This window comes from Stegodyphus dumicola, chromosome 4 (assembly GCF_044657685.1).
Source record: "Stegodyphus dumicola isolate Sdum_Otavi_A_Nest chromosome 4, ASM4465768v1".
NCBI classification, from domain to species: Eukaryota; Metazoa; Arthropoda; class Arachnida; order Araneae; family Eresidae; genus Stegodyphus; species Stegodyphus dumicola.
This window is the reverse complement of record NC_140771.1, coordinates 166,218,638-166,795,353: the sequence shown is the minus strand read 5'-3', so window position 1 is coordinate 166,795,353 and position 576,716 is coordinate 166,218,638. Positions and strand designations below refer to the sequence as shown.

The 576,716-nt window shown below is 33.3% G+C and overlaps 1 protein-coding gene across 2 annotated transcripts; it reads left to right on the top strand.

The window, feature by feature from the left end:
• Positions 1 to 210,529: 210,529 nt before the first annotated feature.
• Positions 210,530 to 553,217, top strand: LOC118187956 (glycerophosphocholine cholinephosphodiesterase ENPP6-like). 2 transcript variants are annotated; one of them, XM_085815739.1, is made up of 8 exons: positions 210,530 to 210,915; positions 499,801 to 499,988; positions 501,468 to 501,639; positions 513,945 to 514,054; positions 515,754 to 515,915; positions 548,168 to 548,305; positions 551,901 to 552,015; positions 552,817 to 553,217. In XM_085815739.1, the coding sequence occupies exons 1-8, from the start codon at positions 210,645 to 210,647 to the stop codon at positions 553,053 to 553,055; spliced, it is 1,395 nt and encodes a 464-aa protein (XP_085671865.1). In that variant the 5' UTR covers positions 210,530 to 210,644; the 3' UTR covers positions 553,056 to 553,217. The 2 variants fall into 2 exon arrangements, with proteins under 2 accessions (XP_085671865.1, XP_035214154.1); XM_035358263.2 differs by lacking the exon at positions 210,530 to 210,915 and adding an exon at positions 459,797 to 460,024 and having other exon boundaries at positions 552,817 to 553,215.
• Positions 553,218 to 576,716: the final 23,499 nt, after the last annotated feature.

The window sequence follows — 576,716 nt, the reverse complement described above, 5'->3', positions numbered from 1 at the left end:
TTGACGTTCATATAACTTTGAATTTACCTGAAGTTCCAAATGTCTTTATATAAGTTAATGGGGGACAAAAACCTGCATATGTACATTTCCCAAACTTTGTATTGTTTGAATCGCTATCAAGAAAATCTCTCCTGTCACGCACGAATTATTTTATTCTTTCTGAAACACTGTTTCATATTAACGGCATATTCACCTTTAAAAATATCTCTTACAAAACAGAGACATACATAGCAGTCTCTCTACTGATTTCACTACAATGGGATCATTTTTGTTTCCGCAGCAGATATGTTTTGGTAAAAACTGAAACGTGTATAGTGATTAACCTCATTTTAAGGACATCCATTTTTACTTCTAACAAACAAACAAACAAACAAAAAAAAAAACATTACGCTGCTGATTAAGATGCATTAGATACAGTGATAGATTTTAAGCCTGAAAACGTATATTTTCTTATATATAAAGAACTTTATTTAAAAAATACTCCTAGTATAGTCAGTTCCACCCATTTTATATCGAAATTCAAGGCGAGATAAAATGATTTCATATATTAAATAATTTGATATGAATGAAATAATAATAATATTATATACTACTCGACATTGAAAACGCAATATCAAGAAGGAGTAGCCAGAAAGTGATAAAACTCTGCAAACAGAGAGAGACAGCAACGAACAATAAGTGTTTTTTACTTCGAAATGATATGAAGTGTCAGCGAGAAAGGCCTCGACTCATTAGGTTATTTACATGTTATATACTAATTAGGTTAATCAGAATCGCAATAACCATCTTGTATTTGGCGTACATATATTAAAACATTTGATCGATTCTGAGGGCAGTTTAAGGTCCGTTCTCAGCAGGAGAATTCGGTCACCTCGAATGCATTCGAGGTTCAGACTTGGTGCGTGAAGGTGCAATTGCCCTTCGCTCCCTATTTTATGACTTCGCTGATTTTTTTTGCGTTTTAGTCTATGTGTTATATGTTTGATCAGATAGCCTGGCTCAGTAAAAGTAGGCGGACAGTGTAACTCTGATTCAAAATCCGGTTACGACCACGTGCAGTGCTGATAACGACTACGTGTTTCTGAGATTGCTTTGCCAATGCTTTATTTTCTTCTTTTTTCCCCCTTTCTAGTAATTTCGTTCTCCTGATGAGGAGGGACCTTTAGCTGCCTTCGAAATTGATTGAGTGTTTTAATATATGTACGCCAAATACAAGGTTGTTATTGTGATTTTGATTGTCACGTTGGCGTGGCGAATATATAAATAACCTAATGAGCCGACTCTGTTATCGCTCTGTATTATGCACGTAGGACCACACGAATCACCACGTCTAGGTAGGGAGTCGATGAGACTATGGGTAGTGTCCTGTGTAAGGGCTCTCCATTTCCTATCAACCATTTGCCACAATTCGGCTTCTGAAAGGAGCAATGACAGGTCTGAAAATGGCGTCCAATCACATCCGAGATGTATTCGATTGGTGAGAGATGAGGAAAGAACGGTGATCAGGGAAGCATATGTACACCTTGCAGAGTACGTTGGCTGAAGTGAGCAGTGTGTGATCAGGCATCATCCTGTTGATAAAGGGTATTGGGCGTTTCCTATAGGTAGAGGAGTGTTACCGATCACAGCGCATTGACCACGTATCTTTGGGCTGTCATAGTGCCCTGAATACGGGCTAGAGATAACCTGAAATCGTAAGCAATTGTGCATCAAAGTATGATGCTGCGTTGTCGTGTGGTGGGGCGTTCCACAGGTGCTGCCGGATAGGACCTGTTTACACATCGACGCTACGCTCGTACGCGGTAACTATCATTGGAGGAGCAGAAGTGCGACTCACCTGAGAACACGACCCTGTGCTATTCCGTCGTCCACATCACTTGAGGCCGGCACCATTGCAGACGTTGGCGTCTATGATATGGGGTCAATGGAAATCTCTTTAACGGAAACCAGTGCAGACCAGTAGATATCATTCAATGGCAAATGGTTCTGGTCGGTATGAGAATATCCAGGGTGTCTTGAACATGCTGCAGAATCGAGGTAGAAGTGGCTTGCGTATGCGTCACCGCTTGTTGGCGGATGCGTCGATCCGCGCGTGCTTACGTCACTCTGGCTGCACCAGCACCCGTCAAACTTGCCGCATTTTAAAGACCTTATTTTATTCTAACCAATTATTACTTTAAGAAACTTTCTTTCCCATCTGATTTCATTTTCCTGCCAGAATGTAAATTTAATGACGTATATGCAAATTTAAGTGAGCTTGGAAACAGTATTTAAACAGCAGATTTAAGTGTTCGCAGTAGCAGAGTTAGTTTTGACTCTATGCCGCACGCTTGATTTTGCAGTTGAATAGTTGGTGCTAGCCACATTCCTTAGATTATAATGAAATTCTAGGCTCGGCTTAGCTGTGTGAAGTTGATTTAGTAGTTTAGATAAAGTAGGAGCCCAGTCGGCTAACTAAACTTTTATTTGTTGTGATTGTACATACTATTTTCTGTTCAAAGTACTTAGCCACAAGTAGTGGTTAAATTGTGAGCACCGAATGAAGGCATGTCTGTTCATTTAAGTTAGAATAAAAAGGTTATTATATCTTTTTTCTGCAATCATCCGTTCTTTCAAAACCTAGGGAGAATTCGCTACTTCTTCCTTCAGTTGGCTCTACAGTCTATATTCCCAAAATACGCTAGAAGACTCTAAAATCGCTACAGCCGGTTCACCGTGGAAGCGTACAGGTGTGTGTGAGCTGACATTTGACGTATTTGACTGCCCTTCTCATTGCGATCACTATGACCCTCGTAAAATCGTCTGCCTGTTTTTTGGAACTACCTTTAGTGACGACGCCCTGGCATTCTCTGCTATTACACATGACCTCTGAGACAAGAAAAAATTTTCTACGATGGATAAAACGCAAATAATGGAACGAAAATTGAACATTCCGGTGAAACGGCGTTAGACACTAGAGTGCCTGAGTTCGACACCCTACCCCTAATAGAATAAATTTATGCTTTCGAATACATTCCAAATTAACTTTAATGAATGATCTAATTAAAACCAATCGCGTAGCCAGCTCGTTCGCCGGAATTCGATCCCAGGTAGAACTACCAGTGTTCAGCTAGTGTTAAATTACTACCAGCCAGTGTTCAGCCAGTGAACTACCAGCGTTAAATTCAACATTCTATAGGTTCCTTCTCTTATATATTCTTCAACGTGCGTTGGAGAGCTTCGCATTTCACATCATTCGCAGAACTCGATGACGTGCGTTTACCCTGAAATTCTATCATTTTCAGGCTACTTCTTCTTGGCGCTGCATTTTTAATGCCGGATAGTGTATCTGTCTAATATCAAGATTGTAGGAAAGTATAAAAGACGTACGGGTATGACGAAAAATTTAAAATATTAAGCAAGGTTTATTTATAAAAATTTAGTAGTACAAAAATTACATTTATAAAAATTCCAGATTTTATTCTACTCTCCGCGTAAATTAAATCCAAAACACTAGTTCTATTCAACATTTCCTTACATATAAAATATCTGAATTTATTTCTTTAATATTGGTGGGTATGTTTCAGAAATACTACTATTTTCAGTTTGCTGCATATTGTCAAGGAAATTAACATCATTTTATATCATATTTGAGAAATGTGGCTGAAGAATACTCATAGCATTAACTCTGCGTTTTAATGTTGCTAGGGGGTTTGAAACCGCAGCGTCATTCCGAATTTTTGTCTCACATTCCATCGTTCTTTCGCTAATATGAGGGCTAATACCAAAATTTGTTCTTTCAATGACAACTTTAAATAATATCATCAGCTTTTAAAACGTCTTACGTAGTCACATATTTTCACAGTTGATTACATTTGAGAATAATGTTATCAAATCACACTTGAATCTTGTTTGTATGGTGTGTATTTGCATTGTCGATATAAAGTGCGTCGCTTCCTTAAAATTAGAGTGCTGGACGTTTAATTATGTTTTCAACCTCGCAAATTCTTCTAAACTTTATTTATTATACGCAGAAATAAATCATAAATTTCGTTAAATTATTTTACGTTTATCATAAGTAATGGTATCGGTAAGATCCACAATTTATTTTCAGTACATATAATTATGAATCACTTACGAAATACTTTTTGATTTAATGGCTAGAATATAGAATGGATTATTAGTTAGATTTTTCAATTAAAGAAACAGAAAAAATTTTCAATTAAGTAAGAGAAAGAGTCTCACATTCACGATACACATCGCAGAAACTATGAGAGCCAGCCATGCAACTAGTCCGATCGCTTAGGATCTTTCGGAGTTCGAGCTTCCAGTATTTAGCAGCCAATCACTCTGCTACTGGCGGGGCTCCAATATAGGGATAAACTTAGGTTCGATATTCATTTAACAGTGCAATAAGGTAAGTAGCTATTCTAAAGCAAATCTTGCAGCATCATTTTTAAAAATTTTTATCATAACAAAAGGATACTTTCTAAATACTTCACTACTAGTCCGTTTTTTGTAATATATTAGTAATTGGCAAATTTGGGGTTCATTTGGTACGTTAGGGGGTATTTATTTAGTTCTACTAACAATTCATTTATAGTTAAAACAACTTTCCTTTGAGTCTCGACTTCACCCATGCTTTCCTACCAGAATGCTAATAAGCTAGCGAGCGTGTATCAAACGTTTTGTAAGGTGATTTTAGAGCATGTTATGTCTGAAGGCCATGTTGCTATTTTGAATTATTAGCGATTTGATTCTGTGGTGTTGAGTACTTCTAGCCGTAAAGCTTGTTTCCGCCGACTTCTACGAGTCAGAGCCGTCCTGAGCATTAAATTATCCTGTGAGCAGGCTAAATTTACTACATTTTATTTTAAGTTCAACGTTATTGTTTAAGTTAAGCCTCGTTAGCTTTATGGCTTTATTTGCTTGTTGGCTATATTGAAGCCCAAGTGGGACCACCTGTGCAACTATATCTGATTGAATAAAGGGTTCATTCCACTCTTCTTCTGACTTTTCGGCTCTAATAAAAGCCTGGGGATAATTCCTCATAGTCTTTTAGAGTTCGTTAGTTTTTAATACCCAAAAGAACGAGACTCTCGAGCTGGTTACTGATGCCAGAATCTAAAGTTTTCATTGTCATAATACCACCAATACTTCTGCTTAAATTCTTCCAACTCCAATCATAAAATTCGGATAAATTATTTTTTGAATGAGTATTCAAGAAAAAATACATAATTCTTCGAATATATGGAAATTTTATTGAGGTTGTTAGATAAGTAAGAGAAGGAAGAATGATGAACTATGTTTATATTTTAACTATGTATGTTTATATATGATATAACTATGTATGTATAATTTGTATAGTTATGAAATACAACTAGACATTTCACAGGTTCGAAACAAAATAGATTCTAAAGTTACACACCGTTTTTCTTACTGAGACGAACTGTTTTTTATATTTAAAGATTTAAGAAGTTGCCTTTGTGGTTGAAGGTAAAACTGCTTTCACAGTACAAAACTAATAAAACAGGGAATATTTGTGAAAAATTAAGTGAAACTTTAGCGGATAAAACAATAGAATCAAAATCATCTTGATAAATCGGAACAAGAAACCGCCAGTCGTATTCTTGACGCGTAATAAAATGGAAAAACAAATAAGTAAATAGATACATTATAGCTTTGAAATCTCAGTTTAATAAACCTGACCGCAAATTTTTGAAAGGCAGATTTTATTTCCGCTTGGAGAAGATGTAATTCATCATTACAGGCGCAATCTTTCCCTTGAGTTTAGCACAACAATAACACTCGAGAATTAAAGAAAAATTGAACTTAACTAGCTGTCGTTTTCTGGTTAAGTTTCTGACAGCATAGATTCCTGTACTTATATTTTATTCCAAACTGCTAAAAAAGGAAAATCAATTGATGAGTAATTCTAAATGATAGGTTGAAAGTACTATCAAGTATCTGTAATAGATCTGTTTTTCCACCTTATCTGTAAAGCATCTTTAAAAAAACACATTTTCTGTCTTTAAATTCTTATTCCGCTGTTCTGCAGAAAATGTTCTTTTCCCTTCATTCTTCATCATCCATTTCCTCTCGCTACCAAATGGCATTCTTTTCTACTTCACGAAGAGACTAAAATAGAGGACCTAAGTGCATAACTTCCTGAAGGATATTTTTTACGTTTTTCCGAAATCTAACTCTTTGAAGAGTAGCGAAAAATTCTGTACTGTAGCTGCATTTTATGTAAAAATGCAGTATAAGAGAACACTTTTTATTGGGAAGAAATAGCATTTTTGAGTCAGTCGTTCCTTTCGGATATATAGATTTTGAGGTTCTGTTCTGTTTTATTGATCTTCTATTCTTATTCTGTACCTTCGGGTTTAGGAAAAAAAGAGGTGGTTTTTGGAAAAATGTAAAAATACAAAGAAAAGATTGAAGTTTGGCTTTATACTTCTCTTTTAGGGGAAGTTTATGACTTGGATGCACGTGCCACAGTTCTGACAATTTTTGATTAAGTTTTTAATCAATATTAAATTTTCTATTTGAAATACAGCTTTCCATTTGTTTATTTTACTTTTGACAAAATTATTAATTTTTATACTGTTCTCTCAGTAATAGAAAATAGATACAAAATTTTGAATTTTATTGAAGGTAGAAAAGAGGCATATAAGTTGAGATAACAAAAGGTATAAAAAGTAAATTATTGTTATTGATTCGCATTGCTGATAACTTCAAAGTTCGTACGGCCCTTAAGAATCCTTAAACGTCCTTAGCATTTTTGGAATCGATTTTTGTTCCTTAAGGGGACGGTGGGTAAAATTAGTTTTTTAAGTTTTTCTGTTTTCAGCAAGAAATTTGATACATATATGTATTATAACATCAGTTTATAAAATATATGTTCAAAATTTTAATTTATTTTAAATAAAAAAAATTTTAAACAAATAATTAATTATTTTAATTAAAGATTTAAAATGCTCCTTGCGCGCTAATTTACAATATTTTTTCCTAATTTTTCCTTTAAGTTAGTTATAAAGACTTGACAAAAGATTTTTCGTATCCTAATTTTTCCTTTAAGTTAGTTATAAAGACTTGACAAAAGATTTTTTGTATCCGTTATTGAATATGATGGATCAGAAATTTTTAAAAAGGATTTTTGTGAACTTAAACCCAATTTTCGAAAAAAATGTCACCTTTTGTTAAACATTATCACAAGTTTAAACTTCTTAATAACCTCATATCCAAAAATGCATGCACAGATCTACTGTAACATATACCGAGATAGTTTCTTCAAAATGTCATTCATTTTAAACTAAAAATGAGACGCATGGAGCACTTTCGAGACATACGAACCGCGAAAAATTTTGTTTTGAGAAAACCGAATTTAACGTTTTTCTTCAAACTTACCTTTAATACATGGTCATGAGAAAACAGCAATATGTAGACACTAGATAACATTTTTGCATCATTTAACTATTTTTAATCTCATAATATTAAATATGAGAAAAATAAACATATCGTAAATTTGCATGTGATTCGAAGTTAGAGGTAGAAATAATTTATGCATTATAATGCATAAATTGTTTTAAATTTATGCATTATATGAAAAAAAATTGCATTATATTACAATGGAACTTTTAAAATTCACTCGCATCATATGTTTTAACTTCATTTGTTACATTTACATTAACTTTTAATCCTGTACAATATTTTTTACTTTTTCTGTTTTTCCCATGCGGGTAAACTTCTCTTTTTGCTTTGGTTCAAGCGACGTTGATCACGCTTTTTTGAAAAGAGTAGGGAAAAAGAGTTTGCTTCTTCCTGTTCTACGCGTATAGCATTCACATAGCCAAAGTTAAATTCATTAATAGTTATCAAAAATTGACATTTCTAGCCTTTTTTTAGAAATAAACACTTCTTTTGGCCAAATATATAAATTATTACTTCAGAAATAACTGTTGAATAATACATTTTTTTTTTTTCATTTTCTCCAAAATTTAAAGGGCAAAGGTTACGTTGTTACACATTTTAAATGCTTGTAACTTCTCTACAAATTAAAATATTTTAACTCGGCGTTTTGCATACGATGTAGTTACGTTTATGGAATATTACGTAAGTAAAAAAAAACAACAATATTTTGGTTGATTTTTAGCTATTTTAAAGTCCACCGTCCTCTTAAAAGTACTTAATTTCGGAAAAAATGGGTAGGAGGTCCTTAATTTTAATCATCTGAAATTTCTGCCTGTTTTTACGACTACCATTTTGAGTGTGAATTAACATTTTGGAAGAATATTTTTGGAGATTCATTGACAAATATGGTTATCGTTTGAATAGGTCATGGGTTATAATTTCTTCCTATTTCTAATATAAATGGTGGGATACATGAGTTTCTGAGCAAGAAGTGAATCATAAGCATTTCGAAATTATTTCATTTTTCTTAATGAAGAGCTCTTAAACAACTGTTTCGGCAATGTGAATTCTTTTATTAAATGGTTCTAAATTTGACGACTTATCAACATTTCGGCGATTTTAAAATCGATTTCTGGAGAAAATTTTTGATTCTGAGATTTGGGAATTTTCGACGATTTTTTTGAAAACATTATAACATTGATAAATTTCATTAAAATAATGCTAATGTATAGAAATTACATTTAAAATATAAAATAAAACATTTTTATATTTTGCTGGCATATTATAAAGTTCGATTTGGCCCCTTACTATGCAATATTTTAAATCTGAAAAATAAACAAGGTATAATGCTATAAACACAATTTATGAAACAGTTCTTAGCAAAAGCATAATAGCTATGCAATTAATTAAAACTATCTTCTTTTTAATTTTTTTCATGTGATTATTCCCCATGTGATTGTCTCAGAATATGCATCAGTTTTCTTTATAAAATTAATTTTATACTTTTCCCCTCTGATATTTTTTTCAAAATATTTCTGGCTTTTTGCTGTTATAGAATTCGTAGGGATAATTTTTCTTTAAGATCTTAGAGATTGCAGCTTGAAAAGTTTAGAAGGATTTGAAGGCAAGATTTATAGACCCGCGATTCTAGAACTGTTAGTAAAACATAAATAAAATGTCACTTATCTTCTTTCAAATCTGTCCAACTATTATAAATGTAAAATATTTAACTCTACTTGATTAGTTCATAAAGTTTATTTTATTCTCTAAGAATTATTTTAAGTTTGTTTAATAATAATTCATTATACCAGTGTTAAGTCTGTGGAAGCATAACGCGCTTTTAGCGAGCAAAATCTGGTTATAGTGAGCAATATTTTTGCGATTCATAAAATTTCTCTGACTTCCACCTCTCCAGCTCAGTTAAGCTTGTCTGGGAAAAATTCATTTAACATTCCGAAGTCAATCGAAAGTTAGTGATAGTTATAAATCCAACGAACACGTGACAGCGGCCTTTTTCATCATCTTGTGGAATGTACGTGGAAGAACATCCCACGACGACCTTGAGGGGACAGACGATAGAGGTTTCTGATTGGACAGAAGTTTAATCTTAATGGGAGTGGCAGGGTAGAGGACTTGTGTGGAGGTCATTCTTTGATTTGAGTTCATGTATTACGCTCGTCAATTTTTATCTAGGGAAGTCGAAAGTAAAATTTTATCAGTTGATCAAAAAATAAAGGATTATAATAAGGGGTAATTTTACAGGAATTAAGGGCATAAAAATTCCGAAATATGCAAAACGTATGACTTATTTTCTTCTACTTTTTCAACACTTTTAAAGAACAAGCAAATATAAATGGCCGCATTCGATTAAAATAAGAATGACTGTAAACATTTGAAGAAATGTTCTAAAGAGATATGGGCGAAGTTCTTTTAAAGTGGATGAAGATGCAACGTAATGCAAATTTTACTGTAAGTAATCCACATTTAATAGTTGAAGCAGATTTTCCTGAATAATTTGGCTGTCCTGGATTTGTATGTTGGAATAGATGTCTTGATCGATTCAAGAATAGAAATTTTGGAAATCTTTACGAAAAATCTGCGGTGAAACAAAGGCTGCAAACATAGTGGATATCACGACATCGATGAGTGGAAACAGAGAAGGATACATAAAAGATGACACTTATAATGAAGATGGAACGGGCATTTTGTACGACGTAACCCCACAGTAGATTTTTAAATTCAAGAGTGAAAAGTGCATCGGATGCAAGCTCTCCAAAAATTGATTTACAGCGATTCTTCAAAACTCTACCGTGCGTTGTAATATGTCTGGCATTGACAAGAAAAAACTGTTTACTATTACCAAGTCCAGGTATTTTAAGCTTGCAAAAGAGCTTCCTGTTGATTATGACCAGAGTAAGAAAGCCTGGAGGCTCTTTTAAGAGATATCACTGTCATGATCAATGACGACAAGAAGAATGAGATCGTGTTCTATTTGTTGCTGGGTCCAGATATTGCTTGATCTATGATTCTAAATGTATTGTCATATGGAATGAACGATGAACAAGGAAATTAAGTTTTCTTGTTCCTGAAAAATTCCTTTTATAACGAAGCCGTTCTTTGTTTAGAATAGAATCATCAAAAATGGCCACAGAAGAAGCGTCTCTTCGAAGGAGGTTGTAACCGGTCATAGATATGTGAATTAGGTCTTGAAGGCTCTTTAGCGCTCTTTTAGTCTCGATTATTTTCTCTACCAGATAACATTCTCCTCCGTATTGGGCATCTCTGATATCAGTATACTTGGAAACAGAAGATGTCACTCGAATAGACTGGTCAGCTTACTTGCAAATCTGAAATTGATTTATCATGTGCGGAATGCCTTAGATCGCTTAACATGAGCTCGCAGGACACTTTGGGATCTGAAAAATATACTTTCAGAAGATGTAGCTTACACTTGATCAAACACATGTATGATTATTTTACATTAAATGAAAATATGTTACACATATAAAATCTTTGTGGCAAAATAAAAGAGATATATTTTCATTTTTAAATTTCCATGAATCTGACTTGAGAATAATTAAATAGCAGATATGGTAATCAATGTTAAATAATGCCTTTGCACAATTTTTTGTATCGTTTTCCACAAAGTAATAATTAAATTTTGTTAATAGCCTTTAATTTTGACGAGCAGTGTATTTGTGACGGCCACCTAATCGGTGGTGGGAAAAAAGTATTTGTTACCTGAGTGTGCTATTTGCTTCACAGGATTAACACTGTGGACTACACTTCGAATCAATCCATTCCATTTACAGAAACTGAATCCTTGGGGAAACTATAATAGCTATATCGACTCGACATTTGATTGTTTCCCCCATACTGAATAACATATTAAATCTTTAGTAAAATCAGTTGCATTATCTATTCCATTTTCCGGATTCGATATTATTTTTGTAGAATTATTTGAAATCAGCTTTATGATTTTATTTACAAATTTTCAGTTACTCCTTTATTATTACAAGTGCTAATGTGTTAACATTCGCTTCTATATTAAAATTGGATTCCGCATTTAATCTCATGATTTTAATATCTTGTTTTCACTGAATCGAATGCTTAGAAAATCTTGATCTTTGAACAGTATCGCAAGTATTTTGTCTAAAGATAAGTCAGAACTTGGGCAGAACATAATGAAACAACGAAGTACGGTTTGATTGGGGGAACTATGTGAATAACAGAAATTATAGTATTCTTAGTCTACTTTTTATTGTTTAAGTAAACAATATTGAACAAAATTACATCATACGCTCTCCACGGTTTGCTATCATTGGCCACATTTCGAAATTTGTTCCATCTAGCCTGTAGAACACGGGTACATAGTGCCAGTTGGTACTGACAGCTTTATTTGCGTTAAAAAATCGTCAACATTATATAATTTATTTTTAAATGAACTAGAACACGGGTACATAGTGCCAGTTGGTACTGACAGCTTTATTTGCGTTAAAAAATCGTCAACATTATATAATTTATTTTTAAATGAACGTTTTTTGAATATTAAAATCATACAGCATGAGACCAGGAAAAACCGTAGCCATTCCAGAGACCTTTTCATTCATTCCATCTTCATTAAAAAGTTTGAGAAAGTCAGGCATGATTATTTCCAGAATTGTGTAAAGGAGCAAAATCCAGTTGAAAGTATCCGTTCTGGAGCATATGTATTATCCAGGAAGTATATTTTCATCATATACCCCCGCCAAAAAAATTATAACACTTGTGTTTTCATAGAATTTCATATACTAAATATACTGTACAACACATTCAAATAGAATAAATTCGTGCCATTTCAACAAAGTTTCTTTCTGCAAGAAAATTTTCTATCACTGGCCCGATGTTAACGTACTTGATTGTATGCATGTACATTGATTTGTATTTCCAAGTAAGCATTGAATCATTTTTGGAAACTAAAACCCCTTTTTAGCACTTCTACGGGAAGTTTTATTGTAACATAATATAAATAATCCACTATATTCACAAATGTTATCTTAAAATAGTAAAGAAGACTTAGAGAATTCTTGAGAAGTGTCTGACATATTTGGCATTTTAAAAGCAAACTTCGAATTTCATTTTGAAAAGATGACATCTCAAGCGTGTTATCATTGCTTCCACTTTTAAAAATCAGCACTTCGAAAGCGGAAAGCTCTTCATTTGGAAAATTAATTATTGTTCAGTGTTTCGAAAGCTGATTAAAATCGAATAATTTTCATTCGAATGTCTTTCCTTCCCATCTTTTTTTATTGAGGAAAATTTAATAAATGAAAAGAAATGAGTTTGATGCGAGAAATAATTGAAAGTAACTATGCACTGAGCAGGAGTCGAGCCCGGAATTTCTCAATATCCAGCTCAATGAATTAACCGTTGCGTTAAAATAGAAGGAAAGAATTACTTTTATTTCTGACCATGCAAATGGTTTCAGTATAAATTATTGCACATTGTTCCTAAAATTTTTAAATGCGAAAAACATTTTTTTAACCTAAATTTAAAAACATTCTTATCCCTGGAGATGATTGCTATTCCAATCTTTATATATTTTTGCGTAAAGGAAATAAAAATACAACACGTATGTTCATAGGCACTCGGATGTATACTTTGCCAAACCTCATGAAAATGCATTATAAGGTATAGCGTGTTCGAAACATCTTTTATGTAATTGTATTGTATGTGTGTTAGTGTCTACCGTATATTCTAAAAATGGCTTGGTGTCAGTATTTCTGAAACAATAATAAAAAAAAAGACTTAGATTAATTATAATAGTAATGTTATGTAGGAAACCACAGATTCTTTCCTAGTAAACAAAATTACGTGTATGCTGTCATTACAAAATAGAACTAGCAATCCGACTGGTGTTGCTAATATCTGAAAGAAATTAAAATCAGTGATTTTTTAAGAAAGTGCAGAAGTTAAAAATATTTCTGCTGTTAGTGGTAAGAAATAATTTCTCTAAAAACTATGATTGAAAATATAGTTTAATGGTGTTTTATTTTTTAAAGCTTGAAAGGGGAAAAATGAAGCAAGGCACATATCCATTATGCACGTTTCCGAAATATTTTTCTCCAAGAATACTTTTGTCCAAGAATGATATCTTTGATAAAGGAACAAATTATAATTTATTGCCAGTTCAAATAGCTTTTAAAATAATTTTTCGAGTGCATGAAACACAATAGCATTTTCTGAAGTCGATAGCATGTTATAGATGCAGCAATAATGCGAAATCAATAAAATTTTAGCCTTGCATTCGAGAATACTTAAGAATTTTTCAAAAGAGCAAATGCATTTGCAAACTTATCGGGCTAAACGCCAACGTCTTCGAGTGAAAACCGATGAAAGGCTAATCTTGATTGTTAGGAAAAACGCTGCACAAAAGCGACTTAGATCTCGTAAACACATATATTCGATAAAATAATATAGTGCCTCTTATCGATTCTAAATTTTTCTGCTATTTATATAAGCAAAATTTATGAAATTTAAATTATTATTACTCAGCGATATCCATTTTCTTTTGAGCATGTGTAAATATGTTATGAAACTTTTTAACTTACATTTCTTACACTTTAAATCACAATTTGTGAAGTATAGTCGTATGGCTAATGAATACGCGAAAGTAAATTTTCACGTCACTGACATTTCTTTCATTGTTTCCGTTTTATTGGATAAATAAAATGCGTTATGTAATTAACAATAACTTTGCATGTTACGATTTCATAGAAATTTTCTGCATTATTCAGGTCAGATAGATAGTGGAAATTTGAAACTTTATTACGACTTTAGATGAATTATAGTTCTCTTTTACAGATAACGTAGTTGGCCATAAATATTCCCAGGAATGAGATGACATTCTCATTAACTCACGAGGAATATCGCAGATTTCTGAAAGTATTCATGAAGCAGTATCTACACTTTTGGCTATTAAACTTGCTGCAGCAAGAAGCAAAGCAAATAGCAGAATAATATTTATTGTACATACAACGGTATATAAAGCATTTTCTCCCTCCTTTCAGCAAGCCTTCATGGTGTAACGGTACCACACTAAGCGCGTATTCGAGAGGTCTAGACTCGAGTTGCGTCAAGGGCACTACACACTTTTTACGTCTCCTGCTTCAAAAAAGAAAAACATAATGACTCTACAGTGGCGCCCGAACTAAAAAGTGGTGGACTATAATTCGTAACCACCAGTATTTGGCGATTGAGTCCCCTAATCCCTAGTCTCCCTTTATAAGGGGGAGTACAGTATGAGGTTTTTTCTCCCTCCTTCCAGTATGCCTTTGAGATGTAACAGTAGCACACTCAGCGTGTATTCGAGAGATCCAGGTTCGAGTCCTGGCGAGGGCATTGCACAGTTTTCACGTAAAAAAAAAAAAAAAGAAAGAAAACGTAATGACTCTAGGTACAAAGAGCATCTGGCATGCTGAATCATATATATATCCATCAGGAAGGAAACGATTGTACTCGCAGAAAGTGCAATCGGAGAAAGATTTTGAAACTCTCTTAAGACTTTAGACGAATAATAACTCTCGCTCACGGATTACATATTTGGCTAGGAAACTTCAAGAAATAAGATGACATTCTCATTAACTAACGAGTAATATCGTAGATGTCTAAAAGTATACATAAAGTAGTATCTACACTGTTGGCCATTAAAATTGTTGCAGCAGGAAACAAAACAAATAGCTCAATCTTATTTATTGTGCATATACAGTAAAATGGAAGAAACCCATGGTTTGATATTTCGGTAGTTTGGTGTACGCAGCGTACAGAACTCAGTACTTCATTACACTGAGCTTCTATCTCTTGCAGCAGCAATGTAATCCAGCTTGGCATCCATTCGAATTGAGGGTGGATCACATATACGAATTTCTTATTCCATGCAGCTTCAGATCTATACCAGAATTGATTAGTAGTAGCTGGCGACTGGTGAAGTTCCGGACTTTTCCAGCCTATCATCAGATGTTCTTAGTCAGTAAGATGTATGGACAACGTACTGGCCAGGATGACTGACGGAACACCTTTGTGATGAGAATGGTCAGGATGGCACGGGCAATATACAGTCGTGTATAGTCTTGTTGAGAGATGGCATCACGCAGGCTTCGAAGACATTGCGCAAGCCTTAACACTCCAAAAATGTAACGGCGGCTAACCACTTTACCGACTATGACGGGATACCAGTGTGTTTATTGTCGTCGATCGTCGTACTACTAGAGTTGAACAATTCTCTCCGGAACCGATTCAAAGACCTGATTCTCTTTACTGAGCGAATTTACTCAGATTCCAGAAGACGGATTGAAAGCTCTTTTACAGTTCACGAAGAGCTCTTACCGGAAGAGTGCCAGGGATAGAGATCTCTAACTCGTACAAGCACTGATTCACTTGATACGAGACAACGAATGCCTGATTCGAAGAAAAGAGTGAAGCTCTTTTAGAGTTCATTGCTTTTATTGGAAGTTGGCAACAAAGTTCGATTGACATTTTAGGTGAGGAAAGAATATTTATTCTAGCATATTAAAAACTGAGTCTAATTTGTATCTCTTTCGTAAACCTTTTATTCTAATTTTATTGTTCGTTCTATGTAGAAATCTTGAAAGAAATAAATTAAGTGAGTTAGTTTCGATGAAGTCGATTCTACTGATTTCATAGCTCATTCTTTTCTTTCCGCTCCAACTTCGTTAACCGCTCTTGATTCACTTTTGGTTTCAGACCTTTCTCATCAAGATTATTATTAGTAGCGAATAATAACTGCGAATCACAAAAATGAGTCCGATTCATTTCAGAAAAAGAATGGTTTTTTTTCCAATCCCATAAAAATGCAGTTTAGCCTACCTCTACGCACCACTTTAGGCGGGCCTAACTCTTCTGCGAAGCAAAATGAAGCCCCGATATTTGTCGCCATATGCACATCTCATGGTTTTCCAGATGTTGCTGCAGGAAGACACTTTTAGTCTTATAGATGAGCTAAGTTCCTTACTCAGGGTACGTGATGTGACTGTGCGATCTCGCAACGCGGAGGGGACAACACATCTATCCTCTCTGGCTCGGGACCGCTGAAATCCAGCATGTAGTTCTGTGTGGCCCTTCAAAAACACATCGAAGCCATATTCGTCGACAATCATGGGATCCTGACCAACTCAGCCCTGTCGCAACCCTGTCGCGGAAAGATAAGCTGCTGTTCGGATAGGCCCCGATCCTGTCTCTCGGTCTTCCGACACTTGTTGATAGGGATAACGCGACCTTTAGAGAAACAAAAATTTCCAAATGTGATTTCCAGATGAGAAACCCGCTGTGCAGTCTTTCCATTTACACTGAAGTGACAAAAGTCATGGGATAGCAATATGCAAATATACAGATGGCAGTAGTATCGCGTAGAAAATGTATAAATGCGAAGTGCTTTGGCAAGGCTTCCATTTGTGTTCAAGTTATTCATGTGAAGAGGCTTTGACGTGATTATGGCCGCACGACGAGAATTAACAGACTTTGAACGCGGAATGGTAGTTGGAGCTAGACGCATGGGTCATTCCATTTCGGATATCGTTAGGGAATTCAACATTCCGAGATCCACAGTATCAAGAGTGTGCCGAGAGTATCCAATTTCAGGCATAGCATCCCACCATGGACAGCGCAGTGGCCGACCACCTGCACTTAACGACCAAGACCAGCGACGTCTGCGTAGAGTTGTCAATGTTCACAGACAAGCAACACTGCGTCAAATAACCGCAGAAATCAATGTGGGACGTACGAGGGACGTGTCCGATAGGACAGTGCGGTGAAATTTGTCTTCCTTGGGCTCTGCCAGCAGAAGACCGACTCGAATGCCTTTACTGACAGCACGAAATCGCCTGCAGCGACTCTCGTGGGCTCGTGAGCATACCGGTTGGTCCCTAAACGAATGGAAAACCGTGGCTTGGTCAGATGAGTCACGATTTCAGTTGGTAAGAGCTGATGGTAGGGTTCGAGTGTGGCGCAGACCCCACGAAGCCATGGACTCAAGTTGTCAACAAGGCACTGCTCAAGCTGGTGGTGGTTCCATAATGGTCTGGGCTGTTTTTACATGGCATGGACTCGGTCCTCTGGTGCAACTGAACCGATCATTTACTGGAAATGGATACCTTCAGCTACTTGGAGATCACTTACAGCCATTCATGGACTTCACGTATTCAAACAACGATGAGATTTTTATGGATGACAATGCGCCATGTCACCGGGCCACAATTGTTCGCGATTGGTTAGAAGAACATTCTGGATAATTCCAGCGAATGATCTGGCCACCTAGATCGCCCGACATGAATCCCATCGAACATTTATGGGACATCATCGAGAGGTCAGTTCGTGCCCAAAACCCTGCACGACGCACCGTCAACACTTTCACAATTATGGACGTCTATAGAGGCAGCATGGCTCAATATTCCTGCAGGGGACTTCAAACGACTTGTTGATTCCATGCCACGTCGAGTTGCTGCACTTCGCCGGACAAAAGGAGGACCGACAAAATATTAGGAGGTATCCCATGACTTTTGTCACTTCAGTGTATATGCAATGTAAATGACATTACTCTTGTCTGCCTTTCATGCATGCGCTAGAGTGCTAATCATTCACATATTGCAGCATATAATAGCTTTCAGAAAAATTTGACACTTGTTGCAAGACGCATTTATAGTGTACCAATTTGCTGCCCATCCGATATAGTGGTTAGTGATGCTGGCCACCGTACCAATAGGTCCAGGCTCGAATGCCGATGACGGCATGGGTGTCTGCAATCATTGCGAGGAGGCAAGAGGCCTTCAAAAAACACGGCAGCCGTAAGTTTGAGAGTTCGGTGATCAGGGGTAGAGGAATGCAAGACCATCGTACTTCCTTCGGTATATTCATCCTGAAAATTTGGACAGAGTTGCGAAGATAGTGCGACCGGATTATGCTCGTACGACCAGTGGTGAAATTCTGATACCTCTCCTGCTTCTACCCTGTCAGCAGGATATCTAACATGGGCTGGAATTATTCGGTCCCAAGGCTAAAACATACGCTGGAATTATTCGGCCTCAGGAAAATAAAACTTTATTTTTTTAAATACAGAAAGGTTTTTACATATTGCGATGAAATGATGCGAGTTTCAAAACTTCCCAATATATTTGCGTTTTTCCTAATTATTGCAGAATCATACTCTCGCATACGCGGAGTGTAATATCTTTTCACCACGAAGGCATGGTAGAAGGACGGAGAAATACCTCATAATTGATTGGACAATAATGCTGCTATAAATTTTGATAATGTATTCTTCCCATTTTTCAAGTTACGTTAAGTTCCTTTGTCACACATTAATATAAAGCGCATTCTGGCTGTTTTTCAGCCTAAGATATTTCTAATTTTATAATAAGTAATTTTAGCTTCGAAAATGGGCAAATTTTTAATTTTAAGGGCTGGTTAAGATATCTCGAGAAAAACTTCGGCTTTTGAAATAATACAACAATAAAAACTCGTACATATCAATGTAGAAAACATATACAGTTCTTTCAAAGTCTTCTGTTTCTTCTGATTGCATAACATTTCATTTAACTCGTATGAATTTCCGTTTGATTTCAAAGTTCGATTGCAGCAATGTTTAAAATGATAGTCTACCAAAAAGGAAGGAATAAATATTTTTATATTAAAATATGCAACGTCACCTAACATGCGATAAATAAGAAATGCGATATTTTTTGAAAAATTAAATTTGGTAAATAAAATCGGAAATCTTCTTAAAGAAGCCCGGTACTTCTTTAGTAACGTAGCCACCTCATAAGCTGGCGACTAACCGCGGTGGCTGATTGAACAAAAAAATGCCAAAACATATTTAGGAAATAATTTTACAAAATAAGCAATGGTTCAAATTTTAAAATTTTGCATTGATTAATATGACGGTTAATAAAGGACTGGCGAGAAAGATTCAAGGTTAATAAAATATACTCAGTTTTTAAAATTTGAAAAGTAAAAAAAAAACCTCCTTTTAGTTTCGAACTCTCATCCCAAATACATATGTGTGCAAAAGATGAAAAACGGTGTTCTGTAAAAAGAGATAAATAGTAGTTTGAGTCAAAATAATAAACATATATGAAACCAAGTAAACCATATTGGAAATCACTCTGCATAATAATGAAATATGTGCTTTTACATTGTATACTAAGCAGACCATTTCGGTAAATGCACTTGAACATATTTGTTAGAAAAATTAAATTTAGAAACACTAATGAAAGCTTTTATTTCAATTTTAAACACTTTGCATTAAATGCAATTAAATTATTACAATGCATTAAAGGGTAAGTTGCATTAAAGTGTAAATTGCATTAAAGTGTAAATTAAAAGAAAACTTTTAATATCATTTTATAACTTAGTTACTGTTCCTGCGGTCAAATTCCCAAATGTAATATTAAATGTGCTACGTCACAAAATAACTGTTTATTATCAGCTAAGCAACAAGTTTTCTGAATCCTTACACTTCTGAGTTTTCTCTATGATAATTTTCAAACGCTTAATTGGCTTTTCTCGAAAGCTTAAATTTTTTAGTGAAAACTGGAAATTTTGAAATTAACTTTTGCTATTCTAATGTTATACAGAAAGAATTTCGTTTTAATATACCGTTAGAAATTAGGCTGTAATTAAACTTATCAGTTAGCCATTATTTCTTCTTGATAAAAGGATTTTCGGTCCCTTTCCTGTATGTTTGCCGGACTATGTGCAGTACCACTCTCAGGCCAGATCAAATGGTGTTTACAGTCTGAAATACAGACTGAACCTACTCTCATCTGCAAACTGTGCCTAAGCCCAGTCGTCTTCCATACAATTGCATTGCTGATGACACCATTGCAAACAGGCAGGATGGTAACGTCTGAACAATGGAATGCATACAACAGGACAGCCGATGTATAGTCCTCCTTGACGAAAAGTCTGGCTACAGTATTTCAGGAGATTCGCTTTCTGTAGTAGCAAGTATCTGACTTGCTACCTCAGTAGTTCTGTTGCGCCGGTTCTTTTTTGTCGATAGCGTTATGCACCTGTCTTATGCAGGCATCGTACTTCGAACATGAACTCCCTCATGACGTTTGCTACACATTTCCTTTGTTTGAAAGGATTACCAAAGCCTTGAAACAACACTAAGGGCAATGTCGAACTCCCTAGCAACATCTGTTATTTTTCGCTCTTCTTCAATCTTGCGAATAATAAGATCATGCGTAAAATCATCTAAGTGATGACGGTAAGGCCTAAGCGAAAATTTCAAGTTCATCAATTGATTCCTTCCCATTAAATTTTATTTTTGAACAGCAATTTCCAATACGCGTCAAACTCATTATATCTCTTATAAGAGCTATCACGTGGAGAACAAATTTCGTAGTCCAAAATTTGCATACGCACAATACATCTTCTGTATTCCACACTTATGCTAATTTCCACATTTTCCTGCCTTCCATTTTGTGATTGCTATCTCTGCTACTCTCATGCGTTCTTAGCAATTGTCCAATAGTGTAATTCCTTAGAGACATTTTTGTTGATAAAAGCTATGTTAAAGCAAAGATAGATACACGATTTTTGTTATTGCGATGGGCTTTCAAAATCGGAAAATTAATTTAGAACTCCCTTAACTCGAGATTTGTTTAAACTTTTGTGGACTTGAGTTCAGTTAGTCAATTAATAACACTGTGAGTGAGATCGCTTAACAAGTGAAAATGTTCCTCATGAGTACGATTTCAGTGGTATTCGTTGAATAAATTTTTCGTCAACAAAAGTTCATTATTGTCCCTGTAAGATCTTATTATACAAGCGTATCACAACGATGCAGTTACGTATTTATAATATGATAACAAGCTGAATAATCTTCCAGTGCGTTAACTCTCTACTTAGAACATAAGTTATTTTTAATTCCTTCAGAAATCTCCTTAATTCAAAGCGCGTCGGACTTCTTAATAAATACTTCAGATTTATAACTGGAAGTTAAGTAACGCAAGTGAAATAAGTCAGTAATATAAAATTTAGATTCTTAGAATATTTACATTTCACGATAGGAACTACTACAGAATTAATTCGGATAAGCTGAACATTGGTATTACCATCGCAAACTACTTTGAAATTGATTTGGCAGTTTAATATTGCAGAATGTCTGGTCATGCGCTTTGGTTAGCACAGTAGAATCCCATAGAAATCAGTTCTCCTGAAAGAGATGAGAGATTAAACATTTCTAGCAAACTGAAACTTTGATGTACTACATTGGAGCCTCTTTGATGCGCTGCAGGGTACTATGTAAACATTCATTGCAATTAGACAATTACAATAGATTCTCTCATAAAGGTTCATTGTGAAAATATGAACTGATAGAATTGCAGGGTATGAAAAGTTTATATAAGGTATCTTGGAATTTACAGGAACTCAGCGTACGTGAAAATAAGATAAATAAGGTATTATTATGCCTACTAAACATTTTAAAAGATTCGCACACATTTTCATCTACATTTACACAAATATGAGAAAATCAATAAGTATAGAAATCGAATTAAATTATATAATATAAATTATAAAGATTGAAATTAATACGTTTTACAATTATCTTAATTTTGTATTAGCTGTATGATATCAATTGAAATTATTCTGTAAATGTTTGACAAAAAATGTCTTCTCATATATAAGTTATCAAATATTTTAGCAACACATTCGTTAAAATTTATAGCCTATCTTGACATGCATTCAGTTTAGAATAACTCATAGACAGTCTATACGGTTAAGTTGAATAGCGTGGTGGCCAAAAAATATTTCTCAGTATTTTTGTTCAGATTATTCTTTTTATATTGCGATGCATAAATGGATTTATTATCAACATTGATATGCAGTTTCCTCCATTAAAATTTCTTTCTCCCTTTTCAGAAACGAAAGAAATTCTCTATTTTTCGCTCTTCAGTCAATGCTTTTAAACTGATGTAGTGTTTTCTAATTCTTGAACAACTAAAAGGGGCATTCAGAACCTTATATACCAGTTCTTTAAAACTACTAAACATCTTAACAGCTAATAACATTACGAAACTCATATTGGGTAAAAAAAAAAAAAAAAAATTCATTTGAATTAGCTACCGTGCACTATTCATGACCACGTAAAACGGTGGTCAGCGTTAAACCCTGCAAATTTCGCTGAAAATTTCTGCCGTCCAGTGTCTTCGCTATTTGACAACCCTTAAATTCTACTTACCTCTATTTGATGCTGTCTATACGTAATACATTAGATATATATATAATAAATAAAAATATATAAAAGATATATTATAATGTTGACTAGCAATAGCTCCTTAATGCTAAATCAGGTATTTCCTCTCTATGTTCTAAAAATAGTAATCTGTTTCTGCACTGCGTCATTTCGGGATTAATTTATGTCATATGACCTTTGCGTAACACTTACGATGTAAATGGAACTAAATCTCAAACAGCCAATAATAACAACTTTAAATCAGTATTACTTATAAGGTCAAAATCCATTGAGAACCAAAACTAACTCAGTCTGAATTAAGACTTCATCCTGAATACTAGGCATTAGCTTTCTGACCTTCGGCGTAACTGGACTGCTGTCTGCTCTGCTCTTCTTACTGCAAATCTATCAAAAATGTAAATATTTTGAAATAGGCACAAGTAGTGTTCCAAGTTGTTTGTGGTCGCAACATGTTTACGGAAATAAAAATGAAGATTTAATCTGCTTCCTTTGCCAATTTCCTATTCATTACGGATCAACTTTCTATGCAATGAAAATTCTTGCTGTTCATTACGGATTGAACATTCTGCGTTCTATGTGTTCTACTTTTCTACGTCATCAACTGTTTCTACAATATTATTACATCTAAATCTGTATTCATTGTCTTTCTACTTTCAAGTCGATTATTTCGTTTCACATATATGTATATTTAAACTCAGCAGCTTATGTTTATTTATAATTTTATACTTATGAAGCATAATTCCTTGAGATATATCCTGCCATCCGGTGAAAACGACAAGCAATCATACTCTCCTAACCACTACCTCTTGCATGGTATAGGTGAATGTTAAAATCTTCCTAAATGACTCTATAGTGAATGATAAACCTCCCGGGCAATTGCCTGTTTATGCGCGGTGCTGACATTCCTCATGTTAATGTCTGGAGCATGTTAATGTCTTACAGTAAGTGTTCACCTATTATATGCGTTTATGTACAGCCATGTCTGGGCTGGAATCTCTTTGTCTTTTCCCGGGGAAAATATAGTGCTTTTCTTTAACACTTAATTATGTGTATTTCACAGTTTTCTCTACCACAGAGGTGTCAAAAAATGTTTTTCTTTGTGTTTTAGTTGATGCCCAATTAACGTTTGGTTAAGAAAGTTTAATTCTAGTGCTAGGTTTTTTGATACATCAGCCAATATGAGAAGGCCCTAATTAATCGAAAAAAGATGCCGTAGTATACAGCGATTGTAATGTGCAGTCTTGGGAGAAAAACGCAAAGGCAATTTAATTTTAAATTTGTGCTTTGAAGTATGTTATGTGTCATCTCGATTACCGATTAAATGCATTTGAAGTTTTTTACCTTTATCTCGTAATGTACTTTTGACTTTTTCATTGAACTCTTAATTTTTCTTCACGGATCACCATTTGGGGAATTTTATTCTTAGGAAAGCGTTTTTTCATTTTTTAATAAAATTTTGTCATTAACCAATAATTTAGCTCATGAAACAAAAACTGCCTCAAACTATACCTCAAAGAAAGTAATGTGTTTGCTCTGAAGATATAATTTCTTTCATACAACCCATAGATAAACGTCTCATATGCAGCCGCTTAATAAGAAAAGACGGGAAACTCTGTACTACCACTGAACTTCATTACCCTCAGTAAAGGCTTCAAAGACTGTTTCTTCAGACTTCGCTCTCATTGCATCACCTGTCAACCTTTATGAAACAGGGAGAAATATAAATTTTATAAGTCTGTTGCACGGAATACATTTCAAAATAGCAAACTTCACGTAAATGCATCAGTTGTGAACGACGAATATTATACAGCTAACATGCAGTTGAACAAATAATTTTTGAATATTAGAACTTTTAAGTATAATTGAAGAATAAGTTCTGATATTAAGTTAAAGCTTAACAAATAATAAACTGTTGATAGATAATAAACTAATAATGAATGTTTTAAAATAACCCTACTATTATGAAAATCCACTACTAACTAGTCGGAGTAGTGGCTAGCGAAACCGTCTTTCCCTATTAGTAAGAAAATCTACTACTTAATCGGAGTAGTGGCTAGCGAAACCGTCTTTCCCTATTAGTAAGAAAATCTACTACTTAATCGGACTAGTGGCTAGCAAAACCGTCTTTCATATCACTTGCCTCTCGTTCAAAAACAGAAAATGGTATGGATGTTTATCTTTGCAGCATGGGGGGTATTTAACACTTATCTCAAGCTAAAAGTCGTAGCTAGAAATTGATGGTAAAAGAAAAGCATAAGATCTCTTAGATTTTGCCTTCTGAAATGTTTTTCAATAAATTCACAGAAGAGCTAGGTAAACACGAATTGTTACCAATTGGATGTCCCAGGCCCTGGAGAATGAAAGGCGGTTTTTTTAAAACTGTGAGGCTCTAAGTATAGCTATACGCCTGGACATGGAGATCGACAATTACAAGAAAACATTGATTATTCTTTATAACATATCTGAAAAAAGCATTAAGTAACATGCAATTTCACTTTGCCCTGTTTGGCAGAAAATACTTCATTTTTATTTCTTCATAAAAATAATAATAATATAAAAAGAATTACTAGTATTGAGATTGTGTTATTCCGAAAGAACGTGATCATTTCATCTTTCATAATAATAAACCCATACTATACTTTGTAAGATCTGTCTCTTTTTTTCCAAATAAACTAAACTAAATCCTACAATGAACCAGGCGAATTCTCGCACAGGCGTGAATGAAATACCAGCACAGAAAAAGGGTAAAATGTAACCCTTTATTAATTCAACTCAGAACGGAAAGGCACGGATTTCGTGTCTTACAATAACACCGACAACTTGCGGTGAAACTTAAACGTATAATATAAATTATTTCAAATCTAAAATAGAATAGCGGTGGATTAGACGTTAAGTTACGCCTAACTTAACAAAACCTAACAGGCGCGACTATTATCCGAAATGGCCAAGGGGCGTAATAGCGTTAAGAGCGAGTTAGCAATGAAACGTGCGCTGGCTAGCGAAAACACGCTGTGAATAAACTCAGAGATTCACCCGTTTAAATACTCACTTAACTTTAATTCAACATCCTGGGGAGGAAATGTGAGGGGAATTTGAGGAGTTCAGGAGAGGTATCAAACTTAAAATAATTTGACGGTGTTGACTTCCATTCTTTTTTCTCTTGTAGATGATGAGGGTGATTTCCACTCAGAAATTTAACATTCGGATACAAAATCGTAGTTGAAATACTATGAGTCATTATGAGCAACAATCAGTTTTAAAAATTTTTACTGTGAGAAGTTTTAAGTATTTGCTTACTAAACAAAATCGGACGAACGAAAAAATGCTTAAACTCGGAAAAGAATACGAGCATTCTCTTGCCCAAGTACGCCTATAAAAATGTGACGAACGGTCTTTATACTATCTCCAGACACATTTACTTACCCTTTTCGCTTTCAGCAACGATCTTTCTTCCGCCATTCCGAGACTTAAGCACTGAATTACTCATTATGAAAAGAACTCGAGGTTCAGATTTATGCAAAATAAGGGAAGCCCTACAACTTTACAAGGCAGCATGTTTTAAATCGTCGGTTAAAAACTGACCTATGCTTGTCTCTTCATAGTTTCTGAAGATTCTAGGTTATAGCCACACAGACGTCTTCAAAGAAGAACGTTTTCAACTATAAACTCAATTTTAGAAAATGAAAATAACTATGCGAAATCAAATCTGAGGACTAGGGTGGATATTCACTTTTTTTTTTTTTTTTCCAAAATCTTCTTGTACAATTTTCGTTCGTTTATCCGGTACATTATTGGGAAAACCTGCCACGCCATGGGTTGGATTCGCGGGATCTTTTTCAATATCCAAAGCCATTTAAAAACGCTTAAAAACTGCAGTAGCAATTTATTCCTCGAAAAGAAATTCTTGATGAATAATTCTGTAGCTTTCGTAACAAACACGACAGGTAGGTTTCGCTGTTGACTTCCATTCTTTTTTCTCTTATAGATGATGAGGGTGATTTCCACTCAGAAATTTAACATTCGGATACGAAATCGTAGTTGAAATACCATGAGTCATTATGAGCAACAATCAGTTTTAAAAATTTTTACTGTGAGAAGTTTTAAGTATTCGGACAAAATCGGACGAACGAAAAAGTGCTTAAACTCGGAAGAGAATACGAACATTCTCTTGCCCAAGTACGCCTATAAAATGTGACGAACGGTCTTTTTACTATCTCCAGACACATTTACTTACCCTTTTCGCTTTCAGCAACGATCTTTCTTCCGCCATTCCGAGACTTACGCACTGAATTACTCATTATGAAAAGAACTCGAGGTTCAGATTTAGTTTTACCTTCAATTGTTCCCACAGCCAGACAAATGTTCATATATAGGATGAAAACTTATTCCGATTTATATCATAAACTCTAGGCTTCATTAGCACATTTTCCAAATTTAAACAAAATGTTGTTATACAGGGTGGTTATAATTAAAATGGTCCTGTTCAAACCCTTTAGAACCTGTTTTATTTATTGAATTTTGATGAAATTTGGTATATATGTTATATGGACCATGGGGAAACGATTTCAGCAATAAAAGTAGTTCACATTTTGACCAGCAGGGGGAATTGTAGCGCCTAAAAAGGACAAAAAATCTGTAAGAATCATTACAATTTATTCAATTACAGAATGTGCCCAATGCGTGCTTCATTGACATTAATTACGTGTTGAAAGCGCGTTATAGCGTTTTCAATGGTAGAGGGAAGTAACTCTGAAGGACTTTAAGTAAGATGGCGTGTAACTCCGGCTTTCAATTCATACAAAGTCCTAATTCCTCCTCCATTAACATGGTCTTTTAAGAATCCACAACCAGAAATCACAGGGATTTAAGTCGGGTGAATGAGGAGTTCAGGCATCAGGAAAATCTGTGAATATTACACGATTTTCGCCAAAGTTAGCAGGAAGCAGTCTTTGACTTGGCGACCAATGTGAGGCGTTGCTTCATCTTGCATGAAGACAGTGGTCTGCAAACATTGCCGTTCCTGTAAAGCAGGAATGACTTGTTGTCGAAGGAGTTCACTGTACCGTGCACGTGTGACAGAGAATGTTTTAGGACCTTGAGTGAGAGTTTCAAAGAAAAACGGCCCAAGGATTAAATCAGCTGTAAATCCACACCATGTACTTGCATAGTCAGAATGCAGTAGTTGTTGGTGCAGGACATTAAGAGGTGAAGCACCCCATATGCGGCAAATTTGATTATTCACAGCCTCATCTAAAGTAAAGTGCGCCTCATCTGAGCATAGAATTTTCTAAGTCGGTATCCATTTTGTCATCAGTATCCAATTTCACAGCAGGAACTGGAGGCTCTTTCAACCACAGCAGTAGCGACTTTTCCAACAGTTTCATTTGCCCTCTTCCTGGCAGCACACCCAAGTCTCCAGTCTCTTCAAATTTCATAATCATCTTCTTCAAACCATTCTTCGGCATGGACCCTTTTCGAAATCTCTGTAAACGACGATATTCACGCAATGTAGCTAAGCTATTGCTGCAGTTCTGATAAAACAATTTTACCTGTAAAGCTCGACGTTTCTTCCGTAAGGGCATGAGTAACGGTGACAAAGGCACGCAAAATAATTTCCTGGCTCTGACTGCAAGTCTCTTTATACGTTTGACTAATTTGCATTTTTGAAAATTGCCATCTGGTGGTCAAAATTTGTACTATTTTTTTATTGCAGAAATCTTTTCCGCAATAGCACATATAACGTATATACCAAGTGTGATCAAAATCTAATAGGCAGAACCGGTTCTAGAGGGTTCTAAATAGGGTCACTTTAATTATAACCACCCTGTACAAGCAACTCCATGCTGCTCCTGCTACAAAAGAAATGACAGCATATTTTCCATCATACTTGTTGCTGTTGTGGGTAATCTCTCTTATCTGACATAATCTGAACATGCCAACGAATTTTATCGCACAAGGAGTGCAAGACTGCATCTATGGTTGACATGAAAGTTGAGCACAATATATCTGACGGAACGCCTTTGTTTAGATACGTCCAAATTCTGAAAAACACTCCGGGGAGGGAATGGGTCCGATGGTCTTCCATCTTTCTTCTTCTACCACCAAATCACTCAAGAGAAGTTTGGGGTCGCCGTGTATTTTGAATGCTGTCATACTGCACAGTATATATTGGTGTGTTGGTGTTGGTGTATTTAATTATGGCAAAGCACACGAGGGCTATCTGCCTAAAGGGAGGGATGCCTTTCGTGGAGGACTTTCTAAGGGAAACTGGCTCGTATACACGTTACACATGGGGAAAACCACGAAAACGCCCATGCAGCCAGCCCGTTCGCGGGATTCAAACCTCAGACCGAACTACCAGTGTTCAGCGCCTTTACCGCTCGGCCGCTGGTGGGCCCAGTATATATTGACATACAAGTATATATTGAATATCCATGCCTTCTCCAGTATTCGAACCCATAACAATCAGTGCAACAGTCAGCATCATGCGCGGTAATATAACTTGTAAAAACAGTTTCAGGTATTTCACGTATTTTGTTAAGTATTGCTTAGCTGTTTTTTATTATCTGTTCCATTTAGCCTAAACTTGTGTCAGGTTTTACTATATCGTTGAACCGCCTAGAAATATTCGCTTATATCTGATTAGTTTAGAACTGATGAGTGTTACTTTGTATAAATTTTTCATTAACTCAAACTGTATATATCTGGTAAAAGTACCTGAAAATATATAATGGTATTTGTATTAACGCATGGTGTGGCACACCTTACTTTGGTAACAGCTGTATTAATTAACACTACTGAAAAATCTATTCCGGTTCAGCTGTGTTGTGGCACCATATAATAAGCCTCAAAATAGTTTTCTTTTGTATGAATGTAATTGATTGTATATCATATATTCTATAACTTTTTTTTGTATTTCTTGTAAGAACTATACTAAAGTACATGTATTCAAGAAGCATTTGTATTGTTCAATGCTCAAATAAATCTTTTATGTGTAATACAACTCTGTACACTCGAAAGAGGTATAAAACTCTAGCTAAATAAATTTTCAAAGGAACATATATATTTATATTCAATGTTTGCAATTTTATTCAAATGCTTTGTTTGAACATGTAAATATATTTTTTTTAATTCAATAAATGTCATCGTTTCGCCGGCGCGGCTCAGGACTGTGACCTGGCAGCTATTGGTTAACTCCCGCTGTTTTGGTAAATTATTCTACATAGATATATCAATTATACCTAGGTCGGGAGCAAACTCAGAGGATTGATATCACTAAAGAACTATACCGCCTGGGCGGCCCTTGATGTTTAGTGAGTGGCTACGAAATTATAAATGAAGGTTTACCATTTGGATGATATAGCTTGCCTGACTCTCGACTCTTTTATCTTATTCATAAGAAAATCTTTCTTCTTATTGAATTTTTCTGTTGTGTATTTCTTTGGATTATTATATTTGTAAGTGATGTAATGTAACGGAATCAAGATATCATTTGAATATGAAAGAGATTTATAGAGAAATATATAGCGTATGTACAATAAAATTATGAAAATGAACGTAAAAAATCACTATTATAATTCGATTATCCAATCCCTCCTCATTTTTGTTAGGATAATAGGGTTCTAGAAAACTCGTTTGAGAATGCTGTTCTGAAGCTGTTCTTGTTCTAAAAAGGTGGCTTCGCAAATGTGGTCAAGAGTAAGAGACTGACGTTAATTACGGAAGGGGAAAGTAAACGGCTGTGTCGGGGATCCTAAGGGAACATATATTTTAAAAGAAAAGTGTTTTTAGGTCTCATTCAGTATCAGTAGATCAAGAATAAAATCTTGAATGGAGCTCTATTCTGTTTTTCATTGTAAGTCAGTAACGCGTACAAGGATGCACACGTTACCGGAATGGAGACAAATTACGTAGGATACGAAAAGTTTTGAAGTGCTCTTTTACGTATTTATGAAACAGCTTAATAATAATTAGTATGCACGTTTTTGGTTTATTAATAAATAAATAATTAATATTAATAAATTATAATAAATTTATTAATAAATTAATAAATACGCTTTTTAATAAAATAGTACATAAACATATCAGTAATAAAGTATTTACAACTATTTTAGTAATAGTAATAATTAGTAAATATCCATATCATTAATGTAATTAATGAAAGGCATTTGAAACCAAAATAGGATTTGCATTAATAAATTATAGTTAAGAATAGTGGCCCCCACTGTTCTGATTATTATTGGAATAATTTAAAGATTAAATCAGATAGTAGCTTAAGATGGTTTTGCAGTTGGAAAAACAAGAATATAACTCATTTTGATTCACCTTTCTTTTCTTTATGATTGACGAATATCCGTTTTGCCATACACGTGATCAAATAGGGAGTAAGTGTTTAATCCATAAGATAATAAGTATTGATTAACATTTCCTATAATACTTTTAATTAAGGGTTCTTAAGAGCAACCCCCTTAATTTTGACTTGCAGCTTTTAATTATAGACTAGGATATGAAAATAGGATCTATCTTTAAACAATAGGATTTTTTTTAAACACTGTGCAATGACAATTCCTAGTAATAATAGTTTTAGAGTCACTAAGAATCATTTTCTGGATTCCCATACTAATTTTTTTCCCAAGAGATATTAAAAGTTGCAATCGACGAGTATGAGCAATGCATAATACATACATATATAACGTAAGCATAGCCATAAAGAAAAATGAAACCCAACAAAAGCTGATCGACTGTTATTGAACTCTAAAGAGGGATTTATCAGAGGGAAAATGACAATTAAAATTCCATTTAATTGATTTTAATTATTTATTTACTGTATCGATTTATTACTAATTGTAATGGATTGGAGTATTTGAATATGAATTAGCTGAATATTTAAGAAAAATATTATGAATGCGAGAATAGAATAAACATTTTTTGAATATCTGCTTTCTTATAGAATGCAGATAAACTCATTTTTACTCAATGAAAATCAAAATTTAGTAGCTGATTAATCTCTCTTGTATCGAGTACCTTAGTTCAGTGATCCGTATTAATGTGCCTTTTTTAAAAAAATTAAATGCTTCAAGAATAATTAGAAAAGGACATAATTCTCTTCTTACCCTTAAATTCTTCAATAAAAAACTGCATTTTCAGCTATAACCAGGTGAAATAATTCTCTAAATATAATTCAAAGCATAAAAAATAAGGCACATAAACGGCTTGGAAATTGAATTAGCACTGAGATTCTCTTTAAGAAATATGGTGAAGCTTACAAAAAGCCTACGAAGTGAAGTAATTCCGCAGAATATTTTCTAACTCTTTATGATTAAATTGCATTCAATTATACTTAATAAACGACATGTAAATATAATTTATTGTATATGTGTGGATGTGTGTGTGTGGCTTACTAGCGGCTGAGCGGTAAAGTCGTTGAACTCTGGCAGGTCGATCCGGGATTCGAATCCCGGTGAACGGGATGGCTGTATCGGCGTTTTCGTGGTTTTTCCCACGTGTAACGTGCGTAAGAGTCAGTTTTGCTTAGAAAGTTCTCCTCGAGGCACCCTTACCCTTAGGCAAATAGCCGTCAAATGCTTTGCTATAATCAAACAAACCAGACCAAACAATAGATATATAAATAAGTAGCTTAAAAAAACTGCTATATTTTATATATACTTATAAAGTAGTATTTAAATATATATAATGATTAAAAGAAAGGAAAAGTCGGATCTTAACTGATTGCATATAATGTAATCCCTATAAAGGCCCTAACAATTCTTTCTCACTTAAAGTCGTAACCCAAAAGGAGAACAAGTAGAATTAAATTTCAGATATGTATAATACAAAAAATACAAAATATAAAAATAAATTATATGTTTACGAAACCTAACTAACCATTTATATTGATATTACGTAAACATACGTATGGTAAAGAACATTGTATAATAAAGATATTTTTCTTTGATATTTTATACCTTGTTCTATATTTTTTTTCCGTTTATATATACCTATACATAGATATATATAATTTAAGGATTCCATATTAACTACTACACATAAAATCCAAAAGTGCACCAATAATGCATTTTTAGGTATTATTTAACTTCATATTTTGTTTCGTTTATATATACCTATACATAGATATATATATATATATAATTTAAGGATTCCATATTAACTACTACATATAAAACCTAAAAGTGCACCAATAATGTATTTTTAGATATTATTTAACTTTATTCTGAAGAATTTTTTGAAGTCTAGTTTGCGTTATTTTATTCATAAGTCTCAAATAAAAAAAATATTGTTTGTATGTCATTAGAAAATTAACTAAAAAGCAGCGACCACAATGTAATTGAAAAACGGTCCTTAGACGTGAAAAGGTTGAAGGCCATTTGAATGAAGACTATTTTTTCAGATACTCAGCTACTTCGCATACATGTAACAAAGCATTCGAAATGAAAAACTCAATATTTACTACAGACTCATTCATGTAACAAATACCTGTCTTTCTACTCCTGTGGCTTTAAAAAAAGATGTTATTTGCCTTACAGTTTATCGTTCAATAATAAATTTTCATTGTACAAAATTCCATTCATTAGAAAAATTCAATTTGTATTTTCCTCTCTATAAAACTGAATGTAGAGAAGTTACATGTTTAAACGGCCCCCCACATTTTCTCAAGACCGCGAACAAGATTATCCCCTCCTCGTCAGCTCTTCCCCTGAAAAAGGGGATGGTAAATTTACGACCTGACCGCATATGGGGTGGGGTGATTTCTCTAAAAAGGATCACAGGGAAATACTGGTTTGCTGCAAAAATACTCAGAATCTTTCTAAGGAACGAATTACTTAAATTAGTATTCATTCTGCTATATGTAACGCATTGTGTTTATTATAGCTATTCTTGTATTAAGTACTATCTGTTATTATAGGAACATTATAATGCTTTTCAGTTATTATGTTAGCTATTAACTATAAAGAATATAACATATTGTTTAAAGCGTACTATCATATAAATGAACATAAGTCTTACTAGTGTTTTTCTTCTTAATTCTGAGGCCCACCAGCGGCCGAGCGGTAAAGTCGCTGAACACTGGTAGTTCAGTCCGAGGTTCGAATCCCGCGAACGGGCTGGCTGCATGGGCGTTTTCGTGGTTTTTCCCATGTGTAACGTGTATACGAGCCAGTTTCCCTTAGAAAGTCCTCCACGAAAGGCATCCCTCCCCTTAGGCAGATAGCCCTAGTGTGCTTTGCCATAATTAAATACACACACCTTCTTAACTCTATTTTGATTCAAGGTCCACTGTAAAAACTATTTCTATTCTATAATCCTAAAATGTGACTAAAAACATTAGATAAACGTTCTGTAAACATTCGACAATTCGCAGGAGTTATATAGACCTCTCTACTGCTTGAAAGTAAAATTGCAAATAACAGTGACATAGAAATACCTATTCCTAATTTGTATAAGAAGTTTCTTCATAGTTAATTTATTCTTTATTATGCAAAGGAAGTTTCGACCTCAAATTTCTTTCATGTAACACATGGATTACAAGGATGGCGAAAGAGTAAAAGCCAGGCAGTTCGGATAACCACCGTAATGGATTGGTTTTCGAAGCTGGGGACTTTAGTATCGCATTTTATCATCACTTAGTCTTTACTTAACAATGGACGCCCAAAAGAGTAAGACAGCAAAAACTTACAACAATAAAAGAATAATAGCAATTTTTATAGAATATATAGATATAATTGAAAATTACCTGAACTTCAAGAGTTAAATAATGTTGGTGAATTACGATTTTTTCCCAAAGTTTAGTAAGACTATGACAGTAAATGTAGTCGTAGGGTAGGAGAAAGAAAATGATGCGCTTTAAAGGAAGAAGAGAATGTTTAAACCCTAATATGATTAAAGTTTACAACAGGTGTTTCGAATAATGGCTCTTGGTCATGGATGCCCGATGAGTCTAGGTACCATGTTTGAGGGATCTGCGTAAACAGTTGAAGTAATTATGTTATTATAGTTCGCTATAAATCTGTTTGAGAATAGTTTTAAGAATATGTATTTAAAAGTTCTACAGATAAAATATACATTATTTTGATTAGTTTATTTAAATACATGCCAATGTATGTCACAGGTGTTTGTGACTTACTGAAAAAGCAAATTTGCCATGTGTTTTGTTTTACTTGTAGAATAAATCCATCCGTCACGGAATTTTTGCATACATACTGTCTCAAGGAAGTTTACTTCAGTGAGAAAGTATCCTGTCTAATTGCTAGATGATATTTTGATGACAATGAGAAATTTGAAGAAAAGCCAAAAATATTACCCTGTCGAAGTGAACTTATTTTTTGATAATGATATTCATTTAAAAAGTAAAAATTAAATTAAAAAAAAGAATTTTTTAATTGTTTTAGCATTTTTTTATAAAACTTTGCTTTTCTACCATTTGTAATTTTCTTAACTCTTTTTTAATGTGTCAAGGACTTAAGAGCCATCCTGTCTTATGCATATCTTTATGTTTTTGCACGCGTGAAGTCATCAGATTCTCATTAGGAACTTTGCTGAGAAAATAGTGGTCTATTTTTTGTTAAGTCATTCATTCGTCCTTCCTGCGTTATTTATTAGCGAATAATTCTTTTTCTTGCTAGAAATCGATGCTTTGACGGAATAGTATCAAAAACAGATGTTTAGAATTTCATTTGAGTTATTACACTTTGCAAAGTAATTTGGCTTTTAAAGCTGGTTTATTACGCGCGAAGTAAAATTCTTTGTAATCTAGTATATCAGATTCAGCTTTTTTATGATCTTATGTGTATCTGAACCTTTGACAGTATCGCTTGAAAATGACTGCTTAAAATGCCTTTGCGGTGTAGTGGTCAGCACGCTCGACGCGTACTCGAGAGGTCTGTGGTTTGAGTCCCGGTTTTCATCTCTCCTGGTTCGAAATAACCTAATAACTCTACAACGTCACTACCATAAACGTTTTGCATACAATAAGAAAATTAATATAAAGTAGTTTGAAACTAGAGTAAAATCTTGGACCTTTATATTTGCATTCTGGGTTTACTTTTCAGTTATTAATTTCAGGAATCAAACTTTGATACTGATAATTTGTGTGTAATGATTGTTTCCAATTATTTGCTTTCGCAAACATTAATCATTCCTGCGAATTATCAAAACTATTTATTTAGCTCAAAATTTCAGTTTTCTATTTACATTCATAAATTATTTAGCTTTTATTATCCTTTGAAATGTGAATGTACTATTCAACATGGAAAAACTCTATAAAACCTATTTGCATGAGCAGATACGATTTAAAATTTACGTTTTTTTATATTGTTTACAGTTTTTAGGTTTGTTTACGATTTTTAAAGGAACTTTCTTCTATTAATATTCTCTGCATATTAGAAGGTCATGTTGCTTTCAGCATTCAGTTGTTATGTAGAGAAATTATCTGATAGCGTTATAAAAAAATTAGGTGAATGATTTTATGATTTATGGAAATTTAAATTTTATTTTGATTCTGAATTATTTAATTTAAGGCTTTAATTTTGGGGAGAAACAGATGCTTCGGGAAATATTATTTAGTATAAATGAATATTATTTATTTTCTTTTATTTGCAAATCTTGTACAAACTTTTATTCATTGTGAAAGAAGCAGGGAAAGGGAGGCAATTTTCGCCAAGTCATGATTTCGCGCGCTTTAGAATGTTCGAGAAAGAATTTTCATTGTTAGTTGACCTTAAGAGAGGAAAGTACGTGACGGAAAGGTCAAAGGTTGCTACTTGTCTTTCAATGTAAGTCATTCAGGTTTTTGGCGATTGAGGGTCCGGTTGTTGGCTAAGTGAAGAAGGGCGCGCATGCGCGATCACCCTTTTTTCCGCATTCTGGAGTTGAAAACGAAGATTTTGCCATAATTAAGGGGGCGATAAGTGAAGCCATAGTGGGAGCCCGTTTTGTGAAGGAGACGAAGGAAATTCGAGTTGGATTCACTTTTTGACTCACTCTCGGACTGACTCGCTGATTTTCGGGTTTGCTGGACTTGTGGACGTTGCTCTTGAAAACTGGCTTGAAGAAAATTGGAGTTGGATTCACTCCCTTACTGACTGGTGGGTGGAACTTACTTGGGACGTTACCCGTGAAGCTTGCTCTTGGGATGAGTAAGAACAGGCGAGCCGTAATTTCCTAGCAACAACGTTTCTGACCTGAGGCTGAAAAACCCTCTTCCTTGCGGCGTGCTGGTAAAGAGGCGAAATTTGAACGAGTTACCTGCGTGTTGACATAGGACTTTCAGGACCAAGCGGATAGCCGTCCTGGGCAGCAGTGCTCCTGTTTCTGTTCTACAGTAGTGAAGTGGAGTCTACATTTTTAGAACCAGTGTCAAGATGAACCCGGCCGACATCAACGCTGGATAAGAAAAGAGTCCTCCGCTTCAAGATGTCCCTTCAAGATAAGTTTTATTTTTTTTGGTGTGTTTGAACTTTAGGCAAGCTTTTCAAAAACGTCCTTAGCAGAAAAAAAAACAACGTCAAATCTAAAATTTAACTCTCAGGCCTTAAATTGTTTCCCTTTCCTTTGTTTTAAATCACCAGGCAAACCTTAAGATTTTTTTATGAATTTAAATGAACAGACTCTCAGATGAGGTTAAGATTTTTCTTATTGTGTTGTAATTGAATAAAACTGATATTTAATCTGGAACCTCTTACAGTATGTTTTCTTTATATATTTAATATGAATTTTTCCTTTATATCTTGTATATGTTTTATGTTTTCGATCCTCTCACGGCGCGGTCCCGGAATGCATTTTTTTCACAACGCAAAAATGCTGTACACGTTTCACTATACGATCACTCCCTTTAACGGCAAGTAGTTTCATATTTAACATTTAACAATATAGGAATTTCAGATATAACATGGTACCTAGAAGTAAAACTATTTAACCTTGGTGTCGAAACTTTCTTCATAACATTGGTGCCGTGACCTCTGCTTAGTGAAGGATCGAATCAGTAATTGATTTTGAATTTACCTATTTTTAGTAATTTACTGTTTTAATGAAGTTGTTAATACAAGAGGATAAATTTTGAGAATCTTTGTGAATTTCAGGAATTTAGGACTTTAACGTTAGGCAATCAGAATTGAACTTTAAAGTTAGGAAAAATATATATTTTTAATGTAGGAGAATAGGTACTGTACATTCTTACTGTTGAAAATCCTTGAGTGTTTTCTAGATGTGTATTTTTGATTTTCGACGTACTGATTTATGATACAAGATGGAAAATGAATTATTTCACGATAATCCTATGCTATTTGTATATCCTTGTATAAAGTTTCGAGTGCTTGTCGGTAAAAACTGGACTCATTTTTTTGAGCACTTCTAAGAGAAAGAGATTAAAGACTCTAATTATTTTACTGAATGAGAAGCCATAGCTATGCGTAGCTAGAAATTTTTTTTTGTGTGTGTTTTTGCTAATTATTTAACCTAGAATCTTGTGAAATGTATAATTATGAGGGGTAACGTTAGAGAAATTTTGATTTTTTGACTTAATTGAATAATATTTTGTGAAATGTATGTAATGTTTTCATGATTCTCTAGCGTAGTATATTATTGCTTTTTGATTTACAATGTTTTGATATGACTCCAGTATATTGTGTAATGTGTTAGAAAATTTAATTTAGTATTGAGCGATGAATTTTATAAGTTCTGAAGGCATAATGATACAAATGAATGAGTAAAAATTGTAGATTGTTTTTCAATTGCCAAATTCTGTTTTAAGGTTAACATGGGTTAGATTTGAATTTTTGCCTGAGATCAGCAATAGTGTTGTTTGCATATTTAATTTGTTTGGATTGAATTCATCAGCTTGAGTGAAGTTCTAATTAGTTTAATGAGTCAGAGTAATTGGGATTAGTTATCTTCTGAGTTTTAAGTTTGTGAAGAGTTGTCATTTGAGAATTGTTGAAACAGTAGAAATTGAGTTAGTCTTGTGAATTGTAGAAAGTGAATTTTAATGAGAATTTTGTGACAACGGGAATTTGTTTTGTGAAAATGTTTGAAATAAGTTTGAGAAGATTAGTTACTTTTGCTCTGTACTCATGTGTGGGAATTTTCTGTTGATTACAAGTAGTTTGTCTTGAATTTGCTAGTGAATCGTAATAGATTTCATCTGAGTTATTGAATTTTCTTTCTTGGTTGGACTTGTTGCTGAATTTGGGGTTAATTCTTGTTTTGGCTTAAGTTTTGTATTTGAATTGGTAGTATCAAGATAGTTGTATCAGGTTTTTGTTTTGTTTTGGTGGTTTCTGCCAAGGTCCGTAAAATGTAAGTTCTCTGATGTTTGGTTTCTGTGGAAGAATTGAGATTTCTGTGGTTATAGGAAAATAGTAGAATTTGAGTTATGGATTTGATTTGTGAGATTTAAGGGATTTCTGAATTATGAGTATTTTTTTTTTTTTTAGTTTGGCACTTTTGAGAACTTTGCATTTGTTGCTTGCAGTTAGGTCTTGCGTGAAGTTGTAATGTCCTGAAAGCTCGTCTTCTTGTAAATACTTGCACTTCATGGTGGCACTTGACCTCTTACACCGGGGCAGACAGGAACTTGTTATCTGAGAAAACTATTGTTGTATCTTTTTCATTGTGTTGGTTCAGGATTGTAACGTTTCAGTCAGCGCACTTTTCTTTCCGAGATAAAGGATCTTATGTTTTCTTTCAACGTGTCTGGGGTTTGCTTGATACGTAAAGTTTGAGTCTGTCATTTATAATACAGCGCTTTTCTCAGCTTACATGGACGCGGTAAAGAGTTACTTTGTTTCTTTTGTTTGGGTGGAGGTGTTTCTGAAAACTGCTACTTAGGTTACTATACAACGTTTTGAAAAAGTCTGATGCAGAATAGATCTCAGTTTTTGCCTAAAATTGGGGGGTTTCTTTTGAACACTTTTTTTTGATTTGTGATATTTTATTTAGTGTTCTAGTAACGTGCTTCAGTCCAGCTTTGATTGATTTCTTTGACTAGTTGAAATTTTTTTTTTGTGGACCTAATGAATTTTTAGAATTACTGAAGTTTTTTTTGTTGTCTTACTAAGGGGACTAAAATATGGTGTTGTTACTCACTAGTGTTTACCGTGAGGTTTGAAATTTGTAGCGACACTTCACTCTTGCTGGTTGATTTTTTGTTGGCTTGATTTGAATTACAGTGAAATATTTTTGACTTGATATGGTTTAACGTAATGATTATGTGTGTATTTGTTTAGGTATTGCAGTTTAAATTTTTTTTTTGTTTAAGTGTCACGGATCTCATTGCTCATTTGAATTATGTGCGAAATTTTTACAGTTTAATTGTATTTTCATTTTATGTGCATATGTGTATCTTGGTAGTATATAGTTTGACTTTTTCAGTTTGACCAAACGTTATTTTGTATATGCATTAGGTTGTATTATTATTATTATTTTTTGTGTGTGTTTTGGATAAAATTCTAATTGGTATTTGTACAGCGTATTCGTTATGTTCATTCTCAGAATTGATTTTGGTTGGATTGAATTTTTGGACAATCACGTTTTATTTCTTTCTGATTTTTTTTGTGTATGAAGTATTTTCGGCTGGTTCCGAGGTTCCTTGTGTTGTAACGTTCTTTTCTTTTCTAATGCTTGGCCCTGATCAGGCCGCTTCTGTTCTTAGACGTGATTGTTTGGGATTCATTCTTGGAAGTTATTTAATTTCGTAGTACTTAGGGGGATCTTTACTCTTTTTTTTTTTGAATACGTTCATGTGACATATTTTATCTGGAAGTGTTTGAATTATTAGTGTGTTTATTTTCTCAGGAATGTATTTTATGTATTTGCGGCGCGTTAATTATCTTATTTTTATTTATTTCATTTTTTTTTTTTTTGGTGTGAACAATTGGATTAGATTATTTCTTTCTTCGGGTGTGAGTATCCGAACACATTCAGTGGCTTATCTATTGTAAGGGAAAAAATTGACAGATAAAGTCTTCTTCAACTTTGAAGGAGTGATTGTTCTTCCTTGGTCGAAGGTGAGACGTAGGAGGGTGAAATCTGGTTTCATTTTAGGTCAAGTTTCTTGGCTTGTATTCTACTAAACGGTCAGTCAGCTGTTTGTTTTTAGAGCATTGTGATCCTCTACTAAGGGGTATTGTGCTGAGTTCACATTACGGGGTTGGTTGCTTTCATTTTCTCGCGTTGAAGGCTGCAGGGGGGAGTTGCTAACACAATGATTTCTAACTACAGGGTTTTCACTCGATTGCATTGACAACTCCGTACTCATTTAATGTACTCCATGATTGTGCTCAGCAGAAATTGTCACAATAGTAGAATGTGCTCGAACTCAGGTGAAATTGTTTACATTAATGGACTGAAAGAGAATGAATGGATAAATAAACGTTCAGGAATGTGGCCACACAGAGACTGCAACACTAGTGTGATGTAATGAACTGAAAAAAAAAAAAGAGAAATTCTTTTTGTCATTATTGATTGATCTTAGACATATTTTGTTTGTGATTAACGCCTTATTTTTATTTTTATTTTTGTATGTGTTCTGAGTATTTCTAGGTTTGATTAAGTGATTTAATTGATGTTTTTGATTAATTGTTTTTGATGATCTTCCTTGAGTATTTTAATTAGTAATTGCTTTGATTAATCTTGTTGTTTTACTTGCACATTTTGGACTTGAAATTTAATGTGTCAGTAACGTCAGTGTTACCAAGGAGTCGTGTGAAATATTGTTACATTATGTTATCCTTTAGCCTTATTGCACAGTATGAGTCATGGTATTTCAAGAAGTGTCTGTCTGCTAAATTTTGGTAAACGAAAATTTAAATCCTTAGGGGAAAGGAATGTTATGTAGAGAAATTATCTGATAGCGTTATAAAAAAATTAGGTGAATGATTTTATGATTTATGGAAATTTAAATTTTATTTTGATTCTGAATTATTTAATTTAAGGCTTTAATTTTGGGGAGAAACTGATGCTTCGGGAAATATTATTTAGTATAAATGAATATTATTTATTTTCTTTTATTTGCAAATCTTGTACAAACTTTTATTCATTGTGAAAGAAGCAGGGAAAGGGAGGCAATTTTCGCCAAGTCATGATTTCGCGCGCTTTAGAATGTTCGAGAAAGAATTTTCATTGTTAGTTGACCTTAAGAGAGGAAAGTACGTGACGGAAAGGTCAATGGTTGCTACTTGTCTTTCAATGTAAGTCATTCAGGTTTTTGGCGATTGAGGGTCCGGTTGTTGGCTAAGTGAAGAAGGGCGCGCATGCGCGATCACCCTTTTTTCCGCATTCTGGAGTTGAAAACGAAGATTTTGCCATAATTAAGGGGGCGATAAGTGAAGCCATAGTGGGAGCCCGTTTTGTGAAGGAGACGAAGGAAATTCGAGTTGGATTCACTTTTTGACTCACTCTCGGACTGACTCGCTGATTTTCGGGTTTGCTGGACTTGTGGACGTTGCTCTTGAAAACTGGCTTGAAGAAAATTGGAGTTGGATTCACTCCCTTACTGACTGGTGGGTGGAACTCACTTGGGACGTTACCCGTGAAGCTTGCTCTTGGGATGAGTAAGAACAGGCGAGCCGTAATTTCCTAGCAACAACGTTTCTGACCTGAGGCTGAAAAACCCTCTTCCTTGCGGCGTGCTGGTAAAGAGGCAAAATTTGAACGAGTTACCTGCGTGTTGACATAGGACTTTCAGGACCAAGCGGATAGCCGTCCTGGGCAGCAGTGCTCCTGTTTCTGTTCTACAGTAGTGAAGTGGAGTCTACATTTTTAGAACCAGTGTTAAGATGAGCCCGGCCGACATCAACGCTGGATAAGAAAAGAATCCTCCGCTTCAAGATGTCCCTTCAAGATAAGTTTTATTTTTTTTGGTGTGTTTGAACTTTAGGCAAGCTTTTCAAAAACGTCCTTAGCAGAAAAAAAAAACAACGTCAAATCTAAAATTTAACTCTTAGGCCTTAAATTGTTTCCCTTTCCTTTCTTTTAAATCACCAGACAAACCTTAAGATTTTTTTATGAATTTAAATGAACAGACTCTCAGATGAGGTTAAGATTTTTCTTATTGTGTTGTAATTGAATAAAACTGATATTTAATCTGGAACCTCTTACAGTATGTTTTCTTTATATATTTAATATGAATTTTTCCTTTATATCTTGTATATGTTTTATGTTTTCGATCCTCTCACGGCGCGGTCCCGGAATGCATTTTTTTCACAACGCAAAAATGCTGTACACGTTTCACTATACGATCACTCCCTTTAACGGCAAGTAGTTTCATATTTAACATTTAACAATATAGGAATTTCAGATATAACATGGTACCTAGAAGTAAAACTATTTAACCTTGGTGTCGAAACTTTCTTCATAACACAGTCATAAATTTTTCTAAAGAAAGGGGGCGCCTCTTCGAATAATCTGAAGGGAATTTCCTATAACACTGTTACGAATTTTGTACATAGATGATTGATTTTAGCATAATTGCATGTAAAATTGCTGTATTTCTTTTTTATAATGTAACATGAATCTCTAAGAGGCACGACCTATGCCGGAAACTTAAAAATATAAGGGCAAGCCCCTTTAACATTGAGTAAATCGGTATCTTGGTGATTTGGCGAGAGATCACCAAGCTGACAACGGTTTTATAGTCTAATTTTTGTTGCAACATTTGGCGAGAAATCGCAGAAAGTCGGAAAACTTCGACATCATATGATGGCATTTTGGCCTCGTCCCTGTTATCACCATAATAGGTAGTGTAACTGAATAAATGTAATTGATCACTATAATATCTGTAACCGTAATTCGACCCTTATATTGCTTTCCAGTAATTACGAGAACCAGAAAGTACTAGAAATATTCCGGAGGCCAGGCGAAGGCAGGAGAGAGAGCATCTGCTTTCAGTAGTTGTTGTTAGCTGTTAGCTCAGTGTGAGTTCGGAGTACTGAGGTATCTCCGGGTGGCTTTCTCTTTAGCTGCGTTTTGCACTGCGTTGCGTTTAACGATCATAGTAGCTTAAATTGCAACTATTGATTGTATTCTGTGATATTATGAAGAGTTGTACCAGTATGTTTTGCGGCAAGTTCCGGAAGTCTGAAGTCTTTCATAAAATAAATAGAACAAAAATAGGAATCTTGCAGAATTTTAAAATCATTACAAATTGCAAAAGACAAAAAAATAAAAGCTGAAAAAAGTCTGATGTGTACACCACATGACGTCCTCGTACGGAATATTAAATTATACGCATTTTTTCTTGCATTTCATTTAAACTTATTGGATTGAATTAAATCTACTTCGACGATAGTGTATAAACCACAAAAGAATAAATGCGCTCTTTAAAATTCACTATATTTGGTTGTCGTAGCGACACTCTGGCACTAGACAAACTTAACAGCGTTATATTTCGTTCATATTATAGCTCAGAATGCACAAAATTTATATCACTTGAAGAATTATCTAATCGTTGCCACATGTTCTATTCAAATACTATAATAAAGCTAGAACGATGTATAAAAGAAATTAAGCAAACAAAACGAAAAAGAACAGTTTTTCACAGAAGATTCAGTTATTCTCATTCAATTAATTCAGTTCTCACTTCGCGTCAAGACAAAAATACATAAAAACTCAAAATATCTATATTAAAAATTACGAAGTAAATCTTAAACACATACTTCCTCGAAAAAATTCCATAAAGAATTAAACATGATTTAATTCGCAATAATAAATGAAGGCGATAACTTTGTTGTTGCGAAGCTTAGTCTCTCTAGATTGGCAACAAATTTACTATTCTGCTGCTTCAAATGTAAACAAACGTATCCACCATGTTATTTAAAAATTAGACTTAACCGCACTTAAACAGCTTTTAAATTGGTATTAATTCTACAAATATTGCTTGCAAAATTCCTAAAGGCATAAAAACCAAACCAGAAAATAAGAACGACAGAATTCAATCATTTTTAAAGCAAAAAATGCCCAATTTACAAACATAAGAGTAAAGAAACTGAGATCACTGAGCCGGGTAACAGAGGGATATAAATATATTTATATACGTTTGGTGCCAGGTGATAAGAATAAATAGGATGTTATAGTAGTCCTATTTGAACATTCTGAGGATACTCGTTTATGAGTTATGCGAGATACGTAAAGACACCAAGAAAAATTCTCTTTAGAATTCATTTTAAAGAAGTTTTATAAGTTTTTTGGAGGAAAAGAGTCTTTTATTCTGTCCTGTTAAATTGCATTCGATAGTGGTCAAAATGAATATTTTCGTTGAAATATGCTGCCTTAAACTTTGCGCGATTACAATACTTCCTTTTTACTTCGTACAAGGAAGTAAAAACAGAAAAAAATATTTACTTAAATGCAGTAAACGTCTTTAAACAAAGCCACTTATCCATGGGAAAATTTCGCAATGACTTGCTGCAATGATATCTTTGTTTTTGCTCTGCTGCCTTTTAGATTAAGGAGAGCTGACTTGACTTGACTAGTTATCTTTCTCAGAACAGTAATAATAATATTAGAAAGGTTTCAGATTTTAAATTACGTCCAAAGAGACCTTTTTTTAAGGTTTTGTGTGTTACCTTTATTTATTAAATATCATGTTCTTTGCACTTAAACCATAAAATTCAGTTCAACAGCAATGTCGCGAAATAATTTTAAAATGAGCATACCTTTAGAATTTCCGATACACAGTCTCAGGCGCTGGAGATAAAAATATTTTTTCTGTACAACATTGCCATTGATCACTTTGAAATCCTTGGGTTGGTTAGTTAAAAATTTGTTAAAGTTTTACAAAATATGAAATCGATAATAAAACAAATTCCAAATTTCAAATTTGGACTTCCAGAAGGCCATATTTGCAGTAAGATTACGTCATTCAAAATTTGATGAGTCTAGGTGCCGCTGTTTTATTACAATGCGAGAAATATACATACATTTTTGCAGATTCTTCATTATTGAACTTCTTCAAATATAATACAACGATATATACATTGATGGCAACAGTTTGAAAAGTGAAACGGACATTCAGAGATATTCAACGCAAAATCACAAAGCGGAAACAACAGTCTTTCAAGGAGAAAGCCCTTTTGGACTCATAAATCTTCGCAAAAGCACTGCAATGACCGAAGCAAAAAAATTCATATATTATCAAATCACTCATCATTATCAAAAAGTGCGGATATTATTTTTTTTTTCAATTTAAGCAGTATCGTTAAGGGCACGTAAAAGCAAATATAAGTATTAATAACAAAAATGGTTATAAAATAATATAACCAGAAAACGAAAATGATTTAACTTAATATTTATTTCAAACGCTTATTGAAACGCTTTTCAGTGTTTTGAATTGAGTTCTATTCGACGTTTTAGTATTTTAAAATATAACTACTGTGAGGTATTGCGATATCTTACGAATATCTCTGAGGAAATTTCAGGATTTTGTTTTATTTGTTGTGATAAGAATAAATTTTATTCACTTTTCATTGGACTTGTGCATTTAATTTATTACGAACACATACTCACGCAACACTTTTTGGTGTCAGAAATGGGGTTTGAATCACAATCTTAAGAGCGATGAAAGGGACGACAGGGATTAAAAAAGTGCTCGGGTGTATGGCATGAAATTCGAGGTAACCCGGCAAGAAACTCGTAGTTTACCACATCCAATCAGAGCTGCGCAAGTCCACGAGCCAGCGGATCAATTGATGGCTCATTTGGAGGCTTTATCCAGACAAGGTCAATGCTTTGATATGGAGTAGTAGTGAGAAGAAACTGACTCTAAAGTGTTGGAAATGGGGTGTTGAAGACCACGTACGAAAGAACTGCAGAATACGCCTGGGGGCGGAAAATAAGACAGAATATTTAACCAGACAACTCATGGTTAAATATAACGGAACATTAGTGACAAGAAACCTACCGTAAAGCGCTGGAAATGCAGTGTTGAAGGCCATATACGGAATTGCAGAACATGCCACGACACGGAAAATAAGACCATTTCTCAGCAACGAAGCAGGAAACGAATTAATGACAAGGAGCGGATGTTACCAGATAAAGAATAACCTTGTTTTAAAGCGCTCAAGATTTCTACAGTGATTGGCAACAGTAACCGACTATCCATTATTGGGAATATCTATGGAATTCTTTGCAAAATGATCATTGGCACAGGAGCTAATATTACCACCATTCATAAGGATTTAGCACAACAGTTTAAGGATAAACTCATTTGGACGCCATCCTGTGTTAATCTCCAGACAGCGTCTGGTGATAAAGTCGCCATAGATGGAAAGTTAAACGTGAACATCATGTTTATAAGTGCCGCCTACCATCATACAACATACGTTGCAGAGAATACAGATCCTTGCATACTCGGATTGGACTTTTTAAGGAAATACAATTTTCCCTTGGTCTTCATTCAGACAAGGAGTCGGCGTTTTCAGGTGAGGATCGTTTCAGGTGAGGATGACTGCAGGCAGATAGCCCTCGAGGCTTTTCCGTAATTAAATAACCATAATCTAACCTCAAAAACAACAGACTACTTTCAGAAACAGAGGAAATAACTACCCATCATCAGAAACGATCCTCACCTGTAAACGCCGACTCCTTGTCTGAAAGACCCTGCTCAGAAAGCTGCCGAAATACGGTATAGGAAATAGGGAATACTAAGGCTGAAGAGAAATATGAGACTAGCCGCTATTCTGTATCCCACATGCTCATCGGTCGCGACCTTCGTCTCGCTTGTGATCTTTTGTTTGGTCGTCCTTCGGATGCGCCTTCATCGCCTGAGGAATAGATTCAAGATCTCCAGGCACGGTGTGAAGTGATGCATAACTTTGCACGAGAGCGAGTCAGCTTGGCGACGGAGAAGATGAAGACCCGATATGACACCAGAGCTACTGGACATCGATTCAACGAAGGAGACATGGTGTGGTTGTGGAATCTGACTCGACGGAAAGGACTCTGTCAGAAACTACAGTCACCTTGGGATGGCCATTACACAGTCCTAAACAGGCTGAACGACGTCGTGGTTCGGATCTGTAAGTCATCGAACTGTAAACCTAAAGTCGTTCATTACGACAGGTTAGCTCCTTACTATGACAATAATGCGTGGTGTATGTAAAGTAAATAGTATAAGACCATGGTCCTTTTTGTTTCTAAATTTGTATTTGACTTGTATTTAGTATTTGTTAGTATTTGATTTGTTTTAAATTATTTATTCCATTTACTGTTTATGTTATTTGTTATCGTAATGTAATGTGTATTATTGAATTGATGCCTTAGTTGTAAGTTTGGTTTCCTGTCTAGGGATTGTACTGCCCGCGACATGTACTGCTTGGGAAACGGGCAGTGTTACGGATTTTGTATTTATTTAGCTATTTTTAGTAGAATTTGTAATTAAAATTGTTTTATATTCCCTCGCAATGCAGCACAAGACTTATTTGAACAGAAAGCTACGCCAAAAAAAGTAAAAATATGGAAGCACGCGTATTTAACAGTTAATAAATAAATATTGTACTCTTTTGCTATCCAGAAAAATCGAGAAAATACCAGAATGTTCTCGTGAAGATTAAAAAGATTATAAAAGCTGGAGGAAAGTATCTCAATTTATTTGTTTACTTAGTGCTGTGATTGGTAGCGCATTCGCGGTGAGATGGGATTAGGCTTCTCAATGTTTTGAATTGAGTTCTGTTCAACGTTTTTATAGTTTAAAATATAACAACTGTGAAATATTGCGATATTGTAAGAATATCTCTGAGAAAATTTCAGCATTTTGTTTTATTTGTTCTGATCAGAATAAATTTTATTAACTTTTCATCGGACTTGGGCATTCAATTTATTATGAACCCGTACGCACGCAACAATAGGTATACGTTTGAATTTGGCTTATTTTTACTTTGCATTTACACTGTTATTTCGATGGCTTACAATGAAATACTATAATTATATCTTCGCGCTTTTAGTTAAGGCGTAACTTTTAATTTAATCCAAACTCCATAAATATTGCTTTATTCACAACGTCCTTTTGAATAACGTGTAATAACAATAACAATAACAATAACGAATACTTTCTGAGGCAAATTGTCCCATAGTTGAATGTCGCGTATAAAAATCCACTAAAACGCCATGCTCGTTTATTCGGACTGAACCTGAGATAAAATACAAAACTTTTACATCAGTCCCTAGTGTAGTGAAGACTCACATTTAATAGGATATTCTCAGTTTTACGAACATATCACTACAAAATATATGTATTGTTCCATGCATAATGGTAATAGATTGAAAGCACAAGTCTGACGAAACGTTAATAAAATTTATTCTTATCACAAGAAATAAACAAACAGCTAAAATTTTTCCTCACAGATATTCTTACAATATCACACAGTATTTATATTTTGAACTATTAAAATGCTAACTAGAACACAGTTCAAAGCGCATAGAAATCTAATCCTATCTCACTAGAGTAAACAACAGCATTTCACTCAAATAACTGAACTATTATGTTTTTCTCCGGCTTTTATAAGCTTTTTAATCAGTCACGAGAAGCTTCTTGTGATCTCTCAAAGTTTCTGGAAAGATAAAGACTAGAATTACAGTTACAGCTAACGCACAATTGGAATTATTTCAATTTAAATATAAATTACGAAATACTGAATTATTAAATGCGCGTGCTCCTGTATTTTTTTTTTTTTTACCTTTTTTGGCGTATAGCTTTCTCTTAAAACTCATCACGCACTGCATTACACGGGGAAACAAAAAAAAATTAATTATAATTCTACTAAAATAGCAAATTAAATACAAAATCCGTAACAACATATAATACTGTATAATGTGATACGCAAAATTGTCATTTAAATTTGTTTTTGTGAAATTTTATTTCATATGAGATGAGGAGACTGTTTAGAAGAGGTATTCAGAATTTTCTGATTAAATATTATAATTAAATAATTTAAAATGATTCATCGGCTGATTTTGCATGAACAGAAACACAACGGTGTTTCTCTAGGAGGAGCAACTCTATTGAATCTTCTTGAGCACGTTGAATCAGATTTTGTTTCTATTCCGTTTTCTTTTAATGTACTTTTATGTATTTTTATTGTTTTCGGGTTTTTGTTTGGTTTTAAAACACTAAGTTGATGGCTTATTTTACATTTTTTATTGGGAGATTTTGAGATTTTACTTGTTTTAAATTTCATTTCTTTCTTGTCTTTGTGGTTTATAGTTCTAAATTTCTTGTTATCCTATCACTCCCTGTGTATGTATAATATGTATATCTTCGCTTTTACTTACGTTCATTATACATTCTTACAAATGGGTCTAATTACTAGTTATGTCGTGCAGATTTAAATAAATTATATTGCATGCATTTTTGATAAAATATTAATAATTTTAAAGCCCGCAAAAACGAAAGTGAAGTTTTAAAATATTTGAATACATGAAATTGAGCATATGAATAAGTGATCGAACTGTGAAATAAAGTGCGAACAAAGAAATGCTGAGGCATTTGAAATTAATATGTTAGCTTTTCCTCACAATTAACTTTAATATAATTAATTCAGCAGTTAAGTAGCATTACGTTACAAGTAACAAATTTAAGGATTTTTAACCTGTAATTAGTCCAAGTCTTCAAACATAAAGCCAGTCTCTCTTAATAGTATTCATCTCTGGCTCAAAAGGAGCTGGGCTTAATATTTTGCATACCTGAGGCAAAGATGAAATGAAAATTCCATTATTACTGTCCCAGAACTATTCACCAACTTTTCATTTTAATTAATTTTCTCTTTGCGTAATCTCCCAACTACTTCAGGAGTTTATTATTCTCGTCTTCTCTGCAGATTTAAGACTTCGTACATATTTACTTTTGCAATTAATTTGGCGTATTTTTGTTTCACTGCCCCGTTGCTCTTTCGATACCTTTCGGGGAAGTATTTTAACACATTGTTTTTATTAGTCGAGGCACATTGTTTAACCTAGTCCGTTGTTTCTCACTTTAATTATAGAAGTTTTGTGTAACATAGTATAATCCATAGACTACATTTAGAATGTAACTTTATAAAATAAATAAGCCGAAGGGGAAATCTTCTCATAACTGAATGACAAATATGTTTAACTAAATGTCTATCTCAAATATAGTGATACTTTTACAGCAACGAATGATTTAAACAATATTGCTATTTACTCGTTCTAAAGCATTGGGCTGTGGCTTATATAACATCATTTTGGGATGTTTAATATTCAAGTCCGTATACGTTGCGACACATATCACTTACATAATGTTGGCCGTTTACCGATAATACTTATTTTAAAAAAATATTCAGTTATCTAAATGTTTTAATGCCAATTTTAAAACATAGTTCTTAAATAAAACACAAGACACAATTTTTTCATACACACGAGATAATAGAAATAATTCAATCCCCCCTAGGAAAATGATTTTGCGCAATCGAAGTGTAAGTAATCGAAAGTAATAATATATTTTCATTTGATTTTAAAGGTAAGAACTGTATTTCGATATATTAAAAAACTATATTAACTCTATATCGATAAATCTTTGGGTAATGTAGATCTTGTGTTATATATGGAGCTGGCCTATACAAAATTTGCATACTTATTCTTCTGACGTGTTAAACAGCATTAGCAATATTCATGTATTATATACTGTAAAGTGGCGAAAACAATATTTCGAAGCACTTTGAAATATCTTGTTCACATATATTTACACCGAAAGTGCATCATCGTATAACTTCCTTAGCTTTAAAAGTCTGAAACACGTGTCAAAATTTAGATCGTAATTTAGATCACAATACAATTTTTGTTTTGTTAAAGAATTTGTCTTACTTAAATGCTTGGCCGATTGTTTTTTAATATCCATTTGCTGAATATAAAACATTTCGTCTAATATCTTGTAGAATCATCAGGTTACTTAAAAGTTGGAACATAAAAAATGTACAATGCCCACGACTGGGGATGACTTTTCAATGTCAGGAAGCTGAAGAAATCCACAGTGCTGAATATAATCAGTGGATCGCTTTTTGAGAAGGTCGAGAGTAAGTGATCAGGTGTGCACGAACCGAAACAACTTCCTTTTTACATCTGGATATCTCCCATTGTGGACTCAACACCCTTACTATAAGCTACATACTTCAGCTTACTATAAGCTTTTTTGTGCCGGAGATTTTTATCAATAAGTAAGCGAGGGAAATCTTTTTAGTAAAAATGTAAGAAAATATACTCTCGCCCTGGTGGATATAGCGGTTATTTCTGCCGACTGTCATCTCGATAGACCTAGATTCGAATTTTAGAGTGGTACTGATATTAAATGTATAATGTCTTTGCAGCATAGAGGCACACTGAAAACTGTTGAGCAGAACGTTGTCTCAGAGTAGACCCTCGTATGTGTTCCTCGACGTGCTTTCTACCAAAATTATGACAGGGCGGGACGAGGTCTTAATGACATCTATAAGGAATCCGAAGCCATGTGGGGAAAACACTTGCCAACAACAGAGACAAGTAGGAGGACACTCTTGCCCTCGATGAGTTCTTGTATGTAACATATACCATGTTCAAACCTAGACACTTAGTTATAACAATAAAAAGTTAAGTTTATTTTGCTTTTCTCGACAGAGATGTGTTCAACATACAGCAGATAAGATTTCTTCTTTACATGTAAACAGTGTTATTAAACTATACAATAAATTGTATGTTATTATTTGTGTAACGATATAGCTGTACATATAAGTTTAATAGATGAGGTTCCATTTCCTTATAATGAAAGAAATATCACAATTTTTTTATTAGTAAAGAGAATTTATTGAAAACATTACATTCAATTTTCAACAGTTAGTAATTTTTTTGGAATAAATAAATGTTTTAATCTATGAAGTTTTATATAAATACTATAAAACATTATCTTTTGAAGCACTAAAAAGGAATAAATTTATGTACTTCTAGTACTTCCAAAGCGAAGAGGATCGAATAAAAAATTATTCAGAGTTATATGCTACTCTGCAATGAGAATCAAATAAATCAAAACTATTAGATGAAAAACTGCATTTGGAAACAATTGCTTAATATTTCTACGCTAGCGTGAAATATTACCATTTCACAGCACAGAAATATTAATTTAATAATCCAAAATCCTTCGAAACATTTTTTATTTTACATTTCCATTTTTTTTTCTATTTTAATTTGGAGAATTTAAAGAATCATAAAAACATTAACATTTCTTTTGTAAAATTTTAACTTTTATCTTGCAAAAAACATGCCCTTTTTTTCAGACAAATATACAAAAATTATGTTAGCAGAGACAGATGATTATTGTTTTTCTACTATTATTTTTTGTTCTTTCCTCCAATGTATAAGATTCAGCTTTCCTTTCCAAAGTTTTACGGCTAGAAAAGGGAGAGGGTGGATGAAAAAAGCTTCGCCTAAATTACTCTAAATTCGCTGTCAATTTTTCCATTAAAGCATTCGAAGTTTTAGGAAAGCGGAGTATAATCTGGGACCAGATGGTTTTTAAATAGCATATCTAGGGCACATGCGCGATGTTAACGGTGCTTAAAAATGACTGCTTATTTCGATGGTAAAATGAATTTCGCATCTGGAGTGAAAACGAATGGCTCGGAATTTCTAAGCAGTTGGATCTTTGGCAATTTATCAGCTACGAATTATGACTTTTTATTTTGTTCCTTCCTTCATACTTTTACTTTAAATAGTTTTTTTTTTTGGTTGGGGGTATGAAAGGTGTAAGAAAACTTTTATATGTCGTAAAATATTTTGAAGAATTATTTCATAATTTTGATGATTTTTCATTTTTAATATTTTTTTAATATTTTCGAAACTTCTGTAAATAAACATGTATTTGAAGTATCTTATGTTAGAAGCGGCGAAGAGAAAGAAATTCGTGTGCCGTGGATGAACTCATCTGATCGATGTTTACGTTTTCAGACTTTTAACTTTTTACCATACATTGTTTTAATATTTGCTATACTATTCACATTTGTGATATAAACTGATGCAGATATCTGGATTTGCTCCGTATATCTTCACGTCTAAAAGCTGTTACTGTTTGGAATTCTAAAAAATGTTTCAGAGTGTAAGGTTAATTTTTGTACTCTTATGGCATGATTACTCACAGAATTTATGCTAATTTATATAAACTGCTAACAAAAAATTTATATAAACTGATAACACACAAAAGTAAAGTATTTCAAACACTGGAAAAAATCAGAATGTTTAATTTAATTATTTTTTGTTTTGAAGCTGAGGATGGCAATGATTTGTAAAGCAATTTAAAATGCAATGTTAAGTTTTAAGATTTTTATTTTAGAAAACAGGTAAGATTTTATTTTTATGTATTTATTAAGATTTCAACAATACAATTAATATAATGTTATAATCCTTATTATTGTGATCTACTTTATACTATTGTGCCTACTATAGTTTTTATTTACTTTATTTATTATTCCAGCGTTACCAGTGACATCAGCATCTTCACTAATATAATTCAGAAAGACGAAGTGGAAGAACGGCGATGAAAAAAGAAAAGCGAAGAGAAAAAAAATGTGTAGGCCGAGGATACATTCAACTCATGGTACAATTCCGTTATACAGGGTGATTCAGAATTCATCATCAATATTTGGTGGGGAGGTAGGGCGAACTGCTGACCATGTGCTAGAATGCATGACTCACAACGGCGTTGCATGGACAACCGGACCTTTTGGAATATGCGTGGCATTTACATGCATATCTGGAAGTTCATTCCACGTATATCGTTTCATGTTACTTCTGCAAAGTCACCTAGTCGAATGACGACTGGCTGCACACGTCAAACAGATGTGGTTATGTATGGAAGTTGTGTACACACAACGCCCTCTACACCATCATGCGTTCGTCTGCACTCATACTTTCCCGTGTGAAATCTCCTTCTTTTCCTATTCCATATTTCACGAGGATGAATTCTGAATCACCTTGTAGAGACCTTAAAAATCCGCCAAACTATTTTTGATGCCAATGATGTCAAAAATAATTATAGTAACCCTTACGCAAGAAAGGAAGCATACTAGTAAATAACTACCTCAGATTATTATTTTAATTTAGATGATTTATTGATGATGATTTTAATTTAGAAGATTAATTTTATATAGTATATTTTTATTATTATAATTCATGAACAAACGGCTGAAGATAACTGAAAGAAAGCATAATAATTAATTACTATTTAAGATTATTAATTTAATTTGATGAAAGTTTAATTTCACATAATGCATTTTTTGTTATTATTTTAATTTATAAAAAAAACGGCTAAACATAAGTGAAATTAAGCTGGAGGTATGAAATGTTTTGATGTCTTCCAACATTGCACAGAAAATTTCATTTTTTTTTTTTTTTTTTTGTGTGCAAACATCTGTACATAAAGCTAAATAAATAAGAATCAAAATGCTGTGGAGCAGTGCTCCGATGGTGTTTATTACGCCATTTAGCAGTGCCGCATAGCCGCTCTATTGTTTTTGTATGACTTTCCCTTTGGGAGTCTACAAAATTGTAGTTGTGGTTGGCTGTAAAATTTTCAAAGCCTCATTTCGTAGTTCATCTGACTTATATGATTTCCAGCAGTCAGTATAAATGATGCTTCCTTCTGCAATATTTTCCTTTATGAAGTTCAATAAAGTTTTTGCCGATCGATCTAGAGCAGCGACTACGAAACATTCATTTGATTCTCTTCACAATCCGCCGAAAACCCACTGCGGCAAAGAAGACAGCCAACGTTATTCTTTCTTCTACTGGCTTTCGTCTACTTCAATAATTTTACCACTTACGTTTATTTTCAACTTAGGCCAAACAAAGCTTCATGCATGCAACCGTTCCCAGTCTGCAGTTGTATTGTGGTTCATCTTCAGCTAAGGTTCACAAAATTAAATAGGTAACATCTCCTGACAGCAAAAATAGAACTTAACGCCTGTACGGAAGGGGATTTTCGATACCTCGAACAATTGTGACTTGCAAATCCTTTCTTATTTCAGATTTCATTCTTGCACTGACATTTTGCTATTGATTTACCGCTAAAGCATAATTTCCCCTCGTGGTGGTTCGAACGTAATTTTCTGAACATAATTTTCTATAATGACTGATGCCTTTCCTTTGATAAAATTGTACTGCAGACTTTTCGTCATTAGGCAATTCCCCAGTTGTTAGATGTATAGTGTTATCAAAAAAGAACTCTAAAATCAAACCAGTATTTCAATGCTAACTTACAGATGCAGAACTATCTAAATTTACGCGCTGTGCAATCGGCGCATTCGTTAGATTTTGTGCTTTTGCGCATATATTTTCGCTGCAATTTCGTGCGGTCCGTATAACGGTATTGTACCTAACTGATCAATTTTTAGTTTCAAGTAGTGTGATCAAGTAATGTTTTTGAAAATGGGAGTAATTAAAAAACAGTTTGAGAAAGATGAATGAACAGTCAAAAAGTTTTATCTCTCTCCTTGCGCTCGATAGGTTAACATCAACATTGAGTAGTCAAAAACATTTAGTTCTCTTTGTGAACTAAAAGAGTTAATGTCAGTATTAACAGATAGAAAATTGAAATTTATTTGATATAGATCATTAGTGAGTAAAATAAGGGCTGAATATTGGTCAGGACACAGATACGTTGGTTAATTATTTTAATTTAAAGCATATGTAGAGTGATTCTTTTAGAATTGACCTATTTCTTTGGGCTGTTTTGTTAAAAGCATCCAATTTTAATGGTGTTTGTGGCAAAAGAATCAGGAAGGAAGAAAATTTATGGTTTTTGATGTGGAGCGCCGAACAAAAGAAGAAATAATAAATAACCAAAACGACGCCATTCAACGAAATTTCATACAATAGAGACTGCATACTGTTGAAGTCAGAACACTTTGACATTTCGTGTCTATCGTGATAAACCTTAGACGCTGGACGAAGTAAAGGTCAAAATTTCTAGAGAAATTTCAAATCTCACTGCGATACATTGCAGAGTGTTGGAGCCAACATGGAGCGGCGAGTTCGATTATGCCTACGCTATGATGGTGGTCATTTTCAATACAATAAATTGTGAAGGTTTCACTACTGTAGGGTAAGTGATTGTAAACCTTTATGACCTTTACAAACCTTTACTAGTCACATTTGGTATGCCACATGACAATCAGAATTTTTAACAACGTTTTATAGACGCAAGCCATCCCTCCTTGTATAGCATTTCGCTGTTTTCGTTATTTCTGATTTCGCCTTTTTTTCGGCGTTGCACATCAAAAAATGGCGACGGATCATTAAATTACCTTCTTTCTTGAATCTTTAAAATCTCGTTAAATTTGGATACTTTTTAATCAAAGTGCAGGCCAATGAATTATGTCAGTTCTAAAAGAATCACCCTGTATAATCAAGCTTGAGCAACACTCTGCTTTTACTTAACCCAAAGGTATGGGATTTGAGTTGGGACAAATTCTTACGTACCTTGATTTTACTTATTCTAAAGGTCAGCAACTAGGGTATGAAAAATGATTTGAACTATAATTTTATTATGCTTATCCCAAAGGTTTGCAATTAGGATCGGTGAAGTGGTTTGACACAAGTCTCAAAATGTATATACAACATTAAAGTTGGATTTATTCTCTATTTCTTATTTCTCCCATTTTTATTCCCATGCAATTCATACCGTAGCGAGTTGCAGGCTGTCGCTCATTCGATTTTTTAGAGAATCAGGAACTTGCAAGTTAAAATATAATTGAATTGGAGCAGTTCATAATCGAATTTAAAATTAGGCAGCAAAGTATTTCTTAAATTTCGAGCAAAACTCTATAAATTTTCCCGATCTCGTAATGTTTTAAGGAGTTTTACGTTAATTAACCTTCTATTTATAGTTTCAGTTTTTACTATCTCTTTTCCGTATTCTTCACCAGAATGCAAATGAGTAACTAGTATTCAAACTGAGATTTTCGGATTTTAAGAGAGAGCGTATTTCTGGCACCCTACGTATTAGTTTCCTACCAGCTGCGATAATTTCAATTATTCAATTTTGTGTTTCTTGCTGCCGACATTTTAATTCTGACGCTTCGATAGAGTTAGTGAGTAAGCTTATAGTAGTATTAATTGTGTAATCCTTGACTATTTTTAATGTTTGAATAATTTCGGAATGTTTTAATTTATTTTGCATCATCAAGAGTTGTAGAAATTATAGTACTAGAGAGCGCTTCTACGTCTTTATCTCTGTTTCAATAAAGAGGTTACTTTTAACCATCTCAAGTGTTATCGTTTTTTCAGACATAGCAATAGTTCGTTTCCCCTCTCTTAGGGTTATGGACTAATTTAGGAATACCAGGTCAAGTGAAACTCTACAAGGTTTCAAGACAAATAAAAAATTGAAGGTTTTATCACCAACATCAAATTTATAAGGAAATTAAGGTGACGAGAAGAGAAAAATGAAGAAACCAATCTGTTGAGAAAAATAGCAATAAAATGTGGAAACGTAAATATTAAAATTTTGAAATTGTGAAAATCTGAATTGGAATTACTATCATTAAATAAAGAAGTTAAATTTTTATGTATATGAAAGGTTTTTAGGAAATTAATTTCACTAATTAAAGAAGATTTGTAGATAATTTTGTTTAAAATATGTGACTCTCTTTGTTTTTGTAAAATAATGAAGAAGGGGACTTATGTCAAATCGCTCAAAATATCGATTTTATATAGTATTCAAATTCTACGCCAATCTAAGTCTGTTGTTGTACATACGTTTTGAGTGTTAACTTATAATCTGAAATTTTCATCTTGAACTTACTTTTCTATCTGAGGTTTTAAGCTTTGCATTATAGAGTAGGTGTGTTCTTTTTGGAAGCAGACAACGTAGACTCAACTTGGAAAACGAAGTAGCGAATCCTCGCTATTCCTTTGAATAAATGGAATACAGCAGAAGAAGGTTTTAAATAACCTTTTTATTCGAACTAAAATAAACAGATGCACGCAGTTGGTACTCTTAATTCACCACCCCTTGCGGCTAACTTAAATTTAACAGAAAATAAGAATGTAACAAATCATTAATAAATATGAATATCTAACGACTGGCTCCTTTTCTTAACTAAAAACTATATAAATCGGCTTCACACAGCAGAACCGAGCCTGGAAATATCAGTAGAAACTAAAAGGTGTCTAACATCGACTAGAGAGCTAAATTCAAACGCGCAGCATAAACTCGGAACTAACGCCGCTACTACTCTTCTTTGAACTCTTGAAATGCAGCTTAAATACATTACTAATTACAAATTAGCATACTACGTCTATAAAAATTTACATTCCGGCAGGAAACTGAATTCAGAAGGGCTAGAAAAATAAAACTTAAGTTAATTGGTTAGAATAAAATAAAGTCCTTACAGTATATGCAAAAGACTGATTATGATTTTCAAATTTGTATAAGAGTAAACGTAAAATTCAGTTTAAAAATATAAGTAACGAACATAGATTTTAAGTAAGACTGTGACGATTTCAAGGGCGAACTAAGTTCTTTCTTTTCAGGGGAAAAGGTCTTTGCCCGTCAAAGAAAAAATTGCCAAATGTTGTTGAATTTAACATAATAAAAATTTATGCATTAAATTATCCTAATCGATCTGGAACTACCCTTTTTTTTCAAGGACCTTAGAAATTTGAGAGCCCTGATATTTTGCACTGCCCCACTTTCGAAAGATCACTTTGTATATTGCAGTACAGTGGTTTCGCGGATTTTATAAATTAGCAGTTAACAAACTGCTTATTTTTATCAACTGTTGCTTTGATCATGAAAATTATGACATTGAACTAATACTAACTTCTCCTGTTTTACAATCTAAAGTTATTCTTTTTTCTTTTTGAGAATTCAAGTTCTCTGTTTTCCTTCACCGTTTCTCTTTTGATCGAAGAAAATTCGCAAGGTAAAAAAAAAAAAGAAAATTTCTTCAAATAGGTTGACATTTGAGACTTTCTAGGCCATCGAACTTGCCATCTTGGTAAATTAAATGGGACAGGAATTAGGATCTTTTAAAGAACTTTGAAGCGCAGCTCGTAGTAATCGAGGATGTTATTTCAAATGAATTTCTCGTGTTCTCAAAAAGGAATTAACAAGTAATCTGTAGGCTAATGACGCATTCTAACGTAAATAAATAAAGATTATGACAAATTAAGAAAATGAATTTTCTACTTGTCCCCCAAACTTCTAAAGTACGTGTTAATCGTCTATCTCCCTGGCAGATTTTGGTTTCTGAGACAAATTTAAATAACATAAGATAAAACGAAAGATTTTATAAAATTACCTTTTATTTAAAACTCACAAAATTATTAATGAACTAAAAGAAGAAAAATAATTTATTACATAGTTTCATGGGATCACATAATTTTCCTTAAAAAATTCATTTACAGTTTTTTTTTATCCCGAATAATAAAAGCGCGAGATGCCTTTGATAAATTGATACAAATAATGGATTTTATAACTGTAGATGAGTTTTGTAAAGAGAATTGTGTAATAACTTGGTGAAAGATAAATTATTTTTCTTGTTTTAATTCATCAATTATTTTATAAATTTTAAATAAAAACTTATGCTATAAAAACTTCGTGTTTAGCTTGTTTTATTTTAATTTTTAGACTTAATTAAACTTTGTCAATTAAATTATCTTGTTGAAAAATCATTGTTTTATTTCGTACAATTCTCTTATGTCAAACCACGGGAAAAAAGGAGCGATTTCCAAAAATTAAAAAAAAAGAATCGGATATTATTTTAAAAGTTTCATATAAACTTCTTATAAAAGATATGACTCCGCTATGCCCCATTGTGCATTTTTAGTTTGCTCATTCTACGAAAATAAAGGTAAAAAATTGTTTAGACCTTTAAAAAATAAAAAAAAAATCGTTTAGATCGTTAGAAATTTAAAGAATCTAAATCGAAATTTGAACATATGGCTTCCCTAGGACGTAATAATCACAAATGTGTATGTGTATGAAATGTGTATTTTAAAGAAATTAGTAGCGTTAATGACTCTGTCGTGAATCGGACAGTGATAGTATCAAAGAGCAATCTTTGATTTAGCACTTCTTGATATTAATACTTTGAAAGCCAGGTCAACATAGAGGTTATATCTATGTTGAAGAACACCTAACGAGAACTGGAATACTGACCTCATATACTCCGAATCACAAAGGGGGGTACACTGTAATATTTAACAACGTAGTACTAAAATACTGCTGTTACCAATTCTGAAAATTGTATTTCTCTAATTATAATAGATTTCATCCAACAATTGTTTTATAATTTTGTAAGTTTACTTATCCTGTATACAGAATATGAAATTTATTTTCTGGTTTGTTTTAGATTTTTTTAGCGCAAGTATTAATTTCATTTTATGCATTTTCCAAGAATCGCAATCATGATATAGCCTATTATCGTCTCTTAAAAATTTTAGACATTATTTAGAACTTTTCATAATATTGTACCTATAAAATAGCTTCGTTTATTTCCACTTTTTTATGCTAAAACATTTTTATCATTGTTGAAGGGTCGGGAGCATTCTTGCTATTTTATACTCTAGTGCATTTGATTTGCATAGCAATAGGCATATTCAGGAAAATTAGATACATTTCAGTTTGTACAGGTCATTCCAAAACTCTAACTGAATTAAGAGATTGTAAAAATTTCATTCTTACTAAATTTCAGATAAAAATAATATATTTTAGAATTTTATTCCATGTACTTTTACCATGCATATATATAGGCTGAGTTGGAAGTAAATTTCCAGAAATGAATCAGGACGACTTCTATGGCAACATCCTGGTCGAGATGGGTGGAGCAATGCAAGAGAAAGGATTGAGCGAATTTGCGGGCAATAGAGAAGGGGGTCAATGGCCTGGATAAAAAAAAAAACTGACAAGTTGGCTTGTAGAACCTGGCTATCTTGAATAAAGAATTAATTTCGCGCATTGTGGCTAAATCAAATATATGAAGCGCTTAAGTTAGCTAACAAATTACCAGGCTATTCCTATTTGAGAAGATCTGTAAATATTTGCATTATTGCTGTTCCAATATCAGCATGAAGAGCCTGGATTTTATTTCCTGCAAGATGAATAAACTGTATGGGAAACTGTAAAAAGCGTACTATTCATTTCTCTTTCTGAACATCGATTTTGCATACTCAATGGAATTCCTTTAAGTATAGCCATTTTTGGAATCATATGTAATTTTTTCATCTGCATTAACTGCAATTAAATATTTCATCGTTGTTGAATTGTTATTTTTTATGGTTCAGGTAAAATGAAAGGCCAAGGTTCAGAATTTCAAGCGAAAGGAAGATACGAACGAAGATAAGAAATTGAATCTCCACAAATATCAAGACTTACAGACGTTCTGTTCATCCTATCGTCTGTGTTACAAAAGGAAAGACATAGCCAAACGCACTTGACGTAGCTGTCTTTAAAAGCTACAAACATCATGTTCATGATATTTGGCATTTCGGTTCAAAAAGAGTTTTGATTGACATTTTTTTATATCTAAACTGAATGAATAGCATTCTACAGCCGAGTGCATGATATAGTATCTAAAATATCTTTTGTTAATTACACTAATTGTGAAAATGCTTACAAAAACTATCAGTTATTTATTATAAAATTGTGAAAAAAATGCACTATTAAAATTAATACACGTAATCAAATAAATGCAAAATAATGAAGTAATACAATTAAGATTATATGTAATTTCTTTCTTCCCAGTCGTTTAATATACTGGCTGAAATCTGTAATCTGAAAGGCTCAATTCTGGAGGCAAACCGAATACGAATGTAGTTGTCATCCATCTGGTAAGTAACGGGTCAGCTTACACCGTGCTAGAATATCCGAATAGCCAAGGAAGCTTGTTTAGATGGCATACTCCTCACAACAGGTTGGGGGTGGTCTGGATTTGGGCCTGAATATAATCTCTCATTTTAGCGTTAACTCCTTCTCTGGGATTCACTACGTCTCCTGCTCTGCACGGAGAAGCTTGCAGTGGAATTAATCGTCTAATTAGTTAGTTTAAACCTTGAACTATTCCTCTGTAGCTGTTAATTGAATTATCCTTAATATCTGTAGTTTAAGGATAGTTTAACAATTGAGCGTTTCTCTGTATATCTGTTGAAATATAAACTAAGTTCAAACGTTTTTGGAAAGCACGTTTAGAAAATAGCATCAAAACACGAGTGGCTTAAATGTGCATTTGATTTATTAAATTTCATTTGCATCTTGTTGTTTTTAAATATTCCCTTAAATAAAGCTTTCAATAATCGAGAAACTTTAATGATTGGGCTTCAAGAAAAATTAGGATTCGTTGTACGTCTATTGCTTTTTTTCTTCAGATTTATTTAAACGAAAGGGTTTTTATTTTTTTGACTCGAAATACACGTATTATATTATAAACGCAGATAGAATATGTTGTTATGCTACTTCTTTCATTTATATTTTAAGAACATTTGATGATAAACTCTCATTTTTTATACAGCTAGCTTTTAATTTATCTGCATTGCAAGAGGAATTATTTGAAAAAGGCTATGATTTTTTGATGGTCTCTAATATTCGATCAGTAGAAATCCAATTTATATATAATGTAATGTATAACGCATTTCAGGTGTTAATAGGATACTTGAAAGGTAAGACTAAAATTTTCTAAAATATTTTCTGTTTAATAGTTACTTTCATTTCTAAGAAAATTATTTTTAAAATCTCTCAATCTATTTCCAAAACTAAATTCATTTTAAAATTAAGTGTATGTCAAACGATGATAGTTAAAATGGTTACAGAATAAGCGATCATAGCGGCTACAATTAAGTTATACTATGTAGAGAATTCTTAGCGTTGGCTATCATCCAGAAGTTTGGTCAGATAATTGAAGCACTGCTAAACAATTAATGTGTGTTAAAACTTATCTCGTGCGTCATGATTTCCTCTGAGATTAATTTATAATATCTGAAATACCCTTAATGGACTTCGAAACCTATTTATTTGAAATGAATTACAATTTGCTTCAAAAACTAAAATTAGTAAGACTCATAACTCTGTATAAAAATCTTTGCCTTTCAGACGAAGTTTAAGGAATTATTTCTTTCATTACACCTTTTGCATAATATGTAAATTTAATTATAATATGTAAATTTAATTATAGAGTTATTATTACTAGAGTTAATTCTTAGGTACAAAACTAAACATTAGATAGAAAACTATGTTGCGGCCTCGTTGTAATAAGAGTCAGTTTCACTTTCCAATTTCAATATCGTCTTTCTGCGATTCTAAGAAGAGGGGCGCACTTTTCTTTCATAATATAATTATCGAATAGCTGAGCGCATATTAGAATCGAAAACGTCTTAAAATAGCATATTTTCCGACTTTTTAATTTACAAAGTCAATTATTAAAAAACTATTTGCTAGATATATTTTAGCGTTTTAATCCACGTATGTTTTGTGATAAAAAAAGAATTTTTTTGGTGTTACTGAAAATAAGAGGGTACATTATGATCGAAGAATATGGCTATTTGGAAAAAAATTAATAATTTTAAAGTAAATGTGCACAACCGCATTTGACATTGACCGGTAATGTAAGAAAAGCATTTCTTGAATTAAAAGGGAACAATTTCTCAGTATGTGTTAAGAATTTAATTGTTGATCATAATCTTAAATAAAAATTAGAAGCTCTGAAAAATATTTTGAGTATGTTATAGTTGCATTTAGGACTTTAGAGTATGTTACAGAATTATTTTTAAGATAAATAAATAAATAAATATATAAATATTGGTAAAACATATAAATTGTACAATAAAATCTGTAATTAAATAAAAAAATCTTCAATAAAATATATAAAATTCGGTAATTAGTTTGCTTCTAATTTTCAATCTGCTTTAGATTTAAAATAAACGTCGATGACTTTTTGGTTCTTTTTCTAAATCCTGATCTAAACTAAGATAAATTCTTTAGCATGTCTGTGGCATCTAAATATTTAATTTTCATTGGTTCAACATAAAATACCGTGTTTTTGCTTAACCTTTGACTAGTTTTCAATTGATCTCTAAAACACTAAAATAAATTGATTTGTTGAAATTTTCTGTCCCCTAAATTATTATTTATAAGTAAGTCATGTGCATTAACAGTATGATATTACTAAGAAGTTGGCAAAAATTAAAAATTAACGAATTAATTAAGCAAAAGCATTATAAGCTATTAAAATAAAAAAATCTTATTAACAGATTGTATTTTCTTTTACAAGAATGTTTGCAAAATGCGTATAAATACGCACAGTACGCGTATTAAGATCTTAATTATAAAAGAAAACAGTGTTTTAAGAAAACAAATTTAGCTATCTTCTGTGCATCCTTATACGTGCATGCATTTTCATAAACTTCTAGATTCTTCCTTAGAAACCAGTTGTTGCAAAGGGCAAAATATTTTTCAGACATTTATCAATAATATTTTATTACTAATATTTTATCAACAATACAGAGATATAATAAAAAAACAGATTTGAGGAAGGAGAAAGATAGCGAATTCTTCATAGTTACGCAGAGACATTAGGTATTTTTAGAAGCAGACCAGATGAAAAATTAGCAATTGCCTTCGCCGAGAATCGAACCACAGACCTCTGGAATAGCGGCCCAGCGTGTAGAACCACTACACCACGAAGTCTCGCTAGGAAAGGGAGAGATATACTTTATCGTTCATGCACGAAATTGTAAAGATACTGAGGGTATTTATACAAACTGTATTTCAGTCATTTTGAACAATAACACAAGTATTCGTTAACCACCACTTGAGGCTCAGTAACTTGAATACAAAATAGTATGTACAATCATAATTAATTTTGTATTGCAGTTTCGCTACACGATTGACTCATACTTAATCTAAACCGCTTAATCGGCTGCACACAGCAAAGCCGAGCCTATAATATCAATATAATCTAAAATAAGTGACTAGCACCAACTATTCAACTAACAAAGCTACTCTTCAACCACGTGGCATAAATTCACAACTATCTCTGTATTACATACCTCGAACTCTTAAAATCTGCTACTTAAATACTATTCCCGAGCTCACTTAAATTTGCATCTACGTCATTAAATTGTACTCTGGCACGAAAATGAAATCAGAAGGGAAAATTAATTAAACTAAAAATAATTGGTTGGAACAAAATAAGGTCTTACTAGTGGTGCTCACCGATATCAGCTATGAAGTAACCAAACGAATGTTTTCAATTCATTCATTGCTTGCCTTATCCTAAAGGCCATAAAAATTCCGTTGGTGTCGTTTCACCTGAGAGTTTGCATCAGTCACAGATATGTGACCTGGAAACATAGCGTTCATAGCAGCCATTCAGTGCCATAGCGATGTCAACTTTCTATAAGCAAAGGAAAGAAAGAGTTTGAACTGAGAGCTCGTTCCTGTAACATAAAATAGTGTTTACATATTTCAAGCATGAGCCGGCATTTCCTTCACGATTCTACTTGATGCTGCATAAAACAAAAGTAGACTTTAGGATGCGTCTTTTTCAGGACTTTTCACTGAATGATAACGAGTACTGATAAAATGTGAACATAATTTTAACTTTCGAGTAACAGGGGGTAGATTAAATGTGTAACCCGTTTGCGGATTAAATGAACCCTTTCCAAAAAGAAAAGTTAAAATTTGTTTTTATGGTGGAATAATATGAAAATTACTATCAGCAAACTATCAGCTTAAAAACAGTCTACGGGAAATTACAAAAGGGAAAAGAACGATATGTTATAACATTAATAACTGCATAGTGATTTTATGCTATTTCAGCGAGGTAAATTTTGCGTAAAATTTTTGTTTTGAGTTATGTTTTAATTTACCTAACCGAATGAATATATTATCCAGATTAAACAGGATAAAGCAGAAAAATTGTTAATAATAATTTTCTGTTAGTTGCAATGTAAGTTATTCATTTTTTACTGTGTTTTTCTTAATTAATGTAGAATTGAGTGTGATTTTGACTTAACTAAAGGTATCGCACTGTGAATTATTCGCTTTAATTGGAATCTGAGGGATTATTCGAGGAAACTGAACTTCATTATATCAAATTTGGCATTTCATTGAATTTTATATGGTCTGCTATTCGTTATAAATCAGGAGACACTTTTAATATTCTTTATGGTTGGAGTTTGCGTTTTTTGTTATTGTTATTCACTTTATAGCAAACAATTATAATCTATCACCTGAGAAGGGTAGGTTAGGTTAGGTTATTTAGTTATGGCAAAGCCTCAAGGGCTATCTGCCTATGGGAAGGGATGCCTTCGTGGAGGACTTTCTAAGAGAAACTGGCTCGTATACACGTTACACATAGGGGTTAGGTTTTATAATTACGGCAAAAGCCTCGAGAGCTATCTGCCTAAAAGGAGGGATACCTTCGTGGAGGACTTTCTAAGGAAAACTTCCTCGTATACACGTTACACATGGGGAAAACCACGAAAACACCCATGCAGCCAGCCCGTTCGCGGGACCAGTGTTCAGCGACTTTACCGCTCGGCCGTTGGTGGTCCCGTATCACCTGAGAAGAATAGCTACAACATCACAAAGAATTCTTTCAGGTTTCCATCTCTTTGTTTCTGCATACATCACAGAAAATAGATGCTGACCATAAGTGGAATATTTCTAAGAGGAACAGACAAACGCCTAAAAGAATGCCAGGGAATATAAAAAAGAGGAATGAAATAGCGTAAAACAGGTGACGATATAATTATTTTCGCACGCGGAAAAAAAAAAACTAAAAACGTTTAGTGGATTATTTGTACTTCCTTATTCGAAATCAATTCATATCCGATCACACTTGATTATTTTCCATGTGTCACAAATTTATATCTACGAAAATGTTGTATTCAGTTTTCTCATGAGAGTTTAATTTAATTCATATTTACAAAGAGCAATCAATATCATTTATAAGAAATATTTTTGGTATTGATGCCCAGATGGTATTGTGGTTAGGGGAGCTTACTGAAGGACCGAAGGGCTCGGGTTCGAATCCCAGGAAAAGGCATGGTTGTAACTGTCCTTCCATAGGAGGCAAGAGTGGCCGACTATCAGGTGCCTCCTCAATAAAATTGCCACCCACTTTCTACACTTAGAAATGGCCAGGGCTGAATAGGCGATTAAAAATATTATTTCCAAGTTTTTCTCTTAAGCCCCCCCCCCACCCAAAGAAGAAAAATAGTTAAGACTTTTGTACTCCTTTATTCGCAATCGAATAACAAATCTTACTTTCTTCGTCATAAATGTGTACTATCTGTGCGGCACAGACTGCTTCAAACTAATGGTGAACTTAAAATCTCATCGACAGCTATTATGGCTTGGAAAGAGACGTCGGAAAGGCTCGGATCTGTTAAAAAAAATAATTTTTTTTTTTTTTTTTTTTTTTTTTTTTAAATCAGGAAACTTAGCTCCTTTAAAGCGATTTAGTGACATTTGAAATTTAGATTTTAGCAGTTTAAATCGAGATAGTTTTATAATCCTTTGTTTTCAGCTGTTCTTGAACCATTATTATACAAGGGCAATGAGATACATGCCGATGACGTGACAGTCACGTTTGTTTACTTGTTTTATGTCATTGTTTGTTTACAGAAGCTATATGTATATATAAAGCTTTTGTAAACAAACAATGTAGATAATCTCATAGATCACGTGACTTATGTACAGTTAATCAAACAAGCAAAGTCAATCTTCCTCTTCTTCTGCGGAATGTATTTCATTCAGAAACTTTTGTTTGCATTCGAAAGGCACAGGCTGATCTCTAGTTTTCAGCATAGTCACCATGTACGTTCAAGCATTTGTACGTTTTGTCAACTTACCACCTCTTTCCGCATAAAACTCAGTTGCCTGCGACTTCAACCAATTTGTCACAGAGGTTAGAAGTTCCTCTTCGTCAGCGAAGTGCTGTGCTCTAAGCCACTTTTTCATTGCAGGGAACAGATGATAATCAGAAACAGCCAAGTCCAAGCTTATGGGGGAATGTTGAAACACGTTACATTTGAATTAGAGCAAAAGATCTTGAGTTCATTGAGCACTGTGAGGGCAAGCGCTATCATGCAAGAACTCAACCACAAACGTCAACAGGGCGCGACGTTTGTTAAGGATGGTTATGTTTAATTTTCTCAACATGTTACAGTACATTTCAGAAGTGACTGTCGTACCACTTTACATGAATTTGACAAGAAAGATTACATCAGCATCTAAAGACACGGTGATCATTACCTTTACCTTTCACACTGACAAAGTTCAACAGGCTTTCCTCAGCCGGGCTGGAGAACCGGTATGACCCAATGCCAGTGACTGTTGTTTTGTTTCAGTGTTCCCATGCGCCACCAAAGTCTGTTGAAAAATCCTCCCTTTCCATGTGATACCGGGAAAGAAAGTCCGTTCTACTGAGCCGATTGACGAAATTCAAATTGCCTTTTTCATGTCTCGAAAGCACCACTTATTATATATATATTAGATTTATATATAGCATTGTTCTAATATAGGTATTTCTAATATAGGTTCTAATATAAGTATTTTTAGTAACAGCATAAGAAAAGTCTGAAAACAGTTATCTTTTTACATTATATACAATTTTTTAATTAAACTATGTACAAATCCTCTAACTGATAGTCATCCAACTTATACCGCCTTTTCAGCCCCTCCCACGTCCTGTAATAATTCAAAGTATTCCCGCTGCCGATAACGGAATTTCGGACACACACCCCTTCTGAGTAAGACACAGAAGAATACACTTTACCGACATCCCACTAGAAAGAATGTAAGTTAATTAATGCATTTTTTGGCCTTTTATATCTTCATGTACATTTCCCCTTTTACTTTCTTATTATATATATTTCAATTTTCAAATTTTATTTTATAAGTTTTTGCAAAGATAGCATTGTTATGTTACTCAATTTTCTCATGTTTACTTAAATTACTTTAAATTCTATTTTCATAATTTCAATTAAGATTACTACTGTTTATTTTTATAAAAATAATCTTGAATTAACACGTATAAAAGCGAAGGTGTTGGGGGACATTTATTTAAGTATCTTGTAAATTTTACTACATAAATTGCTTTTCACTCAAAATTTATAAAGAATCTTGTATTAGCGAAAATGCTTCATTAAGAATGAGTTCTTTGGTACTTTACTTTGGTTACAAATCCCATCACTTCACGAAACTACATTTTGACCTAACTTAATTTGCCAGTTTAGCATCATCATTATTACTTGAGTAAAAGACGAAACACCTTCGCATTTATTAATTATTGTTCATTGAATGGGAGTTGGTTTTTTCCCCTTAAAAAGTCAACTAATTTCGGATAAATAGCGATAATTATTTGTTTTTAATTATTAATTTCTCTTTCAAAGACTGAAATTTTGTCATTCATGATTTAAATTCAAGTCCCCGTAAAACGTCTTTTTCATAATTTACATCCAAGTTACTTTAAAACACATTTTTCGGATTTAAACTTCCTGCATATGCGTTCCCTCTTTTTAATACTTCTACTAAATTTATATTAGGAGATAATATAATCAATATTTCTTTAGTAAATACATTATTATTATCTTACTTTGCAGCTATTGCGCAAGTATTAGAAAAACTATTCAACATTTGACATATTAGAACAATGCTATATATAAATCTAATATATATGCTAAGTCACGCTTTCGAGACATGAAAACCTTAAGTTGAATTTCATCGTTCGGGTCAGTAGAATGGAAGATATAGAACTGTCTTTTTTTTTCGGGGGGGGGAGCCGTGTAGATGCAGAATAGAAAATACAATTATTATAATTTTTTACTTTTAGATTGCTACTGTTTATTACTATACTTATTCTTATATTACTAAGAATAAGTATAGAATGAATATATTTAATATTCATTCTTTTCTGAATTAATACTTTAGAAATAAACTCAGCACTCATATTAGCTAAATTAACAATATTATAATAATAATATTTGTCAAATAACGTATTCCAAGTTATCCATTCTCCAATATACCACATCCTTATTTCTCAGTGAAAGTAAAAGGATGTTAATTTCGCTAACTAGCTTTCACTAAAAGTTTTCTTTATTTTTAACAAAATAATAAAACTTTATTTAATTTCAAAATTTCCCTTAAAAATTTTCATCTTCACCAGATTTTTCTTACTGTCAAAGCTTTTTAACGGATTAATCCTTAGAAGGGATTTAAACTCACAAAGTAAATCTTAAATTAAAGCTAATTCTAGAGCAAATAAAAAAAAAAAAAAACACTTTCTAAAAGCTTTCTGAAATTCTAACACGCAGGAGATTTTTATTATTTTCTATGAATGTTCCTTCAAGTGTAGTTATTTCCTCAGATAACTGAAAATTTTTCTTTTTTTTATTCTGAGTTAAATATTCTGAAGACGTTAAAGTTACAGAAAAAGATTCTAAGGTATGTCAGTAATAAAAGCAATCTTAATATCTGGTTATAACGAAAGTTTTCCGCAAAAAACGTTCTTCATAAAGTTAGATAAAAAAATAAATAAAGTTAGAAAAACATGAAAGCAGTACTTTTAGTGAGAGTAGTAATCAGTACCCAAATCTATGATTTTCTGCAAAAGTTTTGGTAGCTTTTCAAAGACTTCCGACCAGAAACTTGGTGGAAGCGAGTCCAAAAACAAATCAACGTCATTTCGGACGTCCTGTGCAGAATGGAAGATAGCACCAAAAAGATGTAGCAGCAGGTGTGGAGAAAGGTAGAAGTTCGAACGAGTGATGTTGGGGCTATATAGTGGGTGTGGCAAAACATACCATTCGAAATCCGTACAGAGTTCAGCCGGTGAACACAGACACATGTGGTCTTGCTTTATCTTGATGGAACATTACGTTTTCGTGCTTGAACTCAGTTCGACGTTTTTTCTTGATAACAGCGTCAAACAAGGACTAGCACCTTGCTGCACACCTTATTTTGTTGCGGGTTTTACCTTTTTACAGACACTCTTTGTGCATAATACCACGTAAGTTCTACCGGATACAAAACATGATGTCTTTGTTATATTTGTTTATTGTTATAGTTATTTGTTTGTTTTGTTTTGATATTTTTGTATTATATATATATATAAAACACAATCTCTCTCTCTCTCTCTCTATATATATATATATATGATGCAACATTAGTACCTAAGATTGTACACATGATATGGTGACATTCTGTAGCTGAACATTTGCAACAGCACTGGAAGTAAGTGATGGTTCTAATCTGGTAGCGTGATAGTTCCATTTTAGACACTTAATGTTAGCGATAAATTTTTAACAAATTTCACAGCACAGCGTTCTAAACCAAGTCTCTTTCTTTCAAATGTCAAAAATCATTTAACAAAATATGATTAAACATGCCAGCGAGAACGGTTTGCGCATGCGATATTTGAGCTGGTGGGAAACTTTCGTTAAAACCCGATATATAGTATGTTTCCGAAAATAACGTTTTTAAATCCTTCTCAAACATTTATCTGATATTTGTAACAGAAAGGCAGAAAAAGCATAGTTATATTTTAAATCATTGTGAATTTTCCTATCCAAAATATTACAATAAAAATTCCTGTACAGCGAATTTTATGTTAATTAACCAGTTATTATGATTTCGGGCATAACTATAATTTTTTATTTCTGTATTCCTTACGAGAACGCAAATTAATATCGAATCTTTTAAAGCTGAGGTTTTTTTAATTTGAAATAGAGTCTTTCTGATATCGCGTGCATGTTACAAGATTAGTTTTCTGTCAGCTCTAACAGTTATAATTATTCTGCTCTGCTCTGCGGTAGAGGTTTTGAGCCAGCCTCCAGTATAATATTTAACTGTGTAGTTTTCGACATCTGCTCAACGTTTAGTTTAAATTTGACTCTTCTGTTTATTTGCATCACCTCGAGTTGCGCGTATTGTAGCCCAAGAGTTCCTAGTTCTTGTTTAAATAAAGTTCTAGTTCCGTTTAAATAAAAAAACTATTTTAATCTTCTTAAGACTTATCGCGCTTCTCGTATGTTAGGGTTATAGGACTTAAGTAGCATTAATCAAAACAAGTGTAACCTTATGTATGTCAATATTTGTTTTGTATGCAATAGGCAGATTTTCCTATAGGCAAGTCTTTATATGGCTTTTATTTTCTCAACCGTTGGCAGTAAACATATATTTCTAACAACAGAAACTGTTTTTGTTCATAGTTTGGTATCTCTAAATTTAAAATTCACTTTTGTAATTCACTTAGTAAAAATTTATAATTATTAATAATTATAAAGAAAAATGTACAATTTTGATGGTATAAGATAGTAACTTTCCGATATATTTAATTTCAAAATTTCCGAATTTAGCGTTTTTTTTTTTTTTTCAGCTTGAGGGCTGGTTGAAAGCAAGTTCGACTTTGATCATTTAGTGTCATGATATTCTTCTGCAATTTACTAGAATGTAACAATCTATAATTTATAAATTTAAATGCGCTACCTATAGTATGTAAAGAAAACAATATCAAGCATTTCATTTATAAGGCTTCCAGTAATAAAAATGAGTTAATAATGTTTTCGCGTAGTTTTATTACTGTAGAATCATAATATAATAATAATATAAAAATTTAATTTAGCTAGAAATATTTTTTACCTTTAATTTATGAAAATAGAGTAATGAGTGAGCTGAGTATTAAGACTGAGACTAACCACCGCTTTCTACGATTTAGAGTTCTAAGATATAGAATTAAAGTTCTGTGAATAAAATGTCCTTTAAAAATTATACTGATAAATACGTTTCATGACAGCCTGCATAACAATGCTCATTGCTAATGTCAAAAAATATTTTCAACTGATGTTTCATTTTCAGTTATGCATGAATGCACGCAATTCGCTCTTCAATTTAGGTACGACCTCCAAACATGATCTCAAAAGTTCTGTGAATATGGACTATATGTGTTACGCTATTATTGATATGCAGGTATAATTTAGGGTTACTACATTCGAATATTAGAATTCCATGAGTCTTGAAAATAAATAAAAAGAATAAATAAATAAATTACAAAATAAAATATGTAAATACAATCTTCAAGTTTCGAAAACAGGAATCCTCGCGCTTTTCCCAACACTCCAGCCTTTCGGATTCGAACATAAAACCTTAACTAAAAACTTTGCAAAGGATGGCTCTGAGAAATTTAAAAACTTAAAACTGCCATCCATACATAATGTTACAATGTATTTGAAAGTTATTTTATGTTAATTAACCAATTGTTATTATTTTGATCTTTACTATAACTTCTTTATTTATTTCTCACCAGAATGCTAATTAGCTTTGAGCTTAGATTACGTATCAACTTTTGAATTTAATTAGGTGCTGACCTAGCTTCATATTATGTTTTATTATTGTTCAATTAAATAGCCGCAAGTGGTGGTTCTGTAGTAAGAGTTATGCTTTTTATTCATTTTAAGACCAATATACAAAGGTTATTTTAAACGTTCTACAGCGCTTATGAGTTTTTTAACCATAAAATGCTAACCTTTGAAAAACTTAGGGAGTGGTAACCATTTGTCTCCGAGACGAATTGTACTTAAGCGTGTTTAAAACCTATTTTAAAAGTTAATTAAAATAAAAGCATACTACCCACAGATAACTTCAGGACTCTGGAACTTCAAGTTAGCAAGAAATTATTATTTATTTATTCTCAAAGCTGTCTTTACATATACTAGCATGTTGTTCTCTGCGCGTTACTCTAGAACATGTTTGGCAAAATTTGAGAGTTATTGTGCACAAACTGTACGGGCAGAATGCACAAATTTTCATTTTTCCAGTGAGATTGTTCAGGAGGTTGAATGTTCAACAGTTTCCTTATAATTCTTCTTGTTGATCGAGGCAAAACTGGTATATTGTAACGCTTCTTCATCCATGGAGCACTTAGCTTTATCGCGAACGTTTTGCTCGATAATGCTTTTTCGGATTTTATATTATGCACATACATAACATGTGCATTCATTAACCTGATATTTATCATGTTGAAAAACGTAAAAAAGTGGCCTTCGGTGAGTTTTCTATTATATGACATATTGTTGCATTATCTGATCCAATGTTTTTGCAGTCTCTTTTATGGCTCAGTCCTTTGAGTTTTTAATGAACTGAATAATATTGCGAGATGCTGTACTTGTATTTCTTGATTTAGAAACAGATGACCACTTACTTATCTTTACCATTGAGCTGTATTTTACCGGGATAAAAACAATAGATTTTTCATGGCTAAAAAATTTCGGAAGTTTCCAACTTTTTAAGCATTTTCTTTCTTAGCTCCATTCCTTCAAATTAACACTCTTATCTTCCTGGGTTTGTTTTTTCAAGCATTGTTTCTTCTTCATCTTTATTATCAAATGATAATTCCTCATTTTCATCTTTGTCGCTATCTGTGGATTCGTGACTTTCTACCTCAGCAAAATCATCTTTATCCGATTTATCCCAAGAAATGGAATTTTCTTCATCACTCTCGGATAGCCTCAGGTCTACCCCCAAACATTTTCTCCGCGGAAATTCTTTGAAATCTTCAAGGCAACACAGAAATGAAGTCAGATTCTGAAATGAAACGTTATAGCAGAACATTCGTCTGTGAGACGAATACTGTTTTCTAAATAATGCTGCATGCTAAAATATTTCGGTAAAAACAATGTCTTTATCTGTAGCAGCCGAGATCATAAAAGGTACTGAGTCGCCCGTCCCGATTCCCTTTATTTTAGGAAGGCAGGATTTTATGTTATTTGTTATAGGCTTCGCCCAGGAGAAGAATGGATAGCATTCCAGTGCTAAGGCGTAGTTGATAACTCGCTAGCTGTCTTGTAGTGTGTGCAGGACTTTAAACTTAGCTCTAATTATAATAGAAGTTCTATGTACTAAAAAAAAAACCAGCCTCGAGATTCAAATGTTTAATGGTGCCCTTCATTTATAAAATTTCATTTGTATCTTTTCAGTAAACGTAGATAAGTAAAATTTAATTAAATTAACATTTTATTTCTTATTACATTTTCAGATCACACACAATTTTCAGACCCTATCTGCCGTGACACTGTGCTGATTGTTGGTGAGTTAAGTTTTCACAAGTTATACAAGAAGGTGCTTTAGTGTCGAAGCCCGGTTTCTTATTTTAATGTTAGCTTTATAAATAACTAAACTGCTATTTTATTCTCAGACCTAAAGAAGAGGATATTAAGTTTTTGTTAGCTGTTTCACTGTTTGTAACTTCAAGCCTAAGTACAAATAAATCTTTAATGTAACTTTGTGTTTATATAATTTTAATGTAACTTTAATGTTACTTTGTTATATTGAACTTAAAAACAAGAAGAAGGGAATTCATCGGGTAGTCTGTACAGAGCGTTTGTACTTTTAAAAATTATTTTTAAATTTGGTTTTCATTAAATCCAAATTTTGCTTTAAGATGACTAAGAACAAATTAACCTTCCACAAATTAATTTTTCAATTTTGATTTGAAAAAAATAAAGTCAACACTGCTGAAATATATGACATGCTTACGTTTATGGTACAAAACTTTTGCCTTTTTAATAGCTTTAATTGACACTTATCGGTGATTTTTTAATAATTGCTAAGCTATGTGTGTGCCAACGATATTATTGCATAAACATTTATATTCAGAATTACCCCTGTCGGCAATAACAGTATTTTCCAGAGATTCTGAATTTGAACATTTAAATGAGCATATCCATAAAGGGACCAAAGCTTCTAAAAATAGATTTGTTGGTGCAACATCGTTGAAAATTGGATGGGAAATATAGTTATATGCTTTAAAGAAGTTATTTTTGTCAAAACGTAATTCTGAACATTTCCAAGTCTAATATAGATGAACACGCAAGTCTTCCAAGTTTAATATAGATATACACGAAAGAAGTTTAAAAACATTGCCACATTCCAGTCTCCAAACAACTTGAAATAATGGTTTGTAACTTCGTTCAGAAAACAGGAATCTTTTAAGCACAAATAAGATGAAATGAGAAGCTGAAAATCAGATGTCATATTATGGTGGAAGAAAGATTAAAATTTTTAAAATGTAATTAGTAAAACGATTTTTTTTTCCAATTTTCCATTCTTGAAAAAGGATGATTTCAATTTTTAGGTTTATTTTTTATAAAATTTTATCCATCGAACGAAACTTAAATTTTGTTTGAATAGCAGATTTTGTTTAAAAATATCTGCATTTTTTATGATTTGTAATTCTCTTGAATTAAAAAATATTTCAAATTTTTAAGCTCTAATTATTACAATAAAAACAAGTTCACTTGAATTGTTTAATGTATTTATAACTGTCAATGCAAATTCGAAATGATTCTATGTATTAGAAAATTGTTTATGTATGTATACCTAAGTGCATCTGAAATTTATCTTTTCAAGGAACTTTTAAGATTTCTTCCCAAAAATATAATATTAAGGAGAAAAAATTGAATTTTTAATTTATTATAATGATAATAATGTATCTATAAATGAAATATTGTAACTGTGGAGTTTTACACGGAAAATAGTCGGGTTGATATCAATGGACATCTTCAAGTTTTTTACAGTAGAAAGGGATTTACTCTCCTCGATTAAAAGTATTTAATATTAAGTAATACTTTTTTCCTTCGAGACATTCTACAAAAATTCGAGACATTCTACACCATGTTCGTATCCAAATTCCTTGTGTCTCTAGTAAGCTTATATTTAATTATATGAACAGTCGTAACGCAACTATAAGGAGTTTGCAAATTTGGATAAATTTTATAAATTAAGTATTCGAGAATTGTAGTCATGTTGATGGAAAACTCTTTACATTAAGCCATTCAGGCTTTAAGGGTGGAACGTATCAAAATCTCATTCCGTTACGTAAGACTTCTATCTGATTTCATTCTTTTACTCTAAAAATTCAGATGTTCACCAACAAACACAGGAATTATACTATGTATGAATAAGCTGTATTGTATAGTTTTAACAATAGAATTCAAAACTTACTGAAATAAAAAGGTAGTAAGTGAAGAAATAATATTTCTCTCATGTAAATGGTATCTAGGATCTCGGGAAGTATACTGATAATGATTACCGAACTTCTTGGTTTGTTTATCTAATTGAAAGTAACAATGACTATCAATCTGAAAGGAAAGATACTTTCATGGCGAGCGCTTTTATGGGAAACTAGCTAGTATTTATGCTGCATGTGCGAAGAACCACGAAAGGGTTAGCTAGTTTGACTGGATTTGAACTTGGATTACACTACTAAACAGAGAAGTTTAGCGTATCTTTGTTCAACAAGGGATGAATATGTGGAGAACTAAGGAAAACTGGCTCATAGTTACGTTGCACGCTAGGAAAAACACGAAATACCCATGCACCCAGTCCTTTTGTTACAGTCCAAACTCGTATGTAATTACCAGGGTTCAGCTATGTTATCCACTCGGCCACTGGAGAGTTAATAGTAAGGGACCTGAATCCATAGGATTTAGAACTTACTATACAGTTTGTATGTGCTTGCCACGTGTCTTTAGACAATATATATTTATGGTTATGATTATAATTCTCAAGCACGCCGCCACATGATTATCTTAAAGATAAAGAGAACTGGATTTTCAATGGCTTAATAATCCATAATATACAATGTGAAAACTGAAGTTGTTGTAAGCAAAATATAAAAGCTCTTATTTGAAATTTCCAAGATTTCTTTATGGTTGCTTTCAAACTGCGAAAATATTCTAAATGAAATTTTCAGGTACTTAATACTATATTATGTGTCCTTTTAAATTTTGAAAGAAAGCCTTAGATATTTTCTGATAGAGTTGCTTAATCCTGTAAAATTCTCAAAGAAATTTAAATACTGTTTTACACACCAGAAAAAATATTCTTCTGAATTTAAGCAATTTACATTCTTTATGGAAAGAACTGTCAATTTCTTTGAATAAAATTCCTTTTTATGGTTCCAAGAAAACTGTTTGATCTTATTCTTTTCATTATTTAAATAATATGTTGAGGAAAAGTATAACAAAAGATGAAAATTAAGTTACGCGTTACCAAATTTAAGACATATTCAGAAAATTGATGAAGTCTTAAACACATTCTACGCGACATCATTCATATGGAAATTTCATTTTAGAAATATGTATGCGATGTGCCAAAGGAAAAGTGTTAAGTTACTGCAGGTTTATGCAAATTAAATTTAAGTTCCATTATACATTTGGCAGAAAATTGGAGGTTTTTTTTAATGCTAAAAATGAATTTTCACTAGCTAATCAACGGATAATTTACGTTCATTTAAAATTAAAGAAAAATGCATCACTTAAAGGTATAACTTATAATACAGTGTAACCTTTTAAGGCATATGTAATATAACATTAAGGATATACAAAGCTGCCAAATTATTTTAATAATATCAAAGTTTCCTTGCTTTTAAACGATATGAAATTGCATGGCTTACCTAAGTAGGCCAATTGAGAAGTTTTAAAACTGATTCTATTTAGAATTAGATGACTCAACTGGCCTTGCGTTATTTTTTTTAAGTTTAATTCCTCTACACTGAAGTACACATGTAACACTATTTTACTAAGCATTTAATAGATTCAAAAGTATGAAAGAGATACTTTTATGAAAACTGTCTTTAGTAATGCAGATGTAGCATTTCGCAGCTCCATATCTGGTAGAAACTTCTTCTCTCACAAATGCGGAGGACTTCGAAATCAAGTGTCTCTAACTCAGGCTAAATAATAACCTAGTTAGCCTAATCTAGAACTGATAAGATTTAGCTACTTTTCTTTAATTTTTCTGTTCATTTGCATTTTTAGTATATGTTTTCTGGTATTTTTTTAAATTTATATCAATTAAAGCTAGAGTTAGATCTTTGAGTTTTTTATCGCATTTTTAAAAAACTTTTCATGTGAAAATTTTAAAATTTGTTGGTGCTTTGATTGCTTTAAAGGGTTTGAAAATTTTGCTTTACTTTAATTTTCTTTTCTTTTTGTTATTATCATTTGCTGCTGCCGTCCTGTGGACTCGCAATTTACTATTCAACATCACTTACTTGAATTTACTGACCATACAAGTACCATTTTTGGCCACATAATAATCATAAAAAAATACCTTTTCTCAGTTATCACTATTTTTAGACATTACCTAACAAAGTAGACATTATCCAGTATTCATGCAATACTGCCATTGTATGTAATTTCATCATACATTTCCTCTTTCACGTTTAGTGCTGTTAAAATGTGGGCATTGGGGTTTTGCAGTATTGCATTACACTCGTGCTCCCTGCGTGGATCTCGAAGCAAAAATATCAAAGTAATGAGACGCCTGCAAAAGCTGGGTGTGATAACTGATGATCGGTTAACCTGGCATGATTATATACTGCACTTCAAATAATGCTTGCAGAAACTTTCTTTTGGTGATCTATAATTTGGCTGCACTGGAAATACCGCTTTTGCGATAGTTCAAATACTAGTATAGATAGAAATAAATGTTTCCCTGGAAAGTATACATTTCGTGTATTTTTACTTCCAAAGACGCATGGCATCTATAAAAATGTTGACATCCATAAAATCAGTGGATTAGCTGTTAAAACCTAATTTACTGAAACCTACCACTTCTAAACTGAAAGAAGTAATCGAAATTAATAAATATATAACAGTAAATGAAACATGTCAGAAGAAATGTTTTGTTGGAACACGCGGTTAATTGACTACCACTTCTAAAGTGAAAGAATAGTCGAAATTAATAAATATGTAAGAGTAAAAGAAAAATGTCAGAAGAAATGTTCTGTTGCAACACGGTTATTGATTGACTACAGTTATGGGTATATATGGTTTCAACAGAGAAAAAGATAGCTTTGGGTAAATTACTCCCAAAAGAGTCATAAATATCTGTTGATACGTCAATGCTTGAAACCTTTTGTGATATTTACTGTGTCATTTTCAGGGATATTTTAATTTTTTTTTACCCTACACGATATTGGTGCTTAAACATTTTAATACGTTAAGATTAATCTTATTTTAAGTCAATAACTATCGAGAGAAATAGTTTTTATTATATCAGGAAATGTTCATGTCGTAATATAAAAATACATTGATACCACAAATTACTTATTACACGGATGATAAAATAAACATTAGGTTGAAAATGAAAATTTGATTATGATCACGAAAGTGCATTATGATTTCATCATCCGCAAATTAAACTGTCACCACGGATGGATTACAATTTCGTTTTTGGTAATCATCTCCAAAAACAAACCATTTAAATTTAAGTGATTTATTAAACAACTGAAAGTCATTTTCCAGATTTTGAATAAATTGTCCTCACATCGAGAAATTCAGAGTTCTCAAATTAAGGCCCAACATTCAACTTCACTGCCATAATTCAAATCCTTTAGAGAAGATGGAGCATCCCGGCGAAACTCATTTGTCAAAATTCCGACATTTTGGGCTGTCTCTTACAAATGGCAGATAATTTATAACTCACATAAGCGGCGGCAATTTTTATGAAAAGAGCCAAAGACCATATTTTTCAGTAAAAGGCTTCTGAGATCTCACATGTGACCGAAAAGTGTTTCTACGATGTTTATGAAAATGGGAATTTTATTAGATATGTATGATATGAAAGAAAAACTGCTTCTTTAATATGAATTTTATAGCTAAACAGAGCTAGGTACGTTTGAATGAATTTATTTCTATGCGTCTCATAACAATTTGATAATTGAGTTGGTCATAAAGATACAAAGAAACTGATATCTTTAGAAGTACTTACGAAACATTCTTCCAAGCAAATGTTTTATGATGTTCTTAGCTATGATTTTCTGAAGTTTCTTAAGGACTTGAGAATTTTAAATTTTCATAGTAATTCCACTTTATCAAAACTATTGGAAGTGTAAGGCTAATTAACCTTGGAAATTGAACTAAATGTAACCTTGGATATATGAATTTTATAGAAACTTTCTATGCATTTTCAAAGAATCTGTCTCAGTCTCCCTCAAAAGCAAAAGTACATTGCGTAACTAAATATAGCTACCTTTAAATTGGACTGTTTACAACTTTTTTCTTTAATTCAGGGAATCAGATGTTGGAAATCTATTTTTTTTTTGCATTGCCAAGAATTTAGTAGCATCGCTGGATTTCGGTACTGTTACTATATTCTATTTTTCGGGTAAAGCTCTGGTATCATGCATACTTATTCCTGCTTAATCTGAAACAGGATTTTTTTCCTTCTGTTATTTACAAATTTTAGAAAATAATTTCTTTTTAACATTATGAGTAATATTTTCTTGTTAAATGCAATCATAAAAATATTGCTTTCTTATCATTTTACCTTTCTGTTGGTGAGCAAACTGCCAGAGCTCTTTATTAGCTCAAATTCAAATTTACAATTAAAATTATTATTAAAATTCTCTTCTTATTGTTGTTTCTAATCATTCGGATCTGAACCTACAGCCGTATCAGATCCACAAATTTCCTTTTCCCGAAGAGACAAGTAAGGGTTGCTCTTGTCATGGGCTTACGCCTAAAGTATCTTGCAGGTAAAAGTGCCAATTAGTCCAGTTTCGACATCTTAAGAGGCCCACGAGGAAGAATCTTAAAAAGAAAAAAAAAGTGAGCCAGATCCGAAGATCTACACATCTTCCGCTACCACCAGACTTCTCCGAGTACTAGAAGGAGACTTTCGACTACACAGTGTTTTACAGCTGTCGTTTTGACTCAAACACACAAAGTTGTAATTTGGCTGCTCATTTCCGATGTTCCATATGTAGGCTAATATTTAGCGTTAGGATTAAGTTTTCTTCTTAAATTTTTTCTATTTGTGAATTTAATCAATTAGTTGTTTCAACTGTTTCAAAAAATGTAGCAATGTTGGTATGCGGAGTAAGGCAATCAAGATTGCGATCGGATGACAATAAGGATAATGTTTAAATTTGAAACGGATTGTTGTCGTTTATTACTATCAGAGAACTATTAAACTGTGTAAAATTGCTAAAAGAGGTATTGATTGCTCTGCCCAGATATATTTACTACAAAATTTGAATTTTTAAAACGAGTCATCTAAAAATTCGTGTTAAGTCAAAATTTGAAACTAGATGTCTCAATGTAAATATAAAATTATGCATGTTAAAACTTTTGTAATTAGGCACATAGATTAGGTTAAGTCCCTTAAAATAGGGTAAAGCATGCAAGGGCTATCTGCTTAAGGAGAGATATGCCTTCGTGGAGAAACTTCGAACGAAAACTGACCGTTGAGTGCGTATTAAATTTAATGCATGTAATTTTCATTTAATTTATATTTACACATATTCCTTATGAAAAGAATTCTGATATGTGTTAAATTATTTCAAATTACTTTACTAAAAATATAGTGAATACACATAAATTAAGTATTTGTACATGCCAAAAATGAAAAATATTAAATATATGTGGGTATTTGTGCATATCGTTGTTAAAAGCATGTATTTGCCTTTAACAAAATATTTATTGTATTACTTATTATACCGGTTGCCCAAAAGAGCTCTTTAAAGTTTAACATGCTTCAGTACAGATTATGAACAGAGATGGTCTGGGCATAATAACGATACATTTTATGGGATATTGTATGAATACGTATTTAGACTAACATGAGAATGTTATATACCTTCTGTATATTTGAAAAGTGAAAAAATATGTGACATTATTCTGTAAAAATATTTAATGTTTTTAATGAGATGTATTATGAATTAAATACGAGATGTATTATGAATTAAATACATTTTTATCTAAATCAATAAGATTAACAAGTAAAAAAACAGTCTTAAGAAATGCAACTATTCCTTTTAAATAGCATAGTTTGTTAATCAGTATCGAATGGATTAAATTTGAAAGATAAATATCTTAAGTTAATGGTAGCAGACTCGAACGAAAAATGAAACAACTCATTTATAGTGGACGACATTTAAAGTGAATCAATGTGTTTCGAGCCTAATAGCTCTTTGGCCTAAGAAATAAAAATGGTAATAAAAAAATAAAAAAGTGCTAATTTACATGTGTGTGAATGAGATACAGAAGAAGTCGTAACGAATACATAAAATGTTTTATGTATGGCATACTATCGCTTGTAGAATCAATCGTTCTGGTTTAACAAAATCGAACGTTTAATCGAATCGAATTAAAATCACAAAAGCAAGCAGATCTAATATAAGCTAATTTTTCATCTATAAAGAACTGTAGGTTTAGGTTTTAGGAATCAGGTTGGAGAAAAATTCTCAGGAATTTTGTAATTCTTTGATGAAGGGTTATAAAGACTTTTAATATAAATTTAAAATATCGGTCTAAATCTAACGCGCTACCTCACAGTTGCGATCTGTGGCTTAAAACTCTAATGCTTCATTATCTCTAGGTCTGAGGGCAGCAACTGTCATGAAACACAGTTTGTGCTCTGACGTTTCCTAGTTTAAAAATATATCTAAATTTACTTCACTATCTCACGGCGAAGATTCATTGCTTGATTTTAAGTAATCCTCAGCCTGTGAGTGATATATTTGAGGGTCATCGGTATTCTTTGATTTCATTTTAATTTAAATATATGTCAAAATTTATTGTATTGTCTCACAGTGGTGACCTAATCTTGATCGCAAGTGATCTTCAACCTATTGGTCACTGAACACTAACCAGCATCCTTAAAAGGGACTAATATATTCCGAATTAATTTAAAATTGAAACATCTAAAGTTACTTTTGCGTCTCTTATCGGCAAGCTATAGTTGAATTAAAGTAGACTTCAAACTGTAGGTTATCAGACTTACATGATACGATTATGCTACCATTTTAAATATCATCACACGCATTGGCAAGTTCTGCCTCTGTGCGAAACGTAAGGCATTTACGTTCCAATCGCTTAGTGAGCAGAAGTATAAGTGTTGTGACTGCAGATAGCATATTTAATTTATTTTCTTTGTGCTTTGCGCCCGATGTGTTTGCTCTAAGAAAGTTTTCATTCGGCAAAATGTGACATGTTTTATGTAGTATAATTTAAATTGAATTAATCTGTAAATGCATAACAAATTGAACGATTTGAAAGTACAAAATGTATTTTTTAATGACATAAATTTTTATTTCACTTCTACTTGTATGTCGAACTCCTATCAATTACAAAATATTATCTTACTTAAGAAGAGATGCTTCTGATACCATATGTTACGTAGCTAGTAAAAAATGAGCTCTGTTATTCTTATTTTGCTCCTATATAGCAGGAGGACTATGGATGATTTCCATGATGATAAAAGCTTTAGAAGTAGGACAGACTAAAGATTGGATGCATGGATGATTAGAAATTAGTAGCTTGGTCTAAGCATTCCCGTATCGATCTTTTTCTTTTTTCTGGACATACCTGTCTAACTTCATGGACATTATAAATGTTATAGACGTTATAGATGTTGTAAACAGTTACAGATTTAAACGTTATGGACTTGGCTACAGTAACCCGAGATTTATTTGTACTTCTAAGAAAAGCGAAATCAATTCTTTCTGGTTTGTATTTCAGAACATTTAGACTCCGAAAACTCTGGGATTTTATATTTTCCACTTAATATACGTATGCCATTTTATATAAAGTATATTCATAATTTCGAGACTAATAGCCCGAAACGGCATTTTGCTTGGAATCACTACAAACCGCTGTATCTCTTTTCAGATTGTTGCCATCAAATATTATCGCCCTGTTTTATAATTAAATAATGAAGAACCTGCATGAATGTATGTATGGTTCTCGCATTTTTAAAAAAACAACTATACCTAGAGCCATCAAATTTTGAATAACGTACTCCTCCGCCCAAGTATGTGCTCCTGGAAGTCCGAATCTTGAACTTGTTTTATTATCTATTTCACATTTCTTAACGAATTTTTTTTATTAAGAAAGTCAACGATTTCAAAGCGAACACTGGCAACACACTGTACGGAAAAAAATATTTTTATCGCCTTCCCGTAAGACTGTCTATCGGATATTCTAAAATATTACTGTTTTTAAATGTTTTTAGCCCAAAGGGGAGTTAGCCCAAATGCTCTAGAAACGTGTATGCAGGTGTAAATGAAAAAAAAAATCCTTTCGACGTAATATGAAGTCTGAAAGCTGTCAGATATTTTTACTTATTTATTTATTTTTTATATGTATGTGTGTGTGTGTTACATGTAGAGTTATAAGCGAACATTCGGAAAACAAACATGCGGCAACATATGTTAGAGCGTTTTTTAAGTGTGCATATGTTATAAACATTCATGTATTATTCCAAGAGTGCTACGCCGCAAAAGTGATTTGACTTAAAAGGTTATAAAAATATGTTTATGATTCTAATAATCTTCCATGCGGTATTTAAAGAGTTACTCCGAAAAACTGATTCGACGTAAAATTTAAATTAAATGCGATATGCGTTATTGTCCGGAAAATCAACATTTGACAACATATTGACAACATACTCGTATTTTTGAGTATTTAAGCGCCGAGATGCCTAATAGCACCGATGCTAAGCGCCGATGCCCAATAGCAATATTCGTTTTATAAACATAAGTTATTAATGTTGTATACATTAGAAGAGTTATTGGAAGAATTTAATTATTTTCAGAAATTTTCAGTATTATAAATTCTATAGCACAAGGATTGCCGAAGCCTTTACGTGCGGGTGATCGAATATTAGACTGAAAAGTGATGCACCGCAAAGATCATTCCAAGTACTAAATGTGACGATTGAGAGTAATAGGCCTTCTGTTTTTAATAACTAAAAATATTTTAATTTTGTTCGCTCAAGAATTTGTTTCTGTAAATTTTTAACATAAATTTTTAGATATAAAATATTAATCAGAAGTACGTATAAGAATATTAAAAAGTAACAAAATATTTTAAATAAGTAAATGTACTTTTTAAATGAAAAGAATTGCTTTGTCACGTTGTTCAATAACAGCTGTTATAATTTACAAAATGCATGTAATAATTTAATAAATTTGCAATTTTTATATTCTGGTCAGAGTGAAACTTGAGCAAAATGCTGGAAGTAACACACGGAACAGTATTAAGTGAATTAAAAATTCATATTACGACTTTATAAAATAATCTATCCTTTAAAAAGAACTTTGCAGAACGTTGTTGCGAAAAGGTGGTGTTCATGTTTGCCTTTCATTTGATAAGATTTCTCCAAAGTTTGAATATTTCTGAAGTTATGCATACTTATCATTTCAACTTTTAACCATTACTAGTAAAACATTTGCGCATCAAACTGATGTCCCAAATTTAAAACTTAACATCTAACAAATTTTAAATTGTTTAAGTGTTCAAAACTCATCATTCATATACAAGTCTTTTCAAATTTTAGAACTAATTACTTCCAACAAAATTTCTTTCTTGATTGTCAACTGCCTACTCAAGTGTGCTCATTTAATTGCTCTTGAGCATGATAAATTTCGAAATATTTCCCCCACGCGGATTATGTAACAAAACCGAGCGTTTATGCTATGTAAATGAGAACAACCACTTTTGAAATACCGAGATGGAAAAATTATCTTCTCAGAAAATTAAAATGCTGATGCTAAAACTTTGTTTCTCTCTATCTAAGAATGTGATAGTTATCGCAATACATCAAGAAACGTAAACAAGAGTTTTCGGAGATCTTCTAGAAATGACGAATAAAACTGCGACATTTTATCCTCTTTAAACGAACAAAAGTTTATTTTTAATGTAGCAAGTATATTGGAGGAGCGAAATATGCTTCCAGCTTATACTCTCTAAATTCCTCAAGTATTTCACCCAAAAGCTCGATGTATTATGTTACGTATTTTTTTTTAGCTTCCTGTGTTTTTTTTTCTTACAGGGAATCTAATAATAATTCAATCTATTATGAAGTTGAATTATAGAAAACAACGCCGATTGCAAATAACTAAAATTGAAATTTTGTTTATTTCGAATTGCGTTTAAAATGTTAATAATAATGAACAGTAAGGTTTTAAAAACTCAATATATGTATTGCCAACATATCTTTATATCGCTGCTATATAATTCTTTCAGAAATGTTATTAAAATATTAAATGTATTTATTGTAAAATGTTAATAATAATGAACAGTAAGGTTTTAAAAACTCAATATATGTATTGCCAACATATCTTTATATCGCTGCTATATAATTCTTTCAGAAATGTTATTAAAATATTAAATGTATTTATTGTAAAATGTTAATAATAATGAACAGTAAGGTTTTAAAAACTCAATATATGTATTGCCAACATATCTTTATATCGCTGCTATATAATTCTTTCAGAAATGTTATTAAAATATTAAATGTATTTATTGTAAAATGTTAATAATAATGAACAGTAAGGTTTTAAAAACTCAATATATGTATTGCCAACATATCTTTATATCGCTGCTATATAATTCTTTCAGAAATGTTATTAAAATATTAAATGTATTTATTGTAAAATGTTAATAATAATGAACAGTAAGGTTTTAAAAACTCAATATATGTATTGCCAACATATCTTTATATCGCTGCTATATAATTCTTTCAGAAATGTTATTAAAATATTAAATGTATTTATTGTAAAATGTTAATAATAATGAACAGTAAGGTTTTAAAAACTCAATATATGTATTGCCAACATATCTTTATATCGCTGCTATATAATTCTTTCAGAAATGTTATTAAAATATTAAATGTATTTATTGTAAAATGTTAATAATAATGAACAGTAAGGTTTTAAAAACTCAATATATGTATTGCCAACATATCTTTATATCGCTGCTATATAATTCTTTCAGAAATGTTATTAAAATATTAAATGTATTTATTGTAAAATGTTAATAATAATGAACAGTAAGGTTTTAAAAACTCAATATATGTATTGCCAACATATCTTTATATCGCTGCTATATAATTCTTTCAGAAATGTTATTAAAATATTAAATGTATTTATTGTAAAATGTTAATAATAATGAACAGTAAGGTTTTAAAAACTCAATATATGTATTGCCAACATATCTTTATATCGCTGCTATATAATTCTTTCAGAAATGTTATTAAAATATTAAATGTATTTATTGTAAAATGTTAATAATAATGAACAGTAAGGTTTTAAAAACTCAATATATGTATTGCCAACATATCTTTATATCGCTGCTATATAATTCTTTCAGAAATGTTATTAAAATATTAAATGTATTTATTGTAAAATGTTAATAATAATGAACAGTAAGGTTTTAAAAACTCAATATATGTATTGCCAACATATCTTTATATCGCTGCTATATAATTCTTTCAGAAATGTTATTAAAATATTAAATGTATTTATTGTAAAATGTGCTCCTTTCCGTTCTCTACTAATAAGCGTATTTCCTGGTGGACAAAAAGTTGAGAAAAATGCATTTCAGTTGTAGAGTTCACTTGCCTAACTTCTGTGTGGAAACTGGAAGAGTAGTAATTGCACAGAAAATTTATTACTTTCTTTAAAAGTTACAATGCGTCAACTCGACGCTAACACACTACGCCTCTTTTTGAGCGGTAACTGAAAATCACGAACGAAACTAAAAATTTGAAGATATCTATAAGCAGTAGAACTAAGTTACAGGGCACAGATAATTCATGTTCCTTAAACCCGCGTTAGAATTAGTTACAGCAAGTAAATGCAGTTATGCCACGAAAACCCGCAATAAATCCGGGAGCAGAAGCTTACGCAACAGAGGTGACGGCAAGAGCCTAACTCTCTCTCACTTTCCTACTGAACCTCGGTTTTTAAACTCTTTCTTCAAGGTAGAATTTGCATTTCTTCACGCGCGGTACGAAATTTAAATATTCTGGAATTGACAATTAGGGGAATGAAGGCTTATAGGAAAGAATAACAAATTAAAGAAAATTGGTTGTATAAAATAAATATAAATCTCTACACAGTTATTAAAGAAGTACACTTCTTAGTAAAAATTTTGTTTTACTAGCAGAACACACAGGGCTTATTAAATGGCATCAATCAGAGCGCTCTTTTAGTCCAGTCACTTAAGTTTTTGCCTGCAAACCTAAAACTACATGGTTCGAGGATGCACGCTTTTTGTAGTTTTTCTTATGTCTGTAACGTAGTGCAGACCCATAGCCCTTGTGTACTTTGCCATACTTAAGCAATTAAAGTTTCGAACCAAATCCTCCATGCGATAACTACAGTAGTTCTATTTTTTATCAACTGAAGAAGCAACAACAGTCGCAAAACGTTGCAAAAGTAAAACGAAATGATATAAAGGTTTAAAATTCATTGAATAACATTATATCTCGATTAATCTAAAGCCGCAGAGTGCTATTATGAATTCACTTTTAAGTGTAAAGTGAACATTCTTCCTGTTATCCTATTACAGGAATGCGAAGGAAGAATTTTTTTCAAATAACAATGAATTTTACAAAGGTTTAGAAAAACTACAGATTCTCCCCATTTCCTCTCGTAATTTAATTAATTGTATACCTTTTTATGTTACTCTAGAATCTTCATAAGCGTTCCACTACAATAAGCTATATATCTTCTATTTCTAATGAAAGCTCATTTTCTTTCTTTTCTCTTTTAGGGCAAAAGGGCTGTTAGTCTCTAATGGATAGCCCAGATGGGCTATTAATCTCTAATGAATGAAGGAATTAGAAATGAATCACTATAAAAGGCTTGTGAGGCATATTTTAATTTTATAACAATTATTTTAAGTTTATGCTTCTTTCCTATCCTTCCTAGCTTCAGCTTACAGCTCCTTATCTGATTGAGTTTTCAGAACCACATTGAATGCAGGTGAGAAGAAGAATAGTATTTAAGTCAAGTTCCACTGACTTCTAGAGAGAGAGAGAGTTAGGATTCCTAAATAGCGCACGTTTTGCTCTGGGGTACACCTCTCTAGTTTGCTGGCTAATTTAATATTACGGACCAACTAGTTTAAAATTTGTGTCAGTTTCGGTTAAATCTCTTTAGTTAGTCATTAGCTAGTTCTTATTTCTTACATTTTGAGTTTAAGCCAAAGTGGAGGCTTTGCTTACGCTCTGAGAAAGGGGCTATCTGTTAATCTTATTTTGAGTGAAATAAAGGGTAAATAACCCGTTTTGATTTTGGACCTAAGTGATTACTCGCTTAACAGTTCACTAGGTTCCTTGACACTTAGTTTAACTGAATAAAAATGAGGAACTCTATAAGCTCTATTACTTTTTCAAATTTTTGCTACCAAATATTATTGTCTTGTATTGTTTTTAAAGAAATTAAATAATGAAAAGTTTGCATGAATGTATATATATACAAGCTATCATGAATGTAGGAGAAATCTTACCTTATCAGACGATCTTTCTAATGCGAAAAAGACCGGAACAGATATACAACACAGAGAAGAAAAGTTATCGGTTACGACTACAGGGTGTTGAGCATACAAACAAAAAACTTTCACCTTTACAAACTTTCAGAAGAGATAGATTACACCTACACGATGGAAAATCACGTAGCAATGTATGGTCGGAAACGTTTTCATGGCGCAGGTAGTAACGACACAAAACACAAGAAAGGAAGGACACGAACAGGGTGAGAAAACATGTTTATTATGCTTAGCACAGTTAAAATTTTGGGACGGTTTTGACTGGTGTATGAGGTACTTGATGGAACAGGCGAATCTGTTGCCCCAAAATTTACAGGTGCAACCTACCTCATATTTCTTCAACAAGTATTGCCGCAGCTATTGGACGACGCACACTTACACACTGCGATTAGTTCTGCCATACAGTTTCAGCATGATAGGGTCCCCTTGCATTACAGCCATGATGTGCGTCTCCACCTGAATGCAATTTATTCTCAACATTGAATCGTTAGGGCTGATGGGTGGGTTGCCCAGCAAGATTGCCAGACCTCACTTACATTGTCTACTTCCTATGGGGTACGTCGAGACGTTGGTCTACGAAACACACGTTAATAGTCCTGAGAAACTTGTTGCACGCATCATGGCAGCTATTGGGGAAGTCAGGACCTGGTATTTTCCAAAACATCTGGTCTTTCACACGTGAGACCTGTATCGCGGTTCGGGGTCGTAATTTCGAACATCTTCTTTGATGACGATCTTGTCTGTTTTAGTTCTTATTTCTTGGTTTCGAATGTAATAAACATATTTTCACAGCATGTTCGTCTTCTTTACTTTTATTGTGTTTTATGTTGTCATTACGCCAAGGAAAGCGTTTTCGACCATGCATTCTTAGGTATTTTCCAACGTCTAAATGTACTCCATCTCTCCTGTAAGTTTGTAACCGCTGTGCTGAAACACGCTGTGCAGTTCAATCGTCCATTGCTTGTTCTAAAAAAAGTTCTGGTTTCGAGAGGATGCGCATGCGCGAATCACGTGTTTTGAATCTTTCGACAAGAGTTTCAACAATATGTGTGTTTCTAGCATTGTAAAAAGACGAAGGTACCTATAGCTATCAGATTTTTAGTAACGCTTTCATGCGAACATTAGCACCTGAAAGCCCTAATTTTGAATCTGTTTTATTATATATTTCAAGTTCTGTAAAATTTTAATGAATTTTCAATCATAAACTCAGAAATGTGAAAGCGAGCAGTTGCAGCACTGTGTAGAATCGTCAGGTTATTTTGAAACAGGTGACATGGAAAAGGAGCTGTGAACTCGCCGAGACTCGAACCTCGACCTCTCGAATACGCGTGCGGTGTGCCGGGTATGTACGCCATGAAAGCATGTTGGAAGGAGGGAGAAAATTCCTTATATACTTCCATTTTTAAAGATTGAATGGGGATTACAGGACCCAGTCGGCACCTACCCACCACCTTTTAGTTCGGGCGCCACTGTAGAGCCATTAGGCTTTTTTGAAGCAGGAGACATGAAAAATGAACAACACCCTTCGCCGAGACTTCAACCTGGACCTCTCTAATAAGCGCAGTGTAGGCTGCAGTTACACCATGAAGGCATGCCGGAAGTAAGGAACAAAACATTTTTATCTCCAGCACGCGAGACTGTCTATCGGTATTTGTAGATATGCTGTTTTCAAATATTTATTGATTTATTGTTGAATTGAATTTTATGTGGTGTAAGTGAGAAGAACATGATATGTAATAAAGATATAGTTAATAAAGATTGAAAAAAGAATAGAAAACTTTAATTATAAAAATCCAAAAAGTGTTTTGCAAATCATCTTTCTAAGAAACTTGAACATCCATATCATGAACTTAGAAAAGACTAAAAAAAGTAGAAAGGTGTATGCCAACACTCAACATGCATTCGGAATTCTAAGCATATGCTGCTTTCAAAATTTTTGTAATTTTGCTGTTGAACTGCATATGACGTAAAAAAAAAAAAAAAAAAAAAGATTAATAATAAAGCCAGAAAGCCAAAAAAAAAAAAATGGTTAGCAGGAGTGAGTGCAACAACAGACTGGTAGACTGCAAGCTCAGTGAAAGCGTAAGAAACCTTTACGAACCCTTTTGAAAGACTGCTAAAATCTCAAACTTGCCAGAATTTTTTATCAACCTAATTTTTTTTTCTTGTTATTTTTGTTGTACAAAACTGAGTTTTGTATTCGTCAGAAGGTGAAATGGTAAAAGAATCTCTAATTGGTATTCAATAGTCTGTATTTGGAACAGTTTTAAAAGAAATTAATGACTAGTGTTTGTGTAATCAGCTTTCTTGTCAAAGCTTTTAGGAACAGTTCTAAGAGCATGGGTAGTTTATTTCGCGCAGCGTTCAAAGAAATAATAGTTACACATTCCAGATAACGAAAGCCTTATCATATTGCTTGTCGAAATATGTTTTAGATAATACAGTCAGTTTGGAGTTAAATTTTGCGCTATTTATATTGTGTTATTTTTTTTACATCTGTTAGTTAATAAAGTGAACTTTACCAGATTAGTAGAGAACAGTAAAATGTAATCTGGAGATCCTCTTATAAATAGTAATAAATGGTTGAAGAAAAACACCTAGTGCGTATATGTTAATTACAGGAAAAAATTAAAGAATAATTATGTTATTTTCAACTGAAAAATGTTACATGATAGTTACTGATATCATAAAATACTGAAAAAGTCCTCATGGGCGCAGTCAGACCACAATTTTTGCTCTTAACTCATCGGCTTGAGTGCTTATCAATGGAAACATAGCAATTCCTGTTCGGCTATTTGTAAATAATGTTTTTGTTCTCACGCGGATTAATATTTCATTGCTTCTGACACCTTAGTTGATGTTTTGTTGTTCTACATATGCCTTTTGATGTCTGATCGTTTCTCAGAATTCGCTGTTTTCCTATAGCAGATGTTGATCTTTAAATGCAAAACAAGACTCAAAACAATTTTTTTTTTTTTTACATTTCTTGTAGTAGCTAAAGTTAAGCACAAGAAGGATTTTATCAGGAACTGAAAATTTCTATAATTATAGCATTATAATTTTAGTTAATGTTCAGTAAACTAGCATTAATAAAACTAACTAATCAGTGTTAATAAAACTATCATTTTTTTTTAATCTCAAGCTTTCAAAATGCCTAGCCTCTAAAGACGTTCAATATCATGGACAAAATCCCTTCGCTATTTTACCGTGACCAATTACTCATGAAAAAGAATGCGACACCCTAACTCATAAGAATGTTGCAAAAAAAAAAAAAAAAAAAAAAAAAAAAAAAGCTATTTCAAAAGTTCGTATAATGTATAGTGAATAAAAAGGGAATGGGTGATTGCTTATATCTCACCAAAATGATTCAATAATTTATTTATAATTAGTTTTAATTTTATTTTTATATGAAATTAAGAAATTTATTGACCATTTAACAAAATTATAATATCCACATTATCGTTGTGAGGCAGTGCAAAATTTTTATTCCCTAAATTTGTAAATTGTTTCCATAATTTGAATACACAAGTTATTAATCTTAATTTGAATAAAAATTTTTAAATTTCTGTTTTTGAATCAAATATATAAGAGTATTTATGGCATAAATCATAATTAATAACTTTGGTATATTTATACAATTTTTAAAGTTAGTTACCTTCTATATATAAGAGAAGGTAACTGGCGGTGAAAGCATCTTATGTATCTATACAGCTGTTTCCTAATCGTCAAGGGCCCACCAGCGGCCGGGGGGTAAAATCGCTGTATTCAGCGATTAATAATGGTAATTCCTACCTGGGTTCGATTTCAAGTGAACGAGTTGGGTGCAAGCCCCTTTTTGTGGTTTTCCCCATGTGTAATGTTTATACGAGTCAGTTTCATTAAGAATATCCTTCCTGAAGGCATCCCTTCACTTAGTCAGAGAGCCCTAGTGTGCTTTGCCGTAATCGACTTAACCAAACCAATCTAATCATTAAGATTTTTACAGAATTTATTACACACACACACACATATATATATATGTAACAAAATTACAGAAAAGTCAAAATTGTTCTTAGTTAATTAGCTCCATACCATTCTACCTGACATTTCAAGTTATTTATTAATTAAATGTTATTTAATTCCTGTTCTGTACATATACACCTGTGTACAAAATTAAAAGACTTTGCTTCTTCGTTAGGCATTTATTACGCCACCACCAAGTTCCAAATCATTCATCACTATATATATATATATATATATATATATATATAACAGAATGCTCCAAAAGAAAGGAATAAAAAGTCCAATAGAATTTTTCAGTTATTCCGGTGGTAGTTTGACATTTCTGTATACATGTACTAAGCAGTAAAGTCTGTTATGCTATAAACATAACATATATATATATATATATATATCATATGCATATATACATATATATATATATCATATGCATATATACATATATATATAACATATATATATACATAACATATATATATATATATACATAACAGACTTTACTGTTTAGTACATGTATACAGAAATGTCAAAATACCACCGGAATAACTAAAAAATTCTATTGAACTGTTTATTACTTTCTTTCGGAACATTCTGTTGTATATATATATATATATATATATATACAACAGAAAACTTTTTCTTTCAAGCGTGCTTTTCAATAATTTTATTCAATTTAACAATAGCATCTTTAAACAAATTCAAGGAATTCCAGTGGGAGGTAATTTTTCAAGTGCTGTGTATGAATTATTCCTTTTCACAAAAGAATTGACTTTTGTCCGTTCACTAAGTAAAGAACATAAATTTTACCAACACATCTATCGTTACATTGATGATATCATTGCCTTTAACAATCACAACAAAATAGAAGCTGCTAATATCTACCCAACTTGCTTATAACTAAATAATACAAATACGGTGCAAAATAATGTAGTCTACCTTGATTTAAACATTATTGATTACAATTTTATTAAAGTTTACGACAAGAGGAGAGAATTCACTTTTTCTACACTAAAGTTAACCAACTGGAATTCATAGCTACTTAGAATAAAAAGAATATGTAATACTACAGAACACTTACATGAAGAAATACTTTGCTTTGTCACAATTTTGAAAAATAATCAAATTCCTCATAAAATAATTAAAAATACTTTAAAAAAAGCTGGCATGAGCCTTACCAATTTTTAGATAATTTGTTTTGCATAATGAAATTTCATACTTAAAGCCCAATGGGACGGTATAAAGTGGATGGCTGATTCAGATAATGTAATGTAAAAATTGTAACAATGCACAGATTATTCTCTATTCTCGTCACTACTTTTCCTTTCCTCCAAAGATTTTGACACTATACTTTAATACTATTGTTTTAATAGTTTTGAATTACTTAGATGGCCAAATTCTACTATTATTAACAAATCGGGCCTTTTCATTTTTAATAGCAGCTTGACCGCCCTCTAACTTGAAGAATGACGACTTTTATTAACAAATGACTTTTTTCCATTTTACTCTTTCTTTTGTGACCAAGATAAGTAATCTTAGCTGAATTAGCCATTTTCACTTTTTTGAAGCAGTTTTGTTCTTCTAACAACTTAACTGACGCCCTTTTGACTTCTTTCCATGTCTTTTCGCGTCTCTCAAACCCTCTTTAGCAGAGGGGGGATAAGAGTTCCCGCCAAAATTACAATCTAAGCGCATTGGCCGATACGGAATGGCATTGTTTTACCCGCTTACGTCACACGACGAGAGGGATGGTTGGTAGGACACGGAGGGGATTGGCACCCTTTTCAAATCTGTCTCGCTATTCATAGGTCGGCACAACCCAAGTCTGTTTTTTTAGTTTCCTTTGTTTTATGTGTTTATTAAAATCTTTTTCTTGGTCCTAGTAAGACCCACGGCGTTTGTTTTCATGCGTGTTTTGATTTCAGTACCATAATCTTTATAAAAGTTTTATTCTTCTTTAAGCTAGCAGGACCAGCCCGTACATTATTGTAATTTATGACTAATAGCAGAACGCTATTTATTTGATTTTGATTTTAATTTTGTTTTGCTCGGACTTGCATTTACTTTTTCTTACACCTTAATGTGTTTTTCTGCGGACGCGTCGGGAAAAAAGAACAGAGAATTGAAGCTCCAAAAAGATATTTTCGGGACAATTCATATTTAATTTAAATTTTTTTTCATCAAACAAGAGCTTCAATGGTCTGTTTCGGAGAAACGCGTAATGGTATTTGGCTTAGTTCGACATTCAATTATTTTTCCCTTGAAAAGCCTGGTTGAGGGGCCGATTGGGCTAATTTACCATTTTCCGCTTTGTAATTATTATAATTTTTGTAATTTTGCGATTTATGTTTTAATTATAATGTTTGCAATTTATGTTTTAATTATTTTTTAATTTTATTTTGTTTTAACTTGTTCCGTCGATCCATTTTTATATGGATTAACTTTTCACATGTCACAACGATCACATTAGTTTTCTCGTGCATTCACATGTTTTTCCAACATTAATTTCAAAAAGTTTTATTTCGCGTGTAAGCAATTTTTTCTTTTTTCCATGTTAATAATTTTTTTTTAAAAAAAATTTCTTTTATGTTAATATTTTAGTAATACTGCGTTGAACTATTTCATGGAGCTACAGCTCCTAATAACTTTTTAGCAAGCTCGCTACACAAAGAAAGTAGCCGAAAAGCGTCCTGCCAAGAGGAAAGCGTAAGCGAAAGTATCGCATCAGTTCAGCGAAGGAAGGGAGGGAGTCAAAACGTTTCGAGTTAAAAACGTTTTAGATTACAATTTAGTGATTGGACAAGAAGTATCTGCATTAAGCGTTACGTAAGATCACATGATTAATTTGAATGACGCTGTTTAGCCTCATAGACCTATTTTTAATACAGAGAGAGGAAGTCCCCAAATTAAATAAAAAATAAATGTAGTCAATTAAAATTAGAAGTTTGATTTCATGTTTTTGATCTTACGTATATATATATATACAAGGTCCGGCTATTAATTTCCAGGACTGACGTAACTGAGAAGAACGAAAAGTCGGAAGATGGCGCTGATGATTGCATATGGAACAGCGTTTTCTTGCGCAGTGCAGTGTAATTGGCGGCATTCTGAAGTAAGTGGTTCTCGTGGAAAGGCACATTAAAACGTAAACACATTAAATGCTGTGGTAACGTAACGAAAATAATGTTGAAAAAAGTAAGATGAAAAATAAAACTTGAGAATGTGTGAAAAGAAGGAATCTGCTTGTAACCTGAGGTAAAATCTGGTTTGACAGATTGCTATTACCCACCGCGTTCTGAAGCGCGATAAATTTTCGAATATTTTTTTTGTCAGGATGAACAAAACATTATTCGACCTTGGCGCTCTGACCTGGCAGACATCAATCCTTTTCATATCTGATGTGATCATATGCGCCCTTAAAATAAATTCATAAGTGTTTATGCTATAAATTAGCAGATTTTATAATATGTTGGGATTACTTAGAGCAGTAACGAATCGTAATCTATGTACATGTCATCAAATATTGCAATACCTAGAAGAATGGCTACCGAAGATTACTGAAAACGAGTAGTAAAACGAGGAAGTTTCTAATCCTGACCAAGAAATTGGTGAAGTATTAGAAAACTAATTCGCTTCACTATTCAGGCTTTTACTCAAGCAGAGCTTCCAAAAAAGAGGACAAGCTAAAAACTGTCAGCAGTTATTCAGTCAAATAAAGCCTCCTTCATTTACATAAGCTTAATTTTTAATTTCTGAATTGACATTGTGCTTTGAAACGATAGTGCGATATCATGTGCCTTAAAACGTCAACAGACATTTTATCGAAACCTTATCAGTTAATAAATCATAAAATAAAGCATTTGCGACACCAACAGTGAATATTCAAATATAAGAACATTGAGAAAGCTGTGTACGTCCTATAGATCTTCATTGAAGAGCATTTTATAAAGTTTCAAATCGAGAATAAATATGGATCTCACCCCTCATTTAAAAATGATAGCAAAAAAAAATTAAGTTTGAGTAATTACACTTTCACTGTCATTAGCTTATAATCAATAGCAAGTGATAGATGACAAATATGTTGCACCTTTATCCCAACCCACAATTAATTGATTTTAGAATAATGTACTAAGGTAGTAATAAAAGTTATCAATGTTCAAAGCAGAGCAAGTAACAAATTAATTCGATTAGTGCAATGCTTTTAGATAAATTTTTAACGCCTTTTAATCATTTCTGCTCAATGCTTTGTCGGAGGTATCAACCAGAAAAAAATTCTAATTTTAAGGCTTAGGAAATGGTTTCCGAAATAGCACATACATTCGATGGGATTTCTTGGGAAAGTAAAACTTGCGTGACTTCGTGATGATTTCATTTAATTATAGTATACTTGGAAAATAATTAATGATATAAATCCTTTGTAATACACAGGGAAAGTTAAAAATAATCATTAAGCTACTTAAATTATAGAAAACAAATGAATACATATTGGTGCATATTCTTTTGTAATGTATGAATCTAAAATGGACGTTTTCGTTGTTTCATCCCACCTGTAAGTAAAGCGTCCTCCATGAAAGTATCCATATCCTTAAGTAGACAGTCTTCGCATACTTTGCGATAATCAATAATACCAAACTAAACTAAACCAAAACATTCTTTCACATATTACGAATATTGTATGCGAATGTTTTTGCCATGTGTCACTCATTCAATCTGCAATCTAAAGTAGAAACAAAATAATGCGTTCCTCACTTGATCTTCAAATCGGCTAGACCTCACTGAATGCTCGTTTTGGGGAAGAGGCGATATTAAAGATACTATGCCGTCGTTGTAATCTGATCTTGATGAACTCAAAATACAAGAGTATTCATATCTTCGTCTCAATTACACTGGGTAATGCTTCAACGTGTGCGAAATGAAATAGACACAGATCGAATGGATGCTACATGACAAAATAATTTCACATAGAACATCAGTTTTGTGACAAAAAATATGGATAGTTTTTTTTTTTTTTTTTCTGAAATTTAATTTTTAACTCATCGTGTTCCGCAAAGTACACGAGGCTTACACAAGTAAGCAAAATGGGTCGTTAAAGTATAATTTGATGCATCGCAGGTAACTCTGTGCCAATTACATTGTTTGCTATAATCGTTTGCAACAAGGTGGGATTTTTCATATTTATTCCATTGTAATTGAAAACCTCAAATGGCTTGGAGAGGTTTGCTCAGTTATAGTAGCAAAGAATTCGAGGTGTTACACTGCTAGACAGAAAGATGTGAAATTTCTGAGGGAAGCCACCTTACATATAGGATCCAGTAAAAGTAATTCCTTAAGTTATGAAATGATTATCAGTATCACACACTTTGTACAGAATCAGAAGTGCAGACTTGTTGTCTTGCCCATGAATTTCGTGGAAATAGGGTTGCCAGAACCTCAAGGAGGTTGGACTTCTGTTTCCACCTCAATTTCGAGGGACAGCTCTCCGGAGAGTGGTTTGTTGGTCTTCCACCCCTCTTCCCTATCACCAATCCACACGAAAGGACTTTCGACTCTCCATATATTTAGAGTGACCCCATGCTGCAAAGACACCATACATTTACAAACATCCACGCCTTCTCCGAAATTCGAACGCGGGTCTTTCGGTACCTCTGTAGACTCCACTAACCACTATACCTCGTGGGCGGCAAACGCAGACTTCTTACAGAAAATAAAATTCTTGTAATTATGAAACACACCACACGATAATCTCCGTATAATGTTCAATGCCCATGTAATGGTCATGACTATACTACATGAAAGAGGGAGTTACTTCTCTCGAACTCCGTATGCTAAACAAAGAAGAAATTGCGGAAACATGTACAGCCAGATCGTTCACCTACTATGAACGCAAGACGAAATTTTGGTTTGGTTTGGTTTAGTTTATTTTAATTATGGCAAAGCTATAATTAAATTTATTATTGCCTAAGGGAAGGGATGCCTTCCTGGAGGACTTTCTAAGAAAAACTGGCTCGTATACACGTTACACATGGGGAAAACTACGAAAACGCCCATGCAGCCATCCCGTTCGCGGGATTCAAACCTCGGACCGAACTACCAGTGTTCAGCGACTTTACCGCTCGGCCGCTGGTGGGCCCGCAAGACGAAAGAAACGTGATTATTTGCTTTAAATACTCGACACTTAACGGGCTCTAAGGCTGAAATATTATCTTGGGAGTCTATTTGGTTTTGAATACTTTAGTGGGGGAACTATCAGGATTCTTTAAATTACCTGTATCACTTTGAGCCATTACAAACACCTAATCCTTGGCATCTAGAAATAAATACCAATTTATACGTATAGTCAAATATAAGTCCTAAGGATGAATATCAGTAATGTTTAGTAAAGTATAACGAAAGAACCTGATTACTTTGTGGAAGAAACCTTCAAAGTGTTGATTGTTTCGAGAACTGAAAATTATGGAGATTCAGCATCAGTGAGAAAGGCGGGATTATTTGGCAGATAACTTGATGCTTTATTGGAAAGTTTCTTTGCTCTTAGATTGATGTAATCGGGAAAGAAAGGCAAAGGAAATCCTAACATTCCAGGCATTTGGGAAGAAATTTGTCATACAGTTTGGAAATGCTAATACATATAGTTCACATATTTTAAATATGATGAAAATTAATATTGGAACAAATCTCTGGAAAGCCTGTTGATGAATACTTCAACATAATTCGCCAATATCAGTGAAAGTCTGAATTAACTGTTCGTCAGTTGTGAGATTAAGCAATTCTTTTTTTCCCAAATACGAGGAATGTTTGTCACACATTTGTAATGCAAGGTGTGTTCGTTTGCGCCTACTGAGCTGCGTAACTGGAATGTGAGCTGAACTCTATTATGTTACGAACGAAAAAGAACGAAAAAGGAATAACATAACTTTAGGATACTATATGATATTAACAATAATCAATAGCATTAAAATTCCTGCAATATGAAATGAAATTAACTTTAACAGCTGCAGGAAATTAAAAGTGTAGTTGTCTAAAATTTCGGTATGAGATGCCTTTAGTGAAACGTATTGAGTTGAACGAATCCATATTGCTGGAACCACTATTTAAAGAACAGCTTCCATTGAGGTATTTGAAACTAATAAATATTACCAATTACAGTATCCATGATCAGGATATCTTGGCTGTGAAAGAATTTTAACTTTTAATATATTGTAAGTAAAAATGTGCATTTTTAGTTTGATGCGGCATTTAATAGAAAATAATGGAATTAGGTTTTCTGCTCAATGTCTTATTTCATAGGAAGCTGCAGTCAGTAGTGCATACATTTGTATAGCTGCAATCGGTTTCTTTATTCACCTTCTTTTATCTTCAATGATACTGTTTTTTTTTTTTTTTTTTTTTTTTTTTTTTTTTTTTCCCATCGTGACATATGACTAGCACAACAAAAATAACGATACTTTTTTATTGACGTACAATATTTTAATTATATTTGTACAGTATTTTCATTATTACTTTACTTATATTTTATTATTATTATAATGCGGACATCTCGATAAACAGTGTTTCGTAAATATAAATACATAAATTATTCACAGAATTAAAATAAATGGTATTATTTTAATTTCACGGTTTTACTCTTTTGCACGTTGAACATATGCAAAAGAAGTGTTCTAGCTAATGAGCTTATAAAACCAGCCTTAAATTGTAAGAAAAATGTTAATTATATAGAAAAATAATTAATAAAATAAAATAAAAAAAAAACTGAAATGTTTCAGATTTTAAATTACGTCCAAAGGGGCGTTTTTTAACATTTTGTGTGTTACCTTTCTTTATTAAATATCATGTTCCTCGCACTTAAACCATAAGATCCAGTGCAACAGCAATATCGCAAAATAGTTTTAAAACGAGCATATCTTTAGAATTTCCGATACAGAGACTCACGCGCTGGAGATAAAAATGTTTTTTCTGCACAACGTTGCCATTGCTCGCTTTGAAATCCTTGAGTTTGTTAATCAAAAATTCGTGAAAGTTTTAAAAAATAGGAAATCGATCATAAAACAAATTTCAAATTTCAAATTGGGTCTTCCACATGCTCATATTCGTTGGAGGATTACGTTATTCAAAATTCGATGACTCTATGTACCGTTGTTTTATCACAATACGAGAAATATACATACATTTATGCAGATTTTTCATTATTTAATTTCTTCAAATATAATGCAGGACTCTAACATTTTGTGGCAACAGTTTGAAAAGTGGACCGACATTTATGAGTCCGACGCAAAATGCCAAAAAGAAACTAATATTCCTTCGGGATTCAAATCCCTTTGGACTAAAAATTTTAATGTATTTTATATTTTTAGCATAAAAGAAGAGTTAGCCCAAATGGGCTGTTAGTCTCAAATCGGCATTTTGCGTTGAATCGCTATAAACGGCGTATCACTTTCAAAATTGTTGCCACTAAATATTATCGCCCGTATTATTTGTAAAGAAATTAAATAATGAAGAATCTGAATGAATATATTCATGTTTCTCACACTGTGAAAAAACAACGCTACCTAGAGCAATTAAAGTTTGAATAACGAAGTCCTCCACCCGGAAGCCCAAATTTTGAATTTCGAATAGCTTTATCATCTATTTCATATTTTGTAAAACTTTAAGGAATTCCTATTAACAAACTCGACGATTTGAAATCAAGCAGTGGCAACGCTTCACGGAATAAAACATTTTTCCCTGCAGTGTTCGAGACTGTCTATCAAAAATTCTTATTCTTGTTTTAAAGTATTTTGTGATTTTGTCGTTAAATTGAATTTTATGCGACGCAAGTGCGAAGAACGTAATATTTAATAAATAAAAATAACACACAAATCCTTAATAATAAAAGGAAAAAAATCGTAAGCCATTTTACTAAGAAAGTTGAACATTGATATGATAACTGAGAAAAGAATGAAAACTATAGAAAAATGTTTATACCATTACTTAACTCCGCATCGAGTATTCTTAAAAATTTTGTGATTTTGTTATTGAATATTATGTGGCGTAAATGCAAATAAAATGATGTGCTTAATAATAAAGGCAAAAAGGAAAAAAATGAGTTAGCAGGCAAACCAGTATGTTTTGGAAAATATACATACCTATTCATATTTTTAAAACTGTATGGCATTTGCATCAGCTTAATTTCGGTAATGTAATTTTAAAGTATTGGTGATTCTGAAAAAAGAAGGAAGAAAGTTATAAAATAAATATTTTTACTTTATTTTTTTCCCAATAAATTAAAAAAAATCACTTAACTAATTGTAGAAAACTTTAGAAAAAATATTTTAAACAGCTTAAGTGGAGGTTTTACGAGTTAGGTCTCCCCAATACTTAAAAAAAAATAACTTTCTTTGCTTGCGCAAAAGCTTTTAATCTTTGCTTTTTTGCCCGTTTAAAGAAACTTTGCACTTTAAGAACAGTCTTCTATCCATTTTTTAAATATTGTTAATGAAAAGTGTTTCTCTGAAAAAGGTATTTGGAGAACGTTTTTTTAATCTTCAAGTAGACATTTATGCAAGGTATAAATTTTACTAGAATGAAAAAGAGATATGTTCAGTCATCAAAGCAAATTTTCAGTTATTTTCGACATTTTTTCTGAAATAAAACTTCAGTTTTTTTTCTGCATGTTGATACTTAAGTAAAGTGTTATATTTTTTAGGGCAAGAAAGGAGTACAGTTGAAGAGAGTTAGTTTCAAGCAAATTGTAATTGATTTTTTATTTATTAAGTGACATAATTTAGAGCAAGTTAGATGTACGCACGCTTATTCAAGTGCTGATAACAAAACTAAGACTTTAACCTATAAAGAATTGTACGTATAAAAGTAGATACAACACTTTGAATAATAAGTTTCAGCAACTGACTTAATTAACTAAATTTAAAATAAAATGTTTGGCTTTTATTGGTTGTTTGCACATTTTAAAGAGCACAAATATGTTTACAAAAATGAAGGCATAACTTTAAATTCGTTTTGCTGATGAATTTATCTTATGTCTATTTAAGTGATAAACATAAGGTTTAAATCAAAGAAAACCAAATAAAGATGCCTGCTCCCTTTTACTTCCTTGAACGAAGAAAAGGTAGTAGTCGCGAAACATTTCGGGTACATATTTAAACGGAAATAGCCATTTTGACTGCTCAATCCATTTGAATGATTTTTTTGAGTGATATTTTTACGTAGGGGTAAAATAAAAGGCTTCTGTTTCTAAAACGGATTATAAAATGGATTTAAAATGGATTAAGAAGAGATTTTTTTCGTTACGTCTGTACGTACGCATGTATCTCGCATAACTCCAAAAAGATTAAGCGTAGAACATTAAATTTTGTATATGGAACTGCTATACATGTAGTTGTGCTCCTCCCTTTTCTATATGTTTATATATATTCCCACCCTGTTACATAGCTTCGTCAGCTCAGTATTTTGATTCTTCAATATCGTTTTGCCCAGTGGGACCAAAAGTTGACTTAAAATTTTTGTACACCGAAAATTTTATCTTCTTGCCATTTGGCCGAATTTATTGTTTTGGTATAGAAACTCTAAATTTTATCGTAAAATGTGTTTTTAACTATTTTAACTGTGTTTGGTATTTTAGAGTTTTCTGAATTTTAGAATTTTGAGTTGTTTAAGTATTTTTTCTTTGCCGCGAAATGAGAACTGAATTCATGGATGAAAAACTACAATTCTAATGCCTCAAGGGAGAATAACATTTGTAAGCCAAAATGACTATTAAATAAAAATCATGTGCCTCATAGAATAACAATATTTTCAAGATAACTCATGTGAATTATGTCTTGATAGATAACAACAAGAACGTAACCGGATGACAAAAATAGCATATTTCGACTACTTGTGTAATGTCGCGAAAGCAATAAATGGTTGAAAACAAGGAACTGGATAGACTAGACTAGAAGAGAAACACGCTAATGTGACAATCAAAATCGTAAAAACAACCTTGTATTTAGCGTAGGTATAATGAAACACTCAATCGATTTCGAGGGCAGCTAAAGGTCCCTCCTCATCAGGAGAAAAAAATACTTAGAAAGAAGAAAATAAAGGAGTCACAGAAACACGTGGTCCTTATCGGCACTGCACATGGTTATAACTAGATTTTTAATCAGAGTTGCACTGGCCGCCTACTTTTGCTGAGCCAGGCTATCTGATCAAGCATAAAGAAATATTAGCGAAGTTAAAATAGGGAGCGAGGGGTAAATGCACCTTACGCTCAAAATCTGAACTTCAAATAATGGAAAGCAACCACTGAACGGATTTTTATACCCTCTGGTAGTACCAAACGCGAGGAGGTAACGCCATCTATCGGCAAAAATAACTGAATTAAGATAGTAGAATTTTAAAGGCATTAGGAAGGACTGGATTGGACTTCAAATCATTAACTAAACCTGCTAAATCTTTGTGAATGTGAAAAGCCTCAAGAAAATCCAATTCACCTATGGAAGAAGCCTTTTGGATAATTTTTGCAGACCCAAAATCAAAATTATGGTTAAAAGTCCAACTATGATACGCTATTGAAGACTTGTTAATTTCGCCTTTTCTGACATAAGATTCATGTTCCTTGATACGAAACTTCAACGCTCTTTTTGTTTGGCCAATATATCTTAAACCACACTGACACGATATACTATAAATTCCCCAAGAATTCAAGACAGAAACGCAATCTTTTAGAATCGAAAGGTGAATTTTATTAATAGGGGAGAAACCGACTTGAAAATTGAATTTCTGGAAAATCCGTGCAATTTTATAGTTAACAGAAGGATAAAATGGAAGTACGACAAGGTCATTAATATTATTTCTAACAGTGGAATGTCTTCTTTGATGGGAATCTGAAAATTTTTTAACGGCTTTATCAATAATCACGGGAGAAAATCCACGGTCAATCGCAACTGCTCTCAAATAATTAAGTTCATTGATAAGCACAGATTCAGAGGAACAAACTTTAAGCGCGCGGAATACTTAATAGTAAAAAGAAGCCATTTTTTGCTTAACAGGGTGGAATGACTTGGCATGGGGTGGTAAACAAACTGCAAAGGGTTTACGGTACACAGTGGTGCTAAAATCAGTTTCATTGCGGATTATAAGAATATCGAGGAAGGGGAGGGCATTGTTGGATTCAATTTCAAGAGTGAATTGGATGGCTCGATCAATTGAATTCATAATAGATAGAATCTCGGATAAATCCTCTTTATAACCGTCAAAAAGTGCGAAAGTGTCGTCAACATACCGAATCCAAAGACGAAAAGATAGTTTATTAAATAATTTCATCTCAAAATAGTGCATATAAATGTCAGCAAGTACCGGACTGAGAGGATTACCCATAGCCAAACCTTCAACTTGACGAAAATATGCATTTTGGAAAACAAAGTGGGTTTGACTCAGAGAAACATTAGTAAGCGAAACCAACTCATTAATTTCAGTATGTGTGAAGTGAAATTCCCGAAGCATAGTTTCAAGACAATTTAGTGCTCCTTCGACCGGAACATTAGTAAACAGAGATTTGACATCAAATGAAACCATAATGGAACGAAGTGGAGAAATATTTTTAAGTTTATCAATGACTTCAACAGAATTTTTTACAGTGTGAATATTGTTAGCAAGTAGAGGAGAAAATCTGGAAACTAAATATTTGGCCAAAGGATATGAAGCAGTACCTATGTTGGAAACAATTCGTCGAAAAGGAATACCGGTTTTGTGGACTTTTGGAAGAGCATAAAGTCTAGCGCAATTAGTAATAGGTGGAATAAGTGATTTCTTCAATTGAGTTGGCAGAATGTGGGAAGATTTAATAGCGCTTTTTACTTTCGTGAGGTCCGAAGTTGAAGGATCTTTAGGGATCGAGCAGTATGGGCCTTCATTTATCAGTTTAGAGACTCCAGTAATATATGTGTGTTTGTCTATAACAACGATCTGTCCGCCCTTATCAGCTTTAGAGATAATGATATAAGTATCAGAATGAATTTCACGTAAGATCTCATTTTCCTTTTTACTAAGATTCGAACCCAAAGATTTGTTATTAAAATTAACGTTCTGAGTAATTAGGTGGCGGATTGTATCCTTCTGCGTTTCCGAAATTTTGGAGAATTTAAAGGCTTTCTCTATAGGGGCGATGATTTGAGGAATTGAAGGTTTAGATGTCTTTGAAAAGTTGAAATTATATTTTAATACTTTTAACTGATCCTCCGAAAGATTCCTATTGGAGATATTAACGATGGGGTTAACGTTTACAGTCAGAACTGGATGTTTTGTGATTCAGATACATGACTAATTTACCACACAGCAGCTTCTTCTCAACAACACTCACCATCTTCATGTTGAGTATTGTACTATAAAAAATTTTATTTCATGCAAAGTTCATGTAACAGAACCTAAACTTTATTTACACAGCAGACTGTATAGAGTTCACATAACAGCTGTCGAATTCTTCAGAGAAAACTCAAAATGGTCATCTGAAGCAAAATGAGGAAACAATAATCTACATCTTATTTCACATAAAATAGCCAGATGTAGAACTAACGCAGCTTTTAAAATAACTTCTACTATGCGTAAGCAATTCCATACATAAAAAATTACGTGATTATTAAATTTTATAATTGCAAGTTCTGTTAAACAATAATATAGATTATAGTTACTTTATATCATGCATTACAAAAGCATCATTTAAAATTAAAAAAGCTGTATGATAAAAGATTTACATTTTATCAGCGAAAGAGAATTTAAGTTAGTTAGTTAAAATAGTTAAAATTAATTTTACTTATGTATTGAAGGTTATACTATTCAATCCGTTAAAAAATACGATGAGTTTATTTCAAACTTACTATCGGTGAAATGATATCCGTTTTCCATATTTTAAAATCTAAAACGCATTCAGATAAGGAAGGCCTGTGGAACAATAATAGCAAATTAAAAGATTGTACTAAAATTATATGAGATAAATGGAGGTACATCTGCATGTAAAGATGATATTGGAGAAAAAGAAATGGGTAAAATGCTGAATATTCCATCTACTGATTTAGAAATGACTATTAGCTTAAAATATTAGGATATATTTGCTCAATGCGTAAATGTATATTTTATAGAAATCGTATTAAAAAATTCTAATAAAAATTAAAAATAAGGAATACTTTTTAAAATTATTTATTATTTCTCTTTAGGATTTCTTAAAACTACACCATGCGAAAGAACACACGAACTTGTAACAGACAAAGAATACCCATAAGCTGAGAAAAATCAACGAATCACAGAATATGAAATTAAATTAGTTGTACATTTGCATGAAAGATTTAATGAATTCACTGTTTTTTTAATATGAAAGGTATAATAAAAATAAAGAGGAAGAAAAATATTTAAAAGTCATTAAATAAATAAATGCGGAATTTTACACAATAAAAAATATGAAAGTCTATGATAAAAGAAAATCTGCGCATGTAGTTTAAATTGGAGTTTTATTTATTTCTTGTTTAATTTGAATTCTTTGATGTATCCTCCAAACTGTTCTCCTCTTTTTTTTTTTAAATTGTTATCTTCTATCATTATCCCCTGAATTTTTTTATGTTTTATTAAATTTTTTGCATTAACAACTCATTACTTTTATGCAATAAAACCCTTCGTTTCTTCTAGTCTCAAAATGAGTAAACACTTAGAAGTTTTGTATTAGAAATGAACTTTATTTTGACTTTGATAAATTTTCGTATTTTTTATATGAAGGCAGAACTTTTTTTCTATACTATTCTTGTTAAATTGCATACAATTATTGTCTCTTCATAAAGTTTTAGTTTCGGTAAAAAGCATGAATTTTAGTTTATAATTATTTGGAATTCATGTAATTAATGAAGCATTGTTTTTAGTGAATGCTTTAGTTATTATTCACTTATGCATTTACCTGGCGAACATGAACAATTTATGTGACGCAGATTTCTCGATGCGAACAGTTAAATAATATCAGGAATTAATTAAAAAATTTAGGAAGGTTAGATTAAACTTTAGCCTGAATTTTGTAACTTATTTTTGATGGGATGCAGTGGAAATTATTAATATATGTTCTTAAGATTTATTTTAATTAAAACATTATTTCTTATTTACTTCTTATCTTGATTTTGAAGTAAAAGATATCAATAAATGTAATTAATTGGATAGATATTGCATATTAGTTGCTGTATATTTTTATTTAAGCATATTAATTCATTTAAATCCGTATAATATTTAATCATTTCTTTTTAATGAAATTCGGAAGATAATCTGCTAAACACAGACAAGAGAAGGGCACTCCTTAAATTCTCAGATTTAAATAATAATATCCTTAATTAAGTGTTAACCTTAAGATTATATTCCAATTTTACTTCAAATTGAATCTTTTAGGTTGTCGAACACTGTTCTGCCCTTCTTAACCGCGACGCAAATATCTTGCTTCATGTTGAAGTTTACAGCTAACGAGAGTAATAAAACTTAGCTTTTGTTACTTGTGGCCTCATAACGCATTCTTAGCTTGGTATTGGTAAAATATGAAAAATTCAACATAAGAAGTAATTTTTTAATTATGTTCAGTTTGGATGCTTTCGTCTGTTTTCATGTGTCAACTATCTTTCGTAGTTAGAAAACTTTTAGTAATAGTTTGCTCATTTTTCATATCATTCTGACATTCTTCATGTAGCTAGAGCAATGTTAGAAGGAAGCTAATTTTCATCCTCCCCATTAGATCTAAAACTGACAGTTCTTCACAACTATTCCCGTGATTCATTGGTTTTGATCTAATGAAGCGTAGTTGTGGAATCTGTCCAAAAGTAGGTTTCAGTGTTTCGAAAATTTAAACTCTTGTTCACAAATTTAGAAAATCGAGCCTATATGCAACAAACAGACCAGCAGTTCAAGCCTTGGAATCGAAATCGTTTTCAATACAACAATTTTAGATTTGATCCATCAAAAGTTGTAGAGTACTTTTGACATCACCCTGTCCCCGGAAATAAAAGCAGCCCCATAAGATTTACCACTCCCATCAACTGTAAAAGGCAGTTATCTTTATAGCGTTTGATTTGCTTTGTTAGCATAACTAACACTAATTCCAAACTTCTAATAGACCTAGAGAAAATTATCGCTGCGTCTGAAATGAACTACAGAGCCTTGTAAAAGATTAAAAACAGCCGTTTTATTTAACAGAGCTTAGAATATAAATGCATTTCTCATGCTCACACGAGCAACAACCACTTGTTGCGATATAACTTACAGTAGCGGTCAAGTTCAAATTTGATACTTAACCTAGTAACCAAGGACTATACAATTTTATTTAAATTTAAGTTGGGTCTGAACTTCTCATGGCATGACAAGTTAAATGACGACAACTATAGTGCAAAGTTAAAGAATTACTTACTAGTCAAATGTATGAGGAGATGTCTTCTTCAGATTCGAGTTCAGTGATAACGCTTCGGCGTTGACACTGACACTACATTCTACTATTTCTCACCTCACTCTATTACTCACAGCTAGCATTTACGGCTTAATATGGTATAAATACAGCCTTCGCGAAGGCCGATATGAGCCCCCACATTCCTCAGCCAAGCTACGAAAATTTCTTGAACTATTTATATCCCTTTATATTGTATATCCGGCAGTAGCTGGCTGTACGTTGTGAAGCCGGTATTTTAAGTAAAATGTGTAGATCTAAGTCTTGTGATGTTTGTTTTAATACCTAATCTCAATTCACGAAGGTTACTGCATTTTTTTATCTCCATATTCGACCAAAGCTGCATCAAGTTGAGTTTTTGCCACTATAGAAAAGCCAACCCGGTACTTTTGGATGCATGATTAAATCTACAGTGAACTTATCATTTCGGAACGTAATGTTATAGATAGTATCTCAAAGCTATTTCACTCACAGATTTTTGCTGTAATTAAAAAAAAGAATCCTAGTTATGAGAATATCTAACACAGCTTAACGGCTTAACAGATTAACCCTTTTATCACACTGTCATATAATCGATCCTTTGATCAATTCATCTTTGTCGGTTCGTTTCTATCCACTTATGAATGTTATTAGTCAACTCTATTTGCAGGAAATAAACTGGGACACTTATGCAGGTTTAACAATAACATGAGCTATATTTTAATTTTGTAAATACAGTTTAATTTTTCACAAAGTATTGCTTTTATTCACATTTACATCAAAACGCACAAGTAATACATGCATCTCTCAGTTCTCCAAAAAAAAAAAAAAAAAAAAAAAAAAAGCTAACTTTACTCTCGGACTACAGCGAAACTAATTTCAAATTTTTTCTCACGAGCATGCCGTTCTTCTCGCATCAAGCACGTTTCTTCTTCTCGTTGCCAGATTTTCCCCTCTCCTTTCAGATAAACTGTTTTTTCACACGAGCATGCCGTCCTTCTCGCATCAAACACGCTTCTTCTTTTCGTTGCCAGGTTTTCTCCTCTCTCCTTTCAGCTATAAGTCGTTGGCTTTCAGCTATAAGTCTGTTCTTCCGGCAGGTTTGGTCGGTAGCATAGAGTATGTGCATGACACACACTTTGAAATAATACCAGTGATCACAAACTGCAAAATATTTCGGAATTTATTTCCCGAAACATATACTTAAATTTATATAGCTTTGGGGCAAAATGTTCTACGGTTAATAGCAGGGCCGGATTTAGGCTTGATAAGGCCCTAAGCTAGAGACATAGGACCCTATACAAGTCCAGATATTATATGTCAGTGCCAAATATGATTTTCGGATACCTAGAGGGATTTTTGGGAGCCCCCTAGAAATCGGGGGCCCTAAGCTATAGCTTGTTTAGCTTATACGTAAATACAGCACTGGTTAATAGCGGTATAACTTCTTTCCAGAACATTCATTATATTACTGATATTAAGAAAAATATGTTTCTTAAAGCCTTGATATTCTAGAATAAAAGTTCCAAAAAATTAATTTTCATTTCTTTGTTGCAATAAAATATCCTTACGCTTTTTCTATATGTACTGATACATTAGTAAAGGAATGAGGAACCCTGCTTTTATATTTATCATGCGAATCCTTATCATATAAATTAGCAGTCGCGGTAAAGGTATTCGACTGCTATTTTCAATATTAAATGTGTTTGAAAGTGATTGTAGCATAAGTAAACATGTATCGATAAATACTTTTAAAAGCACAGCCTTTTGAGATCACGAACAGAAAGGTTATGTAGAGAATAGTTTTTAGAAGCTTAAAATGTTAGTATAAACAATCATGTAACATGCGTTTTTCAATTTGGTGTTCACGTTAGTCACTGATGAAGAGGACATTTTTACTCCAACTAGCTCACGATCAATGTCTTGAAGTAATAACAATCGAAAGGTATAGAATTGCATCAAAATAAATTTTATATTAGAGAAAGAAAAATGAATGCTGATTTATCTCAGGCTATGAAAAGAATTTTTTTGAATAATAAAATGAAAAGTAGAGTATGGAATCGCGATAAGATCGCAGATTGGCTAAACATCTGCATGTTGTAGCAAAGCAAAGGAAACGGGGAGGGGAGATTCTGAACAACAAGAAAGTTTTATTTAAAAAAAAATTTTTTTTTAATTCAACCGCAAAGGAAAGCAGAGTAATGATTCCTTTCCCCCTTTATTTCTATCTATGCGAATGTAAATTGTATCAGTTGGAATATAAAAGAAAGGACTGATGGCATGGTGGAAACTTTGGAGTTGTAAAGAAAAGCGGAAAAAGAATTTCTTCGTTCGAATATAAATTAAAGTACTAGATTTCTAAATCAACATTTTCTTTTTTATTTAATATTTAATTATAATAGTAATCAGGTCAAGCAATCGCAAATGTATACGATCTTCTACCGCCGACCATAATCCTGATAACTTTCGATCGATATTAACCATACTTCGATAGACTTAATCGCAAATTCGTTACTTAAATTGATTCCCAGATTTATTCGCTATATTTATTCGATTTACCTTCCAGTCGCAATATTCTGTTTTGAATTATATTTTATTAAATTTCAGAACTTACATTTTATTAAGTTTCAGAACTTATATTTTATTAAATTTCAGACAATGTCTCATTGTTACTGTGTTTTATTGTTCTAAAAATACGTTTCATTTTCGTGCCTGAGATCTTTGCAAATATATACTGGATCAATCTGAAAAGATGATCGCAGGTTATAGTTTTTTAAATATTTATCTTATGCACATAATTCCGTTATAAAATGTTTCAAAATAAAGTGTATGTAAAATACGATTATTCTAAAATATGGTGCATGTAAATACAATACATATAAAATAATTTTTTGATATCACTCTCAAATAAATCAATTACACAAGAACAAGATAACTGCAATTTCTCATATCATATCTGCTAATCATTGACTGGCTGAGTAAGTGGTATCAGATCAAATGGCAGAGAGTGCGACAAAGGTCTCCAGCAAAGAGGCTTCAGAAAAGTTGGTTTGGTTTATTTAATTATGCTATAGCACTCGAGGTTTACCTGTCTGTGATTCAGAAAGTGATGGCCACTGCGTAATGAAATAACTGAGGAAATCATCTATCATCATCCTTCATATATGGAAAGCCTTAATGCGGAAAAGAACAACCAGCAAATGCTCCAAAACTATAACTAAAAGAGTAAAAAATATTCATTATTCCATGAAGTCTTAATGTTTCATAGAGAAACGAATATTCAACGGGACGAAGGAAATTATATACTTGAGAAACGCGAATATCTACCACGCAAGACTTTATATCCGTGCATTTTACCAACGGATTACCACCTTAGACGTCTTTAAATTAAGTCTTCGGGACTCAAAGAGTAATACTGCTGAGACACCATCGTAGTAAGTAGTCGGCAACAACATACAACCGTTATCAGCAACCATTTCTCAGTTGGCAGAGTTGAAGACGTAATTCCTGCACGATTCACGGAGGAATAGTCGTCTCAGGCAAACTCGATGAGGTTCGCAGATACGGGTGCCATCGAAGAAAATGAAAGTTCAGAACATTTCACAATCTGGGTGAGCACATAAAAGAGTCCAACAGAAACACACCTGCGATGCAGGCCATGACGAAGGTAAGTGCGCGGATAAGCATATGGTCTGGTAAAAGAAATGTCTTAGCTAACAGAATTGAGAGTCTCTCATGTGCATTGTATACATATTAGGAGTAAATAACATAAAATAACAGTAAACATAAATGCATAATGAAAATTGGGGAAATATGTACATTATATACAGGTAAATATATACAACAATTAGCAGCTGACCAGAAAAACAATACAGTATGAGATTGCGCACAGGTATAGTTAAGGTACGATAAATAGGTATATGAATAATTAGAAAGACAATTAATGATCAAGGTATCTGAGGACCGCAAGCGGCTGTTTTCTATTGCTGCCAATATTATAATCATAGTTTAGCACTGGTATAGTGCTATTATTAACATTTGATATATTTTTGAAAAATTTATCTGCAAGACTAGCAAAATGAACGTATAAAGTTGGTAGCTCAAGCTCTTGGTGAATTGCCGAGTTTCTGACGAACCATCGACAATTCGCCGCTTGTCTGAGTAAGATGTTCTGCAGTATTTAGAGGAGTTTCTTCACATTAGTAAGACTAGCATATCCCCAAACAGGATAGGCATATGAGAGAATGGGACACAAAAGGGTCTTGTAAATGAGTAATTTGTTATCAATAGAAAGAACTGAGTTCCGATCAATTAAGGGAATAACTGTTCGTTTATGGACACGGAACTTGGCTATAATCTGTGTAATAAGAGGGGTCCAAGTGAGTCCTCTTATACACAAATTATTACTATCCAAAATAACTCCAAAGTATCGGGCTTGCTTAGTCCACTGAACAGGGATATCAAACATGTGGATGCAGTCTTCATTATCAATGTTAGTCCTTTTGGTGAACCAGACGGCCTCAGATTTATCGCCATTGATCTTTACTTTCCAGGCGTTTAGCCAAGTGTATGGATGTGTGTTTGGAGTGCTTGTATAACTGGGCCAGAAGATGCTTTTTTTTTTTTTTTTTTTTTTTTTTTTTTTTTTTTTAGAGATTTGCCGTGTCATCGGCGTACATAGCGAGTGAATTGTTTACACGAACGATAAAGTGTCTATCCTTAAGATAGGAATAAGTGATGGCTGTGATGTACTCTGGGAAGCCCAGAGTGATGATTTTGCGCATGATGCCCTCGAGCCAAACACAGTCAGAGGCTTTAGCTACATCGAGGAAGTTAGAATCTGTATTCTAATGGTCTTGGAGACCCTGCGAAATCAGCTCAGTGACCCTATAAAGCTGGTGTACAGTAGAGTGCTCCTTACGAACAGGAACAAAACAGTTTCCGACAGGAATTTCCTAGATGGACCAATATAAAATTCGTATGGTTGTAAGAAAACATAAAGACATTAGTCTCTGGTCACGAAGCAGCGTGAAAAAAAGGAGCGCGAAGAAATAACAACTCACCCGAGTACGTTTCAGCCAAAAAGGGAAGTACGCAGTTCCAAGCTCCTCTCAAATCACTCAAAATTCCCGACACCATAAATTTCAAGCATCACGCTCCCTTTAAGGATCAAATTTCCACCTTTTCGCCAAATCATACAAAACAGTCTATCTGCACAAGCGCAATCAGTCAGGACCAGGAGATAAAGTGGACCCCCCCCTCTATCGCCAAACTTGTTGACCTTTTCTCGTAAACAACTACTAACCGTTGACTCTCGTTACATACTGCAATCCCCCTCCTAGGAATCGAGACAAAGAATTTCCTTCTAGAACATTCGATTTGAAAAAAAAAAAGAAGAAAAAAAGAATGACGCAGCAGAATTTCCGTCTTTTCCTGAATCTTTCACAAAGAATGCGATGCTTTACCTGTTAAATTTAATAAAATTTTTAAAAAAAATATCATTGAAGCATTGGTTTTCCAAAACATAAACTTCAGATAAAAGAATATTAATAAATTAAACTATTAATCCAAAGAATTAAACTAATTCTGACTTTTCTTAAATAAAAATAATTCTTATGTTATTAATATTGTAGATGGTAATTATTCTAAATAATCAAAAAAGCTTAGCACTTTTTATTTTCCGCCAACGTATATACAACGCAAAGTTTTCGGTTCAAACTTCTTTAGTGAGTTTTCAATAAGTAAGCAAAAACTAGGGTCCCCACAACGCAATTTTACTATTTTTGGAATGATGTCTGTCTTTGTGACAAATTTTCGCCCCTAAAAACTCTTATATGAAAGTTCCAAAATTCCCTTTTCCTGTATTTAACCTTTCTGCATTCACATAAATAGAGTTGACTAGATTTTGGATAAAATTGGACAAATGTAAGTAGTACTTTGCATTAGGCCTACAATATCTTTTAATAAACAACCTGAAGCTGTGTTTTACTTGGAGCGAGTAATAGTATTTAGAGATAAACTATATCATCCCAAATTTCCAATTTTAGCACTTAAAACTTTTACTTTGATGGACACAACATATTAGATTTTGACTTAAGTTGATAAACCGGAATAATACTTTACTTGAAGCTCTGAACAGATTTTCGAGAAAAACCATATTATGAGATAATTCAAAACATCTTAGATTTGATACTTAAAACATGTATGTGATTAAGAACAACGTATTACATTCATAAACATTAAGACTTTTAGAATTATCCCATATACAACTAGAATAGTTAATTATGAAGACTACCTCTCATTATGAAGCAATTAAAAGTATTAGCTTTGCTTTAATCCTAATTTGGCCGTTTCCCTCTTGTGTTGGATCAGTTTTCGAGTAACAGGATGCTTGCATCAAATTTTATCGATATGTATTACTTTAAACAAATAGCATAGAAATATGAATAGTGTAGCGAATATTAAAAAAATTATGATAACAATTAACACTTTACCGCGAATTCTAGAGATATGCTAATTTTGAAAATTTTGAGGTATTCTTGTTGAATGTTTTGTGGCGTAAGGACTAAGAAAGTTATGTTAAAACAAAGGCACAATGACAATTAAAAAGTTGATCATCTCATTAACGAAACTGAATACTGAGAAACTGAGAAAAAGATTGAAATAGAAATATCTGACAACGCTTAACATTCTATCGGGAATTCTAAAGATGCACTGCTTTTAGAATTTTTCTGATTGTTATGCCATCGATTTGTCAATTCGCAACACTCTATGACCAGAACATATGGTACGATTATATTTGCAAATTAAAGCATGAGAATGTATGTATACAAGAGTATGTATTAGTTATCATTTTGCATTGTTTGGGAGAAGGGAATAATAAAAACGAGTGCTGCATATAAATTAACACTGAACTGAATGTTTGTGAATATATTAGATTTTATTTGCAGACGATAAATCATTCTACATTTTAAATAGCAGAGAGCTTTAAGTAAAGTAACACTTGATATTTTACTTAAAGCACGTTGTTGTTTTTAATATACGGAATTGGCGGGAAATCACGAACTAGCCCCAACAGAAGTTTTTTGCTTGCTTCACCAACGGAAACGAAGTCGACAATTTCAGCCTCAAAAACAGGAATAGCTCATCGACATTCTGCCATAGCGTAATGAAAGTTTGCTTACAGTTACTTACTGTTAGCGTAATGAAAGTTACTTTTCACTTAGAAGGTATAGATTTCTGCTGAACAAAGAGACTTGTTATTTAGTGACGTTTCATGAAATATGGTCAAAAGTATTATCGTTATTAAATGGTAGATAATTGAATTTCATAATTACATCTATTGATGGCGTTCAAAGAAAAATAATTTATTTGTTTATTTGATAAAAGTAATTAAAATTTTCATATTTATATGTTATGACAAGAAATTATGATTTATATTTTAGTATAGTTATTCAGCTTTAAATATACATGGATATGCCATATTCACTGAATTTCACAACATTAATGAACACTAACTCTGAAACAGAACATTAATGAACACGAACTAAAAACTCATACTCGTAATCAGAATCTTAACAGAAATCATGGTGTGCAATATATCAGAATTATTCAGCCTTAGATATGCATAGATATACAGTATTAATTGAATTTCACAATTATGAATGAACATTGAAAACAGAAAATCGTTATCAATATCTTACCAGAAATCATAATATGAAATCTGACAGAGTTATTCAGCTTAGATATGTATGGATATACCTTATTCATTTAATTTCACAATTACAAATGAACATCGGAAACCGAAACTCTTTCTAGAATATCAGAAATAAAATTGCAAAAGAACTTGAAAAATATTACAACTATAAAACATAATCATGCATTTAAAAAAATTTGCCTCAGACTTATATATTGTTCTATATGCCATTTTTAAACTCAAGTATTAAAAAATTATTCGAAACTAAATTATAGCTATAAAATACACAATTTGATTTGACAGAGACTAAACTAGATAGTTTTGCTAGCATCTGGAAAATGATATTTTTTATATATCTTTTTCTTACTATATTATGGTATTTATTATTAGAAAAGCATTTTAATATTTATTTTATTTAAAGAAATAATAAAATGTAGTTTTTCTAACAACAGCAGTATTTGAGAGCAAGATATTTTCACATCGATGAACTTTGTTCAGACATGCGTATTGATGATCCTTCTACTTCATTTAAGTCATTTCATTCCTGTCATTCTATGTTCATCCGTTAAGAAAAGTTTTGTAAAAATCAATCTTAGTTTTTCTTTCCTCTTGAAATCTTTATGGGTCACAGAATTTTCTTTTTTATTGGTTTTATTATTTTGAGTGGAAAAAGAAATACTTTCTTATTCGCGAAGGAAATTTAAAATCAAATAAGATTATTATTTCGTTAGGTACTGTAATTATTTAACATTTATAAATTTAAAAATTATTAACGTCATTATCATTTACTTTCTTTTATTTGTCCAAAGGGGTAATTTGCCCTGAAGAACTTTTAATTTCGTTTTGGCATTTTGCGCCGAAAACTTTAAAAGGCTGTATCACTTTTCAAATCGTTGCCACCACATATTATTGCCCTATCTTATATTTAAAGAAATTAAATAATGAAGAATCTGCATAAACTGCATAAGTATGCATGTTTCTCGAACTGTGATAAAACAGCGGTACCTCGAGTCATCAAATTTTGAATAACGTAATCCTCCTGCGAATATGGGCATCTGGAAGCCCAAATTTGAAATTTGGAATTGGATTTATTATTGATTTCCTATTTTGTAAAACTTTAACAAATTTTTGATTAACAAACTCGACGATTTCAAAGCGAGCAATGATTACGTTGTACAGAAAAAAAGATATTTTTCTCTAGCGCGCGAGACTGTGTATCTGAAAACGCCCCTTTGGACGTAATTTAAAATCTGAAACCTTTCAAGTTTTTCCGCTTTTTTTTTTTTTTTTTTTTGTGGTATTCTTGTATCGATCAAACGTTATGGGTTTATTCTGCAGCGGAACTGCGTAGACATTCCTATATTTTGCCTTCATTAGACATTTCAATCGTATCTTTCCAGGGTTATTCCAAAACATTGCATGAAACGAGAGATAGAAATACTATCACCAGTAAAACTTTCACTGATATCATCAACATTCTGGAAATGGGACGAATTATGTCTTTAAAATATGATTTCTGTAATAATCTTTGTATGATATTAATTCAATTATTATTTGAGGGACATGAAGATTGCCAGTTTTCAATTTCAGATTTAGTTAAGGAAATTTTATCATTAAATAATTAAGAAATTTAAAATTAAATAATGAAGTTTTATCTGAAAATCATTATTAAATTGCATGCAGTGGTTTCTTCTGCTGTAAATTAAATAACTAATACTCTCTTAATTGTAAGGAAGATTCATACCGGGATAAATTTCTTATTCGCAGGAGGTAACAGACTTAATGACTCAAGAATTATATCTTTGATAAGCAGTTTCGCATCCGCTGGAGTAATAAAATCGTTTATTTATTAATCCTCTTTTTATATAAATTTATTTAATTCATACTGTAGTGGGAGTTAAATTGTTTTACGTTGAAAGTTTTCCTTTCTTTCATGCACTATATATTTTACCAGCTTATTGTCAATGTAAGTTTTCATGGATGTTCTCGCTTACACGGCGCAATAAATCACTGTTTCCATTTTCCTTTGGTGGGGTGCTCTTTATTATAGTTACTGTCAAATGGTAATTATTTTCTTCACATACTTCTGAGGATTAATGAAGTATTTTAGCAATCATGTTCGTCTTTTTTTATTACTGAACTCTTAAAATTTCATCCTCTGTAGAAAAATTAGTAAACTTCACCTTCATAATGATAACTGCAATGAAATGCGTCGATTAATTCAGATGGACGTCGCTAGTTTCAAAAAGGAGACTCGGGTTTTTTACTTTACTAACAAATGACAAGTTTAAAAGAGGTTGCATTTTTCTAATGCGATGACATTCCCGTAACAAAAGTATTGTTCAACTTAGTTATGTTACGTCTGAGTAAAAAAAAAAAAAAAAAAAAAAAAAAAAAAAAAAAAAAAAAAACTTTGTTCTATTCCGCCGTGAGAAAAATTACTTTTTTTGGTCACATGTGATGAATTTCAGCTCAATTATTTTCCTTCTTTCCGAAGACCAGAATTTACAGAAAAGTTCGTGCTAAAGTTTCTTTGAATAGAGTTGAATTTTTTCCACGTTACCCTTTGTTTGAGGAGCAAACCTAATATTGAATACCAAGCGTACATGCTATTCTACAGAACTGAAACAATATTTCTCTGTTTTCGTTAAAGCTATACGGGGTTTCTAGGATTTAACTCTATTCTTTTTAATCACGGGTTGAAATAAATAAGAAAAACGAAAACCTGTTTAAGTACATGAAATGACATACAGATGAAATTCAGCTCATATATGGCTAAATTATATGGCTTAAATAAAACAAATGTAAAAGTAGCTTAAAAATAAAGAAGAAAGAAGTACGATTAATTATCATCTGCTTTAAGTAATGTGTTGTATATTACAGGAATAAAGTTTAATATAATTTTCTCTGTTAAGAAGCTGATTCCTTGTTATTCCTGTTACGATGAGCTTGTAGGGAATTTAAGAAGAATGCTGTGGCAAAATAAACGGGGTAGCAAAATAAACAATTGAGTGCATTTATTGTTAAAAGATGAAAGCTAAAAATACTATTTAACTGTATCATAAGTTAATGGCGACTGTGAAAAAGTGGATACTAGGGAGCATCAACCAATTAGTCAATTTGTTTAAATGCATAGCCTGTAATTTTATTGCAGCACAGTTACATGCTGCAATAAAATACTTACATAATTTTGATGATTACCTCTGGTAGAATTCATGTAAGTCCATTAGATAAATTAACTGTGCAGTATAAATATCTAAGTAAGTTTGTGATTTTTATTTTTTTTTATTTTTTTTATTTTTTATTATTTATTTATTTATATTATTATTATTATTTTTTTTTTTTAGTTTAAACGAATTCAGTCAGGAGACCAATCAGGAGATTTGGAATGCAGCTCACTAATGCAAATATTTAACAAACAACAGTTTTTTTTATTACTTCATAAAAGCTTTATAGTTTGGATTTATTCTATATTATATGACAGAACAACAATTTCATTAGGGGGATTGGAGATATATGATTACTAAGAACACTCAGACCCTGAACAAAAGATACCGAAATTCAAGTTGTGGAGTAGAGTTTTGAAAATCTAGCGATACGTTTACAGCTGTTTCTTTTCTTAGACGTTGCCAATATATAATTACTTTTAGAAATATTGATTAAAAACGGGAAGATTCAATAAATGCAACAAATTCAAATCTAAAATGTAAATATTGATGGTATTCTTCTTATGTTTTGTAAAGTAAAATATTTAGTTATATTTTATGTTAAATAGAATTTAGATGTCCGAACATAATTTCTATAGTCGATTAGATTTGTTTATTTCTTATTCAAAACAAAAGTTTGCTTTAAAACACATAACTGAGATACTTGATCCCATACTTTAGGGGATACATGATCAAAGTATCCACATGACCAAATTATGTGCGAAATTTCACAAAACATTGTGAAATTAAATGTATGTGATAATGGAGATTCAGATTTATATAATGGATATAAAATATAATGTATTTAAGAAATAATGTATCTATTAAAGTGTTACGCTATTTTAATTTAATTTTTGCGTAAAATATGGAAATGAATGTGGCATTTTTACAGAAGATGTATATAAAATTATCCTAGAGATGAGGTGCTACATAAACTCTTGGCGAATAATTGGAACATGTAAAGTAAATACCTGATCAAATTTACAAAACCAAGAACAAGAGTATTACTAGATGGTTCATACGATGACGGTAATGATGCATAGAATTTACGTGATTTAAGGATACATAAGTTTTTGTCAAAATAGCCTGAAAAAATAGAATTAGATGACGAAAGGAAATAACTATTTATTATGTAGGTCAAATAAAAACTATTGATTTTCTGACTATGAATGAAACATTTTAAGAAGAAATTTTAAGAAAAGTTCCTTTCATTTTCTTTCAAAAATTGGAGAAAAAAATAGTTAAGGGAATTATTAAACATAATTTGCCCAATTTTAATTATATAAAGTAGAAAATTAAAAAACTAATACAGCTACTTCTTTTTGATTGGAGTTATCAATGTTTCAAAATATCTGCTGATTTTTAATATCTTTATGCCGCCCAACCGGTGCAGTGGTTAGTGTCGCTAACTGCCGTGCCGAAAGGTCCGACTTCGAATCTTAGAGAAGGCATGGATGTTTGTAAATATATTGTGTCGGTGCGGCATGGCGGCACTCTAAATATGCGATGAGCCGGAAGTCGTCTCGTGTGGCTTGTTGGAGGGAGAGAGAGGTGAGAGACCCTCGGTTCCCTCCCCCTCGGAAATAATTGAGCTGAAATTCATCACATGTAACCAAAAAGAGTAATTTTTCTCACGGCGGAATAGTACAAAGGTTTTTTTTTTTTTTTTTTTCTTTTACTCAGACGTAACATTCCCTCCCCCCCGGGGAGCTCTCCATCAAAATTGGGGGCCAGACCTGAGCCAAATCGCACTGGCACCTGTTAGGTGCTTAAGACTGTTGCCAACGTCAGGCGTAATCTTGCCCTCCTTGCCACGAGGAAATTCGTTGGCTTGGGCTTACTGCTCAGTTAAGTGAGTATAAGCAACAAGAACAACAGCATTAGTGTTATTATATTCTCCTTGTTTTTCTAAAATAAAATAATTTATTTTTTATAATTTAATTTTTTTCATTAATAAATCTATATTCATATATATACATACGTTACGGTGAAACACCGAAATCTGGAGAATGTCGAGTTTCACCGGTGCATGTCGACATTCACATAGTCTCTTGGTGTATGTCCGAAATATTTTCCAAATACTCTTATTTCTGACTTACACCGATCAATGTCGACATTCACTATGTACTAATAGTGAATGTTGAACATATAACAATATTATATATTCTTCTCCGTAATTTAGTAATTTAGTCGCGAATAAACGCACTTGAAACTTGAAATAAGAACTTAAGAACATGAGAACCTAAAACACACAATACATTCAAAATGAGAAAGGAAAATAATAGAAGTATAAAACTTGCTTAATTATACAGTACTCTCTAAATGAGAAAATAATATAACTGTAATAAAAAACTTACTAAATTATGTGATTCAAATCTTATTTATTGCAACAACTTAAACTATAATGGCACTTTCTTTTCGACCTCTCTTTTCGACTTTCACCAGAGCATATCAGTGATTGTCGACATACACCGGTGAGGGTCCGAATATACAAGAATGTAGTGAAATATTCGGTCTATTTGGTGTATTTGGTGAATGTTGATATTCTCTGTTAAAAGTCGACATTCTCCAATTTCGGCCTTTCATGGTAACATATATATATATATATATATATATTTTGAGATTTGGAAGACTAAATGTGTTTATGTGAGTATCGTTTGCTTCATTTTATTGTTGCAAACAGCGTAAATTTCTTTTGTTTTTCTTCCTTTAGTTTTGAACTTTATGTGTGGCAACAAGATAATTGATTGATAGAATTGTGTTTGTGACAGCCATGTAGAATGGCTCGCTTATTTTGTATCAATTTTTTCGCATCACTGACATATTATTTATAATTAGTGTAATAACATAAAAGTGTAATAATACAGTCCATTTGTTAATTGATTATAGTTTGTGAAACATATTAAGTTTAAGAACATTTATTGTTGTTCAAAAGTCTAGCCGGAGAGCTAGTGAAGATAGTGACTGTTCTAAGTGTATTCTAACAACGCAAATTTGCATATGGTTGGAGAAAATATTCCTCCACTTTGTGAGGTAAGTGGATTTTGAACAAAAATTCGTTTAATTTGTTGTTAAATTTTAAGAACAATGTTGTAATACAGCATAGAATTCGATTTCATTTTAATAATAGTGTTAAGTGATCTAAGAACAATTTCTGTTTTTGAATTGATCAATTATGAGTGAACTTATAATTTTTAAAACAAAAAGAGCGGTCTTACGCAGAAGTGTTACTAATTATGTGAAGAAAATTGAAACTATTTTAACTGTAGATGAAATTAATTTAATAGAACTAGAAGAATGTGTCGAATTATTGAAAAAAAAAAAAAAGAAACTGAGTTAAGGAAGCTTGGTTCTGAAATCGAAAGTTTAATTACAGATACTAAAGAATTAGAAAACGAAATAGATAATGTTCGGGAGTACACAGATAAAATTTATTTGTGGAAATTTAAAGGTGAAAAAATATTAAAAAATCAAAATAGTAAAAGTAATTCTAATAGTGTAATTTCAGAACAGGTTCTTGACAATATTAAATTACCCAAGTTAACATTACCGACTTTTGGTGGTCATATTACAGAATGGATAGCTTTTAAAGATCTTTTAAGTGCTTGTGTAAGAAATAATACAAATTTATCTAATGCTCAAAAATTGCAGTATTTGAAGGCTTCGTTGAAAGGTGAAGCATATCGCATTATTCAAACCATTCAAATTTCGTATTGTAATTTTGAAATAGCATGGAATCTGTTAGACGAAAGATATTCAAATAAGAAAGAACAAATTTTTGCATATATTAAACGTTTTCTAAGCTTACCAACTATTCAAAATGAATCAGCATTTGCTATTTTAAATTTAGTTGACAATATTAATGAAGTAATTGGTTCTTTAGAAGTATTGAATCAAACCATTAATAATTTTGGTGACACTTTAATGACTTATTTAATTTTGCAAAAACTAGACCCTTCTACAAAATTATGGTGGGAACGTCAGTTAAAATCTAATGAGATTCCAAAACTTACGACTTTAATTGAATTCCTAAAAAACTATGCAAGAACACTTCAAAATAGCAAATCAGCAAGTAATAAGGTACCTAAATCTGTGTTTCAAAATAAGAATAATGTTCTGGTTGCTACTTTGGGTTGTGGTTATTGTAAAGAAGATCATAGTTTAGCCAAATGTTCGAAATTTCTAAATTTATCGGTTTTGCAAAGAATAGAATTTGTAAAAATCTAATCCTTCCTGTTTTAATTGTTTATCTAATATGCACTTGCTTAAAAAATGCAAAAGTTTAAATTCATGTTAACATTGCTTTAAGAAGCATCACAGTATTTTGCACATTGTAAATAATTCAAAGAATAAAACTCAGTTAAACAGTATATCTCAGCCAACGCAATCTATCCCTAAAAGAGATGAATTTACGAGTCCTAAGGATGTTTCAGCCACAGTTTGTGCCTCTCATTATGATTCGAATGCAAAAGGTAATCAAACCAGTCACATTTTATTGTGTACTGCTTTAATAAAAGTTCAAAATTCTGAACAACAGTTTGTGAAGTGTAGATGTTTATGTGCCACTGGATTTCAGAAATCATTTATTTCAAGGGATTGTGTGAAGAAATTAGGATTACGAGTGAAAGATAATTCCATTTCTGTATTATGCCTAGGAGAATTTAATACTATAAGTAATGGGGAAGTCGATTTAGTATTCACTTCTCATTTTAAAAGTGATATTCGTGTATCAACATCAGCGTTTGTACTGGACAAGGTGACAGATAACATCCCTATGTATCTTTGCCATCAATCATCTTCGATAACTTCAGTGATTTACAATTAGCTGATCCATTATTTTACAAGTCACAACTAGTTGAAATTTTATTTGGAGTAAATGTATTTCTGCATTTAATGACGGGAGAAATTGTCAAACGTGGTCCTGATCTACCATTTGCTCTAAATTCGAGGTTGGGATGGATAATTGTGGGTACTACAAATTTTGAATCTACAAAGCCAGTAAATGTAAATCATTTGAATACAAACACAGATGAGTTAGTAAATTCTTTCTGGGAGTTAGAAAAGTTTCCAAATGTACAACCTTTAACAAATGAAGAAAAACTTTGTGAAGAACATTTTAAAAACTCACATTTTAGAGACACATCAGGTCGTTATTCAGTTGCATTACCATTCAACATAATAGAGATATTCTAGGTGACTACCGTGAAGTGGCGTACAGAAGATTTCAATAGTTGGAGAACAGGCTGTTATCTATGAAAGAAATTTACAACCAGTATATCCAGTTTATGAAAGAGTACTTTTCACTAGAACACGTAGAATTAGTGCCAGACACAGATTATGAATTAGAGAATAAACACTATTATATCCCAGATCACTTTGTAGGGTTTATATTTATTTTAACTAACATTTATTTTAAGTTTAAACTATCTTTCCTGTCAAGCCTTACTTTCCCCTGGAACTGCCAATGCCAGAATATGTAAATTTTAGTAGAACGCGCAAGGATTCAAATTATCAGCGGAAATATTCTGAGTTAAATAGAAAGGAAACGAGTTTGAAAGTGTGCTTTCTTGCTTCACGAGTGTGGAGGTGGCTAGTTAGAAATTGAAGAACAACGCGTTTCGGCTTCTGTGCTTGCCTCGGCAAATTGTTAACCTTTCAACGTAATATTCAGAGTTTGCTGAATTATCAGCGGTATTTTAGAACGCGGTGAGGTTACTTACGTTTAGAGAGCCTCGTAGTTATCTCTTTTCAGTTTCTTATTTTTATTTTACCGCCGGGTCGGCGTAGTTTGTGAGCGTCAAGAGCACGCATTTGTAATTACTAAAGTTGAATAAAAAGGGATTTAAACCCTTCTCAAGACTTTGGTCTATTTCCAGTTCTCAGCAGTCACCACTTTGTTGCGTGCAGGTTGGAAGCGCGCAACTTTACAACTTCGTGTTGAAGAACTCTAGCTTAACAACAAAACTGAGAGTTGTTTTCGATGCGAGCGCTAGAACAACCACAGGTGTTTCTTTAAATGATACGCTAATGATAGGCCCAAAAATACAAGATGACTTAATTTGTATTTTATTAAGATTTAGACTTCATAACATTGCAATAACCGCTGATATTAAAATGATTTACAGACAGATAAAGGTTTATGAAAAAGATAGAGATTTTCAGAGAATATTATGGAGAGATAGTCTGTATAAACAAATACAAGTTTGTCGTTTGGGAAAAAAGTTACATATGGAACTGCAGCTGCTCCATATCTTGCAACCAAAGTTTTGAGTCAGTTAGCGATTGATGAAGGATTGAGCTTTCCAAAGGCAAAGAATATAGTTTTAAGAGATTTTTATGTTGATGATATGTTAACTGGTGTAAAAGATAGTTTGGAAGGTATTACATTGATAGACGAATTGCAACAACTGCTAAAAAGTGGTGGCTTTGAGCTTCACAAATGGTCGACAAGTGAACCGTCATTGTTAAAAACCTCTGGCTTAACAAACACAGATAGTGACAATATTCATCGTGTAATAGAAGACAAAACATTGAAATTTTTGGGATTGGAATGGCATCCGGACAATGATGAATTCAAATGTAATGGTGTAATAGAGTATCAAAGTGTTCCGACTAAAAGGATTATTTTGTCATTTGTAGCAAAACTATTCGATCCATTGGGGTGGATAGCTCCGTTTGTAATTCTCGCTAAAATGATCCTTCAGCAATTGTGGAAATTACAATTATCATGGGATGATCTTGTAACAGAAGAGATTGATCGAAATTGGAGAAATCTATGTAGAGAAATTGAACTTTTGAATTCTATAAATATACCTAGGAAAATTCTTCTACCTGATTATTTTCGATGTGAACTTCACGGATTTTGTGATGCGTCTGAAAGAGGTTATGCAGCAGTTATTTATATCAAAACTTGCAATAACTCTGACATTAATGTTAAACTTGTGACAGCTAAAACTCGTGTAGCACCATTAAAATCTATTACGATTCCAAGACTGGAATTATGTGCCAAACAGTGTTATTGGTACGCTTGATTCAGTCTGTAAAAGCTGCATTAGTTATAAATTTTGATTTAGTGCAAGCTTGGAGTGATTCACAAATCGTGTTGTCATGGCTAAGGTCAGATCCTAAAAAATGGCAAGTATTCATATCCAATAGAGTTTCTGAAATACAATCCATCTTACCACCTGATAACTGGAGTCATGTTGATGGAAAAGAAAATCTAGCTGATTGGTGCTTCACGTGGGTTATTTCCTGCAGAACTATTATATCATCAATTGTGGTGGAATGGTTCTTCTTGGTTAAAGTACAGTGAGATTGCCTTGTCTAAAAATGTTCTTGTAGATGAAGAGGCATTACCAGATGCACGTAAAACAGTCTCATTTGTAGTTTCTGAACCTGTACAGGAACTTGCTATTATATCAAATATATCTTCATTTCCAAAGTTACAACGCATATTTGCTTGGATATTAAGATTCATATCGAATTCGAAAGTAGCATATCTAGAAAGAAATACGTCTTTTTTATCCAGTAATGAAATTCGAGCTGCAACTTTCTGTATTGTCCGAATAATACAGCGATTTCACTTTTTTAAAGAAATTCAATGTTTGGAGTTGGGAAAGGACTTACCTACAAACAGCAACCTCCTTAGCTTGTGTCCAATTTTAGATGACAACAAAGTGTTACGTGTAGGAGGAAGACTGAAAAATGCGCAACTATCAGAAAATGAAAAACATCCAATCTTATTACCTTCAAAACACAATCTGACAGAAATCATAATTAGACACTTTCATGTCAAATATCTGCATGCAGCACCGGAACTTCTTCTATCTTTAATTAGACAACAATTTTGGATCATAGCTGCTAGATATGCTATCCGAAAAGTAGTAAGATCTTGTATCACGTGTTGCAAACTTAGAGCTAAAACTGCAAGTCAAATAATGGCTGATCTACCGAAATATCGAGTAACACAATCGCGACCATTTCATCGAACTGGAATAGATTTTTCTGGACCGTTCATGATTAAACATCGTGCAGGACGTGGACAAAAATCATTTAAATATTACGTATGCTTATTTGTGTGTTTTGTAATCAAAAGCAGTACATCTTGAAGTGGTAGAAGATTTGTCAACAAAGGCATTTTTTAAGTGCATTGAAACGATTTATTGCAAGAAGAGGGAAACCATTTGAGATTTATAGTGACTGCGGTACTAACTTTAAAGGTGCAGACAAAGAAATCAGAAAATGTTTTTTGCAATGTAAGCAAAATCAAGAAATTCACAAATTTTTGTCTTTAGAGGAAATAAAATGGATATTCAACCCGCCATCATCTCCCCATTTTGGTGGACTATGGGAATCGGCAGTAAAGTCAATGAAATTACATCTAAAAAAGGACTGTTGGTGCTGACCTATCCGGAATTTCAGACCTTGATAGCGCAGGTTGAGGCTTGTCTCAACTCTAGGCCATTGTGTTCAACATCGGCTGATCCAAATGATTTAACTGCATTAACACCTGGTCATTTCCTAATAGGAACGTCTTTAACTGCCATACCTGAACCAGACCTAAATTATAGTTCCTTCAATCACATTGACAGGTGGCATGTGAGACAGTTTATTTTTCAGCACTTCTGGAAAAGATGGAGTCGAGAATACCTGTCTCAGCTTCAACAAAGACCTAAATGGCAAAAACGTCAAAACAATTTAGAAGTCAACGACTTAGTCCTCATCAAAGAAGACAACCTTCCGCCTCTTAAATGGAATTTAGGGAGAATAATTGCTGTTCATCCGGGCTCAGATCAAAGATTCAGAGTTGCTAGTATTAAAACTGGTCATGGTGTCATAAAACGACCAGTCATGAAATTGTGTCCTCTTCCTATTCAGACTAAAAACTATGAACTGCTTCGCATATAATATTTTGTATTATTTTTCTTATGTTTATCTTTTATTACAGACTAAGAAGTTTCAAAATGCTCCAACTGTTGAAATCCCCTGGGATTTCAACGAGGGCCAGGATGTTTATGTGAGTATCGTTTGCTTCATTTTATTGTTGCAAACAGCGTAAATTCTTTTGTTTTTCTTCCTTTAGTTTTGAACTTTATGTGTGGCAACAAGATAATTGATTGATAGAATTGTGTTTGTGACAGCCATGTAGAATGGCTCGCTTATTTTGTATCAATTATTTCGCATCGCTGACATATTATTTATAATTAGTGTAATGAAATAAAAGTGTAGGAATACAGTCCATTTGTTGATTGATTATAGTTTGTGAAACATATTAAGTTTAAGAAAAAAATGATTTTAAAAAATTCGATGCTTTCAAGCTCCTTTATTTCTAATCATAATTAGGAAATAATTTATTTCTAAATTATTTATATATTACATTCTGTAGAATATTTTATAAATTTTAACGAATGGTTAACGAAATCCCTACTCTTAATTTCTTTAAATATTTGTCTTAGACGAGGTATTCCCACAGGAAGAATCTTGATATGGAGATAATGATTAACTTTTTAAATAGAAAAATTAAATTTTCATTTATTTGAAATACTGTTTATTTACTGCTGCTTATTACTTTGTCAAGAGAAGATTTACTATAATTATGTTAAAATGGTCTTAAAAATATCAATTTATTGCAAAGAAAAAATTAAAAGCTTTGAAAAAAAGGAATATTTGCCTCTAGTTTCTCGTATGGGTGAAAGTTTTACCGCTATAACTACCGTTATATGAGAGTCTAACCTTTCGTTTTCAACTTTCAGGAATATTTTCTTTCATTGTTTATACATAACGATGTCATCACATTCTCACTTTATTTTTGACTAATAGTATATATTTTACTCTAAGATATCAATATTCTTCATAAGGTTGACAGTTTATAACGCTTAGTTGAACAAATCTCCAAACAAAAGCCATTAAACGCATTTTAGAAAATAAGTATGTAAAATTTCTTAAAAATACACTTGATAAATTCGAAAACGTTACGTGTAAAACATTTTCCAAATTTTCAAGTTAATTGTTTCAAAGAATTTATCAGTCTAATATTATGAATAGTATTAAATAATGAAACACAATATTTTTTAACAGTTTAATATATAAATAACCTAGCAGCTGTGACAACTTATTATGCTTACTTGAGTAACTTTTTAGACCAGATCCATTAAACACGTATTAGAAAGCAATTCCTGAGAGTTTCGTCAAAAATAGGCTTAATGAATTAGAGAGATTTTTCGTGTCGAACATTTTTCAAGTAAAATTCACCCAAGCGATATTCCCCTATTTCTACCGAAAGGCGGTAGAAGTATTTAAGTAATTATTTCTGTAGCAAGAAACGTGAAATGAATGAGTATTTCAGCTCATAATTCAAAGGTCTGGATATTTCCGGAAAAGTATACTCTTGCTGTTAACTTCTGATAAAAAATATTTTTATTTTACCAATAAATTAAATTAATTTCCTTTCAAATAAATGCCAAGATTATTTTTGAACAGTCACTGTCTTATAATCTTTGGTCTCGTTTAATAATATTAATTTTCTTTTACTTGAAGCATACAGTATTCAATAATCATTTTTATTTAAAATAAATTGATAGCTTTTAATTTATGGAATAAAAACATGGTCTCAAGCATGCTTGATAAAGATAGATGAAGAGAAGAGATAATTTTCTCCACCCGAACTATCTGCGGCATTGCTAAATAAAGTTAAAAATTAAAAATTTTAAATACTTTATTTAATCCTAACATTACGGCTAATTAAATTGATTAGAACGTGGATTATTTGATTGAAAGAATATTAACTAAATAACATTTTTATTATCGTCGCCTGAGACTAGTCGTTTCATTAATCTCACGATGCATCAATTTGACTCATGTTTCTAATTCAGCGTTAGTTTCTATATGCCGCTCAGCCAGTATAGTAGTTATCTTCGCTGACTGCCTGCAGAGACCTGTTTCGAATCCCAGAGAAGGCATGGATGTTTGTAAATGTATAGTGTCCGTGTGGCAAGAGGGCACTGTAAATATGCGGCGAGCCGAAAGTCCTCTCTAGAGGTTGCTGGTAGGAGAAGGGGGGGAAGACCTTCTGACCCGTGGACCAGACCCCCTTCCCCGGGATGCTCTCCATCAAAGTTGGAGGAGGCAGAACTGAACTAATTCGCACTGTCATCTGTAAAGTGCTGAAGGCTATTGCCAACGACAGAAGTAATCTTACGCTCCTTTCCACGAGGAATTTCGTGGGCTGTGGCTGACTATACGTCAGAAAAGTGAGCGTTAGTCAAACAAACAAAACAAAAGAAACAAGTTTCTATCCTTCTCCTACAGCTCACTGTCAGATTCTTTTTTCAAATTGCTGTTAGCACTCAACAGCTACCTATTTGTTACTATTGCATAATTATTCCTTGATTAATAATAATTCATAAATATTTTGTTTATATCATAAAGAAAATACGTTTATATGCTTTATATGCTTAATATATTTTAAAAATAATATATTTACTCTCGAAATCCCCCTTTTTTCACTAATTTTATCATACGAAAATCGAGAGGAGAAAATTATTTAAATATAACAAAATGAAAAGTATTCATGTATAAACTACCTATAACTACAACAATATTACTTATTTAACAAATCTATATGCTAATAAGATTACCTAGTAATGCTATAAGGTCAATATCTAATAACATATGTTCATTTCTACTTCCCTGTCTCTTGAAATCTCCCTTGAATCTACGACTATTCCTTAGTTCTCAAAATGTTCAATGCTGTTTGATCTCCGTAGGTCTCAAAAGTTCATGCTGTCTGTGACGGCTTGTAAGTCGTCGCCGTTGTCATCGTCTTCGTAGCGTTTATTCTGCCTTTTTATATGTAGTCATGTTCAGAATCTTCAAAAGCATCAGATTTCCCTATTTTCTCGAATCTCTTCATTGCATTTGCTTCATAAATCGCAGCCCGTTCACCAAAAATTTGTGAGAAATCAATTAATAAGTAGAAAACAATCCCTACGGGGACGATCCATTTTTAAATTTTAGGGAAAGTTGCTTTCTTAAAGCTTTTTAAAAGGTAAAACTGATACGACTACTTAAGTTTCAGAATCTTTCATAGCCTGTGATCATTTCATAGCCTCTGCATCAAAAATTTGTGAACAAATCAATTAATAAGCAGAAAACGATCACTACGTGAACAATCCATTTTAAAATTTAGGGAAGCTCGCTTTTAAAAGACTAAGCTTACATGAATACTTAAAAAGTTTTAGTGGTAAAATGCTAAGGGAGAAACTATGTGAGGTGGCAAATAAGCGATTAAATAGAATATTACGCTGAAAATGTATCGCTATAACACTGTAAAACTTTTAAAACTTTCTTTCTTATGCTGAATCTTTCTTGCACTTTTACGCTTTTGTTAACAGCGCCAGGAAAGGAAATAAGTTGATACAGCAAGCGAGGAAAGGAGAAGTTATAATAAAGATTTATCATAATAAATGTTTAATTAATAATCTATAACAGATATCGTCAAACTTCAAGACGATGGCAGCCGCATGATAGATTTTATGAACGTTAAAGAACCGCATATCCAAATTTACATCGTTTCAAAAATTGTGAGACAGGTTTTGAATATAAAGAAACTTTTGAAGTAAATTAACGAATATCTGATTAACATGATTGCGTATAAATATGAATTAATGCATCTTATATTTAAAGTTTTGTGTTTAGAAAAGTTAAGCCCCCCCCCCAAAATAAAAAAAAGTCACTCTTGTACTGGGCAACTTAAATTCTACCTGAACAACTTCTTTCTTCAGGTAGAGAAACTATATATTTTCTTCTGATTTCCTTTATAACTCTCGGTTTATAATTTTTATTATTTTATTTTTATAGAAGTAAAATGAGTCGGAATCATGCTCAATGGTCTATAATTACATAAAAAATGTTATATGAGTAAATTACAAATCATTATTGAAAAGAAAATTGAGTGCTTTTTGTAACTCATAAGCAGTCTTTAAAAAGAATAAATTAAAGTATACACGTGACCGCACACTGCAGAGAAACTGTTATTCGAGAAAGAATACTTATTTAAAAATAAGCTATTAACTTGTTTAGGCTTTTGTTTAAAAGTAATTTTGTTTCTCCACGCAGTTAACATAAGAACAAATATACTGAGATCACTCGAATCTTTGAATCTTAACCTAAGAAATGGTTAAGCATTTTTCTCAAAACTTTGGAATAACTACTTTTACTGATACCCAGTATAGAAGTATTTGCCAAAAAAGAATATGATTGCAATTTCAGTGGTATTTGAATAATCAGTATTTATCATGACGGCCCTGGCTGATGCAATATTTCAGCGAGACATGTAATGGAATCTGCCAGAATTTTTTAGTAATCCGTACACTGCGCGTCATTGAAAATTCTCGAAACTATCTCTCGAATCATCCCGATAATTTTGGACATAGCTAACGAAGTTCATACGCATCATTGAAAATTCTTGAAATTATCCCTTCAATTATCCTGATAATTTTGAACATATGTAACCAAGTTCATGCTCATCATTAAAAGCTCTTGAAACCACCTCTTGAATAGTTTCGATAAATCTGGATATACATAACCTATAGCTAATAAATCCAGTAGGTCATTGCTGGGCTATATAAACGCTTAGTCGAGCACATATTTCATCTGCCTATCCGCCGATCTCTTCAACCTAGCTGTTTAATTTTGAGCTGTTTTTCAAATACAGGGCAAATCAAAACTAATGTTTCAGAAAGAAAACATACTTCATAGTAATTCAGAAGTCAAACAACAAAAATTAGCGTTATATTTACAAAATTTTTCGGTTTTGCAGATGCGGATGGTGGTTCGGTAAAACCATCGAAACTAGTACTGTGAAAATTTTGTAAATATAACGCTAATTTTTGTTGTTTGGCTTCTGAATTAGTATTTATTTGGCGTGTTATTGTGTCTTAATACTTCATAGGATCATTTCTATGGTATGATTAGCGAATTCACTCACCTGTCACTAATATGATGAATTTATTTCGAAAATGCGTATATAACATGAAAGCGTAAGTCTTCATATTTCTGTGTACATGCACAGATGTTCAATTTGGAGGCCTTTTGTAACACGACAGACGTCTGCACAATAATTTAGTTCTGAGGTTTGCAGATTCATTAGAATATTTCGAAGCATGAGACATGAAAAATGAGCAGTGCCCTCGCCAGGACTTGAACCATGGACCTCTCGAATACGCGCCGAGTGTGCTGCCATCACATCACGAAGACATGATAATAAGGCAGGAGAAAAACCTTACCTTCTAAAGAGCGACTGGGGTTTAGAGTACCCAGTCGCCCTTTAAAAGGGAGGCTCGAACTAAAAAAGAGGAGAATCATCATTTACACCCTTTTTAGTTCGGGCGCCGCTGTAGAGTTATTAGGATTTTTGATTCTGAAACACATGAAAAATGAGCAGATCTCATTCTGACTCAAATACGCGCGAGTGTGCTGGCCATTGCATCGCAAAGGCATGCTATGAAGGTGGGAGAAATAGCTTATAAGCTCTTGCCAAATAGGTGAACGGATTCGTCATATTCTAGCTGCTGACCCCATAAAGGCTCTCAAATCACCGTCTCATTTTGAATTTTGACGTTTAAAATAAACTATTATCAGTCTAACGGTTACATAGTACATTTGCTTACCTAACCTGTGTAGAGAAAATAAATCTCAAATCGAAACGAAGCCTGTAGACAGAGCATACTTTAGAAAATAAAAGATCAGACTTTAAATAAAAATAAACGTTTATGGTAGTAAAATTTCACATTATTGTCTGAACTCTGTGGTGATCAAGCAGTGGATCATTGTACAACTTTTCGTTTGGCTACTAATCTTTCAGATGTACATGATGATGGAAAATTAGTTTGACAAAAAATATCAACAGATGAAAGGAAGTGTCACGCTGGCATCAGAGCCGGGGCAACCGACGCAGCTGCAGAGTGGCAGTAATAAGGGGTGAAAATTTTTAGATATGGCGGGCAGCAAAATGCCTCTAACCAAGTGCGATATTTACCAGCAACTCTAAACTAGCACAGAAAAATGCCTCTAAGGTAGAAATAAAGAAGATCATCAAACAAAAAATCGAAAAATACGAGAAAATCAGAAGCGGAAGAGATTTCACCAGTAACAATATGCCTATTTTGACAGAAACTTCGGAGAAGCGAGAGGTTTGTGTTCTGTGGATTCCTCATTGGTTCGTGCAACGTTATTGATATGATGATTTGATGATTAAGGTGAAAGACCTCTATCTGGTATAACAATATTTTATAAAATGAAAATGAACCATTTTGATTAAAATTTAAATCGTTGCCAAACCAGTGATTCTTCCACCGACTCCAAATTTTTCAGCATACACAACCACTAGTGAAATAAATTATGATCTCTGCCTAGGATTACCAAGGAATTATTACGAAAGATAGAGTTTCATGTGGGGAAAGTTTTCATTAAGCATATTATAGTGAATGGTTGCGAAATATGTGAAGCAATTACATAAAAATGCCTGACTTGCTTAGGGATAGGAAATTAATTTTGGTGGAGTTCTGCAAAAATTTAAGATAAATCTCCTAAGCAAGTCAGAGACCAAAGGTTCACCCCACCAAAAATAAAATTCTCATAAAATTATTCAACAGACTAAAAGATCTCTATATATATTGCAAGGCGAAACAGGTTTCTTCAGGAGTTACTCACGCCATTCAAGAACTGAATAAAAGTAGTAAGTATCCTTTAACACTCTAATGCCGCCCACAAGAAATTCCAAACAAAATATTATTTGTTTGTTAAAAGAGTGTTATTTTAGGTCAAATAAAACAAACATGGCGAAAAATCGTGAAAAAAATATTTTTTAATGGTAGCAAATATGCTACCACGGGCAGATTAGGGTACAAATCAACTGATTTTCAAAATTTTCAAACACACGTTTTTTAGATTTCGTTTAGTTTATGTACAGTTATTTACAAATGATAAGCACTAAAATAGTTTCTGCCCTTTTAAAACAGAGATTATTTTTCATATTTGTCACATTTAACTTGAGTAAGTATTCCTCTAGGGCATATGTGGCATCTTTGCCGTATTGAATTATTACACTGGACAGTGATGCACACCATCAGTTCTTTGATCCTAAAAGTAATAAATAATTGAAAAAGAAATTTTTAAGGTTACAATATTTATATTTACAGCTATGATATCTGCGTTCTTTACAGATGCTACAGAATAATCAATGAATCCTCTGCCTTCTTTTTTCAATTCCTTATCATTCTTTAATTTACATTTCATTAGCCTGTTTTCTCTCGAAGTCCCAACAAATCCTATATATGTTTCTTGGATAATTCACATGCTAATGGGATTCCAGAGAAAAAGTTATCCGCGAAGATAGTAGTTTTTGTTGGGTTATTTAGAGTGCTGCAATACGGCATAACAACACCTGCTCCTAGACCTAATGCGTAGGCAATTTGATCTCATATAACCTTCAGATTTTCCAGTGTAAATATCAAAATCGTAACAAATGCCTGATTGTTGACACCGGGTCCATATTTTTAAACACTGTTTGCTATGAGGTTTTTAGGCATATATTGTTTGATATGGATTGTCCCACGAAATGGAATTATTATTTCATCAATAGACTGCTTGGTCCCACCTGGAACGGATAGCATTTTTCTCTAAGTCTAGACAACCACGGTCGCACTTTCCAGCATTTGTCACTTCTAAAATCATCATAAATTTGTGAATTATCAGCAATATGCAAAAATCTTAAGATTTCTTCAAATCTGTTTATAGGCATTGCTTCTGGAACTGGTTCATACCTTATTCCCTCTTCCCAATATCCTCTAATATGATAATATGAGGTGTACAGACTATTTCCATTTTAATAATCATTCCTATTTACTTGCCATATTTTATTTGCCGTCACCATAAGAAAAATTCCTGTTTGTTGAACACTATACAGATTTGTTTGCTCAACTACTAATTTTATCATATCTTTTGATATGACAATCTGAAAATATGCAAGAGCAGATGGAACATGTTCTGTAGGATCACGAAATTGATCATCATTTGATGAAGGCATAAGATTAGGTTCTTTTATCCTCCAGAGAATTTTACATTTTTATAGCTCTTACATAGATCAAAGAATCTCCCTTAGAGATTCTTTGACGTAGATAGACAAAATTCTTAATTTAAATTTTTCTTCAATATTTGATAAATTTTGATCATTTTCTCATCACCAAGATCATCATTATGATCTTGGTCTTCATCATCTGAGCTTCCTTCATGGAAGATATCAGACGTTCGTGTAAGCATATATTCATCATCAGAGTCGTCATCAGATATATCGGATAAATCACTTTCCAAATCATTCCTATATGATATGGCATCTTCTAGTTTTTTAAATACATTTCTTCCCCTTACTCTGTGGAAAAGTGATGGCTGGGAAAAAATTCAAAATTCCGAAAATTTTATTAAATTGTTATTAAATTTTATTAAATTATTTTTTTAAATTTCATTCAATTAATAAAGTACAAATATAATTAAAAGAACCTGAAATTTAATAGAGGATTAAATTTATTTTTCAAGTTAAACCTCAAAATGAATTTTCCTAGAGACTTTTTAAAGGAAAAATATATCTTAAAATATTTTTTAAATTGAAAAATATCAAAATTTAAACTAATAAAATTTAAATCCATAAATTGTATTTACGGATATATTATCTATAAAGTTACAAAGATTAAAGATCATGAACTAATTTCAATGTAAAAACATATTTTCTTCAAAGAGTTGCTAGGCTCAGATACACGAATGTCCATAGTAGCAGATTTGCTACCATGATTTTAAAAATGTATTTTAACATTAAAAACGATAATTTTGTAAAAGTTATTTTATACTGTGTGATACACTAACTCTTTTATTTTATATAAATAGTAATTATTAACTGTTTTATTAATAAAATGTTTGTAAAATAAACAAACAACTTTCTGAAAAGGTGCTTTCATTGCTTTCTGCATCCATGCTTCTAATTTTTTCCTTTTAAGCTGGTACTGCTATCTATGTCTAAAATTTGCTAATAATACATGAGAAAGAATTAATCTATTAATTTAGGACATAAAAATTACATTTCATGGCGTTCCTGGTATAAAAACCTGGCGTTTAGTAGCAAATATTATACAATGGGCTTTAACGAATAGCAAATCACGCAGGTGGATCGCGATTATTGTGGATAATAGGATCACACAGGTATGCAAGCAGATACTACCTGAAGTAAAATTAACTTGAGAGAAAAGGGCTCTTATTGCTTCGATTTCGGAAATGTGGTAATATTTCCAGGCGCGCATAAGTAACTTGTGTAAAATAAATTCTAATATGGATATGAGTAATTTGCATCTTACTTCATAAGATTTTATCAAGCATTTTAATGTGTACATTGTGTAAAACACTAAATTAATTAATAGAAATGAAATTATTTGTATTTTACGTTTTTGTTGCTCTGATGGTAATTCAGCAGTGAAAAGTTTCAAATTTACCAACTTTTTACATAAATAATATCAGAAATTAAATCAGCGATTAATAAAGAAACGTTGCACTGCATGATTTCTATTTCAAATTCCATTTATATTAAGAAATTAAACTATATTTAATCAAAACAAGTCGCATATTAGATGGCAAAGAATCTCAAGTAGTTCGTTAGCCGCTATTTCCAAGTGTCGCAGAACCGCAGTGTGGCCATGTCTGCTCTATAACATACATTATCGTTCAAGACATACGATGACTTACGATTTCTGTTTTTTCTGTGACATTCAAAATCATGTTACATTTTAAACGATATTGTCAGTCAGAAAATTAATATTGATCAGCTTAACGGTATTGTGATTATTAAATTCAAGGTTTTTAAACCAACTGAGAAAAATGGGTGCACTGCGGCATTAGAATGAGGCTCATTTTAAAATAACAATTTAAGAAATTAGAAGTGTTTATAAAAAGAACTTTAATCAATTAACATTATTTCAGATTGTATAATATAAATTTTTTACTCGAAATTAAGACATCCCTGACATACTATAATACTCTCTTTACATTTCAGGATAAATTTTAAGAAATAGAAATGTAGAGGGTAATTTAATGAGAACCTGATTCTGATTGAAACTCATTTGTTTCTGATTACGTTGAAAGACCAGTTATCTAATTTAATACGCTATTTTGATACTCTAAAGAAAAGCAAATTAGGGAAATCTGATGATGCATTATTACCTGTTTGTTTCAAAGTATAATAGTGAACACTATAATGAATAAATGCCCAAATTGAAATCAATTAGACGCGGTTACTATAATTAGCCGTAGATATGCAGTTTATAATTACAACAATTACTTTTGCAACTTATTTAGTATTTCATCAGTATATCTAATTTAGCGTGATAATTAAAGTTCTTTCTCTTAGGCTGCACAAATTTTGAGCAACGATATGGCAAAAAAAGAGGTCCTATTTTCAATTGAATGCTGCACTTTTGGCAAAGAAACCATTCGCTTCTTTTGAGCTACAAGTGATAAGTTAGAGTATTCCTTCAGAATATATTTTCGAGAAATGTTTTATCAAGATAAAGGGTAGTCATTTCTGAAAGAAATTTCAAAGTTCTAAACTCTAATGTTCATTCAAGCGTTATTTTCTCTTTCCTTATTCCGACATCCTCTTGTAAAAACCCACCCACTGGATACAAAGTCTTAAAATTTTATATCAGTCTCTCCCTTCTTAATTCTCTTTCAGTGCGACATTTGAAGCAAAAATATACGGTACTTAATATTTTATTCATTTACTTTACTTGTTCAACTAATATTTTATTCACTTACTTATTTAGTTAATATTTTATTTATATACTTTACTTGTTTAGTATTTATTCACTTACTTATTTCGTTAATATTTGATTCATTTGCTTATTTAGTTGTTTATTTTGTTAATAGTAAACTTGTAAAATGCATTTCAAATTTTAAACAAAATTAGGAATTCAAACGTATAGCAGATTTTTTATTTATTGTAATTCCAGATGTTGAAATACCTCTTTATGTTAATACTTTTTAAGTCCCTTCCATCTTCTCATTTGTTATGAAAGCTTACGCTTTATTCACTTCACTATAAAATGGATGATAAAAAAGTAGTGAATGCCATTTATTAGCTAGTTTCCTTGCAATATGTGCACTCAAAGTAGCAACTCTTTGAAATAAAAACCTTCTTTAATTATATTATGGAAATAAATTAATTACATTTTATGCTTTTAAAGAATTTTTATTTACGAGCCGGAAGTAAGGAAACTGGAAAGCAAATCTTGAAATAAATTTACAAAAAAGTAAAAGTAAAATAATTAATGAGCTGCACATGTTAGAGTTTAATAAGAATAGCGGAGTATTAAAAGCTCTTCAGAGCATGCATTTGCTAGCTGTTGAATGCGAAAACGCTAGCTTACAGACTAAAGTAAAGCCTAATGTTTTATTATTTTGAAAAGCAGTCACATTTAAGTCTCATATTTTATTTCTTTGTTCAGAATCCTCATGCAGTCCTCAATGTATCACTCAACACTCAGCATGACTATGTTTAGGTTAATATACTAACGTAAAATAAAACTGGTAGAAGGAACTTTTATCTGTTACTGTCTCTAGAATATTAGGATTGTTGTTTTCGTGTCATATTTATAAAAATTTGTTTGCCAGTTAAATGTTATTCTTTATTGTTTTTTGAGGAAAACATACTGTTAATTCCTCATTTTAATGTTAAGTGTAATGTCCAGGTAAAAATTGTATTTCAGCTTCAATATAAATTACATTGTTACTAAAGTATAGTAGAGAATGAATTATCGTAATAAGTTATTTAGCTACTTATAAAAAGTCATTTCAAGCCTACTTATCGCTTCGTGTGTGAATTATGTTGACCGATAAGGTATAAATGCTGAAACTCGAGTTATGTCGTCGCAGTAACATATACTGTTAAATAAAAAAATTCAGATTTTGAATTTCCAAAAAGAAACGAGCTTCGGTTCATGTTAACACGCTGTTATTATAACTTTGGAAAAATATTTGATTTAATTTATTGAGATAACAGCAAAGCGCGCTCTGGCTATCTGCCTAAAGGGAGAGATGCCTTCGTGGAGGACTTTCTAATAGAAACTGGCTCGTACACACGTTACACATGCGGAAAACCACGAAAAACGCCTATGCAGCCTGCCCATTCTGCTGGAATCGAATCCAGGTCGGAATTACTTGTTGTTCAAATGATTCCTTTTCATTTCATTTGAATGCAAATGAAAAATGCAAAGGAGTACAACTGTCTTAGCGGAATGAATTTTTTTTTTTATATCATGAGAAGGAGCTGATTTCGTATCATGTGACTTCTTCTTGGTTGAAGATGAGCCGGCATTTGTGTTTCATAAATTCTTAGAATGCTTTTAATATATTTATTTTTATTTTTATTCTAAGTATACATAGAATTTAGGATTAGTCAGAGTATGTTTTGATTTTTATCATTGCAATTAAAAGCTTTTTATAATAGTTAAGAAAATTAAACTGAATAAATAATATAATAATGTAAGTCATTAGTGACCTGCGGAATATTAAGTTATAAAAATAAATCAAATTTCATTATATATAATTATTGTGAATTATTGTGAACAACTTAATACGAAGGAACATTTTATTATAAATTATGTTGTTGTTTTCGTTGTAGATCAGGATTCATATTAATTCAATAAGTTATCCTTTCTTGAAGTGTAGTTGAATTTATGTTCCTGGAGTTGTAACAAAGTATACACTTACACACCATAAGTCTGCTTAACTTTCTAAAGAAGTTTTTAAAAGCAATTTTAAATTAAAGATTGAGATATTTCCACAATTTTTGCTGAATCCGTTGTATAACGGGTATTAAGGTTTATGTGTTTAAATTTACTGGTTAATAACTATTCAAAACTTATACGAAGACTGCATTTTGAATAAAATCAGCGTTAATTCAAAACTGATTTTTGCCTAAATAAATATTAAAAATTCTATGTATACTTATAAAAATTAAGTTAAATTTTCAATTTTTTTATTTATAAGGTACTTCTCCTGACTTCCTAGCGTGCCTTCGTGGTGTAATGGCCAGCACACTGGGCCGGTATTCCAGAGGTCTGAGGTTCGATTCCTGGCGAAGGCGGTTGCTCATTTTTCATCTTGTCTAATTACAGTCTAACAGTGATTCATTTTCATCAGGATTATGGCAGTTACAGTAAAATGATAGAAGCGTTTATAAAACTGTATCTCTTATAATGGAAGTTATTAAATGTAAAATTTTACGTCTTCATGATATTGATACTAAGAGGAGCAAACTGTCCGTATTTAGGTTGTAGGGTTTACATTTATTTTAACTAACATTTATTTTAAGTTTAAACTATCTTTCCTGTCAAGCCATACTTTCCCCTGGAATTGCCAATGCCAGAGTATGTAAATTTTAGTAGAACGCGCAAGGATTCAAATTGTCAGCGGAAGTAATCTGAGTTAAATAGAAGGGAAACGAGTTCGAAAATGTGCTTTCTTGCTTCACAAGCGTGGAGATGGCTAGGTAGAAATTGAAGAACCACGCGTTTCGGCCTGTGTGCTTGCCTCGGCAGATTGTTAAATCGTTCAACGTAATATTCAGAAGTTTGCTGAATTATCAGCGGTATCTTAGAACGCGGTTAGGTTAGTTAGGTTTAGAGAGCCTCGTAGTTAGTCACTTGTTATTATTCCTTTTTTAGTTTCTTATTTTTATTTTACCGCCGGGTCGGCGTAGTTTGTGAGCGTCAAGAGCACGCATTTGTAATTTCTAAAGTTGAATAAAAAGGGATTTAAACCCTTCTCAAGACTTTGTCTACTTTCCAGTTCTTAGCAGTCACCACTATTGTTGCGTGCAGGTTGGAAGCGCGCAACATTACATTGGCGCCCGGACACTTGTCGAACTGAAATGGCCGAAAATTGGATGGAAGCTGCTGGACAACAACAAGAAATGGCAAGCCAATTGGAAGGATTTGGATACCTGGTCCAGACGATGAGAGCGTCAATCAAGCCAAACGTCAATTTCGACGGAAAACATTCGGTGGCGATATTTCTAGAAGGCTTTGAAAATCACTTCCAGCTCTACCCTGTGCCTGAAAGACAAAACGTTGCCATCGCCACATCTGCACTAAGAGGACAGGCCTCGCTATGGTGGAAGAATATAGGCAAATTTTTATTAAGGGAATTCGGAGGCCAGACATATACATTTGAAAATTTCAAAAAATCGTTATTAAAGGCCTTCCCCATAGTGAAAGATCGAGCAAGGCTAGAAGCCGAACTATATACTTTTTATCAACGGAATATAGAAGAGTTGCCGGACTTTATTCTTCGAAAAATTAAGCTGACGGATATGCTGTATGGGAAGAAACCAGACGCGGAGATTATTGAAATAATCTTACCAAGATTGTTACCTGCTGTTCAAGACTACTTCGAAATTAGAAACCCAAGCACATTGCAGGAGCTCTTCGAATTGGCGGTCAAGTTCTAAAATCGCAGAATAGCGGAAAAAGCTAGAGGGGCATCGTATTCTCAAAGTATCCGAAGGCAATTTTCAAATGAGCAGATCAGAAATGCAAAACGCTCTTACGGGGGAAAGAGCTATCAAGCTAACTCATCGAAGCTCGAAGGTCAAGGCCCAAAAAGGAAATTTGAAAACAACCGTCCGCGTACCCAGAAGGCACAGATTGAAAGGAAAGCTTTAAACGAGTAGAGGGGCCTGTGAAAGCGAGGGTCCAGACCCCGGAAGTTTTGAAAAAACCCTCAAGAAGACACTTAAATGCGGTCATCGTAAAGAACTCACATCTACCAATTATACAAGTCCTGGTTGGCGATGTACCAGTAGAAGCCCTCATCGATACAGGAGCAGAAGGTAATTTTATGAATGATATTTTTTTAAGAAAAATTTTAATAGGTTTCGATTATTTAAAAATAAAAACACAGAAATCATAGCAGCGCAAGGACAAACTTATCATTGTATTGGAAATCTATCTTTAAAAATACAAGTTCAAAACGAAAGCCTTAAAGTATTAATTTTTGTAGTAAAAAACTTGCAAAATCCACTTATTTTTAGGTATGGAGTTTTTAAGGGCCGCGAGGGCCAAACTCAATTTTCAGGAAAGTTCTATCGTGCTGGATATGGATCGGAGGGTGTTGGAACCAATGGAACAACCGCAAGTTGACCTTAGCCATTTGAATGACCATGAAATTCAAGCCATCCAGCAAGTGGTGAGTACTTTTTCAAACTTGTTTTCAGAACGGCCTGGTAGTTGTCAAATAGTTACGCATGAGATACAGTTAACTGCCGACAAACCCTGTAGGACTAAACCTTACCGCTATGATAAACAGAAAGAGCAAATGATAGAAGAACATATTCAGGAAATGTTAAAGAACAAAATAATAACGCCCATAAATAGTGAATACGCGAGTCCAGTCGTGCTATGTAGGAAAAAGAACGAGTTTCCTCCTTCGGATAAAAGGGCTTGGAGGTTTGCTATCGATTACAGAAAACTTAATAGTATTACTAAATTCCCAGTTTACCCTTTGCCGGTTATACAGGAAATTATTAGAAAGATTAAATCTACAAGATACATGACTACTTTGGACTTAACGTCTGGCTACTATCAAATAGCTCTGAGACCCGATGACATACATAAAACCGCGTTTATAACAAAATCGTGCACTTATGCATTTTTACGCATGCCCTTTGGTTTGTGTGGGGCCCCATCAACATTCCAGAGAGCTAAGGACATTGTTCTAAAGCCTGTCCTAGGAAAATCGACTTTAATCTATCTAGATGATATAATTATGACGAGTAGTACGTTGGAACAACATATTAAAGATCCAGAAGAAGTTTTTAAATTATTAAAAGAGGCAGGTCTTACAATTAACGCCTCAAAATGCAAGTTCGCAACTAAAGAACTTAAATATATGGGTTATAAAATTTCGCAAAAGGGTATAGAAACTCAAGATTCAAATATAAAAGCAATCAAGAATTTCCCACCTCCCAACACCGCCAAGAAACTTTCTTCTCTCCTTGGGTTATGTTCTTATTATCGGTCATTCATAAAAGATTTTGCTAATATTGTTGAACTCTTGTTAGTAATTAAAAGAAGGAAAAGTAAATTCACGTGGACAGCGGAAGCAAATACCGCATTTGCAAGGTTAAAAGAAGCGCTCATCAATGCCCCTGTTTTAAAATTCCCGGAGGGGGACGAAAACCTGGAAATTGCAGCAGATGCGTCGGACTATGCTGTGGGTGCGGTTTTCCTTTGGCATTTTTTAGTAAAACGTTGAATCATACACAAAGGAATTATACAGCTACAGAGAGAGAAACATTAGCCGTATTAATGGCTGTACACAAATTTCGAGTTTATTTCGGCAAATCGCCAGTAACAGTCTTTTCGGATCATGCGGCTGTTGGTAGACTTTACTAGGGGAAAAACCTAACGCCCAGGTTAATAAGATGGGCTTTAAAACTCCAAGAATATAATCTAATAATAAAATATAAACCGGGTAAGGAAATCAATGTAGCTGACGCACTTTCTCGTATAAAACTGGACGATGAAGGTAATGAACTGAAATGCGCTGTGTTGACTTCAAAAATTTTAGATTCTAGAGATACAATTATCGCTGAACTGAAAGCTGATCCTGAATTTGGAAGTATCTATACATATTTGAAAGACCCCCGAAAGCTTTGAGCACACAGATATCGATGCTATAAGAAATAGAGCACAAAACTATGAAATAATAGATAATTTATTATTTTATACGAAAACAACAAACGAAAATCTCGAGTACAAACCAGTCATCCCAGCCTCGCTTCGATTAAGCATTTTGAAGGAATTATACGACGCGAAAACAGCGGGTCATTTAGGGGTCAGAAAGACTTTAAAAAGGGTACGCGAGGCGGTATATTTCCTGCAATTATACAAAATAGTAACTGCGTATGTCAGGTCCTGCAATCAATGTTAGTTAATAAATGATATTAATTACAGCTTTGCCGGGTACTTAAATAGCATTCGCGCTACATTTCCGAATGAAATTTTAGGCATAGATCTTCTTGGTCCTTTCCACCAGAGTGAGTTAAATAAAAATCGTTTTCTTTTAGTAATTGTAGGTCATTTTTCAAAATAGACAGAAATTGTTCCACTTAAACGCGCGTCAGCCAAAACAGTCGCAGATGCATTCTTACACAGATACATTTTAAAATATGGTGCACCGATAAAAGTCATTAGCGATAACGGTAAACAATTCGTTAGCCAAATATTTGAAAATATTTGCAGTGGACTTGGCATACGCCATATCAAAATGGTTCCGTATAGACCACAGGCAACCATAGCAGAAAGAGTTAATAAAAATATTGTAAAAATAATTCGAAGTTATGTTAGCACACATCACAAGCGCTGGGATGGCTACATAAATGAGTTAGCTTATGCTTTAAGAACAACAAATCATGATACTACGGGAAAAACTCCAGCAGAATTATTTTTAGGACGGAAGTTAATTACGCCACTAGATAAATTATTCTTTGTGCAGCAAAGAGAAGAATAATTCAAACAAAAAGATATACAGAAACTTATTGATGAGGCGGTTAAAAGTTCGGATACGGCAAGAAATAGACAGAAACTGTATTATGATCGAAAACGCCGTGAAGCAGATTTTAAGGTTAGGGATAAAGTGTTGAAGCGGAAATTTTCTTTATCAAGTGCCCCAGACAGTTTTACTGCAAAGTTAGCTCCAAAATTTGAAGGCCCCTATGTAATTCAGGAAATCAAGGGAGTCGTATTGTACCTTAAGAACGAGAGAGGGGAGGTCTGTAAAGCAAGTCCCGACCATGTGAAAACATATTATAATCAAAATGATTTTGAAATCCTTAAATTTTCTTGCAGGACTCAAGCGTAAAAGAAGTAGAAGGTCCAGAAGTAACGTCACCCGTTCCACCACCCAAGAAGGAGAGAACTGAAGAGAAACCTAGCCCTTCTACAAGTCATGCGACGGTACCGAAAACAAGAAATGAAAACGGTCAGACTCCAGCATTTAAGAAATACAAGAAAGCAACGCCGCCGCGTAAAGAAGCTTTGGTAAAGAGGAAACCACCACTTACAACGTATCGCAGTAGAAATTCTGCATCGAGGGGAACGATTCTAGGGCCAAGGTGTCAGGTGCAAACAAGGCCGCCGTTCCCGAGAACGAAAAGACAGCAGGAGGAACGAAAAGACCACCACCAACAGAAGAAATTCAAGCATGATTCCAAACCGTAGAACGCCAAGACCAGCCGTCCAGGGGCAAAACGGAAAAGACAGCAACCCGACGACTACCACTCCAAGAGGCCACCATGCAGAAAGCGAAAAAGAAAAAGCAACGTGGACGACACTTGAAGGACACTAAGGAGACGATTGACACCGATGAAACGTGGGACGTCTATAACGTGGGAGCAGTTCTGCCAGAAGAGGATGTCGGAGTTCCAATCATAGAAAACTCAAAGATAAGTTAAAATCTTCTATAATTTTTTTTTTTTTTTTTTTTTTTTTTTTTTTTTTTTGGGTTCCGAAATGTTATGCGTAAATACGAAGTTCTATGTTTTGACGGAAGTCAAAGTGTCTCGGTTGAGACTTAGTTTTGTTTTACTTTGTTTAACTAAGGCAAAAGTATTATTTTCTTTAAGTATAAAATCTAAGAACAAACAGTTTCTGTTGGTCGAAAGACTAATTCTGTTATGTTAAAGCCAAAATTTGGCCGAAAGTAAAACAACTTCGTATTCTTGTATTAATGAAATATTTAGTCTCAGTGCCGCCAGCTTGGCGAAGAATGAGTAAAGTAAAAATTTATTTTTCTCTTATTCATTTTATAGTAAATTGTAAAAATACTAATATGTATTAGAATTTTGTAAATATACGTAAATACTTGAAAGTTATGTAAAAGTAGAATATAGTGTAGAAGCATAAAATTTTAGATGCTAAAAGTAAATGCTCAAAAGCAATGAATTCAAATTTAAGTATTAAACTGTAAATAAAATCATGCTTTAGAGCGAAAGCCTGCATGTCTAAAGATGAATGAGGGGGAATTTAGAATGAATGTGTTTTGTAGGGTTCTCCACCTACATTTGAATTTTAAGAATTTTAAAATAGCATATCGAGTTGTAGAATGTCCAGTAAGGTGTGTCTATTTGGTCGTTGGATTCTAACAAATCATTGTGGTTAGGGGATGTATTCCCGTTTGACACCACACATGGTGGAGAGCCAAGGTAAAGTTAAATTCATGTTTGAATACTTGAATGAATGTGAATTAAGCAGTAACTAAGGAAAATAAATCTATCAAAAACAAAAACTTTTTCAGTGTCAAGAAAGTGTAAATTATAATGTATTTAGAAAGATACTGATACTTATTCCTCCCAGATGCTGGAAGGAAGAGAACAGATTGATTGCTGAAGTCCAGGAAAGGTTGCTGTAAGAAGAGAGAGTTAAATAAGTATCTACAGAAATTTATTCTACCTTTTGTGAAAAAAACAGTTTTTTTATGTAAACGAGGCTCTTAAAATTTAGTTCAGAATTGTGGAAACTTTTCAACAGGTCGTTTCTAGGACCTGCTTCCAAGTTTACCAAATTCTGGAAGCGGCAAATGTAGGGTTTATATTTATTTTAACTAACATTTATTTTAAGTTTAAACTATCTTTTCTGTCAAGCCTTACTTTCCCCTGGAATTGCCAATGCCAAAGTATGTAAATTTTAGTAGAACGCGTAAGGATTCAAAATAGTCAGCGGAAGTATTCTGAGTTAAATAGAAGGGAAACGAGTTCGAAAGTGTGTTTTCTTGCTTCACGAGTGTGGAGGTGGCTAGTTAGAAATTGTTGAAGAACCACGCGTTTCGGCCTGTGTGCTTGCCTCGGCAGATTATTAAATCGTTCAACGTAATATTCAGAAGTTTGCTGAATTATCAGCGGTATCTTAGAACGCGGTTAGGTTAGTTACGTTTAGAGAGCCTCCTAGTTAGTCACTTGTTATTATTCTTTTTTTAGTTTCTTATTTTTATTTTACCGCCGGGTCGGCGTAGTTTGTGAGCGTCAAGAGCACGCATTTGTAATTTCTAAAGTTCAGTGAAAAGGGATATAAACCCTTCTCAAGACTTTGTCTACTTTCCAGTTCTTAGCAGTCACCACTATTGTTGCGTGCAGGTTGGAAGCGCTCAACATTACAAGGTGTTGCACAAATAATCATATATCAAAAGCACTATTTTATTGAGTTTTAAAAGAGTCCGGACATGCTGATTTTCATCAATGATTTAGAATATGGCTCTAGAAAAGAAGGCAACTGGTCATGGAAATGGCAACGTAGAATTTCTTAGAGAAATCGGAAATTTATATTTGTCACATTGCTTGATAACCTTTCATTGAATTCTGAAAGATCGCTTGGATTTAAAAATCGTACAACAGTAGAACTAATTCTAGTTTCTGTGCCATGCCAGAGATCTAACACGAGCTGCTTTCTGTTCACTTCCCAAATTCTTTAATCTCAGAATGGTAAAGAAAATGTTTTCGGGCGCAATTGTTACACTGGGCAGTCTGTAACAGGCAGTTCACTATCTGCAGCTCTGCTTAGAAAGCAGTTCGGTTCCAAGTTTTGACACTTTGACGGATATTCGTTGCTTTGCGACTTTCATTTGTTTTTGAAATTTCTTGAATCTATCAGTTTAAAGTCACCTTTGTCCTTCACTCAAATGATGCCTTGGAATCATAACTAATAAATATTGATCACTCTCAGAATACCTATTAAATTTAAATAACTCACACACTCAAATTTCAACGTGCTTCTGTTGCATATTAGGTTATTAATTGCTTCATTTTCACATTTCAAACGTCAAGCTATGCTCAGAAGTCTGCGTGTGAGTTCCACACTTCAAAATCAGTTGTTTTTTAGGAAACTGTAAATGTTTCCTTTCATTCAAAAAATGTATATTAAAAAGACTTTCATTCAAAAAATGTATATTAAAAAGTTGCGATGTAATGTGAAGGAACTAGATACCCGTCCTTGTTTTAAACACAAACTTATATTAAGTAATTGCACAATACAAGTATAAACAAGAAAATGACATATAAAACTTATAATAAGAGAACAGAACAAAAATAGTGAAGAATAGACAGCTCCCAGCTGCCTTACGTATGCGTTCGTCTGAGTCTGACTGTTCAACTGAATTCTATGTTCTTTTGGCATAATTCCAAAAGCGAAAGAGTCAGGTTGAGTTGTTCTGTTCCGGCGTACCGGAACATACTCCCACCCTATCAGGCATTAGTCCTGATATATGGGCAAATGTGCTAATTTATGAATGTTTCTTTTGAAAACAGAGTTTTTAGTTTTAACCGTGGCCACATGAACTAGTCCGTCAGTACCATGATGAAGTTCGACCACTTGTCCTAGTGGCCAAGAACCTGGAAGATGACCATCATCTAGTAACAGAACGATGTCTCCAATTTTCATATTCGGCTGAGTGTCCTTCCATTTCTTTCTGGTTTGAAGCGAAGATAGATATGCTTTGGTCCATGATTTGCAGAAGTCCTTGCGCATCTTTTGAAAGAGATCCCACCTATTCCGTATATTGGCAGGACTAGTAAGCGGTAGTTCAGGAGGGGATAGGATCACGTCTCCTGTAAGAAAATGTGAAGGAGTGAGATTATTAATGCAATCAATGTCAGTATTGTTTACACTACATAACGGACGAGAATTTAAAATGGCTTCTATCTGAGCCAATTGTCAATTCTTCGAAAGTAAGTAGAGTTTCACCGATTACCCTTTTACAGTGATATTTGGTTGATTTAATTGCGGCCTCCGAAATTCCTCCGAAATGAGGAGATGCTGGAGGTATAAAGTGCCATTTCTATTGATGCTTGAGTTAAATGATGAGCAACGGCTTCGTTCTTAGGAAGTGAGGCCCACAATCGTTGTATTTCGCTGAGCTTTCGATTAGCCCCAACGAAGTTTGTTGCATTGTCGCTGTAAATGTGACTTGGAGCTCCTCGTCTAGCACTGAAGCGACGCAAAGCAGCTAAAAATGCATCAGCGGTTAAATCGCTTACTGCCTCGATGTGTAGTGCCTTAGTAGCGAGACAAATAAATAGAGCAATGTAACCCTTGGTTGATATTGCTCCACGACCCTTGTTGAATTTGATTGAAATAGGACGGGCATAGTCCACTCCGCAGTTGAAGAAAGGCCTCTCGAGTGTTACACGATGCTTAGGTAGATTACTCATAAGCTGAGATGCGGTGGACGCTTTAAATTTGAAGCATTTGATGCATTTGTGAACACATTTATTAATTAGGTTTTTTCCTTCTATGATCCAATATGATTGTTTGATAATGTGGGACAGTAATGAAGCACCAGCATGTAAATAAGTCACATGCTTTTCTGTTACGATGAGCTCACTTATCTTGTGTTTAGCAGGTAGAATCACTGGGTGCTTTTGATTAAAAGAAAATTCTGAATTTTGTAAACGCCCTCCCACCCGTAAAAGACTGTTTTCATCTATAAACGGATGGAGGGAGTGTAGCTGACTTTTCTTAGGCAACGATCTTTGATTTTTAATGCATTTTAGGTCTTCATTAAAATAATCTTTCTGAACCCATCGAATTATGTTTATTTCTGCATTTTTAGTTTCCGTGTAAGTGAGTGGAGAAAAGGAATCAGTTATAAGTGTTTGACATTTGTTATTGGTTTTGCACTTATTGATGAATCTTAAACAATATGCTAAAATGCGTATAATCTTAGAACATGATGAACATTTTTCAAATAAATCACTATATAATTCATTTGATGTAGCACTATGAAATGAAAATATAGGATCAGATCTTTGTTCAGCTTTAATTAGATCCTTGATTTCTTTGGAAGCGGATTCCTCTTTCGGCCAGTGAGACGAATCCAAAAAAAGCCAACTTGGGCCATTCCACCATAAGGTGCAATTAGGAAGACATTTGGGATCAATACCACGCGAAGCGATATCTGCTGGGTTCTCTTTGGAATGGACATGCCTCCAGTATTTTGTTGGAAGTACTTCGATTATCTGAGACGTCCGGTTTGCAACACAAGTCTTCCATTTACGGGGATGTGCCGAGAGCCAGTAAAGTACGACTTTGGAGTCAATCCAAGCGTAAACATCAAACTTATATTTTTTGAGAGTGTTCATGACTGCACGATATAACTTTGAAAGCAAATGAGCACTGCATAGTTCCAATTTAGGAACAGATATTTGTTTGATAGGTGCGACTTTATTTTTAGAAACTAAGAGAGAAATCTTTATTTCATTTCCGTGTATTTGTTTGCAATATATTGCAGCAGCGTAAGCAAGTGTTGAAGCCTCGCAAAAGCCGCGCAATTCAAATGTGTCAGAGGAAATAAGCGTGACACCTCTAGGAACGGTAAAATGTTCAACTGCATTGAAAGATTTCTGAAATTTAAACAAATCTTCAGCAAGACTTTGTGGAATAGGAGAATCCCAGTCCCCTTCTGTAAGCCAGAGCTTCTGATAAAAAATTTTCATTACAACAGTACATGGTGAAATTAATCCTAATGGATCGAAAATGCGTGCCGATTGGGACAAAATGTATCTTTTTGTCAGCGGTAAGGTGAGTGCAAGTGCAGGTTTGAAAATGAATAGTCTGTTGAAGAGTTCCAAAATAATCCTAAGACTTTCGTGCTTTCCTTATCATTAGGAATTATTTCTAAATTAGTGTCCGTTGAACAATGTTCTTGAAATTCTGCAAGAAATGCATTTGAATTAGAATTCCACTTTCGTAGGTGGAAACCGTGTGTTTGTAAAATATTGGTAATTTCCTTACAAAGTGATATTGCATCACTATCGGTACTTGAACCCGATAGCAAATCATCCATGTATACATCGTGTAGTAAAGTATGAGAAACAGCCCTATTTTGTGAATAATCTAGTGCAATTTGCTTAATGCACCTAGTGGCTAGGAAAGAAGCTGGAGCTAAACCATATGTTACTGTGTTTAACTTCTATGTGCGTATTTCTTCGTTAGGATTAAACCTCCAAAGAATTTGTTGGTAGTTCCGATCCTCATCGGACACTAAAACTTGACGGTACATTTTCTCTATGTCTGCTGAAAAGACTATTTCCGGAAATCGAAAATTAAGTAAAATGTCGAAAATGTCTCGTTGCAATTTAGGACCAACACCCAAGATTGAATTTAATGATTTACCGTTGGAAGTTTTACATGAAGCGTCGAAACCGACTCTTAATTTGGTAGTTGTACTAGACGGCTTGGTCACTGCATGATGAGACGGGAAATATTGCTCATTCTGAAATCTATTTAAACAGTTTTGTGTGACCAATTATGACCTAAATTTTCATATTCATGCATAAAATCCTTGTATTGGTTTTCAAATTCCGAGTTTTCCTTAAATTTACGTTCCATAGCATATAATAGAGAAAGTGCAGCTGGTTTTGAATTACCTAATTCAGATTTAGATTTTAAAAATGGCAACTTCACCACAAAACGACCATCTGAATTAATTGAGTAACTTTCCTGAAAATGCGTTTCAACAAATTGTTCTTCAGGTGATAATACAATGTCAGTTGAATTTGGCATTTCTTCTAACTCCCAAAACCTTTTCAATTTTGAAAGTGAATTTGATTTCGTTTGAGATTCCGGTAGTTTTCCGGATATGAGGAAACCAAAAATTGAGTTTTGAGCAATTAAATCACTTTGAGAACAAGTTATTTATCCAGGAAGTAAAATAGAAAACAAGTAGTCAGATCCTAGAATAATATCTATCTTATCCGGAATGTGAAAATATGGATCAGCTAACTTTACAATTTTCAAATGCGAAAAGTCTTTCTCATTTATTTTTTGGATTGGAAGCGCAGCAGTTAGTTTATCTAATACAAATGCCTTAATTGGCATTCTCACTGATGTATCATGGATAGACATCAACTCAATTTCAACGCAACCTTTTGTAACTGCGACTTCTGAGTCAGCTAAACCTTTCACAGGAAAACGCGCATTTTTTCTTTTAAATCCCAATAAATTAATACAAGATTCAGATAATAATGTTGATTCGGAACCACTATCACAAAGCATTCTAATATTACGTTTTTGACCCATCGAATCAATTACATTTACATATGTAGTTGGCAATAAGCCAAAAGTTGTTTGAACGTTATTATTTTGAATTACAGTTCCATTTTTGTTTTCATTCGTAGACGCAAAATTTAGTATTTCATTCGCGATTAGATTCTTTCTTTGCTGTTCTGACTGAAAACTGGTCTCAGAAAGAGACTCAGATGTGGAATAAATTTTTAACTGATTTTCACACAGAGTACTATGATGTAATAACTGGCAATAATGACAACGATGTTGAGACATACATTCAGATTTTTTGTGTTGACTAGAAAAACAATTTAAACAAAGATTATTTTTCCTAACAAATTGATTTCTTTCTCTGACAGTTAGTGCTTTAAATTTGGGGCATTTGAACAGAAAATGATCTGATTTACACATAATACATTTGATACTTTTGTTAACAGAAAATCTTTTAACACTAAATTGAGATTTTTCCCTTTCTTTTTCGTGGAAAATTTCTAAAGAGGAACATCTATCATTTATAAATTGAATAAACATTTCAAAAGTAGGAAATTCCACTTTCGCTGAAATCTCAGACCATTGTTTACATGTTTCGTTTTCAACCTTCTGTAATAAAATATAAATTAGCCAAACATCCCTTTCATTAGCTTATGGATCAATAAATTTTAAACCTCTGATAATCTCATCAGAAGTATCAGCAATTTTTCGCAATTTAATTGCATTTGTATTAATTACACAAGACTGATCCATGAAAGTTTTTATTAGTGATGTGACAATTTGTTTTTTCTTATCATACCTAGATAATAATTTTCCCCAGGCTTCCATATAACTATTTCCTGAAATGGGAATACGTTTAATAATAGAAGCTGGTTCATCAGTTAATAAACCCTTTAGATATTGAAATTTTTGAATGTTGCTTAAATTTTCATTGTTATGCACTAATGATACATATAAGTCCTTGAAAGACATCCAGTTTCTGTAATTACCATTAAAAGATTGCATATTTATTCTTGGTAATTTAAAATTATTAGCAGTATTTGTAGTACTATAACCTGGCATTTGACGTTCATTAATTAACATTAGTAACTTGCATATTAACAGTAAGATTTAATTTCTCAAGTTCCTGTTGTAGTTTGGCTTTGGTTTCATAATATTTTTTCTCAATTTCCACTTCACGTAATGACAGGAACATTGTGCGCATGCCAATGACGGATCGCTCAGTCACATCACGAACCATAGCACAGCACATTCAGTCTGTAACGCATCATCCAGTGTCTGTGCGTACCATTCGACGCCGTTTACAGCAGAGTGGTCTGTCCGCAAGACGTCCATTGCTTCGTCTAACCTTGACGCAGAACCACAGACGTCTCCGCAACCAATGATGCGATGAAAGAAGGATGTGGACGGCAGAATAGAATGAAATTGTCTTTACTGACGAGTCACGCTTTTGTCTGCAACATCACGATGGTCGGATTCGAGTCTTGATACGCCGTGGAGAAAGGATGCTGAACAGCTGCGCCGTGCACCACCACACTGGTCCTGTACCGGGTATTATGGTTTGGGGAGGTATTGGATAGCACTCTCGCACTCTTCTAGTACGCATTGCCGGTACTTTAACAGCCAGCGCTACACTCCGAGGTATTGGAGCCAGTTGTCCTTCCTTACCTTCAGGGCTTGCCCACAGCCATATTTCAACAGGATAATGCGCGACCACACGTGGCACGCACTGTCCAAGGGTTCTTCGTCAATCTCCAGATTGAATTGTTTCCCTGGCCTTCTCGCTGTCCGGATCTTTCGCTGATAGAAAACATGGGGTCCATGGTTGCTGAACGAGTGAGCCAGATTACATCCCAAGCTGCCACACCAAATCAACTTTGGCAACGTGTGGAAGCTGCTTGGTGTGCTGTACCCCAAGAACACATCCAAAGTCTCTTTGAATCAATGCCGAGGCGTGTGGCCACGGTGATCTCCAACAATAGCGGCTACTCTGGCTACTGATTCTGGAAGGAACCACACTTCATAGAAGTCTATAAATTTAATCATTTGATACTTGGTCAACATGTTATCTACTAAATAAATTTTGTTTTGGTATCCCTTGTCTTTCTTGGTGTTGCAATTTGAGTGGCCAGCAGTGTAATATAACAAAGAGGTAAAAGAAAAAAATCACTCTAAATCTTTTTAAACTTCTCACCATTTGATAAATTTACTCATAAAAATTTTCAGTATGAAATAAATATATTAACAATTACACATATTAGTACTTACATTACTCTGTTTTGCAGTGCATACATACTACTAATTTTTTAATTTTACCTGTAACGTTTTGTTATCTCTGCGTGCATTTATTTGGCACTGTTTAAGTTTACGGGCAGTGTTGACGCAAGTTGCAATTCTCTTTTCGTTAGATACAGGAAGCTTGTGAATTTTGGATGAAATGTATTCGAAGCTTTTCAGCCGTATTTAAAATAAAATCACGACGGCTGATATTCTTATATTCAGTTGTTTCCATATAAATTAGCCATGCATTTATCGTGGCCAAATAAAGAATATATATATATATATATATAAAAGAACTTGAACTGGCCAACGTCTGGATGAGAACTTCATTTAGTATTTTCTGGTCATTTGGTACCAAACGTGAACTCCATGTGAACCTTTTTTTCATCAGATGCGATTTCTAATATTGGGTTCATGGTACTCTTGAGCAGGACATTCTTGTTTTTTTCCCTTGATAAGACGTTAGCGTTATATTGTCTTGTTTAGCAATCTTACTTGAAAAGAGCTTATTTCTCCGTATTTTTGAAAGAATAAGGTGTTTCTCTTTTTGATCGATTTATTTTGCCAAAGCAACTGATTACTGAACTTCTCATTTCTTCTACTAATTCCAGCGGAGTAAAAATATTGTTCATTGTCAGCACTACTCACATGCACTACTTGAGTTACCATCAATTATTTTTCTCCTCGCGTACGAAGTTGGCCCATCTACTTCCCTTTTTTAAAGGGCGACTAGGGTTTTAGGAGACCTAGTCGCCAAATCCTGGGTGTAGAGAATCATCATCCACAGCCCTTTTAGTTCGGGCGCCACTGTAGAGACATTAGGTTTTTTTTGGAAGCAAGGAAGATGAAAAATTAGCAATAGCCTTCACCGAGAATCGAACCACGGACCTCTGGAATACCGACCCAGCGTGCAGAACCACTACACCACGAAGGTACGCTAGGAAGGCGGGAGAAATACCTTATAAACTACTACAATTATACACGTTTACCACACACAAACTAAAGACAGATAATGGCAACTGCTCTTAAGGCAGTGTAGTAAAATATATACTTAATGGCTCGAGAAATCTGCTTTGGAGACCAGTGGTTTTGGCCCAAACAATGTAAATTGGTTGCCCTTTCAGGATGCACCTGGCTTGCATATGAGTAGCCAAAATCTATGAAACTATAAATTTTGGATGACCAAGATTCCTGATTTCCTTACCCTAGTGGTTCCCCCTGGGGGTCGACGTAGAGTACTCTGCGCAGTACTGGCTAGGATCTGTAACTAGGCAGTCTCGGCCACGGATGTATAATATTTTTGAACTTGGCGGTTACCGATGGTCCATGTTAGTCCATGGACCATCGGTGTTAGTCCCTTCCACCAGGGTATTGGTAGCCAAATAGTAAACTGGACTATTGAGAGTCTGGTCACTGCTGTCCTTGGTATTCCATGTAACGCCTAAGGAGAGAGGCATCCCGTGTAGTGCTGGCAGGTAGCCTCAATCAACGCTCCAAGTTGTCATCGACCACCCCACCGTGGTCTCGGTCCGGCCGGGACGGTGGTCTTGACTGTACCGTGTTTAGCGGTCGGCTTGCTGTTCGTTGAGCGATCAGCGGAGGGAGTTTTAAAATTGTTGGTGTCTCGGGGATGTGGGACCCAGCAGGAGTGTAAAAAGTCATCTTTGTGTGACTGTCTCTGGTTTTGATACCAGACCCCGAATATGATTGAGTTCACGGGCGGTATAAATTCAGTTACCCTAGTGGTGAACATCGTCTCTCAGCCCAAACTAAAAGAATAACTGGTACCATGTATGTAATAATCATTGCATTAATTATAAATCTTTGTACATAGTATTGGAGCTTTCTCCCAGAAAAGTAAATAATGACACACCAAAAATAGGTAATTGTTGCGGCATCATAAGTCAAAACTTAGCTAGAAGTAGCGCAAGTCTTTTAAATGTCTACTAAAAATAGTAATTTTTTTTAAAAGATACTTTTTGAAGCCCCAAACAATATTTAATATGTATTAAACTTCAGATTAACTTAAAATTAAGGTTATGAAGTGCAGAAGTTACTCAAAAATATTTTTCATAATTTTATTTTAGTTAATTGCTGACTAGTTTCGAAGATGGTACTAGGTGTCATATAAGAAAACATGATAAATGCAAATAGGTTGTGCTATAGGTCTTTGAATCTCACTCTACGCAATGTCCTTTTTCGCTATATATAACTGTCAGTATAATTTGAATTTTAGGAAATTAAATTTAAGCCATCCCTATACAGATAAAAACCTTGAAACAGCAATGAATAAAAACATTATTTATTTATAATTGATTTATACTCTTAAGACCTAAGGTTTCTACCAGGAAAGATGTTAATGAATCATGACCTGACCAGAATAAGTTTCTCTTGGCTCAAATTAAGAGAGAGATTAGAAACATTTTCGCGCGCAGGTACGCATAATTACACACGCACGCGTTAGAAAAAGAATTGCGTGAGAAGAAATGTGGAATTTATATCTACATGTATGCATTTAATATTAAGCTTGATTAAACTAAAAGCAAATGCATACTGGTTTTTATTTAAAAATTTTGAATAGCAAGAAAATTTAGAAAAAGAAAGATAAGTAATAGAAGAAAGAAAAACTGACTGTTGAAAATCACAAGTAGTATCAATATAACTGAAAGCTTAGTTTAATTTATAATTGATACTGGAAAATTACATAGTGCTAAGTAATTATACTAGAATATAAGCTTGACGAATACAAGACTTTTTACGAACGAATTCTATTGGCTTGAAATATTGTATTAGTTTGTGCGGGGGAAAAGTGTATAATTTTATTAATCAAAGTAAATTAATAATAAAAATATTTATTTGTATTTAATGTCTTTTAATTTAAGAAAGAAGGTGCTAATAACAGCGCAATAATTTTTTTTCCGAAGAATTCATTTTCTTTCTAAATATGACGGGACTTGGTTCTTAAAGTTTCAGGAATTATTCGGGAATGGATTTAATTTTAATACAAGCTGAAGCCAAATTTAAAATTCACAATACCTCTTTGCATAGCTATTGAGAGAAGGGAATTTCTCATCTTACATACACTTACAGAGAGTGAGATAATATATTGTTAGGTTAAATGCTGTAATATTTAGTTGATAACAATGAAGTTGAGACAGTGTTTATATGTTTAAAAACTTTTAGCTGCTGTTATAAGAAAAAAATAATTTAACCAGCTTCTAATAGTCACAGTTGCTTGTAAATTTTAAAGATCATTTTCCCATCGGTATAACTGAGAAGAAACGCATATTATTAGGTAAAGAAATTGATTAGTTTCATACACAGAGAATTAAATTTTAAACTCCTCTAATATTCTGGGTATTCAATGATGCAGGATTTTAAGCATAAATTAATCATTTTAACTTTAACTTAAGTGTGTGTTATGCAAATAGCTATTGCGCGTCTTCAAGCGATAATTGCACTGATAAATAATAATAATAATAATAATAATAATAAATAATAATGAAAAATTATTAAATTGTGGTATGAAGTAAGTATGGTACTAAAAGCAACATCCATCAGAACCACAAAGTCAGCATTCAAAATTTATTAATAAATTCTGAATTCTGAATTTGAGGCCAAAATACTGCCTAAATTTTGAATACTTGCCACGTTTGTTAAATTAGTGATGTTAGGAAGAGAGCATAAATGCTTTGCCTTCAGTTTAATTTTTTCTTCTTTCTTTCTTTTTTTTTTAGACCAAAAAGTGTATTAGTCTCGAAATACGATTTAGCGTTGTTTCACTTTTCATTCGAGTCTGTTGCCATTCAGAAAAATGTAAAATATTATTCTTTCATATTTAACCCTGTGTTATTAATTAACAAACTAAACTATCTAAACGCAATAAACGCAGTTTTTGAAAATATTACTTTTTAAATTTTTAATCTGTTTGATCCAAATAAAAATGCATTTAGTTCATAATACATCTACTTAAAGAGATTAAATATTTTTCATGGCATTACATTTCATATTTTTACACTTTTTAAACATACTGAAGATATATTACATTCTCATGTTAACCTATGCATGTTCGTCTAATATCCTATAAAATGTTTTGCTATTCCACCTAGGACATTCCTATGGATAATCTCTACTGATAAAACATATTAAACTTTAAAAAAATCCTCGTGAAAGTTAATTAAACTCTAAACCTTTTCGTATTTTTTCTTCTTTTAAATACACAGCTTTCTTAAAGGGAAAACGATCTGCTTTCAGGTGTGAGTAGTAAACCAGCTGTGAACCGACATATGCATTGTGGAATTAAACATTTGGCAGTATGGAATCCTTTTGATATGTCTCTCTTACATTTTACCCGTTAATAGCATAGAATACCAAATTAATAAATTAAAGCTTTCTGTTTTGCACTAATATTGTGTTCTTCTCATTTTTTTTAATAGTTATATTTTTTTATTCAACTGTCTTAGCATTTATCTTAAAAATACTTACTTTAAGCAGGGAAAGATAAGCAGGAAATAGTTTAACGTAAAACGGAAAGCAGCATGAATAATTTTTATGTAACTTTTGTTCTGAAAAATGCCTTCACTGCCCTGCCAAAATTCAAATATTTTCTTTATTGGCGATTTTAGTAACTTTCCTTAATGTAATTTAATCTTCATTATTTGTGCGGTTAGTTTTATAAATTTGCCTTGTAATATATCTTTAAATTTAACTCAAGGGCTTATGCTGTTAAAATGAGTGTATTTGATAAAATACAGGTAACTCTGTTTCATATTTGGTTCCATTTGTTTTTCCTGAATTTCCAAACAATTGTAATTACTAAAATATTTAAATGAGTTTTCCTGAAGTCCTTCATTAAGGCATTTCGTTTTTAGTAGGAAGTATTAAATGATATGTCATAATTAAACATTTAAATTAAAATAAGGAAATAAATTTAAGTAAGAATTGAAATAAATAAATTTATTACTATTTATTGTAGCTTCAGGTTTATCTCTATATAATTTTCAAGAGTTTGTTTTGAACGAATGAAATTCGTTTGCTGTAGATGATTATCTGTTGAGATACATTTTAGAGAAACTGTCCTATATGTATTTACATGGGCTGATGATATACATAAATACTGCATATTTTATCAGCAATTGAACCGGAGAACAAATTATCTTCATTCAAAAATGTTCTCAGCTCAACCATGTGTAGAATTATAATACCGTTATCTGTAATTACTTCTGCGTTACGAAGGCGTTTACAGAATGATCTCTAAAATTAAAAAAACATATGATGTTGCATAAATCAAAAGAAAATGCTTTAAATCATTTAAATCGAGAATCAACACAAAAGTCGACGTTTTAAAATATTGCCAAAGTTCGACTTAATTTAGTGTTTCAGTTTCGGTGTTCGTTAATTATTAGGTCAAGGTTTGCTGAATAACAATTTCGAAATGCGTTGTTGGGGTATTCTTGCCATTCTCCTCATAGAACTCGCTCGGGAATTGCTTTATCGACAGACTGGAGGCGTTAAGCCCGTGTAATTAGAGGAAAGCAAGCACAAGACATACAACAATAGCTAAAAAAAGTTATTTCCAAGAAAAGTGTTGGTTATCTTCAAGGCTCAGAGAAGTGTGGGGCTGAATTTGAACATGAACAGTATTTGTACAGATTTAATGCGTTATCCCTAGTGCACTTGAGTTCTGATCCCTAAAAAAAGAAGTGTCAGCCTTAAGAATCAAGGATATTTCGCAAGGCGATGCTTCATTTTTGTTACGCAAATGGGCTTGGACAGACATTCTTCTTCATAAAATTTGCACAGTTAGTGAGATTAGAATTAAATTCTCTAACATCATATCCAGAAATTAAGACAAACGTGTCGCATATACAGCAAACGCATATTAAACAGCCGAGGAAGAAGTAGAAAATTAAATTCGTCACCGCACGTTACTGGAAGATGTTAGCTTAAGGACGGTAGTTATAATGCTTGTTTATCTGTTTTAAAGCAAACAGCAAAGTTTATTTTAAATGTTAATTCAAACTACATTAACTTTGCAGTTGCATCTAGGCCATACGAATGTATATAAATTAGGGACAGGGTGATGCTTCTCCACTGTTTTAAGGTAAATTAAGTTATTAAATAAAGCGATGAGTAAGAGTGATGAGATGCTTACAATACTCTCAATTCAATTAAATAAGTTTCTGCAAGAAAATGTCACTCTGAATGATTATTGTATATGTATACACAATAATCATTTAGACTGAAAAATACCTAGTGCAAATATACACTAAATGTGTATAGAATATATATGTATAATTATGTGTGTGTGTGCATAGAGAGAGAGACATTTGCTTTCTGCTTCCGTTCATTTGTAAACTAACCGGCGATATTCATTAAAGTTCAATGTAATAGAATTACATTATTTAACCAATTACAAGCTACAAAAAGAAAATATTTCGATCAGCAAGTTGGAAGACTTTATTTCAAATACAGTGGGAAACTCGTTGAGTAAGCTGTTAATATTTTTCATGAGTAAAAACTCCATATTGTATTCAATACCTTTATATTAAATTATATTATTTAGCTCATATATATAAGATTATATATAAGATATAAGATATTTAGCTCATATATATCCTATATATAAGATATTTAGCTCATATATATACACACCGAAACGAATAATGTAAATAAAGAAGACATTTGTTATGACATCCACTTAAGTAAAAGAGAAAATAAAGAAGCAGAATTCTGAGGTAATGCTTTTAACAATTTGTGTTATTCAGAATTCGTATTTATAGCAATATGTAGATTTAAAGTAATTAAGTTTTCAGGTTTCGATGGATATTGAAAGTCCAGGAAATATAGTTTACAAACTGTACTCCTATCCAAAATTAAGATAATCTGACCATTAAGTCGAACGTTTGAGAAATTGGCTCACAGATTTTAATGAAATTTGGTATGAACATACATTTATAAAAGAGAAAGAAATGTTCCATACCAAAGTCATTTTAAGTACACATGATTATGAGTAAAACTGATAGTGCAGGACTCTCCAAAATCCAATTGGGTTATCTAAATGAAAATGAGTCTAATATGGGGTATGGCCACCTTGAACAGCTAGACAGGTTGAGAAGCGTGATGAATACTGAGAAAAAGGCAGTTGAGGAGTCCCTGAGGCAGTCCATCACACTATTGTAGCTAGGTAGTTTATATATCCGGGATGTTTCTCGAAGTCAGCGAGATAAAATTGCTTTCCGAAGAGCTTCTCAGACATACTGTGTAGGGTTAAGATCACAATATCTGGCTGGCCAATACATGGGGTCAATAACCTAACATTTCAAGTAATCGTCGACCAGATAAGCCCTATGTGGACGAATGTTAACATCCAGTAATAGCATCGAACATAGGGCATCGATCACCTCTCTGTACCTCAAAGCAGTCAGGCAGCCTCATTCAAACATATGTAGGGATGTGCTGCCGTCCAACATAATGCCTGATCAAACCGTTATACCTCCACTGTCGCAATGATCTTTTTACCTGATGAGGGAGACGTAGTGCCGTGTTTCAAGCTCTCTCCAGATACAGGTACGCCAATAATCAGTGCCTAAACTGAATCTTGATCATCTGTAAAAAGCACGATTTTGCACTAACGTTTGATCCAAGGCAAATGTTGCCTGCATCATGCTAAGTTTGCTTTATTGTGTTCTGCAGTGAGCAGGATGAAAACCGCGAGTCAGCTCTATTTCATGATGCCTTCAGATTTTAAGTAAACCGTGAAACGTGGATTCCAGTAGCAGCATACAGATCACATGATAGCTGTGAAACCGTAACAGTACTGTGCCGCAGTGTTAAAAGTATCAACGATCCTTCACAACGAACTATGGATCATGGTTTAACTTGTCCAGGTCTCCTCGATATAGCTGCAGTGTCCTGAAACTTTTTACATATATTTTAGACGACTATGGGCGTTACACTGAGCTCTGTAGCTGTGTGCGCTTGTGATCGGCCACAGACACGTACATGTACGCTTATGTATTTGAATCTGAATATTTGCATAATTATTCGGCGGCATAATTAATGCTTTTGGTTCAATACTTTTCCCAGAAATAGATATAATTTGCAAATTATCTTAAATGTGCACACGAGTGCAAAAAAATAGATTTTAGCAAAATTGTAACCAATTTAAAATGAAAAAATGAAAAAAAAAAAAAAAAAAACTGAAGAATGCTAAGAGATGCTGGTTTTATTATTGATGTCTATGTGGACTAAATTACTTCTCGAAAGATGGTGCAACAGTCTCTCACTCCTCTTCCCTTATCACTCGAGATATCTGTCATCGGAAGAATATTTTGAGTGCAACTATACCGCACAGACACTTAAAGTTTAACAACATTCATATCTTTTGCCGGATTCAAACCTGTGCCCATCGGTACGGTAGCTGGCTTTGTTGACTACCATTTTCTATCAAAGAGGGAATGTGTGTGAAAGCATTTACACTTGAACTGCGATTAACTAATTTTTATTGAATTCGGTCAGCTCGAGTGCATAAATTTTCACGGAACCAGATCATTTCCCGGCTTTTTTCGACCGTGTGCTGCCAAACGGAAGGAGCTCTCACTCTTCCCGCCGCTTCTTTGCGCTATGTTTGCAGTGATGACATGTTGAAAACCTTCAACTTGCTAAATTTTATTGATCAAGAGGCTCTTGAGATCACAACAACAGGTAATATTTCGATTGACTTCATTTTGAGGCAAGTAGTTTCATTCACCAAAGAATGATGTTTTTCGGTTAAGAATTCGTCCTGCCATGTCATCTGAAAGAAATTAGGCAGACGTTTGAGTGGCTTCTTCAGACTTACGAAATAATCTACATAGATTCGAGGAAAGATCAGCGGCAGTGACTCTTCTGTATTTAGTATTTCGTCGACAGTTAAGTCAGCATGATCATTACGGATAGACACATGTCACATGATCGTTTATAATTTGGCTATGAATATAACTATCAAGAACTGTTAAAATGATGATGGGATCTACTTCATCTCTTTGGAAATATTTTACATAATCGTGACAATTAATTTGTAGAGTCATTAAGATTTTTTTCTTTTTGCTGGAGGCATGAAAAATTTGCATTGCCCTAGGCGGGACTCGAATCCTGGACTTCTTGAACACGCGTCAAGTATGCTTCCAATTACGCCACGAAGGCATGCTGAAAAGAGGGAGAAAATACCTCTTTTCAGATTTCGATGAGGAATTAGGGGATCCTGTCACCAAATCCTGGTGCTGACGAATTATCGCCCAACACCTTTCAGATGGGTGTCTCTTGTAGATTCTTAGGATTTCTTTATCCTGCAGACGTGAAAAATGTGCAGTGCCCTCGTCGGGACTCAAACCCTGACTGTCGAATACATGTTGAATATGCTTCCAGCTACACAACCAAGGCTTACGGAAAGGATGAAAAATACTTCATCAAATTTGTAGCTGCTAAAAAAAGGAAATAAAGGCAATCACACGTAAAAGTTGTGATATTTGTTATTGGTACTATACAGGTAAGGGGTAAGTACAATTACTATTCTAGTGAGCTAGTAAAAGATTAAAAGAAGATAACACTTATCGTAATTTTAACATTGCCTTATTGTATTCTATACAGCGCAATATATTTGTTTTATTTTAAGATCACGCGTTTTTGAGGCACTCATGGTAATTTGCATGTTAAATTAATTTTGAGTAATACCATAAGATTCCTAACATTTTTATAATAATATTATTTTATCATATCATATTTTCATTATAACAAAGTGGTTATTTCTTTCCGAACCTTTCGGATATAATTATCCTTTAATGAGAGATTTTTGTTACAGTCTTCGCATGTATTAGTTGTTTAAAATATCAATACTTAATGTTCACTACCAAGATGCATAACTTAATGAGTTCTTCCAAAACTAATTTATTAACGGTATAAAAAATCTAATAAAGCAATCACCTAAAAAACAGCTCTAAAACAACCAGCAGAAAACTTGTTGAGTTGCAAACAATTTCATGATGTGTTAAAAAGGAAGACTTAGTAGTATTTCCAGAGCATTACTAAAGTAAGTTTGATAGAACATAGAACATTACAAATGGCAGTTCTGTGATTTGAGTTGAGGTTTTCAAATGGCAAGCCTTTGTTCATGCTGTCAAAGCTATGAATTATATTCTATGTGTTTGAAAACTAACATTCAGTATAAAAACTCGGGAGTGTAATTCATAGTCCTTCTATGTTTCTAACCGTAGGCATGCTTGAAAACTGGAATCAGATTTTTCGATATTTTGCTATCTTCAAATAGGCATCAACTGCTGTAATTTGCATTTGCCATGACAGGTTGAAAATCCATTACGTATAAAAGGAAACGAGCAGTGAAATCTTGTTGATATGATATATTACAAAATGACTGTTTGATTGTCTGTAATTATGCAACAAAACTTGCTTTCAGTTGAAGAAGCAGTGGCTTATTATTTCCAAACCTTTCTTTTCGACCAAACGTTTTACGATAATATCACGACTGATAATTAAGATCCTGTGTAATAAAAGCAGGAATTGAAGATATGAAAATTAAAAAAAGGACTGATAAAATATAAGATATGAAAATATTGATGACGTTATTCAGAAAGATAAGAAATTAAACCTATTAATAACATATACAACATTTGAGCCGCGTATTGATACATGTAACGTTAATTTTGAACTGATAAAAGAAGACGCTCAGAAAAATTTATTATTTCAAAATTTGAAAATATGTATCAAAATGTATAATATTTGTTGTTTTCGTTACGCAAGGAAACGATATAAATTAACAGTTTTCTTTTAAATTATAAATAAGATATAACTTTAATGAAATAATAATGAAAATTGTATTAAAACTGGAGGAGTTATGATTTTTCTATGTGTTAATAAAAGCATTGTTTCGCAATATGTTGACACAAGGCAATCCTTATGTTATGTACTGAAAATATATCATTAATTTCGTGAATTATATAATTAATATTTTGTTTTATACTTCACTCAATACTTTTATATCTTATAGTTTAAATTTTTTTCTAATTGAGAAATTATATGCTCTTCTTTTTTGGCCACTGATAATTTAATAAGGAAAGGTGACATTTAATCTAAGCGTGATGAAAGATGATATTTGGCAAAAGAATAAATTAAAACAATATTGAGAAAATGCATAAATGCAATAAATATGAGAGACATAAAGTAAATTTTACAAGAAGTATAACAATAGAGGATAATTGTAGAAAACGTTTTAAAAAACCACTCCAACTGATCAGTTTGCTCCGGATATACAACGTGGAGTAAATTTCCACAGTTTTTCAGATTTAGTTGCTTGATCAAATCGATTGCAGATTTAGTAACTTAGAACAACCTAAGCGCAATATTCATTTTATTGAAAAACTGATAATGTATTTAAATTTATTAAATTTAAAATGATTCTCTCAACTGAAAGATATAATTTTTAGCATAATTTAAAATTTAACTAATGTTATTTTGGAGACATAATTTGTAGTTCACGAAGAAGCTATTCTTATACACAGGGTGTGTACACATTTTTATAGCAATTAAAGAAAGCAAATGTTTCGGATTAAACATTTACGGCAACAGCTTATTATTTGAAATGATAAATATCGTCTACTTTTCTTAAATTTATTTCTCTTTCAGAATATCGCATGTAAACAAGCTGTGGACTGAAGGATATATTTCTCCGCTTTTCGAAGAGAAATATTCAAGGTATAAGATTCAAAAACGTTGGAAATGCACGATATTAAAATTTCTAAGTGCAAAATAAGCAACATGTTAAATCGCTCTCTTACAATGGGAAATTAAAATGAAGGGGATTTGGAAAAAGAAGTGTTGAAATCAACTCACCGTATTATCAAGAGAAAGCTTTATGCCCGATATATGAAGAATAAATTTCATTTCTTTACTCAAATGACTTTCAAAGAGTGAGCTTCATCAGGACAAAGCAACAAGTCAAACTTCAAAAAATACCATTGAAGTTTTGGAAAAAATAAAGACTGATATACGTATTGCTTGTATACTTTTTCAAAGTTTTCTTGCAAAGTCCCCTGATGTTTCACCTATGGATTATTGTGCCTTTGGTTTTTTGAGAAAAGCTCATTATAAACACAAACTCGCCACGATTGATGGACTCTGGAAGAGGACTGGAAATCAGTACCCCTGGAAATTTTACCAAAAGCCGATATATTATGGAAATCTCGATACGGACTTATAGTCCAGAATAAACGCTATCAGATCAAATATACTTGAAAACATATTCTTTATATATTAAAGATTAATTAAACGGCCCCCAAATCGATCTGAATGCGTGTAAACATCTCCTGCATATATAAGAATATCAGAATGATGCTCAAATGTTGAAACTGAAATTTGTTTTAAGTATGCGGAAGAGAAATACACCAATGTAAAACGTAAAACGAAGCAAGGTAAAAAAATACTTTTTTTGTCTTTTTTTACATCGCATTACTTATTAATGCCTAGGCTCCAATTATTACTGCCTAGATATCTGAAAATAAATTTGCGACTTCAGTCGTATATATGTATTTTGCATGCTCTGACTACGGCTAAGGTAAAAGTTTAACATTCAAGGGAAGTCCCAGGTCTTAAATAATAAATTTCTTCGATGAATATCACGAGGACTGGAGCCATTATAAATATCGGCTGATAAGTCCCCTCTGCAACCGATTCGGCTGATATTATTGTGAAGGAATAATGATTTACGTGATATCATAGGGGGTTATCAGAAGAAGAGAAGTTTCATCAGAATAAAGTTTGAATGGCATCAATTTAGGTTCTATTATCCTGGTATCCAATCAGGAGAGTGAAGATTTATAAAGGATGTGTGATTACGGAATAGGAATGCTACCACAAAATTCGATTTGACTAAAAGATTCATGCAATTACGATGCAACACGGAATTTTTATATTTTATACCAGATTACTACAAACGAGAAAATAACGTAACCGAAATACGTTTGTTCATTAAATGCAGAAATAATCATTACCTAACACACTTGATTCACACTGTGATAAATAAAATTCCAGAGCGATATGGACATCCCAAAAATTTAAGTAGTAAAAAAAACCGTTCTTTTAGAGTTTAGGAGATCTTCAGAATTTTAAGCGTATTTTTTTTTTGGCGCGTTTTAGATGGTTATGATTTTTAGCATATTTTAAATATGTTTTAAGTCATATTTCTAAGCGTACTTTAGGAATGTTTATAGTTGTCTTTACATGGCTTCTGTAACAGAGCACTTGTTTTCAAAATTAGAGAATAAACACTATTTTTGCAAATTTTCAAAAACCACTTGACTGAATTTAATAAATATTTGCATATATATTTAATAATATAAAGGAGCAATATAATGAGATGGTAGTGAATGTGTATATCATAATGGTGAGTAACGCTCGCGAGAGAAGGAATGCTTCAATGTGTACAAGATGTACATAAAATATGGCTAATAGGGGGTTTAATGTCCTCTGACAGACACGCAGATTGCGTATATTGTCGTCATAATTTTATCAAGACAACATATGCCTGAAAAAGGTTAACTAACAAGCAGGATAGCGCTTGGCTGTTCAAAACATGCATTTTTAAATCCGGAAGCTGGCTGAATATTAGACCTGACAAGCTCTGGGGCTATTGTAATTGGGAGAAAGTCTCTCTGGGTATAAAGTCTCTTCTTTGATAGGGTTTGTAAAGAATGCTATTATTCTTATGATAATAATACAACGAGTGTTTCTACCGTCCTGAGTTTAAGTAGAATTCAGTGCGTTACATTCATATTTGATAAAGGTTTTTCTTTTAGTCTGATTTGTAACAATCTGGAAAGCAAGTGCGAGAAAATAGGAAGAATGGAAATGTTAAAGATGAAAATAAATTGTTAGTTAAGAAAGCTTAACGTCAGCATGAAAAACACTAGAACATGGTTTCTGAATAAAAGCAATAGATTGTTTTGCTGCCGTTAACAGCAGTATATGCCCCAATATTGAGCTTTTCTTTACCTCCAGACAGAGTACATGGAAAATTACATTACTATTCTCTAGGATGAGAAATCACTTCATCTTCAAATAATTGTAGAAAATGCGTTAGAACTGAGGTGCCGTGGACATAATGGATCCGCTCTTTGGTTTTGATAAAGTGTAGCTATATTCTCTTATTTGCATGAAAACTTTTATTTGGTCCAATAATCAGCCTGCATGATGTCGATTTGAATACTGTCCGCATACGTACAGTCCGATCTTTCTGAATACTGTCAGCAAGACGAAATTTTTATTGCAACAACTGTAAACAATAACTACCGAGATTTCTGAAAGAATATAGCCCAAACGCGGATGTTATTTCTATGTATATAATATTCATAATGCCTCACAAATGGAAATATTCTAATGTTTTTCAAAACCTTTATTGATTTTTGCTATAATAAAAGCATTTTTAAAATATTTGCCCTGGCATTAATTACAACATAAACCAAATTTCGCCATTATTTTCTGTCCTCATGAACTAATTTTAAAAGTACCAAATGACATTTTTCGCATATTATCTATATCGTATTTCTTTTTATTGTTCAATAGGGTACTTTATGCCTCATATTAATTAAATTTCATGTTTTGAATTTTAATTCCTTTTCCCTTTCAATTTTTTACTGAAAGAGTGAAATCATTTACAAATCTGTAAATGTAACAGCTGTTTTTCTCCAAAAATTATAGTTAGTTATTTTTGACATGATTTATTGAAATAATATTAGCATCCGCTCTCAATGAATTTCAAAGAAGGTATTCTTTACCATTAAAATAGACATTTATTGAAATCATATATGTCTCTTCGATCTTATGCAGGATAACGCTCATAATATCATGAGCCTAATTTAGTTAATAGTTAATTTTTTGGCTTTTTTGACTTCCATCTAAAAGCAGCAAAGGCTAAGCTAAAATATATTTCTTTTCTTTTTGTTTTCATTATCAGGTAGCAAAAAATAGTCTGTAAATTTTTAGAAAATTTTTATCTAAGAACCATGTGAGGACGATTAAGTATAATCTTCTCATTAGAGAAAAAAATCTTTCAATAAACACTGGAAATAAGCTTAACCGCTTGGCCAATAATAGGAGGAAGAAAAAAAAATATTTTAATCAAAAAAGTATTTTGAAACTTTTAAAACTTATTGTTAATTAATTAGTGATATTTATTTAGCAAAGACTTTAATTTTGGAAAGTGGGGGAAAAACGTGATTCCCGCATCTGCTTAATCCTTTATTTTATTTCTAACGAGAGAGGATCCAGATTAGAGAAGCTTATAAAGTAGATTTCCTCTAAAACTTATCAAAAATAATTATGCTAAAGAAACAAATTATCTTGATTTTCTCTTCGGGCAAAATATTTCTTGAGAAATTTTCACAGAAGCTGAAATATAATTATAAAATAAGCTATAAAATTTATATAGATAAAGCATGTGTTATGCGTCTGTTATTGCATTTTTTATCTTTCTTCATCAAGCAAAAATCGCATATGTATTTCTATAGCAAAATCACATTTCTCTTTTTCTGTGCGAAGAAAACTGATAATAAGTAATAAAAAGTGATTTCTTCAGAAAGTATTATTGTCGTAGTAATGTCGATGATTGCACGAAACATATTTAATCTTTTAAAGATATATTATGAATTGTGAAGTTGTGAATAATAATGATTAAAATGTTTTTAAAACAATAAAAAAATACAAATATATGTTTAATATGAATAGATGTTTAATAATAAATGTCTATAAACAATATATATATATTTAATGAAATAGATAATATATTCAGCATGATAGATAACAATAAATAGATTATATTTAGCACGATAGGTGACAACAAATAGATATTTAAAATAACCTAAGCAAGTTATACTTCTTTTGGGTGACTATTTAGCTATAATATTTTATAATATACAGATAATTTAATAAAATTTGATGCATTATATTCTCGATTAAATTATCTTTACAACAAATTATAATTTCGTAATATTACTTTAAAACAGAAAAGTATTACGCTCCATCTAAACTCAAAGCTACATTTTTTTCAAAAGGTTTCCATAATTTTGGCCACTAGTCTCAGATATATTTACTGGGTCTTGGTTAGCTAATGCAAAATTTAGCTGATGAGATTTGATCCCGCGTTTCCAAAGAGCTTGGTGTTTAATACCAACATCTTAGACAACATGGCCACGCACCGAATTTGATGTTCTTTTTCTTTGTTTTTTGTTGTGTGTGAACTTTAATATAGCACGTAACTGCTTGGTATTTGCTAATGTGGGTGTCGATGGAAGAGTGTTGCGTTACTAAGCGCACATCAGCAAACTGCCTGATCCACAGCAAATCATCTAACTTTCAGGACATGCCGGCAGAGACAAAATCACTGGTTAAGTAAAAACGAGTAAAAACGAAAGTCGGGTATGAGATAAAGATTATTTATTGCATGTATCAATAAGTTTGTTATAACAAGAAGTAACTAGAAAAACAAAACAAAAATTACATCATCAGGTCTAAATATTCAGCCTGATAGAACTTGTGAATTTCATGCACATATATCTGAGGAAATTCTAGAAACACACCTTGCTCAGTCAGGTCCTAAAATAACGGATTTTTTCCCAAAAATTCAATAACCAATAAAAAGTATATATTCAGTTCCAAAAGGAAATATAAGCATATAAATAAATGGTATCGCAGCTAGAATGCAGGGAAAATTCCACGTTCGTGATTGTTCATAACGCAAATGACTTTTGGGAAAGATCATTACAGTAGTTTCGTTTTCAGTAAAGAGATGATAAGGAACATGAATGAATGTTCCCATTAATTTCTTTGAACACAAGTGACATTTGCATCCTACATTTCGGTCAATTTGATTGTTGGTTTAATACTACCGCATATAAAGCATATATGAAATTTTTGGCAGATGACAATAATGATGGTTGACAATAATGATGGTTGACAATAATGATGGAATTATAGAAAAAGTTGGGAAATTCTAGAAAATGTTAAACAAGCTCTGCCTTTGGAATATTTCCGTTGACTAGTTAAGTCATGCCTTATCATGTGTCATTTGTTATCAAGGTTAAAAGAGATGCACATTTTATTAATCAGGTATCTCTAATTTAGTGGTGTTTCAATCTATAACATATTGCTCAAAAGCATCTAATTGCATCTATTTGCGTCTAATTTTTCTTGCGATTATATCTCTGTCTACTGAAGCTAAGTGATTTCCGATTGATTAGACAATTTTTCCAGAAAAGGAAATGTGAAACAGAATGTTATTGCCCTCGATTGAGCCGTATAGTCAAACAAAAAGGTCTACTAAATTTTCGCCAGGGAAAAAAGACTCGTGAATTTGATAATAGGTTTATATCGATGAGACAAAACGTGATTTTTACAGAAAGCAACTTCTCTGGAAGTTTACCGTTCGAGGAAGGCAAGCAAATTGAATCTAGAAAGTTACTGTCGATGTGTTCTTTGGAAAAATACTAAATTTTCGTCTTTCCAAAGATTCGGTAAACAGCCTTTATCCAGAAAGGTATTAAAAAGTTTCAACATTTGATCAGAGTCTGGTGTTTGAAGTTCTTCCTTGAAGTCGAACGAAAGTTTGTCTGATACGGGAGCTTTTCTCTTTTCCGTATAATGAAGAACTTTTTTTTTTAACTCAATTGGCGAAAAAGGAGGATCATTCTCAGTAAGCGGAACAGTATTAGCCATTTTGGAATTTGGCGATGGTGAATCTGTGGTTTTTAGTAGTTCTTGGGTCTTTACAGATGCCTCTGAGATTTCATATTTTATTAAGTTATGTCATTAAAATCTAAAACTTCCCAATTTATAACATTCAGATTTTTCACTTTCATGAATACTGTTACAGCCTTATGTATGCATTGTTCTTCTAAAGTTGTCTTTTACGGTTAATCCTGTATTGGCCAAAAATCAACCACGTTGGTGACCTTTTTTAGTCGACTTAAACTAGATCTCATAATCGATACAAAACATTAAAATCTCCTCAGTCGAAATAAATTAATAATTCAAATAATTCAGATAATCATTCTATTATTATTTTTCAAAATTAATCAATCACTCTGACCTAATTATGAATAGTGTTGGGCTTTCGACAAACAAGGACACAATAAAATTTGACGTCAATATTATTTCCAAGACAGAAAGGAAAGAGATGTAATAACTATCACGAATTTGGCGTTATAGTAAAATTTATACCTTCTGAATGGAGACCTGCACAATTGATTGGTTTTGAAAATACTGTTTTGTTCAGGAAATTAGTAGAATTATCTGATTCTAAGATTTCCTTAAGATATGCTGTTGCCTTCCTTGAGCCCTCTAAATTTGGAATGGATTTTTCTGCTCTTTTATCGCGTGTTATTGGAAGCATGCCCAGCTAGTAATCAAGAGGTCTGGAGTTCGAATCCCAGCGAAGGCATTGCTAATGTTCCATGTCTCTTGCTCAGATAAATAACTAACTGTTTCGCAAATTTACTTGGGTAATAAATTTATATCCATGATTAATGAATTTCTGTAGTAATTCTAATCTTTGACAGCATGAACATTCGTTTTTTTAGAATACTGCCTAGGATCTAGTCTTAAATTGAATTTAGTATTGGCTAAATCACAGTCAGTGCCTCGTTTCATTCTTTCCCATCTGGACCTTGGTACAGTCCGTATCACAATTAGTGTAGCATGATGCTTGTTTACAAATTTTACTAGTATTAGATAAACGTACCATCGTGGTACTTTACGATGTAATCCAATGTTGCGGCGGTCATTGGAGATTTATGTTTTGGATTTTTATGATTCTGGGAAAACCTTTTCTATCTCATGATAGAACTCAATGAGTTCCTTACTGTGCTTTCATTGCAAAAGCTACATCTTTTACAGTGCCTACAGCATTTTCTTCATAAAATTCCTTTAATTAAATATGGTATTTTATAGATTCAATATTTTATGCCACAGGTAGATAAAAATCACAAGTAATTACAAAGAGTGAAACAGCTCATCATTGAGAAGAACGCACCGCTGGGCAAGTGATTAAGACCACTAAATACTGGTCGTTTGACATGAGGCTCGAACCTTAGAAAAAAGAACTGATTGCATGGTTGGTTTTCTTGGATTTTACCATGTGTAAAGACAATACGAGCGAATTTCCATTAGAAAAGTCTGTAGGAAGCATCCCTTTCCTTTCAGACAGCTTTTGTATACTTTGCGATGTTCGAATAATGTAACCTTACCGAAAACTACTGAGACCATTTGGTGCACCAAAGACCAGTGGAAAATGCTGCTAAACGCAGGTGTAATGGCAAGGTTATAGGGACAGGATTAGACAAAAGTTCGAATTCCGTCGAAAACGCTCGCTGTACAGGCTTTTTTGTGGTTTCTGGGGAGATAAAGTGAATACGAGAGATCTCGTTCGAAAGTGCTGCAAAAACGCATCGCTTCATTCAGGCAGATAGACCTCGAGTGCTTTGACATAATCGTTATAATACTTCACACTTCAGCTTTAATATGCGAAGTTCGATTTGCAGTTTAACGAATACTGACATTTCCTAAATAAGAGTTTTATTTTATTTTATTGCAAAGACTATTCTTGACACCATCCCATTAATGATGATACAAAAGAAGTTCCTATAAAATTTCTGAAGAACTATGCGCATTAAGTCTTTATTGCACTACTAATGCCCGATTATTTTTAGCACAGTGTACAGAATTACTAAAGAAGATTCAATAACATTTAGATGTTGGATTAGATTTGTTGTGTAGAGAATTTGTCTGATCGCGTTATAAAAACTAGGTGAATGATTTTCTGATTTATGGAAATCTTAATTTTATTTGATTCTGAATTATTTATTTTAATGCTTTAATTTTGGGGAAAAACAGATGCTTCTGGGAATATTATCTAGTTTAAAGGATATTATTTATTTTTCTTTTATTTGCAAGCTCTGATTCATTGTGAAAAGAAGCAGGGAAAGGGAGGCAATTTTGCTAAGTCATCGCGCGCTTTGTCCTTTAGAATGTTCTAGAAGAAATTTCATTGTGCAGTTGACCTTAGGACAGGAAGTGCGTGACAGAAGGGTCAGATGTTGTCACTTAACCTTCGATGTAAGTCATTCAGGTTTTGGCGATTGAGGGTCCGGTTGTTGGCTAAGTGGAGAAGGGAGCGCATGCGCGGTCACCCTTATTTCCGCATTCAGGTGTTGAAAACGCAAATTTTGCCAAAATTAAGGGGGCGATAATTGAAGCCATAGTGGGAGCCCGCGTTTGTGAAGGAGAGGAAGAAAATTCGAGTTTGAATCACTTTTTTTTCGTGCGAGACTTACCGTATGGATGTTACTCTTGAAACTTGCTCTGGAGTTGAGCGTTAGAAACGATGTAATTTACGAAGAGCGATGCTCCCCGGCCGCGTTTTGACTAAGAGGCGAGACACTTTACTCACTTACTCTTGGAATCACTTACTGGGTGGACTTAGTTACTTTTGGGCTAAGATTGTAACTTCGAGCTTGCTCTTGGGATGAGCGAGAGAAGGCGAGCTGTAATTGCCTAGAGAGACGTTTCTGGCAGCAGTGCTCCTGTTTCTGATTTCCAGAGTGAAAATTGCTTCTTCGTTATGAAAACCAGTTACCTGCCGTGTGTGTTTCACCAATAGTGCCAGGACAGGACGATGTCCTCTGAAACTTTCATTTTGCAATCATGGATAAGCTCCGCCGACGTCAACTCTTATTAGGATACGAGTCCTCCACTTCAAGATGTACACCACAAGATAAGTTTATTTTTTTTTGTGTTTGAACTTTAGGTAAGGTTTCAACGACTTCCTTGGAATGTAAAATAACAACGTCGAATCTTAAATTAATTCTCAGGCTTTCAATTGTTTCCCTTTCCCCTTCTAAATTACCGAGACAAACCTTAAGGTTTTTATATGAATTAGGATGTAATAATTTAAGTTGTTTGTGTAATCTTCCTTAGAACAAATGCGAATTGCAAATGATATGTTTTCCTTAACCTCTTAGAAATTATAGAACGGGTACCCGTTAAACTAAAAGAGTCACGTAATAGATTTGCAAATCATGAATTTAAATGTAACAAAAAGTAAATGACAAATTGAAGAATTCCCCTGTGTCTAAAATAAGTAAATTAAAAACGTAACACAAATAAGAAATTTGAGTCTCTGATTAGTATAAGATTTAATTTTTATTGTGAGGAATTTGAATAAACTGATATTTATTCTGGAAACCTATTACTTATGTTTTCTTTATATCTGTTATGTGTTTTTCTTATATATATACTGATTTTACATGTTGTTTATTCGATCCTCTCACGGCGCGGTCCCAAATGCATTTTCACAACGCAATGCATTAAAAATTCACTTATACAATCACTAAAAGTTTGGTAATTAGCAAACTCTTAAGAGCTTAGTTTCTCAGTTGATATTTAGTTAGCTGCGGTTTCACCTGTCTGTTTCTGCATTAGTTTCCTCCCCAAGAGGAAGTTGTAACACAGCATTGGTGCCCATGATTTTTCGGCAAAGTATAGAATCAAAACATAAGTTTCTCTCTCAGAAACAGAACATTGGTGCCGTAGCTATTTAACAGATTATTGAAAAACTAGAACACCCGGCGGTCATACGAAATGAACGTTGTCCTAGTTCTTATAAATTGCAATTAAAATGATTTGTGCAAAGGTGTCTGCTAATTCAAACTGAATTGCCCAGGGCAGGCGGCGACGAGGCCCCTTTGCTTACTGCCCCACGGGATTTCCCCCTTCTACTTGTTTAATTGCTTAAAGTAGAGTGCAGTGAAGGAAACCATTGGCGGTACATTTCTTAAGAGTCCACCGCTAGCTCAATCAATAAAGGTGATTTAAATAATGAAGTGTTAACTCACATGTCAAAGATCTCTTTGTACACAACATTTCTTGTGTAGATCTTTCCATCATTTTTAAGCTCGCCTTGCAGAAGACCATCCATTATTTTTAATTTTACGTCTGTTCTTTCACAAACTCTTGAACAGGCAACATAAAGTTGACCGTGTCCAAATGCAGGCTCAGGTAAAGAATGCTAACACGGTTAAGCGTTTGGCCCTGAGACTTATGGATCGTCATAGCAAAGGTAAGTTTTACAGGAAATTGTCTACGTCTCAATTGAAACGGCAACCCTGTGCCGTGGCAACTTCACCCCATTGGGCAGTACAGTTACGCAAGCAACCAATAATCTATCGGCGACAAACAGACACTTAAGCCGCGTATATATATGGTGTAAAGAAACATCATATCCTCCGAAACGGCTGGCTCCCGGGCTTAGTGAAGCACACCGTTGGATTCCGCAGGGCCGTGGCACGCCATTTTGACTATTCGCGTCTCCGTGGGAATTTAATTAGCCGATATATTAATTAAAAACTACTTATCCCCTACGTTTTGCCTACACTTTCTGTTTCTTTCTTGGGTTTTTCCCTATTGGGGGGATTTGGCTACGTGCCAAATTATTTTTTCTCGAATATCTACGGAGCGGCGCCGAGTTAAAATTCGAGACGCGTATCCTCGGATTCCAAAAATTTCTCCGAATCCATCGATACCGTTCTAATCTTCGTACGACTTTAATCGACTGAGATATTAATTAAAAACTCCGGAGACGTTCATTTCCGCCCTCATTTTTCCGAGTGGCAACAATAAACAATCGGCCGCTTAGACACTTTAGCCTCATATATATAAAGATAAGATATGCGAGGGCTGTTTCCCCCCCCAAAAAAATAATACCTTTGACAAGAAGTTTTAAGGGAAACTGGCTTTTATTTACATTTAGTCAGAAAACTTCTATGCAGCTAGCATTTTCGCCGAGATTTGAACTCAGGATGAAGTTACACAATTTCGTAATTTTACCGCTGGTCCATTTGTACCTTTTAGAAAATGCACGTGCTAAGATGTACCGATAAATGTCTTTTATCTTCTTAAAATTATTATTAGCTGCAAACGTTTGCCGATTGCTAACACTTCTAATTAATGTGGTATGAGGTAAATCATGCACTTATTTTGACTGCGAAATATTTCTGACTACCTTTCAAAATGTATAAATATTTGTGTTATGTAAATACGTGTAACTAGTCTGCCAGGTTTAAAGGAAAATGCCTTACTCATATTTTACGCATGTTTATTTTTAGAGAATGTTACCTTTCTGATAGAAAAGAACATCAGAATACACTTTGTTTTTGCTATAATATAACAAGAAGTTTTCGGATTAATCGTTAGTGCCCGATATTTTAAAATTGAAATTTTATAATATTTTATGCTATATGCCTGAAATGTTTACTTTGTTGCTTTGTTGTTTTCAAAACATCCGGTAGCTTAATTTCAGCTTTTAAGCCTTTTCATCTCAGATCAAAAGTTTAGCAGCATAAATTTTATTTGACTGCTCATTTAATTAAACTCCAAAATGAACGATGCGTCTGTCAAGCGTGATTTATCTCAACCTTCAAAAATAACATTGCTTTTGTTTAATTTTAGAAATAGCTGAACCGCTGCTGATTTGCACACAAGACATACTACACTGAATTCTGAGCAATAATTATCTTTTAGTTTTAGTTATAGCATGTTCTGGAGAAGCAGGAAAACAAAAACACCCCTCATTACACCATTCATGTTTAAAAGACGTTGGCTTGATGGTAACCGGTTTCTCAGCTATTATTTAACTTCGTTAAAGGAAGGATGATTAATCAAAGGATTTTAAATGCTCGAGAAAGACAGAACTTATTCTGGGAAAAAGGAAAATAAGTTATTAAAGCTAAAGTAATTCCACGGCATCTTAAGTTATTTAACCAGTTATTTATAATTTCAGTTTTACTATAATTTCTCCTTTTCCTCACTCGAAAGCAAATGAGTAGACAGTATTAGAAATTCGATAAATCACGCCTGCTTGCACTCTGTAACAGATCTTCTGCTACAGAACGTATTACAGAATCGTGTTCGGCATTTTACCTGTTATGGAACACTAACTGTCAAAATTAGCAACTATTCTTATATGTTTGGCTCACTAACTTTGTTAAAAAATACGATACCTTTGTTCTTCGCATGGCACTGAAAATGCTATTTAATTTTGTATATTCGTTTCCAATTATCTCTGTAAAATTTGTACTTTCATATAAAGGTGCCAAAACTAATGTAACCAAATTTACGAAGCTATAAAGATATTATTTTTAACATTTACAATACATTTGCTTGCAGTAAATTATAAAATATAAATAGTATTTTACATTTATTTCACTTTTTCACACTTCTGATGAACATTCACTGAAGATGTTAATTGTTGTATTTTTGATGAAGATGGTAACATTGATGACGGTTATGATAAAAACAAATTCTATATTTTGCCTGGAAATATCATTAGTGGACGGTCGCTTACCCCCCCCCCCAAAAAAAAAGTAAAAGTTCGATGAAAGGTTTCTCGGAAAATGTATAAGTTAGAGGGATAAGTGCTAAGTGACGGGAACAGTGGGAACTGTCCCTTTACCATAGTGGTTAATCAGTACAGCACCACGCCCACCATTATTTAGAAAACAGCATTAACATATGTAACTAGCATTACATAAATTAGAGTGATGTTAGGAATAAGTTAGAGTGATGTTATTCCTTCAGAATTACAGGAAGGGAAGAAAGGTGGAATAGGACTGAATAGAAGAGTGCTTTGAACCCTATTTAACATCCTGGCACATATCACAAGCATAAACAACATCACCACACGCTGTGATGAAAAATGTTTTAATAACATTATAAGATACAGGGGTTGGACAAAAATATGGAAACACCTTTAAAAAACCATGTTTCTTTGCATAATGTGGTGTAGGAAACCCGTTGGCATTCAAAACAGCTTGCAGACTTCTCGGAATGGATAAATACAGTTCCTGTATGTTTGCCAAGGGAATATCATACCATTCTTCCTGCAAAACGGTGGCAAGTTCAGATAACGATGTTGGCGGTGGATAACGAGAACGCACTTTCTGTTCCAATGTAGACCACAAAGGTTCGATAATATTCAGGTCTGGTGACTGTGGTGGCCAGGGGAGACGGGACAACTCATCCTCGGGCTCAGAGAACCAGTCCTGGACAATGTGAGCTGTGTGAACAGAGGCTTTGTCGTCTTGGAAGACACCATCACCATCGGGGAACAAAGTTTGTACCATGGGATGAACTTAATCGGCCAAAATGTTCACATAAGTCTTGGCAGTCATGTTCCCTGACACAGTTATCATGGGGCTAGCAGAGAACCACGATATGGCTGCCCAAACCATAACTGAACCCCCGCCGTGTTTCACTCTTGGCAACAAGCAGTCTGTATTATAGGCTTGAGATGGCGTTCTCCAGACGTAAACTCGGCCAGAAGTGGGAAACAATGTGAAAGAAGACTCGTCAGACCATATTACTCGCTTCCACTGCTCTATAGTCCAGGCTTTATGACTTAAACACCACCTTTTCCTGTTACGGGCATTAGCATCACTGATGAGTGGCTTCTCAATTGCAGCACGGCCAGCAATTCCCTGTTTATGAAGCTCCCTTCTAATTGTTTTGGTACTCACAGGGTTCGGTAACACAACATTCATTTCAGCAGTAACTTTTGCAGCTGTGGTCTTCTTATTTTTCGTTACAATTACCTTTAATGATCGTCTGTCACGATCACTCAGGACACACTTTTGTCCGTGCTGTGATTTAGCAGATGATGTTTTTCCGCTTTTCAAATATGCGGAATAAATCTTCGATACAGTACCTCTTGAAACACTAAACATCTCGGCTACCTTGCTTACGGAAGCACCTACCATACGTGCTCCAACAATTTGCCCACGTTCGAAGTCTGTTAACTCTGACATAATGCAATGACAACCTCACATAACAGTACTCGGACAACAACTGAACTGTTTAGCACATTTACAAAGTTGTATAGGTGGCGTCAGTAGTCAAAAACGCCAGCGCCACCTACATATTTCATTAAAATCAATCTTTCTTTTCAAACATGCATTTCACAAGGTGTTTCCATATTTTTGTCCATCCACTGTATTTTCTTCTAATGACTCTGACTGAATTCGTATCTTTCATATTCGAGATATATTAATAACGTCTTTCTTCCAAATATTTTCTAGTATAATGCGTAATCATTCCAACTAGACATCAGCTTCAGATAACATTTTTTATGCATCCATAAGCCCGAAGTACACAAAACAAATAGACTAAAAGTACGTAATCCGTACATTCTCAGTGACTGATAATTGTAATAGTTTTCATACTGCATCAAAAGACGAAACTCTCAGGAAATGAGTGAAAATGTAATTTAATGTTTAGAAAATAGATTTTAGAAACATTATAAACGTGAAAAGGTAAAAATAAAATTTATTTTACACATAAGAATTACTGGCGATCTATAAATAGGCTAATAATAATAATTTAATAGAACATAAACATTTTGAATAATTATGTAAGTATCTGCAATTTTCTCTTTGTCACAGTTAATACATATTGTTACGTTTGTTACGTTTTTCTTTTCTGACACCAGTTGTTACGTTATTTTCTTCCTTCACGTTCGTACGGGGTTCGCAGATTTGGAGTGAATAACGACGACACTTGATGAAGTATCGAAACACACTTTATTTAGCCAATATTAATTAATACACAGGACAGCTCCAAAGCCAATTTTTACAGTCGTCGAACTGTTATAAACACGCTGACACGTTCAGCGACACAGCCTTCACACTGTCAGGCAATAACGATAGAGACAGCTTCACTGCAAAGCACCAGAGTACAGCTCCCGACTTTGCTCGGCCGTTCTCGGAACTTCACGTACTCTCAGGACTCTCCATGCTACAACACGCGATGCACTCGACGACACACAGAGCCCAGCTCCCGACTCTTGGGTTCAGTCGTTTCCGGAGCTCAACACGCTCTCTCGACGATCGACGATGCACTTACCCCGATACACTAAGAGATTCTTCGATTCACTCGACGACCCACTCGACTTCGAGACACTCGCTCAATGACTGACTATCAGCTCGCTAGACGAGGCCCGCTCACTGACTCGCCTTCTCGACGAGGCACTAACTGACTGCGGACCAGCAGGGTTTATATAGCTTTCGACTTGTGTTCGAGAACATTCTGGGCTAAACCGGTAAGAATTCGTTCCAGAAGGTTCTCCATCCGTCCATGGCATATCGCCAATTTTGTCGCTAAATGTCGCCAAATGTGGCAACTCTGCCTTCCTTGCTATTTTATGGCAACCCTAAAATTGCGTAAAATTGCCTTGCTAAGCCATGTTACCGAGCCTGTACATTTCGTAACAATATATTACTCCTTATTTCAGGGAAATGTATGAGCCTGTTTCTGTGATAGTTTTCAAAATAGTTCAATGATTCTGTGAGATACTTTTCAATGATGATAAGGTCTTTAAATTTCTGACAGTAACCGTATAAAAGAAACTTCATTGACTCAAGTATATAGTATGTAGTAGAAAATGATAAAATATTTTCTGGCTTTTTAATTGAGGGTTGGAGACTCCATTTTCGTAGTTACTCAGAATTTCAATAATGGACCATCCTTAACTCAGGGTTTACGAGTACTTTTTGACCCCTTTTAGTTTAATAACACGTCTTTTTCTTTCTATTAATCAAAAATCATATGCTCTGGTGAAAATGGAAATGGATTTTGAATCCAATCGAATTTTGTTTTCGTTGATTATAGCGATGAAGTTTTCTATCAAATATGCAAATTGTTGATGTACAAGTTCTAATAATTTCTTTAGGACTAAAACTATAAAATTGGTTACCATTTGAAGAGAACCCAATTTCATCGAATGTTTTAAAACTGGAATTTTCGTTTTAAGTCATTAATTTTGTCAGTGGAAGATAACATGTTCTGAAATGACCCTTGCATTTTTCGATTAATTTAGTGATTCAAATTTGTCAGCTAAGCAGGCTAGATTGGGAAACCAATAATTCTCATCAACATAATTAACTAATAAGCAAAAATACTTTTGTTTTGTTTTGTTTTGTTAATTGATGAACTCTGGATAGAAAGCTTTCTTTCGACATCCGATAAACTTCTGTATGATACAACTAAGACTGACGTTGTGATCCCATTTCATCACAAATATTTACAAAGATGCAACTGAAATGCTATACTTTTTACAATATTACGTTAAATATGGATTGTAATTCTAAAGGTAAACTAACTGAAATGAGAGTTTCATTAGGAATAAAGCAATATATTACTTGAACATCAGAATTTTCAGACCGACCTTCAGAAGCCAAGCCCTACCTGTCACTCGTCATCAGTACATAAAAATTGCTTAATTTTTTATGAAGGTTTGCTTGTATGAAAACATTCACATTCAGTTGAGTTCTGTGATATTATCCCAAACAAAAACTTTTGACATTTCAGGTTAATACGTATACCTATGATATCATATTTAAATTTAATGTAACATAACAAATTTTCCTCAATATCAATAAAAGAATTAACGTGACAGTAACATACTCAGTTATACTAACCTGAAACGAAAAACTTGCCAACAGCAGTTATTTATTTAAAATGCTGAAATTAACGAAAAATTTTCTCTATACAATGACGTCACATGCAATCTCGTATTTTCTTCAAAGTCAGAATGTGACATCATATAATAATAATATTGTTACGTGTGTGTGTGATTATGGCAAAGCCTCGAGGGCTATCTGCGTAAGGTGCGGAATGCCTTCGTGGAGGACTTTCTAAGGGAAACTGGCTCGTATACACGTTACACACGGAGAAAACCACGAAAACGCCCATGCAGCCAGCCCGTTCACAGGATTCGAACCTCGGACCGAAGTACCATTGTACAGCGACTTTACCGCTCGGCCGCTAATATTGTTACGAATTTTGTACTTAGATAAATAATTTTTCTAGAATTATAAGCAAAATTGTTGTATTTTTCTGGGTAAGGTAAAGCGAGACAAATTTAAGAGAAAGCTATGCCGGAAAAGTAAGAATACAGGGGCAAGTGCATTTAACGTTGAGTAGTTGGGTATGTCGTTAATTTGGCGGGAAACCGCCAAATGTCGCCAAATTTGGTAACCATTTGGTGACATTTTTGTCCGGTCCCTGTATCACCGTAATATGTACTGAAACTGAATAAATGTAATTGACCAGTATGTTAGCTAGTAATTCCACCCTTTAATAATAATTGCTTTCCAGTAATTTCGAGAAGCGGAAAGTACTATAAATATCCCAGCTGCCAGTTGAAAACTATTTAAAACCAAAGAGAGAGCATCTGCCCTCAGTTGCTTAGTTATTGTTGTTGCGATTTGTTAATTCCGCGGGAACTGAGATACATCCGATTATCTTTCTCTTTAGATGCGCTTCGCTTCGCGTTGCGGTTAACGTTGTTAGTAGTTTGAAGCGTAACTGCTCATTGTACTGTGTAATACTGTGAACATTTGTATGAATAATTTCTGAGGAAAATTCCAGAGTTCTGAAGTATTTCTTTTGATAAAAATAAATTTTATTTATCTGTAATCGGACCTGAGTGCATTCACTCAATTACAAATTCGTACGCACGCAGCAATATGTTTAATATTTAGCAATGCTATTTTTAGTTCATATATTTTAAAACTTACAAATTTTTTAACAACTTCTACGATTCGAAAGTGAGCAGTGGCAACACTTTTCGAAATAAAGCAGATTTTTATCTGCAGAGCAAGATTGTTGCTACTCAGAAAAATGAGTGCGAAAATAAGTGATTTCAGAGTTTTTAAATAATATATCGGGTGATTAAGATCGTACGAAGATAAGAATAATCGAAATGGTTTCCCACGAAGTCCGACAATATCTCCCTGAAAACTGAACTCCCCGCCGTTCCGGAGGAGATAATGTCACAAAAAAAAAAAAAAAAATACACAAATACGGACAAAGTTTAATGGTGTAGATAGTTGTAAAGAAACTCAGTTGTAAACGGTATTCAAGAACAATGTTTAAAAGAAGTACTGTTATATTTGATTACGGTCAAGCTCACGAGGGATATCTGCCTAAAGGGAGGGATGCCTTCGTGGAGATCTTTCTAAGGAAACTGGCTCGTACACACATTACGCATGTGGAAAACCACGAAAACGCCCATGCAGTCATCCCGTTTGCCGGGATTCAAACCTCAGACTAAACTACTAGTGTTCAGCAATTTTACTGCTTCACCGCTGGTGGGCATGTTTAAAAGAGAACACTGCATGCACAATGTTATCAAGTCACTGAAGTTGAGAAGCACTTCCGAATGTTTTGTTAAAGTACTATTTTCATCACTGGGCAATAAACAAAAGTAATTATAAGTTTACTAGTACTAAGTAACTATTAAGTTTGAGAGCTTTACTAATCTGCAATGCGGTTAATCAGACTTTTGTTAACCAGGCATTGTCTGTGTTATCTTTAATTTTATATATATGTAAACTAAGTGTATTTGAGATCATCATTCATTTCGTTCCTATAACATAATAAAATAAATTATGGAATCTTCAATTATGAATTATCTTATGATTGTGGAAGATTTATGAAATAATATTTAATTTGTATTTGCCTCCCAATACCATAAAAGTCTTTCCTTATTCAATTGTTTGAGCTCGTAGACTGTAAAACATACAACTCCTGAATTAAAAAACAGACAAACAAAACATGTGTCAATTTCAGAGAGAAATCTAATAAAGGAAAACTGGCAGAGAAATAGGTTTGCAAAAAATAAGGTCTTTTTATAAATTATAAAATAGTCACAATATCAGAGTTTCGCAAATAAAATTGCGCAGCACCTAATGAAAAACTAGTGCGAGCTTTCAACTGCTCGTGAAGGTTTTTTAACTGCTTTCACTAAAAGTGAAGTAATTTCATCTGTTTTATTTGGACATTTCGTTCCTATTGTGGACTGAACACAGGTAATTGAAACGTCTGACAATCACAGTATAACTAGTTTCTTTCGGGAAATGCTTGCTGGGAAAGAGAATTAATGAAACAATAGTTTGTTAGAAAATGATTTTTTATTTTGCTTCTGTTTTAATTCTATCTATCGTTTTTGAAATAAATAATTACTTTTTGAAAGAAAGAATTGCATTAGGAACATTGTAATGAAGTGAGCTTCCGCCGAATGAAACTACATTGCGTTTAAGACCCCAGTTGTTAGTAAAAATTTTAATTGGTTTCCTTTTTAAATGCAGGTACTGTTTATGTTAATTTTTCTTAATGAGATGGTCTCTACAACGTTTTGTCTTTCTTATTTTATCTTTCTTCTTTACTAAGAGACAACAGTATGAAAAATATAACTTGTTACTGACTCTTCTGCAACACTTCATTGTTGCTCAAGATTATAAAATTTTAACCCTCTCTATTTATGCAAAGTGTCACTCCGCGGGACACGTCAGGCCACCAAAACAATTTTATGCGGCCGACCAATATATATCAATTTTGTATTTATTGTAAATATGACGGTTATAGTTTTAGCGGTATAGAGATATAGAATGAACTTCTGTGCACGAGTTCTACGGAAGGAAAAAGAGATAGAATGAATAGGAAAACTGGGGCTGCATATTTGTGACAAGGATGTTATAAGGCATTTCTCCTGCCTTCTCAGCATGCCTTCGTGATGTAGTGCTCACCACGCTCGACGCGAATTCGAGAGGTCCATGGTTCGAATCCCAGCGAAGGCATTGCTCATTTTTCGTCTTTCCTGCTTTCAAAAAATCCTAATGACTGTACAGTGGCGCCCGAACTAGAAGTTGATGAATGATGATGCTTTTCTACCAGGATTTGGCGATTGGGTCCCCTAATCCCCACTTTCCCTTTAAAACGGGAGTATATAAGGTATTTCTCCCACATTATTAGCATGCCTTCGTGGTGTAGTAGTTAGCACGCTCGACGCGAATTCGAGAGGTCCGTGGTTCGAGTCCCGGCGAAGGAATTGCTCATTTTTCATCTCTCTTGCTTTAAAAAATACCTAATGTCTCTACAAGATTATCTTAGAGAGATTTTAAAGTTTTCGTAATTTGTTTATTTTTAGCTTATTTTAAATGCATGTCATTTAGTGGTTATTTAATATAACAGAATAATTCGAAATAAATTTCATTTCAGTCTAAAAATCTAATAATTAGCTCTCACTATGTTTAAATCATTTCTTTCAGATGCCAGATTTTAGATTTCAGATAGAAAATAAATACAAGTAGCAAAAGAAGTGTCTCAAAACTTTTTTAAGAGGAAAAGAAGAAGGAAAATATAAATTTGAAAATAAATTTTAGAAAAGAAAATAATTTAAAAAATGGAAAAAAAAATTAGAAAATACAAGTGAACATTAGTGAAATAAATTTTCAGTTAAATCATACTTATACCAAATTAAATTTTAAAAGCATCTTAAGTTTTACTAACGTTTATTTTATTTTAAATCTTTACTATCACTTCTTATTTTCTACTTCCGGCCAGAATTAAAAGCGTTAGCTTATTTATGCAAAATTTGTCTGGAGAACGCCAAGTATTTAAGTTGTGGCTTTTTGCCAAGCGAGAGAGAGAAAGGAGTTAGTCGAAGCAGGCCGCTTGCCTTAGAAGTTTTACTCGGTTGCTGTTTGCCTTCCAGGCCAGAGGTTTAATCCTCGTGATAATTTTACACGTATTGTAGTGTTAACAGTTCTCTGTACTACATACGGCTTCCTGTTAATATCCGGCCAATCTTACACGTAGGCCCTTGTTGATTATTCCAAATTTAAGTTAGAGTTTAGAGATATTTTTATATTCTTACGTTCAGACCACAAGTAGTTGGTCTCTGTATTCCGAAGTACGGAAATTATTGTAAAGAGTGAAAAATAAAGGGTTTTGTATACCCTTCCTGTGTATCTTGTCTACTTCCCACAGTTATTGAACATAGCTTTAGTAAGCTCCCTGTTCCGAGTCAGGTCTGTGCATGTTCCCAAAGAAAGTAAGACGGAACATTGAACCTGATAATATAATAAACTTATGCTCAATATACTGCACACAAGCGCCACGTTCAACATCTGGTTATAAAGGAGAGGTGTTCTTATATTAGGTGTCAGCACGGTGTAATAACTCTCATTTTGTTAAAAAAAAAAAAATTCCGCCTCGTCTTAGCTTTCAGACCTTTGAACAACTTGAGTTTGAGAAAACTGGAGCATACTCTCTTCTATAAATCTGCAATGGTATTTATTTAAAGTGATGCATTGTGGTTACACAGTATTGAATGATTCTGAATAACAAAAGGAAAAATAAACGATATGTTACCAAAATACACGATATATGACACAAGGAATTATTTACTAATTATAACGCTCATATAAATATTAGTACAGTTTTTATTATTTAAAATATATAATTATTAAAATAATATGATATTACACATCAGCATTAGATGGCTGATACTGCGGTATTAAAAAAATCTGATGTGGTCACTACATCACTTCCTTGGAGGGCCTATTAAATTATACACAATTTTTTCTGCATTTAATTGACTGAGTTCTCACTTCGCGACAGAGCAAAAATACATAAAACTCAAAATATCTTCATTAAAAATTGCAAAATACAGAAAAACGCAAAGCATCAAGTACAGTTAAAACAATTAAAAAACAATTTTAGAAGTAAAATTAGAGTTTCTACGCAAAAAAAAGCAGTTCGGCCAGCGGGCAAGAAGGCAGATGTTTTGGTGCACAAAACTGAAAGTTTACTTTTGTCTCACTCGGTAAAAACACATTGAAGGAGCAGAAACTGACTTAATTCACTATTCTACTGAGTTTCAAATGTAAACAAACGACGGTTCTTTAGGTTTAACTCCCCACTTAAAATTTGAAATTGTTGATAATTCTGCAATTGCAGGCAGATTAACTAAAGGCAAAAACCTTAACCAGAATATAAAAACTACATAATTCAATCACTTTTAAAGCCAAAAATTTACAATTTACTAACATATTAGATTTATATATCTACATGTTATAGCAGTGCTATGTACAGAATTTTAGCACTCTACGGCTACTTGTTCTTGAGTTATGCGCGATACATACATACGCTCACGAGTATAGAAGCCAAGAAAAATTCTCATCTGAAGCCATTTTCCAATCATTTTTGACCAAAACAGTCCTTTATTCTGTTCATAATTACATATGTAACGCAAAGCATCGTTCAAATGATTTCGAAACAGTTTTCGTTGAAATATGATACCCAAAATGCTTCACTATTACAATACTGCCTTTACTTCATAAAAAGAAGTAAACACGATCTTATTCCACGTTAAGTTTACCAAATCGAGAATGTGTTTGATATAAAGATAGAATGAAAGAACAATAACGCACTGAAGTAACATAAAGTAACATGAAAAATAGAAATACAAGGGAACTGAAACCTCTGAACATAAAATTTTCAGCAATGTGAAATTCGGATTTGTTATTATGACCTGTACACTTCTAATAGGAACCTAAAATAAGTATATTTAAATGTGATGATGTGTAAATTTGGCTTTAAATGAATATATGTACTTTGTGAAAATAACCAAAGTAACTTAAAGTGAATGTTTTCCTTTTCCTTGAAAATTTTCAAAAATCCGTAATCTCTTCAATGAAGAAAAAATTCATTTTTAGTATGTTATCAGAGTACTAAAACATCATAACTTATTCATTTAATTTTTTTGACGAAGTAGTTTCGTAAATGAGAACAATGAGAAATTTCTCTTACTTGTAGTTAATGCGTATCTACCCTTTGTTATACTTGGTAATAAATTTTAAAATATATATATATGCGTTTTTAACAGATGATTTACCAGTTCAGCCCTTAGGTGAAAATGAAAAATCTTGCCTGCATATATTTTCTGACTTAAACTCGACTTTGATAGGCTTAGCGCCCCGCATATTTATGTTTGAAACCTATATAAATCTCTTCTCCTAGTATGTGAAATATTTTATTTATTTAGTTTTACTTTATTTATTTATTTTTTGGTGATAACGCGGAGCACAGAGCTGCGCTAAATCAAACTGACTGTACACGCACATTTCTTTGAATGTAAATCGCATAAGGTAAGGCTAACAAAAGAAAATTTTTCAGATCACGAGTATTTTATAAAGCTAACACTGAGAATTGTTGGACCTTCGTTTAAACACATACTACACTGGTGTGCAAAACTTAAACAACGGTGTAAATTTTAATCAGATAGCCATTAAATTATAGAAATGGGGTTCTTGCGTTCAGTACAATGAACACGCAATTCAGTAGAAAGGTCATGTGTATGCAAATGTCAAGAAAAAACGTCACAGGCTACGTGAGTTTATATAAAACGCGTACGGTCTGCGCGCTCAACTCAAGACTACCATAAAAGGAAGAATGGAGATGTAATTAAACACATTCGCTGCAAGTGCAAGGAGTTCTTTCGTGAAATATTTGGCTAGAAGAAATGATCTGGATGACTTCACACGTGGAAGAATGATCGAAAATCTGGAGTAGGGGCGAAGTGTTACCAGTATAGCTGAAGAGTTCGGAATCAACAAAAGTTTCGTTTCGCGCGCTTGGAAAGCCTTACAAACCATAGGTACGGCTGTTAGAAAGGTTGGTGGTGGCCACCCAAGAAAAACAACTGCAGTGGATGACCGATATATTGTCTTGCAGGCGAAGAGAGCCCGAAACCAGTCACCACACTCCATAGTTCAACAACTGTGTACAGCAACAGAGCGACAAGTGTCTCGGTTTACTGTGTCCAGGCACCTCATACAGGATGACAACACGATTACGTGTATTCATTAATTGTCATCTTCTGCATTAATGAGCCAGTTGCATTATCAGTGTTTCATTTCTTTTAATGTATAAGTGCTTATTGTTTACCTATATCATTAACCACTTAGACCAATATACATATGTATCCAATGTACCTATACCACCAATGTACCTGTGTATGAAACTTTTTATTAATTGTATACTGAAGCATATATATGCAGACGCCCTTGTTTGGCCACGTCAATACCTCATATTCTCCATTAATATATTTCCGATGCAGCCCTCTCAGGAAGTCGCCAGGGTTGTGTAGTTCTAAATAGGTGCGGGTACCGGACGATACTCGATTTGTCATATTAAGCCGTCCGGGTGTCCGGGCCCTGCATTCACCAGTCACCATCACCTGTGTCCAGGCTCCTTCACCTGCTGTTCTGAACGCTGCATCCCTTTGAAAGTTGGCCATCGGCGTCACCGTTTACAGTGGTGCAAGAAGCGCAAAATCTGGGCATCTGATCAATGTAGTCGTATCCTCCTTACGGATGGGAGTCGTTTTAGTGCCACAAGCGATTCTCAACACAAATTGATTTCGAGAGAAGTCGGGATACGGTTTAATCTCAGTAACATCACGGAAAGAGACCGTTACGGTGTCCTGAATATCTCGTCTGGAGATGCATAATGCTGAACGGGCGTACAGAGCACCACGTTTTCGACAGAAGTTCTGTAACCAGAGATCGCTATTGTCAGGCGGTGATCCTTCGCTATGTGCGTCTGTTCCGAGGTGCCAGTGGAGGAGATTTCGTTTTTATGGATAACAATGCACTGCCACACCAGACTCCTGCTATTCAGAAGCTACTGAAAAGTGAAGATATTACTCGAATGGATTGGCCAACGTGCTGCCCTGATTTAAATACGGTAGAACATGTGTTGGATGCTCAGGGGAGATGCCTTGTGGCACGATTACATCCTCCGGGGAACACCCAGCATCTGAAACAAACACTGATTGAGGAATGGGCACTCTTGCCTCAAAATCTCTTGGACAATCTGGTGCTGAGTATGGAGAGACCGTTCGAAGCAACCATTGCAGTAAGGGGAGGGCATATCCCATAGTAAGGAACATCTGCTTGTTGTTCTTCCTCTTGTACAGACAATCATGTATAACGATACTATGAGTTCAATAAAGCCTACTTTTGTTTGATTTCATACTGTACGCATTGTATTCATTTTTAGCGCACTTATGCTTTCGTCATCGTTTAAATACAAAATGCTGTCTCTTAATTCTGAATTTCATGTCTCTCAGATGATTTCTCGTGGATTTATGCAAAAAAGAACACTTGTTCCTTAAGTTTTGCACACCAGTGTATATCGGTAAGTTAACGCTGTTATTATATTCGCTTAAGTGATTCTTTAAATGCACAATTTGTGATTATAGCAATTGTAAATGCCAAAGTTTGATATTTTAATTCTAGGAAAACCTACCGGGGAAATTCCAGACTGAATATCTTATGTAGAAAGAGCCCATGAAATTTTTTCAAGAAATTCCAACTTTTTATGCGTTTCTTTTGCTTTAATTGAAGATTTTTTCATAAATTCCATTATTGTTGGATAATTTATTTTGTAGAGACATTAGGTTAATTGGAAGCAGGAAAGATGAAAAATATGCAACCGACTTCGCCGAGAATCGAACCACGGACCTCTGGAATACCGGCCCAGCGTGCTAACATTACACCACGAAGGCACGCTCGGGAAGTGGGAGAAATACCTTATAATTTCACAAATTGAGGTCATTTGTGCTGCTGAAGCAACTGCTTATCTTGTTAATGAATTCCATCTACTGTATTTTAGCAGTCTTACAACGTCATTTGAAAGCTGCTCATGTGATAAATAGCTATTGTTCCTATTTAATTCCAGGCGTTACTTCCCTGATTTTATGGGTTAATTTTTCAATGATGTTTTCTCATCATTTAAACTATATTTTAATTTTAATATTCAATTTACTATTATGTGTAATGAATTAGGCTAATAAGAAGTGCAATTTGTGTTTAAAATTGAGTTGCAAGTTATTTTTACAGAATTCTTATGTCTGTTTAGCAAACCATTTTGAAATATCACTTTTAATTTAACACAAATAGCGTTTAATATTAAGCTTATGGTTTTAAAAAACTGCCTTTCAACAATAGAATACTTGGCGCCATTTCGTAACATAAACAACAAAGTCATGTTTACTCTTCCACATAACATCATTTTTCAAAACTTCATTATCTTAACTTGGAATTTTAAAGTACCTTAAAAATTTAAATTTTCTTGTAAATTTTAGATTAATTGAATTTCCAGTTGAAGCAGGTGTATTTATAATAACATGACGTTATTCCTTTTCCGAAATTTTGCCTATTTTTATCACAAGCTGCATGCTTTGCTAAATTGTAGTTATTTGTATCATGAAAAATGATATTTTTTTACCTGCCACTACGGAGCAGATTACAGTTTGATGAAGTTTTTAATTTAAATTAATATAATCTTATTCAAAGAGAAAGATCTATTGAAGTTCAATTTAAAATTATCTTATATTGCTGAAAGCTTTACTTATAGTTTTAAATTCCAGTCATTTTAAATTAAAATTAAATCGTTTAGTTACAGTATAAAGTATTTTCTCCCTCCTTTGCGTTCGCCTTCGAGGTATAATTGAAAGCATACGACGCGTATTTGAGAGATTCAGAGTTCGATTCCCCGCGACAGCCTTGCACATTTTTCACTTCTCCTGCTTCAAATAAACCTAATGACTCTACAACGAAGTAAAAGATGGTGGGTAATAATCCGCCCTAACCAGGATTTGGCGATTGGGTCCTCTAATCCACAGTCATCCTAAAAAGGGGGAGTATATAGGGTATTTTTTCCCTTCTTTCCACATGTCTTCGCAGTGTAATTCTAAGTATAATCGACGCGTATCTGAGAGGTACAGGTTTCGAGTCCAAGCAAGGGCACTGCACATTTTTCACCTTTCCTGCTTTAAAAAAAAAAAAAAAAAAAAAAAAAAAAAAAATCCTAATAACTCTACAACAGCTTCAACTTTGAGTTCATGACGCTTTGGCATTTCATCTAGATATAACTCAGAAACGGAGTAATGATTATTCCATTGACTGCTGTTTGTCAAATTAATTTATTTTGCTTACGTTTTAATTTTTTTCTTTACTTCCAAAACTTATGTCGTACGTAGGTATAAAGTTGTTAGATTTCTTCAATTACTATCAATGTTTAAATTCCATTTTAAATAAATTAAATTTTTTTTAAAACAGAAAATAATAATACTGAAACAAATTCGAAATTCAAATTCGGGGTTCTAGATGCACATGTTCGGGTGGAAGACTACGTTATTGAAAATTTGATGGCTTTAAGTATCGTCGTTTTTCCACAGTGCAAGGAACATGCATACATACCTACATACCTACATGCAGATTCTTCGTTATTTAATTTCTTTAAAAATAATACAGGGCGGGTGATAATATTTGATGGCAACAATATAAAAACTGATACTCCGTTTATCTTGAACCAACCCAAAATTCCGTTTTGAGATTATTAGCTCTTTTTATATTTCTTATTGGAAGAGTAGGCTTTGTCGAAGAGAACTGCCAAGTTAATATTTTCATTGGTTTGTAATAATAACGAGAAGCAATTATTTAATACTATTTCAATGATATATCAATGCATGAATAATATCGGATTATTATAAATTAAATCAATATTAACTTGTGTAAGTAAACTGGTATATTAATCAATATTAGGCATCAAAGCCTTAATATACTTGGAACCAGGATTACGAACTAGCTTATAATTTGGATCATGTAAATAATTTGGGATTTAGCAGTGCGTAATAATTTTACTAATAATAACACTAACTGACTAATAACACGGAAACTTATGCCGAAGCATCAGCAAACCAATTAGTAATGAACTTACAACGGTAGTCATTGAAAAACTCAAGTAATGCAATTAATATTAAGTATTGCTCTAACGAGTGTTAAATGTGAGTATTGTAATATCTTGTCATTTAATAAATAAGTATAATTATTGTTGAAGTGGCAACGCATTATTTGTATCAAACCGTTACTCAGCAACGAGAGATATTGTTAAAAAAAAAAAAAAAAAAAGATTAGTATTCTGAAGATTTTGCCAGCTAGGAGTAGTGTTAAAATTTTGCCACTTAAGAATTGTATGAAATTTGTCTATCACTGTGAACTAGAAATAAAATATATGTTCTACTAAGAAGATTGTCTGTTTTGTAAATTACTGCAAAATACATTACAGTCTTAATAAATTGGAGGTTCCACCGAGATACTGGAAATTAGAAGTGCAATTATCAATTTTGATGGTGCTGGTCTCCTAATCCCAGAAATTTGCTGAATTTTTTTGAACAAGTTTGCTAATACCAATTGCCGAGTTTGTTTATTTCAAGGATAAATGGATGTAAGAAGTCTGCCGTTTTAAAGCCAGATTTGAAGCGGATCATTCAAAGATTATCTTCTGTGCTTCTGTAACTTGCGTCCGAGCAAAACCTGTCAAAAATAGGATACTGCTGATCTCTGAAGATAAGATTAACTTTTGGTTTTCTTAAAAAGGCTTTTATTGAATTTTAATACTTTGTTTCAGAATTATAGTTTATCGTGTAAGATTTTGTTTAAAATAACTAACGCTAAAAATATTCAGCTTAAATTTATAATTGGTATTTGTGGTAAAGAAGTATTTTGAAGCTATTATTTATGCTTTACTTTTATTTGTATTGAATTTTTATGTTGATAATTGATATGTGGAAGCCATCCCGGCGTTTATATATATAAAAAAAAAAAAAAAAAAAAAAAAAAAAAACTGCTAGCTGAATTTTGAATTTGTTGCCAAGCAGGCGCGTGGAAAATAAGTAGCAACGTCAAACTGACGTAGTGTGATTTGATTATACTGCAGAATTGGCAAAAGTTTTTTTCTTAGTTCTCGCCATCCAGGCGTGTGATAGATAGTAACGTCATCCCGACGTATTACAGATTGTATATTCTAAAAGTTGTATTGCTAAACTGGCAAAAATTGTTTTTGTTATCGCCAACCAGGCGTGGAGATAGATAGTAAAATCGTCAAACTGACGTTGGTAAAATTCCATTGTATTCCCTTACTGGTAAAGGTGTTTATATAGTTATAGCTAACGAGGCTTGTGAATAGTGAGTTAAAACGTCAACCCGTATTAAATTATTTATTACCGTATTAAATTATTATTAAATTATTTACATCAGTATTAAATTATTTTGTGCCAACCTGGCAAAGTTGTTTAAATAATTCTCTCCAATTGGTTAGTGTGAATTTCGTATTCGAGAAATTAAATCTCGTCAGAAATTATATATTTTTAATACAAGTACGAGCTTTTAGATTGAATTTCAAAAGGAAGCCTATTAAAAGTAACTTGTGTCAACATGTCATTCTTAGCTAGGAGTAAAAAACAGGATTTAAAAGTACGGAACAGCTTTAGTATAGCCCACCTTCAAAGTTTGGCGAATTTGGTTTGGCGCCAAAGCACATGAAATACGTTGTTTTGAAAAATGGTTGCCATCCAGATTTTCGACGAAACTCCGTGTTTCAAAAAATGGTGGCCATCTTGATTTCACCAGAAATCGTGGATAATAGAAATAAGTTTACGACTATTATAAACGATGTTAAGAGAAAGAAATATTAAGAAATGATGGTACTTTTCCGTTTTGCCGGCGCAAGCGATAAAGTCGCCAATAATGGTACAACCGATGCCAAACGGAATATTCTCGCTGGTAACCTTTTACGCCTCATTTTCAAAACAAGTCGCAGCTTTTTCTTATCAGATTGATTGTTTCTTTCAATACTGGCATATAATTACATAGAATTTTTATCAGATAGTTCAGTTTTATGTCTAAGGCCATTTTCGGTAATTAGGTCAATTAGGATGCTATCACAGCTCTTACCCGAAGCCGAAAATATAGAAAAGGAAAGTCAAGGGTTAAATTCGTCAATTCTAATGAGAATGCATTAGTGAAGTAAAGCACTGCAGTTTTACATAATTTCTGAGTAAGCTATTCGTACGCATTGAAATATTTCTTGCATTTAAACTTGTGTTTCAAATTAAGATTTAACTTGAAATTAATGTAGATAATTACTGAGAGCATTAGATTTTTGTAGAGTTGTTTACGTGAGATGAGATCGCTTGGAGTCACGTGATATGAACCGGCGAATTAGGATGTTGAACCATGAAAGCATAGTAAATTCTTAAATTAATGTCTTTTTACAAATTTATTGTCTTTATTTATTGGCTTTTAATAAAGTTTTAAGCGATATTAAAATGTTTATGCCTTTAAAAAAAACAAAAGAATTCTTAGAACTAAAATTTTTTATGTGTATACTGTATGTTGTCGCCAATAAAGTCTGCTTGGCGAGATTTGCGCCGGCGAAACGGAAAAGTACCGAAATGATTAATAAAAATGATTAAGGTTAAAAGGATGTAATTTTAAAAACAATACCGGAAACCTTTAGCTATTTCACCTTTAATAAATAATTTGGTGTGACGTCACAATGTATATTTCATGCTACGCGTAATTTGTACTTTCTCTTTAAAAAAATAATGAATTGTTTATTATTGTATATTAACATCAAATTCTTTAAATTTACATTTCTGAGCTTAGGCGTAACTGAAAATAAGTAAAATAAATTGTTTATATTTAAAATTATCATGATACAGTAAGCGAATTCTACCAGTTATTACAACGATAAAGAACGTCGCAGTCTCTCATACTTGTATTTCATACAGCTTCCATATTTTCAAAGATTTTTAAGCTTTTAAGCTTTAGCATTTATACAAATAAAAAAAGTTTTTTTTAATTAATACTCTGGAACATATCAATTTTATCATATTTACAAATTAACGTTTTGCTACGTAACAACATAATCCCTTATATACCAGTAAGTAGACAATTTTCATTATTTTCTAAAAATTTAAACTTCACATTAATGAAAAACAGGTTCTTAAATTTCTAAATCACATTATATTCTCTGTAGGCAGGCACACTAGAATTCTACACATAAATAAATAAAAAATTTAATTTCTCGCAATGAAAGAAAATATTATAAGAAAATAAATACTACAAATTAGGAACACTAAGCAATGCTTCACATACACATACACATACAGTGTCTCACAAAAGTGATGGGACACTTGTGCTTTACAAAAGGAAACTGTAGCAAAATAAATTTAAAAAAAAAACATGTAAAAATTTTTTGTGGGTGTGTTTCATACTTAAATTTAGTAACAATTATTACATAACATAAATTTTCTCAAAATATTAAAATATCAATTTAATAAAAATACAGTTGTTTAGAACGGAGCAAAAAATGCCTCACATAAGTGATGGGACACTTACTTTTCCGTCAAATATTTATCCAAAAATTTTACTTTATAAAAGGTTTTAATATTCCGTTGGATTTCCTTTTACTTTTAAAACATGATTTAATCTTCTTGGGATGGATTCGACTAATTTTTTTGCGATTCTGGAGTGATTTTACCCCATTCTTCTTGAAACACCGATTTTAATTGTTGTTTTGAAGAAATGGTGTGTTTGCGAAATTCTTCCCTGGGTTTTCTCCACACCAAGATTCTACCGTCAGAATCAAATATATTAAATTTACTCTCATCAGCAAATATAACTTCATTCCAGTAATCAGAATTCTTATTTATGTTGGATTTTGCGAAAGCCAGTCTGAGGTTTCTATTCTTTTCACTCACGAAGAATTTTTTCCTGGCTGCTCTACCGTGATATCCAGCAGATCGAATTACTCTTCCAATAGTCTCAGGATTAACAATTACTCCATATAATGCTTATAAATCAGCAGCAACTTTGGGAGCACTCATTCTTGGATTTTTTTTTTAATATTTCGAACGATAATTCGCTTTAGTCCATTGGATAGCTTTGATGGTTGGCCAAGTCTTCTTTTATCCTGAATCATATGATTCTTTTTATATCGTTTAATGATATTAAAAACTGTTGAATGACTCAGGTTAACGGTTTCAGCACTTTCTCTAATAGAATTTCCACGTTCAATATGCAAATTAACAACTAATTTTCGAATTTCAGGCAAAATTTCTTTTCGTTTATCATTCATGGCTGCACAGAGATAAAAAACACAAAAATTCCAAAACAAACTGGAGAGAAATACTGCAGACGATTGCGATAAATTATTGCCAATTGCTTTTGAGTAAAAATAAAAACCCCCAAAAATATTTTATTGCTTACTTCAGACGATTTTTGTTGCATAGTACGTAGTAGTATCTAATGGTGTCCCATCACTTATGTGAGCCATTTTTTGCTCCGTTCTAAACAATTGTATTTTTATTAAACAGATATTTTAATATTTTGAGAAAATGTATGTTATGTAGTAATTGTTACTAAATTTAAGTATGAAACACACCCACAAAAATTTTTTACATGTTTTTTTAATTTATTTTACTACAGTTTCCTTTCGTAAAGCACAAGTGTCCCATCACTTTTGTGAGACACTGTATTATCAAAGAACTCACATTATCAAGTGCGATTACGATTGCAAACACTACGTATTATAATAATGAGGTAAAAGTTACTTATAGGGTCAAAGTTTACAGTTTTGCTACTGTTGAGTAGATCGTCGGGCTATCGATATATATCGTAAGTCGGAAAGCATTATAAACATATCAAAACCAAAAATTAAAAATACAATTTAAATGAAAAATGATGTCTTAAATACAATTCACAATTAAAACAACAATACAAATTAAAAATACACAAACGATATGTTAAACATTGCATATAAAATACGTTACATTACAACTCGTCACACATTATCTCGTTTTCCTTTGTACACAACGATCCGTATTCGCCCGAAAAACATCAAAGCTCGGTGTCCATGTACACATCCATCTATTTCCACCTTAAAAATATCAGAGAATTGCACCACCTCGGCATTGCGCACTACATTGGCTCTGCCGATGTACACATCGATCTATTTTCACTTAAAAAACATCCTATAATTGCACAAACTAGGCGCCGCGCACAACCTCGGCATTGCGCACTACATTGTCTTTGCCCATGTACACATCGATCTATTTTCACTTAATAAAACATCCTAGAATTGCACAAACTAGGCACCGCGCACTACATTGGCTTTGCCCATGTACACATCGATCTATTTTCACTTAAAAAAATCCTAGAATTGCACAAACTAGGCACCGCGCACAACCTCGGCATAGCGCACTACATTGGCTTTGCCCATGTACACATCGATCGATTTTCACTTAAAAAAACATCCTAGAATTGCACAAAATAGGCACCGCGCACAACCTCGGCATTACGCACTACATTGTCTGTGCCCATGTACATATCGATCTATTTTCACTTAACATCCTAGAATTGCACAAACTAGGCACCGCGCATAACCTCGGCATTGCGCTCTACATTGGCTTTGCCCATGTACACATCGATCTATTTTCACTTAAAAAACATCCAGAATTGCGCAAACTAGGCACCGCGCACAACCTCGGCATTGCGCACTACATTGGCTGTGCCCATGTACACATCGATCTATTTTCACTTAAAAAACATCCTAGGACTGCACAAACTAGGCACCGCGCATAACCTCGGCATTGCGCACTACATTGGCTGTGCCCATGTACACATCGATCTATTTTCACTTAAAAAACATCCTAGGACTGCACAAACTAGGCACCGCGCACAACCTCGGCATTGCGCACTACATTGGCTCTGCCCATGTACACATCGATCTATTTCCACTTAAAAAAACATCCTAGAATTGCACAAACTAGGCATCGCGCGCAACCTCGGCATTGCGCACTACATTGGCTCTGCCCATGTACACATCGATCTATTGTCACTTAAAAAACATCCTAGAATTGCACAAACTAGGCACCATGCACAACCTCGGCATTGCGCACTGAGTTGGCTTTGCCCGTGTATATAGCGATCTCTTTTTACTTAAAAATCAGAAATTGAATAAACTCTGCGTTGCTCATATACTAAGAAATCTGCTTTCACTTAAAAGAAATCGGAGAATTGCACAAATTCGCGCATAAGCAACTCCATTGATTCGCGTTGAAAAAAAAAAAAAAAGTTTCTAGAAAAATTGAGTTTACTACAGGCGAATCAAGATCATAGCCTAATTGATTTCTCAGCCGTACATTTCTTGCAAATACTACCATTTGATGACTTTTTCTGACTAACTAACCAGCATGGTATCTTACATTTTTCACAGAAAACGTTATCCTTCAATAATCGACAGTCCATCAAAAATCCTCTAAAAAGTTCATACTCTATTGTTAATTCATACATAAAATATCTGTTTCCAAAATTTTACGCTTGTTTGACTCCCCCTTAAATTTTCCTTTATAATCGCCTGATACTTAATTACAACATAACTAACAGCAGTTTTAGAGCAAGCAATAACTAAACGCAAAAATATCACCTCAAGTAGCCAAAAATATATATACAAAATAGTATTCACGGTATCTGAGCGTTAAACAATCGCCAATAACAGTGTTACGAATTGTGTATTTAGATATTAATTTTAGTAGAATTCTAATTTAAAATGTTGTATTTCCTCCTGCAACGCAGTGTGAGACAAATTTTAAGAGAAATCTATACCGGAAAAGTAAGAATACAGGGCACGTGCATTAAACTTTGAGTAAACGGATATGTCGGTAATTTGTATTGAAATTGAATAAATGTAACTGACTACTAAATTAGCTGTAACCGTAATTCCATCCTCTTGTTTACATTGCGTTTGGCGAATAGTATGGGTTACCAGATCATATCATTTATCGCCGCTCTTGGCGATATTTTTTTGTTTAAAATTCCGGGTGGGCTATACTAAAGCTGTGCCAAAAGTACTAGCAGAAGAGTTAGGTTTAACCGTGAAACCTGAATTTAAGATTGCTCAATTGCATAAACTGATTACTGAAAGTCCCGATTATGATGAGGAGTTTACTCGAGAACTACTGGCTGCAATTAGAGAAGAAAGGGAACGAAAAGAAGAATGTGAAAGAAAAGAAAGAGAAAGAGAAAAGGAACGTGAAAGAGAAGAAAGAGAAAAAGAACGTGAAAGAGAAGAAAGAGAAAGAAGAGAAGAACGCAAAAGGGAAGAAAGAGAAAAAGAACGCGAAAGAGAAGAAAGAGAAAAGGAACGCGAAAGAGAAGAAAGGGAAAGAAAAGAAGAGCGTGAAAGAGAAGAGCGAATTAGAGCCTTTGAGCTACAGAAACTTCAGTTGGAAGCAATGGCTGCAACAGCACAGCCGGTAGAAACTACGCAGTTACCTGAGCAGCCTTTAAAAATCAGAATTCACGATGTCATGCCACGTTTCAACCCTAAAGAAGATGAAATAAGTTTATTTCTGGTGTTATTTGAGCGTCAAGCTAAAATAATGAATATACCTGCTGAAAATCAAGTGACTCAACTTATTTCATTACTGCCTCCCGACATTGTTCAGCTTATTGCTAGAGAACCAGAAGAGGACGCGAAAAAGTATGAATATGTAAAAACTTTACTGTTACAACGATTTAAATTAAGTGCGGAAAAATTTCGACAACTATTTAATAAACACCAAAAATCTACTGAAAGTACTTGGTATGATTTCTACTATGAATTAAAGAATTATTTAGAAGGATGGCTTAACGGATTAAACATTAAAACTTTTGAACAGCTAAAAGATCTCATGCTGGTTGATCAAATAAAAAAGCGTACCTCTCCTGATTTCAAAGAACATTTTATGGATCAATGGACAACCATCATTTCACCTACTGAAATAGTTAAGAAAATTGAAGATTATGAAGATGTGAGGAAAACAATAAAACCGAAATTTTCTGTCAATCAGACTGAGAAAATTAACAAAGGATCATTTAAACCGCGTTATGATAATTTTGTGAAAAAAAATAGAGCATCCGCCTCATTTTAAGCATTCTGATAAATGGGACGATTCAAATTACCAGAAAGATCACCGACAAAGAAGTCAATTTCAAAACAAGAACCAAGAAAATTTATATGACAAAAAATATCGACCACGTTGTTTCGAGTGTGGGTCATACGAACATTTTAAGCCTCAGTGCCCTCGCTTAAAACCAAATGAAAAGATAAATTGCGTATTTTCGAATGATGATTTATTAAAGACGTATACAATTAACGGTTTAGTTAATGGGTATGAAATGCCTATTCTTCGAGACACAGGAGCCACAGTAGATGTTATTTCTCGAAAATACATAGATAAAGCAAAAATGATTGGAGAACATGTCTGGGTACAATATCTCTTAAATGACCATTTAGTGTGTCTACCGTTAGCTGAAGTTGAAATTAATTGTGAACTTGGTCACATAAAAACAAAGGCAGCTGTTGTTACAAATGATCCAGGCAGATATGTATTGGGTAACAAAACTGCTCAGTTGTTCAAAGATAAACAGATCTTAAATTTAGAAAGGATAAATGCGGTTTTGACACGACCTCAAGTAAAACGATCTCGTGAAGAAGATCGAAGTAGAGACACTAAAATGGGGAAAAAAGAACTGTCTGTTATTGAGTCTGACGAAGATATTTTACCCCAAGCTTATGAGAAAGACAAGGAAATTAAGAAAATAATTAATGCTAATTCAAAGGAATTAATTGAATCTCAGCATCAAAGCAGAGATCTAATCTCAATGCTTAGCGAAGCTAAAAGTGAAAATTTCGGAAATTATTTCAAAAAGAAATTAGATAAAAATGGAAATGAAAGGGAAGTAATTGTTATTCTTGAAAAATGTATAGATCAAATGCAGAACTACACAACTTTGATTCAGAACCAAACAAATAATAGTACTAAGACTCAGGGTAATTTGGTCAATACTCACCCTCCTAAAAGTCAGGCTTCTGTCAATGTTTCACGGAAATCTGACAAACAATCTAAGCTTTCATCTCTTGATGAGAAAGCTGAAGTTATTTATATGGAAGTTGACTCACTTATTTACCTGGTGATTCATCTTCTATGAATAATGTGTGTGATTATTCCTCTACAAGTTCCCCAGTTCCTTCTTCTCCAAAAAGCAAAGATGTGTTTGACAGTTTGTTAACAGAAGATCAAAGAACTTCTGATTAAAGAACTCATGAAGGTGCTTCTAAAGCTAAGAAATTAAAAATATGTTCAGAATCTACGCACAGGTCAGAAAACTTAGCAAAGAGGCACGTACATGATAAAGGATACTCAAAGTTGCCACATTCAATGAGAGTGCAAGCAGCAGATAAGAACAAAAGTTCATCTCGCAAAGAGAAAAAACTATCTGACAAGAAAGAACTGACAAAATTAAACGATTCTCAGTTAAAACCTCTAGATGAATTGCCAAGTTCTGGAGTTGAGATGCAAGTCAAAGAGAAGTTTTTAAAGAAACTAAACAGACAAGAGCGAGTTATTGAAGAAGCAAAACTGCCACAAAAGCCTTTGTCACACTCACCTGATTTCAATAAGGAGTTTATTTTGCAAATTGATGTTTCAGACCCTGGTATGGGTGTCATTTTAGCTCAAAAAGATGAACGAGACAATGAACATCTAGTACTATACCTCAGTAAGAAGTTACAGAAACTGAAAAAAGTACTCTACCACAGAAAAAGAATGCGCCGCCATAATATTTGCTGTAAAGAAACTTCAATGTTATTTAGACGGGCATACTAAATTCCTCATCATGACCGATCATAATCCCTTAGTTTGGCTCAAAAATAATGTGAGTTTAAATCCACGATTTATGAGATGTTCACTGGTACTACAACCCTACAATTACACGATCGTTCATCGAAGTGGTAAAAATCATAAAATTGTAGAACGCATTAAGTCGTACTCCCTGGCCTGATTAAATAATTTGTTTCTCTATGTAGATAAAAAAAAAAAAATATTTTGTTCCTTCCTCTCATCCTCAGTGTATCTTATTATGTTATATCTCGTATTTCAATTCTGTATTGTGCTGATATTGTTGTTTTGAAAAAAAAAAAAAAAGTTAACTTTAATTTATAAAAATATAAATTAAAGTTTATCTGGTGGGGGGAGAGGTTGTAATATCTTGTTATTTAATAAATAAGTATAATTATTGTTGAAGTGGCAACGCCATATTTGTATCAAACCGTTACTCAGCAACGAGAGATATTGTTAAAAAAAAGATTAGTATTCTGAAGATTTTGCCAGCTAGGAGTAGTGTTAAAATTTTGCCACTTAATTGTATGAAATTTGTCTATCACTGTGAACTAGAAATAAAATATATGTTCTACTAAGAAGATTGTCTGTTTTGTAAATTATGCAAAATACATTACAGTATGTCTACCGCAAATGTAAAATTTGAGTTACATCTGGTGAAGCCCCGTTTTTCGCGCATTTATTGATATCCAAGATAGAACATTACTTTGCGTTACACATAAGTATGGCATGACACATAAATATGAGATACACCATAAATGTGAAAAGATGCAGTTGTTTTAAAAAGTGCAAGTTCTCTATACTGTTTTGTGCATTGTAAGTCATACTGAAGCCTTTTGCTTTTGGAATCCTAAAGCAAAAATTAATAATTTGTACTATGCGATTGCATTTAGTTTCTTCTTGCATAAATGCAAAATCTCATTTATAACCAGAGAAGAGGATTATATGTTCAAATGCTTACCATACGTCTAAGTAAAGTGAATTATATTTTTGTTTTTTTCTAATCTTCTTGATTTTGCAATTACGTCAACGAATTGTATCGTGGCCAAAATGAAAGAGTTCCTTGAATACGGACTCAAAGCTATGGCAGCTGGCTCCACTGCCACTATGGCAACAGAACAGTAAATCTATTATCAGACAGCTTAATGATTTGGAATCCAAAAATATTCTTATCCCACATTTTTTCTGTTCGTATAATATATAATTATTATGGAAATTTAAAAAAATTTCCAAATTCTGCCAAAAGAGTTCCTTTAAAATTCGAATAACCCAGACATTATATATATACACACGCATACATAAAGTGCACGAAAGTGCACACACAGGAAACTTTATTTTTTCTTTAGTAATATTTGTAACTACTATTTTCATTATGGAAGTCTCATATTTCAAGGTAGTTTGTTTTTAGTTAATTTTATTTCATTTATTTAAAAACGCTATCTGCTCGAGGTACAGATGTGTTCGTGGAATGCTTTTTAATTAGTAACTTTGGGAAAGATCTTTAAGCTTATTCCCGTTAACATGAGGAAATCGTGAAAGGGATCACCTAAGCAACACTTTTGTCAAGATTCGAACTCGGGGCGCACTGCTAACTTCCAGCGATCTTAGTGGGCAAGTACATTTTAAGACTGTGGTTTGAATGCAGACAGATTTAATGGAAAATGAAACAGCTTAAGTTCTCTTGAGCAGCAAAAATCTTTCTAGACTTATAGAACTGCAAACCCTACAGACACTTTCTGTACCGAAAAACAGGATTCTACAGAGCAAAAAAAGGGATTTTATTCACGTATTAAAACATTAATATATGCTTTCAAGTACTAAAATCTTCTGAGCAAAATTTAATTAGTAGAAACACCAGACGCAAAAGTATAATAATAAAAAGAAGCTCAAAATTTATGATTGATTCTTAAATTATGTAAAAAAAAAAAAGACTCCGAGCAAAATATTACAGATAAAATCTATATCTGCGGGAATAAGAAACTAACATTAAATGTTGCTTACAAGTCAGAAAAAAAAAGAAATAACTGAAATATTCTATCAGTTATCTTCTATGGAAAGGATTAAAACGGTGTAAAGTGTGCGCAGGTCTCAAAGTTTTTTTCATCTAAATACGCGAAAAGAAAAATTAAAGCTTCATATCCTTTATCGATCAAACTTCAACCAATTCAACGACAAAATAAATTTATGGAAGCGGTCATACAAGAGGATGGGCACGGTATTTAATTTATACCCGAACCTCCACCAGGGCTGCAAGAGCGGGAGCTAAGCTACCACCCTCTCTAGGCGACTCGAATTTAACGAGCAGACGACGCTGAGGCAGACACAACGACTGACACAAATTCCCCTTCCTCTTCGAAAGGACTTTTCCCTGTATCTGAAGAAAAAAGCAAGAACGCTGTATTGCATCACTGTAACTACATTTCAATGACTGTTCCGCTCTTTTTTCGCATGTTAGTTTTGTTTGTTTTTAAGTTTCATGAGAATTCTGGATACGGTTACTACAGCGATAGTAATCCTGGAAAAGTTGGTAAACTTTTGCTTATCCTCGTGGACGGTTGTCGATGGGATTACCCGGATCAGGATACGGCCGCCCTTCCGGGATTCAGAAAACTAGCAGAGAACGGCGTACGTGCTCCGTACGTAACACCCATTTTCCCGTCCAATTCTTATCCAAACTGGTACGCCCTGGTCACTGGTAAGTGGAATTACTTTTCATAGAATATTCTTCTTTCTTAGAGAATGCAGAGTGCATAGATTATTAATTTAACTTAATTGCGTTTCATTTTAACGAACTGAATGAAATAAATATGTGGAATTCCTCCTGAGAAAATTAATTGCATTCCTGAGAAGCTCGACCAAAATCTGTTGTTTCTCATATTTAATATAAAAATAATTTTCACATATTTAAAATTAATGTGCTTAGTAAGTTTTAAGTTCGTTGTGAATATTTTAGTAAGCGATAGGCAGAATAATTTCTACTTTAGTATAAGATAATTTCAATGTATAGCATTTGCAGGAAAACTACTTATTTGCAATTTAACAAGAATTTCTGAGCGACAAATATCACAAAAACATTATATTTAGGACTTTTAAAAGAAGAAATATAAGTTTTTACGCACTAAGTTATTTTGGTTTTTTTTTACCTTTTTATTTCAAAACTTAGCAGAAAAGAAACTTCTAAAAATTAGATTAAAAGAATAAATGTTTTGGCTCCTAGATGCTTAAGTAACAGAACATTTAAAGAATTCAGTATGGAAAGCTAATGCCAATATTTGAAATACTATACGAAGACATCAAATTGTCACGGTTCTCCCAAAATTTTAAAGGCATTTTCTGTGATGGAAGTTATAATCTCTTAGCTAATACTTCGTTCAAAAAAAATTAAGAAATGTTAAATATACCGGAATGATCATATATAAGATACAAACTTTGAAAAATCGAGTATTGGATAAATCAAGTATAGGTGCTTTCGTACTGAAAAAGTTTATGTTCTTAAATATTTACTCAAAAACACTTTTAAGGCCGTGCTGAGGTTTTAAAAAAGTTTGAAAGGTAAGATTAAAAATTAAAACGGTAGTGGGACATAAGCAGACTAAGCTTAAATTAAGACTAAGCATTATGAAATTTTTAGTATGTCAGAAATTTTTGTCATGAAAGTATTTTTATTATTATACTAATTTAATATTTAAGGAAAGTGTACGAAATACCATCTATACTTAGAAACGCCACTTGACAGACTAAAGGCGTCTTCTCGATACTAGCGGAGCTATATACCACACCAAGAAATTTAGGTTCGAATCCCGAGTGTGTTTGAGATGTTTGTTTATATAATTAAGATAATCATAATTACATGGAGTATGGGTGTGTGAAATCTGGTAGTAAAATATTCTCTCATAACAATGTATCAGTATAAAGAAGTTGAGTTGAAATTGGAGAGTGGGTTTAATGGCTTCGGGCCTTGGGTTATAAATATCATATGCTGGGTTATAAATATTATATATATTCACTTGCCGAGTTTTACATTTGCTCATGCAGATTTCTTCATATACTTCATTTACTGGTTTTCTACACGTGAAGTAAGAGGAATAACAAGATAATAATAAAAAAGGGTGCATAAATTAATTGATTTATATTTAAGCACAGAATGAAACAACAAGCAAAGGATGAAACAATATTTATATAGAATTGGGATAACTCAATTGCTTAACTGGAACAATAGAGTTGCTTAATAAAATATTATTGACAGAGATACATTTAATTATAAGTAAAAACTTCAATGAAATCATGCTACTGAAAATTACGAATGTCATATAAAAGCATTAAACATTTACGCAACGGCTAATATTTTATATCCTTCAAGCTGAAAATAAATTAAAATGGTAAATGACCAACTTTGACTTTAAAAAATCATTATGTAGTAAATACAGTATTGCTTGATTTCTGTCTGAATCCATTCAACATTAAAAGAGAAGAACGCATTTCATTACTTACACCATAAATATTTTTATTGTCTAATGATGTATTATGCTGATTTCGGCAAAGCTTTAAACGTCTTAGCTAATAAAAAGGGAATGATTTTCAGAAAGATTTCGACTACTCAAATTCGTAATGTAAATTTCTTTTTTTTTTAAATTCCTTTTATGAAAAGTAATTTGAAGTAAATTTTGTTTAATTAATTTTTTTCCTTAGAAATAAATTACTCATTGTAAAGATTTCAGGAAAAAAATTAATTCGGTTGTTTTCTATAATTTTGCGTTAATTCTTAAATTATGCCTAAGCCTTTCAAGTGAAATGCAAAGACAAAGAACAGAATAAAATTCCTTTTTCTGTCCGTATTTATTGTTCAATTTATTTTTCCTTGTGTAGTCAAAATACGTAGAAGATTTAATGGAATTTTTTCCTAAGATTTTAGATATTTATCAACACTAATTCGTGATGTGAATTTTAATTTTATTTTGTAATTCGTTTATAAAAATAATTTTAAGTAAATTTTGATAGATAGAAAACAATTTTTTTTATCTGAGAAACAAAAAATCCTGTGTAATATTCGCAGTAAAAAATTCAAGTTCAATTAATTTAAAAAATCTTGCATTACTAGTAAAATTATTCTTGCAGCAGAAATGCAAAGACAGAGGGAAAAAATAATTTTTTATCAATAATTGCCGTTAAGTTTATTTTTTATTCAAAATAAGTTACAGCTGAATAAATTAACCTCACATAGTGTTCTAATAATTACAAATATTCTTTTACTAATACATTACAAATATACTTTTACTTTTATCTCAGGATTACTTATGCAAAAGGAATCTTTAGCTAATGCATATTTTTCGAAAGAAATCTTAGAAGTGCGAAAATAGATTATAAACATTTAGTAGAAAGCTTTCATTTTCACGTTAACAGATGAAAGATTCTAATTCAGAAGACAAACAACAAAAATCAATGAAATAGATGAAAGATTTTTTGATATATGCGAAACATATGCTATATCATCTACTTTGTATCTTTGAAATTTCTGATGCTAATAGATCAACGAAAGCTCTACGTGTTAAACATTTAAGAATAGTTTTACCCAATACAAATTGCGTGAAATGCTTCTATTTGACTAATAGAAACGAATCGAATTTCATGTCTTCTGCACTATTATTTAACTCAAGTTTAAAAGCTCTGGCTAGCATAGTCATTGTTTAACTGCTTAATATTTCTCTGAATGGAGTTTGTTAAATTTTTTATACTTTTAATAGACACAGAATTCAGATAATTCTCAAAATATCGGTGGAAAGAAGAATTCTGACAAATGAGTTGTCAAAGCAGATTATGTCTTTCCTATTTAAGCCTAATTATTGTAGTATCTATTAAATCTAATCAGGTATAAAAATTAACCATAAAATCAATTGTAAATCTGGTTGTAACAAAATATTATAAGGGGAATTCAGAACTCATGGCACAAATTCAAGGAGTAACTGAGCACACTAGAACAAATATTTTTGCACAGCAATATTATACAGTAAGAATTTTATCGGTATAAGAAAACACAAAGAATGAACTATACCGTCGTCGGGATACAGACCTTACAATTTTAGCCACATATGCTTCAAATTATACCACAAAAGCGCGCAACAAGGAGGAAGATATTACCTCACGTTCTTTCCCCGTTAAAAGACGATTTGTTTAGAGGAAACTCATTTGATAGATTCTGGTAATGTCGATTTATTTTCTCCAATATTATAATTCGGGTACCACTTTTACGTTATTAGAACTTTCGATTAGAGAATGTAGAACGGAATAAGAAACAGGAAAAATCATCTATGCCTTTTCAATGATTCGAACTCAAGACCATCCGATACTATCTGTACGTGCTTCCAATTACATTACGAATATACGCGGTAAGGAGGAAGAAAATACCTTAATGTATATGTGCGCAGTGACGCTTTGAGGCACAAACACAAGGAATAAGATATTGAAAAAAACAAAAATTGCTTACTTACAGTGCTTCTTCGCAGCAATATTAAAAATAATTACATATAAATTATGTTCACCAATAATAATAGTACGCTCTTTGCAGCGTCGGTGGAGTGATTGTTTTGTACTTTTGTAGATCAAGGGGCTGAAGGTGGCCTGTAGCACGACAATATTGTGAATACGAGAGAACACGACATTTGCGACAGTGTTTGGAGATTTTACCAATGTCAAGAATACAGACACGGAATGGCTGTAATGTTAACAGCACAGCAATAATATGACAAGCTGTGAAAGTACTTTCCGAAGAGAAGAACGCCGCACCACAAAATGTTTAAAGGATTATTTCGCAAATTTTTAAAACTGCTAACTTCGTCGTCAGCAGGTAATAAATGTGTTGCCCCATAGCCTGTAACATCCAGACGTGGATGATTTTGTCTTGAACCTTATGTACGACAGACAGGACACAAAGATAAGAGCTACTGACATGTAAGTATGAACGAATCCACCGTTCAGAAATGTTAAACGAAGAACGATTATACCTATTCTGTTTTCAGGGCAATTAATCTTTGAAACGGAAGATCATTCACCGAACCTAAGATTCTGGCAGTTTTTAATACAGCAGATTGTGCAGCACCCATGCTGCATCCCGGATCACGTGCATTGATGAGGCGATGTTTATATACTAAGGTGTAACAATCGTAATTGCCATGTGTGATAAACCTTAAACTTAGATGCTACATATCAATAGGAGATCCAAAAACGATTTTCTGCGAATATATGGGATGGTATTATGAACGACTCCCCGATTAACTTATATGTGCTACCAGAATTGCTTCAAAATACTCCAACTGCAGCTCGTAATTGACTGTGGTGTTAGCATAATGCAAGGAATTGGTTGTGGTGGACTAGATCGTGGGGTATAACAAGCACAGGATCTATAGAAACTCGAATTACTCCTTATGAAAGATATCTTAAACCTACGAGACTCGTTTGATTCTGCTGGTTGGTTCCGAGTCTGTCGAAAATTCCTTGCATGTGTTGTGCAGCTTTTTGCTAATAGTTTTAATCGATTTAATTTGGTATTTAATTTTATTTTGTTTAGCTGATTTAACTTTTGATTAAAAGTGGTTTTTTAATATGTTATTATACTGGATTTGATTTTTGGATTGTTGCAAGAATTTTGTTTAAGAATTAAGGAACTTTGATTTGAGGTGCAATAGATTTATATAATTCGTAATGGTTAATGTTTCATGTTTCTTAGTAATTTTATCTGAAAGCTTATTCTAGCTTAATTTCTTTTGGAAAACATAATTATTATTTTAAGTTGAATCATGCTTTTGAATTAAAAGAATTCACCGAGTTTTTGCTTCACATTTTATTTTTCCCCTCTAATTCTTGTAAAATTTACGTATCATTAGTTTCTAACTCAACTTATATATTTAGACCTATGAGATATTCTATCATTCTGAAAAAGAAAAAAAAAAAAAACTGTCAGACAATTTGAAATTTATTAAAGAATTATTTGATAAAATAATTATTGTAAGTTTTAAGCGCAAAGCTTTTGAATTAAGAGATCTGTGAATTTTTCAGCGCTTCCTTTTATTTGTCCTGAAGTACTTTACCTGTTGTCGAACGATTGGATTGGAGCTTCGAGAAGGGGGCTTTGTTTCTCTTGGGGTGACCTAACATCGAAAGGAATGTGCAGTGATTCGTGATTCGGGCTTTCCGATGCGAGGCTAAAAGTTTCTATACGCTTACCCTGCAAACCCTTCTGAAGGGCGGGCAATATTTGGATTGTCCAGCTAAGTCCCATGTAAAGGTAGAGGGTAGCAGATGGTCAGAAAATCGGGACAAGATCGTGACAACCCAAGTGTCTGACTTAATCTTGCTTTTTTAATGCGAAGACAGACATTTTCTACCAATCTTGGTAGACATCTGGTAGATGACTGGAGCCAACTAACGCTTATTTCTTCTGGAGTGGAGGGCGACATTTGGGGGTTTGGCTTGAGGGCTTGATATACCATGGCTCGTCAGAAGAGAGTGGACTTCGCCGAGCAGCAGTGCGAGAAGGAAGAATTTTGCGGGAAGAGGCTTTTCGAGCAGTTTCGGTGTTGTTTGCCCGATAAGAAGAGAGATGGCAGCGATAATATGGTCTTTGCGTGAGGGCAAGGGTTCTTCGACTTCACTTTCCTAAATCCTTTGAAAGAAAACCTTTTTATTCAGCTTCTTTAGTTTTATTTTTACTTTTTCAGATGCTTTTTCTATTACAATTACTTTGAGATAGCTTCATGAATGGTGACATTTTATAATTACCTTTTTTAAAAACCCGTTTAATTCCGTTCCCGTGTTCCACCCGGTGTAAGTTGGTAAGATGCATGTAATGAATCCTTGAGAAACGTTTCCTCCTTTAAAACGAAAGTAGTTGATAAGATACATGTAATGAATCCTTGAGAAATGTTTCCTCCTTTAAAACGAAAAATCAATTCCTTGGTTTGTGTTAATTTTCGTTCCTTCCTGTGCCAGCGGGGTGGTTTTTCTCTTTTCATTGTATTGATGTATATCAAGTTATTATTTCAGAATTCACTAAGCAAACTATGTAAAAGTCAGAAGTTACTTGAAATTTCCAAAATTCTGGTGGGTATGGTCATTCCGCCTTTACGTTATGAAGGTAATTTTTTTATTATTTGGATTCCCAGCTATTACTTTCAAAAGTTTCAAAAGTACTGAATTATTTGAGATGGCTGTTACCATTATATTTGTTATCATAAAAAAGAAGGTTGTAACTTTTAAATTATCACACAATAAGTAGTATTTTTTTGTTTTCTTTAAATTTGTCTGTTTAGCTTGGAACTTATTAACACATTTGTATGTTTAGTGTGTTTCTCCATACAAGGGTTACTAATTGTTATCACAACTATAAATTTGAAAACAATTTTAGGTTTTGTTCACACACTTGAATTTCAATTGATATAATGATTGCACTATAGCATAATATTTGTATTGTGAAAGGAATTGTACTTATCCATGATTCATGCCATGCATGGTTTTATTTCATTTTTTGTGTGGCCACAACGCATGTCAGCGAGAGAGCCCTGTTTTCCTTAAACACTAAACTTGTTATTTTATGGATGCTTAGAAGCATGCATTACTGTAGCAGGTGTACTGTTAAAGCCAAGCATATATTATTGTTGGTGCTTTGATTAATCATTGTAAACATTTGTAAAAGGAAGCAGTTTTCAACAAGGTTGTAAATAAAAAATTAATGTTTCTTTTCATGACTTATTAATTTTGTTTGTGTCTTAAAGCGTCTGCCCCTCCTTGAACTTGCAGCGCTGTTGATTAGATGTATCTTTGCCTACTCGGCATTCGTAAAATCTTCTTGAGGCGACAGCACACAGCTTGCTTTCGAAGATGCATAATGTTGACCTTCAGCAAACCACCTACTGCCTCCTAAGCCAATCAGTTAAATTTATTTATTATGTTAAAATTATTTTAGAATAGGATGTAGGATAAACCATCGTCTCTTTTGATAGCAGTCATCTAAAAGTAAGTCTTTATAAATATACTTTAATGATTTCCTAACGAAAATTTTAACTTTGTCTTAAAGCGTTCGAAAAATATTAACAGATCCAAATGCGTCTGTATTACGTTATGTTATGTTACCATATATTTTTTCATTTACGTAAGGTATTACCTTTGCACGAGACAAAAGATCTTTAACTTAACTTCCCTGCGTTTTAGCAGACAGCCAGCTTGAACAGTCTTGCACACGACATAACATCTTTAATAACACATCTCGGCCATTTTGCTGCAGATATCACTGTGTACATGTGCAGAATGATCAGGAAACAGTAACCGAGCCCTTTGGAGATGAAAGGCGTGTAGGAACGCGGCGTTCAAAACATGCTGTTTACTGCAATTAGACACTAAGACAAAGTATTTCCTCTGGCGATTAGTCTCCACGGTATCCAACACAGTTTCTTTCATAACGACTGAATGAGTCGATCGTGGCCTGCCCTCAATACTCCTATTGCTTCTTAAATAGCCGCACTCGCACAAATTTTGATGCGGACTTTCAAATAAAGTATGATGTAATTAATGTCTGTCGGGGAAGAGTTCTCGATAAATTCGTTCATCGGCTCATCCATTGCATTCAACTACTCCATACATTAACAGCATGTCTGGTAAGCTCGCCGTTCGCATGTCGTTGCATTCTCATCGTAAACTGGCTACCCCTCGAAAGAGCGCTCTAGTGCAGAGCACCACCTAACGGCGTACGATGACGTTTCCGATCGTGGACTGCTGTGCTCAATAGTTATGATGTGCCCTACTTCTCCTAGAAGTCTGTCGCTAGAATTTTAGACACCCTGTGTATATGTATATATTAATACTATAAATTGAAGCATTATTTCGAATAGTTCATTTCAGATAGTTTGATTTTCGAAATTTTGATTTCAGACTTATTTTAATGCTACATATTTCATTATGAATATCTCTAGGAACCATTAATTTTCTTTACTGCTTGATACGGGTTCTCAGAATCAAACTGTGCATGCGGACCGAATACAGGATCTCAAAATAGCTGATGGACTTTTTTTTTTTTTTTTTTTTTTTTTAGAGCAGAATGAGAGTGAGTTTATATGTATGCATACATGTGTGTGTGCACGTATATGTGCACGCCCATGTTATATATATATATGAATGCACAATATACATTTCTAATTTATGGATATTACGCCTTTATAAACTAATGTTACGCGTGACATGTGTATGTGGTGTGCTCAATGAAGTCTATAATACATTTGGAATTTATATTTTTGAAATTTAATTTGCCTCCTACATGGTTTAATTGAAAATTTATTTCAAGAACATACAGTTGTATTTTAGACAATGCTTCCTCTGTAATTTCTATGTCTCAAGCTTATAATTTTTTCTTTGTCTTTCTAGCTAAAATTATGAGTTTCTTTCTCTTTCTAGCTAAAATTATGAGTTTCTTTCTTTCGGTTAAATTCTTTTTTCTCTTTTCTTTAGGTACCTGATCACTTACAGATACTTATCAGACCATAATAAACAAAAGTGAAGGTAACGCAAAGGAAAGAAAAATAATATATATATTATTTTTATTCCTGAAATCTAAATTTTATTACCTTCAATAAATTTCTGTTGGTTACAATTCACAATTCAAACGTATTGATAAATAAATGTTATATTTTCATGCTAACATTTATTTTAAATAATTAGAATGTTGAATTAACCACCAAGTAACTTTTTTAAACTACTAAAAAAGAAATTACTAAAATTTTGAAGTGGTGGAAAACGAGAGAGTAAATGATCACAACCCACTTTCTTTTATTTGTCAAATTTTCTTCTATGCATATAAGCGATAAGCGACGGAGGACGTGGGCACTGTCCCTTTACCATTTGGGTTAATCAGTACAGCACCACGTCCACCTTTATCTTACATTTCATATTACATTATATATTACGATACATGATTTACACATTGCATTATATACTACATATCAAATTAATACATTATCCTAACATTACATTAACTTCACATCAACTTATTACATTAAAATTCTTTTCTAATAAACCCTATATTGGTACATTATAAAAGGGTTATTTTGCACAGGATTCGCATTAGACACAGGATACGCATTATATTATCATTATACACTGGGTACACATTACATTCGATTAACAAAATTCAAATTGCGTTCTTCATGTCTCGAAAGCGCGACTTAGGATATATATTAGATTTATATATAGCACTATTCTAACATAGGTATTTTGACACAAAATCGGACTTTTTCTGAAATAACATACCAATTTTTTTACATATTTCGATTCTACGACTCAAATTACGCCTAAATATGAAATTTTGTAAAATTTGGAGCGAAATTTACGGAGAAATTCACAAATTTATGTTGGCACTTTTTGTTCAGTTTGCGCCAAGAATAGTTCACTTGGCGAACGTCTTAATATATGGCAACCTTGTTTCCTTTCCGGTGCGAGGAAAAAATGTCACCATCATTCTTTTTTCCAAATAATATTCTTTATATATTTTTTATTATAACTGTTATTATTTTAAGTAATTTTTTCTTTTTCGAATTTCATTTTAATTGTTTAAGTTGCATTTTTTTTCTTCGAATAACTGTTTTAAAAATTTCTATTTACCTATTCAAACTGCGTCAATAACGGTGCAGCGTTTATTTTTTTTTTTTCAAATAGTTTTCTTTATATATATTTATTTGTCATAGTTATTATTTTAGGAAATTTTTAAATTTTTATACTTTTATTTTAATTGTTTGTGTTGCATTGTCTCTTCAGATAATTGTTTTAAATTTTCTATTTATTCCTTCGAACTGAGCATTTTAAATATATTTATTAATATAAATTTCCCAGAATTTGATTTTATTTATTTGAATTGCGTTTCTTTCCGAAGAATATTTTGTAACCCAGACTATGATGCATTTGAAAACTGCATATATTAAAAGAGAAATTACAGTAAAGCACAATTAACACGCCTTTCAATGTTCCGTTCAGAAAAGAAATATATAAATAAGAGAGATGTATAACGGACATTTTAACATAGGATGACTTGCATACACTGCTTTAAACAGTTTAATCATTGTGCCCATTGCTTTACACAGTTTTATCCTACATTTGGTTTCTTAAAATGTTATTCATATTTTAGTCAAATATTTTATTTTTGAAATCGCAAGAATCAAATATCATAAGATTAAAAAGTTTTAAATTTAAAAAAAAAAGTAGAAATATTAAATTTTACGCAAAAATTTATTTTTTCTTTTCTTTTTCTTCAGGCATTCTACTTTATTCTTGCTCTTTTTCTTTAGGCATTCTGCAAGTATATTAAAAAGTATCCAACTTTTCGAAATAATCTTGGTATTTCTGACAATCATTTTAAGTAAAGTTACCGCCTTCCATTTCATAAAGACCCACAAACGGCCGAGCGGTAGAGAATCGTTGAACACTGGTAGTTCACTCCGGGGTTCGAATCCTGGTAAACGGGCTGGTTACATGGGCGTTTTCGTGAATTTTCTCATGTGTACCGTGTATGCTAGCTGGATTCTCTTAGAAAGTTCATCACGAAGTATTTGGTCAGAGCCTTTATCAGTCTTTAGAGGCTAAACATTTTGAAGGTATGAGATGAAAGGAAAGTCTGGTTTCATCAAGAGGTTTTGGTTTATTTAATTATGCCTAAGGGAAGAGATGCCTTCGTGGAGGACTTTCTAAGGGAATCTGGCTCGCATACACGTTACATATGGGGAAAACCATGAAAACGCCCATGCAGACAGCCCGTTCGCGGGATTCGAACCTCGGACCGAACTACCACTGTTCAGCGATTTACCGCTCAGCCGCTGTTTCATCAGGAGGAAAAAAAAAAAACGTCTTTAGGTGACATCCACATACATCACTGGATAAAATCCTGAATTTTCAAGTAATTCGACTGAGAAAATCATGGGATTCTCCATTTATGATACGTTATGATGTTCTATAACGTAATTTAAATTTATACAACCATATAGTCTACAACCAGTCGCTCTTCACTTTAATCTGTAATGATATCGTTTTTGTCTTTTCTGTTAACACAAGCTCAATTGATGCTATTTGGTAGTGGTGGTGTACACGTCCAAGTGTTTTCTCTTTGAACACCTAAATTCTTTGAAGTATCCTGAAGTTATATTCAAAAGCGTCCAACTTTTTGAAACATCTTGGTATGTCTGACAGCCAAATTTCCCTGCAAATTTTTACTTACTTTTCTCCCTAATTTTCTTCTTTCCTTCTACAGTTATTTTCAGTGCTCACACAAAAAATTAAGATTTTTCGATTCCTAGACTTCCATAAATTTGGCATTCTTGTCAATTTTTTTAAAATATCAATTACATCAACTGCGTTTCAGCTGATGACAGCTTTTAATTTTCTAGACATTTTAACTATAAACAAAGTATAGAGCAAAGTCCAAAGCCTAAATATTTTAATTAAAAGATTTTTGCTAAATGACAAAGAAATAAAACAGTCCAGCAGGGTTTATTCTGTACCACCGAGTGACCCGATTCTTATATCGGCTGAAACAATCTAAATCATATTAAAGATCATGTTTTTTATACAATCTATAACGCGAGAGAAAAATTAGCTTCTTAAAACATTCTTTCTAAGAGGATTAATATAAAATATTATATTTAAATATATATATTTTTAAAGCTGGGACTTGAAACAAACTGTCAGACTTTTAAAGTTTAATTTACATGGTGGTTATAATTAAAGTTCCAATTTGAAATGGTCATAAAAGGAAAACTACTGGACCAAATGTTATCAAACTTGGGAATCGTGTAAAGGAGGTTATGGGAATTTATTTTCCGCGGGAAAAAAAAAAGAGTTCAAAAACTCACCACCAGTGGAAAAATGGCGCTGTATACAATATTGTAAATGAAATAAGACATGAAAACATCTGTTTAAAATGTGTTTAATAGTTTCCGAAACGTGTTACAAAGCATGTTCAATGTAGCGTCCAGCATTTTCCGAGAGCAAGTTAAATCCTGTTACTGCATTCTTAACAGCAGTTCTTAGCATATCAGGAGGAATGTTACGGACATTTCTCATTTCTGCCAAATTGTTTAAAATATCACCATAAACAGTGCTTTTGAGATAACCCCATAGCCAAAAGTCACAGAGATTGAGTTCTAGTGGGAAGAGGGGAATTATCGGCCTATAAGACGTTCATTCGTGAAATGTTGCCTAAGTAACTGTGCGACACACGTGATGTGGGGCCCAGCCCTGCGTAAAAATCGTAGCATCTAAAATGCCATGTTACTGCAGTTCCATGCAGTTCATGTATCACGAAACATTTTAACATTGACTCTAAGTGAGCTGCAATCACAGTGGTCCAGCTGTCGCCTGCTCTTCAGAGAAAAACGGTTCAGTTATAAAACTAGCTGTCATTCGACACTAAACGGTGTGGAATGACTGCTATGCAATCGAATGCAGTAGGAGAATGCAATGGAACTAGATAGATAATATGAGAGATTTCTTTGGCCCAAATCGATTAAAAGCGTTTTGAATCAGTATCTTCATGTTTTAGTGCCGAATTCAGGCTTCAAAAATTACAAATTGGCGATCTGTAAGAAAACGAATTCCAGATCGTACGCACTTGGGCGAGTGATTTGCGATCTCATGTTTTCTAATCGCTAATTCGTGGTTTTCACGGACGAATTTCTCACTTACACGGATGGCGCACTCGACTTTTATCGAATTGAACGCTTTTAAATGGTAATTTGCCTACTTCAAAGTTTCTTAAGGGTATGCAACATGTTAAACCCGTGTAACAAAAGGTTAAGTTAGATTCCGACCCATATTTCATTTAACAATATTGCATACAACGCCATTTTCTCCCTGGTGGTGAGGTTTCCAACTTCCTTTTTTTCGCGGAAAATAAATTCCCATGACCTCCTTTACACGATTACCAAGTTTGATAACATTTGATCCAGTGGTTTTCCTTTTATGACCGTTTCAGTGTGGAACTTTAATTATAACCACTCTGTATATTATTAAATTTTAATTTGAAGCTATGCGTTATATGTATACCAAGCGTAAATTTTTCGCTTTTATGGAAAAATAAAGAATCAAAGCAAATAAACTTAGGGTAATGGACCAAAACTGAAAAAATTTCCCCTCCCTCCGAAAATAAAATGAAACTTCGACCTTGAATTTATTGGATTATCGAAATATTTAATTTGACTTATCTTCTAAGTCCTAGTTCCGACAACAATTCCGTCAAAACTTCCGAATTACTTAAGCTAAAGTAAAAGATTTAGTATATATTCACTGTATGTTAATAAAGTAATCAGAGTGGAATAAAAATAGATTATAAAATTTACGCTGATGCAACTTTTTGTCTGACTGCACAACATGTAATGGAAGAGAAGGCTTGTAGAGATCTGTTTTTGACATGCCTCTAAGTAGATGTCATACTCCTTTTGTCTCTTCAATGTCAAAAAACTTTCCTTTGAGAGGCAACTTTAGTTTTTGGGAAAGAAAAAAATCGCAAGAAGACAAATTTGAAGAACATGCAGCACGATTGAGTACACATACTTATTTTCGGAACACAAGCGGTTCTCCGACTGGATATTGAATAATGAAAAGATGCATTGTCATGCAATACAAAACATTCGGAATAGGTTTTCTGACTGAAAACGTAAGATTAAAAGTCATCTGCTTAATTCACAGTCATTTACAAGTCAACTACTCGGGCAATTGCAGAATCGTTTTGATCCTGAGCTTGTAAGACAAACCTAATTTACCTAACTAACCTAATTAATTCTAACTGGATTTAAACACTTCTTTAATCTTCCGAGAACGTTCCTTCTTTAGCTCATATTCCAAGAATATTAAGTGAATACAATTATTGCAAAAGCAATTGAATATTCATTTGCACTACGGCTTGGTAGTTTACTAACGAGTTAACAAAACTTAAATTCTGCTTTTTGTGTGTAACAATACAACAATATTTGAAATATTTAGAAATAAAGTATTAAATTGGAGGTTGTTAAGTCATTAAGACTATTTAACTGTAAGATTACGTCATTTTTTCTCTTCTTGGCGCCTTGCATGGCGCAGATGTTCATTACAGCAACCCTGTAAACGCTTACTCAGTTTTTTTTATTGCTGTTGTTATTAGTAGTAAGTCATCGCTTGAAAGATGGCACGCATTTGATTAAAGTTGTCGAATAAAATATTTAGTACAGTCCACTTCTAGTTAATTTGAAATTGTTGTATAACAACGCACGCATCGCATGAACACTTTATGGTCCGTCGAGCCGGAGGTAAAAGTCATTGTTGCTAAAATTAACTTTTTAGAACATTTAGAATACTTTCGTTTGGTTGTATTACGCATAACTTCATATAGAGTGTTTGGAATGCTTTCGTTTTCGTGTGGATTACGCAATTAAGATTGAATACTGTGTCATCGTTCATTTCCGGTGTTGCTGTCGAGAAATCTGCAATCACGGTAAGTGATAAATTATTTTTGTTCATGATGAGTGAATTGAAAGCAATTAAAGCTAACAAAAAGAGTTTAAAATGCAGTATCAGAAAGTTTGAAAATAAGATAAATTCTACAGTGGATGAAGCAGATATTTCCTTATTGGAGTTATACGAATCAAAAATATTAGAATTTAAAAAGGAATTAAGTAACATTTTCGATTCTTTATTTGCACATTGTGAAGAAAAGGACACTGACGAATTCATTAAGGAAAAGGAAAATGTAGTAGATAATCTCGATGAAATTCATTTGAAAATTAAAAGAAAAATTTCTGAGATCCGTTCTCAAAGGAATAGCTGCTCAAATGAAAACGGTTCGAGTAAAGACATAATTGTTTCGGATATAAAATTGCCTAAATTGTCTCTTCCAATATTTAGTGGGAAAATCGAAGAATGGATTGAATTTGAGGATTTATTTTCCGCAGCTGTGCATAAAAATAGCAAATTAACTAATGCGCAAAAATTGCAATATTTAAAGAGTTCGTGTAAGGCAGACGCTTTAAATATTATTCAGTTCATTCCAATTTCAGATTCGAATTATGACATAGCATGGAATCTGTTGGTTGAGCGCTATAGCAACAAAAAAGATTTGATCAATTCTATCATAAAGAAATTAATTTCTATACCTCAAACGAGTGATTCTACTTCGTCGCTTTTAAAATTTATCGATAAGGTGCATGAATGTTTACGATCCTTGGAAGCATTGGAGCAAAAGGTGGAAGAATTTTCGGACACGTTAATTGTTTATTTATTAGTTGAAAAGTTGGATAGAAATACTCGGTGTTGGTGGGAAAGGTCACTTAAAAAAGACGAGATAGGAACGGTTAAACAACTGACATGTTTTTTGAAGGAACACGCTCGCACCCTATCACATTACAAACCTCCGCATGGGGAATCGAAACGTTCATTTAATACCAAGGCTCTTACATCACTTTCTGAAAATTCAAAAAATTGTCCTTATTGTAAAGCTGATCATTTATTGTTGAAATGTGCGCAATTCTTAAATCTAACAGTCAAGAAACGATTGGAATTTGTAAAGACAAAAAAATTATGTTTCAATTGCTTATCTTCAGTCCACACAATCAAGGACTGTAAAAGTTCTAATACATGTAGAAAATGTCAGAAATTTCACAATTCGCTCTTACATTTTGATCGAAATGAAGAAAATTTCGATAGAGCAAACGGCACATCGAATCAAATCACAAACAAGACTAATAAATTTAGCAGTAATCTTTCTCCAAATGCTGATACATTTACTCCAATGGCAAGCAGCCAAAAGGTTAGTGACACTAATGAAACCAACCAAACAAAGTCCATTAACGGTACTGCGCTGAATATTTCCAGTTCTTTTAATAAACAAGTTCTACTTTCAACTGCAATTATTTTCGTTAAGGGTAATGATGGAAAATTTATCTCGTTGAGAGCCTTGCTGGATTCCGGTTCTCAAAATAATTTCATTACTAAAGAAGGTGCTGAGTTATTGAATTTGAAGAAAAGAAAAATACACGCTTCTATTTCAGGTATCAATGGTACAGTTATGGGTGTTAAGGAAAAAGCTGTAGCAACCATCGCTAACGCTACTAGAGATTTTATTCGTACCTTACAATTTTTTGTTGTTCCAAAAATAACTCGGGTAACGCCTGCTAGATATATAAACATTTCTGATGTTAAGCAGTTGCAACTCATTGGTTTAGCTGATCCAGAGTTTTATAAACCTGGTCAAATACATGTTTTATTATCTAACGAAATATTTTTTGATTTACTGGGAACAAATAGAATAAATATGCAAGACCTGATTCTCCATCAGTCAGTTTTTGGATACATCGTTAGCGGGTCAGTGCGCATGCCGCAGCAAGGCAGTGTTGATAATTTTTGTGGGTTTGTGGAAAATGGGGATAATTTATCTGACAACATGAGAAGGTTTTGGGAGATTGAAGGTATTAATGAAGCAAAAAAAGTGAAAAGTCAGGAAGAGGAATTTTGTGAACAGCACTTTCTTCGTACACACGCGAGGCAAGATGATGGCAGATATGTAGTGGAAATGCCAATTAAGGAGGAAGGACTTAGCCTTTTAGGGGAATCGAGAGAAAACGCTAGCAAAAGACTGAATTATCTACTTAAACGCTTCACTCGCAATCCCGCAATGAAACACTTATACGAAGATTTCATTAAGGAATATAATAAATTAGGCCATTCCGAAGAAATTGATGAAGGGGATAGCTCTAGTTTCTCATATTATCTTCCTCACCATGGGGTTTTCAGACCCGAGAAACCTAGCACTAAACTTAGGGTAGTGTTCGATGCCACTGCTCCTACGACTACTGGAATTTCGTTAAACGATATTCTGCTGAATGGAGGGTTAGTTCAAGACGAACTATTTGATATTATTTGCAGATTTCGAACGCATAAAATTGCCTTCACAGCAGACATTGTAAAAATATATCGTCAGATTTTGATTAAAGAACATCAAAGAGATTTATTACGCATCTTATGGAAGAGTAGTGAAGAAGAACCAGTTAAGGTCTATAGACTGAAGACTATAACTTACGGTACTTCCAACGCACCATATCTAGCAACACGCACACTTAATCAATTAGCAGAAGACGAGAAAAATAATTTTTCGTTAGCAGCGCCAATAGTACAAAGGGATTTTTATGTCGATGACGTACTCACAGGAGCCCATACTCTAATAGAGGCTAAAGAATTACAGTCGCAATTGATTAACCTATTATCACGTGGAGGAATGCGTCTGCACAGATGGTGTGCTAATCATCCTGATCTTTTGCAGTTTCCGGATGGACAAGAGGAATATTCTTTCAGTAATTTCGATGACGATCAGAGCATCAAAACTTTAGGATTATTATGGAATCCAAAGATAGATTGTTTTTCGTACAAATCAACCATCAAGAAACCAACTACTTACACAAAGAGAACAGTGTTGTATGATATTGCTCGCATTTATGATCCATTAGGACTGCTTGGTCCAGAGATAACAAAAGCAAAAATCTTCATCCAAAGACTTTGGTTATTGAAGCTTGATTGGAACGATCCGCTACCCGAAAGGATAATTAAGGATTGGCAACTTTTTATTGATTCAATGCAATCTATCAACAATTTGAAAGTCAGTAGATATGTTTTACAGGATAGTTTTTCTGATATACAAATTCATGGATTTTCAGATGCATCAGAACACGCATACGGAGTAGCCATTTATTTACGCTGTAGAAGTGACAATAATTTATCTTCACATTTGCTTTGCAGCAAGTCCAGAGTAGCTCCACTAAAACCGCTGACAGTACCTCGACTGGAACTCTGCGCAGCTGTACTGCTAGCACAGCTTGTTGCAAAGGTGGTGCCTTTATTGAAATTGGACATCAGCAAAATATGTCTGTGGTGTGACTCAACCATAGTGTTAGCGTGGCTTCAGAATCCCCCGCATGTACTAAAAACTTTTGTTGCTAATCGAGTGTTGCAGATCCAAGAGCTAACACAGATATGCCAGTGGAATTATGTGCGTTCAGAGGAGAACCCAGCAGACTTTATTTCCCGAGGACTGAATTTTGACAAGCTGCATGATGCTGATCTGTGGTGGAAAGGTCCTTCATTCTTGAGTGAGGGTGTCATACCTAACAAGAACATTAACTTTGAACAATTAGAAAAAACAGAGACATTTTCTAATGAACTGAGAAAAAGAACTGACATTGCTTGTTTATGCACTTTGCCTTCAAAATTTATTGATAATGTCCTAGATATCACTAACAATTATTTAAAATTATTACGTATTGTTAGTTATATTTTCAGGTTCATTTGGAACTCTAGGTGTGCAAAACAGAAAGGAGCACAGAGAAGAACAGGAGGAGTAAGTTCAAAGGAGTTAAATGAGGCAGAATCCTTTTTAGTAAGAGAGGTTCAAAAATGTAGTTTTTATTCAGATTATAACTCCCTCGCACAAGGTAAACCCATTAATAATAAAAGTAATTTACTTTCTTTGAACCCTTTTTTAGATGCAAATAATGTAATGAGAGTAGGAGGCCGATTACAAGGGGCCAATGTAATGTTTTCACAAAAACATCAAATAATTTTGCCTGTTAAAGGCAAACTAACTAAGCTGATTGCTGAGCATTATCATCGGAAATATTTACACGTAGGTTCGCAAGCATTATTGTGTTTTATGAGACAGAAATTTTGGCCATTACAAGGTAGGAATTTAACTAGAAAGATTACCCATGAATGTATAATTTGTAGTAAAAATAAACCAGTCACTATCGAACAAATTATGGGGTCATTACCTGCAGAACGCGTAAATCCAAGCTCACCCTTTAATCATGTCGGCACCGATTTTTGCGGTCCATTTTTTATTAGGTACAAGGGACAGAGGAAAGGAACTCTTCATAAGGTATATTTAGCTCTTTTCATTTGCCTTATAACAAAGGCAGTGCATCTCGAACTAGTGAGTGATCTCACCACTGACGCATTTATTGCCACCTTAAAGAGATTTATTGCTAGGCGCGGAAAATGCTCAATCATTTTCTCAGACAACGCAAAAAACTTCGTTGGCGCAAATGCCGAATTGCAAAGAATTAACAATTTAATTAGAAATCCTAACAAAAAATTAGCAGATTATTTAGGTGAAGAAGGAATAGTATGGAAGTTTATTCCCCCACGGACACCTAATTTTGGTGGACTATGGGAATCTGGAATAAAATCCGTGAAATATAACTTAAAGCGGATTGTAGGTAATGCAAGGTTGACTTTCGAGGAGTTATTAACTGTAGTAACTCAGATAGAGTCTGTTTTAAATTCTCGCCCTATTACTCCCTTATCTTCCGATGTAAATGATTTAGAGGCATTAACACCAGGCCATTTTCTCATTGGAAGACCCTTGAATGCTATAGTAGAACCCGAATTAATTGATATACCTGAAAACAGACTCTCAAGATGGAAACGAACTACCAGATTTGTCCAGTTGATATGGAATCGTTGGCATAGGGACTATTTAAACACACTACAACAGCGTTCAAAATGGAAGGTAGAACAAACGAATATTAAAATAGGTATGCTAGTACTAGTTAAGGAGGATGAGCTTCCTGTCTGTAGATGGGTGTTAGGGCGCATTACAAGAATTTTTCCTGGAGTTGACGGTAAGGTTAGAGTAGTAGAAATACAGACAGCAAAGGGAATCATTAAGCGTGGAATTACAAAAATTGCAATTTTACCCCAAGAAGAAGCTTCCTAAGTTAGTTAAGTGTTAGCTTATTATTATAAAACTTGTATTGTACATTGTATTGTGTATAAAATTTTTATTGAAAATTGAATATTATTATATTGAATTAAGAGATATTATTCGTATTGCTTTATTGTATAAGGTAGTAATTGTACAATTTTGTAGGTTATTATGAGTATTATCGCACGAAATTATTGAAGTAACCCTTCAATGCCGGGGGGGTATGTTAAGTCATTAAGACTATTTAACTGTAAGATTACGTCATTTTTTCTCTTCTTGGCGCCTTGCATGGCGCAGATGTTCATTACAGCAATCCTGTAAACGCTTACTCAGTTTTTTTTATTGCTGTTGTTATTAGTAGTAAGTCATCGCCTGAAAGATGGCACGCATTTGATTAAAGTTGTCGAATAAAATATTTAGTACAGTCCACTTCTAGTTAATTTGAAATTGTTGTATAACAACGCACGCATCGCATGAACAGAGGTTTAATTGGAGCCTCACCAGTTGCCTAGCATTTGAAGATTGTTAAATACTAATTGTTTGTTGCGAAGTCTAACCCAGGCTGCATGGTTGGTTTTCGTAGTTTTCTAGGTTCTCTTTACAAAGGTTCTCTATGAAAGCATCTTAATCAAATAGCTCCCATGTTCTTTCTATGTTAAAATAACCAACTAACCTAGTTCAAGCGCGATTTCTAAGTGAAGTTACTAGCAAAACCCGAATACTCATTAAAAATCCTGTAGCTTGCCAATCGGGAGTAACATGAAAGATGCGGCGCCAATAATTGAATTGCTGCTACGGTACGCTGTTTTTAAACTTAGATGGTCGTTCCTTAGTTAAATAGCCCACCAGCGGCCGAGCGGTAAAGACGCTGAACACTGGTAGTTCGGTCCGAGGTTCGAATCCTGCGAACGGGCTGGCTGCATGGGCGTGTTCGTGGTTTTCCCCATGTGTAACGTGTATACGAGCCAGTTTCCCTTAGGAAGTCCTCCACGAAGGAATCCCTCCCTTTAGGCAGATAAGCCTCGTGTGCTTTGCGATAATTAAATAATCCAATCCAATCCTTAATTAAATGTAATTGATTTGTAACTTCTACTAGAGCTGAAGGTTAGAATTGAAGTGTAAATAAATAATATCGTGTGCAATATTTGCAGTTTATAAGAAGGATTTATTAATAACCGTAATAATTACTTATTATATTACTGATGATTAGGATTCAGTTCTTGACAATTACATTCTAAATTAGAATTTTAAGAATATAATGAAAATACGCTACGCACAAAAAACAAAAATACATTTTAAGATAAAGAAGTGAGTTGATTTTTTATGTTTTAAAACTCCTTGAATTCATTTAATAAACATCATATCCTCGTTGTTAATTGAATCCAGAATGTTGGGTGTCGTTTATATAATTATTCTCAATTGTCCACAGAATCTGCTGACTTATCCAGCCATTAATTAGCTACAGATCATTTCTACACAACCACCGAACTTTGATTAATTCAGTCTCTAGAGGGTTGTATGTTATATCATAATTTGACTTTTATAAAAATGATTATTCTAAATCTTATGTTTCTATAAAAATATACTGTGCTTTAAAAATATGTATCAGCCGCTCTTTCAGCCACTTCAAAAGTAACAGTTTGTTTTTAGAAATAAATTATGCAGTTACTGTCATAAAATTCAAATAAACATCAAACAAAAATTCTCAGTTTTAGACAATTCGATTTAAACGAAGTAAAGCAGCAGACGATAAAACGCCGAAGGTAAAAATTTACTCATACAAAAATTTACTCTTATTTTTTTTTAAAGATATAGAGAAATTAAAAAAAAATAGTTAAAAATTTGAATAATATCATCTATAATTTAAAAAAATAGCTTTAAATATAGTATTAATAAATATTTATTACGCATCATTGAGGGAAAAAATGTCATATAATTAATTCTTCGTAAAATTTTACTTGAAATTTAAGGTTAAAAATAGCTGTGGCAATTCAGTGTAACAAAAACCCATAGACCACATTTGGCGTTATTATCGCTCAAAAAAAGATGCCAAATTTCAAAACGCGAAAATATGTAAATTCGTGTATATCTTAGAAAATTTTGAATAAAAAAGCCTAATTTTTTGCAGATATGCTTAAAAATGCACCTACTTTAAGATGATGGTAAAAGTTTTATAGGTTATAATTCAAAATGTTTTTCTAAAAATTTATAAAAAATTTTTTAAAATAGAAATTTAAAAAATAAAACACAAAAATGGGTAAATTTTATTTGGAATGAACCTAAATTTCGAAATGTGAGAGAAAAAAATCAAAAAAGTTTAATAAAAAAAGAGATATTAATAAATATTTGCCAAATTCAATTAACATTGAGGAGCTAAAATTTTGAGAGCTAATATTTTAAAAACTACTCGTACGATTTTTACAAAACTTGGTATTCTGGCATAATTTGAGTCGTAGAATCGAAATATGGAAAAACAATGGTATGTTATTTCAGAAAAAGTCCAATTTTGTGTCAAAATACCTATGTTAGAATAGTGCTATATATAAATCTAATATATAACCTAAGTCGCGCTTTCGAGACATGAAAAACGCAGGTTGAATTTTGTCAATCGGCCCAGTAGAACGGGAGATATAGCACTGTCCCATTTTTTTTTTTGAGCAGTGTACATATCTGTCATGGCTTAAAATAATGTTTTCATTTAAAACAATAGTGTATGATTTAAGACGTGAGCACCGTACGAAATATTTGGATTCAAGTTGTGTGTTACACAACTGTTATTTAACATCAAAAGGTTTAATACAAACATGATGGCAATGATAAATATTCTCTGCGATATCTTTTCGTTAAGAATATTTAAACGCCCGGTTAATTCAACAAGAAATGTTAAGTCAGTTATCCATGTATCACTATACAGCTCGTCGATGGTTTATTTATCTATTTCTTAATTTTGTTTTATGCAAATTTTGATTTAATATATTACCTCTTTTTACTAAACATTTATATATATTCGATTTTAAGTTCTTCAATCGGGCTAGATAACGCAGAACTTGTCCGTGGATAATTTTGCTGTTTTAGTTATTTCTTCAATAATTTTAACCATCTACAAACGTTTGGCATCGTATTTACAACAAATATATAAATAAAATGTATTTGCTAGCCACATAAAATTGTTTCGGAGGCCTAAAGTTTGAGACTACTGATTTAATATACAATGATTTTTTCTTTAGCTGACTCCAAGATGCTTGTTTCGTTGTTGGGCTTAGCATATGTAATTAATATAGAATAAATATGGATCTCTTGCGTGCACGCACGTAGTAAATTTTGAACTAAGACAAGACGATACAAGTGATGAATACAACAACGGACAAATCGACCCTTTAATTAATATGAAGTAGATTACGGGAAATTTATACCTGCTTGAGTTGATATAGGCTCTTCTTGAAAAAAAATTAACAGCTGAAAGGAAAAATTTTATTTTCACTTAATCGTATGAATGTGATCTTTTTTTTATAGATTTTGCTATTACTCGGACAGGTCTTGATTAGAATAAATCGAGTTCGCAAATTTATGATCGCCATCACAGCTCCATTTTCTCCAAGATGACTACAGTCACACAAAGAAGATTAAAAACTTCTGATTATAATCATCCGAAACAGTGGATCGTTGTTTTAGAAAGTATTCACAGCATTCCCAAATTCATCTATAACATGTGGAGTATAAGAATGTTTTTTCGGGGCGGGGCACGTTCTGATATATATTTATTCTCAGGAAGTAATAAAATACACTGCAGTTAAAAAACAAGCTTCTAAGGCAAAACAAGATCTATTTTATAGATATGCGTGAAACTGATCCAAGAGGTTAATGGCGGCACTACTCGACCACATAGCAAACAGTAACACAAAGACATACAAACACACACGTATTACGATCAGCAACAACATCGCGAAAGACAAATGGGTCGGAAGAATGTACAATGGAAAAGTCCTGCTAATAATGGGTATGATACCTTCTGTCTGATATGTATGCTTGACAACGGCAAGGCAAATTGGCAATAGTGTCGTTGATCGCTTGTTGTGTCATTACCGCCTATTACAGTAATAATGCATGTGTAGGATACCTGGCGGCAAACTGCGACCTTCTATCTTTCGTCCCAGTATGTACAATGGAAAAGTATCGCTAATAACAGGTATGATACCTTCTGTCTGAAATATATGCTTGACAACGGTAAGGCAAATTGGCAATAGTGTCGTTGATCGCTTGTTGTGGCATTAGCGCCTATTAGAGTAATAATGCATGTGGAGGATACCTGGCGGCAAACTGCGACCTTCTATCTTTCGTCCCAGTATGTACCACACATGTTCTATAGGTTTCAAATCCTGTGATCTAACTGGCCGTGGTAGATACGAAGTGGTTTTACTCTCCACCTTTTCTTTCTTCTCTTCTCTTTCACAACTCCGCACCACTCGAGCTCTATGCGGGTGGGCGTCATCGTTCAAATATATTGCGTCCGTAACCATTGCAGTGATAAAAGGATGCACAAGAAGATGTAGAATTTCTTCGCGATATCAGACGCTGCGACGGAACAATCAGGAATAACGCAGAGATCGGTGCGATCGTTCATTGCTATCCCACTCCATACAGGTAAGTCTCTTCTTCTGTAATGGTCTATTTTGACGATGTTTGGCGCCCGATAGTGTGTTTCGGGCTCTTATCATATCACTGGCCTTCGGGAATCGTTCTGGATGATAAATGGAGACTCACGCGTAAAGAGTAAGTGGCTGCACTTCTCTGGTGTCCAACTGTATTAATGGGCCCAATTCAACAGCGCTATGACATGCAATGAGGGCAAAAGAACACTAACCACAGGTCGTGGGCGTACAGTTCACCTTCATGCAGTCTATGCGACACAGTTTGGCGGGATACGGACCATCCTGCACCAGAAGAGAGATACGATGCCAGCTGTTATGCTGTTAGCGATCTACGGCATATTGCATATTTCAACAAGAAGCGATCGTCCGCCACTGTGAGAACTATACCTAAATCTTGTTGATTGGTTTTAATCCCTTTGATAGCGATTCGGCAGTATACTGATGACACTGTGATACACATTCAGCTCTCTCGTAACAGCGGGTTGTCTTGGCCCAGATTGCAACATCTCAAGAGCCCTCCAACGGATTTCACCTTGCGAAAGGTATCTTCGGCTCATGCTTACCACTTTGGCTATCTCGGATTACACGGAACTATCGCTGCTTGCAAACTGAGGCATAGGTCCCACAATCACCTTTTTAATGCGCTGTGGTGTGACTGCGGGATTGCGTTTTATACCAATTTTGGTTGCCTATTTGCATTCGGTAACGCAACCTCTACCTCACATGTAAATTGAATGTTTTAATTCCCTCTTTACATTCGTACGTTTCCTTTTAGTGTCTATTGCTATTTTTTCAGCCAGAGTGCAGGCCAAACTAAAAAGTTGAAATAAAATGAAGGTAAATTGAGGGATAGAGACAAAAAAAAGATAATAAAAAATATTAGATGTCATTAAATTAGAAAATTTAAATATTACCTTCAAATTATTCTTCAGCAGGATACAGAGAACAAATTGAACCAGAGAGTTGTTCGTCGGATCGTCACTTTAGTGCGAAAGCAAAACTTAAGTGATTAAAAAATTGCAAACTTGTGTTCTTTCTCGCCACCCCCTTTAAAAGTGTGAAACTCTTATTAACTTTAAATCAGTTTTTAATATCAGATCTTAGCCGCTCTGTTTGGCATAAAAGTCAACAGTCCAGTTGCCATATCGTGGAATTTATTTTGAATATCAGTGAAAGAATGAATGGGATAGTTGTCTATTTTACTTTCTTACGGGAGTAACATTGCTGAACTTCCTGGGCTACGCTCTTCGTCATGAGACGGACAACACCCGAAAGATGCTTAAGAGATTGGTTTGGTTTATATGTTTATGACAAAGCATTCAAGGGCTGTCTGCCTAAGGGGAGTTATGACATCATGGAAGACTTTCTAAAGGAAACTGGCCATATACACGTTACACATTCGGAAAACCACGAAAACGCACATAGGCGAGCCCGTTCATGGGATTCGAACATCGGACGTACGATGCTTAAGGGATGTGCGGGCTATTAAAAGAAAAGTATCTAAAATCTATTGTTAATAATTTAAAAGAAACGAAAAAATTAATATCTGTAAACTCTGTTGCTTTTGAAATTGTTAATAATTGTTTTGGTATTTCTTAACATTTAAATTTACATAAATTTAATTTTTTAATTTCTTTCAAGTTAAAACAGAATATATTTAACTTTAATTTTTTTAATGCCACTTCTATGTTCTATGTTCTGAGCAAATTGCTTGCAAATAAAGTTTCCATAACCAGAAACAAAAGTCATCTCCATAACCAGAAAGTTCTATGTTCTGAGCAAATTGCTTGCAAATAAAGTTTCCATAACCAGAAACAAAAGTCAGATTAGTTTAGTTAAATTAGTTTAGTCAGATTAATTTAGTTTGTGTTTCCATAACCAGAAACAAAAGTCAGATTAGTTTAGTTAAATTAGTTTAGTCAGATTAATTTAGTTAAATTAGTTTATTCAGATTAGTTAGTCAGAGAAGTTTTTAATCTAGCAAAAAGAATGATTTCGTTAAAAACATTTAAAGTAAAGTGGTTCGTATTTACCTTAATCACGGTGTAACGTTCCCCTTCTCTCAAAGAACACTTGGTCATCCACCCTAAAAGAAGGGACAGAGAAACCTCTTCTTGCCTCAGCCGGAAGAGGGGAGTGGACATTCCCACCCCTGGTCACAGGTGAGAGGAAAGGAGACTGAGATGTGAAAGAGAAAAGAGCGGGCGCTAGTTTGCGCGCTCTACTGAAGTGAAAATGTATTTTAAAGTATTTCTAAATTGTAATCTGTACATAGTTGTATATAAAGATAAATATTTAGCCTAGAACAGGTCTGGTTTATTGGACGGAGATACGGCTATGGTACAACTGGTGGCAGCAGCGGTAGGATTTTAAAAAGGCCCACTAATTAAACGAAGAAGTAATGCTTCAATTCGACACAGTTGAGTAGAATCATCCTGATTCTATGAGGTTTGCAGTTTCGAATCATCCTGATTCAATGAAGTTTTGACAGCACCCTTGTCATTCTGTGCAGTTTAAAAATTAGCTCAAGTTCTGATCAAGTTTGATCTATATAAGTTGACAGAACGAAAATCATCCTGATTTTAACGTCGTATGAATCATCCTGATTCTAGTTTCTTTCATCAAAAATCATCCTGATTTTTGTGTTGTAATCATACCAATTCCATTTCTTCGTTTGATCTAAGTGATATTTTAGAGAACCACTACGGTTCTGCACAACGAGTTTTCTTCATCAAAAATCATCCAGGATTTTGTGTTATAATTTTTCCAAATTTAGTTTCTTCGGTTGATCTAAGAGATAATTTAGAGAACCGCCACGGTTCTGCACGAGTTTTCTTCATCAAAAATCATCCTGATTTTTATGTTATAACGTTAAATTTCCATGTTGTGAAGGAAGAGTCAGCACGTTCTACAGAAGTTGATCACATAAATTCTGTGTTTGTGGGAATCTTGTGATTCCGAAGATCGTGTAAAATAGATAGTGTCAGTGAATCTTCATCTAACAAGTCATCAAACGGGGTTAGTACCTTGATTTTTACCTTAAGGCAGTGACTTATCCTAAGTAGTTAATTTTGTTAAAAGTTGATACATTGTCTTCCTTGCTATGCATTTTAACTCGTATGTATGCGTATGTTATGGTGTTAGTTCATAATGATTACTCATAACAATTTGCATAATTGTTGAAATAATAAGGTAGAAATTCAGTAGCATAGAAAATACTGAGTCTTTTTACTGTTGTTATTCATTAGTTCTGTTTTAACATTTTTGAATGTAAGATCCAACAAAAATTAACTATGTTTGGAATTAATGTATATTGGTTTTATTGTTATTTAACAGTATAAGAATTATTGACAATTTTATATTAGTTTTTTTAATGTATAAGAAAACACATCAGCACTACTGTAGTTGTGAAAAACTGAGATTTACTTAATTAAGTACAGTTGAAATTTATTTAATTGGATTGTTACTGATGTTGGGTTTATTGTGTACTAATTGCTATTGAAGTTGTGTTTGAATTACTGTTTTTATTAGTATGTATTCAGGTAAAAACTTACTAAAACTCAATTCATTAATTCTGTAAATGTTGCCATAGTGTGTATTGGGTTTTAATAATATTAAGGAATTTCCAGCGTTTTGAAAATTGTAGTACTGAGTATACTGAATTCCTTTATATTAAGATTCAAATCATTTACGATGTTTGTAAAATCACTGTGCATTAATAGTTACTATTAGTAATGATAATCTCAGTAGAATTGTAATTTTGATTAGTGTGGGCTAATTCTAAGTACAGAAATTGAGTGTGGCGCAAAGCTCAAAGAATTTGGTTAAAATGGCTTTCTTGGGAAAGGGAAAAAAGATTGACTTATATAACCTAGCGATAGAATTAGGAGAGGAAGCTACAATGAGTCTAAATATTGTAGAACTAAAATCTCTGATTCAAAATAGTGCAGCGTATGACGAAGAGTTCGTTAAGGGTGTCTTCGAGGGAATAGTAAATGATAGGTTGGAGGAGGAGAGACTTCGAGAAAAAGAGAGAGAGGAGAGACTTAGAGAACAAGAGAGATAGAGCGAGGATTGCCTGGTTAGGCAGATAAGACAATTTGAATTAGAAAGGCTAAGGATCGAGGCAATGAGTAGATCGACGCCTGCGGTATCGGAAGATTCAAGATCGAGTAATAAGCAGTTTCATCGTGAGATACAAAACATTATTCAAAAATTTGATTCGTATAGTGGGGATATTAGTTTGTATCTGACAATGTTTGAGAGACAAGCGAAGAGGTTTGGTATCGAGGAGAGCGACTGGGTAGCTTATTTGTTAGCACTATTGCCCATGGAAATCGTTCAACTTATATCTAAAGAACCCGAAGAAAAGGCTTGCGATTACATATATGTAAAGGCTTTGCTCTTAAAAGTTTCAAATTGAGCCCCGAAAAATTCCGTTTTAAATCCATTCAGCATCAACTAAAATCAGATGAAACATGGAGGGATTTGAGTTTTGCTCTGAGAAATTATTTAGATGGATGGTTAAGCGGTCTGGAGATAAACGATTTCGTGAAACTAAAGGATTTGATGGTTACCGATCAAATGAAACGTCGAGTCGCCAGCGAAGTCAAGAAGCATCTCTTGGACGACTGGGTAAAAGTTACTTCGGCAGCTAAGTTGGCAGATATGTTAAATGACTACGAAGATGTCAGAGGAATTCGGAAGAAATCAGCTCATCCGGGGTATCAAGACCGAAGGAAGAATGATAGGAATCTAACGGATTCCAAAGATAATAAGGGGGATGACGAGAAAAAAAAATGTTTCGTCTCGAGCAGAACAAACGAAGACCAGTCGAAACAAAGCATTTGAAAAAAAAAAGGCTTCTAAGTGTTTCGAATGCGGCTCAGAATATCACTTTAGGCCCCAGTGCCGAAAACTCATAAAGGATAAATCACCAGCCTTGGTAAACAACGTATACCAATATAAAAGCGCAGAGGAATTGTTGTCTCCATTTATCACGGACGCACGAGTAAATGGTTATTCTATTAAAGTGCTGCGGGACACCGGAGCAAGCCTCGATTTGGTGAGTCGTAACTATATCACTCCGGAAATGTTTACGGGAGAAATAGTATGGGTGAGAAGTCCTTTGGATATGGAAGCGAAATTTCTACCATTAGCATGCGTAGAGCTTGAGATGAATGAAGTTGGGCTCATCCAAACTCAAGCCGCAATCGTTGGAGAGGATTATTTAGACGTAGGTATGTATATTCTGGGAAATCAAACCGCAGGAAGATTGCAATCACTAGTTCTAAATTCCATAAACGCCGTAGAAACGCGGGCTATGGCCCGAAAGAGAAGTCAACACCCACAGGAAGTGGCTGATCGGGTTTCGAAAAAAGCGATTTTTCGGGAAGACGGGGTCAGTGAGTCCCCCACTCCAATCGACCCTACCATGGGAACGAAAATTTTGCTACCGCAAGCTGAGAGCAGCGGGGGAGAAATTGCTCTAATAAAGACTGACCGAAGGACATTTAGTGACTCCCAGAAAAGGTGTGAAACGTTAAAAGCGATTTACGACTCTATTAGTTCAAGAAATGGAAATCAATCATCGAAACATACTTACCGTATTGAGAACGATCTTTTGTTTCGAGTTCAAAGAGATCGTTATGGAAATGAGAAAAAAATGCTGGTAGTGCCAATAGAGTTTCGGAAGAAAATCCAAGCATTATGCCACGAAGGAACTTCGGCTCATTTGGGGGTTACAAAATCGAAGGATAGGCTTTTACGATATTTTTTGGGCCTGGTTGTTATAAGGAAATTGAAGATTACGTTCGTTCCTGTGACAAATGTCAACGAGCCGGGAGACCAAATGAAGTTAAAAAAGCCCCTCTAAAACTAGTACCCGTCATTCAAGAAGATCTTTCTAAATTAAACATTGATGCAGTAGGCCCCCTGCCGGTCAGTTCAACGAGAAAACGTTACCTAATAACAGCCATATGCTTGTCGGTTAAATACCCTAGCGCTATTCCAGTGAGTGATGTGAGTTCAGTTTCTGTGACGGATGCCTTGGTTAATATTTTTAGTTGTATGGGTTTTCCGAAAGAAATTCAATGTGATCTCGGAACGTCTTTCGTAAGTGCACTTACTACGGAATTTTTCGATAAGTTTGGGATTAAGATTAGTCATAGTTCGGTTAAACACCCCCAATCGAATCCGATCGAACGTTTTCATAGAACAATCAAATGACTCTTACGAGCTCGATGTCTGGAAGCTGGAACGGATTGGGAAAAATACCTTCCCTCTGCATTGTTTGCCTTAAGACCGGTAACCCATGAAAGCAACGGGTTTTCACCTGCCTAATTAGTGCATGGTAGGAATTTAAGGACACCCGAAACCTTATTATTTGAGCATTGGATGGAAAAGCAGAATGAAGAAAATCCAGTAACTGAATATGTTTTCGAATTGATTAATACATTAAAACGGTGTCAGGAGATTGCAGCGCAAAGAATGGAAGAACTGCAAATTAAACGTAAATTATGGTATGATAAAAAAGCCGTGAAGCGTGAATTCAAAAAAGGGGATTTAGTGTTGGTTTTCGCTACATCGAAACCGAATAAGCTGGCAGGCCATTGGTTGGGGCTGGGAGTTATCGAAAATAAAATATCGGATACAAATTACATTGTAAAAATGTCTGGAAAGAAGTCTCATATTTATCATGTAAATATGTTAAAACCCTATTATAAAAGACCTGAGGAAATCAACGCTTTATCATCTGAAAGTAAGAATGAAGAAAGTGTGGATCAAGAGGCAGATTTTCCGTATCTAGATCCAAATCCTAACATTTATGATTTCGAAGACATCATCCAATCTAGCAGCTTAGAAGATCGGTTAGAACTTCGCCATGTAGATCAATTACGAGATTTACTAAAGAGATTTTCTAAGAATTTCTCCAAAGAGCCAGGAATAACGGAATCAGTAGTGTATGACATTGAATTAATAAGCGACAAACCAGTCAGATCTAGACCATATAAAGCATCCCTAAGGCAAACGGAAATTTTGAAAACGGAGATTCAGAGGATGTTAGATTTGCACATAATCGAGGTAGGGGAATCAGACTACACTTCGCCTATGATTCTAGTGGAGGCGCCCGGGAAAGACCGGAGACCGTGTATAGATTACCGGCGCCTAAATGAAGTAATACGCACTGAGTTCTTCCCCCTGCCAAATATAGAGGAAAAAGTGGAGCTTGTTTCGTCTGCCAGGTATATAACAATTCTAGATTTGGCAAAAGGATACTGGCAAATTCCTCTAAGTCCAAGCGCCCAAAGATTGGCCGCTTTTGTCACGACATTTGGGACAGATAGACCACTGCGTATGCCTTTGGGTTGAAAACGCTCCCTACCTTTTCAGTAAGTTGATGGCTGAGTTATTAAAAGGGTGTGAAGGCTTTGCTGTCCCGTATTTGGACGATGTTGCCATGTTTTCCAATACTTGGGAAGATAATATGAAGCATTTAAATTTCGTTTTGGGAAAAATAACTGCGGCGAATTTTATCATTAAGCCGTCAAAATGTCGTTTTGCTCAAAACCATGTAACGTATCTGGGACACATAGTAGGACAGAGAATCAGACGTCCAGCTGAGGAAAAGGTTAAAACAGTAGTTGATTATCCCACTCCGAAAACAAAAACTCAAATAAGGGCATTTTTAGGTTTGGCAAGTTATTACAGCAGGTATATTCCCATGTTTTCGGTTATAGCTTCTCCACTGGCGAATGCTTTAAAGGGGAAAGCAAAGAATTGGGAAATTCTTTGGACAAAGGAATGCGAAGACGAATTTATTCAGTTGAAGGAAAAATTAACGAAGGAACCTGTGCTACACGCACCAGATTTTAATAGAGAATTTATAGTGCAAACTGATGCTTCCGATTTAGTGATGGGAGTGGTATTAACACAAATGGATGAGAACAACACCGAACATCCCATCTTGTACTTAGGAAGAAGCTTTCAGTAACGGAAGCTAAGTACAGCACAACTGAAAAAGAATGCGCATGTATAGTTTTTGCTGTAAAAAAAAATGCATTATTATTTGGACGGTCCAAAATTTACTATAATTACTGACCACAACCCTATGGTTTGGTTTAAAACTAATGCAGGCTCTAATCCCAGGCTAATGCGGTGGGCTTTAGCCCTGCAGCCGTATAATTTCCAAGTTATTCATTGAGCTGGGAAGAGCCATAAAAATGCTGACAGTCTAAGCAGGTCTGCAACTTAAAAAAAATATGCTTGTATTTATCTCTGTATTCTTTTGTGAAATTTATGTATTTTAATTGTGTCACTGGCCTTGATGTAATATCACGGTACTTCTATGTGATTTTGTTTTCCTTATGTATGAGGGTAACTAACTCTTTATCTCAAATATACTTAAACATTTTGATGAGCAAAATGTTTCTTCGAAGGGGGAAGGAGCTGTAACGTTCCACTTCTCTAAAAGAACACTTGGTCACCCACCCTAAAAGAAGGGACAGAGAACCCTCTTCTCGACTCTGCCGAAAGAGGGGAGTGGAAGGAAAGGAGACTGAGATGTGAAAGAGAAAAGAGCGGACGCTAGTTTGCGTGCTCTAATGAAATGAAAATGTATTTTAAAGTATTTCTTAAATTGTAATCTGTACGTAGTTGTATATAAAGATAAATATTTAGCCTATAACAGGTCTGGTTTATTGGACGGAGAACGACTATGGTACAACGGAGAAGCTTCATCCCATTTATTCGCTGTTAAACAAATTTGGGAAACTTGTCTGTCTTCCGGGTTTTTTATTAACACGCGTATTCCTGAGCCTATACAAAAAATTACAGAATAAATGAAATTTTGAATGTACGCAGGTTAATTAACTTCGACACTAGAAAAAGAAGAATTTAAATTACTCTGGAAACATTAAGAAATATTCGTAAAATACATATTTACTTTACTCTTCGTTCTTATTTCGATTTTAACTCGCAGAAAAGTTGCAAATTCATAATATATTTGACATTTCTCACATACAAAATTTTTCAAACTATCCTTTCAGAAGGATACACCACTAATGATGCAGAGATGTTTCAAAGTGAACATATTTGGAAAAGTTTTTTGACGCCGATCAACTATTTCTTGCTTCGTCTTTTTTCTTTTCTCTCTCTCTCCTTTTTTTTTTTTTTTTTTTTTTTTTTTTTTTTTTTTTTGTGTGTGTGTGTGTGTGTGTAAAAATGCTTGGAGCTAAGCCTTCCATTGTTCGGACAACGCCCTTTTGCTGTATTGATTATAAAAGTAGTTCGCTGAAGAGGAGAACTGAAACAAAAAAAAATGACAGACGTTGGAAGGTTATTAAAAGAACATCATTGTAAAAAAAAAGTCAGCATCTTATTTTTTATTGTCATTAAATTCCAGATAAGTTTTACATTCTGGACTTTTGTGTTTGTGCATAAGAAAGAACGTTTCCATGCTTATAAGAAGCTCTTTTGAAATACGAAATTTTCACTCTGTCACATTTCTTTCAGAAATAATGAAGCTGTTCCTAAAATAATCATTTACCATTCATTACAGGCAGTTTTGATTTTCTGCAGAGGTGGTTATGTAGAGAGGATGAATGATTATCAGTCATGCATATTGTTTCTAATCTACACAGGAATTTAGGATTGAATTGGATTGTATTATTTAAATTATGACTAAAAGCGTGAGGGCTAGCTATCAATGGCGTGGGATCCATCCGTGGATAATATTTTAAAGGAAAATGTCTTTTATTCATGTTGCACTATCTGCAAATTATACATGCAGCCACCTCTCCCGCCGAAATTTCAATCGAGTCAAACTACCAGAGTTCTGCGTTCATACCGCATGACCTGCTGATAGGCTGCACAAGTCTTTTGGAGTTTGTTAAACAAAATCATGAATTTGGTATGAGATAGAGGTTTATTATAACCTTTATATTACCAAAATTGGATATATAGTATAGAAATAATAAGTACAAATAAAGGCACAATAAAAAAATTTAGGAATTAAACAAAATTATACTCCTTATATACTGTTAATATACTATATATTTAATGCATTATACATGCACTAAATTCGTAGCAAGAAGAAAAAGCTTCTAAAAATGTTTTATAACTACTTTTTTTTTTTTTTTTTTTTTAATTACTGTTGTTACAAATACGTATGAATAATTCTGTATAGGCGCTACTAAAGTAAATCAGATTCATGATCAATAAGAACACTTCATAATTTGTAATAAAGTGTGTAAACAAGCATGTGTAAATGGTATGACAGTATAGTGGTATCCTAGATTGGAAAGAAACCTAATACAAATCATATATATAATATGCGTTGTGGAAAAAAAAACAATGCAAACCCAGTCTAATTTAGTCCAGTATATTCTAGTAAATAAAACAAATTAAGTAAAATTAAATACCTAAAGTTTATTAAGAAGTTCAATCATTTCAATAAAGTTACAGGTTAGAATATACATAGTACGGTGGCATGATTCCATCAATTTTTGATTGTAGAATGAATAAATAATATACCTTTGATTATCTTGACACAATATAGACAAAATGGGATAAAAGGGGCCCTCTTTTTTGAAATTATATAATTTTAAATCATACTTTTCTGAAAAAAATAAATAAAATCAATCAGTTTTTTAGTAACATAAATAAAAGGTCCGGTTGACATCGGGCAAGCTAGAAGAATTAGAACCATTTATATTTTCAGCCAGAATTTAATTTAGGAACATAAGAGGTAACAGAATTAACATTACTATAAAGCACTTTTTCGTCCGGCATTCACCGGTAACTGCATGGATACCAATTCATTCAACAAAACTTTAGTCAATCATCACATTGAAATACTTCAAGATAGAGAGAGATACGAGGAAGCGGCAGGAATGAAGCCTCCGTGTCAGTCTTTCTCCTCGGTCCGTGTAGAGGGGCTAACGCTTTCAAGCTGCTGTATGCCATCCTCAGGTGTTCAAAAAACCGCTTGTCGTTCTGGCTGTCGTCGCTGTTGCTCGGGAAGTGGGTCAGTCCTGCTCAGTCTGTCTTAATTTCAGCTTCTAGAAAACTCCGCGCAGACGCTTTTCTTGACTTGGCGGGAACCTTGAACTTGGCGACGAGACGAGGAAGAAAGGTCGCCCACTTCCAGCAACCTTTCGAGCGACGAACTCTCATTTCTCCGAGGAAGTTGGTGTTCGGGGCTTCCATAACTTGGCACAAATCTCTCATTTTCAGAGCAGCACTTCAAGGCTACTCCAAGAGGTCAAACACACCTCCGCCAAATAGTGACATAAGCAACATTCTTCCAGCTAACCTTGTCTTCAGGGTCCAAATCTAATACAGCAAAAAAGCCTACACGACCGAAACGTCCACTGCTCGCTAACGCACCCAGTGATACATTTACATATAGAAAAACTCTGCCAGAGAAGGGTGCAGAATATTTAAATAAGAATACATGGTATACTGTTTGGCTAGAAAGTCAATTTAAAAGGAAGAGACACTGTTTGCCAGAGATAGAAAATATATTCTACAAATTGGAATGTTTTTCGTTTTATCACACTCCTGAAAAATAGTGTTAACAGTTGTAGTGAAATTTAATGCTATTAAATAAACGTCTTGCATTACAATTAATCAATTTCTATGTACTGAATTTTAATTCTAATACATGAAGTTTCAATTCATTCTAATACATACGGTTTCATTACAAGTGTCGACTACATAGTTTCGCTGTTATTCAGAGAAGTACCCGTTTCTATTAATTAATTTTATTCATAACACAGTCAAAATTATATCACCTTAGTCAGAAAATATGGAGTCATAACTTTACCAGAAAGAGGAGTAAAAATTAGGCAGAGAGAGAAACTAGTTAAATTTACGCACCAAACTAGTATAACAAAACAGAAAACTTTAAAATTTTAAAAGTTAAATAATCTTAAAGAAAACTTTTTGGGGGTAAAATCATCCACTTTATCGGGTTTTTCAAACAAAGCAGTCAGTGGTCCTGTTACTAACTGCTGACCTAGAGAAATTTCTCAGAAACTTTTGTTCGAAAAAAACGAGTTTTATATTTTTAAGAATTTCCAGTCTGACAGCAAGATTTTGTTATTTTTCATATATAGATGAAAAAGAAACTATTTTGTTTTTAATAAAGAAGGAAAAATTAATAAGCTTATTTAAATTGTTTTACACAGCACCGAGTAAGGAGACGAAATTTAATTTTCTTTATAAATATTTTTCTCAGACAATACTTTAGTGTTTTTCAAATTACGAGAATAGTGCGTTAGTGCACGCATTTTCAAATCAGATTTATTTAATTAATATATATGGATATGCCGAACAAGCACACTTTCGCACATATAAACTGTATATTACTACATACATAAAAATGAAATAAAATTTGAAAACACGCAATTTAAAAACTACTGTATTGAAAAATTATTAAAAATTTGTTTTTACACCATTTTTTCCCGTTATATACATTTACTTCAGTTATGTTATATGCATTTACTTAATTTTATTTTCTTATATGCATTTACTTAATTTTATTTTGATATATGCTTCTGTTAGTCCTTTTGAAAAATTTTTAGATTATTTGAGTACGGCAAAGGAAACGAGATCTATCAGCCGAAGGCAATGGATGTCCCCATGGACGACTTTCTAAGTAAAACGTACTCATGTTCATGTTACACATAGTGAAAGTCAAAAAACTCAACCATGCAACTAGTTCGTTTGTTTGGGTTCGAATATGAGTCGAACTAGCAGTAATCAGAAATCTTAGCCAGGAGGCCATTGATTGGGTTTGACAGATTTGGAAACCTAATAAATAGTATTTAATAGATATAATATTATTAAACGAATCGGATTTATATAAACCAAATAAAATTCTAATACCGAACACAACTAAATCTCGATATAACTTACACTGATAAACTGATGTGTAATAACACTGATAAATTCAAATACTAAACGGAATATACGTTAATTCTACATAGATAATTTTTTGTAATATATTTGGCTGGGAATGTCTGGCAGCAAAATTCTGATTATATATACCCTTATTTTAAGGTTATCACAAATCTGATGGTTTGACTTACCTCAAAACGCAAAGAATCCACAAAATTCAATAAAATTAATAACTTTATTTCCCTGTTGAAAATTCTCTGGATCTTTTCAAATTCTCGTTGCTGCATATATTTATTTAAAGCAAACTGTTTCGCGCGTGTGCTTAAATTTCATATAAGCACACGCGCCAAACAGTTTGCTTTAAATAAATATATGCAGCAACGAGAAGATGCGTTTTTGACAACAACTCGTTTCGAAAATCGAAAATTTTTCTAAATGTAAGAAATTTGTCACTTAAATTAATTTTTCATTAAACAAAAAACGAAATAGAATCGCATATTATTAAAAGAATTTTATTGATAATTCAGATTCTGAAAACAAGAACATTGTTGTTATAAAAAAACAAAGAAAAAATAAACAACATATTTCATTCAACGGAGGGCCAACTTTGGAGCATGCACTTTTCAACAGAAAAATAATTGAAGCATGTTATGGATAATGGTTTATTTGATTATGGCAAAGTACTCGATGGTTATTTGCCTAAGGTGAAAGATGCCTTCGTTCGAGGACTGCCTAACGGAAATTGGCTTAAATGCATTTTACACATATGGAAAACTAAGAATACCATCCTGGTAGCCAGCCTGTTTGCCGGGATTCGAACCCCGGACAGAACCACCAGTTGTTCCGTTAGACTCCGCTCAGTCGCTGGTGGGCTGTCCGATAACGGAAAAGCTCAAAATTTCATATTAGAGTAAAAGTGGTAGCATTGTATAATTCGAAGTTATTGCCATTTCAGTAATGTGAAGCGATTTCAAGAACGTTTAATTATTTTATTAGCCTATGACAAACTAAATAAAATATTTAAACATTCTTGGAATCGCTTCTCTTAACATACTGGTAGTTTGACCTGCATTCAAACCCCCGTGAACAGGCTGATTGCATGGGCGTTTTTATGGTTTTAGCTTTTTGTAGTGCGAGATTGTTTCCCTTAGAAAATCTGTCACGAAAGCAGTCCCCCCCTTAGGCTGATCGCCTTCACGTGCTTAATAATCTAACAAGCCAAATCAAACACAACTCGAGCGAGGACTCGTAGTCAAGGCACGTCATCATGAAAAGCTAACTGAAATTGGCTCATATTCACATTAAACATGGACAGCAAAAATTCGCGAAAACTGCTATGCAGGCAATCATTCGTCAGGATTTGAACCCGCTTCAAACTATTAGTATTCAACAATTTTACCGCTACTTCGTTGGCGGTCTTTTATAGTATCTAATAAGAAAAGTAATCGCAAAGACACAATCATTGCGTACCGACGGATGAATTAAGTTCGGAATTTAAAGAATAACTTTCATTCGTGCTATTGCTGCTAGCATTGACATTTGGACAGATGTTAATTTATTTTAAATTCTTTTAATGTAATTAATTTAATTCTTTAGGTAATTGTTCTTCTGACTGTAATTTTTTGTGCGGAGTATATCTAACCCTTCCGTACACTAACTGTTTTAATTAATTTACACTCCATTTATTTTAAGAGATTTTATATCGATAGATTTCTTTCCAAAAATGTTTCAAGGAATACATATTTTTTTAGATTTTAAAACATTTTGGATTTAAAATCTTAATAATAAAATTTTTAAAACAAATATTTCTAGAAATTCCTTCGGCGTATTCATTTATTCCATTTAACTGAAGTTTCGAGTAGAACATCTTCCTTTCAACATTCATATTCTTTTCATATGTCACTTCGCCAATATCTACGCAGCACAGTACCACACATACGAATACAAAACTCAGGCATGCTGAAAGCATGCCTGAGTTTTGTATTTCGGAATTTAAAGAATTTCGGAATGCATTTCGGAATTTAAAGAATAATTTTCATTCGTGCTATTGCTGCTAGCATTGACATTTGGACAGATGTTAATTTATTTTAAATTCTTTTAATGTAATTAATTTAATTCTTTAGGTAATTGTTCTTCTGACTGTAATTTTTTGTGCGGAGTATATCTAACCCTTCCGTACACTAACTGTTTTAATTAATTTACACTCCATTTATTTTAAGAGATTTTATATCGATAGATTTCTTTCCAAAAATGTTTCAAGGAATACATATTTTTTTAGATTTTAAAACATTTTGGATTTAAAATCTTAATAATAAAATTTTTAAAACAAATATTTCTAGAAATTCCTTCGGCGTATTCATTTATTCCATTTAACTGAAGTTTCGAGTAGAACATCTTCCTTTCAACATTCATATTCTTTTCATATGTCACTTCGCCAATATCTACGCAGCACAGTACCACACATACGAATACAAAACTCAGGCATGCTGAAAGCATGCCTGAGTTTTGTATTTCGGAATTTAAAGAATTTCGGAATGCATTTCGGAATTTAAAGAATAATTTTCATTCGTGCTATTGCTGCTAGCATTGACATTTGGACAGATGTTAATTTATTTTAAATTCTTTTAATGTAATTAATTTAATTCTTTAGGTAATTGTTCTTCTGACTGTAATTTTTTGTGCGGAGTATATCTAACCCTTCCGTACACTAACTGTTTTAATTAATTTACACTCCATTTATTTTAAGAGATTTTATATCGATAGATTTCTTTCCAAAAATGTTTCAAGGAATACATATTTTTTTAGATTTTAAAACATTTTGGATTTAAAATCTTAATAATAAAATTTTTAAAACAAATATTTCTAGAAATTCCTTCGGCGTATTCATTTATTCCATTTAACTGAAGTTTCGAGTAGAACATCTTCCTTTCAACATTCATATTCTTTTTATATGTCACTTCGCCAATATCTACGCAGCACAGTACCACACATACGAATACAAAACTCAGGCATGCTGAAAGCACAGGTTTAACATTTAAGAATGTAAAAAGAAGAATATACCATTATAATAACGCGCATTTGAAATACGAGGGCAAACAAGAAAGCTGGTTGCAACATTTTATATTTTTTCCTGACGAATCAGAAATTGTAATCAATTTTCAATAAAAAAATAAAATATTTGATTGTATAACATATAGGCATAGAGACGTCTTCCGTTACAATTCTTATTTTTTCTTGTTTCTACTAAACTTCGACAATGTACTATAACAAAGTCGGATCCTGTTTCACTTTCATTTGTATAAAGTACCACAAGGCAAACAGTTGTAAAACGATTTATCTTCTTTCGCAAATTTTTAGTGGGCACACAGATAACACATACCTGCTGTCTGACAATGATACTTCACTCTCAGGCCTTTTTCTTAAAATGCTCTTTTCAAAGAGCCTTCACACCCCATTAAGCGCTTTGTGTCAACTGACAACCGCCTGCAGAAAGGTAGGGGAAAGAACACCAGAGCGCATTGTCTAAACACGTCTTAAGCATTTTTGACAAAATTTGGGCTTCGAAGTATACACGTTTTAAACATTTTTCGAGCAATTTAAATTCGTGCAAAGACGTCTAAAGCATTTTTAAAGGAAACTTTGAAAAAGTTTAAACACGTCTTGAGCAGTTAAAGGGTTAAGAGTCAAACCAAAACAACCTCAAACAAAACACGATAATAAAAACAATTAAAACTAATTTAAGTTTTTCAAGCAAAAGTTAAAATTAAACTTCGCCTTTAAAGGATGATAAGATTATAAACAATTACAGCTTAAAAAAATCAACTTACAGCAACTACTTAAATTAATAAAAATTAATATTAAAATTAAACTACTGATAATCAAAATTAAGAAACAGTATTACATAACAGTGTCATTCAATACTGTTTTACAATGTGGGAAAAACATTTTAAAAAAAGAAATGCTTTCATTATAAATGTTCCTTAGTAATACGAGAAAAATTCATTTTCTCTCTGATTAAGTAATGCAGTTTATGAAGTCTTCGAATGAAGACTGCCAACTTCTTTACAAAGTGCCAAGTGACTCTTCCTTAATTTTAAATCATGGTTTCATGAGAACTTTTTTTTTCATATACGCAAACATAAGTGTTTCGAAAGCCGATTCGAGAGCATTTAGGCTAACACCCCTTTGGACTAAAAATATTTTTAAAAAAAAACTATCTTTAGAATTTTTGATAAACAGTCTCGGGCACTGGAAATAAAATTTTTTATGCTAATAAAAGTGTTGACGCTGCTCCTTCTGAATTCTTGAGCTTTTCAATCAAAACTTCGTGAAAAGATTTTTAAAATTGGAGAGAGATAATAACAAAAATTCGAAATTCAAAATTTGTGCTTCCAGATGCCTCTATTCGGATAAAGTACTACTTATTCAAAATTTGATTGCTCTAGGTACCGTTGTTTCTTCGCAATGCGAGAAATGCATTCATGCAGAATCCTCATTATTTAATTTCTTTAAATAAAATACAAGGAGAGAATATTTGGTTGCAACAATTTGAAAAGTGCGTCAACGCTTTTAATGATTGGACGCAAAATGCCGTTTCGTGACTAATAACCGTTTGGGTTAATTATAAAACTATAATAATAATACTAAAAATAAAATAAATCATGATTATAATAACAATAAATTAATAACCAAAAAATAATATTATTACAAAGGAGGTATGATACAACAATAATACTATACATTAACACATATCGCAGTCATATATAGATAAAATAAAATAATCATACAGTGGCACATTCAAAATGCAGTAATGAATAGAAAAATTATGCTAAAAGTTTAACAACAAATAAAGTTGCACAAAACTTAAACTCCTGACAAGGTCAGAGAAAACAAGAAGCCAGCAATTAGAGAAACGCCTTACACGCATCTTAAAAGTAATTCTGGCAATTGCATTATACCTGCGATACAATAAGATATGTTTTATTTGTTCTACAGTATGGCCGCAAGCACAACGTCCACTGGTCATAATACTAAAATTAAATAATTTCTAAATTCTGGCGACATTTAGAATCTGAGTCAGTTTATGAATACGGTTGAATGTGCTTACACTTAAAATGTTGTTAATTTAATCTGATTTAATCTAAATTAATCTAAAATTAAAATGATTAAAATAAGCTGAAATTAAAAAATCAGAATAAATTAATCTGATTTAATCTAAATTTAATCACTTAAAATTTGTGAAGTTTAAAATAACCAAATTCTCATATATACATAAAATGTAAATCTAGATATGAAATTAGCTCTATCAATTTTGATAAAATATTTAATTATATTTAATTAATAATTTCCTATAAAATTATTCTGTTATTAAAATTTCTTTTCGCAACACTTTCGTATTTCCTGGAAAACACGGAATAAAGAAACTCATCGATCATTGCATTCTCTTACCGCCAAGAATATTTCTCACGGTTCATCATAAGCTGCAACTCTACATAACACTCTCTATGAGTGAGGGTCGACACACACATACACACATACAACTAAGTATTTCATGAGAGTAACTGATTTATAAACTCGCCGTTAGTTCACGCTAGCAATCAGCCTTTGCTAACTCTCTACCACCCACTCGACCAGTTTGTTGTTACATTATGAGCTGAAAATAGAGTGCCTTGATTTGAGTTGCATGTAAATATAAAATGATTGACTTAATATATGTTCGTTTTTGATAATCTTATCGGGTTAGGCAGGGGTCGTTAGTAATCAGTATTAATATTTATTGTAATAAAAATTATCAGTACTAATGTTTGTTCTAAAAACATTGTTGAATATCAAAAGTGGTCGTCTTAGAGAGGTGGTTTTTCAGAAGATGTTTATTATTTTTTGTCTCTTGGCACATCACTACTATGAACTGATTTCCATGAAATTACAAATAACTTTCTGTTCTTCAATTAATTTTATATAATTATCTTTCTTGATTTCATCATCTGTTTAAGATTTTATTTCGTGTTTTATCAAATAATTAAAATTTCGAAGTTTCAGGCTTTTATCATTCATACCAGAAGTACGAAAATGAATTTAACTGTGAAAAAACTCTTTCTTTTAACATATAGCAATTACAATACACCTCTGCAGTACATCTTATTAAACAATTATGAAGCAGCAGCCATGTTTCGTGAGTTTGCATATACTTTCCTTGTCTGTACTCTGTTGGCCAACTATGCAGTTGCATATATTTAAAGTAAGCAAGCCTTGCATTACTCTCTTATAATTCATATTCGGAACTGTAAGAGACTCTCAACGTAGACGTAACGTAGAAAGAAGGGTTACGTTGTCCAGGCCGCCTTAGCTACGCTTTGTTAACACGTTGTCATGAATATTGCCATATGAAAGCCCCAGAAACTTTATTTTGTAATTACAGTTTCACTTTGTGATACTGATTTGTTATAGACGTCACGACTTAAATATTTCAATAAATGCTATCTTGCTTCTCGAAACTGTTTGAAAGGTTCTTTACATAGATCGGGAAGTAAATAAGTAATATTATACATGCTATTAAAGTTTTCGGAGGTGGAGAACTGAAATAATTGGCTACGCTTTCTCGTCGGAATTTGCTAAACATTTACGCAGCCAGTAATGCTCGCAAAAGAATGAAATGATTCCTTACCTTTCCTACCATTTAAAGAGCATTGAAGAAAAATCAGACAAGCACGAGACTCATTTGAAAAAATGCAAATGACAATGAAGTATCGGCTTACATATTTCCAGTTCGAGAGACATTTTAGAGACTTTGGGGCTTTCGGAGAATGGAACGAAGGTAATCGACTGTGCTTTAGACGGAATTCGAAAAATAGATCTTAAAGTATCTAGTTGGAGGTACTAATTATTGCACTTCCAGCTAACTACTATAAAATCTGTACGTGCACTTCAACCCGTGTATTTGTTGCTGGAAAATAAAAGTAGGAAATATTAAGACTAAAATGCGCTTTCACTAGAACAAGTACTTTAACTCCTTCAAAATTTTCTTTCTGAAAGTCATTGCGCATTGGGAAAGTGGAAATCAAAGGCCTTTTTTTTGTGTTGAAACTACAAAACGCTTAATGACTTGTGATAATGCATAACATCACATCAATTAAATTATTATAATTCGCATGTTTTACTGCGTAATAGTATCCCTGCCTCATACTGGTTATATGTTTTTGTTTGTTTGTGTAATTATGGCAAAGCCTCGAGAGCTATCTGCCTAAGGGGAGGGATGCCTTCGTGGAGGACTTTCTAAGGGAAACTGGCTCGTATACACGTTACACATGGTGAAAAACCACGAAAACACCGATGCAGCCAGCCCGTTCGCGGGATTCGAACCTCGGACCGAACTACCAGTGTTCAGCGACTTTACCGTTCGGCCGCTGGTCGGCATACTGGTTATATGTCTTACAACGTTAAGCAATTCTTAATTACCTAGTTTGTTCGAAACTATATCCATTAGAGAATAAATATTAGGCATTTAATGCATTACTTTAATTTTTCTTCTTACATTACAAGAAAAAATGAACTTCGTACTCGAAATTAATTAACTAAATATGCACTTTCGCTTTTCTCGAATCAAGTGCTATGAACTAACCTATCTGGTATCCACTTTAATGCTTTCATTTTCATGTAAATATATGTCTGGCATAAAATGTAAATAAATGTACTAAGATTTCACTAAACTAATATGTGCCGAATATGGACAAAATGGAATTAAAGATACATTTTCTTTCTCCACCATAAAGTTTGAATGTAATATTTGAGGAGTTTGGTGGATTACAGTAACGCATTCAAGAACTCTTTGATGTTTCCTGGATATTTAATTGATTACAAAACAGCATGAAAATGCTACTTGCCACGTAAATTTTAGATATCTTCCTGGTAATCATAAAACTAAGTATAAATAGACTGGCATAAAATTATAGCCTAAAACAATAACTGAAACGTGAGAAAAGTGTTACAAACCCTTTTATTTAAAACCAAATATGGACAGAAGGCATACTTTGGGATTATAACCCAACCAAGCACTTGTAGCGAGATAACTTAAAGTAACAAGAAGTGAATTGTAAAATTTAAATTCACCTAAATTAGTAGCCAAAGGCTCGCTACGTAATCAGTTTAACGCGACGTTGACTCAAAGTTTAACCGGCGTGGAGTTCAGTTATTGGTAATTATAATAAAAAGCCGAAGAAAAGAACTCTTATTTAATATAGAAACCTAGTGACGGGGCCATAAGAGGCAGTACACCCTCTGTCTTATAATCTAGAAATCCTCACTATAAACACAAGTTAACTAAGTTTGTATTTTTGCCCGAAAATGTAAAGGGGGAAGTGACAATACAGATTCAAAACATAAAATAAGGAGTTATTTTATATAAATACAGCGTAATGAATGGATGCATCCATGAATAATTTTCTAACATAAAGTGGTTCATATTTATGTTGCATATGGGGAAAACCGGGAAACTAATGCAACTATTTCGTTCACCTGAGCGGCCAAGCGGTAAAGTCGCTGAACACTGGTAGTTCGGTCCGAGGTTCGAATCCCCCGAACGGGATGTCTGCATGGGTGTTTTCGTGGTTTTTCCCATGTGTAACGTGTATGCGAGTCAGTTTCCCTTAGAAAGTCCTCAACGAAGGCATCCCTCCCCTTAGGCAGATAGCCCTCGAGGCTTTGCCGTAATTAAATAACCTAACCAAACGTTCACCTGAAACAGAGCACGGGTCGAACATATAATGTTCAGCAGTCTTACACACTGATACATTTTAGGAAAGGATTTTTGTTTCACGATCTATGATTTTGTTTGTTGCTCGGGAGTGGATAAATCCCCTGAAGATTGGTTGATATTGTTAAATGAAGAAAACGCTCTCGAAGCAGATAAGCCATCAACAAAGCAAAGCTGGAAAAGTATAAAATTTTGTCAAAAGGTTTGTGTTAATAAATAAAAATACATATTATGTATTTTGTATAAGCTTTCAGCTACCAATGTTAATTGATAGCATCCTTTTTTATGAAGAAAAATGCATTTCTTTTTTAGATTGATTTTACATTCCTTGTTTAGAAACCATTATTTTTGCAGTTATGAATTAGAAGATTTCTGCTAAAATGATCATATTTAAGGCATTATAAAATGCAGCTGGTCATTTATCGAACGAAAAAAAGACACCACGTACATCCATCGTTACCTAAACGCCACTTGGTGACCTAGAAATGTCAAAGGAAGGCTTTATCAAACACGTAAGAAATCAGTGCTTTTCCCCATACTTATACTGTTGCCCAGGTTCAGTTTGACTGCCCCTTCGAAGCGTAACATCGCTGATAGATAGGGCGACACGAATGACACGGAAAGGCTAATAAATGAGCGTTCCAATTGTGATCATGCCGGATTACTCCGTCCAAACGTATACACTGGAGATGATTGAATAGAAACGGTAGAACTTGACATTTCAGTAGTCTGGAACGACATACTAATGCTAGAAAGTCAACTTCAAGGTCATGATAGGAATGCAACATATTTAAATATACGTAATGCATATTGCTCACTCTCAGTATTGTAAAAATTAATGCTGAATTCCATCTTATACAATCGTAACCTTAAAATATCACAGAAAATATATTACTTTGTAAGTATTAGGTATGTTTATTGTGAAAGGACACATTTTATTTTGAAATGATCTCATTATAAAATTAAACAACTCTCGCAGATATTTTGATAACGGTATAGCAACATCATATAGAATTTTTTAAGGGAAAAAGTCATCTTTGCGTTGCCCATTCTGTATTACACGTATACATTTTAAAAAACACTTAGATGTTGTTAGTGTTTTCTATTACCGAGATACTACTAAACTCAAACTATCAACATTCACTAGCATTTGATATTCAAGCACTAGATATCTTGTTCTATGAAAGAAGTGTGGGTTATGTATTTACTTCGGATATAAAATATACCGCTGGCTTGCTTTGATGTGTTAAATCCAGCAGAGAAAAGACACACTATATAGAGTGATTCATAAAGAAGTATACAGTTTCAATGCGTTATAAATCAAGAACAATGTAAGATATTATACGTTACCTGCAACAGAATTGAATGGGATTTTTTTAAACTTTGTTAGAGACAGTCACAGATGTTCTATGTGTGAACCCTTGTCATACGATACACATCGAGCCGGTAATTCATTTCAGCCCAAATGCGTGTGAAGGTATCTGAATCAAGTCCATCAATAGCAGCTGTGACATACTGTTTCAGATACACTATATACTGTTCCGTTGTACAACAGGAAGGGGAGGTACGAATACCCTGCTCTTCAGGTATCCCTAAAGGAAGAAATCACAAGTTGTTAAGTTAGGACTTCTGGGTGGCCATTGGATAAGTAGCATGTTTTAGTTCGCGGCTCATCTAATCTATCGGTGAGGGAGATGTTCATCAAGGTAATCTCACATGTAGAATGACAGAGTGGTTCTGCACCATCCAACTGGAATATGCAGTTGTTGATGTCATCCTGCAACTTCGTCATCAACCAAAGAGTTAACATATCCAAAAATGGCCCTCCCATGGCAGTTTGCTTGTGAAAAAAGAAGGGGCGAATGTTTTCTTTCTGGATACTGCACAGAACACATTTACCTTAAGTGAATCTTGCACTGTGAATTTGGGGATTCCCCACTATGCTTGTTTACCTTCCCACTGATGTGAAATAATGCTTCATCGGTGAAAACTGATCGGCAAAAACATCATTTTCAAAATGGAGCTGAATATCGGCACAAAATTCAAAGGGCTTTTTGTCAAAGTCACTCAGATTTTGCAACACCCACACTTTGTATGGAATCCTTTTCAGCTTCTTTCTCAAATTTTTGCAGACATAGGGATGAGAAATCTGCACTTCCCGACTCACCGTCCTCGTTGATTTTCCCCGGGCTTCATCGAATGGCGATGCAAAATCTATTGGCGACTTCTTGCGATACAGTCGGTCGTCCAGAGCTTTCACTTTTGCACAAATAGCACGTAGTTTAAAATTTTTCACGCCATTGATAGATTTTCTAGATGGAGGTTCTTTTCCGAATCGTGATTGAAAATGCCGTTGCACAGCAGTTGCGGATTCCATTTTGCTAAATTCATTTTTTTTTTTAAATTCAAGTCTTCTCCACTGCAAATGCCGCTATTTCGGCTGACTCCAGTATTATATGTAGTTAGTAATTCACATGACACGCACGGTATTGCCTACGTCACTTCCGTCAGGTGCAAGACATAACCTAGAATCTACGTTACGGTTTGCCGAGGTGGGGCCTGTCTTTGACTGTTACTGTGTATATGTGAAAAGTGTATACTTCTTTATGAATTGCCCTGAGCTCAGTATTGAAAATCTTTTTACTTAATTAAAACTGTTAACTTCAAATATCGAAATTATGCAACTCCCTTTTGCCATTTCAAAAGTGTCCTCTCTTCTGTTTCTTTAAGTTTTATTCACAACGGTTCATAAAACATGAAATAAAACTAAAATTTTGGAAACTAATCCATGTGACAAAGCTTGAGAGAATCCTTAATTCAAATGTTGAAATCTGTAATAGTTCAAACATCAACTGCGCATGATTTTAGAAAACACCGCTTCAGATTATAGCACTAAAATAAAAGCGCTCTTGAGGTCATGGTCAGAACTTCAAATTTCATTCAAAGTTTCTACAGCACTTGAGGCCATTTTTTTTTTCAAAAGCCATTCTTTAAATCATAACATTGTGCGCAGTAATTTTAAAGTTAACAAAGTTTGTAATAAAATGAAAATTTTACATTTCTTAAAAGTTTTGAATTCCGTACAAAATTGTCTTCAGAATGTTACCCTGTTTTTTTTCTGTTTAAAATGGGAATCAATTTTAAAAATGGAATATATGTAAAGAAAATAAAATCTTGAGAAATATATATGGCATCATATGTTACGGAGCTTTTCCATTAACCTATAGTTATTTCTCAACAAATAAACAAAAATTTTATTTCTTATCCTTGTTTGACGAAATATAACTGTGTTTTGACACTCTAGTTTCCAGATGACAGGTTTCACAAAAGATTTTTCATAACGTTATTCTCTTCACAGGAATTTTTCACAACATTTCATTTTCCTTCCTGGGTTTCTTTCACCGCAGATATTGTTGTTTAAAGAATGTCTGCTTAATGCGTAAACTTCCATTTCTCCCTTACAGGAATTTTTCAAACTAGCCTATGCTTTTTGATGCAGGAAAGAAATTGGCAAATGCTGGTGGATTTGCAGATTTTTAAGCTAAAAATATTTAAATTAAAAGTTATGCATTTGTGTTTGTTGCAGTATGCGGGAGAAGATTTCTAGAATTAGGGTTCCGATTTTTTAACAATTGAAATATTTCCATAGCCTTATAGTATATCCGTTACGTCTAGAGCAAAGCCTTTCATTCTTATTCTAAAAGTATTTTAAAGATACTTCAAGATAAAACAGGACTAATAGTATTTAAAAAAAATAAAGTTCGAAAGCACAGCTAGTAAATAGTATTGAAAAATTCTTCAAACTCAGACTGTGATTTCAAATAAAAATCGACGGATAGTCCAGAGTGGATCTTTTTCACCTGGAAGAAATATTAAATGTAGATGCTTCCAATACTTCGTCTAACAGGCAAAAGTGCATATATAATGCTACCAGTTAAATTATAAAGTTTTTCCTTCCTCCTTTCTGCATGCCTTCATCGTGCAATGGTAGCTCATTCGGCGCGTATTCGAGAGGTCTATGTTCGAGTCCCTGCGAGGGCATTGCTCATTTTTTGTGTTTCCTACTTCAAAAATCCTAATGACTTTACAGTGGCGTCCGAACTAAAGAAAGATGGTGTATGATGATGATTCTTCTCCATCAGGATTTGGCGACACGGATCCCCAGTCGCTCTCTAAGAGAGGATGTATATAAGATATTTTCTTTCTCCTTTTTGCAAGCCTTCGTGATGCAAAGCAGCAAACTCGGCGAGTATTCATGAGATAAGGTTCGAGTCTCGCCGAGGGCATTGCTTATTTTCGGGATTTTCTACTTCAAAAATCCTAATGACTCTGCAAAACAAAGTAAAATATAAAAATGGAAAAAAATAAGAAAAATATTAAGAGAGAATTGTAAACACTATTCGAATGCACAATTTAGAATTAAAAGCCAAATTAATAAATAAAATTTACTGACTTAGGTAAGTATGGTTTCCTGGAAATAAATAAAGAAATGGAGAAATCTGTGTATTTTGAGTAGAAAAATAATGCTAAGAAATGTTTTGTGTACGAAACATTTCTTAGCATTATTCTTATAATTAGGCACAAAAGATTAAGTGATATAAAAATTAATAAAAAGAAACACATAAATACGTGAAATTTTGGTTTTGCATTAAATTTATTTGACATATATTATTGTATAAAAAGCATAAACAGCTCTAATTTAAAAAATGACAGTTATTAGCAAAGCAGCAAAGATTTAGAGATATTCGTAATTGTAATCTTCAGACACCTTGTGCATTACTAATATAATGCATAAACATGACTTCAGATAAAATGTGAGCTATAAAGGTTCTCATTAAACTACGTTACGATGAGCACGATCATTAAAGTTCCACAGTTAGCTTAGCTCCATTCCATACTGCAGCCGAAGGAAATGACGCTAAGGAATATTGTCATTATATACGAGGATGAATCGAAGAAAAACTGGAATAAAAACTTAGTATAAGGGGTATAAGACAGATGTATGGCACTTAGCATCATATTATGGATATGGACGGCTTTTTAAATGTTTGGTACGACTTTTCACAGGGTGGTTAACTGTCACTCAATAACAACGACTTCTGTAAATCAAGATATAAATATCGATTCCAGCTAATGGAAGCATTTGAAAATCATTTGCATTAAGAATAGTGCGGGGTTAGATATTTCAGTTAACTGTGACTAAACGATTCTATAAAGAAGAACTATTTGCTAGGCAGTATTTTCCTATTTTCTTTCAAATTCTATTTAGGAGCGTCATCTGTAGCAGTGGTGCAAAGAGTCTTGAAAACTTATCTAAGCGCGATAGCGTAATTTAACCTTTCTAATGAAAGTTAAGCCTCTCAAGAGACTTTGGAACATCAAACTGAACTTAGAAAGACTAGCACAAAGTGTCACTCAAAAACATAAATTGAAACAAACCGGTGCAGCGGTTGAGGTATTCTTGTCTGAAAAGGCATCACGCTGAATGACGTACAAAGACTCACATAAAGAAACGAATTGCGTGATTGATGAAAGAACTGTAATGAGAATGATCTTCTCCGTACGCTTTTGTTTTGAGAATCGTTTTCCTGAAGTTGGATGTTACATTAAGCACTAGGCGAGATGTGCTGAAGAGGTTAGTGGAATGTTCAGGGATTATCCCAATGATATAGAAAGTAGGGGCCTAAAATTCTAATAATACTCCTTACCTGTTGATGTGACAGAGGAATTTTTAATATGCTCTGAAATTTGGTATTACGCACAGTGCAAGATGTATTTAGGAAGGTTAAGATGATACTGCGGAATGTCCTGAGGTGCGCTTACCTCGTGAATAACTTTTATCCCGTTAGCTCAGTTATCCCGAGGATATTTATATGCTATGCATTTATATGCTTGGCCTTTCTCGTCAATTCACTATCACCTGATTAATTTATAAGGTATATCTCCCGCTTTCCTAGCGTGCCTTCGTGGTGTAGTGGCACGCTAGGAAACTGCACAATGGGCCGGTATTCCAGAGGTCCATGGTTCGATTCCCGGCGAAGGCGGTTGCTGTTTTTTATCTTGCCTGCTTCCAAAAAATCCTACTGTCTCTACAAATTAATGAATGAATTTCTTATATTTTCTTATATTGAATTGTTACTCAAATTTTGCATTTAAGTGCACTATAATAAATAGCTATTTACGAAATTTAGGCAAATTTATGCAAGCCGAATCCTGAGCTCAAGATTTAAAATTTCAGCTTTGGGAATTTTAAGCAAGATATAATATTTATTGTAACAACGAAAATTTTATAGCTATTGTAAAAATTTTTATGAAGAGAAAGGGTAGACCATTATCTATCATCCGTTAACGAAAAATTGGCAAGTGAAATACCTGCTCCGTTAGCGAGCTTACTAAAAATTTTTTTCGTTCCTAAATGTATCTCAAAAGCAATAACCTATCTAATGGCGGAAAACTATACAAGTGATCATTATGGTCTCCCAAAAAAGTACTGGAGTTCATGCTCAATGATTATGGTTGCCCTTTGCGATTGAACAACAAAAAGGGAAAAAGTTACTTTTTCTTTCTGTTGCCAGTTATTCCTTTACAACTTGTCGAGTGTGATGATGATAATCATAAGAATTAGGTGTAAGTGTAATAGTCGTTAAGTGGGAAGACTTAGATTAGTGAACAAGGAGAATGGACATGTACGTTAAAAAATCTTAATGCATCTGAGTAATTGTTTTAATTCAAATCCATAACGTTTGTTGTTGAGTTTCAAAGTTTTGCTAAAGATGACTATCGCAGTTTTGAAAATGATGTATTTAAAGTACTACGAGTAGATAAGTATTATAGGTGTGGTGTGGTGTATTTAATTATGGCAAAGCACACTAGGGCTATCTGCCTAAGGGGGAGGGATGCCTTCGTGGAGGACTTTCTAAGGGGAACTGGCTCGTATACACGTTACACATGGGGAAAACCATGAAAACGTCCATGCAGCCAGCCCGTTCACGGGATTCTAACCTCGGACCGAACTACCAGTGTTCAGCGACTTTACCGCTCTGCCGCTGGTGAGCCAGATAAGTATTATAGTGTTAGTGTATTAAGTAATAGCTATTTGAGATGAATTATGCAGAATTTACCGATAAAATATGGAGACAAGTTGTGACATCACATTTTGAGAATGACTGTGTATAGATATTTTAACTATTATTTATTACATCAGTAATGAAAATTTCGAATCTAGGAGTTGATTATATTTTTTATTTTTAATAGAACTCGATGTCTAATATGGAGTATGTGACGCTTAAAGTATTTCATTAACTACTTTGATTTAATTTTTCAGGCGTTATGAACTCTGAGTAGGAACCCGATTCTTAATCTTAATATATATTAATTATTGTAATTAAAACCGCCTATAAATTTACGTCAAGAGTTTCTGTAAATATACTCCATTTCGAATGCAATTTAAAAATCTCTATTAGGTTCACATCTCACTTATATATCGTTTTTGACTAGTGACAACCGACACAGATGCAAAATTTAATATACTGTTATATTTATAACTTTATATTTTAAATATAGTTTATTAAATGAGTTAAATGAGAATATATTTCAGGGGTTAGAAAAGAATGACATGATCTGCTCAATCTGGTGAACTAAGACCAAAGTCTTATGTGTGCTAATATAATTCAAACCGCAAATATTTTAATAAAATGTATATTCGAGCAAGAAAATAATATTGATATTGTTAAGAGATCACTTCGTTTACTTGTTCCTTGTATACCAAAGCCATGATTGTCGGACTTCATGATAAAGGCAGGGTTATTAATGATGGGGATGTTATGTGACTAATGACTGTTAATGATATGTTATGTAACTATTACCAAATGATAATGATAGATTAATCTCAGATTGATTTCGGTCTGCATATAACTGATATCAATAACAGATTCAAATGAGGTGCTTCTTTAGGACCAAGACCCTTCCCCATTCGTTCGTCTTTAATGTTTCAGTGAGGTCGGAATTTTTTTTATCCTCACCCAACAATATATTCTTTCCAGACTTATTTCTTAAGACTCTGTTCAAAGAAATTTTGAAACTCTTCAGTGGCAATGTAACATTGAAAGATATGTTTATTTACCAGCTTCTCGGCATCTTTATGCTCAAACGCATTCACACTCCTTCTAACAGATATTGAAATATATTTGGCTTCACATTTAAAGTGCATGGTCAAATATCGCTTAATGAGTACCTTCAATAACGAGAAAATCAAAATGTAAACAGAGACTACTTCAACGAACAATGTTCCGCAGAACGAGTGATGTGGAAACATCGGGGTGTCATATGCAATATCCTGACAATATCCCGATAACCAGTCTGTGTTTAACACTGATTCAGATAGGATCTTACTGTCGCTTGTGAAGTTGTATTCAGACATATTTATTGTGTGCTTTTTTCCTAATGCAAAGATTAAGGATGTTTAGACGTTTGTCTCCGAAGAAAATGTTGAAAACCCAAATCATTTAGCCAAACGAGAGTAGAGAGGCGAGAACGAGGTATGAGCGTGGCTGACATAGCATGCACGTATAATCATTCTACATCAATAATTTTCACAGTCCTCAAAAACAAAGATAATCATAAGGAGACTGAGGATTCAAAGGGTGTCACAATTTCTACGTGCAGAAAGGTGAAACCAATTTTGGACGTTCATATTAAGAAGATGCGAAGATTAACAACGGACGAGGAAGTAACATTCAAAGCAAGCTGTGTGTGATTTGAAAAATTGAAGGAAAACCAGTATCCACAACGTTTTAAGACACAGTAAGCAGCAAGTTCAAGCATAAAGGTAGCCGAGAATTTCAATGACGTATTTAAGAAGTTTGTGAATTCAGAAGGTTATTTGACGCAATAGGTTTTTAATTATGATGAGACGGGTCTGTTCTGGAAAAGATGCCGAAGCGAATTTGTACTACAGCAGAAAAGAAGGCATTGCCATTCCACAGTCGAATGAAAGACGGTCTCACGCTGTTGTGTTGTCCGGTGTCCGCCGATAACATCGCGGAGAAAACAACGCAAGGCGAAAACGTCGTGCTACAAAACATCGTGGGAGAAAACATCGCAAAGAGAAAACATGGCAGTTCTAAAACATCGTGGTACAAAACATCGTCGTCGAAAATAAAGCGGTTCAAAAACTTCGCAGTTTGAAAACATCGTCGTCGAAAATATCGTAAAAAAATAAAGTATCTACAAATCATCGCATGACGATAACATCGCAGACATGCTTTTTTTTTCAGGTTTTAACAATTGTAAATAGATTTCCCATAATGATTTGTGAGCGCAAGGTATAAAGAAGGATAATTTTTACTTTCACACTTTTTATTAACTAATAAATTTTTTGCTGAAAAAGTAAGAAGGAAACTTAAGCATAGAAAATTAAATGCGTTTTATAGATTATACTTTTCATGAAAAATTACCAGTAAAAACTTCATAAAAATGATTTATTAATGGCCTTTGTTAGTTAACTATGCCGGTTTAAAATTCTATTAAGTGCTATAAGTTGCATTAATTTTCTATGCTTAAGTTTCCTTTTTTATTTTCTCCGCAAAAATTTATTAATTAATAAAACATATGAAAGTAAAAGTTATCCTTCTTTCCATCTTGCGCTCACAAGTCATTATGGGAATATCCATTTACAGTTATTAAAGCATGTCTGAAAAAAGCATGTCTGCGATGTTATCGTCATGCGATGATTTGTAGATACTTTATTTTTTACCACGATATTTTCAACGACGATGTTTTGAAACTGCGAAGTTTTTGAACCGCTTTAATTTCGACGACGATGTTTTGTACCACGATGTTTTAGAACTGCGATGTTTTCTCTTTGCGATGTTTTCTCCCACGACGTTTTCACCTTGCGTTGTTTTCTCCGCGACGTCTGCGATGTTTTTGCCGCGATGTTTTCGGCTGTAACCTGTTGTCCAAATACAAGTAGCGATTTGAAAATTAAACCGCTGCTCATTTACCATTCGACAATCTACGAACCTTCAATAAATATAAAATTAAGAAAAGCAGGCTAAAAATCATGTTAAGGTCCATCAACAAGGCTTGGGTGACACGTGACCACGTGGATTGGTCAGTGTGTAAAGAAATACTTGCTTGAGATGATTTTGCCACTGCATAGTTTCGTGCTATGAACAACATGTTCCGTCACAGCCTCCAAGGGCTGCAATATGAAGTGGTTGAATAATTTAAACTAGTTAAGATCCAGTTTCTGCCTCTCAATACCACTGATTTATTGCAGCGCATGAACCAGCAGGTCATTTCAAATTTTATAATGCTGTATTCAAAGCACACTTAGAACATCATTTTGTGGTAACCTAAAGAACTAATCTCACTCTTAGAGAGTTTGGAAAAGACCACTTTCCCATTATTGCGTTCCTCAAGTTGATCGACAAGGCATGGGAGGTAGTCGCTCAGAGAAGTTTTTTTCTGCATGAAAGAAGCTTTAGAAGGACAGTATTGTCGAAAGCGACGTTTAGGGATTGATCAAATTCCTGTGAAGCCTGTACTTAATGATATTTTTATCTCTGGTCAAGATTATGGTAGAGTTGGATGACAATGACGTCTGTGAGGTATTGGATGAGCATAGCCAGGACCTGACCACCGAAGATCTTACGCAGCTGTATTCTGTGTAACACCATGAAGTTGTGGAGGTGATTTCGTCAGGCGAGGAGGAAATAACAGCTACAACAAGGCAACCTTCCAGTGAAATAAGGGAGATGCTGAATGGATGGGAAACCGTTACATTATACTTTGAGAAGAATCACCCTAATAAGGTAACACTTATGCACGCTACAACTTTATTTAATGGTAACGCTGCATCTCATTTTCACCAAATGTTGAAGCGTAGCAAAACAAAATGTTTTTAGACAACTTTCATTTAAAAAAACATTACGAGTAAGACTCGACAATAAATTATACTCGTTAAGTAAGTATTCTCTGTATATGCGTGCTTTTCGTGATTTAGAAAACTGAATACCCTTGGGGGCGCTTCGTTGAGCGAGGTTTTGTTATATAAGCACCATCTACCTTTATGAAAGATTAAAACATATGAAAAACGCAAAATATTCATACAAATATCCTGCTTGTTTTCCAATAATCGAACCTAAGAGGTTATTTACATGTATTATTTATATACTTCGTGATATTGTGTACAATATTGTCATGAGTAGAAAATATGAAATATGATATGATATATGCCTACAAATCACAGATATGAGAATAACTAATTTTGAATTGTTAAATTAAATTTAATATGATCATTATATGTTAACACTAATGGGAATTATACACGCATAACTGAAACAAAAGAGAAATACAGAAAAATATTTTCATTTCCAAGAAAGAATGCAAACTGCATATAAGTGGAAAAAATTGGTTTTATTCCTTTTAAATTTAGTTTAATTTAAATCCTTTAAAATAATGCCGAGATAACAGTGTAATAAAGATTATACATGCAAATATTTACCAACTTACTCAACTGAAATAATTTATTCTTCGACTCCTTGATTGAAGACATTTGTATTTAAATTATATAATTGAAATAATTTATATCGTTCCAAAAGATTAACGAATTTAGAGGACTATGTAAACAGTAAGAGATGATACTTTATTTTTACACTGTAAAAATAAATTGAATATGTTTCACAACTTTTTATTTGAATACTCATACTTCATTTCCTAATTTCCATTAAACAGTGACTAGTACTTATTTCAAAAATGCTTCTGGGTGCAATTTTCTGCTAGGCTTACCTTAGAAAATAATAATACTCAAATAGTTCTCCATTAATACAAAACGTATTTATTTTCTTTCCATTATCTTTGGATTAATCTTGCAGTTTTTTTAAAAGTAAAAATTTCGCATGGCAAGAATGAATGGGTTTGAAAAGCGCAAATATTTCGAGCCAATACTTAAATCATTGTTTTGAAATAAAGCATTCATAATAGGATGAAAAAACGTTTTGCCATGTGTTTATCATTTCTCTTGAAAGAAATTTATCTATGACTGAAGAACCAAATGTAGGAGAAAAAATTAAAATAACTTTTGTTTGCAAATGCTTCTCTTCCTTCACTAACTGTTTCTTCTGAATTAATAATCAAGAATTTTAACTTACTCGTAAAAGAGAAAAATAATCTTCAGATAGATGCAAGAGAAATTTCAGAATAAAGCCCTTACATATTGAAATTAAATGTGGTTTGAAGTGTTTTTTCAGGGACAGAAAAACGGAAAACACTTAATAAAACAACTTAAATGTGATGTTAAATCAGCTTGAAATTAAAATATATTTTGAACTTTAAATGTTTAAAAATTAATAAGAAATTCAAACGAACTTATTGAAAATGAGATGCATTATCATGCCACTAGAAAATTTCTTGAAATCTAAATTTAACTCACTTCTCTCTATATAATTGTGAACATACAAATTTAATATTTAAAATATGTTGTAATGAAACATGTATTGTTTATTAAATCACTTATGGCAAAGCTTACGTGAGCTCTCTTCCTAAAGAATAGATGCTATCGTGGGGGATTGTTTAAGAGAAAATACCTTATATTCAAGCTACACAGGGAGTTCAAGCAACCGATAAGTTAGCTTGGATTCGAAGACGGATTAAACTATTAGTACTTCACGGTCACTATTCACCTGTTGATGGTCTCACTTATAATTTATTTTAAAACGACTTATTTATATTCCTTCAAGTATACTCGTGCAGTATTCTAGAGTATCTACTCTTATAGATAAATTCAGACATTTGGCTAACTGTGCTGTGGTATGCCGTGAAAAGAATAAAGTAAGGGAAAATTTTCTACACTGTATGCATTTTTTATTAACATTGAATTTAAAACTTAAATTAAAGAGAACTAAAAAAATTCTTAGGTAAAGTCAAGAAATAGCACGTTAAGAAAAATCACTTTCATTTTATCATAATACTGATAAACGCAGAACAAAATTGTACGAGATTTAATTATTCTTTAGATACTCCTATCGCTAGAATATTTATGATTGTTTCATTCTCCATGAAAATAAAAAACTTATAATTAATTATTTGATAACTGCTTTAGCAATGCATTTGTTTTGGATTCCATTGTTCACTAGCCAGATAACTGTTTTTTATCATATTTACCAGATTTTTAGTTTTTTTTTTAATTGTAGCTCATTTATTCATCTGTGTTTATTAATTTGTCAAGAAACATTCGCTCTTTTTTTTTCAAAAACGATACATCCTCTTCAAATGTACATATCTGCAAGTTCTGACTGATTATTATCAGAGTTTAATTATTTTAAAAAATATGTACGAGTAGTCATTTTCATTTCTATTTAAATTATGTCTTTATCACTCCTGCTTTGATGACTTCCGTTTCACTTAGGTTTACATTTTTTCTGTCACCTTGTCAGAAAAATTAGATGAGTCAACGGCCAGTGTCATAATGGTGTAAGACACTGTTTTCATAACGATGTTTTTAGACATAGACATTTTAGACTATATGCTGATAGACAAGACCGCATTGGATTAGATAAAATTAGAATGCTTTAACGGAGCTCTGGATGTCGAGATTCATACCTTCGTGTTTTTAGAAAGGTAGATATATTTTAACTAGTGGACATCAATTTGCAATTAAGAAACAATTAGGTTATGGTTTTGATTCTTATTGTTGACAATGCATTCATTCTGTGTTTAAGGGAAATAATACTGTAGTGCAAAACATTCTTATGGATCGTTTAATACAGAGCTCATTGTGCAAGCATGCACATAGCACAGTTTATCAATTCCAAGGAATAAACCTGTGACGAAATATAATTTCGTATGAACTGGTGGATCCATTTCAGGTAAGTTCGCTGAATGCTTCCTAATAACAAAACTCAAAGGCTGTTGGTTTAAGGAGGAGGGCTTCATGAATGGCTTCATAAGCGAAATTATTTTGTGTTATACGTAGACAAGATTGCGAAAACGTGCCTTGTCTTTAAGCAGTTTCATAGGAATTAAGTGTCATACAAATAAGTTTCAGACGTATTCCGTCCTCAGCCAGCCCGATTAAGTAAGAGTCCAAGCAGTATTGGAAGCGCAATATAGTAAATTAAATTCCTTAAATACAGGCCCGCGCCATGCCTGATTGGCGCCGGCTGACTATAGGTAGGACAAGTGAACATTAGTGAGCAACAACATGTTATAAAAAAGTAACACTGCAAGCGAAGCGAAATTAATATACTAAACAAATTGGATACCAACTATGTTGCTGAACACTATTTATTATCTTAAAATTAAAAACAAATTAATATACATATCTAATAAGTTTGCACTGAATAAATTGTTGTACGCAGCGTAGTTTACGACAAGGTCCAAACTGTGATTACAACAGGGCACAAAAAGTGCTCTAGGGCTGATATCTAGGGATATATCCAAAATTCTTTTCTGCACATCGCTATGCTGCTGACAAAGATACAGCGTACAGTTTCAACCGACGATGCTACATGTCCTCCAAAAGTTTGCAAAAACTGCAGTTCATGCATAAGATCTGTACTATTTATATCGCTTTGGTTTTTAACAGTTAATGCTTTTTGCAGTTTTTGACATAAGTTATGCTGACTATGTAAATATATGTGAGCGAAAATATGTGATCCGATGCGTATGTAAGGGTACAGGGGGCACCGTAGACACATTCGACAAATTGCTTAGTTCTTATTTTGTGTCTACTGTTGCAATCGTAGTAATTTGTTGAAACATTTATTTTTTGTTTTTTATTCGAATATTGCTTTTTGTTATTGTTATTCAACATCAGAAAGGTAAATGCAGCTGTATATTATGTTAAATTTAGATTAGCTTTTTAATTCAGAAAAACACTTTATAATGAGCATAATTACTCGAAAAATGTTTTTTAGATGAACCATTTATTTATTAAATTACAAATTATTATCTTTTGAGAAGAAAGGAATGACATATTTACGGAGTACCACTGAATTTAAAATATACCTGTTTGAGATTTGAAGTGAAGTAAAAATAAACAAGGTATTCTGAAAACAAAAACTTTTAGCTATACGGAAAACCGAAGGAAAATAATTCATTATTTGATTACGTCTTAAATACATACTTTAAATTTGATTTATTTACTTTAATAAACAAAGGAGTATCCCAACCTCCTTGAATTATTCGTTATTGATCTAATAGTTCATATATTTTCCAAGCAATAGTTTAAGATATACTTACTTTTTCAGAAGTAAGGTAAAATATTTCAAACAGAGACTTTCCGAGTGTTATTAAGAAGTGTTTTACGCAATAGTTCTTATAATAATTATTTTCTACTTTTATTTTTACGTTTTCGGTTTTTATTTTTACGTATATGTCGGATAAAAAACAGAAAAAAGTGTCTAAGTATCAGAATGTAATGAAAAAAAAAAAAAAAAAAGGAAACCGAGAGGAAGCCTTAATAAACCAGAAATTTAAAATTACTCAGTTTTTCGAAAACTCAAAGAATACACAAGCTGACACTACTAGTACCAGATGTCCATCTACGTCCCAGCTACCACTGAAATTACCAAATGAACCTAATAATTAGAAGGAATTATAAAGTGTTTTCACGCGGAAATTAACTTTAACTTCAATGCAGCCGGTCGAAAAAGCAGAAAAAATATTATTGAAATCTACAATTTCTGTATTAAATACGCATTTGCCTGTGCCTGATGATTCCGGATTACCGCCATCCATTACCGCCATCCCAAGTTCAAACCTTAAAAGAAAATGGTCCTGGATAAAAATTTCTTTAAATGTACTTTTGTCGAATCTTGCCAAACAACGAAAGTGTTAACCCGATTTCTTAGAACGATTAGGAAAGAATAAACCTTTTAATTCGGAATTTCGCATTTTATTAAAAAAAAAAGACTAAGCATTGACGCGATATTATTGAAAGAATTATCTATGCCATTCAGTTTTTATTCAAACAAAATTAAGCCTTCCGTCGTTACAGTAACAAATTATTCAAAAGAAATAAATTTTTAAAGTGTTTAGAAATGATCGCAAAATTTGACCCTATCACGTCTGCATAAATTGAAACTTAACAAATATGCTTCTTACCTTGAAGATGAAATTCAAAATAAAACAATTAGCTTATTAGGGGATAATATAAAGCAAATTATTTTAAATAAGATCAAACAGGTAAAGTATTTTTCTATTTTACTTGATTGCCCCCCTGATGCTAGTCATCAAGGGCAGATATCAATTTGTATGAGGTATCTTAATTTAGAAAATACGGACATGAGTATTGAAGATATGTTTTTAGTAGTATTTTCTATTCCAATAGATACGAAAAACATTCTTATTAAAGACAATAGAGGAAGATAGTTCAGATATTAGTAATTTACGCGACCAAGAATGCGACGATGGTTCAAACATGAGAGGTAAACAGTTTTCGAGTAATTATGCTCAAATCGTTGCTTTTTCGAATTAAAAATTTAACCTAACTTTAACATAATATGTAACTACACTTGCCTTCTTTTATGCAGAAAACAATAACAACAAGCAATCACAAAAAAGATAAATGTTGCACGTATTACTACGATTGCAATTGTAGACACGAAATAAGGATTAAGCGATTTATCGAACGCGTCTACCCGTACATACGCTCCGGTATCAAGTATATTTTCACGTTCAAACAAGACAGAAGAGAACATCAGAGACGAACTCATGCTCTGGTTACAACTTTCGGTCAAATAAGACAGTGTGCTAGGAGGAAGGGGCACTCAGGTCTGGCAAACTCTAAACTGTCTTAACAAGTTAAGACAGAACAGACCCTAGAGACCAAATCCTAGAGACGATGTAAGAAGCCGCTAACCTATCGGTCGAGCTGACGAACTAAGACTAAGCTGAGTCGACCAATACTCAACAACTCACATTCCACATCCCCGTTCTGGAGGGATGGTAAAAACATCTGCTATCAACAGGGGCCACAACCCCGGACAGGTGACAGGTGACGGAGGACGGGGACGCCTGACGTATAACATAGGTAAACAGGCATATGTCCCACGTCCTCCACTATCTCGAAGAAGCAACTCGCTGGAGCCCCGTGAGGCTGCACCAGGAGTTTACATGGCCATACAGGGGCTAGATGTCGGGTAGTTTTTACATAGGACGTTGTTAATAACACAAAGTAACTTAGAAAGAATATAAAGGATAGCATTAAAACACAACCCCGGACAGCAGAAACACTAAGTTAACACTAACAGACAGTCACTTAAACACTAACAGACAGACCGGGTCACAAATCCGGCCTGTTAACACTCCGCCATGGTATACAGATGTCAGCTTTAGTCGCCGCCAGGGGAAGCCAAGGAAGGATATGAGTATGCAGTTTCGAGGCACCAAGCGCCCACTGGAAACCTCGAGTAGTTTAAAGGCTCGCTGAATTCGCCAACTCCATCGATGGGGGGGGGGTGCTTCACCATGAAAAACCATGAATTCATGGAAAACCATGAATATCTGACTGTATAGCTCCACCACAACCAACAAACAGAACAGTACCATACGGTCCCTGCGAAGCCTGAAACAGCCATCGCCAGCGATGACTTAGTGTTTCCTGTGGCTCGCAAGTTCCTGTGGAGACCGAATTTAAACACCCGTGGCTGAGACTGCCTAAGAACAGATCCTAATCAGTAGTTTTCCAGGTTTTACCTGAGTCGACTCCCGGAAGGGCGTTTAAATAAGACAATAATTTTCTTGCTCAGATAGGTAGCGAGACGAACTGCTTGTTTTGATGACTCCATGGCGCCTTTTTGACTCAGCGCCGTCGTGCGCCGCACGACGTTGCACCTATTGTCGGCGCGGACCTGTTTAAATCCATCCACTGATTCTATTACTGCATGATTTGATCAACATGCAATATAAGGCAGAAGATTCTTGTGTTCTTTAAATATACAGTGGTGGCCAAAATTGTGGACACTTTTGGAAATTTTTACGTTTTTGAACTTTGTATGCTTATAGAAAACGTTACGTTTCACAAAACGCAAACTTGTATATATCATTTTAAAGAGAATTTATTACGGAATTCAATACAAAACACAAAATTCAATTATTTGCAATACAAAAAAGTTAAACGATAATAGTTATCGATATACATTAGATAGTGATGATTGCAGTGAGTTATCAGTACTTAGTAGGGTACCCTTTATTTTTGATTACAGCTTCACATCGACGTTTTATTGAGCTGACAAGAGTTTTAAGCTGTTCTTTCGTTATTACATGATGCCAGGAAACAATTATAGCCTCAATTAGTTCCCTTTTATTTGATGGGCGCCTCATTCAGACAAGAGTTTTCAAACGGTGCCATAAATTTTCGATAGGATTGAGGTCAGGACTGTTTCCTGGCCATGACAACAATTTAATGCTCTTTGTACGAAACAACTCTTTCGATATTTTGGCCGTGTGGCAAGGAGCAGAATCCTGCTGAAATTAAACGAAGCATGGTTGGAAAAGATATCTCTGATGGAAGGTAGAAGTTTTGGTTCTAGAATAGTGTCAATGTATTTCTGGCATTCAGTGTCCCATCGATGGCATGAAGGCGACCAATACTATCTGCTGACATGCATGACCAAATAATAACACTAACTGGGTTATTCACAGTTGCTTGAATGCAGTCAGGATGTAGCTCTTCTACTCTACGTCTTACATATTTTCGCCCATCACTACCGAATAACGATATCTTAGATTCATCACTCCATATAACTTGTGACCACTGATCATCTGTCAAATTAATGTGTTCCTTTGCCCACTGTAGTCTTTTTTTTTTTCGTTGCTGAAAATCAGGATAAGGCTTTTTTCGTGGAATTCTACCTCTCAATCCAACATCTGTTAATCTTTTCCTGATTGTTCTTGAACTGACAGAAACACCAGCATCATTCAGATCACTGATGTTGTGCACCTTTTTCGGCCTTTTCCTTCTTTGTTTTTTATTGAATTTGTCTCCTGATATCGTAAACAAAACTTTCGGACTCCAGATGTAGTCACTGAACCACCCACCTGTCTTGCAATTTCAGCATAGGAAAGATCACTTTCTCGTAACACAATAATATTACATCTCTTTCTAGGTGTCCAATCTAATTTTTTATTTGATGTCATTGCTTCTTGACTAAATATTAAACATTGTTACAAAAATTCCTACTTGTAATTGCAGTGTATAAGAAACAAGTCCTCCTTCTACAGAAAAAAGCAAAATAATGAATTGTTTCAAGTGTAAACATGATGTCAGCTTCTACTGGCAGTTACTAACATTTGATTGGTTCTCAGAACAAGAACAGTGATTAACCAGGAAAGCTAGACATTACAAACCACTTCACAACTGTGTTTTTTATTTATATTAAAGTACATATAACTTTTTTGTATTGCAAACAATTGAATTTTGTGTTTTGTATTGAATTCAGCAATAAATTCTCTTTAAAATGATATATAAAAGTTTTCATTTTGCGAAACGTAACATTTTCTATAAGCATGCAAAATTCAAAAACATAAAAATTTCAAAAAGTGTCCACAATTTTAGCCACCACTGTAATATATTAACTTCTGTTCAGTAAAATATAAATATTTTGATTGCCTTGATACTGAAGTATTTCTATGAAAATTATCAATTAAAAATCAAGACTATATAATGTCATTTGATAAAGATTTTATGAACTAATGAATTATCATAAAATATATGAGAACTGATGTGACCAAGAACACAATGAATTAATGAATAGCTGGGAAAATGTTTCGTAAAATCAAAATTTTCATCACTTAAAAGAAGAAAATTAATTAATCTTATGAATGTATGAAAAGCGATAACGCTTCCTTGAGTTTCACATAAAAATGGTACATCGTCGTCTGATTCAGAACTCAAAGGACAAAGGGATGGTAAAGCACACTACAACAAGCAGATTTTATACAAGGAAGAATGGATGCAAGTGACGCGTTGAAATGCAAGTACAAGAAATGAGGCATAAAGAGAAATAGAAATTGTTTATTTACAATACTGTTGCCAAATGCTTCTTTGAAGCAACGTTTACAAAGATTTCTCAAAATTGCGTCGACCAACCGCAGTGCATGCTTTAGCAAAGTTGGTAGAATAACTGGCAAGTTGATAGAATAACTGGTTTCAAACAGTTCGTTTGAAAAGTGGTAAAGGAAGTACGATACATGCCATTCTAATTTCAGAGAACTCGTATTGAATTCGGAGAATGGATTTTGCAACAACTACCGCCAGATCTCCCAACTCAATTGCTATTCGCGAATAATTGGTCGGTTCTGTCTTCCAGATGTTTCAAGATAAATTCTTCCACGACTGAATGTCATACAGCTTTAAGTTGGCCCATTATTTTCACTGTAATATTTTGCCATTTAATAAATAATTCTATTTTTTATCCTTGATATTGTAATGGCAATGCCATATTTGTTATCATATCCGTTTCTGAGCAACGTCAGAAAATGTTTCAAATTGTTATTCTGAACGTTTTACCAGTAGTAGATGTATGAAAAATTTATAAAGAAACTGTAATAATAAGCTGGAGTGTGAAGCTTTAAAGGATAAAATTGTATTTAAATTATCTATCTTCGTGAATTAAGAATAAAATTTTATGTTTTGCTAAAGAAATCATCGATTATTTCGATAAAAACTGCAAAATACGTTTCCGTACGCTGACTTCGAAAGAACCAGTTTTATAAAACTGATGATGTAACTATCAAGTATTTTGTGGTTCGGCATTCATCTATTGCGAAAGATTCCGGATACATTCTAAGATGCTATGCTGTTACCATTTGCAATCCTCACGTTAAATGCGTGCATTCCTCTTCGGAATTCGTAAAATCTTTTACAGTCGCAAATGGCTTGTATATGCATAATGTTAAAAGCAACTGTACGAGCCATTCACTCGATTGACGCTCTCAAGCACATATTACTATTGATGGCGAAGTTTAGAGCAATGTTTATAAACACAGTTGTATCTTGGAACCTATTTTATTCTTTGGTTTGTGACTTAAGGCTTCAAGTTCTTTCATACATTCCTGTAGAGAAGATCTATGTTATAGTGCGCGCTACTTTTTTTTTAAAGTTTGTCTTATGAGTTCTGAACTATTCTGTAGAATACTACAGAAAAAATAAGCAAAAAATCTCTACAGAAAAAATAAGCAAAATGAATAAGGGTTAATACAAACATAATGTATAGAAAATCTATGAAGGAATTCCGGACCTCGGAGTTTTTCATCAATTGCAGAACGAACGTTTCGATAAAAAGTCTGCAAGTCTGCTTTAGAAGTTCAGGTCTGCAAAGTTTTATAAACAATATTTATTTTCTGAAAATGTTGGAATTCATTTTCTACAGTACATAATAATCTGACTGTAACACTGTATCACTATCATTATCACTGTAACTATATTATTAACTTTATTATTTATTTATAATATATTAATGCGTTTAATAATTCGATAACCAATACATAATGTTAAACAAATTCAGAAAATGAATGAATTATCAATTTATAATGCTTAATTTCGTTATTAAATTAATTAGATTTAAAAAAATAATCTAAATATTTGTCTTTAAAAATATTTAGGTGCAACTATAAGATTAATGTAACAGATGAATGCTTATTCATAACCTTGCAATGTTTCAACCTATAATTTACAGCTAAATGTGTGGAATCTTGAGAACTGGTAAGCGAATAATCGCTTTAATTCAGTAGACAGAGAACAGAACTCAGGAAAAGTTAAATACCCTTTATTTCTCAAAATAAGAATTTAACTGTTGGCTCCTTCTCTGAGTTTACAGCAAAGCCTCCACTTGGGCTTGAAATCAGGAATGCTAAGAAATGAAACTTAACTAAACTAAAAAGATATAGGCGAAGCTATCAAGATTCTACAGGAGTTGGCCCCTTAACGCTAACTAAACGGCGAAGCTCTCAAGGGCCTAAAGCACGGCCGAGCGTAAAAATAGCTTTAGAGAGAGATTAGCCTAAAAGGCGAACGCGCGCTGGTCAGAATCTCTGGCTCTCTAACGAAGTTAGTAGAATTTGAACATTAAATACTTTCTCTTCCTTCATTTGCAATTAACCGCGATTCTGAAAATACGTGCAGGAAATTGTAAGCAGAAATTAAGAGAGATAGAACAGTGGCTTTAACTAAAAATAACTGTTAGCAACTTAGGATAAATCTTACAGCCTTCACTCATGATTTTTATTCAAGAGCAACGAAATAACAAAACAACGTTTTTAAGTTCTGAATTTATGTATATTTCAATTAACGCCCAGCCACGCTTAGCGAATAGAATTCCATATCGGGTTTCCTTCTTAAGGTAAGAACAACTTACTAGTGGATCAATTTATCTTCTGAAATCGTGAGATTCGACTGAAATGTCAGTATCTATTCTCACTTTATATCCAATGAAATACATAACGTCAAGTACAACATAAGAGGAAATGACAAGTAGAGATGATAGATTATCTTTTCAGAAGAAACTCCATTTATAAATCTCTTTGAATTTTGTTGAAGTTTACCTCTTTATGCGACTGTGAATACTTCAAATGAATCCCTAGCACTCTTACGGACTAAAGTTTATATGATAAATTACTCGGAAGTCCTTCAAAAGATCATTTGAAGCCGGATCTGTGTCACATTTTTCCAATTTTAAGAATTTGAGAATGAATTTTATATAGTTTTCATCAAGAAACATGAAATGAATGACGTTTCAAGACGATTTTTATAAAATTCTGGGAAAAAAAGTAGTAAAATATTTTGGAAAGGAAGTATATTTTGGAATATAAATGGCAGTTAAAATTTGTTTTACAAATCTGTACTTGAAGTTGGTACAGGCACATGGAAGTACTTTTAAACTGTCACTTAACATCTCTTTAAAAATCTGCAATAGTTCATGTAATAAAAAATGTTTTCACATATGACTGAAAATTTGAATAAAAAGCAAAATTTATCCGATTCGAATTTTAAATTATAATTACAAAATGTATCCCAACTTGAATATTACAGAGCCACATTACCAGGGCTTAGGGGCTCCGCAACACTTGCAGTTGCAGAGGCCGCGTGCTTGATAGGGGCCGCTACTATGCGCAAATACTAATAACAGTAGACTGAATTTCTCACAGAAACAATTCTTGTGTACTTAAATTTTTCAAATCTTGCATGCTTTAAAATCGAAGGATAAGTGATAATAAATTATGTAGTAATCTCACTATTCTACAGAAAGTATAATTTTAAAGAACTCGTTAAAGGCCCTTGTCTCTCAACTTGTGAGAAGGGGCTTCGAAATTCCTTAAACCAGGCCTGCACTTCACGCTACTTTTCTAAATGCTAATTTTCCGTAACTCAATGAACTAAATATTGAATAAACGCAAAGAAAATACACTCATATCCATAAATTAAGGATAATTCGGAGTCACGATGAAATCGAATTCTAAAATAAATATATCACCTGTAAAATAGCTACACACATCTTCAAGAATCATATGCAAATTTCAGGAAGTAACCAGATGACACCGATAGTACGTCACAATGACGAGAGTGTAAGAGAGTGATATATAAGGAATACAGGCAAAGAAGTAAAATTATTCGCAGGCGCTTTATAAGCATTTCAGTGCAATAGCCGAATAGTTATGACACAAAGGACGCATTTGGATGATATTTTACGTGGTAGAATTATCGGCTGTCTGGAATGTGTACGTACCCAACTGGAAGTATCAGACGAACTTGGAATTGCCCAGAGTGTCATCTCCAGGCTTTGGCAAGGATTCCAAGATGATGGTAATGTGAGTAGACGTTACAGCACAGGTCGCCCCAGAGTTACAACGCCGAATGAAGACCGGTATTTGGCAGTTACTGCCAAAAGAAACAGGCGGAACACAGCCTCAGACCTGTCTCGTCAGCTCTCTTCAGCCACTGGTACGACAATTTCAAGGCAGACCGTGTACAGACGCTTAGGGTAGATTGGTCTACATGCTCGTAGACCTGTCAGATGCGTTCTACATACTGCAACTCACTGTCGCCTGCGGTTATCCTGGAGTAGAGAGCATGCATTGCGGACACCGCAACAGTGGGCTTGTGTGATGTTTTCCGACGAATCCAAGTTTAGCTTGCAATCTGCTTCTCGCCGGACTTTCATATGGAGAGCTCCAGGTACCCGTTACCACCAAGAAAACGTCATTGAACGACATCTTTAATGTGGTGCAGGAGTTGTCGTTTGGGGTGGAATTATTCTGGGTTCGAGAACTGACCTGCATGTTCAAATTGGAACCATGACAAGCCAAATCTATCGGGACGTCATTCTGGAACAACATGTACGTTTGTTTCGGGGCGCCATGGCCGTTCAATTTGTGTTTATGGATGACAACGCCCGTCCTCACCGTGCAAACATCGTAAGCGAATGCCTCCAATCGGAGGATATTACCCGTATGGACTGGCCAGCATTCTCACCGGACTTGAATCTAGTGAGCACGTGTGGGACATGCTTGTCCGACGAGTTGCAGCCCGTCAACCTCCTCCTACATGTCTACCGGAACTTCGGAGAGCATTGCGTTTTGAGTAGTGTAATATCCCCCAATAATTTGATACTCAGCATGCCTAGTTTTATACGGACTGTATTGCATCGTCTGGGAGACATACAATGTATTAACAATCATACCAACTATGTAATATTGGTTTTTTGTAAATAGGTTTTTTTTGTAATTTGCTCCAGGGAGGAAAAAATCGCTAATTTTTTTAATAATATTAAACATATAGCATCTTTTTTGCTCTTTACTTTTTGTTTAATAAATAAGTTTTACAAATAAGGCAAATTTGTTTTGCTTCTAACTCTTCCTTTGCCTTATTATGAATTATCCTTAATTTATGGACATGAGTGTATTTTTCATTACATTTGTGGTATAATAATTAATTTCTACTTGTTCAATGCAGTCATTTTGAGAATAAAAATGAATATCCTTGTACTTGCACATTGTATTTTTAAAATTCTTAACAGGGAGCCACGAATTTCAATTATTCATAAAGAACAATGATGCTTCGATGAAATGTAAAAGAAATGTAACATAGCAAATATTCGAAGCAGTTTAGAAATGATCTTGTAAAGATGTTTATTTACTACGCATGGCACTCACGGGATAATGTTCATGAATCACTGTGAAAAAAGTAAGTTTCCAGACTCTCGATTCAACTTGGCTATAAGAAAAACCCTCTTTTTTCTGTGCCTGTGTGTGTTACACTGCGTGTAGATAATGTTTTAAGGCGCTTTTCTCGCAATCTTCTCGACATTTTAACAACACATAAATATAAGGTTGTAAAGCTTATTTATGTTAATTAACCAGCTATTTTATTTTCCGAATCTGTATTATCACTTCTCTCTTTCCGTTTTCCTCCAGAATACAAACTAGCTCACGGGTATATATGTGAGTTATACGTGTATATATGTAAATTTTTCTGCGTAGCCTTTAGCTAATAAATACTTAGATTTAGTTCTAATTTAAAATTCTGCAGTTTGTTTACGCCATAAGTGTTGGACGATTTTTAAGCACCAGGTGTGCCCTGATTTTAATTTACTTAATGTTAAATATAAGGGGCTTTTAAACCCTTCGTAGAATACTGTTTCATTTTAGACATAGCGATATGTAGCTTAAACGTCTATTGGAAAATTTTCCACAAGTTGCAATGAATTACAATCACATTCTGTAGAAAGCGTATTCTCAACGAGGTTATCATTTAAATTAATTAGTTATTACAATTTCGACCATAACTTTTCCTTTAAGTATTCCGCACCGGAATGCTAATGGGGTAGCCAGTATTAAAGTTTTTTTGGGGGTATTTGTTTTCGAATTTTAAAAGATAGCGTATTTCCGGCTTTGCGTACCCCCTGCATGTTAGTGTCCTGCCAGCCCTGATAGTTTCAATTATTGGACTTTGTGTTCTTTCGTTGCGGACACTTCGATTTTGATGCTCAGGTAGAAGTACTGAGCTTTCTTCTATCAATATTTAATTGTGTAGCCCTTGACTTCTGTTTTACTTATAACTTAAATTTTTCTATTCTGGTCAGTTGAATACACATGAGCTGTGGCTGATTTGTTACACACGAGCGTGCGTTTATGTTCTATATTCTGTTTAATTAAAAAAAAAAAACTATGTAAAACGTCTCACGACATTCCAATTACTTCAGACAAAGCCATAATTCGCTTCATGCCTGTTAGGGTTTTTGGACTAATTACCATTACCAAATCAAGTAAATCCTTACATGTTACTAAGGAAAATTAACATCCGTAAGAACACTGATGTAAGGCAATTCACCTTCGAAATAACTCAGAATTCTTTGATTTTTTACTATACTTGTAAACACCCTAAAACTTAATATGATATTTATTAATAATAAAAGAAACTTTTCCAGTTACGTGCTTGAAAGCGTCCGTCTAACTTTATTAACAAAGCAACGATTGATGATACTCCAATTAATTTTTTCTCTTGACTTAATCTAATGTTCGATAGAGGAGACTGAAGTTCGAAAGTTTTCAAAACAAACCTCCGCTAACTTCATAATATCAAATGGTCTGCATCGACGTGAGGAAGTTATTAGTTGAGGAGACTTTGCATTATCTCTACTGTAGTTATTTTGGTGCTTTGTTCTTCAGAGCACTTTCAGATCAAGATCGAGGAATAAATGTAATCTCTTGTGAACGAAAACTCATAACTCACTGTAAGCATTTACTATAGTACTTTCCAGATACATATATATATATATCTTTATAAGCTATATTCTGAAACGCAAAAAAATAAATATAAAAGCATTTTATGCTGTGCACTATTTCAAGAACATATGTGAATATCTGAGTTGCAAACCTGCGCTATATATTTTTAAACAGTTATTTCATTTGATTTTTTTTCTTCCTAATGGACAACATAGCATTCACCAGATGTTCGCTTATTTAAACTGGAATTTTGATTAATGAACAAATAATTAATGATTTCACATTCTACCACTACAAAGTTTCTTGTAACTCATCTACGATCTCTACCTTAAATTAGCGAAAACTACTCCATTTTTGAAAAAAAAAAAAAAAAAAAAGAAAAAAAAAGAAAAAAAATCATTTGTTTCTTACATACAGTATTTTTTAAAATTATAATGTAAATTTTTAAGCGAATCACTAAGTACATTGCTGGCCATGAAAATTGCAAACCAGGAAGGAAGGATCTGACGAACGTCAAATTCACATGAAAGGAGAAAGGGATTGGGATATGCAAATGATTCGAAATTCAGCGCATTTAGACGACGCAAGTGGGAGAAACGACATCTGAAGCACTGCATAAAAAAGTTGTACTGTGGATTTCTCATTCGGAAAGCGCTTTGTAAGGTCGGAGTTTGCTCAGAATGTCGCATTGTATCTCAAATAATAATACGTAATGCTTACCAGCAAGTTTCGGAATGTGATAGAGGCAGGATCTTTGCTTATCGAGAGTGTGAATTATCGTTTTTTGATATCGCCCGTCGCACTGGTCAACATTCAAACACTGTCATGCGACTATGGAATTCCTGAGTTGCTGAGGGCCATATTGAACGGCATGCATGCTCTTAACGCCCTCCCATGACTTACGTCCGAGAGGACAGACATATTGTGAGGTCAGCCCTGCAAAACCGTACAACCACATAACGGACCATTAGTCACGAAATGGGCATGTTTGCAGCATGCCTAGTATCCGCTCGTAAAGTTGCGTCAACGTTTGCAGCTGCGGAGAATATCAACACGACGAACATTACTTCGTCTTTCCTTGACAATTCAGCATAGAGAGAGAGACAGCAATTCTGGTGCGCCGATCAACAAAGGTGTATAAAGAAGTGGCACAACGTCTTCTTTTCAGACGAGTCTCAGTTCGTTTTGCAGCATCTGATGGCCATATATATGTCTGGAGGCTCCGATGAGATCGCACGTCGCCTGCTTGCATTCGATATCGTAATAGGGCCCCTACGGCTGGCTACCGTTTTTAAAAGAATGCGTAACATTCTGTTATTTTCCGCACTGCACTCTGCTTCTTCATCGCGAAGACGATGAAGGAATAGAAAGTCTGTCATCGGCTTACTTTGTTGTTCAAAATACTGAAGAACGCTTTCGACAGCGTTTATTCCTTCACTATGTGATATTTTAGCGGCTTGCACGGTGGAGTCTATAAAGCAACGTCTTTATCATTTTCGGGCAATCCTTCATGAATTGTGATAGCAGCAATGATTCTTGCATCAAGCATAATATTCTCGGTATCATTCTGGAACCACTGTTCGACGTCATTTTCATCAGCATCTGCACATCCAGGAATTCTTTTCAGAAGGTCGAGTAAGTTTACATTTTAACTCTTTCTAGTGTTAGCGATTTTAACTCTTTCGAGGAGTCTGCCACCAATCCAACAACATCCAATAGGTTAATTTTCTTTACGTTCTGGATAAGACCTTGACTATCATCGTTTGTAGAACGGAAAGAGAGTAACGGCTTGCACCTATATCTACTTTTGAAACTAACCAAAACTTCTTCGTCCATTGGCAGGCATAACGCTGTGACATTGGGTGGTAAATATATTGCTCGTATGTCCCTATTTTTAAACTCTTAATTGTCTGGGCGCAAATATGCGTTGTCCAAAATCAGAATAGCCTTCTTTGACAGATTTTCAGATTTTAAAAACCGCTCAAACGATGAAACAAACACTTCATGGAACCATTATTTGAAAACTGCACAGCTCATACAGGCATTTTACTGGTTTAGGTACCAAACGGAAAGTTTATCCATTCCAATGTGCGCCTGGTTTCTTTGATTTTCATATGACATCAAGATTTAATTTGTGATCATCTGTTGCATTACTTCAAGGTAGGATTGTTACCTTCTACTTGCTCCTTTTACAACCGGGGGCTGACTGCTCTTCCTTGAAAGCAAGAATTTTTGCTGATAACAGTTTAAAATTTAACCCTGTTTCATCACAACTGTACAACTGCTGTCCGGTCAAACCTTCAACTTTTCCTCACAAATACAAAGCTGTTACACTCCATATCGTTTCTTCCAGTGATCAAGCTAGCCAGGGAAATTTAGGATCGCTGTCTTTTTTTTTAATTCTTCATAAAATTTCAAAGCCTAATCGTACTTCTGCCGACCCCTAAGTCCTTAGACACTGCACTGACATTTTGTCCTTTATCCAATCTCTTTAATGCCCCCACCTTTTGCTCCATAGATTAGATCATTTGTTTTCTTTTAACAGAAGATGCTATCGCAGAGTACTGGCTACCACCCACAAACTTTGAAACAGCTCTAAGGAATACAGTACAGTCACTCACATCGAGTTAAGAAATCGACTAACCCTGGCAAAGGCTGCAGGTAGACAGAGTGGTTGAGTGTTCCCTAGCGCCAGGCAGGTGGTGGAGGAATGGGAATGTGATGGGGAACAAAGGAATTCGGAAAGAGGGGGACAAATGCACGCTGTCAATGAACTTGAACGTGTCTACGCGCGGGGTTTTATCGTCCTGCCAGGTTGTGGCCTAGTTATCGGACACAGAGCTTTTGAAACTCTACTGTTTCATTAAAGAGACAAGGTTAGGAATCAAGGTAGCGATCAGAAATAGAAATGCTGTACAAGCGATTTTTTATCAGCTGTAGATGTAAGAGACATTCCATATTTAAGTAATATTAAAATTTAATCTCAATTTGGTTTCGTAATAAGAAGTGTTCTTTCTCTTTAGAAATAATATGGCATTCTCTCTTAATGTATAATTTATTTCTCCCGCCTTCTTGGCATGCCTTCGTGGTGTGATGGTCTGCACGCTGGGCGCGTAATCCAGAGGTCCGTGTTTCGATTCCCAGGGAAGGCATTTGCTCATTTTAGTTATGTTACAGTTTTCCGAAATATGATAAGAAAAATGGACGATGTGAAAATTTTTTGACGTCATGTTCTTCTTGCCCCTACCCTTGTATAAGTATCTTTTTGGAACGCTTATTTAGCCTGTTAAAGTAAACGGTTGAGCTTTACGAACAATATTGTCCTATCCTCCTGATTTCCATAGCCTGCTCAATGTAAGTACTTTTCTTTCCTCCTTGCATGTATTGATGATTATGTGAAACTAAGTGATTTATTTTGTCTGTGTAAATTTAATATTTAATGGGGATTTAGGATCTTATATTTAAAATGTGAATATTTATCTAGGAATGTAGCCTAAGATTAGCTTAAGTTCCATTTGTATGCCTATTTTGATCTTAATATGTACTATTGTGGTACTTCGAAAAATATATGTAAAGAATATGAATATCTTTGTAGCTAAGAATATGCTCTTATTTAGGATAATAGCTTCTGTCCGCGACAGATACAATTAAAGAATTTTAAATAGAATTGTGCAAATAGAACCTTGGGTTAATTATTTGCGGTTATATTTGCACTAAATTGTGAAATTTTTCTTTTGTGTACTTATTGTCATAATATTTGAGATTGAGGATTAAAGGTACTCTCTCAAATTTATCAATGATTGTTATAATTGTTTTTTTTTATTTTTCAATTTAATGTTTTTCGCCAAGAAAAATCAATTACACATCATTTGTACAATTACACAACAATCACCAGTAAATATTTTTTACGTAACAAATTCTTGGAAAGGTACAGAATTTTTTTTTTTTTTAAGTAGTAACTGATAGTATAAGTTCCAACCTTTTTAATTGTGACATTCTCAGTTTCCAGCATTGCTTGATCAAAGCTTAATATCTATATTTTCGAAGAAAGGAATGCCAACATAGGAATGGTCTTGATACCAAAATATGTTTCAAAACATGAACATTGTAAAACAAGAGAAAACATCAGTACCTTTTATTAAAGATTTTTTTCTTTTTTTCGTAATTAAACTTGCTATAAAAGCGTAGAATTTCATTTCTCTAGACTACATATTTTGAAGAAAGAGAAATAAGTTAAATGCTCAAATAAGAAAATTCTCAAGGCGTGTATTCTTTCTTCAACATAGATTTTTATGTTTTCTAGTTCCATTTTGAGTTAACTGTTCTCGTCCTTTTACAAAATAGGTGCAACTAATATGGAGTGTTTCTTAAACATTCATTTCAAAAAAACATTTTCCACCCCCCATTTAAAGATATTATTTTCTTCGCTATTTCATTAAAAACATCTCCACTTTTGTCCACAGTGAACTTAGGCGTTTATATTTGGCCTCAATCCAAAATGGGAAAAGTATGTTAGTAAAGATTATATGAGCACAAGTGAGTTTCTTTGTGAAAGTTCTTGGAACGAGAAGCAGGAATAAATAACCACTTGGTTGAACACACTCAAACTGTTAACTTTCCCTTCATTTAACAGAAAAGAATAGCAAATATGATGATAAATTGCTGTCTTTCTTTAGAAACCAAATATTGTGATAAGAAACGGATTTTGTATTGGTATAAGGCTGAAAATTAAAAGCGCAAACATTAATGTGTTTTTACACTGAAAAAAACCAAACAGACATTAGAGCTCTGCAACTGTCTCAGATGTAACTGAATTTTTGTAATTTTTAATCTTAAATCCTAAAATGGCAAAGCATTAGATTTCCATGGAAAATTCAATAAAATCTCTTTATTTCTTACTAATAAAAATTTGAGGTAAATTATAACCGTTCAAATTACAGGTACTTATATTTTCTTTATGCTCAAATAGAAAACAGTTTCATGAAAACAATTTAAGAAAATGAAGTTAAAAGTATTAAAAAATAATTGGCCAGGTAACATTTCAGATTATTGCTTTATAACCAAGATTTAAAAAATAATTTGTTATACGATGTTGCAAACAATGTGTTAGGAAATATTTACCTCATGTTCAAAATATTTCATATTTATATATACATCTATTTTTTTTAAATGACAATAATTACTCAGCAATGCTTCTTAGTTCAGTAAAAATAAAATTTATGTTTTGATTTTACTCTTGGAAGTAAATTTTTTCTTGTTCTGAAATTTGCATAATTTTTTTTTTCTTGAAGATACTCGACAACAAATTTGCCGGCTGACCTTCTTAATGCCTGTTTTCACTTTAATTAGTGGGAACTGGGAAAAACAGCTGCAGATCAAGAACTGTTTCTTTTAGTTACCAATGACTTTATTAAGAAACCAGTGTTCATCACTATTTCTCTAGAATGTAAAAGAACCTTTTATTAAAAATATTCCAAGTATTTCAACACGTAGAGAAACATTTTTCTGAGCTTATCAAAGCATAATGAAGAAATCTTATTCAATAGACATTTATTTTAATATAGATATATAAAACGTTAGAGTTTGCACTATCACGGAGTTAAAAACACACTCCTAATTATATATATTGTATTTTACGAAATTTCATAGCTCCCAGGCATTATCAACATTTCAGAAACAAAAAGGGGGTATCATAAATCAGTATACGTCAGTTACCACAAATGTTTTCTGTGATATATTATTCTAAAATTTATTTTTCTACATTTTTGGATATTTCATTCAATTTTTTAATACTTTTGAATAATCGATTTCATAAAGAATAACATACGTTTATTGCTTTCAAAACGAAATTTGAATTTGGGAACACCACATAAAGATTTAGGAATTAGGATTTTCTGCAGTGTTTCAAGTCGTGCAAAGAACTAAAATGTTGGAGGAGTTTTTGAATTTTTGCTGGAAAACTGTGGTATAAAGTTCTATCCATGAAATAGAAACTTAGGTAATATTTACGCTGGTGTGCAAAAATTAAGGACGAGACGGTTTTTTCAATATAACTTTGTACAAAAGCTTTCCAAATCAACACATTTAATACCGTAAGATCCCCAATACGTAAGGACATGAGTAATGTAAGCAACACTTACTAAAAGAGAAATCAGAGGGATAAAAAGAAGCTTTATTGAAAAAGTAGCATGTAGCGAAATGCGACTGAAGGCCGAAACATCCCTGTGATGGGTGTCCAGCAAGAAACATCCGGTCTTTAATAGGGGATATGATCTCCCCTGACTGCTAGGCAGGTTTCACAGCGTCTGCCCATGCTGAGAATGAGGGTGTCAATGAGTTGTTGAGGCATTGCTGCCCATTCGTCTTGCAGCGCCAATCGAAGCTCCGGAATCGTTACTGGTGGTAAGGTACGAGGTGCCAAGCGTCTTCCTAGAAAATCCCATACATTCTCGATGGGATTGAGATCCGGAGATCGTGCCGGCCAATCCATACGTTCAATATCCTCACTCTCTAAGAGCTGTTCGGCAGCTACTGTGCGATGACATGGTGCATTGTCGTCCATGAAAAGGAACTGCGGACCCATAGCGCCTCTAAAAAGACGCACATATGGAAGAAGAATCTCGTTACAATAACGGGTCCCGTTGACTGAACATGCGTCGTAGATGTGAAGGTCTGTACGACTACCAAACATGATGCCTCCCCAAACGAGAACACCGCCACCTCCATACCTGTCCCTTTCAATGATATTCGAGGGATGATTTCGGCTTCCCCGCTCTCTCCAGATGAGTATGCGATGAGAATCGCTACTCAGACTGAATCTGCTCTCATCTGTAAAGAGTACTCGTCCCCATTCATTGTCTCTCCAATTCCAGTGTTCCCGGCACCACAGAGAACGCCTTCTCTGATGGGCAGGCGTTAGAGGTACACACCGTACAGGGCGTCGTGCAAACAGACCACCACCGTGCAGTCTTCTGGCCACGGTAAAACGCGATATCGGTCGTCCAGTCGCCTGTGTCGTGTGTCTAGCGATTTCTCCCGCTGTCGGCCGCCTGTTTCTTCTGGCCTGTAAGGCATACCGGTCATCTGCGGGTGTGGTTCCTCGTGGACGACCAGTACTAAACCCCCGGATAGCTGTTCCTGTAGTTTGAAATTGTCTCCAAAGTCGTGAAACGATGCTGTGAGCAATTCCGAACTCTGCAGCCACACGTGGCACACTGCGGCCTTCCTCCAACTTCCCAATGATTCGACCTCGGGTAAAAGCATCCAGATGTCGTCTAACAGATTGATTATTCGCCATTTCTCGCTGAGGCAGCAACTCTGTGTGATTTTAACTGCTATACGGCGTGCAATCTCTTTGCCAGAAATACTGATCTTACACCAACAACATGTTTTATAATATATAAATAAACAATATTATAAAACATTATATTTATACATACTCAGACACTCCCCCATTACGTCTACCTGCATATCTGCGCATGTGCTACCGTACATCACCTTACTTAATCTCCTGATTGGTGTTTCTGTCCGCTCAGCCTCTTCGTTCAGCTGATATGCTAAGTTTTCGACTTCGTCCTTAATTTTTGCACACCAGTGTATAAACATTTAATGTAAATTTATTATACTTGAAATAGTATTTAAATTTAAATGGATGTAAAATATTTAACTATGTAGTATTTAAATTTAAATGGATGTAAAATATTTAATTATGTAGTATTTAAATTTAAATTTAAATGGATGTAAAATATTTAATTATGTAGTATTTAAATTTAAATGCATGTAAAAATTTAAATACATCAAAAGTGTAATTAAATCTTAATTTAAATATTTTCCTTTTTGCCCAAGCAATTTATATTTCTACAAAAGTTTTACTGAAATTTCTGTTTTTATGTTTGGATGTATGGTCTATACTTACTTCAATGGTCTTGTAGATTCCGCATTTATGTGCAATAATATTCATAAGTAAATAAAAAGATGTGTTAAATTTAATGAACTTTTATCCTTAGCATCGGTAGGACATTGATATTTCGTGGCTGTTAAATTTAAGTCTGGATAAACTTCAGAAAATTATTGCTTTCTTAGCCAAGGAAACTACATACAGGCACGTTTAGTTAATTTGAGCTTTCTTGGCGGATAACCTCAGATTAATACTTATCTAGTATATGAAACTCCTGGTGTATCCAATGTTTATTATATGCCAAGGTATTCGCAGATGATCGTTCGTGTATCGTAAACATTAGATAGACTAAGGACTAAGTTTAAGGAAATGCAATTTGTTTATGTTTCAGAGTTTACAGAGTAGATATTTGAAAGCATAAAACCTCGTAATTGTACAATAATTAAATTTTCTGAAAATTTCAGTTTCGTCTAAGTTTTAAATTTCAGTTTCGGAGTATGTTCTACGATTAAAAATTTCAAACATTCAAAGCGATATTACAAAACGTTTAAAAATTAAAACGTCATAAAAAGTTTTACAATTTTATCTGCTACCAGTTACATATAATACGACGATAGGAACATTTCATTATTTATAGCAAGCTGAAAATGTTCATAAAATTATCTGTTGTTGTATTATACATTTAATTTATATTAACAACATACATTAAAATATTATTTATATTTTAAACGCAAAAATTTAAAACATGTATTGCATTTCAACATCTTTGCTTGAATTCAATAATATTCTGATTAAATTTTAAAGGTAAATGAATGATATGTTTTTCGAATGGTAACACTTTGAGAATCAGCTATCCTCGGCAGATCCTCGGAAAAAATAGCAGATCTTATATTTCCCGTAGTGGGAGTACTATCCAAGATCTCAGTTTTATTCCAACTTTATTTCTAACTTCTCTCTACATTCCTTACTCTTTCATTTTTTTCAATACGGAATCGTATGTATTGAGTAAAAATAATACATAACTTTCCAGATAGTGCGTCAGCAGAAGAGAATCTTAATCATTTATCTTTTAGTCAATTCATATTCATTTCTCTTGCAGAAAAGGAGAAAGTATTTGACTTTATGAGTAATGAAATAGTAACTAATACTTCTCCCAAAGATAGACATTTTGACCTTAGAAGATAATACTAAATTCCAGAATATCCATATTGTGGATTACCAGAGCTAAAAAGACCGTTCTATATCTTAATATCAAAAAGGATGAAAAACTTCTGTGATACTGCAAGAAATTCACAATTTTTGTTGCACTCAGCTTATTGTTGATGCTTGGAATAAAACTGAGATCTTGAATATAATCCATGCCATCTTCCTGAGGGTGAGGGCGTTTTGATACCGTAAAGGTCTAAACCAGCGGTTCTCAATCTTTTGACTAACGCGTACCATTTAAAGAAAAATTGAAAAACTTTAATACCACCACTACATTTTACAATGATTATTTTTCAAATTCTCAAGGGAAATATTATAAAACATTATATTTTGCCATTTGCACCACTTATTGGATATTTGTATTAAATGTGCACACATGAAAAATGTTAGATTAAAAATTGGTTACCATTTTAATTATCAAAATGTAAGTTATAATGCTTAAATTTTAACATTTAGTGTGAAATTTAGGTCTGTTTAAGAGAGACCGATTTCTTTATGTCTAGCCCTATTTCACTTAGCTTTAACCGTAAATTAGGATCCACTTTTAATTTTGTTCTGTACTTTTTCTTCAAATAAAACATGGAAGAAAATCCTTGTTCTTACAAATAGACTGTGCAAAAAGACAATAAAAATTTAATAGCTTTATTTGAGATACCTTTAAATTATTTTTTTTTCCGTTCAGCCAAAATTTAACAAGTGTGTTATTTTTGAAATCTTCATTTCGAATTCGATCACAGAAAATTTCTATCAATTGTTCTTTTTCTTCACGAGAATTTTGAACTTAATAGTTAAAAATACTTTGTTTCTTTGCGTACCTTCAAGTATGTGGATCCTGCCAGATTCCTCCGAAAATGAGAAAAGTGATCTTACAAAACTATTTCCAACCGGAAGTGGAATTTCAGCCAAATAAAAAACGTGATAAGTTCTTTTCTTGAGATGACACAAAAGATGTGTATATTAAAATATATTTCTCCCGCCTTCATGGCATGCCTTTGTGGTGTACTGGTCTGCACGCTGGGCGCCTATTCCAGAGGTCCGTGGTTCGATTCCCGGCGAAAGCGTTGCTCATTTTTCATCTTGACTGCTTACAAAAATAACCTAATGTCTCTACAGTGGTACCCGAACTAAAAAGGTGGTGGATTATGAGTCTCCATACCCGGAATTTGGCGATTGAGTTCAATAAAAACCCCAGTCGCTCTTTAATAGGGGGAGTATGTAAGGTATTTTTCCCGCCTTCATAGCATGCCTTCGTGGTGTAGTGGTATGCACGCTGGACGCATATTTCAGAGATTCGCGGTTCGATTTCCCGCGAAAGCTTTGCTCATTTTTCACAGTTCCTGTTTAAAAAATATACCTAATGTCTCTACAATATATTTATTGAAAATTAAAAATTAATGCTATCTAAATCAGTATTACATATGTATATAATGTTAAATTGCCTTTCTTGGTTATTAAAGGAACAATGTTTCATTAAATATAACTTACTTCAAGAATTGAAACTTTATTTGCATTAAGAATTCTTCTGTGAGTAACAATTTGAATCAAACTGGAGACAAATTCTTAGTATTCATCTTTCAGGCCGACTAAACATTTCAAATGTAAAACCAAACTGCTATTTCTTATCGTTAATTCTTTACTACGAGAAAAGAATATCCAAATTAACAATTCAAAGCAGTTTTCCTTCTTTTTTCAAAATGCTCAGTAAAATTTCAGCAAACTTAATCTCCTGCACAGTAGTTTAACTCGCTGCTTCACAAACTAAATGTTAATTACAGACAAGCCGTTAAATGTTTACAAAACGGTTTCGGAAGTATAAAGGTTTCGGAAGTATATACTTCCTAGTCATGAAAATTCGAGATAACACCGAAAAAAGCAATGTATTGTGCAACATTAGAAAGTAATTTCACTGATATGCGTCTGTTTTAATTGAATACAAAGAAGTCCCCCTTTAAATCACTAAGCTTATAAATACCTATTATCTTCTGTTAACATTTACTCAGCAGCGGAATTTTTAAGACCGCTGCTGCGTGATAGCTAACATTTTGTGTAACGAAACATCTTTCTGTCGTTGAGGGAAGTAAATAATAATCTTTCATTATTAATTACAGACAGCAACGCCTTGTTATTGTGTCCTAATCTCTATGTTAAAATATCTCTTTCATAGCGAATATAATCACGCAATCGTTTATCAAATTTCGAACAAATGTTTACAATGCTAAATAAAAATACAGTTACCTTCAACAATACTGCACTACAGGAACTAAATTTTAGGCTTAAACCAATGGAAAAGTTTCGTTTGTGATTTGTCTACCTTTTAAAAGGTACAGTTTGTAAGATTGCCTGTCTGATTCAGAATGATCGTACAGAATTAAAATGCTTCCAAATTTTGCAACAGATTTCTAAATGCAAAATTTAAAGATAACTATTAAAGTTAAGCAAAAAAGCTAATTTCGAACAAAATAAATGTTATATAAATATATATCGATTTCAAAATTGATCAGACTCAGATCTCTCTACTTAATGAACTAAAATATGAACTAAAATATGCTCACGTATAAAAGAAACTTTTATTCAGAAACCTTTGTTCCTATCCGAAAATATTTTTAATTTTCGCAAAATTTAGAAGCGAAGAGAGAGATAAACTTCAACGTAATTCTAAGATTAATTTCAATAATAAATTGTTCGTTTCGAATATAATCAAAAGTAATAGATGGCCATATGTAAACTTCATTCTGTTCTCCAAGTTGATAAGGGTGCCAGATCGTTGCTATTGGCAAATATGTCTATACTGATGGAGTCACGAAAATAATAAATGAAGTTTGCTCATGCTGCTTAAGCATTAAATATGGTTCAGCTTCTAATCTCTCATATGTTGAAAATACTGTTGAGTTCTTTTATATACTCTCATCTAGATTTAAAAATCGCTAATCCATTAGATACAGTAAAAGCTGTTACCTCTCCTCCTATTTTGCGAAAGTACACTGCTCAAAACAATTAAAGGATATTGTAAGTTTTATATAAAATAAAGATATAAGCGAAATTTTATTTGCCGAAAATGGAAGAAGGGAATCACAAATGCAAATGTTTCTGATTTTCAAACTGTGGAGTATGCTAATTTTGAGTTCCACGTCCAAAACGTCGCTTCAGCGGCAGCGAATGAAATTCGACTTTCAAGTGAACAAAGGACAAAGAAGACAAGGATGATCAGCATTCAGTGACTGCTTTGTTTCCATGAGTACGATGTCTCAGCGAAGTTATTTAACCGATTTACAAGCTTGAAGAGTTGTTGGTAGGTTAGAAGGGGGCCAAATTCAATCCGAAGTAGCGCAAGCCATTGGAGTGTCACAAAGTGTGATTTCCAGGATCTGGAACCGTTTTTTAGAAACTGGAAGTGCAGGCCGAAGACCAGGGCAAGGTCGTAGACGGGCAACAACGCCCAATGAAGATCGTTATTTAGTGTCAACGACTCGGAGACACCGAAATATTAATGCAACTCTTCTCCAGCAACACCTTCGCTCGGCTACTGGCACCACGGTTTCACCTCAGACTGTCCGAAACCGACTCCATGGTGTAGGTCTATATGCTCGCCGACCGATGGTATATGTTAAACTAACATCAAGGAATCGTCGCGACCGCAGGGAGTGGGCAACAGAGCATGTGAACTGGAGGAGAAATGAATGGAGCAATATTCTTTTTTCTGACGAGTCCCTTTTTTCTGTTCATCCTGATAATAAGCGTATTTTAATCTGGAGGGACCGTGTCAGTAGGAATAATCCTGCGTTCGTGCACTAAAGTGTCAGATTTGGCGGTGGGGGAGTGTTGGTGTATGGTGGCATCTCCATTGACGGGCGCACAGACCTCTACATCATTCGAGATGGACCTCTGACTGTTCGCCGATATAGGGATGAGATCCTCAGACCTATTGTAGTCCCTTACGCTGCAGCAATCGAAGATGACTTCATTTTAATGGACGATAACTGCAGGCCACATCGTGCTAACCCGGTGGAGGATTTCCTTTTTGAGGAAGGAATCGTACGAATAGAATGGCCAGCGTGTTCTCCAGACATGTATCCAATAGAGCACGTCTGGGACGCTCTAGGAAGACGAGTTGCTGGCCGCCAACCACCCCCACAAACTCTCCAAGAACTGGAAAGAGCTTTTCTGGAAGAGTGGGACAGAAAACCCCAACTCGTGATTAATAGACTCATTGACTCCATGCCTCAAAGGTATTCAACGTTGCTGGCCGTCCGTGGAAACCATACCTCCTACAGAAAATGATTTCCTTTGAAGAAAACACCTTTTCTTATTCTTTTTTTCTCATATTCACAAATTGTGCTTTTTTCCTTTTGTACACAAATGCGCAATAAAATGCATTTTTTTCTGCCAAACATGTGTAATTTATTCTCATATAACCTACTACGTCTGTCGACCATGTATCAATCAGCTAAAACTTTTCCCAGCCACAAGATCCACCTAAAACCGTAATATCCATTAATTTTTTGAGCAGTGTATTTTAGCTACCGTTAAAGAGAAAGATGTGTTTGACTTATCTCGAAATGGAAAGAATGTTATTAAAAATCTGCTCCAGATTTAAGTTGCTTTTATGATTAGTTTGTAATTCCATGTACCTTATTTCATTTTAATAACTTTGTTTAGTAGAATATTTAGTCACGTTTACATTCTTATTATATTTCAGTTTTAAAATAACAAAAAAGTATTGCGAAATATGTCCTTTTATATTTAACTAATAAGCACTAAACAACTCAAATAAATAATCAAATACATATATGTACGAAATGACTTGTATCCAAACAGTTAGTTATTTTTGCATTTAAAATATCAATAGTGTATCAACAGCATAAATAGCCATAGCGAACTAAAGAGCCAACACGCGTTAGCGATAATTTTTCAATGAATTTCGTTAATTTATCATAGAAAATTTGCATGTTTCAATTAGTTGTGATACAACTGCAAAAATATGCATTATTATTTACCTCCATGTAAAGGAAAGATAGCTTTGGACTTACCTGCTATAAAACTAAATCCTTTTGATGTTCTACTATGCATATTAGCCGCATCTAAAGTATCTAAAACCTTTCAGGTTTTGATCAGAGCATTCCTCTGATATCATAACATTACTCACTAATTTTCATGAAAGAATGATCACTATCGCAATTTACAACTATTAATATAGGAAAATACGTCATCTGAGGTAAGACTAAATATAATTGTGGAAACGATGGCTCTAAATGCTGTCATTTTGTCAGAAAATTATATACAGTTAAGTTACTGGTAAAGCAAGTCTAGAAGACTTTTGAAATCTGGATATTTATACTCCTTGTATCTTCGATAGACAAAGCAGGACATTGGAATGCTCAACTTCGTGCGAGAGGTCATTTCGTCTGAAAAGAAAAACAAAAGAAGCTGAGTTTACTCACTCAAGAGAAGTCATCAGAAAATTAAATTCTTTGTTGAACAATCTGATTGGGATTTTGGATTATATCAACACAATGGACCACCTGCTTAACGGGAGGGGTGCTTTCATGGAGATATTTCGGAAGTAACACGGCATGATTTCATAAAATAACACGCCAAACAAATATAAATTTAGAAGTTCAACAAAAAAATTTGCAAATATAGCGCTGATTTTGGTTGTTTGATTTCTAAACTAAAACATGGCATATTTTCACATATACCCGTGGAGAAAACCAAAAACATTCTCATTCAGGGAGGTTATTTATAGGGACTTGGATCAAACTACCAGCATTCAGTAGTTTTAACCACCTGGCAAATAATCTGGATTTAATTCAATTCTTATTTCAGGAAGCATTTTAGTAGTATGTAACGGGTATTTTAATTTTATAACAGTTATTTTTAATTTGAAACCCTTTCCTTTCAATTCTTGTTTCCCACTTACAAATCCCGACCAGAATCAGTTTTTAGAATCCCGTTGAATGCAAATGAGTTACGAGAAGTATTTAAAGGAAGTTCAACTTACTTCGAAAGGAAGTGCTTAGGGATCCTTATTGGAGCGTGTTTTCCTTCTGGCTACTTTGTTCTTGAATCTACTACGCTTGGCCGTATTGTGCATGCCTGTTGGGAATCGCCGGAAGGTTAATTTTAGGACCAACCACGATAGGTGTCTGGGTCTCGCTTCGGATAAGTCTGTTTAATTTAGTATTAGATTAGTTTATTATTTTCGTATCCTTAATTAAAAGCCCGAGTGGAGGCTTTTCTGTAAGTCTGAGAAGGGTGCATTTGTTATTATTTCTTTGATTGAATAAAGGGGTATTTTAACACATCTCGCGTCTCCATAGTAACTGCTGGAACTCCGCGATAATTCCCTGCTTAGTTCACTAAATTCCTCGAAGTTATATCTAAAAAAAGTATCGAGGAGCATTATAAGTAAATAAAATAAATAATAATAGTTAAGTCCTGTTTTGCTTATATGCAATTGCCATATTCAGAATCTCATATTTCAGATCCCTCGAGAAGTAATATATGCCAGATTTAAATTGGAATTAATGATCATTTTAGCATAAAAATCAGAACATTTGAGCGTTAAAGAGTCAAATTTTGCTTAACTCTTCCATTTAATATGGCTAAACAGCTCTTATAATGTCCTGATATCAAACGCGAATTTAATCATTAAAGTACAAACTTACTCTCAGGAATGTTAATTTAGAAGCTTTCTCAAGAGGTTTAATATAAAAGCCTTTCGAATCTCTTAGATAAAATTTTAGAGTGAAATTAAAGCACATAGGAATATAAAGTACTTTATCTGAAAGGTTTAAATTGAATACCTATCATTCATATTTTTGAAAGTTACTCACATGCTCAATAGATAACTTTTGTAAAAAGAACCGAGGTGTTTCTGACGTAGCAATCGAAAAGCATAACTATTAGATCAGAAACGAAAGAAGACGACTAAATTACGTTCCTATTTTCACGAAGAAGTATGAATGTTCTTCACAAAGTTATCTCCGTTTTTTAAAAAAAATTATGTTTCTAACAGAAATGTAGAATTTGAGTTTCTAAAAGGAATGCAATAAAGAGACCTAACTGATCTCTAAGAAGCACTTCTCCTAACTAAGTTTGCATTTTTATTATACAAAATTACTTCTGTATCTTAGAAAACAACGAAAAACTTGATTCTTTATGATTTCGTATGAATAAGCGAAAGAAAATATGCTTATTTCGAAAACATGTGGAATATTCACTAAATAATACATCATCTACACTACTGAAACCTGTGCACGTCTGTCTGTTTGTTTGTTTATGGCATTATCTTCTCCGAAACGGAGGGGAGTTGAGTTTCGATAGAGGTACCCCCTGGATTTAAAAAATTCGTGGAAAGTCATTTTGACAATTCTCATCTTCCCTCGATGATAATTACTCAGCTGAGATATTAATTAAAAATTCCGAAAAAGCTCATTTTCTCCTCATTTTTCCGAGTGGCAACAGTCTCGCAGGCTAGAGATAAAAACCTGCTTTATTTTGAAAAGGGTTGCCACTGCTCGATTTCAGATCGTAGAGTTTGTTAATAAAAATTCGTAAGTTTTACAAAATATGAAATAAAAATAGCATTTTCAAACATTAACTATTATTATTACATAAAGTCATATTCTTACGTTGAAGAAATATGTCATTTCATGTCACATCATTTCATGTGACGTATGTCGAAAATGCGTTGTTAAAGTCAGCATTTTAAATAGCTGCTGTTGGAAACTTTTTTATTTAAGATTAACCCGCGGGAAGGCGCGTGGGGTGTATCATACCCCAACCCTACATCAAAGTGGAATATTCCTAACTTGTGAAACTGAAATTCTGTGCTGCTTTCAGTAGCTGAGTTTCTAGTTGTGGTTGACGTTCCCAACCGCTTTTTCTTTGCCTGTGTGTTTCAGAAAAAGATTTATCGGTATTTTGTTGGAACTGGGATATGACACACCCCACGCGCCTGTCCGCGTGTTTTTCTGACTGAATATTTAGTTCAGAAATTTATTTCTAGAGTGTAACAGTAAATATTTTTACTCGTAAGTGATTTTAAAGTACTTGACATTAAAGTCTTAAAACTTTTTAACTGCATTATGGTAAAAAGAATGACTCCCTATGAACTGGAGATGCAACGCCTGTGAGATTTATTAGAAATATTTGAAAGCAATGAAGACTGCATTTCGGAAACTGAAGATGAAACTAGGAAGGTTTTCTACACTGTTTTGGTTTCGAAAAAGATAAAACATTAATTCCTGAGTTCCTAAAAAAGGAAAAACTGTTCTTATGCTTTCAACATTATTATAACAATCATACTATATAGATGATACTATTGGAGAAAATAAAACGTCAGGAATTATATGTTTTTATAATATGATTAAAGGAGCAGTGGATATGGGGGATGAAATATAAGCCAATTATTCAGTTGCCAGAATAACGAGGAGGTGGCCAATGATAATTTTCTTTCCTGCACTGAATGTTGCTGTAATAAATGCTTGAATTATATTACATTCAACTGCTAATCCACCAACCAGAAACATAAGTCTGTTTTTGAAGGACTTAGCATTACAATTAATTAAAAAAAGTATTGAACAAAGATCAGAGACTAAAACTTTACCAAGAAACCGACGTACTGCATGCAAAACAAAAGCAGAAGTTTCGACGAAGAATTAAAACGAATACATGAAATTCGAAACAACTAAATATGAAAGATGCTATAATTTTTTTGCCCTCGCGCCAAGGACAGAAAGTAGAACGTGAATGCAATGTTTAAAATGTGAAAACATTCTGTGTCACACTTTGAACGAAATATGAAGAAATAAAATGAGCATTGTGTATTACATACAATGAAACTTAGAGGCATGATGTTTATTTTTTCATTATTTTCATTTATCTTAATTTTAACTCTAAGATTATTTTAGAAATTAATTTTTTGAAACCCAATTATTATTCACGTTTTTATAATACACGAGAACAAGAAAAACAGCTTTAAAACTAAAGAAAACTATTTTTATCGTATTTTAAATATTGGGGTATGTGATACCCCACGCGCCCACTCTAGTAACTTTTCTTGGTGCGACTTCCGCCGGGTTAAGATAATTGACTAGGTATGTTATTGCCATGTAAATTCTTTTATTGATACTGAGAAAAAGGTGTTTACATAACATTCAATTAAAATCATAACGCCATACTTATACGTATTAATCTGAAGCGTCCACAGTTTTTGTTTTCTGCTTTGGCAACAAAAATTACTTACGAATTGGCTGTTGCTTGAAACGAATGAATTGAACACATGTATAGTGAAATATTTTTATGCACTTTCTTTTCAGGTGTATTAGAACTTATAGATTTTGCTTTGGTTGCAGCTAGCAGTTTTATATAATGCAGTACATAATTCATCTTATAGTCAGTTTTTCCTACATACTATAACTTAAAAATACTGCTTTGGCTCATTTGACGCTCATTTGTCCATTAGTCCGCTCATTTGACGAGCTTGCCCGCTAGTATTTCTATAACCGTACTATAAATTTTACGAATGATTTAAATTGTATCCATGTAGCATAATGTGGCATCAGGTAATCAAAAGTCATGTCAATTAATACAATTTACACGGAAAGAAGTAATTAAAAAAATAAAGCAAAATATGCATTAAAAGGACAGAGTAAAAAATTAAAATATAAATTAATTTTGCTTTTAAGATAAGACGCAACCTGGGTTTGTGTCTAATTTCAAATTTCAAAGCTGTACTTTCAGCAAATCAAATCTTTTTAAAGTTTTTATGCCCAATGGAAGAAATTTTTAACAGACATTCCCATCAAATTATTTCCATTTAGAATTATGATTTTATAGAATAAAAAGTTACTTTGCTTCCTTCTGAAAACGATTGCGAAGAAAATAAAATGATTGAAATGAAGTGAAATTTTGCCAGGTTTGTTGTTAAATGGGTAATTTTTACTATTGAAAACTTAAACTGATTTTCTTGATGCTGTTGGAAAACAATAATTTTATAATGTTAAACTTTCCTTCATTTGCTTTATTTGGAATCACAATATTTGTATCAAATATTTTGGGTATATTTTTTAAAGATATACATGAAATTCATATTAATACTGTAGCTATTTTTATAGAAGTATTAATCTAATATTTAACTTGATGTTTTGCTTTCTGTCTAGACATGAGAGCAAGAATTTTTTTTTAAATTTAATATAAGAAGCATCTAAATTTCTGTACAGAATTTTAGCAATTTATGTCAAGGAATGCAGATACAAATAAAAAAAATTTGCTAGTTAAAATTTTATTTACACAAGAAGTTAAGTAATATTTTCTCACGTTCTGCGTTGTTAAATTATAATGTGTTTGAATGGTTACTACCCATGTTAATGAAATCGAATATTTAAAAATAATTTAAATTTATCCATATTTATCACGTTTTAAATGTGTTAAAAGTGCACTAAATTGTTCTTTTTTATGTTCAAGGTGTTCCAAAATTTTATTTTCTATTCTAGAGTTAATGTCTTGATTAATTAAGAAAAAAGCGTTTATTTTTACAACTAACTTACGAGTACTGTCATTTTCCATATGTAAGTCGATCAGAAGATATATCTGTTTTATAAGCAACATTCTGTACATTATGCTCGATCGCCTAGTAATCATTGTGACTATCTGTCTACATCAAAGTAATATCTATAGCTCCAACATTAAAAATGTTGTAGAAGGAGCTAAAGATGATATTATTCAAGAGACATATGGTGAGGTTGTTAATGGTGAAGCGGACGATGAATCACAGTCATCCTCAGTTGTCCGAAGCAAAGAGAGATATCCTAGAATTCCTAGGAAGGCCTGAGCTAGATATCTTTGTTGTAAAATTTAATTAATAAATCAATTAATTTCAATTATTTGATTTTTTAATATTTTTCAGTATTTTATAATATCAATCAAATTATTGATAAATTAATTTAAACTTGCATATATGCTAACTCACAAAATTTTAAAAAAATCTGCACAGTATTCTCATATTATAAAGGGAAACATACAATATTCTTGTGAAATACATGCACTGCTGGACGTTTGAATAAAGCTGTATATTATAAATTAAAGTTTAATATTGCTTGAAAAGAAAGAATACAACTTAATGAAGTACATTTCTAAATACCATATTTATATCCTTCCTTCATAATTCTGCGCTTAAATATGTATCCACTAAATGAAATATTCATTTGGTGGATTATTTCATTTGGTGGATCAATTTCTCGATTTTAAAATGCTATTCAGCAATCAAAATTAAAGCCGTCGAAAATGTGAAAAAATATATCAAGTTTCCCATGATAATAGCTGAGAGGAAATGAGTTTTGGGATTTTAAGTATTTTGTAAACAGAGAGTAGTCAATTAATTTTAAACTGATAAGATTCGAATTTCAGACTCAGATGCAAGTTAATTATAACGGTTCTACTTCTGAAAGTTAATAGCTTTTCTTTTTAAGCTCATTTTCATCCTTAACTTTCATTAATAATGTACATTTCCGAAAAGAAAAAAAAAACGATTCTCAATCAATATTTAAGAAGAGCTATTACGCATATCACGCGTTAATGGCACAGACTTTTTACACAAAGAAAACTTCTGTATAGACTGAAAAGCTCACAGCCTACAATTAGAAGTTCTTTTTAAAAAAATTTGGAAAATACAAAGGCCCTGAAAGAGACAATTATTGGATTTTTTATCCTTTTGTCTCCAGTAAAACTTACTAGTCAATTCGCATTAAAATTAATCTCACTTTCTTTCAACATACAACTTGAATGTTATTTACGAAAGCTTTCTTCCGATCAAATTTTATTTTAAGAAAATGTTCATTTATTGATTTCCAAAAGGTTAAAATAACATTGGTATGAAATAAGCTAAAAAAATAGAAATACGAAACCAACTGGTGTAAGAGTAGTCAACCAAATTGCTAAAATGTTCAGCAAAATATTAAGCTTGGCACAGTAACAAAAGATCTGTTACTAAATTGTAGATGAATTTTTATAGTGATATCAAAGATGGAACAAAAGTGACAAATTGAATATTAGTAATATGAAAGTGCATAGTTAATATTTCTTTACTGAAAGGAAAAAATTTATAAAGAAATTAATTCAAAAGTCATTAGTACCTAAATATCTATAACCCAGCAACATCTATCTTTCTGCAGTTTTCTTTCACGGCTCGTATTGACTCAGCAACGGCTATTTTAGTCTATATCTTTAATTAAAAATATGTGTATTTTTGGTTCTAAGTTTCAGGTGGGATAAAATATTCAGCGTTTCTATTCTAGTCTATTCAGCGTTTACTGTTAAAGCATCTCAGTCTCGGGGTTTATTTTCTTGACACCAGGAATTGGTTTGTAAAGATTCTCTTGGGCCCTACATTAGTTTAAATGTCACGCCTTGAACCATAAAGAACTTACTGTCTTTTTTAACTGTAAAGCTCAAACAAGAATTTGAAATAAATTTGCTTATTTCAAATCCTTGTTTATTTCAACACGGCTTAAGGCTGCACAAACTAGTCCAAAATTCCTTTTGTTTGGGTCATTCAAATCAAATTAAAGAATGAAAGATAAATTAACATGTATTTAAGTAAGTTTTAGCCTGGGAACTAAGCTTAAGCCGGGGAATTAATCAAGTAGCTGGAAGGTCCAAATCCGTTACCGATTAGCTTCTTAAGGCTCTCTCTAACGCTTAAGAATTCTGCATTTATATATATTAACGAATTTGCATCCTGGTGGGAATGAACGAAAGCAGAACATGTTGTTCCGGTTTGACTAGAAACTTTCACTCTGCCGATGTTCCGATTTGATTAGAAACAAACTTTCTCTGCCTCAGAATGACAACAGTCAGAACTTGACTTTCGATTTGTTATGATGCAGCTAGAACAATGCTCATGAGATGTAACATTAGATTTGATTCTACATTCTATATTAGATTAATTTTAGTATTTTAATAAATCCTTTAAAAGTAGATTGAGTATTTGATCATAGAATTATAGCTGAACCACCGCTTGCAGAAATTTAGATGTGGCATTTAGATACGTCATTAGATTCATAGTTAGATGCGTAGGTAGCGACATTCGTGATTCGAATAGTGTACATTAGTGCGTACATAAACAATTTTTATTGCTACATGCCGGGAAGCCGGCTAATATTCGAAAATATGGATTCGTAAGTATGGATTGGCAAGGTGTGAAGTGTGCGAAGCCTGCAAACAAGTAGGATAAGTTTTCAATTTTAAAGTAATTATGGAAGATCCTGTCGCTAAGCTTAAATCGAAACGGAAAGTATTAAAGACCGCAGTGTCCAAGGTACTAAAGAAAATTGAGACATAATTAAGCAAAGATGAAGTTAGTATAAATGTAATAGAAGAAACTTTAGACATATTAAACGAAAAACCAAAAACTCTGAGTGATTTAAACACTTAAATAGAACGTGATTTGAAGGTCGCAGAGGATGAATTTGAACTTGATGGAGGATGAAGTTTCATCCGCTCTAGAATATGAAGAAAAAATCCAACTGCGGCAATTTAGAGCAAGAAAAAAATTGAGGGAATTACACAAACTCGAAAATTCGGATAAGGAAAGTATGAACATTCCTAATGAAACCGCTATAGATTCCAAACTTGAAAATAATAAAATTATTCGCCTTCCAAAATTGCCTATCGCTAAATTTTTTGATGATTCTAGCAATTGGCAGGAATTTTGGAGTCAATTTGAGGCAGCTATCCATAACAATGACTCATTATCGAAAGTAAATAAGTTCAGTTACTTAAAATGATTACTAGGCGGGGTAGCTTATAATGCCGTTTCCGGACTTTCGCTTACAAATGAGAACTACGATTCAGCTATAGAATTGTTAACTAACAGGTTCGAGAGAAAATATTTGGTAATAAATGCTCACATGAATAAACTCTTAAATCTTTCCCCTGTTAGATATATAAGGGATATAGAGAACCTTAGGAATTATATGATCAGTGTGAAACTCAAATTAGATGCTTAAAGTCAATGAACGTGGTATCAGAAACTGTTAAAGCATCTCGGTCTCGGGGTAGTCTCGGTAGTTTACTTTGCCCAATATTGCTAAAATTAATTCCATCAGAGATTACATTAGAATACAGTCGCAGTAGAAACAGTGACCAAACATGGAACGTTAACGAATTAATGGAATTTATTCGTAAAGAAATAGAAAGCCGCGAAAGAGCTACGAAGTTAAATGAGAGTAGAGAAACAAAAACAAAACACCGAGCGGAAATGATTCATAACTGGAGGCATAAATCAACGATCGTCTCCACTCCGCTCACGATAATGTACACAACAAGCGTAGTAAACAGTTTGAAAAAAGTTCGCCTAAAACGCATGAATATATTGCTCCAGTCGCTAGCAGTAAATGCATATATTGTGACGAACTACACGATTCGGAGCGCTGTGAAATTAAAACCGTGGAGGAGAAAAGAAATAGTTTGAAAAATGAAGCTCGATGTTTTTTGTGCCTTAAATCTCAGCACAAAATAAAGCAGTGTAAGGAAAGAAAAATGTGAGAAATATGTAATAAAAAACACATTAGGTCTATTTGTTTCTAACTCGAAACCAAATCGGAGAAAAACGAGGTCGTGTCGACAATTCCATCCAGTAAAGAAGATGTTCAGATTAGTCATTTAACCCTCCCTAAATATAGAAATTGAAGCTTTAGAAACTAACCAAATATGTGCAACTAATTTAGCTTTTCCTCCCAGTTTCCAAAATTAACAAAAAGTTAATAGGATTACAATTAGCTGATTCTTGTGAATTCAGTGACAAAACTATTGCTGTTTTGATCGGAGCAGATTACTATCATGAAGTGAAAACTGGTAGACTTAAACGTTTTAAAAATAAACTTATAGCTTCCGAAACAATATTTGGATGGTGCCTTCAAGGCCGTACAGATTCTAACGGGGAATTGATTGTTAAAGATGGACATTATTGTGGACGATAAAATGGTCTCAACACAGTTTAAGCAGTTTTGGGAATTAGAAACATTGGGGATTGAACAAAGGAAGGAAATTAGTAAAATAGATAATGACATTTTAGAGAATTTTAACAGAACTATCAAATTTAAAGAAAATCGGTATGAGGTTAAACTCCCTTGGAATGAAAATTCGTCTGAATTAAGAACGAATTACGTAAATGCAGAAGCTTGCTTTAATAAACTGGTTAAAAGGTTAAGGAAATAATCCACTGCTTCATCAGCAGTATCACTCAGTTATAGTAGAACAGCATTTAAAAATGAGTATAGCTGAGGAAATTGATCCAAGTTCTGAAGAAACAGGAATAATTTATTACATGCCTCACCAGCCAGTTATTCGACCTGACAAACCCGTGAGAGTTGTATTTGATGCATCCAGCCATTCGAAAAATGGATACTCTTTAAACGATTGTCTCTATTCCGGTCCTCATTTAAATCCACCATTGTTAGAAATATTAATACAATTTCGTACACATAGCATAGCATTTACTGCCGATATTGAACAAGCCTTTCTCCAGATTTCTCTGTCACCTGAAGATAGAGATGCTGTAAGATTTTTGTGGGCAAATAACCTTACAGATAAGGATGGGAAACCTCACATGAAAATACTTAGGATGACTCGCGTTTTGTTTGGAGCTACATCCAGCCTATTTTTGCTTGCCGCTACTATCAAACATCACATAAATTCCTTTAAAGAAACAAATCAGAAAGCAGTTAAACTATTGAACGAATGTTTATACGTAGACGATTTAATAGGTGGAGATAAAGACGAAAACGAAGCCAAACTCATATATGAAGATATTAGATATATATTGAAGGCTGCTGGTTTCGACATGCGAAAGTGGAAAACAAATTGTAGAAATATGCAGGAAGTTTTTGGCGAATACGAAAATGGTGAAATCCAGAAAGTTCTGGAACAGAAGGTATTGGGATATAAATGGATTTACAAGGAAGACCTTCTGAAGATAGAATCACAAAATCTAACTAATTAAGGGAAAACAAAGTTAATGACAAAAAAGAGACGTTCTTAAAACCATTGGAAAGCTTTAAGATCCCATTGGATTTATAAGTCCATTCACTATTAGGGCAAAAATATTAATGCAGGAAATTTGGCATCTTGGAGTAAATTGGGATGATCCATTACCATTGGACTTTGAAAACAAAATGAAAGAATAGATTAATGAACTGTCAGCGATTCAGGATGTAAACATTCTGCGACATTACTTCCGAAAGACTAACAAGTCTGAATTGAGAGATATTCAAATACATTGCTTTACCGACGCAAGTCAGAAGGCACATGGAACTGTGATATACCTGCGATACGTCACGATGGACAGTGAAATAGGAAGTAGTTTTGTCATTTCCAGTAGCACTGAAGAAACTATCCCTTCCAAGATAGCACTGAAGAAACTGTCCCTTCCAAGATAGCACTGAAGAAACTGTCCCTTCCAAGATTAGAGCTGATGAGGGTGCTCATCGGAGCAAGATTAGCCTCGAATGTGAAAGAACAGTTAGAGAAAAGACTCCAGATGAATGTATATTTTTGGTCAGACTCTTCTGTTACGTTACATTGGATAAAGAGCGATTTAAATAAATGAAAGCCATTCATCCAACATCGAGTAATGGAAATACGAGAGAAAACATCCCCTGAGTCCTGGAATTATTGCCCTGGAGATGAAAATCCGGCTGGTATGCTGACCAAAGGAAGAAAGACGAATTCCACGAAAGGAATAACGTTATCTGAACTACGAAATAGTGACATGTGGTGGCATGGATCTAAGTGGCTATTACAGAGTACCGATTCGTGGCCAAAACATCCAGAAGTAAGAGATTTTAAAGATAATGAAGAGCTTGAACTTCGAAGGGGAGCTGTAGTGAACTCAACAGTCACAGGTGAAAATTCTATTGAGAATGAATTCATTAAAAGGTATTCGTCATTTAGAAAATTGATTAGAACTACTGCGTGGTGTTTAAGGTTTGCGAACAACTGTAAAACCAATCCACCACTAAGAAAAGACAGTTTTTTTAGTGCTTCTGAACTACAGAATGCAACAAAAGTGCTAGGTAAATGTGTACAACATTCTGAATTTCAACCTGAAATTAAGTGCCTGCAGTCGAAACGATCAGTTCCAAATAATAGTAAGGTTTTATCCTTAAATGTATTTCTTGATGAAGATGATCTTTTACGAGTTGGTGGGAGACTACGTAACTCCAATCTTTCAGAAGACCAGAAACATCAACTTCGTTTACCCAAAAGACATCCTTTGACTGAATTACTCATAGATTATTATCATAAAAAATCTCTTCATTAGGGCGTTCAAACAACACTTTCTCTTATTAGACAATTATACTGGATACCTTCCGGACAAGATAGAGTTAGACGCGTTATAAGTAAATGCATGACCTGCTTTCGAACAAGGAACCAAACCATAAACCAAATGATGGGAGACTTACCTAGAGATAGAGTTGTAATAACTAGACCATTCGAAAAAATAGAACTGGACTTTGCAGGTCCAGTTATCACCAAGCCTAATTTGAAAAGATCTATGGTTACGTTAAAATCATACATCGCGATATTTATTTGCTTTCATTTAGAAGGCTATTCATTTAGAAGTAGTATCGGATTTGTCTACTGAAGCCTTTCTAGTATGTCTTAGAAGGTTTATTGCCAGACGATCTAAACCATCCATTGTTTGGAGTGATAACGCTATGAACTTCAAGGGAACGAAGAATGTTCTTGATAAACTTTAGAATTTGTAGATCGGATCCCATTCAACGCTTTAGTTCCGAAGAACGTATAATATGGAGATTTATTCCTTCTTCCTCCCCGCATTTTGGAGGGTTATGGGAGGCTAATATAAAATCAATGAAGAGAATTTTGACAAAGGTCGCGAAAACGACAATTTTAAACTTTGAAGAGCTGTATACATTAATTACACAAATAGAAGCCTGCTTGAACTCTCGACCTCTGTCACCTATTTCGGCTGATCCAACAGATCTTCAGCCTTTGACTCCAGGTCATTTCCTAATAGGAGCTCCACTTTTGTCGATACCAGAACCGAATGATTCTGTAGATTATTTGACCTTGTCTTCTAGATGGACATTAATTCAAAAACTTAGAGCTAATTTCTGGAACCGTTGGAGCGTGGAATATCTTAATCATTTGCAGAACCGCTCAAAATGGAATCAAGTGAGATCCAATCTCAAGGCAGGACAACTAGTCTTGTTAAAGGATAAAAACAAGACACCAATGACGTGGACACTAGCTCGCATCAAGGAGACCTTTCCTGGTCCACATGGACTAGTACGAGTCGTAGACCTCAGAACTTCAGATGGAATCTTTCGTCGAGCTGTCTCTCATATCAGCCCACTCCCATTTCCAAATGATGGACAATTGTCCAACGGGGGCCGGGATGTTCCGGTTTGACTAGAAACTTTCATTCTGCCGATGTTCCGGTTTGATTAGAAACAAACTTTCTCCGCCTCAGAATGGCAACAGTGAGAACTTGACTTTCGATTTGTTATGACGCAGCTAGAACAATGTTTATGAGATGTAACATTAGATTTGATTCTAGATTCTAGATTACATTAATTTTAGTATTTTAATAAATACTTTAAAAGTAGATTGAGTACTTGATCATAGAATTATAGCTGAACCACCGCTTGCAGAAATTTAGATGTGGCATTTAGATATGTCATTAGATTCATAGTTAGAGCGACATTCATGATTCGAATAGTGCACATTAGTGCGTACACAAACACATGTAATAAAAGCAAAATAATAAGATAACTCAGTTAATTGAAAAAATAAGCCTAAAAATTAAATAAGAGAATAAGTTATAGTTTCAGAAGGCTAAAATTAATAAATTAACTTGGATAATAATTTTATATGATAGTTTTGTGTTTATTAACTTATAAGGTATTTTATGTTCAATAAGTATGGTTTAAACCTTTATTATAACTTCTCTTCTCCGTAGTCGTCACCAGAATCCAAAATAGTTCGTTGTGCCTTTAAGCTTAAGACTTTGAATATTTAGATAACGATTCTGTCAACCAATTCTTGCTGTTACTCACTATCTCCAGTTTCGCCTACATTTTACTCCAGATTTGGTATCTTGCATTTAAAATAAACGCCGTTAACTATCTGAGTCAGCTCATAAAGTTTATTTTATGTGTATTCGCCAACGCCACCTAAATTTAAAATTTAATTTCCTGTTATGTTAATTTAAATTTCCGTAAGTAGCAGACGTTCGTCTTTTACACAAGCAGTTCCTTTCTGTTTATAAGACTTTAAGTAAAAAAGTTATGATAACCTTCCTTAGACCTTTTGATTCGTCTGAGACTGATCAATAAGTCGCTATCAGTCTAGCAGACACTGCAGGACTTTGCACGAGTTTCTAGATCAGCAGAAAACATACAAACTGAAAAAAAAAACATGCACAACAATAAATTTTCATTTATATCATTAATTTTATGTAACCGAAATTAAAATTAAAAAAAAAGGTTTAACTGAGTATTAGTAATCACAATAATATTAATAGTGCACTCTGAATTCAATCATAAGACGAAAATATTAAAACAAGGATTCTGTTTAAGAATTATAAAAATTAAATTTGTTTTATTTGACAAATGCAAGAAAATGTTTCTTTGAAATCAGTACATTTAATTGAAATTTACAAGCAAAGCATCACCAATGAAAAAAGTAATAAAAAATAAAAATATCCAAAGAATGTTAACTGAGTAATTTCTTTTCTTCAGCGTAGACGGGCTAATTAATTCACAACGAAAAGCTGATAAATTAGAATAAAAGCTTTTAGAACTCGAACTCTTGCTTCGTCTTCTTAAGAACTTCCTTATTTACTGTTGGGGAATATTAATGTGGTTTTCAGTTTTCTCCATTGCCCTCGTATGCATAACCGTATTCTATTAAACACTTTAATGTAGTGCTGATTAAATATTGCATTTTTTTTAAAGTTTTTCTTCTTGAAACTATTATAAAGAGCTTTCCAAAATCTATTATTAAAGAATGCTTAATTATTGACAATATCTTGCAACAACTGTTTTACGATGCATAAAATGAAATTATTGAAATGTGAATATCATAAATATCTTACAACAACTGTTTTACGTTGCATAAAGTAAAATTATTGAAATCTGAATATCATAATTATATTTGAATTGGCATTATCATTTATAAGTTCTGAAGTTTATTTTAATTAATATTTTATTGTTAATTAACTACATTTATTGTTAATCCTATTCCGCTGCTTTTCCATTAAGCTGAACAAAATACAAATTTAATGTGTTTTAAACAGCAAGTGAATACGTAATTTATAAAATTTTTCATTTTCACGAAGGCAGCTTATGCCACGAGCCATCCACCCATGAAAACAGCTGTCCATGAGCTACCAACCTGTTGACTAGACTAGATTTGGTGACTCTTTTTGTACATTTGTCAGCGATTTATGATTAAAAGACGAACGTAATTGGAGCCGGGATATATAGACGTTAAATTTATTTTCGTTGAAGGCCCATCAGCGGCCGAGCGCTAAATTAACTGAACATTGGTAGTTCCGACACAGGTTCGGCTGCATAGATGTTTTCGTGGTATTCTTTAATGCCTAACGTATATAGGAGCCAGTTTCACTTACAAAGTTCTCCACAAAGACATTCTTTCCCTTAGATAGGTAACCTTAATATGTTTTATCATAAAAAATAAACCAACCTTTTTATTTGAAATGTATGTATTTAAATATTTTTGGTCACTAGACCCCCAGAATTAGTGGTAAATAAGTTTGGTGAGCCGCCTAGACACTAACGTGGTTATTGACAGTGACTGCCTTACCGAAGGGCCTAGGTTCAAATCTCGGAGAAGGAATGGATAGTTGTAAATGTACAGTATCCGTGCAGGATTTGAGCACCCAAAATAACTGCGGGCCTAAAGCCTTTTTTAGAGATTGGTGGTAGAGGAAGAGAGATAGGAGACTCTCGGACCTGTCTCCCAGAGCGGTTTCCTTCAACACTGGGACGGAACTGAGCAAAGTCGGAATATCACCCGTCTGGTGCTTAAGGCTCTTGCTAACGACAGCGAAATTTTGTACTCCTTGCCACGATAAATTTCGTGGGTTTGCTGTGATTACGTAAGACAAATGAGATTAGTCACAACAGCAACCATTTTGGTAAACGTAAAAGGCGCACTAGAAATAATTTTTTATTCTATTTATATTATTTTTAATCTACTATTTTGCTACTATATTATTCTATTTATATTATTTTATTTTTGCGTCTATTTATATAGTACAGTACTATAACTCAAATTACGTGAGAGTAAGATAAAGCGGAACGATTGAACAAGTATAGTTTTAAGAGTAACTAATTTTAAACTTGAACACCAAAGTCGCGAAATTGAAAAAAAAAATTATATCAAATTTCATTGTTTTCTAAAGAAACATTTCGAATACATCCTCTGTATTATTATTATTAGAATAACTATGACTGTCCACTTTATAAGACTTTAATATATCGAAAATATATTATTGGATGGGGTCATCTTTTCAGTTAGTGTTATTTGTAACGCATTATGATTTAATAAAATATTTCATGATTATTTTCATTTTATTCCCTGTTCGTGAACGAAGAAAACGGAGACGGGGATAATTAAAGAATATTGTAGTAAATTGAAAGGAAAAATAATATCTTCTTAAATCATATCTTCTGCTCCCATGTATAAGTAAAAGCTTGTATGTATGACTCTTATTGTTATTTTAATAACTTCAATCAGAAGGAAAAGAATACTGGATCTTAGGGTAGACGTAGAAAGGTTACCACAGATTTTTTAAATGTAGCAGATCTAGAATCAAAGTATCAGAAATGGTCAAACTGTTGATAATTTCTCAACTTATAAGGTATTTCTCCCGCCTTCTTAGCATGCGTTCATGATGTAGTGGTTAGCACGCTCGACGCGCGTTCGAGAAATCCGTGGTTCGAGTCATGGATAGGGCACTGCTCATTTTTCAGGTTTCCTGCTTCGAAATAACCTTACAAAATGACAGAAATAAAATAGGGCATAACAAGAAAAAGAAGATAACTTCTTTTGGATGGAATAAATGTTTCAATCTCCACTGATGTATGGAAAGAAGAAACTTTTGTCAAAAATTGGTGAGAAATTCAATAGTAATTTTGACTTAGAAAATTCATCATTTGCTCATTTTCAAATTTTATGGACCGCTAACATTAAGGCATTAGTATTTAACATTCACAGATCTAGTAAGTATTGTCTATGCACGGAAAATAATTATAATGATGTACTTTAATTTGTCTTTCATATGGCCAAATTATTTGCCATAGCTGTGGAAACAATTATATTGATTTATATTTCCCACTATTGATTAATATTTCATACTATAAATTTATGATGTAATGCACTTAACTATTGAAAAGTAAAAAGATCTGCTCAAAAACTTTTATTTTATTTTAAATATTGTATCTAATGTTATAATCTAAATTTCGTTTAATTTTGATATATCTAATTAGCAATTATGAATATTTACACTGGTGTTATAATTCACACAAGATATTTCTAATGTCATACAGATATCTTTCCTTTTACAAATATTTTCTTCATAATATCTCACTTTTTAAGAGATTGAAATTACAGCCTTTTTCGGTTAACGAGAGAAACGCAAAAAGGATTGTTACTTTTATACGACAAACGATGAAAAATGAAGGTTTTTGAAGTCGTTTTTTGAAGGACAGTCGAATTTCATTTAGTTTTTAAAAACTATTTTAAGTACTTTCGGAGAGCTTTATAACACAGAAAAGAATCTGGCAGTTTTAGTGGTCAAAATTATTAAACCTTAAGCTTTTTACTCAGTGCACAACAAATTAAGACTTTCAACACTGGACCGGGAAAGCAAAAAAGGTGTGTAATTAATGACGCATGAATTCAAATGATAATAAAGTAATTAATTATCTTCGTTTTCTCTCCTATACCGTAGTTTCATTAGCATCCAGTAGACGACTTGACTGCATCATCTTGACTGCTGGCTTCTTTACAGCTTTCGGGCCCACCAGCAGCCGAGCGGTAAAGTCGCTGAACACTGGTAATTCGGTACGAGGTTCGAATCCCTCGAACGGCCTGGCTGCATGGGCGTTTTCGTGGTTTTCTCCATGTGTAACGTGTATACGAGTCAGTTTCCCTTAGAAAGTCCTCCACGAAGCCTTCTCCCCTAGGCAGATAGCCCTACTTTGCCATAGTTATATAAACCAAACCAAACCTTTACGGCTTTCAGTGCTCTCACTCTCCATTCAGTTAAGGAAGACGAAACTGTTTTGTCCATATGCCATCTCTGTTTATATGACCAATTTATATATGATACTGCTATTCGTCTTACGTCTTCTAGACGGGAATGTGGCTAGTGTGACGTTAACTGACGTACCGAAGAGCGAAAGTTCGCATGTATAGTGTTGGTGCAATCATGGGAGCACTCAAAATTTGCACTCAAAAATTGGCTGGACCTGAGAAAAAAAAACGAGTATCACCTGTATGGTGCTCAATGCTTTTGCCAGTGACAGAAGCAATCTTGCATTTTTTGCTGTGATAAAATTTGTGCAATTAGGTCAGAGAAGCAAGATTAGTCACAACAACAACATATATGATTTATAACCATTTTATGTTCCGAGAGATGTTTGGCGTAATCTGATATTTTTGCGAAATACTGGTTCGTACAGATCTCTCAGATGAGCAGGAAAATATGAGCATTTTATTAAAATAAAGAAAAGTTCACAACTAAGTATGCAAACCAATAAGAACAGCGCAAAGATAAGGTAATTTTTCCTTAAGGTAATTTCTTATAGTGTTAGCACTTCCCGATTAACTTTTAATCAATAACCACTGAGCTCAATAAAAGCACAGAATTCCGAAGCGACTTCTATGGTTTGAAGCAACCTTATGCATAGTGTCTTCCCGCAGTTTTGAAAGCATTGAGAAAACTCGCTTCTAAAGCTGTGTTTCAGCTTTAGAAGCTGAAGAATTCTCAAATGTTACTAAATTTGCTTGATAAAAATTTATCTGTAAAGGTCCATCAGGAGAGTTTATGCTTATATATCAGTTTCTAAGTGAGCTATTTTCACAATTTAAATGTTCTTCAATTCAAAATTACAAGGTCAAAGCACACGAAATTAACACTTACAGATCCAAAATGGGGCCACAGATTCGTTTAAGCAAAAATGCATAATGACATTATGACATAAATTTCATCAAATAAGCAAATAAATAAGTAAAAACAATATATGATGTCTGAAAAATATATAAAAACCAAAATACAATAAAATAAACTCACATATTGGCATAAATTGCACAAACAACGTTTATTAAGAATGTTTTAAGTTTTACCCATATAAATTAATGATCATTGTTTTTTTACTTTATGCCATTTCGGTTTGTGAAGGATTTAACTATTTTCGAAAGCGAGGAAAGCCTATATAATTAAGTACTTTCTATAAAATTATTTGTTTCTTGCGTTACTCATAGACGCATAATCAATTCTTTTATTAATGATGCCAATCAAGCAGATACATTTAATGCTGTCGTTATTTCCGTTGGGTTTGTGAGTTGACATATTTGCATATCAAAATTTCAATTTTGATCTAGGAGTGAATTAAAATAAAGTTTTCGAACTTATTAAATATCCACGTGTCCATCCGGATGAGGAGCGTATGACGTTAAGAAAATATTTTTGAGGGAAAAGTAAATAATGCTTTCATTGGACTTAAGCGATCGATAAAGCCATTTCAAAATCTCTCTTCTTTCCCATGATACCAAGTTCATTTTTGGCATTTAAAAAATTTATTACGAATCCCTGTTTATGTGTCTGTGATTTGAATGCGATATTTCTCAAGCATGATAAATGTAGTAATTATGAAGTGTCATTGCAAATATGCTAAAACAAAATAAGCACATTCTCTAAACTAAGTAATTACAATGTTATTTGAAGAAATGTTTCCGATGATTTGTATTGCGCTTATAGTACTGTCAACTATTGATTTATCGAGGTAATATCGAAGACGATGTCTGCAGATAACGCAATATCAAGGTTAATTCGATGGTTAGCATAGGAAAGATGAATAACCGCTAAAAGCACAGCAAAAATTAATAACGAATATTATAATTAATGGAAATTACTATTAATGATTATGTGTATTTTCTAGCACTTATTTATTGTATTTATATTTGTTAATATTTATTTATAGTATTTACATTTCCTTCTGCTTTAAAGCCAATACAATTAAAATTATTTTTAAACATATGAATAGATAAGAGACCATGCTAACTTATAACGGAAAAAGTTTGGGGACAAAAATTTTCCTTTGCACGGAAAACTGAAAAATCTCCATATAGAAATTCGATTTGCCCGCGAATATTAAATCCAGAATGAAGTAGCAGTGTTTAGTAACATTATCTACTCATGGCTGGGAGATAATTTAATCCAGTTTGTTAAAATATTCTTGAAATTAAATATTTTTATCATTTTATCATTATGTAGCAAACATTCGGAGAGAAAAGGTGCTTTCTGGTTTAGTTTTCTGAAAAGTGATAAAATGCTTCTGGTTTAGTTTTCTGAAAAGTGATAAAAGTCATTCACTAAATATATTTCGCAAGTTATCATTTAGAACACGGAGGAGAAAAATGAATTTGTTTGTATTAAAAATATTATTAAAGTTTAATAATGAAAAAATTATATTCTGGTGATTTCTTTCAGCTTACGAAATAGTAAATAAACTATTCTGTTTGATTAAAAAACAGTTAAAAATAATTTGAATAATAAGGAGTCTCTCAAAATGCATAGTTGTTTGAATATGAATATATTCTTTCTTACTCAGACCATCTTCGATCTATGTTCAATGAATAAGGCCACTGAAATACTGATAATACAAGTTAGATTTATATCTCGACAATGCAATAGCTGCGCATCCTTTTCCCTATGTGTAACTTAAATGAAAATTTTTTTCTTTAGAAAGTGTCAACAAAGATTTGTCTCCTTTTAGGCAAACACTATCTTCATGCTTTACATGAATGCTTAATCTAGCAAGTGGGATTCAGATTTATTTAAACATTGCTGTTCGAATTTCCAGGCATATTTTCTTTGAGAGAAGATTTCAACTGCCGTAGATAATATCGAAATGATATTCAGAACGCATTGTGTTATGATAAAAATATATGTATATTTGTTTCACATTTAAAGATTAAATGTTCAATTTATTCAGTATAATTAGAAATCTCCGGCATATCAGTCTTTGTATATTGAAAATTTACACCTGCTGCTGCGTGCTATGCAGTCATTAATTTACCTAGATTAACTGAACATCAAGACCTGAATCTTTATTTATATAAATAACAGTACATAAAAGATAGATAAGCAGATATAAATAGCCCCATGAAGAAAATATAGATTCTGCGAATTCTTCACTCCAGGAATATCACAACATCCAAAGCAATGCATCACACAACAGATGCTCAGTAGTCAAAAATAGAAAATAGTCTAACACATCTCGGATATTCGGGATATTTCCTGATTTCCTGTGTCTAAGCATGATAATTTTAAGAAAAGGTTATTTTAAAATATGCAGTATTAGCTTTCTTGTTAGTTTGTGCGTTAGCACTGAAGGCGTAATGAGTACGTTTCCTCAGACGCAGTTTTCATTAAAGAATCATAAGTCAAAAAATTAACTACGAAATCTTTATTTAATAAAATAGGATAATTTTGCTTAACTTAAGCATAACAAAAAGTAATAATCTTCACAGACATTAAAACACTGAAGTATTGAAAGAACAACTTACATAGAATCATCATCAGTCCTAAATATCTAACTGAATTAGACCTTTGGCCAGGCCCAGCAAGCGAAATTTCGTGTTCTATCCCAGATGAGTCACAGAGTTGTTCAAATGAAGAATTTCAGAAAAGTCGTTCTCTAGCTTCGAAAATGCGTTTTGTGCAAATTTCCAGAAGTTAACGAGTTAACATGCAATCGCGAAATCTCACCAAACTGACGAAATAAATTGCCACCAACACCGATGGAATAGTGTCTAGCCATACGTATACTGCTACTTGAGTATGTATACAATTCCAACTTAAAAATTAATTCAGAATGAAAATACCTGCGAATGCAAGAACAAACGCGAAAATATGAGATCTAGACAAAAATCCTAAATTAAACAAAATAAGCAAAATATAAGTGTATTAGTACTAAACAAAGCGCACTAATTAAAAATAAGATAAAATTAAAACAATACAAATATGCACAGAAAATAAGTTACAGAAATACTTACAAAAATATATAGCACTATCAGCACTATTCTCCTGTGATAAGAAAGTCTAGTTATCTCCCCAGAGATCAAGAACGAAACTTTGCAATGAAAAAAACATTTTCGGCTAAAAATGGTGACATGGATATCATTCTGAACAAACGGATAAGAGACTATTACTTTCTTTATTTCTTGTTGTTCGCTTTGTACTTCTTTTTTCTCTTCGCGGTTGACAGAACAAATAAACCAAAAAATACAAAACTAATGTGATGTCCTGGGATTAAACGTAATTAAACAATGACAAACAGCTGGGAGTGAAAAACGAGCGAACTAATAAAAATTCAGTTGCAATGGTTTAATGAAATTAGGATACATCTGGCGCTGAAGCGGATGAATTTCAGGAAATGTTGTTTTAAAATGTTGTTTTATTCTTTCCCCTTTGTTTTAGAGTGAGGAACACAATAAAAGTAAATAAATTAGCATCGAGTTTATGGTACAATCAGGGAAATTCATGACAAAAAGTTTGTTAATTTATTTACCCTCAATTTGCCTTTTGAAGTGCCTTTTCTAGCTGTTCAAAAACAAGAAATGCTCGACATAAGTGATTAAAATATCATCTTAAAAATAGAATTTATGAATGCGTGCTTAATTTGATCGTCAAGGATGGTTCAACAAAGAAGAGGAAGTTTTCATTAATATTAAATAATAATTTTGATAAATAAATCTCACTGGAAAATTGGGCATTAAGCAGGTTATGCTGCTATTTTTTGTATACTTGACTTTATTTAAGAATGATGCCTAGATGATTCTAACAAACAAGTTGAAGGAGAGTATTTAAAACGGGAAGATTTTTAAAATACTTCGAAAAACTTATTTTCTTAAAATTAAAGTTATTAAAAAACTTATTTAACATACAATAGACTTCTACGTTTAAACGTATAAAATCTTCTCATGGCAAAATAAAGTCCGTAGACGAGATCCCGCCACAGAAACCGACGAAGAAGAAAAAAGGAAAGGCTAGCACAAGACCATATGAAATGTTGCCATTCTACGAAATGTAAAACCTTTATATGTTCTAGGCGTGGCCTGTCATGACCATAAGACCAACTCGTTTGGTTAGGCGGGTCGGCCTGCGCCCACTACTGATACTGATGTGTTCTATCTCCAATAAGCCATTGCACATAGTTGGTCTTCAAATCACTGCTATTCAGGGAAGTCTAAGTTTAATTTATCTATAAAACTTGCCGAATTTTTTATTGATTAAACTTGCATAAAAGCGATAAAGGCATTATACAAGGTGGACTCATTTAAATCTTTATCTTACGCTTTTCAAAATGAATCTTATTGCTGGAATAGAAATAATACTTCTCATTGACTAGTTTCTTGCAAAGGAAACTGCCTGTAATATTTATTATAAAAATAAAAATGCATAATAAATTTAGTAATTTAGTAATCCATTTAGTATAACTTCATTGAGTCCACCTTGTATAATTCCACAAATGTGTTATATGTTTGTTATAATAAACCAAAAGCATTGCTTTTTTGAATACACTAATTTACTAAATCATTCCAGTCTAACGATTACAATAACTGCAAAGCAAGTTATTCAGTGAGCTGTAAATACGAAAATTTCATTAATATGACAACTGTTTTTAAAGCACGCTCCGAAGGATTTGGAATAAAGAAAAATACATCAAAACTTTTTTTTTTTTTTTATGTTCACAAAAAGCATTCTACTGTTTAATACTTAAATAAGAAATTAGAAATATGGATGAGAATATTTGAATGTCGATGGCAGTATACTTATCTTCTCAAAAATATTATTTTGCATGTTCTAATCGATTTTTCAGCATATATTATCAATACTGACATAAGCTCGACTATCAATTGTTTCATTTAATTTTTTTATTGAAGAATTTAATGATAGGGAATAAAATGATAGTTCCTTACTAATCGTCCTATATGTATAAGAAATTTAGAACTAATATTTCACAAAAACCAGAAATTGAAATTCATAATTAATAAATTTCAAATAATCATATAAATGCAACAAATAATTTAAAAATGTTAAAACCAAACCATTTCAAAAAAAGCAAAACCCCACTTAATTTTGTGAAGTGGGGTTTTGCTTGTTTGAAATATCTCAGCTGTGGTTAAAAAGTGAATTGGCGTCGTCACCACTAAATTTTAGCGTCTTACCAGTCTTAATATATATATATATGATATTTGAAGTGCATAGACAACAGCACTGGTACTTTTGGCAGCTTGCAGTCGTCATGATTGAAGGTGGATATTTTGATGCGCGTCCGCTTGAGGTCTGCATAGTTAGATAGATGGATGCATAAACCAAAAACTTCCAGACGTGGCCGTTTTAAAACCTCATTTTATTCCATGATAATTCACAGCAGCTCATTTTTGTAGACAGGGTAATTTTTGAATCATAGTTAAATATCATAATTTTATATACACAGGTAAAAAGAATACAAGACAAGCGTCATTTTAGACAAGTGGACATAGCAGCGTAGAGATGTTGGCATGTTGGAAGCTAGAAAAAGGAATGACGTAGTTGCTTGCGAAGAGTATTTATATTAAGTAGGTGCATAAGTACAGCTAAACTGCTATTAGTTAATTTTAGGTTGTTATGTAACATGGAAAGATCTCGATTTTGGGAGAACAGATGAACTTACGGGGGAGAACACCAAATTTAGAATAGGTAATTTTGAGGTCGCCATTCGTTTCTTAGCACAACCATCGTATTTTATTATATCTTACATATATATATATATATATAATACATTATAATATTAAAAAACAAGTTTAAAATTCATCACAAATTCAACTCCGAATATATCACATGCCAAAACCGAAAAAAAAAAAAAAAAAAAAAAAAAAAAACATAAGCACTGCGGAAAACTGCAAGAAATGAAGGCTGGGCAAAATTTGCCAAAACCTAAAATGAAATATGAAATTTATAGTTTTCGTTGCATCGTCATCAGGGGATAGTGTAACGAAAGAAGTAAATAAGTAAAACAGTTAACTACTACAGGTTTCGATGTACTAATTTTTTTTAACTTGATATTATTACGCGAATTTTTTTTTTTTTAACTTGCCTATTTTTTTCGATTGGCAGATTATGAACAGTTACAGCAAAAAACAAGAACAAAGAACATAAAATACAGCAACACTACGTAATCCAGCTGTAACAGAGTCCATTAATTTAACATATGTCTTGCCTCCCAGTAACACTTGGCGAGAGCTGTCTTTCGCAGTTAAGTCTTGCGCAGAGCTGGACAGTTGGGTAGATTTGTGGCATCCATTACCTCTCCAGAGCTGAGGAGAGTGCATATCGTAGAAGGAACAATTTTGAATCTCTGAAAATGATATTGTAGGCAATCATGTCCGGTGGCAAGGTGGAATACAGGGACCATTCTACGCCTTTGGGCCATTACACAAATTCGAGATAGCATTCTTCCAGGACTTTTGAGAAACACGATGCTAGAGATCTTCCTGAGCACGTACCTTGAAAGGTAATTTAATAAGATCTTTAACAGTATGGAAAGGCAAAGGACGAGAAATATTTTGCATGATTAAAGCACCCTTTTTTGCCAAGAAGTCAGCTTCCTTGTTACCTGGAATCCCACAGTGGGCAGGAACCCACTGGAGGACTATAGTTTTTTCAAGTGAACCCAGGTTGTGTACATAATGTCGACAATCCAAAATGTCCTGTGATATGGGATTTTTGTCTGAAACGATAGCCAACAGAGCAGCTCAAGAATCACTGAGTATAGCAGCTCTTGTGAAGTTTTCCAAGTGGCATGGCAGCTGGTACAGAGCTGTGCGAATCGCAATAATTTCACCATCAAACGCAGAACCTCGGCCCACAGGGATGTAGAAAGAGAAAATTTCGGAGAAAATTCTGGCTCCTGCATTAGGGCCATCAGACAAAAAGGATTCATCGGCAAAGATCCGTAGACACTTTGGATCAGGGTAAAAATAGTTCAATACTTCGAAAGCGAGGGCTCTCAATATAGGCTCTCAATATATCCGTATTAGCTTTGGTTACTTTTTGACCCAGGTCAAGATTAATCCAGAAAGATTTGAAATTTATTGAATTTCGTAGTTGAACAAGTAATTCTGGTTCATTCATTAAACCAAGTGAATTTTTTAACTGAAAACTCTCTGTAGAAAGCCCATTTGTGTCTTTAGATTTCTAGTCAGATTTTGATTGACTTCATTAGAGAGTGAAAGACATCGAGGAACTCGAATGATCTTTTCCCAGAGAATTAAGGCATTCTCTTGAATTACGATTCATAAGGGTTTATCACCAGTTAACATAAACATGGCGTCAATCGGGGTGGTCTTCACGGCTCCAGAAACAATAGTTAAGCACTGATTTGGATTTTTTCTAGAGTACATTTTTCACGGCCACAACAATTGGTTCACAGCAATAAATCAGAAGGGGGAGGATAAACGAAGGATAAGTTTGGAGCAGGGTTTGTCTAGTGCATGTCCACCTTGCCCGAGCAAACCTGTCTATATTTTTTATGCTATTAATTTAGAAATTTTTTGCACCACTTACTTCGTCTTACAGCATATGACAACATAAAAACTATATTACAAATATGAAAATTAGTGTGTTGTAAATTTGATATATGTTTTAATAGACTTATACTGTTTCTTCATTTGTACTACTCCGTGAGAAACGTTTAAATGGTTCCCTGAAGAACCATCGAAACTTTGACTCAAACAATATTTTTTCTCAAATTGAATTGAAATATGAAAATGGTAATACAATTTTAAGCATAACTTTTTTGCAATTACAACGTTTCGCTGACTGGCGTCAAATTTTCATTGGATTTAAAAAATAATGCTCAACCTTTCTTTTCAAATTAGTTGAAGATTATCATTTAGTTAATTTTATGATGTTTGTTTTCCATATTATACTAGTTATCATCATTTTCTAAAGCCAAAAGGTATACCCCCCTCAAAAAAAAACTTTTCACTTGCCAAGTCTTGCCTTTAGTGACGGAGAAAACATGTAATATGAAAACATATAAAACAAAATACAAATAAATAAAAAAAATATTATAATTATAAACATATAAAAAAATTTTGATTTCCAGTAGTCCATTAATTCTTTGTTTAAAATTAGATATTTCCAGTTTCACTTTTAATTACTGCAAACTGAAAGTTAGCTAAACTATATTGAAACTTTTAATTAGCCAATGAAATTAGAAACCAAATCCCTTCTTCTTTTAAGAATTGGTACTCCACACTGGACAATGTACTTTGCTTCTGCATTTCCTGCTAACGCTTCAACTTTCAAAATCATATTTTTTAAAAAAAACATAAAGGTAATGATAAGAACAAGGTGCTATTTCAACCATTTTGTTTCGTGCTGGTTTTTGAAATGCTTGCTCAATTAAAATAAAAAGGAATATTTAAATTTGCCCCGATTACAAATTTATTTTATTCAGTTATGCATGAATTTCCATCTGCAACGTGTCTAAATTATTCCTTTTTTAATCAAACTCAATTCCTCGCAGTGCTTTCAAGGTAAACATTTCCATCAAAATGGACATATCCGCTTTGGCAGATTGGAGTGTAACTTCACCTGCAGCCAAGAAACAATCGGCAGTTTCATGAAACGGCCTGTATTCCCACTTGAAAAACAGTTGTAGAGACATTAGGTTATTTGGAAGCAGGCAAGATGAAAAATGAGCAAACGCCTTTGCTGGGAATCGAACCGCGGACCTCTGGAATATGCGCCCAGAATGCAGCCCACCACACCATGAAGGCATGCGAAGAAGGTGGTAGAAATACCTTATAAGGTATTTCTAACAGCGTATTAATATATTCCATAAAAATAATAAAATAAAAAAGTAAATTAATTCTATGCAAAACAAACTGCACTCAGTCTTAAATTAAGAGCCATCAACTTGTTTAGTATAAATGGGTAAAAGGAACAATTATACAGAGGTAAAAGTAGTCCTCGTTTTCTGAACCAGAACTCCCATAACATATTCTAACTTTAATACAATTATCTATTAATTACATGGTATTCATTCACCATGACTTCAAATTACCTTTCCGTATTAATTTTAATTTTTAACTGCGTCACCCACATTCAACTTTATTATAATTATTCAGTTTTATCTGTGTCACCCACATTCAACGTTATTATAATTATCTAATTTTTAAGTCATTAATATTACTTATTACAAGAATATTCAATATTTGTCTTAATAATTGCCAAAGTGTAACTAAAAATACTGTTTTTTTATCATTCTGTAATAATACTCAGAATTATTAATTTGGAAATTCTTATTTAACATCTTAGAATTATTAAAAATATAATTGTTAATCATATTCAAATTTAATAACCTTCCCTAAATAAAATAATTTTAAAAATCCTAAATTCGTGACTTAATTTATTCAGCAAAATTATTTTTTAAACCATAAACTTTTGATTTGATATTTTCGTAAAACGCTGCCAAGTTTTTAAATCCAGTCTAGTAAAATAAATATATCATCTCGCCGAAAGAAGGCACTTCATGCAAATATTGAAATTAATCTTGGAATCGCTGATGCACTGAAATGGTATTTTTTTAAGACAATCATTAAGTTATATCGATATTTTACTTTATCGGTTATTTATAAGGTTTATATATCGGTTATTATATATCGGTTATTTATTTTATAAGACATAAAACATAAACTAAGCTCAAGAAAATGCCGCAGCAAAACCATAGTATTTCCCCTACCGTTCATTGAATTCGTTACATATGCGAGAATATGAAAAACGATGGACTTTCTAAAAAACAAGGAAACATTCCAAGAAAGGCGATATTATCATAAAATATAGGGTAGACTGAATGGGATAAACGTAATGAATGCACAAGAATTTCCATAAGAAATTTTAGCAATGGTCTAGCTGGGCAAGACAATTTCATCTAAAGTCTTCAAACTATAATAATATAACACCGCGAAGAAAAATTGGCTTTTATAAAAATGTAAAGGGCTATAAAAATAAAAATAATAAATCTGTATTAATTACGTACCATATGATCATCAACCAGATGGGTTCTATATGGTCTTGCATTGTCGTCTATAAAAATGAACTCAGGGCTACAGCACCCGTAAAAAGGTCGCATGAGGGAAAAAATCTTTTAAAAACTAACACAAATTAAAACACATATACAAAAGGATATTTAGTCAGATATAATATGAATGAAGTTACTTTTATTTAATTAATTAAATTAAAAAGAAAAATATATTATTAATAATTATATTTATTGCTTTTAACCCGTTCATAACCACTGGGAGATATATGTCCCAATGATTGGGTATATTGGTAGTGAAGGGGTTAAATCTCTTAGACTGTTAATCAATAACAAGATGATTATAACTAATATGATTATAACTAATAGAATAATAAAAAATTGTATTGGGAGATATATGTCCCAATGATTGGGTATATTGGTAGTGAAGGGGTTAAATCTCTTAGACTGTTAATCAATAACAAGATGATTAAACCTGAAAGTTAATCTTTTAATATCTTATACATTGCCGAATAGAATCACATTAAAGCGGAAGATAAAATATTTTGTTTTCAGCTGTGACTGCACATTGTTGAGTTTATTACTCAAAATCTCTCCGTTTTTCCCCCAAAAAATATTAAAAACTAATAGAATAATAAAAAATTGTAAATTAAATAAAAAATAATAAACTAATAAATAAATAAATAATTCGAAATTCTAACTTCGAGATTTATAAGTTAGGATGGAGGACTCTGTCCAAATATTAATGGCTCTAGTTGATGCTCTTTTTTTAAGAACCATTTACACATACATACAGATTCTTCATTATTTACTAGTAGATGTAATAAAATAAAAGCTTTTTAGTTTTATTATCGTTTGTATGTTTTTCATGTGTATTGTATTTGTTTATCATTTGTATCTTTTTAGTTTTATTATCTAGTATTATGATTAATATAATATATTTATAGGGTCATATTATATACACATCCATATCTGTACAGAATTTTTAGTTTTTTATTTTACGACGCGTTTCTTTTAATATATTTTCAACATTTTGAAAATTTTAATGATAATCTCTTTTTGGAAGCTAAGCTGCAATCTGAAAGTTTTAAGCCACATTATAGTTTTTTTTTTTTTTTTTTTTTTTTTTTGTTTATAAGACATAAAACATAATCACATTTAATCTTTTCATTATTTACTAGAGTTTTCATTGCAGACATTAGTTTGATAACAATCGCATACCTAAAAAGTTAGTTTAATTTAAATAATGATATTACATTTCACTCTTTTAAATGTAACTTTTATAGTAATCAAAAGGACAAAATCAAGGACGAAAGGGGCATTAAAACCCATTTAATAATTTATTTTTCATTTCAAAGCTAATTTATATATTGATAACTCTGCTACATGTAAAATAGTTTCGCTAAATATTTAATCTAAGACTTATGAATGATTTTCGTATGTAAATTAAATTGAATTAGCACGAAAGCGTAAAAACAAATTATACCCATATATTATAAAATTTCATTTTGAATATATAGATAGATTATAAAATTGTATTATTATATATTATAAGATTTTATTAGATTACAACACTTGATTTTGAACAGATTATAAGATTTTATTTTGAATATTTTGATTAACTAGCTGAATTTCTCTTGAATGTTTCAAAATCTTTGTTCGAAAATTATACAAATCGGATCAGTAGTTGCTCTAAAAACGATAACTCCATGTCAAAACCGCGGTAACTACTAATTGTTTAATACCGCTGCTACTAATAATTGAGTAACTGAGTAAAAATAAAATTTATGCTACATAACAGAGTGCATAAGTGTATGAAACAAAGCATGGGTATTTGAAATAGATTATATCCGATTTTCTTGATTTTGCTGTTGAGTTTAGGACCACACAATCATATTCGTATTTCGTATTTCATAAAATGCCGTGTCAATGATAGTTACGCAAGCCAAAAATAAATTTTGCAATTATTGCACCATAATTTAAAAAATACATATACTGAATATACTTTTTTAACCCTTAAGTTTTTGTGATTCTCTTGAAGACATTTCTCTTTCCACAAATTTTAATCGCAAAGTCGTTAGTCGTTTTGCGACAAATTCATAGCCCTTTTAAGATGGAAACTCTATCCCTTCAAATGCCCTTAATTACTCTAAAATCGATATAGCGCAGATTGCAATTTTTTTTTTTTTTTTTAATGTTTGGCATTCTATCGTTTAATAATATATTTTCAGAATAAATAAATAAACAAATAAACATCTTAAGGGCACTCACTATTAAGCCTAGAAGAAATGCTTCTGAAAGAAAATGAAATTTTTCAAGTGCTGCTACTAATTACCTTTAATTGCAAAACATTTAATTTAAGCCTGGATGTTCGAAAGCGTTCACCTAATTATATCTCATAAGTAAATAAATCTCTCTTATCTAAGGTGTTATTTAGCACAAAAACATTTTATTAAATTATTTTTCTATTTAACACTTAAAATGACTTCACAAATTATTTTAATAAAAATAATAAAAACAGTGCTATAAGTGCCTGCTTTAACGAATCTATAAATGTAGCTCAATGTCAGATAATTTTAAATATTCACGTTGTAGAGACATTAGGTAATTTTTGAAAGCAGAAGAGATTAAAAATGAGCAATGCCTTTGCCGGGACTCGAACCACGGACCTCTCGAATACGCGTCGAGCGTGTTGACCGCTACACCACGAAAACATGCTAAGAAGGCGGCGGAAATGCCTTATATACTCCCCATTTTAAAGGGCAACTGGGGCTTTAGGAGACCCAATCGCCAAATCCTGGTGGTGAAGAATCACGATTCATCACCTTTTAGTTCGGGCAAATACCTTATATACTTCCCCTTTTAAAGGGCGACTGAGGATAAGGGGATCTAATCGCCAAACCCCGGTGGTGGAGAATCATCATCCACCATCTTTTTTTAGTTCGAGCACTATTGTAGAGACATTAGGTATTTTTTCGAAGCAGGAAAGATGAAAAATGAGCATTGCCTTCGCCAGGACTCGAACCACGGACCTCTCGAATACGCGTCGAGCGTATTCGAGCGTGCTGACGAGCTCTGAATTATTCACCACGAAGGCATACTAAGAAGGGAGGAGAGAGAAATACGTTTTAACGTAATAAACTGTCATTCAGAAAACTTTCGAAGAAATATTTAGTTAAATTATTCAATTTCGTTTTGCAAAATTTAACTGTTAATTGCACTGACAAATGTCTTCGTATCATTCACTTTATAAATACATGTACATACATGTATATAATACACACACACAAATAGATATACCTGTATATATATATATATACTGTATACAGATGTGCAGGTATAGACAAAAAAGTCAGAAATTTTGAACCAAATCCACAAAGACCCAAAAGAAAGGAAATTCAAAACCAATATAATTTCAAAATTCCACCCAAAAGTCGAAAGAAAATAATCAACCAAAATCCAAAAGAATTAAAAAAAATGTGAATACAAAAACTACAAATATTACATAGAAAATAGTTTGCCATTAAATCTAATTCAACGTTATCAAAAGCAGTGGAACAAACTCAATTGAGTCCCCTTTCCCTGGAAAACCAAAATTAGCTGATGAACCGTTCTAAATTATTTAAATATAACAGTTCAACCGAAATTTTTTAACTCCTTCTCGAAGCAGAGCAGTAAATAAGATTGGGATAAATTTGTTTTAAAATAAAAAACTGTGTTACTATAATATAGTACATACACTGTAATATTATACAATGCTGGCCACCGTAAATGCAACACCCTGAAGGAAGCATGCAAATAACATGAAATTTACAACATGCATTAGCGGAGATGAGATATGCAATTGATTAGAATTTAAGCGCAGACGTACATCACTCTTGCCTGTGGCGCCACTTCAAAGCACTATTTAAGGCTTAGAGTTTTCGACTATTTTAAGTTAAACAATTGTGTTTTTCTTGTGGTTTTTAAAAAAAAAAAAAAAAAAAAGATCAATTATGACTCGTACTAAACAGCGATCATCGTTTGATCAAGTATCCGAGTTCGACAGAGGAAGGATAGTGGCCTACCGACAGTGTGGATTATCTTTCAGGGAAATCGGTAGTCGTGTTGGACGAAACCAAACAACTGTATTGCGGGTATGTGACCGTTGGATGCAGGAGGATACGATGGACCAACGTGTTCGATCGCATCCACCTCAGTGCACCACTTCTCGTGATGACAGGAACATTGTGCGCATGCCAATGACGGATCGCTCAGTCACATCACCAGCCATAGTACAGCACATTCAGTCTGTAACGCATCATCTGTCTGCGCGTACCATTCGACGCCGTTACAGCAGAGTGGTCTGTCCGCAAGTCATCCATTGCTTCGTCTACCCTTGACTCAGAACCACAGACGTCTCCGCCGCTAATGGTGCGATGAAAGAAGGATGTGGAAGGCAGAATGGAATGAAATTGTCTTTACTGACGACTCACGCTTCTGTCTGCAACACCACGATGGTCAGATTCGTGTCTGGAGACACCGTGGAGAGAGGGTGCTGAACAGCTGCGTTATGCACCTCCACACTGGTCCTGCACCGGGTATTATGGTATGCGGCGGTATTGGATATCACTCTCGCACTCGTCTAATACGCATTTCCGGTACTTTAAACAGCCAGCGCTACATCTCCAAGGTGTTGGAGCTAGTTGTCCTTCCTTACCTTCAGGGCTTGCCCACAATTATATATCAACAGGATAATGCGCGACTACACGTGGCACGCTTTGTTCAAGGGTTCTTCATCAATCGCTAGATTGAATTGCTTCCCTGGCCGGCTCGCTCCCTGGATCTTTCGCCGATAGAAAACATGTGGTGCATGGTTGCTGAACAACTGGCCCAGATTACATCCCAAGCTGCCACATCAGATCAACTTTGGCAAGCTGTGGAAGCTGCTTGGTCTTCTGTACCCCAAGAACACATCCAAGGTATCTTTGAATCAATGCCGAGGCGTGTGACAGCGGTGATCTCCAACAATGGCGACTACTCTGGCTACTGATTCTGGAAGGAACCACACTTCACATAAGTCTATAAATTTAATCATTTGATACTTGGTCAACATGTTATTTACTAAATAAATTTTGCTGTGATAACTTTCTTTCTTGGTGTTGCAATTTGGATGGCCAGTAGAGTAATATGTATATACTGTGATGCTATCTACATATATAAAGAAGAAAGTCTGTGTGCTTGTCCTCTAATAACTCAGTCACTATTATAGCTATCGTCGCCAAGCTTTCTATGATTCTTTTCAAGGATCGATATTCACGTTTTGCCAAAAACAAGTATTTAAAATCAGAGATATTAATTAAAACTCGTTATAAACGATAATTTTCGCCCTCATTTTTGCCAAGGGCAAGTATCGCAAGCTGGAGCTGAAAGTCTGCTTTATTTCGAGAGATGTTGCTACTGCTCGCTTTCAACGCCTAGAGTTTGTTAATAAAAATAGCACTGCCAAACATTAAATACATCATTCCATATTCCAAAAATTCGTTGGAAGCCATTTCGACTGCGTACGACTTTAATCAGCCGACATATTAATTAAAAACTCCAAAAAAAAAAACATTAATTTTCGCATTCATTTTTCCGAGTGGAAACATTCTCTCGATTTAGAGATAAAAATGATTTATTTCGAAAAATGTTGCTACTGCTCGCTTTCAAGTCGCAGAATTTGCTAATAAAAAATAGGTAAGTTTTAGTTACAAAATGTATATATATAGAAGGAAGAATGTCTGTTCGTATGTTTGTTTGTTCGCGTTCTTGACTTCTGAATAATTATGATAAATCTTTTGCCACATTTAATCGACTAAAATTGAATATAGGAGAAATATTGGATGGAACTTGAGCTTTTACGATCATTCGATTAGAAAGACGAAAATCATTAAAAACTGCGTGCTGTTGTTCTGATATAGTGAGAGAGAACTAGTTTATTTTCTTATCGAAATTTTTTATGTGGGTTCCATATCGCATCAGACTGAAAAATGTATGACTGAAATCATATTGCTTGCGGTATCGTTCTTTCTGTTGTTAGATGCCTAACTCTCAATCTCACTTACTGGCATCGGGTACTTCCGCTAGTATATATATATATATATATATATATATATACACCATATATATATATATATATATATATACTGTATCCTTGAAAGTCCTTATATGGCTTTTACTTTTGCAATCGTTGGTCGTTGACGCCTAGTCAAAATAATAAATGACTCAAATATTAATATTATTGTATTCTCATATTTAAAGAATAAATATTTGTAAAATTACCAAATTTTTCTTTTTTATTATCCTCGTTTTTATAATAAACTTTGTTACGTTTTTATACTCATTTTAGAAAACAAAATGCAAAATTAGTCGTCCATAATACAAAAATTGGTCAGGATATTTGAATTCAAACTTTGGGATTTTTAAAGATTCTTTTCCCAGTGGTAAAAGGAATCGTTTTCACTTTCTTTTGTTATCCCTTTCTATCGATACGTAAAGAATATCTGTGTTTTTCAGACTACAATTTCTGGGAACTTTTGTGAATAAGATTTATTTTATGAAATAAAAAATGCATTTGATCTAAACTCTTCCAGAGAGTCTTCACAGGCATTGCTCCCTGGCTCGCCCAATGCAAATTTTCCAACTAGAACCTGTCTTCTTAGATCGGCAGTTGCTATTATAACTTCGAGTGATTCTGACACTGAATATAGTACATCATATACGAATTTAATTACTCAAGGAAATTAGCTAATTAACTTTTTCCATCGAAAGTCACTGTCCGCATGGTATCTACAATAAATCCAAATCTCTCCATGGAATTAACAGGCGCCGCTGATGCTTAGAAAGCTGAGGGACCAGACTAAATGCAGAATTTTCTCGATAGATGATATGATAAATATGAAATATGATATATCATATTTCTAGACTGGGAGTTTGAAATTAAAACCATGAAGCCTGAAGAACAGGAAGTGTAAAACATTCAAATATTTTTATTATTAACAAGGGGAGGACGTGCTTTTTTACAAATTAAATAATTTTTATGAAATTTTAACCGCCGTGAATTTTAATGTAAATTAACTCATTTCATGTGTTTCACATTATACTTTGTAATGCATTTTTAAATTTTAATATCATTGTTTCTATTCTCAATTTTGGAAGTTAAAAATAGTATCTGCTAAATATAAGACACAATAACAAACCACTGTTTTTTAAGTTCCTGATTTTCCAACGACTAGTAGGCTATTAAATTAATACACCATTAACTTCGTGACTCTTTTCTTCTAATTACTAAATCTTATTTCCTTAGACTTTTCTAATTAATGTATGCTTTCTATTAATCAATAATAACATATAATAAATTAAAAAGTGACTCCTGGCAAACGTTGGGAAGTACTTTTGAACAACATTTCTTTTAATAGTATAAGTTGCATTAGACTAATTCATTACAATAAGTCTCTCAAAAATTAAATTTTTTTCTGATAGCGATCGATATTCTCGTGAAATTATTTTTAAAGATCAGTTACATTCATTTTCATTTTGGACCCCCCCCCCCAAAAAAAAAAAAAAAAAAAAAACCGCAGAAGTCTCATTCAACAAAAATGTTCAACTTCTGATATATATCGATCCCCTGGCGATTTGCCAGAGTTCCGTGAGATTTAACAACTCGACCATATCTGGAACTTCTACGATGTAAACTTTTATTAATATAAATTAGGAATATTATTTTATTAATTTATTAAAATCATTAAATTAAGCATAAATTGATTAACTAAAACTGATATTTTAGAAAGAAATTGTAAAGAAAAGTATTGCGTGGGTTGCCTAAAGTTGATTTATTCTTATCTCTTTCATTCTACGTAGCAAATTTGCTTCAACAGATTTACAGCAAAGTCTTATTGTATTTCTTTCTGAAGCATTACATTTTATGGCAATATAATCATGAATATTACATGATAAATAATTATTTGTGGATATACATATGAAATAAAAAATAAATAAATAAATATAAAATATATATAAAATAAACATAGCTTAAAAGGTTCTTTTTATATATGCACATTTTCCTATGAATTTGAATAGTAGATTAGGTAAAAAATCAAAATACCACATATAACCTGAAATTTGCATATACATATGTGATTTTAGTCGGGAAAAAATTATATCTTCTGTTATCTATACTCTACATCAGAGTTTTTTAAACTGTGGCTCGCGGCCGCAGTTGGGGTCACCAAAAAGTTTAGTAACTTTGATATTTCTTTAACTTATTGTAATGATTTTACAATTAGCAAATATTTTACACAATGTTTCTGATAATAGATACACATAAAATAATACAGACAAAGAAAACACAAAAATGTTTCGAAGCATTTTTTTTATAATTAGAACGTTCAATTTTACTTTCTTTGCACGTGGCACTGTCAGTTCGTCAAAGGACCCTGCGTTTGCAAGATCAGAGTGTTTTGGTAATACATGCGTACAGGGCCGTCTTTGACTTCAACCGTCGCGTTCAGCCGTCTTGCCAGTGTCATGTCGATCGTTTTCACACGTTGGAGCTCCCCTTCATTCCGAATATAAATATAGTGCTGTTGTCCTTATAAAACAATCATTCTGTCGCTCTTATCATCTTTGTTTCGTTAGTTTCATCGGCTTTTACATAACCTATTTTTATAGTTATTATCCATTTTAAATAGCCCCTTGTTTTCTCAACAATAATTATTATCAAATATTTTTAGGAAGCATGGATAAGTGGTTGGATTTAAGAAAACGACATCAAAAAACGGAAAACAATGAAAATTCATCTCCAGTACTCAGCACGAGCGCAATTAAAATACCAAGAAAACGAAAATATGACGAATTATATTTGGATTTTAGTTTTACTTTTTGTAATTATGATGGAATTGAAAAGCTATCATGCTTAATTTGAAAGAAGGTTTGGCTACAGAAAGCATGAAACCCGGCAAATTAAAGTGACATTTCAATACAAAGCATATTGTACACAACAAAGAACCGAAAGAATACTTTGAACGACTTTTGAAATCATCCAAATCAGCAAAAATTTGGCTTTGAGAACTTTACTGTGTGAACGTTACGGTAAACTGTGAATGAAAAGCATTTACTTACATCGTATTTAATTGTAAAAAACAAAACAGGCCTAATCAGTTAGAGAAAATCTAATATCTCCGGCTGCTATTCAAATGTCCGAAATAGTTTCTGTGAAAAAAGTACGCGGACGTAATCAGTAAATTTCTATTACTTAACTATACTATTGGATAATATAAATTGTAAAAATATTTAAGAAATGCAACATATTTAAAAAAAGTAAATATTTAAGAAACCCTGCTCTTCATCAGTGGACTCCTCAAAATGACAAAAGCGGTCAAGAAACATAGGGCTTCATGTGACAAGTCCCATCAACTCACGAATAAATTTCTAAGCTCAGTTATAATCTTTCGCAATAAGATTAATCGCTTTATTTGAAAGCCCATTTATATGTAAATAGCTTTGTTTAACTGCATCTGAAAATCACTAAGGTTAAAGAAAATAACTAGACTGATTGATGAGCAGCTATAATTCGAATTCAAGATAGTTAATAGCACATCTTTTCTAAAATTACAAATTTGATAGAAATCGAAGCGTCATGAGATATTAGGGTTGAACGCAGTGAAGTTGACTACCGTAACGATGCGCCTGAGTTTGAGTCCCAGTGAAGGAATGGATGTCTGTAAGCGTATATTGTCTGTGTGGCAACGGGACACTCAAAATACACTCTCACAAAAAGCAAAGTATACTCAAAAGTGGGACGCGAGTATATTTGTATGACTACTGAGAGCCATCCAATTTTGAATGACGTAATTCTACTGCGAATATGGACGTGTGGAAGCCCAAATTTGAAATTTGGAATTTGTGTTATTTTCGATTTCATATTTCGTAAACCTTTAATGAATTTTTGAGTAACAAACTCAACGATTTCAAAGCGAGCAATGATAACGTTGTACAGAAAAAACATTTTAATCTCCAGCACGCGGGACTGTGTACAGTATGTTTGAATTACAAAAAATAACCGGCAGAAATTTATTGTGGATCTCATTCTTTATATTTCAGAGAGAAAAATAATATAAATTGAAACTTATCCTTGCGTCATATTATTACCGCTTATATACATTATGATAAATATTTAGTAAATGAAATTGAAATCGTTGTGAAAAATATGTTGTCTATAGAAAAAAAAAAAAAAAAAAAAACTTTCATTTTTGAAAGAATCAAAGAAAAATGGGAAAGAAAAGTTTTTGACGTAAGTGTTCTGAGACCGTGCATTCAGCCCGCATGCCATGAGCTGTCTAATATAAACTGGAATGCTTTCCTTGCATTGTTTATCTAATTTCAGATTAATATTTAGTAAATAAATTTATAATTTAGTTAAAGAATTGTTTTGTTTAAAAAAACATTTCATTTCTGTTAAAAGAAAATCGATTATTCAATTCTATCATATCGTAGACTCGGCGCGCTAGCAACCATATTCAAGTACACTGTTTTCAGCCGAACTCTCGAAACAAATGAAGCGTTTCAAAATTCTGAAATTTACGTTGCGAAATTCTGGAATTTAAATACATATTTTATGTGATTCAGAACGCTCGAAATAAAATACGTTTGTGCATTTTCATGAAGTTACCTTCATGATCTCGTTCAGAAGGACGGTTTTGGCAAAAAAATCTCAATTTGTTTCTTATTTAATATTTTTACAAACCGAATTCTTAGGTATCAAAAACACTTTTCCCTTTTTTGATAGGATATACCAGTCTTTCTGAGAGACGACAAACTGGAAGTTAATGTCTGCAACACCGGAAGTCAAAGTTTAAACAGAAAATTAAAGATGCAGTTTTCATCCTTATATTATTTTTTAATGAAACAATTTTAATCATTTCAATATATCTGGAAAAGTATTTTTGTAATGTATATTTTTTCATTTTCGTTTAGTAACGTAAGTAGTTGTGTGTATATGTCATGTAAAGTTAATCTGTAAACTTTAAATGTGATTTTAATTAATTGTTATTTTTTTCACGATTAATGTTCACAGCAACCGTAATAACTCTAAAATTTCGTTATGGAATGACTTGAAATTTTGCACATAGAGTTTGCATATTAGTATACATGATGCAAAGTAGGAGTTAAAACATTAGCCTTACAGAATTAAAATTATGTAATTTTCCCTTCAATAGTGTATGTACTTTTTATTTTGAGTGTTTATTAACATGTTTGACAATACATTACTAATGAATCAATAATTTCTAGTTATTCCACTTTACTGCATGCTTATGGTTAGTATATACATGTATGATCAAAGTATGATAAAGTCAAGAATACGTTTTTGTCATCGGTACTTACGTATTAGCGGAGCCACCTTCTCTCAGTTTGGCGATTTTTACAGAAGAAAAGTAAAAGTTACTTATCGGGTGCAAAGTATTGGTTCTGGCGCCTTTTATGCAGAAGGATTGCAAATTTATCGATATTTATTCTAAGTTAGTACACAATGTTAACATATGAAAAGAAAACATACTTTAGCATTTTAAAATACAAATTTAAATTATTGAAAAGATTACTTGATACATTAAAAATAAGATAATTACATCCATCAACATTTTTTTTCTTTTTTTTCCATCTCTCGAAGTGAACAGCGATCTGTTTTTGCTTAAAAAAGCGTCAGATAATTGTGGAGACTCGTTGATCCCTTTAGTAAATTTTCAGAAAAATGTTTATTCCTGCATAAATTTTACTGTAGTTTCATTGTTTTAAAACTGTGCTTAAGACGAAAAATATCGCATTTTGTTTATAAAAATTGTTGGAACTTGGAATACAACAAAGAATAACGCATATGAAAATGGAGGCGTTCCTTGACTGAAGGATTGTTATGGTCATGGCTGCCGGAAGAGCCGGAAGAATGATTATGCGCAAGTTGCTAGAGTTTGACCCCTTCTGAAAAATCTGGCGATTTTCTACAACGGTGGTTGCGTTAATCCGTAAGTACTTTATCATCGTTATTGTTCTGTCAGTGATGGCTGATGGTTTCATTAATTTAGATCTAAAGTTTTCAGCTTTTTTACATAAATTTCCCAAAATAATCAATTTTTTAATCCCTTTCGAAGTGATTATATTTACGTGTGAGTGCAATCCAATAAAAAATTTCATAAATTCAGAAATATAATAAAACCCTTTTGAAAAAAACCCCTTGAAACGTGGTGCAAAATGCATTTTATTTTTACATAAGCTGTACCATTTTATCAGTACTTGCAAGGATATTTAGTTTATCACAAGAGCCAAAACGTCCTTTCGCTTGAATACCACTTGTATCATTCCGTAATGACCTACAGCAGTGTTTAAATTTTTCTTTCTACTTCGTCATGGATTGTGAAAAAATAAAGTTATCCGTTGTCGTAAAAATAATAGCTATTAAAATTAGCTTCACTGCTTATAAAAACTAACCTGCTTTATTGTGCTCAGAGATTGGATAGCCTTTAGTGTAGGATTTCATTATCTGTATAGATAATAAGAGAGGAAGTTCGTTACAATAAAACTTCAGTTAGTTAGTTACCGTTGGGTGCCATCATGAAACAATTTCAGTAGATATCAGTTTGGAATTACAGTCATAAATACGTCATTAACTAGATGAATGTTAATGAGAATTATTTCAAAATACGTGTGACTATATAAACATATCACATATGCTCATTTAAGTATGTGGTCATCCAAAAACGATTAGGAAATTACTGCAATAAACATTGAAGTTTGATGGCAATGTTTTGTCCGTTGTTTCAGCTGCATACATAAATTCTATTTTTAGCATATCGTGTTATTTTTCAGTCTGTGACCTGGTACTTACTGATATCTATTTGCGTATGTTTGTTAGCTTCTTGTCAAACAGCAAAGTTTTCTGCAGAATATGTTTTCAGTAGGTAAACGCCCTTTCACCCTTTCATTATAAAGATTGTGTGCCAACTGCCCTAAACTGTGCTTAAGACAAAAAACTGCATATAGTACCCGCATATCCAAAGAAGTGTTAGTTTTGATTTTGCATAATTGTAATTCATATTAGTTTTTTTTTAATATTCCTGTAACCCTATGTTTTTTCATAACTTAATATTACAAATGACTATGACAATTTGTTTTCTCTAAATGAAAACAAAAAATAAATTATTCAAAATAGGTTAATTTTTATTTAATTAATTTTCGAGATATTACACAAAAGTATTCTCTGCTTAACGTTATATGTTAGGTACGCTGATGATTACTTTTATAATTATATCATTCATATATATTACAAAAAATTAAAAATAATTTGTGTTAATAACTAGATTATATTATTTATATTTTGACAATATAGTCGAAGAATAATTGCTAACCGTGAGAGATGCTTTCGTGATGATTTTGTTGGAAAACTTAGCTCATATACTTAATGCTCACGGGAGAAAAACTATGAATATTTTCGTGCAGTCAGCCCGTTCACCAGGATCTTAACACGTGCGAACTACCAGCGTTGTATTTCTCTGTCTTTGGTAGACCGACATAGTGTTGAAAGACATTTTTTTATTTTATTTATTTATTTATTTTTTATATTATTATTTAAGACTAAAACATTTTTTATTTTTTGAAATTGATCAAATTATTAAGCAATCTAAAACTTAAATTAAAAAAATATTATTTAAAAGGTACTATTAATAAAGATATTAGGGTATGTGGAATAGAAACATAACTAGATATTTAAGGGCAACAGCAGTAGTCTGGCAAACGTTCAAGTCACGTGAATGATAAATGGTGTGTTACAGTAAACTGACACAACATAACCTAACGTGAAACCGGGAAAAACTAATCTATAGACATTTGTAATCTCAAAATGTCTGTTATTCATCTTAAACATAAATAAGTAAATATCTGCGCCTCTTCTGAAAGAAAACTTTAATTGCGTTTGTCGCTAAATAATATTTTGTAATTATTAAACTTTTAATCTAATTAGATAGCTTTAATCGTACTTTACTAACATCGAAAATTTGACATCTAAAGGTAAATGGAATTTTCCATAAATAAATTATCAAAAATTGTATCTGTTTAAAGCACATCAAAAATATTCAGAACTATATGAAATGATATTCACGAAGTATTGCAAATTTAAGTTATGGGTTCTTTTGAAAGAAACTCATTTTATAGTTTCTTTAGTTAGAAAAATGAAGTGCAACAAGAATAAAATGAATATCAAGTCCTTCCACTGCTCAATGGAATGGCATTGCGAAAATGCGTTTAAATGTTTGCCAAGATATCATGAAATCTTTCTGCCGACGAAGCTTCGAGAAGCGTTTATCTCTTTCTTTTCACCACTATCTCTAGGAATTGGAAAAGGTTTCTTTTCAGCTGTCTTTATCTGCTAGTTGAAAGAAATGTAATATATTCATAAAAGATGTGCATAAAGAAAATTATCATATACTTCTTTCAAAACCAATTCAGTCATCCTTATTCTTGTTTTTCAAATATTCCGTAAAAATTAGAGAACTATCGGTAGCTTAGAAAATTAAAATATTCAAATGCGAATTTATTACACAAAACAATAAAACCAATTCACCTAGCAAATGTGAAGTCTGAGACAGCAAACAAAAATTAAGCTCGTATAATCTTGTCTACATTCAAAATAAGCCAGTTTTTCTGAATCTTAGAAAAACAGAATTGTTTTCATTTGATGATTAAAATATAATTTATAAGCAATTACCAAGCAAACGCTTTGTCAAAAACGTTAAATTTACACTTTTCGTACATTTATTTAAAATACAAACATTAATAAGTTATCAATTGCTTCTACGAGAGAGAGTGTTCCTGCGTAACCAGTGATTATTACTAAGCTATTCCTAGAGAAAGTCTTATGAGAAATTAGCTGGCATAAACGAAATTAGCTATCATTTAAGTTGCACTTGAGTAAGGTTCCACGCAATTTCTCTCTTCAATTGCTTGAAACGAAGTCTTAAATGAATCATGAATAGGATATCTTTTATATTGATGGATTCTGTAGCAGATTACAGGTAATGTTTTGAAGACGATGGCAATTCAGATGACCCTATTCATTCCATTTTAAGAATGTTTCCTGTTAAGGCTTTCAAATTAAAAAAATTTTCATAACTTTAGAAATTAAAAAAATCATGCACTTTTTCTTATCCAGGTAAAATATTATTCTCTCTCTCTCTATCTCTATCTATATATAGATAGCTACATTTAAATATATTCTTTTTTCAAAATGTCGCATGCAAGCAAGCTGAGGGTTGAAGGACATGTTTTTGCTCTTTCCAAAGGTTTCCTATTCCATAATTCAAAAACCTTATGAAATGCATTCTATTAAAATTCTAAGTTCAAAATAAGCAACATTTATTAATCGGAAATGGAAACAGCATCAATCATTAGTTCTTAAAGTAAGAAGCCTCTAGACGAATACCCGAAAAACTTATGTATTGTACCTAATGTTTCTAAAGTTAAATCGTTGGGAACAAGAGAAAATCTCCTGAAACAGAAATCAATAGCAAAGTCCTTAAATACATCTGTAGCAATAATAAATAAAATAATAAACGAATAATTAAAAATCTAAAAATGTGGTAGCGACATTAGGTTATTTGGAAAAGCCGGAGAGATGAAAAACTAGCAACCGCCTTTGCCGGGAATCAAACTACGGACCTCTGGAATATCGGCTCAGCGTGCAGAACCACTACACCACGAAGGCAATTAGGAAGTCGGGAGAAATACCTTATAACGTAACGTTCACTAGCTTTTGACTAGGCATGTGGCTCATCATGGAACAATTTGCAGAACCCCGTATGAAATGTATTTAACACGATATAAATGGAAATATATTGTGATCCTTGATAAAGCATGGATTTATCTAGATGACTGCAATAAAAAAGGTATATTCTTTATTCGAAGACTAAGGAAAAATTGTACAGCTCTGGTTTTGTCAAAGGAAATTAATTTCAGTATGGGGCTTATGATTGTCTCAGGATTTTCTTGGAATGGGAAACTCAAAATGAGAAGAGTGATTAAAACTATTGAAATCAACTCAATGTAGTATCAAGAAAACATTTTATGTCCGATAATTGCTGTCCGACTTTTAAAGCGTAAAACGTCATAAAGACAAAGCAACAAGCCATACTTCGAAAACTACAACTATATTCCTTGAAAAAATGAAGGCATTGTATACGTACATTTTCAACATATTCCTATAAAGTCCACTGACATTTCAACTGTGGACTCTTTTGCCTGTAACCATTTGAAAAGAGTTCTAAGCGCAAAGGCGTCATAATTAATTGACTCCGGAAAGCAGTTAAAAGGAATGAAAATTAGTACCCTTTCTGAGAAGCCTTTCTTTCACGGAAATCACGACACAGATATATAGTCCATAAAAAAACTATCAAGTTGAATTTTCAAATAAAGACCCTTTACATTTTAAACATGCCCCCCGGATGTTATAGTGGTTAAGGGAACTAACCTACTGCGATAATGAAGGACCCAGGTTCAAATCCCGAAGAAGGCACGACTGTAATTCTACGGCCAGTCATAAGAAAATGGTAGCCGACCTATTGGGCCACTTTCGAAAAATAAAGTGGTCACCACTTCAGGACTTAGTAGTGGCCAAGTCTAAGTCGGCAAGTGTCCGCCAATGGAAAACAATTAAGTATTCATTAAACGACCCAGAATTTGTTCTAAAAATAAGTAAACATTCTCTGTCTGTACATGCTTTTATTCTTTCCAATAATATTTTTATTACACGAAACGTACGCAACTCTCATAAATACTATAAAGTGATAACTTAAAAATAAATTAACACATATGTTAATTGAATTAAATCTTCTTGGATGTAACAGGCAAATTATCTCGAACGCTTCCAGTGCGCAACCCTCTCAGTGGTTAATGAACTGGGACAGAAAATAAAATTTAATTAATTAACTCCACGGAATGTATGATAAAACACTATCCACAGACAATTGTTAAACTAATCTTTTTGTAATGAAAATGTTTCTTTCATGACAATTATTTTATTGGCATTTCAAAAATTAATTTAGATTTTGCGGTATCGTTGCCTTAAATCCAGCTTGAATTTCGTCTTTAATTTCAACATGACAAATCGTTTTCCTATCAGATTTTTAGACCATAAATAACACTAAATTAAAATAGAATTTCAGCTATGCATTGTAACCACAGAATGAAAAGTATTTGTAAGCGACTTTCTTTTTGTCTGAAATAACATATTAAGTACTTATAATTACAATAAAAGAAGGCAAGTAGCAGAGCATTAAAGAAAAAGTAGTAGTAAAAGAAGGAAAATCATTTAAAGAAACATTTAAAAAAGAACGAAAATTGCACTTGAATCCTTCACTTTATAATTTTCATAATTATTAAAGTAGCCAAACTATCAGTTTTGGATCTCGTTCTTTTAGCTTGTAATCATACTAAATAGGTTCCACAAAGCCGCAAAGTATAAATTTGGCTCGGTATCTCGAACTCATTATATAGAGCATTTTATGTTATGTTGAATAAATGTAATATTTTATATTATCTGACGGAAATAAAATTTTGGATATCAATGTTTGCTAAAATATCACACATAAGTATATATTCTTTTATCTGTAACGTTTCTCTTTAGTTAGCACTTAATACGAGTTACATAATATAATAAGTAAACACGTAAGAAAAATATTGCATGCAATTCGATATTCTTTTCCTAAAGGGTTTTAAAATTTTGTAAAATTGGATTATGTTTTATGTAGATGGTCCCGAATGCTTACGCTAGCTTTGATTTAGCCGAAATTGCGTATAGTAGTTCTTGCATCGATGTTACTTGTATGAGACCAATCCACTGTCTTTCCGACATGGAGATATTTTAAGAACAATATGCGAATGATAAAAATAAGTTGAAGAATAAAGCTAGCCAGATTTCAAAATCTGTCATCTTTCTGAGTATTAATAAATCCAAAGGGCATTCATTCATAGCAGTTGCATTAATGCTTCTAATTTCTTTTTATAAAGACAAGACCATTAGCAGTTCCTTCAAGTTTAGGTTCCTGCCCACTGAAAGAGCGGTTGCTTGTGGTTTTTCTTACGCCTAAAATGAATGCGAGCATGTTGTCCTCAGAAAACCCTCCACGAATACATTCCTTGAAAAGAGGATAAATTTGGCTAGATTTCCATAATAAGTAAAATAAAGCGTTTAAATAGCTAAATGTACCATGACACATTCACGCAAGTGTTCGAAAACAGTTAGAGTTACAAGAGAAAATTCAGGATATTGCCTTGATGTCCTAGAGTATTTTATACAATAGTTCCCGAACATTAAGCACGTAATGTAAATTAACATTTTAAGAAGAGTTGTAGAGACATTAGGTATTTTTTGAAGCAGGAGACTTGAAAAATGAGCAACGCCCTCGCCGGGAATCGAAACACGGGCTTCTGGAATACGCGACCAAGTGTTTATATCTTTCGTAGGGGGATTTTTTATGATATTTACGTTTCTATGGATAGATGAAAAATAGAAGATAGTCAGCACTGGTTCGCTTATGGGTACACTGAAATAGGACAGTCAATCAAATGTGTCTCTGTTTTCTTTAATGTTGATCATTCATCGATTTCTTGAGCTTGGAAACAATTATAGAGTGGCTATAGAGTGGATTTTCATGTGGGCTATATATAAGTTTGGATGCATTGAAGCCATTTATTCAACTATTCAATCAGCAAAGAACAGAAAAACAAATCGAAAGGGTCTGCCATTTCCTGTTTTGATATAATAACAAAGTTTAAAATTCCATTGTGAACTAAATTTCTTTGAACCTAATTTAACATAGTAAATGTGTGGGACATATATGTCCCAGCTCTGGGGGAAAGGTTAATTGACCATTTTGAAAGATTCGGTATGCCTTTCCGACATCAATTAGATCATTTTACGTGTGACCGTATCATTGAAATGATCTAAAATAACAGATGTTGGCCAGTAAATTCAATACCTTCCGCAGCTTTATTTCACGGCTGTTGAACAACTGGAAAGTTTAGGCAGCGTCACGGTGAAAGTCGTGTTAGATGTACGATGCCTGAAAGAGATAAGTACATTACCCTAATGGCAAGGAAAAATCTGTGCACCGCAGGTCAGCAAATGGAGAATAAGTTTCTTCCTCCACTCTCGGATGAGAGTAGATTTAATCTATCATCTGACTGAAGACTCCAGTGTTTATATGGCTTGAGAGTGGTACTGCGTGTCGCCGAGAAAATACTCAAAGAAATGGGTCTATATTAGAGTCTCGGTATTATGGTATGTGGCGACATAATGATATATGGCGGCATGCTTCTAGAACAATTGTTGTTCAGGATTGTATAGATAGCGAGAATATTCAACTTTGTCTGGATAGCGAGAATACTCAACAACGTCAAGCCAGCACGTTCCTCAGAAATAATCCCCACTGGAAATGTTTGGGATGCTTTGGAGAGACGATTTGCTGGTCAAACATATTGTCCAGGGAACAAGAACACCCTTATCCGTGCATTAACAAAGGAGTGAAATCAATTTCATCAATAGCTCCTGAATAAAATAGATTAAAGTGTAAGGTATTTTTTCCCTTCTTTGAGCATGCCTTCGGGGTGTAATTGGAAGCATACTGACTCGTATTCAAGCGATCCAAGCTTGGAGTCGTGGTGAACGCTACGGACATTTTTTCACGTCTCTTTCTTGAAAAAAAAAAAAAAAACCAATGACTTTACAAAAGTTTGAAACGACAGTTTGAAGTGTTATGTTTACCTGTCTTATCATAGTATCTGGTTTTTAAATTTTCTTAGCAGAAATGAAAATCCAATATTTATGGTTCTGTAGCGTAATTTCTTATATATTAATGTTTTTCCATAAGATAGTAAAATAAAAGCTTTGTTTTCTATGTTTTACTAAATTTTTGCATTTTAACCACTTGCGCTACGATTTAACTTCACGGTTGCGGTGCCGTGCGCTACAATATAACAAGCGGTAAAATGTCTCATTTACGGCGCTCCGCGGCTGCGAGTGCAATCCAGAGCTGTAACTCGAGAAATAAACATTCTCGTTGTTAGGTGACGTGTGCATAACGTTATTTTTATTTTTGCGATAAATGCCTATCGACGTGGTGTTCACGTCGCTCGCGGTTTGAGACAAAAGCATCTCGACGTGCGTCGCACGTCTTTTTAGCGCAAGTGGTTAAATAAACAGAATTGCGCGAAACATATGACTGACTGAATGAATGCAAAGTGCGATTTTAAAAATAAATATTTGCAGAAACTCCGTCTTTATTTGGTGACACTAAAAATTAGAAGTTTCACTGTTCAGAGTATTTCAATGCAGTTAAAGTTTTAAAATGATATCCAGGCTTTGATATTACAGGGAAAATTCATGGCATTCTTTATCTTCATGGTTTAATGTGTACATAACATATTAAATATCTTAAAGTCGGAAATTAAGGCACACGATTCGCGCAAAGACAGAATTCAAACATTATTCATTTATCTCTTTACCTCACTGTTTCCATATTTTGCAACTAAATCTTATTCTTCAAAGGTACTATCCGTTGATATATGCAAATAGCTTTGATAGATCCCAAAACAAAATTATTTGCTATAATCCGATGAGAAATTTTATTCATTCAAATTTATGATGTAATTTACAGGAATTACGAATACGTCATGTTACGAAAGCTAAATTCGGAGAAATAGAAAAAGCATGAAAACTCACGACTGCTCTTATGAAATAAATCTAAAACAACTAATTAAAAAAAAAGATGTAAATATATTTTTAAAAAGAAAATAAGTAGACGCTTGCGATCCATACACTGTTGTCTGAAGTATCTTTTTTGAATTTCACTAACACTCTGAAATTTTTTCCCACTCGTTAAAATATACCAAAATGTTGTGAAGAAGTGCAGTATATACTTTGTTTAAGTGTCGCAAGCTTTAATTTAATTAATATGTTTTTAATTGTAATGTTTTTCTACATTTCTACTCTTTTGTCTATCCCACCAGAAAATGCAGATTAAATGAGCTTAAATAACGAGTGAGAATTGAGGTTAAAAGAGAGACTTCGGCAACTTAACTCTTAAGCGCGGTTATTCTTACTGTACTTGCCAAACTATTTTCCGTGTTAGGGGGAAATTAGAAGATCACTTACAATTATGCAAATAAGGTCGTTAGCTGAGGTTTTAATAGCTGACTGTTAAATAATTGTTCTATTATTGTATTATCAGTTCGCAAACAACGAAACTTAAGTTTTATAGTATTGTTACGAATTAGGCATTTAAATAATTAATGTTAGTTGAATTGTAAATTAAATGGTTTTATTTCCCGCGCAGTGCAGCGGAATATTAAAAGAATGCTAAGCCGGAAAATTGAAAATACAAGAGCGCGTGCATTTAACATTTAATAAATATCCCTTTTTGATTTCGAGAAAGTACTAGAAAATTCTCGCGCGCGATTTTAAAATCTTATAAAAGGAGGAAAACCTCTCAGTTCGTAGTAGTTACTTAGTTTGTTGTTGTTTAGAAAACTGCTCTTGTTGACTGTAGCGAATTCGCGGATTAGCTTTCTTTAGCTGTTTTGAATTAAGTTCTATTGAACGTTTGAGTAGTTAGAAGATAATTACTGTGATATATTGTGATACTGCACGATTATTTGTGAACATTTAATCATGTTTTTCGTGATAATAATAAATTTTCTTCATTTTTCATCGGACTTGTGCATTCATTTCGTAACGAACCCGTACGCACGCAATAGTATTCTTAGTCGTGTTTTCTAGCTGACGTTCCAAGATATATTTTAGTTAATTCTTTAAATATTTGTTATCAGTTTCCGATATAGCTTTTTAAATACGACGAGAGGAATATTCGTAAGTCTAGTAAGGTTATTCAATGTTTAATTTAAATGTAATTAAAGGTGAGCCTTATAATGTTAAGTAAACTCTTTTTGGAATACTCAGAAATTCCATTCGCTCAAAAAGTAAAAATAATTTCAAAATAATGTAACTGAATACTCTGAAAACTTCATTAAAGTGTTTCGTAGTATAAAGTTTTGTACTAAGTAACTTGCAATTAACTTCTTTAAATATTTGTTATCAGTTTCCGATATAGCTTTTTAAATACGACGAGAGGAATATTCGTAAGTCTAGTAAGGTTATTCAATGTTTAATTTAAATGTAATTAAAGGTGAGCCTTATAATGTTAAGTAAACTCTTTTTGGAATACTCAGAAATTCCATTCGCTCAAAAAGTAAAAATAATTTCAAAATAATGTAACTGAATACTCTGAAAACTTCATTAAAGTGTTTCGTAGTATAAAGTTTTGTACTAAGTAACTTGCAAGAGAAATTTCCCTAAGGGATTTGCATCATCACTTTTTTTTTGCCTCGGAGTATTAAAAGTGGTAATTTATAAAAATGGTATCTTTTGGAATTATTTTCAGATCTGCTTAGTATTAGCTGAAGATAAGAAATTTTCACAAAATACGACACATTGATTAATATAATCATGATTCAGCATTTGTTTCCCAAATGGCATAACTCAAAGGCCTATAAAATCACTTATTTTCAAATAAAATACTCTTTTCTGTAATTTAAAATCGAACTGTAAAAGGATGAAAACAGTTTATGCATCTGAAACGATTGTGCGACATTAAAGTGATTTTTTATTGAGAAAACAATGTCTTGAATCGCAAAACCTGGCCAGGCAAATCATAAAGAAAGAAAACAATAAAGTATGAAACGTCATCAAAATATTCAGCTAAAATCCTTTTTTCCGAAGATTACATTTAATAGCATTTGCTTTAAATGAAATTTCCATAAGCTATTTAATATACATGCTAAAAGAATTTATTCTTTCCGGGATTCACGAAGGAATAAAGCCATTTGCTTCAGCAGAGCTTTTAGGATTTGAAAGGACCTTTATGGGAATAACGTAAGTATTGTTACTATTATTATGTTTACAGCAAATATTTTCATGCAAGCTTTACATTTACATGATAAAAAGAGTTCCTAAAGAAGAAATACAAAGCACTGAATTATGCTCATCAAAACGTTAGTTGGTAATGGGATCGATGTCTTTGCAACTTCTTTTAAAGAAGGGAAGTTCTGAAACCATAAAATCCTAGCACTGCAGAATAACGCTTTTTGCCGTACTTACAAATCCTTTTGATTTAAAGTTGTCCTAAATGTACCCATAAATTCATATTTTAAGTAGAAGAAAAAGAAAATATGTAATACAGCTAGAGCCGTTGTTTATTTTTACTTCTTGTTTAGGAAGTTCTTTTACGTCATTGTCTATTTTCTTAAGGATAAGTTATTCCAGGAAAGACACTTGCAAAAAAAGGCGCGCTTGGTATTAAAATAAGGAGCCATTTTTTATAGATTTTGCCTGGTCTACACATACGGCCATTTGGAAATTCTTATATTTTCGGATTATATATTATTGGTATTAAAATGTCTTTTTTAGACTTCTTTATTAAAGATGCTTACATTAACTGCAAGAATGTAGCTTAAAATTTCAGAGTGGAAATACTTGTGTAAATTAGTGATAAAATAAGAATGTCTCAACAGATTATTAACGTACATAATTCTATTAAAATTAGAATGGTGTAAGTATATTATATTATTTATTTTACTATGTGATTATAGTATCACTAATTAAATACCTGAGTGAAAATGGCACTTTCTACAAAGTCATAATTTTACAGAAGTAAAGAATGTATAAATATATTTTTGTGGAAATGTGACACCACACGGTATTAATTCAAAATTTTAGTATTAAATTCTATTTTAATTGTTTACTTTAGTAGGAAACTGCGCACATATTATTGCGTACTGGAGGAAAAACAATGATAATTATTACACAATTTCTAGTGATTTTAACGTAAAAATAATGAATGAATCTGTGGGACAATTCCTTTGCGTTTGCAATGCACAGATGTTGAAAACATTTCTGGAGAAAGTGTTACAGAGTCATTAGGTTAATTTGGAGCAAGAGACGTAAATCTATGCAGTGCCGTCACCTGGCCTCGAGCCCTGGACCTCTCGAATGCGCGCCGAGTGTGCTACCGTTGCATAACAGCCGCATGCTTGAAGAAGGGAGAAAATAACTTATAGACTCCCCCTTTCAAAGACCTACTGAGGAATAATGGACCCAACCGCCAAATCCTGGTGGTGATGAATTATTATCCACCTTATCTTAGTTCGGGGGCCATTCGTAATGTCAATATTTTTTTTTTTTTTTTTAAGTAGAAGTAAGTTCTGGCCGTGACACGAACCTGGACCTCTAGAATATTCGCTAAGTGTGCCACCGTTATGCCACGAGGACACGCTGGAAAAAGGAGAAAATACTTTATATATTCCCCTTTTTATATTGCGACTGAGAATTAGGGAACCCAATCGACAAATTCTCGTGATGACAAATTATCATCCTTTTAGTTCGGGAACCAAATAGAGTCATTACGTAATTTGAAGCAGTAGACGTGAAAAGTATACAGTGCTTTTACCGGGGTCCCGGGACTCGAACCTTGGACCTCTCAAATACGCTCCGAGTGTGCTACCATTACGCCACTAAGGCTTGTTGGAAGCAGGAAGAAAATGCATTCTAATACTAAACTAAACTACTTCCAATACTGAATAGATTTAAGTCCCTCTTTACACATAAATATCGCCGGACTGAAATTGCATTACTATTTCTAAATTCATGAGCGACATTTATCAGCTATAAACAGAAAAGGTGGGTACGTAAAAGGTGACGAAAGTTGTACTCTTCTGTAATGTCACGTGCCTCTTGGGAAGCTTTATATACGGATAACGGAATTTTACACCATATGCAATAGGGCAGTGTCTGCCATGTTGGCCTATTTTTATTCTTTAAATAATTCCTGTTCTTTCTTGTTAGCCTGGTTTAAATCACCGAAACATACGAAATTGAAACTGAAAAACAGTTTCATTCTAATTTATTTTGGGAGTCGTTAAAGGTCGACATAGAAGGTGCAAAGTACTGACATCTTGATAACTTTAGGTAGCATAAATATTAAATATTTATTTCACGGTAGAGAAGTTGACGGCTTAAAAGTAGGGTTTTTTTTTTTTTTTTTTTTTTTTAATTTTCCTTTCTTATACAATTATTGTTTTTCTGAAGCCAGTAGTTAGTGAAGAAGAGCTGATAAGTTTTTGGATCTGAATTCGAATGCCTAATAAGTCATCAATATTTGCAACTTCAAAAATCGAATTTCCCTTTGTGACCATTCTACATGCGACATGCGACATGCGACGGGGAACGTGGGCACCACCCCTTTACCGTCGGTTAATTGGTGTAGCGCCACGTCCACCAATATCTAGAGTTGAACCTTGAGTCTTTCAAAAGAGCAATTACATGGCCATACAAGGGCTGTTAATATTTAGTATTACATTCTTGCTTGCTGGTTAACATATTCTATGGATAACGTGATTTACAGAGTTACATACTGACTTTGTCTCTCATTTCCGGCATACAATGCATATGCATTACCTGAATTACATTAATCTTACATTGCGTTGAATTACTTTTGTGTACAGTTACAGTTTTTAGCTGTACATTTCAATAAATATACCTACATTACTTGTAGATTGCATATAAGTACAGTTTGCATGTACAGTTACATATGCCAATATTACATGTGCCTTACGTTACGTTATTTTTATATACATACATAGCCAGGCACGCCTGCTTCACACATTACTTAATTTTACCTACACTGCTTAACCTTAGGTTACATATACTTGCAGTTGCATACAGATACATGCAGATACATTCTGATTAATTTTTAGATACAAATATTTACAAACATAATAGTCTTACAGGTTACTTACATTATATGTTATTTGGGTACTTATTGCATAATTTTCCAGTACATGAAATAGACATTCCAATATATGCATTGTTTTGCGTTAGACATCCTATATCCCTTATTCATAATACAAAACATATATGCTACCCATGCATTTTTATTAGACATTTCTGCATTTATATTGCATTACTTTAAATTGCATAACTTACTTATACATAGCTTACTGATGCACAAAAATATTTACTTATTTACGTATATTACACTCCCTTACATTACTTTTGCTTACAGATATATGCACTTTCATACATTCGTTATGCCTACATTATATATCGGTTCATTTTATATGGTCTTACGGTATAATTTGCCGAAATTTATTTACACAGTACATGCACATTGTTAAATGCAACTGACTTTCCAGGTATGAATACAGGCAGTCTTTATACTGTGAGTTTCTAGTCTACATTATACTTTCTTACAATTCACTTGAATGACAGTTTTCCTACATTGAATACATGTCCTTTTTAAAATGCTTAAGTTGTTTTTACATGCTGGGTTTTTCTATGGCTGACACAAGTCTGTATCTAAGTCGGACAGTCTGTTCATCAACTGTACCAGCTTTTTAATAAAGTGCCGCTGTTTTATCATATATTTACAGAACGGCTGGCGATTTCTTTCAGAGAGATTGATATGCAGTCTTTCTGTTAATGGGCATGACGTTAGATAGTGCTCTGGTGAGCCTGAGTCGCCGCATGCACATTGACTTATGTGACTTATGCCACGCTTGAAGAAATATTCCGGGTAGGGTCCATGCCCGGAAATGAACCTTACCAACTGTGCGTTCGCTACATTTCGGCTAGTGTCCACATAGCCGATGAAGTAGTGGGTCCTTCTCCCTGTGGTGCTTTGGTCCCATTCGTTCTGCCACATGCCAGTGGCTCTTAGGAGTAGTGTCTTCTTTAAATACGAATGCGGCCATGGGATGATAATTGGTGCATCAGGCGGGTCAGTTGTTGCCTCTTTGGCGAGTTGGTCGGCAAGCTCATTGCCATAGTGGCCAACATGAGCCTTTATCCACTCAAATTTTGTGCGGTACTGGGGGTTGCTTCTAAGATCTCTCTGGATTCCCTGTATAATCTCCAAGGGATGATTTGCATTCCAAATGGCATATAACGATGATAAGCTGTCCGTTTTAATGGTGACATGGCTATGCTGGTGCGAGTGCAGGTAGCGAAACGCTTGTGAAATTGCCACTGCTTCACTTTGAAAGACACTTTTATGTTGTCTTAACTGTCCCTTCCATTTCTCCATTGCGTTGTCTTGTTTCGTGGCGACAAAGGCGCATCCCACTCTTTCGTTCAATCTAGACCAGTCTGTATAGATGGTCCTTTCCCTTGAGTGATGAGTTGCAGTGGGATTAATTGAGATAAGTATCCCTTTGCCTTTCTCTGCCGGGTGGACGTCAAGAGGGCAGAAGTTTGTTTCGTACTCATCCGGGTAGTATGTTTCATCGTCAAAAGTAACTGCCTTCTTAAGTTGCAAAATGTGTTGGCGTGCTGCCTCCTCCTCAACCTGGATGTGCAGGGGAAGGAGACCAGCAAGTACGTTAATGGCATCGGTGGAGGTGGTGCGGTAGGCCCGTGTGATTCCCAATGCGAATGGTCGTTGTATGCTGTTAAGATGTCTGACCTTCCTTCCTTGCATTGGGTAGGCCCATACTGCGGCAGCATACGTCGCTATCTTCTCGATGACTGTCGTGTACAATACCTTTTGAATATGGGGGTTAAGCCCCCATTTGTGAGCATAAAAGAGTTTCATTTGTTTGGCTATGGCTGCCGTCTGGAGTTTGAGATCCTGCACGTGAGGGATCCAAGTCATCTTATGATCAACAGTGACCCCTAAATATCTTATCTGGTCCACTATCTGCAGGCGTTGGTTGTTAATCTTTATGATGGGGCGTCTTACTAAGGATCCTCCTTTTTTCGGAATTAAAAGAACTTTTGACTTATGTTCTGCAATTGTGAGCTTAAGTTTGGTACACTGGTCATGAAAGATCGCGCAAACTTCATTGCAATTTTTCTGTAATTTTTCTCGCGTGGTACCCTTTACGATAAGCGCCGCGTCATCCGCGTATGCAATGATTTTAGTGTGTGCCGGCCACGTCGCTGTCAGTACTTCATTGAACGTTAAGTTCCATAAATGCGGCTCGGGGCACGATCCTTGCGTACATCCTCTAGTTTGCACCTTTTCGATAATGCCTGCATTATGCACCGCTAATAGCTTCCGATCCTGCAGGTAGTTGCTTATTATACTATATATGTTACTTGGGCAATTGGCCTTTCGTAATGCCCGCTTGATAGCCGGCCACCACAGCGTTATCGAAAGCATTCTTTAGGTATATGCTGACCATAGCCGTGTAGTGGCCGCTGTGTCTATTTTCCAGAATTGCCTCCTTTATATTATGGAGGGCATGCACCGTCGATGAACCAGTCCTGAAGCCATATTGGCTGCTGCTGAGGTAACCGTTGAGATGCAAGTGGTGGCGCAGTCTGTTGATGATTAGCTTCTCCAACACCTTCCCCATCGCCGACAAAAGGCAGATGGGTCTGAATGATGAGGCTTCTGAAGGATCTCTGTTTTTCTTGAGGAATAATATCACTTGCCCTATTTTATATGGTGTTGGAAAAAGTCCTACTGACAGAAACTTATTGAAATAGCTTACGAAGAATGTAGAATATGCCTTTATGGTTGCTTTTACGATTGTGTAGTCCATGCCGTCTGTCCCGGGGGCATTTTTCGCAGCAGACTTGCCAGCACTCTCTGCAGTTCTTGAAGCATGAATTCCGGATCTGCTTCTGTGTCTATACTATTTGTATCTGCTCGAAGGGCAACTTGTTCGGCGGTGTCTTGCTCTGCATCGTCCTGACTGAACACAGTATTTAAAACAACATTCAAAGTGTCAGTCGTGTAGCTTTGGCTGCTATCCAGCGATGACGGGATTTGAAGCTGCGAAGGCATGAACACCTTCCCCGTTGCTATCTTGTGATGCAGCCGGTATACTTCTTTTGTATTGGAACAGAACTCTCTCCAAGATGTTACTTTGGCCTGGATGATCATCCTTTTGTATTTTGCTCGCTCTCTTTGAAAAATGGTGAGTGTGTCCGAGGTGATCTCTAGCCGCCTCTCGTACTTCAATCTCCTTCGCAAGGCCCTGCATTTACGCTGTTGCTTCTGTAATGCGCCCGTCCACCAGTGCATTTCCTTTATCTTCTGAGGTTTTTTCTTGGGGAGATTTTGGTTACATACTAATTGTAGGGTGTTCTGTAGCTTGATGGAGAAATTCTCCAAGTCTGCCATTGTGTCTGCATGCTGTAGCGCCGGTTCAAGAGTTTCCAGGTGCCTTTTAACCTTCCTAGTGAAGGTAAGGAGCTTTCTACCTGGGAGATTGTACCTTTTAATTTTGGTGATAGATGTCGACTGCCGCAGAGAGTAAGTTATAAATTTGTGATCACTTAGACTTTCTTGATCATCTACTTTCCAATCTGTCAGTAAGAACGCTGCTCGCAAAGACGTAATAGTGAGATCGGGCCAGCCCCGAGCGAAGACTCTGTAGAAGGAGGGTGGCGCTTCTGCGGTATTGTGGATAACAAGATTTTTCGAGCTGAGGAAGTCCTCCAGCTCTCTGCCCTTTGTGTCCGTGGCACGATAGCCCAGGTAGTATTATGGGCGTTATAATCTCCCCCGAAAAGTACGTATGGAATCTTTATCTTGTGTAAAACTTGCTCCATGAACCTTGCAGTGGGCCCAATTTCCACTGTCGGTGGCGAGTAGCTCGAAGCGATGGCCAAAGTGAGTGAATGAACTTCCAGGAGTACTGCAATGTTGTCTTGTTCCGCTGCGATGATAACTGGCGACCAGTCAGGCCTGCAGCATACTAAAATTGCTTTTGGTGCATTATCTTTATCTATTTTCTGAAATACCGTCCATTTTACCGGGAAACCTACTGCCATCCCCTCTCTGACATAAGGCTCTTGACCAAGGATTATATCTATGTTCTTTTCGATTGCATATTGTATTGTTTGAGCGACTGCCGCTCTGGCGCGCTGCATATTGATTTGTAGTATTTTCACCGGTGTTTCTTCTGCTATAGTCTCTCGGTTGACTAGTACATCAGTTTTTGACTGGCTTCCGCTTTTTTGTGATATGATGCTATTATCAGTACTGGGTAATACTTCTGATATAGGCCGCTGCACGTTGGTACTCTGGACACTCAGCTGCGTATGCCGGGTGCCTGCAGTCATACCTAGCTCCGTGTCTCTCATTTGCATCCCGACAGTTAATGCATTCTGGAAGTTCGGCTTTACATTTGCTGGTGTGATGGGGTCCGACGCAGTAAGCACAGAATTCCTTTTTGCAGGTACATTGGTCTTGTGTGTGGCCGAGCTGCTGGCACTTGTAGCATCGGCGTATTCCCAAGTACTCTGTAATTTTACGTGCGTGCCATCCGATGTAGATTCTTCTAGCTCGAAGGACTGCCTGGATACAGGAGGGGTCGCATTCCAGGACCCATTTAACACGCATTGGATTTCTCTCTCTGAGCTTGAAATAATGTATCTTTTGGGCGCTCTGTAATACTGTTTACTATATATTTACGTTTACTGAGGGCCAAGCGTCTTTATCTCATATCGCTTATAATTATTCACACATCATTCACATGAAGATAATTTCCAGTATCTCCAAAATAAGAACTATAGAAATTTTTGAGAAATATTTTTTTTATTATTTACTCACTTATTTACAATTTCCTCACTCACGTTTCTTTCAACAATTTTCTGGAGTGACGCGTGAAATAAAAAATGAGACCACTGTTGCGGATAATAGGACAAATGCCAATCATTACTTTACGGAGGAAGAAAATATTTGTTGTTACTATTTAATTAAACATAACCTGCACAATTTATAATAGAAACTTCTTCTAAACTTAATAGCATAATAAGTTATTAAAATTAAATTTCAGATAGTTTAGTTAAATTTGATATGACGTTAAGATTAAAAATATGATTTTATAGAGAAGTCTGCAGTAAAATTTTAATTTGCTTTATTTTCAGGAATGTTTAGTGTGTATATTTTGTAATCTTAACTTGATTACAAATAATATTTCCTGTGCAAATGTTCAATAAGTTTAATATAAGTCCAGTCGATGGACAGAATTTGTAAAATACAATATTGAGTCTAGCGAAAAGAAAATCGTGAAAGGAGTTAAAACGTTGAAAATAAATTAAATAAAATGGATATTGGCGGAGTCAAAGCAACAAGAATCTGCACAATATTCAGAAATTTACAGAAAATCTTTATTATTTACTCAGGTACCTTTATCATTAAATTATTTTCATTCTAATCACGATCAGTTATCTAAATAACATGTAGGGAATGTTTCAAATTTCAGGTTTCCAGCATTTTTAATGGCTTAAAGTAACATTTGTTTAATTCCTTTTTAAAAAATTCAGCTTAATGCATGAATATAAAAGCAAAGTTTTCTGGAATTATAAACAAAATTAATTCCTTTTAACTTCAGAGAAATGTTAAACATACTGATTTCTTTGTGGTACTTTCCATCAAGGGCTACACTCATATAAGAAAGAGATGTTCAATCACTAGCCAAGCGATCTGCTTTCTAAACCACATCATTATCCGTTGACGCGCTGCTTGCAATTCCTTTATGTTGTCATCACCCGATGAAGTCATGAGCCATCATCTGCTTGCATTCAACAGCAGATTTCTGAAAGAAACGCCATGACACTTAGCTAGCACAGATATAATAATGCCTTCATTTTCGTGTTAACTGCATGCGACGATGTGTAGCATTCACTCATTGCTTCCAGGCCCCAGAATGTTAAGAAACTCTGCCTTTACTCAGAAGAGTAACTTAAAATTCTAAATAAGAAACTGCGCCATTTATGGTCACAAATAGCTCACAAACATGGTGCAAGTAGCAAAAACAGATATATGTCAATTCATTTGATTAATAAAATTGAAGAACTAACATGGCACGGTTATACTATCTTTCTTTATCTACATATTATTAAACATCATGTTATAAGGACTTGCAATATAAACATAAGAAAAAGCTCTTTCTTAAATAACGTACCTATAATTTCGGCATTTACAAATAAAATTGTGTTTAGAGTTTATCTTTGTTTAATTGTCATTCGTCGATGATAATATTTTTGAATGCATTTCTTTTATTTTTTGAAGCGCACTGCAAAATATTTCAATCGAGAAAAATGTTGCACTTTCGAGAAAAATGATCAAGGAGAAAATGATCAATCGAGAAAAATGTTGGTAGTCATAACAACCTATGTTCTAATCCAATTCATTGCATATCTAAGAAAAACATTTTGAGAATATTTGTAAACTAATGTTGTGTGGCTGAGTAACAAACATTCAAAGAGCCTTTTACTTGATTAACATATTATTAGAAAGATTTTATGCCTGTACGCTTTTACTGCTTAGTCATTATTCAAACTAGAATTCGTTTATTTTGTTCTTATCTGAAGGTATTTAGGGAATAAATATATAATGAGTGATTTTATTTTCCTGAACTATTTTTGCTTTTCCTAGATTTCTGAATTTCTGAATTACTTATTAGTACATTTCTTAATATTCTAAATTTGATTTTGAAACTTATGGATAAGGAATAAATCTCAACCATAAGAAGATGTCTATTTTATGAAAAATAAATGTTTAATTAAAATGTCCTCTTTTAAAAAGAAAATAAAATCAAAATTTCGAGTACAGGCCTTTTGATCCAAAATCATGCGCACTGGGTTTTTGATCCATATTTTTGCTAAACATTTTAATTATATTAAAAAAAGACTGCATATATGATTTATTTAATTTTACGATTGTCAAGATGTAAAGATGTTTAACTAGTGTGCAAAACTTAAGCAACAATATAAAAATTTAGCAGATAGCTATGAAATTACAGAAAAGGAGGTCTGGAGATCAGTACAATGAACACGACAGTCAGTAGAAACGTCATGCGTATGCAAATATCAGGAACGAAACGTCAGAGGCGACGTGAGCGTACACAAAACGCGTGATGTCGGCGCGGGCAGCTCAACAGTAGAATAATAGGAGGGACGGAGACGCAATTCAACATATTCGCTGTAAGTGCCAGTGAGTAAGTTCGTGAAATATGGCTAGAAGAAACCAACTGGACGACTTCACACGTAGAAGAATGATCGGAAAGCTGGAGAAGGGGCGTTCTGTCACTAGTGCATCTGCAGAGTTCGAAATCAACAAAAGTGTCGTTTCGCGCGCTTGGAAAGCGTTCCAAAACACAGGTACAGCTGTTAGAAAGGTTGGTGGTGGCCGCTCGAGGACGACAACTACAGGGAACGACCAATATATCGTCCTGCAGGCTAAAATAGGCCGACAGCAGTCAGCAAGCGCCATTGCTCAACGAACTGAGCTCCACGTTTTCGACAGAGGGTCTGTAACCGGGGATCGCTATTGTGAGGAGGTACTCCTTCCCCATGTGCGTCTGTTCCGAGTTGCCATTGGCCCAGACTTAATTTTTATGAATGACAATGCACGGCCACATCGGACTCTTGCTGTTGAGGAGCTACTGGAAAGTGAAGATATCACTCGAACAGATTGGCCAGCGTACTCCCCAGATTTAAATCCCATCGAACATGTGTGGGATGCTTCGGGGAGACGCATTGCAGCACGCTTACATCCTCCGGAGAACACCCAACAACTTAAACAGATGCTGATTGAGGAATGAGCACTCCTACCGCAAGAAATGTTGCACTAGCTGGTTCTGAGTATGCGGAGACGGTGCGAAGCAACCATTGCAGTGAGGGTAGGGCATATCCCATATTAAGGAACATCTGCTTGTTGTTCTTCCTCTTGGATAGACAATCAGGAGTCACGATACTATGCGTTCAATAAAGCTTGTTTTTGTTTGATTCCATACCATATGCATTGTATTCCTTTTTCAGCTCCGTTGCTTTCGTTATCCTTTACGTACATAATACTCTCCTTCATTTCTGCATTTCATGTCTCTCAGTGGATTTCTCGTGGAGTTATGGCAAAAACCCTGCTGTTACTTAAGTTTTGCATACCAGTGTATTTTTGACTTCAGGAAATGTAAGAAATCGATTGCCTTGTCATTGGAATTAAAAGTATAGATCTTTAGCTTCCTTGTCCGATGCGCTAATTACTTGTATCATGAGTGAAATCATGATGAAATACGATAATTCTCTACATCCTCCTACACTTAAATGAACAGCCTATTTAATTCTGTTGATACAGATCAAATAATTATCAACCGATACATTTTAGTTCAAGAGCCACTGTAGAATGTTTTGCATATTTTATCGGAATCAGGATCAAGAGAAATCGACTGCGCTCTCACTCTCCAGATCATACACTGACTTGCTAGATATACTTCCTTCTTATATCAGGGAAACCTGTGACACAATGAGTAATTCATTACAAATAAATTCTAGAAAATTATCGTTAAACACGAGTATTGCAGTTTTATGCATTTTATCATTTTATTTAATAAAACATTACAATTCTATCTCTAAAAATCAACTTTTCATCTCTTTTATACTCGAATAGAGCACATTTTGAGAAGTTCAGTATTAATATTTTCATAGATTTTTATATATTGTTGACTGAAACTAATAAAAGTAATCATCATACCAAAGCCATAATTAAAGTAGTATTGAATAAGTAGTATTAGGATTTATTTTAAGGTAGGATTTAATTTAAAAGTACCTACAGACTAGCTGAAATATTTAACTTCATACAAAGAGACTATTAATTTATTTGGCCAACGGCTTTTTATTTACCTACAAAAATTCCAGAAATGAATTTCTCTAGTTCATTGTTGACACGTGCAAAACAGTACATTTACAGTATTTTCCATGTCCTTAGATAAACGTTATGTATTCGTGATGAAAAAAAGAGTTTTTAACTGTTCTATGTCCATAATATCATCTCCATAAAAAATTAAAAGTCATAATCAAAATCCTTATTAAGGACAATATAACACCATCGTTGGATTTCTTCACTTTTCCGACTCTTTATAAATGCTCAAAAGTTTCTATACTCTGGGCCCGAACGAAAATGTACTGTGCGATAATTATATGATTTGTCGTCACTGTAATTCAAAAATTAGTAGGTCTTTTAAATTTCATGTGTTTGATGTCATTTCATATCATGAACATTGGTCAAAACTTATCTTTCAAAAACCTGAACACAAATGCCATAATCACAGATTTCATTCGCTCTTGTGTACAAACATGGTTCATGCTATGCTTGGTATTTCAGTTTATAAACTAATTATGCACTTCGTCTGTTTTATCGCTTTGTTTAGCCACCAGCTGAATTATTTACACAGTTGCTGCTTATGAATTCCACTTAATCCAGCAATTACATTAAGAGAGGGAAGGATCAAAACATTGTGCTGCAAATAAGAACATTTAAGCGAAATTAAGTGAATTATTTTATATTGCTAAGAATATCTGTCGGACTGCATTACTGTGACAACTAAAAATAAAACAGCTATCTCGTTTGCTATGCGTCTTTATACAATGTTACGTTTACTAAATTTAAGTTTTAATTAATACAGCGAAATGATCGAAGTATAAAGTATTATTTATTTTAAAATAGAAGTTATTTATGGGCATAGGGATCGGTATTCAGTTCAAACATATTTATTTTGAAAAAATTAATAGACTCAAAATGTGAAAATTTTTCACAACTCACTTTGAAATATGATGTATTTAAATCTTCTACGTTAGCTTTCTCGTGTATGCATCTTTATATCTTTATTGTAATGTATTAGATAAAATAAAATCTTGTATCCTAAACTGAAACAATTTCTGTTCTTTCTAGACTTGAAGAAAAACGTATGTAGCATCCATTGAATATAAATGGAAGAAAGACACATTTTCTGAAACTTATGAGTGTTATAACACATACTGTAACATTACTGCAAAGCGACTACTAGAAGTGATATATTATTGATATATTCGGGAGCATTTTATTCCTTCGCGTTTTCCTATTTCTTTCACGTACGTATAAAGTGTGATAAATCGTTTCGCTTTCATTTTGGCCGTCACGATTGCAATCTGAAAATGACAACTGCAAGACTCCGAATATAGCAATCCGTAAAGATTTTCCCATATTTCGTTCAGTCATAGGCAAGAATTATTACATTTTCAAATTTCGGAACATGAAATTAACTTCAAAAGTATACTTATCTGTTTTCACTTTATGAGTGCTTCTCTGACTCTTTCTAACGCCTTTTTCTTCGTCTTTTTGCGCACGTTTTTTTTTTTTCTTCATATCTATTTATATCTTTCTAACTCTTTCTGACCTTTTACCATTTTCTACCCAGTTATGGTAGTTACTAATATCTACTGATATAATAATAATAATAATGTTCGTGGTTTATCTGTGTAATAAATATTATTTCGAATACGTTTTGCTTGAACGAAAAAATGCTGACAAATAATAAATTTACATATCTATATTGAAGGGGTTTTGTTTAGCAAGATAATAACAAAATTTGTGAACATGTAAGTAGATTTTATAAACATAAGCCTAGCTCCTAATGATGCGCTACTAGTAAAAACAAAAACGATCAAATGATAGAAATTATTCACTAAATACAGGAGAACTGACGGAAAGGGGATTCACGGAGAAACAATTGTTTAAGTGCGAAGTGAAGTAATTCTCTCTTTTTCTGAGTTTGTTGGCTACTTAGCTCACTGTTTAAATCCTACCTAACTTCGATCTAAGAAGCAAAAGTACAGAACAGAATTAACTGTAAAATAACGTGTTAGCTAAAGTAAATTTTCCACAGTAATGCGTATATATTATGTTCATGAGTGGTCAATGTACCTGTACCTTAAAAAATAACGACCTTTGTTCTGACCATCACATAGTTCAGCCGGATTGTAATTCTAAATTCAGTTTCTTTCAAGGCTTTGAAACATTTCCTTTTTTATTTTTATAGAAAGAAGAAAATATGAAGAGTTAGAGGATGATTTGGTAGCTCTCTAAATTTTAGTATACTGGGTTCAAAATAGCGGTAGCCAAGCCTTGGGTCCAACAGAAACATTTTCTCCACTGGCATTTACTGTTATCGACACAACTATTTGGAATCTGTTAGAGTATTAGGAAGATTTATATTTAACAATGACATATCTATGATTTAATGTTTTCTCACTAATGAAATCGTGATAAGACTAATCACACCCTTCACAATTATTTTACTTTTAGAAAAATAACGTTCCAATCAAATGCAATGACGGTACAATTATTTCCTATCTCATTCATATCATTTATCATTCTAACCCATGATAAAATTATTAGCTTAATATTATTCTATCTCATGATTTCAGTAAAATTTACCCGTTAACTTCTTATTCCCAAGTTAATTGTTAGATAATGCTATTCTATATTTAAATTTTATTATTTCGATTAATAACTATTTAAATTAGACATTTAATTATAATCTTACTAATTTTTACGCAATAATAATTTTTCTTCCTTGTATTCTAAATGAGGTATGGATAATTTTGCCCTTAACCTCGACTAAGGAACTAGAATTTGCCTCTGAAGGAAATTGAAGGACCATCATCTGAAGGAAACTGCTTTTATCATTCCAATATGCTTCTGTAATGCCTCAATTTCTTTAAAATATATTTGAGAACTGCTAATAACAATGGGGAGTACCTTATTTTCAAGTCGAAAATAAATTCATGAAATGGAAAATTTAAGTCAAAAGTTTGGATTTCTAATATTGTTGTTTAGTTGCATATCTCCTATTTTTCTCTTCTCAATTATTTCATAGCTCTGTCGTTAGTTGTTTTCAGTTGCTTTCTTTCTCTATCTTCTTTCAGTTCGCTGTTTGTTTAGACTAATAAATGGCAAAAATAGTGCAAAAACAAGATTTTTGCTTTAGCGATTATTTGAAAGTTTATTAAATCTCACAAAATTAAAAACCATATATGATAGAGACCATATAGACGAGCAAAATACGAATACTAAACAATATTTTGCTTATCTCTGGAGACAGTTAAAACTCAAGAGTGAAAAAAGGCCAGCTCTCAAAAGAATTTATACTGCAATAAATCGGAGTCTATATAGTAATTTTGTGTAGGAGAAAATTCTGAGAACAACTTCCGCACAGAACTTCGAATCAGAAGATTTAAACCACAGGGATTTTTATTGTTGGGTTGCGTCAAAAATGATCTCTGCCACATCAAGAAAAGCGGGACTCAACACATTAAAGAAAAGTTACGTAGAGTTAAGTTAGGTTGCGTTATCTCAATATGACAAAACACAAGAGATCTGCCTAAAGGAAGGAATGCCTTCACCAAGCATTATCTAAGGAAAAGTGTTTCGAATTCACATTACACATTGGACAATCACGGAAAACAAGTATGCAGCCATCCCGTTTATCTGGGTTTGTTCCCAGACAAACTATCAGTATTCAGTTGTTTTACCTACTACATAGTAGTTGGGGGCATCACATATGGTATGGATATATTTGAATCAAATATACTTCAAGCAACGTGGAATAAGATCCTCTGCCATTAGAAACTTTCCTTTGTTAATTAAAGTGGTTAAACTTTAATTAGCAAATGAAAGTAATTAACATTAGAAATTAATTAAGTAAAATTAATTAAGTAATTAACATTAGAAACTTTCCTTTGTTAATTAAATTAATTAAAGTTTCCTTTGTTAATTTTAATGTGGATACATTAAAATTCTTTGTAAGAAATATAATGAGTGCAATACGTTCAGTGGAATCAAACGAAGAATTATGTCAAGTTATAATCTCGTAATAGTGGATTTGATTTTTGAAATAAGCGTTGTTCTGGACTTTGACAGTGTAGCATTGTATTTTCCTATACAGGTTTTCTGTCTTTCTAGAAACCTAAGTTGCTGCTAACTTCCGGTATAATAGAGATGGGCGAAACCGCTATCTTATGAGAGCTGAGTAAAGCTATTCTCTTAGTGAACTAAATCAGTTTTTTACGACTCACTGCTAATTTGTTTAGAAAGGCCTCCACGAAGCCATCCCTTCTTTTAGGTAGATAGCCCTCGAAAGCTTTGCCATAGTCAAATAAATCAAACTAAACCACGGTTCTCTAATAATGAAACGCCAGGAAAACATTTAGAAAGAGGAGTGAATCAGAAGTAGATAGCGAGAATGGAGATGGAGTGTCAAGTCGAAAGAATCAAATGAGCAGTGGGATCGGAAATAATTACCCAAGTTGGAGCAAAGTCGAACTTGCAGTGGATTGAGAAGAATCGACTCCTTCAAATGTTAACTCCCAAACTGATTTCTTTCAACTGTATTTTTGAGATTCCCCAAAACTTTCTTTCTATGGAAAATTAAAAATAAAACTCTAAAATTAGAAAAAAGTTAAAAAGTTGGAAAATGATAAAAATTAAACTCAATTTTAACATGGCAGAATAAATATACTTTCTGCCCTAAAATGGGAGTTAAATTTCCCTGACATTATTTCAACACGAGCTCTCGGTGGATCTCTAAAAATGCTCCGCTGTTTTTTGGCGAATGAGTAAAATGAACCAATGAAAAGCAGATATCTATACTTGTTAGGGTTACAACAAGTGTTCTCAGTAAACTGTACTACATCTCCAATTTCTGCAAGAAACTGTTTATTCGTTCAGTAAAGTAAATCTGTTCCTTGAATCAGTTAAGAAACATATCGCCCAACTCTAATTCATTATGAATTTTCCTTTTGCTTTTAGCAATTGACATACATCATATTCTCAAAAACCGAGCAATAAGCAGAAATGAGAAGCAGAATATTCTACCCGTTAATTTCTTTAACTTATGTTTAAAAGAAATTTCCAGTATGTATTCCATATTCTAACTTCCATGCAAAAATAACTAAAGAAAATTGATTTTGAAATAGCTGTGTCTTCTTTTAATACTGTTTTACTGTTAATTTACTAAGATTTCAGTTTTACACTTAGTTTATTCAGCGTCAACAAAAAGATGATTCTGCTGAATTATGACTTAGTTATTGATTATTGAATTATGATTTATGGCTAGTTTTCAATAATATAATTATATGAAGAAAGCCAAATATTTTTGTTTCATATGATAGTACTTAGCTCATGCATTTTAAGAGAAAGCTGGGATTAATTAGGAATCAGATAAACCTGAAACTAAAGACTTTTAATTAGCTTTTTTCAGTAAAATTTGCATTAAAACCCGATCCTTTACTGCTAACGTAAGTTTATTTTAAGCTCTACATTTATTTGGGAACAATTATTTTGAAAACCTCTGCGAATATTATTTATTATATATTTAATATTTTTATTTATCTCTTCTATATTATTTATATCGTTATTTAGTCTATACTTTAATTTAAAATTAAAATCTCAATAAAATAAATACGACTAAAATAAATGTGTTTCAGTCGTATTTAATGTTAGAAATGAGGCAAATGGTGGTTTATCTTGGAGAAAAAAACTGCAATTATCTCTTTGGTAGCTGGAGAATAAAAACGGAAAGCAGCATGTGAGAAACACGTATCAAACTGTAAGGAATTTCAAGAAAATTCTTATTTAGTTGTTGCTAAAAGAAGAATAACTGTTCAAAGGAGAAGACAACTAGGAATCAAACTAATAAAAGAAGAAGACAACTAGTCATCTGTATTAACAAACAGCCTCTCATGCGTATACTAGTTAGCGATTCTGGATACCGTTGGTTTCAGGTTCGAATTCCAGAGAAGGCTTAGATATTTGTCAATTTGAACCAAAAGTCATCTTTAGAGTATGGTGGTAGAAGGAGAGGTCTGGAAAAACTTAAAATTCGTTCTCTGGTGTATTATTCATCAAAAGGGGGATGCAGATATAGAGTTTGCCCAGTATACATGAGTAAAAAAATCGGATACAAATCAAAGTTGCTTGAACAGGGTAATGGAATAAAGGGGTCCAAAAATACTCTCTGAAAATCATTTGCAAAACACGAATTTCATTACCTATGATAACTCGATAACCCAATCTTTTTAAATTATTGAAATTTAATTATAAATTTATCACTTACCGAAAACGAATTCATTTCATTTGGAAATTCTTTCCTCTTTACTTAAAAAGAGTTCATTTCGCATTCAGGAAATTATTGATTTCTATAAATGACTTATACGACGTTTAAGTCCTATCTCAGTTTATTTAATAAATAACAACACAAATTTTTTCTGCTCAGTTTGCTTAGTTCTTGTGAAACATATCTTAAGTAAAATTTAATGCATAAAATCTGTATTATTTTATTCTATAGCGCGAGGACAATGTATTTTTTTCTACTGGCGACTATTCGCATAAAAATGTGACACTTAAAAGAACTGAACTAAAAATGAATTCTTAGAATTCCATTCATAGGGTAACACTTTGAAGTCTTTAACATTAAAGTTTTTAAGTTCCTGAAATTTATCGTCAAGTGACAGAAGTTTACGGCGAATACGCGATAAGTGATGGAATGGTGAGAAAGTGGGTAAGAATGTTTAATGCAGGTCGAACGAATGTACACGCCGAGGCTCGGAGTGGTCGGCCCTCTGTTGTCACCGATTATTTGGTAAGGAAAGTTGATGAAGCATATCATGAGAACAGACAACTCACAATGACAACTCTTTCAGAGGCATTTCCACAAATTTCACGTACTGTTTTGTTCGAAATTGTATCTGACCGCTTGAATTATCGCAAACTGTGTTCCCGATGGGTTCCAAAAATGCTCACTGATGTTCACAAAACAAAGCGACTTGGTAGTGCCCTGACATTTCTCACTCGGTACAGTGATGAGGGAGAAAACTTTTAAAACCAAATTGTGACAGGTGATGAAACTTGGGTGTGTCATTTCACACCAGAATCGAAACAACAATCGATGGAGTGGAGACACACTCATTCTCCGAAGAAACAAAAGTTCAAAGTGACAATGTCATCACAAAAAATCATGTGCACTGTCTTCTGAGATAGAAAAGGCGTTTTGCGTACTGAATTTCTTCCCAGAGGTGAAACCAATAATGCGGCACGATATTGTGAGACTTTAAGAAAACTAAGACGTGCCATTCAAAACAAACGAAGGGGAATGCTCTATAAAGGAATTGTGTTGCTCCATGACAATGCTCGGCTCCATATTGCTGGTGTCACTCAATCGTTAATTCGACAGTTTCATTGGGAATATTTCGATCACCCGCCGTACAGCCCGGACTTGGAGCCGTCCGACTATCACTTGTTCCTGCACATGAAGCGCGAGCTTGGTGGCAAGCGCTTTGGATCTGACGATGACATGAAAAATGCTTGGGTTTCCGGCGATATTAGAAAAGAAACTAAAGAAGCACTGGCCAGTTTTCATTAAATCCAGAGGCGTTATGAAATATGTTTAACGAAAATTATTGAACTAAATCCTTATTATCAATGTTCTTTATGTAAAATATTATTCTATGTAAAAGAAAAACATGGTTGTTTTTATGATTTTGACAATGAATAACACTTTTGTATAAAAAATTATTATTCTGTTCTAAGGAATAATATGTTTCTAATTAAAATTATAAAATGAGTTAAAAATTAAAAGTTTTCCTGTTTGTTAACTTGTTCATTACTAGAGCCACTTTACATGAATAAAATTAGCTCCCAACGAGACTTTTAAGTCCCAAATTTAAATTAAAAAAAATGAAATATTATAATACTTTAGTAAATTCAATGTGAGATTTTTCTCATGAAAAAAGAAATATAATAAAAAAGTTTCAAACTGTTTTTTTAAAAATAAAGTAATTTGGGACACACAGGATTTTAAGCAAGGAAATGTTTACAAAAACGTCTTTTCTATCATTGATATTGAGATAAAAACTGTTTTCATGTTATTCTTTCCTTCACCTTGATACAGCACGCGGTACTGGATACTTGCGAAATGCTTTGCTGACTATCCACTTGTTCAAAAAATAGTATATTTCAGATGTGTGTTTACCAATCTGGAACAAAATCCCTCTGGGGAGAAATGGACGAAAACGAAAGAAAGAAAATACCTTTCTCACAAAGATCATTCAAGATACCGCTGTGTAACCTAAAATTTATTTTTTGCTGTAGGCTAGAAAAACTGGAGAAGACTTATGGAACTATTTTTTGAAAATGAGAGAAGATTTTCTGAAATCTTTTGCCACATAAATAGCGCGAACTAAAAACCAGAGTTTTTAGACAGTTAGAACAATAAAAGTCTTTTCGCAAAATTCACTTTTCAAACTACTCGTGTACCTTATGTGTTAAAAATATATTTTCTATTCAATGATATACAGCTTTCGTTTGTCTGACAGTCTGCCCTAAAAATGAAAAAGAACTTCCTCTTCTGAAAAAAATTGTGAATAGAAATCTTATAATCTAAAAGCCGTTTGTAGACATCATCCTTTGATAAGCAAAGAAAATGCTTTGGTTAATAATGAAGTTGACAAAAAGGTAGACTTCGAATCATTAAGATTTCGTATTTTTGATTTACCGATTAAGAAGAAAGAAGAATAAAATATACATTTACTTCTATAATTCTTTGGGATTTGTTAGATGCTTTTAATCCATTATTAAATGAGTTTTCTTGACATTCAGAGATCTTGGAAATTTTTCATTTTTCCTACAACATATTTAATTTTACAATGGAGGTTTCTTCTAATTATTTTCAATAATGCTAATCTGTTAAATTCCTAATTTGAAATTCTTAGTTTACTTAAATTCATTACCTAACATATTTTAGGTTTAGCTACTAAAGACAGATCAAAAATAAGTTTACATTTCTAAATTTTTGTTTGCTGTAATATTTTTTCATTTCAAAATTTTGTTATTCTAATGTTACAGATTTTGGGAATTAATTATCGTCTCTTTTTATTTTTAATTTTTAATTTTAATTTTATGATTTAGATCCAATTTTTATTCATTCAAAATTTCATTATTTTTTATACTTTGGATTGCTTCTTTTTTCATGTTTTTTTTGCACTCGGTCCGCTTAAATCTATTATTATTATTATTATTATTATATAATTTTGTTGCTGTAACCTTTTCAAATGGGTGTTTAACGCAGCCTGTAGGATTTCGAAATTCACATATATTTTTGTTTCAGCATATGTTGGATTGCTTCCGTTTCCAGGTTGCTTGTGGGGTTTCAAAATTCACACATGTTTTTCTTTTTGCATATGTTGGATTGCTTATTTGCAGGTTTTGGCTTTTGGACTTCATCTGCTCAAAATAATATTTCCATGTTTTTCTTTAAATATGTTTAATTTTTTAAATGCTGATAATTTTTTAACAATATTTATCTAACTGTTGTAATTTATGGAAATACGCGCCCAGCGCTAAGAAGGCGGGAGAAATACCTTATAACCTATTCAAATAATGTTTGTGTATTAATTATGTAGGAAATAAATTACACCACCAATCAGATAAATTAATGAAAATAAAAGAAATATTATACTCAGAAATTTATTTATTGCTTACTAATTGATCTGGTTGATAGGTAACTACAATTGCAATAAAAAGAATCATTATTTACTTTCTTGCTTAGTCTCGTATTATAATAGCACACCGTAGTATCATTCAGAAGGTCCATGATTAAAATCTTGTCGAGGGTATAGCTATATTTTACATCTTCTGTTGCGAAGAATGTGCTTGCTTTATATAATCCTTTATTTAAATCCTCTATTTATTATTTTTGGTAACGTTTTAGGCATTTGCTTTATTACAGATCCCGTGAAAGATCAATTAAATATTTTAGACCTCAAATAATTGCTTCAGGTCAGTTGGATAAGCTGGAATATCACAAGTCCCATTCGCAATACAGGTCAAATCAAGGCCTACAGTATACAGTATTATTATTAACGTAAAATTTCTTATCCAGAAGTAGCGAAAATAAGTCTGAAATGTGCTTCCACGCTGCATTTGATATTATAGTTAATAGTTTCAGAAATCTTCCAGAACATGAAAGGTAAAGAAATATATTTTGTTAAACTTTCGCAAAATGAATCATTTTGACAACACACGACTTACTTGCTTGATTTATTTTTACAAAAATAATAAAACAATTTGCATTCATTAGTATTCACTTTCGCTATCTTACGAATTTATTGCACGCATCAGTGAATTCTAAGTAAAAATTATTCATGCATAAATGTTTATAATTTAATGTTTTAAAGTGAAAGATAGATAAGATCATATCACTGTAAAATGTAATTAATAAAACAGTAATGATGCAATGCATTTCCAGTAATGGAAGAAATTCTGACTTATAATGAATAATAAATTAAAATTTCCCATTTACGGATTTAAATTCCCCTTCCCACGCGAAATTAATACTCTGTTTCATATATTTGTTCCACGTTTTTCTGAGAGATATGATTAATTCTGAACTAATTTAGAATCGACTCTTTTTGGAGCATAAATATAATCTTAAGAAGGAATGTTTTGGAAAATTATGTTACACAAAAGAGACGAAATAAAATACGAATACATTAAACAATAAATTTTGTCATTAAGCGTAAAATTACAGTTCTCTCCTTTGGGAAAGTTTCGCTTTTCCAAAGGTGGAGGATAATTGAAGTATAATAAAAATCTCTCAGCTTATTTTACAGATTAATTATGCTTAGTCTTTTAATTTATTAATATCAACAACAACAGAAGAAAAAAAGAAGAGAAAATTAGAGAAAGTACAGTGATACGTTTTCATAAATGCCCCATATATGCTCAAGTCATGAGCAATACAGGTTAACTTTCTTTAGGTAACAAGATATAATATATATATATATATATATATATATATTGTTGGTCTCTGTAATAAAACAGGATTCTCATGCTCTGTGCTTTAATTGTAATAAGGTCTACTTGTTTTTATTTATTGAATTTTAATGTCATCAATTGTAATCATCCCATCTTGTGTTTGGCGCTTCATAATCATCTCTGGTTTTTGCGCCATAATTACTCACTCACTCACTCACTCACTAATTGTAATAAGATCTAACACGGATCGAATATTTACATTCGTTAAACATTGATAGCTCGACCTAAATTTGAATATTAGTAAATGAAATGGCAGAGGTGTTTTCGTGGTTTGCATCAGTAACGTGATTAGCAGCCATTTGCTTCAGAGAGTGCTCCAGGAAGGGGTCCCTTCGCTAAGCAAATACCCCTCGCCTGCTTTGCTATGAACAGTTATATAGACTTACTTAATCGAAATTAATAATAATTACTTAATGGAAACTAAATAAATAAGTAATCAGTTAAACATACAAATAAATAACTAGACAATCAATAAATAAATGACCACTTATTGATTCATATGTATAAAGCGAAAGACCAGAAGTTGCAACAACAGAATATCTTACACAGTAAATAGCTTATTTAGCGCTAAAATAAGTCTATTGCACTTTTGCAGTGAAATCTATGCATTAAAGTTGAGCTAAATAGTGAACGCGAAGGGAATGGGTCATTATAGCTTTAATGTATATTTAATTTTTTCTGTCATGGAGTTTTTATAAGCGTAGGCGGTACAATCACGAGGCAATATATTGAATCATGGTAAAATATAAATTTCAGTAAGATATCGATTTTTTTGTTAGGTTTAAATTCCGTGTTCCTTTTTTTTTCATTTCGCGAAGAATGTCACATTTTTTTGTTTGATTTTAGGGTAAATATAGCAGGAAAAATCAAGAAATCGCAGAATAGCAGCTGAAAGAGTGTTTCCAAGGGATTGGAATGCTATTTTCTATGGTTGTGTTCCAAAAATAGTGACTAAGTTTAATGTTTGAAAACTGAGTTCTAATGCAGAAATAAAAGTTTAATATCTCTTTCGAAATGTATTTATATCACGTATGCTTCGATATACATTGCAGATTTAGTTCGCAAATTATTTTATAAACAAGCGAGTATATACAGTTTCTTGAGAGTTAATGAATAATCTATTTTAGTTTTTTCCCCTTGTAGAGGCATTAGGTATTTTTGGAAGCAGGCAAGATGAAAAATTAGCAACGCCTTCGCCGGGAATCGAACCGCGGCACTCTTAATTACGCGCTGAGTGTGCAGACCACTGCACCACGAACGCTTGATAAGAAGGCGGGAGAAATAAATACAATAAATACCTTATATCCTTTTCGGAACAATAGAACTAAAACTGCAATTTATTGGCGAATGAATCTATTAATAAGAGAAAGTTATAAATGTTTTAAAATATGGATATGTAATAAAAGATTTAACCTCATTGTAATAAATTTTATTCTCACATCTCTTCAGTGCGAACGTGTAGCTAATATTTAAAACAAATAAAATGCTCATAATGTTGTCATAAACCTTATTTTATATTCTTAAATAAGAGGGTAAAATCAGGCAGACCAGTTTATCCTAGGTTGCTATTATTTTTTAGTTCAAAATTATTACTTAATAGTAGCGAGTTGGGGTTTTTCTATTTTTAAATAAAAATTTGAACATCTGAAGATAATATATTTTATTTCTCTACATTTTTACATATTTTCATTTTTTTTTCTTTTGTTTAGTTTCCCCTTTATTGTGGATGAATTGAAATTCTTTTATATTTTATTTATAAAAATGATATATGTATTTCGTTTTTATTAATTAAACAGGTTTTTATGTCTTTATTAGCCAATGATTTTTAAAATACTTCTTAAGCATGTACATTTATTTAAATTATCCGTAAATTTATGAGTGTTATATTATGTTTGAATTTAGAAACGTTTCCGAACATTATACTAGGCTCTCGAAGCTGTAATGTCGATATCTCGGTTAAAATTGGAAATAATGCACTGAAATTTCTAAGCAAGCATGTGATCTAAATTATATCTGCAACAGAATAAGAACACGTATACATAAATTTCATATTTCATCCGAACTCTTCCATTATTCTATTTTAACGAAACTCGCCTACAGTTTGCGCTTAACTATTGACTTAGCCGATTTCACTTGGAAGTGTTGTTCTGGGAACTTTTAATTTTAGCATTAATAATTTTAGTAAGTGGTGAAAAAAATTGTTTTCACTTCTGATAGACTTAAGATTTATCTTTATTTACAAGGAAAACATCTGCCTATTGGATGATGTGGGATTATTGAAAGATTGTGTGAATTGAATGATGTGGGAGAATAAAGAGTTTAGGTTATCACTGAAATTTAGCGTTGGAGACAGTACAACAGATCTAAACAAGCAACAATATTAATAATGAATTTATGCATTTATGATACCAATAAAATGATACTTAAGATTTAAATCATTTATTTCCATTAGAATTAAAATTTAGAACATCTAAAATCTTCCAATGTAATAGTTATTACAAACTGTTTTAAGAAATGTTATTAAAACTGCTCATTAAATTTTAGTGTAAACGCCAAATAAGAAATGCTAATTACACTTTTAGACAAATTGATAGATACTCAGTGGTTAGTGAGGTCAGATTGAAATTAGTTTTGCAGATAAAATGGTATAAGTTAGAAAGATTACCTGATACAAGCGAACATTCTCAGAATGAAATTTAAACCTTGAGAATATTTTTTTTTTCTGTTTTTTCAGAGAATGCGTCAGTATCTCGCACGTCTGCCCGCACAACGTTTCCAATAAAGATTGTTATCATCTCAAAGGCAAAATAGAAAATGGTTACCTCGAACTTACAATTATTTAATATTTTCTACAGTATTTTTCGGTTTTTGGTTCTCAAAATTTATCGCATTTTAACATTCTCCGAAAATATACGCATGGTTTCGAGTATAGAAACGTATTATGTCTTTTCCCTCAAATATAAACAGGTATTTTTGAACCATGTTCCCAAGAATAATTTTGTAATCCTATCAGCTAAATGTAATTAATGTCAATGTCAAAAAGTCACAATAATGTAAAATAATATTTAAGGAATTCAATAATGTAATAGTTGTATTAAATATACATTAATATAATAAAATAATTATTTAACAGTTTCAGAAACATAGTTTATTCTGAATTAAATGTAAAATTCCGCGGCATAGCTTCAGTTGCATTTACGGCAGAAAATATTATTTCCAATGTACAGGGTGATTATAATTAAAGTTTAAGTTTCAAACCGCTATAAAAAAAGAACCACTCATGAAAATGACGTCAAATTTGAAAGGAATGTTATTGAAGAAGGCGGAAAGCGTACGGCAGAAGAAAAAATTTAGTTTCAAAAGTTAGCAACAGATGGCGCTGCAAGCGAAAGAAGACTTAAATTAAAATGTTAGTTAAATTTCAGTGTTATAAAGCCACCAGGTACCAGGCTGTTCCTCATTTCGCGTCTCAGACGTTCGCCATGGGTGTTTCACTGCAGGACCGCGCTCTGCTGGTAAAGCTGTATTACAAGAATGATGATTGTCAAGAGTAGCTCTGCAAAAATTCAGGACACTGAAGGGTATAAAAGAAGGCGTTGGTCCAATGAGTGTCGTAGGTCTAAAGAAAATGATGCAAAAATTCGAAACGACAAGTTCGTTTGATGTGCAATCTGGTAGAGGGAGAAAACGAGTGCATTCGACGGTAGTTGAAGAAGTGGCCACAGCATTACAGGAGGGGTCGGCCGGTGGTGTGCAACCGTGCAGTGCACGAGGAATTGTCCGAACATTGGACAGGCCTATGAGCACAGTGCTGAAAATTGTGCGAAACATTCTGCAATGCTATCCGTACAAAATTGGCCATGTGCAGGAGTTGCTTCCGTCTGACCTGACAGCTAGGGAGACGTTTGCGTTAGAATTCCTGGCTCGCATGGAAGTGGATAATGAATGGCCGTGGAAAATTTTGTGGACAGATGAAGCCCATTTCCATCTGACAGCATACGTGAATACCCAGAATTGTCGAATATGGGCAACAGAAAATCCACTGGCAACGCACCCCGTACCACTTCATCCTGAAAGGGTCACGGTATGGTGTGGCTTTACGGCATCATTCATCCTACAACCATATTTTTTCGAGCAAACGGGTGCTTCCGGTCCTGTTCCCGCAACCGTCACTGGTCAGAGGTATGCGTCTCTTTTGTGCAACCACGTGATTCCAGGTCTGCAACAGCATGGATGTGTGGATGAAATCATTTTTATGCAAGATGGCGCTCCTGCGCACATTGCACATCCCGTGAAACAGCTGCTGAGGCGCCATTTCGGAAATGCTCGAATTATCAGCCGTCATTTCCCTACATCCTGGCCATCCCGATCGCCTGATCTTACTCCGTGTGATTTCTGGCTGTGGGAGTCTCTGAAGGATGTTGTGTTCCGTGCTCCAATTGCAAATTTAGCGGAATTAAAGGCACGCATTTCGCAACACATTCTGAACATCACCCCGGAGACACTGCGATCCGTTGTGGAACATGCTGTTTGTCACTTTCAACTTGTTGCACACAACGGTGGACACCATATTGAACATGTTTTGCGCCAGTCTCGCGACAGTTCCGAACTTCTTTGATGAATGGTTCTTATGCGGTATGTCGCCGCAAAACTCTTGAAACCGATTTGTCCCTTTCGATGTGATATGTACAGTCATGCAAATAAAATTATTCAACAATTCTAATTTGTCAATGCGTTTTAATGTGTAACTTCCACCTTAGCCATTGTTTTACGAATCATTTCTCGTTTCTCGTCGTGATTCTGCAGCTTACAGCGCCATCTGTTGCTAACTTTTGAAACTAAAATTTTTCTTCTGCCATATGCTTTCCGCCCTTTTCAATAACATTCCTTTCAAATTTCACATCATTTTCATCAGTGGTTCTTTTTTTATAGCGTTTTGAAACTTAAACTTTAATTATAATCACCCTGTAAAATAATTTATAGGCTTTATTCAATAATCTTTTTCGCATAGAGTTTATGAAATACATACTTTATGTAAAAAGACATGGCAAGAGTTACATCTGTTGTTTGTTATACATCGCATAGCTTGCACTTGTCATACTTTATAACACTTTTCTAGATTTTTCAGTTGTCGATGTTGATGACTTTTATAAGGAACACTGTCGAGTCATTAGTTAATATTGAAGGAGACATAAAAAATTAACAATGCACTCTCCTGGACTCGAACCTGGACCTCTGGATTACACGCCGATTGTGCTACCGCTGCACCACGAAGGCATGCAGAAAGAAGGGAAGAAATACCTTACATACACCCCCTTTTATACGGCGGGATCAGAAGAATCATCAATCACCACCTTCTAGTTCGAGCGCAACTATACAGTCCGTAGTTTATTTTAAAGCCGGAGACATGAAAAATGAGCAATGTCCTCGCCGAGATTCGAAACTAGATCTCTCAAATAAGCCCTGAGTGTGCTACCGTTGCACCACGAGGGCCTGCATAAAGGAGGTAGAAAATACCTAATAAGCCTCCTCAAAATTTACAATTTTATACTTTGCATCCAATAGCCTCTACCTCCTTAAAATTTACAATTATACCTTATAACAACTTCTTAAAATTTACAATTTTATATTTTGCATCCAATAGTTCATTTTCAGCAACTGTAGCAATTAACTTGCTTGCCTTAGTGGATGTTTGAAAATTTGCATAGAAAACCTAAAAACTATTACAATAATTTTAAGTACTTTTAAACCACAAAGAAAAAAGAAATTTCATTTTCTGGTTCTGCATCATATACCTTTAATATAAAATTCATCATATATACGGTTTTTATAGAATAATCATTTTGACTATAATATAAAATATTTCGCTGAACACAGATTATTGTCTTTCATACATGAATTCTCTTCTGCCATTTTAAGTTCATTTAATAACCTAGAATATTCTTTCGGATTATTTAAAGTTCCAGAAAGAGAGAAATTTATAATATTTTGTAGAGAACTCCCAGACTAGAATTGAATAAATTATTTCAAGAGTAATATAAGTAACAAGGTCAAAATACCTTCAAAAATTTAAAACATATATGCGTGCATCATGGAACCGCGCATGGAATATATAGTGTTGATATTTCTTGAAATCAAATAAAATTTATATAATTTGTATATAAAAAAGAAAGAAAGAGTGCATAATAACATTTAAATAACATTAATATATTATACAACTCAAGACTACAAAAATACTCTAAGTTCAAAATAAAAGTATTACTTTAATTCCTTTGAGGGAAACCACGTACTCAGTTTCGTTATTACGATACTGAGATTAATTAAAGAAACCACTTTGGATTCTTATCCACATTTGAAATTATTTTTTTCTAAATGCATATTCCTTGATGCATTTTTCGAGATACTTGCAGCAAAAAGTTATATATGTATTTCAAATTTAATACTGTCTTCATTTTTAATATTTTGTATTAGTACCTTTTTCTTAAAATTTGATCTGAAAATTAAAATCAGTCTATAGATTAACTCTTATGAATAACATTACCAAGCTAATCAAAGAAAGTTTTTCCGAAATACAATATACTTTATTCGAATAAGTTATTTCTCTGTAATAAAGAGATTTAAAATGCGGATATATTGATGGAAATATTTATGGAAAACGTTTTCTTAATATTATGAAATCTAGGCAAAAATTAATCGTTCTAGTTTTTCCTGTTAATAAGCAATTATTATTCTCAATTCATTTATATTTAGCTCTAAATCTAATTTTTATAGTCAGAAGAAAGATCTACTTTGTCCAAGACAGAGACTATTATCTTTCTTCCTGCTGAATGTGATGAAAACTAATAACTCCATGGAAAGTTGGCGACACTGTCCAAGGGATATTAACTTGGATGACATTATCACTTAAAGGAAACGCCGTTAGGGTCATTGAACAAAGACTGAGGATACTGGTAATGGAGTATAAAAAGTAGATAGAGTATATCTAGCGATTTTTTCCCGTGCTTTATTTGTTCATTTAACAATTTTATGTAACGGTTAAAAATATTCAACTTTTAATTTTTCTAACAGTAATATTAATTTTATTAACAACAATTCGCAGAATTTTCTTCCGTCTAGATTGTCTACATATTTAATAATGACAGGCAGTTAATGTTTCTAATTGGCTCTGTTTTGACACGAAAAGAATGACATACTGTTTAAAATATTTTTCTGAATGAACGGAAGGACTAATTTCTTTTTAATGTATGTTAAATATACTCGTGCCTTATTTCGAGAACGCGTTTTGTGGTGTACTTAAATACTGTCCCAGAAGTAAGTGAATTCTAAAACCATGCGTCTACAATCGGGCTCTATATGTATAGCCCTAAAGCATTTATTAGCTCTCCGTTATATGTTTGCAAAGGCAATCATTTTTCTGATTCTCACGCAGCCCTTCAATCTGTTAGCTCTGTTGAACATCCATTAATAGCTGAAATTTCGCAGTGTCAAGAATTCCTGAAAACCCTCACTGTAAAAGGTAAACAAATCGTTCTTCAGTTTCTGCCTGGCCATTGTGGCCTCTGGGGCATTGAAAAAGCGGACTTCCTTGCAGAATGAGGTGCCGGCATACTACAGCATCCTAGTAAAGCCATTTCTTAGTGAAGGATTAAACTGATTTTGAAAAATTTATTTACATTTAATATCTTACGATATCTTCAGATTCGTAAAGCCTTAAAATGTTGGAGACTGTTAAGACCTCTTATTCCCGGTAGTCCAAGACGCAATACAATTGCGGTTTTTCGTGTGTCCACAGGACATGATTGTCTGCACCGCATAGGCATTTCAAGCAATCCTATTTGCTCACTTTGTGATTCTGGAGAAGAAATGGACAGGTACAACCTGCTCCGATGTGTTCTTCGTTGTCTTTCAGAAGAGTCAAGATACTGGGAGTAAGAATCCTCTTCAGGAAATGACTTCCTGGTTCTTAGCTGTAATCTCTGTTTATAAGATTTTAATTCTTTGTAACATTTTGCCTAGCCATTGGAAATGAAAGAATTATGCTATGATATTAGAATTACAGCACTTGAATATACTTGCAGAAATCAGTCTTACTACTTACTTAATATAAATAATACTATATTAAGTAATTAGTTTTAAGTATTTTACTATAAATACTTAAAATTACTTGCAGAAATCAGTCATGTTAAGATACCTTAGTAAAATCTTGTTATTATTTTACTTTTCTTATCAGCGACTGCCTATCTTTTAGCATAAGTTATAACAGGCATTAACTAATATAGATACGCAGATATGGATTTTTCATATCGGATGTCCGAATAGAAACGCAGGATTTAATATACCGAAGATAATGTTTTATTTTGAGAAAATGGAAGGCATCTTAACCTATGTTCCGAATTAAGAATGAAAACTAAAGTCTGGTTTATGTCTTCTATGACTATCTCTGTAAGACCGCACTCTCTGGATAAAATTTATAATTACTTTTTCATATACTTCCCTAACTAGTCGGCTGATCACACACCAAATTTCCTCTTTAAATTCTTTTATTACTTCGGTTCACGTTCGTATTCTTGTAACTTCCAGTAGCTCTGTAACATACAACAGCGATGTTTCCAATCGACTGACTCGTTCGAGAGTGTGAGGATTTAATGCCTCTCGTCGAAGATATATCCTCAGATTTCATTATCATTCTTATGCACTTTCAACTCCAAAGACTGCAGGAAGTTTTATAACAGCATATGCATAAGACTCGCTATACTTGTTACAAATTATCATAGCCAAAACTTGTCGTCCTTTTGTGTAGAACTCCATGTCGACTAGGTAAGAAACTGCGAAATTAACTGCCGATGATAGATTGGCAGTGTTGCCAGGTCAAATCAAAATCAATATTATTTAATCAGAACGTTTACCTATTGTATATATGTAAAAATATTTCTCATTTTTCAAACATAAAGCACATTTTTGAGTGTATTAATTTCAGCCATTTCATTGGGACATCCTGTATAAGTAAACAGGTCCAAGAATTGGAATAAATAGATCGATATAAGTCATGTTGATGTAAGCCAGAAGATTTGGTAACTTTTGTAAGATCGCAAGGTTTGAATATACATCACCAAATTTCAGGAAATAATAAAAACTCATAATGTATCCAGGTGTAATGGCGTTAATTAGCTATTGTATGTTGTGCTTAGTACGTATGAAAAAATACAGCACAGCTGCCGCATCATTTTTTAAATAAAGAAAAACAAAGAAATAGGTACTTTGTATTTTATGCTTAAATTGAGAAATTAGTTAGCTGAATATTAATTCCCCTGTAAGTTATTTACGAAACTAATATTACACAGTATTTATTCTTGCTGCATAGGATATTCAGAAAAGATGGATACAAGCGTTAATTTCTCAAATACTGATTATAAATATATAATCTCAATTACAAAGCAAAGCTTTTTCCAAGTTAAGCCTCCAAGAACAGAGACAAAAGTTAAAACTAAACTAAAAGTTTAATTTGACTGCTACTGCACAAAATAACAAATACATTCTAATAGCTACACAACATGTTCCAGTTACTTGCAATATCTAAATATAAACTCCATAAAATACTAGAGAACATCTGCTCTGGCAACAGAAGCAACTGCTTGAAACTTGGTATAATAAGAGGTCAGAGTTTCACGAAAGACCCAGATCTTATGCTGTTGCCAAGGACATAAATCGTCATTCCTTACTTATATCCCCCCAAATTTACATTCTGGAGAGACTGATGAAAGAAAAACGATTTACGGGAAAGAATTAACAACAAAATATAAAACTTCAAAAGTTAAAGAGAAAGAAATCCATGAATTTAAGTACAGATTCGATAGACAATGGCAGTTAATAATTTCATTAGATCTTCTATGAACGTAATAGTAAATTCTGTTTTGCATATTAAAATCCATTATTTAGCAAAGCGATCAATTGTGTTTCAGTTTTTTCTATATTTCTTCCAAACGTTTTGAATTTGGACTTATAATAGGTTCGGAAATTTCGACGGTTAAAATAGGTATTGGAAAATAAGGTATACCAAAAAATGAACCTTACAGTATTGTTCCGAAATCTGACCATGAAGATATGAAATCTTTTATTATCATTTTACAAAAGAGTAATGAATATTGGTACGACTTTTACTACTTAGAATGTTTGTTTTGTTATGTATTAATTGTTTATTATTTTCAAACTTAAAGTTATTTGCTTCTTAATTCAGTTTTCGTCAGTAATTGAAGTTATTAATTTCTTTTCTTTTTTTTTTTTTTTTTGGTTTAGTTGTAAGTTTTAAGCTGTAAAATTTTGGTAAACTTTAAATTTCAGTTTGGTTGCTTTAAAAGATTTTTAGTGAAGTTGGTTAACTTTAATTGAGTTTAGGAACTTAAAATTTTACTTTGGTTTTGTAAAGTTTGTTTTGACCCTTAAGGTTATTTAACTTTCAACTTTAATTAATTTTAAAGTTTTGTTTGCTGCACATTTTTGGTGAGTTAATTTTTTTAATTTAGAATTTGATTAATGTGTACCCTCTTTCTGCTAAAGTTTTTTTTTTTTTTTGAATCAATAATTTCTGGTGGTAGGGTGTTGAAGAAATATAATTTTTTTAGAATTGATTTACTCAAAAGTGTATCCTAAATCTCAGCTACAGACCATATTAGTAATATCAATTAAAGTTTTAATCAGCTTTTGTGTTTGCTGAAATTAATTAAGATCTCAAAACACAACTTAGAGCTGCATCCTACACATTTTTACACAAAATTGCTATTGGGAATCTGTGAACTCAATAAATATGAACTCACCATAAATACTGATGTTCGAAATCTGAAGCAGGCGTCGGTAGTGCATCTTGCGTATTCCGAAAAAAAATTAAAACATTAAAAGCTAGAATATTCGTTCAAACAATAACAACTCAGTTTTTCAAGCAGAACGTTTTGCAATTAAGGAAGCCATATGCTTCGCAAAAGTTGGTATAGGTACCAACCTTATTTTTCTCTGATAGTACATAAAACTTGGAAGAGATTAAGGACGGTAACATAAATCGATGTGATTGCTGGATTCTGTAGAAAGTTTTATTTTTTATCCTTCTACAGAGTGCAGTATAGATTTTTATTATAGCTTATCCAGCGATATTGAGAAGTAAGAAGAAATAAAAACCTGCAGTTGGGAGTCCAATGGCTTTTTTCTAAGAACCCTTAAGTCACGAAAGCGTCTAAAAGCAATTCAGATTCGCCTTTATTGTTACCAATGGTAGTCTGGGCATTTAGAACACACATTTTTGCCTTTTAAGCTAATTAGCAAACTCTCTTTTTGCTGTTACATTTTTCTTGCCTCCAAAATTCTCTTTCTTTTACTTCTATTTATAAGATTATTTTTGAGTCTCGAATTCAATCAGAGAATCTGTAAACCAGTCATACTCATGACAGCTAACTTTACATACCGTATAAAAGCTAAGAACACAAGAACAGTCATTGTTTTTCGAAATAAAATTAATTTACTTGTTTAAAATTCCTGTAATGGAATATGAAAATACTGGTTTAATTCGTTCCTAAGTTGCAGTGATTCGTCTTGGTACAAAATGGAATTGTTTCTTTTCACCCCAAGCAAAGTTCGACACATATGTTATTTTTTAAAACCTTTTATGCAGAAAACAATTTCAGAATCTTGATTTTCATTGAATCCCTTCATTTAATCCCCTGATGGTCTCGCTCATTTGATATATATGCTGTCATTACGAACTGTTTCTGTCGCGTCCATACGTCTTCCGGACTTTGCTCTTATTATCAAAATTATTACACTATTGATATTTATCATTTCCGTAATTCTTTGAAGGCAAAGATCATGTTGTTGCTTAAATATTGCTTAAGTCAATACATAAAGCAGAAATACTGTTAATTTCACTCTATACTTGCAATTATTTATTTTTAATCATTCTACAAGAAAAATTATTTCGCTTCCATTTTGTCACATATTTATTCTAAAATATGGAGTAGTGTCAGTGAAAAATATGTGTTTATAGCATTGAAACATTTCAATGTAGTTCAGATGGAGGTATTTTTTCTGATGCATGTTTCTTTTACATGACCATGAAGTATAACTATGCATATCATATTTCGAGTTTTACCACACACTAAATACATGTTTTGTTAACGTATTTACTGCCTATAGAAATTAATATAAATTATTTAGACCACACTTCTTACACTTGTTAATTACACCACACCACATAATGTATAATATGCACTGGAGATTTTCTACCAAGACTCAGGTAAAGTAACTCAAAGAACAAATGCATGAGCTTTAGGAAACTTTATGTCATATTAAAACACACACACGAATAAATAAATAAATAAAAATTAAAAAAATAAGAAATAAAAAAATCTGAAAGCTTTCAGTTTTATATTACGCCCAAAGGGACGTTTCTCTAACGTTTCGTGTGTTACCTTTATGTATTAAATATTATTTTCCTCGCACTTAAACCGCACCTTATTCAGTTCAACAACAATATCACAAAATAATTAACAACAACAAAACAGCATATCTTTAGAATTTCCGATACACAGTCTCGCGCGTTGGAGATAAAAGTGTTTTTTCCATACAGTGTTGCCATTGCTCGCTTTGAAATTGTTGAGGTTGTAATAAAAAATTCGTTAAAGTGTTACAATATATGAAATCGATAATAAAACCAATTTCAAATTCCAAATTTAGGCTTCCAGATGACCATATTCGGTAGACGATTACGTTATTCAAAATTTGACGGCTCTAGTACCGTTGTTTTATCCCAATGCTTATTTCAAGGCGAGAAGCATACATATATTTATGGAGATTCTTCATTATTTAATTTCTTTAAATATAACACAGGGCGATAAAATTTGGTGGCAACAATTTGAAAATGGAACCGCTTTTTATAGTGAACCAACGCAAAATGCCAAAACAAAATGAATAGTCCTTCAGGACAAATTGCCTCTTTAATGATATACATTAATTCATAGCGTTTTCATTAACATAACTGCTCAACAAAAATCGATTATTTTTAAAAACAATTTCGTGAATAATGTGTGATATTTAGAGGATAATACATGCAAAGAAAACCATAGGCACACCTCAATGTTTCCAAATGTTAATTATGGCTAATACATTCCTCTCCGTATGGTAAATCTTTAGAAGAATTACTACATCTGAATCACTAAATTAAAGTCCCGCACATAAAATGTTGAACTCATGTAAAAAGGATTATCAAATCTGTGTTTAAAATGTTAATGTACAGCTTCCTTATAGATAAATTGTTTCTCCGTGGGATTTGTGCAATTTTTTAATAAAGAGAAGAGTAAATTATGATTTCCTGATATGCAATTTTTCGCTGAAATGTTTGCGCAAAATATTTGACAAATATTTCTAGTGCGTGAAGTGGGAACAATTTCCTTTTTACAACTCAGGAAATTTGAGTAATGAAAACAGTAAGACGCGTTATTATGTGTCAAAAGCTCATATCACATACATATTTAATCGCGAGCTTTCATTTTTAAAAATAGTGTATATTACGATAAAGAGTTCTATTTCAATAATAGGATTTCTTATAGAATATCAAAAATGCAATTGGCTGAATAATGAAATCCATTAAGTTAAAATATTAATGTGAATATTTGATAAATATGATTCTGCTATTTGAGCCATTTTAAGGTAATGGCTTTGAAGACACAATATCCTTTACCACAATCCAGCAGTGAACATTGGAACTTGAAAATCATGTCCTACGCAGTATATATTGTCTATGTAAATAAATGCATGCAGTCAAATTCCGATAACGCACAACTGCACGGAAATTTAATTAACAGAAAATTAACTTACAGAGAAATGGAAGTACCAATTTTGAATTCTACGTTTCAAAATGCAATCTGATTTATCACAAATTTTCACATATTTGAGATCGAGTAGTCAAAGATCTATTGTATTATGAGGAGTTTTATATGTAATCTGTTTTGGTATTAAAATGAAAGTTACGTTTTAAAAATCAAATGAAAGGGAATATCGACTAAGCATTTAAATATAATTCACTTATGTACAGGCTAGGTTATTTATTTGGAAAATTATTACTAGCAATAGTATTATGCTTATAAGTTCCCGATTGTTGTTTCGTTATTATCAGCTACATTTATGTTCCTTTCCCGCTTGCAAATCCCCGCCAGCGGCAGAGCGGTAAAGTCGCTGAACAATAGTAATTCAGCCTGAGGTTCGAATCCCGCGGACGGGATAGTTGCCCGAGATTACATTTTTTTTTTTTTCTTTTATAAAGTAAGCTACTCCTTGACAGTGCTTTACGAAATTTCATCCTTAGAACATTTCGTATTCTTTGTTTTAATTACCGGCTGAATTGCAGTGTTCCGCGATTTGATGGCTTAGGAAATGATTCTTAACCACTTGATCTAAAATCTAATGACGACTATCAAAAATGTATTAAAAATTCTGGTTTTTTTATAGGTCTTATAGATTTAGATAGAAAATTTCTTGAAATGAAATTTTTCCTTTAACGGACCCATTCTGAAACATTTCAGAAAATTGGGTAAGTTTAAAATTTAATTTCTAGAGCAGCGATTCTCAACCGGTGGTACGCAGAGAAGTAAAGTATTTTTAACTATTAAATTTAAAAAAAAAAATTGTGAATAAAAAGAACATTTCATAGAAATTTTTTAACTGAAGATTTCAAAAATAGAAAACTTGTTAACATTTGCCATTTGCCTAAACTGAAAAGAAAAATAGAATTTAAAGTCATTTTAAAATATCTATTAAATTTTTACTGTCTTTCTGCACGAACTATTTGTGTGAACAAGGATTTTGTTCCAGGTTATATCTGAAAAATAAATAGAGAATAAAATGAAAAGTGGATCCTAGTTTACGGTCAAAACTAAGTGAAACAATTTCTTTATATATAAGATATAAAGACATTGATCTCTCCTAAACCGGCCCAAATTTTAGACTAAATTTTAGAACTAAAGGATTATAACTTAAATTTTCGTAATTAAAATGGTAACCAATTTTTAATCTAATAATTTTTTTGTGTCGATATTTTATACAAATAGTCAATAGGTTGTGCAAATGACAAAGTACACTTTTTTATAACATTTCTATTAAGAAATTGAAAACTAATGATTGAAAAATGTAGTGGTGGTATTAAAATTTGAGTTTTTTGTTTTAGATGGTGGGCATTAGTCAAAAGGTTGAGAACCGCTGTTGTAGAGTATTTCTGGTAAGGTCAATGTTGCGAAAAGATGAATAAAATAATAATAAATAATTCTTTTCTTAAATCTCGATACTTTAAGAATTGTTTTCGGAGATCATAACATCCTCTAACTGAATACAGAAACGTGTTGCACCTTTCATTTTGCATTTGATTTTATGTTTATCACATTTAAATCTGGCATTTGATATTAGAAAATAATAATATCTATTTAAGCGACAAGAAAAATTATATGTGATAGTTTTTCCACTTTTCGTGTTATGTTATATTACTTTACCTCACATTATGTTTCGTTAAGAGAGTATTTATAAGCTAAGTGACTGGCAAACTGCTAAATCTTAGCAGTAGTTTCCGTTCTACGCTAGAGATCAGTAATCTGTTTCTTCAAAGTGTAATGACAAATTTTACGCACTAAAATCGATCTTTTTTAAACCCGAATTTTTGCATTCTTAAAAATGTATTTAATTAATGGAATTTTCAATAGAATATACTTAATTGAAAATTTTTGTAACCTTTTGCATCATTGTTGCTGTCATTATTGTCAGTAACCCTCCTGAAACGAGCCTCAGCCAGATCAGCTCCATGAATTTTAGAGCGAAAATGAGGCAAAGAATTGCGCTTCTCTTAAACCTATAACTCCGACAAAGAATAAGTGACTCTACAAGTTTGCTAAACTCTTTTTCGTTTAACCGAGGACTTCCTGGGAAACGAAATATAAGATTCTCTCACTCCTTTTCTCTTCCCATCACCCTCTCGATAGCACACTCAGTTTAACCTTATTTTAAGTGTCCCATGCCGCGAAGACATTTATGCATTTACAAAGACCCGAGTTTTATGCAATATCCGAAGCCAGACTCAAGGTTATGGTGATGCGTTTCTCTACCGTCATTCCAAAAGCGTAAATCTGCACCAATATTATAATTAATAAAAGCTGTTTCGAATACCATCTAATTAATATTTCGATGCAGCAAAGCAAGGCAAAAATAATAACTGTTACATGATATTTTTGCATTGGTGAAGAAATTAACTTTCTAGCTTCATAGATAATTTATAAACTCAAAAACCTCCAGTGGAGGCAAAGTTTACAAAGCTCAATGACCACATTTTACTCTCCTATTGATACAATATATACAGTCCCTGCTGTTCTGAATGTCTGAAGATGAGTTAAAATAGGTTTAGGAACCAAGAAACACTGTGTGGCATTTCCCATTTTTCGGGCGACCAAGCTGTTAGTTTTTTCCCATCACGGTGACTTTATTCTGTATGGAAAACCGCTTTGAACTATTTTAAGCCTTAAATTCTACTTTCTACTTTAAGAGACATAACACAAGTCAAACGTAAAAAAGACCAATGAAATATTTTCAAAAGCATTTTGTTCTGTTCGTAAAAAAGCTTCAAAGTTCCAATTTCAAGGTCCATGTTGCATTTTACCAATATTATGTAATTTATTTCTGAATAACTTTCTTAGAGAACTAATTTGTTATTTACTTATTTTATGTGACTAAATGTATACTGCATTCTAGGTAAACATTGTATTCCTGTATTACTTACCACATTATCGGTGAAATGCGCAGCAAAATGCTTTTTCTTCGATGTATTAAGAAAGGTGTGTGTGTGTGTTTGCTTAGGATCTTCTTAGACCTGTTTAGGCTATTAATGTAACTGTGAAAAATTACTTAACCTTTATTTAACAGTAGATGATTATTCAAAGGGAGAAAAAGTTAGTTTTGAATTCACAAATTAACTGTTCAAAGACAGTTTACTATTCTTACTTGCTTTCGTTCCACGAACCCCCTGATGACAGAGTAACAAAAGACATAAATTTCGTTTTCCCAAGCTAAATTTTACAGGAGCAAATAAAAAGCTCTTCTATATCTCACAATGCTATAAAGTCAACAACAAAAAAATGTGAGATCGATGTAACTAGGATGCTTGTAATTAAGCGCTTTTTAAACGTTTTCTCTGGCGTTCTTGTGAGGAATGGTATAGTTTTTTGTTGCTCCTGTAAAAGTTGACTTTTGTCACATTGCGCCTTTTTACCTAATAATTTATAATTTATTACTACCTTTTATCCATTGTACTAACTGTGATAATATATTTTACCCCTTATAATAACTATAATTTATTACTATAATTATAATAACTATAATTATTATATTGATGTTAGATGTATATATATATATATATATATATTACGGTGAAACACCAAAATCTGGAGAATGTCGACTTTCACCGATGAATGTCAACATTCACATAGTCGCTTGGTGTATGTCCTAAATATTTTCCAAATACTCTTATTTCTGACTTACACCGGTAAAAGTCGATATTCACCATGTACTAAAGGTGAATGTTGAACACATAAGAATATTATATTTTCTTCTCCGTAATTCGGTCGCGAAAAAACGCACTTCAGACTTAAAATAAGAACTTAAGAATATAAGAACTTAAAACACACTGTACATTCAAAATGAGAAAGGAAAATAATAGAAGTTAAAAACTTAATAAATTACGTGATTCAAATCTTATTTATTGCAACAACTTAAACTATTATGACACTTTGAATTGCACAAGAGGCCCTTGCTTTTACAACTGCATTTATTTGTGGAACACTTCTTTTTGCAATGACAGCGTGTTCATATACTCCTCTCTTTTCAATCTACACCAGAGCATATCTGTGATTGTCGACATACACCGGTGAGGGTCCGAATGTACAAGAATGTAATGCAATATTCGATCTTTCATCGACGTATTTGGTGAATGTTGACATTCTCCGGTGAAAGTCGACATTCTCCAATTTCGGTCTTTCACGGTAACATTTACACTGCTCGATATTGAAAATGCAACACCAAGAAGTAGTGGTCAGAAATTTATGCAAATTTTAGAGTAGATGGACGTCACTGAGTTATGCGAATGATGTGAAATGCGTAGCTCTCCGACGCACGTGAAGTAAGATATAAGGGACAAAACGTGCAGAATGGGCAATATTCGTGTCGGTATTTCTGCCAGACGAATTATCGAAGGAAGTTGATTTTTGTCACGGAGGATACGTGTAATAGGAGAGAATGCCAGGCCGCCGTCAACGAAGGCACTTCCAGCACATAGGTGATTTTACGAGGGGTATGGTGATCGAACTGAGAAGGGCGGATTGATCCTTACATCAAATCGCAGCTGATACCCACATGGGGGCGAGCACGGTGCATCGGCTATGGCGAACATGGTTGGAGCAAGGAAATGTGGGAAGAAGGAGGGGATTCGGATCAGTGCTGCTGCGGCGATCTGGGCACAGCAGAACACTACGTTCATGAATGTCCTCTTACGGAGGGATTGCACATTCCGTTCCCGCAGACGAACAGGGAGGCATTCAACAGATTTATGGTCAAGCAGCGACAAGAGACCAACAAAATTACTCATATAGTTGATAAGCTAATGGACATGGGTCCAGACTTATGCCAAATATAAGTGGTCAGTACGTCAGCTAATTTCAATGTAAATCAGTATCATTCAAGCATAAGTAACCTAGGTATGTCTGCGATGTGTGTACATAGTGTGGGCAAGCGTGTTCTAATGTATGTTATTATTATTATTATTATTATTATTATTATTATTTTATTTTTATTTTTATTGTGCTAGATGTATATACTAGCTCTGTCTTATTATTCCAAAGCAAATTAAGGTAATGTCATGTAGGTATTTAGAAAGTATATATATGTAACAGTGCTGGATTGCATGTCAACAAATATGTATTAACATAAGCATGTAAATAACTACTAATGTATATCTGCCCTTGTTTAGCCATGTACAATGCTATTCTTGAAGATTCAAAAATCACTGGACCCGGGCACTTTGGATGGTTGTCAACCCGGTGGCATTTGGTTCGCGGAACTGCCAACCGGATGGTCCAGGCGTTGGGTTTGGGCGCCCTGTGCAAGCCTCCCATGTGGCCTCTCTGGCATTACTCTGTATAAGGGCGGACGTGGCCCTATATGCTAATTAACTTAATAGTAAAGGGGTGGTGGCCACGTCTCCGTCACTATCACTATCCTACTGAGCCGACGCCGTTCTCGCTCTGTATTCGGACTATCATTTTGAAATAAAGATCACTTATTGCTGCTTGCTGTCTCTGTCTTTTTTCCAAATTTCATCACTTTCTGACCACTCCTTCTTGGTGTTGCATTTTCAATGTCGAGCAGTGTATAAATACATATATATAATAAATTTTAAGAGGTAAATAATTACATTTCAGTCCTTATAATTTATTGCATATATTCATACATCTTCCGATTCATATACATATGTAATACATTATGTATATATTTTGGTGATTAGAAGATTAGCTCTGTAGGTGCGTAAGATGGCATTCACAGGCAGATGTGGCTGAAAGAAACAGGATATAATTTATTTCTGAACACTTATTTCTCAATACATAATCTCATTCACACATCATTATGTGTGCAATATGCACATCGCAATTTTAAATAACTTACCGTATCTTTAGGTCCCAATCGCATTATGTTTCGGCTACGCGGGACTTGACGTCGAAAGAGACAATTCTCAGTACGCGCATAATTCCAGGAAAGACACGTAGCCAGGTTACCATTCTCACTTACTACAAAGACCTGAACACCAAACAGCAATGGATTATCGCTCAAATCGGCATCACGTGATCCTTCAGAAGCAGAACTTTCGTCTGATTGGTTGTCTCTACACGGGAGAGACATTTTCAATGAGGTTTAAAAAAATCCCACGTAGCCGCAACATTGCTTTTGTAGCTAGGCGGGATTTCGCTTCAGGCGGGGCTCTTTTTTCTAAGAATCCTCCCGTTTAAACCAGTGCTACCAGAAAATCTCGTTTCTCAGAAAAGTCCCGTCTAGCAGAGCCATGTGTGGTAACCTCTTTAGGCAATGGGCGAGACAGCGATGAGTCACACGTGCTGCCAGAGCAAGAGGAAAGTGGCAAAATAAGATGTGCATTTAGAAATGTGAGATATATAGTCAAAAGTTTCCTTACTCTGACTGGAGGAAAAATATCCACATTGCTACGCGTATATAAGAGTACATAATGCGGATTAATTTTGTGATGACGTACTTTACATTCGTATATTATGAACAGTTTGTAGTTTTAAAACAGGAAGGGGAAGGATCCAAATTAAAATGAAGAATTAAGAGGATTATTGCCAAATTAAAATTATAATTTTATTTTCATATTTTATATTTTACATATATACGTGCATATATAAATACATACACACACTCATATATATATATATATATACATCATATATATACATACATACATGCACATTCATACATATATATACATACATATATGAAATCATCATTATTATAATTTTACCATGGAGCACATAGATTTAGGTGGTAGATAAAAAGTGAAGTCATGGAAATTAATGACCAAATTTTTATTTGTTTGATACAGCAAAACAATGCATCTCAATAACACAGTAATTTAGTAATTTTGAAAGGCTTATTTAAAAAATCGAGTCATGGATAAAAATGGAATGCTTGAGTAAAAAAAATTAAAACATATACCAAGAAGAAAAATATATGTTTGATATATCATTTAAAGAACATTGATGTTCCATCTCCGATTAATGAATTACTTAATAGCGTAATATATCTGATAATTCTAGAATACCGGACTAGAGTTGAGTTTCTGATTATAATACCAATGATAGTTGTTTACTACAATTGTGAAAATTAATTTGACATAGTGAAGGCACATTAGCAGCGTAACTGTATCTAAGGCTGTGTACTCTCTTTTCATTTGGAACTAACGTCCATTGTAGTGAATTTTGTAACAGTATTAAATACGCTATTGAGCTTACGCCGTTTACTTTTAATTTGAACTTGCATATTCCTGAAGGTTATAAAAATATTTCCAATATGATATTACGTAGTAGTTTGCTTACTATAAACTTTAAGAATTAGAATATTATAATTTTAATTACTCTTCATAACGTATTACACAAGAAATTTGGCACAATTCTCGCTGACAGATTCCAAAGAAACAGCTCTCTACCGCCAAAATATCTTTAACACATTTGTATATATTAGACTAGAGTTTCTTAATTTGTGATTCGCGAGTCCAAATAAAGTCACAAAGCGAAATGTTGGGGTCCTAAAATTTAATTCAGGCAAAAAATTTAAAGGAACGCAATTTCTTCATTATCTCTAATTTTCATATATTTTCTGTACAGCACAAGTATGAAATCATAATGCTGCCCAAGGGTAGATGTAAATTGATTTACGTGTTGAAAAATATTACTATGCGGATCATAATAAAAATGTGCATTATATATTTCAGCATGTAAGTTATTTCATATTTAAAATATGCAGTAAACGCCAATATGTATTGCCTTGCACCACGCAGGCGTACGCACAATAAGCCGGCGTCGCTGTGACTAATGTTTAGATAATACTTTTATAACGTAATTCAGTTGTTTCTCTTTCATCAAAACTGCAGTGTATATCGCCTATGTATTTAATGCGTAACTTAGCATATACAGGTATGCTTCAATTTCCCTTAGGTCATCAACAAGCCTCTTAACAAAAGAAGTATTATTAATTCAGGAAATCTGTGTCTACTACTATGTAAATAAAATATGGTTAGCGTGACAGCGTATATCATAGCTAATGACTAAAGTACTTTTATCTACAATATAACATAATTTACAACTTTTCTTCAGTATTTCTATTAGAGTTTGTACTTCTCAGTGTTTTAATAATGATTTGCAATTTGTGTTTTTTTAACATTAGTGTTGTATAATATGTTAATATTAGTGCTGTATTATATGTTCACCTCCCAGTAATAATGCAGAAATTACCTTTCGTGTAAAGTTTATATGTCACAATACCAACTTGCCGTCACCTCGTCCAAAATGACGAGATCGTTTCCAGCTGGCAACGGTTTTCGCGACTAATTTTTAACCCGAAATTTGCCGAGAAATTGCCAAAATTCGCTACATATGGCGACATTTGGCTCCGGTCTGCGTAATTGTAGCTACTATATCCAGACCTATGTAACTGTATATGCTTTCCAGTAGCTTCGAGAAAACGTACTGGAAGTTTCTCGGAGGATGGGGAAAAACAATATAAACAGGATAGAGCATCAGTTCTCAGTTTTAAATCAGAGTTCAGATTATTGCACGTTTACGTGTTGAGGATTTTTACACTGACTTGTGTTTAACGTTCATAATTGCGTTTTGTCATACCGAGAAGAACTGAAAGAGAACATGTGTGAAGCGTTCCAGAACAGTGAAGTGTTTCACTTGGGGAAATAAATTTTATTAAGCTATCATCAGTTCTGTGTGCTTTCAGACAATTACCAACACTTGCACAAGTAATAGGTTTTGGTGTCACACCAAAAAGAAAAATGAATACTGAATGCCATTGACAAGAATGATGGATAAGAAACTGAGAAAACTGGGGATAGCCTTTGCAGCATTTAAGGAAGAGACTGAAGCACCTAAACGATCTCAGTTTGTCTGTTAGAGGAAAATAAGCAGTATATTTACTTCGAATGATAAAACTGAAGATTTTATTAAAAAGATGAACATTGGTAAAAACAGAGTGAAAAATGATTCATTCAAACAGTTTTCGACTATTGATAATTTTATAATAGAAAAAATAAATGAAAAACATCGAGAGGGAAAACTACTATAGATGACATAAAATCGTAGAAACACAATTTTGCAAGTAATTTATATCGAACTTTGTTTCAAAAGTTATTTTTGATTTAAAAATCATTTTTCATTGACATTAGTCAGAATAATCACCTAATAAGATAATATCAATCCCAAGAGAAATCGTTTGAACTATCGAGTGGCTCAAATCTTGTGTATCCAAAAAAAAACCTTGATTCATTTCTGGATCGTAATCAGAAGTTAATTTCCCACAGTTTCTCGAATGTTCTTCTACCATTCAGCAACACATACTTTTGTGAAACGACATTTTCAGATTAAATGCGTATTAAATCCAATCAACGTTCAACAACGAAAAATGCTGAAAATACTTTACGTCTGTAGCAATATCTAATACTGCACTGAAATTGAAATTGTTAAGCTGCAAAACGCAACTCGATCTATTTCAGAAAAACATTTTCTTTCATAATTTTTTATACACTTTGAAGCAAATTCTTTTCATATCAATACTGTTTATCAAAACATTATTTACGGAAAAATATTTATATTTATGTCTTTATTTTAGATTTAATGTCTGGAGTAGGAGAAAAATCTCTATAAAGGGATCATGAATGGAAACATTTAAAGGAGAGCTGGATTAGATGAAACTGATTTTGGAGATTAGACTTGCGTATAAAATAACTAAAATGACTAGAACATTTAATCACTAGGACACTGAAGTTCTGTTGCTGCACTTACAATTGTATTTGCTTAGGAAATGGCATTGTTTCTTATTTTAATTCAGTTTGATAAAATTTTTTATTTTAATTTTGTTAAAATTTTTTGTTTTAATTTAGTTCGCTGAATTTTTTTAAGAATATGTTTTGATTTATTTCTTATTAATTTTCATTAAATTTTTTTCTGTATAATCCTAGCATCATTCACCAGAATGCATTTCAGTTTGACACTAAGTCAAAGGTTATTTCGTGCTAAGGATTTTGCATAAAAGATCAAAGTTGTATATTATATAAATTGAGAAAAGTCAGTATTGAAAATTTGACTTCTTAAATAAATTTATAAGTTGCAGTAAAGTTAAAATAGTCTTTTCGTAGCCTAAGTATCTATGGCAATATGTACCAGTGGCATAGATAGACAGCGGCGATACAAGCTGTCTTCTTTGGGAAATACATTTGAGGGGTGGCAATTTTATGTTAAATATGATATTATAAGGGAATAACCGAGGAAAAAGGAAAGCTAATAAATCGCAAGATGCATTTTCTTATGCCATTGAAATGTTTTAATGGAACGTTTAATGGAAAGTTTTAATGGAACGTTTAATGGAAAGTTTTAATGGAAACGTTTAATGGACTGTACTATTTATAAAACCACAACTGAAATAATGAAATAAACTTTATCGATTCCGTCAACTATTTTACAGCAGGAAATAAACAAAGCAGTGCTTTAGAATGCTGGATTTGAAGAATTATACAAAAACAAACTCAGATATTTGCCCAATATAGCGGTGAAATCTTTTATACCTCTTTGGTTAGAGTTGAGAGAAGAGAGAAACTAAGGAACCGACATGCCGGAGGCTGCAAATTTCTCGCTAAATCCTTGATACGTACTCAGCAAAGCATCCGCAGTAAAGCTGAATAGCAATTTCAATACATACATACCTACTTTACTTTTATATCTTGATTGCCTAAGAACAGCAGAAAACACAGACGTTTTATGATTTTAAAGTGACTCCAATACTTAATGGTATTTTGAAGGAAAATAAAAATCTGCATTTCTGCATACAGTTCAAATGTTTTATGAACTTTACGCAAACATTTTATTCTTTTTTTAGTTTCCCGAAAGAAAATTTAAACAGGTAGCTCAGCAGTCTGTTGATATTCGTAAGGTGATGTCCAAACACCTTCTGTTCGACGTGCCTCTCATGCTGAATTTAGCGCAAAGAATTTTTGATAGTTTCTAAGCTTTAATTCTTACTTCTAAAGAAGTCTTCTCTATGTACTTGAAGACATCAAAATTAGTTTAAGCCAGCTGAGGGAATTTTTCATTTATAATTTCTGACATGTAAATGCAGTATTTTTCTGCTGAAATATAAGTTTCCTTTTTGAAAAGCACTTAAAAAACAAAAGGCAGGCTCTGATTAAATGTTAAAATTCTAAAGTGGTATTTTCAAAAATAAATTCCTAAGCGAACTTTCAGGTAAATTTTTGTTTTCTGTAGAATGGATTTTGTAATTAAAGGATGGCATTACTTTTTGAACATTCTTGTTTTCTTCTTAGGGGGCAGAGGAATACCACTGTTGTTCTGTAAAATCAGAAACAATTTCAGTTATTACTTTATATCATTTATGAGCATAAATCTGATTAATGTATGTTCTATATAAAGGAAACTTGAAAGAAATATTCAAAAACGCTGAATCTAGTAATAGAGAATTTTATACTCCAGTCTTATATTATAAAGTAATTTCGTGTTGATTCCTCTCTTTTTAGGCTCATTATTAGTATATTAACCACAGAGCTCTCCATGTCCAATCTAAAATATTATGTGTTATTATTTTATGACAAACTAATAGCAATTTTATTTTTATGCAGTATTATTCACACTTTTCTTAGTGTCTTTTGTGGGCGGGGGATAGCCTATCTTCATTTTACAGCCGGCAGATTATGGATCTTGCAAACTGAAGCAAACTTCCAACTACAGCAATGAACTTGCAACTGCAGCACTGAACTATTATAAACTACTTACTTCTCTTCTTTTGTTTTTTCTAATCTACCAATCAGAATATGAATTTATCCTTCATATAACATCACATATGACGGATATATAAGATATTATACGTAACATATAATTATATTATGCCCATAATATTATAGATAAATTAAAACTTATTTTTTTTATTTTAAAGTGGCTAGGATAAACCGCATGCACCAGATATATATTTTGGCCGAACAAGGCAATGTATGACACGGTTTCTAAATTCTGAAATTAATTCTGAAACTGAGCTTCGAAGATAACGTGGAACTACTGCTTAGAAATTTCTGAAAATCCTACAGCACTTTGCAAAATTTAGAACTTCAAGAGCAAACGTAAGTGTAAAAGAGGTCACCCAATGCAGCAATGCATCCGTCTTTATTATATTTGCTTAACATTTTGCTACGTTTATTGTTGTACTTCAATTTACCCACTTCACCGTCTCGGCCGAGACATTACTTGTCGATTTGAAAAGTGTTTGTACGCGTCATTAATGACATACATTCGTCGGAGTTAAATAAGTCATGGGTAATCTCTGAGAGACACTCGCCGTCTCGTGTTTACCAACTCTCCTCCCCTCTGCAGAATGCAGTGAAAATGAAAAGAGAGAACAAATGAGTTAATTGGTCACCACCAACTGAAAAGAGAAACAATTCTGCGACCTTTTCTTATTCTTATAATATTTGCTATTGCTGATTTTTAAATGTAGTTTAATTTTATGTGGCTAAGCACATAATTTTTAAACATGCGTTGTTTAGACTGAATTATTTATTCCAAATGCATTGCATTGACAGATATTACATCCTCATATCGGTCAATAACCACTTCGCAAAACCTATATTTTCCTGAAATAAATATGCATGCGCAGTCGTCCAGCATATTCTCCAGATTTGTATCTTTGTCTGAGGTTATTTTCGATTCAGGTAAACTGAAATGCTTTTAAAAGTATAGGTTTTGCCATATGGAAGAGATAAAATGAATATGGTGTTCATTTTATCTCTTCCATATGGCAAAACATTTAAAAATCTGTCTTTGATACTCTTTCAGCAATATCAGAAACATACTTCTAAAAGACTCATTTCTGTCGCATTTCCATTAAGACAAGAACTTGTGTAAACCAGTGTAAACTCTGCAATGTTTCTATTTGTTTCAAATACATTTATTATTGAATTTGGTGAGTATACATTAAGACTTCGATGATGCGAACTCCACGTAGACAAAATTGTTGCTGAAATGGTTGTTCCAAATAAGAATTCGAAAGCAATTCAAAATAAATATCGAATCAGACAGTTCTAAGCCGATACCAGATCAAAGTCGAATTTTCTATATTTGTTTCTTGGGCAGTATGTTCCGCCTCAGTTTCTGCCATTTGGTTCTTCAGTTTTTAATTATTGTTATTTAACTGTGCAATAAACCTTTACAAAGACCATCTAATTCTTCATTTGTCATTTCACGGTCATCATTCTTGACAAATTATTTGAGTTCTCTTTCTTCCATGTCTGAAAATCGTTCGACGTCAATTACTTTGAAATTTGTACGATTTCCTTGATTTCACTTTCAAAGGATGACTTTCAAATGGCAATTTCAACCTTCCAATCGTTTAAAATTGCCAACAACTTCTGGCCAGCTATGATGACAGCAAGCTATCATTGCTGATGAATTCACAACGCATTCCACCCATGCGAGTTTAATAATTTCTATGCAGTGTGTCTTATGATAATAAGACACACTGCATAGAAATTATTAAAATAAAAAATAATATATCTATACGAAGGTTAAATTTACATGCCAATATTTCTTTATTTGAGATATTTATTGGAGTTCTTTATTTGAGATATATTATTTTTTATAAATAAAAAATAATATATCTCAAATAAAGAACTATACGAAGGAAAGCAGATACACTAATGATGTTTTGAATTGCTTCTAAAACATCATTAGTGTATCTGCTTTCCTTCGTATAGTTCTTTATTTGCAGAGATGTAACTATGCCTGACATAATAGACTTTGAATGTTTTTGTGATTCCTTGATGCATTGGTTGGATTAGAGAAGTGATGTGCGATAGAATGAATAAAACCTCTACATTTAGATGCAATGGTGTGCGAGCTTCAGCATCGTATCCCGAAGTATTACCGAGAATTAGGAAGCACAGGTTTTGTTATTTTAATTAAAGTTTGAATTCTTTAATGAAGGAACTTTCAAATCAGTCCTTAAAGAAAACTATTGCAAAGGAGCCAACGTTCTGCAGCGTACCGTGTATAACTGAAGATTTTTGCGTTGAAGAAATTAAATGTAGATAATCGAGATAACGCGTATAAGCAAAATTACATTCCGAAAATCAGCTTTCGGCAAAGGTTTATATCATTTCAGTCAATTCTTTCGTTTTTTCCATAAAGGCGAAAATACTATCCACGATATACCTATACCGTAGCGCATATTTTCAAATTAAATGTTTAACGAAATAAGCTTTAATAATTAAGCTTTAAGTTTTCCACAGTTTATATCCCATCTTTTAGTTAAAAAATAAGAAAAGTATATTTTTATATTAACCCTCTTATGCTATGACACGTATAGCCTTCATACTATTAGATAACTCTCATGGTATTACAGATAATTCAAAGATATATTTTTCAATATATCAATTATTGGTTTTAAAATCGTCAAAATTTAAGATTTAGAATATTTGCATCCGACATAATGATCTGATCACTAGGTGGGACAGAATAAACGTTGAATTCTGTTAACCAGAAAGGTTTGGGAGATGCATTATTCCTCTGCCATTTGGTGAGAACATTTTAATTTTTTAATTCAAATATTTGTACCCTGGGTTTCACTTTATACTTAATATGCAACTAAATGTCTATAAAGGGAAAAATCAGTCTTCCTGAAAATACAAGCGCAGTTTCAAAAAGGGAAAAATATTTGGATGTTCAAACCATAACTGGGTTACGTCAAATACTCCAACGAATTGGCCTACTTTGAAGAAAAGGATAAAAAAAAATAACATCGCACATGAATGTGAAAGGTGACTATTTTTATAAATTTAAACCATGTCGTTACCATATTATATGTAAAACTAGCTAAGTTATACCATATCATAACCATGCCATATCATCATATAATTCCTAAACATAGCTAAATCATACTATATTATAGCCATACCATATCATCGTACCATACCTAAACATAGCTAAATCATACCATATCATAAAACATAGCATATTGTAGCTAAAACATACCATATCATAAGCGGAGAATTCAAAGATGTCTCAGCCAGATTTCTTAAAGATTCAAGAATTTATCTAAAGAGATATATGAATATTAGCTAATATCGGCATGAAAGGTATTTTCAAAAGCATCGTGACCAATACTGGACCACAAAGTATGCTTTCGAAAGATATACAATTCAAATAAATAAAATCAATTTAAAAAGTCATTTATCGTAATAAATACCCTTAAAGTACTAAAAAAACACGATTTTCGCCCCATGACACTCAAATAACTAAATTAAAATTCTAATAAGAAAAACAATGCCTAGAATTAGCAATTGTAATTCAAAAATACAACAAAATGGAAATATTTACAAGAAAGAAGAAACGGACCCTTTTTTCTTCCAGGTGAAGAACGAAAGGGAAAGGGAGAAGGTTATCATAAACTGAGAATTTCGCAAAATGAAACATTATCTTGGTGGAAAATGAAAAGATGAGTCAAACTGTTTTCTGGAATTATTCCGTAAGATTTTAACTGAATTTTTAAGGCAAAAATTTGAGGCGTAGAATAAAAATATAGATAAAAATATTGGCATGTAAATTTAGAAAAGAACGTTTCTGTATCAAAATATGTAAAATTCTAAGTCGCACTTTCGAAGCAAGAAAAACGCATGCTGAATTTCGTCAGTCGACCAAGTAGAAGAAGAGATACAGTGTACAGACATTAGGTATTTTTGCAAGTTGAAAAATGACGCTAGGAAGGCGGGAGAAATACCTTATATACTCCCCCTTTTAAAGGGCGACTGGGATTTTTAGGGGAGACAATCGCCAAATCATGGGTGTGGAGAGTCATCATCCACAACCCTTTTAGTTCGAACGCCACTGGGCCCACCAGCGGCCGAGCGGTAAAGTCGCTGAACACTGGTAGTTCGGTCCGAGGTTCGAATCTCGCGAACGGGCTGGCTGCATGGGCGTTTTCGTGGTTTTTTCCCATGTGTGACGTGTATACGAGCCAGTTTCCCTTAGAAAGTCCTCCACAAAGGCATCCCTCCCCTTAGGCAGATAGCCCTCGAGGCTTTGCCATAACACACACACACACGTCCCTCGGACGCCACTGTAGAGACATTAGGACAGTTGGAAAAGCCGGAGGGATGAAAATGAGCAACCGCCTTCGCTGGGAATCAAAACACGGACCTCTGGAATAACAGCCCATCGTGCAGAACCACTACACCACGAAGGCACGCTAGAAAGACGGGAGAAATACCTTATAAAGCTGCTTCTTTCTTTTGTCCACTGTAACTTTATTAGAATAAAACACCACTATCAGAATAATATTGTACCCCATTTGTTAAATTGAATTTAAGAATGACAAGATGTTTGGGAGTACAGTAAGTTTCGCTCGTTTTCAAAGAAAAGACTTTGATCTTTGTCTAAGAATTTCTTTCTTTATACAACCCTGCACGTGCTTTGTTTCCTGATAAAAACCTAACTTTTTGGTAAACACAAGTTTTTATTATTTTAAATCAATATGCTCATGATTACAAACAATATGATTTAAAAATTACAAACAATACGAAATTATATCAGTTTTGAAAATTATATTTTAAAAATGCATTCTTATTTTTATTTTTTTCCCAGAAAAAAGTCACTTTCAATTTCTCATACATTACTTTCTTATGTTTAGAAGCATTTGTAAACAAAAAAACAAGGGTATCACATTGCGTAATGAAACGTAAATTAAAACTAAGATTAAAGCAATTATTGATACGTTTATAGTTTTAAACGGATTGGGAGAATATTTGAATGTATAACATCTTAACAAAGTCCCCTTAATGAGATAGCAGTTTATTAATTCCTCACTTTTATTTTAATTTTTCTAATTCCTTTTAATAATTTAATGAAGAACGTATTTAATACTTTTCTTGCATTATAAGCTATCACTTTTGTGGCTTGGTTTTAAGTAATTATCTAAGAATTAGTTTTTTAAAAATTGCTTAATTTATTAATATATTTCCATTACTGAATCTTCAAGAGGGCTTTTTTTTCGCAAGATTCGGGATTTAATTACGAGTGCGATTATCGTAAATTCAAAGTTAAAATCATTGCATTGAATGATGCATTATTAAAAGTTTTAAGAATAAAGTTATCTTACAGTAAAACTAAAACAAGCCAGGAGAAAATGAAATGATAACTGAAACCTTTCCTTCGATTATCATAATCAAGCATATCATTATTTGAATAAAATTTTATTGCAATTATGGATTCTGATGACTTCTAATTTTACTTTTAAAATGCAATTATCTATTTTGATATTGGACATTCCTATCAATTTGCATACTGTAATATTTCGAAAATAAAGCATAAATGATGATTTAAGAAATTTAGTTTCTTGAACTATGTTCCATGTACAAAATTCTCAGGAGCCTTAGTTCAGTTAATAAAAAGGTAGCAATTTTAACTATACTCACCATTTTGGTAAAAAAAAAGAGAAGTAGAATCTGGTCGTATTTAATTTTGTAACTTATTAATTTTAATCCGTAAGCGGAAAACGTAAAGGAAGTCCTCATTGTGCAGAGTTTATTCACCACAAGCTAAAATATTGTTCTTCCTTCTGTTGTTAACTTAGTTAAAATAATGATATGAAAGGATAAAAAAGTAAACCATGAGCATATTAATTAAGATTAGAATGCAAAATACAATGGGAAACTATTGTGAACGTAAGAGTTGCCTGGGGAAATCACATGTATATATTATTTTTGTCATCTTCCTAAAATTTCCCTTATAAGCAATTTTTGCAAATAATATAATAGAATAATTAAATTAAAAATATAAAGTATTTAAAACAAGCATATTTAAAACTAATTTTGAGCTATTTAAACTGAAATACTGATGACTGCGTAGCAACAAAAGCTAGAAATATTAAAAACCACTGGATCTTAAAGACAATCTAAAAATAAGATGCAAGGAAAATTGAAAGAGATTTAAACACAGACAGTGGATTAAAACTATACAAATATTAAATGATCATAAAATTTTTATCAAAATATTTTAAAATAAAAGCAGAGAGAATCCGAGGAAAGAAACTTTTAGATGCTTTAATATCATTATCACAGCTAAAAATGTGGCTCTGTATGCCGGTTCAAATTTCAATAAATAATGTGTAAGAATCTGCGTTTACTGCATATTTTTTGGTTTTTTTTAATTTCTCTCTAAATTTGCTTGGGATTGTACTTGTTTTAGACATTATATTTGGACTAAGTTTAAAGACACAACTGTCTTTATATCAAAAGAGATACGCTATCTTTGCTCGGTCAGAAGGAAAGTTATTGCATGATTTTTCCTGCGTCGAAAGTGTTTTCCATAACTCCAACACCAATTTAAGAATGATTATTGCCTAACTTTATCTTTACATTAATGTATTTTTTTTTACATGAACTAAATTTAGAGTTTAATGGTTTAACATTAGTAGCAATGTATTTATATGCGTGGGTGGTATATTTATGCAGGGTTTCATGATGGCTGAAATACATTTTAATTATTCTACAAAACTTAAAATCATCACAAAAAGTACATAAATTGCTTGCTTCCCGAAAATCAGTTGTCTAAAGCAGAAGATAAGAACTTTGACTGTTACCTCAACAAAGTGAATGTAATTTATCTACATGTTGGATTTTTATTCTTTCGCTAATAGTGGTAAGTATTTAGACGTTATACAACAATTTTATTACTCTTAATCTAGGATATAAACTTGAAACAATTAGACCAATTAGATGTTAAAAGTATCAGATCTAAGGTATGTCAGATTCGGATTTCAACGCTACTTCCGAAAATAGAACACAACTTCACTTTATTTTCGGAAAGTAGGGGAAATTAAATTGGCCCACTCCTCCAGTGTCATGAAACCTGGATATTATCCCATTCAATTAATTTAGCTTGCGGATAATCTGAAAAACATATTTACAGTGGAAGAATCTTTATCGTCTGGTGAAAGTAATTTTGCAGAAATTGCAAGGATAATTTCCGACCGTTTGATTCGAGCATCCAAAGAGGGCAGTACTAAATATCTTGTAGAATATTTAGAACATTTTAATGGTTTTGAAATTAAAATTTGTATTAACTTAGTAAATATTTCAGCATAATACCTGAGGAAGTATTCCGCAATTTCAAGGCTCTGTTATTAAAAAGCAAGAAAAATGACGATGGTCATTTTTCTTGCTTTTTAATAAGACAGAACTCGAAATTGATCATTATTATTTAATCGATTATATTATATATTTTACTTCAGCCTCTCTTATTCAAATCCTACTGTAATGCTTTGTAACACAATATCATTTAGTTGATTCAAAAGTCCGATCTCACTGTTTTTTCTTTTAGGTAGCTTTAATTATATACTTAGAATAGACACTTAGTTTACAGAGAAGGATATCAAATCGAATGCATAACCCAAATCTCTTGGGAGATCTTATGTCTTCTTTTCCTATAATTTATCAAATTAGCTTTTATGGACAAAGTAAAATAACATTTTAAAAATTTCTTTGGAATTCTATGATGCTTCATTTAGGAGTCTATGTAACTAAATCTTTTGAACTTTATGACTTTGAACTATAATGAAATTTAAACTAGCTAAAATTAGAATGCCAAAGACTAGACCGTAATAATGTTTATCCCTTCTGGTTCCATTCGCATTCCAGACTTTTAATTTTCTTTTCATTTTAGTGAAGAATTGCAGTTTTAGCTATTCATTGTTGATTGAACATGGTTATTTATTTCATTTCCTTCAGGAAAATGATATTTTTTATTTTTTAATGATTTCAAGTATTTCCGTTGCGCATTTATCTTATGGGTAATTGATGAGACATAAATTTGATTGGTATTTAAAAATCAGTTAAATTGTTAGTAACTTGTTTTTCCTCAAGATACCTTTTATCTGGTTAACAAAGGTAAACTAATACGGAACCAATAAATGACGATTCATTTTTTTGCAAACCTTCGCATTTGCTCAGAATCATTAAAATGAAGTATTAATACTACCATCAGTTACTTAGTAACCGGTATGTATTTGATTTGATAAAGCGAAGTCTGAGAACACTTCGAGCCTGGACACGATGGCACCCCTTTGTGTAATTAATGGAGCGCTTCTGTTGAGTTCCTTGGAATAACTTTTCTATCATATTTGAATGATTAGTTGGAAAGATCCATTTTGTTATGTCATTTCCCTCTGGCACAGCCTTCTGAAATTATTTCAGTTCTAATGAAATGACATACATGTTACAAATTCAATGCTTGCTAGTAAAAATCGTCCTTTTAAGTCATTTGTTATTTATAAGGCTGCAAGTTAGTAATTTTTTAAGCATAAATAAATGCATTAATAATATGCATACTGCCATAAGAAATGATTATTAAAAAGCTTACATCATAAACATTTTTCAAGAAAAGAAGCACTTTTCTGCATTCTTCAAGACATTTATGGAAAAGTTTTGCATTTAAATACATCTTTATTTTAGTTATAAGTAGGTTTAAATTCTCATACATAAATCATATGTTTTACCCAAGTTTGAAGACCTGCATTTTTCTTGCAAATGAAACATAATGGTTGTACATTAATTTAAACTAGCTAGCACCGCGCTAATAATTCGTGCGGAAATCGTTTGGTATTCATTATGTTCAGCACATTCTGTCAATCCCATGTAAGAGGCATTTATCCTTCCTTAAGCTGTGGCTTCGTGCTGTAATTGGAAGCATGTCCGGCTAGGAATCGGGAGGCCGGAAATTCTAATTTTGGTGAGGGCATTGCTGATTTTTCCTTGTTTGTTGCTTCGAAATAAACCTAATGATTGCCCACTATGTCTTATGGTGTTATCATTAAGTTCCTTTCTGGATGTCTTTTGAGAAAGTTTTATTAGGTTTCGCTGCATAGGTAGAGGTAAAAAAAAAGGAGTTTGCTACATAAATAGCATATGTGATGATTAATACAGAACGACTATTTTATCCTTTATCATCGAATTCTTCAGTCAAAAAAGTTTAAACTGTAACTTTTGTAAACTTTAAATTTTGCTTTGCTTGCTTTAAAAGTTTTCTTGAGTTGAAAATGTTTAATTTTAATTTGATGTTAGGGACTTAAGTTTGCTTGGTTTTTGTACTTGTTTGTTTTTGACACTTAAGGTTGTTTAACTTTAATTATTTTAAAGTTTTGTTGTTGCACTTTTGGTGTCTTAATTTTATTTTTTTTTTATTTAAGGTAACTTAATTTTTACCTCTCTTTCTATTAAAGATTATCGAATTCATAGTTTCTGACTGGTGGTATGGTCAATCAATTGTCTCAAGGTAATCAAGGGAAACTCAATCTGAATACGTATACTTAATTTCTTCTGAAGAAATAATTATTAATGTATTGACATTTTAATGAACTTAATTGTTAAATAATAGTTAAATTTTCAATGTACTAAATTCGTTTATTGTGTTGAAAACTATTCACTGGTTCTGTAATTTTTCACATCCAATGTTGTCGGCTGGGAATTCGTTTCTCAGAATTCCTTATCTGGGGATTGCTGCGCCTCGAATTCTTTTGGTCAAGCTTTTTGCCAGCTTGATCAAGCTGAGTACCGTACCATGTGTGCGGATTTCTTTTTACCATCTGGATGTTTCGCATAATTGGAACCCTATTTCTTCTGGCATCTCTAGCATAGAAATGTTCTACTATGAAATTGTTTACGTGGAGTGAAGATTCGTCGGTTAGGCTGCTCGCCATAGTGGAGGGGAACCCTGAGGCGAGGCTAGTGCCTTCCCTCCCTTCCTTCAGCATAGAGGAGGTTGACCCAGCGGAGTGGCCTTGGAGGCTTACTGTTTAACTTCGCCGTCCAGGCATAAAAGTTGCTGCGCAGTTGGAGGACAGCAGCAGTAAGCATTCCTGGTTTTGGAATATTCGAGAGGTGAATGCGTTAGGTGTTAGTCGTACCTAGTGGTAGCGGATTCATCATACTATCACGTTTCGTGGTTAGGAAATTGTCTCAGTCACGTAGGTGGACAATTAAGTTTTCTAGCTACTTTTTGCGGTAAAAATTGTACTTGCTGATTTAAGTACCCGCGGGTACAGGAAAGTGTCCTTATTTAGGACACCCATTGATTTAACGGAAGACGAACTCTCGGATGCGGACAGGTCCTCGAAAGCCAAGAAAAAGCAACCTTTACGAATGGAAGATTTTGTAAAGTCCCTCCCAGAATAAGGCGAAAACAGCGAAGAAGTCTAGCAGTTGTGAGGATAATAACCGGATCTCAGGAACTAAAGAAATCTATCAGCCGTTAAATGAAGAGCTTAAAGAACATGCCGTTTCATTGATGGCAAGTTATTTTAGCCCGGGAACGTTTCAAGAGCCGGTAGAAGAGATAGGGAAAAGGATTGACGAGGAAAAGGCAGAAGAAAATGGAAAAGAGGAATTAGACGCAAAAACTAGTACCTGAATCTCCCCGAAAAAGACGGCAAAGGTAAAACATACCCCAGAACTTATGGATATTAATCGCCAAATCGTTTTGAAAAGCTGAAATACGTAGTGGATGTTAACGAAGGCGGAGCAAATTCAGAGGAAACCCCTCCCCCTATTGTGTTCCAACAGGAACAAGTTTATTGGCTTAAAACACAGGAAGAACTCAGAAAAATTTATAAGGATGATTTTGAAACTCAGATTAAATCTAAATCCATTTTCGTGAAATTGAAGTCTGTAGCGGATTACAGAGAAGCAACTGAAGTTCTACAAAGTTCCATCATAGCTTCCTGATGAGCCACGAAAAACCTTTAAGGGTTATTTTGAGGAATTTACCAGCTAAATTATCTGAAGATGCCATACGTGAGGGCCTCGAAAGAAGAACGTTTCCCATCGTGAAGGTTAAGCAATTCTGCAGAAGCCGTAAATATAACTCCCAGAAGTTGCCGATATGGCTTTTGGAGCTGATAAAAACAAGAATGGCCAAGCGATTCACAATCTAAACAATATGTTCAGTGTGAATGTTGTGATTGAGAAGTTCAACCCTCGGAAGAAACCAATACAGTGTTACAGGTGCCAGGAGTGAGGACACTCCCAGCACCTGTGAACGAATTTGGAAAGGTGTTGTAAGTGTCGCCAAGCACATAGAAGTAATGAATGCTCTCTAAAAAAGGAAGAAGAAACCTACCTGTCTGTTCTGTATAGAAAGCCATGTGAGTAGCTACCGTGGTTGGATGCAGTACCGAAATAAATATGAGAAGAAGCCGGACTTCAAAAAGCCAGATGCCTTCACCAGGAGTAAAAACGACTTCCCGGAACTCCGAAACCCAGAAAAGAAGGAAGCCCCAAATACTCGAACGCAGTACAGCGAGAAAGTGAAACAGAAAAAATTAGCTGTTCCTAAAGAAGCTGGTAAAGTCTTTATGTGGCCTGAAGACGATAAAATTCGAAATTTCTTGAGTAACATAATCGAGCATATTGACAAAATCAGAAATTCTAAAACCATTGCAGAGAAGCTATCGGTCGGTTTTAAAGCAGCCATGTGAATCCAATTGAGTTCCCTCTTTAAATAGTGGTAATCAAGGACTAAATTCATTTTTTAAAATTTCTCTACTTTCTCACAGTTCCACTGTTTCAAGTTGCCTCTTGCGGGTGTCAGTTGGTGGGAGGGTGACTTCCGACGTGACTGGCCTGGGCAATTCAACGCTGACTGGTTTTTAGTGAAGATTTATGCATATGCTGAGACGACGTTTCACGTTCGACCGCATGGATTAGCCACCTACGACCTTTTAACTCGCCTGCGGGCGCTGGTGCTCATGCACCCGTTTATTTCAAAAATTAACCGTGATATGCCAAAGGCGCACCTGATCTAATGGATAAAACTCTTTATAGTTAGTACCATTACTTAAGGGATGATTCTGATTCTGAGGACAGCAGCAGCTGGCGGAGAGAGAGAAAGAACGTGCACTGAAAAGCTTGGAGAGCTTAGCGGGGGCGGTTTAAAAATTTGAAGTTTTACTACCATCTTTACTTCTGACCGGGCCGGAGAGTGCGAAAGCAAATATGGATCCTTCAGCAGCATTTTAGTGGGCTAGCCATCCAGAGGTAACTGCAGTGTTTCACAACCTCTAAAGTCAAATAATTTCCGATCGTTATGCAAATAAAAATATTGTGTGATTATTCGATAATGATTCACAGTATTTAATTTTTGAAGTTTCTAACTATATGTAGATTGTGCTGAACGTTAACAAGTATTCTTTATTGTATATTAGATGGAACTTCTGACAATTTCAATGTCATAAATATAAGAGTTTCACACTTTCCTAAGGTGATAGTAGCATCTTTTTACGCGATATTACAGATTTGAATTTTTTAAAAGCAGCTTAAAAATGTAGAAAGTTTGAAGAAATATATTAAAATTACATGAAATGCTTTATTCTTTTATATTTATTTTGTTTTCAATTTCGATAAGAAGTAATGTATAAATTTATTTCTCTGATTGATTCTGCATATTTAGGTTTACCAATGGACGAGTGATGAAATTAGCTGAATACTGGAAATTCGTCATAAGTTCGATCGCAGGTGAACGACCTCGCTGCAGGCCGTCTTCGTAATTTTTACCACTTGTAATGTGCATAAGAACAAGTTTCGATTACAGAGTACTTCCATTTCCTTAAACATATAACCCTGTTGTGCTTTTATCATATTGAAATAACCTAACCTATTTGGTCTCAAATTCGCAAACAAAAATAACAGTGCTCCTTCCGCAGTCAACTATTATCAACTTAAATAGTAATTAAGTTTACTTAATTCGTCGAACAAGTCCTAATTCATTATTTTTTCAAAATCAGTATCCTATGTGTTAAAATAAGAAAGGTTATAAGATGAAGATATATCATGTGCAATTTCAATTTAACCATGTATTGCATATACTAGTTTTTGGAATTTTGCAGTATATTTTTTAGGAAATAGGAAATAAAATTAAAAATAAAATGTCGCAAACGTATTTTAGAAAAGCACTACTAATTACTTGCGTTATGTTGTTCATAGACATACGTCTTCAAACACTGAGTTTTTCAGCAATATGTATCCTATTGAATCTGGGACCTTTACGTTAAATGAATGAGATATGCTTCAGTTTTAATTCCAAATTTTTCGCCTTTGGGTCTTCACTATAAGAAAACAAATATTGGATTGCTTGCAAAATCATTAGTTGGTGATCTCAGAAATCAAGCTCAATCGGCTAAAGGAAATAGGTTGTCATAGATTATTCGTAAATAGTTAAAGGTCCTGTAATATCAAGTGGATGCTTTACTTGGTAAGCTACATCTCTGCATCGGCAAAGCATGTCATTTAGTTTCTCTAACAGTGTCGAGAATTAAACACCTTCCTTTATCCTAACTTTGTGGTAAACTCGAGAAAGTCCAGGTTTTCGCTGCAGTAAGACGAAAAGATAAAACTTTCGACTAACTGATCTCGCTTCATAGATTATTTAGAAGTTAGAATTCTTATACCATGTGTTAAGCATACAGATTAGAGCAGACTGAAAACGAATGAAAAAATGTTTACTAGCTTAATCAATTAGAAATACTAAAGTCTTTGACATTTGCATTGTGTTTCAAAACAGTTAATTGCATTTAAAATCGTAAAATGTGTGTAATGTACAAATGAGAGCCCACCAGTGGCCGATCGGTAAAAGCCGCTGAAAACTGGTAGTTCGTTCCGGGTTTCGAGTCTCGGCGAACGGGCTGGCTGCATGGGCGTTTTCGTGGTTTTCCCCATGTGTAACGAGGATGCGATCCAGTTTCCCTTAAAAAGACCTCCCGGGGCATCCCTCCCTTTCCGTGTAGTGCCTAAGGGCGGAGCACGCAATAAATAAAAAAAAATACTAATTAATCAGTATAAATTTGAGAACGTTATTGACATTTCTAATTTCGAAAGAAAATAACAGAGGATTTTCTATGCTTCGGGCTGGAACCCTAGTGATGCAAATTTCGTGCTTAAATTGTGCTTCATATGTTGAAAATTTCATCTTCATTCTTCGTACAGACCGGAATGTATTGGATTGTGTGAAAAGATAAAATATGGAGAGCTAGCTGTACACCAATATCGATCAAGAGAATCCCAATAAATGAAATTCGAGAGTCTCGCATTCTTAAAACTTTCGAAAGCCCTTACAGCCCAGCCATACATGCATGCGGCGTTCACATACATTTAATTCCAAACTGTCACTGAAAGTTGGCATGTTCATGTTAACCTATTCAAGAATATTTTTTAATTTTCTTGGGGGAGAAAATCTATTAAACCTTCTGCATTTTTCTAACTATATTAAGGAGAGTATGTTATGTGTATTTACCTGTGCATAGAATCTTTTCCTAACATAGAATGCGCTTCGTCCAAAACAGCATACTTGCTTTTATTTTAAAGAACATATGTATTGTATTTCGTCAATATGAAATACTATTTACCGTGTAAAGATTATGTTAATTTATCTAGCAGTTAAATTTTGAGTTAAAGTTCCTTTCCTGTCTTCCTGAATTTCAACTTACAACTTTCGGCCAGAACGTACACTCATGTCCATAAATTAAGGATAATGCAAAATCAGGCAAAGGAAGAGTTAGAAGCAAAACAAATTTGACTTATTTGTAAAGCTTATTTATTAAACAAAAGATAAAGAGAAAAAAAGATGCTATATGTTTGATATTATTAAAAAAATTAGCGATTTTTTCTCCGTGGAGCAAATTACAAAAAAACTTATTTACAAAAGACCAATATTACATGTTTGGTATGATTTTTAATACATTGTATGTCTCCCAAACGATGCAATACAGTCCGTACAACGCCCAAGCATGCTAAGTATCAAATTATCTATCTGATCTTGGGGGATATTACACCACTCAAAAAGCAATGCTCTCCGAAGTTCTTGTAGACATGTAGGAGGAGGTTGACGAGCTTCAACTCGTCGGCCAAGTGTTTCACACGTGCTCTACTGGATTCAAGTCCGGTGAGAGTGCTGGCCAGTCCATACGGGTGATATCCTCCGATTGAAGGCATTCGCTTACGATTTTTGCACGGTGAGGACGGGCGTTGTCATCCATAAACACAAATTGTGCGCCCATGGCGCCCCGAAACAGACGTACATGTTGTTACAGAATGACGTCCCGATAGATTTGGCTTGTCATGGTTCCAATTTGAACATGCAGGTCAGTTCTGGAACCCAGAATAATTCCACCCCAAACGAGCACTCCTGTACCACCGTAACGGTGTCGTTTAATGATGTTTTCTTGGTAGCAACCGGTACCTGGCGCTCTCCGTATGAAAGTCCGGCGAGAATCAGACTGCAAGCTAAACCTGGACTCGTCGGAAAACATCACACAAGCCCACTGTTGCGGTATCCACAATGCATGCTCTCTACACCAGGCTAACCGCAGGCGACAGTGAGTTGCAGAAATTCGAGAGTAATGCAGTAAGTGGAACGCATCTGACAGGTCTACGAGCATATAGACCAATCTGCCCTAAGCGTCTGTACAGGGTCTGCCTTGAAATTGTCGTACCAGTGGCTGAAGAGAGCTGACGAGACAGGTCTGAGGCTGTGGTCCGCCTGTTTCTTTTGGCAGTAACTGCCAAATACCGGTTCTCATTCGGCGTTGTAACTCTGGGGCGACCTGTGCTGTAACGTCTACTCACATTACCATCATCTTGGAATCGTTGCCAAAGCCTGGAGATGACACTCTGGGCAATTCCAAGTTCGTCTGATACTTCCAGTTGGGTACGCCCACATTCCAGACGGCCGATAATTCTACCACGTAAAAAATCATCCAAATGCGTCCTTTGTGCCATAACTATTCGGTTATTGACTGAAATGCTTATAAAGCGCCTGCGAATAATTTTACTTCTTTGCCTGTATTCCTTATATATCACTCTCTTACACTCTCGTCATTGTGACGTACTATCGGTGTCATCTGGTTACTTCCTGAAATTTGCATATGATTGTTGAAGATGTGTGTAGTGATTTTACAGGTGATATATTTATTTTAGAGTTCGATTTCCGCGTGACTTCGAATTATCCTTAATTTATGGACATGAATGTATTTTTAGAATCGCGTTTGAATGCAAATGAGGAGAAGTATTTAACCGTGAAGTTCTACTGACTTCCTTAGAGAGAACTGGTGATTCTGGCTAACACGCGTCCGCCGTTTTAGCTACTCTCTTTTAAGCTATTATTATGCTCGGCCGTACTTAGGCCCTTGATAGCTTCGCCGTTATTCATCATTAAAGGGCTAACTCTGTTAGAATCGTGATAGCTTCGGCTATATTTTTTAAGTTATGTTTTAGTTTTTAGTTTCCTAAGTTCAAAGCCGAGTGGCGGCTTTATTGCAAAACTCCAAGACGGAGTTCTTTTAAACTTTGTTGAAATAATAAAGAGTAATTTCGCCCTTCTTACGTGTTGTTCTCTATCTCACGAACTCAAGCGATTATTCACTGATCATATCTTAAGATTCTTCAACTTCAACTGTAACTTGAAAGTACACATCACAAAATCATACAACCGTTTGTATGAGAGATATAATGAAAATGAGAATAAAAGTAATTTAGCTTTTTTATCTCTGATGATGTTCGGTATTACATACGCCAATTAAAATATTTTACACTTGAAAGTGTCCATGAAAACGATGCTTGGAAATTTTACTATTTAAGGCCCTATAATGAAACAAGAATAACAGAGCTACTTACTTCTATGCACTTCTGTTGCATAGTAGAGTATTTTTATTTATATGAGAGATACGAATGATGTGCTAAGCTAAAAATGATGCATTTCTACACTGACTACTTGTCATTGTCTTTGAAATTCCATTGTTTTCCAGCGTAGCATTGATAGTAGCTGACAAATGACTTCACCTTATAAATATCCCATAAAGATGCGCATGTAGTTTAGGTATAGCCATCTATATCCGCTCAGAAAATTGAAGGAATTACGTTTAGTATATTTCTTTTATTATATTGAACATTTTTGTTATATTGAACATTTCATTATATTGAACATTGATTTTATTATTGTATTTATTCTACTATTAAATTGAAACATGAGACATGGATATTATTATTCCATGTCTCATGTTTCAATTTAGAAATGATGTTTTATAATATATTAAGAGAGAAACTAAGCATGATAAATAAATCAATAACATAAAAGAACATGCAAAATCACTTAGAGCGATAAGAAGACAGAAATAAAATTAATTCCTCTCGTTAGATCGGCATGAAACCTTACTGGCCGAGATAATGCACTTAATTTCATACGATTAAGATGATTAAGATACCATTCCATTATCCAAGAGAATTTATGCTTCAAAGTAAAATGAGTGTTTGCTTTATTTAACTGATTTTCCTTTATCAATAAAGCTCTTTTCTTTCATTTCATTACCAAAAAGGACGTGAATCAGTATCCCAAAAGACTCATCATATCCTAAAAACAGGCAAATGGTTATTCGTTGTTTGGTTTCTGTTCCAAAAACGTGTGGGAATTTGAATCTCCATTACTCGGTTTCGCTTGCAATATAAAAATAAATAACCGTTTTAAATAACACCTCATTTATTTAACGTATAAAATACTTTATTTTCGCAATTAGTGACACATCAAAACTTTCCATAAAAATACAAGGAAAATTTTACAAAAAGAAGGAGGGAAAAGCTTATCCTTAGATTCACGTAACAGATAAAACTTATTTTGCTTAAATATGAGTTATCCTTAAAGGACTCGACCTATCATTCAGCTTTATAAGCATGTCTCGCATTTTTTAATGCAAGAGTTGTTTCCCTTCATTAACAGGCGAACTACTTTTAGAATACTTGTCATTACTGCACTTTAATCCAGGAACAAGGCCTTTGTGAAATAAACCAAAAGCGAATTACAGGTGTTAATATTTTATACTTTATTTACAAATACATTAACGCTACATTTCAATCAATTTGGCACATAGCTTCCCTGATACATTTCACTTTTATGCTTATTTACAAAGTGAGTTATTAATAACTAAATTTCAGTGCAGCTATAAGTGATTCAGTCACAATGTAACTGCAGTTACAATTCGTACAATTACACTGTAATTAATATTATGATAAATTCAATTATTATGTAATTATAAATTTATTTAAGGCAATTTGAGTATAGTTGTTATTCTAAATCGTGCAATTACAGTGTAATTATTATTAGAAAAAGGCTGTTGCATAGTTATAGTTTCCATAGTTATAGTTATAGTTTGCTGTTGTGTAGTTATACTATTATTTCAAGATTTAATTTGCACTGTAATGTGATTGTAATAGCAATGCAGCAATAATAACATTGTGACTATATTTGCACGAATAACACAATAGTTATTCTTTGCGATTACAATCATAGAAGTAATCATAGAATCTAATTACATTTATGAATAGTGATTGGAATTATTATAAGTAATTATAGTTCAATTCAATTGCAACTGCGATTATATTTTGTCCACTAATGGGGTTTCACCCTGAAAGATTTAATGAATATTTCTTTGCGCCAAATGGCAACAGCGCCAATTCGCAATGTGCAGTATCGAGTTCTAACAAACACAGACTATTCGTTTCTTTAAACAATTCTGTATACATAGTATATATATTTACAGATAGTTTTTTCATCAAAAATTAGTTCCATTAACATACATGGCAAGATGAAATTCAGATCATTATGCCATATTTCATATTTACTGATTTCATTATTGATTGTTCTAGATCGATATGAGCAGTAATTATGTTATATGGATCATAAATTATCCAATAATGCCTTCCTTAAACTATTATTCGGGAGAAGAAAATGCTATGAATAAATTAGTTCTGCCTTTTGTAAACACACGTAAAACTAGAATGCTACTTATTCAAAATCGAGTATTTTTAATCATATTTGTGGATTTTTTAGAGAAACGGTATATTTATTACATGGAAGACCAATGATTATTTTAATAAATGCGAGATTAAATGTTTACTTATTTCTGCCTCTGTTAACAACAAAGTACGTGATTGCTTAAGATGAGGCAAAATGCATTCTAAGAGAACAAAAGAACTACTTGCAAGACTATTATAGCATTAAATTCACAAAGTAATAATATTTATATTTGTAACCGAGTTCCTTTCAAGCGCGGGGTCATGGAAAGACATAGTTCAGAAAACAGTGAATGACAACATTAAGAAAAAGGTAAAAAATAATAAGATTTTTAGAAAACAGTAGGTGACAAAACATATAAGGATAAACAACGTTTTAAAGCATTTTTAAGTGGAAAGAAAATGAAGGATGGGACAAGAGTTCTGTGGATGTTATAGCTTTTGGCTTTAGGCTTTTACATTAAGTCGTAATTTTTCCATTATAATGTGAATAAGTGTTATGTTAGTTTTAAATGAGAAGAATAAAAGATATAAGAAACTAACAACGTTGATATTGTATGGCGTTTTATATGTATATTCTTATTTTGATCTGTAATTAATATTAATTAGATTCTAATACACTGAATAATGCGGCTTAAAATGAATTAATTTTAATATGTTTCTTCATATTTATCTTTATTTCAAATATTATTAAAAAGTAAAGTCTTTCTTCCTTAAATTTAGGAAATTCATATCTTATTTTACACATTTTACCTCTCACAACCTATATTATATGTATTTAAAAGAGGTAATGTTTTCTGTCAAAAAATGGAAAGGGTTCTTTAGAGAAAAAGGCTCGATTTTCACAACATGTTTTGACTATTTTCAGAATGATATCTGCGGATCTGTATGAACGTGTGTGAAAATTTTTTCTTTCACGATAACGCATAAAAAACGTGCGAAATTTTGCAGTTTCAAGCTTTCTGCATTCAGAAAAAGAATTGATTAGACCTTGTGTAAAATTGGAGAACCCAAAATGGTATTTTAAGTAAAACTAATTACAGATTTCATTAGGCAAGAGGAAGCTTTTAAACAACAGTTTATAAAGAAACATTATATTAAAATATAATCCAAAATTCCCGTCTTTTCCAAGACCTTTATGACGATGGGAACATGTTAAATTTTGCCGTAAACTAAACCAGAAGTGATACTTTACTTGAAGTTCTGAACAGATTTTCGTGAAAAACGTTATTATGAGATGATCCAAAATTTCACATATTTGGTATTTAAAACATGAACACTGAGGGAAAAAAAGGACAGTTCTATATTTCCCGTTCTACTGAACCAATTGACGAAATTCCAATTGCGTTTTTCATGCCTGGAAAGCGCGTCTTAGGATATATATTAGATTCATATATAGCATTATTCTAACATAGGTATTTTGGCACAAAATAGGACTTTTTCTGAAATAACTTACCAATTGTTTTTCCATATTTCGATTCTACGACTCATGCCAGACTTCCAAGTTTTATAAAAATCGCACGAGTAGTTTTTAAAAAAATAGCTCTCAAAATTTTAGGTCCTCAATGTTAATTGAATTTGGTATATATTTAAAAATATTCATTTGCTTATTAAACTTTTTTTATTCTTCCTTTCACATTTCGAAATTTAGGTTCATTCCAAATAAAATTCACCCATTTTTTTATGATTAATTTTTAAATTTTGTATTTTTAAATAAATTTTATGCATTTTTCTAAAACAAATTGAATTATAACCTATAAATGTTTACCATCACATTAAATTAGGTGTATTTCTAAGCATACCTGCAAAAAATTAGAGAATTTCATTCAGAATTTTCTAAGATATACACGAATTTACATATTTTCGCGTTTCGAAATTTGGCATCATTTTTTGAGCGATAATGATGCCAAATGTGGCTTATTGCTTTTGTTACAGTGAATTGCCACAGTTATTGTTAATCTTAAATACATTTTACGGATAATTAATTATTTGAAAATTTTTCCCCTCAATGATGAGTAATAAATATTTATTAATAAAGAAAAGGCATTTTTTTAAATTATAGGTGATATTATTCAAATTTTTAACTTTTTTTTTTAAATTTCTCTCTTTCTTCCCTTTTTTTTTTTTTTTTTTTTTTTTTCAATATTTCTAAGAGTAAATTTTAACCTTTGCCGTATTATCGTCTGATACTTTACTTTAACTGCATTTAAATTTAATTGTCTAAAACTGTGAAAGTTCGTTTGATGTTTATTTTCATAATGTTTTTAAGCAATCAGGACGTTGACAGTTTGGGTCATGTCCCAGCTTTAATATATATATATATAAATTGTAGTAAGCTCGCCTAAAAGTCACCAAGAGCTGCTGCTCCAAAAAGTACAACACGTTTTAAAAAATTAACACATATGAAAATCAAACCATTTAACATGTAAAACATTAAAAAAAAAAAAACAGAATCAGATAAAAAAGTAAGCGGAAAATTGTAAATTAGCCCAACTCGACTTCCAAACTGGCTTTTCAAGGGAAATTTAATTTATTTGAAAGTCGAATCAAGCTAACCCCATTACGCGTTTCGCCGAAACAGACAATTGAAACTTTTTCGCTACAAAAATTTTTTTAAATTTAGACAAAGTGTCTTGGAAATTTTAATAGTCTCAATTCTCTGTTCCAATTTCCCGACGCGTCCGCACAAAATGACACATTAAGGTGTTAAAATATGTTAAACTATAACGAAACATCTTAAATCTAGACTAAAATCAAAATTAAAGAGCTGCTGGAGTGATTTATTTCTTTCTCATTTAACAAAAATCTTTTAATTCAAAAATTTATCCTCTGAACTTTGCTTTAAACTTTACTTATAGTTAAAATGTCCAGAAAATGAAAAGCTGTCTTCAGCTAAAACACATTTGATGCAACTGATATTTTAAAAACATTGACAAGAATGCAAAGTTTATGGAAGTGTAGCAATCGAAAATTCTTATTTTTCTTGTATCAGCATAGAAAACAAATGTACAAGGAAAGAATCAATTTAAGGGTAAAAATGTAAAAATTTAAAGGGGAATCTACTTCCTACTATTTAAAAGGGAATCCTATGGCTGTATAAATTTAAATTTCTTCATAGAACATCATATCGTATTATAAACGGAACATTCCATGATTTCTCAGTCGAATTATTTGCAGATTCAGGAATTTATCCAGTGGCTTATATGGATATCATATAAAGACGTTTTTTCTCTTGATGAAACCAGCCTTTTCTTCATCTCATTCCTTCAAAATGAATAGCTTTGAATAAATGAATTAAATTTTGGAAATATAACAAAGACAGTCAAATCTTTTAGAATGGCTTTAGACGAATAAAATATTACGTTTAAAAGTCTGAATGGGACTATGATTTCGGCTTTTGTCAAATAAAATGTTTTTCTAATTTTTAAATATTTAGCATTTTGTGCAAATATTTAATTAATATCTTATATTAGAAAAGACAAAGGGAAAAATATGTGTGTTGTCTACGCAGTCACCTGATGAATTTTCATGTTTACAGAGTGCTTTATTTAAAATATTTCCATACTTTCTTTTCGTTCCTATGTTTTTACTTCTTTGCACAAAGTAAAGAAAGTATTGTAATCGTGAAAAGTTTCTCTTACTAGATTTCAGCAGTAATATCCAATTTCATCACTTTAGAATCCATTGGACTTTGGTCCATTTTTTTAAAGTGACGTCTGTACGTAAAAAGGAATTCTATCTCAAAAATGAATTGCAAAATGGATTCAAAAGGAATTTCCCTTCAAATATGTACGTGTGCACGTTCGTACTTCCCATCATTCAAAAATGATTCGCGGGAAGAACGCAGAAATTTTGTATATGGGAGGGGTATGACGCCTAGTTGTGCACCTTATGTTTTTATTGCATTCAGCAGTATCAAAGGTATATATGTACAAAAACCCTCTTATCCGGCTTAGAAGTTTTTAGCCGACCTTTGTTTTCCCAATCATCACTAAGGGGCTCTTAAATGATCGATATGGACCCGTGGGGAAGGGGGTCTAAGTTATTTCAAAGAGAGTGAGTGATGATGGAGGCGTCGATTGAGAGTCGATAGGCGAATGTGCACTGGTAATTGATCGGGTAAATGAATATCTAACTTTCGATTGCAAACATATTTATTAATACTTTTATAAGTAATTGTTTATTGATTGAAAGCTACACCATATAGTGTTAAATCCTATTCCAAACACATGGATACTGTAAGTGTTAGAATTTAAAAACCATCCGAGAGAAATATCCCAAAATAAAAGTTGTTACAAAAAAACATAATTGTCTCTTAATTCTTCTTGCTTAGATTAAAGAAATTTTAATCAAGTCACTAATTTAATAAGGGAAACAAAAGAACTAGTGAAATTGTTTTGAAAAAAGTGCTTAAACATTAAGTTAAGCAATTGCATGGCAACCATAAAAAATGCATAAATGCATCAAATGCAGCAATATTAGGGAACATTAATTAAAATACAAGTTTGTACAATTAATATTTTGTTTCAGAAAAACATGTATATGTTTTTTAACTGAAAATAATAATGCAAAAAATAACAAAACATCAATCCATTAAACCATTTGTTTCAAAACATTTGTTCATATTCTTAATTGGTACCCTTGTAGAAAAAATGTACGGGAGTTGATGAAGAAAACTCTTACTTTAAAAGAAGCCAACGCAAAAAAGAAGTTGGAATAATATGGTCTATACGATATGTAATAGTTAGTATACTGAACACATGTATATCAAATGAATTTAATGTAAATCTTTTCAGGTATTCTTATATACAAATAAAACTTCTTAAGAAAACGATTCATTAAAAATTAAGAGATAACTGATAATTTGGCAAATATTAAAATCGGAAATAATGATATGACAAGTAAACCTGATGGTAAGAATACAAAAATCTGATTTATATAGATTTTATTCTAACGTAATCCCTTTCTACGATTCAGTACTATCGTAGTGCATTTTTAGTTACATATGAGAAAGCAATAATGTTGAATCCCTATAAGTACTTTCGCTGAATTATCCACGTCAATCAACGTTGCGTATTCTAACTGTCAGAAAATAATAAACATTGTCGAAATAAGTATTTTTCAAATAAAGGAAGTAAATAAGAATAATTTTACCAGTGCGTTTGAATTAAGTGAATAATTCCAATTACGTAATTGTCGTTTATCAATGGTAAGACTTTTCTGAGTCTATGAATGCAAATACAGTTTATGAATTGCGACGATGCCATTACATAATGCATAATATGAATTATGCAACTGCATAATTTATGATTTCAATTGGAATCGCTAAACCTCTTGTATAATTTGTTATTCAGCCAGTTATTCCACTTAGTGAAAAAATCCCAAACATAAAAACATAACATTCATAAAAAATCCCAAAACCATATCACAGATATTCATAAATAACAACCCTAATGGAGTTATTTTTTAAAGCATAAAGGCAAACCTACATTGGCGTTTCAACCATTAGTCAAAGTATCGGAGAACAGTAACCAGAAACCTTAAACGTGTATTCAAAGTATTATCACCGTCATTAATTTAGTTTAAAGACTTCCAAGACATATAGTAATACGTTATTGGTAACACATCATACCAAGTGAATTTGTGTACCGAAATTTGTTTCTGATTGCAGCTATATCTCACAGATAAAGATTACAGGGGCAGCTTTCCCCACACCAAGAAAATATCTCTTCACCGGAAATTATGGGTAATTTCAACATTATTTTATTTTTATCGGGCAAGAAGACAAATTGTCTTTTTCTGCTGTGTAGAACCTTGACTTCACTAGCTTGAGGAAGAATGTACTGTCCAGGCATGTATGGATTGCTTTCGTGGCAGAAGATTATTTTTAATGCCATTAATCAAAAATGTTTCCTTCAGACTGTATTGAAAAGTAGGAGAATGAGAAGACATTTTACCGGAAGAGAAACATTTCTTAACAAATTTTTTTTTTTCGTGAATCAGGAAAATAAAAATTCTAGATTTTATTTGATAGAGAAAGCAGAAGCATTGTGGCATCATGCTTCCTTATACAGCTAATTTAAGAACATGTTTTTAATGTAATCGCTTAGAAATCTTTAAAAACTATATTACCTGAATTAAGATTCTGTATAAATATTTAAAATAGTTTTTATCTGCGACCAAACTATATTCTTAGTTAATGGAGGTAATGTTTTGGGTCCAAAACTCTGTCCAAAAATTCGGTAGTGAGTTTCCAGTGAATAAGCACGGATATGAGTCCCCATAATACATTTCTACTATTTTTACGATGAATGTCTTCGTGTCTCTATGAGTTTGAGAATTTTTCTTCCATAATAACTCTTATACAAAACTTCAGAAAAGATCCATTTTCTGCACTTAAGCTTTTTGCATTCATATAAAATATTGATTAGATTTTGAGTAAAATGGGAAAACTAGAAATGGCCCTTAAAGCCCATAAAAGCCTGTTTACACTAGGAGGACTTTGTGCCCTAGAAAACCACATCAATTTGTCAGCGCCGCTGAAGAGGATAGAGGGCACTCACTATTTTTGCCTCCCGTCAGCCTATATACATACGTAAGGGAGGTAATGTTTTCGGCACAAAATTTCGATAGTGTGTTCTCAGTGAATAAGTACGAATTAGAGTCCCCACACCACGTTTTTACTATTTCTACAATGATGCCTGGCTGTCTGTGTGCCTGTATATGTGTGACGATTTCTTCGTTCATGATAACCCTTATATGAAACTTCCAAAAATTTCTGTATTAAAGCTTTCTACATTTCTATGAAAGTGTTTTGGGTATAATTGTACGGCCATAAGTGACACTTTACTTAAAGTCTATAAAAGTCTTTTATGAACAACCGGTAATTTGCTAGAAGACCTTAACAGTTTTTAATAAAAAAAAGGTAATCCAGTATTTGTAAAATTTGTGTAATTAAAATGCAGTCCAAAATTTTTCAATTTTTTAGATTTATGGCTTATATCAAGGGGAGCAACATATTATATTTTGGTTAAAATTGATAAAGAGAAATATACTTTACTTGGTACTCTGATCAGTCTTTGGTAAAAAAATTGAAATAATCTACAACTTCTCAAATTTGATCTATAACATAGGTGATTGAGAACAACATATTATATTTATAAGTATTAAATGTATCCTTGCAATTGTGTTAAATGTAATGACACCATGAAGATGAGCTGTCATTGTGAAGGAAAAAAAATGGGTTATCCTCGCTCTTCTTTCAAAGATGTGTGTTCGTTTCACTTTTGTGATGAATCACTTTACAAATAAAACGTTGTTGCTACCAAATATTTTCACTATGTATTTTTTAAAAATATAAATGGTGTGAATGATATAGCGAATATTAAAAAATGTATAGCAACAATTAATACAGTGTTGAGAATTCCAAAAATATGCTGATTGTAAAGAATTTGTAATTTTGATGTTGAATTTTATATGACATATGTGCTAAGAAAGTGGTGATGTTTGATAAATGAATCTAAAAGAACAAATAAAAGAGTTATTCTTTTTAGAAAGAAAACTGAAAAAATATACAATAGTGCATAATACTCTCCATCGGGAATTCTAAAAGTATGTTGCTTTTGAAACTTTTCTCATTGTTAAATCATTTATTTGGGAATCCAAAACACTATGTGACCAGAAGATATACTACAATTGATGCGATATTTTCAAATCAAAGCATGAGAATGTATGTCAACATAGCCATGTTCAGGCATCATTCTTCATTGTATTAGAGACTAGAATAACTAAAAATGGGTAGTGTTCATAATTAATGTTGAGCCGTTATTTGTAAACATTAAAGTTTTTAAAGTTATTACATTCTATTTACAAACACTTAACTGGAAGTGATAGTTTACTTAAATCTTATTCCTAATGCTCTAGTTCTATGTCTCAACATGGAATTGGTGAGAGGTCATCAGAAATTTTTTTTAAATAAAGAAGGAATAAATATGAAGTTCGAATACTCTCTCCAGTTCATGAACGTTTAAGACTAGTAAGCGTAAAACTAGTAAAATATGTTTAGATCTTTTTTTTCGAAAAATCTCCAATTTTCAATTATTTACGTTTGCCATTTTGCAGGCCAGTTCAGTCACATGAGATAGTTATGTTATAAATTCTTCATCCGATATAGTACCAATATAGTAGACTGAAAAGTGCGCATCAAGTGTAGAAAAAATAAGATGCACACTTACATCGTCGACAGGCAGAAATGATACAGTATCAAGCTTAGTGGGATTTTCAGCACACAGAACATATATAAAATTTTCAATTTACGAAAATGCTACAAATAATTTAACTAAACATAGCTGTGATTTTTTTTATTAAATGAAATTTATTCCAAGCTTGAAAATAACTCTTTTTAACGTTTTTCTGTTACACAGTGGTTTTCTAAAAGGACGGTAATGCACTTGACGTTACATTTGAACAGATTGGCAAAATATGTTTGCTTTATGAAAACAATTACGCTTAATACAAGGGTAAATAACACCATAATAAATAAATTTAATACTGACAACATATAATGCTTCGTTTGCGAAGTCTCGCTACTTTAAATATTTTAACATAAACTAATTAAGAATTATTTAGCCGTTACTTAATCTAGAAACACAGAACATAATCTTGTGAAATATCACGTACATATGCAGTTGTTTCCTAAAGTCCTTCTACCATGTAATACGAGTTTGTCGCACTGTATTAACATTGATGATTTAATTCGGGGAATGAGATAAAAATTTAGCTAACGGGAAACCAATCAAACTTTATTTGCCATCATGTAAAATTATTTAGAATAAGTTATAATTAAACGTAACACTCATATAACTATCAAAACGACTATCACTTTTTCCATCATAACTTAAACATGTTAAAAAGTGTGAAAAACCAATATTCAGAGTTGCAGTTCGTTTAGTGCTGTTACGATTTTAAAGGATTAAGTTAGTTCAGTTAATCAGAGCCGAAATATTTTAAATGTTTATGGAAGGAAAATATTGCACATATATTATAATCATAAATAAGTTAGAGTTGTAAGTAATTTTAAGAGAAATCGGTAACCCACCAGCGGCCGAGCGGTGAAAGCCGCTGAACACTGGTAGTTCGGTCCGAGGTTCGAATCACGCGAACGGGCTGGCTGCATGGGCGTTCTCGTGCTTTTACCCATGTGTAACGTGTATACGAGCCAGTTTTCCTTAGAAAGTCCTTCACGAAGGCATCCCTCCCATTAGGCAGATAGCCCTAGTGTGTTTTGCCCTAATTAAACAAACCAAAACAAGGGAATTCGTTTAAAGTTAACTTTTGTTTTGTCACAATTTTTTGCTAATGTTATTGTTTTCTTCTAATTATACCACTTTGTCTTATTCGATTCTTCTTTGATTCATTGCATAATATTTAAATATTTGCAGTTCTTGTGAAATGTTGGAAGTTTTTCAAGCTTTAATAGATTTAATTTACTCGAAATTTTACTAATTCGTTATTAAAAGATTTAGTATTTTTAAATAAAAAATTAGAACATTTCTATTAAAGTGCATATCTATGGATAATATTAAAAGATAATAATCTTTATTGAAATTCATTTCACGAACAAGATGGAATAGGTTTTCCATACGTAACCTCACAGCACCCTTTGCAAACGCTTATTATAAAGATTATAGTTTTCATTACATTAACCTGAGTTTTTAAAGATGATCCCCATTCAGCTGTAATAGCGTTCTTCAGTACTTCTAAGATACGTGGAGTATTATTGTAATATATCTCAAACATTCGCAGGCATAACAACAACAGAGATTCAGATCCATGCTCACAGCATGGAAGGCTTTATTAGGTACAACATCGACTCAATACGTAGTTCTTACCACCTTTTTGGAGCCTTTCGCAGGGAATAAACTGTATATTTCTTAAAACCTAATTTCTGCATGCATGCCTAGGGAATGCACACTACAAAAATAAAATTACCATATGGGAGAAAAGTAAACCTCAAATTAAGTTTATGATATGAATAAAAATTGCCAAGTCCATAACGTTCCTTGATACTAACACCATTCATATAGATGCAGCTTACAAAAGACTTGAAAATACCTTATCTTTTAGCAAGGAACCTACATCATTGTCAAAAAGCTCTCATTAACTGTTTTCAGAAATAACAAAGATTTGGCTCAGAACAAAAATAACAAAACATATTTTCTCCAAAAAGAAATATGTACCATTATTGTCAGTTATTCCTTAAATTCTTCATCTCACACAGAGGTTTTAAGTTACAATCAGTGTTTTTCACTTCCTTGTCCAAAGTAAAGGAAGTATTGTAATCGAGAAAAATATTGGTTATCATATTTCAACGAAAATATTCATTTTGACCACTCTCGAACCCATTTAGACGATATTTTTGAGTGACATCTGTATGTACAGACAGAATAAAGGACAATTTTTTCCAAAACGGATTATACAATGGATTCAAAATAGGTTCAGAAAGGATTTTTTCGTGACATCTGTAGATACGTGTATACGTACCTCGTACAACTTAAAAACGATTAACCGTAAAACTTTAAAATTTTGTATACTGGACTGCTATAATATCTAATTGTGCGCCTTCCTTATTTTTGTATGTTGGTAAATTATGCTATTTTTGCTTTAAATGGTTGCATTATGTTATTTTTAGGTTTTTATGCCTTTAGTTAATATACATGTAATAGTTATGGAATTATCAACAATTTATAAGCGGCATTAGGCCTAATGAAGCCGCTATTTGCTTACATTTGAAATTCTTCGTAGAATAGCGAATTAAGTCAATTGGTGCACCATCTTCAGCGTCTCCTTGCACAGTTTGGCCAAAAGATTTTAAATTTCAATTTTGTGTACCGAAAATTTTGTTTTTCTAATCACTGCCAAATTGCTTGTTTTGGCGTAAAAACCAGCTTGCTTGTTTTGTCGTAAATCTTAACTGAAAAAACATTTTTTTTATTTCAACTTTGCATTCGGTATTTTAGGTTTTTCTGTATTTTACAAGTTTTAATGAGCATGTTTTGAGTTTGTATGTATTTCTGCCTTGCAGCGAAATGAGATCTGAATTGATTCAATAAGAAGTATATCTCTATTGAAATTCGAGAAAATAAGTTTAAATGAAAGTTCAACAAAAAATGTGCATAATTTAGTAGGTCGTACAAGGAAGTCATGTGGTGTACGCAGGAGATTTTTTAATAATATTAAAGTGTAAAACGATTACAGTAAGTGCCTTAGTAATTCTACTTTATTGGAACATTCGCAATAAATGGAATTCATTACCGCCACATAAGGAATTTCATGACTCCGTTTTTGTGTCAAATTAGAAGAAAGAGGAACTTAGTTTCTCTCTGTGTCTGCAGAAACATACCACGTTGTATCAAACAAATATAAATTTTCATTATTTGCATTCTTTAAATAACATTACTTTGAAAAATAAGAATGAATGAATCACTTCATATGATATTGAATTCCTATAGTATCTCTCATTAATAACTCTTTCACTAGGTAAAAAAAAAGTTGTTGCTTATTTTCATAACATACTAACCTAATTTATATTTGTCTTTAGATGCGTAGTTAAACATTTGATAAACATATATTCTGTAGTGGAATGAGATGTTAATAAAAGTGCATTCCTTTATCATTTTCACGTTAAAGCTATACGACGAATTGATAAAGATGTTCATCATTGAGCCTGTGTAAGATACACCTTCCTATAGTTATTGTTTTGCAGATTAAAAAAAATAATAAATAATTTAAAAACCTGTAAAAAGCAATTTTTCAAGGCATTCTCGGAGTATTTTATACTTCATGTAATAAGCGATTCGCAATAAATATGTTTGACAGTATATCTCAATACACATTGGGTAGAGAAAAGAATTTACTCACACTTTAGGGAGATGTACATTATTAGTGCAACGTCTTGCTAGTGTCCGTAAATGCAGGTATGTCACTTAATTTTTAAAAATTCGCATTTATTTTTCTAGGATGTAATTTTAAACACTGTCTAAATATATAAAACATATTGCGGGGTTGGCAATGCAAGATCTAATCTTGTCTTACGTGCCTCTATTTTATTTGTATTTTGGCTACTTCTTCTTAAAAGTATTCATTTAGAGACTTTTGGTTCATATACATCGTATATTTATCCTAAAAAATGAATTAATTTTCAAAATTATTCTAATTTCCTGCAGTCCTGAAAATTTGAAATTTTAACTTTATTTAGCTGCATTGTGCAAAAAAAATCACTTGTGTGATCATAATTAATGAGTAAGAATAAAAATTTTTCACAAAATACAACCATCGCATAGGCTTAGGAATTATTAATTATTATAATTGATGCATTTTGCAATAAAAACATTTAAAAGAAACTACGAACTTTAAGATTCTTCTAAACATTTGTTCTTTTTTATTTATTTGCTGTACAAGCGTTTCTATGAGGTGATGAAGTGTATGGAATGTAGTCATTGTTGGCAAGCAAATGATTATTTCTAACATCTTAAACCAACAATGTTCACATATGACAAATTTGTTAAGCTCATGTAGGCCCAGAAGTATTGAAAAAAATAACAATGACAACGCTCTAGTTTTTGTCAGAGAATAAAAGCGATTTACAAATAGTATTTGTCTTTCGAATTTGTGCCAGTCTCTGTAGAGGTGTATGCTTTAGGAAAATTTTTTTCCTCATATTATATGATTTCTCAATGGCGATCGTCAGACAAAAAGAGATTGTCAAAGAATTTATGATCTAAAGTTCTTCTGCAGTTTTATGAGGAAACATCACGTTTATTTTGTATTCTTTTACTTTTATTGGAGATGGGAATACTTATTTTTGAAAGGACTCTGCACTAAAAATAAAATCCATAGATTTATGAATTATTTACTTAAACAGGAAATATTCGATAATAATATTATAGGAATATCAACGATAGTCCTCAGCGAGATGTTGTAATTACAAAATAAACAAATTCTAGTAAATTTGGAAGTATGTAATTGTATGGATTAATGTTTCAACCTTGTAGAGAACAGTTATTAGGTAAAATCACTAAAGGGTTATTGACTTTGCAAGAAATCATTTTCAGAAAACAGAAGACTTGATTTGTTTGCGCATTAAATATAAAATGACCCCGCACGAAAATTCTGCTTTAACTACCAGACAGTCAACCACAAGTCCAAAATCGTAATTACAAGAGTTACAAACATTTAGATACTATGTACCAAAATATTTTTCTAACGTATTACATCGTATCAGAAAAATAATGATGGGGTTTGGTGTTTGTCTATGAAGTATAATACTGTGAATTACACTGTACGTAACCATAAATATTCGTAACCATAAATGTTTTGCAGTACAATTATGACATATTTTTAACACAGTTAATAATTATACCCATTCAAAGGAGGATTGCAGTTTCTTCTGTCTTATATTGTTCTTATATTATAATATGTCTTATATTGTTCTTATATAATTATCTCATCTCTCAGTTCGTGATCTTGGTCTATAAAAGGTTATTTCAGTAAACCGGTAATCAAAAGATTGATGATTTGAATCTCAAGGCGGGAAATTAAAAATTTTCACTTTGTCTATCCTGAAAATCTAATAGCTTCTACAGCGGTGTACTGGGTCTTGCCAACCACCCTTTAAATGAGGAAGAATATTAAGCAATTGTCTGATTCTGCCATATGCTCAAGTAATATTCTGCTCAAGTGATATGGATGTTGCTAATATATTCAGATGACAACTAAAACATCTGTTGCTGAAATCCCGATGAATGCAAAATTGAGTTCTTACGTTAGTCTTTTAAGAAACCTTACAATTGCTCGACATCATTAACATCTTGGCACGAGCTAAAATGATACCCAGTTTCAAAGTAAACAACGGCGAAAGATCGATCGGAGTTTATTTTTTCCCTTCTGCCGTCGAGTGAACAATTGTCCTTCCTATGAACTTAAGCTTTTATATATCTACTAGAGATAGAACCTTTGATTTGAGATTTGATTCATTTCGTCAGTTAAACACATTATGAGCAATTTGAGACTTAATGTATTTTCACACGCTTCTCAACCAAGGAATATATCCTAAAACGTGTTTTAAGTTAAAAGCTTGAAACTTGATGGCTAGTTTTTATTAATAGGATAAAGCATGCAAAGGCTGTCTGCCTAAAGGGAGAAATGTCATCGTGGAGGAATTTCGAAAGAAAACTGATTCTGAGTGGGTATTAAAAATAATGCATGTAATTTTCATTCAAATTAAATGTATACATATTTCTTATGTAAAAAAGGTCTGGTATATGCTAAATTATTGTAAATTACTTTACTCAAAAAAGATAGCGAATGCACAGAAATTAAAAATTTGCACACTCCGAAAATAAAAAATGTTAAATATATATGGATTTGGCGACGGAACCTGTTGGCGAGGATTTCGGATGTACTAAACCTGGTCGAGATTTCCCTCCTCCGTCGCGTGTACAGGAAACTGAAGAACACGGATTAAGATGAATAAGAAAATTAGGTGAAGCATTTGCATTATGCATATCGCAGTTTGATGTCTGATTTTATATCCGTCAATATGGAGGGAAAAAATGGAGTCACACAGTAAACTCTTGATAAACGTGACCGCCGAACCTGTTCGTACTTCGACATCAGCTTCGAGCTTTGGCGCTTTTTGGCGACAGATATTTTACGCATGCGCAGCTGTTTCCCTTTTCGTTCGAAGGGAGCCACTCCTGCTCTTGCGAAGCTTTCCTTCTTAACAATACATATCCTTTGACTTGGTAGTTTTGACAGTTCCAGATAAGAAAATTCTAGCATTTGAACCGCCATGTACGATAGTGAATCCATATTGAAACAAAATCACTGACCCTGAAACACAGACTTGAGGGTTTGGACGATTCCAGTTAAGAAAATTCTAGCATTTGAACTTCCACGTGCGAAAGTGAATCACTTTGAACAAAATCACTAAACGTAAAACAAAAACTTGGTCAATAGTTTACGGCGCGATTTGATTTTTATAAGTGGTAGCGTTGATTTTAGTGAGCAGTTATTTTATAACAAGATTGTATTTATTTGAACTCCTTCCTTGGGTTTTGATTTTAATAAGCCGTTGATTTTACTAAGTGGTACCCACTATGCAGATTTTCCTCTCTCGATTGCCTTGAATCTTTTCTAAACTGGAAAATTTTTACGCATTTATCAAAAAATCGCTTGGATTCTCTTTTTGATTACCAATATATGAAATCTCTTGTACATCACATTAGTTATACCATAAGGAAAAATGGTTTAGCTTACAGCATTTGCAATTATGTTTTTCGCAAACTAAACATTATTTACTCCTGTATTTCTTATAACATTTCTTAAAGGGATAGACACCTTTCGATTCATATGATTTATGAGAACTAGCATTAACATTTAAATATTACATTGTATGCTTTTGATGGAGAATGTTTCCACATTGTATCAACAAGATTGCACATTTTGGGTCTGAGCATTACTTAATTTAGACATTCTATATAACTCTACAATGCTTGCTAGAAAAATATCGTTTGCTTCCCAGTACGATAGTATCTTTTGCAATACTGTCAGCTTGATCAACGAATTCAAAGGCTATCATCATTTATCTTAAATCGGTATAGAATGTGTCGGAACTTGGGTATGGTTATTGAATGCAAATCTTTCCATTAGATGAACAGGACAGCACTAAGTTTTTTGTGTTTTGTAGGAATTCATATGTAACTAAAATTGTATCATAGTTCATTCTATCGGTACCCGTGTGGTGAAAGTTATTAATATTTTTTACATCGTATTCACCGAATTATGAATAATTTTTATATCGGAATCGCTTTTTGTGTCTTTAATACACGCATTCACTTATACAGTAAATACATTTCTGTCTAGCTTAAGCCTGCTCATGAGTTCAAGAATTCCAAATATAATTTATATTCAAAGTTCTAGGCTAATTCACTGCATGAGCTATTCAAATTTCGGCAACTACTGTGATATGTTACATTTTGGTTTTAAATACAATAGTAAAATGCAGTCGTTAAGAAGGAAATATATTGACTAATGTTAAATAATATCTTTATTCCAAGACAACTATAACATTCTACCTGCCATACGTGAGTTACAAACATCTTTTACTAGGGTAAAGCGCCACTTAATTAACTGGCTTCTTGTAATAAAATTAAAACACCCTCTACCCAAGAATGTGGGGTTAAGGTTAAATAAATTACTATAAGGCCTATAATAGATAGAGATTCCCTCACATGGAGCGCAACATCCTTCCTTAAAATGAGCTGCAATGTAAACAGAGTAAACATAAAATCTCTCATTTATTGTAGTCGATTTATTACATTGCGTAATTTATGTATTTTCCTGTTATTTTAAATCATTCATATTTCTAACGAATGTATAAGCATTTCTTTCTGTTTTTCCGGTTCTAGCAATGGACTGTAACTATGGCTTTAGCTAATGAAAAATATCTATGCTTGAAAAGCAGCTGATATATACATGTGAATAATTTACTGGATATTTCCGTTTACGCAACGGCCTTTATATCATCAGTTTACGGCAGTTAATACATGATCTGGCATTTACAGCGTCCTATATTTCCTCATTTAGTCATCAGTATCAATAAAATATCTTACTCAGACATACAAAAGATAAAACTTTAAATAAGATTGATGACCGATATTATTAGAGTCGAATTAGCGTAGTTGTTATAACATTTTAAGTCTTTAGTCAATAAAACAAAGTTAAGTTATAGCTAGTATAAATTTAAGGAGATTAATTCTTAATTCTTTTAATTGACAATATAGAGAATTGACATAATAAGGAGAAATAGAGCATTACAGTAAATTCTCCTGTGTATGGAATAGAATCCTTTCTTGGAAGTTTAGTGTATGATGTTTGAAACACATAAATATGCGAATCTATAAAATCATTTAGCTTCAATTTTTAGAATGTAAACTCAAATTACGATCACATATTTATTTATCTCATTGTACTGGATTAATTAATTCTTTAAATATTATATGTTATTCAGTTCTAATTATGACAGGATTTGGTGATCCAAGAACATGATGTAACTTTTTATGCAAAATACTTCAAAGGTAGGAAATAATAATCTAGTAATCTTCAAATAAATTCATTCATAACTTTCAATTCAGATAGCTTTTATGAAAATTTCTAAAATGCTATTATGTCTCGAAAACAGTTAAAAGTATGCAAGTCAACACCCTTTTATATGAGCAGTTAAAAATTATAATCGTATTTGTATAGAGGAATAGTTTTATAAGCACAAAAAATTTCTTCTAAAAAGTATTGAAATTATTTGACAATATTGATACATGATACGCAGTTAGCAATATCAGAAGCGGTCTTTATAGAATATTTCGTGAAGTGTTCTAAAGCACTGAAAGAGAAATGATTTTAGACACATTTAATGCATGTAAAAACTTTTATAGTCTGGATATTAAATAGAATTTTTTTGGGGGGAAGCTAAGGCGGTATCATTTTTTAGTTTTATGGAAAAACATGAATATTTTCTTGCAAGCAGTACTTACCGCCTAATTTCTCACTTCTTCTTCTGTGGCTTAATTTTGTTTCCAAAAGACGATGCATTGACATTTTTTTATCTTAATAGTAGTATTTTTTTATATTTGTTTATTTAAGCATAGTCTCTATGATCAAGTCTGCGTACCTAACATACATAGTCTTTTAGCAGTTATCTTTGCTTGAGATCAGGTATTTTAACTAATGAGAGAACATTGCTCAAAACTGACTTCAGTAGAAAGAAAGTCATTAAACAATTAAGACATTTTTAAAGTTATAATAAATAAAATTTAACAATGCTTCCAGTTAAAAGCCATTGAATCAGACAGTAATGGACCAGAAAACTGATTTTCTTAGAAGTCTTCATTTTAGGTGAGCGAAATCAGCTTTCACAAATTTTGTGAATATTTAAACGCAAAAGGATAATATACATATAACATGGTAAGGAATAAATTTGCTTGGAATTTTCAACTCAACCTTATTATTGAAAACTGAAGAATCTGTGAGTTCGACGCATTGTAAAAAGAAGATTGTGCTTGGAGCAAAAAATTCGAATAACGTACATCTGCATCCGAAAAGTTTCATGTAGGAGGCCGAATTTTGAATTTGGATTTCTTATATGTTTTACATTTTGGTGAATTTAATAAATTTTGTTTCAGATAGACTCATGAAATCAATGGCTATGTTATTTCCGCACGCCTGTTGTTATCATAATGCACAAGACATTTATAACCTCAAGCGCGAGAGATTAAACTTTAAAAATTGCACAGAAAAATGTCTGAAATGCCAAAAAAGTGATGTTTTAAGAGAAATTAGTTGTATAGATTTCGATGAGTAAACAAGGAATTTAACATATGAGTATCTTCTGTTTATATCGCAATCATTTTCTGACATTGTTTAAATAAATCTTTCATTTTTCCATGTATAAAAACTTTTATTGTTTTACAATAAAATATGGAGCTTGTATCTTTCCTTCAGATCTTTTGAACTGCAGTTGCATTATTTCCGGCGTGTTCTTCTCGTTTTCGGTATATGTTGATAGCACTAATACTTTCTCAATAATTGATTATATCAACTTTTAAAGAATTCGATCATGGAAGATTCAGTAGTCGTTCTGTAATACTTATCACATGTCTGGTTGTAGTGAATGTTTTCCGCCAAAAAACGTTCTTAATAAAGTTAGAAAACATGAAAGCTGCACCTTTAGTGCGAGTAGTAATTATCATCCAAATCTATGAATTTTCTGCCAATGTTTTGGTAGTTTTTCAAAGCCATCCGCTCAGAAACTTCGTGGTCGCGTGTCCAAAACTAGGTCAATCTCATTTCGGATATGAATGGAAGATAGCACTAGTAAGTTGTAGCTGCAGGTATGAAAAAAGGAAGAAGTCCGAAGAAGAAACGTCGGGGCTATATAGTGGGTGTGGTAAAAAATTCTACTCGAGTCCGTACACAGTCCAGCCAGTGAATGCAGACACGTGTGGTCTTGCATTATCTTGATGGAACATTACCGGGAACATTGCGCCGAAACTCAGTTCGACTTTTTTTTTTCTTTTGATAGCAGTGTCAACACTGACTAGCATCTCCCTATACACGTTACTGTCAAGGGTTTACCTTTTCCCGGATATCTTTGTGGAGAATACCACGGCCATTCCACCAAATGCAAAGCATGATCTTTTTGTTAGTCAAATTGCGCTTTGAGACTCTGTCGACGAGCTCATCGGGGAGGGGGAGGGTAGACCAACCGCCTTTTTCATCTGTGTTGTTGAAGTAAATCCACTTTTCATCATAAGTGATGATCCGGTGCAAACTTTTGTTCTTGTGTTGATATTCGATCAGATTAGTGCAAGCCCGAACACGCATGTCTTTATCTGCTTGAGTTAGCTCATGCAGATCCCAGCGATTGAACTTGTATGTCAAATTTATGCGATGTATTGAGCGACTAATGAACATGACACTAACGTCTAACTCTTTAGCAAATTCTCGAGTGGTTGGATACTGATCTTCTTCCCCAAGGTTTCGCAGGCTGCCCTCAACACCTTAGTAGGCCGACCAAAGCGCTCTGGTATTGAATGCAATAGTCCTTGTTTTTGAACTTTTGGTAGCAAACTTTCGCAGTGTCATTTGGCAGCGTGATAGTTCCATTTCAGACACCTTATACTTAATTTAACGATAGTTTTTTACACATTTCACAGCACAGTGTTCTAAAGCAAGTCTCTTTCTTTCAAATGCCAAAAACCGTTTGCCGAAATTAAATTAAACACGTCAATGGTATCTGTTTGCGCAGACGATATTTGCGATGGTGGGGAAACTTTCGTTATACCCCGATATTAAATTATATCCGGGGAAAAAAATTCCTCTTTCTTACTATATAAAAAAATCTGATGTTTACACCACATGACTTCTTTGTACGGAATATTAAATTATACGCATTTTTTCTTGCATTTTATTTAAACTTATAAGATTGAATTAAACCTACTTCGCCGACAGCGCATAAACCACAATAGAATAAATGCATTCTTTAAAATTCACTTTGTTTACCATAGCGACACCCTGGCGCTAGGTTTACTTAACAGTATTATATTTCATTCATACTATAACTCAGAATGCACAAAATGTATATCATTTAAAGAATTATCTAATCGTTGCCACATGTTCTAGTCAAATACTATAATAAAGCTAGAACTATGTATAAAAGAAATTAAGCAAACAAAAAAAAAATAAACAGTTTTTCACAGACGATTGAGTATTTCTCATTTCATTAATTCAGTTCTCACTTCGCGAGAAGGCAAAAATTCATAAAAACTCAAAATATCTATATTAAAAATTACGAAGTAAATCTCAAACGCTTATTTCCTCGAAAAAATTCCATAAAGAATTAAGCATGATTTAATTGGCAATAATAAATGAATGCGTTATCTTTGTTGTTGCGAAGCTAAGTTTCTCTAGATTGGCAACAAATCCACTAGTCTCCTGTTTCAAATGTAAACATCAATGGCCGCCAATTAAAACAGGCTTAGCGGCAATTAAACAACTTTAAAATTGCTGATAATTCTAAAAATATTGCACACAGATTTACTAAAGGCATAAAATCTTTAACCGGAAGATAAAACAACATAATTCAATCATTTTTAAAGCAAAAGATGTACAATTTACAAACATATAAGAGTAAAGAAACTGAGATCACTGAGCCGTGTAATACAGTGGATATATATATAAATATATTTATATACGTTTGGTGCTGCCGATTGCAACCAAAATACGAGGTGCACATTTACATGTTATAGCAGTCCTATATACAAAATTTCAACGTTCTGAGGCTACTCGTTTTTGAGTTATGCGAGATAAGTACGTACGCACATACGTACATACTTTCGTACAGACGTCACGAAAAATTCTCTTCAGAATTAATTTTAAAGCAGTTTTATAATTTTTTTGAAGAAAAAGAGTATTTTATTCTGTACAGATATGACGCAAAAACATCGTTAAATTGTCCTTACGTACAGATATGACGCAAAAACATCGTTAAATTGCATTCGATAGTGGTGAAAATGGATATTTTCGTTGAAATATGCTGCCTGAAAATTTTCGCGATTACAAAACTTCCTTTTTATTCGTACAAGGAAGTAAAAATCTGATGTGTACACCTCATGACTTCCTTGTATTGGAATATTAAATTATACGCATTTTTTCTTGCATTTCATTTAAACTTATTGGATTGAATTAAATCTACTTCGCCGACGGCGCATAAACCACAATAGAATAAATACATTCTTTAAAATTCACTCTCTGATGTAGCCGTTCCTGAATAGACACTAATGCCGGCTAGCTTTAAAAGGATTTATTAACAGAGCACACAGGAACGGTTACAAACAAAAGAAATATACATTAAAATGAAACATATACCAAATGGAACATCAAACATTAGAATAACAGAGAAATAGTAAACTATCATCATGGCGGCTGGAGGTCGACTGACATTTTTTCATATCGCCACTAGATGGCGTTTAAATAAAATAGTTCGGTAACAGTTTATGAGTTCAGGGCGTTGAATAAAATAGTTCAATTACACATAAGTTCTGTTACAACTCTTTAGAAAGTCCTCCACGAAGGCATCCCTCCCCTTAGGCAGATAGCCCTAGTGTGCTTTGCCATAATCTCAATAAACCAAACCAAACCAAACCAGTTACAACTCTAGTGTTTGTTTACCATAGCGACACTCTGGCGCTAGATTCACTTAACAGTATTAATAATTATATAACAGTAAACTTACATAATAATTATATAACGGAAACTAAGTTAACTGTTATGTAATCCAATAATTATATAACAGTTAAGTTATATATTTCTTTCATATTATAACTCATATTGCACACAATTTATATCATTTAAAGAATAGAATTATCTAATCGTTGCCACATGTTCTATTCAAATACTATAATAAAGCTAGAATGTTGTATAAAAGAAATTAAGCAAACAAAACAAAAAAGAAACAGTTATTCACAGTCGGTTGAGTATTTCTCATTTAATTAATTCATTTCTCACTTCGCGAGAAGGCAAAAATTCATAAAAACTCAAAATATCTATATTAAAAATTACGTAGTAAATCTTAAACACTTATTTCCTCGAAAAAAATTCCAGAAAGGATTAAGCATGATTTAATTGGCAATAATAAATGAATGCGTTATCTTTGTTGTTGCGAACCTAAGTTTCTCTAGATTGGCAACAAATCCACTAGTCTCCTGTTTCAAATGTAAACATCAATGGCAGCCATTAAAACAGGCTTAGCGGCAATTAAACAACTTTAAAATTGCTGATAATTCTAAAAATATTGCACACAGATTTACTAAAGACATAAAATCCTTAATCAAAAGATAAAAACAATATAATTCAATCATTTTTAAAGAAAAAAATGTACAATTTACAAACATATAAGAGTAAAGAAACTGAGATCACTGAGCCGGGTAACAGAGTGGATATATATATATAAATATATTTATATACGTTTGGTGCGGCCGATTGCAACCAAAATACGAGGTGCACATCTACATGTTATATCAGTCCTATATACAAAATTTCAACGTTCTGAGCCTATTCGTTTTTGAGTTACGCGAGATACGTACGTACGTACGTTCTTACAGACGCCACGAAAAATTCTCTTCAGAATTAATTTTAAAGCAGTTTTATAATTTTTTTGAAGGAAAAGAGTATTTTATTCTGTCCTTACGTACAGATATCACGCAAAAACATCGTTAAATTGCATTCGATAGCTGCCAAAATGGATATTTTCGTTGAAATATGCTGCCTGAAACTTTTCGCGATTACAATACTTCCTTTTTACTTCGTACAAGGAAGTAAAAACTTGCCTAATTTTGATTAATGATTTACATTAATAAGAATAACATTTTTGCTTTAAATCTCTGAATTAATTAATAACATGCCATTTAAATTTACTAAATTAATTAAAGAGATTATTATTTGCCAAACGGTAGCATTCTGAGATTCTGACTCTGAGGGCGCGTTAAAGAGAAATTAAAGCTGTTTTTACTTCGGACGATGGCTGTATTCATTTTTTCTAAATTGTCATAGAATTCATCTTTCACAAATAATTATATACCTTTCATAAATCATGATCATTTAACTGCGAATGTTCATAAATTTTAGCAATTGGATGTATTACAAATTAGAAGGATTTTAAATTTTATCAGTGAATATTTTAAATGCACAAGAAGTACGAGTAAAATAAATGTTTAAAATATTAAGATTAAATTTGAAATTAAGATTAAATATCTTATGCTTTGCCAAATGGCAACATTCTAATTCTCTTACATAAGTGCAAAGTAAAAAAAAAAGTTATTATTTATGATTCATGCAACGATAACATTTGCTATGACCTGCTTTTAGATTCTTTCCTGTCTTCCCGCCTATCAAATTCTGAAGCATGTCTACAAAATTTATTTTACTAGACATGATTCTCTACCCTAAGTAAAAATAATATATATCTTTCGAGTTATAATAAAAAATGAATGGCTATAGTTATAGTCAGCTATAGTTATTCCAGAGAAGATAAAATGAGTTCCAAAAACCAAAGAAATCATACGTCAATATAACATTTAGACATAACAAAAAGCATATTATTTTAAAGTAAATTCCATAAGGAATTCAAAATCTCTATAGATTTAAAATATCGGTGTTATTTTAAATAATATCGCAAAAAATAGCTTTCGAAAACAAATGTTGCTGAAGTAAGATGCATATTTTAAAGAAGAAAGTTTTTTTTTCATAACATAAGAAACATATTTTTATGAAATGTTAGAGAGCTTATTTCTACTTTCGCGGAATGCGTATTATTTTCTAAATTCTTCATAGTAAACAAGCGACCGTTTTATGTCAGTTGCAAGGAAAATGATTCTGTCACCTGTTATAGAATAAATACATTTTGACTTTTGAATAAATCTAGACATTTGCGAAGAATCAAGTTATTTGTTTTATATGCAACGATTTATTCAAAATAAAGTTTTCATGCATTTTCTTTCATCTTGATGAGGAGCTGAATCTTATAAACTCTGGCAGTGAATGAAGCTCGATCAAAGTATTTTGCAAAATTTGGTCCAAGAATCGTACCTAATATTCGCACTTTAAAATGCAAAATCGCTCTGATTGGGTAGATAAAAATTCCTATCGGAATTATCTGCGTTCGTTACTATTCTGTGAAAAATGGAAATTTTTCTTCTATGAAATGGGTATAAAAAATTACATTTTACTTTCGAATCATGTTATATACATATGCAGAAAATGGAGTACACATTTCGTAAACTGTATTTCAGTACTTAAAATACACCAGTAAAACTTAATTTCAATGACAGTTAATTTCAGTATTATAAGATTTTGACTAATTAATCTCAAGTAACTACTTATTCACAAATAATGGTGTAAGACAAGAATAAATATAACTGCAGAACGATCTTGTCACTTTCGGCTACTATGGAACTTAACTAACAATAGAAAACTTTTAAAAGTAATTCTTTTAAAGGTTTTAAGTTTTTATTGATCCTAAGATGGAAATACATGCAATTGTTCATATATGTATTTATCCATCATTTGAATGTTCATAGCGCTATTTGAAAGGTTCAGAAACTGAATTAGTTAGTGTTCGTGAAAACTTGTATTTAAACCATATAAATAAAGCTAATTAAAATAATTTCAGCGCACCTTTGAAGTTTTTCTTTGTTACGAGATCTTTCTATCATTCTTCTTTGAGTCAATCTACCCTATCCAGAAAATTTTAAATTAATCTAAACATTTGCCTCTGTCTTCTTGACTTACATATACTTAAGTAGACAAATATTTTTAATTTCCGTTATAAATTATGCAAACAAAAAGTTACAGTATCCGAAGGAAAATTCTTACGTAGCATCTGTATTTTCAAATGAATTGTCACAAATTATACACATTAAAAAATTATGAAAACGTGATTATAAATGAAATTTTGTGATACATGACAATAATTATGTTGCATGCGATGAACATTAAGCACATTAGAATTTGCTAAACAAATTTAGCTAATAATCGCTAATATCACATAAAATTTTTCAGGGTCACTTTCACACTGTAGAATTTCCAGATCGAAGGGGATGGGCATTAAGGTGCGTTTCGCTCTAAGGTGCTAACTTGCTTCGAATAGTCAGTTGGATGTGCAGAGGATGGAAAATGGTTTACTCATATAAACAACTTTAGCAACCACATTATATTCTCCATAAATCATTATCACCTCATAGTATTAATAATAGGAGAATCTTAGCGATAATTTGCGTATTAATACCATGTTGCAAATGTTGCCTTTGGTCTCACAAATGGGTATTAACGCACTCAATTATAGCCATGGTTTTGCAATTATTACTATGTTTAAGCAATGCATTATGTAGTGTAATCGATTTATATGTTATAGTGTATAACTCATAATTAATACGCGTTAATGCATTTATCATTGTCATAGTACTGAGATGATTCTGGACAGTATAGTAAGTGATTTTGCTCCTTGTTGCTCGTAAAGATAGACTTGATAATTTAGATAGCTTCCATTTAAAAAGGCAATGCAGACGAATTTATCCAATTGGAGATTTATTAAAAACTAAAAATAGGTCTAATGTTTACAATCTCTAATGGGATCATTCGTTCTGAAATAGTAAAAAAGACGAGAACGAGCTGTCTTTTCAATTTTATGTACAGAGTACTTTTAATTATGTTCAACACTAAGCTAAACTGAAGTTCAAGACATTGAAATTGAATATTCTATTGGATATCATAAAAAAACATTTAAAACACCAAAAGTATTTGAAGTATATTTTTGCCAGGCAGTTTGGGAGGATACAGTAAATTGCCTAAATTTTGTTTGTCAAATTTGATACATTATTAATTTGAAATTACAAGGAAAGATTAACTGAACAAATTATCGAAAAAATATGATTATGAAAATTTCAAAAGCACTGCTACCAAATTAAAACTGGAAGAGACCGACTAAAAGACCAGACTGAAAGTTTAAAAAAAAATATTAAATGCTTCACGTACTTAAATAAGAAAATCTCTTACCGAAAACAGGGATAAGACTTACAAATGTGATTTCAATGAGTATACCATTAATATTTTTCATATATATCTAATTAATTTGTACTCGACAGTAATCAACACAAAATTAAAATGTAGGGAAAATTTTACTGATAACAAAAAAGAAATTTAGTGCATAATACTCATTTCCAAAGATTCTAAATTACTTTAGCATGGAATATTGCTTTGCAATTTGGCACCATAAATTTAAATCATAGCGGAAAACTTCTGTATTTTATCTTCAAGGAGGCGCTGTGTTTACACATTCAAAGATGATAAATATAAAAATCTGATGTGGACAACATATGACATCCCTGTACGCCTTTTTAAATTATACGCACTTTTTACTGCATTTCATTTAAAATTATCTCCTTGAATTTTATTTGAGATATATTTCTCATTTAATCCACTCAATTCTCACTTCGAGGCAAGGCAAAAATTCATAAAAACTCAAATAACTTTATTAAAAACTGTAAAAAACAGAAAAAACATAAAACACCAACCACAAGTGAAAACCAATTTTTACAATTAAAATTAGAGTCTCTACGTCAAAAAAAGCAATTTGGCCAATGGGCAGGAAGACAGATTTTTGGCGCACAAAACTGAGAGTTTACTTTTCGTTTCACGTGGTAAAAAGACACTGACGTTGTTGCAGAAGCTGACTTAATTCACTGTTCTACTAAGAGTTTGAAATGTAAACAAATAACGGTTTCTTTAGGCTTAGTTATCACTTAAACAACTTGCGCATTATGTTACATTTTCCGAAGTTTCAGGCATTAAAATTGAACTATGTTCAAAACACAAAAGCATCGCGGTAGGGGGATAAGTTTTTATGGTGCGTGTAACGTAGGTATGCATAAAAGAAACTTTCTTTGATATTTTCTATGTCAATGTAACGAAACGTTGTTGTTGAAAGAAGAGAGAACAAGGAAGAAATGTTAGGAATGTAATATCAATTGCAAATGCAAGTCAATTGAGAAAAGAAATTGTAAAGATCATATCGCCTGTTCTTAGAGGGAAATTAATTGTGTATGTTACTGTATTATAAAATTATAAGAGATTAACTTAAATGCTTAAATTCTTTAAGCATTTCAGAAATAATACATCAAAAATTCTCGGAGGGGGGGGAACTTAAAATTTCAACTAAGATAATTGAAATTCAAATTTGAATATTTTATTTTTCAAAAGCCATAATTTTCACATTTACTTAAAAATTAGGGATAAAAGATGTAGTTTGCAGGGCAACTGTAATAAAAGACATAATTCCTTTAATTACTGTTGTTTAAAGAACTAGCCTAATTTATGTCTACTTCGTTTTACAGATAATACTTAAAGTACAGTAATAAAATTATGTATCCGAAAGATGTCTAATTTTGACTCCGAAGTAAGTTGTTTCATGTTCTTTAATAAATTGCTATAAAAATAATCAGGAACTACTTCAATTGATAACCGAGGATTCGAAAACCACTCTCAATTGACATAATTTTTACGTACCTTGTATACTGGTGTCGAAACTATCTGTCATTGAAATATCTTAAGAACGATAAATTAATGGAAGGCTCAATATTTCTTCGTTGAAATAAAAAAGTATATTATTATCATACAAAGTGACAGCAGTAAGTGACACATCTCAATATTTGTCAAAGTAAACTGCTTTGCGCCATGAAACTGTTCATAAACTGACGAAAAAGCATCGAAACAAATCAGAAAAGAATCCATAAACTTGCATTTTCGTATTTAATATACCTTAATTTTAGAATGTACGTGAGATCAAGCCTTTTTATACTAGCATTTTACCTTCTTATTTTTATTTTATATTGTTCGGTGTCTGAAAGAATATTGCTTGGCAGCATTGTTTTACGCCAAGCAGAGTTTGGCTTTAGTGTAACCCTAAAGTTATTTCGTTTTTGCTGTATTAGTATGAATGATTTCTGACTTGATGTAAGAGCATATGGTTGCTCGCTCTTTAGCTAAGTTACATAGGTAACTATAAGCACATGCGTGTGCTAGTATTCAATAATGTTGTTTTTGTTAAAATAAAATTGTTATTGTTAATATTACAGTCCACTTACTGAAGTTAAGTATCATTAAATAAGTTCGAGCTATCTTCGGCAAGAACAGTTTGGTCTCACGTTAGCCGGAGAAGAAAATGGCTACTAATATTGTTTCATTGAATCGCCAACGCGGCGTAGTGAAAACGAAACTCGGAGCTTTGATAAAATTCCTTGATGAGTATAAAATGGAGGAGAATAAACTCAACCATGATGTTATTATGAAGACTAAATTGGATTCTTTGTTGGAATTAAAATCTCGGGTTAAACAACTCATAGTGGAATATACCAATTTGCCAGAGGAAATTGACTTGAAAGATAATCTAAGCATTACACAAGAATTGGAAGAAAGCATCGAAGAGTTCGAAGTAAGATTTAGAATTTTTCTTTCTAATTGTGAAACAAATAATAAAGATAAATTTGAAACCAAAACTGTTTCTAAATCAAATTTTAAACTGCCTGATTTACCTCTTCCTCAAATTTATGGTAAATATGAAGATTTAAAAAATTTTAAAGTGCAATTTATGTCTATGATTGGTAATAATAATAATTTAAATGATACTGAGAAACTCTTATTTTAAAGCATCACTTAAAGGTGAAGCAAAAATGTTAGAATCATGTCAGGATACATTTGAGTCGCTATTTTCTGCACTTGAAAGCAGATATGAAAACAAAAGAGCAGTAGTTGATGCCTTTATCAATAATTTGTTGAAATTTGAAAAAATAAATGACTCACCTTCTCAGTTGAGATCACTGGTAGATAATGTTAAAAGATGTTTGAGATCTTTAAGTGCATTAGAATTTGATAGAAATAATTTATCTGATGTTTTGATATTAAATATTTTATTGCATAAATTAGATAGAGAATCTAGAAAAGCATTTGAACTAAACGTAAAATCAAATGAAATTCCCAAACTTGATGAATTTTTAGAATTTCTCGAAGAAAGAATTCGCATTCTTGAAGAAATAAACAAAGTTAGTTTTCCTAAGCAGAGCTATGCTACTAAAGTATCAAATCAATTAAGTCGCTCTAGAAATTCAAAACCCTTGGTAACTAAAACAAACCCTTTTCGAAAGTGTATTATGTGTAAAGAACCACACCCAATTTATCATTGTTCGAAATTTAAGAGTATTTCTGTTTCTGAGCGGTATGATTTTGTTAAAGAATATAAATTATGCATTAAATGCCTTTCTCCATCACACGCATTATCGCAGTGTAAGGCTAAATTTAGCTGTTATTTCTGTAAGAAAGACACACATCATTCGCTGTTACATAAAATTGACGAAAAACAAAATGAATCATCGAAAGAAAATGAATTAACCTTGAACCTTTCGTCAGTGAATGGGAAAGAGGACTGCCCTTCTCCCCCCCCCTACAACTTTGATGGCAGCTGCAAATAAATCTAAATTTGTGTTAATAAATACAGCAATTGTTTATCTTCGCGATGTTTACGATGAACGAATTCCTTTTAGAGCCGTGCTTGATTCAGCTTCGACTTGTAATTTTTGTACTGTAGGTGTTATGAACTCATTAGGAATAAAAAAAGAACGAGCATTTATTCCAGTTAGTGGAATAGGCAACACTACTTTGAATGTTAAATCGCAAATAAAGACGCGTTTATCGAACTTAGAAAAGGAAAATGAATGGGAAATAGAGTTATTAGTTGTTCCCAAAATAACTGACATGACACCATCGAAATCTATTGATATTTCGAAATTAAATATTCCGAAAGGAATAAAGTTAGCTGATGATGAATTTTTCAAGGCAAAAAAGGTAGATTTATTATTAGGTGCGGAATTATTTTTTGAATTTTTAAAAACAGATAAAATACGTTTAAAAGATAATGAATTACTTCTTCAAAACAGCTGCTTCGGCTTTTTAGTTTCTGGAAGCATTAGAATTCCAAATGTAAAAAATTATGGCTTAAATTATTGTTTTTTGTCAACAGAGATTAATTCGTTAAATAACTTAGTAAAGTCATTCTGGGAAGTTGAAGAAGTAAATGAAACTAAATCTACAGTTAATTCTGAATTAAATTATTGCAACGAACTTTTTAAAAACTCATTTTACCGGCATGCGGATGGAAGATATGTGGTTAAAATGCCGTTCAAGCCAGATATTGGTGAAAACATACAATTAGGGGATTCAAAGGAAATCGCTGAAAAAAGACTGAATCAGTTGTGGAAACGTTTGTCGAGTGATTCTGTAATGAAAGAACTTTATGTTTCATTTTTAAGGGAATATGAATCATTAAATCATATGGAGAGGATGGAAGACTATTCTGAAACTGAAGGAGGATATTTTCTTCCTCATCATGGCGTGCAGAAACCTGATAGTAAAACAACAAAGTTACGCGTTGTGTTCGACGCGAGTGCCAAAACTACTAACGATTGTTCATTGAACGACATATTACGTAAAGGTGGAATGATTCAAGAGGAACTTTTTTCCATCTATCAGTGGGGACATGTTTCTTCAGAAATGAACCCAGCCAACATCATTTCCAGAGGATCAGATGCTACAACTCTTGGATCTAACAAGCTGTGGTGGAAAGGTCCTGATTTTTTAAACAAGGACAATTTTCAAGATAAAAATGGACTTAGTGATGAGCTTTATTCTTCAGAACTGAAACCAGTTACGACTTCCTTGTTGACTTTAAAAACTGATTCATTCTTTGATGACTTCCTAAAAATAACTAATGATTTCTTAAACCAATACGAATTCTTAGTTTACTTTTCAGATTTATCTACAACTGTAGGAACACAAGTGAGAAACGAACAGGTAGTATTAGTATAGATGAAATGGAGCTGTCAAGGAATACACTCCTTAAATATGTCCAAGGTAGGTGTAATGACCTTGCGGATTAATAAGGCACCATGAGGAAAACGACACCAACATTTATTAAAAATTAACTTTCAAAGAATAATGAAAAAAAAATTAACATTTAAAGAATAAAGGCAAACTCGGAGCACTACCTCGCTCCTACAACATAATTAACCTACAACCTGCCTCCTCTGAGGCTAACATGCAACTCTCTTCCCTCTCACTTGCTGGGCTCTGCCAGGCAGCTGATTGGCTCACCGCTGCCAGATACATGACACCCCCCCGGTAAGATTGTGCTACGCCAAAGCGAAGCAGAATCTGAAAACTGAACCAGCAAATACAAACTTAAATTGTATACTCCACATACCAAATTAATTCAAAATATATGAACATGTATACATGATGTAATAACATACTTTGAAATAAATGCAATAAACATTCATCTCACAACAGATGAACAGATGACTTGATACAATACCGGAGTTCTGTAATAAAACATATATGCAATACTATTTCAAAACACACTATTATAATGCAATATTAAATGGAAACCAGTAATTTGATTTTCAAAACAGATGGAAAGTAGCTCTCGTACAATTCCGGAACAAAAGAAAGTAACTAATGCAAAGTTTTAAAACATATTAGTTCATACTTAGTTCACACCTATTTCATTCACCCACTAGTCTTGAAAGACCATCTGCATTTTTTAATTGTGCACCAGGGCAATGAGAAATATGAATATTATAGTGCTGAAGTGCCATTGCCCACCTCTGTAATTTGGCTGAATGCGGTGCTGACTTATACAAATATAATAATGGACTATGGTCTGTGATCAGCTCGATATTCGATCCAAACACCCAACACTCGAACTTTTTTAATGACCACACAACGGCATAAGCCTCGCGTTCAATAGTTGACCAGTTCTGCTGAGTTTTCGAAAGTTTTTGACTGGCAAAGCTGATAGGATGCAAACTGCCTTTGCTGTCTCGTTGTGACAAGCAAGCACCAACACCATATGAACTAGCATCACACTGTATGGTGTAAGGTTTTTCTGGTTCTGGAGTGTACAGTTTTGGTGCTTCACACAGTCGACGTTTCAGTTCTTTAAATGCTGATTCCTCAACATCAGTCCATGGAATTCTCTCAGGAATTTTCTTTTTTGTAAGCTCCGTCAATGGGCGGGCTATTTCTGCATAATTCTTTATGTAATCACGATAATAGTTGAATAAGCCTAATGCACTCTTTAGAGCAGTCTTTGTTTTAGGACTTTTTATAATTTCAATGGCATGTAATTTTTCAGGATCAGGTTGATGTCTTCCAGCTCCTATTATATGTCCTAAATACTTTATCTCCGAACGTGCAAAAACACATTTCTTCACATTCACAGTAAACCTGAGATCACTTAATGTAGTTAGCACAGCATCTAAATGTTTGAGATGCGAATTCCAATCTGGTGAAAAGATAGCAATATCATCAATATATGCTTTGCAAAAATCACTACGTTTTCTTAAGGCATCATTCATCACTCGCTGAAAAGTAGAAGCTGCATTTTTTAATCTAAAAGGCTTCACTTTCCAACGATACTGGGAACGATGTGTCTTGAATGATGTTAAATCACGACTTTCTTCTTCTAAAGGTATTTCCCAGTAACCTTTCAAGACATCTAAACAGGTGATAACATTCGCGTGTCCAATTTTATTGATTAGATCAGTCACATTCTCCATTGGAAAATCAACAGGCTTAGTTACTTGATTCAACAACCTGAAATCAATACATAAACGCATACTTCCGTCTTTCTTGGCAACACATACGACTGGGTATGCTATTTCAGCTTCACTTGGCTCAATAAGACCCAAGCTCTCCAATTCCTCGATCTGTTTATCTACTTCAGGTTTCAAAGATTCTGGGATCTTATAGATATATGGCTTTTTTCTTTCAGCTCCAGGTAACAACCGAATTCTATGTTCACCAACGCTGGCTATTTGGATCTCCCCAGAAAATAACGCGATGTGCTTGAGTAAAAGCTCGTGTAATTCCTTTTGTTTGCTATCCTCTAAATGATTAATATCCACCTCGATGTTCCTTCTAGTTACTGCGCAATCTCCTTTATTTGGAGTGGTATGAATTTCCCCAAACTCAGAATCATCTTCAAATATCACTCCCACAGTTTGTGCTCGAACATAAAATTTCCTTATTTTGTTCACATGAACATGCCTCACACTCCCATCGGGTAATTTAACTTTGTAAGAATGAGGATTTACTCTTTCAACAATTTCACCTGGATCTGTCCACCTAGCATATAGCTTGTTGCTAGAGTCTGGTATAAGTAAATATACTAGATCACCATTTTTAAATTCTTTCAAACTTTTGCGACGGTTAAAATAATATGCATAAGCTTCTTGTTTTTCCGCGGCAGATAAAGAAGCGAGCTCAGATGCTTTCTCTAAATTTATCTTTAATTCTTGTAGATAATCAACTGCTGAATTACTCAGATTAAGAGGTAATGGTATTTCACCGGACCATGATGATTTTAACACAGCTAAGGGACCTCTAGCTTCACGACCGTACATAAGCATAAATGGAGATACACCGGTAGTGCAATTTGGAACTTCACGATACGCAAAAAGTAAATAAGGTATGTGCTTGTCCCAATTAACAGGATCTGTGCGAATTACATGATGTAACATTTGTTTAAATACCCGATTCCATTTTTCCACTGAGCCGTTTGATGCTGGGTAACCAGGTGTCGAAAAACGAGGATGAGTTCCTAACCTATTTTCGAATTCTTGAGTTAATTGTGAGGTAAAATTAGTGCCTTGATCGCTACAAATTATTTCTGGAATACCGGTTCTCATAAAAATATCTAAAAGAGCCTCACAAGTAGCTTTAGCAGAAAGACTTTTTAAAGGTATGACTTCTGGCCATTTTGAATGATTATCTATCAAACACAAACAATATTTATGTTTCCTTCCTGAAGGAGGTGAAATTTCACCAATAATATCTATATTTACTGTATGAAAGGGATATGGCGCGCGAACAATAGGAGTAATCGGAATTTTATCCGATTGTCTTTCCGGACTTTTTAATTGACATCTTTCGCATGTTCTACAATAATTTTCTACATCTTTGGATATGTTCGGCCAATAAAATGAAAGCTTAATTCTTTCTTTAGTTTTCCTCATACCTAAATGATTTCCGATTATGGAATCATGAGCTAATTGAAGGACTTTATTTCGATAATTCTCGGGCAAAACTAACTGTTGTATGTTTTCCCCACAAATTTTTCTTTATGAAATAATAATTCGTCCTGTAAAAAGAAATTATTCTTTCCTACTTCTGCATCCTTAAAAGAATTTATTAACGTTTGGCAGTTTCTCTGATCGACCTTAAATTTATTCGATTCCGAATAACTGTTTAGTCTTTCATCATTCTGATTCGCAACTGAGCTATAAAAAAGATTTACATTTGACAGTTCAACGGCGCCAACTTCAAGTTGTTTTTGTTTATAAGTTTCCGGTTTCGTCTCGGGGTAGACCATTGATTCATTCTCGTCTTCAAATATGCGATCCCATACATGTGGTGTAATTAAACATTGAACATTTAGCTTATCTGTCAACGCGAAAAGAGCTTCTACACGCGAATATAGACAACTGTTTGGTTTTTTGTAATAAATGGGAATAGTTGCTAACGTTGCCTCTATGACGTCGCCAAATGCGGAACTTAAAATGATTTTACCCTTACTTTCTATTTTTAAATCAGGAATTAATGTAGTGTTCAAAATTGGTATTTCCGTACCTGAATCTTTTATAGCTTCTACTTGCTTCCCTGCAATGTAAATAGTAATCTTTTCCAAGGAATAAAAATTAAGTTTTCCGTCGGAACACTCGGGTTTTTGTAAATGTTTAGAATTTACATTTGTAACAACCGCATTGTCCTTCGACTTACTTGAAGTGTTAACTTTCGGTTTGACCGGGAAATTATCGTTCTGTTTATTGGACCTCTCAAATTTATTTCGCCTGTTCGGGCAATCCTTAGCCAAATGTAAATTGCTACTACACACATAACATTCTCGCGGTTTAAACGAATGTTTCTGTTCATTTACCACTAAATCTTTTCTTAGCGCTGGTGGAATATATTTAGAGTTTTTGTTGTATGAATCACGAAAACTAGCGCGTTTTTCACCTCTTATGTCATCAAAAGATTTACCTTTCGCGATGAAATAAGTGTCGCATTCCTTCGCTAGTTCTTCTGGACGTAGCCAACTTTCACCTTGTCGAACTGCAACATGACACGCTAAATCACTATCCAATGTTTGAAAAAGTTTGTCAGAAATTATTAAGTTAATTAAAGACTCAAAATCATTGACGTTTCTACTTTTACAATAATGGATCCAACATGATCTTAAACGAGAGGCGAACTGCAAATGAGTTTCTCCCGTCAACCTTTGAGCTTGGCGAAAATTTTCTAAACATATAATTGGCGATGGTTCATATTCCTTAAGAATTAAAGATTTAATTTTTTCATAATCTTTCAAATCATCATCTTTAATATATACTAGAATATTAGAAGATTTATCACCTATCAGTTTAAGTAAAAATTTCAGACTTAAACTCATTTGGTACGTTCTTATGCTTAAAAGCCCTTTCTATGGAATCAAAAAATAAGTTCCATGCTTCACCCTTTTTAGGTACAGAAATCGATAATGCCTGTACAGCTTTCAAAAGCTTATCTAATGAAAGTGTATTTTCTACGTTATTACTAGATTCGTTGCTACTTTCAATTTGCATTAAACGCAATTTCACAATTTCTTCTGACTTTTTCCCTTTCTTCAACCGTAGTATTAAGAAATTCAATAACAAAATCTTTATCTTTCAAATATTCTTTAGAACTTAAAAGCTTATCTTTTAATTCTACAACTTTTAAACTAGAATCGGCTTCTTCACCTAGTTCCTTCAACACCGAAATCAAATCACTTTTAACTACTCCTTTAAACATATTTAGAAGAAATTTTCCTTAAAGTTACAACAAAAATTTCTCACCTTTTCTCCAAAATTCAGTCGTCTTCGTTGGCTCTGGTTCTCGAAAGAGAGCGTGCTGTAATGACCTTGCGGATTAATAAGGCACCATGAGGAAAACGACACCAACATTTATTAAAAATTAACTTTCAAAGAATAATGAAAAAAAAATTAACATTTAAAGAATAAAGGCAAACTCGGAGCACTACCTCGCTCCTACAACATAATTAACCTACAACCTGCCTCCTCTGAGGCTAACATGCAACTCTCTTCTCTCTCACTTGCTGGGCTCTGCCAGGCAGCTGATTGGCTCACCGCTGCCAGATACATGACAGTAGGTATTTTGCAGAAGAAATTTCTTTGTTGCAGAAAGGTCTACAGATAACATCAAGGAGTAAGTTAAAATATTTTGATCCCTTCTTAGATGAAAAAGGTCTGTTAAGGGTAGGTGGTAGGATAAAGAATTCTAATTTAAGTTATAGTCAAAGACATATCATTATTTTGCCTGCCAAGAATAAGTTAACTGAACTTATATTTATTTATTTTCATGAAAAGGATTTTCATAATGGTCCACAATCACTATTAAATTCTATTAGACACATTTATTGGCCCATTAATGGCAGGAATATAGCTAGAAAGATAGTCCAAAGCTGCATAATTTGCTTTAAGGCAAAACCAATAATTTCTCAACAACTAATGGGAGAATTACCTAAAGAGAGAATTAATATTAACTTTACATTTAATTGTTGTGCTATTGATTACTGCGGCCCATTTTTGATAAAGTACAAAGGGCAACGCAAGGGTAACTATCATAAGATATATGTTTGTATTTTTGTTTGTATGGTGACAAAAGCAATTCATCTAGAGATTGTCAATGACTTAACCACAGAAGCATTCATGGCTTGTCTGAAGAGGTTCTTTGCCCGACGAGGTAAACCAAAAAAAATATTTAGTGACAATGCAAAAAACTTTTTTAGTGCAAATACAGAAATAAAAAAATTAATGAGTATTTTTCTAAAGCAGAATTGAACTTTAGCTAATTTTCTAGCCGAGGAAGGTATACAATGGAAGTTTATACCCCCAAGAGCACCAAATTTTAATGGTCTATCTGAAGCAGGAGTAAAATCCTTTAAATTTCATTTTAAACGAACAGTAGGAAATTCAGTATTAACCTACGAAGAATTTTTGACAGTAACAGTTCAAGTAGAGGGAATCTTAAATTCTCGCCCTCTTACACCGTTAACTTCTAATATTGATGATTTAAATGTTTTGACCCCTGGTCATTTCCTTATAGGTCGACCGATCAATTCAATAATTGAACCCAATTTAACAGAAGTAGATAATAACAGACTTAGTTTATGGCAAAAAACTACAAAAATGGTACAAAATATATGGAAGAACTGGACTAATAATTACTTGAGCACTTTGTTTCAAAGAAATAAATGGATGATTGCTAAACAAAATATTAAAATAGGGGATATGGTAGTGATTAAGGAAGAAAATCTTCCTACCTGTAAATGGTTGTTAGGGAGAATTGTAGATGTGTTTTATGGGAAGGACAACCTTGTGCGAGTTGTCTCTGTCAAAACCAAAAATGGTATTTATAAACGAGCAGTTACTAAAATTGCTGTACTGCCAATTGAGAAATAATGTACGAATTTTTATGTTTATTTGAAGGTTTGAATTGTAATCCATCATATTTGTTCTTTTTACAGTGTAATTACTTGTATTATAATTTGTGCATTAATTTACACTGTATCATTTTGTATTGTATGAACATTTATTATTTTTTTGAATTTTACTTATTGTATTGAAATTAATATTTCAACGCCGGGCGGGATGTTCGGTGTCTGAAAGAGTATTGCTTGGCAGCATTGTTTTACGCCAAGCAGAGTTTGGCTTTAGTGTAACCCTAAAGTTATTTCGTTTTTGCTGTATTAGTATGAATGATTTCTGACTTGATGTAAGAGCATATGGTTGCTCGCTCTTTAGCTAAGTTACATAGGTAACTATAAGCACATGCGTGTGCTAGTATTCAATAATGTTGTTTTTGTTAAAATAAAATTGTTATTGTTAATATTACAGTCCACTTACTGAAGTTAAGTATCATTAAATAAGTTCGAGCTATCTTCGGCAAGAACACAGTGCATTAAAAACACCTTCTCGTCTTAGGAAATTATAAGAATTATGTTATTATTCCTTTCTTTCCATTCATGAGTTATACAACTGTAGATAAATTCAACTTCTAGGTCATTTCCACTTTCGTGAATAAAATTCACACACTTTTATGCTTAAGGACCCCATTCCGGATATGAACTCGAATGAGGTATATACAGGATTTCTTGACAATGGTGTTTAATTTACATTGATCAAACTAAGGAACCCTTAAAATTTCACCGTAAGGAATATGAGGCATGTGTTAGGAAAAAGGAAACGCTTATATACTCTGTTGCCAACACTGTTGGTAAGAAAATAACATTTTCCAATTTCCTGCAACCAAAATTATTAGAAAAACATCTTCCGTTGGCGAATTAGATTTTGTAGAGGTACTTCACATTCATAAAAATCATAAACTTCTAGATCACGATCACAATTCTAATCTGTTTTTATCTTCAGCTTTTAAGAAAATTATTTCATATTTGTTTTCATTTTTGCATCAGTGGATGGCGCCAATAGCTTCTTCATTTGCAGGAGTGCAAATGAAGAAGAAGGTTCTGTGTTTAAACCTTCGAAAATAGTCCTCCAGACTTATGAATATTATGATAATTCTTGTTGCTTTAACTCCTCCAATAATCTTATCTCATTATTGCATTAACTTATTTCTGCTTTCTGATGGAAGCAGATGAAACAATAGCTGTATGGGAAAGGTTTCTGACATATTCAGAAACATGGTAGTTGAATTAAATAAATCCTACAGAACAGCGTGGTTCCATGGTTATCTGAAAGACATCGGTACATTCAGATACCCCATTTAATGCCCTAGATTCTTCCTTCAGGAGTTATTAAACTATTGTATTCTATATAAATAAGAACGACAATAATATTCTCAGGTTTTTTTGACTACAGTACTACGGTAGGCAATAAGAAAATGGAAAAACTGAAAAATTTTATAAATATCCTGTTTAGTGGTTACTATGGATACCTTAAAATGCCATAAAATACAGGGATATGCTTAAAAGTACATTTATCTTTGCTTGAAATACAATAATATTCCAAACAAATAAATATCAGTAAACAGCGTCATTTCCCAATAGAAATGCATTTCCAGCGTGTGTTTTTCTTCTACTTGTGAAGTTTATGATCACGTGGGATTTTCTCAACTTTTAAAACATGTTTTATGTTATCAGCTTACTTCTGGTAGATTCTTTTTAAACTTTCTATTTCATTTCCCTATTTTTTTTTTTTTTTTTTTTTTTTTTTTTTTTTTTAAGTTTTTTTAGTTTTTTTTCTTCTAAGCAGTTTCATTTGCGTTTTAAACATTTGTAGCGTTTAGAGTTTCAGTATTCCTAGATTTATTCTGGTTAATTACACCTTTGTTTTGCAAAATGTTCTTTAAAGAGGAATATTCCCATAATTCAAAGTTTTAAGTATGTAAGGTCTTAAAATACGTATACCGTGCAGGCAAATATAGTTTCATTAAAGAGTATCTACAAGAAAAAAAAAGACAGATAAAGAGAAAGGGGAAAAAGAAAAAGGAAAATGTTAGCTATAACATCATAACAAAGAAATAATTGCTATGCAATATAAATGAGTTTCGAAGTGGTATACCTAAAAATCCTGCATATGGGCGATTGCTTTCTCACAAGCGTGCAGATTATTTATTGGAAGACATGGAAATGTGGACCGGTAGGGTTGCTGACTGCTTCGTTTGGTGCTATTTTAAGAATAAAATTACACCTATGATATTTCAAAAACCGACGATTCCAAATCTGTCACGGATATATTCGATACAATTTCAACTGAGTCGAGCACCCAATATATTTTCGAATGTATTACTTACCGCCTCCAAGCAGCACACCTTGATCTCCCATTAAAATTGCAGAATCATCAGTTTGAAATCATGCAAAAGTGCTTTGTCATATGAGCTTTTGAAATCTCTTAATTTTAGTTCCATCTGTTGTGGATTTCAGTTTTCTAATTATAATCTACTACATTTTTAGTTATATCCATCTATATACGATATAAGTGATTCTGCACTAACATGTACACTGCGAGGAAAAAAAAAAAAAAAAAAAGAAGAGGAGACAGTTCTTTACCTTTCGTTCTACTGGGGGGTCGATTGACGAAATTCAAATTGCGTTTCTCGAAAGTGCAATTTAGGATATGTACTAGATTTATATTGTTAATGTACTAGATTATATGTACTAGATTTATATTGTATATAGTGCAATTTAGGATATGTACTAGATTACATTGTTCTGACATAGGTATTTTGACACAAAATCGGAATTTTTCTGAATTAACGTACCAATTTCTTTTCCATATTTCGATTCTACTACTCAACTTATGCCAAAGGAATCTATGAAATTTAGGAAATTTATGTGAATTTAATTTTAAAATTCCAAATAAAATTCACCCATTTTTTATGATTTATTTTTAAAATTTGCATTTTAAATAATTTTTATAAATTTTTAGAAAAATATTTTTAATAATAACTTATAAAAGTTTCACCATGAGCTTAAAGAATATGTATTTCTAACTATACCTGAAAAAATTAGAGTTTTTTTATTCAAAATTTCCTAAGATATACGTCAATTTATATATTAGCGCGTTTTGAAATTTGGCATATTTGTTATAAGCGATAATAACGCCAAATGTGCTTTGCGCACTTTGTTAAAATTATTTGAAATTATGAATGAAGACTTTTATTCCGTTCGTATACAATGAAAAAAAGGAAAGGAAAATAAGTTACTATAAATTAAGATTTTAGGTTAGGTTAGGTTATTTAATTACGGCAAAGCCTCGAGGGCTATCTGTCTAAGGAGAGAGACGCCTTCGGGGAGGATGTTCTAAGGGAAACTGGCTCGTATATACGTTACACATGGGGAAAACCACGAAAACACCCATGCAGCCAGCCCGTTCGCATGGGTTCGGACCGAACTACCAGTGTTCAGCGACTTTACCGCTCGGCCGCTGGTGGGCCCTATAAATTACGAAGTTCGCCAAGTGAAGCATAGCGCGCAAAGAGATAAAAACTCGCCAAATCGTTTAAAAGTACTCGCTCAGATTTGCGTCACAAATGAAGAAAAATATGAAAGCTTTGCGAAATCAGTCTGTTGAACCAGACGAGTTCGACATAATCGTAACTGATTGATATTAAATAATAGTAATCAACTTCTTCGGAAGTAGTTAGTAATGACAATATTTAGTCAAATTAAGTCTCTAAGTACGATCCATGACTATAAATTATTCAAGACTATTGTCGATTTCTACTATGATTAATGGAAGTTTCGCTGATTTATTCAACTACACGGTGATGTTGCGATATATGATAAGTACTAAATTTTCCAAACAAGTGTTTAAAACGAAGCTCTGAAACGAAAACGATCTAATACAAAATGTACATTAGTTTAGTTTACCAAAGAAAAAGATTAAACGTTAATTACTCAGCATTATTCGTGCCTTAGTTCTGGAATGAGTTCATCTCTCCTCCGCGAGACGACATTACAATTACATTGAGTTGTTATACATGCGCATGTGTCTGGAAAGGATGTCTGGATCATAATATCTCCTTCCCTGCCACGTAAGCGATCCGGAAAATGAGTAGATAGTGAGCGAAATTAAATCTCTCACCTCACTTGTTGCAGGAGCCCGACCGGGAATCCCATTTCAGAGATGTTTAGTGATTAACTATCCTGCCTCTTGTTAATTGTTTCAGAACTCTCACGCAGTTTTCATAGATAAAGCGGTTACAGTTATATACTTCATTCAGGCATTTTGTTTCTGGCTACTTTGAAATCGTCTTCATGAAGGAAGTTTGATCGTGTGTGAGTATCAATGTTTCTTTCTCATTTCGTTTATATTCAGTGTTAGGATATTTTGTTTAAAACTTACTAAATACAGCGAATAAAATAAATATACCTTAGTTGCTACTTTCGTACGGATCTCAATAAATTTTTGATTAAATTCACTTTATTTTCCGTATATCGTTTAAAGGTGGAAGACTGCGAATATTTAAATCATACCCGAAACCCAAATTTTGAGCAGGGAAGTTTAATGAAGTGCTTATAATGAAGTCACTGAAGAACTGCTCACACTGTTATGAGGTTTTGGAAGCTGGTAGATGGTGATATAAATCACGAGGAGCCTAGGTTTGCTGATTTGTATGTCCTTTTGTTCGCATATAAATTAACAAAATATTCCATCCCACTTACTTTTGTATAATGTGCAATACTGTTTGTCTCTCTAGCTCCCCCCCCTTTATAGGTATGTTTCTCTTACAATTTGATCTTTAATCTCTTTCAAGCTTTAAGGCAACCTTTTGCAATTCTAGCACTATTTTAACAGGCAAAGTAAGAAAAAATAGTAGTATTAAAATTACTGAAAACGTTTACCTCAGTCTCAAACATAATGATAAGCTTGGCAGTTAGACCACCTTCACAACTGTCTTTAGACCGAACTGTAGATATTTCTAGACTCGAGCAGAAACTTTTGGAAACAATGAGAATTATTATAAACTTATCTGTGAACTTCAAAATTGCAACGACATGGAATATAACAAGCCTCTTAAAGCTCACTTTTAGGACTCCACATTTGTTTACATCTGAAACTTAGCAGAATAGTGAATTAAATCAGTTTTTGCAACTTTAGTGTCTTCTTGCCAAGTGGTATTAAAAGTAAACATTCCGTTTTGTGTACTGAAAAATGCGTCTTCTTGGCCGCTGGCCAAATTGCTTGTTTTTGTGTAGAAACTCTAATATTTGAACTTTTCCCCAAAACCTCCTTCAGCTGTATCTGAATAATATATGATTATATTAATTTATTCAATGTCCTGTGTTTTCTTGTTGTTTGTTTTTGTTTTGTTTTAAATTATGTTTAATATTTTATAATTAATCCAGGACTCTTTAATGTATTCCACAATTGTAATGCATTTGTTCATCTTTACATCTATACTTGAGTCTATACTATATCCTCAATATATCTGTATGCCTAACATATACCATAATAGTGAAAAGTGTTCCCCTTAGTATCAGCAGTCCCCACCATGCGCCTTCTTTCCATGTTCTGATCCTTCTTTCGGTGTTCCTCGATTAGCGTGGCTAATTCCCAGAGGACACATCATTAAGCTCTAAACATAATCAATTCCCGGAGGACACAGTACTAAGCTCTTTATTTATATTTATTGATGTATTTATTTTTAATTCCATCGACGGGATACAACAGGCTGAAAAGCACCTAACCTAGTAGGCCAGCTGTTCTGTCGATGGCAAAAAGAAAGTGTATGGTTATTTTTTAATTTTGATGACCAGAAATTCAATCTGTTGATAACCAAATTAAATTTTTTAATATACTTAAATTTTCATAGAAATTTTAGAAGTTATATTCGCATAAATTACATATTTCCCGGAAAAAAGCGTCTGTCCAGAAGCTGGCTAAGGGAACGAAAGATAGACAATACTTCTGGACTTCTAAGCCAAGTAATTTATTGAAGTAACTTGCTTAGATGTAGCTAATTGTAAACGCGGTTTTTTCCTTTAGAATGCCACTCAGGGAGCCATCCAACCTCAGAGACAATATCTGTTCTGTGAATTGCCATAATGAACTCATCCGATTCATATGGAAATAAACGTGGATGAATATCTACCCCCAAGTCCCAAGAAAGGTATTCAATATCCAGCATCAGAGTGCAAAAAATAGACACCTCTAATATATTACGATAAAAGTGGTTACAGCATGAAAATACAATACATAAAATTTAAATTCCTATATTGAATACTCAAGATCTGATTCCTTTTAAATACTTGAAATGCACACGAAAATCGAATACATATTAATATGTATTCAAAGAGTAATGTATCAAGTCAGACGTTTTCTATTTTTCCTTCTCAAACAAAGGCATTCCAAAGAAATTTCAAAGAATTTCTATGTCACCGCTGTGGACCAAAGAATCTTAATATGTCTTTTTACGTCACGCAGACGGTTCGGAGATTCGCAATCCACTCAACAAATTCCATTTCTCGATTTTCCTGGGTCTACCTTTTTATCCTCCGACTTTATTCTTTTGACATTCTATATATATGATTACGTTTCTGGCTCTTCAACCATAGCTGACCATTTCTTTAACATTCTTATTTATAAAATATTTCATCGCTACGTCGTAGATGAATAAATTACCACTCAAATAATCTAACAAAGTCACATTGTGTTATCTTAACGTAAATTAAACAAACCCAGTCTTAAGGCGTTGTACTCTGATACTATAAAAACAAAAAACAATTAGTTTTTTTAACTATTTTAATAAACATATATTACATATGTATACTTTTTACGGTAGTTAATGTATTTGCGTTTAAGATCGATCATCGCAATCGTCTTTACTTAATAACAGCAAATAATATTAGTTTGTCACCTTTCGTTCCCTTTAAGTACGAAGCTATTACGAGATGAAAAATTTCCTAATGCTGTTATGTTTTTGTGAAAAACTTATATGGTACAGATTTCAGTCACACTATATATTAGCGCATTAAAATAAACTTATAAAAAACCTTAAGTTACGTAGCGCATTTGGAAAGAACGCTCTGGCCATTACAGAAAACGGAAACAGTCTTAATAGCAATAATAATTAATAACTATTAGCCAAACGTACAACTCGTATACATGTCTGAACAGGTAATAATCACGCGTCACCAGATGAAACGCGGTAAAAATTCGAGCGCCGTTTCACGGCGAAGAGGATAAAAATTGGCCCCGGCGTGAACGTGTTAAAAGGAACACTAGATCAACTGCATTTAAATTAAAGCAAATGCGATTTAGTAAAACCTTCGATGTTCACTTTAGAATCACGGCTTCGAATGTCTACAGAATGAGAAAACTTCTAATTCCGAAAATTCATTCGCATCATAAGTACATTCATATCCCAAATTATGCCCCGTTTTTTCGAAAACATTCTTCTGCATACCTGCATTGAATATAACCTACCCTATTTGCAGAATATTGACTCTATCCAGCATTCCTTCCACACGTCGCTTGTCATTTCAGTATACCATTGTTTGAAAGGCTGGGAAAAATCTTCTAACGATTGACTTCAAGAAAAAAGACATCGCGCGTGCTATCTTTTGGATTTCTTCCTAAAGAAAAGGGTGCGCATTATACGCCAAATATATATATTAATTCAAAAATAAAATTCAAAATGGTAGTTGCGCGTTATACGCCGGTGCGCATTATACGCCGGTACTTTAATTTGCGTTTTTACTTAATTTTAAAACATATCCCATTGTAAAAATGGAAAGAAATATTAAGTTCGTTTTAATATACTCAGGAATAAACCTGCTCAAATTAATTTATAGATGATAAGAATTGCGAATACCATTAGAAAACGACATTTCTTTGTAAAGAGGAATTTCGAAAATTTCAGCTTCAAATACGAAGGAACATTCCGTTGTTTAATAAGATTGCATTCTCCCAATTTTAAAAGTGAAAATTTGGTAAATGTAATTCATTTATTCCGCTTTCTTTTAATGGATTGCATTAAGTAGTCTTAGTTAGAAACAATTAATGAATATTACGAGTTGGGGAAAATAGACACATTAATGTCTCATCAATTTTTTAAAATATTTCTATTGTATATTTTGGTGTCTAGCCAACACTGCGAACGATTTTATAAGGTATCTAGATTTCGGGCTTTGGGCGTAATTTATGTAAAATACTCTGAAGCACTTCTTGCATTATTGTTTGTCTAAACAATAAACAAAGGAATAAACAAGTGACGAAACAGACAAAAATATCATCCAATGAATGATTTGCTTCTTTTTTAACTGTACTGTCAAAATAGCTGCTATTAATTAATTCCTATTTTCTAACGAGACTTGCTCTTAAAATCAACTTCCTATTCTTACTTGTTTTCCTATTTTCTTCTGAGTCACTCTTTGAATAAAAACATGTGGATGTTTAATCATAGTGAGATCTTATTTGATAAGTACAGAAGCCAATTATCCACCGGTAATCTTTCAATCACACATTTAATTTTTATTCTGCTAAAATTAACCAAACATTTTAATCGGTATGTTAAATTTCTTCAAATGCATCTTTGCAAATCTTCAAATGCATCTTATCAAAACCTGTCACACTTTAAAAGGTTTACATATATCAAATATCGCTTTATCTTTTGCTTTTTAAGATCTTGCTATAACGTAGGCGGCACGCACTCTGCATTAAATTTAAAAACATTGAGCCATGCAAATATTGAAGAACACTAGCTCCCAATAAATACAGTTTTTTATGAATTCCAGTTAATAATTTACCGTATTTAAACAGTTCACTTGATTCATTTTTTTATTTTACCTAATTTCAAGCTGTTCTAGAAGGAGCTTAACATCATCAGTAATATTAAAAGAAAAATGTAATGTAATGGACAATTATTGATTAAGATTTTAAAACAATCAACACTGACGTAACGTCGGTATGTATTTGCATTATGTCAACTTATATATCAAGATTGCAATGTTTCTGCATATTAATTGACTTAATAATGGCCTTCAGTGTCACAGTTAATAAATGAATGTTTGACAAAAAAATCCGTTACCTTAAATCTTTCAAGTTATTAACAGATTTGGATGAATGAACAAGCTTAATAAAATTAAAGCTCTCTAATAAGGAAGAATGCTTTCATGTACGAGTATAACTTCTGTAATGGAAACTGACTTTTAAGAACGGAAAATCATAAACCGTCCATGCAAACATCACTTGTGTGTGTATGTGTATGTTATTATGGCAAAGCCTCGAGGACCGAGGGCTATCTGCCTAAGAGGAGGGATGCCTTCGTGGAGGACTTTCTAAGGGAAACTGGCTCGTACTCACGTTACACATGGGGAAAACCACGAAAATGACCATGCAGCCAGCCCGTTCGCGGGATTCGAACCTCGGACCGAACTACCAGTGTTCAGCGACTTTACCGCTCGGCCGCTGGTGGGCCCGCAAACATCACTTAAAACGCAAAAATGTGCATTTAATTACCATACTTGCAGATAATCAGTGCTTTTAGCGAATCAGATAGCATTAAAAATATAGTACATTAGAGAGAATTCAATGACTTTGTAATACACGCAGTTTTCCTTACAAAATTTAACAGAATATACTAAAGTAATCTTTTTGAACCTAAAGTTAATTAGCGCTCCAAATAATCAAATTAATTACAAATAAAACTGCAACTGCCTTACAGTACAGTTATGTTTGTTGTGGCAATTGAAGCATACTAATAATACGAAAGTTTAGATAGTAAAATTTAAAACTTACATTCTCTAAAGCCAATTTATTCTCCAATCATGTACTTTTAACGCGATAGTGCAATAAACATACTCTGCTATTTTTGAAGAAAATAAAAGTATAAAAAAATTGTATCTAGTCTTGACTGCGAATGAGACCCTAGGGACTCCAATATTGTTTCTCAAATCTAAAGATACTTTGTTAACCCTTCTGCATTCTACGAACTAAGCACTGTTGCCTTATTTCAGTTCTTCTAGATCTGTCTTCATGTTTCCAAGAATCTCGAATGATCTGGAACCCTGCCAACTTCGAAATACTAAATGAACCACTCATTAATAACATGGAAGAGAAAGACACTACAGAGCCCACAGATCGCGCGAGCGACAAAATCTATTTCTTAATTTTGTTGTGTTAGAACCCTCTTCGTGTATTATTTACCATAAATCATGAATTATCAGCTTTCCATTTTGTGGTATGGGTTTAAATTAAGTTTCAGAATGAACGTTTGTGCAAAATGAATCTTTCATTTTTGTACCCTGGGTTTAAGACATAGTTCTGGTACACTGAACACCAGAATTTTTTTTTCTTTCAGAAGTAAAATTAATTTAAATACCAAAATATTTAATACATACACACACACACACACACACATATATATATATATATATATATATGTAATATTTTGGCAGTCGGGCACAAAGTGAAGCATAAGAGAAGCTTACATAAATGAACACATAAGTGAAGTTTGGCAATATAGTAATGATGACACAGAAGGATTTAAATTTATTGCTCCATATCTTTATTCAGTTCAAAAGGAATATCATCATTCTTTACTAAATAAGATTAAATTCACTGCGTCATAGTATTCTCTAACAAAGGGAATCAGATAAGAGGAGCAGTATAGATCCTAACAGCAGTAGAAGTATAAAGCGGTCTCTCACGCAAAATGGCGTGACTTCTATATTTATAGGAGCGGTTACGTAATAGGCTCGAATGTTCTCGAAAGTACTGGTCTAGGGAAAAGATCCTGAAATTGCGGAAAGTTAATTAGAGGTTCCTAGTAATATATATATATAAATAATATACAGTAGCAAACGTCACGAAATGGGGAGGGGAGAACATGCCAAAAAATTTTAAATTATTTACATCCTTCGCTGTATCGTCATCAGAGGGTTGGTGCAAATAAATAAATAAATAAATAAAATAGCCTGGTTTTGAACAGAGAAGTATACAAATATAAATTTACAACTTAAAAATAATCTTAGTAAAATTATAAACTACAGAACAACCTAAGTAATCTGTGTTAGTTTTAGTCCAACTTCTACAGGCCTAAGTAAACAGTACAAAAATTGTAGCATCAAAATTGTTTCATATTGCGCAACAATTAAATAAATTATTTAAATACAAGCATTATTTAAATCCATTTGAAGTAAACCCTAAACCGTTTTCCTTTTGTTGAATAGAAAATGAATTAATACTTTCCTTGAAATGAAATCCGGATAATTTTTGGGATTTATTTTCCAGAGAACTGAAATTTTCTCGCACTCAAACTGGCGGTTTTTGATAACCTGGGGGTTTAAACCAGGCAATTTGATGTTCTTTTCCATATTATTCATTTTTATTTATGGGATATAAATTTTATAATTATTTTTATTGTGTTTTATCAGTTTTAAATTAATAGTTTACCTCAAAAGATTTTCGACTTTGCTACTATACTGGAGTATATAAAAATATTTTATTATTTCAAAACATTTGTTTCTCTTGTATTACGATATTAAGAACTTACGCCTCTATTTGTTATTTTTGCATTATATTATACATTTTTACTTTATATTTTTTAGATAACAGTTTCATTTTTCTTTTATTTGTGCGTATGTTGCATTACTTCAGTTTCGCATGCTTTTGGATTCGGTCCACTAAAATTAAAAATATTTAATTAGATTCCTAAACTCTTTTGCTTGTTTATGAATTATTTAAACCCGACCTGTTATTTTTTAAAATTTGTAAATTTGTATTTAGTTTTTTTTTTTTTTTTTTTTTTTTTTTTTTTTCGAGTTTTGGTTTTGGAAGCGATTTTTTTTCAAAATTTTCTATCATTTCGCGATCCTTTTGAATTTATCTATTTTTATGTTACAATATTTTCTTTGCTTATTTCGGCTTGTAGCCACAGGACTAGCTGAGTGCACACAGGGCCAATGACAGCTTGATAAATTTTATTTTATCAAAAGAAACACTTCAAAGTTCTGGAAGTTTTCCCCAAAATACTCGTACAGCTCTCCACTGTATTACAGAGTACAACCAGTAGTTACATTTCAAACTACAAGGACCGTATAACACAACACAATGCAAAGCGCATCTAAAGAGCGAAGCTAACATGGATATCTCAATACTCCCAATCCAGCTCTGAACTAGCAACTGAGAGTAGATGCTGTTTCTCACCCTATATAGTTTTCACCCGGCCGCCGAGAAGTCTAGTAAATTCCATTTATCGAAATTATTGGAAGGCTTACATCTAAAAGTTACACCTAAAGGCCGGATACGGTTGCAGTTGCACATACTGATCAACTGCATTAATTCTATTACAATACTCATTAGAATTATACAGGGAATGAACCAAAATTTTGCCAAATGAAAGTCAAGCTATCAGGACTTGTGTTCCTCTTTACTTGATTTGGAAACATGAATTCTCCTGACTCGGAACAGGGAGCTTACTCAAGCTATGTTCAATAAATTCTGAAGTAGACAATACACACAGGAAGGGTATACGAAACCCTTTATTTTTCTATCTTTACAGAGATTTCCGGACTTCGGAATACACAGACCAACCACTTGTGGTCTGAACGTAAGAATATAAAAATATTAACTAGAACTCTAACTAAACTAACTTTGGATTAATATACAAGTGCCTACTTTAAGATTGGCCGCTGCTAAAACTACGATACGTTTGAAATTATCAAGAGGATTAAACCTCTGGCCTTGAACGCAACCAGCAACCGAGTAAAACTACTATGGCAAGCGGCTTGCTTCTAATAACTCCTCTCTCTTGCTTGGCAAAAAGCCACAACTTAGGTACTTGGCGTTAGCAAGACAAATTTGCATAAATAAGTTAAAGCTTTTAATTCTGGCCGGAAGTAGAAAATAAGAAGTGATAGTAAAGATTTAAAATAAAATAAAAAATAAACGTTAGTAAAACTTAGGATCCTTACATACTTCCCGCCAGAGTTAATTAGTTTGAAACTGAGGTCTAAAACGACCTTGTTGAAAACTTTTAGCTCTAGAATCTAACGCGAGACCAATCTTTTACAAACATTTCTCACTAGAAATTAGAAATTAAAAAAAGTCGTTTTTACATTATCAACTCCATGGAAAGATTTTTCATCTGTACTGCATCTATAAACAGGAGTTTCTTAGTTGAAATCTGGTTCCTTCCAGACATCTAGAAGGAAAACTAGTTTAATGAAATGTTACACAATTAAAGGGCAAGTAACATGAATACTTATATTTCTCTTTTAACATTCTTATTTCATTCATGACGTTATTTAATTATCTCCCCGTGCTCTCTGACATGTGTTGTAAAGGAAAACACCAAACACGAGCGTGTCAATGTATAAGTGTTCAACACTACCGCCTGCAATCAAAACACTAACGTGTTAAAATTCAACATAATAAGACCTCAGAACACACCTTATATTCATCTCTAAACCCTGAGGTATTATTCTGAAAAGTGGCTAACTCCTAAGTGTAGCGTCAGAGAGCCTAACTACATTCATTCAACCTTTAACACATATTTACAATAATTTGCTCTTTTTACAGTCACACGAATAAGTTAAAAAAAAATTTTGGCATTACTCTAATATTTTCACTTTTAACATATCATAGTATTTCTTAACTTTTAAGATAACAATTCACATTGTATATAAGGACATATTAACATTCCGTTAATTTTACGCAATTTAAAACATACATTAGTAATACATTGTTAACTTCTATTCTTTTCCAAGCAAGTTCCAATTCTTCTACATCGAAATACTACATTTCCAAAGTCTTTCAGACTAAAACTTCTTTCTTGCCAGAATCTTTTAAATAAAATTTTATACAATAATTTTTTAGAATTTTCTTAAGGTACCTTTCTCAAAGATTATCAATGCTTTTACAATATTCAAGTATTTACACATTCCTATTATACATTAATTTTAGTTTTACTCGCGAGCAATTGAAAAACAATACCAAAATAGGTAACAACTCATTTCTCGCCTTTTTGGCGATAAAGGTAGGCCTCACATGAGGTAAAACTTCTTGAATTCTGCTACTTGCAGTAAGAATGAAAAATTAACTTAAGGTTTCAAAGTAACATAAAGTTTACTTATCTTTGTGATATTCAGACATCCTTTTTCCTGCTCAGGCTTGGAAAGTGGCGAAGACTACAGTCTGGTTGATCTTCCGTCTTGTACGGGTTCGTCCTTCGGTTCCTTCCTCCATGAGCTTTCTTTTCCTTCCAGTTCGGTCACCCTTGAAGACCTTCTTTTAGCCTCTGCCTGTGGTCTCGGCAGTTTGATGGCAGCTGGTCTTCGCGGAATCGGGACAACTCTCTCTCGTTCCTGCTTGGATCTCGTTGCTGGCTGTTCAATTTTTTCTTGCTTGTTTGCATCTGCAGCTGGTCTTCCTTCATCAATTCGTCGACATTTGCTGCGTAGACTCCTATCCGATGGGTAGATCTTCCGTTTTGAAGCCGGGTTATAGTTGCTGTCATTTCTCCTGGCTCTCTTTACATTACTCGTACTTCTCCCTTCTTCATTCTGGGGTGGTCGTGCCCTCTCTTTTCTGGTCGGTGGAACGGCTTCTTTTTCTTGTTACCTTCAGTTTTCCAACGGGGGAACTTTCTTTTCAATTGATCCTGTCTACTCATGGCTTGCCCTTGTGATTGTCGTTGTTCCACCTCTGGAGCTTGCGCCTTCCGTGCCGGATCCTGCAAAAGATCTTGAAATATTGGCATTTTATTACGATTATAAAATGGTTTTATCTGGTCAATGTTTGAGGTGCAGGTTTCACCATTCCTGGCTTTTAACACCACTACAGCATGAGTTATTTTTTCTATGACATATGGTCCTTCAAATCGTGGATAAAATTTGGCAGTTTTATCTTCTGGTGCTGAAGAAAGTGAATGCTTAATTTTGAACAATTCATCCCTACTTTATAAGTTACTCCCCGTCGTTCCATATCATAATAAAGCTTCTGTTTTCTTTGTGCTACTTCAGTGCTCTTTTTTGCTTCTTTAATTAATTTTTCTATATCGCCCATTTTAAATTCTGGGGCTCTTTGTTGAAAATAAAATAATTTATCTAACCGCGTCATAATCTTTCTGCCTAAAAATAACTCAGCAGGAGTTTTGCCCGTCGTATCATGTTTTGCGGTCCTAAGGGCGAAAGCTAATTCATTGCCATAGTTATCCCAGCTTTTATGAAAATTTTTAACATAACTACGGATAATTTTCACTATATTTCTATTGACCCGTTTCGCTACATTTGATTGCGGCCGATACGGGACCATTTTAAATGAATGCCCAGTTTTTGGCACATGTCTTCAAATATATTACTTACAAATTGAGGACCATTATCCGATATAACTTTTAGGGGCGCCCCGTATTTTAAAATATATTTATTTAAAATAGAATCAGTAACTAATTTCGCGGAGGCTCGTTTTAAGGGAACAATTTCGGTCCACTTACTAAAATGATCAACCATCACAAGGAGATACCGACTTTTATTTAACTGACTTTTTGGGAAAGGGCCCAATAAATCGATGCCAATTATTTCATTTGAAAATTCGGATTTAATGCTATTTAGAAACCCGCCCGGGCGGAAATTAATATAATTAACTGCTTGACATGTTGGGCAGGACTGGACATACGCCCCTGTTAACTTTCGCAGCTCAAGAAAATAAACTGCTTCGCGTACGCGTTGGATGGTTTTTCGAATACCAGCATGAGAAGCTAAACGAGAGTCGTGTAACTCCTGCAGTATATTTAATCTAAGACTAGCTGGGATAACAGGTCGAAATTCGTTGTTGGAATTCGTAGTTTTTATATAAAATAATAGACCATCTATTAGTTCGTAATGAGCCGCCCTATTTCTTATCGCCACAATATCTTGGTGGCTAAAATTTTCAGGATCTTTTAAGTAATCAAAAATATTTTTAAATTCAGGATCCTTACCCAATTCGGTTATTACAGTTTCTCGGGAATGTATCATACATGCTGTGAGCATTGCCACCTTTACAGTATTACCTTCTTCATCTATTTTTATTCTGGATAGGGCATCTGCTACGATATTTTCCTTTCCGGGGGTGTGCTAAATTACCAGATTATATTCTTGTAACTTGAGTGCCCATCTTATTAACCTTGGGGATAAGTTTTTCCCTGAGTACAATCTAGTTACCACCGCATGATCAGAATACACTGTTATTGGCGCCCTTCCAAAATAGACTCGGAACGTTTGCACTGCTAACAGAACTTCAAGTGCCTCTCTCTCAGTCGCGGAATAATTTCTTTGTGTTTGATTTAAAGTTCTACTAAAAAATGCCACGGGCTGCTGATTTTGCGAAAGTACCGCTCCTACCGCATAATCCGAAGCATCCGCTGAAATTTCTAAATTCTCATCGTTTTCAGGAAATTTCAAAACGGGCTTGCGTTAATGCTTGCTTTAATTTTTCGAAAGCACTATTGGCTTCGGCCGTCTACGAGAATCTTGTCTTTTTCCTTTTTAATTTTGAACAAAGTCCTAGAAAAGAACAGAGCTTCTTCGCCGTATTTGGCGGCGGATACTTTTGCACAGCGATTATTTTTGATTCTTCCGTCTCGATTCCTTTCTGAGATATTTTGTAACCTAAGTATTTTAATTCAGGGGCTGCAAATTTGCACTTTTCGACATTAACTTTTAGACCGGCCTCATTTAATAATAAAAACACCTGTCTTAAATCCGGTACATGTTGGTCCAGATTATCACTAGTAATAATGATATCGTCTAAATAGATAAATGTGGTCTTTCCTACAACAGGCCTTAGCACAATGTCCATACATCGCTGAAATGTTGCCGGTGCCCCCGAAAGGCCAAACGGCATACGCAGGAATACATAAGTGCCAGACTTGGTCATAAAAGCAGTCTTACGCACATCTTCCGGTCTAACTCCTATTTGAAAATAACGAGTCGTTAAGTCTAAGGTAGTCATGTATTTGGTAGAAGTTATGTTCCTTAATTTCTTCGATAATAGGTAACGGATATACAGGATATTTAGTCATGGAGTTTTAATTTACGATAGTCAATCGCAAAACGCCACTTTTTTGAATGTGTTACCGGATAGTCATTATTTTTCTTACATAACACAACCGGGCTAGCATAACTACTTGAGATGGGCGTTATGATCTTTTTACGTAACATATCTCTAATGTACCACTCTATAATTTTTTCTTTATTCTTATCACATCGGTATGGTTTGTGGCGAACTGGCAGTGACTCTCCGGTGTTGATACTATGGTTAGTAACTTGAGTAAATCCTGGAATATCACTAAATAACGAAGCAAATTCACTTACCACTTGTCGAATTTTTTGTTGCTCTTCCTTAGGCAGGTGGTCGAGGTTTAACGTTGGTGGTTCTGTTTTTTCTTCTGGAACTGGTTTCATCGTCAGCTTAAGGGACGCTTCGTTAAAATCCAGCGTTGCTGCTGCCTCTGAAAGAAAATCTATCCCTAAAGTGACATGTGCTTGTAAATTTTTTATGATAAAAAACGTGATCTTTACTTGCTCGTCCTTGATACGAATATATAATGGTATTTTACCTATGCATTTGCATCTTTCTCCCTGCGCAGCTAACACTGTCGTATTATCCGAATTATATATGCGGTATCTACGGAAGTACTTCCTAAAAAAATCTTCTGCTACACAGGAACACTGCGCGCCTGTATCCACGAGTGCGGTGGCTGGGATGTTGTTCACCAGAACTTCAATCTTTGGAAGAGTCAAATTTTTCACAATAACTGTATTTAACTTGAAGGAAGAGGGGTTTTCTTGGCCTTCGGATTTCCGCACCCTCCCGTCAGCAGAAATCCGTTTTAGTTTAAATTTTCTGTCTTCCTTTCCATGCCTTCCTTCTTTTTTCGTTGGCCTTCAGACTTTTTTTCTGGCTTACTATTGAACTGTCGACGTTCGCCGGTTGTTTTTGTATACTCAGGTTTCCTTGCCCACTGATTCGATTTGCTTCCGTAGCCGTGTTCTTGCCTTTGCTGTGGTCTTGGCGCACCAAATTGGCTTCGTTGCTCATACTGGCGTCTTCTTTCAATGTCCGCCGTTCTTCTACTTTCAAACTGGATTGCTAGCTCAAATAACTTTTCCAGTGTAGTCGGATTCCTTAATTCAATAAAGTCTTGTACTTGGGGAAGTAACCTCGGCAAAATCACATTGTCTCAGGATCCGGACGGCTTCCATACAAGAGTTTAAAAACGTAAATGTTTCTTACAATAAAGCTTGAGAGATTTTCAATTCGTTTCTGGTATATCCTGAAGAGTTCCGCTTCTAATTTGGAATGATTTCTTACGACAGGGAAGGCTTTTACTAAGGCAGTCTTGAAATTTTCGTAAGTATAGGTGGGACTTCCCGCTTGACGCAAGAGGCTTCTGCCTATACATTTGAAGCAATTAAGCGCTTGGCCCCTCAATACGTTGGTAGCTAAGGGGACTTTCTGGAACTCATGGACCGGATACAGCATGAAGTGGTCATCCAATTTTTCCAAAATACTGGTTACCGGTGAGTTTCCATTGAATGTTGCTTCTGGTTTCAGCGATGCGTGCATGGTCTGGATAATGTAACCAAATCCTTCCAGGGCGGCAGCTGGCTTTTCTGGATTCTGATCCCCTTCTGCAGGCACCACAGGTTCTTCTTGAAACTCGGCCATGGTTATTCTTCTTCGTCGGGCGCCACTATCAGGACTTGTGTTTCTCTTTACTTGCTTTGGAAACATGAACTGTCCTGACTCGGAACAGGGAGCTTACTCAAGCTATGTTCAATAAATTCTGAAGTAGACAATACACACAGGAAGGGTATACGAAACCCTTTATTTTTCTATCTTTACAAAGATCTCCGGACTTCAGAATACAGAGACCAACCACTTGTGGTCTGAACGTAAGAATATAAAAATATTAACTAAAACTCTAACTAAACTAACTTTGGATTAATATACAAGTGCCTACGTTAAGATTGGCCGTTATTTAACAAAAAAATCCGTATGTAGTACAGAGAGCTGCTAAAACTACGATACGTTTAAAATTATTAAGAGGATTAAACATCTGGCCTTGAAGGCAACCAGCAACCGAGTAAAAGTACTATGGCAAGCGGCCTGCTTCTAGTAACTCCTTCTTCTCTCTTGCTTGGCAAAAAGCCACAACTTAAGTACTTGGCGTTAGCAAGACAAATTTGCATAAATAAGTTTAAGCTTTTAATTCTGGCCGGAAGTAGAAAATAAGAAGTGATAGTAAAGATTTAAAATGAAATAAACGTTAGTAAAACTTAGGATCCTTACAAAGCTTGTGGCTTTCGAAGATTTCTCAACAAATTTGCAAACAAAAATGAGTCCCTAAAAACATCGCCATCGCTAGCTTGGCGATATCTCGCCAATTTAGCGAGATAGCCATTTACTGAATATTAAATAGACTTGCCCCTGTATTCTTACTCTTCCGGCAGAGCATTGTTTCTTTAGATTTTCATGATACATTATAGTGAAAAAAAAAAAACCTCGAATTTAACAAATTTCACTCTATATACGTACAAAATTCATAACAATATTTTGTCTTTGTAAGAATCTAAAAAATGTATTTGTACATTTTTATACATTTTATTTTATACACTAGCTGTTAGAATGTTCAGTAATACATTATTTTGAGGTCAGACTGCTATTTCTAGCAACTTGTACTTATCGTAATATGCTTGTTCTACAATTTAATTGTCATGCATAATTAAGTGTTTACTGTGAAAAGGAAGCAGAAGAACGTATTTTTGCAAAACATCAAGCAGTTATTAAGAAAAGGAAATAAATTTTTGATCCTAAACTTATGCAGACATATTTGTATTTGGGTTATTTATTGTACGCCGAGTATATGCCCGCCAATGGCCGAGTGGTTGAGACTGCGGAGCCCTGAGAGTTGGATCTCAGTTCGATTCAAGGCGAATGAACTTAGTGTTTATTTAGTTTTCCTGATTTTCTCCGTATGAAACGTGGATCCGAGCCTATTTCCCTTTAGAAAATCTTCCCTAAAGAGTTTGCATATTCTAATAAGCTAAACTAACGTAACAGTGCATGGCACAGGAATGCCTATTTTTGAGTGTTTGTGTTAATGAGAATATCTTGCATAGCAAAAGAAACAAAAAAGAGCTTTGCATAGCGTAACTGGACAACAAAATATAGCGTTGGATTTAATACATAGTAAAACTAATTTCTCTTTTGGTGTAATAAAAAAATACGCACTAATTTTTTTCGTTAAAGTATTTTAAGATCACTGCGAATCATTTCTCTATCAGGGACATTTAAATGTAGCGTTCATGGGCGTAAAATCATCAATTATTTCGGTATCCTTGAGCTAAGAAACATCTGCAATTATTACATTTGCTTTGGAGATTAACTGATGTTCACAGATCATTCGAGGGCTATGTATTTAGGCAAAAGGTAAAATTTTCGAAGCATGTATTAACTAAACAACTTCTATCTGGGAAAAGGAAAAGAATACTTTCTTGGAAAATTTGTGAGGTTCATACACATGTTGCATTTCAGGATATCCTAGAAATTATGAAACAAATAGTCTTTTTTAATCTAGAAACATAATTCAAAACAAAATGGTATTGCTTCTGGGCTACGCGTACTTATAAATATTAAGAGGGATGATTCTAGAACTAAGATATCAGGTTAGATGCGACATATCAGTTTGAAGTGTTTAGTACAGTCATATACACCTATCAGCCCCTAAGAAAAAGGGGTAAGGATTCAGTAAACAATGTTTTACTCGAAATTAATAGGAAAGTTTTCTGCTGCTGGTATTTGGTATAAACTCTTAGTTGGAAATTCTCGGCAATGATTAGCAATTATCTGCTCCCAAGAACTGAGTGTAGCCTTTCATAAGACGAACTACGACTAGGACTGAAAAATAGAACCCTTATAATTAAGTTACGCATACAAAACAGTGCTTGAACGCAAATGAGACACCAAGTTTAACAAGAACACCAATGCATCGAAAGAAGATTTTATTCTGAATACAGTGGGATATGGAAAATGTGGTTAATTTTAACTTCAGAAAATAATCAAACAGTTAAAAAGGGCATCTAATATCATTAGTAAGATAATCTACCAGAGACAGAATAATACTAGATCACATATCGAAAGAATTTATTCCCATATTCAGAATACATATTGAAAAACGCTTAATTATGAAAATTTTTCCTCATCCGTTAGGAAGAACATTTTGAGCTAAAACTGTGAATCATTCTTCAAAAAGGAGATAGAAAAATAGCTTTCAAGATGGGAAGAACAGTTTTCATTTCATTTGAAGTTGCCTATCTCATTTCTGCATTACGTTTCAATAAACTTGATGGATGGGATCGCAGCAATGCACTAATTAGAAGAGGTGGGTTTTGTGGAAGACTTCTTAAAAGAACTGGAATGCATTTATGCTACACTTTGGGTAAGCCACCACGTAAAGGCATCTTTCTCGTACACCATGAAAGGAACTGACAGAAAAATATCAGCGCTTTTCTGCTTTTAATTATCCGGCCAATAAAGTGTCCTGTTTTTCTGGTCCGTGTGATGTATTTAAACCTATAGCAAGAGGTTTCCAAAACCATTTCATAACAGAGAAGGTTGTTCACACTGTTATGGACTATCGAACATGTACTTCACGTACGATGCAAATTTCCCGTTTCACTGAATTCCATCTATTGATGAGCTTGAACGTTCTTAACATCCGTTGAAAAAATAGTGCTTTGTAAATAGAGCTGTCAGAAGTTCTTTTAAACTCCTGATTTGTACACAAGACTAGATATTTGTTAGAATTCCCATATTTATTAATATATTATAATTTTTATGTTTCATTACTTGAAGTTTAACCGAGGGCAGGAAAAAAAATTCAAAAACCACACACCGCTCTGCAGTTTGGCATGCCTGCTCTGTAACACTTTAGAAAAACAATTCTGAGAAATCGAGATTTTGATTAATAAAAAATCTGATGTGTACACCACATAACTTCCTTGTACGAAATATTAAATTATAAGCATTTTTAACTTGCATTTCATTTAAACTTATTGGATTAAATTAAATCTACTTCGTCGATAGCTCATAAACCACAATAGAAAAAATGCGCTCTTTTAAATTCACTATACTTGTTTACCCTAGTGACACTCTGACGCTAGGTTCACTTATCAACGTTATGTTTCTTTCATATTATAACTATGTCTATGTCTATGTCTTATCACGTAGTAAGAGGCAATCGACCATTAATGGCCTTTGCCAATATATTATACTTGACTTTAAATGCGTGAAGAATCGAGTAAGTTGTATCCAATAATATGGAAGTACTTGTGCACATGCTGTACTAGAACTCAGAGATTACTAACGACGGAGGCTCCTGTGGCGCCGTACGTAGAATAAGTAAACTTTGAACAAATGAGGCGCTCGTGTGGCGCCGTCTATTAGTAGGGATGAAAAGCATTTTAGTTCACTGGAGCTCTGGTGGCGCCATTTCTTGCAGGATTTATTATAAGGCATTTTTTAAATTTCATAAAAATTATTCTTCTGATAAGCAATAATTGGTAAGTAAAATAATGAAAAGAAAACAATTTGCAGTACACTGAAAAGTTTCACAAGAGTAAAAACTATTTACACACAAAGTCTACCTGCTTTGGCAGGAACAAAGTCCGTAGCGCTTTGTAATTTGATAAGTAAAACTATAAGTAAAGAAAATGAAGTAAAATCTTGGCTAAATAAGAAGAAAACGAAAATATATACATTACCACCGACTATTATGGTGAATACGTACGGGGCCTCTTATGGTGTTGTTCAATTGTGAAATCATAATTTCCTAGTTTTTTTTATGATATTCTTAGGATGACTGTCACATTTCATAAAAAAGTTATGAGAAGCTTTTAGAATTTCAGAATCCGTGGGTTTAATTTTTAAGTCATTGTGAAGAGTGCTGTTTCGTAGGAACCAAAGCGCATTTGTAATTATTCGGATGGCCTTTTTTTGAATTCTTTGTATTTTTTCGCGATGAGTTCTTGCAGTTGCAGCCCACGCTGGGGAAGCATACAGTAAAATCGGGCGGATAGCTTGTACATAAATAACTCTTTTTGTAGCGAGAGTAAGTTTAGAATTTCTCCCTATGAGTGCCTATTGCTTGGTTGGCTTTTTACAGATATTTTCGATATGGTTTTTGAAGGTTAGTTTTTGATCGAGATAAACCCCTAAATATTTAACACTTTTTTCATTTGCGATCATATTATAACTCAGAATGCACAAAATTTATATCATTTGAAGAATTATCTAATCGTTGCCACATGTTCTATCCAAATACTATAATAAATCTAGAACGATGTATAAAAGAAATTAAGCATTACGTCTGGAATACGCGCCCATCGTGCAGACCACCACACCTAGAAGGCATGCCAAGAAGGCGGGAGAAATACCTTATAATATAAACGTTCATTTTACTTGCTTTTCATGTAACTCTGTTATTTCGTCGGTTACTTACTGAAAATTTTCACATTGTTTTAAGTCTTAAAATTAGAAATTAAAGTTAATGACCTAAAACTGCAATAGTCAGTAAATAATAGTCTGCAATAATTACAGCACAAGTCAAAAAATTGAGTTTCTCTCACGTGTGTATCAGATTTGCTCAATGCTTACGGGGTCCCACAAAATTTCCGTAAATATTGCCGAGTCTGGGCTCGCGACTGAAAGCTCGCGAAGAACTAAGAAGCCCTGATCTATATAAATGATATAAAACTTAAATCGTTCTAAATTATAAGTTAGAAAGGGAAAAAAAGTTAGAATAGTCGACGTTGGTGCTTTCTATTTAATCTCGGCTTAAAAGTTAAACGGATGCCTAACAGACAACGCCCAGGCCAATTTCATCAATCATACGTTTTCATGGCGAATTTCGATTTAGGGCTGGGAATGAATTCTTGAATCTTTTACCGTATCCCAGCTGAAACAGACCTACGTGGGTCAACTGCGCAAAAGATTTGAAGACAGTAGTTTGAGGAACAGGATGTGATTCAAATCATTCATAACATCTAGGAGGATATCAGCTCGTTCAGCTGAGGGTATGCAATGGCGGCTGCATAATCACGACTCTCTATAATATGCAGAATGTGCACAGATTTTAAATGTACCAATACTAGCAAGAACAATATCTAGATAATTTCTCTAAAGTGACTTTCAATCATGACGCCCTTTATGAAAGCTAACATTGCCCCCATCTAATGAAGTGATGTCAGACAGCCTCTTAGACTATAAATGGCATAGGGCCGTCTTGCTTCTGTTTCACACGTCAAGGTCTGCTCTAAATGCTAACGGTATACAACTCAACATTGTGTCATCATGGTTTGGGGGAACATTGCCATGGATAATCGATCTTCGCTGGTTTGTATCAGAGGCACAATAATGGCAGGACGATATGTGGGTGAAGTGTTGCAGGCGGTTGCATTACTTTGTCTTCAGCTGTAGTTTAGTACGATAACACCTTACCGCATAAGGTAACCACCAGAAGGTATGTCCTGCAAGCTGGTAAACTCTTTTTCCAGATTTCGCACCGTTTGGACGTTTGCTAAACGTGATTAGCTGTCGTCACTTATATGGTGCTCAAGGTTGATGCCAATGACTGGCGTGTTCATGCGCTCCTTGCCACGGGGAATTTCCTGGGCTTGGGCTGACTATAGGTCAGACAATTGAGCATTAGTAACAACAACAACAAATCAACCTTCAGAGAGGCTAAATTGACCCGTTTAACCCCGTTTTATTACTCACTAAACAAGGGAATAAGACGTAATACAAGCTTAGGAACCGCACTCTATTAAAGAAGATGGTGCAGGTGTTCCAAACAGGTGAAAGACCTGACAATTTTTATTAGAATCACTACCTTCAGATTTACAGTGAATTTTCAGATAAAATTTCTTTCTGAAAGACTTTGTTATATGATAATAAGATCTTGAGTTGACAGAGTCGGTTTTAGTGAAGAAAAAGAAGTTATTCGTTACGCTAATCATTGCATACGTCTTCCAAAAATGTATATTTAGCCTAATCCATGCAGCATAGCTTTTAACAAATTTAAACATTAATTCTTGTTTTGGAAGCTTATCAAGGAAATATCTTGAATTTTGTAAGATATTCTTATTCCAGTTATGATAAGTTCAGTGAAATGGATTGTGGGAATTTGTACCGAAGATTAACTAACTGTTCCAGCATTCAATATTTCATAATTCTCAGTTTAACCTTTATTGTTTAATAATGATATATAGAAATAATTAGGCATTTTATTTCAGAGCAGGTGATATGAAAAATTTGCCATGTCCTCGCCAGGATTCGAACTTCAGTCCTTTGATTGCCAGCCGAAAGTGCTTTCCACTTACCCCACGAATCCACGCGACGAGGAGAAGTGAAAATAGTTTGCATTTTGCACTTTAAGATCAACTACGAAGGAGAGAACAGAACTTCCAGACACTGGCGGTGACGAATAATCGTCCACCATGTTTAGTTCGGGGGCTACTATAGAGACCGATATGTGTTTTATTTCGGAGCTGGAGATGTAAAATATGTGTAGTGCTCTCAACGGGATTCGAACTCCAAGACATTTCGATTGCCAGATTTGGATATGCTGCTCAATTTCACCAAGAAAACATGCTGTAAGCAGAGGGAAAATACTTTATAGATATTTAAGAGAATTTTAAAAATTATCACCTCATCTCCCACATTCGTTACTGTGCATTATCGCCTTTATGTGTAAGTTTTGAAAAACGGAACCCGTACGGAAAATAATTTTGTAGAAACATTTCGATGCTTAATGTTATGATGCTTTTATTTATGTATAGCTATCGTAATTATTTATATTGTTTCCGACATTCCATCCCTCTTTCACCGTCAATACTTACCATATGTGTAACTGTGTACTGTTGATCGACTACTCACCTTTCGAACTGCGCATGTCCAAAATTTATTGATGCCCGAAAAAAAGGGTCCATTTGCTCTTCAGGATATACGGATATACTCACTGAAATATGTATAACATCTGATGAAAAAAAAATAGGACAACGGAATGTACAGGCAAATTTAAAAAAAAAATGTAAAAAGAACATAAACAGAGGTGATTAATATTATCCCTGCTAGCCATTCAATAACCTTCACACCTAAAGTATGAATACTTATATTGCTGGTGATGTAAGAAGAGTTTAATTGTTAAGCAATGAAACCGCGTTATGTTATGAAGTGATGCTACAATATTTTTAGGACAAAATTTCGATGATTTCAGTTTTGTTCTATTAAACTCTGAAACAATAAATAGATCAATCACATATAAATAAGTGACATCATTTTCATGCATGAAGTAAGTAAACAGCTTGAACGAAGTGTTCTCATTTATCAATTATGTTATGTAAAAACTTACTTTTAACGTAAAATGATGAATGAAGATGAATTTTTTATTTTTGCAAATTGTAGAATTTTAGTGCAACATGTAGCAATTAAAGAGCATTTTTCCTGTGAAAATGACCATTGAAGATATAAAGAAAAGGAAATTTAGATTCAACCGCAGGTGTGTTTTTTTTTTGGGGGGGGGTTAGAACTCACTGAGAAATTAGATGGCAGAGATGATTTGATGAGATTGTAATTTTAAAAATATCCAAGTTTCGGAACCTTCTCGCTGGTGCGTTGGTGAGATAATTCCTGTTCTTGGCAGAATTACAATAACCGTTCAGCAGAGGATTGTTAAGTTGACTATTAAATGTTACCTTCTCCTTAAGCATACTATTTAATTTCTAAAATAAGCTATGTGAATCAGACAAATTTGAAGAAGCAACAAATTTTAGAATCGTCGTCGTTAACGTAAAGGACAAATGAAAATTTGAAATATATCTTAGAGGCCGAGAAAAGTTTCCAACATTTTATATTGCATGAAAAGAACGCAATCCTTTATTTTCTTCTCGGATTTGAAAATTGCCAGGATAGTGTTCATCTGTTCATGAAGTTTTAAACAAACTCTCAGTATAACAGAGCGAAAGCTGAATAATGACATCTAGCAAGAATCGATATCTTTATAAAAGAACTACTCGTTCTTTCATCCATCCAACGGTTAATGAAACGAAGTTATTTGCGTGATCCTCTACGAGTACTTTGCCATATTTGAAGGGTTTCTCTGAAGCATAATTAATTACACTAATTAATTACTGTTATCTGAAGAAAACCTCTGTCAAATGGATCGTTATCCATTTTGGGTAACCGTGCCATTCAATCTTCTACTCCATTATAAGGTGTCTTCATTACTGTTAGTTTCATTGATTATTTTTCAACGAGCACGCAAATCCAAACATGAATTCTACGTCAAAAATTCCCTAAATTTATACTAACACGCGATAGATGTAATCTATATTAAAAGCTTCAGATTTTTCATGAAAAAATCCGCTAAAAACTATTTCCTAATTTAGAAGCAGTTGAGAGTCAAGATCATATATGTACCTCAATTTTAAATCATTTGATAATTACGGAATCCTCATTTCAACAATGTTAGTTTAAACTGACATTTTTTTACTCCGAGTTCTCTCTCTTTTTTTGGTTAAATTCAGTCCAAGAAAAAGATCTATCTAGTAGAAAAATATTACGATATACGGCCTCAACCATTTTCGTACTCATGCAAACAAATGATTTTTTGTAAATAAAACAACAAACTATTTCGACATTTTAAAAGCCCAAAAGGTCTATTAGTCTTGAAAAACGATTTTGCGTGACCACACTGTAAATGCGTTACTTCACTTTTCGTTGTTGCCATTCGGAAAAATGGAAGTTATTATTTTTTATATTAATATGTCTCTGCTATCAACCAACAAAATACGCTATTTAAAAGCAATAGCTGTAGTTCTAAAAAATATTATTTTTTGGTGTTGTTGATACAAATAAAACTGCATTCGGTTCATGGTATATCCAATTAAAATAATTAAATATTTTATAAAATTACATTACATATTTTTTACTTTTTAATATACAGAAGGTGTATAAATTTCCCATCTTACCGTAATTGCATATCCATCTATTTACTCTTTAATTCTTTTTCCTGTTTCATCTGGGTTATCTCTGTTCATAACTCTACTGATAAACCCTGTTAAACTTTAAAAAAACCCTCTTTAGTTGATCGTTAAAATCTGAATCTTTTAAAATATTTTTTTTATTTAACCTAATGAAATTTTTTTCCAGATAAATCTTTTTCAAAGTCTCAAATAGCCCATTTTATATTATGGTTCAACTTCATTACCAAATGTAACTATATAAATACTCAATGTAACTCGTTAATAACAAAAACTATTATAAGGACCTTAAGAAGTAATGAATTTAATTTAGTCTCCCATGACGTTTATTTTGAAAAACAGCGTTGTCTTTTATGTCACTAAATCCGTTTTACTCCCCACTTCCAAAAACAAAGGTATGGAAGATTTTTTTGGCCTCTTTAGGAAAAAAAACATGTTTTTTTTTCCCTTTTGTCCTCAAATGGATGCAATAATTAGCTGTCTCTCGCTGCTAAAGCTCATACTTCACAGTTGGATGCTGTAATTTTTATAAAACTGAAAAAATGAATACATGAGTCATTTAAGACATTATTGTAACAGGAAGTATATTTTTGCCACCATTAGTTGGAAAAATAAGATAGGGTAAGAACTCATGAAGCACACGATAGGTATATGGGTATCAGTTATATGCATAAATTTTTGCATTACAATGTGCGGATTTATATATATATACATACTGTGTAATTATTTACATACATATAATGTGGAAACATTTACATGCATTATATACCTATACTTACGCACACATATACATGTTAAAACAAAAGTTTTTAACATACCTTTATACTTACGCACACATATACATGCATGTTTAAAAGTTTTTAACCTACCTTTATTTTTCCAAATACGGATTGTAATCATATACTTCAGGTTATAAAATGGTTTTAAGTAGCGCAAATCCACTTACAGCATGTAAATATTCCATCTTCTCAGTTTTATAAGTGTCATTACAAAATCTAACTTTTTATACATAAACTTCGGTTCCTATACTTACGAAGCTTTTGTACTCGCTATAAGAATTAAAACAAAACAAATTTTCACTTCCGTGCGACAAAAGCTAATCGAGACATTTAATTTCCAAACTTTCCTTTTCTGATGTGATTTTCAATTTACATTGAAGAATCCGTCAATAAACAAATTAGAATAAATCAACGTTAATGTTTTTCGCTTTAAACCCAATTTAGTGATATTCTTTTATGGGTTCAGTAGAGTCTTTTATTCGAAATTCTGTTCCGTTTGGTATACCAAAAGAATTTTCTTGCAAGTAATTTATAATTTACCTAAGTGTAAAAATATGTTATTAGGTTTTTCATGCTATTTTCTTACTTTAAAATCATATTATAAACATACAAGAAACTCATTAAACTAAAACTATTTTTCATTTTTATTACTGCTAATAATGTTCGCGCAAGTATGTAATTTGGCTGTGTGATAATACAAGTCTAGGTAGTTCTAAAACTCAAACTCTATAAGATTGTATGAATAGGATCTCGATTTGAAAAAAAAATTACATTGATTAATACTTTTTACAATAATCTGTATAGAAATGCTCGTTACTTATCCCTTAACATCAGAAAACTTTTCTAAATTGTTATTTTAGTATTGGTCAGGTAAAGTTGCAAATATTTCACTGTTGCATCTATGTATGACTCCTAAATACATACCTTTATTTTCCCAAATACTGTTCGTAATCATCTACGATCAGTATTTGGAAAAATAATCTCAGGAAAATATTTTCGTTCACGAATCAAACTGAGTTTATTTTTATAACGAATACAAAATTTTACTAAATATAAATATAGAAACAAGAAGAAAGTGTGTATCGTTATATTTCTTAATTTTCAAAATATTGACTTTTTTAAATTTAAAAAAGACAAAACATGATTCATTTTGTTAATTGAAACATTTTCGTAATTGAAGAATATATCTACAACCAACGGTTGCAAAATTTATTAGTTTTGGGACGAAGTCACAGGTCGTAATGTTCGAGCTGTTACGTGGTACCACAAGTTGGCGCAGCCCGATCCACCTAACCAAACAAATTGATCATAGAGTCATAACAAGCCACGCCAACTGTTACAAGATATGATATTATAAGCTCTGACACTGTAGAAGCAATAATGTTTCACATATAACTCTACTTGTCATTACAAGAGTCATAATTTCACGGCCACTTTCAAGGGATTTTAGCAACCTGCACTGTGTCTGTCACCAAAGCGTCTCGATTTCCTTGGAGATCGGTGAAACAATGATGTTGGTACTCCTCCAATATCGCTTCAAATATAACGAATCAAGGGACATTAATTAAATATAACAAAAAATAAGAAGAGAGCGTTACTAATTCAGTCTTCAGACTGTTTTAGACAAAATAAGAATTTAGAATGTTCTTAAACTCTCGACTAGAGAGTATTTTCCAGGACCAGGGTTAAAAATAGCTGTGGCAATTCCGTGTACCAAAATCCATAATCCCCATCAACTCATCCAAAAACCATCCATAAATCATTTGGTAATAAATAAATAAATTCGTTCAAAAAAGTTGCCAAATTTCAAAACACGAAAATATGTAAATCCGTGTATATCTTGGAAAGTTTGAATAAAGAAGTTTGATTTTTTTTGCAGGTATTTGCTTAGAAATACACCTACTTTAAGATGACGGTAAAAATTTTATAGGTTATGATTCAATTTTATTTTAAAAAATTTGTAAAAATTGCTTAAAAAACGAAATTTAGAAAATAAATCCTAAAACATACGCAACTTTATAAAAAAGAGATAGTAATAAATACATACTGTTGCGTGCGTACGGGTTCGTTATGAAATGAATGCACAAGTCCGATGAAAAAATGAACAAAAATTTATTATTATCACAACAAAAATGCTTAAATTTTCTCAAATTATCACGCAGTATTACAATATCTCACAGTAGTTTTCTTTTAACTACTCAAATGTCCAATAGAACGTAATTCAAAACAGCTAAAGAACGCTAATCCGCGAATTCGCTACAATCAACAACAGTAGTTTTCTAAACAACAACAAACTAAGCAACTCCTACAAACTGAGATGTTTTCCTCCTTTTATAAGATTTTAAAATCACGCGCTAGAATTTTCCAGTACTTTCTCGAAATCAAAAAGAGACATTTATTTATTTAATGCACGCGCTCTTGTATTTTCAATTTTCCGGCTTAGCTTTCTTTTAATATTCGTCACGCGCTGCACTGCGCGAGAAATAAAACCATTTAATTTATAATTGAACTAACATTAGCTTTTTGAATACCAAATTCGTAACACTTCCCCCTTCCCAAGGACTGCACGTCCCAGGCAGTACAATCCCTGGACAGGAAGCTAAACTTACAACTGTGGCATTAATAAGCATTACATTACAATAATAAACAACATGAACAATAATTGCAATACATAAACAAATCAAATGCTATCAAATACAAATCAAATACACATTTTAAAACAAAATGGACCATGGTCTTATACTATTTACAATTATTTACATTATGTACTATGGCCATAGTAATGAGCTAACCTGTCGTAATGAACAACTTTAGGTTTAGAGTTCGAAGACTTACGGATCCGAACCACGACGTCATTCAGCCTGTTTAGGACTGTGTACAGGCCATCCCAAGGTGACTGTAATTTCGGACAGAGTCCCTTCCGTCGAGTCGGATTCCACAACCACACCTTGTCTCCTTCGTGGAATTGATGTTCAGTAGCAGTTGTGTCGTATCGGGTTTTCATATTCTCCGTCGCCAAGTTGACTCGCTCTCGTGCAAAGTTGTGCATCACTTCAAACCGGGCCTGGAGATCTTGAATATATTCCTCAGACAATGAAGGAGCATCCGGAGGGCATCCAAACAGTAGATCACAAGGCAGACGAAGATCACTACCGAAGAGCATCTGTGATGGAGAATAGCCGGTAGTCTCGTGGACAGCACTGCGGTAAGCCAGTAAAAAGAGTGGTAATTTCTTGTCCCAGTCCTGTTGGTTTCTGGAAACTACTAATGAGAGGTTATTAAGGATGGTTCGATTGAACCTCTCTACCATGCCGTCCGACTGGGGATGCAATGGCGTCGTTTGAGTTTTGTCAATGCCGAGTACTTTGCATAGTTCTTTGATTACTGCCGAGGCAAAATTCCTTCCCTGATCGGAATGTAACTGAAGAGGCACTCCAAACCTGGAAATCCAGTGCTGTATCATTACCTCAGCTACTGTGACAGCCTCTTGATCAGGAATAGGATAAGCTTCAGGCCACTTGGTGAAGTAATCAATGACAAGGAGTATGTATTTGTTGCCATCAGCAGTTCGTTTCCTCGGTCCTTTCCGACCTGCACAGGCATCGCAAGATCGGCACACCTTTTGCACGTCATCCTTTGCATTATTCCAGTAAAAGCACTCACGAACTCTCTGTAAGGTCTTCATAATTCCAAAGTGACCTCCTGTAGGGCTGTTATGTAGTTCTTTAAGGACATCAGGAATCCGGAATCTTGGAAGTATCAGTTGCCATCGGAACGTCTTCCCATCATCCGATTCGAATTTCCGGTATAAGACGCCGTTTTGAATGTGAAGTGAATCCCAGAGTGCCCAGTATTGTTTTGTTGTAGGACTACAGATAGAAATGTCCTGCCAAGTAGGTTTTCAGTTTGATGACTCCATTAAATCAATTATGGGTTTAATGTCGCGGTCTTCCAGCTGGTCTTTCCTGACTTCATCATCACTCCACGGGTCTCGATCAGCCGATGTTGATGTTGTAATTTGCCTTGCGACCAGAGTCAGCAGCTCGTATTTCGCTTCCACCCTGGAACAATATCGGCAGCTTTTTTGGCAAGATCTTCTAGACAGGACGTCGGCGGTTTAGACAGGCATTTGCTCCAGTACGCTACTACACGTTCTTGGCCGTCTATTTCTTGGGACAAAACCGCACCGACACATTCATTGCTCGCGTCCGTGTCGAGAATAAATGGTCTGTCGAGCTGAGGATACGTCAGGATTGGAGCAGATGTTAAAGCTTCCTTTAAGTTGTTAAATGCATCTTCGCATTCTTTTGTCCATTTTGTCCACAAGAACGTTTGCTTGCTCTCTGTCAGCTTGTGAAGGGGTCTTGCGATGGAAGAAAAGTCCTTCACAAATCTCTTATAGTAGGTGCAAAGCCCTAGGAAGCTTTTCAGCTGATGGATATTTTCGGGACTTTTCCAAGATTTAACCGCTGATACCTTTTCAGGATCCGTGCGTACACCTTCTTCAGAGATGATATGTCCCACGTAAGTCACTTCCTTTCGGAACAATTTGCATTTAGCGAGACTCAGCTTCAGATTGGCTTCTTTCAGTTTCTGAAGCACCTTCCTAAGATTTTCTAAATGTTCTTCAAAACTCTTTCCGACCATGATGATGTCGTCCAGGTATATCAGGCAGACTTCGTAAGAAAGGCCTTTCAAAACAGTCTCCATAAGACGTTCGAATGTTGCCGGCGCATTACACAGTCCAAACGGCATCACTTTGAACTGCCAAAGTCCTTGTCCCGTAGTAAATGCCGTCTTTTTTCGGTCATCAGGATGGATTTCTACCTGCCAATACTCACTCTTAAAGATTAAAGTGTTGAAAATCACTTGCTTCCAGAAAGAGTGTCTAGAATGTCATCAATTCTAGGGAGAGGGTAATTGTCTTTCTTCGTAACCTCATTCAACCGGAGATAGTCAACGCAAAATCTTGTTGAGCCGTCTTTCTTTCTGACGAGAACGATGGGAGATGCCCATGGACTCGCTGAAGGCTCGATGACATCGCCTTCTTCCATATCTTTTAACAGTGTTCGCACCTCTTCCTGTTTAGCAAACGGTAGACGTCTTGGATGTTGCTTGATCGGGGAATGATCGCCGGTATCTATTCTATGTTGCGTCAAACTAGTTCGACCCACGTCAGAAGACGAACGGGAGAAAACAACTTGAAGATCTTTAATGACGCGTTCGGCAGCATTTTTCTCTTTATCGTTTAATTGTGCATTCTGCAATAACTCCGATGTAATGCTCTCTGAGGACACGGATTCTGGGATGTTACTCTTTCTTTCAACGCTGGTTACTGGAGTACATGTTGCAACCCCTTCACCTTTCTTAATAACTCTCGACTTTTCAGTTACATTGGCGACTCTCACCGGGATAACCGTTCTGGATAGGTTGACGAGTGTTGACGCTACTAGTACTCCTTTTGGGCTATTACAGTTATTGGGATATTTTATGATGCCGTAGCGGAAATTTCTGTTTTCGGCTATGGATCCAGGAAGTAAAATTTCTGTTCTTGCCGGTATTGTGATATTGTCTTGTGCTAGCATTTTATGAACAGATTTAACTTCTTCATTATTAACTAGAAATAACGCTATGTCCTCAGATGTAGAATGCAATTCGTTATTTTTAAAATCCAAGGAAAAATTGTATTTCCTTAGAAAGCCCAATCCGAGTATGCAAGAATCAGTAATCTCTGCTACATATGCCGTGTGATGGTAAGCGGCACTTCCAAACGTGATGTTAACATTTACTTTTCCGTCGATGTCGATCTTCTCACCGGACACAGTCTGGAGGGTAACGCAGGGCGGCGTCCAGATAAGTTTGTTTCCTAGTTGTTGAGCCAAATCTTTTCGGATGATGGTGACGTTGGCTCCTGTATCTATCGTCATATTGTACGGAACTCCATTAATATGTCCTATTATGAAAAGTCCATTACTGCCGCCTCTCACTGCAGAAATCTGAAGCGCTTTAAACGGGGCTTTTCATTATCTGGCAACCTCCGCCCCGCGAGATGGCCACTAATTAGTTTCCCTGCTGCTTGTTTTAAGCGGTCTTAACATCCGTACCCTGGGGTGTTTTGCAGTTTCGTCGTATGTGTCCTTTAGCACCGCAGTTCCAGCACTTAACGGTCGGTTTCTTCTCACCAATATTCTGTCTCAAGGCGTTCAGTTGTCTAGTTAAATCGTCTAGACGAGCGGTGACTTGATCCCCTGGCTCCTGGACTTGAGCAGCTCTGACTGGGTGGCGGTCTCGACGAGAGGCTTGCTGGGCTGCCTCAAATTTCATGGCGTACACTAGAGCACTTTTTAAATCTTTTACATCCGCCATTCGTAGAGCTTTCTGTATTTCAGTATCTCGGATGCCATCGATAAAGTATTGCAAGGACAGGATTTCCCTTGTTTCTGTCTGGCATTCCGAAAAGGCGAGATGGGACAGCCTTTCAACATCCGTGGCAAGCCCCTGAATTGTTTCGGTAGGCTTCTGTTGACGAGATTTTAACTGGAGCCTGCTGTAGTCTTTTAAACACTTCTCCCCAAAGCACAACTCCAAGGCGCCGGACAGAGCTTCGAAATCTAACCTTTTGTTTTCGGGAAGAGTCTGAAGGATATCCGCTGCGTCGGCTCTTGAAGAAGCGGCGAGATGACAGGCCTTAGCTTGGGAATCCCATTCATTCGCATCCGCCACGATAGAAAATTGTGTCTTATACACTTGCCAGGAGGTCTTCCCATCATATGTGGATAGCTTCAGAGGTGGACGAGCAGGCATTGGTAAGAATTTAAAATCATCACTCCTGCTCCCTGCCGACGCTACGAATTTCTTTAAAGTATTCATTTCTTTTGCAAATGTAGAAACTCTCTCATCAATTTGTTGTTCGATTTGGTGTTGGACGGCACAAACTCTTCCTTCAATTCGTTCCTCCACAGCAGAAACTCTCCCTTCTATATGTTCTTTTACAGAAGAAACTCTTTATTCTATTTGATCTTTTACGGAAGAAACTTTTTCTTCAATTTGTCCAACTTTATTTTCAACTGCGTCAATTCTGCCTTACATAGCTTCAAATTTATTTTCTATTATGCAAGTAATTTCTCTTTTCATTTCTTCTTGACCAGCTTGAATGGCTTTCATTTCGTCCTTAACGGAGTTGAGGCCCCTTCCATCTTTCCTTGGTTAGATTTCATCTCTTCTTTCATTTCTACTTTAAACGAGGCAAAGGCTGATATCAACTGCCTTAAGTGCTCTTTCATCGCTCTTGTTATTGGCTTTCAAATCCCACTTCTGACACCAAAAATTGTTGCGTGCATACGGGTTCGTTATGAAATGAATGCACAAGTCCGATGAAAAAATGAACAAAAATTTATTATTATCACAACAAAAATGCTTAAATTTTCTCAAATTATCACGCAGTATTACAATATCTCACAGTAGTTTTCTTTTAACTACTCAAATGTCCAATAGAACGTAATTCAAAACAGCTAAAGAACGCTAATCTGCGAATTCGCTACAATCAACAACAGTAGTTTTCTAAACAACAACAAACTAAGCAACTCCTACAAACTGAGATGTTTTCCTCCTTTTATAAGATTTTAAAATCACGCGCTAGAATTTTCCAGTACTTTCTCGAAATCAAAAAGAGATATTTATTTATTTAATGCACGCGCTCTTGTATTTTCAATTTTCCGGCTTAGCTTTCTTTTAATATTCGTCACGCGCTGCACTGCGTGAGAAATAAAACGATTTAATTTATAATTGAACTAACATTAGCTTTTTAAATACCAAATTCGTAACAATACCAAATTGAATTAGCACTGAGGAGGTAAAATTTTGGGAGCTAATTTTTCAAAACTACTCTTGCTATTTTTACAAAATTTGGCAGTTTGTCATAATTTGAGTCGTAGAATCGAAATATGTAAAAAATTGCTTGTCATTTCAGAAAAAGTAAGATTTTGTGTCAAAATACCTATATTAGAACAATGCTATAAATAAATCTAATGCATACCCTAAGTCACGCTTTCGAGACATGAAAAATCTATATTTAATTTCGTCAATCCGCCCAGTAAGAACGGGAGATATAGAACTGTCTCTTTTTTCTCAGTGTATACATTTAAATGAGAAATATTTCAACTGGATATACTAATTTTAATTTTACTGTTTCTTTAACAAAGCGCAAAATTAATTCTCTTAAGAAATTCGCCATGCGGATTCAGCAGGATTTCTTTGCAATTGGCTTGAACTGTTCGCAGCATATAATTATCTAGTCTAGTCAAGTAAGCTGAATACAGTAATGAGCTAACTAGTTCTCGATAAAGGTTTTCATACCTAGAAGGTTTTTGAAATCATCTGGCATTGATTTAGGTTTCATCGTAATAGAACACGCTTTACAATTCACCATGTTTAAACTTTATCAAGTTCTAAAAATAATTTATTTTTATGAAACTTAAAACTTTATTCGCAATCTGAAAATGTTCCGAATTAGGACATTTTGAATTATGTATTTTACGGCTCAATAAATATACCAAGTTTACGATTATTTGATGAGAAATTAGCAACTTCTCCACGTAAAGAGCAATAATAACGTTTGAGCCGCTCTTTTGGCGTGAGTAAAAACACAAGGCTGAATATTTATTTGCTTGAAACCTAATTTTATTATGAAACTGAGATTTTTTTAACACTGTCGATGTGCCTGTTTCAATCCATATAAACACTTTAACTGTGCCTTTTCGATTACTGTGTTTATCATAAGTTTTAGGTTGATCGATAGAAATAATTCTTTTTGTATTACATTTAGGAATACAGTTTTGATATCTAAGACAAACACATTTAAATTTTGTTCCAGAATAACCATCAGAATAAACCATAAAGCAGACATACTAATGGCAGGTGAATAAAAGTATTATCATAGTCAATACCTTCTTATATGAAGCTCCGAGCTACCAATCGAACTTTATACTTGGCCTTTCGTTTTTAATGTAAAATCCGCTTGCGTAAAAACGATCTTCTTCCAACTGGTAATTCTTCAAGAACCGAAACATCGTTGTCTTTCATACTTTACATATCTTCGTCCATGTCTTTCTCTTATAGACATTGTTCTTCTTTTTCCGGCAATAGCGATATGTCTTCAAAGGACAACGTTTCTTGATTAGCAAATATGGCTTCGTATACTTCTGGTTAAGGATATCTAATTGGCGAGCTTCTCATCTTCCATTTTTCACTACGTGACATAATCTACATCGCTTATATCTTGGTAAGGCTTTTGCCTCTATCTTCCATGCCACAATCTTTAATTTCAGTTTCAGAAAAATTCAGATTCTGGGAATTAATTTTCTATCATCATTTCTCTCACCGTTTCAACGTTAAACGTGGCATTTTTTGGATATCACAATGCGTTTTGTCACTGAATCCATCAAACCATAAACCTTGTTAAAATATCCGATGAATATAACTTTATTTGATTTAGCGTCTAATTTTCAGCGTTGACAGACAGATATCAACATATAGGTATCCCAAACAAATACACGAATATTTTTCAAATTAGAATCTTTATAATGTAATAATCTTTATCAGCTGTGAAGGGTATAGTTCTCAATAGAGCTATTAGGAATTATATTGTGAAGATAAACTGAGCAATTCCCGAAAGATACTTTAAAGCTCGCCCTTCCTTCAGTATCGTCCGGTTAGCTTTTTCAGTAAGTGAATGGATGAACTGGATCAATTATAACACAAGTATAGAAGCAAATTCAACTAGTTCCTTCTCTTAAATATTCTATGGCATTGTAACATCTGTTTTTCTTATGAGAGGATTTGGTTTCAGGGATCTTTCCATCTCGTCGACCACATCGCGTTTTCTTTTCAGCAATCGAACACCAGTAAAACCTTAAGAAATTATTAATAGTGGTCATGAAGTAATTCTCACCAGCTTCTGTAGTTGGTGTAATTGGACCGCATACATTCTTTAGTATTATAACCATTGACTTTATTTCTCTGTTCCTTGGTTCTTTTCCCAATGACGTAGCATTTCTGTTTGGCATAAGCACAAACTTCGCAGAACGGTTCCGAGTTTGGAAGTCCCAGTTTCTTAATCACAGGAGTGAACAGTGACCTAATCTACGACGCTACAAATTACTGTCACTCTCTTTTGTTAGTAACGATGCTTCATATTCAGCTACAAAATCACTGATATATTATACGATTATCACGATGGCCAAAACATATGTTATTGCTTTTTTTAACAACATTAACACTTCTGATCCTCAAAAATCACACTGAAACCTGCGGCTTCAAAATTTCGCACTAAAATTAGTTCATCATTTACATTTATTACTGAAAGCATATTTCTGAGGGCTATTTGAAAACCATTGGATGTTTTGCCAAAACAAATGACGCACACATTTAGCAATTAAAGTAGATTAATGCGAAGTACATTTCAAATTTCCTGACCGAGCAGTAAAGGAAGATAACCCCTCTTTACGCGAACACATATGAGAACTTGTTTCAGAGTCAGTAATAAAGCTTTCTAACATTTAATCACCTGCAGTAAATGAAATTGTTTCTGAAGCTTGAGATTATTCCTGTTTAGCTTTCGATTACAATTTACGAAAACGTTTCACATATCCAGGTTTCTTAAACTGAAAAAACAAATTTTCTTATACATTTATGCAGTATATCCATTCTTTTTATAGTAAAAGCAGATAAGTTCTTTTTATTTGTAGATAACGCACCATTATCCTTAACTGTACGGCTAGTATCCTTAAATTTTGAAGCTCTGTAAAAAGCTGTTCTATATTAAAAGTAATAATTCAATATAAATGAATAACCATTCTAGAATTTCATGTGAAAAATGTAAGGTGTAAACAGTTCATGAACATTGGTGTGCATGATAGAACAAAATATGCAAGAATGAGGTGTGAAGAGATAACATACATAATTAAAAAATTTCAAGTACTTATATAAATTGCGTTGTGAGAAAAAGGGGTGTTCAAAACCCGTTCTAGAACTACAGTCCAGTGTCTTAAATTAGTTCAAATTAAAATAAACTATTATGTAAAGAAAAACATCGAACGTTTATTGTTAGAAACATTATTGAAATACAAGTACATTATTTGGCAATTAGGTGGTGGCTGGTCAAAAACATTATCAGAAGAAACAATATGGAAAACTTATTTTTAAAATTAATTAAATTTCACAAATTCGAGGGAAGGGGGAACACCTCATATAAAATTTGAACATCGAGGCTCTAGTTATAACTGTCAGATCATCTGCGGCATACATTATTAAGACAGGAAGGATATCTGTAAAAAAACAACAAAGAAAGGGGATTGATGAAATTATATGGAGGCAAATTGTGTCGGAAGCCAGGCTCTCCTGTCCGTCCTGCCCCTTCTTTCCGGCAGGTTCTCGTACTTCTCGTTCCGTCTGGCCATTCTTATTTCAGGAAAAGACAGCAATTTGATTCAGCACTCCACCCTTCTCAGAGGGTTGTTTTTAACGTCAAAGGACTCCATCTACAAATCAGAAGCATACGGCAAAGGGACAGTGCCCACGTCCACCATCACTTATCACTTATCACTTACAAATCAGAAGCTCTCCGCCCTGGACAGCAGTTCCGTGTTCCTTTGCAGTAAGGCCAATATCTCAAGAATTTTTCGGCTTGCTGGTTCAATGGTAGGTCTCGGTCGCACGCTCCGAAGCTCTCTCGAACGATGCAGAAATCCCTTTTTCTTCCTCGACAGAGACCGTGAATTTGGCAATAAGAGAATGATGGAAAAGTCGCCTAATTACGGCAGACCTAAAAGTATGCAAACTAGAAATATCTGGGGAGAAGTCATTACCGGCTTCCAGAAGATGGCGCACATCGCCATTCTGTAGTGCTGTCTCTGAAGGCCAATGCGAGAGGTCAAATACCTCTCTACTGAAAGATAACGTGAAAACTTGGCCTCGCTCCGAGACGCAACTCTGACAGGTGTGGGAGCCAAACGGCTCTGAATTCCACCCACAGACGTAATCTCTTGTAGAACATTTCCTGCTAGAGATCTAAGCTATAAGGGGCGCAGAATATGCAAATTTAACATGTGGCGAAGCACTTTGGCAAAGGAATTCGGGGGCTCAGACTGCTCATGATATGAAAATTCTGAAATGTCTAGTTCCAAGCCGACAAATTTGGTCGTGAAAAACATATAATTTTCATCACAATTAAACAATTTAGGTACTGAAAACTAAAAACTAATATTTGACAAATTAAGTTCAAACACACAAATAATAAAAATGTTTCTTCAGTTGAAATAAGGATGAGTAATCATTTCCAAAGTTATCTTTCTTCACACTTATTTGACCTTACCACCAGAGTCAGAAAATATGTATTCATGAATACTTTAATAGAAAGAGGGGTAAAATATTATGACTTCATCAAATTAAATTTAACGCACCAAAATGTGTAACAAACAAACTTTTATATTAAAGTTTAATTAACTTTAAGGGTCAAAACTAACAGTACGAAAACCAAAGAAAAAAAACGTGAAGTTCCTAAACCAAAGTTAAACAAATTTAAGAAAAAAACGAAAAACTTTTAAAGCTTCCAAACTTAAATTTTACCGTTAACCAAAAGTTTATAACTTACAAAACTTACAACTATAACTATAAAGCAAATTAATAATTTCAATTACTGACTAAACTGAATTAAGAAGCAAATAAAACTTAAAATTTGGAATTAATCAACAAGCTCACGCGTCTATAGGTCGCATAATAAAAAACTCCAGGTTTAATTTCACACTTGGTTAATTTTCTGACGCAAACTTCACACTTCAAACTCTGGTGAAAGACTCATCAGAATATAAACTATTTTATCTATATCACTTACTTACGCACAGAATTCTCTACAAGCTTGTTTATTTCATCGCGATGCTATCTCGTCGACACTTCAGAACTCTTTTTATGGTTGCCATTCGTTTCTAGTAAGGATTTGATTCACTGAACTCTTAAACTCGTAAATAATACGAAGCTTTTGCCACATTTGCTTTTCTGACTTTTCTCCGTGCACTCTATAATATGAAATGGGGCCTTAATTTGATCATTTAACGCCGACATTTGGAGTGAATAAGCTTTCTTGCATTTAACAACTTCAAAATCTTTTGCTAAGTCTATGTCTTTTTCTGCAAACTGGTTCAGTTCTTTGGCAGTAAATAGTGTTTTAACACGCGGACTCCAAGTAATCTAATTTATTCCATCGAACAGAATCACAATATACCTATCTTGTTAAATTAGCCACTGTTTACACAACCTTTCGATCAATACAACTATTTGCATATTTAACTTAACTTGCTTCTTGGATTAACATCCATGCTCTGCTGTTGTGAAATTATTAACTTCATCGGTTCTATTGGACCGAAAATAAAGGTTTATTTAGATATCATAGAGAAGGATGTTTTTATGACGGTCAATAGCCATTTTTAAGCTTTCGTCACTTCTAAGGCCAGAATAGGTGGTCATTTTATTATAAAGGCACCTAATAGGCGGCCACCCTTATCTCCTATGAGGAGATAGACAATTTACATCCACGCCCCCTCCGGGATTCGAACCCAGTCTCTTCGGTATAGCTGTCGGTTCCCCTAACCGCTGTACCATTTGGGCGGCTGATAAAAAGGATACAATTCAAGATAAAATGTTTGGGGCGATAAAATCGCTGATAGCAGTTAGCTACTACTCTTATTTGCAACAAGCTATGCAGTTCACTTAACTGCAGTGTAACTAGATACCTTATAAATTAAGTACTAAGACTAAATGCATCCTATTTATACATGCGTAGCTCACTGAAACCACCAGTCAGTATTGGTTAATAACACGGACCTGGAGGTGAGCTATACATGCTTTACAAATAAATATAAAACATGAAATGGTGCTATTAGCATAGAAAATACTGAGTATGAATTATTCATGTGTTAATATTGTTGTAAATATCTGCTATGTGGTTTTTATAGTAGCATGATTCTTTATATGTATATATATATATATATATATATATATATTTCACTGTCGATTTTATTTATTTTTTATTTATTTAATGTATTTTATGTAATAAATTCATTGAACATTTTTTCTTGTACTAATTGAATTTGTAGCCATTTAATCGATTTCGTTTATTACGCATGTTTTGCTGTATACTATATTGTAACTCTCAATTGAGCATGTTTGAAATGAAAAATTAGTTTAATTAGATTCCGAAAATATATATAGAAGCTCTTCTACTGCATTTTGGATTTGTTGGTCAGTTAGTTTAGTTATTCATTTCAGAGTCGTACAGTTGTCATTGTCCGGTGATTGTTGCTTTACCTTTGCTCTGTGAGGTTAAAGCAATAATCACCGCTGATCTGCGATATACATTCTACGTTAAGAAGAATTTTCCTTACAGTTCATTGTTACCTTTGGATTTTTATATACTTATTTACCTTGCTTTTAAAAGTTTTATTTTTTCTATAAAGTGTATTTTTGTTCATCTGAAATCGTTATTATATACGTATCTCGGCATCCGTATCTCGGAATAATGTATTGTGTAAAAGGGACTGACTCAATTCTGCATTCACTAGAACCCTGGATCTTACTCCATTGAACTTCTATAGAGAGTCTGGATTCTGAGTTTAGAAATATGGAACACATTCACGAATTCGCAGTCTGAAGAACTGGAACCTTGCACATTTGTCGAAAGCAATCACTATCAAAATTGGAAACTAACTTTGTACGTTCATGTTTGAAGAATATCCCTAGATATCAAGTATTGGTCAGTCTCGAATATTCTGAAACATCTGCGTGACTGCTTGTGTGTAAATACTGCACTTCGTTCATTTCCAGGCAGTCTCACGCGAGTCGATCGTTCCCATGGCTGTCGTATCTATCATGAATGTTCATGTCGAATATTTGTTATTCTACTGTTCAGAGCTTAAGAAAGAACTCATTTCCCGGTTAAATGCTTTAAACATTAAGTTTATTCTCCTTTATATATGTTTTTTCAAAGTAAAATGGCATTCTCTTTTTTCTGTATGTTTATTGTTTACATTTCATTTGTGAATTTTTAACATACTTTTGTTGCTGCATTGTCGTATTGTTTGTTTTTATAACTTACCTCTGTAAATTTTGTGCAATACTATGTGGTGCACAAGGAGTTTAAATATTCTTAAAAAGTATAATTTTAAGAGGAAAATTAATTTTTCATTTTACTTACAGGTCTATATGCTGAAAGTCACGGTTTTGTACAGAACATGATGTATGACTCACATTACGGGGACTTCTTTCTAATGGGACCTAATGACACAGCTTCCATTCCCCACTGGTGGAACTGGGCTGAACCGATTTGGATTACCGCAGAAAAACATGGACTGAGAAGTGCACTTTATTGGTGGGATGGCTGTCAGGTAAAATGTTTTAATATAATCTTCACCGCATGATAAAATCAAGTATTTTGAAAATGATGATAGACATAAGTTTAAAAGATTCGGTTCGATGACGCGCAACAGGAAGACAATTATATTTACTGAAATTATTAAATATGGAACCCCAAATTTATAATTCAATACATTTTTGAGGGGCGATAAAAATGGGAATTATAGTTCATTTCAGAGTAGTTTTATTTATTTTTTTTCTAAAATTTAAAATTCTAATGCACACATTGAATTTTAAAAATGTCCTCTAATCGTAAAAATAATTTTATTTTTTGTCTGTTAAAATGCATTTTGAATATAAAATGTTTGTAGAGTCTCAGAATTTTTTTTAATTAGGTAGCATGAGAATTGTGCCAAGTCCTCGTCGGGATTCGAGTTGGAAACTTCCGATTACTAGTTCGACGCATTTTCTATTACACTACGAAGGTCGCGGTAAGAATGGAGGAAATACTTTAAGCATTTCATGCTTCTAAACGAGAAAACATTTCTATATTTAATATTTTTAAGTAAACTATAGATTTCACATAACTTTGTAGGTATAATATACTCTAAGCCTAACTAATATATAGTCTAAGTAAGTCGCCTAGTCTAAGTAACTCTACGCCTTACGGAAAAGTGACTCATGAAAATGCTAAATGTATTTCTTTGCTAAACAGCAGCTTATTGCACTTGAGGAAAAAAGTTGTTCTGAGTCGTTTAGTTCAAAATGAAAACTAATCTGCTAAGGCTGTAATCAAAAGTATTTCATCTCTTCAAACAAAACTGATTTCTCTTTAGTTCACAGACAAGGAACATATTTTAATGCGCCTCTGTTGACAGATATCAAAATATTTCTATGTGTTCATCGGTATGATTGTTACAAAATTTGTCTTCTTTCTCAGAAATAGCTTCCCAACATATATTTTAAGATGACCATTCGACACAAGACCTGGCAGAAGATCAAAAAGAAACGCGTGTAGTTCAGTTATTTCTTTCATAAATTCTCACTAGATTTCACGGTATCAAGATGTTTCCTTATATGTGAACACATGACTAAAAATGCAATATAAATATCTGAAAATTAAATTTTTTTCATATTAGCTTTCTTTTTCTTTCTTCTAAAAATCCATCCTGTTTAAAAACTGTCCGAACTCAGGTGGAGTTTTCAAGAAAATATTTTCGCCATGCATGAAAATATGTGATACGCCTATTTGATGGACACTGTTTAGGATCATTGATCTACGTCTTTATAGAGCAGATATTAATTAAAGATATAATAGATTTCTAATCCAAACCTTAATTATATGAAATTATATCAATGTGTCAAAAATCTTTTTCTACGGTGCTATAATCGCATTATAAATATGAGCGCTATAATAATCGCTTAGGATCTTCTGTATATCATAAAGAAAACAATGAAAATGTTGTACTAATATCTGTGTTTAGATTAGGGGATGGATATTCTTCTTGCAGGTGGAAATCAAAGGCAGGAGACCGACTTACTGCAGGAATTATAAGTACGTGGGTTATTCCTGGCCGACAGTCAACGAGGACACAAAGGAGGCTTTACTAACTGCCCTCGATCTCCTAGAGAGTGATGAAATACAGTTGGTGCAGATCTACTACGAGCCAATTGACTTCTACGGTAACCATTTTCTCCATTTTGAATTGAATAAATTGGAATTGCTAGCTAAGGTGCCTGTACAGTGACAAACCTTTCAACCTCTGTGACGTTATTCTGTGATCGTTTCATTAATCAGGAAACAGTTGCTAAACTGAAGGAGGCTTTATTCACTCCATATATAAGATACACGAAAAAGGGAATATGTACAAAAGACACAATTTGTTTAAAATTTAAGACACTAGACCTACATCAAGGGAACCATCGATAGCACAAACCGTTGGGCGATGACTTTTTCTGAAAGTTAAATGACAGTTCTTAACATCCTTCCGAATCTAAACAAGCTTCAGAAAGATGACTAGCTGAGTGAATCTTATGATAAGCCGATTATCTTTATAATTTCAGGGCCCAACTAGTAACTATTAATAATATGCTGAGTGGCAACATATTGGCTAGAAGAAGATGAACATATTTTATTTGGGGCTATGGTTACGTATTTCTGTTAAATCACTGACTTTATTGATTAAATTTCAAAGAGAAATATCTTATGGTTCTCGGGATTTTGATTAAGATAAAAGTGCATCTTGCTCCTTGCCAAGTCGCAAAACTAGTTTGGATGAAGGACGACATACGCTTAAGTTTTGATGGCTTTAGTCGACGCTGCTGATCCACATTACGAGGATCACACATACATATATACAGATTCTTCCTTATTTATTAACAAAGAGAGAACAAAGTCTCGCTTATCTGACATAAACAAGCTGACTTGGGATAAACCAAAATGCCAGGTAATAGACGGGTGTTACGGGGGGAAAAAACTATTAAAAGTCAAACTGTGTTACTGATTTTACACATTACTAGTCTAATAATAATGCTTTACTGCAAAACATGAAACATTAACTGAGAGAATGAGCGTACAGTCAGAGAATTCTCTAAAATTAAATACAGTACGTACAGTACTTCAAAAATTCAGTTCTGTGACGATTGAAAGATATTTTTGATAGTAGCCTCTTTCTTGACGAATTCCATTTCTTCACTACCAAGTCTCACCATCTTTGCAGTAGCATTATATCAATTCCTGTAGCTTCTTCTTGTTACTCAACATATTTAATTGCAATTTCTACAAACTTAACTTCGTCATAAAGCGAAATTTTGGGAGGCTCAATAACAGGTACTTATCTAGTTTTCATCGCAACCTTCAAGAGCAACAAGTTCTTCACGAGCTATTTCATGTTGTTTAGCATCCTTCAACCAACTTTCGATTCTTCCAAAGATAAGTTGCCATGCGTAGAATGGATTTTTGGGTTTCATCTGTGCTTTCTGTTTTTATACTTCCATCATTACATGGTTTGGCAATTGTTGTAGTCTTTACGTCAGCGCAGACTCATAAAACCCAATAAACAACATCCTTATATATTGATGTGCTTTAATTTTGCAATGATGTCTTGTCCTTCTTTAGTTTCTTCTATCACTTTAGGTAGCAGTTCCCATCGATAGTTACCTTTCATCGTTTCCAAAATGACCTGATCCATAGGTAGTCTTATGGCGGTTACATTGAGGGGGGAGGGAAGAAACATTGCCTTAATGTCACCAATTTGAAGCTCTTCTGCATCAGGGTATGTAGGAGCATTGTCTAGCAACAAAGCAGCTTTTCTTGATATTCTTTATGTGACAAGTTTGAAAATTCTGCTGTTTATCCCTACGCTTTTCTGCGTACAGTATTTGAGAGGAGAAGCGTTTTCTGATACCTATTTAAAGGCTGTAAGACTTGATAACATTTCAATCATTACAGGATCCATTTTGAAATTTGCTGTAGCATTACTACGTACCAAAATTGGCAGCTTTCCTTACTACGCTTATAGCCAAGGGTTGCTTCTTCATTTGCGGTTGGAAGACTCTTACTAGGTAACATTTTGTAATTAAGACCTGACTTATCAGAATTAAATATCTCATCATACCTTGGGGTTTTAATTTCAATTAATTCCTGCAGTGTTTTCTTGAATGCTTCTAATTCTTGAAAATTAAACAATAGTGGTTCCTCACAAATATTTAACTCACAAATACTGCGACCTATCTTCCATCGGTCAAGCTAACCGGCACTTGCTTTAAAATCCGAGACCCCTTCGTTGATATAATAACGAAAATACAATGCCATTTGTGAAAAAAAACAGGCCTTGAAATAGGCACAAATATATATTAGAACTGTGTAAACCAAACGTACAATGCTTCACTCACGTTTTCATTGTCACATTTTTTCTCTGTTTTAATGCACACTCACTAAATCTTGATGCCTATCATTTTTCAATTTCTATTCAGTTACTTTTCCCGTCTCTAACTGTTATCCACCTCACGTCAAAATTGTCAGCTATCTTTCGTATTATCTCCCCGTTGACCAGCCGTTTGATTGCTTTATAGTTTTGTTCCACGGATGTAACATTTTTCTCTCTCTTCATCGCCATTCTTTCTGTACTTGGGTAAATTTAAATGTTAAAAAATAGTGTTTTTCAAATTAGACACTACATACACAGACACATACGGATGAAAAGAATAGTCGAACACAACTGTAAATAGCACGCACTAAATGACAGACTCATTAGTCACAGAGTAAGACGGGTGCGCCATGAGGAAGAGTGTAGAGCAGCAATAAATAAATAAATAAATAAAATGTAATATAAAGAAAATTGAAAGTTTTCAGATTTTATATTACACCCAAAAGAGTATATCTTTAGAATTTCCGATGCACAGTCTCGCGCGCTGACAGACAAAAATGTTTTTTGGCAAAAAATGTGTTTGCATTACTCGCTTTAAAATCGTTGAGATTTTTAATCAAAAATTTGGTTAAAGTTTTACAAAATATAAAATAGGTAATAAAACAAATTCGAAATTGCTTCCAGGTGCCCATATTAGGTGGAGTAATACGTTATTCAAAATATGATATCTGCACTGTTCTTTTATCACAGTGCCAGAAACATACATATAATTAGACAGATTCTTCATTATTTAATTTATTTAAATATAACACAGAGCGATAATATTTGGCGGCAACAATTTAAAACCTGAAACGGAAATTTAAAGTTTTCAATCTAAAATGGCAAAACAAAATTAATAGCCTTTGTGGGCTAACGCCCTTTCGGCTAATAAATAAAACTGCCTTCGCAAATTGCAGTTTTTGTTACCGACCGACGTGTTTTTTTCCCCTCTTTGCTACAGTATGTCGGATGAGCGAAGTTGGATAAGCAATACCTTTCTGTATGCAGAAAGCAATTCAACTCAGTGATCTGTTTTTGAAAGCAGTTAAAAGTGCTTCTTTATGCGTGGTAAGTGATCGTATTTTAGACTAAAAAATTTTACTCTAGGAGATTGATGTGTGCTCATAGCGTTAGAATATAAATAACAGTTTGCGTTTATTAATTATTCCTTGTTTTCAGTGAAAAATAATTGTTCAACAAGAATAAGTTCATGAAATAGTTTTTAACACTGAACAGTTGTTCTGCAGGTTTTAGGCACACTTAAAGTATATTTCTATAAAATTCCTATACTAAATTCTACTATTATGTCACTAAAGTTCGTAATATCATTTTAATCATGCTATTGTATTTAATATTTTTATTTTCTACTAACCTAACTCAAATATCTGTTATTGATTTTAATTTTAACAGTTTTCCAGATTATATTCACTGAAGCATTACAAAATTTCTGGACAATATTCTGTCATTCATTCGTTTCTGGAATTTGTGTTCTTAATATTTCTGCCACTGAAGACATTGCTAACGTAAAATTCAGGAACAGAAATTATTATCATTCATTGAAGTGTGATGTTAAATTTTTCTGCATTAACTGGCTGTAATTGCTTTGAGTAATTTATCAAATTCTTGGTAGTGAGGTAATGACCTACAGTTTATTCTAATAAATTATTCTTAAATTAATTTCGAAGATAAACCAAAGAGCGGGAAGAAGTAATTTCCTAAAAGCTTAGTCCGTGTTTCAGCATTGTCTGAACTGCAAAATTTAATTTTTCCTTGAAGACTAATGGATGAAAAATGTGAAAAATCCACACTGCCCGTGCTCTTGCAGAACTTAGTTACTGAGTTCTCCAATAAAGTTAAAAGCTAAATAATACAATCATGTTATAACTCGATTTCGTTTATAACCTTTTCAAAACTCATTTACGTAACTTGTTTCAGAACTTTCAAAGTCTACGTATTTTATACAAACAAAGAATAGAATGATAGCATAGAAAAGTAGAAGTTAACGAAAGCAGAAGGGCTGCGAAATAAAATTCCAGTGTTAAAGAAATGGAAGCTCAGTTTCATAAATTACAGAAGTTCCATAGACTATTACGTTCTTTTCAGAAGGTTTTTGAGAACATTTTCCTCTTTCATATAAAGAAATGTTCAATACATCAATGGCAGTATAAAAGAAAAATTCTAATTTTTTTAGCTTTTTAGCTTCTTAATGTTTTAGCAAGAGATTATTAAATTTTCAATTCGGCAACCGGTGTTTCCGAAGTGTTCGACGTAAACCCGAATTTTTCATTGTTACATTCAAAGAGTTCGATTCCGACATCGGGTCAAAAGAAAAAAAAATTAAAAATTATTTTCATTCAGTATTTCTACTTAATAATGTTGTGGTCAATTTTATACTGCTGTCGGAAGGATTTTCTTCATTCGATTTCTATAACATAACTAGTGCATTTAGAAGAATGCATTGTCTTCTGCATTTTTGACGAATGTTTAATTATAGCGAAATTTATGCAATTAAGAAATGCTTTAATTAAAATATATTTCTTTATTTGTTTGGCTCTAAATGAATGGTTACCTTTGAATTTCAAAATAAATTTCAGTGTTGTGTTTTTTGCTTACTAGCTCCAAAATTAATTGTTTTGAAAAAGATTCATAAATTTTTCCTTCCGAGACCTTTTATAAAGTTGTGAGTTGCAATTTAAATCACTACAGTTCCTTCTCCAGTTCTTTCTTAAATGATGAGATTTTTAGTTTCATCATTTGCTTTTAGCTGATAAATTTAAATCTTTAAGTGGGGGATTTTGTAATTTCTCGCTGCGATTTGTATCGGAAATAGTCTGGTCAGTTCAGACTGTGAGCAGTTTCTTCAAGAGAAATATGCCCTATTGGCATATTGTTGGTAGAAGTGAGAAGTGTTTGAGTTAAACGGATACGGATATATTATTAAGTATGCAATTTTCTATGGTACTATTCCGCCGCCATTCGATCAATAAAGATATGCCTACAAATCCGTGACTTTGAATTTTGATAAGGTGAATGCTCCATATAATAGGAGATGAAAGAAGACTTTAAGGTCTTTGTTCAAAAGTAGTGAGGAGTTTAAGAGCTAGCTTCGAGATAATATTTCAAGTATGCAATTACGAAACAAATGAAAGAAATAAGATGGCAGAAGTGTAAAAAACACCACACTAATGATCAGCGGAGTCAAGAAGCAAAATACAACTAAGAAACAATACGAGTATGTTCATGAAAATTCTAAAATATAGCATACTGTACAGAATTCTAAATTTTCAAACACTAAGAAAACGTTACAAATAATAAAAAAATATAAGATAAAATAAATGTAAAGCAAAACCGTGTGTAATTTGACTACAAACCATAAATCAAAGCATGAAAAAGAATATAAATATTTATAAGTATGTACAATGAACTATCAATTAGGAAATAAAATCATGGTCATTTAACTGGCTTTCAGATAATATTCTAATAAACCTATCATCTTCCAGCACTATATAATTGATTATCGATGAGTAATTAATAGTAGAGCTGCTAATTGCTTTATAAAGAGCTTTTTGTTGCCATTACTGAGGTGCTCATTAATCTGAAGGACTTTTAAGTCCCTATGCGGCATCGAATTTCTCATGAAAATGCAAGCGTAAGGGATAATGCATATTACTTCATCTATATAGTATATAAAGAAGAATGTTTGTGTTTGTTTCTTTGCGATTAACTCCGTCATGACTATAGCTATTGTCACCAAACTTTCTACAATACTTTTCTGGGTCCTGGAAAAGGTCGACGTTCACATTTTTCCACAAATAAAAATAACTAAAATTTGAGATATTAATTAAAATCTCTGAAACGCTGATTTTTGTCCTTATTTTTCCGAGTGGCAACATTTTCGCACGCTGGAGATAAAAATTTGCTTTATTTCGAGAAGTGTTGCCACTGTTCGCTTTCAAATCGTAGGGTTTGTTCATAAAAAATTTCTAAATTTTACAATGAAATAAAAATAGCATTTTCAAACATTAAGTACATTATTTACGATTCCGAAAATTCGTGGGAAGTTATTTCGACTGTCCCCATCTTCGTACGACTTTAATCAGCCGAGATATTAATTAAAAACGCTGAAAATACTAATTTTAGTTGTCAATTTTTCCGAGTGCAACAGTCTTGCGCGTTGATCGTAGAATCGTAGAATTTTTTATTCAAAAATATGTAAGTTTTACAAAATCCATATATATAAAGAAGAATGTCTGTTTGTTTGTTAGAGTTGTTGATTTCTGATCATTTATGATAAACTTTTTCCCACATTTAATAGACTAAAATTGAATATAGGTGAAATACTGGATGGAACTTGAGCTTTTACTGTAGAGACATTAGATATTTTTTGGACGCAAGCAAGCTGAAGAATTACAACGCCTTCGCCGGGAATCGAACCACGGACCTCTGGAATACCGGCCCAGCGTGCAGAACCACTACACCACGAAGGCACGCTAAGAAGGCGGGAGAAATAACTTAGATTACGACCATTTGATTAGCAAGACGAAAATCATTAAAAACTGCGTATTATTGTTGCTGATATAATGAGAGATAATTATTTTATTTTTCTATCGAAATTTTTTATGTTGGTTCCGTGTAGCATCAGATTGAAAATGTTTTATTGTAAATCGTATATTTTGCAATGTTATTAGAGAAAGATTACAGCAGTATCGTTCTCTCTGTTGTTAGATACATTACTCTCAGTCTAACTTAATTGGCATCGTGTATATCAGCTAGTTTTGGATAATTTACAGTTTGTTAATACCGAGAGAAAGTAGTAAGAAAAGAAACTTTTAAAAAAAAAAAAAAAAAAAAAAAAGATAGCACATGACGTCAAAGATCACGTGAACTTTCCAAATATCATAAGCATGTGAGCTCACGTGACTTCTGACTTGTCACGTAATTTACGAACTCTAATTCAAGCCTAGCTCGTTTTGTTATGTATATTTGTTTTAACGAAAATATTAAAACGAGACTGCTAATTTTCCTCTTTCAAATCTCTGTTCCTTTTTTTAATTAATCCTCAGTTAAATTAGATTGTTATTCTTCAACTAAAGTTTTCATATCCATTGTTAGGTGCTCTTTACATTTGGCTCTTTACATTAATCAAAAATGCTACATTCTTCCACGGTTAATTTTTTTTTTCCTTGAATTTAGAAATCGGATGTTGGTTAAAATTTTAAGTCGTTTCAATTGTTTAATTTTTAGAGATACTATAATCAGGAGAAATAATTTTAAATATATGGTGCGCCGTTTACAAAACGAAAAATTATCACTTTGAAATTTGAGTATAAATTGTAAAAAATTGTGCAACAATAAAATCAATCTTTTTTTTAACATTTTATTCTATATTTTCTCTTTTAAAATTGCATAGATCACCAAAACTGATATTTTTGGCAAGGAAAAGAGACAAATTGCTAACGTGTATAAGAAAACAATATAAATAAAAATGATCTTTAGAACTTTAAACTTTGTAATGCAATTTTGTGCAAAATTTTAATAAGGGGAAAAACCCATATCGAAGCAGAGTGAAAGCATGCATCATTCAAATACCTAGACATGGAGACGGATAATGCAATAAATGTAAAATAAACATGACAGAAATATCAAAAGTTAAAACACCAGTACAAAGTTTTTAAACGTTTTTCAGAGATGATCTAGTAAACCATATCATACAGCAGAGTGTAACTCACGGAGCTCCAAATAATCATCACCAGTTTACGCATTCTGAAGACTTCCAAAATCGTTTTGGAATTGTTATTGGTAACTGGATATTACTCTTTGTCTGAAGAGCAGACTTATTTGTCAGAAAAAGAAAACATAAATATTGCAATTGTATGAAAATGTCTGGCAAGTAATCATTATATTGAAATAAAAACTTACATTTTGGTGGCAATACAAATATACCTATAATAAATTAGAAAAAAGACATGCTATTCAAAATAAGACCAATTTTGGATGATCTAAGTGAAAAGTTAAGCTGTTGAGTATTTTTGTATAATTAGTGTATCGATGAACAATTCGTGAATTAAGACACAATAACACGCCGAATAAATACTAATTCAGAAGTCAAACAACAAAAATCAGCGTTATATTTACCAAATTTTCACAAGACTAGTTTCGATGGTTTTACCGAACCACCATCTTCAGCTGCAAAACCGCAAATGAACCAGATAAGAAATAATGATTAGATAAGATAAGAAAGCCTGGACAAGAATAAGCAAGTGGCGCCATCTGTTGGTGAAACCAGAACTAAAACATAATTTCTTTAAAGGCCGAAGGCAAATTTGGATTGGAATTAGGATCGTTAACTAGAACAGAAAGATTTTTATGAATGTGAAATGTCTCTAGAAAATCCAGTTCTCCAATGGAAGATGTTTTTTGAATAATTTTGGCAGCAGAAAAACTGAAAGTGTGGTTTTCGGACCAACAATGTTGAGCAACAGAAGACTTCTGTGTTTCCTTTTTTCTAACATATGCCTCATGTTCCTTGAGGCGAAATTTTAAGGCTCTCTTAGTTTGGCCAATGTAAATTAAACCACACTGGCAAGGAATCCTATAAATACCCCAGGAATTCATATCCGGAATGGGGTCCTTGAGTATGGAACTCGGAATTTTATTGATGGGAGAATAAACAACCCGAAAGTTAAATTTCTGCAAAATATGTGCAACTTTATAGCTAATTGATGGAAAGAAGGGAATGACAACAGAAGTTTTATAATCTCCTAAAACAAGAGTGTGCCTTTTAGTGTGTTGAGATGAGAATTTTTTAACTGCTTGATTAATAATGTTGGGTGGAAAGCCCCTGTCAATAGCTATTGCTTTTAAATAATTTAGTTCTTCATCAAGGGCTAGTTTGGAGGAGCAAACTTGAAGAGCATGGAAAACATAGGAATAAAATGAAGCTAACTTTTGTTTAGTCGGATGACATGATTTAAAGTGTGGTGGAAGGCAAACCGATGAAGGTTTACGGTAAACCGTAGTACTGAAGTTGGATGTGTTACGTGTGACCAGAATGTCGAGAAACGGAAGAGAATTGCAAGTCTCAAGTTCAAAAGTGAACTGAATAGCAAGATCAATAGAATTCATTGTTGAAAGCACTTTATTTAAATCATCTTTATTACCTTCAAACAGGATAAAAGTATCGTCTACGTAGCGGAACCATGCCGGGAAGTTTAAAGTTTCAAACAATTTTGATTTATAATAATGCATGTAGATATCAGCTAGGATGGGACTGAGGGGGCTTCCCATGGCTAATCCCTCAGTTTGCTTGTAATATTTATTTTGGAAAACAAAATGGGTTTGTTTCAAACAGAGTTGAGTGAGAGAAATTAGCTCATCAATTTCGATGCAAGAGAAATGAAATTCGCGAAGTCTGGTTTCTAGACATCTTAATGCACCCTCCGCTGGGACATTGGTGAATAATGATTTTACATCAAAAGAAACTATGAGTAAATTACTAGGAGAAATGTTTTTAACTTTTTTTACAAACTCTATTGAATTTTTTATGGTGTAAATGTTATTATCTAATAGAGTTGAAAATCTAGAAACTTCCATTGGAGAACTGGATTTTCTAGAGGCATTTCACATTCATAAAAATCTTTCTGTTCTAGTTAACGATCCTAATTCCAATCCAAATTTGCCTTCGGCCTTTAAAGAAATTATGTTTTAGTTCTGGTTTCACCAACAGATGGCGCCACTTGCTTATTCTTGTCCAGGCTTTCTTATCTTATCTAATCATTATGTCCTATCTGGTTCATTTGCGGTTTTGCAGCTGAAGATGGTGGTTCGGTAAAACCATCGAAACTAGTCCTGTGAAAATTTGGTAAATATAACGCTGATTTTTGTTGTTTGACTTCTGAATTAGAATTCGTGAATTATTATGGTCACAATTTTTTGAAGCATTTTTTTAAAGGGAAGCCCATTCGCTTTGGTTTCAGGCAATGGGCAATATATTTTAATGTGTCTGGATATTGCTACAAAGCTGTAATGTATGAAGGCCAGCTAAACAGTAGTTCAAAAAAGATACGTATGGATTAGCCATGTCGGTGATATTGAATAAATTAGCAGCCATAGACAAAACGAAAGAAAACTGCCTTTATTTCAATAACTTTTTCACAAATTTTAATTAGTTGAAAAATCTAAAAGAGATAAGTATACCTGCAACAGGTGAGGTATACCAGGATGAATAAAGGCTCCACAAAATCAGATAAGGAAATAAAGAAAAATTTTATTTTTTGATTTTTATGGTTTTTGATTATTGATATGATGAAATAAATGGAATATTTGGCCTTGTTTAGAAACATAGAAACTATGTTAGGATGTTATCAAATCATTTGAAAATTTTGCCTTTGGGAATGTGCAAAGATGGTCTATAACTGAGAAAAATGAGGGATAATTCCGGAGCCTAATGCCATTACAAATTACAATGGTAATTACAAATCACAGTGGTGTGGAAAAGCTTTATTGGGCTATACAAAAGTATAGAATACAAATTAGAGGCGAGAAATAGTCCTTGCCAGTTTTTAATAATGCAATGGACATGGCCCCTAGTTAATTCTCATGCAATACACTGCATTGCTAATAAAAATGCCTGTATTAAATTTCAGAAACGTCGTTATGAGGTTCTAAATAATTTACATTTTCTGTTTAACCCGAGAAAGAGTAGGAGACCACCCTTAGTGCGAGTTCACGTAAACGCGTATCAGTAGATGTGAGAAAAGATTTTGAAGGACATTATTTAGAAATGGCATTACATGGAAAAGCGAGGAAATGTAGGTTTTGTGAAAAAATGCTCGAAAACAATGCGTAAAGTGTGATGAATAAATTGCACGCAGAATATGTTACCGCCTCACACTCGTAAGACAATTTCCTATATACAATTGTTTACATATAACGCACCGTGATCCGCATATGACCAGATTTTTATATCAATAAAAATCCTATTTATTTTCAGTAATGTAAAATTTAGAGCACTGTGTTTGTTTAAATGCAAAATAGGTATATTTGAAAAAAAAAATAAATAAATAAAAAGAAAACAAGTTAAAAAAATCTGGCCCTTAATGGGTGGGTTAAGTCGTATTTTCTCTCATCTAATACACGCCTTCGTGGTGTAACTGGATCTCACTTTCGGCTAAAATTCAGAAGATCCAGATATCGCGATCCGGTGAAGGCATTGCACATTTTTCACGTCTTCTAAATCGATAAACCTAATGACTCTACAAGTGACGCCGACAGGGGGTTCGAATTCCAGAACTTCCAATTGCTAGCAGGATGCGCTTTCCAGTTGCTACACAAAATCGCACATTGAGAGTAGAGGAAATATCTTACGAATTGCAAAATCAGTATGAAATATGATATTGAAAAGTGATATCAAATTATTGATGTGTTTCACTTCCTATTCGTTTAAGCTGTGTATAAACTTAGATCGGAAGAAGCAAAAACTGAAACTCTTAGATTTATGACTGTTTTCATTTGGTTCGAGTTTAATGCATTGCAATGAAAACGAAGCTGTTATTCATCCTTATAACATGAGATTTTTCTCTTAACTTTGTCTTCCAAATTGTAATAAGAATTTTGTCTATAAGCGTAACAATTTGAGACTTGTAAAAACATTTGAGCAGAAATTGTATACTTTTATGTGATGTTAAACCTTAGTAATATTCTTTCTGTAAAACATCATTAGCTTTATGTACATTAATAAACATAAAGAAACTATTATCTTTCAAGCATAGTCATGTGTATCACGTTATGGGGTTTCCTTAACAAATAGATATATTACTTATTATTACTGCCAACAACACTTTTCTAATTTTTGACAAAATTTTAATTATTTATTCCTATAAAATATAAAAAATAATGTAAACAAGAATAACTGAAATTTGCATTGTTTTATGGAGAAAATGCATTATTTCGAATGACAGTGTATTATGCCATTTTATTCCATTACACTTTGCAGAAAATTCAGTAATTGAAATTTTATATTCTGTGAGTACTTGATATTTATAATATGTTTGTATATAATGGCTTTACATATTTTTATAGGCCACAAATATGGACCTAATTCTGTCGAAAGGAAACATGCAGTTAAAGATGTCGATAACCTTTTAGATTTGGCACAGCAAAAAATGGCTACACGAGGATTGGACAATAAGGTATTTCATAAAGCACTCTTTGTCATAATGTTCTGCAGGTTGCCAAGCATTCGCCAGTTTTGCTAGAATGTAATGACTTAAAAATGATCGCTGAAACTGCAAGCCTGCATTCTGTTGCTTAGCAGAGAGCTTAAAATTTAAGTAAAAAACACACTATCGCACGATCATTACGAATACTCCAATCAGGTGAACAGACAATTAAATTCATTATGGATATATATATTTTGAAAGTAGTTATGACACGCATCAAAAGAGATATGCATAAGAATGCATCAAAAGATATTTAATTTAATTTAAAATTTAATTTTAATTTAAAAATTGTATAAATTTATACTATGAAAAGCTTTGTTTACTTTCGTTAGTGCAAGGCTATTCTAATACCGCACGTTAATATCTCCACTTTTGTATTTCTAATAATAGTATTTTGCGACCAGAATAAAACTTGCTGATATTAATATAAATTCCGTATCAGTAGAGATTCTCTCCTTTCAGTATTTTTAAAATGGAGAAGGGAAGAAAATATTTTCGTAGTTTTTTAGAAATCTCAAGAAGAGAAGTAGCGAACTTCATATGTACCCAAAGATGGGTTACCTAAATTCCGAACCATCTGGAGGATCAGTTGCAAGAACAGTGACAAGTAAACCTAGCAGAATGCACGATTTAGAAACACCACATTTTTTCGCAAAGGTTTTTTACTTATTTAAAAGTTTAATTCTATAAATGATGTATACTCTTTCCATCTATATCCTGAGCTTGCGAGGGAGACAAATACCTTGTTTTTCGATGGTGGTGTCCTAAATCTTCATAAGGAAGTTGTGTGTCAAATGCCATATTATTACTACTTCCACATTTATTAAAATTTTTAATTAAGGAACCTGTCTTTTATCAAACAGGCGTAACGATTGGAAAGCACTGAAATTCTACATCATTTCCAGCTCTAATTACTGAATTTGAATAAATCTAAATATGTATAATATGAGACAATTCCGGAGATTTGCATAGGAAAAAATAACGTGTGCAGTTTTCTACAGGTAATGACTTTAATAAACCAAAAAAGTAATTTTGCAACTGAACAATTAAAAAGAAATCAATGACTGAAACGCATTTACATAAACTGTTAAATCAAATCTTTTGAATATTGTAAATTTTAATTAAGGCGTTTGTCCTCAACTTTGGTATTGAAAAAAGGACTTCTGTTCGGCTTAATTAAAAGAGAGAAAGAAAATATTTTAAATAAATTGAGATGTGCAAGAAAAATAAATTTAATTAAATTAAGGCACCGCAATATAAACGATGAATGAGTTATGGAGAATCTAAGAGCCATTGCATATTTCGGAATTATTCATCATTTTCTTTAAGTATTCCTATTGCATTATTTAATTTATTTCCCTTTAATACGGACTTTTGTTTCTCTTAATTGATTATGACAAAAATATTAAGGATTGTATTACCTTATTTATGATAAAGTACACTAGCACTCTCTGTATAACAATAATAGGAATAATATAGGCTGTTTTATTCGATTTATGAATACACCGTAAAACAGTGTGTTAAATTTTTTTTGAAATTGTTTTACTGTCATCTTTAACGTTTTACTCAAAATTAACTTAAGGTAATATTATATATTTAACAAGTGACATCCGTTATGAAAGTGAAGTTACGGGACAAAATGAAAATTCTTGAATTTGTGTATCTTTAGGTTAATTTGGTGGTGGTGTCTGACCACGGTATGACATCTACTGACTCTAGAGGGCTAAATGTTATCAACCTACAACAGATTATAGATATTTCGGATATTCGTTACATGGTGTATTACGGAGCCACAAGCATGATACTTCCACATGAAGGCAAACTAGAGAAAGTAAGTATTTTTAACTTAATTGCGGTTTGTGCAAATAATTAGTTTCGTTGGTTAATACTAATAAAATTTAAACGGGGTGTTTTGCTAATAGAAAAAAAATTAGTGAATACAAGAGCAGCATGCCAGCGTGAATGTTAATATTTCGATAAACCCTTTGTTACCAGAGCCAAACAAAATGGAATTCTATTTCTGGTTGATGGTGATTTCTAGGGAATAAACTAAATTCCGTTAGGTGTTTAAAATATGTGACTGCTTTAGCAGATAGAATTTCCTGTACTCATTAACTGCTAGATGTCACTCAGGTTTCAATGAGTTCTTGAGAAAAACGAGCATAGGGATTTTGCTGAGAGACTGGGTTTTAAAGACGAAACTAGGTTATTTGGCTCTTTTCATATTTATCTAAAGCAAATTTAAATTTTAAAATTACTAATATTTTGGCAAAATTAATTTCTTTACGTTTTCACTTTCCTTGTTGTCTATTACCGGTTAAGTTAATTATTAAAAAAAATTCGTTAAATTTCCAAATATTCAAACAGTTAAAAACATGTTTTGATATTCCATTCTGAAAATTGGTTTTAATCTTATTCTTTAAATTAAATGTACCTTGGATGGGTAATTATGACAAAACAAAGACTGTCATTCGTAAATGTGAAAGTCTCTTTAATGTAAACTGATTCATATTTGTACAAATGAGGAAAAAATCTACGAATTTAATTGTGTGACCAATTCTTTACGTTTCATGAGTCAATCTAATCCTAGTGAAGTGAGCACTTTAGGTTGAATCCATAGACATAACACTTTTTATTACTGTTAAATATGCATAAATATCCTGTTATATATCAGAATGTTAAACAGATGTGTTATTTTGTTGCTAATTTAGATATCTATGCATTGATTTTAAGCTATTTTCGTTTAAGGTTATTTCTATATAGTTAAGCTATTTTCGTTTAAGGTTGTTTCTAATAGTTATGTTAATGTTATATTGTTAAATTTTTTGTTTTGTTTTGTAACCTTTCGTTATTTCTATTTTCTAAATCTGAAAAATAATTTTCGAGTATGCTACTGTTTGTAACATTTTACTTTTTCTATTTTTACTTCGAAACATGCTTTTTGATTTACTTTTACCATCATGTAGGTTAAACTAATTATGCTTACCTAATTTCGTTTTTCTTTCTCTGAATCTTTCTTGAGATTTCGAGCATCTCTTGATATATGTCGAATAAACTCCTATCATAGATATATTAATTTTCTGGCAAATGTAATTTAAATTTTGTCGTTAGCATAAATTTACTGTAATCAAACTCAGTTCTCTGATATCAATCATATGCTGTTATTAAATGAAACTACATTTACATAACCAAATTGATTTTGTTCTTCCTTTTCTATTCCGCATGCGACTGAGAATTATTATTTTTACCAACATGTGCACTTTTGAATTAAATTAGAACGCATATTCTAATACTTCAATCATTCTCAAGAAATTCCAGAACTTATTCTTAAATATAGTTTTATATTAAAAGATGTTTGGTAAAAAAAAATCTACATTATTTGATGAAAATATTTCTTATTGTAGAAAAATAAAATTTTCGAGTTATGCGAAAGCTGCTTTTAAATGAGTTTCGAAGACCTTGGAAATAAAACTTAAGACGAAGAATATACAGATGGGTAAATAAAATAACTGAAATGTTATTGTTATTTCTCACCGCAGGCGACGTCTTGATTAAAGTAAATGCTATAAGTAGTAAAATATGTGTTGTATGATATAAGTGGCCGTATATCTATTTCACAGAAACTGTGGGCCCCTAAGCAAAAACTAAAATAAGTATATACATATTTAAATCGGGAAAAACACATGCAAAAAAAATATTCGGTGACTGTTAAAATCTGAAACTAATATTATACTAATGCTAATATATAACTATACTATTCTATTTAAATTTTGTGTTAAGTAGTTAGTTATTTTAATATAAGTACTTTACGTAAATAGTAACGATATTTTATTAATAAAATTTGTGAGTGTAAAAGTAAAAAAAAAAAAAAAAAAAAAAAAAAAAGCTGAAAGAATTTATATTTTGAATTACGTTCAAAGGGGTGTTTTTTTAACGTTTTGCGTTTACCTTAAGTATCATGTTCTTCGCACTTAAACGATAAAATTCAGTTCAATAGCAATATCGCAAAATAATTTTAAAATGAGCAAATTTTTAGAATTTCCTATACACAGTCCCGCGAGCTGGAGATAAAAAGGTATTTTTCCCCATAGATTGTTGCTATTTATTGCTTTTAAATTGTTTAGTTATCAAAAATTCGTTAAAGTTTTACAAAATATGAGATTTTTACGTGTAATAAAAGAAAGAGTCTGTGTGTCTTTCATTCGTGCTACGCGTAAGCTAATAAATCCAGGGCCAGGAAATTTGGTATATAGGTGCATCTAGACAAGAGCCAGTGCACCTCGCAATTTTTCAAAATTCGAATCAGTTTTTTTTTATTTCATCTTTTCGATTTTATCGCATCATTTTGAATAGTTTCATTCTTTGAGAAATTTAGTTTTGGCAACAGTTTTTCATTCAATTGCATGCTGAACTGCTGACAGTTGAAAATCAGCACTGTTCCCACTTGGAAAAATGAGGGCTATTCGTATTAAGGGATATTGCATTGTAAGTTTGTTATGAAGTTTATGAAGTTGTTTTGCAGAGTAAAATTCTGCACAGTTTTTAAATTTAACGTTAGGTGTTCCCTCCAGGTATTTTCCCGGTACATTTAAAAGCCTGACAAAGGCTAGCCGTGTAGCTGCTAGTAGATAATAAAACAAATTGAAAATTCAAAATGTGGGCTTCCAGATGCCCATATTCGGGTGTAAACATACCTTATTCAAAATTGGATGACTCTAGGTACCGTTGTTTCATCACAATGCGAGAAACATACATACATACATCTATGCATGTTTCATCACAATGCGAGAAACATACATACATACATCTATGCAGATTATTCATTATTTAATTTCTTTAAATATAATACAGGGGGATAATATTTGGTGACAACAATTTGAAAAGTGAAAGTGAATGGGACATTTATAGCGAACCAACGCAAACTGCCAAAACGAAATTAATAGTCCTTCGGGGCAAATTAACCCTTTGGACTAAAAAAAAATTGCTTCTGAACCAACAAAGATACAAATGAAGGTTTAAAATTTGCAGTGAACGATTTTTTACATCAGCTAAACGGCTAATTTCATTTTTTTGAGTGGGCCCACCAACGTCCGAGTGGTAAAATCGCCGAAAACTGGTAGTTCGGTCCGAGGTTCGAATCCCGCGAATGGGATGGCTGCATGGGTGTTTTCGTGATTTTCTCCATGTGTAACGTGTATACGAGTCAGTTTCCCTTAGAAAGTCCTCCACGAAGGCATCCGTCCCCTTAGGCAGATAGCCCTCGTGGGATTTGCCATAATTAAATACACCAACACACCATTTTCTTTTTTCTTCCTTTACCTTCGCATATTTTGACCTCGTGTTTTTCAGTTTGGCATTGTACTTCTGTTCTTTTTAATGTAATTCTGTTCTGTTTCTGTTTCCTGATTAGATATGGGATGAAATTCAAACGTGTTTTTAATTTTATTTTATTCTGCATTATTACCACCATTTTTGCTCCTATCAGCACGCAGTTGGGTTAGGTTTAGAACTTTATTTTGTATTTATTCATTTACATATGCTTATGTAAAAAATGTCATATTAGCATAGATAATTATAAAATGAAAATCCATTTTAATCAAATAATTGAGTTAATTGCGTTTAATGTTTGTAAGCAGTTCAAGACTATTTTAATAATAAGCAAATTCTGTTAGCAACACAGCCACACAGAAACTTTCTTAATAAACATAACTAAGTGAAAAGAAGAAAAAATACTAAGTCAATTCACAGTAATAAATGTATTTATGAAATACATAATGAGAGTTGTAGTGTGCTTAACTTTTGTAGAGGCAGGAGATAGGTAACTATGGTAAAACTATGGAGTACACTAATGATGTACCACAGAATCAACTGGTACTTTCCCATATTAACTATCTCTGAGTGTTTTTTAACTTTTTGCAAGACCAATAAGAGCTTATAAAAAGTGTTCAGTTCTGCCGATGAGAACATCTGAAGCTTTCCAAAGGCTCTAGAGCAGTGGTATTCAGACTATGGATCGTGACACCATCTGGGGCTGCGAAACGTTACATTGGGTCGCAAAATGCATAAAAATCATCTGTGGGTCGCGAGACTTGCAGTAGGGGTCGCCAAAAATTTGAGCAGTTTTGATATATCCTTAACTTATTATAATAATTTTACAATTACCAAATATTTTTACACAATGTGTCTGAAAATAGATAAAGATAAGACAAATAGAGAGAAATCAAAAAACGAAAAGTTTCGACGCATTCTTTTTATAATATAAACGTTCATTTTTCTTGCTTTGCACGTGACGCTGTCATTTCGTCTGTTACTTATTTAAAATTTTCTCGTTGTTCTATGTCTTAAAATTAGAAACTAAAGTTAATGGCCTAAAACTGCAATAGTATATTACAGTAAAAGTGAAAAAATTGACAGTTTCACTCACGCGTGTGTCGGATTTCCGCAATACTTCGTACAAATTTTTTTTAAAGTATTATGGGGTCCTGGTGGTCGTGAAAAGATCTCAGTGATAAAAGGGGGTCGCGACTGGTAAAAGGTTAAGAAACCCTGATCTGTATAACTGATCTATATAACTGATAGTTATATATAACTGATGAGTGGGAGGTTAGGCATTTAAGAGAAAACATTTTGCAGGGTCCTGGATCCTGGATCCTGGTATCCCAGCTACTAACTTAACTTATGTTAATTAATGCTTAATAAATGGATTTCAATTGTAAATTTTTGTTTATGTTTAACTTAGTAGTTGTCTATTATGTTCCCATGTGATCCGTAGTAAAAACATGGATCTGCAAATTGAACCTGGGCCACTTATTGCAGTTTGCTTTGGGAATTAACTAATTATGTGTATCTGAGTTCACGATTTCGCTTGTTATTATTTAATTTTAACTTTTTATTATTTTATTTTAACTGGTGATTGATTTGCTTCATGTATGAGTTATTCTTCCCTGGTATTTTGAGAAGTTTTTGCATTTGTATTTCAACGAAATGAGTTGGTTGGACCTTAGTGTTGAAGATTTATTGTTATGAGATTTACGTGTTTTGAAGAAAGTCAGAAGTACCATGTTTAAGAAAGATAGTAATTTTAGAATTTAAAATTAAATTGCATTTTCATATTAATTAAAAACCTAATATTTTTTTTTTTATTTTATACTAAGGAAACGGAGAGAATAATATCTCACTTAAATCGGAATGACACTGACATAAAGAGTTTTGACTTTAATACAGCACGCAGGCTACTATAGGGCGCGAGCACTCATAGCTGTCCGGTTGCCCCTTTCATCAAATGTGCATGTGCAGTCGAACTAAAACTAGCCTATTTGGTATGTGATAGCAAGTTCTGGCTAACTATATAAAAAGAATAATAAAAGCAAGTACAGAATTATCAACATTAGCGAAATAGATTAGTCTGAATTAGAACGCACACGCGCACTTTTTTGTTGCTACTATATCGCAGACGAGCCAATAGCTGCAAGCAAAAGAATTCTTTATTCAGCACTTGAATTAACAATAAGCAAGATACGTTGCTGTGGCATTTAATTTTATTTCTAATTTTTGTATTATTTGAAAGAAGATATAAAACTCTTTTCTAATTAATAACATATCTTTTTCACAAAGTTTAAACTTAAATCTGTACATGCAGAATAATCAAAGATGGGTTCGGAAAAATATTTATTAATTTATTATTACTTTTAGAATATGAAAAAAACAAAAAGTAATGGGCTTTTAAATAGCGTGGCTCCTTAGACATTGCCTGATCTTGCCTAACACTTGCGTAGCTACGCCATTGCTAGTCATAGAGGCAATTCTTCTCATAATTTAAAAGAAATCATTAATATTCATATACTTTTCCTCCCCATATTTCTAATCAGTTCGCCCTTCTTTGACTTCGGTTTACTTCCTGCTCCATCATTTATGCACTTTTCCAAGCATGTTAAATAATGAGAGCTTGAGTTACAGGTCTTGTAATATACTATTATATGAGCGTTCCTTCAAAAGACATTCCTTTCAAAACGTTTCTTCGAACAATATCATGTATAGTGCAAACGTTACGCCTGAAACAGTTATCGTATTCAATTTATTTCCGTTTAACTATAGTGTAATATATATTAAATACTTCAGTCAGATAAACTAATAACTCGAACACACTTTCTCCACAATTTCGAAAGCGTTTGTATTTAACGTTTTTATGGTCATCAACGAGCTCAACTTGCATTCCAGTTCCGCACCACAGTGGGCGCAAACGAACATAGCTCGCATTGCAAATTTACGATTCACAGATATTGCACGTGTCTAGGAAGGACGTACTGCTCAATCTCGGGTTAATTTGTTTTGTAGTTATTACATGTCAGTCATGTCCAATGTTTATCTCATCCTGGCTCTGAGAGCGCAAACACACACATTCAAAAAGAAAAGAAAAGTAATTAAGCGCCAAGTAAATAAACCAGGTTTTTTAATTGTCTTGCCTCGGAGGTAATTTAAATGCACCTTAATGCAACAATATAAGACTAACATGTGAGTATTTATATAAATATTTGTAAATGAAATAATTTAAGAGCACTATTCGCTTCAGTTTAATACATTCATCTTTATCAGCATTTGTTATTTCACTTAACCCTAAAACTCACGTGAAAACAAGAACCGCAGACGCATTTCGTTACGGATTTGTATGCTTTTTATATTAATGATAAGCACACACTATCCCATGCAAGAGCTTCGTTATGTAAGACGGTGTGTTTCTCCCTGAAGTATTAATTAATACCCCTCTCGAAAAATGTCTTTATCTTTTAATATATGCTCCCAAGAATTCCATTTACATAAGTAATTCAATATATATTCATGAGCCTTTTAACTGATATGTAAGCTCACTTCAAAATTCATTTATCCGAAAGATAGCAAAAGCCATGCAGTTATCTATTTCGAAAGGCTTCATTAGTTTAAATATACTAGAATTTTTTTTCTTTTGATTTTTGCCATTAAAGTTTTAAGCTTTAATATGATCCCATTCATAGATACATATTAATATTATATCGCTAAATATATCTAACTCAAAAAATATTTTTTTTTAAATATTTTCTACTCTTTAGAATACTGTAGCTATCAAAGATGCATAATTTGTTTAACTCAAGCTCCCATATAGCATCTTTTCTAACGTAACCGCCAAAAAGAATATAATAGTGTTTTTATAACATTCCCAATCCTAGTTTGAAAATGGTTTGCACTGTATTATATGTTACTCATCTGATGTCATGTAAGAAGAAACTCAGATTTATATTATTCATTTTATTGAACTGTTTAAAAGTTCATATGCTGTAGCCCTGTACGTTGGCATTTTCATGTAATCTCATTCCTCACTTCGAAATGAAACATTACAATAATCTTTAAAGTCGCAAAGCAGCTAGTTTTATAAGGTGTTTTTCCGCCTTCTTAGCGTGCCTTCGTAGTGTAGTGGTCTGCACGCGGGGCGCGTATTCCAGAGGTCCTCGGTTCGATTCCCGGGGAAGCATGACTAATTTTTGAAGTCTCTCTTGCTTTTCAAAAAACCCTAATGTCTCTACAGTTTATAATATGCATTAATTATACAGCAGTGTGTACAAGATAAGACAAAATGTGGTTTGAACTGTGCATTATATTTTTATTAACCATACACCTCCTAATCCAAATGTATAGGTTGGTCCTTATGCCATTATTGCATATTGTCAGCTTATAAACGAGCGTGAGAACTACGTAAAAATGTATAAAATCAAAACTATCGAAATGGATGAACTATGAGAGTTGAATGCGGCTGAAAAGGTTTGATTATCGATGCCTAGTTAAGGGATTAATGAAATTGCAACCTTAATTACCGAACCCAAACAAATTTGCAAATGAGAATCTTTTACACTTCCGAAGTATGGTGAAACCAAACCGGCGATCTGCACTATAACGCGAGGCCCTAGACCTTTCATGTAGAAATGATACCTGTGCTCGTGTCATTCGTCGAGAGTTGTTTGTACTTCGACTGAACAGACAAATTACAAAACACAAACCACTAATCACTAAACTGAACACACCTGGCGAATATAGTAGTGTACAACACATCATCTGTGAGTTCTAAACCTGCTGTATAGGGAAAACGTATAAGGTGCAGAATAATTATTTGAAAAATTGAGAAGCACAGTATTTTAATCGTATATCGAAATGAACAATTTAGCAAACAAATACCGCAGCAAACATTTAACCCAGATTCAAGTAATAAAACATTTTTTAAAGTTTTTGAACTACGTTACAGTAAACAGATAAATACACGGTAATAACTTAAATATTCATTTTTATAAGTTCTTCAAATTCACATTTATATATACAGTGCATAATACATTTACAAAATAATGATTTCTCCCTAATTTTAGAGCTTAATTCCCTAAAACGTATTCCCATATTAATGCTTAATTTTATGTAAATAGCACTACATAGAAGAAGGATTTTAAGAGTAACCTATATGAGCAGCAAACTTCGGGATTCCGGAAAATTTTTTAAAAATTACGTGACGCTGAAGAATAACCCATTTGGTGCCAGACTACAAATTAATTGATGTAATCTATCCTTCACACTGTTTCACAGAGCCCTTAACAGTGTCCGTTACAGTGTATCCGCCCTCTCCATCAGGCTAAGAATCATCCCAGAACTGTCTCCTTATAAAACGTCGTAGACGCAACGCCTGGATCATCGCACATCATAGAGAGGGAGATACGTTAAGTCGCTAATTCTGGATATTGCCTGCTCATGCTTTTTTCTTCCTTCGCTCATTAAATAAAAATCTTGAATAAGGTTTCTATAGGTCTTCATTCAAAGGTTAATATAATCGGTATTACGTCGCGTTATATACATAGTAACAGGAACACAGCACAGAAAAGAGCTTCACACCAACCTTACGGGGTATTGACAGTTTTATGTCTTTCTGTTTCAATAATTCGATTCAGATAATCATCCTAACAAGTCCGATACAACTTATGTAAATTTTCCTTCACCTTGTACAATCTTGAGAATCTTCAAAGTGATAATATGCTCTACCGTTCATTCCAGCACACCTTTCTACCAGTTATCATCTTCAATTCTTTTCCTTTTCGTTTTCTCCTTCATATTTCAAAACTCTGAGAGAAACACTGGTTAGAAACTTTTCTTCTTTTTCCTCGTTCTCTTTTTACGGCTCCTTCCACGTATTTTGCTCTCCTTATCAAAATTAAAAGCCCTATGTCTGGTAGTGTCTTTTCTTTTTAAATTCTGACATAATTTATAATTAAAAGACTTATGCTGCCGCAGTAACGCATTGCTTGCTTTTAATCAGTCATTGCCAGTCAACCCACAATTTTTTCAAGCCAATGATTCTAAGCAATAATTACAATTTTGCACAGCGTGCGTTTTTCTTACTTCACCCCAAGAAAAAACGAATAGCGCATTTTTGTTATCTGTAAGAAAATGGAAGTCACTTCACAGGAGAAAATATCTTTTAAGAAAATAATACTCCTGGTAGACAATCGTTTAAATTTTCTTTCCTTAGAAGGCCAAAGTCTGTTTAAACAATCAAATTTCGCTGTGTACCAAGTCACGTTTTTTTTTCAAAGCTGCTAATGTCGCTGACCTCCCTACAATAGATTTGCTTACTATAGTGTCTACTTTCCCTAATTTTCGTACCTCTGGCAAGCGCATGGAAGCCTTTTCTTTCAAAGGCCATGTCCGTTCCTCTTCAGCTGCACCCGGGGCACAAAATCGCCTATATGCAACAAAACGTTAATATACTAAAAACTCATTAACATGATAAGGGCATACTAACAGAAGGCATTATTTCCATCTTCCAGAAAAATATACAGAAGGCAAAATGATCCCTTTATTCACAATCTATTTATTAACTTTACCGGCGCCTGTAACAGAAGTTACTCTCCTTCACGATATCCGCAAACGTAACTAGTATTAGTGAAACTACATCACAAATAGCATAACAAAATAAATAAAGAACATCATACGTGGAAATAAATAAGGTTTGATTTGCTTGATTACTGCATAGCTCCGGAGGCTTTATCTGTTTGAAGGGAAGATTGCCTTCGTGATCGGTTGCGTTCCTAATGTAAACTGACTCTTATCCACTTTGAGAAAAGTGCGAAAACGAAATCTTTTGCTTGGATTCGAAGCTGGATCGAACTGCAAGTGTTCAGCGTCTTTGCCGCTTGATCGCTTGTCAGCAATTATCATTATTATTAGCAATAATAATAATGATAATAGCATATTATTAGCAAGAAGTCAGCAATTATGTTACATGTTGTTGCACTTCAGTCGCCGTATAGGGATTTAAAGAATGACAGATGAGCGTTACCGACTACAGAACAGGATTGCCAATGTAAAATCTGAAGGAGAAAGAAATAAAGGGGGGCCTTATTTCTTCATTTAATCTTTGTCTAATGGTTTTTGTTCATCGAGGAGTGAAGATGTAGCAATATTAGCATATATACCGATGCCTATGTGGTAATATTAGACAATTTTGTGCTTCTTAAGGTGTATTCCTAGATGATACATATTTGAAGTACAGCAGAAATGGCAGTTGCAATTGACTGACATATCCCGTTTTAACAGCTCTTGCTAAACAGTTTAAAACATTTCAATGTCAAATAGTGTCATGGCCATATGCAATACAAAGTTAAATTTGCTAAGTTAGTAGATAGAAGCTGTACAACTAAATGCCACTGAAAAATCTGGACTTTAACTTGAATAAATGAGAGTTATAGGTAAAACTGCTCTATGTGTTATTTGTATTTTCTCTACGAATCATTCACCACGCACCCCGGTATAGAAAGAAAAACAGCACAATGACTTTCTTACCAACTATCTTAAATTTTAATTTTTGTGAAAATGGATTACGAGTTGAATTAGAAATAGGGAATATGTTCCTTTAAGTTTAAGTAAATTTTCGAATACTCAAGTTCGATTACTTAATTAAAGCAGTTAATATTGTATCAAAAAAGGCACAATAATACGCTTTTGACAATAGAGAGTACACAGTTACTTATACACTAAAGTGTGTTAAATAAATATTACTTAATGTAGTTATCCAGTCACTTACAACTTAGCATTCATGTAAGGTCGGTTATTAAACGTTACCCAGGATATACAATGGACATCGACCGATATTATATCCACAAGAAGAGGGAAGGATACACACACAACAGACCTTAGGCGGGAATCGAGTACGCAACCTGTATTTTAAATCAGCAATGTGCTAGTAATTTTTAACTACACATGCTACAGCTTTTTCTGTAAGTTTTACTTTTGTATTTGAATATGCGGATAAAGATGAATTTTTTAAAAAATATTAATCCCACAATGCTTCTTAAATCCCTGAAAATAAAGTATACGAATAAGCGTATAAAGGTGAATATTTTTAAACATTAATCCTACACTGGTTGCGAAATCTCTCGAAATAAAATAGATGGTTTTGTTAAAATACCTTAAAATCGCCCTGCTGAAGATAAATTCTAGCACAATTAATACTTTTATCAGCGGCAACATATTCTTCAATAGTGGAACTTTTTAGAATAGTCTTGCGTTTGGCTATCTATTTTAAATTTTGAAATGTGTTTCAGAAAACCACTTTTGTACTTTTCTGCTTTTCAATCTTTATACTGAGGAAAAAAATTAGATTAGTTTTATGAGGTTATATTAGGTTGGCAGTTTCTTATGGGTCGTTACACTGAGACACTGGAGAATCGCGTTAATGTGTGCAAACTGTATTATTCATTTGAATTTTATTTTCGATGTTTAGTTGCATTACGCTTAAAAATACAGTTTAGAAGGAATATGGTTCAAGCGAAACGCCAAGGGAACATTTGCCCTCCATAGAATCTTGTATATATATCTCAGTATGATAATTTATTTCCTAAACAGTATTGATTAATTGATTATATTATCTCCTAAGTTTAATTAAAGTAGAATTATTTTAAAAGTGTGCATCCATACTGGTAAGTTATATTTTGAAAGATGTTTTGAAGTAATTTGAAAGCAAAATGTTAATAATGTTTTAACGGGGACTGGAGTTAAATCATCAAGAATAATAATATTACAATAATTATCTCAGTATGATAGGTATTCAATATAAACTTGTTTATCACGGTTATTATTTCTACATAATATATGATTAACTGGGGTACATATCAGTTTCAAACTCTCATGATAATTTGCCAAGATGGGAAGTATTTAATTACAATATCGAAATATTTTGGATTGTAAATCCATTTAAAAATTAAAAAATGTAAATTTCTGCTGTTAAGTTGAATTTTGTAATACTATCGGGCGTTTGAATAAAATATGACAGCAGAAATCGCTTCTCAGTTAGTCAGAATGCAAGGTAACTGGATTAACATAAATACTGAATACATCACTTGCACACTTTCAGAAGAAATCAATAAGAAGTGACAGAAGTTTATCTGCCATATAATTAACATCATCATTGCGGCAATTATGCTGAGAACATTGCTTTCATAGAGGTTACGAAAAAGATGGAATCTTTGCACATATTTAATGAAGATACAGTAATTATTGACCTGGTGGCACTTTCAAATGTCATTTTCTACTTTACTTTAAAGTTAATTAAGCTCTTTAATAAACTTACTTCTTTGCTAAAATAGGAAGCATCTGATCAAACTTGGTTTTAATGAGATACCTCTTTTAGTTTGCCCGGTTTGAGATATATCGACTTAACTACAAACTCAATAAAGTTTCGCATCGAGAAATTCAGAAATTCAAATGTTTTGTCCGAAAAGGGGATATTAACAATTTTTCGATTTAGTTAATAATTTTAATTCCAATCAAGCCCTTCCTAATGCTTCTAAAATTCTATTAACTTAATTTTTCAATTTTCGTTGCTATTTCTGCCAACAAAGGACGCTACTTTCTCCTTTTTTCTTTTGACTATGAAAACAAGCGGGACTTTCCCTTCCTTGCAGATTTCTGTGCTCCTGATGAAAAGGACTTGGAATTGTTTGCTAGACGTTTGACTATAATTTAAGACAAGTACACGGTTTTTGCTTTCCCAATCTAGACAACTTACGTACTATCACAAGATATTGCCAAACACAAATTTAATACATAGTTGATGTATAATATCAAATAAATTAGTAAAATGATGAATACTGCGGTGAAAAAAGAAAATAAAACTCAGATAGTGATTTTTGATATAAAACAGGGATAAAATCAAAAACACGAGATACGTTGATATACACGTATAAGACTATGCAGCCTTCCAAACTAAATTAAATTAAGTAGTAAAAACCCATCTCTTTCAGGTACTGAAAAAAATTGGTATTAACATCTTGCATTTCACACTAGTTGTAATTCTTCAATCGCATTCTTTTCAAATAAGAACACTTTATTAAAATAACACAGGGAGAGAATATTATCACAGTTAAAACACACTGGCTCACTCTGTGCTTTTAGAAGGTAATTATGAGTGACTCGGGAATGAATGATTCTTAAACCAGTAAATAAAATCTTCTCCTCCTATTCTTCTTCCAATTGCTCTAGCACAGGTTTTACACTCCTCAGTTTATTGGCTTGCTGAAAATCCAGTAATGTTTGCGCTTTACTGAGAATTTTTTCTTTTATGAGCATACTGATATCGTAAAAATCAACTAGACCTCTGGATAGACCTATAGCAGATTTTGCTGTGATATCCGCCAGTTCATTACCTTTCTTCCTATATGTCTGAGAACTCAGCAATGAAGAAAATTATACCCATGAAGCTTTAAATTTAAATTTAATTTTGCAGCCTCCGAAACTAAACTATTTCGTGTGTCATAAAATGTTTCCAATGGTTTTAGCTTGCTATATGAGTTGGGGAAAACTACAAACTTTCTCTAGAATGGCTTAGATATGTATGAAATTTAATAATATATAGCAGTTAATACCGAAGTGAGCACAGAACAAGCATCAGGTGATGGTTTGCTCTCCATAAGATTAACAATAACAAATGAGGATCGAACATGTCTGTCGGATTTAGACTCATTAGTGTATATGGAAATGAATTCACTGTATTTATGTCTGTGCTCGGCAAAACAGTTGTTTCTATATAATCTCTTTTATCAAACCTTTGAAAAATATACAGAAACTAAATTTTCGCATTTTCCCAAGGTGAAATTTCTTAATCCTTCACTGTCCGAGTATTTATACTGGACATGAAGTACTTTCCAGTTAGCAACTGAGTTCTGGCGAAGAACGGAAGCACACAATGAGGCCGTGCTTCAAACAGCATATTATAGCAGTCATCAAGTACCGGGAGGAAACCCGGGTTCAAACTGGGAAAATATATTGATATATTTTGAGAGAGAGAAACTGCTTTCGTCTGAATTGGAGTGACGGTTCAGAGCAGTGCACATACAAACGAACACTCTTCTGTAGCTATAGAAATTACTACAGCTTTCTTCTATGCACTGGCAAAAGTATATTTCTTCCATACTATGATATAAAGAAAGAGATCTGCAGTCAATGACTTAGAAATATGTTTAAGCCTTTCATAACTAACTCCATCTGGACTTGGAACAGATCTATGCGTCTGTAACTAAGCTCTCTTTAGTTCGGACATTTACAACTCACCAATATATATGGCTCCAAATTAGAAGACTTGAATCCAATGGGAATATTACATAACTGATCTGTTCTTCTGTCTCAGTTTTCAGACCTGGGACAAAATCGTGAGAAAGCTGTGTCTTTCCCTTTGCAGTTTACGCTCAGGGGCGCCCCTGTCCATGTATCACTCTCATGACCCTCGATAGGGCAGCGCGATCATGCACGTTTTCTGCGGCATGACTTCTTTGAATGACCAAAATGCTGACACTGGTAATATCGCATAAGGTTGGAAATGTAAAGTCTGATAGAGCATTTCAAACACCCAGCAATTACACATTTAGCCGTTTAGCTGGTTAGGCAAGCTGTAGGTCAGGATCGCAAGTTGATCGCATATCCAGTACCGAGTTTCCTTAATCCGAGAAGAATAGCACACTGTTTAGAACTTTAGGTTAGTTGACCATACACCTGAAAAGAGCAAGTCAATATTTTTAGCTTGTCCACATACGATCGTATATGCTTTTGTGTGAAGAAATTTGAGACATTCATGTTTATAACAAGAGAACAAGGGGACGGTTTACTTACATCTCCATTGGCATTTAAGATGGTTTTAATATTTTTATTTGAATTTGTCACATTTTATGGGATACAATGTAAATTATTGACATATTAAAGGAATTTAAAGATTAGGACCTGGCGACCCCACCCACCATGGAGCCCAACAAGCTGACGCAGATTCCTGCGACGGAGGTAACTGGGTCTGTCCACAATCTTAAGTCTCACATAAAGTTTTCCCAAACTAGGAAATCTATTTCATTTTATATAAAACAGATCGTTTTTAAATCTCAGGATAACCGTTTGCTTGGAAAGTAATTTAAAGAAAGAACAAAAGTATTTGTACGTTTGTTTAAGTGGAAACGAAAATTGACTCTTAATTGAACTGCAAAGCACACGAGAGACAACTGACTAAATGCCTTCATAAAGGGAAATTGGCTTGTAAGCATGTTCCATGTAAAGAAATGATAAAAACATAGTGCATTTGATTCATTCGCAGAGAAAACTCTAGGAATCTAGAAATTACAGTATATTCACTGAAAATGAATTAGCGCAACAGAATAGAGAGTGAAAGAAAGTGGAATTAAATTTTCAAATATGAATGGCAAATGAAGAATTTTTAAAACACGAAGTTTTGAATAAGCAACACAGAAATTAAAGCATTATATTTTAATACTTTTGAGAAAAACATCTCAAATTTACTAAGAATATCTGGGGTTCTTATTTATCTTCTCTATTACTCAAAAATACACTTTTTTTTTTTTTTTTGTTGTTGTTGTTTTTCAAAACCTTGTTCTACCGCTTTTTTAGATTCCTCTCTTGAGGAAAAAATTCTATTTTTAGTCTCTCTTCGCTTTTTACGCTTTTAAGTTTTTTTTAACTTAATTTAATTTTCAATTTCGGTACAGTATTTTAAGAGGGTCTCTGCATCAATATTTTAAGCTTATGTTTTACTTTCTAGTTTAAGCCTTTCTTCACTTGAAGTTTAGAGTTCACTATTTTTCCTGGTTCTTCATTAACTAGTTTAATATTTATAGAGACATATTTACGCATCGCAGTTTTTCTTGGAAGACTTTACTTCTGACTGGCGCTATTCTCTCACTTAAATGTTCTCAATGCAATGAAGAAAATAATTTAGTCAAAGGTATTTTTCATTCATACTGTTTAAAAATGTCATAAATAATTCAGCACTTTAAAGGTCAAATAGTACAGTGGCTTATGTTTTTGGCTGAGTAACACCAACTTAATGCATAAAAATTTTAGTTTCAAGAAAGTATTTTAAATTTAATAAAGTATTTTAGGTTCAGGAATAAAAACTAAGGCTGAGTGATCATTTATATAGGGGCATAAAGTAAACTTTTCTTTTGGAGATATTGCATAGTTGGGAGGAACATTCATTATTTTCAAAAATATACAGCAATAAGACAGATCCATTAGGTTTTAGAACATTATAAAACGCATTTAGCTTATAAACTATGAATATAAATAAAAAATATCGGAAAATTAAATGCACAAAATTGTCAATCACATGCAAATCGTTTCAACAAATATCAGCAATGCTTTTTTTTTAAACTGCTTGCCAACTGCTCACTTACTTATCTAAGATGTCTCATTAAAATTATTATGCACAAATGTGTTAGAGTAGAAAATCGTTCTAATATAAAATAATTCTTTTATTTATTTAGATAAATTCTCGGTTCCCTTTTCTCGGAAGTTAAGGAAATGCAAACGGGTGTAAGCAAATCTTCGTCAACGTGTTTGAAATGCATGTAGAGAAAAGCTTTGCTTATGTTCCATGGAGCTGTTCGAAGAAATGTTTCCTTTCAATGCTATAGACTTTTAAGACATAATTTTCAGTTCAAATACATTAAATTTGTGTACAAGAAAAAATGTTCAACAATTACGATTAGAGACAAGACCAAATGAATACAAGTGCCTTTTAAGCACGCATTTTAAATAAACGCACAAAATTTAATATTCTGGTATTAGAAATTTTAAGCGATGAAGCTTTAAATTTTCCTAGTAGATATAGATTTTTAGTTGTGAGATGTCTGTATACAGAGACTTAAACTGTTAACTTTTTGATGTTTCTTCTCCTTTCTATGCACAACTTCATCATTAAAATATTGTAAGATCAAAGCCCATCATAATAATCTAGGATTAGTCCCAATGTGTTTATCCATCTACGTTAAAGGATTATAATCAGTCTGATTGATGAACTTATGAGGCACATTTATATAGAATTTCAACTTTTGTAGGGCAAAGACACTGGCAGAAGACTCCCTTTTGACTGTATTATATTTCTGTTCAGTAAGTGAAAACTTTTGCTAAGAAACAATATTGGATGCTATTCGCCCTTAGCATTTATCTGTGATAATACAACATTAATACCAATAGCATCGCCCTGAACGATAAACGACTGAGAAAATTTCAGACTGTATAAGACTGGATTTTCTGTTACGCGTTTTTTGAGTTCAACAAAAGCCTTTTAGCAATCATTAGTCCAATTTATTATTTATTTGCAACATTTTCCTTTTAACAGATTTGTCAGTGGTGCAGAAATCAGAAAAGTCGGAAGTATACCATTCAATCATATCCCGCAAGTCCTAAAAAATGACCGGACCTGTGTTTTCATGTAGGTTTCATGAATTTAGGCAAGTTCTTTATGGCTTCTGCTTTTACTTCTCCCGTTCTTCTTCGACCTTGTCCTACTACATTACGTAGATATTTCATAGTCGTTCGAGTAAATTGACATTTCGAAGATTTAATATGCAGTGAAGCAACTGTCATCTTCTTTAAAATAAATTCTGTGTGCTTCAAATGTCTTCCTACGTTTTCCGAAATTCTGCATTATCATCAGTATATGGCACAGCAAATTATTGACAGTTTCTTAATAATCTTGCCATCAAACAGCCAAAATCATATGGCACACGTTTTTTAGCCCGAATGGTAAATTTAAAGGTTCTTAAAGTGCCAAAAGTAAAAAAAAGCAGCATAAAGCTGGGCTCTTTTATTTGGTGGAATCTGCCAGTAACTTCGAGAAAGATCTAGAACAGTTATATATCTGGCAGATGATACTTTTTCTGTAACTTTTCAATTTTGGGCATGAAAACTTTGTGTCTCAGCTGCCTTGTTCAAGCGACGGTAATCAATGCATGGTCTTGCCTCTTTTTTTTTTCAGGAACTTAAAAACCGCAGTATGAGTGGAGAGGTAAAATCCGATTCACCTGGTTCTATTACTTCTATTCTTCGACTCCTATGCCTATGAAAAATAATTTGCTAAAGAAGAGGAAGAAAGTAGTGTAGTGGACTACGTGTTTGAACTAATTTATTGAATGAGGAGATGTGAAGAACTAGCTGTCCAGTATATGGAAGAAGCCAAAGAAAGGCAAAAAGTGTGTTATTGTCTCAAAGCCGTAGAATATATATTCTAAGAGGGAGACTTAGTTCCAGTTAACTTACCAGACAAGCCTTGTTAACTTACCAGAAGTGGTAAGTTAACAAGGGCGTATGTCCAGTCCTGCCCAACATGTCAAGCAGTTAATTATATTAATTTCCGCCCGGCCGGGTTTCTAAATAGCATTAAATCCGAATTTTCAAATGAAATAATTGGCATCGATTTATTGGGCCCTTTCCCAAAAAGTCAGTTAAATAAAAGTCGCTATCGCTTTGTTATGGTTGATCATTTTAGTAAGTGGACCGAAATTGTTCCCTTAAAACGAGCCTCCGCGAAATTAGTTACTCATTCCATTTTAAATAAATATATTTTAAAATACGGGGAGCCCCTAAAAGTTATATCGGATAATGGTCCTCAATTTGTAAGTAATATATTTGAAGACATGTGACAAAAACTGAGCATACGTCATTTAAAAATGGTCCCGTATCGGCCGCAATCAAATATAGCGGAACGGGTCAATAGAAATATAGTGAAAATTATCCGTAGTTATGTTAAAAATTTTCATAAAAGCTGGGATAACTATGTCAATGAATTAGCTTTCGCCCTTAGGACCACAAAACATGATACAACGGGCAAAACTCCTGCTGAGTTATTTTTAGGCAGGAAGATTATAACGCCGTTAGATAAATTATTTTATGTTTAACAAAGAGCCCCAGAATTTAAAATGGGTGATATACAAAAATTAATTAAAGAAGCAAAAAAGAACACTGAAGTAGCACAGAGAAAACAAAAACTTTATTACGATTTGAAACGACGGGGAGTAACTTATAAAGTAGGAGATGAAGTATTAAAAATTAAGCATTCACTTTCTTCAGCACCAGAAGATAAAATCGCCAAATTTTTTCCACGATTTGAAGGACCCTATATCATAGAAAAAATAACTCAGGCTGTAGTGGTGTTAAAAGCCAGGAATGGTGAAACATGCTCCGCAAACATTGACCAGATAAAACCATTCTATGACCGTAATAAAATGCAAATATTTAAAGATCTTTTGCAGGATCCGGCAAGGCAGGCACGGCAGGCACAAGCTCCAGGGTGGAACAACGACAATCACAAGGGCAAGCCATTAGGAGGCAGAAGCAATTGAAAAGAAAGTTTCCCCGTTGGAAAATTGAAGGTAACAAGAAAAAGAAGCCGTTCCACCGACCAGAAAAGAGAGAGCACGACCACCCCCAGAATGAAGTAAGGAGAAGTACGACGAATGCAAAGAGAGCCAGGAGAAATAACGGCAACTATAACCCGGCTCCCAAACGGAAGATCTACCCATCGGACAGGAGTCTACGCAGCAAATGTCGACGAATTGCGGAAGGAACACCAGCTGCGGAGGAAAAGAAACAAGGAAAATTTTAACAGCCAGCAACGAGATCCAAGCAGGAACGAGAGAGAAGTGTCCCGGTTCCGCCAAGACCAGCTGCCATCAAACGGCCAAGACCACAGGCAGAGGCGAAAAAGAAGGTCTTCAAGGGTGATCGAACTGGAAGGAAAAGAAAGCTCATAGAGGAAGGAACTGAAGTGCGAGCCCGCACAAGAAGGAAGATAAACCAAACGCTAATCTTCGCTATCTTCCAGGACTGGGCAGAAAAAAGAATGTCCGAATATCACAAAGATAAGTAAAACTTTCTGTTACTTTGCAACCTTAAGTTAATCTTTCATTCTTACTGCAAGTGGCAGAATTCAAGACGTTTTACCTCATGTGAGGTCTATCTTTATCGCCAAAAAGGCGAGAAATGAGTTGTTACCTATTTTGGTATTATGTTTTTCAATTACTCGCGAGTAAAACTAAAATTAATATATAATAGGAATGTGTAAATACTTGAATATTGTAAAAGTTATTGGATAAAATTTCATTTAAAAGATTCTGGCAAGAAAGAAGTTTTAGTCTGAAAGACTTTTGAAATGTAGTATTTCAATGTAGAAGAATTGGCACTTGCTTGGAAAAGAATAGAAGTTAACAATGTACTACTAATGTATGTCTTAAAATGCGTAAAATTAACGGCATGTTAATATGTTCTTATATACAATGTGAACTGTTATTTTAAGCGTTAAGAAATACTGTGATATGTTAAAAGTGAAAGTCATGCCAAAATGTTTTAACTTATTCGTGTGACTGTAAAAAGAGCCAAATTATTGTGAATATGTGTTAAAGGTTGAATGAATGTAGTTAGGCTCTCTGACGCTACACTTCAGAGTTAGCCACTTTCAGAATAGTAGCTCAGGGTTTAGAGATGAATATAAGGTGTGTTATGAGGTCTTGTTATGTTGAATTTTAACACGTTAGTGTTTTGATTGCAGGCGGTAGTGTTGAACACTTGTACATAAACACATTCGTGTTTGGTGTTTTCTTTTACAACACATGTCAGAGAGCACGGGGAGAGATAATTAAATAAAGTCATGAATGAAATAAGAATGTTAAGAGAAATATAAATATTCATGTTACTTGCCATTTAATTGTGTAACATTTCATTAAACTAGTTTTCCTTCCAGATCTCTGGAAGGAACCAGATTTCAACTAGAAACTCCTGTTTAGATGCAGTACAGATGAAAAGTAATTGTCCATGAAGTTGATAATGTAAAAAACGATTTTTTTTAAATTTCTAGTTTCTAGTGAGAACTGTTTGTAAAAGATTGTCCTCGCGTTAGATTCTAGAGCTAAAAGTTTTCAACAAGGTCGTTTTAGACCTCGGTTTCAAACTAATTAACTCTGGCGGGAAGTATGTAAGGATCTTAAGTTTTACTAACGTTTATTTTATTTTAAATCTTTAATATCACTTCTTATTTTCTACTTCCGGCCAGAATTAAAAGCTTTAACTTATTTATGCAAAATTGTCTTGCGAACGCCAAGTACTTAAGTTGTGGCTTTTTGCCAAGCAAGAGAGAGGAAGGAGTGATTAGGAGCGGGCCGCTTGCCATTGCAGTTTTACTCGGTTGCTGGTTGCCTTCACGGCCAGAGGTTTAATCCTCTTGATAATTTTAAACGTATCGTAGTGTTAACACTTCTCTGTACTACATACGGCCTTTCTGTTAATATACGGCCAATCTTCAAGTAGACACTTGTTTATTAATCCAAAGTTAGTTTAGTTAGAATTTAGTTAATATTTTTATATTCTTACGTTCAGACCACAAGTGGTTGGTCTCTGTATTCCGAAGTCCGGAAATCATTGTAAAGAGAGAAAAATAAAGGGTTTATAAATATACCTGAAAAATAAATATACCCTTCCTGTGTATCTTGTCTACTTCCCACATTTATTGAACATAGCTTTAGTAAGCTCCCTGTTCCGAGTCAGGTCATTTAATGTTCCCCAAGCAAGTAAGGAGGAACATTGAACCTGATAATTATAGTGCTCTGTTTTCAATTAGAATCAATCTTTTTACGTCGAGTTACTGTCTCTAATAGCAGGTATTTTTTGTTCTTGTTGCTTTGTACTCTTTTCTACATGATTTGAGAATATCGTCGTTTGTTTTTGAAGAGCTCGTAATATATATTGTACATTTAAACATCTGTGAAACAAATAATAAAACCAACTTATATTTTCAAAATGGATAAATTGTCAGTATTGACTAAGCGGAAAAGTGATAATTCACAGGTGATGGATCCAGGACAACCTGCTACCACTGAGAATATTTAAAAGTAAAGAAAATATATATGTAGAAAATATAATGAAAGTTATTATTTGCGTTTCCTATGAATGGAGATGAAATGGACCCTCAACGTCAATGCGGTGAACAATCAAAGTATGAAACCATCATTTCTTATAAGACTTCTTGAATCTAAGCATGCCAGTTTAAAGGATAAATCTGAGAAATATTTTCAGAGGAAATTATGAGTTCAAAATAGTAAACAAGTAATGAAAGGTTTTATTACTTCAAGTCAAAAAGCTTTGTAAGCTAGTTACCTAGTAAACCTAAGAATTGCCAAGCCTGGTCAAGCTCACACGCTTGGAAAATACCTTTTTATTACCAACAGCTAAAGTTTAGTTTTAACATATTCAACGAAAAAGTGGCCAATGAACTTAATAATATTCCATCATCAAATGATACAGTTAAGTCGACGAATTCACGAAATGGCAAATTCCATAGAAGAGACATTTATTCAAAAAAAAAAAAAAAAAACGCAGTGAGTATTTCACATTGCAATTGGATAGAAGTACTGATGTAACAAACTCAATGTTCAATCATTAGTTTGCATACGTTTTTAATGTTCAATAATTAGTTTACATACGTTTCGAAGAAGCTAAATGAATTGCTGAAGAGTATTTGTTTTGTGAATCTCAGCATGATAGAGCAACTGCAATTGAAAATTTCAAAGTAACTGACAATTATATCTAACAATGATATTTCTTGGTATAAGTGTATTACCGTATGCATTGACGGAGCTCGGACTTTAACAGGAAAACATTTAGGTGTTCCTCTCAAATAAAGAAAGTCGCACCTGAAACTAAATTTACTCCTTGCTCCATTCATCGTGACGCTTTAGTAGCTAAAGCAAAGTTTTAAATCGTCTTTTAGAACTTAAGAATTAGAAATTTTCTTCTGTGATTTAAAGTTTGAATTGCAAAATTGTTTATTTAATGAATTATGGTTGGCGTGTTTAGCGTATTTAACTAATATTTTTGGAAAGTTAAATAAATTAAATTTAGGATTACGAGGACAAAGTGTTAAATTTTGTTTACCATTAGAGATAAAATAAATGCAATGATCAAAAAAGTCAAGCTGATAATCAACGAATAGGATAATAATAATTTAAGCTTCTACCACTTTAAGAAAGTTTTCTAACCGAACCTAATATAAACATAAGAGAAGAATTAGCATCCGACATTAAAAATTATTGTTTTCAATTGATAAATAATTTCAACATGTATTTTCCAGAGGATTACGAAAACGAAAATTGGATTAGAAATTCATTTTGTTCGAATGTACCAGAAATTTTATTGCATGAACAAAAAGAGCAATTGATAGAAATTTCTTGTGATCGAACTCTAACTAAAGATTTTTAAAATAACACACTTGTTAACGTTTGGCTGAACCGAAAATTTAAAGGTATTTCAAATAAAGCTTTTAAATTTTTATTGCCTTTTTGCACAACATATTTGTATGAACAAGGATTTTCTTCTACGTTGTATTTTTTAAATAAATACGGAACAAAATTAAAAGTGGATCCTAATTTTTGGTTAAAACTAAGTGAAATAAGACAAGACATAGAGAAACTTATCTCTCTTAAACACGCCGAAATTTCACACTAAATTTTAGAACTAAAGTGTTATAACTTAAATTTTGATAATTAAAATAGTAGCCGATTTTTAATCTAATATTTGTATGTGTGCATGTTTAATATAAATACCCAATAGGTTGTGCAAATGACAAAATATATTTTTTTAAAATTATTTCTATTGAGAAACTGAAAGATAATCCTTCTAAAATAAAGTGGTGGTACTCAAGGTTTTAAATTTTTATTAAGATGGTACGCGTTAGTTAAAAGGTTGAGAACCGCTGCAACAGAATATTTGCTTGAAATGAAGGTGTAAAGTGTATAAATCCCATGTCTAACTTAGGAAAACAAATAACATTGCAATTGTTCATTTTATTGAAATAGTAATAGATTGATGAATTATAAAACATAACTACAACCGGAAAAGAGAAATATCAAACGGCTCAGGCTATTCAACCAAAATATCAAACAACTGGTCAGATCGTTGAAATAATATTTTACATGTTGCCAGCATTTTGCAGTTTATAATTTGTGAGCATGACAGTGTTTGTTATGATCCATGATTAAGCTTACGGTTGAAAGACACTTTGCAATCCGTGAAAACTGCGCAAAGTGCAAATGCGTTGACTTGCAACGTATTCTTCTGGAAAATAATTTAAAGTATGTACGAAGCAAGTTTATTTGAAATTGATCTCTATTTTCATAGAAATCAGAGATATAGATTCAAAATCAGATGGCACTGAATTTTATATCTTTAATACCTAATAATGGAAACGTACAAGACAGCAAACATAGGGCACTTAAATAATTTATTTGTTCAAGAAACTAGAGATTGGATTGGCTTATGAAAATTACGAAAAGAACCCAAAATCTATTTGGCTCAAAGAAACATGATTATGAATAAGAGAAAGTGTTCTTCCTGTTTATTTCAAATGTAATGCTACTTGAATTCTTTTACATGAAATGAAATAAAAATGTTAAATACATTTTTAAATCTAAAATAATTTGATGTTTCAAACTCTTTGTCAGCAGTCTATGAGCAAGAGGATGAAGCAGATCCCATGAAGCGGGTTTCTAACCTGACAAATATGAAACATGGTCAAACTGCCAGTGTTCAACGTTTCTATTCACACGTTCAATAATGTGTTGGCACCGATATATCACATTTATTATTTATTTATTTATTACGTGCTCCTCCCTTAGGCACTACACGGAAAGGGAGGGATGCCCCATGGAGGTCTTTTTAAGGGAAACTGGCTCGTATCCACGTTACACATGGGGAAAACCACGAAAACGCCCATGCAGCCAGCCCGTTCGCCGCGACTCGAACCCCGGAACGAACTACCAGTGTTGAGCGGCTTTTACCGCTCGGCCGCTGGTGGGCCGATATATCACGTTTGGTGTTAAAATATAAACTTTAAAATATTTTGATATGCAAACATTCCGATTCTTAAAACAATGCTCTAAATTACACTTTTTTGTGAGACTTTGCAAGTTTTGCAGACTTTTTGCAGCATGTTTCTCCTTAGATTATTTAAATCGCTTCATGGAAAATATCGGAAAAATTTAAAGAATTAAAATTATTGCAATACATGCTCATTCATCGCCAAACAAAATTTAGTTTAAAATTCGAATTACATTTTCCCAGCCTCCTTTTTTTTCTTTTGTGACTTACATCCGATAACGATCGTCTTGGAGACAGACTTTTGGGTGCCATTCGAAGCATTTAAGGAATTCAGAAGCAAATACATAAACATATTTTAAGCCCCATACAGAAGACTGAACTTAAGTCTCAGAGCAAAGCACTTCTTTTCATAAAAAAGAATAGCTGATGTTATTTCTAAAATGGATACGTTGAGTAAGCTGTATCATACCATAGGCAATGCATTGATCATTTACTGCAGACGTAGAAACTGGTTTATCGATTACACTAAGACCATTATTCTCTCTTGATCAATATATTAATGACTTCCTTTAACTTAGGAAAGAATTTTTAATCATGCAGTAACAACATGGGGCTTCTCACAAGCCCAAATGTTATAAATTTGTTATAATGTACTGCACTGACTGGCAAATTAATGTACGTTATTTATTAATAATTTTACTACTTTTATTTAGTTAATACAAATAATAAATATTATTTCTACATACTATGTCATTATCACAATATATAAACCATATTTAAAATCATACATTGCTTCCATTTACTGCAAAACTCTGTTTAATAACACTCAAATCAAATAGTTACGAAAAGATACTTAAAATTTTGTATATAACACAGTTTTTTGTAACAATTGTTTAACTCCTCGAAATCATTATGCTTTCCCTTTTATCCGAAACGCCATTGGTTCACATTTCCATGGATAATTAAGATTATATGATAATATGAACAGTTTCTTCTGTGTTGTACAAAGAATTCTGTCAAAGCATATTGAAATATTATCATCACATATATGGAAGTTTATTACTAAGTTTGTAAAAGTTTTTACATAGCTTCATTACTGGAGTTAATTATTCAATTGTTTAAATTTTATAACACAGCTTTATATTTCTAAGCATTTCCCAATGAAAAATTCCCTATTCTGAAATTTTGACTGCGTGTTATATTTATATTTTTTGTCTCCAATATAGTATCTCATTCAACCCTTGAGTGAAAAACTCACTTCCACTTTGCTACGAAAAACCTCGTAATATACTGCTTCTTCCTTTAAGCGCAGAATAAATTTAAATTAACCGAGGTAATTTTTTTCGAAGCTTCTATTTATTTACCACTTCAGTTTTTAAAACATTCTTTGATCTATGGATTTCATCACAGCAGTTCCGTGTATTACAAATAATGTCATTTTTCAACTATAACTCGACCATACTGAATTTCTATTTTTTTCATTATGGGAATATTTTTTCATTATACTCAATCATACGCAGTTCACTTCTCTTAAAGCATTATGAACCAATACAGAATACATTCGAATATGCGAATTAATTTCTTGATCTTTTTATAATCCTTTACTAAACCTAAGTTTCGTACTTTGCTTCACAAGCATTGGTTACAATGAGAAATTGCAATTCTCTTCAACAAAAGGAAAACTTTCTTAACCTCTCAAATTGTAGGCCGATCTGCAGTGGAAAGACTTCACAAGAGAAGCCAATCTGAAAAATTTTGTCGCCCGCTCCCAAATGTAGTTAGCTTCCCTGTCTGACACTATGTTCTCCCTTTCTCCGAAGCAGGATACCTATCATATTAAATCGCGAGCCCTGCGATGTCGACACCAGATTAACATCTAACACATCAAGTAAAGAGTCATAAAATCACCCACCTTTACGTAGAAGGCTGAAATAGGAATGATGATGGTCAAGAGATAATCCCCGTTCGGGCTGAATCGGAAGTAAAATCGTCAAGGCTGTTTTGGGAAAAAGGCTCATTTGGTAATATATTCCTTTTCTTCTGTATCAAATATTTCTCCTTTCTGATATCAAAAAGATGAATTACTTGATATTTCAAAGCACAGAAGAGCTCTTGGCCAAGGGGGGAGAAAGCTTTCACGGAAGACATTCTAAAAGGAATGAACCCGTATTTACCCAACATAACGAAAGGAAGCAACAATATTTCATGCAGCCAATAAATTCAACCCTCAGAATTTACTATTTGAGGACTTCAGTGAACCAACTTCATTCGGCGAGCAAAAAGAAATTCATTCATTAATTCATTAATTTGCGAATTTTTCAAAATTTGCCCAGATAAAACTATATATTATGTATTCAAATTATAATACGTTCACAAAATTCTGGAATTTTCTCAGTCTTTCAAAACCATTCTTTTTAAACGATTACTAAACTGAGTTAAAATAATGCGCTATTTGAATAAAATTAGATTGTAAATGTAAATACATAGAGCACGTATGAGCAAAGTAAATGAATGTTGGTGATTTTTGCTTATCCCTACCATTATTAAAAAAGATACATAAATAGCGATTTACGTTTATGTATTTTAAAACCCCTCCAACAAAGGTGCGGATGCGACCTCTGAAAAGTAGTAATTTCTATGGGTCCAGACCCTGGTGAGCGGTTTTCCTGTATGCTTGTTTTTAGTATTATATCTTATCCTCCTCATGTGTGTAATATGAAAGGCTGATATACAAAATGGGCTGTACAATAATAAAAATAAATCGGGTCTAGTCTTCATAAAAGTAAATTTTCTAAAGTAACTGTAAACGATTTTGTTATCTGTGCTGTTATTATTCCACCAAACAACAAGTAACGACTGATATAAATATAATTTAACAACTCATGCATCGTTAGGTAATTGGTTACATGCTAAAACTTCATTTTTAAATGTAAATGCATTGTTATAAAGCTGAAAAAATATATTAAAAAGTGTTTCTAAGCTTTTTTCTATAGAATCGTACAACTAAGAGATAAAAAAATATCCAAATACTAGAAGAATTTTAATATTTCATATCTTTTCTGGAGAGTTGTTTCCAGCTGATTTAAATCGCTTCTCTGCTTATTTCAAATTCTGTTCCTGAAAGGAAATAAAAACCTTTCCTATTTAATGTAAAAAATACCCTATTCACAAAAGGTTTATTCTTTGAAGAAAAGTAATTTGGCAAATCTTACCTGCGGTTAAATCTGTTCGAAGAATAAAAATAAGATCACTATAAAAGAAATAAAATCAGTTCTCTCAAGACCATCTAAATTTTTTGTCTTCTGTAGTAAAAGATTATCGGTATTTTTAAGTGACTTATTTTACGTTTTTAACCTCGTTTTTTGTTCATCATTCGTAAGCATTGTCTTTTTAAGCTTCTCGCTCTATGATCTGATTTGAACGAAACATTACTAGGAGAGAAATAAAACGAGGGAATTTCTTTGAAGTCTTTCCTGGAATATAATGACGTTCCTTAATGAAATGTTCCGGATGAAATCTCCTGGCGCAAAAACAGTGCAGTTAAGTGCCTTGAAGAGTGTTACACCTAAACATGTTTCATGAAATTTTACTGTACGTCAGTCTGTTACGTTTATGTCAACGACATACAATAATTTTTAAATGTATCATTTGTAAGTATTTTAAGATGGAAAGTAATTACTGCTTTTAATTTGGTGCTGTAAACGCCAATTATAAAGCTTTATTCATTTACAAAAAAATTAAGAAATTAAAACAATTTGTAAATATCTAACATTGTATGGTGAATACTAAGAGTTCTTAAATATTTTAAGTGATAAATTAAGCAGTTTTCAGCTATGCAAATATTTTTTGAATTCATAACAGACAAATTACTTAACCGATACCAAATGTTGTTAGCACGAAGAGTGTTTCCTTGAAAGCCCCACAATAAAATTTCATATGATGTTAAATCCGATGACTTTTTGAAATTGCATATGCAACAGCGAAAAGGACAACTTTCTTTTTGAAAGAAGTTATCATTAATATTTTATTTCAGCCGCGAAATGTATCCAAATAAATTCTTGCAAGTCGCGCTTATTCGCACACATTATATAATTTTGCCAGATTTATCATTCTTGAGACATTTATAATATATCTGCTTTGTATAGGGGAAAAATATAGCAATAGTTCTTTATATGGCTCCATGGTGCTTTTGTGCTTATGGCCACTATTAACCTTCTGCGAACGGAGCGATTTGGACACCTACTGGTTCTGAAATACGGCACTTTTTTTATATTCTCTCTCTTCATATATTACTATTCACATTTTTATAAACAAAATTAGTACAATGCAGAAATTTTAATAGTGTTTCCTTAATTTTAAAAAACATATTTACGTACGCTGTTTTCACGAGAACCGGATTACGAGACGGATTTCGTATGCCGTGGAAATCTCGGGAGACGTACACTGTGGGTTAAGCTTTACAAAATGTACTTAAAATCTAACTTTTGAAAGAACATCTAAAAATTGATTTATAAATAATTGGAAACGTTCCACTCTCGAATTCAGATTTTTCTCTTCATTACTGCTACTAGGATGTAACCTAGTAAGTTAGAATGACTTCCCAACTTCGTGGCAGTTGTTCAAAGTGATTAGAAAGCTCTAACAATGAAAACTTGAAAACTATAGGTCTTTTATGCGGAGGTTAGGGAGAAACGTTCAGTGGAGATCAAGCACGAGAAAAAATAAGCAAGAAATAAGGTATTTGGAAGGCACATTTACATCGGGTCTTTGTATTGCGAAACGTAAAAATTGAAAATAAAGTAAAACATACACTTACACATATCTTACACATACGCTTATGTTATCTGAAGCATCAATTTCCGGTGTTAAGGAAGTATCTGAAATGCCTGGCTTTCTAGCATTCTTCTTTGAAGCCTCTTAGGTTTATCCATAATGCATTACTCGCCTCTTAAATGGTCTAAATATGAAATTTAAAGTGAAATGAATAAAAAAAGAACATAACGTGCTACGATTGGTCTCAGTACCGATCTGTTGGTCATGAAAGTGAAAGAAAAAACATTTTCCAAACAATTTGAGAAATGAATGTATTAGACTACACTGGTGTGCAAAAATTAAGGACGAGACGGTTTTTTCAATATAACTTTGTACAAAAGCTTTCCAAATCAACACATTTAATACCGTAAGATCCCCAATATGTAAGGACATGAGTAATGTAAGCAACACTTACTAAAAGAGAAATCAGAGGGATAAAAAGAAGCTTTATTGAAAAGGTAGCATGGAGCGCAATGCGACTGAAGGCCGAAACATCCCTGTGATGGGTGTCCAGCAAGAAACATCCGGTCTTTAATAGGGGATATGATCTCCCCTGACTGCTAGGTAGGTTTCGCAGCGTCTGCCCATGCTGAGAATGAGGGTGTCAATGAGTTGTTGAGGCATTGCTGCCCATTCGTCTTGCAGCGCCAATCGAAGCTCCGGAATCGTTACTGGTGGTAAGATACGAGCTGCCAAGCGTCTGACTAGAAAATCCCATACATGCTCGATGGCATTGAGATCCGGAAATCGTGCCGGCCAATCCATACTTTCAATATCATCACTCTCTAAGAGCTGTTCGGCAGCTACTGTGCGATGACATGGTGCATTGTTGTCCATGAAAAGGAACTGCGGACCCATAGCGCCTCTAAAAAGACGCACATATGGAAGAAGAATCTCGTTACAATAACGGGTCCCGTTGACTGAACCTGCGTCGAAGGTGTGAAGGTCTGTACAACTACCAAGCATGATGCCTCCCCAAACGAGAACACCGCCACCTCCCTACCTGTCCCTTTCAATGATGTTCGAGGGATGATTGCGGCTTCCCCGCTCTCTCCAGATGAGTATGCGATGAGAATCGCTACTCAGACTGAATCTGCTCTCATATGTAAAGAGTACTCGTCCCCATTCATTGTCTCTCCAATTCCGGTGTTCCCGGCACCACAGAGAACGCCTTCTCCGATGGGCAGGCGTTAGAGGTACACACGGTACAGAGCGTCGTGCAAACAGATCACCACCGTGTAGTCTTCTGGCCACGGTAAAAAGCGATATCGGTCGTCCAGTCGCCTGTGTCGTGTGTCTAGCGATTTCTCCCGCTGTCGGCCGCCTGTTTCTTCTGGCCTGTAAGGCAATATACCGGTCATCTGCGGGTGTGGTTCCTCGTGGACTACTAAACCCCCGGATAGCTGTTCCTGTAGTTTGAAATTGTCTCCAAAGTCGTGAAACGATGCTGTGAGCAATTCCGAACTCTGCAGCCACACTTATCACTCTGCAGCCTTCCTCCAACTTCCCAATGATTCGACCTCGGATAAAAGCATGCAGATGTCGTCTAACAGATTGATTATTAGCCATTTCTCGCTGAGGCAGCAACTCGGTGTGATTTTAACTGCTATATAGCGTGCAATCTCTTTGCCAGAAATACTGATCTTACACCGACAACATGCTTTATACTACTCAGACACTCCCCCATTACGTCTACCTGCATATCTGCACATGTGCTACCGTACATCACCTTACTTAATCTCCTGATCGGTCTTTCTGTCCGCTCTGCCTCTTTGTTCAGCTGATATGCTAGTTTTTCGACTTCGTCCTTAATTTTTGCACACCAGTGTATATCAATTGATAATATACATTTACTGTACCAATAATTGAAAGCTTTTTGACAGAAAAATTAATCAATATCGAGTTAGTAATATTGCATTTTTCAAATTTTAAGCTTTCAACAATAAATTCTTTTATCCGCTAATATGGAGGAGCGTTTGGAAGTTTAATTGAATTAAAAATACAAAAAAGTAATTTTAGATTATTGAAAAATTTCTAATTTTTATGGAAGATTTTATTTTGTTTTAGGTATATAAAGCTATGACTGGTGTTCCTGGCCTAAAAGTTTATACAAAAGATGAAATTCCTGAGTACTATCATGTGAAGCACAGCAGATTAACTCTTCCGCTTCTGCTCGTAGCTTCTAAAAATTATTACATAAGAGGGGTAGGTAAAATATTTCATTTTGTTATTTTAGTACTCTTATAGGCATGTGAATAATTTTAACATAAGTGCATATCTAAACCTACGTTTAAATTATTTGTAAAAAATATATAGAATTTTTAAAGCAATTGTTATGTCTTACGTTCTCATTTCTTCCAGGCCTCCATTCATATATGTGTTCTTCTCTAAATAAAAATCGAAAATATTTATATGAGGTATTAACTAAAATGCGCTTAATGGTGGGACTTGTTCGAATGGAAATAGGGTATTTCGGAGATCGACTTGTATTCTCTGGAATCTCACATAATCTGAATACTGAGATAATGAAATGAGACTGCTAGTAAGAATTTCTGAATAATTTTAAATGTTTGAGTATTATTATTCTAAACTGTAGTGTATTTGTTCATAATTCAAATTAAAATGGTACAGCTCCTTCTATCACATCTAAAATTTTGTTTGAACTAATTATTAATATTTTTGTTTAAGTATTTAATTTATTTCAATTTTTAGATTTTATATAGTTGTAAAAAGATTTGTTTTTGCTCGTCTGATATTCTAATACCCTTCTCGAAAAAGAATCAAACTGATGTAAATTGCATAAGGAAAAAGGCAGTTCGCCCTATTCAATGTGAAATATAAAAAAGGTATATCTGTCAGTTATATTTCTGCATACGTTTCAAACTATTAATAAATTACATGTAAACGGGCTGTAAGAATTGAACCAATTAATAATGCACTACTTGACGTAATGCAATAGAGGATATGTTACATCAGTAAATATAGTCAAAAAGGTTCATAAATGTTTCAATTATTTTAATGGGATGTTGAGAATGCGCTTAATTTATATAGCAGATAAGGATTGGTGAATTTTTGAAAGCACCTGGTTGTAGACCTTCTGCCGTTTACAGTTTACGAGAAACAAAATGCAAGACCTGAAATGATCAACCTGAGCAGTTTATTCAGTTTAATCAAACTTCACTGGAAGATCTAAGAGTGATAAATTTAAGGAGAGTTATTTTACAACCATCATTTATCTTTAAAGTCTGCATAAGCCCTCGATATTCTTAACCTAAACGGAGGGCCTAGAAACGTATATTAAACACATTTTCAGGATTTTAGGAGATTAGCATATTAATAGGGAGATCTTCCATATTAATAGGGTAATCTGTGAGCTATTTATAGTGTGTCCATAGCCAGCCTTTAAGATTAAATAATATTAAGTATTTGTGTTGTTATCAGAATGTTTAAACTATAAACGTAACAGCCAGGTCAGTTCTTAATTGAAAGATGCTACACTGATGTTACAACTACACTAAAATTTGCTACAAAATAGTGCTGGTCACAACAAGCTATTTATAAATAACACAAATATGCTCCTGCGCAGCAAAGGCTGATCCTATACTAGAGAATACTTTTATTAATCTTAGAGTCATTTTAGATCCTATACTAGAGGATACTTTTATTAATCTTAGAGAGTCATTTTAAGTACATAACTCAATATTATGAAGGGATGATAGTAAAAAATGCTACCTAACATGAGTAGTAGAAATATGAAGACCATCTTTATTCAAAAATTTAAATGTTAAAGATTTCATATGGCTCATAAATCTGTAAGGATTTATCGCATTCTTCCGCGCGTTTTTACGACGTGTAGTATGCGCAGCTAGCAACTGGAAGATGCTTGATTGGGATTTAGGTGAGATTATAATGGATTTCTCAGGTCTCCTGATCCATAAGAATCTAAGCTTGCTTGCTGATCAGTTTCAACTAGATTTTTCTTAAAAGCAACAACGGTGAAATTTAATATCTTTAATCGTAGAGGACGTAATAACGTATAAACTGAACATACAAGAACTGTTAGTCGCCTGTGATTTCTAAAGTGATTATCTAAAGAGTTCTCTGTGATTCCAAAAGTACTAAAGAATTACAGTGATATTTCAGAAATGATTTATTATTGCTTTCATGAGCAAAAGAAGCCGCTGTCATGCGAGTTCTGATGAGCCCTTTTAACCTTCACCTACAAAGAATTTACTTTACTCGTAGTACTGAAGCTACTCGTTAAAACTCTTTGTAGAATAGATCAATATCACAGTTGAAATCTGAAAGCTACAATAACTGAACAACACCTTCTGCAGTGATCTCGTACGAATTCCTCAGTAAAGTGCACTTTGGAGAGGCGTGTCAGCTAAAATTCGATCTTACAATTGTAACAGATTAATGAGTTGTTACCTTTCTGAATTAAGAATACACAAAACTTTGAAGAATGCCTGGTCAAATTTCTTCAAATACAATACAAAACTCAGCAAGAAATCCATGAGAATTCTGTATATCCTTAGAGAATCAAAAGCGTTCGATGACGAAATTACTTGTCCAGTAAAGGGCAAAATTAAGAAACAAAGTCAGAATTTACAGATAATATTAGTCAGATTAATAACTAGAGAGATAAGTACTGAAATAATTAATAAATAATGATTAATAAAGATTAATTACTGATCAGATTAATAAACTACTCTTATAAGCGAGATTTAGGTTTATTATAGACAGACTTCAACAAGATTAAAACCGTTAGTTACTCCAGTTACAGAGAATCATATTTCATTTCTTAACCGCCTGTGCCATGTTAGATTGCATGAAGTAATCAAATAGTAGACCATATCATTCTATTATTATTAAATGAAATCATAATTATAGTCTTAATGAATAAATATGGCAAAAAATTCCTTTCAGCGTCATGTTTTGGGAATAAATGCTGCTTAAATAAATATGTAATAATGCCTCCAATTTAGTTCGAAAATTTCGAGCAGGGTTCAGATCTTCGCTCCCAAGCCGACGACCATGAGACTCATGCCTCCTAATGAATATCGTTTTAAGACCATTTGTTTTTTGAAGCAATTATGCCACATAAAATTGTTTTCAAAGCAAATCTAGATATCATTAGCCCTGTGACAAGCGTCTCATCTCGTGTTCAATGCGTTCTTGAATCGGCTGATTATATTTTCATGTATTAATCAGTTTCAGTTCTGACGTTTGAAAACCAAATTGCACTATGAATTTATCAAACATGGGCGACTGCTCTAAGCGACTAAAAATTTATTTGAAGTATTTACATGGTTATTTGTTCATAAATTCGCAGCTTTCTAGAAGTTTCAGGAAAGCACGTTTTCGAAGTTCTTAAATCGAGTTTCCCTGAAGGCTTGTTAACTACATATAAATACGCCTCCGAGAGTTGTGATGAGTCAGTTATGAGTGATCTTAGAAAGACTCGTTTTCAAAAAGAATAGTTGAATTGCGTTTTATAGTTTACGTTGTGAGTGACATCTCTAACTTTTATTATTTCTCGTGTGTTGGAGATGATTGGAATCCTTGATTTATTTACATCTAAAATTTTCTTCTGTAGATATCCAGTAATATGACATTAAAATTACGAAATAAATATTTTGTGTTCTTTATTTATTCTGGAGAGCAAGCAAATTATTTAAAATTAAAATTATCACACAGATTTTATCAGTTTCCATGCAAATTTATCACATTTATAGATTTCATGAGTTTTGTAAATGCATGAAATTGTATTTCCCTAAGTTTCAACTTTTATCTCCAGCTGGATATTCCAGGAAAAAGTATTCCTACCGGTTCTTCCATATCGCTAGGCGCACATGGTTATGACCCATACGAAGTTTCAGATATGAGAGGCATATTCTACGCCAGAGGACCAGGTAAAAATTACGCTTATAATATGAAAAAGCAACTGTAGTGCAGTGTGATTTTAAACAATTCTTCAACATTTTGATGTAATCATTTTAATTTCATTGTCTTCAAACAGAAATAAGTGAGCGGTAACATGTCCCTCTTCACACTGCTGTGAAGTCAAACAATAGTATATGTGCATTGTATTAAACATTTAAGAAATGCTTGTTTTTAAATTTTTTTGAGCCATAATTTAAAGAAAGCGTACAAGAAGTGAATAAAAGTCTTGGATATCATTTAATGCTAACGTTTAACTAAAAAAAAAATTAATTAAATTAAAGTTTCATAGGTATAAAAATTTCAATAAAATTATGGAATTAAAGGAAAAAAGCACAATAGTATATGATTTTTGTATACAATATACCGAAAAATGTATTAGGAACTCCATTTTACTGAGCAACTGGCGGAAATAAATCAAAAGAATCTACTTAATGCAGTTTAAATACTTCTGAAATATATTTCAAAATGTTAGTAATAAAATAATCTCGATGTTACAAGACCTTTAAATCTACTTCTGTCGGTTACCGACTTTCATAAAGGTGTTCGGTGCTTTCCGAATAATATTAATAATAAGGATAATTAACTAGTAATAAGAATTATTAATTAAACAATGGGGTTTAATCTTTCAATAGTGATGATTTGCATTTGTATATATGATATAATTTTTAAGCGCATTCTTTTTTTCTTACTTCAAATTTTAATTGACCAAATGTATTAAATTTAGCTTTCAGTTCCAATATTGTCCATTGTATTATTCCTTTTATTTTCAGGTCTACGAAGGAACTACATATCATCTCCCCTGCAGATTGTGGACATTTACAATATTTTGTGTGACCTTCTTGGCATTGAACCTTTGCCAAATAATGGAACAAAAAGTGCTACGAAAGGAATGGTTGTTGCCATGCAGTATTCCTTGGGTCATGAACTTACAGCATTATCATTAGAAGCATCTGCAACAACTTTATTTTTATGTTTTTGTTGGTATAAATATCACATTCTTATATCGTGACAATTTATGGATATATTTTTTGTATATTTTTTTAATTAAAGTTTGATACAAAAAGTGAATACTAGTTCAGTCAGTAGTTAAAAGTAATATGACTCTATTGAGATTATCATCGTATATAAAAACTATTTTATCTGATCAAAATTATTCTTTGTAATAAAAGTATTCACTGTAACAACGTTTTTCTGTACTTTCTGAAAAACTATAAATAGTTTCTGATCGACGCAAGAAATTAAATTTTATTTTTCTAAATAACTAGAAATTATACTTTTAAATAGAAAATGAAAAATTTTCCTTCTTTCGTCGATTGAAAAACACAAACAAAGACCCGTAGTATTATTTGCAAACTAAAATGCAAAAAAATCAACTATTTTCTTCCACGCATAAGAACTCACAGGTGATTGGCCCAATAATTAGAAACGTGCTTAGGTTATAAACGTTTACAGAATTGAATTTTTATTGTTATCAACTTAATAAAATTAGGTTGCAATAACGCAATTTGCACAGCATGACCGAATCTTCTATATATTATAGAGTGCCAATGAGAATAAAAAAAAAAAAAATTAAAGTTTCACTGTAAAAGAGATATTTGGAATTATTTTTAATAATTTGAAGGAAACATAGTACAAAATACAGCGTTTAAAATTTCTCAGCAATTGTAAGAATCTACAATAATATATATATATTACGGAAACAAATATTTATAATTCCTAAGGCGGTTAAAGTTTTGTTGTACTTAAATTATTTTTTAAACATCTACAGTAACAGTAAAACAAATAAAACTTATACTATGCCAAAAATTTATTGTAAAATAGAGAAAAAGCATTTAATTTTTTTAGCGGTTAACAGCAAATAAAAACGCGTCTGATCTTTTCTAGATGGCTTTAAAATCATTTTGTAAAAATTATTGAAAACAAACTTTAAATACCTATGGTGTAGTATAAGGATGAAATTACTCTTAGTACTGCATAGAATTCACTTATAGTTCTTTGCTTTAATAATAAAATAGCAGCAAGAAAAAAATAGTATGTAAATATCAGTTCTTATTTGTCTATACTTTAAGGCGGATATACTACTTTTGTAAAAACAAAAAGGTAATCACTATACTTATATTGCCGTTATGGTTGGCTTTCATATAACTTTTAACACATATATAATCAGAATGTTGATTATTTAAATTCTCTCTGCTTTTTTTCCCTCTATTTGAATAAAAATATCTGAAAAAATACCGGTTTTAACACGGCATTTTTTTTTCTTGACAGTATAGTTTTTTCCAGCGTCTCAGGAACTTAAGTCCAGTTAACATTCTAAAGACTCTAATTTCTGATTACATCATTTGCATACTTTTCCAATGCTCATTACCTGTAAGATAAATCAGAAAAGTGGGTTCTAAAAAAATTAGATAGACAAAAAGAGAAAAATACATTTACTTCATTATTCATTTTACAAATGATAATTTTTCAAGAATTTTTCGATAAACTATTGTTATACATTAAACACTGAATTTTTATTCTCTCATTTACTGATGCTAAAAAGTTCGTCTATTGCAGCTTCCTAAATTCAATTATTATATTATTTCCTAAATTCAATTAGTCTATTGCAGCATGACGATCGATATATAGTTATAACGACAGTTATAACGATCGACCATAAATAAATTTTGTGTAGTTTCTTTGCATCTACCGACTGGTACTGCTTTCGAAAAACGAACCAATGTCATAAAATTTAAAACATAATTATCTGCTCTCAGTAAAACTCTTTTAAAAAATTCAGTCTTTTATAGTGTCATATTTTGAATTCATCCCGTAGTATGTTTGCGACATTTATGATTTAATGTTTAATAGTAGTTAGTTCTTTATTAAATTATTATACAATTTTCTAAATTATTCCTTATGTTCTTTGCTTTGTCGCGTTACTCGCTGGGACCAGAGGTTTATGAAAGTGTAACTTATTTAAAACTACCATTTAATTTTACTTAGGAGTTCAGTGGAATTCGACATGAAGTTGCTTGCTGAGAAGAAATTAAAAACTACAGTCTTCATAAGTATGGCTGTTGTAATTAAGTCTTAATTACTGCGAATCAGTAAACAGCTGTGATTGCAAGTGGATGAAGGTTCTAATTTTGAGTAGCATTAATCCCAAGTAATGGTTAATAAAGTTCGGTGTTAATTTAAGCTCCCCAATGGTTGTAACGCCTTAGAAGTTACATACTTGCTGAAATTATCAATATGATAGATACAAAACTATTGAATGTATTTTGAAATATACAAATACAGCATTTCTCTCATAAATTTTCATTCCCTGTCCCCGCCTTTAGTATTAAATTTAGCTCTTAACTTCGTGATTAATAATGAAATATCTTCTGCGTTTACGCAGTAGGTAATTCATTATTAATCTCAATACCCATAATACCTTAATATTTGATAATTGACACAGAATACCTTAATAATTGATAATTGACACAGAATACCTTAATAATAATAAAAATTCTCAATACACAGAATATCTTAATACTGATTGGCATTCATTTACTCGGCAGTCAAATTTTTTCAAATTAAAGGACTTCGCCTTAATGTGGCTTATCAGTGCAGCGATTTATTTCGAAAGGAAGATGTCTTTGATCAAATCAGATGAATCTTAAACCAATAAATGCACTCAAAATACTTAATTTGGTTTTACAGTTCTTTTAAACTATCTGACTTGTAAGAAACTTGATGGCAGAGATTAAATGAGGATATGAATGACTTAAAATATAAAGGATATGAGTGTAGCACAACTCATATATACACACACAGGGTTAGTAACAAAATGTATGCACGCTCTTAACAGACGATAGATGCGTACTGGTTTCGAAGCTGAGTTGAATTATCTTTAAAGTATGTAGCACGGTACTTTCTTAACACATGTACGTGCTCTCACTACTGTAATTTGCGATGTATGATGTAGAACAGCGGATAAAAATGGCCTTGGGGGCCTTGAAGAACGTCTTGTGAGCAGAAATTCAATTATGCTGTTGACCCTTCGTCAAGAATTTACAGCGGCATTTGCAGCAATACCCGCGGGTACAATGCCTAACGGTGTGAGAGTAAGCTCTTGCTATGTGTCTAGTCGGTGCAGATGCAGGAATATTATATCTAAACTATCCTAACTTATGACATGAATGAATTAATTAATCTGTAATTAAGTTCACACTATTAAACAGAAAAAGATTCCCTTATGTTAAAATATATATACACTTTTCTGACGGATTCTGTAATCTTCCTTTAAGCTTTCAATCAAAATGTATTCCTTATATTTCAAAGAAAATATCACTGTTTGATTGGTATTTTGGGGGGCAGTTTCCGTAGTTAATCGATGTTTTTCTCTCCATATGGAAACATATATAATCTGCTAATGGTAATAAACTGGACCCTCTACATATACGTTAAGCAGGATTTTAGTTTTAATGAACTTTGACATCATTTTACAGAAAATTAAACGTTCATGTTTGAAGACGTATTTAAATAAAAAAATTCCGGTTTTATATTCTGAGTTTAGCTTATGCTAAACATGAAAATGGTTTTCTCAAAAATTTATCTCTTCTTAATTCCTATTATAAAAATCTTGAGTCAACCGAAATGCTTTTACTATGCAATGGAGTATTGGCGATTTTATACACTACAAGTCCATTTTATATAAACTCTACAAATGATATAACTCAGGTTTGCTAACAAAGATGTTCAAAAACCAGTGTTATGGCTTTATTTAAAAATAATTCGCACACACTGGAGAATCTGCTATTGCTGCAGCGTCATTATGCTTTTCATGGTGTGATGGCAAGGAAATGTTACACAAGTTTTGCATTATGATATCTAGTTGTTTGGATGATGATGATAATCTAGAAATGAATAGTCTACTGGTTCTTCAGTATTAATTTATGACACACTTCGGGCACTAAACTAGATTTCAGCATGTGCACATTCCTAATATAATATATATCCTTTTCTTTTATTTGTTTCTTCTTTGCATTTTATACAAGGGGCAGCCTGAAACGAACGTCTCCTTTCGCAATGTCTCTCAGAGTCGGACGATTCCCTCACTAGCTGATTTAAAGAACCGATTTACTTTATACTGAGCAAATAAGCAGTAATTCTAAGAAACAGAATAATCATAGCTTCTTTACAGTTCATAAAGGCCTTTTGCTGGAAGCGTGCTAGAATTGGGATGTGCAGTTTGTGCACGAACTGAAGCACTTTTCGAGCGAGCGCCTGACTCCCGAAAACAGAGCGTAATCTTTAGAGCTCATCCATTAAGAACTCGTGTTGGAAGCTTTCCAGAGATGTTCGAATCCCATTTTAGGAGAGAGGGGAATATTTGTTTTTCCTTGTTAAAAGAGAATTTTTATTATTTCGAAATTTTTGGAAAATCATTTTATTCTTAGAAATTAGGTTTCTAAAAAATACAGTTGAAAGAAGTCTGTTCAAGCAGTTAATTCTTAATCGAGTCATTTCTTCCGATCCCAATCTCGTTGGATTCTTTCCAGTCATCTCTCAAATCTTACTAACTATTTCCGGTCTTACAGTTAGTTCGATCTTTCCGCTGTTCTCCTAATGCTCGTTAACAACTCTTAATTCACACCTTTTTCTCCATGTTTTTCATCAAAATTATTGTTAGCGAGCGGTGAATCATAAAAAAGAATTGATTCAATTCAGTCAGCAAACGTGGGTGAGTGAGGTGCCTATCTGTTCCCATAAAAAAGCGGTGTTGCCCATCTCTGATGTCTTTTAATATGTCCTGAAGTGTGAATAAATAGAGAATGATTTATTGCCTTCACTTAAGGTCGGTTAGCTTTTTTCTCAGCTTTACAAAAGGAAGAGACTGTTGTATACTTTACTTCTAATTTAGTAAGTGTATTTATATTTAGAAACTGCATCTAAAACAGCGAACAACATACGTCCTTAAAAGTTTAAGAATAAAATTGCCTATACATTGAAATAATTTGCTGAGACTATTTTTCTTCACTTTGCGTAGAATATTCCACGTCACTTTGACATGACATTATGCTAAATTCTTATTGAGAAGCTAGGATAACAAAGTTATTTAAGAGCATTATATATACACATATATATAATATATATAATTTTAATACGAAATTAGTAAGTAATAAATTTTAACAGTTCATGGTTTTTTTATCTGAGTTACATGGTTTACAAAGCAGCATTAATTTACTTCCCATGTTTTCATCTAATTTGAATAAATATTTGTAATGTAAAGATTCTAAATTACGCTGCTTACAATAGCATTTATCATCTCTAATTTTCATACTTAGTCTAATTATAATAAAAATTTAAAGCTGCAACTGGGTAAAATTAGCGAACTTACTTCTACTGATGTACTCACAGAAATTTTGCAGGGCTGCTTAGCTTGACAAATGTATTTTAGCGAGCGTAAGCAAAGATATCCTTCTTATCACTAAGATAATTCTTTCAGAGTAGCCTGTATCTGTATTTCGTTGAAGGTTTCATTGGACGGAGGCAAAACTAAAGAAAGAATTAATGGTTGATCTTTTCTTTTTCATTGATTACTTGATTTTTTATTTGATTTAATCGAATTTTTATTACCTCTATTACGTTACGAAATAAATTTTAGAAGAAGCATATCATAGGAAACAAAAGCAGTTTTGTTACTGATAACGGATGTAAAAGAGTCGAAAAAGAATTGTAAATAATATATCATTTTCTGAATAACTTTAAAAAGTGACAAAAAACGCAATGAAAAATATTTGCATTCCTTATTAAACAAAGTGTTATCATCTAAAAGACTTTTTATTCTGGTGTATTCAATTGATCAGTCAAGGCATTGATTTTTTTTTTCCAATGGCCTAATACGTCTCCGAAAACTTTCACCGCGTGTTGTTAGATCTGTTCGATAATGCCAAAGCAAGTTTTGCATGCGTGGATTTTCTGCTTAAGAGCGCTAATGCCTTCATGGATGATGTTTATAAAGAAAGTGGAGCTTATCTACATAACACACGGGGAAAGACACAGAAGCGCCAATACAGACAGTTTGGTGAGAATTTGGACCCGGGTCAAATTTTTAATGTTCAGCCACATTACCCCTCAGCCGCATTCATTGGGAATTTTATGTTATATTATATTATGTAGGACTCAAAGGACCTCCTATGATTTACACAAAGTAAGTAGATATTAGCCCCATACACTAACTAGAAATCGAACAACCTTCCCGCGTTCTTGAGTCGTAATGAAATTGTGACTCCAACCAGCACTGCAAAATCTGTCACAGCCGGCGGTATAACCGGCACTCCTACCTTTCAGCGTTAAATTAGCTTAAGTAAAATGCATTACTTAACATGATATGCATAGTTGTACATGTGCATGTTTTATGGCATTATGTGTAATAGTGGGTACAGGCATCATGTTTCAAGACATTGTATAACGCATTAGATACAGGTTTGATGTATTAGCATCGCATTAGATACAGGTTTGATGTAGGGCCATCTATTATTTACCCTATTGGTAGCAGCCTCTTAGACTACTTATGAGTGTCTTATGTTCTGCTTCATATGGTTCGCGGTGGTTATTTCCTTCCTGTGAAGGTACTCCTGCGCACATTGTATCTGCATTTAATTGCTTTGTTGCGCTGTTGCTGGAGTATTTCTTTGAAAGCTAATTTATACTGCATAGGTTTTGAGTTCTAGCAGACTAACGTTCATATCATACGCAATTTTATTCTTCAAGTGCTTATTCTTGATTGCATAGCTTATGAAGGGGAATAAAAACCATCTTCTAACTTTGGCTTCTTTAGAAAAAGGGATTCTGTTAACAGTCAGGAAAACAGATAATGGATGAGCCTTTTCATCACATGCACAGAAGAGATTTCTTGCATAGAGGTACGTGGGAAAGGGTCCGTGCCCCGTGATAAACCACGTGATATGTCTGGTGACATGAATCGGAGGAGACTCAACTTTGAAGAAGATGTTATAAACTCTTCTTCCTGAATTTGCAACATCCGATCATTGTTAATAAGATTTTTTAGTTGTGTTTTGCAGTTTTAGTTTCAGGTGACAAGCTGGCCAGTGGATGCTCTTTTTCATGGCATTTATTCCCTGTGCTGCCTCCTTGGCTAATATGTTAGCATCTTCGTTTCCCAAGTGACGAATATGGGCTTTATTCCAGATTATAAAGAAATGTTGGTCTTGGGCATCGGAGGATCTTCTAAAAATTTTCTGAGCCAATGGTGATTTATTACTTGTGTTAGCGAGTGCACGTACTGCCGAGAGCGAATCTGTGCAGATTTAAGTCCTTAGGAAGTACTGTTGTATACTTTCGTTGTCTGTCTGTAGGATCGCGAACATTTCCGATTGAAATACGCTCTCTCTTTGCCAAAATGGAACTTTACAAAGAGCTCATTGATATCTTCATAGTCATTGAAATAGATCTTTAAAGCACGTCTTTTTCCGTTGTTTATGACAAAGCCATCACTCTAAATCTTTGGAAATAATGTTTGGTATTTGTTCTCCCTTATGTATAGTGTGATGTTATTTCGGCTAACTAAATGTATTTCATATGGATGGGTCCGTATGGTATAGCAACTGGCAGTTACTAACTTAAGTTTAATTTTGCAATCTTTTCTTAGCTGAAAAACTAAAGACTTTGAGTATTCCTCCTCCGTAACTAAACCAGGCGGAAGCTGCTGGTAAGCTGAAAGAGAGCAGCATTTGAGGTTGATCTGTAAGCTCTGGAATAATTTTAAAAGAAGGGCGTTTAGATGGATCACAATTGCTTTTGTTTTCTCACAGTTATCCGGGACGCCCACATAGTTACACCAAACAATGCTATCTTTTTTATCATAGTGTTATTTAACAGCTTTTGTATCTAAGGGTTGAAACTCTATCCGACACCCCGCATTTTTTTCAGGTTGTTAGCTATACTGGAGGTTAAAACTTATCAATCATTAAGCTGTCTCATCACTTAAGAAATTGTACAGCGAAATTCATGGACCAGAGCTGTAAAATCACAACTGCAAGAAAGAGAGTTAAAAACGTCCATGCCCTTCTACGGGATTCGAATCCACAAGTTGGATTTCGACTTAGAGAGCTGTATCCGTTAATCATGTTGCCGCCCAGGATGAGAATAAACAAAAAATATCTAAATATATTTTGAACATAAGTCATCTTATGAAAGGGCAGACAAAGTCATATCAGTTTTTTAAACTAGAAAATATTTTTTCTTCTTCTATTTTTTGTACCGAAAATGATAGCCAATACGCCAAAATCATAATACTGCTTTATTTCTAAGAATCAGAAAATTTTTGACCGAAGTAAATCCTATGAATGAAGTAAAATAAATATTCATAGTATTATTAAAATATATATTTTATTTATTCGTATGCATTAAAAAGTATTACGTGCATACAATAAAGGCTCAGTCAATTAGAAATACCAATAAATTTTCAGTTCCTTTCAGAAGTCTAAGTATACATGGCGAAGAAAATCATGCATCCAGCTTTTCGCAAGGTACTTACAGAACTTTCCTTAGCCAAAGCCATAAATCATCTTTCCTTTGTTGCAACATAGCTCGCAAAACACACAAACGCAAGAAAAAAGAATACAGATTTACCTGGCATAGAGAAAATAGAAGTATGCTTCAGATGTATCTGTCAAAAGTAACAGTTAAAAATAAATACGGAAAAATGCTTATACATTGTTTATGGAAAATGAATTAGATTCGTTCACTCAAAAAATATTTGCTTCTTAGAAACTATGCAAATTTTTCATGTAGATAGTAGTATCCATAAATGAAACCACCTCCAAAAACAAACAGCAGTGAGTAGTTGTTTGAATTTTTCTTTTGCATTCAAGCTAAACATTTTGAAATTAAATCACAAAACTGAGTTTAGAGTTGATGTGTTTCTATTAAAGGATGTATATCAAAATGTTCAGCATGCTGAACATTTGACATCAATATCAAAATATTGATTTTAATTTTAGGTTACCGCATTAGTTAAGATGGCTTTAGCTGTACATATAAAAGTTGTAAAAATTAATAGACAGTACAGAACGTTATGACTGAATGCATTGAATAATTCCAACTAAGCTCCCAGTAGTAGATAAACCGAATATTCATTAACACATTTCAATTCACTTTTATCGAAATATTATTTCGCAAAAGTTACCTTAAATGGAATTCATTTCCTATTATAAAGAGCCGATATATGCTCTTATAGTTTCAAAGAATAAAGAAAGAACCACAGTTATAGTTCCTGTGTGTAATGCAGGGCCTTAAATTAAAGTTCATCAAATTTATTACAGAACATCATAGTTTAAATTTCCAATAAACTCCTATGAAATAGCTTTGAATGATTTCAGAATTCTCTTTTTTATCGTTAATAATAATAATAATAGTTGAAACGTTACCGTTTTGAAATTTGAAACCCTACATGACATCATATCAGTTTGCGTACTGTTTGCGCCTTTCTACTTTCAGCAGCACCAAAAGGCGATTTTCTCATTGTTTATAATGTGACCGAAATTCTAAATAGCTACTATTTGGTCCAGTGTCACAATCTAACAAAGCAAAATACAACTATAATGAAAATTCTCTTACATTATCTTCTGTTAGCTTATGTGTGAAGTTCAAATTACAATAACTGAGGATGCCTAATTCACAAAGACAAATAATCTCTTAAGTGCATATTTGAACCATAATTGGCAGTTATGTGGAAAATCACAGAAACGTACTGTCACGAATATGGTGTAAATGATTTTGTTTTCAGTGATTATCAAGAATACTTTAATGCTAAATATGGCTGCGGGCTACCGGTTCACCGATAACTTTCCAAATTATCAAGCTAAAGATAAATAAGAAGATATTTAAAATGTATTATATACATTAACTATACACATTACAATAAAGAACCAACAGCTTAAACAAAGCTCCGATATTGAACAATTCTTCCTTAATACATGCGAAATATCATCATTTGCCAAAAGTGCTTACTGAATAAACACTAAATCAGTATTCAGTTAACTTTACATTTGACATCTGAATAACAGCAGGAATCTTTTTTCTAATACTTCGGTGATTTAGACTGGTACATAGAAGATAAGGTAGATGGCCATACAAGGGCTAGGAAGCAAATAAATGGCTACAATTCTGGAAGCAAAGATGAAAGAAATAAACTGCAATGCCGGAATATAAAATAGAGAACGTAAAATATAAAAGCAGTGCCCAAATATGTAGTACAATATAAAAGTATATAAGTAATATATGTAGTAAGATAAATGAATAGCATTATGTAAAATCAGTACACTATCAAAGTACATTTAGTAGACAGAGGCAAGGGACACCTAGCCTATAACAGATGTAAGCAGGTGTACGTCTCATGTCCTTTTCTTGTTAGCAGCAACAAATCCCTGAAGCTCCACGGGACCACTCGAGATTTTAGACAAATATAAATTGCAATGAGTTTACTCAAATTCACGGTTCTCATGATCACACTATAGTCCGCTAGGGGTTCAGATCGCGCGCGGAATAGGCTACAGATCTGCATTGCAGAATATATGCTGTTTTGTTGACTGAAGTAGAGGTAGCGCAATGAGTAAAAGTTTTACATGATCTGGAAGATGTCCTGTTGTAAACCTGCAATTGCGATGAAAGTCTGGCATATCTTATCCACAGTCACACGATTTTGTATAATAAAGTATTTGTGAGTGTCTATATTCCCCATTCACTGACGTAGATGTATAGCGTTCGTGAGAGGGTATTGAAATACTTAGTGGTCTGGGGTGCCGTCTGCTTCGCAGATGCACGTTGCATTTTTCGAAATGCCAAAGCTAAGGAAATAAAGAGGAAACGGTCAGTGACTTGTGAGAAAGTGGTCATTTGGGGGACAAACACGTGTCTTTGAAAGTCGACATTCAGAAAAAAATTGCGTGTACGTCTCTCGGTATCAGCTAAGTCCCAGTCCTGTTGCCGTTTGAGGGGGGCGTTTTGAAGCAGCTTCTTTTTTAAGTAAGAGAGCGGTGCCAGGATATTGATTTCCTCCGCGTTTATGTTGCTAGTTGCTTATTCGCATCTATAGAGTTTGACATACGATGTACTGTATCCCAAACCCATCCAGTAGATAGAGGAAAAGGCATCAAAGTCGCACTGACACAGCACAGCGACTCAGAGCTGACCTCAGCCATCTTCACAGATGGCTCATAAGCTGATGCCGGTGTAGGAAGTGAAGTCCATCTCACTAAGTCTGTACAAACATATCATTGGAAGAGGCACCTTGCGGAACATAACAGCGTCTTTCAGGCAGAGGCCTTAGCCTTGGAGCAAGCATTCCGCTATGCTATCACACAGAATCTCCGAAATATACAAATAATCTCAGACAGCCAATCTGTGCTACAAGCTATCCGCAATCTTTCACATTATTCACAACCAGTAAGGTCCATGCAACAATTACTTCGCAACAGCATGCATCTGAACATCACGCTTCATTGGAGAAAGGCACATGCAGGATATGCGAGGAATGAGCTCGCTGATTCTCTAGCCAAAGAAGCGGCTTTTAATACAGAGATAACCCAATGCTACTTCCCGGCACCAAGATCCTATATTAAGGGCCGTATTCTGAACATTTTCCTACAAAAATGGCAAACAGAATGGGACAACAGTGACAAAGGGCTTCGTACATACGATTTTCTCCCAAAGGTCTGCATAAATAGACCTTTCCCTGCCGCACAGATTACTAGATATATAAGTGGACATGGCCCATTCCCTGAGTATTTCTTGACCAGAGCCATCACAAACTCGGGCCTTTGTATTTGCAGAGCACAAGGAAGTCCTGACGACTATGTCACGGAATGTCCACTAACCGAAAGGTTCCATATCAGAATGCCTTCCACCAACATCAACCCGTTCAGACGATTTATATTGAGAACTCCAGCCCTATGATAGGGAATCTACAACATCATTAACATGCTAATGTCATCAGGACTGGATATTGTAGCTACGAATTAAATAAGATCCCAAACCACGGAAATCAATTATCACGGAACTACGTTTCCGTGGCCTTTGTACGAGCAAATTTATGCTTTACTCCAACAGCGACAGTGCAACTAGTGCCAGAATTGCAGTAGTAAATATAATTAATTAATTTAGTAATCAAGCAGTGAGGTATATAAATATTCAAGCTTACGTGAATTTATGTACTCAATGTAAACTACGATACATAAGTACTTTATGTATTGTAAATATATAAGTGTCAACAACCATCCTAAGTACTCATAACTAATGTATATAGGATAATGTAACCAACTAATCAAATGTTTTTATTGCAATCAAGTATTCAAGTATATAACTAGCATTTAAATGTATAAACGGTATTCATAACATAATTATGTATCTATTATAACAACGCATATATGTACTCAAATAACGCAAGCCCCAAATAATGAATGTAAACAGTTCTAATGTATGTCTTACTGTAATCAAGCTGCCAAGTACATAACTAATGTATTCATGTAACTTTATAGTGTATCCAAAGTATTAATGTATTTTATTGATGGATCATATTTTCTGCATTTAAAAATTATTATTATTATTGTTATTATTATTGGTACTAGTATGACTATTATATTAAATATTAGCATTTGATATATTATTATTATTTTGTAGGTATGTGTATTATTTAGTATTTGTAGATGTATCTAAGAGTTATAGCAACGTGCGCCCGAGAGCATTACTAACGCATTCTAACAGCTATATTCATGTAACTTCATCCAGGTCTCTGTTAGTTCATGCGACTTTACAGAGAAGAAAATGCATTCCCGAGGCAGGCCTCCTGTGACTCGGGAGCTGCCGGTCCAAGATAGTGGAGGGCGTGGGACATATACCTGCTTACCTTTGTTAGACATCAGGTGTCCCCGTCTTCCGTCGCCTGTCACCTGTTTCATTGCCTTCTACAAGGGATAGAATAGGTTTAAACCTAGATATACCAAACACATAGCCATTAATAATCACGGGAAGGAAGTCATACGCTCAGGTTACGAGATTACCACCAAAGCCAACATTTTGGTCTACCCGACAGTTAACGATACGAGCAAACAACTTGAAGAGCGTTTGGCTAAATAATTTTCTTTGCTAAATATAGCAGTCAAAGTTGCACAGATAAAGACATTACAAAAAGGAGGAATAGCCGTTGCCTGCGATTCAGAACATATTACTAAGGTCAAATCGCCGCTAGGTACTGAAAAAGTTGCCAAGTTCGTCAAAACGAGACAGTCCAAACCCAAAAACCTAAAACAACAATACATAAAATTCCGCGTAACTACCAGCAACAACAAATTGAAGCAACATTAAGCTTTTAACACAGACAAAGAGTTCCGTTAAATTGCTTTACAGGCTCAAGGAGAAGAACAATGTTAAAGGGATTCCGGAATGTTCCCCCACAGCATTTAAGGCTCTCATGTGTAACCCCAGGCTGCACATCGGCTGCCAGGCGTTTTCTATCACTGAGCACTTTGACACAAAGAGATGCTTTAGATGTCAAGAACTGGGGCATACCAGGACACCTGTAGGAACAGGATATACTATTTCAGATACTGTTCCAATTCTCATAATACAAGAGATTGCCAAGCCATCCGTTGCAGCTGCATTAAGTGTTCAGACTTCAACTACAGTACAGGCAGTAACGTGCTTACAAATTACCCGGCCTATGCAACCATCTGCCACAGTTATAGAGGATATGCTGAATATACCAGAAGTAATTCACAGTATGACTAAATATGCATTCAATTCCAACACTGCAGAAGAATCGCGCACAGTAATTCATTTGCAATTAATGAATTGCGTAAAATTAACCATGGGCCAATCCGATGTCTACAAATAGACCTACAGCGAACACAAGTGGTTGCCGCTCAAGCGACCTAATATGCAATAGAAAATCATATTCATATCATTTTTGCTCAGGAACCATAACCATACTGCAAAGAAGGCTCTATCGCACGCTTCCATCTATCCTGGCCAAAAACGCTTTGAGAGATCCTGCCCAAGGTACTTCACCGTGAGCGGGTATTATTTTATGCCACACAAAGTGAATCCCGATAGTGCTAGCAGCCAATAGGGACCATTGTGCCATTCTCTTAGAATTTTCCAACAATTACTTCGTTCACTCATCTATCTACTCAGCGCCGACAAAAGACATTTCCAACATACCCTCTTACAAAGACATCCTACTGCAACACAACCAGGCCTCAAAACTAATCGTAAGTGGAAGCTTTAATTCCCACAACATATCTTGAGGATACCACTATAGTGACTCCAAGGGCAACGATTTATAAGATTACATTTCCAGGAAACTCCTCTGCCTCCTAAATCAAGCCAATTCCCCTCCCACTTTCAACAGTTGCCGCGGGATAGGCTGACCAGATTTTACCCTTCTCAAACCCGACGGTCATCTGTCTCATACACAACTAGACTGTACAAGATGATATCTGTGCGTCCGACTACAAGTATATTACCTTTATAATCGACACCTCTATGGAAATGTCTATCATCACGCGTTTTAAATTGCGAAAACGTAAAATAGCTCCACTGAAAAGTAAGTTTCCATTTACTACTGGATTAAAAACTAAATGAGCTTCATGATTGTACCCACAATGATGCTTTGGAGACATACACAGATTACCTGCTACGAGGCAGCTTAACTAACTGCGAGGAAGTTCTCCTGACTAGGAGCACAAAACGTATTAAGTCGCTTAATTGCTGGATGAAGGAGTTACGCAAACAGGTGTTACGGGTAACAGGAGTTCGTCAGCTTAGGATGATGTTTCGGTAAAACCATCGAAACTAGTACTGTGAAAATTTGCAAATATAATGCTGATTTTTTGTTTGAATTCTAAATTAATGCTTGTTAGGCGTGTTATTTTATCTTAATTCTCTGCTGTTATTATGTGAAACCAAGATTGAATTACTGCTTACATTAACTAAGCTTTATTATTTGATTGTTGCTGCCTGAGAAATTTACTAGTCATTTCTAGAGAATTTCATTAATTTAAGTATTCCAGGTCTGGGCTATTCCCAGTCTATTTCAGCAGTGGGATATCATTAGCTTGAAGCTCCTTCTTCACAGCGTCAACATGGCATGGAACTGAATCCAGTTGAAATATAAATGCGTCATTATGGTGAAAAAAGTCACGTGGTGGCTTCAAGTTGGTTCAAGTACATCATTTATGTCAACAAAAGTATAAGGAGGAGGAAGTGAACAGCTTCTGTTGGTCAAAAAGACTGGAGTCCCCTGGGCGAAGTTCAAGGGAAGAAGTCTGTCTTTGCTCCATTGCCGACAGGTCTTAGTTAAGCATAATGGAATGGTCTTCACGCCTTGGGTGACTCTTCCAGGAAATAACTCTCCCGACGCCTGTTCCGCCCAGGTGCACCCATTCGCTGGCTAAGAGACCACTTTGAGACGACCTGCAGGACTTGAGGGGGTTATTGTAATAAATGCTGTGACCCCCCAGCTTCACCGGATCATATACTGGGTTGCATCGGACTTTCTAAGAGGGACTTAAAATCCGAACCCCTCACTGTTATTGATTGTTTGGCGATCAACAACCTTCTGGAGCTGATCTGACATATGTCTACATCAGACATCTGACATATGTCTACATACAAGAGTACTCCTCGCTAGATCATTATTAAATTTTTACATTCTTATCATAATTATTTGGACAGATTAAAAGATTTCCATGGATATTTGGAAAATTAGATTTAAATGTAAAATGGAAAATTTTCTTTCATATTATCACTTATTTATGAAAGGATATAAAGCACGGAAATTAACTTTCGGAGTTTCAGAGTCTTAGGGGATGACATTTAAATCAGATCTCAGTTTGAGATATGGCACATGAAGTAAACGTATTAAAATTCACTGCACTTGGTTGCATTGATTTTAACGGATTTTCTAAAGTGCAATGTAAATATGAATCAGCTTACATGGAAAATTCTTGGACGAAGCCTCTTAGAAAGTGTCTTTATCAGTTAAGCAGCCAACCAACCAACATCGACTTGAACGAAATTGTAATGATAACAGTGATCGACATCGAAGTGAAATTGTAATGATAAAAGCATATAGTGGAATTAATTGGTTCGCTCTTCATGACAGTATAAGCTTTGATAAAGAAGATAAAAGATATTGATAAAGATATAGATGAATGTACAAAAGGGGAGATACCTTAGTTTGACAAGTTAAAAGAAAAACTGGCTTCAATTTCTGTTATTTCGACTGCTGTTTGTTTCCGAAAAATTAGAATATTTTGAGTTAGTAGTGTAGATATAGCATAAGAGTTTGCTTTGTCTGGTGTTTTATGGCAGACCAGCGAGACACAATCCATACATCTTTAGCATGAATGAGAAGTATTGTTTGGATTGGTGCGTTCCCCGTCATTACCGGAGTATAAATACCTCCAAAGTAATGGCCTTCGTGAACAGTGTTTGAACAATGAATTATGCTGTGAGCTTGTTTGAGGAATTGCACTTTCAATTTGATTGACGCATCTGGATTTGGTGAGAGTTAGGAGATTCATTTTACCGGATCATACAAAGTGTTCAGTCTGGCGAATTCTCTGTCATAGAAGGGGCTTGTTTCCCATGGAAAATGCATCTTTGTTCCCTCAGCATTCCGCTGCAAATCTCAAACTCGAGTTATAGCATTTCAACAATTTAGAAAACCATATAACATAATTTTCAAGCCACTTCGAAAGCCTTTTTTTCATATTTACTTTAAAACCTTTTAAAGTGTCTGAATTATACATTACTGTGTATAAAAACTGCATGTAATTTGAATTATGTTAATTTAATATAATAGAAGAAATAACGACAAGCATTATTTCACAATTAAAATGTAATAAAGAAAATATTGCTGTTTCTAGTTTTATTTCAAAACGTTACTGGTCTACCATATAAATTAAAATTTCAATTGAATCTTTTTTATCTTCCTTTATTTCACGAGACAAAAATAAATTATAAAGAACTGAAATCTTTTGAAGATTATGTGTTCCATTATAATGAATCTAAAAGGATTAGAAACACGGCAGCTTGCATACAAATGCATGGTTACGATAGATAAGACTGATTTAGAAAGCAAAACTAAGCATAATGCACTTTTGAAAATCTTTTATGAAAAATGCGGATGAGCGAAACAGCAAGCAGGTGGAAGCTTTCACGAGGTTTATTATGAAATTTCAATTAACAACTTTAATTGCCATAAATTTTGATCTTTTAAACTTTTGTGCATTTATCTCTTCTATTAATATTCACTCTAACCGCGTATTTTATGGAAACAACAGAATTAAATAAGTGTTCGAGTGGATTTCGCCTTCCAACCCCGTATAATTGAATGAACGACCTTTCCTTCTCGACATAAATTGCTCCTCTGATCGTTGCATTAAAGCGCAGACACTTAATATGATAAATTGTGATTCTAGAGTAAGCGAATGGCAATTATGTCGCATAGTAAAGTATTTTTAGTGTTCGCGATATGTAAGAGAAAGGAATAATTAATTATCGAACATGAATCTTTGGGCCATGTTTAATCTGAAACCAAAATTATGAAGTGAATGGCATTCCTTACATGAAGTGCTATGCGATCATTTTAAAACTTGTAATAATATCTATCACATTAATAATTACACAAATATAAGGAAGTTATTAATTCAGAGGAAAAATAACACAAGTTTAGCTCATTTAAGACACTATTGATTAAATTCGGCCTGAATAATTAACATTATTGGAGTCGTGGTCTCAGTTTTTGAAAGAGCCTGCTGATTATGTAATACGTAGAACTGAAATATATATCTGACATATTCCCCTGGAGCATGACTGTACATGCGAGAAATAAATATTGTTTATATGTGGAACAATGTTTAACTTAAATTTTCTTTCTTGGATATTTGACGATGATGAAGAATGTAATCTCACTTCAGATAACGAAAGTATAATTCAAATTAAATAAAGGAAGCTGAAAAATGTGTCATATGTTATAATGTCAAATGTATAATTATCGATTCTGAAGAGTGATGATGTGCCAAGAAATTCTTAACGTATTTAAGAACTATGAATTTTTAACCCTTGATAGTGAGTATTCTTGCTCCTCTTCGGCGAAGAAATATAGGATTGTACATTAAAGATTCTGTTTCATGTCACTAAACTGGATGTTTTAAATAAAAAATTTCTAAATATACAAGATTTGAAAGTTGAAACTTGTAGATAATTTATGATCCGGTCAAATACCATTTGCTTTACAGTAAAATAACTATTTTAATGAATTTTGAAATCATTTGTGTGATTTGCTAATCGCTGAATCTTTTCAAAATGGAATTATTATTAATTATGGCACTGATATGTCGTTGACTGCTAATCTTTGAACACGTTTTGCTGAGGATTTTCATTTTTATCATGTTGAAATTTATCATTGTCTGATATTTCCATATTATTTGCAGTTGCTTTAAAATTTAGTTTCAAAATATTTAAATTTATTATACTATTCATAGCCATGAATATTCTGCAGACTGACAACAGACTACTTTGAAGTATAAATTTATCCTAATACACTTCCTTCACCGTATATAATAGAATTGAAATTATTTTTAAATATACAAATAGCTTTGCAAACTTTACTTACCTTCAAAAATGCACATAGATACTTTTTCAGGAATCAAACTTTAATTTATTCTATCAACGCGAAAATACTGGTGTTTCATGCTCCTTCCTGTTGAACTCACTCAGATGTGAGTCATTACTTCTAAAACTACGGCCACGTATTTCAGTTTATGTCACTGAAGTGTTCGTCATTCGGATTTATGAAGTGTATTTTATTCCGCTAAATATTTTACCTGTCAATGAACATTTTAGAATGTTTAATTAGAATGCTTCTGCACCTAGTTAACAAAACCATGTTTTTGATACTTCTTATCATCTCTATCTGATTTTACCTCAGTCGATTCAAATGTGATAATACATTAAAATTGTCTAAAGACATACTACGTCTTTATGAATATTGCAGCATCTTATTAGATCCAAAAGATTAATTATTACGTTCCCTGCATTCATTTCTAAATCCCAACTTTCGATACATAAATGAATAATTTAAACTTTCGTGCTTCAAAAGTCTAAAGCATAAACTTTTGCGCAAAACCAAACTAGAAGCATTTTTCTTTTAATGTCATCTAATATCTAACACGAAACATCATTTTGCTTCTATGCGAAATTTTGCGCTGTTCATTATATACAATCCAATTCTTATATTATTTTAAAAATAAATTTGAAATTTAATTTTAGAAAATTATTTTTAAGAGGGGTTCAAATTACGCAAATTGGTTCTTTTCGAGAAAATAAATTTAATTGCCATTTCATGATGGGCTTCTGTAGGAAAACTTTTGAGACTTTTAAAGTATTCATTTATGCTTTTCTCAGTTATATAAAGTTAGTAATTACTATATTAATACACAGTTTCTTTTTTGTTAATTTTGAATTGTACTTTTGGAATAGTTTTCGTTTCATTTAGAAGGATTTTGCAGCTGATAAACAGTTACAGAAATCTGTATAGTTGTTCAGATGCACGTGCCTTATGCATGCTGTTCAAAGTGCTGATAAATGTTATAAAATTCTGTACAGTTTTTATTGCAACATTTTCTACTATCGTAATTGCTGTAAGCTTTTAAACTATACTCTAGTGTTAAAATAATCATTTGCTTTGTCTGATAAATAAAATATAATTTAGATCAATGCAAGAATTTACTTCTTGGTATTCACTTTCTGATTCACTAGAAAATAATATATGTAGAAAATCTACGATTACTAAAATGGCAGATCAAGGAATTTTAGTATTATAAATCATTAATATCCTGATATATTCGAAAAGATTCATGTAAGTTTTTATTTTGATTATACAGTAATCTGAGGATTCTTAAATAACGTTTTTCAATTTAATTGGAAGAGCGACAATGTAAAACTTAAAACTAGACAAAACAGCAGTCTTATTTTTATTGAGTTTTATTTAATATCTATGCCAACACAAGGTTACAATTTTGCCTAGATAAAAAAAAAAAATAACTGAAAAGTGAAAACTATTAGCGTGATCTCAACCGGTAATTTTGTGTTGCTTTCTTTATACTTTTCGTTCTGGTTGTTTTGAATCAGATTAAAAATTTATACGGATTGAAGAATGATGTTGAAAAGAAAGTAAATTTCTTTCACGAGTCTCAGTGACGACGTTCTTTAATATATGCAAATCAAATCAAAAGCTTAAAATCTTGAGATATAATAAGAGCACGTGTTTCCATATTGGTTTTATGTACTTAAAAGTGTAACACTTTTTTAAATGTGTTTGACAATAAGATGGATTTTGATAAGATTTATCAAATTCCTTTTAAAATTAAGAAAATAATACCAAATTTGAAAAACCATTTAATCCGATTGAAAGTAAATACAATATAATTTTTACAATAGATTTTATTTTCATTACAGTACTTACAATATAATGTATTTCGCAGACAATGTAATACTGTATGAAAGAATAATAAAATGTATTACTGTATTTAAATCTTCAATAACGTAAAACTTGTTCTAGATTAAAATTCAGTGTCTGCTGTATAATGGCCACATTTCTTAGGAACATCTCTAAAAACACTAGTTTGATAATAAAAAAGCAAAGTGTTTTAGCCGTCTCAAATGTTTAATTCTATTAAATTGTATTTTTTTTATTCCATGCTTTCTTGTTGAATTATAAATTACGAGAAGCATAAAAATAATATGCGAATAATATAATTAAAATGTCTTTCGTAGGATGTTGAAGGGATATATGAAAGTTTACATGCATTTTGAAGAGTCAACAGCTAATATATGTTAACAGTATACTAGACATTTACATTTCTTTAACTTTTTAATGTGGTTTGTCTAAATTCCAGTAAAAAAGGAAAATTGTTTTCATCCTGAAAAACGCAGCATCATAATGTAGTATAAACACATATGATGATTATAGTTCTTTTGTAGGTTGGATTTAATTTGGAATTATGCCCACCATATTGCAAAGCACACGAGAGTTATCTGTATAAGGAAATGGTTGTCTTCATGACGGAATTTTTAAGGAAGACTAGCTGGCATTCTCCTTATACATCAGAAAAGTCACGAATTACCAGTGACTTTACCCTCGACCAATGATAGGTTTGTTTCCTTTGTATGCCAGCTAACTTAGTGAGAGAAAAATCCTAAAAGGCTCTAAAAAAGTGAATACTGAACTTTACATAAAAATCTGACACATATTATTTTATATTTTAAAGCAACTACACGACGAAAAACTCCCGTCGTGGAAATTGGAAAGTTGAACAAATGAATTAATTTATAACATAATTTTAGTTTAAAAATCGTCATGAAATTCGCAAACCATCATATTAAAATTTTTACAAGCAAATTGGTCTTAAAATCGCTGTATGGAGAGGTACAATAAAAGAAATTCACTATATCAAAAGAAAAAAATCATGCTTGATATAATAAAGAAGAATGTTTTTGATGTTCAATCTGTAACACGATTACCTGCCAAGAGGTATAGAGTTTAAACACAGATTTGTCGAGAAAAATCAATTTGATACAGTTTGAGCACCTTTATAAAAAACTGCAAAATTCGTAAAAAAATCGTAGTTTTGGATGTAAGATCTTTAACCTGGAACAGGTTTCGCAGAGATTAAGAGAAATTAAATCATACGAGTTGGCAGATATACTCTTCTAAGAAGCGATCGAAGAAAATTATGCGAACTATGCGTTTTAAATAATTCTTAAAATGACAGAAAAATTTCTTGTTGCCATGATATGATTATTTTCAATTTCTTTTGCTATTATTTGATTTTTTATAAATGGTTTTAAAAACAGCTCTAAAACATGCATGAACTTTAATCAATTGTTTACTGCCGTATGACTCAAAATATATTCATGTGTCTTTAATTATAAGTCTTATCAGAACGCAGTTTCAATCTATTTTATTACTACAGCTGAATTATTTAAAATGTTATATTGAAATAATACGCTTCTTAAAAACGATACTCAAAAATAAAAAGTAATTGGTTCAATGAAATATTATTGTATTTTCTTGCTGTTAATAAGTCACTTAAGGCACTCTATTTTAACCCATATTAGACCGCTAGTACTATTTATAGAAATAAAAATATCCATGAAAAAAATATTTTTCCAAGGTATTTTGTTTGCATTTTTTATGTGTCCTGTAAATAGGACAAAGCTCCGATCCCCAACTGTTCTTCGCTCGTCACTATCTGAATTCCTTGAAACCAATTTTGAACAATATCTATCCATACAATGACATTAACGTTACATATGGAAGGATTCGAGAATATATTATTGCAGAATCTTCTTTGGATATCTTTTGTTTCAAATTACAAAATTAAAATGTCCCACTATCTCCTAAATACGTTTTTCCGAGTAAAAGAACGTTCGCCTATGTCATGTTTCCTTGGCAATAGTAGTACTAGGTGTACGTTTGTATAAAATAAATAAATAATCTAAGTAGAAATTAGCCTGGAAGGTTTATTCTGACCCTGTATCCTAATGGTTCCCCTGCGGCATTCAAAGGGGTGACATCAGATCAAACCTTTCTACAAAACTGCACATGCGTTTGTTCTTTTGGGAGAAATAATCCTCAGTATTTTTTTGTAAAGTAGATCAGTTACTTCCCTGTTTATTACTTGAGTAAAAATTTCAGTTGTCTTTGAAAGATCAATATTTTTAAAATGGTAAGTAAATTTTTGACAACTCTAGAGGCTCATGAGTATATGAATTCTCTTTTTGACGGAGAAATTGATTAGCTCGAAATGGTTACTATTCCCCCTGAATCTGATTCAGTTAGTGATGAACGAAAGGTAGATGATTCTGCCACAAATAGTAACATATTAGTATTATGTGACGCATTTGCAATAGAAGATGCCGCAGGAGCTATAGAAATTTTATCAAGAACAGCGACGAACCTAATTTGATGTAAAAACTTCTCAGTGGGAAAATGTGAGCCCCATTTTATGCTTTCACCAAGCTGTATTTCTTTTCAAGACCATCAAAATATTCTAAATATGGTGTCAGGGTCAGGAAAAGCTCCAGTTGAACTTTTCGCACGATGGCTGAAGATATGATATTGCATACAGTTATAGAAACTAACCGGTATGCAAAACAAGTAAATAATTATACTTTTAATGTCACTGAAAGTAACAAATCCGGAGAGACCACAGAAAAGATGCCAGTTAAAAATATTCAACATAAAACTAACAACTATTTGTAAATTAAATGCAATGTTAGTCTTTGACCTCTTTCCCACTTTCCATTGCTAATTGCCTCTTAAGTAAGCAAACTTATGTAAAATAGTGTATTGGACCGTTGTCCTATTAATAGTAAGCCTGTAAAATCCAAAAAATATCTGAAAATGTTTATCTTACGTGTGTTACTACATCATATTATTGATATCTCTAAAGTGTTACATTTTTCCGGCGGAAAGTTTCAAAGTGATCCAATATGGGTTAAGTAGTTTTGTTTAGAATGTCAAAACGAAAGACATAGACCTGCATACACAGTAGTTTTCACTTTGCTTTTATTTCATTTTCTGTAACTGAAAGTCATCTTCAGATCG

Excerpts from the sequence above, each read along its gene's own strand:
- LOC118187956 (XM_085815739.1), top strand. The coding sequence starts at position 210,645 with ATGACTGTTCCGCTCTTTTTTCGCATGTTAGTTTTGTTTGTTTTTAAG. Across the intron at positions 501,640-513,944 it reads CGAGCCAATTGACTTCTACG|GCCACAAATATGGACCTAAT; the intron begins GTAACCATTTTC and ends ATATTTTTATAG. Across the intron at positions 515,916-548,167 it reads ATGAAGGCAAACTAGAGAAA|GTATATAAAGCTATGACTGG; the intron begins GTAAGTATTTTT and ends ATTTTGTTTTAG.